Below are 556,355 nucleotides of genomic sequence, written 5' to 3' on the forward strand. Positions count from 1 at the left end.
TAAATGATGTGTTCGAAATTATAGCTTTTGACAGACAAATAGTGTAGTGCAATTTTGATGAACTAGGTGGGTGATGCATCAAAACAAAATAATTTTACAGCTTATTTTTCTATGATATGTCATTAGCAAATTATCTGACGTGATTTATCAATTGAAAAAGGAACGTAAAACATGAATAAACTGTTTAGCAACAACAGAATGCAGAACCAAAATGTTCCCTTTTGAACTAGAGCAGTAAGTGCCGTGTTCAAGTGTCACTTTAAACATTGCTCGCTGGCAAGTGTAAGAGGCCACGAGCAAGTGTTGCTGCTGTCAATAGTTCCTTTCTCTTTTCTCGTATCGCGAGTGTGTTGATACGCTAGATTCCGAAAAAATATTCGATTAGTTTCAAAGTTTTAAGAAACAGAACTCAGTGATTTGTGGTTGTATCACATTTCGACAACGGGCGAAACCTTGCCATACTATAAGCATCCCAAGGATTACGTTCGCCGAAAACCGGTTCGCTTTTCTCATCTTGCCCCGTTTGTCAGTGTTCAGCTGGCACGATTTGCTGGCATTCCATCTTCCGGCTTAGCGAAGGTAGCTAGCGTACCTCTGCTGTATTTGGCAAGAACAGACAGGCAACTGTCCCAGGTTCAGTGCGAGTGCTTGCAAGCGTGAGTATATAGAAATTTTATCTAATTTTCATTGCACAAGAGCAAGTATTGTTATGCAAACGAAAAACAATGACAACAAAAAACTACTCATCAATACTAGGTAATTCGCGAGATATGGCTAACAAAAATCGACGACCTTCCGATGGAGAGAAAAACCTTCCCGAGATGGAGGCGAATTCGGAAATACTGTGTGTGGTCTGTTTCAAACCTATTGTTTATTTTGCGATTGGCGAATGCGACCATGTTTGTTGCTACGAGTGCTCTACGCGAATTCGAGTTCTGTGTCAGCAAAATGATTGCCCCATCTGTCGCAGAGACTTAGCAAAGGTGCGTGCACGCCCCCCCACCCATGTAGTAAAGTTCACACATTTTCGTTCCGCCAACACGACTAACGCTTTTTCCAATTTTTTTCTAGGTAATCTTTTCAAAAACGCTCTTGCCTTACCAGCAACTGGATATAAAAAACCGTTCTGGACTATATGATAAAAAATATCGAATCTGCTTCACCGAGCAACAAGTCCAACAAGCGTTTTTCCAACTTTTAGATAACAAATGCCCCCGGTAAGACTTTTAGTTTTGGCTATATGCCATATACTGTATGAGGCACTCCTGTGTCAGAAAGCATACCCTAACATGATGTGTAATTATCGTGTCAATGCATCTATTGGCATAGAGTGAAAGCCTAATGCCTGACAGAATGCGGGGGTGGTTCTAGTCCTCAAATTGCTGTTTTAACATGGTACATTACGTACCACTACACTTTCAGGTGTGACCAAAGCAACTTTCCCAAATTCGAGATGCTGCGGGAACACGTACGAAAGAAGCATGAGCTCTTTTATTGTGACATTTGCACTCAACATCTGAAGGTGTTTTCATCGGAACGGCGTTGTTACAATCGGCAAGATCTAGCTATGCACCGGCGCAAAGGCGATCCGGATAAGATTGGTCATAGAGGACATCCCTTATGTGAATATTGCGACACACGGTTTTTAGATAAAGATGAGCTGTTTCGTCATCTTAGAAAGGATCACTTTTTTTGTCACTACTGTGATGCCGATGGACGCAATTATTTCTATGGGTATGTATATATATATACTTGCGTGACACGGAAGCTAAAAACAACAGCTTTTATGTTGAGCCACTCAGCATTCAATGCATCTTCGGTGCACTACTACCTTTCACTCACTTTGTCTTTTTTTACAGCGATTATGTTTCATTGCGGGAACATTTTCGGACCGATCACTTCCTCTGTGAAGAAGGAGAATGTGAACAAGAGCAGTTTACATCTGTTTTTCGTTCTGAAATTGATTTACGTGCACATCGCGCCTCGATGCATGGCAAATCGATGAATCGACTAGCAAACAAACAGACTCGCACGTTAGAACTTGAGTTTACCTATGCCCCACGGCATGGAGCAACAGTTGCTCCTGGTGGCGGTGGTTCCTTCGGAGCTCCGATCGCTGTAAGCTCGTCCGGTGGTGGTGGAGGTGGAGGCGGACCATCTAACCGCGGACGTGGAGGACGTGGAAATGGCAACGCACCACGTGGTGGGGGCGCCATGCTAGAAGGCCATCAACGGCGGGACTTAGATGGATATGAAGCAATGAATGATCAACAAGTGCCGCAACATCCGAGAAAAGAAATTGATGCAACAAACGAAGAAGATTTCCCTTCACTGGCAGGATCGACACCCAATCCAGTTTTCCGTCCGAATAATGTGTCCATACGACAACAACGCGTGTACGGAGCAGCAGGTCTTGCACGTACTAAAGAAAATTTTCCTGCTCTCGGATCAAGCGGAGGCGAGTGCACAACCGGACCGACGAGTCTGAATGAAGGCTTCAGCAGCAAGATCACTGCTAGTTCTCTTCTAAAGAGCAGCCAACAATCAAGTGGTGCAGGAACAACGAGCATGATGATACATGTTTCCAATCGGCCTTCGTCGGCGAGCTCCTCGGGGACGGGAAAATCAAACAACGTCTCTGTTATGGGGAAAAAGAAATCCTCCGATTTTCCCGCCCTACCTTCTGGATCAGGGGATCGTAAGGGATCGAGCGTATCGGTTAGTAACACCAGAAAGTTGACATCAGATAATGGAGGAATAAACGATGCAGACGATCGATCCAGTGGTGGTGCGGCGATGGTTAATTTAAATGCGATTTCTGCCAAACACCGTGCGCTAGTGGACGATTATGTATCCTTGTCCAGTGTGGTATCAAAAGTTAAAACTATTCCGTCAACCGTTGTTAAAGTTGCCGCGACTACACAAGCTGCGGTTCCTAGTGTAAACTCTACCAAGGCGTTTCCTTCCCTTGGCGAGACGGGTAGCAAAACTGCCGCCTCTGTGCCTATGACAAAGTCTACTCCTTGGGCACAGCAAGGCGCAAAACAATCGAACGTGTTAGGTTCCTCGAATGCATCCAGTGCCGTTTCCGGTTCCGCCATTTCAGGTGGAATTCAAGCAACCAGCAAAAAGAAACCGACGCCGGCACCGAATTTGAAAAATGACGCCGGTTTTGTAAACCTAAACGCTCTTACAGGTAAAAAATCTGGCGAAAAAAACAAACGAAAAGACTCGTCCCCTCCGCATGCCGGCGCATCCAATCATTCAACAGATTCGCGTAATAACAACGGCGGGGGAGAATCTTCAGCAAAAGCCAGTTCCGGAAAGGAACATAGCAGCAAAGAGCAACATCATCAAACCAAGCAGCTCCAGGGAAAATCCAGTGCACATGTTGCGATAGCTACCAACAGTGCAGCATTGCATACAAGTCAAGCGAATAACAACGCAACGGTGCCTGCTTACGGCAATTCAGTTTCCGTAATAGGCAGCGGCGGTAGCAATCGCCACAATGGTACACAGTTTAAAAGTCCAGTTTCTTCCGCTGGTCCCAAACGTACTCCACCCGGGTTTGAAAATGTGAATTTAAAAACAAAATCTGCTGGACCACCTCCCGGCTTCTCGGCTGCTAATGTCACGCTAACGGCAGTGGCGCGCAACGTGAACAATATGACCTTTATAAATTCTATTGGTGAAACGTATGACGTATTGCCATTGCATAGCTATGTTGCCCCACCGAACGCGAGCAAAAGAAATCAAGTAAGTTACATGCGCACTTGCATGCTATTCACCGCTCATGCAAAAAAAGACTCATGCCTAATTTACTATTTGTTCCATTTTTTGTCTACAGATTCTTGTGACACACTTTCAAAAAGCATTGCAAAGCCAAGAAGCCTTGCTGGAATTCAAAACAATATCGCAAATGTTTCGCGATGACCAGTACAACGCCTCTGCATACTATGATCATTGTAAGGCAGCGCTAGGGGACCGTTTTCATGAGATTTTCCCCGAATTGATTGCTCTATTACCGAACATTTTAAAGCAACAGGTACATTTTTGTGCTTCGGTGTGATTAGCGGGTATTGTTTAAACAGGTGTATTAACTTGAGATTATATTCTCTCTTTTTCACATGTATACATTTTCAGGAGCTTTATTTGGTTTATTGTCAAGATGAAAAAACCAGGCCTAAATCGTCTGCGAAAGGGAAAGCTGCTGTTGTTTCAACGCTAGAAGTATGCCAGGTTTGTAAGCAAGTGCTTACCCAAGAGGATTTGACACAACACTATCAAACGCATTACTTGGAGAACAATTTTCCAAAGCTGGGTGTCCATCCCCCATACACCGTTGTAGATGAACCAAAAATGAATTCATTTGCTAAGAAATAGGCCAAACCTACGATACCCAAGCCACGTTCACAGTTTTTTTAATGTATTACTTGAATTTGTTGAATATGCTTTTTTAAAGCATTTGATTTCGGAAGTCAATTTCAAATTTAATATGATTTTTTTTATAAAACAAACTATTTGCAATTTGTGATGACAAATGTTTTGAAATTACTGTTGAATTATGTGCTGCTAATATAAGTGTGAAACACGACGCAGACATCGAGGACGTTTTTTTGTGCTAGCAATACGCGGGGTAAACGGAAGTATGGTCCAGCTTGGTGTATGATGCACGTTAACAGTACGTTTATCAAGTCATGTGATGTGCTCTGGTTAGTCCTTTTTCAGGAAGAAGTAATGCTTGATTGAAAAAATCACAAGTTGACCTATACTCAAGATTCAACAATGAAAGCTGTACAAATGTGTAGTTTCTAAGTAAGTGTGTACATATCGATGGATGAAAAATAAAAAAAAATATTAACGCCACAAACGGTAATAAAATAGTTTTATGCTGTAGCTGCATGGACGTGAGTACAATTTTATGAAAACTTTTAAATTACTATTAGCTACAACGACGAGTTTTGTTTTATAATCGGATAAATTGTTAACGAACGTACCTGCGAAATTAATTTTAAAACTAACTCTGCAATATTAATATCATTACCGTTTACACCATTACAGGAAACAAAGAAGAAAGGAATAAGGACTTTTGACTGATGCCCCACTATAATCAGATACCATCAGAGTGCTAGGCCTGGCCCCAAAATCGTGTTCCAGAAAATTGAAATGGCGGTAAGGATCTAAATGATGCTTAGTGATTTGAGTCTTGACAACATTTATCCTGTTAATAAGAAGAGATATAGGCTACAGTTCAGCAACTACAGGGGTAGTTGTACAGCAAGAAATCATGTTTTACGTAGCCAACGTAGTTGATAACTATAAGAAACGATTCAACAAATTAAAATTAGCCACTGAATGCATATGTACCATGCAGCAAGTTTTGGGGAAAATGATCTCCAATCTTTCTATCTCAGGGATTTTACACTCCTAAACGACAGCAAAGTCAGGAAGAAGCATTGAGGACTGTTGCTACCATAAACATTCTGGATCAGAAGGTTAATCTAGATCCGAGATTAAGGTGTAAAAACCTCTTCTACTTAACCACCTTAAACAAGTCTATCTAGATCCTGGCTTACATTGGCATGGTTTGCAGCTCTCTTTCGTAGCAGAAACATACGAAAGCATTGAGCAGACAACCTCGGGTCCAAGTTCAACGAGAAGCAAAACCACCCAAAACGATTGCAGCGACCATCGTGTCTTTGAAATATGGCCTTAATGCAAATTGGCGTAATCCTCTTTGTTGCATTGAAGAGATAGATGCTTTGAAGATTTTTGTGTGTGTTTCATGTGTGAATGGACAATGGAGGAGTAGCGATCGACCCAGGACCACGCACGATTTTTCTTCGACTCGACAGGAGGCACACGTCCGTAAGTTGTTATTTATGTTATGTTAAAATACACATCCATAAATTCATTAAAATCTAACACATACATTTTTATTTTTCATTAATTTCTTTCAAATGAAAATAATAGATAGTTGCTAATATCATACTAGTACATAACACATAGTAATACCATACTTACCGAAGTACTAACCAGAATCGTTCGAAATAATCGATATGGGATAGTACAATCAAACAGCCGTAGTAATAGAAAATAACTCGTAATGCAAGAAAAATGTTAACACAATCTTTTACTCGCAATTTTAGCATTGTTGTACAATCGTTTGCTTTATTTCTTGGCACGAAAGTCTCTAGCAGTATGACCTTTTGCTGGAAAATATGTTTGCCTTGTTGTTTGTAGTTGTAGTTGTTGTAATTTAAAGATTTGGAAAGAAAATATATTTCATTTGTAGTCGATGATCGATTGCAACGAAAATGAGATTCCAAATTGATTCCACACACGTGATCCACCACGGCTATAATCATTTTAGTGTCAATGTTGATGCGCCATGAGCAAGTTTGGGCAGACAAATTTGCATTTAAACCAAACGGTTCAAGCTAATCGTATCTCATCGTTCATAAAGCTCTGTTGATAGAGCATCGTTGATGCATTTTAAATTTGTGAGCACCATTTTTGTGTGGATCAGAGAAATTATTTTTCAAAAAAGAAGACACACACACAACACGTATTAAGGAGAGTAGCATTTTCTCTACAAGATGGTGCAGAACGTTCGAATGAGTCGTGCTGGGAGAAATAGAAATAGGAAAGGAAAAAAGGAGTGTTATCGTAATTGGGTATACTCAGTAATGATGCAAAATGATGTGACTAAAAATTGTGAGCTATGGCATAGTTGGTGCATTGGGGTTCATATGGAAAATAGTGAAATTGTGCGAAAGTGAGATAAGTGTTTCATGCACCTGGTCATTTAGTGCATTTTTTCGTTTGTCGTTTCTGTCGAGGGATTCACATAAAAATGGAATCAATCCCAGAATTCGATGTATGGCATTATGGCAGATGATTATTTCCATCATTGTTTTTGCTTAACGCAAGAAATGCAAGAAATTAGTCGCTGCCAGAGATTCGTTTTTTTCTTTCTTTCTGCTGGTTTACCTTCATAATTTACTCATTACGTGAATCAACGGGATCCAAATGGCGCATTATGGTATTTAACGTATTTTGTCGCGTGTATGTTTTTTTTTAATACATTTCAATTGTTCATCAAGAAAGTAATGTAAATGAACAGATGTATTCGATAAGTTGTAGAACGCGATAGAAAAGAGAAAAAGAGAAGAGAATGGAAGAGAAAGAAAGAAAGAATAATTAAACTTAAAATGCCATCAAGTAGAAACAAATGCGATGTTAGCGAGCAATTTCCAGGAGGAACGAAAAAGAGTAGTCGACCAAAGAGAGATTGATGCCAGGACTTATAACAACCAAGCCAACTAATCAACAAACTATTACCAGATAAATATTTCGAACAAGTGAGTAACATACAATGGAGTATATTACAGAAAAAAAACATGTTTCAATTAATCATGAAGTAAAATAACTGACAGAGAAAGTGAAGGGTAGACACAAAGTATGCAACAAAAATGGAAAGGAACACAAGTAATACTCAATTACACAAAAATTGACAAAAAAATGTTTTTCACCTTGCTGTGCTAAAGACGTTATTTCAATTTTGAGTTTGTAGAATAGTGTTCAAAGTATAAAGTTATTTAAAAAAGCCAAAACATATACTCTATCTCTTCGAAAACTTCCGTCATTTTCAATAAGTTATTAATAACAAAATAAGTTTTGAGACCATTTATATTATTTCCGTTTCATTTTTTACCTGGTGAAGCTTCATTATACCTGACACACGAATGCCCAAAAAGCATAGGAAATGTGTGAATACAAAATTTCATTTTATTAAGAGCTCAATTTGTTAGTGTCAGTTGTATTGCAACATACAAGAATAAATTTGGAACAAAAATTGTTACTATTGCATTGAAATTTCAAGCATATACAAGTCGTCGAACAAACTTCTGAGATAAAGTTTAACGAGTTTAAACTACTCCGAATTAACGCTAAGCAGCAGGATAGTTACTGCTTTTGAATAGCTACTAGTATGGAGTACCAGTTTGATTCCAAATTCACGATAGAAAGCATACACCAGACAGCAACCAGAAAAAAATTCTTTATCATTGACGCAATGAGCGTATTCTCGTAGATGTATCTTCAAAAAAAATCAGTTTTCAACTAATCCAAATCCTTCATTTATTAGATGTGCAGATGGCGGTTTAACACACGTGTCGAATTAAATCACTCATCGTATCAATTATCCTTACTCACTCAACACTCAACATTCTATCTAGTTTTCATGCGTGTGAACGTGTGGGTGTATAACAAATAAATTCATTTCGCTACTGGGAAGGGAGTGAAAAAATGATTTTGCAAATATGTTGCAATATGGATTGGATTGTAATTGGCACAAGTTCGGATCTGAAACTTATGAGGCGCACGTGATTGATCTTTTTATGATTCACAACGGGTTTGTTCTGATTTCCGGGCGAAATATGACCATAACTTTCATAACCGTGGAGGACGACAGCGTGAGCGTGATCGTTCGACCGTTACGAGGATATATTGATTTAGATTTTACCAAATTTTGCAGTTTTCGATACACGTTTACGACGCGGAGGTACCGGTGGTGAAACATGCTCCAAGGCAGGTTCACCATAGCACGGTGCAACAAGCACGGAACTGCTGGCTTCAGCAAACTGATTTGATTTCGATCCTACACGCGAATGCAACTCGGATGGCACCACCGGCGGCGATATTGGTGATTGACGTCGCACGACCGATGGTGAAGGATGTGATTGCCTAGATGGAAGCTGCCTTCCCGATGTAGTCGATTTGCTTTGCATGTCTAGCGAGTGATATTGTGTGTCTGAAGGTGTTGCTTGAATTTGGTTCGTCTGGTTCGCCTTTTCGGACGGCAAGCTGATGTGAGATGACGCAGCGATGACGGGTGACAGAATGGTTGTGGCTGGAGAAACCATGGTTTCATGGTGCAAAGACGACACACGATGGCTGGCAGCATTCGGTAATGATGAGGATGATGAAGGTGTGCTACTGTTGGTTGCTGCTACACCAGTCGATGCTGCAGTCGAGGGTTGTTGTACGACCAGACCAGGTGGTGAAATGTGACGTTTTTTGCGGAGCGTTTTGGCCGGTTGCTTTGAATCGATCGTATTGATTGGTTTACCTGCAAGGGACTCCTGTGCCACCTGTTGATGCTGTTGTGGTGGCGTTGGCGGTGATGTAGATTTGGACGGTAGATCAACCTTATCACCACCCTTTCCTGGGAGCGTGCTTTCAGCCGGCTTTGTCTCTTGTCTGGACGTAAGTTGTGCAGCTGGGCCTGATCCACTTTGCTTCGGCAAAGCGGTGGAGCTGGAAACTCCATCTTTTGGCACCTTACTACAATCTGGCACATCCTGGCCGGGTCGTGTTGTAGTCGTCATGTGTGGATCAGCATCTTCGGAAGATGGTTTCTCTTGAGCAATAAGCAACGGACGACGCCTATCGTTTGACTTTGTTTGAACGCTTTCAACGGAAAATGAATCGACGTTCGTGTGCGTGCTGATCGTTCGCTTCCCATCGGTGCTAGCTGAAGTCGTTGTAAGCTGTTGGTAATCTGTAAAGACTTGCTTGGTCAATGGTGTTGCAATGTTCAGTGACCCTAGCTGGTGGTTCGTTGATGGCAGCTTCATTTGACGTCGCATCGCAAGGCTACTAGTACTGATAATGGCGGATACAATCAAATTTGCATCATCGTCTTCCTCCGCAATGACCGGCGGTGGCCGAACGCCGTGAACTGTGATATATGTATATGGTCACGCAAATGTTTCGACAAATGTTAGCAATACCAAATTCGTGTAAAACCATTTGAGCCCGGATACGTAATGTATGTGCGATTGTGTAAAATGGGCGGTATTTTTTTGGGGGCCCGTTCGAAGCAAGCATTCGTATTTAATAGGCAAACAAAAGTATGAACAAATTTTCCCAACCGTTTAGTTTGCGAACAAGTGCTCTCTCCCGCCCCCGAGCAACAGGGCCGCACGAAAGTGAATGGTGATAAAGGATAATAGAGAAGTTCAATCAATTATATTTTTAGTGAAATGCAGAGTGTGCGTGTCAAGTCAATCGAGTAGTACAGGATGCAGTATGGTCCAATACGAGAAAAGAGAAGAAAATTTTAGAAAAATAAAACTATAGTTAGTTTGCTGAATTCAGATTATCCGATAGCACGCCTGCAGATGGCACTATTGGTTTGTTTTTCTTCTACATTGCAAGGAAAGTTTAATGACAAAACGAATTTTAGTTATTTTTTTTAATTTTGTGATAATACGCACACTTTTCGTCTCAGTTAAAATTCATGTCATAAATCAGGTATGATTGGATTTCACATTATTGATCATACGATTGAAATTCCATACATTATTTAATTCATTCTAGTACAACTTGCACGTGCTTTAAGGACGACAAGTTATTTAAAAAAATGGTTAGTAGATACAAGAGAAATTAACTATGATCAATTGTGTATTACTAATATCCCTGATTTAAAGTATAGCGAACAATAGTTTAAAACCCCGCCGCATGTATGAAAACTCAGTAACTAAATCCCGAACAATCTATAGTTGACGTAACGGTCGAAATTTGAATCAAAAATTTGTTCAGCATCAACTGACGCGTGCATGTGCATGGTGTAAGAGTTACGAGGAGCTCACGGCAGTGAAAATGATACGCTGGTTTCGGAAGTTTCGGAAAGATTTCGTGAAAGTGTACTGCTAATTCACACATAAACGAATACATGACGACTTTCGAACCCTTCCAATAGCATAATGAATAGTCGGTTGCAGGACGAAAATACGGCACCAGGATTTCATCAGTAAATATAATATATTTTGTTTGCTTCTAAATAATGCCAAAAATGAATTCATTAGACAGGTTTACATATGTTTTTGTGTTTAAACAAAATGAGCATTCATCTTGATCTTATGACATGTGTTGCCACATTTCCCGTCGTAGAAAAACGTATATGGGTTATACAATGAAATCGATGTGAGTTGAATACCTGACGTTCACGACCGCTTGATACGTTTATGTTAATTTTCCCGTCTGGTAGTAGTTTGCTAGTAGTTTGTGTTCAAAATTGTTTCAGTATTTTCTATCTAATGGCACAATGAACGTCTCTTTTAAACGTTTTTTTAATAACAGTCAAAAATAAGAACGCATAGCTTATGTGTGATCGTTAACGTCCGCACTTAGGGCGTAGGCAATAGTGGTGGTAACATAATATATTAGGCTCGTGAGACGAAATGAGAATGAAATGATATTTGTATGTGACAATAATGCCATGCAACAGAGATTTGTTGAAGTGTGCTTGAGAAGTCTGATTGTTTTTTGCTTAACTTCACTTTATTGCAGGTCATAACAATCTCAATTCTTCTAAGCCGCAATTAAAATGAGATGACATTCTGGCGATCGACAAAACATTAGTTTGTTAACAACTATAATCTCAGAAACATGAAACATAAACGTATTAGAGAGGACACACTGCACACAATGAATGAGCTATTCAATTGAGCGAACGGACGATTCTTGTTAGGCGAAAGCACACACAGCAGACACAATTACTGATCGGTGCCGTCAGCAAACGCGGTCATCGTGCAATGGGGTCTTGTTGGGTCAATTACCTTCCTTTTTATCGGGGATAGGAAGCTTTTCCTCCGGTTGCGGTGTTGGTGAACGATCTTTGGGATCTCGTTTTCGCGAAGCCGATGGCGATCGAGACGAACGACGACTAGAACGCGGTGTTGTCGTTGATACCTTGGAGTCTTGGGAAGTATTTTGAAGCGCTTCATTATCTTTTTCATCGACTTGCGAACCAGCGACGCTGAGCGTTTGTTGAATGCGTTTCCAAATATTCTCGAACGAATCCCGACCCATATAGTCTATGTTTCCGGTTTCCCAACACTGACGACGCATATGTTCCTCGTACGCTTCTTGCTCCTTAGACTTTGCTTCTCCAAGATGCAACTGAGCTAAAGCCCCAGCAATACCGCTCTGAAAGTGAAAAATGATAAAAAGTGATCGTTCGATTAAATGTGCTAGATGTTTATACGCTAACCAGTATGAACCCAATTTGCACATATAACAAAACAGAACGAAATATTCTAGCTACATAGTGGGAGAAAGATGAAATTTAAAGTACACGAACATCTAACTAAACATTTGATTGTTACACATGTGAAGACGATAACCAATGAAAACAAAATTTATGGAACTTCTAATACACACTAACGAAGGACATAACCGCGAAATGAGTTGGCAAAATATTCGATTTGTTTATCCATAATTTGAAATTCAAGTACCATTTTCATCTATCGTACGTCTTGGACCTAGATTTCTAAAACAGTGGCAATAATTGGCATAATCAAAACGTTCAAACCAAAGCAATAATGATGGCGATTTGAATGAAAGCAGTGTCTTAACATGGCTATAAGCATAAATTGAAATGAAGAAAAAGCACACACACGCATTCGCATTCGTTATTGAAACTAACCATGCAAAATATATTTTTAATAATAAGGTAGGCTTTATCTTTTTATAATAAGGCCCATTTTTTAATCAATATGCGATGCGCGGCGTCCAAGATGGAATTGTTGGATGTTTCCACAGATGGTTGGTGTTTCCACAGATGAGAACATTCATTTTCTCCGCAAAACAGTATATAGTACCTACCGCTTCCCCCATACGGTTATCGTCATCAACAACTTCCGTTTTGCCGATTACGCAGTGGCCATCGGCGGAATGTGTTGGTTCTTGTTGGGCAATTATAGGACACATTTGGGTTTTCGTATCGTGCATAACTAGATTATTGTGGCCTGTATCCCCATCTATGGTTTTCTTTTCTTGTTCAACTATCCTGCTACTTGGTTGATGGCCACCAGCAGCTGCATCCCCAGAAGCATGAAAGCTTGCCGAATCTTGCCGCCCGAGGTCCGTTACTTGATCGGCCGTGCTTTCCCAATGACCGTCATCACTTGCTTGATGATATCGCGTCATTTTATCGATCCATTGATCTGTGTGCTGAAAGGCATTTTCATCATGATGGTGCGATACATGATCATGGTCATGTTGATCAGTGCTCTGATGTAAATGAAAATCATGTTGCGCAAGGTGCTGGTTATGAAGCAAATTTGTTTGATTTGCAGGCAAATGTTCACATTCTACATGGTTATTACGTTCTTGCATTCTTAGGTCGTTCAAATATTGATAATATAGCCGTTCTTCTTCGTGTTTACGTCGCATTAGTTCTTCTTGCTCCTGTCTCTGAAGATACGCTTCCCAAGGATCGACAGAATGCGCCGTCGTAGGTTCGTACGAAGGAATAAAATCTTCCCGTTGACGTTGCTGCTGCTGTTGGTGGTGAGGTAGCTCTTGCCAACAATGCTTGTACTCATTATTATCGTCGTTGGTTTGATAAGATCGATAAATCGTACCCGTGCTTGAACGATACTGATGATAAGCGCTAACCACCTTTTCACTGGGTTTTATCCATGGGTTAAAAACTTGTTGCTGTTAAAAAATAAAACTCAAATATTCTTAGCCACACGTGCACAAAAAACATACACACAAACGTACAAATAAAATTAGAAAAATCAAACCAAATAATGTGGCGCGATTTGCCATAAGTCACTCGTCCTGTTTATGGTCAAAAAAACCGAAAGCATTCATTTGATAAAAAAAAAACAAGTTAATGACAACATACGCATACGGCGGCATGTTTTGGACTAGCATATAAAACCCGTTTAATTCTTCAATTTGAACAAAGACAAAAAAATGCACATTCTCAACTAGTATTTTATTAAACTTGCTTTGAATAATTGAAAACGTTTATCGTTTATTTTGGTATTTGCAACATAATTATTATTGTCCCTCAATTTGCCACACTACATTTTGCTCACTAATGAAATATCAATGAAAACTACAAACATCACTACACGCTACACTACAACTCGTATTAAATAGAAACGATGAGATAGAAGAAAGATATATCGAGGAAAAAAACGTGCTGCTTCGAGGCAAGATTATGATGTAAATTATGTTTGTGATTCTGTTCCTAAAAGATAAATCTCATCCATTGCCAACATATGCTGATAAATAAACGGTGAAAGTAGAATCGAATGAGCAAAGATCGCCAACAGGTATCGGCAACTGTTATTTTTCGAGAGTTTGCTGAATTTTGGCCCAAATATGTTTAAATGCGTCTCGTCCAACATACTCTGCATTACCCGCTTCCCAGTATTGCCGACGAAGTTTTTCTTCAATGCGGTCCTGCTCCAAAGTGCGTGGTTCTCCAAGCGTAATATTAGCTAGCGCCCCGGTAAGGCCATTCTATTGCGATTGTGGCGATTATGAGATTATATGTGAGCATTCAAAAGCGCAGCACAAGGAAGCAGTACGGAATTGGGGTGCAGGCGATGATGTTGGAAGAGAAATAGGAAGAATTGAGCAGGATGAGGAGGAGGAGGATAAATGGGGTGAATGAATGACGAAATGTGTAGCAACAAAAGAAAAGCATTAGCCAAATCGTATCAATTACTAGCAATGGGAAAACTAATAATTTGCTAAGGAAATGCAAGAGTTGGCGATGGCAAAAATAAGGACGAGAGATCTATTTATCCCTATTTTGTTGTTGCGCCTGGCTGTGTACCAGATTTTATCAGCTGTGCAAATGCATACGAATTTTTTGTACTTCTTTTGAAAAATAATTTGATACTATAACATACTTCGCAAAAGGACTCGTAGCATGTCCAAGTGATAATTTAAAATTTTAATATCCTCTAACAAAAGTTATGATTTCCTTATCATCCATTTAGCTTGTGGGCTTTACTACAATTAACCAAAACAATGCCAGTGACTCGTCGTATGTTGTCATTTTTTTTGATGATTGTTTAGTAATCGATCATGATGAAAGCAACTCAATACCGTGCTAATAACTTGGAGCATAAAAACATTGCGAAGCACATAGCCGTAAATATATTGTTTCAACAGTAATCGACGCATACCGGAGGGTGATTTTTACACACAACTACGCAGCAGTCATTTATTTAAAAAAAGGTAAATGTTGCGCAAAATAATCATTGCTTTGAAAGTTCTCGTTACAGTTTATAGTTCCCGAAACATTAACATGACATACAAGCATAAAACTACATTCACTACAGGTTTGTAGTTGTGCAATTACACTACATATGCTACACTAAATGGATTAAGTTTAAAAAAATCAAATGAAATGCAGAAGCGTTTGCAAAAGCTGATGAAAAGCATAGTACATAAAAGCATAGGTTTAATGTGCATAAATAGGCAAGCACAATTTACGCGTCCATAGAAGTTGTTCTTTTGTACTCTTACCTTCGTATCAACTATTGAACTAATTTCCAAACTATAACATGGTTCAGACTTGAAAATTGATAAATAATGCAACTATTTTAACTAATCGTAAGAGCGACTGACGAACAACTTTGGTGAAAGTATATTCCACTCAAAATGAACAGAAAAATAGTTTGAAACCTAGAGACTTAGATTGAAGAGAAGAAAAGGGATTGCACCGTCATGAAGCCACACACGCACATACATTGCAGACAGACAACGCGCGCGCGTTCAATATGTATTGGCAGCATGAAATGCAACGGTATCGGCTTTGTCCCTTCCATAATGATGGTTGAGCGGCAAGGGAGATGCACATCAGATATTCTGGATTTGCAGGGAGACAAATGTGGCAACATAAGCGCAATAGTGACTACTTACCATTTCTGGGCTTAGGCGTGCGTGGACATCTTCTGCAAATATGTCCCACCAGTACTGAAGAAAGTTAGCCAGATGCTGCCACTCAGAAGGCACGTATACTTTGCGCGTCTCGGAATTGAAGTTTTGCAACCATGGCTTGGCGATTCCGATAAAGTGAAAAATTTTAGTGTTTTGGCCAAATCTGCGCACGTGATGAATAAGGAAAATTTTTATTAGAAGTGAAAAATATATTCCGGGGTATTCGGCTAAAACACCAACGCTCACGGCTGATACATACTGTTTAAATGCAGGCAAATATGAATAGGTAGCTACAGATGTTGTGTTGTAAATGAAGGGCAAATGCTTTTTGATGTCCGTATGGGCCCAATCAGAAAAATATGCATTCAACAGACCCTGATCGCCGCCATCAAAACTTCCATTGGTTACAGCGAACTGCAGCAAACTGGCAAACGTGTCCAGGTTTGGCCGGAATACATAGACACCGGAATTGAAGCAATCTGGCCAGCCGATATCGGGTGCAGCTGATAATTCCTCGCGCTCGAACAATTCATCGCAATTACGCAACACAAGCGTATCGGCGTCGAGAAAAACACACTTTTCAAACTGCGTGAGACGCCAACAATGCATTTTCGTGAAGGTTATACCCAACTCGGGGCGTTTCAAAAGGGCAAGATTCGAATCGTCTTTCGAATCGAACAGATTAACCTCTTCCACGACGTTGAAGACGCTTCGTAATTTCGTCCTGCAATAGGTACATGTTTTGGGTATTATTTTAATTAAATCATGTAACATGGAAGTGGAGCATCGATAATTTACTTCATCGCCTCCGATACACCTGGTGTAATCAATACGGCTAGCTGATGTTCCGTGTGCACTCTCTTCAGCGAATGTGCCACAACGAGTGCTCCCAGGGAGTACGAATCATTGGTTGCCAGTGTCACCCAAGCGTGCTCTAGAACAAAAGCAGAGGAACGAATAAATGAAGGAATTATTCAAGCATTACCTATATTAGGTTGATAAGGGTAACCCCAGACAACACGAGACAATTCTATTCAATGTACCATACTCTATTTTATTTTTAAATTATAAAATTCAAACACAGAAAGCGTGATAAGAGGGGCGCTGCAGTATCATTACAGTCATGCTATCGCTAATAAACTTTCAATGACCTTGAATATGCTATTCTGATTTCTTCTTTTATAATTATTGGCCATTTTTTTGTGGTTCATTTACAACACAGCGAATCTATTATGCAAATAGTATTAAAACTCGGTCTGGCATTAGAGCGGCTGATGGAAGCAAATTGATTCGAGAATTCCGTTTACGATAGGAATAGATTGTGAAGTGATCGGTGATGATAAAATATTGATCTGTATATTAATGGCCAAGGATTGTACGTCTCCTGATATCGCTTTGTTTTACATAATACTATTCGTGAATAGTATAGAAGTGATCATTTTCATTCGTAGATCATTTGCATATCATTCATAACGTATGACGATCGGTTGTAATCTATATTAGCTACGCGTGTACAAATATCAAATTTTCATTAAATCGAGATATCGGTAATCGAAATGTTCACTACTTTCATCTAGACCTGTGTGTGCTCTTAGTCTAGCCCTGTAGCGACGAGTTACTGCGTGTCGCTAATATTAGAAATTTGTAGCGTGGTTCAAGAGAAAAAGCGTGGTGGGCGGATTTGCACATTGTACGATCGCAAGCACATCGGTTCAAACTAACCACATGCTATCGTGTTATTGATATAAATATCAATCAGATTTTTTTTCGATTTAGACATTTTTTCCAATATTTGTAGCCAACAGTACATTTAATCTATCCGGTAATACTTTTCTATATTAGTCCCCCTCGTAAGGTCCAGCTTTCTCATTATCTCGAGTCACGGCTTATGGAATAGAAAATATCTACGGGATTGAAGCATAATAAGGCGCCACCTTTATCAATTAGATTATGGCTAATCATACATTACGAAAGCCTTATTCAAGTACAAATGAATGGGACGCAAATAGAAATTGTTTTACTTCAAGGGATGACATTTAGTGACGCTAATCGCAGCTCCTATCTTCTTATTTCCGACGGGTGAACTCACTGGCGCCATCAATAGTTTGTTTGGTTAAAATCATACGTATTTATTCTTGGACACGCCACGTTTTTTCACCCGTTACTGTATTAAACGTGATCGAAGAGATCAGGTTCAGTGCATAGAAAAAATGATAAATAAACTTAAATCAAAAAGCCTAGGTTACATTTTACACTCATAGAGAGAGAGGCGTAAAGAATATTACAATCTTTCACTTCTATGGATTGAAAGATATAGATCTATTGATAGATTTTTCTACTTTTTTGGAATTGGATTATTACAATGCGCACAAATTAAAGCATGATGAAAATAATATTCGGGCGATTTGAATGCAATTGAGATTAATCATTGGTGCGAACCACAATTAGCTTATATATTTTGAATTTGGTTGTGATAACGAACATATACATTAAAATCAACTTTGCCTGACAGAGTTCCAGTAAAAATAAAAATTTGAATACCGTTGGTAAAACCAACGAGTCAAATTTCTATTTTTTGTGCTAGCTGTGTTAAAATATATGTTTTAAAGATAGTTGTTTCGCCTATTCTGATCTCCATTAGATGTTTTCTAAGGCAACGGTTTGAAGGTCGTTGTAGGTCATAGGATTTGACATCCAAAAACCGGCTACCATGACAGAATAATGTTATTGTCTTTGCTTAACGCCTTATATTCATTACGAAACACTGCCTCAACTATTTGAATAAGTCTAACTATTTGAACTGCATTGTGCCACATTAAGACGTTTTATATTAATCTAATAAAGAAGAAAGTTACTTACTACTCATTGTAGAGCTTTTTCTGCAATGTTGCACTTGTGGAGGGTATTGATATAGGTTGTTTTATCCTGAACGGACACGCGAGAAGTGCAGTCTTTCAATGAAAAAAAGGCAAACACTCGCGAAATACAGATGAACAATTTCAAAATCTGTGCTTTGCTGCATTAAAAATATAAAGCACTGTTAGATTGATTTCTGTTGAACACTTTAAAAACATTGGCGTAGAACCATTGGCGATACAGCCTCCTTCTACTGGCTAGGGTTTACACACCTAAACAAAATTCATTGCACACAAATCGAACACCCGTTGATAAGCGGTGCGAAGCAGCTAGCGCACTGAAACGAAAGCCTTAATGAAGTGCTTTTTCCGAACCAACTGATCTAGCGAGAGATGTTTTCTGCGGGGATGTCAAACTCAATTTTCCGTAGTGACAGATGTGACTTAGCACTGTGAGAATATCCCTGCAACAAGAAGTTTGACAATTACAGCTTATAATATTTCAAATATTGCATTCTTTCACTATGTATTTAAAAGCTGAATGATGTGTAGATGTATATTTCAGAATATATTTCATTCGTTTGTTAATTTAAACGGGATTTTAATCAGCAAAACTACTTCTAAAACATTTTTATATAAAATACCACAATTTGACATGAAAATGCATTCTGTTTGTGTATCAAATTATCCCTCAATGATATTTGTGATAAATAGTACGGTTAGTTAAAAACTATTCTAGAGTACGTTAAGATCATGCAAAACAGATTTTTTTTTAATTTGTTAATTGTCACATTCTGTGACCGCCATTTGATCAGTGTGATTTGGTATCCAATTTTTTCCCGCTGCATAGAAGGTTGAGATAAAAAATACGATGAAAACAAAAATTAGATAAACGTAAATTGACTAGTGGTGAAGTAGTTGTTCTGAAGTATGAATTATATTAACCAAGGCTTATATTCGAAGCTGTGCTTATTCTGTTTTTGTGATTTGTGGTTACGAGTTGTGTGTTTGTAGGGTTGTGCAGTTTTGTCGCGTGTGCATAAACATGGGAAGACGATGTTTGCAATATTATTGTTTTCTATACAAAAGTGGATAAAATTAGCACCAGCAGCTACATTTCCACTAAGTTAAAAATTCCAACCGTATCAAAATAGATATAATACGAGCAAGCTACTCTAGCAGATGTAGTAGTACTCTAGGAATACGAAGAATCTTAGCAACTATTTATGAACCAAAGAAAAATGTCGGTGACATTTTTGTCGGATCGGAGACAAACTCGGGGTGCATTACATAAAGAATTGTTGTATTTCGTTCTATTAACCTGTGTCTGGTACCTGTATCAGCAATAGTGTAGTTTATGTGCCGGTAACAAGCCTAATTAACAAGAATTGTGTGGTTTTCTGTGTTGCGTTCAGTGTACGGGGAGAAATCAATCCTTGGCATGGCGACCGGTACCGTAAACTCAATCGAAGCCCAAATTGATAACTTTTTGGAGCAATTTAAGCGCAGCGCCTCAAAGGCCATGGATGGTGATTGGTCTTCATCGTCTCCAGTTACAACGCCTCAGTCGGCTTGTTCGTTGGAACCAAAAAATAGAAACATCTTTCCCGAACAGCTTGTTGGGGAGCAAGGTAAGCCCTTTTCGCTATTTTATCCTAGAGCATTGTGATGGCCACGGATACCGATATAATATCGATTTTTCGTATTTTACTTGTGTATTTTGCGTATTAGTTGTAGGTTGGGTATGCTTTGTATTATTTGCTTTTTTTATTTACTTTTTACAACTTGGTTATTTTTGTATTATCAATAGACGAATCTTGTAGATCTCTTCTTAATAGGTCACTTTTATTTTACTTATCCGGTGCTACAACCGTTCGGTGGGCTTGGTCAGCTGCAGTAGAAACTGGGTCGCCCAATGTATTCCTATTGAATGACCTAGACATCAGAGTCTGACTAGTTTCATTCGATTTACAGCTGTGAAGCTATCGAACAGCTCATTGTTACAATGACCATTATTGTCCTGGTCACTGTAGCTGCTGCTTCACATTGTCCTGCAGCTGCTATATTGCAAAAATCCCTCTGAACATATTTTACCCGCATATGGCTGCGAAGGGTTTGTCCACTTTGCGCAAAACCTATGACTGAGCCTTATTATCAAAGAAGTTCAAAATTGTTATTCCAAGATGAAGATGATATTTTGGAAGTCTTCAAATCTAGTGTACATTTCATCTGCATAGATTCACATTCGTTGATGTAGTCACCTACATTTCGGTTTTTTAGCTGAGGTTTTCTGCACCCTAGCCCCTAGTGTTTGCAATATTGAGGGTACCTGAAGCTGATAATGTCTATGTTACCAGTATATGCTAGGGTCTGGATTGATTTGAAAAGGATGTTCAATTGTAGATAAAATTCCAGAGTCTAGTGTTGTCGAAATTGAAAAGGAGACAGGCTAGCCCTTCCACCTGACAACAAACGATATTGAAAATTTTCCAGCCACCGTAATACCCTTATATTTGCTGGATCTTCTGTCCCCGCATCGGATCGGATGGTATACGGGATTCCATTTCCATGGACCCATTGCTGTGATATTAGCTGCTTCAGTAGCAATCAAGAATAATTGTTGTACCAATGCTACTCTTCTATTCTTTATGATCTCAAAAACTACTACAGTTTTTATTTTCCGATTTTCCTCAAGTGGAGCTTTTACACTCCTCGTTGAATAGTTAGAGTGCATCGTGAAGCTATTTTGTTGACTTGCTATCTCTTCGTAAAGCGTTTTCCCTGGTCCATATCACACTTAAATTTGTCGGAGATCGCGCACTCGCGGCTCTTACCACTGCTTTTTGTTGAGTGAGGTTTATTCGTTTTTTTTCGTTTGATATTCGTCTTCGGCTTATCTATACTTGAACGATCTTAATTTTGTAATTGTATGTATATTGGTCCTCTACCGACTTTTATGTACATATACCACAGAATGATTTTGAGATCATGCTTGAGGAACTATTCAATTTTTTTTTGAATACCAACCGCTTTATCATGGATATTGTGTTAATCCTTTATTCCAGAAAACTGTAATAATTTCCACAGCGAAAGTATAAGCAGCAATGCGTCTTCATATCATTCTGCCCATCAAATACATCAGCAGACAAATCTACAGCAGCAGCACAGCCATGCATTTCAGCATCAGTCGTCGGTTACATCCTCGGTTTCCTCTGTGCAAACTGTGTTAAGCCAAAATTTACAAAACTCTACCAACATCAACAAACTGATTGAAAACGTATGCCAGAATGGTCAGAACCATTTTAACCCGAACACGTTTGGTAGCAGCAACTCGCTGGTCGTCACTAATGTCGGGGAACACGCATCAACGACGATTGGGTGTGACTCCTTTTACCGACGAGCTAACCGAATGAATTCAGCTGCTAGTGTAAGTTCGGTCGAAGATCCGCTCAGCGTGGCCGATGTTGCGGATCTTCTCCATCCACAGTATGCGATTATTACAGGTAACATTAATTGTGCAACAATGCGTACATAGAACCATCGTAGAAGACATACAATTGAACTCATTTCCCTTTTCAGGTGGTCGATCGAAGGATGGATGCCCGCTGATAACATTTCCGGATCATAACAATTTTCAAAATTTGACCGATCTTGAATACAAAAAGTTAGTCCTTTATTTGACGTCCGTGCCCTCACTGTCGGAGGCTGACTTGGGATTCAATTTAGTTGTTGATCGGCGCAAGGACAAATGGGCTGCCGTGAAGGCAATTTTGCTGAAAATTTCAACCTACTTCCCAACGCTCGTGCACGCTGTGTTTGTGATCAGACCAGTCGGTTTCCTGCAAAAGGCTATCTCGGAAGTGAGCAATAAATTCTTCAAGGATGAGTTTCGCTTTCGTGTCATTGTGTGCGCCTCGCTGGAGGAGTTGTACGAATATGTGTGCCAAAGCCAGCTGACCGCAGAGCTTGGCGGAGAACTCGCTTATTCACACCATGAGTGGATACAGCAGCGAATATCGTTGGAAAAGTTTTCCGAACTCACCAATGTAATCTCCTGTCAATTGGACGCGTTTATGAAGATGATCAATGAGATGGAGTTTCCCAATTCTGTCGATGCAACGGAAAAGCTCATTTTCAACCAAGGAGAGCAGTATGAAAAGTTAAAGGTAAATATTTGAAGAGGTTGTGTATCTCGTGGTGTGTGTATTATGCAATGTAATACATTTTTCTAAAGGAGGACATTCTTTCTGCCGGACGACACGGTGAAGTTTTGCTGGAAGAAATGAAAACTAAAAAGGAATGTGATCAAGAAACGATAGAACGATTTGGAAACATAAGCTCAATAGAAAGGTGAGTGGCAATTTTGGTTAGCTTTTCACTGCTTCACTGCGGTAGGAAATTCTAAAACAGGAAGTACCATAATTGTATCGCTACATATTAGAGCGCTATCTAGAATATATTGTTTGGTTTTATGCTCACTTATTAACATGTGCTTTCGGTTCGGTTTCATTCGGCTGGTTTATTGTATAAAAATATCAAAATAAATTAACAAACTACTAATCAGTGATGTACATGTGATGTAACAATATGACATTATTGTTTTCTCGTCATCGTATTACATTTATCGTATACGTATCGTGTATTATCGTGTTACGTATCGCACATTATCGTATACATTTTTAAGCATGCATGTTGTCTGTTAAATAAACGACATATATCAAGTGATTGTTTTTCATATCTTTTCAATTAAGTTGATTGTTTCGGTACTCATATGAATCAAATTAGGCCAGGTTTTGTGTTTTACCAGCACCAGTAGAACAACATTTCACAACTTTATTGTTTATGGTACAATTGTCGTTTAAAAAATAAACGATACATGAAATTTGCAATGCCATCTAACAAAAGTAAAAATCATAAAGCATAAGAGCAGCGCAAGAATGTATTTAAATGTCGATATGATGCATCATCTTGATGACAGTCGCGATTGTCACAGACTTTTGGTGCAGCTGGAGGAAACTGAGCGCCAGTTTGAGGACTTTTGGACGATACACTTGTCGCGATTGAAAAAATGTTTGGAACTACGTCGTTTCGAGCAAGATTTTCGTGAACTTCAGGTAAGATCTTTAGCAAGCATCCCGGCAAACAAGAGATGTAATTTGTATCATATTTCTTTTTTTTTCGGTCGCTTATAAAGACTAACTTCGATCGCCATCTAAAAACCGTGTCAGACATGACAGAAATCGGAGAAACGGTAGCAAGAATGGATCATTTGCTGCAGGAAATCAACACATTTCAGCAAATATGCAGTATTGATGTGGAACGCGCAGAATGTGTCATCGGTACAGGACAACGTTTGATAGGAACCAAAGGCTGCATAAGTTCCTGCCCGAAGGAGGTAGTTCAACCAAAGTGTGACGAGCTAGGTCGCGTGTGTGGTCTCATTCATGCGCGCATTTCGAAGCGTATAGATACGCTAGCAAAAGCACGTGAATTGATGGAGCGTGTTGAAAAGGTATGAATTAACACACCGAACCAACGAGAGGTTGTTGTACTATGAATTGTATTTCTAGGCAAACAAGTGGTGTGCTGGCGGTATCGAACTCCTGGCAACACAGCGCATTGAAAAATGTTCTGTGTCGGCCGAAATTGCAGAGCAGAGCTTGCAAGAGATTCAGGATTATCTAGCCTCTGCGGCCGAATTTAAATCGTCAAATTCAAAAGATTTTAAAAATGAAATATTGCAAAACACGACTCTTGAAACCAAGGCGTTAGTTTCACAGGTAAGAAACGATTCGATTGTGCAATCTAAAACTCTATTCAATTTAAATTCGCTTGCCCATTCGAGCAGCATCAATTTAATTTATGTTTCAAATAATAAACCGGATAGTGTACACGTTGCTCTTTCCACCACGTTGTTAGTGTGCAATGATTGCTTAAGTAAGTGGTTGATAATAAATACTTTCCTTTATCGTGTGCAATAGGTGCTGCAACGAATAGACGACGTTCAATTAATGTGTGATAAGCGAATGATCACACTGAAGAGGCTGACTCTGAAACCACCACGACCAGTGCAAACCGTTACTCCTGAACCCGCTGTTCCACTCCAACCTCCGGGAGGTGCGCCACATCCAATGTTTCGCACCCAAAGGTCTTATAGCAAGGTGAGTTTTAGGTTAAAAACTATAAAAAGCTGAAACCCAGCTTTTTGCATTGTGATCGTTGAACAAATTTAAAAAAAAGTATTAGCATGCGTACAAGTAGCAAAGAATCTGTGAGTGACAATATGGGTAACTGCAATTTTCGGCTCCATTTCTTTCTACTTTCAACAACCTAATATGTTTCGTGAACTGGTTATACACAATTTACTCTTTAAAAAACAAAGGACAGTAGTGCGTATTGTTCATACGACAACATGATGTAATACATTCCGATATCGGACCACATGAGTATAATTATCGTCCACGTCATGACCGACATAACGTAATATGGATACAACCAGGACAGCAAAACAGGCTTTTTCCCATTCGTTAAAGACCTCGTGACACAATTTTCCAATCCGGTCCCTGTATTCCAGGACAGCCGGTCTACGAGTTGTCCCAATAGAGAATTGCACTAAAAACTCGTTTTCAAAGTCGTCGGCTTAGAAATATGCTTACGGTTGGACTCTATGCGTGGTACATTTTTACACTCGTGAGCCAATTGCGTCCAAGTTCATCGGATTTAGGTCGAGGCCCTGTGCTGCCTTACCTGGCTGAGATGCGCTTGCACATTCACGTTGCGTAATTTTCTTGGTTTTATGTGTGCTCCTTTTTCTCATCCATTCCCTATTCTGGACGCCGGTGCGCGCAATGACGCAGACGGAGAGAAAGAGGTGAATGTAATAAGCAAAATTAAGGATGAGAAGAAAAAAGAATGGAGCTGATTGCAACTTAAACAAAAAAAGAAAAAAAGAGAGAGAGAGAGAGAGAGAGAGTAACGGAGAAGAATGAGATGTAGTCGAGTGGATTGGGACGAAAAATGCCGTAATCAAGTCGCTGGAAGAGCACTATAGATAAGATGCAACGTGAATGCAATTGCTGGTGCAGCAGTGTTACGGGACTGCCGGCCACACGGTAGTTTGAGGATGTGTAGTAGAACATCACAACTGCATATACGCAGGTTGCAGTTGTAATCACACAACCTCTGGCGTACTTTCTTGCGGTAGTGCGATTTAGTGTTCCTGCTTCTATGACCTAGATCTCATGTTAAACTACTTACCGACACTTTCGTCCGTGCTATTAACATACCGTTTTCAATAGATTGGCTCAAAGGTGAAATAGATATTGTATTGATCTTTGAAGCTGGCTGGTTATGTTACATAAATGACACCTGCCGAGTGTACTCGTTTAGTTGATACACCTCTCTGATGAAATGTATCAGCACTAGAGTTCTAACGAAAATATGTTGCTTCATTGTTTTTTTTTTGTGAAACTCGCCCAAGCCTAGGAAATCAGCTAACACATGCATGCATTTGTTTTTTTTTGTGCAACCATTGTGTCCATTGCGTACGTTATTCGTTTGTGCGCCTGCCTGATGGTAAGCAAACCCACCGGGCGCAGATATACCATCGAAATGCGCTGAAACGAGTGCAACTCATTACAGATCAGCCGAATGTGGGATCTCGTGCGTGCTTTACTGTTGACTGAAAAAAAAACAAGCTGAAATTCCCGCGCGGCCAATCACCAACGCAAGTGAATTGATGTTGGTTGTTTGCGTACAGGCTTGAATTTCAACGCCAATCGTCTTGTTATCGCATGTGAAGAGTGGTTATTACGCAGCACAGGGAAACATTTCAACAAATACGAGAAGCACATGTTTCGCATGATGTTCGATTTCAATTGTGTGGATAAAATGCTCTGTATTTAATACAAAATATGCATGAAATCACTAAAACTAGCGTTGTCATCCTGTACGGTTGAATAACTAAGACAATTTTGTGATGATTGAGCTGTGTTTGTAACGAAACAATTTGTAGCAAAATGTTGTGAACAATCATAAAGCTCTATTTGCTGCATTACCCATTGAGCAATGGTTTTGTAGCAGATTTTGTATAAATGTCCAACAGGGGCTGATTTGGCTGTGCAAAATGATGGCCACTTTCGTTAGCTTGTTAACCCGAATGAATCCGATTGCCTATTCCATTTCCGGTGTCGTGTGGCCACGACAGAGAGAAAGAAAATTGAACGTTGTGTGGCCCCCAAAAAATCGCTATTAACATTCACAATCCGTCTTGTTGTGGCTCCCGTCCTGCCCTGGTGCGGTGATGATGGCCTTTGTAGTTTCTTAAAAAGAAAATGCAATACCACCCCATCGTCGGCAGGGCAAACGTGACGACAATACTTCGGCAGGAGTTCAAATGGTTGCAAATGGTCGCACAGCGATCGAATAATGGCACCATCGCTGGCGGTGTCACCAATTATCTTCACTTCAAGCTTTTGAACAATGAGGTGTAGTAACCGCTTCGGTAAAAATTAAAAAAAAAATATGGATCACTTTCTTCTCGCGACGATTGTCTGTTTGTTTGCTACTACGGGAAAATCCGGGAATTAAAGCAAATCCATCTTCCCCACGTCGATTACGTTCAACGTCTTGCGATCGCACTTAACGGCTGGGGGTTTTAAAACAAAAGCACGTCGACCTTTTGTCGACGGAATGTTGGGAAACAATGTCAGCGGTCTTCGGTGAGTGTACATAAAACAAACAAGCGATGAGAGACGTAACAAATGAAGTGAAAATGGCTTCCAACTTTGATTGGAGAGTGAGCATAAAACAGTGTGCTGTTTGCTAGAAACGGAACTTGGAAGCGGGATTGGCTAATTTCTTTACTTTTCTCACACAATATTGGTTTACCGATCGGATTTAGATGCGGCCACAAATTTGTTAAAGAGCAATACGAATCTAGTTATTCAAAAGTGTCAACGATTCATCCTCACTTTAGATCTACTGGTTGGTAATCTTTCGTTTTTATGTTATGTCAGTCATACTGTTTGAAACTATAGTTGAAAATGATGAAAAACGACTCGTTTGATTGTAGGAAGCGATTCAGTGTACATGTAAATGTATTCTATTTATTTTAGAAATAATTGTTAAACATTTAAACCGCTTAAAAACTATCTTCATTTTAATCTTTAAACTTAACGTAATCTCGTACGGTGTATGGTTTGTTAGGCATTGTCAAGTCTTCGATTCGATTCTTCCATATTCCACCTGTTTCTCCATGGCGTGTAATGGTACCGAGACTAAGTCCTGGTTTGTCTCACGAGACACATTATACGATCGGTAGTGGACGTGGTTGGACCGAAGCGCGAAAGCTTTGAACCGCGCCAAGTAAAACGAAATAATTGAAGAGCCATGCTGTCTCTTAGGCATGGTATGATTGTGCGGTAACAGTAGCGGTACATTGCTGGACAGTGTAACCACACGGAGTGTAGTGTTGAACCTCAATTGGAGAAAAAAAAATGCACGAAAAATAGAGCGTAAATTTAATTTATATTAAATGATTCCATGGCCGGCATTGCAAAGGTTCATTAGAAGAGCCCAAATTGATTGAGCTAGAAGCTGTAATTTGAAAATTATGTACATAATTGGGGCTCAGCTAGTTTTCATCACAAGATAAAACATCGTCCAATATTTACTGACTTCAAACAAAATGATTTTCTTGCATTTTGTCAATTGATTGTGAATGCAAAATCTCTATTGACATACTGTACGTTTGCGAAACAATACATAACGGTTTGACTGTATGTCGTTGCTTTTAATTCGGTTGTGGAGATTTCATCTTTGTGCATTTCAATGAATAATGTGTCGGAGCGGTATGTATCCATTTTTTTTTTTTGTTGTTTTTGATGCAGAGCGAAGGAAAGCTCCAAAAGAAAGTTGTAAAGCAAAAAATGTCTTCGACCGAACGAGCGGCGGAATCGTTCTCATTTGTCGTGAGAGCACGAGTGAGCGAGCGAGATTGATCGCTCGCGTTTTCCAAGCGATCGTGAGCTTGCACTCTCTCTGTGGTGAGCGAATCGTAGTGCTCACTTGCAGCGCGATCACTCGTGATGAGAGCGCACAAAGCGAACGGGTTCAGAAGAGGTGATCTTGCGGTTCAGTGCACGTATTGCTTTCATCAGTGCAACTTTAGCTTACTGCGCGAGTGAGATGTGTTCGATTTCGTGTCGTGGTTTTTAGTGCGTTATTTTATTGTTTTGTAACTCGTTCTGTTAAGCCGGTTTACTATCGGATGCTGAAAATGTAAAGATGTGAAGTGTGCTTAATGTATGCGTAAGACAAAAGAAAGCTTTTTAAAAGAGCAGTTTCTTTACCAGTTTGTTTAACGTTGAATATTACTAAAACAGTGCTCTTAATCATATCCAAAAAGTGGTACAATATTTGTGATACATGATACGAAACAATGCAAACACTATCTTCAAAAAATTTGTTTAAGTTAGTGTTGATGTCCAGGATGCCCCAAAGCAAAATGAACGCTGAGGCCAAGAAACGTTATATGACACGATGAGGGATTTAGGCATAATGTGCAGTGCTAAAGTTATTGAAGTTGGAAGAAAATTCACGTTGATAGAAATGCAATTCCATGAGTGTGTGCAAGTTTTTGTTATTACATATTGCTTTCTTCCATAATGTGTGCTGCAAAGATGCGTTATTTGATGAATACTATGGAGAAATGAGATGAGAATTTTTGCTGAAAAGCTCAAAAATAGGTGTAATTTTCTGTGTTATCTTATGTACTAGGTGACAGTGCGTGGCCGTGATTGATATATAGGCTTATATGTGTCTGTATATATATATATATATATATATATATATATATAAGTATATATTTATATATATATATATATATATATATATATATATATATATATATATATATATATATATATATATATATATATATATATATATATATATATATATATTAATGGAAAAAGCGTGTTTGGAAAGGTTACAAATTTCACTTTCAGCTGCCCCGGTGAAGGCATAGCTTTTTTTTCTGTCCCTCTCGTGAAAGAATGCAGTTTGGAACAAGACATAGTGTGATATTAAGTTGTGGGAATTTTTGAAGAAGATGTCCGCTCTATTGTTACGTTCATTCGGGCTGTGGCATCCACAATACTCCTCGTTGTTCAGTGCTGTGTTGCGAGATGATTGCATGATGATACTTTACTTGTCGCGGCTGCTTTCTCATTCGCACAATTTCACTTTTCTGTTACTGAGCATATTTCATCTTCAACCCGAAACAGATTACGTGAGGCAATTAAGCGACTAAAGACAAACCTAGCACGAATAATTTCGATTTGTCCCAAGACTGACTGGTGTTTGGTGGTATATCTACCAGCATGGGCGATTATTCAAGTTGTTTATGCAAGCAACAATAATAATTGGCATCACTGTTGGCATTATTGGCTTATCAAAAACGAATTATGTACTATAACGAACTTTTTGTTTATGGATACACCATGTTTTTAACGTATAGGTTATAAACTTTTTTTGATTGTTTTTTAACATCAGACGCATATTTTTATTTGTACAATTGGTCATATAAGAATCAATGGTATTAATTTATATTTCATTTTTGAAAATCATGTATCTATCGCGCTTGAAACTGTTCCATGTGGTTTGGATGGATAAACGTCCCCATCAGCGCCATTCTGCTACATCTTCTCTCGAAACGTGCCTAATAGAGAAGAGCTTGCCTACTGGCGGCAGGAAGGTTCAATGCGATTGAGTGAACGATTTTTGCGTGATGTTTCGCTAATGGAGGCACGATTGTTTTTGCTTACGCAAGATAGCCGAAATGTTGGCTGCGCAGCATGCATACGATCGTAAAGTTTCACGAAAATCATGCACTCCGCACTCGCAGCAGTGCAATGGATCGTCAATAACAATTTTCTTCATCCGCAATCCGCGCTCATCTTTTCTCCATGTAATTTAGGCAGATATTTTCTGTAGCAAAAATGAAGGAAACAGCAAGAAGAGTAGTTAATTGCGGTTTTCCTGGTCGAACAAATTGTTATGTTCACACTCCTCTGGGTGTTTTCTTTCTCATCCATACCTTCAATTCGATGGATTGAAGTAGACATAAAGATAGAAACAGATAATTGCACTTATCCTCACTACCCTCCAAATTTACAGTTTTCCTTTTCGAGACCAAACCTCATGCATCAGTATTGTGACGTGATTTTCTTTTTCCTGCTTTTTCGCTACTTGGAAATATATAGCGGAAACGAATATCAATGGGTTGTTAGTGGATAGATTTTTATGATATTATTTTCAACAACTATTTCTTAATATGTAGCCGTAAACATTACTTAACACCGTCGTGCATACGTCTTCCCATGCATTAATTTTTGAACTGCAAATATGTTGAACATTATTTTACTTTTTAAATAATTGAATAATTAAGCTACAAAGTGTATGTATTTCAATGCTTACTGATATCGATGCTCACTCCATACATTAAAAATAAAATAGGCTGCCATTATTTGTTAACGTATTAAAAAGAAACACTACAGAGACATGATGATCCTCTAAGTGGTGTGCTTTGAAGGGGTTCTAAGGAATTGTTGGCGTAGTACACCTCATCGATAGAGGCTCTCGAGGCTTGAGATCTCTTGAAACCCTCAGTGACCTTGTAGTTCGCTCGTAAGATGCTTCAGTTCGAATTTTAAATTATAATAATGTGCTACAAACTCATTCATAGCTGTGTGACTAAATATTGTGCAATTATCCAGTTTCTATACACTGAAAACAGTTCTACCGTAAAAATAAGTTCTTAAAGTGCAAGCGCGGTTCTATGTTGAAATATGAACATTTTTTAGTTGGTTTGTGTAAAGTGAGTTATTGCGCTTGCAGCAGCAAAATGTGAATACAGTTACGATGCATCAGCCGTCACGTGTCACCCAACATCCTCCGTTGCCGTTGCGAGTACCACAACCGTTGCCGCAAACTATTCGGCCGCAAGATTGTCCATCCCAGAGCGTAGCGGCGGTGCAATCAGCTACTATTACTAATGCCTCTAATGTGTCCGCGCGTCCTAGCAAGGTATCGCAACAATGTACCAAAATTCGAAACAACGGTGTCACCAACGGTGGCCGACGAGTATTGGGTAAATTATCGCCCGGGCATGGCTTTGTGCAACCCAAAGTGGACTGTCGACGGAGGCTAGCACCGGTACGTGCTGCGGACAAAGGAGTTGGCAGTGGTGATGTGGATAAAGTGTGTATAGATCGCATTCCTAAAATGGAGCTACTGAAACTAAACTACCTGCATTTGAAGACTGATGAAAATGACCACAAGAACTCTATTCTGGTGCAGCCTAGCAAACAGAAGAATAATACTAGATCCGCAAGTTCTGCAGCAATAAGTAATGATAGAAATCACAGTTCCGGTGCGGTAGCAAATAATAATGTGCCCAATAAAGTCGCAACGGTTCCATCAGCTACTTCCCTTGATGATAGGAGCGATGTTAAGGAATGTGCTAACGTACCGCCAAAAAGTGAGGTGCAGCAACAGAGCAATGGCAGCAACAGCAAGGAAGCTGGAGGAAAATCCAAGTATCTAGTGTATAAAAAGCACAATGGATTTGGAACGAATGCACAAAGCTTGCCAGAAACTGTAGCAGACGGCGGCAAACTGCAATACATTAATGACAGTGATATTAAAACGAAGGCAACGGGAAGGAAAAAGTATGGTTTGCTATTTGAAAACAAGAAAAAAAGCAAACTGGAAACGGTGCAATATTATTTCGACAGTCGCGGTTACGAGCGATACGTTGATAACAAGCTGTACGGAGTAATCAATGAGAGAAACAATAAACAGGAAGAAACGAACGAACGACAAATGACGGCTACCGTCACTACTGCCTCCACTACGAGCGTAAAGCAAAGTGCTGATCCGCAACATAAACGATCTAATTGGGAAATTCGACAGCACAACAGACCCAGCATGATACGCGTGATTAATCAATCGGCGGCGGCAAAAAAATGCGCCAGCGTAGTCCTGATGAACCAGCAAACGGCAAAAAAGGCCTCAGCTTCGGCTTCAGCTTCAGCTCAAGAAGCACCAGAGACGCGTACGACAAACACTAGTCTAAAGCAGGAAAATTGTCGCATATTCAAACTTCAGAAAAGCCATACCAGTTCCAATCTTCTTATGCGCCATAAATCGATGAACGATATTCATCGCATCAACCAGCTGTTTTTGGAGTCAAAGGGAACTGAACCATCGCCTCTACCATCGCCAATGTCTTCGCTAACGCATTGGCAGCTTCATCGAGCCAAGCTCAACCATCATAAGCAACCAAACAATAGTAGCTGTGAACAAAATGCATTGACCACAGCAGCAGCAGCAGCAGCAGCACCGTTGGCTCCGGAGACACCTCGGGATACGGTGTCAGTACATCGCTTTGAAAAGCATCGTAAATTAGAACCGAATAAATATCTTGTCCACAAGCGGCTAAGTGCGCAAAACAAGAACGAAGATGGTGCACTCGTTGCGATTAAACCGGCACTTGGTACGGTGGCTTCTTGTGAAGTATCCGGAGTAGATACGATAAGCAAACGCGTACAAAAGATCATCGATGGACAGCATGAAATAGGATCGACCGAGACGGTGTATCCCGAACCCGACTCGAGTGCTGGCAAGGAGTTACCCAAGGATTGCAATCAATCACACATCACCAGCAGCCAGCATGGTGATAGCGATAAAAGCCGTTTAGATAAATTTAGACCTCTGCCCAGATGGAAGTCAGCAGAAAAGCTAACGTTTGTGAGTGCTGCTGACGGTGGTGGTGGTGCGAAAATCGACGATAGGAAAGTATGCCGGAAAGCGAAGAACAATAGAACCACTACTACGTGTGGCTACAAAAATTGCAAATTTTCCAACTGCCCAATGTCATCGTCCTCATCAGCCTCTTCATCGTCCTGTTCGTCCTCGTCGTCATCATCCAGCTCTATGCTGTCAACAAACTCTTGCAGCACTACTCCGAAATTGCATGCTTGTAGCGAGAAAGCAGCCACACGAAATCATCAGCAATCAGCGGATCATCCAGGCGGCATAGTAACTTGCGGCAAAAGGACATCGATTGTAATTAATGATCACGATGATTGCACGATCAACACCGACGAGGTCGTGGAGTGTAAAAACGACAAGGTTCTGATGAACAATATACGCAGCAGTAACGTTTTGAGTGAGAAAGTTAACAACAAAACAAACAACACCAACCACGGTGGTATCGACGACGTTCGAATTGTTATTGCATCGAAGATAAAGGAAATTGATTTGGAAAGCAACAGTATGGTCATCGAAAAGTACGTGGCTTCGCCACCACAAAACATGGTGATGGGACAGCAAAAGTTTTGGAACCACCAGGATCAGCGTAATATTAAGCTGAAAAACAATCCACAGCTGAAAGCGTACGACGATAAGATAAACATAAATAACAAGATCAAAAATCAAGAGAATAACAGCATAAAAATCTTCATCAGCAACAACCACCTGCAGACGACGGCCAGCAGCAAAGCAAATTTGTGCCAGCAAAGCTCATCCCCGGCTGAACCTGTATCGCTTATTTTTGCATCGCCAGCTAACAGTATCAGAGCTTCCACGTGTTCTTCCTTCTCGTCCACGTCCACTACATCGTGCGGTTCCACGATCAGCAGCAGCGGTAGCAGCTGCAGCAACGAGTCGGATAAGGACGATGGGATGGTGGTTTATTGCGATCATCAGAACGAACGATCGATTTCGCCCGAAAAACAGCAACCTTCCTCGATCGTGTCGGCATTTAGTACCGACAGTAGCAACAGCAGCAGCAGCACCATTTGCAGTCATTCTACCAACGTGTCGAACGTCACGTGTACCAATAGTTTCAACAGCAACGAGGATCATGTGACCACCACACGCAACAACAACAACAACAACAACCACGTCAATCGATATACTTCCAAAACCAGCATCCGGCTGGGGTACGATGGTGCGCTGTTTCTGAATAACAGCTACCTTGACGAAGCGGAAGCTTTTTCAAACCATTTGGCACATGAAGCGGAAAATAGTTTGGAGCTTGGGCTGGTGGGTGATCGGATCGATCGGTTGGAATCGGGCAGCTCCAATAGCTCTTGCAGTTGCTGTAAAAATGAAAATCAATACGACACCTCACACGAATATCCGTGCAACGCTAATGCGTGCGATGCTGGCAGTGTGAATGAGTTGGTTGTTGAAGGCGGGAATGAGTATACCACCAAGTCAAAGGCACTGGGAATTGAGGCAATACTTGGAAACAAACGTAATCCGTGCGAGTACAACAGTAAACATAAGAAAAGCGTCTGCAACAAGGTAAGTCCACAGGTTGGAGGCGCGTCTTGAATAGTGTGTAAGATAATTCCATGGGATGGTCTCGTCTCTGCGTATGAGTGTTTTCTTTGGGGTAATTTTTCGCGTAATGCAATACTGTGTTATCAATTGTGCATCGGTAAAAAGGGGGTGTGTTGCTTATTATTGAAAAAACAAAAAACAAATGCATTTAACTTGATTGATATGAGCATAAACAAATATGTGTGAATTGGGGGGCATTTTTGAGCATTCTATAACTCTGGCTTCTAACCTAACTATAACGCTGGCTTCATTTAGGTTTTGTTTTATCAGCACTAATTTTTAATAACATTTTAAACCACCTCGAATCGGCATTAACCCAGCAATGTGGGGGTGTCGATTAACGGCGCTAAAAGCTTCAGTGCAGAAATAATCTTTGGGCTTCTCAATTTACAGATCGAACACTTCCCACCACGACCACGATCGATCGACGGTCTGCCGGACTCGGGTATTTCGATCAGCAGCGACACGGCAAATGGCAGCTCTGATAAAGATCTGAATTTGCAAAACCAAACGGTAAGTTTCTTTGCTATTTTTATATAAATAAGCTGCATTGCAGAGTTTCAAATGTGTAAAAATAAAAATAACACATTGCGAAATTTTTTGTAGGATTCGGACGAAAGAAAGCTGAAAAGGGGACACGTGTTAGCTGAATTACTGGAAACAGAGCGTATCTACGTCGCAGAAATGGGATCCATTTTGAAGGTGAGTCTACTATCAAAAGCATAATTGGACATCAATGTTACATTTATATGTTTATATGGCTCGAATGTTAATGACAGACTTTCTATTTGATGGGAAACGAAAAGCTCATGTTCAATTTGTTAAGCGCATTGCTTAGCAAACAAGCATTAAAATTACTAAAAACTGGAATTGATTGCAACTACGAATTGATAATTTTCCAACATCGCACGAAAGCTTTTTGTTGTGTGAGCTTTTTTTTTCTCAAACTCAGCTTTTGTGTAGTAAGATTCAAATTTTGTTTTTTAATATATTCCCAAATATCCAACCACCGAAAGTGTGTAGCAAAATGTTTTAGAAGCCGCATGATCTATGGTAAAAGAACCGTTATTTTCGATGTTATACCTAATTAAACATTCGTTTCAATAAAATGACCTTGATTTGGTCAGTAGGTTTCTGACCACGTCTAAACAGCACCATGTTCGCGCTGCCCGATCGCGCTAATGTGCCATATACGGCGGTGTACGCGGTTGGTTTAATGTGCATAATGCGTAAAAGAAATGGGTTAAACATGTAGATGTGAGCCACATAGGGTAGGCGCAAAAAGCACTATATAACTTGTAGAATATAAAAGCTCGAGCTGAAAATTTTTGAGAGAGAAAGAGAGATGAAGAGAGAGAGAAAGAGAGAGCGGGAATGAGAAAAACTGGCGTCTGAAAATCATTACGGCGTCTTCCTGAACTCTTTCACTTTTTTCTTCGATGACCGTTATAATTTTCTTTTTTTTTTGCATTTTCTTTCTCTTCCTACTTCTATCTGATTTTCTCTCTTTCCCATTTTCGTTCTCTCCGAAGTTTCTTGGCCAATGTGCAACACTATTTAGTGAGCATAACAGCAGACCAATAAACCTCAATTTATCTTCCGACTGGAATCAGGTCCCCCAGGACTACGAATATTGCATTGTGCTCTGAATATTTCGTTTCTCGTCTTCGTCGGATAAATACGACCTGCTAATAAACGTGATGTGTGTATCTCATAAATGATTGGTGAGGAGGTAGAAAACTAACGGGGGATACCTGACGCGTTTAAGAAAATATTGAAATTTAGTTTCTTGCCATGGTCCACCGTATTATTACTGCTGTTTTGATGTAGTCTGATGAAACCTCACGCAGCAAAGGCGTCGGAGAAGACGCGACCAAGCATCGAAAAGGCGGAATTCCGTTACTAAGCTGTGTGTGATGGCTCAATCTCTATTTCTTTCTATTATTTGCTTTTTCCTTCATTACTTGTTTTCCTTTTTGGCTTCGGTCAGTTCGCTCGCATGGTTAATCACTTCGAAGGCGCTTGCTTGCGGTAGTAGTCATGGAAAACGTCCATCGCCCTGTGAGTAGTAAACGTGGGTGTAGTCCATCAAAAGTACTGTTATATCAAAGTGTGCATCGAGCGTTACACTAAATTTCTCCAGGCTCTTTTTATATTTCGCCCCCCCCATTCCATTCTCTATCTTGATATTGTTGTGTTATATTGGTCCGTTTTATACGGAATGCATTGTACTTTGGTGCAGAGCTTTCAGAACTCATCCGAATGCTTGAGTTCTGTAACCCTCATGAAAAAACTGTTATCTTTAAAGTGATACAACATTTTAGAATATCATGCTACAAATTTTACAACATTATTTATGTTCGGCGTACTGCTGTAATGTTCATGGCATTAGACACGGGGCGCATTCGAAATGTTAGTACTATAAAAAGTAGCAGCATAGCTTATTTGTTTTTTTTTTGCTATATCATACCGGAAGAAAGGGTACGGCTATTGTTGCTTGTTTTGCATTATGCGCATATAACAACTGCAAGCGCTGATAAGATCCAATCGTATGCGCATTAATGCATCTTTGATTTCCTTTCACTCATCTTTTAGCGTTGCGAACGCTGCAAACCACGAAGCAAAAATAATAATTAGCGCCTCGAAATTGCGGCGCCGTGGAAGGTTCCAAATAGGGATGAAAACCAGCAAATTCACATTCACGCAAGATCTATACACACACACACACCTTAGTACGGTGTTTTAGTTTCTCTTTTGTTGCAAACATACCTAAACAGAGCTATCATCGCCCATTGGCGTAATCATAAACGGAGATGATGGTAGCCGTGTGGTATAAGCGCATTTAGGTGGTTTGCTTTTAACTGTTTATCTTCGTCGCCTTCGAAAGTGAGGCTAGTTGCGCGCATCGGCTGTGTGCAGCGAGCGCAAAACCCTGGTGTGCGCCTGGAAACTGGAAACGGCGCGGCCGCGTGAGTCTAAAATCAACCGCGCAATCTATTGTTTTCAGTTCGTATCGATAGCTCGGTGTGATTACAAGTAGCAATGTTACCTACCCACCCATGCTCGGGAAGAGTGCATGCGCTTGGGCTTGTGTGTTACAATTCCTAACTGGGAGGCTGTGTGTGCTGTGAGTTAGGCTAATTGTGGCAGTGCATAAGCGACAATTACATCTGTTTGGGTGTTCTGAAGTTCTGCGTTCTGCGTACCTAGTGAATCTAGCATAGATTTTATTCCCTATTTGTTCTTCTACGGCTCTGAATTTATTTGATAACCGTTCGCCCTCGTGGTTGTGCTGGAATCCAGTTCAGAAATGTTGTACAAGTGCAAACGATGTGCTCCAGAATGACATTGCCCAGGAAGGACGGAATGGTTAAGCGAAAGAAGACGGCACCGGGCGTCCGTGTCCGTGTTTTGAAAGTTTTTTTTGGGGCCACAAACGACGGCATTAATAAATAATGTTACATACAAGTAGCCAGCGGATAATGAGCTGCAAAACATTAACGTGTACAAAATCGGCACGCTTTCCATTTAGGCCGCTTTTTCTCGCTGACCGAAAGTTCAAATCATCAAAGACGAATTGGGGAGAAACGGATTCATCGTTTACTTTAAAATGCAATGAGTTTAACAGTGATTTTTTTTGCGCTTCAATCTGCTCACATCGTTTTTTACTTAATGTTTTTTTTGAACATTTCTAAATTAGTGTTGAGCTAAACTATAATAATTAACGCCCCATCGGACCTACAGTCTATTTTTTCTGTTTTTGCTTGCACATTGAGAGAGGTCGTTAAAATTGAATATGAAGTAGTTCACATTTTTCTGTGAAATTTTTAAATGTACCCGTGTATGCCATTGATTTTACGCGCTAAATGGTATAATATAACAATACGTACTATTTTTTATGGACTGTGGGTGAACCCGGGGCAATAAGCTCAATATATCGTTAATATACAATAAATCAACGGATGAAATCAAACGATATGAGTGTGATAAAATACTGATGTAACATCGGTAGGGGCGATTTGTGATTCACTGTTTATTGCAGGCAGTATATGTATAAAATACTATCTAGTTGCATCAAACCCAAACATAAAGCTGACGGAAGAAATTTGTGTTGTGCTGTAAAAAATCAAAGACAAATGTATCGATTTATAGTGTGTTGAGTGAGGATCTTGTGTTTTCGATTCATCGATGGCAACCATCGTTATCAATGCTGGTAGCATCGCTGTTCAGTGCATGTGCAAGTGCATCGTACGCATTCGAGTCTAACATTGACAAGCTGAGAACAATGAAATTCGGCAACTACAAACTGGCTACAAACCTCACCGACACGACCGGTGATGCCAAAAGCCGATCACGATTCTCGCTTTTCCGGATCGGAAAGATACGGACCACCGCAAACTATATCGTCGGGAAGGTACAACTGCGTGTGGGTGGTGTTGCTAGCACGCAGTTTTCATCAACCGCAGATCCTGAGGTTACGAGAAATGAAAGCTTCAGCAAGGCAGGTCTTGAGCACGACATATGCAGCACATCAGTCACGTCTGACAAATCCGAACCGTCCTCCACCTTATCGTACCGAGCGTCGTTGTTCGGCGAGCAGGATAAAGCAGGATCAACGCTGGACAACGAGAGAAGCATGACAATACCACGCTTTTCCCCAAAAGATTTCCCAACAAGCTGGGTTGGGATGAGCACCACTCTGGGCCGTTCTCCATTCGGGCAGCCGCTTCACGATGGAACATCCTGGAACCAGTACGGTCAGATCGAAAGCCAGCTGCCATTTGGCTGCAGGGCGCATTTGTTTCACAAGAGCAAGTCCATATCAGGGAAACAGGGAGCTATGGGTCTATCGTCGTCGCCATTCGCAAAGGAGGAACACGGCCACGCGAATCAACATTCCGGCCGGAATACCCTGAAGGGTAATTTTACGCTTCACAAAAAATCAGCCCCCACGTTTGGTGGCAGCTGTCCGGAGATGCTCGGTGGGTCTTCGGGCACTATGCGATCGCAAAAGAGCTATAAATCGCAACGCTCCTCGAACACGAATGGAAGCTGTCGGTTCCGCAAAAGCAAGATCGTGCAGCTTTTGGAGCGTAACGAGCGCGAAGATGAAAATGACGAGAAAACGGAAATGGAAATCTTGCAGGAGTACCTGGATACCATGTCCTACACTGAGATCGTTAAAGATCGTGATTTTCGAAACTATCTCGTGAAGAAGCGCTACCTCGATATAATGGAGTACATTTACAACAGCAGCAGTGCGTCCGAGAGCGGCAAATTGTCCCGTGTGCCTTCGCTGGATGCGGCATCACCTTCGCCGGCGCTGGTCTCGAATAATGACTGTGATTCGGTGAAAAAAGAGAAATTGATGGCGGAAAGTGGAGTATCCGCACCGGTACTGGCGGGTATCCCTGATCTTCCCTGCTGCATGGAGCGGTGTTACTCATCCACTACCAATCCGCAGGTGTTTTGTCGTCAAAACAGCAGCTTCAAGCAGTATTATCAGCACACTCATGCTGGCCATTCGTACCTACCGACGGGTGTTGCGGCTTGTTGTGAGTTCGAACAGAAGGAAAGCGATCGGCAGAAGCACGGATCGACTACATTGAGGCGCGATTTGTCGGTGTTAAAACGAAAAACGAAGCCAAAGTCACGGTGTCAGAAAACGTACCATCAGTTTCGCGAGTTTTGCGAAAGATCGCTGATGAAATATTCGATCAATCGATCGTTGAATGCTGCTAGCGCCAGGACACTGAAAGCTAGCAGGAAACCTCGCAAGGTGGCTTACTCGGAGAAGGAATACCGTCGGGTGATTGAGCAGTTTGTACGTCAACGAGGATTTTCCTGTGCGGATGAGTACACGCGCTATCATTACGGAGATTTTTTGAGCAACTTAGCAGCAGTCTCGACATTACCGGCAGGCAAGCCAGTGGGCAAAAAAAGTATGCCAATCAAAATGGACAGCAGCAGCAGCAAACAATTTCAGTACAATTCCTTGCCGCCGCCTCCATATTCCAGCGGAGACTACTTTTATCGTCCACCGCCGTCCCCGATGTCGTATGAAACCAAAACTACACCACCCACGGCCAGAAATATGCCGACCAACTTACTTGTGGGGCTGAGCGACACTTTATCTACATCGCTACCCGATGTTTGCGATCTCATATACAAGGATTCCTTCAAGACGTTCGACTATGTTAATCAAGCGGTGACGTTACAGCGTTACAGATCAGGCCGCAAGGGGGCCCATTCGATGTCGATTTCGTCGGCCGCTGGGGGCCGTTTAAGTGATCGAAGAAAAATCTTTCTTCCCGTTGATAGTGACGGAGAGGAAGCTGATCGGTATCTGCGGTGTAGAAGCCCGTTTGTACCAGTCGGTAAGGAGGAGTATTTGAACGAAAGGATCGAGATCAAGGATCATGTGAATGTGATGCCGCGTGTTGCTCAAAGTGTGGGAGTTTATGAAACGATTCGATCGGAACCAAAAAAAGCCACCGAAATGAGGCAGCATCGTAGAGCGTTCGCAAACGATACCATCGGCGAAACATTACAATCGCCCAAGTTTCATACCATGCATAAATCAGTAAGTTTGTTTTTGTGAGAAAGTGTTTATTAAAAATTGTGTTGGAAACTATTTTGCCTACTTTAGAAATCCTGCACGGCTCTGCTTTCTGGGATTCAGTATTTTACACAATTTTAAATCCGTTTTTTTGAATAAAATCCTCACATTTTAATTCAGCTACTGCAGCTGGTTATTGTGATGTTTTTTGTGATAGCGTTTCGAATTTCATGTTCTGTGTGGGACTTGTCCGCACCATATTTAACTCGGGACCTTATTTCAACGATGTATGAAAGGGCGTTATATTTCATATTTATATATGTTATAATTCGGGACAATTTAAACCTATTAAAAATGAACACACTTGATCATATAATTTATTTGATTTTTTTCTCATTTTTCCGTACATTTTTCAGGGTTATAAAGACGAAATGCTGTCGGAAGAAATGACTTTACTCGTGCCACCTGGGCTGCAAGGAAAGGCTGATATACTTTTCGGCAATCTACACGAGCTCTACACATTCCATAACGATATTTTCTTGAAGGATCTAGAGAATTGTATTTCTACCACGGAGCTAGTCGCACTCTGTTTTGTACAACGGGTATGCATTATTTTTGCACGTTAAGACAATAACCAGTAATCGGAGCTTATTGTATTCGTTTTTTTTTTTGTGTTTGACCTTTCATCACAGCGGGACACATTTTTCCGACTCTATTCGTACTACTGCCAAAACATTCCACGTTCCGAGCGTCTTCGGGAGACCCTCGTCGATACGCATCTGTTCCTGCAAGAATGCCAGAAAAAGCTTGGACATAAACTTCCCTTGGCTGCTTATCTTCTAAAACCAGTGCAAAGGATTACCAAGTATCAGCTGCTTTTGAAAGATTTGCTAAGGTAAGTACGCGGATGTCTGAGTATTCTTGGCTTCCTTCATTGTTGCGCATGATTGAAATAAATCGCTGTGTTTTTTCTCCTTCTTTTGTGCAGATTTAGTGACACTGGAACTTGCTCTAGAGAACTGCAGAAAGCATTGGATTGCATGTTAGTCGTGTTAAAGTGTGTTAATGATTCCATGCATCAAATCGCTATAACAGGCTTTCCGGTAAGTATGCTGATGCTGTCGCTTCACACACCTTTTCGCTAACACTGTATTATTGTACCAATTGCTTTGTTGTAGGCCGATTTATCGCAGCAGGGTGAACTACTGCTACAGGATTCGTTTCAGGTGTGGACGGAAAGCAAGAAAGATATGCGATTGCGGCTAAAAACCCAAAACCGGCACATTTTCTTGTATCAAAAAGCAATGCTGTTTTGTAAGCAGGGTTCCAAAACGGGCCACAATAAGAGCACCTACCAATTTAAGAATTGGCTTCAGGTATGGTAACGATGTGATTGCTCTTAAACTCTTAGGTTTTATCGTTTAATTTGTAATTAGCTTATTTTGAACAACGAGAACCAAAATTATCTGGTATATTATGCTTACTTTCATTATTTTTTATTTTCGTTTAATGTAGATGTCGCAAATAGGCTTAACGGAATCCGTTCGGGGTGATTTGCGGCGTTTTGAAGTGTGGCTACAAGGACGACAAGAAGTACATACAATACAGGCTGGCACGATAGAGATTAAAAACAAATGGGTTGCAGAGATAAAACGAGTATTATTGAACCAGCTTGAAGAGCTGAAAGGCGAAAAAATCAAACAATACGGTGGTTTGAATCACAAGTAAGTATAGCGTCTTCTCGGCTGCCTGTGCTAATTTCTCCATAGATGACGGAATTGACCCTGTTTTTTTTTCAATTAATTTTATTAACAGACCATTACGTCATACTACTTCATGGGATATACCACACGCAGCTCATGGAGCACCGACGAATCGTGCGGCAAGCTGCGAACAGCAAGCACAATCAAACGGACTAGGAATAGGAGGAATGGTTGGCCTCGCACAAGATGTCGTCACCCGGATCACCCACATGAATGATGAAAGTAGTCTGCTGAACGTTACCGGAATGTCATCGTCATCGTCGGAGCATGATAATCAGGAAACAAACGCCTGGAGCTCGGATTACTCAAACAGTGAAGATGAGTATACCACCGTCGAGGATAGCGTTGTACCTGGGCATAAGTTCATGTCATTGGCCGATTACTGTGCCATGGGAAACTCCGAGGTGTCCATGAAGGAAGCCGACATTGTAGAGCTGCTGAAAGTTGGATGTGCTGGATGGTGGTTTGTGAAAGTTCTCGGTAAGTTTCGAACGCGATGGAAAAACGGTAGCGTTGTCTAATGGAGGAAAGTTTTGCTATAACAAAATATCGCTATTCTTTTCTCTTCTAGCCAACGGGGTTGAAGGATGGGCTCCAGCAGCATATCTTGAACCGATCAATCGCAAACACTCGCGTCTTCGAGGCGCCCGGAGCCAAGACAAGCTAAACGATCACTAATTCCTGGTGTCCTGGCAAAAATACGTCAAAAGTGCGAGATTAGGATAACGCGACTGTCGATCGATTAGGCAAGCCTAGTGCTACAATGTGAAGCAATAGCTAAATCAATAGTATCGTACTTTATATTGCCGATGGCGATGATACGGCGTTGACGACATAGCTATAAACATTTGTCTGATATTTTTGTTTGTATTTAAACTACTGCTACGTCCCCAATCGCTCTTACTATTACTATTAGTACCCCTGCTTCCAACTGTAGCTTTACTCTATTACACCTGAATCCACATAGAATCTGCCAGGCATAAGGCATAAGGTTTGCCGCCCGGTGAAGACTGTTTAGAATATCGTGTTTGTGTTATTTTGGAATGTGTGAGCTTAAGTTCCATGTTTTTGTTAGAATCTCCAAGCTTAAGCTTTATGGAAACTCCTGCGATCAGAACATTAAGTTATTCTTTGGGAAAGCAATTGTAACACATCCATCTAATTCGGACATTAACCAAAGCTAGTATGCACACTATTTGAGTTCTTTGATCTCTTTTCTTTATTACTTTTCATTGCTCGTTGTAGAATCCGATTGCAATGAATAATCAAAAGGTAAAAAATTTTAACCTATTTATAATGAGAGAGCTATGAGTGAAGATGCAGGATGCCTGAGTGGTGATGCCTGAGATTCGTAGTATATTTAGTTAGTTGAACGTCACAGCGTGACTTTTCCTGAGGGCGCTCTATCGCGCAAAGTAATAGCATTCTGACGTGTATACTATTTTCTAAACAGCAGGATGGTTATTGTGATTTATTCAATATTTTGTGTGCAATTACTAGATTCGGAAGCGTTTTTGTGCTAGGCAGCGTACGATAAAAAAAAATCTTTGTTGGCTAAGAGCAAAAAAAGTTAGGAAAGTTAAACAAAACAAAGCGAAATAAATTGTAAGCGCGTATTCTTGTGCATATAGTCGAATCTGATGCGAAGGAGTTCATGTCTGAGCGCTATAATAATAACAATAATATTATTATACAGAGTACAATTTCATTATGATTGATTATAATGGAATTTACTATATTTATCCAAGTGCAATATTTGTAATGTCTACACAAATTACTATAATGATATTTGAGGCTTTGATGTTTGTGTGTAAAAAATAGTGGAAAACGAAATGAACAATAAATAACGTGTAACAAAGCATTTTATTGTCTTTTATTTTTTGAATATTTTATCGAAAAATCCGAAAATTCGCTCGAAAAACCGAAATTTTTGCACCAAAAGTAACAGGAGCGCATACCAGCCAGGAGGTCACTTTTTTGTCGATCGGATCCGAAAAAAAAAATCTCCAAAAAATTTCCAAAAATCCGAAAAACCGAAAATTTTCCAAAAAAGTAACAGAAGCGCATACCAGTCAGGAGGTCACATTTTTGTCGATCGGATCCGAAAAAAAATCTCCAAAAAATTTCCAAAAATCCGAAAATCCGAAAATTTTTCCAAAAAGTAACAGGAGCGCATACCAGCCAGGAGGTCACATTTTTGTCGATCGGATCCGAAAAAAAATCTCCAAAAAATTTCCAAAAACCCGAAAAACCGAAATTTTTCCAAAAAAGTAACAGGAGCGCAGAACCGCTAGGAGGTCACATTTTTGTCGATCGGATCCGAAAAAAATCTCCAAAAAATTTACAAAAATCCCAAAAACCGAAATTTTTCCAAAAAAGTAACAGGAGCGCATACCAGCCAGGAGGTCACATTTTTGTCGATCGGATCCGAAAAAAAATCTCCAAAAAATTTCCAAAAATCCGAAAAACCGAAATTTTTCCAAAAAAGTAACAGGAGCGCAGAACCGCTAGGAGGTCACATTTTTGTCGATCGGATCCGAAAAAAAAATCTCCAAAAAATTTCCAAAAATCCGAAAAACCGAAATTTTTCCAAAAAAGTAACAGGAGCGCAGAACCGCTAGGAGGTCACATTTTTGTCGATCGGATCCGAAAAAAAAATCTCCAAAAAATTTCCAAAAATCCGAAAATTTTCCAAAAAAGTAACAGGAGCGCATACCAGCGAAGAGGTCACATTTTTGTCGATCGGATCCGAAAAAAAATCTCCAAAAAATTTCCAAAAATCCGAAAAACCGAAAATTTTCCAAAAAAGTAACAGGAGCGCATACCAGTCAGGAGGTCACATTTTTGTCGATCGGATCCGAAAAAAAATCTCCAAAAAATTTCCAAAAATCCGAAAAACCGAAATTATTCCAAAAAAGTAACAGGAGCGCAGAACCGCTAGGAGGTCACATTTTTGTCGATCGGATCCGAAAAAAAAATTTCCAAAAAATTTCCAAAAATCCGAAAAACCGAAATCATTCCAAAAAAGTAACAGGAGCGCAGAACCGCTAGGAGGTCACATTTTTGTCGATCGGATCCGAAAAAAAAATCTCCAAAAAATTTCCAAAAATCCGAAAAACCGAAAATTTTCCAAAAAAGTAACAGGAGCGCATACCAGCGAAGAGGTCACATTTTTGTCGATCGGATCCGAAAAAAAATCTCCAAAAAATTTCCAAAAATCCGAAAAACCGAAATTATTCCAAAAAAGTAACAGGAGCGCATACCAGTCAGGAGGTCACATTTTTGTCGATCGGATCCGAAAAAAAATCTCCAAAAAATTTCCAAAAATCCGAAAAACCGAAATTATTCCAAAAAAGTAACAGGAGCGCAGAACCGCTAGGAGGTCACATTTTTGTCGATCGGATCCGAAAAAAAATCTCCAAAAAATTTCCAAAAATCCGAAAAACCGAAATTATTCCAAAAAAGTAACAGGAGCGCAGAACCGCTAGGAGGTCACATTTTTGTCGATCGGATCCGAAAAAAAATCTCCAAAAAATTTCCAAAAATCCGAAAAACCGAAATTTTTCCAAAAAAGTAACAGGAGCGCATACCAGCCAGGAGGTCACATTTTTGTCGATCGGATCCGAAAAAAAATCTCCAAAAAATTTCCAAAAATCCGAAAAACCGAAATTTTTCCAAAAAAGTAACAGGAGCGCAGAACCGCTAGGAGGTCACATTTTTGTCGATCGGATCCGAAAAAAATCTCCAAAAAATCGCCAAAAAATCCGAAAAACCGAAATTTTTCCCAAAAAAGTAACAGGAGCGCATACCAGTCAGGAGGTCACATTTTTGTCGATCGGATCCGAAAAAAAATCTCCAAAAAATTTCCAAAAATCCGAAAAACCGAAATTATTCCAAAAAAGTAACAGGAGCGCAGAACCGCTAGGAGGTCACATTTTTGTCGATCGGATCCGAAAAAAAATCTCCAAAAAATTTCCAAAAATCCGAAAAACCGAAATTATTCCAAAAAAGTAACAGGAGCGCATACCAGTCAGGAGGTCACATTTTTGTCGATCGGATCCGAAAAAAAATCTCCAAAAAATTTCCAAAAATCCGAAAAACCGAAATTATTCCAAAAAAGTAACAGGAGCGCAGAACCGCTAGGAGGTCACATTTTTGTCGATCGGATCCGAAAAAAAATCTCCAAAAAATTTCCAAAAATCCGAAAAACCGAAATTATTCCAAAAAAGTAACAGGAGCGCAGAACCGCTAGGAGGTCACATTTTTGTCGATCGGATCCGAAAAAAAATCTCCAAAAAATTTCCAAAAATCCGAAAAACCGAAATTTTTCCAAAAAAGTAACAGGAGCGCATACCAGCCAGGAGGTCACATTTTTGTCGATCGGATCCGAAAAAAAAATCTCCAAAAAATTTCCAAAAATCCGAAAATTTTCCAAAAAAGTAACAGGAGCGCATACCAGCGAAGAGGTCACATTTTTGTCGATCGGATCCGAAAAAAAATCTCCAAAAAATTTCCAAAAATCCGAAAAACCGAAAATTTTCCAAAAAAGTAACAGGAGCGCATACCAGTCAGGAGGTCACATTTTTGTCGATCGGATCCGAAAAAAAATCTCCAAAAAATTTCCAAAAATCCGAAAAACCGAAATTATTCCAAAAAAGTAACAGGAGCGCAGAACCGCTAGGAGGTCACATTTTTGTCGATCGGATCCGAAAAAAAAATTTCCAAAAAATTTCCAAAAATCCGAAAAACCGAAATCATTCCAAAAAAGTAACAGGAGCGCAGAACCGCTAGGAGGTCACATTTTTGTCGATCGGATCCGAAAAAAAAATCTCCAAAAAATTTCCAAAAATCCGAAAATTTTCCAAAAAAGTAACAGGAGCGCATACCAGCGAAGAGGTCACATTTTTGTCGATCGGATCCGAAAAAAAATCTCCAAAAAATTTCCAAAAATCCGAAAAACCGAAATTTTTCCAAAAAAGTAACAGGAGCGCAGAACCGCTAGGAGGTCACATTTTTGTCGATCGGATCCGAAAAAAAAATCTCCAAAAAATTTCCAAAAATCCGAAAATTTTCCAAAAAAGTAACAGGAGCGCATACCAGCGAAGAGGTCACATTTTTGTCGATCGGATCCGAAAAAAAATCTCCAAAAAATTTCCAAAAATCCGAAAAACCGAAATTATTCCAAAAAAGTAACAGGAGCGCAGAACCGCTAGGAGGTCACATTTTTGTCGATCGGATCCGAAAAAAAATCTCCAAAAAATTTCCAAAAATCCGAAAAACCGAAATTTTTCCAAAAAAGTAACAGGAGCGCATACCAGCCAGGAGGTCACATTTTTGTCGATCGGATCCGAAAAAAAATCTCCAAAAAATTTCCAAAAATCCGAAAAACCGAAATTTTTCCAAAAAAGTAACAGGAGCGCAGAACCGCTAGGAGGTCACATTTTTGTCGATCGGATCCGAAAAAAATCTCCAAAAAATCGCCAAAAAATCCGAAAAACCGAAATTTTTCCCAAAAAAGTAACCGAAGAGCTTACCAGCTGAGATGACGCTTTTCTTTCGATCTATTTCTTTCGTTAAAGTAGCTCGACACGTTGTTTTTTGATTTACTTTTTCGTTTATTTGACACAATTTTCACTGTAATTCGCAACCTATTGCTTTTCGTGCTTAAATTGATCTTCTAGGTGGTTCACGCACGCCATGGATATAGTAGGAGGGATATATCGGGTTATTGTGGGTTTTTTTAAATGCAAACTACTTCTGCGACAGTGTTTCTTCGAAATAAAAAACATGTTCTAATGTGAAGCGTCAGGTAGTTGGTTGGTTGCATATCCCCCGTGCGTTTGGGAGATCTGTTTTCACCGGAAAGTTATTTACAGGCCCAAACGATGCGCACGCTGCTTGGTGAATATATCATCTATGTTGGCAAACACATGGGACGCACTTTTGGCCGCATCGACGCGAAAGTGTAGACCGCGCAGGGCGTAATAATCTGCCAAAGGCTTCGTTTGCCGGTGGTAGGACTCGAGACGTTTCACCAGGGCATCTGCATTGTCATCACTGCGGCGCATCAACGGTTCGCCCGTAACATCGTCCTGCATTGCAACTCGTGGGGGCGCAAATTCTTCATGATACGATCGCCCGCTAGCCTGATGAATCAACCGACCAGTAATACGGCGAACCAGCAAGCTGTCATCGATTCCGAACTCGATTACTGCATCCAGGCCCGTTTTGCGCTTTTCGAGCAGGCTATCAAGCTTTTCCGCCTGTACCACCGTCCGTGGGAAACCATCCAGCAAGAAACCATTGCGGCACTCCGGTTTATCTAGGTTGGAATCGATCATATCGACTACTAGCTCGTCGGAAACCAGCTTGCCTTCATCCATAACCTTCTTTAGCTGGGCTCCGAGTTTTGAACCGGCCGCTATTTCCGCACGCAGCATATCGCCCGTAGACAGGTGGCATACGCAATATTTTTCCTTCAATAGCGGTGCCTATAAATATAAGAAAATACATTTTTTTTACAATTAGTAAAATAACAAATTAGTACAAAAATCATACGACAAAAAAGCTTAGAAAAGTTGGGATATGGCATAACGGAAAGGTGACGGAGCATTCGGTAAAGATCAGTCCGTTTAAGCGGATTAATCTGAACTGATATCACACACAATGTTATCGCTTAAAATGTTATCCATAAATCCACTCGGATAGAACGTGTATCCATTAGATTATCTTTGTGCGGTATCAATACACCATTTATCAAAACACAGGAGTCTCTTTTTTTTAGAACAGCTCAAGCGAATCTTATCACACACGGTAACAGCTGAGCAGAGTGTTATCTGGGTTATGTAATCACTTTAAATTTGTTACTTCTGTTGCTTCTGTTTAAATGGTGTATATATTATAAAATATTAACAGCGATGTGGGTTTGAACGGCACTTAATAAATCATTGAAAAGGATTACACATTTTTGACATTATTCGTATGCATCGAATACAACCTACCTGTGTTCCCTTACCAGAACCCGGTGGACCAAGTAAAATGGCATTGATACCGGTATCCGATCCAGATTCCGCCACCGGTTTCACTTGAGCTGCAGCATTAGGAGCCATATTTATCGTTCACTTGGCGTACACGTGCCTGAATAAACGAAACCAAACGGTTGAATGAATGTTTCTTACAGTACGCTATAGAGACAACCAAAATAAAGAAATTACTTTCACTCCTCGAGTTAGGTTATGGTGCTCACTTCCACGTCAAACGAACTCCTTCCTCGTACCACCGGGGTCAACACGCACAATGAATTGGAAACGGTTTAGACCTTACGGGCAACAGCAGGGAGAGGAGAAGCGGCCTGCTCGTGCTACCGCAATTTGCAAGGTGCTCTTCTTCCTTTTTTCTTCTGAGCAACACTGTATGACCATGAATGCCTGTGATGAGCTTAGTTACCTGTATTCAAAACATTGGTGCACTACTGTAAATTAGTTTTTCTGTAACTATAACATGATAATAACTGATTATTCTCATTATTTGTTTAAATATCGACAAATTTATTCACTGACATTAAACTTACTTTAAAAACATACACAAATTATGTTTTGACATATCAAACGTCAAACGTAATGTGTCAGCTGGAATTTAAATCTTGCGTAACTTTCCACAATTTAAAATTCTCTCCAGAAGCCTCTCATGACCTATGAAAAAGGACTCTAGCTTTGTTTTACATTGGACAAACAACTCAATAGTGTTTCATTGCAAACCGTTTGAGAAGACTGTTTTAACTCTGAGTTCGATGATACTTCGTTACAAAACCATTAACAGTAGTTGCTTCCTGGTGCTGAAAATCAACAACATGCTTCGCTACTTCGCTTCCACTGCGCATCCTCTTCGGTTCATGCTCGGGTCCATTCTGCACTAACGATTTTTGAATGAAATTGTTGTCAGCATGCGCATTTGGGACAGAAACGAATGAAATGACGAACGAACGACGAATACCACTAAAAACGTAAACGCAGGATATGCCTATTATATCAAGGATCACGCAAGTTGACACTAGTTAGTTACGTGCCAGTTTTCACAATGGCCAAGTTTAGCTAAAAATTACGGTCCGGTATTTTAGTTTTCTATTGCTCAATTCTCTGTTATGGCTCTTGTTATTACAATGGTTTCAGAGCTTATCAACGCCAGTGTGTTTGTTGGTGCTTGTGCTTGCCGAACAAAAAGAGTATCAGATGAATGCGTGTTTTTTAAATAAATTTTCGGTCACTTGTCGCAAAAACCCATCAAAGGATAATAGAAACAAGTAAACTGTAAAACATCTTCTGTTTGTACATGAGGTGAAGCGAAACACAAATGGAGTGTGCCTTAGTGACCTACTTGAAAAGTACGTATAATTTACTTTACATTGTAAAAATTGTAATGTGATAAAACACTTCGAGTTTAAAGTAATTCCTTTGTCTGATAAAACATTAATGGCCAAGCTGTAACATTTATCTGTTATATACGTCTAAATCAAGACCTTTTATATTCATGCTTTAATGTTGATTTAAATTCATGTTTATAATGAGTTTGTTCATCATTTTACTAAACTGTTTCGTGCTTCCATGCTAATAAGGAAATAAAAATCAATAAATTGAGAGAAGAAACAAGCGATATAATGAGATAGGAGAGAGAGAGTGTGAGAGAAGGAGAGCAAAATCATGTAATGGATTGCAGTTATGTTAACAACATTTAAATAATAGTCTGTATTTTTTTTTAAATTATTAAAACAATTTGAAATTAAGATGAACAAAAGTTTATAGCCATCTATAAAAGTTAAAAAATTTACAGAACTGAATACGATATATTAATTTGTAAAAAAATAGATATATTTTACATCACTTAAGGCACGCTCGTCGTTTTTTTTTTTAATATGTACCAACAAAAGTACATATCAATACAGTTATACTTTGATAAAATGTTTGATGTTGAGCTTTTTTTTTTAAACTTAGTTTTAGCAATCTTTGTTATAAACAAATAGGTCTACATCAAATATAAATTGTTGTTTTTTTTTGTGTAGCGTAAAGTTAGTTACACAATGTTATTTAGCTTCTTAAGGTGTTTTATACCGTTTTAATTTTCCAAACCATTTTCATCAAAGTACTTAGAGCACTTTGGTCATTGAAGTAAACGGTGTTGGAATAGAAGAAAGGTACCCATTATTATTAATATTAGAGTTAATTCTCTCTCTTGCTCTCCATATTTTTTTTCAAATATAAGATATTGTTAGAATCACATTAAAATTTTATGACAAAAACTAATATTGTTTATCATTTATGTTCAATTGAATATTATTTATTACCTTTGATTAATCCATTCAAAAACGATAAAATATTTTCAATATTTGCTTTTTAAAAATAAGGTTACGTGATGTATTCGACATCGATATGTCTTAAATAGAAAAAGTAGCTTGTTTTGCCTATCATTCCAACCGAAAAGTTGTTTGACTGTGCCTTTTATGGGTTGTTAGTTTAATGTACCTAAGATCGCCTCTTCCGTGGTCGTAGAAGGAACCGCAACTGGCGCTGAATTTGAAGATGAACCTCCTCCCGGAACAATCCAGACTGTAGTGTCGAAGTTTAAAATCGTATAAACATTATATGTCTGTACGGAATAATAACTACATATAGAAGCTACACCAATAAGCGTACCTCATGGAAGAAAACATCATAATATGGACACGTCCACTGTTCTTACTTACGAATTAATCCTTGAACCTTCGCTCATTACAAAGCCCATTTAAGATGGATGGTAATACCGGCAAACAAATGAACAAATAGTGGCCCACACTCAATGATGATTTCAGACATACAAGATGAATAGTTGAGTGAGAAAAAATTAAATCCTTTCACATGAACAATATATATTTCAACATTCGTTAAAACCCGGTTGAAAACAGTTTTGTGTGTACGTGTAGTGTACGGTACGGATTTTTTAAAGCATACGATTGAACCTTATATGTATAGCACATGTTCCAAGCCATAAGAACAAAGATTGATTGCTTAAATATTTGACGATACAGAAATATTTTTGAATGGGTTTTAAAACAAATTCTTGAAGAAATACAAATTACGTTGCGCTCCCTTGTGCCTAAGCATTTATTATAACATTACTTGATTTTTGCTATATTCATAATAGTATAATCATATGTACTGTGAAACTATGTTGGAACAATAATTACAACTATGATGTATTTTTTTAATACGCTGATTTTACTTTTTATCAGCCAGTAGTTAAGATACGAAAATGAATGATATACAATTTTTCTTAAAAAAATGTGGGTATAATAAATCACGATTTGAGTTTTGGTCATTTGGATTGAAGCCCAAATTACTTCCTAGAACATTGCATATCAAACTTGTTCCAAATAGTATCAAAATAACGATTACGCGCATATTTTCGAGATATTTATAGAGGTGAATAAACACCGTTCATCTTTACGATTCGTCCAAAAGAGGTAATTTTCCAAGATTAAGCATTCGATCTCAAAAAGAAAAGCGTGCTGAAATGTTGTATCATTTTTAGCGTTTTTAAAGTGAAGAGAAACGTTAACTTTTAAGACAATAGAAGCAATAGTGCAATATTCGAGCCATTTACAGATCGCTGATAGGTTTGATAATTTGAATCATGTTCATTATAAATCGGTCTATGTCTCTAAGCGTAAGACTCATTAAACACAACAAGTGTAAGCGAACAATAATTATATTATTAAGAAATGAAATGCAACTGCAGTCAATGAAATGGAACGGAAGCAATATAACAAATAACAGCTACAAAAAACACGACAAATGTTTTGTGTTTAAAAAGTAACAACATTTAAATTCTTCGTTCAATTTTTGTTCAGAATTCGCTCAATGTTCTGCTCTCAGCACTGTGGCGCATCAAATCATGTTCGCTACACATTGTTTTATAATGATCCATTCTTCGTACTGGAAGTTCTACTAGTGCTAATAATTACATTGCTGATAGAGTAGTGAAAATATTCAAATTGATTAAACGCATTTCCAAAATATTAAATTATTTGAATTTGTTCATGTTTAACAACATGATAAAGAAATTGGAACTTTAAAAAAAATTGTGTGTCTGGATTAGCATCAAGCAGAACTGATTGACAAACGTTGGTTTAAGGCATGGGGAAAGATAATTAGATAAATTGAAAAAAAAAATATATATGTGTATATATTTGTTAAGATTTCGCAACTTATATCTGATAACGTTTAATAAATGATGGATACTGAAACGAAAAAATAAATGAAAACAATAACATAGCAATACAATTACATCAGAAAAATAATTTAAAAAAGGAGTTTAGCACTAAAGCATAAATATTACAGCATAACTAATGTTTAATATTTTAAGAGCCGCTAATATTTACTAAACATAGGTAATATAGCTCACAACATAACTGAATATGAGGAAACCAATAAGATAAGGAAGCATTGAACACAAAATAGATATAAAAAAATACTAAATCGGTAAATTGATTTCACATAATGACGAATGATAATTTTTTTTGACAAAATGTACGATATAATCGATAAACGAACAAAGTTACAATAACCCTAAAATTTGCGTTATTATATAAGTATAGTTATGAGTAGCAAAACGCAGATAAAATAGGGTCTTCATAATACACGAAACATGATCTGGACCGAAACATAATTTGACCATGAATTAGTTTATCCCCACCCCAACACCTACTTCCTCTTCCGCTCAATAAAGCAACATATTTAAGATAATTTGGGAAGGAAAAAAACCAATTACTTACGAATAATAATCACTAGTAGAACAATGCCAATCACGCCCATAATAATCATCATTTTCATGTTGGCCCACCATTGCTTTCTTTTGAGTTTGCCGGCCTGCTGCTCGAACTGCGATGCGCCATGTTGCAATGCATCCGCACGTTGATCCAGTTCCGTAAGCTTTTGATCACGTTCTAGCACTTTCTCCACGTTAACACGCATAATTCCGACTACCTCGTCGACTTGAGCCTGTGTTTGCTTCAAACGGTTGTTGGTGGCATTGCCGCTAGATCCAGTGACCCCGCCGGACCCCGGTTGCACACTGTCCGATGATGGTGGGGGCGGTAATTTAGGAAAACTGATTAATAAGTTGACCAAAAGCCATTAAAAAGGAATAGCTGTTAGTCTGGTGGTGTAGTACTAGCTATTTTTACGAAATGTTTAATAGTTATCGAGTAGACCGTGAATCCATTATTCTATCATACTTTATAAAGTGTAACTCACCCATTGGAATTACTGGCATCAGAAGTCGACATATTGTTATGTTTTTTTTTAAAAATCACTGCAACAGCCAAATTAGGTAGGATCTGAAAAATAAAATAAATGGTAAATAGCGAATCATAGATGGAAAGATATGTAAACTAATCAAAATATAAATAAAAATCAGAAACATTGAATGTCTTCGATGAATCATACTGTTGAAGCTGAACTTATCAGTCATATTATTGTTATACAGGAGGAAATGTGCTAAAAAAATCCAATAGCTGGAACAAGGATGACTAATTCATTTGCTTCAACCACTTGTGGAGTTGATTCCAACACATTCCGTCACTGCTAACGTTTCATCTGAATCCGAGCTTTAGTTTCTTCGAAAATGACTTCACACTTGATGATAAAAAACACACTTCTAGCAAAAATTTGTATTTCTACCTTGCTAACTAAACAAATACCGATTGGAATCAATTGAATCCACAAACAATAATGAAAATAACCAAAGGCAAAAGACACGCATCAAAGGAAATGTAACTTTTTTAACAATAACTGCTCTGATCAAACGCGGAAGAGAGCCTGTATATAATTGTTTGTAATGGTTGGCACATAACAGGTAGTTTGAGAACTATTTTTTTTTACACAGTGAAAAACAGCGTAATTTTTTAATGCATTAAGCTTCTTGTTCTTCTTCTTACACTTGGAGCTCTGATGTTCACGGAAAGTTACAACGATACAATTGATCGACGTTGATCACTTGCATCAATCAAGCGCAACAGTTGTATTATGTTTCAACTATATAGCTGCCACTAACAAATGGAATGGACTTTGATTTTAACAATTAGTAAAAAACATTACAAGTACGATACCTTCTGCAATGGTTTAACACAACTGCACTCCTAAAATGCTATGACACTACAAACGTCACGTCGTTGATTACGTCAACTTTATTTCAGTTGTTCATTCGTCATACTGACGATCAACAATTTATTACCAGAATTCATCCAATTTTGTTATTGAAAAATGAATGATCGTATTCTCATTTGTTCGTTTTTTATGTTATTAAATTGGAATCCAACAGATTGATTTGATCTTCAATGATCGCTCGGCGATCGATTTTGTGTTGTATTTTTGGATTTAATATTTTTTTATAAACATCAATTTTTTTAACTTTGGATTGAAAAGCGTAATCTAATCATATATTATTTTCTATTCTTGTTGACGCACATCCTCATTCAAACATAAGCGATATCACGGTGAAGTCGCTCTCCTGTATGTCGAACGGATTTCAGCGAGACCTCTAAATGATCAAAGAATGATGCGCATGGTAGGGTCTAAGTTGTTGGCTCGGCTGCTTCTTCTCATATCATCCATAACGTTGATATCGTTGATGATATTAACTCGTTGCGGGTTTGGTGGATTAATACTGAAAGAAAATGACACGATTATTAATACAAGCTCAAGCGGTAGAGAACCGGAGGCGGCATACCATGTTGATGAACGTGCACGGGATGCTCAAATAACGATGGAATTCTTCGCCCAGCCCAACCATTATCAGCCTCCTGACCATGAGCAACAAAGTGGCTATTTGCAAATGCTGCAACAGCGTGAGGAAGAAAATCTCAAAGAGGTAGCGAAACTGACGGCCGAAATACGAGCCTTGAAACTTCAGATCCTGCAATTGAAAAACAGTCTAAATGGGGCTTCCAATCCGTCGTCAATCGCCCAGCCAATCAACGCCGATACCGCGGACACCATGAACCAATCGATGCTCTCACTAAACGCTCCTCAACCTACGCAAACGGTGCATGATTGCTCCACATTCATACGGCGGCAGGTAGGATCGGCCGAGATCCTGCATGGACTGCCGTTGAACAACGAGTACGAGTTGATACCGTTCAATCACTTCACATTCAACCGCTTATATCCAATAGAATTGGGGCTTGGAAAGCGTGTCGTCGAAAAACCGATCGGATATAAAAGAAAGGACATACTGGGCGCGTTGAATAAGGCACTGGAGTCGCTCAATCGTAACATTACCTCCACTGCTCAGCGCTATACCTTGGATGATTTTATCGAAGGTATGTATCGCAACGAGCCCACAACTGGCACTCAGTACGAGCTGCACTTTCGCACCAAAGATCTAACCAACCAAAGCCAACAACAGCAGATCGCACAACATTCGCATGACACGCATTCGCACGGTACCACGAAGTTGATCGTTATGCGACCATTTGCCCCACTGCAAACTGTGCAGTTGGAGGAGTATGCAAAACCGAACGAAAAAGAACTGATCTATATCATCTTGCCCCTGTCCGGACGGACTGCTACATTCCAAAGCTTCATGGACAAGTACGTGAAGATTGCACTGAAACACGACAAGCGTGTCCACCTGACGGTAGTATATTTCGGTGAGCACGGTTTGTCGGCGGCTCGGACGATCATGAGCCGCGTTATTGGAATGAAAAATAGCGGAGGCACTGATGCGAACTTGAAACTGCTCGCGCTCAACGAAACCTTCTCAAGGGGTGAGGTCAACGAAACGATGGAGAAAAAAGTTGGAACCATTTTTAATAAAATGTAATTGTTTGTTAATTTTTTTATGTCTTATAGCAAAAGCACTACGAGTTGGGACCGAAAATGTATGGGCCTCGCAAACGCCAGCGGACAAACGGAAAGATATACTTTTATTTATGTGCGATGTAGATATCGTATTTAGTGCAAAGTTCCTCGATAGGTGCCGATGGAATACCAAGCCAAATAAGAAAGTAAGCATATTCATCAACTTGTTCCTAATTACTATGAGCAATACTTATACGTGCGATATTTACTTGTCTCACAGGTCTATTATCCAGTTGTCTTCAGTCTGTACAACCCACACGTGGTGTACACGCTACAGGGGAAAGAAATTCCTCCCGAAACGGATCAACTAGTAATTAGCAAAGATTCGGGATTTTGGCGTGACTTCGGTTACGGCATGACCTGCCAGTATAGATCTGATTTTTTGCGAGTGCGAGGTTTCGACGAGGAGATCGTTGGTTGGGGCGGCGAGGACGTAATGCTGTATCGAAAGTATGTACGATCGCACGTGAAGGTGATACGAGCCACCGATCCCGGCGTATTTCACATCTGGCATCCAAAGGTATGCACAGGACCTGCCACATCGCCTACCGGCGGACAACGGCAGCTTACACTGGATCAATATCGAGCTTGCATCCGGTCACGTGCTCTCAACGAGGCATCACACGCACAACTCGGGTTTTTAGCTTTCCGTGATGATATTATAGCGGCTGCCGATGCCAATTCGCTGGCGCAAGATGCAACCATCGGGTTGGAAGCGGGTGCGCATCGGGATTTAGTGCGCGGCGCATATCACGACGCTAAAATCATCAACTATATGAATTTGATAAATGCGTCCGGCCAAAAAAACATCAACCCCAACCCTTCACTGTCTAGCCAGAATACTCACGATAGAAAGAGTACATGATCTTTTGTGGTACATCATCAGGAGAGTGTTTGGAAAATTGAGTTTTAGTAGGTTACCTTAGTTGGGGTTGGTGAAGATCACACACGTTCTTTAGTTGTTGTTATTCTTGTTGTAAGAAATTCCGATCAAACTTCTTTCGCTATTTATTACAAAACACGTATCGAAAAGCTGTACATAGAGTTGTGTATATATAGCAGCGGAAATCCATTTACCTTTGAATAGGCGTGAAGAAAACAAATCCAAATTAGTTTGAACACTCGCGTAACACGCACAGTGACATGCGTGAAAGGTGTTTTAAAATATTAATTAGCATGCAGAGCAATAGAATGAAGAAAAAAAAATTGATAACAAATAAATGATAAAATTGCTCCAGTTAAATTATGGAAAAATCTCTCGAACAACATCGAACAAAGCTCGACTGTTGTCAATCATAATTAGAAGTATAGTAATTTCATCAAGCAATTTAGTGCATTCAAATTTAGTTGATTTGCTCGAACAAACCTATGTTTTATTTGAAACAAATATCAATCGGAAAACTAGAGTGAGAGAAAGAATAGCTATAAATAATGAAGGTTTGAAGCAATCTTACACTACCAAAGTGCTAATGCTTACGAGCATACAATGACATACAAATCTATCCTTCATTTATTAGTTTAGTTGAAATACTGTCGATTAGATTTATGTTTTATTGACGCTCAAAGCTCCATGATAGATTCTCTAAACAAATGTTTGTTATACTATGCAAAACATGTTATGAGATTTAATTTATGTAATTATAATGTTGTGTAATTTTCCAAATTTAAGAATAAAACCGACTTCACTTTAATAGATGTATTGCATTTATTGCTAGTCGTTAAGCTAATTTTTCAGTGTATTTTCCGCATTTTTCCATAATGGTTTGTATCACACCGATAGTCGAAAGCTAGGCTTTCAACACCTTTTGGCCTCAGTCTCATTGTTAAAAAATAGTGCAGCTTATCTTGTCGCGTGTAATGATATCGAAATGCAAAACAGAAATTTGTTAAAACAAATTACATTTAACATGTGATTTTTTGTGTTTCTACGACCGTTTTATCTGGAAACAGATTCTGCTTGACTACAAACGTATACTTATTGCCTTTTTGATTATTGTAATAAATTTACATACTCTCCATGTGCCACATTAGAGCTACTCGCAGGCTACATTTCAGCCACGGAGCATGTTAAGTTGATACAATGATTTGAAAGGCACTGGCATTATTAGACCAGGAGGATTTTCCCCATTTAGACATATTATCTTTTTATTACAAGGTTCTAATTCCATTACGAAGGTCGAATTGTGAATTCTCAGATATAGAGAAACTAGGTAATGGTGCAAGGCGAGCGGGAGTAAAAGTAAAGAGTTTTTAATGTTTTTACCTTTTTTTAACCATGCATCCATTGGACTAAATTCGGATATGTATGTGGCATGGTATATGGAGGAGATAAATTACGAACTTGCTACTTGCTGTTTTGATCCGATTGGGAATGAATGCAATGCGCACGAAGCATCCGAGATTAAAGGACATCTGAAAATTTCCGGATCGTGAAAATTAAGGCACAACTTGTTTAACTGCTGCTCGCATACAGAGCTGGAGAATTGTATGCTTTTGCACGATTCGTGACGAGATAATCGCGAATGGATCATTAATTCAATTCTTCGAGAATATAGAAATTTAAATTAACAGTAAAAAACTTAAAGACAACTTCAGCTTTTTCTCCATATTATATATCACTTTAATTTATTACTTTTGGTGAAAATGATAATAACCAATGAATCTATCAAACAATGTTTAGGAATTTTTTTTACGCGGAAAAATTGTTTTCAAACATTTTAAACATGTTTTTAATACTGAATTTGTTAGGCAGCTATTGTAAAACCATTATTGTGTAATGAACTTTCTGCATCTTTTTATGTAACTCGATTGAAAAAATGAAAAATAAATCGAATAAATCGCTATAATAATAGCTCACAATTAAGTGATAAAGTGATTAGGTAAATACAGAAGCTCAAAATTATACGCAATTTGCAACTTTTATCCTATAACCAACAGCTACATTGGAAAACACTTTTGAGTAAATTTTGTAAAACGTAATATTTTAAAATACGCATAAAAAGCCTGAATGAGAGTAACAAAAAGTGGCTGGATTAGTAGTTCTATGTGTTAGTTGCGCGGCTCCCTTTGTTGCTATTATGTAAATCAATTTATTCGGGCATTTTGGCGCGGTCGTGTTCCTTTGTTTTCGTTCTGCTGTTGTAAACAATTTGAAAGCAATGCTGCTGGACTTGAGAGTTTGGCAGTTATGACAAAACTGGTGGCTTGTGCATGAACAAAAAAAAAGGTGCGTAGCGAAGGCTATCGACGCTTCAAGGGTCATCCAATTTCAAGGTTCTGGGAACAGTACTGGTGTGGAAAAGCCTGTGCGTCCCCAGAATTGTGTGTCGCATATTATGGTTCGTTTATTACATGCTTTCGTTTCTAGCGTGTTCGAATAATGACGATTATTTTACAAGATTGCAAAATATTTGTCCCAATGGCAGTCAATAGTCATATAAAAATTGATGACCTTACCAATGGATGTTCAAAAATGTTACCTATATTCTTTACATGGAAAAAATAGAAAATTTAGCCCTTCTAAAATCGTAATTAAAATACCAAACTATCTCGTAGCGTTTGTGTCCACTTGGTATATGATTCTTGCTGTATCCGTGTGTTAAAACCTATTTGCTGTAGCTAATAACACGAAAGCGTACAGAATGATCCGTCGAACGAAAGATTTATCTATTCAATCTCGTTTCTGGAAGCCTTTTACCGGATTCAACTACGGCAATTATTAATCTGTTTAGTTCCGGTAGGTGGCAAAAAGTAATTTTCACGAATGTTGCTCGTAGTTGTGGACTAATAATGATCTAGTGCTTTGACCTTTGAGAGTGTACGGTATGTAGGCCATCAGTTGTTATAATGAGATTTAGAGTTGCTCAATTTTGACCATTTCATTTTTCCGACTGAACATACCTATCGCACACATGCTGATCACACTAATGGGGTTGTAAGATGAAAAAAAGAGAGAAGAATCGAGTTATCTAACATAAATCCCATTGGAATTGGAAGAACAACCGCAACCGAGTGCATCTCTCTGTTTTGGAATTCATTAGAAACTTTAACCTTTTTAGCCATCCTCTTAGAACTCGCGTAAAGTGCAACGCTAAGCTCGAATTTTAAGTTGAAATGCTAATAACCGGTACATCCACAATCGAGCGGCGTGTGGAATTTCACGCGTCTATGCGCAACCGCATAGAACAGATACGCGTACGGTCGTTGCGATCATCGGAGAACGATAATCGTTGGCTGAATTTTTCATGCTCGAAGGCAACACGCGTCCTACACACTTGTTTAATGGGGTGAGATGTAGAAGGAGCGATGTACGAGGGGTACTAGTTGCGGTCTGTGAACTTGTCACAATGATCCTTCACTCCCTGTTTCGTTTCATTCATACTCATACCAGCCCATTCCATAATTTAAGCCACTATTCCACTATTTAGGCTGTGGTCTAGACTATGGTCTACGCGGGTGTATGAGTGTGCCTGTTTGATGTATGCTAGAATATAATTATAAGCCCGATGAGGGTTATTTTTCCATCGTACATTTCATGTACAAAATAGCATTGTGCACTGAGATGAAACAAAACATAACCACCTCTCTAGGCGGTATGTAGGATTTCCGCGCGGTGAGAGAACGTGATAAATGGCGGACGGACAACAAAATGAAAAAAAAAAAATATACAGAGCTGCGAAAGAAAAAGCTTAATGTCACCCCCGGCGCATTGCCCTGTGCCGTTGTGGCTTGAGCGAACGATAAACTGGGTTCAAATTAAGCGCGTATTATATAAAATGTTTTGCCGACGAAAGCTGCTGCCCGATTCCACTGTTGACCGTCGGTTGTGGTGCACATTTGGTGATGACAGCGTGCCTAGTGCATATTTTGGTGTGAAAAAATCATACTTAGAACGTTCAAGCAAATATTGTGTTTGGTAGTGTTTTCTGAAACCCAAAAAAAATTAAACAACCGTAATACTTTGTTAAAAATCAGTATTGGATTAACGTTTTCGACATATACGTGAAATGGTCGTGCTTGTGAAGTTTATTACGAGTAACTAACGGTAGCGTTGTAACTCATTGACACGTGCACGTTTTCAGTTGGTTTTTAAAATCGAAAAGTGTGAATTTAAAATTAAAAACGTAAAATGCTGAAGGTAAACTAATAATATTATATTTACTGATCATAAAAAATAAAAACAATGAAATAATGAATATTAATTTTAGTAAAATACATAAGATCAGAAATACACCAAGACTCTGTTCTGTAACGAATTGTACATGCATCAACCGTAGTGTAAAAATGTTTAATTTATGAATTTTTTTTTTCAAATTTGACTCAGTTTTGTTCAAATGTTGTAACTTTTTAAAATTTAAATTGTGTTTGAATAATAATCATACAAAATATAGTATTTTAAAAAATATACGTAATCATTTCTTAAAATGTTATGCAATGATATAATAATTATTATAACATATAAGGTCGCAAATCAGATTGAAAACAAGAAAGCCTTTTGAAGATGAACAAAATGTAAATCTAGGTCGAAGTAGAGAAACAAATTTCATGATTGCGTTACGTAAACTGAAAAAATCTACATTTTAACAATTCAAAGTTAGTGTATTGCGTAATTGGTATTATGTTGAGAATCCTTTGTTGGATGAACACATTCACCGAAAGTGCTAAAACTTTTTTGTAATTTGTCACTTGAAAAAGGTTAAAGTAAAACTCATAAAAAGAGGGTTGTAGTAAAAAATAAAAATCGAAATAGAATACTTCCGTAAGCTATAATCACGATTAGCAGTATATTTTGATTATATTTCGGAACACGAGTGCGAGACACTTACATACTACGCTTGATTAACCATGCAAAGATCCACTTCATGTACAGTTGCGCGTGTAACATAATAGTAATGAAATTATGCCAGAGGATGAAGCAATTGGAGATGGTCAACATTATAGAGGAAAGCATACTATAGCCAAATAACAATCGTATTAAACAAACGAATAAAAAAGGGTCACACTAACGTGCGTTACCCCTAATAGTACTTTTTTCGTAATAGCAAATTTATGGGATTTAAATCTAGTATGGTATTAGCCATTACGAGAAAAAAAAATCTATATTCAATTGCTTTCATATCAAAATGCCATTTAAACCATTCACAAGAAAACCTTTGGTTTCCATTCGCAGTCAGTGTCAGTGCTTCTGCTGGCATGGCATTTGGTTGGTGCCAACCTCGTACCCGAGAGTACCGTTACATCGGAAAAGCTTGTAAATGCGCCTCCGATGCATCCCTCGACCACATCCTTAGGCAGTCTTTACCGTAGCGCGAGAGATGATTACAACTCGAGAAGGCATTGTTCAAACTGCGGACCAGGCTACGAGCGGGATATGCGTAGCTATGGTCGGCAAACTGGCATAACAGGGTATTACAGCGGAATGGGCTCCATCGATGACGATCGCAATTGGTATTATCGTCCAGAGGGTTACGATGACCGGTACAGAGGAGGAGTTTCCCAAATGGGAAATTTTCGGCAACCCTCTTACGCAGGGTAAGTTGTAAATGCGGTAGAGGGTGGAACATCTGGGCTCGTGTTTTCCCGCAACTAGCATTCATCTGTGCAAAACGCACTCTATTCACACGCATAGATATGAGTATGATCGTTACATGCATCGACCTGATGATCGTGGTGGATATGGCTATCCAGCGGTTATGTCGATGAGAGCAGGTTACTATGATGGACCAGGCAACAGCAGGATGCCATCGTACTATCCAGAAATGATGCGTGGTTTTGGTTATCGGGGTAACGGCTACGATAATCTGGATCCACGTTATGATTATTATATGACACAACGGGGCAACCCTGCTGCGATGAGCAATAGAGGTATGATATGATGAAGAGATAAATGTGTCACCCATTTTAGCTCCCGCACAGAGCTCTCAACCTTAAACATAATGCTGATGATTTTCTTAAAAAATCCTATTGAATCCCTGCAACTTATTACAGACCGTTACTATGGATCCTCGGGATACTACGATGATCGAATGAGCTATGGTGGTCAATACGATAATAAGAATTTCCGACCGTGGGATCAAACATACAGGTACTACAATCCATACAACTATAACCCATATTCTTACTACTATTAGTTGAAAAGCTCCGTGTAATGATTATTCTGCTTGCATGCCGACACAACGCTTTTGCATTATCAATGGAACAATACTAGCTTTTAGCTGTAAATTTTGCTTTCATTTTCGTCAGTAGCTTTTTTAGTGTTTGCTTGATTTTTTAATAGCTTTTAATATTAGTTTCAACGAACAAAACGGTACCTTTGGTTCTTTTGTAGGCGGCTGGCACTTTATTGTCTTGGTATTACTTACCACCACTATTTGTCTTATTACATTTGATTTACTTTTTGTCTTAAGCTCGTTATAATACCATATCTACAAAAGGCTATTTGTTTTGAAAAGTTTAGGCAAATATTGCTTTTTGGTTTTTTTATGTGTGCTCTCATGCCAGTGCGTATTGTTTGCTTCCGGTTTAAAGGACAGTGCTTTTTCTATGTGGTAGTTTGGTAAAATAAATTAAAAAACGAATTAAAGCATAAAATAGGAAAGGACTCTGCTAATAAAAATCAAGCCATGCCAATAACATCCGGTAAACGATCGTTTCATTGTATTCTCAACTGCGTATTAGAGAAATCCTGAATATTGTAAATTTCTGTTTGAATTTCGCTCTTCAAGGTTTTATGTTGCAAAATGGTCTAATATTGAATAAACAAAAATACAGCTTATTCTAAGATACAACGAAATGAATAACAGTTTTTGGTGATATATTTTTTTCCTTTTTTTAATTATTAAAGCAATGAATGATTAGTCAAGAAATGTTGAAAATTTTCACAAATAGTTTAATAAATAGTTTCGAATTTCCGTGAACATCATCTCGCAGGTACCATTTCTATCAACCACTATCCAGTGGGTAAATAGTTTGAATTTTTATCAAAATATATCGTATCCTACCAATTCTTACGAATGGATTATCAAAATAAGTAAGACGGCTGCTGGGTCTATTTTCTGAGGTGTTTAGTGTGGTGGCGATCGCTTCATGTCTAGCTCAATGACAATTGCAAATTATTTCCCACAAATGTTCGATACAAATAATAGACACATGTATCAAAAAATGTAAAGTCCAATGCGCTCTTAGCATTTTGCTATCAACGATAGAGCTGTTTTTTATCGGTCTATATGCTTTGCAATGTTAGCTGATGTACATAAATGAGAAATGCTTGTATATGAAAAATCAAATTGCTTTTTGCAGTAATGCACATTAACACCTCGTGATCGCATTCACGAAAAGTAGTAGCCAGCCTATTGTAGCAGTTTTCTTTGACAATAAAATCAACATTAAACTATTTACAAAACCCTCCTTCAACCCTCAGAGGAATATCTGGTTTTGATAATTCTGGACGTGGTTATTATTTTGCAAGTCGCCCCTCAACATCTTCCTCCCAAACACTACCACCATCATCATCATCATCATCATCATCACCTTCAAGTTCCTTGTCCGCACACGCATCATATCATGTACAAGCACATCCCGTCCTAACATCGGGCTACAATGGGCAAGGAAGCGGGCATGAGCACCACCAGACGGGTGGCTCAAATGCAGGAGGCTACCGGCCGGAAGCGAATCACCAGCATCACTATAACGGACAAGATCGGCCCGATTATGAGCCCTCAGATTCGACGCAAAATTGCTGCCGTAATCGATATCCAGAGTATGCATCTCATGGCCACGGCAGCTCCAACTCTGTTCATAGCTACGGTGGCAGTAGTGGTGGTGGGGGTGGTGCAGAGAATGCTCCAAGACCTTCTGCAGCTCCAGGGAGTTGGAATTACATATCGGGTGGTACACAAACCGGCACTGGAGGTAGTGGCCATGCCGGAGTAGCGAGTAGCTCGTATGGATCTTATGGGGAACCACACAGTGGTCCAGGACACTATCCAGGACATAAGAACAATGGTGTGACTGGATACAAACACGAAGACAATAAAAATCGAGACGATCATTATAGAGATTCAGATCATCGGCAGCAGAGGTAAGTATCTTTAAATTCAACTACCTACTTCGATCAATCACTCACATATCTCATCCACATTTCTCTGTATCTTTGTTTTATATCAGACTTTTTTTATGTTTAGTTTTGTCATTTTCAAGTAACACTGTTGTTTTATTTTAAACTTTTATACAATTTTAAATAGACACGCTCACACCATCCAATCCTAGAATCATTCAAAGGTGTTTTTTTACTCAACATTTAGTTTCCTAATGCACGTTAATTTACTATAGCACTAAATTTTCACATCGTAAGCAACACCACTATCACTAGCATTTCAAAAATAGATACATGCGGCAGCGGCGAAACACATGCACTGGGCTTTAACCAGTATACACGTGTTGTGATATACTGAGACGATATGATTAAAGAATTAATGTTCTGAACAGTGAAAGTCTCCGATTTTTCACTAAGAATACACAAAAAAGAGGTTTTTCAGGATTTCAAAAAGGTAATAAAAACTAAGAATTGAAGAAAAAAAATGTACGTGAATGCAATACAATGTAAGAAGGAATAATGATGATATAATTCATAGTTTGTGAATCTTTGGATCTGAAGCAAGGCATGCTAAGTTATTTGCATAAATAGGGTTCTTATAAAGCAAATTAATTTTCTTAGTTCTTTTACGAAATCTTTCTCCTTCTTTTCTTCTTTCTTCTGCTTCTTAATTGGTTCAACAACCGATGTACGATCTAAGCCTGCCTTGATAAAGCTGTCTTGGGAGAGGCTCGGTCGCGTTTTGCAACCGATACAATCATGAGTTTGTGTCCTACACTAACGCATCCTTTGTTCTTACTAAGTGGATTAATTTTATTTACGAATTCTACAAGCTCCGCAGTTCACAAAACAGTAGTTTTTTTTAATGATCTGATTATGCGTAACTGATCTGCGATTTTATACATCCTTTGCGAACCAGCGTCGGCATCCTTTTTGGATGGGCAATATGAAAAAAAACATTGAGTAATATTTCAGCTATGTCAGTCTCAACCCTCGCTTGATGCTTTAGTAGTTTTTTTTTACAATCATATAAACATTTTCCATTTTCCTAACCATTAAAAGCAGAGCGTTGTTACTTTCTCCCTTGCTAGCGCTGCCTTCGGCGGGCGTCCGCGGCCATCATCCTTAGGGGATACGAGCTATCTGATGGATCGTGTCAACAGTGTTAACAACCGCGATCTCTCGGATCAACCAACGGCAGCTGAAGTTGGTGCTACGAGTGTGAAACCCCACGAAACTTTTACTGTTGCAAGTGAGTCGAACAATATCGAACAAGTCGAGCAGCACGTAGAATCAGACAAGCGAACCAACCAAGATCAAGCTGCATAGCCCTACAGTACACGTCGACTCGAGATGTGGAACGGTAGCCATTGACAGTATTGTCGCATTCCTTAGTTTTCCCTATCATACACTAACGCTGCCTGTTTACTGAAGCTGCATGCTCGCGCGTCCATGGATACAGTACTAAAGAAATGCGGCATGTTCCGCATTTTATGATGAAAAAAAAAACAACAACAAGCATAACCTCCAGTGTGTAGATTAGTAAACAAAACGTAATTTATGATTGTAATAAACATTTCAAACCAAAGCTCTTCGCACACGGTTTCTATTGATGGTAGTCTGCCCCGAGTGGGCAAACACCGGAAGTGGGGAAAATTTGTGCGCACTTTTCATTCACTGTCCGCCAAATCCTCTCACCAAAGCGCTCACGAAGGCGGTTATCGATGACAACGTTTTCATAATCATACCCAAGGTTACCATCACGATAGTGCAATGACAAGCCTTCTTCTTCTGGTACAGCATACTCGTGGGTGTCTGTAGGTGTAAGAAGCGTAAAACAAGAAAGTACTCAATTTCTAATTCCTGCAATGTGCAATACGCAACCGATACATCTTATCTTATCGGTCTTACCTCTCACTGCTTTCCATACCATATGATTTCCAGCTTCTAGAACGTTGCGACCCTTCAGCACATACTTACTACGATTGTGGTGCAAGAGGGGGTTTTTGGTGCGTACATTACGAACCTGCGTGTACATGTAAGTATTGTTTGCCCATGGAGGAATGAGCGAAAAATCGGGCGCATAGATATCGTAGAAAAATACACACTGGAAGTTGAACGAGTGCACGTCGTATCGATCTTTCCTTTGAAGGTACTCGAGAAGGGTTTCGTTTTCGTCGGATGCAAAAAGTAGCTCATCAAAGTCTACAATCGCGGTGTATCGGAAACCTCCAGCCACTGTGGCGCGATAAAAGCATTCATTCAGTGCCACAAAAATACCTTCGTAACGTAATTCTTTTTCGAACTTATACCCTACAAAGAGAGAAGCACAAAACGCGTCACATAGATGTTTAGAAGCCCCTAATAAGGATAAAGCTTGCCTTCAAAATGCCAGTCCAATATCTGCACCAATCCGGTTTGTTGGTAATATCGCAATACGTCGTTCACCTCCGAGGTAGCAGATTTGTTGTACACATAAAAGCGTTCCGCCCCGTTCATGCGATAGTATTCAAAAAATTCAACAACTCGAAGAGCGTTCGAAAAATCGTGATGTAGCGGTCCCACACAAACCGCTAGCGATCGAGACGGAGCCGAGTGGAATAATCGATCGGTCAGTGGGTATCTGAAATATGCAATGCCCTCATAGGGGGATGAGTGTTCAGTGCACCGCAATGCAACACCCCAACAAGGTGGGATGAATGCGCCTCCATACGTTAAACGAACCTACTTTATACGAACAAAGTTTGTTGCTTCACGCATGCTTGGTTCGTCGAAATAACTAAGGGCTACTTCATCCGGTAGTCTAGCCTGGCGTTTGGTGACATTTCCGGCAAGTTTACATATCACATAAGTGGCCGCAAACTCCATATTCCAATGCTCATGCACGGGTTCTACTTCGTCAGCACGATGTTGCGCTATGTAGTACTCATCAGATCTGTATAGAAAGAGGTGTGAGTTGTGAATCTCTTAATTTCCGCAGATTATGCTTGTTTTAGCCAACAAAGCCTGATGCAATTAATACGAGGACAGACATTTTTGACCAAAGACGAATCGCTATGTTTGGTGACACTTATCGCTTCCTACCTAAAGTTGCAAAACACATTCTGTTTTCGAACATTGAACGGCAATATCGCGAATACGCGAATACTCCCAAAGGGAAGAAAACCATCGGACACTAGGTAGGATTCTGAAAGCATTATTTCAGCATAACTAAATTATCGGCGCTGCTATCGATCACTACATACCAACAACTTCCAGCCGTGGATCAAAGTATGCTGAGTATATTTTGAATCTTTTAGATTCATCACCAATCGGAAGCCAATGATCACCCTTGCCATCGTCTTCAACCATCGGGAATGTGTTATTCCCAAACGCTAACATGACGGATCGTTGATAAAGTGGAAGCGTTTGATGGATATACGTTTGCTGAAAATGGGGCTTGCTGAAATTTAATGTTTCTATAAGGTTTGCTACCAATGTACATTACATACAAATAAAACTCTCCTGTAGTACAGCAACCCAAGCACAAACAACACGATTAACGATAGTACGCCATATTTGCGGATAAATCGGTTAGACACTAATGAGTGAACAAAAATCGCTGGTTTGGAACGCGATTTAATGGAGGTATATGCTGCTTCTCGCCCCATTGCTAAAACTGACTTATTTTTTCACTAATTGCAGCGGAACTGATTCTAGTTGAAGAACACACCCAAATGTCTACCTGTTCAATGAATTACGGTCCCGACATGGTGTTCGATGGTCTTATCTGTATAGGTCGATGGTTTTATCACTCAATGATAAGCGCAAAAGTATGAAATCGAGCAAAGCGAAATAAAAATGACACTAGCGTGCATTAAAACACGTTTAGTAGATATTTTGGATTTGATATGGAGTTGTATGCTCTGCTGAATTTCCTATGTTTAGTGTTTACAACATGTTACTGTTCAGTTTTCGTGTGCCAACCGATGCTTGGATTTCCAAACTGCTTAAACCGCGGATTGCTTAGATCTGTTTTTTGAAAATGAATTTAGGTGCGTTGTGTGTCGTGCTCACATTTTCGATGTTTGTTCTCACTCCAACGGAAGGTGTTTGGAATTTCGATATTGCCACCATTATGAAGGTTGGCTATAATTTATGTATTTGCATATGTAATCCCTACAATAAAGCATAATTCTAAAAGCATATCTAAACATCCCGACTTTATATCATTGCAGCAGCTCAGCGACAATGTGCAACGATTATTTAACTCAACTGCGCTACCAATGATTCGTAGATTCGAACGACCAACTGAAAATCCTCTCGCCGAATGGATTTGAAAAATATGACCATCTGCAGCACCTACTGTGATCCATAGTGTAAAAATCGAAACATCTTCAAATGGGTTTAACGACTATCATCGCAAACATTGAGGACACCCATTGAATATCAATATTATAACCAAATCAATTAATTATTTATATATATATATATATATATATATATATAAATATAAATATAAATATAAATATAAATATATATATATATATATATATATATATATATATATATATATATATATATATATATATATATATATATATATATATATATATATATATATATAAATGCGCATGCGCGACAATTGACAGTGGTAGTGTGTATTGACAGATTATAAAAACATTAAAAACTTGCAGCGCTTGTTGTACGTCTGGAAAATATACCAGCTTTTACAATTTTACTTAAACAAACGAAAAATTGTCATTCTTGTTGTTTGATAAATACGATGTGTTTTATATAGTACAAGCTACGAGTAGCGGCCTAATGTAATAGTGTGATATTATAGTGTGATAGATGTAACCTTCGGAAGCTGGCTCGTCTCATTGTCAACTATAGCTAGCCGGAACAGCTGACGAACTGTGCTAGCAATGTTAAGGAATTTTGTGTATTTACTACATAACATAGTTATTCAGCAAAACATTTGTCATTGGACGTAAAACGTTATGTAAGTGCAACTACTTTACAATAAGTAAACGACAACGACACAGATACTGCATGCAATATTATTTAAGAAAAATATCGAAATATATCTGTAACAAGTTAACAAATCCAAGTTAGTTGCAATCGATTGCGCCTAATTGACGGCAAAATGTAAACAAACGGTTTTTTCCGCAAAGTATGCAACATACGTATCACGTACCGCAAATGTAGGTGATATATTCTATTTTTACGCTCGAATAACAACATACATATTAAAGTTTGGGAAAATTTTGAATTTTTGATAAAAATAAATTTTGGTGGATTTTATTATATTTCTGCATACTATTATGGTTATGTTTTTTCAGACAACATATATTTTATTGAATCTGTTCATTATAATCTGAATTAAGCATAAGAAAAAAAGCTGAAATCAAGGTTAGATAAAATAAGCTGAGAATCTCAGCCCAGAAAATACTTATGTTATGTCATTGTTCCTTATTTGTTTTAGAATCTATAGTAATATAGCAACATTCTTACGAGTATAAACATTAGGTGACCTATGATAGATCATTGATTAAATTGCCAAGCACGCCTTTTAGATTGTCCAGAAGCGTTCAGTGTATTACACAAAATATTTCATATAATTTTTTTCTGTCGTTCGCCTCTTTTGTCATTGGGTACTCTGAAAGATAAAGGTAAAAACCCCAGCGAAGCAAAAAACCTATAACGATATTGTTTGTGTCGCTAATGTAGAAGTTGTGTGATTTAAAAAATAAAGAAATTCAGTTCTAAAATAGGAAAACACCAATCCGTATCAATCCCTTGATGCGGTTGCCAGAAATTTGCAATAGATTTTATATGATATCACGCTTTCGCTTTCGATACTCTAGACCGACTTTTAAATGGTTTGTTGTGATGCATTAAAAACCGTTACTTGTTTTGTAGTGCATAATATACATCGTATTAATGTTATCCATGCAAAAAACATAATATAAAAGAATATAACAAAAAAAAATTAAAAAAAATTAGAGGAAAAATATTACCCTCAGTTATTAAATTATTAAAAATTTAATTTGATTTCTTTTAAAAAGTACAACGAAAATGATACATATTTTATTTGGGATGAAATTCATTTTTAATTCCGGGCACTAAGTAACCTATATTAATCGAGATAGTGATATTTAGTTTTACATACAACGATCATTGTTACTCAACTTTCTTACGTTTACAAATTCAAACGTATGAAATGTATGTTTGTATACCTGTTTAGAAGTTTATACGACAATAATATGTAAAACGGAATACAACATAAATGTATAACAATAAGCATGTTCTGCTCATATAAAAAAATATTTGCCCTTCAACCTATAAAAACATGTTAGCTTTTCCTTCCGCTACGGCCATGCTTTATTTGAGCATCACAAGTCACGGTGGTGAAGCTGCTTGCTAGCTAAATTCATGCGAGTGCAGTGTTCGTACACGGGCGTGTCCCAAATCTAAAACACAATGGGGCAAATGGAATTGCATGAGGGCGAAAAATCACCTACAAACGAAGTACCATCAAAGGCTCCCCATATAGGTTTGCTTCTTCCAAACAGAACACCCGTCAATGCTGTAGTCTGTTGAAAATAGCCAAGCCTTTTCTTTCGTTTGAATCCAGGTTACACATTGTTAGAACAAGTCATTTATAAAAAAATAATACTGAATTTTAAATAAAATAATATTGTACATTTACGTGTTTTTGCTCGCGTACAAAAAATTGAATCAATTAAATTTATCTATAAAAAAATTTAGATAGAAAAACAAATAATATACAAATTTAATAAAAATCAGATAAACCTGCGCTAGCTTTTAAACCGCCTGAAGATTCGAGAATTGTAGCAAAACCATAAATAACCACAGTTTTATTCATTTCCTAAACATGAGCTAACAATATTGAATTATACTCTAAACGATGTTCTTTTATAGATAAAAATTACTCGGTTTGTTGATGTAGAAGCTGCATTCCGATGGTATCTATTGAAATTTGTAGCAAACCATTCATACAATATACAAAAATAATCAATTAATGACCTCGTACGCGATTGACCCAACCCATTACAGGTGCAACAACGGATGTTGGATTTTTGTTTTGTTTATTATTCAAGCTTCCGGTATCGCACAACTTACCAGTTGGTCATCTTTTTTTTATGTTATATTTCAAATTCACAATCAAAACAGACAAACAATACGCTCCCGATATCCGGCGTATAGTACAGCACATACAGGTAGCACGCGAGTAAATCGATCATGAAGCAGCGTAACCGTTTTCATTGTGCGCTTTTCGATGTTTTTTTTCAATAAATAAGATTCGATCTCAATATTGTGCGCATGGGTTCTTGAAAACTATTTGAAGCACCATGATGCATCATTCTCGATGAAAAATTCAGATAATCATACAGGAAAACTGGTTGAAAATATAAAAAAAAACCTATATATTTCAACATGAAACATTTCAACATACATATTTGAGCCTCAAAGTCGTTTATCTAAATCGATGCGTTTTTTAATTATTGATTTATAATTTTTTTCGATAACCTGATTAGCATTGGATTTGAATAATAAAAGATATCGAACCTTTCTGCATGCATCATAACCGTATAAATAAGTCCAAAGGGGACAACCTAAATTAAACATGCAAAAAGCATTTACCAATTTTTATTTTTGCATCAATGCTTCTTCCTACAATAGACGCTGTGCATTGATCCGAATCCAACCGCTCTACCTAAATCACTCTCGCTTGATTGATTCTACAAGTCATTGAACGCAATATTGGCGACGTTCCAAAATACCACCGATTGTGATTCAATTCAATGGATATTTTATGGATATTTTATGAACAGCTTGCATAAAGCCAAGTGTGGTGAGCTGTTAAACAATATTTAATTTCTTCTCTACATTAAAAAAATTGGTATCTTTAATGTGATTCAACATTTGTGTTTTCGTAAGTAGATATTTAATCTTCAAACTAAATATTTAAATAGCTTATCCGTGTAAATACTTATCATTATAATCTATATAAAAATTTTGCACGCTAGCTATCCAAACACGTCTAACTTTCGTCGAGAATGAGTCAGGTGAGATTACGCTGCGCAAACTAGGTAGAAGCAAATCTACTTAGTTTGGAAACCAGTTCGGGTGCATTATGTCACGATGCATTGAGCGGTTTATTATGCTCAAGGCTAAAAGAGACGGACAGAGCGAGAGAGAAGGAGAGCGATAGCCAAATGAGAGAGGGAGAGACATAGTGAAATCAGAGAGAAATACTCAGAATAAAGAGAAAGAAGGAGCATGAAACACGAAAGAGAGAACAGATCAAAGTTTCCCAACGTTAGATAAAATATCTGTGTTCTTCTGCTTCATGAGTGGAGCAAAGGAAAAATTTTCAAACTTGATGGTAAAATAAATTAAAACTTTTAACTTCTGTTCGACTAACTATCAAGCGTATTAGTCATTCAAAATTGCACTTTTATAACGTTTTATTTTAAACCATAAAACGCATCACTTACTATTAAATTATTAAATTATTACGATTAAATATTGACGAATTATCTATCCAAGCTTGAAACATTCAAAAACTATCTAATTGGTAGTTAAATCTTGGGTGATTAGTTGGATATCATGTGGTATGTGGAAAAGCACACACATCATGCATTGCATCACTCGCACTGTATCGCGTATCTCATCTCTCAACCCGAAGAATAGAACAAAGTGCTGGATGATCTATCAAGTGTGTAATGGAAATCATGTAGTGGTAGCAGAGCTGGTTGCTGGTTGGCAGGGACAACAACAAAAAACTCCATTCAGTCCGGAGTGCCACACCATCATCATCTAATACCACGTCGCGATCGACAACGCGGCTCGCGGTAACGACGATGAAACCAGTCGCGCACAGTATCGCGTTACAGCTTGAACGATAAAGTTCAAGCGGTCTGTGTGATGGAGTTCCGTTTGTAGCACGCGTCACTATAGGTCAATCACGAATCCAGTATACGCTCATACAAGCATAGCGTTATCTATGCGACGATCATTAACAGATCAGTACAAAAATTACGGCATTCGAACGATGCCTGCCTAGTGGTCGGTTCGTTGTGTTGAACACTAATGTTAGTTTCAGAATTCCACCTCACCGCTAACTACCTATCACTTAAGTGCAAACTGATCGTACGCTGGCTAGTGTTTTAAAAAAGGTGATTAAAGTTTCTTCAAAGTTGTGTGTTTTACAATGTATGTTTGGCTTTTTTGAATACATTCATGCGCATGGCGTTTAGTGTAACGAAATTCATTAGTAGTTCTACGCTACACATGTAACAAACGATCGTTATGCATTCTGAAATCAATTGCATAAATGCATAATCGACAGTGGATAGTATGGTATATGCAATATTGAAATCCGTCGATATTATTCATCACAGTTAGTTAAAGAATCGTACCTCCATGGCCTACGTAGAGCATACAGCACATCATGGCTAGCTGTATCTTCATGTTTCCATGGTTTTTTTTCCTCATTTTCAAACATTAACAACAATTTCAAAACGATTTAGCTCATACAGATTAACGAGGGTTTAACGGCTAAACTAAAAAAGAGTGAGCAACGCTTCCGCTTCATGCCATTTTTCAAAAATTTGGAGAGTTTTCTTCAAACCTTTATAATGAAACGATCATTCCAGCGTTAGTTTTTCCTAACACTATGTGAAAAACTGGACAGTGATATCATGCACAAAAAATGTTAAAAACATATTTTCAAACTTAGGATAGAAACTCGAACCAAACCGTCCTCGTCAAAAGTATTGTTTGGTTCAGACGTGTAAATTGTAGTCGGTAATCATACGCACGTTTTTGAAAATGTCAACAGCATATTAAGCAAACCTGCATACACGAGCGATTCTAATTATTATGTCCCAGGCCGTATCTCTGTGCGTATGCGTGTGTTTATTTAAATAAAAGTGTTTGTGTTTATTTAAATGCGGATGTGTAAGTGTATGCTGCAGCATGACAATACGGAACAACGTTTATGTATTGAAATGGTCAAGAGTCAGCGATAACTATTTACATGCTGCTTTCTACTCCTCGGAATATGTGTGAATTTACGTGATGTCGTTTTTAGTGAAGATCGCGTAGATCTGCGAGATATATCCGGATGGTTTTAATCAATGCGAATACAATGCGAAATATATACATATATTTTTCATGCAACACTACTTCTACATATCGCACGCTAATGTCGAGTTCGGACCAATAACCATGATTAAGTAGACTTTCTAATTAAATCGAAGCGTTTGAAAACTATTATTCTAGTGCTGTTAAAAGCCTTTAAACATATTTTAGTTACTGCTTAAGTTATGTGCTTGCGTTTTTAAGTGTATGAAAATCATTATCTTGAATTGTTCGAAAAACATTATTTAAATGAGCTAAAGCGATTTTGTTTAAATTTTAATCAATCAATTTGCTTTGCTAAATGACTTCATGAATAAATACATAAATAGGCGTTAGAGATATTAAGAAGTAAGAAGAAAAATTCAAGATCAATTTCAGGTTTTCTTTCATATCTTTTTGCATCATATCCAAAGTGCATCATAATACATTTAATGCTTCTGCCCGTTTTGCAGTTTCGCCTAAATGTATACACCCAGGAACACGTATTAGGAATGCATTTGTGAAATTGCAGGGCTCGTTTCATTGCCAAAATGTAAACTTATAATGAATTGTCGCAACGAAATATGAATTGATGAGATAATTTCGCTCATGATAATAATTGTGCTATTATTTCTTCTAATATAATTTTGATAAACTCTTACTCTTATACCCTTTGATACTCTGTTGAAATTTTTCGCGCAGTGCAGAATTTGTTTATTTTAATGTTCGTTGAAATTCAAAAAGCAATAAACCCTCACTAGACAATTTAGAACATTAGATGATATAGTTCCATCGAGATCCATTTGTTGGTTTGGGTGGATACATAAAACAAATATTCTTCATTTAGCTAAATCAAATTTTCTGTTATTGCTTTATCTTCGTTGGTTCCAGTTAACATCTGCAAAGACAACAAGGATATCTCAAAACACGTGCAAAATAAAAAGTGCCTAGGTAAGTAACATACATAGCATACATTTTTTATGATTATCATATAACATTTCTACTTAATGACATGTCTATAAGAGGCAATCAACATTAATAGATTATATGTAATGAATTTTTAAGCATTGATTGTTGCCATAAAATGTACGGCGTTTAAAATACACGGTACCTCAAAGTAAAAAAGCAAAATGGTGATGAACTGTGAAATATACTAAGAACTTTGCAACAAGTTGTATGTTTTACAACAACTAGAGTGAGCTCAAATAGGAGGAAGGAATATTGTTGAATACTAAAAAATACCAATAAAATTGTTACGCTCATTAGTCACGTAGAATTTAGCGTAGAGTTAGTAAAGTAAGTTGTTCTAAAGCTATTAAAAATAGATTTTATTAACACGAATGTATAAAGTTTAAACAAATATTACATGATGTGTTGAAAATATGGATACAAAATCGCCTCGCGAAATCTATACATGAACTAAAACGTGTATCGCTGGTTTTTTATCTCTCACTCTCAAACCTTATCGTTGGTCACCTACCCATGTAATCTAAAAACTAGTTACGTGTGTGATATAAAGCTGCGCCTAACGTCCTTGTATGCTGGAAATCGCACACACAATGATCTCACTAAAACAATGTAATTCAATGTTGACAGTGTGGACATTTTTTATTTTAAAAAATATGCTAATTCTCAAAAAATATTTAAAATTTTGTAAAAAAATGGGTTTTTTTTGTCAAACATTTCGACACTACTAACACAACAGAAATGATCGTTTAATGAATGTTGTCAAACGGCCTAGATAACTGGCTGGAAAATAGAATACATACACATTTCTTATCGTTGGTTCGAAAGTTGCGATTCGACTACCTTCTTTGTAAGTTATTTTTGCCAAGTTGGAACGGAAGAAAAAAGCATTGGATATCAACCTGGAAAACTAACCTTGTTCTATGGAACGCAGAGTGATAAGTGTTTGGTCATGCTTGTTACTTACGTTAAAATCTCGCCATGAGCCACATGTTGCAAAAAAAATGTGTTTGAAATAATCGAACGATTGTGGGCTCGAGTTTTATCTGGCCAAGAATCATAACTTCAACACTTCACTAACTGCCACCACGCGTTACAGTCAGCTCGTAATTTTGGGTGAACGCAACCCGTGTGTACGTTGTAAAATAGCTCGAACGATATCAACGAGCAGCAGCAGTATGGTGTTGGTGCATTACATAGCCATGGAATTCATTTGCTAGCGTTTAGACACCCGTTTAGGTTCATCATTCGCGTGCGTTCCGTATCGCTAGCGACAGTGACATTGATAATGTGTTTTAATACAACTCACGAGCATACAGATTTGCGTGCACACTTGGTGTATTGGTGCATTTGATGCTGAAGAAGAAGAATGAAAAAAAAAACGCCACCAAATGCGGACGCGAATTAGTATGCGACGAAAAGGAGTGCGAGTGTGTGCGATTGTGTAAGTACGAAAAAGTACCACTTAGGTTCGAAAAACATGAAGTGCAGTTCGTGTTTCAGCGGCGTTTGTCGCCGTCAAACAGTCAACGGCACAGATCATTTCACTCCACCGATGATGACAAATCGAACAGCTGATCTAGCAGAGCGGCAGAGTACCGATCGGTGTTTGCAGCTAGAAATCCAACAACATGTGAGCTCATCTTCACCAAACAACGGTAACAATGGTAATTTTACCACACACGGAGAATCGTATGACGATCGCCCGTTATCAATGACGTTAGAGGAGTTTGATAACGAATCATTAACAATAGAAGGCAGTGAGGAACCCGAATCGGCTGTGGTATACCAATCTAGCGAAGTAGCGCGTACTACTAACATAGACCTACAGGTGCATCTAGCTCGATGCACGCGGTTAGAAATCATACCGGAAGAAGAAATAAGCGACGGAAGTGACAGTGAATTACTCTCCCCTTCGAGTGCAGCAGTTGATGCGGATAGCGAAACATTACTAGCAGGTACATCGATCAGCGAGCGTGAGAGGGAATCAGGAATAAACAAAACCGCCAGCCAGGCTGATGCCAGTGAAGCTTCTAATCATGTCCCCACGGTTCCCGCCGGTGAAATGGTGCCGCAAAAATCGAGACCACCGACAAAATGGCGTAGAAAATATCGCCCCGTTGCAGCGCTGCAGCTTCAGCAGCAGCAAATTCCAACCACATGTTCGCTCGTGGGTGCTAAGGAGCTGAATATATCACCATCGATGTACCGGAGCGTATGCACCACGCAAACAGTGGCTAGCGAAATAATGGAGGTGGAAATTATAAACATCGATTCCAGCTCTAGCAGCACCGGCGACGAGCAGAGTGAGACTGAGGAAAGTGAGAATGAAAATGCGATTGATGAAGCCGGGTTGCACCAGATTAACTCGGGCGATGTTTACTCCCCACAGTTAGCGTTGGATGTTGATGCAAATATTGATCCGCTGAACATTTATTTACCATTCATTGATGAAGATATTCATGAACACTCTGGCGCCAGTGCAGAGGACATTGGACGTACTAATTTCGCCGTTGTTGTGTCCCGCGAAGCACGCCACACTCACGAAGAAATGCACCAAACAGCAGCCAGTCTCTCAGCGAGCGATTCGAAAGATGAAATCGAGCCCCATCAGCAGCGCACCCGTGCAAAGCCGTCGTGGGAGAAGAACACACCGAAACGTTGTGAAAATTGTAAAGCGCATGCCCAAGATGATATTTTCGAAAAGAGCCAAATGTCAGGCTCCTGTGCCGTTTGCGGTGGTACGGTGCGTGGTGTATTCATAGAGAATTTAGAGCGGACTGATCGCGGCACCGTGAACTCAGGCTTATTTCACGAGCAGAGCGCAAACCCAGCACCAGCACCAGTACCACCGCCGGCTGGCGAGCGAGTTCTAATGCTCGGGCTTAGTAACCCGGGAGTGGTCCACCGGAACCCCAAACCGACCCAAAGCGTCAGTGGTGATGAGAGTATCAGTACGGTGTTAAAGGTCGACGAAACGTGCTCGGGTATCGATCGGAATTGTGCAGCGATCGCCGATGCCGAGTGCAGTGTAGATTGTAGTGATCGTGACGAAAGCGCATCGTCGCTGTATGTGAGGAAAGCCATGTCCCTCGTGGATGAATCATGCCCTACCGTACCCGATGATGTGCGGGATGGAAATCAGTCTTTTAATTGCATCCCTCCTCACTTTTCTACCCCACCGTCGGTCATCCCGTTACCGCCGCCGCCCACTGCAAACGATAGCACGGCGAGTGTGACTGCGAATGTGGGTCAGCATACGGGCGCGGGCTCAAAACTCTCCGAATTCGGCGACACGCAGCCCTTTACGCAGCTCGTTCCGCTGACGGTTGAAGCATTATCGTCTGCCGCTGGGGGAACCGGACCTATGATTTTACCGCACGATGCTCAAACTAATCGTAGCGATCATTCTAGTCAAGCTGATCATGCAGATGCTGATCAAAATAGTGCGCAAGATAGTGTCGATGCAGTAGCATCGTTTGAACGGCAACAGGCAACACTCGCTAGTAGCGCGGACAAACGGAGCGTTTTGCTAAAATACATGCGGGAAAATACAAGTGTCTCGGAGGGTGCCACATTGAGCCAGGAATCCACGAATTCGATTCACCAACAGCTCGACGGCTGTCCCGTGCCGACTTTTGGTGGTGAAAACCCGCATTCGAGCCATAATCAAACGAGCCGCTTGCGTGCGGATGTTCGTACAAGCTTCGATGAGAAAACCCGCGAACATGGATCAAAAATAGAACAGGTCCGTTATGGTCATTGTGAGCAGCATGTGAAAACTGGCAGCATTGAGGGTGGTGTTTTGCGAGAGCCAAAGGTACGCGCGAAAACCCCCAATGAAAGCAATTATTTTCAAGCCGATATTGTAACGAACGATACGGAGCGAGCGGGGGAAAACCTGCCCCTATTCGACGCCCATAACATGTGCTCCATATCAAGCACCGCACCGCAGTGTGCTAAACCATTGGGTGGTGTTGGTATGTCGTCCCATGAAAAGCAAACGATTGTTGACGATTTGAAGGATGCAGAATTGCAGCAAGAATTTCGTCGGCTTGAGCTAGAAACGGCTCGGTTCGAACGGGAACTGCAAGAAATCGCGCTTACCGAGATTCATCTGCCTGTTGCAGCTCCACAAAAGGTGAGACAAAATGGTGCCCCCAATTTTGGGTCCGGAATTCCGGTACTCAAAAAACAACCCAATGTAAAGCAAAGGGAAGAAAGTGCAATAAAAGCATCGCAGCGCATTGTCCCGGTGGAAAACAAAATTCCCCATCGTCCAGGACCACCCTCGACCGATCGTATTCCTATTCCACCTCCACCTCCACCCTCGCAAACCATACCACCGGTGGATGAGGAATATTGCACGAAAAAAGTTAAAGATCGTGTGCGTGATTTGATGGCCACACAAGCCGCAATAGCCACGAAAGAGGCACGTTCCGTGATGAAACCTCGGGCGGGGGTTATCTCTAGTGCACCAACGACGCCCACCGCTAGCCGTAAGTCGAATATCGCACAAACGCACACCGAGTTTAGGGAAATTCGACAACGTGAAGTCACAACTGGGGAGAAAAAACTCCACCGCGGGCAAACGGCAGCTTCATCCGGCTGCATAATGTCAGAAAAGCAGCAGCTTCCACTTCAATTTGGTGAGTCTGCCGAACATTCGGACGGAGCTCACAGTCCTGGTGTAGGCTGGATGTCTATTTTTATGTTGTTGTGCGCTGGAATGATACTGTGGAGAGCAATTAGGTTTCTACCGTCATACTTTCGCTAATAATTTTCATCTACTTATTCATACCCAAACGCGTTGAGCAAAGCTCACCTGTTCGATAACTGTGCGACGTTTATATTTATATGATTTAGTGGCTGGCTGGACGTTGCCGATAGCTGCATATTGTATCGTACCTGTATTTAGTCTTACTAGAAGCCTTTTCTCTACACACATAATGTACATTACCAACATAAAAATAATAATAAAAAATTAGAATTCAACTTCGATTCCACTCTTGTTTTGCACATCTTCATAGCATACATCTTCTGTGTCGTTTAACCTATTTCAAACCCTTTACCTCGACTTCATCTCGGTCTAACATCTCTTCTTATCGCATTTTTTTACCATTTTTTCGCATCTTTTACATGTTGCTCCATCCATCTCCGATCTCCATCGATCTGCTGTTTCGTTCCTTTCTTTTGTTTATACATCTTTCTATTTCCTTCTTTTTTTCACTTTTGTTCAATCGGAAAAATATCCTTCAGAGGGAAACACACAATCATCGCGAATACGTCATGCATCATCAACATCAGTTGGTGGGTTGGGGGTGGTGTGTCCAACAAATTCTGTCGCAAATGAAACTGAATCTTTGGAGCAAAATAGCGAATCCCCAGAAATTAAAGTAAACGTAGCAGCGCTCATTGCTACCCATCAAGAAAAGCAACAACTCAATGGCATGGAAAAGTCTCTGCCCCAAACGTCTGGCAAACTTCTGCCGACCAAGCACACCGTAGCGAACGAAATTGCGCAAGAGGACTCAGAACCGACCGTTAGCGTTAGTGACAAATGCCGACAGTTTGAACAACGAATTCGTAAAAACTCCTTCGGTACCGTAGCCGACTGCCGTGAAATAAGCAACATCCCAGCGCAAACGGGAGATTATGCACCCCTTAAAAAGACCGGTACGATTTTTAGTAGTTTTTCTTTTAAATCTGCGTGTATGTGTGCGTTTTCAAATAATGGTATGGAAACATTTCCACCTCTAACGCTGATGAGGCTGCATGAAAATGATAACGCTCTAGTGTGTGCTCAATGCTGTCTTTACTAAACACGTTTAATATCTCCCGTTCTGCTTGTCGCTTACGTTCTGTTTGAATTACTAATTGAGTTAGTAAGATTTAATTTCTTAGACAATTTCTGGAAGCCTTAGGCAGCACACAAATATTTTGTTGCTGCCAACTGTATGCGCTGTGGGTAAATCTCTCTCATTGATGATCATGGTCATTGATCTGTCATTGATGATCAGTGCTTGGATGGAAATAGAAGAAAAAAAAACGAGCACCCAAGTACAAATACAACTCGCATACTTTGATTAAAGTTCCGTAAAACTAAACTGTTTTCAAAATCATCGTTGCCAGAGCAACGCTTTCGGGCGGCATATATCTGTTTGATCTGTGTGTTAACAGAAAGCTCATTAAATTATTCAATATATTGCCTAGTTGAATGATTACGAGTGATTTGTTTTTAGAAATGATTGATGTGATGATGTTGGACGGCCAGCAGTTGCGAGCAAATAATTCTGCATCACCCACGTCGATGCTAAACGCACCTAGTGCTAATGTACTGGGGCTATTGATGAAATAAGTCAGTGGAGCGGACGCAAAATGGACTGGTTATTATTTTTAGCCATTGATCACAATTACAAACCACGCTCGTAGCAGGAGGAGGGACAGTAAACGAAAAAGTAGTATACCCCAATCGTACAATGAGACACAGTATGTACATCTTCAAACATTGCCTTGATACATGCATAGAGGTGAAAGCTGTTTACGATTTCCGATTAGAAATAAAGAAAGTATCTTTTTTTCGGTTTATGTTTGGCTTCCATCCAAACCGAAAATGGTTTAGCTAAGCCAACCCAAGTCGTTAGTGCGCATGGCACACACAGACACACACACACAAACACAAACACTCGCACCGATGCAAACCGATGAGCCGAGTGAAGAGAAGAAAATATTAAGCTAGACCAAGGAGCCGAAAGAGAAAAATCCGCCAGAATGATTGGGTTAACTTGCGCACAGTTCAGTTCGTGCGATACTCTACAAACAGAAAACAGCAGCGCAGAGTAATATCTTCGCATTAAGCTATGGTGTTTAATATTAATGAACAGAAGTGAAGTTGTGTAGTAGATGCTAGAGTCAATTATCCCTACAATTACACTTTGCTGTAGTTGGTTAGTGAAGCAGCAAAATTCAACTCAATGCCATGCTGGGTGTAACATTTGAATTCTAGTAACGCTACCTGCCAAAAACCAACGCAAGTGTATTAAAGTTTGCTCTTGTTTTTCGAGCTGTTGCTTAGTTAAACTATTTAAACTTATACTGGGTGGTGTTACACACCTAGTAACGTGCGGTTTTACGATAAACCACGAAAATTCGTTAGTGTCCAACTACTCCCCAAAATAGTAGGACACTTCGGCATAAACAAATGTGTCATCAAGTCTGATGACGTCATTGGTTACTAGCAACATTACATGTGACATCGGGTACACGCATACTGCTTACACAACAGTATACAAGACTTTAAAATAGTATAAGACAAAGTGCAGGCGAATACAAACGCGGTAGTAGCTAAAGTTTCTTCTTCTAGACGATTGAGTTGTTAACGAATATGGGTCACGGTTAGTATATCATCCCCCGCTCGACTACGCTGCTGGGAAAGGAGGGTTTATGTAATGCGGCTTTTCCATGTCGGCGATCGCCAAAACGACAGGCGCTATGATCTTGTCAATCATGCGTTTTGAATGTGTATCAAGTAATCTACAACTATTGACACCCGTATTGCTTCCAGATTCGGAAACGAACCTTCAAATTGGTCCAAAATTTAAGGCCAAGCCGTCCAATAGTATAGGTAAGTTTTTTTTTATTTAGACGACATTTGCTGTTGATCTGAACTAGCCATTGTAGCTGTACACCTGACGGTAGTAGCTATTGATGTAAGTTCAAAATTGGAAAAACGGTAGCATTCTGTTGACAATTACAATAGCATATAATTCATGTTAAAAAGTATCATTTTATCTAAGAAAAGCAAAAGATGTATTGTTTACTTTTTCGGAGGTTATACTAAAATTTTCTCAGCGTGAAAATCTGTTTGATGTACAGCAGGCTAGTTTCCTGTTTCAATAATGATTTCGTTAGCCCTAGATCTCGCTGACGCGAAACGAGCCCTATTCGTTGCGTTCTCGCTACTATTGGAGGTGTAATGTAGTTGCGTTCAATGCTGCTACGGTTTAATTTTTTCCAGATGTTTTCAACACTCCTAACGAGCTCTGCGGAACAATGAGTCAATTATTTATTTTTACTTCTGAATATTTCTCGTTTGCGATTTCTTCTTTTTTTAAATGCAATTACGCTACTGCACAGAACATGATTTAAACGCCTTCGTCATCGGACATATTAAGAAAATAAGCAAAATAATGTAATGAAATAAATAAACACTGTTTTTGAACGGGAGAGAAAAACCCACCTTCATACTTTCATGGCCAAGCAAGACCTTGTACAAGAAGCGCTGGTCGGTTCGTCGTTGGTAGTTCGTCCCAGCGTTCTGCTTTTGTCGAAAGATGACGAATTTATAAATAAAACCTATATGCAAACGTATGGCTCAAATGTTGTAACGCCGCACGCGGTTTGATACAAGCAAACCCGTATTGCAGAGCTCTGAGCTCACGGAACGAGGATCGAGTTTAGAGAACGGGACCTTCCAATTTACACCTACGCGATCACGAAAACATACCAAGACGAGCTAATGTGAAAAACTCAGGTATACGTACTTGTGTATCCATAAACAAAAATGATGTGAAATACAAGTCAAAAATCGTTTGTTAACATTTAGTCAACATATTTACGCGAAGCTTTTAGTTTAAGTGAAGCTGCTTTCTGATCTAATACAGATACATTTTATACAACTGAAAACGAGAAACTAATAAATAGCATTCACGACTGGAGGAGTCTGATTACCTGCTCCATATTTGAATGCTCAAATCACTGCAAATAAGCACCATAATCAAATAATATATCAAATAATTATATTTCTAGATGGTATATTCTTAGGAAAACATATTATTATACCAGAATAGTATAGAAAAAATATGCTATAAGTAGGATAGATCATTAATACATTGTAAATAAATTTCATATATTTTTTTGACACGTGTATTGCCTCATAGAGGTTTTCTATTTCATGGCTTCAATTTCAAACAGACGCCCTACTCGCCGTAACAAAATTAAACCAGAATACTAACATCTGTTGTGTGTGTGCTACATTATTCTATGTTCCCGTTTCCTTTCAGGAGTTTGGTCTCCATATAACCACTCATCGGAAGCCTTGACCCCGACCAACATTGAAGAACGGTCATTACCGAAGAAAGACTTAACCACACCTCAGCAATTGCCAGTTTGGACCCCACGTAGTGCACCATCCTCTCCTGCAGTCGAACGTCGCGAATTCCGTCCGATAAGATTTGAATCTCCAACTCCGTCTCGGAAAACCTACGCAGCTCACCAAGCGAACTCTGCTGAATCGGTAGCGGCACCTTGGACTCTGCCTGGCTACAATATTCCGTTGATAGAGTCTGAGCGTCCAGCATCGAATCCTCAACAGAAAGCTACTCAAAATATTACCGATGAAGTGACGGTAAATTTGCAATCGCATCAAGCACGATCTGTACCTCAGCGAAGCGCTATCCAGCAGCCAACGATTAATTCGCTTCTTAAATCTAAAGGTAAGCATCGATTGCAATATTACAACAATATACTGGCACACACGGTATTGCTGATTGGCATTAGAGTGAAAACACCCCACCATATAAATTATATACACACTGCGGAAAAGTACACGAGTTTGTCTGGCTAGATAGTAGGAAGCACATGGGGAAGGATAAGATTTATGGTTTATGAAATTCGATGTCTACTAAATGGATAGTAGAATCTGGGCACCGTGCTTGAGTTTTATATCCCTATATAATCTATGGGCATCTCTTTCCCCGGATAATCTCAAATTATACGCAAATTGACTAAACACCGACAGTAATTATGTTCCTTTAAGGACTAGCCAATGAATTGCATGCACACGTAATTTAACGTAAATTCACATAATTTCACATTAACATTCTACACCTAGATGGTAAAAAGGCTTTTGAAACTGAATGCACCGAAGCTGGCGATCGCTTCGTAAAAGGAAAAGTTTCAGATTCGCTTACCACCCGAACGGTATCGTCCTCGCGGACAAGCTTCACACAGCAACAGCATAACGATGTACGCCAAGCTGTCCATACTAGCCCCAAAATAGGTAAGAATTATAAATAGAGAGATTTACAATACAAAATGTTAATTTACGTACTGCTTACAATCCCAACTAGAGCAAGCAAGTATTTCCTCGAACACCGGAAGTGCATTACAAAGCAAAATGATGCAACAAAACGCGCACAAAGTAGACGGCATCGGTCCCATCACGAGAGAAGGAATGCCATTAACATTACGATCCGTAAGTGGAAATAACGAAAAACAAAAATCGAAAGACCAGGAAAGAGAAACAGTACACGTTTTTTTTTTGTGTTTTTGTTTAGGAAATTGACGAAGGAAATCGCGACAAATGGTACAAGCAAATGTACCAAACGCTTCATAAAGCGCAAGATGACGGTATGTGGTTAGATGATGCTAAAGAAACCTACACCAATGGCAGATTGATAATGAGTATTTTTTCTTGTTCCAGATGATTACGTTACTGTTCGATACAAAACACGTAGAGGTGACAAAACCACGCTTTTGCATGAAAAATTCCAATAAGTTCATGTATCTGTAAAGCGCTCATTAGCAAAACAAACTTTTGCCTATTTTATCTTACTCGTGTAGCAAATAATTTATCACCGTTTTTTTTGTATTAGTGTGTTTCTTCACACATTAAAAAAAGTTTTAAAAAATCAAACCACATTTCACATAAACTTGATAAAAGCATATCAGAAACGTTTGTTATCACTCCCGGCTAAAGTTACAATGATATTGTTTTTTTTGTTTTGGAAACACCATCCACCGTTTGTTTTTGCTACATTTTTGTTTTCGTACATTATTTTCTATCGCATCATTTCACTGCTACATTATCTTTGGTAATTTGCTATTATGTTTCAGGATACCCCTACAAATCGACAGGTTATCAATCGGAGCCGGAAGCGGCTTACGATTCAGACCACACCTTCAAATACAGTACGATCGATCGTAGACGAACTCCGCTTGGGTTGAGCACCTCTAGCTATAGCAAGTAAGTGCCAAAGCCCAACGACATCTACTTCAAAACTAATCACCAATTACGCATAGGTTCAACACGCTGCAGAATACAGCTCCTCAGCAGCTTTATCAGGATTCGGTAAAATCGGGATATTATTTGTACAAAAATCAACCCGGCAAAATAGAGGATTACACCCCAGGGCGATCGTCAATTACGGAAAAAGAAACTAAGGAGGTAATGGCAACAACGACAAATTGGAACCAATAGTTCATGCGAGAAAGCTAAAAAAATGTACTCTTTTCCCAGCAAAAAGAACAGCAAAAGTTGGCAACCAGCAAAACTTACACCGAAGGAAATTTATCAAGGTAATCACAAGCTGAATTGTTTAGCTAGAAAACAGGCACACCGCAATGATATGTTCTAAACCTACATCTTCCAGGGCCCTGAAAGAGCAAGGATACGAAAGCGACACGACGCTTGTTTTCAAAAAACGCGAATTACCTCTTAATGCCACATTGAGCCCAGTTGAACAGAAGCATTACTACAAAACCATGCAAGCTGGTGGTGAGATACCATTGCAAGGCTTTCGTAAGCCGGCTCCCGAAAAGCCAAAAGGTATGTTTTATTTTTTGGTTGCTGAAATTCTCCTTCGAGAAGCCATATTTTCATGATCACCCTACATCGTGCCTTACTAACCGAATATTGACTAAATATTACAATAATAATGGTGGAGGGCATCACGGGTAGCAAATGTGGGAGTAAATGTGATACTTAAGACGCAAGTAGTGCCCTTTTTCATGGCTTTGGAAGGTATAACACACAGGGTAGGATGGTGAAGGAAGAGCTACGCTGATAACACTGGGGCGAAGGAAAAGTATTTGGGGTTGTTTTGCGCTAAATTACATTCACCTACTATTTAATTTATCTTTAAACCATATTTCGAAGGAATATGCACTCGCGTGTGTGGAGTTTTGCAAAAGAAAAAATATAAAAGTTTTACACCTATGAACGTAAGATCAAGTGCAATTAAAGCGCCCACAGCTGCATCGCAAATCTGGATCACAAAACGAGTGAGTGTGATAGTCGCACCTGACAATTGTCAATGAGCGTATACATTGGCAATGTTACACCGAGTCTTTCTCTACACGCTGTAACCATGTTATAGAGATGTGGAACCCAATTTTTAAAATTTACTTTCTTGTGGGTTTCTTTGCCCCGGATTGGTTCCAATTCCCCCTTTTTCAACAGACCACGAGGCGGACGTGAAAGTCGAAATCAAGGAAAATACTTTCAGTGACAATGGTAGCGTCATCAACCGTACGGGACGTTCGCTGATATACAAATCACGCAGCACCAATCCTTTTCTCTCGCGTCAAGAATTTACGTGCTACCCACGGGCCACGGGCTCGATCAGCCGTCCACTGGATATGCTTGGAGCGTTTCCGAAAGAAACGCGAATGTTTGTGCCGCCAGCGCCACCGAATCGAAAGTCCTCGCGCAGTAATTCGACGTTAAAAATCATGTCCCATATCAAGTCAAACGTTTTCGACAAACAAACGACGACGACGGGCACGGTAGGCAATCATTACCGGCAGTCGAAAATTCGATCTAAATCGGCTGATCCTCAGTTTTTCGCCGCTGGAGCAGCAAGCTCGAACACTACCGGCCCGACTTCGAGCGCATCCGTTAATAAGGACGAAAAAAACCAAGAGAACAACTCTCGGCTCTCGTCGAAACGCTACATCGCTACTGCGGCTTGCTATCGAGCCGACACAAGCAGCCCCACAGTTTTGCCACGAAAATCAACCCCAAGCCCGGTGGCATTTGGTCGGGGCATATCGAAGGAGCGCGCATTTGCGGAGGAGAAAAAGCGCATCGAAGAGACGCTGCCGAAGATTGTGTCCGTCCCCACGAGCATCCTGCGCAATCCTGAGCTTAACTCGCCGAATGAAGTGAAGAAAGCGCTGCGTAGTTCGTACCTACCAGCCAGAGGCGTTTGGGAGAAACCTGTAAGGTCTTCGTTGAAGCGTTTTTCCTCAAATGGTACATTCCGCAGTGCCTCGAGCGTTTACTCGTCCAACAAGAGCCTCAACCGGATGCTAATGGCCGCGTCGTCATGCAGCAAGAAGGACGAAAATTCACTCAAAGTCACCGTCGCAAAGGGCACAGCTCATCAGCAAAATCAGCCAAGGAAAATACTATCCCGCAAGGGTAATATCGCTCGCAACACCCTAACGCCAAGTGTGACCATTAAAACTTGCTTCCAAAAAGCTTCGAAAGCTTTCGGGCTTCGGCACAAAACACCCTCAAACCAGAGCCTGGCTCGGACCAGCTCGACGTACTCAATCGATTCGACGAACTCCAAGTGTCGTCGATCGCGTATCAACTACGAAAATTCGTTCAACAACCATTCGACGATTCAACATCAAAGAGTAATCATTGGAAGCAGCCTCGATCGGAGCCACTATCCGGCTAGAAGGACAAAATCACCGTCAATTACCGTGCAGGAGTGTTACAGCGAAAACATCGCACAGCAAGCGGGAAACGTTCGGACGGGTACCTTTTTCCAGAGCCTTTTCCTTAACGGATCCGGCCACACGGGTAACCAAGCGGGCAGCTGTTCCAACCATGAAAAACCAACCAGCGTGCTAGAGAAAGCTCAGCTGTGGAGTAATCATTCGTACCATTCCGAGCCGTCGCTGAAACAATCCAACTTCTATCTATCGCAAGCGAAACCAGTCTCGTGTTCAAAATTCAAAACCATTGACATGCAGGAAAGCACGAAAAAGAAATCGGATGCACGGGACGGCAGCGATCAAAGTGCGTCCCGTAAGGATGTGCTGGATCAGATCCATCGTTTCGAATCGCTGGTGAAGCTTGCCGATCATGAACAGCACGAACATGAACAGCATCAGTTTGGGTACATTCGAGGGCGGCGGATGGAAATAGATTACACCAGCTTCCATGAGCGCAGTCGTAGTGAACCACCAGCGGAAACGACAACCATTACGACGTCTAGCACGGTTGTGCAAGAGGAACTAGTTGGTTCAAACTCACCGAGAACCATTGTCGGGCGGCGATGCCACATGACCCAGCGTACATCGCGGTCTCCTTCCTGTCGACGTATTCAGTATCTCCGTGGAAAGGAAGGCCAGGTTAGGAAAATAGTTAGAGCACGCAGCCTCAGCGGGCACACCAAGGTATGGCAGGATGCAGCCAAAGACGAGCTAGTACGCAGCCACTCGCTAAACTTGCACCAGGAACCGATGGTGTCACGTGGGCGCTTTCGTGATCTCAACACGTTTTACAACAGCCTCGAACGGCTCGGGCAGCTGGAACGCGTTACCTCCCTGTCATCGTCAGGCGATTTGCGGCCAATGCGACGGACACGCGAGGAAGACATCATCGATTACGACATTTGGAAGCGTGTGCGCGATCAGGAGAAAGCTGAGCGGGAATTGAACCAGCTCAAATCGAAGCTCAAGCAGGAGCAACGCGAAAAGGATCTGTTCTTTTTGCCGCGAGATCCCGAGGAAGCGCGCTGGAGGAGTGAACTCGATACGGGGCTGCGGAATAGGGAAAAATCCGTCGAGGACCTGAAAAACATCCTCAACCATCAGGTGCTTAGCTTTGAGGAATCCAAACTGCGCGACCTGAAAAGCAGCAAGGATCACTACAAACCACTGTGGCGCGGCTCGTCGGTGATCGATGTTGCCTCGCAGCTGGAGGAAAAATACTCGAGTGAAAAACGAGACGAACCACAATCGCTGGACATCATCAGCAGCAATTTGCTGAGCACGCTCTCCTCGGAGCAAATGGTGAAGCTGAAGAGCCAACTGAACGAAATCTACAGCAGCGGCAACCAGAAGGGGCAACCAGCGATGGCCACCAAATTCAGCACGTCGTCCGTGCAGCAGGAACAGGAGTACGTTATCAACGTTCCGGAAAGGGCTCGAAAGCTTGAAACGCTGCTGAAAGTACGCAGCCACTCGGTACTGACGCAGGACAACGTAGACCGCAGCCAGCTGGAAGCGTCTGCGAGGAAATTCAAACTTAAACCCGACGGTAATAGCAATCGAGAGGTGTGCATAGCAAAAAATGTGCAAAAACCAGCCCGAAGCACGTCTTCACCATCGAAGGAGGAAGCACGTGAGGCACTTTCGCGTACCTTCTGCCAGGAGTTGAAGGATAAAATTCACCAAAAACACCACACGCTACCGTCGATCGGGAAAATGAAGAAAAAACACACGTTTGCTGCGGTGGATGATGAGCCCCGCTTTCTGTCGTTGGAACACAAAATCAAACAAATCGAAAGAGTGGCCAGCACAAACAGCCATGCTGGGTTTCTAAGAAGCAAGGACGCTAATCGAGAGGGAGAAATGTGCAGCCGAAAGGAGCGCCCGCATTCCATGTGCGACACGGAAAGTGCCTCATCGGAGGCTTCCAACAGGACCGTCATTTTTCGCACACACCCACAGGAGGAGCCAGTAACGACCACCGTGCCGCCGGTGGAGAACATCAAGCGCAAGATTCAGTATTTTGAGACGAAGCAAACCGTAAAGGAAACACCCACGGTGACCGTTTATCACGCACGCGAGGATTCATCGCTTTCCGAGGAAGAACTGGCCACTGTGTACCAGCATGATGGTGCCGCTGACGAACCGTGTAATCGCAACTCGATGACAACACTGTCACAGTCCTTCACCGATCTGAAGGATCTGTTTGGTGAGAAACGATCGTTAGCAACGGCCACGTACGTTTCGGCTTCCCGCCAGGAGCAAATTCAACCCACGGTGCGCGTTATGTCCCCGAAACGGTTCATCTTTCGTTCGCGCAGCTCCACACCCGACTACGCGACCTGCATTCAGACGGGGGAGGTGAAAAAGATAAAGGATAAATTCGAAAGTTTGGATGGCACGAGTTGGCGCCAGCTGGAAACCCGTTCGCCCGTTGCCGATGGAGCTGAGCGGCTTTATCAGAGCGATTCCGAGCTGTGCCGTTTGTCGGGAGGCAAGAGTGATGGGAAACAGAACAAGGACAAATCGGGCGCACAGTGCGCAATGGAAAACCGTGATACCGGAACCGTTGTGCGGCACCACGAGCTGGGGGACGTTTCTCGCATCACGCACAAGTACGAGGTGCAATCGGGACGAACACAGTCCCGCCGTAGGTCACGCAAGGAGCGCGTTTTGTCACCCATCCCAAAGAGCCCGTTTCGCAAGGACGATCGATTTATGCCGCACATTAATGTCATAAGCAAGACAGCTTCGCTTAAGCAAGAAATTAAACCCAAGCGAGGAGGTCCCAGCCAGTCGAGCGTTAAATCGGCACCAGCGCTCCAGCAGTCGCAACCGCTACGGAAGGATGCAAGTGCCACGGATGCAAGTGCAACGGATGCATCCGATGCGCGCCGGAGCAAACATGGGCGGAGTTTTGGGAGCGAGGAGTTTGGAATACTAAAGAGTAAGTTTGAGTTGGGAGCGGACCTTTCGTTGCTCGGTAAGATGTACACTTCGGTGCCGGACTTTCGCGAGCTGGAAAGCATTACGGGATACTTGTCCGGGCCGTGGATCGCACATCAATATCCCCGGCCAGCGGACAATGCGCGTTCGCTTACGGCGCCTGATCTGTCACCGCCGGGCAGGCAGCTTGTACGCAAAGGATCGGTTCCGAATCGCTACAGATACTCCGACCAACAATCCTTGCGCTCTAAAGCGCATTCACGCAGTTGCTCTCCACCGCGACAACTCCGACATCAAACCAACGATAAAGGTAGTAGCCGTACTGCGGTGCGTTTGTGTGTGCTAAAACAATTTCACTCCACTACGATAGTTACGATCGATTTCCGTACGATCGGATATCCTTTATCGTCCTGAACAAACTGCACCACGAATGTTAAATCGAGGGTTTCGAACACTTTGTGGTTGTTTAACTGTGTAGGAGTACACATTTCATGTTGAATAGCTTGTTGACGAGAAATCAATTGCAATAGGGTTAAAAACAATCATAAGCTATCATTTAAGTGACTCAGAAGTTTAATCGTCTCATGGTATTTTTAATCGTCATTGTTTGTGTACATATTCGCCACTCATCGAAATTTGTAATTCATTCATCCAAAAAAGAACCGTTTACGGGCATGGATTTGCTTCCGCAAAGATCGGCCTGCTTGTAACTTACCAAAACGCCTGGCTAATAATATAAGTGAATATTAGCTAACAACATAAAAGTTCAACGAATGGTCTAATATCATCTCACATTACATTACCACGCGAACCATGGCGAATTGCCAGCCAGAAATGGGTTCTTCCCCGACTCAGACTGTATTGTTCTCTTCAATTTCGTCTGCGCATTCCCCTATAGAGCCGCACATCATGTTCCCTTCGCCCCCCTTGACCGGAGCACAACCACCACCATTACCACCACCACCACCACCACAACCATCTTCTCTAACTTCATCTTCAATTGCGATCAATCTTAATGGCACAGGTGAGTCATGATCGATTTCTTTTGGCAGTGCAAACCAACGGCAACCTTACCCGTCCGACCACGATTCAAATGCGCTTCCATGTGCGATTTTGGTTCCTCAGCGTTCGTTTCCTTCCTAAGGATCGGCAGGTTCCTTTTTTTTGTTGTTTCGATACCACCGGGGCGGGATAGCTTTTACCCTCGATCGATCGAGGCACGGTACGGGCTAGCTTTAACCAACGTTTTGAGTGCAATCCCGACGTGCGATCTCATCATTGATCATATGCACACGCCGTGAACAACCCCTAGGCAGCTTGGAAAAGAGAAAAAATAAAAACAAATTGTTCCCGTTCGCTGCGGCGCCCGCGGTTGCGAATGGGAAGCAGATCCCCGCGCAAAATTCACCCCTGGATGGTGTGGTAATTGGTGAAAGTTAAAAGGGCCCCGCGTTGAAGGTGAAAGTAATGCACACAAGAAAAATGTCGCACCCTTCGATGGCCTTTTTTTTTTCTTTCGGTTTTACTACAACGACGAGAACATTGGCTGCCCGTAGTGGCCAAAATAAACGCAGCTAGTTTTAATACATCAGTTAGTCAGTGTCTATGCCGCACATCAACATTTGTTGATCATGGTTGGTTGCTTTCTCTGCTCGTGGGTTTCTCTCTCTCTCTCTCTCTCTCTCTCTCTCTCTTTCTCTCCCTCTTTAAAACAAGCTTTAAAGAGCCCATCGTGCGCAAAACAAAACACCGTATCGTATCGTTCACTGTGCAGATTGCAAACGAAACGGCGAATGAGATAGAGCAACATGTAATGGGGTTCCGCTGCGTGTCGTGCCGAAAGCCGGATTGCATTTCATGGCGGGAGAAGGCGAACGTGTGGGGTCCCACGTTGGTGAGGCGTTAAGGGTCGCGTCACTCGTTCGCCTGCCATTCGCCAGGGCGATTCACAGTTTACGTACGAGCCGCGCTGTTTTTTAGTAAATATGTTTGCAGGTTCGTTCACACGTTCGCTGCCAACGGAGTTCTCCGTACTTTATGGTGTATTTTGTCTTAGTTTAATGTGATTCTTCTACGCACATAGTTTCGTACAAAAAGTTCACCCTTAGTATCGTGTAACCAGTGCGTGAAGCGATGAAATAGATACATCAAACTCTTTGCTCAGCAAGCTGGTAGCGTTCCAGTAAACGATTGTGTTGCCACGGTTACAAACAACCTGGCTAACATCGACTAAACATAAGCCTCACGCGTACACAGATTCGTGAAAACGCGTGTAAGCAGAAGTTACTTTTTTGTGGAAAAGTGATCGAAGAAGTTATCTTTATGATATAGTTTTGTGCAGAGTGGGGTGTTTTTTTTAAATCACGTACTCGCAAAACTTACGAAACGTGTTTGTATTACACGGGCAATGTGAGCTCTTCTTACTGCATACCAATGCAATCGTGAGAGATTTATATCAAAGCAGTGATCGTTATGTATACGGTGTTATCTTTACATTGCACCGTACCTAGTTACAGTTTCATATCTGATCGATCATTTACAGTATAAAGAGGTGTTTCATGAATTGTGTTACTACCTCTGCTCGAACGAAATACCATCGTTGACTTTCCACTACCTAAACTGCATTAATTTCTTCTGAAATCTACTTCGCTTGGTATATAAAGCAGATATTTAATTTTTTCACTCAATTTGCACACTTTAAAATGCGAATACTGTTAACTGTAACAAGTACCCCATCGAATAAGATCCGCCGGGGTCGCCGGGGTAAGTTACGAAACGTGCATAAGAACCAATCGTTTAATAGTTTTTTTTTAGTTTTATAGTTTTCTTTGTAGGTACGATGTGATTGTCGTGAAAAAGAAAACAAAGGGAAATTATTTCTGAACCAAACCAACGTAGCTAACAGCGCATTCGGATAGTAAACAGAAAACAAAGCTTACGCTAAAGCCCGGTAGCTTTATATAGAAATCTAAACGATGCATGTTGTTTGCAACAAAATTGCAGTACGAAAATAATAGATCAAAATTAAACTAGAAAGTGACGAATGAGAATGCATCGAACATGATGTATTTGTCACCAGTTAACAGTACGGTGCTGCTGTCCCTTAACACATTTTATAAGATGAAACAAAAAGGTTTTTTTGTTGTCATAATTATTCATTGCATAAATATTATCTATCATTTTAAAAGATTTTGACGGAAACACATTTTTAGAATACCACTTTCTTTGCATGTCTGCGGTGTATCAATTCTTTGTGTTAGTAATTTACATGCATCTAACGGATTATTTCAAATTATTACGCATGCTTGAAAAGGGACGACTATGATACCGATTATTTTCGTATCATAGCACTATGGAATATATCCTTCGTTCATTTTATGATTCTATACAAAAAAATTCATGGTTAGGAGACAACAAATGAACTTCCATCCATCTTTCTGGGGAATCGGGAAAGCTATACAACTGATATCGACAACTGATGTTAAATATAATATATCGCACAGCATGATTGAGACAAAAATATCACTTACCTTAGTGATACTCAACATATTTGGGTGTTTTTCGAACTGGAGTTCAAACACAACGAAAAAGTTGTAGAACAGACAGCTTCATCGATCGATGAATGCTAGAAGAAAATCCATAATCTCTTCCATCCAGAAAATTATTTTGACGATCAATCACCTTGCAAAATATGTATGTACTTATTCACTTTGTACTGTGATTGACGTAATCGTACTAAAATTCCTCGCAGAGTCTCCTCGCCGCTACATCGAGAGTGATGTCAACATTCACTACAAAACTCCTATTCGGTTCGAATATAAAGAACCCGTGCCAGATGAAGAACTTGCGTTCCGTCAAGCAGAGCACATGCGTCGGGTGTATCAAGAGGAACGACATCGAAAGTACATCCACGAGCTGGAAGATATGCATTCGAGGCGCCATAAGGACAATATATTACCTTCCCAAAAGTCACCGATACCACTAAACCGCTACGACGATTTTCCAGCCGATTTATCGCCCAAACCCCAGCAACAGCAGCCGAAGATGATAGCCCGAGCATTGTACAATTTCAAAGGACAAAGTGTTAGGTTAGTCTTTGACAATGCGCTTGATTTTCTCGCAACCCATTCGCCACGCAATGCATTTGTTCTTATATATATATAAAAAATATATTGTAGAGAGCTATCCTTCCGCAAAGGCGACATCATTTATTTGCTGCGTCAAATCGATAAAAATTGGTACGAAGGAGAGCACAATGCAACAGTTGGTCTGCTGCCGGCAAATTACATTGAGGTAAGATAATACGCTAACGGATGCGCAACAAGTGTAACCAAGGCTATGACGAGCTGCTCTTCTTCTCCTTTTCAGATACTTACCAGAGATAATATCAGCACGAAAAAGCCTCTCCTAAAAACGCCAGTACGCGAAGGCAAAGCACGAGCAAAGTTTAACTTTACTGCGCAAACCTCGGTCGAACTTTCGCTTTTGAAAGGTGAGCTGATCACGCTCACGAGACGAGTGGATGACAATTGGTTCGAAGGGAAAATTGGTAGCAAAAAAGGAATTTTTCCGGTGTCATATGTAGAGGTAAGAAGTACCAGACTAGCAGACTATCGCATCACATCGGTGGATACATATGTCAACGATTGACGATTTGCTTTCTTAGATACTGACCGACATAGACGGCGCAGAAAGCTACGATATTGTGGAGCCCATCATCATCAACCGGCCGCAATCGGCCCTCGGACTTACCAGTCAGCCTACATCGGCACTGTCCTCAACACGTATGCACTACGATGACAGCTCAATAGGCATTAATGGGCGTATGACGCCACCGGGAATAGTACGAGAAACAAAGACGATACAAAAAACTGAAGTATTGCATGTAGATACATCGAATGAACCGATATCGTAAGTGGGCATTGCTAAGGCATTTCTTTTTTTGAAGATAATAATCCTTGTGCTTGTTTGTACTTGTGCACAGTTACCGGGCCCTTTATAACTACAGACCGCAAAATACGGACGAGCTAGAGCTGCATGAAGGCGATTTGGTGTATGTTCTGGAGAAATGTGACGATGGCTGGTACGTTGGGACATCTGCGCGCACAGGCTGCTTCGGAACATTCCCTGGAAATTATGTCAGCAAAATTTAACGATCCAGCCCCAGAGACCTACAGCAACGAGAAACTGGGAGAAACCGAATCCTACAAACATCACAGGCAAAGCCCGTATCTGTCGAAACGAACGACTAACTAAAACAATGAGCTTAAGCTTGTTTGGAATGATATTTTTACACAGAGAAGAGAAAGATCACTGGCCACAGTTGCATCCGCATCCTTGCCATCACACACCCACACCCACGTGCGCGCACAGAGTTAAGATTGTGATGCAACAAAGAGCAATACCAAAAAGAAAGAGGAAACAAGAAACATCAAAGTAGTGCTTTGCTAGTCATAGTCATATGCCAACAATTGTTGATTTTTTTTAAACAAATTAACCATGTTCTCAAGAATATAGGTCGCAACAGTGCGTATATTTTGAGTGACAGAAACAAGCGTATAGCGTATTTCAGCCAAGCCCAAATTACCATGCGAAACCAATCGCAAAAAAACCCTACGATTTTGTCCTAATCCTTGTAGAACAAACGTGCCTTCGTCGAAAGATGAAAACAAATTTAACGTTAAGGCTAGGACATATTCAAAGATGTCGATTGATTTGTCTCAATGATGGCTTTTGTTCATTTTTCTGTTAGAAACAGCGGTTCAAAAATGTTGAAAAGAAATTATGTACCAAGTAGTCTTTCAAAGAAATGGGCTCATTGAACAATATTTTTGTGGCAAACGGTGGAACTATCTTTTTAGGTATCCTGATGTCCTTGATACCCCATTTTTTATACAAAAAACATCATTTTTTTTGTTAAAATAGACACACGTATGATATGCCCTTACTAACGCACGTTATTATTCACATTTGATGCGCAGAATTGGAGTAACAGTTATTCATTTACCATTTAGCAAATGTTGTGCGAATTGATAAAAGACTTCTAATGGGTTTTGCTCCATCATCACATTATGGTCATGCTTTTGAATTCACTAACCCGCTAAATACTATCTCTTACTGAGTTCCGTTAATAACCGAATAACAGTTTAGCAACAAACAATTCTAAATACGTGCGCATCTCTTACATGTTTGTTACGAAACAAGGATACTAAACGATTTGTGTCTTTTTTATGTACTAAAATAATCACATTGGTTTTTAGCGAACTGCAAATCTAGTACGTTTTACTGACACGCAACTACCTGTCATATAAAGTGATTCCAAAATAAACAATAATTAGACAACTAATATAAAAAAATTGCAAACAGCTGGTTTTAAATTGAATCCGAAGCTGAGTATAATCCAGATATCACAATGTTATATTTTACCTTGTTATTAGTCACTGCAACCGAGTAGTGGTTTGCTGAAGTGCGATTCACCCTCATGCGTCTTGTTGCAGTTCATTATCTCCTTAAGGATTCCTTAGGGATTCTTTTCATTTTTTTTTCTTTTGGATAGGTCGTCTAGCCTGCGGAGTGCTTGTTTGCGCCATAATACGTGCTCGATGTTCGGGAAAAGCATTCAAAATCAATTCTTTCACCTATTCAAGTTTCCTACTCTTGTCCAATTTAGAGTTGCTACACGTGCTGACCGTTAACCGGCCAATACACCCATGCCGTGCCGTTATCAATAAGCAAACGATAATCCATCTTCTCGCTCGCACCGATCGGTATACGAGAATCTCCTCCCACCGACACAAAATGTCATTCGATGGCACCGATTACCGTTCTAATTGCTCTCGCTTTCGCACGTTACGATGCGATGAGGAGATTTTTTTTCGATTTCACCCAAAACCAACTCGGTCGCACATTGGCGAAGACGGGGAGTTCATAGTCCTACTGAGCCACAAAAAAAAAACATAAAGAAAATGGCTAAAGAAATATGGCGTCTCATACTATGACGCTGCTTATGTAATACGCTCCAACCCAAAAAGATCTGGGTATTTTATATTGTGTCTAAGTCCTTCAATAAAAGTAGCGCATATAGGACAAAATAGCTGCAACATAAAATGGAGGAATCACTTTAGAACAGTTTAAAGAGTAGCATATGCGGAAAAAAGAGAAAACAAGGGGCAGTAAATAAGTTGCAGCAACAGATTCATGGTCACCGATTCAACTTCATGTACATGATAATCTGCTATCGTAACGAAGATGAAAATTCAACTGCTACTAGTCACAAATCTTTTCATTATTGATTTAGTACATATGATTACTACACGATCAGTTCAATGAGTATCCAGTGACTCTACTAACAGATGATTATAATGCCACACATTGACGAAACCCGAAACGCTACGTCGTATCCCGAACAAGTTTACCAGGTTTGTTAAAACAATCATAACCAACCTCACGTACTACTTTAGAGAGAATGGAATACTCTATATATCCTTTGCTTCCAGCAAGACCTGCACCATGGAGATGAGAGATCCTTTTCAATCTTGCGCTATTCAATGAAGGTTACTGCAGACATAAATGAGACAGGAGTGAATCCTTGAGTGTGAAATCTTATAACATTAGTCAAGGAAGAATAAAAGGATCGCGATTTGTGGATTGAACCACTGTTGAACCACTATGCCAGGGTTGATTCGTACTTCAACACCAATTGTGGGAGACAGCTGGGAATCCTACGCAGAATTGAACACGTAATACTAAACACGCCACTGGCAGAGAAGTGAAGGAAGAAATCAAGCAATGCTAGACAGCGACAGGTGATGGGTAAACATTAGCTCAAAATACTGCAGAGTGCAAAGGATGGAGCTTATTGAGTGTGACAGAAAATTTCATGCTACAAATCAGACAAGCAGACGAAACAAAAAACAATTGTAATCTCAAGAACGTTTCCACGTTTGTTGAACATTCGTGTAATATTTTAAGCAACAAAAACACCAGGCATCCAACATTAGTTTACGACAGTTTCCTATGCAACTCTGAAAACAAAAAAGTCTGTGTTGTTTATTGCCATCTCCTACAAAACGTAATCGCATTGTAAACGTAAACTCCAGCATATATTGGGGGCAGCTAGCTATATCTTCAGGCTAGTTAGTTATATTAAGAATTTCTGAGTGTCCAGAACAAAACATGAGTGCATAGTGGAGTGAACAAATGGTATATCATCCTATCCACTTTGTAACCCCCTCTAAAGGACTCCTCGTGCTGAGCGTTTATTTTGCTTCATGTGGAATACGGCTGCAGTAATGGGTAAAGTTTTTGTTGCCATTGGGCGTGATTTTTTATTCCATTCCCTTCCTCTTAAAATAATAGTTCCACTATCAATCGTTTTACTTTTTTACTGAAAAAAAAACGTCGAATCGTCATAAAATATTTGTTTAAACAATTGCTAGAATTATCATTTTCTATCAAATGCGGTCTACTTTATGCGGTCCACACCCTCACACGTCCTAGCCGTGTTTTCACATCGTTATAGTCCCATGGCACATCGATTTCAACCAAGGTTTCATGGAGTTCATGACACGTTCCGCTAGCAATCCCCGAAAAGTACACTAAAAACTGAGACAATTCATGTTGCTGTTTTTTTTTTGTTTTGCAGAACCAAAAGTGCCAGATTTGTATGAATTTTTGACTGAAGCCGAATTACAACAATACTACAATTCGTTGAAGTAAGTGAGATTAATTAAAAATAACCTTGCTTTTGAACTAACACTTATTTTTTTCTTGGTCTACAGAAATGAATTAAAAATAACAAACGTTACGCATTTGAAATATACGACCGATGAAGATTTGCGTCAAGTGAGCGGGCTATCGCGTCCGGAAATTAGGCGCCTACGAAAGTATTACGAAAAGTATTACCCTCACGGATACCTGAATAAGATCCGACGATTGCTGCAAACGCCACGCAGGGATGATAGCAACTTCCTCAGTTGTGTTCCAGCGCCATCCTACGGTGGAGCCGAAGCAATGACATCAAACTCTTCACCGAACAAAATACCCAACAACAAACATATCATCCCGCCCGACGCTATCTGTGTAAACAAGCAGCTCGGGACGGGTGAGTTTGGCATAGTGCAGCAGGGTGTGTGGACGAATGGCTCGGAACGCATACAGGTAGCCATTAAGTGTCTTTGCCGCGAGCGGATGCAATCGAACCCGATGGAGTTTTTGAAGGAAGCCGCTATGATGCACTCCATTGAGCACGAGAACATCGTGCGACTGTACGGTGTGGTGCTCGATACGGAATCCCTGATGCTAGTGACTGAGCTGGCGCATCTTCGATCGCTTTTAGAGTGCCTGAAAGATCCGGGTCTGCGAGTGAGCTTTCTGACCGTGCCAACGTTGTGTGAATTTTCTTTGCAAATTTGTACCGGCATGATGTATCTGGAGAGCAAACGCTTCATCCACCGGGATCTCGCCGCTAGGAACATTCTCGTGTTCAACAAGAATAAGGTGAAAATATCCGACTTTGGCCTTTCCCGGGCGCTTGGTGTCGGGAAGGACTATTATCAGACGAATTTCAACGTGAATCTCAAGCTTCCAATCGCGTGGTGTGCCCCGGAATGCATCAACTTTCTCCGGTTTACGCATGCATCCGATGTTTGGGCGTACGGGGTTTGCTTGTGGGAAATTTTCTCCTACGGATTTCAACCTTGGGCTGCGCTTACCGGTCATCAAATACTGGAAGCGATCGACGAACCGCATTATCAGCGGCTAGAAAAGCCAGAATGTTGCCCGAAAGAGTACTACTCGATGATGCTGAAATGTTGGCAGCATGATGCCACAAAACGGCCCAAATTTAACGATATTTTCCAAGCGCTCCCGGATATCAAACCGGAACAGCTGAAGACTATCGTAGCGAACAGTGAACAAAAGAAGGACTATCTAATGTATCGGCAAGGAGAAATAATAACCGTGCTGGATAAGAACAACAATTCGCCGTACTGGAAAGGGGTGCTGAATTCAGGCAAAACAGGACTATTCAATCCGGCCAACACCGTTGCCTACCTGGACAGCTTACCATCGTCGGTGAACCGAGAGAGTCTATGCAGGACGGCTGAAAGATCCAGCAAGCGCAAAATTCGCACCGATATGATCTCCCGTCCGCAGAACGATTTAAAGCACACTGGACACGTTGGTATCGATGGTGTCTCGTTCGGTGATGTTGCCTTCTTGTCTAGTCCTCAAAATGTAAGTTCTCTTTCCACGAGGATAGGAAAAAGTACTGACGGCAAAAACGGCCCCCTGGCTTTAAATTACTAATTTGATTCCATTTTATCACCCTTTCACAGCTTCCTCGTCAAATAGTGACACCTTATAAACCTTCGGAAGATCTGGAACAAACTCCATTGCTTCTGCCCCCTACGCCTACCAGTCCGGACTCGATCCAAACTGCAAGCGGTTATTTCTCCGAAACTCTTCAGCTCTCTGGCCATACATCATTTATTAATGCCGGTGAAAATCATCATCCGCATGTTATTGATCATACCTCTGTTGCTGGTTTAGCAGATGCACCTGTACCAGCAGCTCTGAGTGCGTTCGACTTCCGTAACAATGGCTTCAACGATTCGAATCCTTTTATTAACGCGGACGACAATGGTGACACTACCGCATCGGTAGCCACCACCTATAACAAAGCTATCGTAAGATATCGTAAGACAATTGATTGCTACCATGCAACAATGCAGCTAAGAGCACTTTTTTGAATTGCCTTTTACCAGGGTGGCGCAACAGTTAAGGATGAGCATAATCAACACGAATATCATGAAATATCCGATGACGATATGGTAACAGAAAAGGTTTTAGATCAAGGCCCGTCTTTGATGGACGAAATGGAGCATGTTTTTAAATCTATGAGCACTATCTCCGAGCAGCAGCCCGCCACACCATTTAGTCTGTCCTCATCGCAGGATACCAGCGAGAACAGCAACATGCGAAACGAGTTGACGGAGTTGTCGGAAAAGTTGGGCCGAAAAAACAGCTGCTCTGCTTCGGGTTCGGCAACACTCGGCAAGAGTGGTATGTTATTTATCGCTGCACTGTTTGCTTATTGTAGTGCGCTTATCATATTAACTGATTTATGGCGTACTTTCTAGGAGGAAAATCAAAATCAAAGCACAAAACTAGCACGGTAAAGCCCATATCGGTGAAGGATGAAAAACTGCTTAATCAAGCCATCGAAATGGCAAATGAAATAAGTGCCAAGTTAGTATTAGAATGCAATATTTCTATTTGACTTCTTCTACCTACTAAGACTGACGATATTTCCGTTGACATTTTTCAGATCCATGACTGACCTGGTAACGGATGTGAGCCAGCAAACGATGAGTCCGAAGAGAAAGTTCAGCTTTCGCTTTCCTCACATCCACAATGTCGTTGCCGCTGGGAGTGATGGTTTACGATGCACCTCGAATGGCAATATCACTGGTAATCAATCGCACGTGGCCGGAATGTCGAGTGTGGGAAGCTCATCGCATGCAGCAGGTGGCCGTGGTTTGATGCCGGATAAGGATCACAGCACGTTGGCTTACGCTGGCCAGCATCATCCTCACAGCTCTAATGCGGCAGCCCTGGCTAACTCATATCGAGAAAAACGAAATTTTTCTCAAGAAGTGAACAACGTTCCAGATTTACAGGTAACGTGTGTTGCAATACCATCTCTCCTATCTGTTGTGCGAGCATAATTTTAGTGAATGTTTTTGATGTTTTAATTCATCATACTCTGCTCATTTACCGCCATCATGAACGATACCTTTTTCTCTGAACTAAAGAGCGTTTCGAACAGCTGGTGCACTAGTCGTAACTATTATCCTATTCTTCATTAGATTCATTTTAAAATAAGAGAGTTTCATTCATCTCAATCGAAATTTGAAGCATTATTTCCATATTGAGAGACGAAAGGTATCGTTCTAGTTCTCTATCTAGTTTGTCATAATATCATCACTCTGATATTATTTCACATAACTACAAAAAAAATCTGTGTTCATTCATCCAATCATGCATTAATTTTACATTCAATTCACCTTATTTTTGCATAATATTATTAACTTTTTTTTGTATACATTTTTATTTATTGTCAATACTATCACATGATCATGATCATACACTTTTGCACAGTTCATAGATGAAATCGATGATCCTATCGATTTGTAAACTATCGCACGACACGCAAATGGAAATAACTATAAAAAATCTTCCCATTGATTTTTTCTGTGCTCTTCCGTTTCGTGTGTGCTTTTATGTTTTTTTCGCTCTTTCGTTACGACATACTCAATCAAATACACAAACTCTACTGTACGTACCCGTACCCTGTCATGCGGAAAACGTACTTTAACTTATTTGCTTAAACATTTTCTCTACTCACCACGATATTGGGGGGGATTGTGTGTGTGCATAACAGCGCTATTGTTCACTGACCGAAATCGAAAGCTACCAGAACCGGGACATCAAAATTTCTCCTTTTGATAAGGAATCATCCGATTTTTGCTTTAAAAAGTCGCGCGAACTGCTTAGTAAACAGCCACCGTTTCGTGTGGCGAACGACATGGCGTCAGTTTCCTTGGCGTCCAAGATCAACTACTCAAAAACGCTGGACAAAAAGACGCGAGAACTGATCGGGGAAAATTTGCTTGACATCGAAAAAACGCTCAACGCGCTGAATCTGGATTTTTTGCAAACGTACCACGAGCTGGAAAAGGCCGATTCAGCGGAAACTCTGTTCGCGGAGTGTTACTCGACTTCGATGATTTGTTCCTCATCCTCGTCCCCGTACCAGAAGAGCCCACCCTCAGGTTCACTGATGCGTCGCACAGCCTCAATCCAATCGCAGTCAACCAATGCACGCATAAACAGCGCGCTTAGCGAAAAAGTCCTGTCAGGATCTTCGTCTATACTCGGCGGTAAGGGTTCACCACCCAAAATGGACGGAGGAGCAGGTGGGTTTGGAATGGGCGCGGGTCTTGGTGGTGGTGCCACCAACACGGGTTCCGGTATTAATCGCTGTCATACACAGCTAAATGGTGGAACTGTGTCCTTAAAATCGGGTGCTTCCTCGACGACGGCAGCGGTCACACCACAGTCAGATCACGGCAATAAATACTCGATTCGTGACTTCAAAATGCGTTCGCTTGAAGCACGCTCAAAGGAACGATCGGATTATTACAACTTCAAAAACGAGTACCTCTCCGAGTTGACGCGAAAGCAGCAGAGCCAAGTGCTGGATACGGCCACCATTTTGCAGCAAACTAATGGTGCCGTTCCGGCAGGTGACAAGCAGCAGCAGCACAGCAAAATTAGCCAGTTGTATCAAATCTACAACACACCATCCATGCAAGCACGCCTGTATGATGATTGTCCTTATCATATACCCTCGTCCTGCTCCTCGGTAACAGCTGCCGGCACATCAACGGCAGCCGCAGCCGTGGCCGCCGCCCGCCAGCGATCGTTATCCTTCACGGAAAACTACGAACTTCGAAAGCCGTTTAAAAGCGGGGCTGGTCCCCACAGTGATTCCCAGCAACAACCGGGCGGTAAAATGATCTCTTCGCGGAACGTGATCACATGCAAACCGAGAAGTATTCGGGCCCGGAACTTGCGCCGACTGAGCTACAATCCGATCAACATGATACACACCTCGTCGTCGTCTAGCAGCAGCGATAGCGATCAGGATCGTCGCCGGAATCTGCTGGCCCACTCGGAATGTGATATTCGGACGCGGTTGCACACAACCACGGCCTCGGCCGCCAATCGCCGCCGTAGGCACCAGCAGTATATGAGCCGCAAATCGAACAGCAACAGCGCTAGCAGCCAGGATAAGCTGTACGGGTCGAATGCGAGCATCAAGAGTGCGCCACAGTACAATCACAGTGATCGACACCAGTATTACAACAGCTATCAGCATCACGGCGGCACCTACCATCATCGTCAAAACGCTTACGACGATGATGCTGACGATCTGCGGCAACAGAGCCGTAATAGAGAACCGAAAGGGGGCGCTAACGTGTACGATTTTGGTGTCAGCAAACGTCAAGTGGAAACCATCGCCATGATGGGCGGGACGTCGGCAATTTCCTCTCGCAAGCAGCTATTGCCAAACGTTGACTCTCCGGTCTCGACGACCGTGGTAAACACTAGCACCAGCTGTTCGTTGGCAGGTTCATCGTCTAAGGGGGTTGTTGTAGCAAACTCACCCCCAGGAGCCGTTGGGGCTTCCTCGCTAGTGAATGGAATGAATTTCTCCGCAACAGATCCTCCTGCATCGGCCACGTGCACCAACAAGGCACTGGAACGGGACTATCTGTACTCCGAGTTTGACGTGTCGAAGCTTACCGGCAAAAGCCCGACCACGCAAAGTTATTTTTCCACCACAAGCGCACCTGGTGCTGTCGTCGCGCCAGGACAACAACCGGCCACCGTTATCCTGCCGTCAGCAACGGCCAAGACGGCTGCGTCGGCTACACCACTGGCGGGAGCAACAATTGCGGCAACCAACTTGCAAGCTCAACCGCAGCCCGGGTTTCAGTGGCCAGAAAAAATTCACGGCGCATTGGTTAAACACAACGATATGCTCTGGCAACGGCAGCAAACTGCCGGCGTCAGGATGTACGGCACGGGAGGGGTGTCAGGAGCGGGCAAAAACGAGAGGACCTTCTCGAGTGATACGTCGTCTACGGAAACGGATTCGATTGGAGATTTTCGCAACGGAGTTGCGCCCGTTAATTGTCTGCCGTCGGTCAGACCACCCAGTCCTGCACCGTGAAGTGGAGCTAATGCGCTGGACCGCATTGCAAATGCATTTATATCGATTTTTTATCAGCAAATTGGAATTTATCCTCTCTACGGTGGCCTTTTTTTGTTAGAGTAGTTTTTTTTTTAATTTATGGCAAAAATAATGAACTCGAATATTTGTTTATTTTAACCATGAATTGAATCGTGAAACTTTTGATCACTTGATCCTTCTCGATCGTGCGTTATTGTTCTTTCGTTCGGTTCTGTTCTAGAGTAGTGATTGATAGCGCTGCTATGAAAAAAAAAATACTTAAATTAGATAATGCGAAAGGGCAATAACTTCTACTGATCTACTTGTTGGTGATTCTTTTTGGAATGCGATTAGCGAACAAAAAAAACACACACACACAAATGACTGCCTTTACTATTGGGATATTAAAATACTAACGAGAATGTGTGACTCACATGACGATTTTGTTATATATGTATATTGTAAGCATTGTTTTCTGTTCGTTTTCCTAATTTCCCCCTTACGTTGTGAGTATGTGTTGTTTATAATTTCCTTTACGTTTTGTCTTTTCGTTTCACTTTCCTTTCATTGGCACTGGCCTTTCCTCCTTTCGTTTCCTTCCTGTCTGTGTTCCCTCTTGTGGTTGCAGAGTACAATCACCGAAGAAGCTCGAATAGCTTACAACAGTTTGGTGGAAAATCCATCATGCGCTTCCAGCGGTACGGGAAACGGCAGCAGCATCCTTACCACCACCAGTGCCGGCGGCGCGGGCGCTAATGGTGGTTGTTTTACAAGTTCCACGTTGCCCAGGGCGAACAAGCTAACAAACCCTCTTACATTGGCTACAGGCAGCTTCCGCTTCAAGGATATCGACTGTTGCACATCGCCGACCGAATTCGCCCCAAAGTCTCCCCCCGAAGATCAAACGAGTCTGCTGCAGGATGTGGCGGATTCCGCCTTCCTACCAGGTGGCAGCATGAAAAGCAAACTCTTTTGCATTCTACCACGCACCAAGAACCTGTCGAAAAATGCTCAGCACCCCATGCAATGGGGGTTAGAAGAACAGTTGGAAGATTGCAATGCACCCGGAAAAGCGAGCAGCCCCAGCTATCTGACCGGTCCGGAGTACACATTCAGCAATGCGCTCATATCGCTTCCAACTGCTGACATGATCCATTCGGGTACGAGTGAAACGACAAATGGTGGTGGCTCTTCGAACAATCCCATCCCTTTGCCGCCACGTGATCGTAACAAAACCATCCCCATTAATCAGAAAAGACATGTCAGAAAGTATCCGCTCATCATACCGGCCGCCGGTGTGCAACGTACGTTGAATAAAGTGACGGACAAATCGCCTACATCCTCGTATCAGTTACGCTGCTTGTATACAGCGACGGATACGGCACACACGTTTACGGATTCAAACAGCCAAATGGCGGATGTTCACAAGACAGCAGAAGATGGCGGCGGCGTTGATGACGACGACGACAACGATGATAATGACGTCGTTGGACACGATGTCGATGTAAACGCTTGCAATAATTTGGACATTCAGCAAAAACCTTTAGAATCGGTGAAATTGAGCGAAATCGAGCAGGTCGGGTCTACGGGCTGTGGGGTGGGTGGCGGCTCCAAGTTTTGCTTGAACGTTCCCGAACAGTTGGCTCAAAACGAAATACTGAAGTTCAGTAAGGAGTTTGTGGAAAATAATTTTCCCAAGCTTCAATCCCACGCCTCCCATGTAGAGGACTCGGGAACTGAACGGAATGAGCTCGGAATCGGGCATCATTCCTCTTCGTCGTTAACAACCGGAATAGCAAGTACTAATACTTCATCAACCCCAGCTGAACTGAATACTCCGGCTGCGAGTAATGCGACTATTCTGACACGTCGCCATACGGCGATATCCTCGCAAAGACGCCAACCACCTCCTCCACCACCGCCAGGCACACTCACCATAGCCACGGCCGCGTTACGCGATCCATCGTATGAAAATCTGGACATCTTTCAAACGCACAATAAATTCTGCATCGATACCGCTTCGTTACACTGCGAATCCATACTGGAAAATGATACCGAACCTGAACGGCTTGGTGCTGTTCCACTCGGTGGCGGTCGCAGTGCGCTGATGACCTCCGAAATGATGCCCGCCGATGGATTCGACAACGACGACGATTCGGCACCATTTCACGCTATCACCGGCAAGGCAAGTCGCGATGCGACGAAACAGCATGAGGGAGGGCAACCGCCAACTGACGGGGGTGAGTTGAAAAAATCAATAAATTTTGTCAGCTGCGAGGATTTGCTAGAGTTTGCTGAGAAACCAAAGGGACGAGCTCGAGGTTTAGAATCAGATGAAGTAAGGATAATGTCGAAAGTGCTCGGCAAGAAGGTAATTATCTATTTACTACCATTTACGGTCCGGTAGCTAGTATATATTATTAATATCTATGTTTTGTCTTACAGCCATCACCAGGACAATGCTTGTTGACATTAGAATTTATCGATTGGGATATACATAAGGCGATAAAGCTTTGCAAATTGCAAAATATTCTCGAATCGTTCAACCTTTCGTTAAAAGAATGCTGCGATGCACTTCAAATGTGCGACTGGGATTTGCATACGGCGGCGCTCAAATTTAAAAGTAACGAGCGCTAACAGGCCGCTCGCGACGTTCAAGTTCCCTTTATGTCACCGTCGAAGTACGGCAAATTAAACGCGCAAATATGTATGTCTTTTTCATAAAAACACATTTTTAAAAATTTGTCACTCGTGAACCATTTCGCGCGAATTCCACATCCCTCTTCTGTGGCGATGGTGGATCGTGCCTATTATGAAAATAAATTACAATCAAATGTGTTTATTCACAAAAGAGTAACAATGATCTTACTTTACTTTCTCGAACACTGCGTGTATATGGTGTAAAGTATATTATATATGCTACCATCAAAACAATTCTTTCAAACTGATAAATTTGTTCAATTATTTTTGTTACACATTTTCGAAACGCTAAAGTGATGGCTCTTTTAGATCTAGTATATTTTTGCAACTAGGGCAATGAATTACGGTAATGGTGAGGTATTTACGTTTACGTAGGTTCAGCTAGCGAGGCCCACTTGACGGTTGGTTTAATTGCAAAATCGTATCTACTTAAATGATCTAACATTGAAATCTGTAAAATAAGAATGAAACACTTGAGCTTATTCCCGTACACCTGCCTCTCTCTCCTTCGCTTGGTTACCTGTTTGCGTACATATCCCACAAGCAGCTCTAGTTTTTCGTAATCCTCACAGCGCCCTCCCAAAAATCGCCGCCAAAGAGCAGCCGCTAGTTGCTTGTCGTCGAAGCTTATACCCTCATCGTAGGATATAAGTGCGGCTTGAAATTGTTCAGAAAGTTGCTGTATCTGTGGTCGCACCACAGATGGATTGTCCAGTGTCAGCTGTTTGGCGCGTGTGGTCACATCATTCCACATCGTTTCAACGATACAATTGCGCATGAATCGCCCGGCAGCACCCTTTTCTGCACCCTCCGCCATAGCACGAACCAATAGCATCCACACGTGAAGCTCCGTGATTAGGAACCATGTATTAAACGTATCCGGCATGTTGAAGCATTCAAAAAATTCGGCATAATTTATGTGGTCAACTACGGATTCGTACAGTAGGCAGCTGGAAACGCGCAATCGTACAGATGAATTGTCAATCCAGCCCATTTTTTTAATAAACCGCTTCAGAAGTCCTTCTTTGGGCTGCTGTACATCATCATTTATATTGGTTGGTGAAACCGAGTAGCCCATTCGACCGGTAGTCGTGAATTGCCGCGATTGCACCAACTGATGCAACATTCCACACACTTTTTGCTGCTTCTCGTATCGCACACATAAGTGCATTTCACGATGAGCCTAAAGTTAACATAAATTGTGTTATGAAAAGTAATGTTTATCCTCGTTTAAACCATCGAAAAAAAATACAATACCCTCGTAACAGCGAGCCTAGTGATGGCTCGTATCATGTTGGGGCTTTGATCAAACGGTCTCGCACAAGAACCACAAAATACAAGCAAATGAGCAAAACAAAAAGCACAAACGTTACATAAACAACGTGACAGCATGTTGATGGGAGATTCGAAATCCACACAGCGGTTTAGATGGTTGGATTTGGTTCTTCAAAATAGAACATCAAATCAAATTTTATAATTTACTGGTCATAACAGTTTTTTTATTAGTAAACTTATCCATCTACTAAAAAACTAACCTATTCATTTCTGAATAATAAAATAACCTTCACGTTTAAGTTTAATACTCGCCGAAGTACATATCTGGTTGTACTGGGACACTGATGTCGAGACGTACATCTGGATGTGGCTCGATTGGTCGTACGATTATAAAACATTTACGTAGTCATAAATTTCTTGTAGCTTTCCAAATTAAACTATAAATCCGAACTCAAGTCCCATCTTATCCAAGACCCACATCTAGACACATCATTACCACGAAGCCTGCAATAGTACCCCAGGTAGCAATCAATCCGTTATCGCTAAAATGGCATGGAACAAAAGAGATTCATAAGAAAAAGCGCCTATACCAGCCTAGGGATCGCAGGAGCATACCTAGCGTGTGCTTCCGGTAAAATGTCGTCGGCAACAATATAAATCATAGCACCAGCGGCAAATGACAACGCATATGGGAGAATTATTGTCGCGAGGCTCACAGCAACGGCGCCAAGGACACCAAAGATGGGCTCCACCATACCGGAAAGCTGCCCATACCAGAAGCTTTTCCCAAGGCTAAAACCAGCGGCATGTAATGGCAGACTGACCGCTAAACCTTCTGGAAAATTTTGTATACCAATACCGATAGCAAGATTTCTATAACAAAAACGAACAAAATCATTAATGAAACAGACCGCGTTTCTTCATCGGTCTGCGATCCGGTCGTACATACCGTGCTGCTTCAAAAGTAGCCGATTCCGTGGTACCGATTGCTCCAAAACTTACGCCCACCGCCAGCCCCTCGGGGATGTTGTGTACGGTAATGGCAACAACTAGCAGCATAATACGCTTCCACTGAGAAAGTTGGGCATCCAATTGACTTTGGCTGTTGCTGTTAGTGTAGACAGATTGGTGTTCCTTTACCGAAGCAATCGCACTACCCTTTCTACGTTTGCGCGAAATGGTACCGTCATGTTGTGCATTAAGGCAATCAGCGAAGCTGTCCATGCCGATGGCTAACGAATTGGAGGATTGTGCTGCTGCAGTTGCTGCTGTTCCAGCATATGAGCTTTTTCCGTATTCAACTGAATGGACTTGATCGTCCATTGCAATATCCGCCTTATCTTTGTTCGCATGAGTTAAAGCTAATCATCAAAAAACCAAATTGTGAACTTGTTTCGTTACTTAAATGCGTGCATGTGTGAAAATGAACCGAGGATATCCTCGTGAAGGTTGAAGCGAAAACTTACCGATCATCATTGTCGGACTATTGATACCCAAATATGAAATTATTTTGTCAGTTCCGTAAACAAAGATAGCACCCAGTAAAAATCCGATAGCAACAGGAATGAATGCAAACTCGCCCTTGCTCCCGTACATGTGTGAGCTTTCCGCAAGCTCAATGGCCGGTGCCAGCAGAGACCAGAAGGATGCAGCTATCATAACTCCAGCAGCGAACCCAAGGGAAATGTCGAGTGATTTTCGCTGATTACCTCGCAGCAATACCACCAATCCAGACCCGAGCGCGGTCAAGCCCCATGTTAGTAGGGTACCTAACAGAGCTTGTGTTACTGATCCATAACCCTGAATCATGGTGAATATATATGTGAATGTGTTGCAAAATTTCTGAAAAGAAACATGCCACGAGTTATAGAGCTTTAGGTATAGTAATACCCAGAATATTCAGGACAGTTAACTCAAGAAATACTATAACTGTGATCACCGGTACACACTTACTTTTCCCGGTCAATCAAGTTCCGCAAACCAGAGGAGAATAGCACTACGAGCACCAAGGTTTTATATATGTAACGTACATTTAATACCTCAGTGTAAAACATGGAACACCACATCAGTCCTTTTAGATATGCGCTGATGTATAATCAAAACAAAGCCCCCATCCATTCCAACGTGCATTATGTTGTATATGTATGTATGTACACACGTATGTATGTTTATCCCGACCAGGGATCGCAAAACAACGCTCAATCCACAGTTAAGCGTATGTAGAGCACCACACAAACAAATTTTTAAGGCGCATAACATCAAACAAAATATACGCATATCAGATCAACAAAAACAATTGAAACATCTATTCAATGCAATCATACACTATTTGATCGCAAAATATTCGTGTTGCTGATCCCTGACTTGAGCCAATTGCTTGAGATCACTACTAGCGTAGCTGGAGGGGGTGGCGTTTGATAAGAAATTCCACGTTTCTTGTTTTGCTTTGCTATACATGATCTGACATCTCGCACGTATCAGTGATCAAGCAGTAAAACCATAAAATGCCTTACCTTGTCTTCCCGCCACGCTACACCAACGTGCAGTTCACTTTGCACTATTCACTTGAGATTCGATGCCACAGTATCGCGCACTACATCACCAGAGAGCTGAAGAACACTGAGGTAACGAGAGCAGATCACTTAGAAGTCAAACAAATACGCTGTACAATAGTTGAAATACTCACCTCACGTTAAACTTATCTTGCGATCCGAACAGCGAACATATGCGATAGCACAAATATTAAAGACGTGTCCCCAGCCACCTGTATACGTTTCACAAAGCAAAATTAACACACTATGGAAAAAGACAGAAAAAATGAGTAACTTACAACCAATATTCAAGTTGATACGTACCTTCAGCAAAGAGCCTGTTAATTTGCCAAATGTTTCAGAGTCGTCATAACCAGCGAAAGATCCGAAATTACACGCCAAAATCAGAGCTGCTAACAAATGTTGTTGGTAATGCAAACGTTGTTTTCACTGGTATCATTGCTAGTTACACACTTCAAGGCAAACAAACTGGGAGGTCGATTTTTCAAATGATGCTTGATAACTTCACTACAAGTTGTTTCTTTTGCATGAATCAATGCAGTTTTATGCAAATTTCACACCGGTGGGGACACATCGGAGAAAGGAATTGTGTTCAGTTACCGACGACCAAAACAATAGCATCATGTCATCTGTGCAAATACGTACGCACAATCTTTGACATAACAAATGTCAGTTTTAAATTACATTACATATTTAATGAATTCAAATTCTACATTGAATTAAGGGACATTTTTGTGCAGTAAATTCGGCTCTACCGTTGCTTATTTCACTAGCAATACAAACATATTGAATATAAATCTTACCAAAGGATTTTTCATAGCTCGCGATGAGAAAGAGAGGTCACAAGTGTAAAATAGTTTGTAACGGTTACGAGACGTACCACTATAGGATGGTTAAGACCAAATCATGGTCATATATTTTTTAATAGATCTCATTCCGAATCAACTATCATTATTCGCAACACAACACCGGTTTTGTTAGATTTAGTCAAAGTCTATGTTTATGGACCGTATCATAGAACTGAGACAATAAACATGTTGTAAAGTTCAAGAAAACACTAGAAAGGTAATAAATAAATTATATATAATATAATAAATAAAAAAATACAAAACGACTGTTTATTCTTCGCCATTTGTTAATAAACTTAGTCAGTATAGAAAAAAATAATATTAGCAACGGGGTTATAATCATATTCAAGCTTTGTGTATCTATCGATTGTACTAAATTTTAATACTACGAACTAGAAATCCTATGCTTGATGTTTTCTTCTCTACATAAACTCTTCTAGTAATGTCAACAAATGTTAAAGCTTCAACCTCACGTTTTTTTCATCATGTACCAGGCGCCTCCATATCGAAGGCGGTTTCAAAACATAACTACAATTAAACAAATATTAGCGGACGAATACTAACGAATTTGTTTTAAATAGTCCAAAGCTAAATATAGCCGTGTTTAACAAAAACAATAAATTTAAATTTTTGGGCCATCCTAAATTTAATTTCCATAATTCGAAATCAAATAAAATGTATCGACCACTCAAACTATACCTCCCTGGTATTGTAAAATGTGCAAACAAATTTCCCATTTCACAAGTTAATTTTTCCTCCTTTCCCAACTTCTGGCCGTTTTCACTCTAGACTTTTACGGCCTAGAGAATGGTTTTTGGTGTGAAAGATGGCTTAAAACAAATTTGAAAATACGTTTAGCAATCGATAACTTAACTTTAACCTTCCAAGACTAGGTTGTCTGTGCTGCCGTGCATATGAAAAGGGTAACCGGTAGGATCAAGGGAGATCTCCTTGCGGCTTCGCCGGGCCTCCTTGGTGCTTTGTAACAGCTCACAATAGTTCAGTTGAACAACGCATGGTACTGCGCATGATGCTTTGGTCTCATCAGGCCCGATAACGTAAACTGAAAATGGTAAGTTTCCTTCAAGAAAAAAAACTCAAAATTATTAAAACCGTCATAAATCGAATCACCGCAGTCAGCGGCAGTACTGATTTGCCAAACCTGCAGGATTTGGTTTTGAATTCAATGTAGGACCGATGCCTTTACGTTTACTCCAATCCTTATGATAACCGCTTTTCACGGTGCAAATATACAGCTAAATCAGTACAGGTTACAAAAAAACACGAATAAATGACTAACAAACGATTTCGTATAAATACCAACGATTACACAATACTAACCAAAACACATAAAATACAAAAAGTACATATCCATAGCACCGCGCTGTAGCAGCTTTCCATTAGAACGACCACGATCGAGACACCCTCGCCGGTTTGTTGCACCTCCGATGTTGCTTAACGAACTACAACAGCGAACGCATCGTTTCCGTTTCATCCCGCCACTACTGCCGTGTTGTCAGATAGTGATAATGTCTGTAAAAAAGAATAAAGCAGCCTGCTCCCGAATACGAGAAACCCAGTTTTGTGATAAGAATTATCAATATTCTATGAATAGGGATTTTTTGTTGTTGTTGTTTTTCTTTCGGTACTTCTTGCGCAGTGCCGTTTCGATGGCGATGGAATCCATCTATCTCGCGCGTGTTCTAACTGGCTCCGGTGATCTCGCAGAAGCGAAGCAACATTTTTATTGTTGCGGTATGTCATGTTCAGTTGAGTTTCCGGGCCTTTTTTGTTCGAGTTGTTATGTGAGGCAACAAAACCTAACCCACAGATTACAGCATTATTTAGGCGCAATGATTTGTTGTCAGTTTTCTTTTTTTTTGTTCGTTAATATTTATTCTAACCTTTTAACAGTGACCGAATGATAACATTAACATTTCTGTTGTCAAAATGTTCCCCGGAACGGTATGTGGTAGCGCAGTTGCATGCATGCTCGTAATTGCATACTTCTCCTTCTTTACTCGACTTGTCCATTATGCTCTTAGGATGTCATGGAGCCAATCTTTTAAATGCATACTACATGCGCAATTTAAGTGTTTTGTTTTTGCTTTCGCAACGTTCAGTTTTTTATTCATAATGTGTTGTGTGTTCTTTCTTCATTTGCAACGCGCACGCGTTTCCATAATACCATAAACCGGTTAAAATACGCGCTGTGTGGCATAAAGTACAATGAGACCCTACAGTACGAGAACAACTCCAACAAGAACAAAGAAGAAAAAGAGAAAGGCGAGGAGATGCGAGGCTATTGCGCAAGTTTAGTTTCCAAAATGTAGCTAGATTTTCCTTTGTTTGTGACTGTTTTGTGGAAAAATAAACCGCATTTTCAGATAACAAATACCCAGAGCATGTAACTCACACACAACACACACGCACAGACATCCATACAAAATACTACTGGCACAATTGATACTAAAAGTTTTGGGTCTCTATTCACGGTATACAGAAACTAATACATGTTTTTCTTTTTTCATTACCATGCGCCGTTGAGCAATTTTGTGCACCATACACACATACTATATGACAGAATCTCGGCATATATAACAGTACTGTAGTCACAATGATTTTTTTGTTTGTTTGTTAATTATTTAATTTTCTACTATCGACAGTCTAAATTCATGATTGTTTTGCAGTGTTATTTTTTCTTCTTTTTGTTAAAGAAATTCGGTGGATTGAGTGACACTCCATAATGATGTGGTAGCCAACTCCAACTGCCAACTCTACGCACGTGCGTGCGTGCGTTCACTTTCGTTGAAATTTTATTCCACATCATTTCGAAACTAAACTAACGCGGTCAACACGGTTTGTGGTTGGAGAGAGAACCTATGATAAAGTATCTATAAAATCTAGAAGTAAAAAGGAACAAATAGATACACACACACATCGATCGCCTAGCCTATTTGCCATCGCCAACGTGGCAAAGTTGGCACCGGCTTTGCATAACGGTCTAGAAATAGTTTCTCGTTTAGTAATAATATCGATATGACTTTTAAAATTTTGCTTTTCTCGGCTATCTTTATATAATACTACTTCTGCTGTTAAGACAGTGTACAGAATATGGAAGAAATGTTAACAACGTCTGAAGGCTTTAGCGCGCACGTAGTATAACAAATTTGTTTAGTAATAAAATGATTGAGCGGTTGGTTTTGTAGTCTTTTCCGTATGTGTGTGTTGCACTTGAAAGTGTACATATTTACATATACCCATCTTCACCTAAATGACTCTACAAACAGTAGCGTCACTATATCGGTGGAACAAGAGAGTCTATAATATAGAGTCTATATATTGATTTTGTTAACCGTACTAGAATCTAATTTACAACTATGCGTTATTTGCAAAGCACAGGTTTCAAGTTGATTTGCATTCTTGCATTCGAATATCCCAGGAGTTTTTGTTTGGCTCATGTAACACACAATAGTCTGTTAGTTTAGTAACCGCAACACTCGCGTGTTTTTTGTTTCCTTGCCACCAACACATAAATACACACACACACACACATACACATTTCACATCATCCGTAGCATGTAGCAGATCTATATTCATCTATTATGTTTTTATATTTTTGATCATGTATGTTTTTTTTTATATTTTAAATTCTTCCACTAGTTTAGTCAACATAATTCAAAACAGTTCTTTTCATTCTAACAATGGAAGAGTTCATCGCTAGGCTGAACGAAGAAAGGACGGGTAAATTGACTGCAATTGAGAGTAATGAAGTGGATTGTTTGATAATCCGAAAGAAGGCCAAGCTTTTAAACGCCGACTATTCCTTATACACGTATTTCAATCAATAACAAAACATCGTAACCCGTACTTTTTCAAACTACGAAAGTCAAATCGGCTCCGAAGAAACCAGTCAGGACAGTACTTGGAAACTGAATCTATGAAAATTCTTGTTGCAAAACCCACCCTAAATAGCTGCGAAGAGAACAAAAACGGCATTTTTAATGGCTGACGTTGGGTGTAATCAAATTTCCGATCCACAAATCCGGTTTGTTATGCCGGTAACACCCCACTCGACGTGGCGGCAGCAGACACTGAAGGGGCCAAAACGATTCTTGGTTCAATTCTTCGTGGAGATAATAAAATAAGGCATTGCGAAACGCCATCATTGAATGGAAATTAGAGCTTCATCGAGCTATGCCGTGTTTTGGTAATGGCGAGTATTAAATTGTATTCGTTGGATTGTATGTCATTGCACATTGATGTAGTTGCAACCCGTAAAAGAGATGGTGGCGCATTAAACAGTCTATCGTTCGTGCCAGAGAGCATGACTCAACCATTTCGGTGCAAATTTTCGGTCGTATATGCACTGGAACATGTTTCCTCTGCCACAACCATTGAATCGTATTAATCAAAGTTCTAAACTCACTGAAAATTGTTAGCATCAATCGTGTAAAAATGTTTACACCGTCGTCATTCAATCGAGGGACTTTTTGAATAAAGCTTCTACCCCTTGCTGAGATAAGAATTCTCAAACGAGCTGTTTCATACAAAAAAAAGTCATTTGTCAATTTTAGCATACGAGGAACTGAAGAAAAACTCAACCAATTTGTATTTGGTTACCTTCTCATTGTAGAATTTTCACCTTACTCCACGAATCCTTTGTCTCTTTCAACAATTTGTTCTGAATCATTGGTAGTGCATGAGAGAGGCGAATGATTTCGGAAGATTGCTCTTTCCAAAGCCTGCCTAGGTGTACCCTTGAGACCTTCGATTCTATAGAATCCCTGTAGATAGTGCGTTCATCAAATATATTGTGTCGACTTAGGCTGAACAAATTCATGTTGGACACACAATTTGGCGGCGTCAAAGGTATATGAATGCGAAGTGGGATACCACAATTTGTACCATTTTATATGAGCCTGCGGGGAATACTATGCACATCTTGCTGGGAGCGTCCAAAAAGTGTATGATCTTAATTACTTCTCATGCAATGTTCTCACTGAACAATACGTTGCGTTTTTTATCAGACAAATATCCTTAATATTATCCCAAACGCTGATAATCATATGCTTGAGCCATTCAGAATTTGATTGCGTATTTTTAAGTACAGTCTTACAGTCACCTAGCCTTATAAGTCATAACCTTTAGGAATGTACGAAATTACATGAATAAAAGACATAATAACGTTGAAAATAATAAATAAGATTTAACAGCAGCTAAAACAGCGACTAAGCTGTGCGTGATGGCCGACACGCTTTACATATTCTATGGAGCATACGAGCACTCTGAGTACATATTTAAGCTATCGGCCAAGATTGTAATGATAAGAGGAATGGAGCGGAAGATGTACGAGAAAATGCTACACGTTTGCAAATGAAAGTACATTTCAAGCATAAAACTACACATCCATGCTTGAAAACCCATTTAAAATATCAAAAAGACCTACAATCAACAATGCTCATTATTAACTTTTATGCCGTTATTGTGTAACACACAGGATTCAACGCATCGAAAATTTTACATCGCAGCGTTTGTTTTTTTAAATACAACCATTCTTTCATTGCTATGGAAACACATTTGTTGATTATGCGCATTATTGTATGGAGATGAAGCCATATTTAGCCAAAATTTAGCACACATTCGGATAGCACATACACGTACACATATGCTTATGCATATGGTACATTAGATGAACATTCATAGGATAATCCTGTAGGGATAACCCGATAGGATAAAACTATGGGTATAGGCCATATTGTTATATTAATAATACAACGTTTTAGATGTTCTGTTCTAACCCCTCTATGTCTCCATTTCCCCGCGCGTTTGTTTTAGTCGCCATTTTAATCGTTGCATCGTATGCTTTCAACACTATTTGGAAAGAAGTAACTAAACACTTATCATTCACGCCTATGATAGATGACAAATAAATAGAAATGCTTTATCGCGAATGGTTGTGCAAGTGTGCTTAAATCTCCACTTCCACAGGCGTATATCAAAAGTACATTACTTCTTCTTCATTGGTTTTGCTATTGCTGTCGCTCGTCGTTGTCGGTATCGTCGAAGAAGGTAAACTAGAATGACGTGCAGAATTTGCAGGAGGTGTGTTCTGACCAGATGCAGGATCCGGTTGTAAAACCGACCCTCGCGGTGCTGTCGCCATTCCCGTCGTCGTTATGAAATGTGATGGTGGTGGTGAGTAACAATACTGATTTGATGGCACAACCGGAGAACTGGCCGAGTTGGATGTTGAAGAGTAATTGTCCGAGCTTCTCAGTCGGAAACGTTCCGGAATTTTGGGGTAAGTATTTGTTCTTTAAATATATCCGGGGAAATCGATACGAAAACATAACGGTCAAAACAATAAAGATAGCAAACGTTTATCTACCCATCCATCCCTACCTTGTGGCTGGATTTCCCGATTGCACTTGCATTTGTTGCTGTATTACGGCAGGACTACTTCCAGTGCGAGCGTGATGGTTGTTGTTAGGAGGTGTAGTGCTAGATGAGGCGGTATTCTGAAGATTGCATCGAATCGAAATACACAGTTCGTTAGAAACAAATAGAACATAAAGCAATAAATTGTAAATACTCACTTTTTTATCAGCAAGTTTTAAAGGAAACATTTGCGTTACACCAGCAGTGGTCACTAAATGGCCACCATGGCCAGGTGAGGAGATCGTCGGTGCTGTCGTGCAACTACTGTTTGCCGTCGTAACGAAACTCTGTTTCGAACTGCAACGAAAAAAAAATCACACATGCGTCAGTTCGGTCTTTCAAAACACATAATGCGTACACGAATTCCCATGCATCCTATTTCTTACCTCGACGACGACAGTGACGACAACTTGAGTGGTAATTGTTGTTTGATGCTTGTTGCATTGATTTTAGCGGCATTAGTGGCGCTTACCAGATTTGCTGGAGGTGTTTTAGTAACTGTAATATACAATGATGATATAAGTGATCGTAGCTTTCACTATTTTATGCTCTGTTAACAAAATAATACACACTACTTGCTGTTCTCCATTTATCTTTTTTTCTGTCCATAGTGAGAGTTGTCGATCCACCCATCATGGGACTGTTAGCTACCATACCACTGTCTACGACGTGATGCTGCTCCACCGCTGGATGCTTAGTGTTGCTACTTTGAGTTTCCTCCAAGGACGACATTATACCAGTTGGAATAGGTAATGCAACCTGAAAGTAAAACGCATACAAAACGACGATTAAAAAGGCACACCTTGTACGCACTATGCACGGAAACGCCATAGTAGTGATGCTTACACTAGGAGATAGTAACAATCCCTGGTTCGACAAAATTTCCATTTTACGATACAATTGCTCTCGTTGCTGCTTAATATCTTCCTGCTCTGATCGTATTTGCTCCTGCAGGGCTTTTTGTGCCAGTTTAGTTTCAGCGAGCTCACGTTCCTCTTGTTCCTTCTGCTTTTGCCAAGCGGTTTTCTCTTCCTGCAGTTTGTCTTGCAGATTTCGTAGCTCTTCCAGCTGATCATTATGGCGATACATAGTCTTGGGATTTTCTCGAAAGACCGCCAGCTGGTGATGCAAGCTCTGAATTGTTGTCATTTGCTGAGAAATTATGCACAACATAGTGTGCAAATGATGCGACACATGCAACGCGGCATAATTCTGATCTCGGGCCAAGTCATCCGACCTAATAGTATTCCCTTCTACGCCACCACCATGGATATTGTGACTCAACATTGCCATTGCTGCCAACGCCGGATCGAAATCCGACGACGTTGCATGTTGCTCTCGTTGCTTGTCATATGTCGCCGTTTCTCCTCGATTGGTAAAATAACCAGCTGCTGATAGCGTCGAAAGAACCGCGTCTCGTGAAACGTTATTCTGTCCATGATGATACATTGCTGCTGAACCACCGCCAAGTGGCGGGGTGGCCAGGATTGAGGGTTGTTTTGATCGTCGTTCATCAAATCCACCGAAAGTTTCCGCCCGTTTTGGCAGTGTCGGTGAAATGTATAGTTCGCTTCCGCCACCGCCAGCCTGTCGTTCTCCTACCGAGCAACTACTAGATCTGGACAGTGGCAAACCTGTGGCAGCCGTGTAGAGAGATGAAGCCAAAGAACTTATCGCTTGGATAGAGTTGAGCACCCGTTTCCATATTTCAATAGTATCACAGTCGTCGGAAATGAGATCTCTATAAGATCCATAGTTTGAGATAAATGACTCAACGTTTGCAGCCGCTGAACCCAGCTGATCAGAATTCTGCTCGTTATCCAGCAACAAGCTCAGCTGTAGCGCAATCTTTTCCTCGAGCAATATCGCTTGTTCAAAGTCCTTTTGGCGCATTTTACCTGTAGTAAAGTAAACGAAAGACGTTAGAAAATTTTTCATTTTAATAAATTTAAAGAGGTATTATCATAAATATTTTCCCATACTACAGTCTACTCATAAACTAGAGAACTATTGTAGACTTATTACCTTCCAATTCGGTAGTTCCAAGTGCTGGCGGCATGTTAAAAAATAAGACAGGCATTCTAATTAGTTCGCATCAGCACATCAATAATGATTCTCTGATTTGATAAATTGAATGATGAAGGCCACAATTTTTTTTTCCAAACCAGTTCAAACATAAAACCACAAAATGATCGATCATCCACACTGGAGATCCACAAAATGTGAGAAAAGATAAACTTTGATAATCAGTTTTCTTCGTGTTATTTGCAATAACACGAAAAAAATGCTCAATCTGTTACAGTAAATATATTGATTTACCAAAAAAAGATTGTACAATCTATATATATATATATCATCTCGTCAATGCAACATGATACTTACAAATTATTTCCCGGATGTTTGCTTGCTTCAGGTCGATTATTTTTTGCCTTTGTTCCATACTCATATAGTCTTCTGTTTCGGACTCATCTGAGGGGCAATCAATAACAGCAGCACTGTAAAAAATCAAATCATCTGTTTAAACGCGGTTCTACGTACTCAGACTGTTGCTACTGTCATTCATGGCGTCGTCTTACCGTATCGACTGAATCCACACATTTTTATCCTTAGGATTTTGCACTTTCAGTTCATACATTTCCGGATAGGCGGGATTCGACGATATGATATAGATTCCTCTTGATTCTGTACCAGCTTTTTCTCTTATCAACAGTTTTTGTAGCGACACGATACCAGCCTGCAATGAGTGTAACAAAACGTAAACCAATGTCAAATTGTTAACGGATAATTCTGAGGATCAATACATTGGCAAGTCACGCTGTCTTACCTTGTTGTCTGGAGTAAAAAAGGAATATTTGTGCGAATTTTCCAACAAGAAAAATAAGCAGTCCGACAGAACAACCACAAGAACGGTTTGCATTTTAGATCGACCTTGCATGAGAGTGGCTACACCTTCAAATCTAAAAAAAAACCACAAAAATATAAATTCTCATCATACAAACTATATTTCCACAATTTTAAAGTGCTACTTACCTTAATTTCCGATTGCACGATATGATATCAGATTTCTTGAATTTATCCTTTTTAAATATTGCACAAGACTTTGCATCGATGCGCTTAAAAATTTCTAATTGACGATCCTCTTTCTCTTTATCGGCCACTCGTGCATCCACATCAACCAGTATCTCTTTCACTAGCGACATAGCTTTCTGCAGCTTCTCTTGTTCGATTTTGTCCTCTCGGGAGCTCTTCAGCAGGGGATCAATTAGTAGCGGATATTTGGTGAGACGCTGCGTGACGAACAGTATACACTCCGGAATGCCTTTCTTTTTAAGTAACGGATTTTGTTGACAATGCTTATACCACTCGGCGAACACATTGTCGCCGGTCATGTAACACTTGAACGTATCCAGTGCGGACCGATGATTGGAACAAAATTCTCCATACGCACTCTTGAGCTTCTGGGACGACATGGAAGAGAAAAATTCCAACAAAATGTCTGCGATACTGTCGACTACATGGTGTTCCCGTTGTTTTACGCGCAGCTTGCGTAGAAACCCGGTATGCAGTTCCGTCAGCTCCAACAAACGGGGGAACATTCGTTCCAGGTTGAGATGGCTAAAATGTTTCTGAAGACTTTCTACAAATACTTTCTGCATGACTAGTAACGTCTGGACATGATGCTTTTCCGTCATGATAAATTCATAAATATGTTCTTGACGTTTTACCTGCAACAAAACAACAGAACGCCATTATATGTTTTAATACGAAACACGATTCCATCGCCGGACTTACTTGTTTATCCTTAAGTGCCTTCACAACTTCCTTTGGAACGCTGGGGCTCCACGAATCGTGCTCATCGATTGCAACCCCCAGAATGGGTTCGGCACCGAGATCATGTGGTCCGATAGGAGTTTCATGCAGAAATTCGTCTCTTATAAGCGGCACATCATCCGCGTAGCTGTAACGACGTACATAAGCAAAAGTACCAAAGTGCCAAAGCAACATTAAACATCAAACGGAAAACATTGAACGATAACAAAACATTGAAACATACACACACACATGTTTCTTCCTGCTTCCGCAGCGACTCCCCCGAAAAGGGGGTGTGAATAATTAAATAACTTTGTATGAAATCCACCTTAACAGTTATAGCATGCGACCCGCGATTTGTATCGTATATTTGTTTAGATTTCTCGTTGTTCGTTTTTTAGCTATGCATATTTAAATAGTGAAACTATTTTGTGAAACTTTAAAAAAATAGTTACGAAAGAGATAGTAAGAAAAAAAACTATATAGACTGAATACGCATTCACAAGTTGCTTCCAGAAAGAAGTGAAAGAGAATCATCGAACACACGCAAAAAAGAGAGCAAATTATGATGAAAATTTAACACAAAGTCTATTAGGGGAAGGGGGTGGGTGGGTTTGCACACACTCTTATACATTAGTATATACTCACGCGTTAGCGTTATCATTATGCACGTTGCCATCATAATAGTCTCTACCCTGATCATCGTGTTGCGAGGAATTGTGGCTATAGCAAGCGAAAGTAAATACAAAAACACATGAAAACGTATAAATAACGTAAAATAACGTAATAATCCGCAACGCAAGCAGTTGCTAAGCGAAACGAACGAAAACGAATAAGAAAGAGTCACGCAAAAACACAATAAATGCAGTTGCAGTTACAGCAAATGAAAGTGAAAATATAGCAGCAGTTTAGAGGAGAAGTAAAGAGCATCGGCAACGCCGTCAAGACCCCGCGGCCGAAAGACGAACCGGCGGATATGCGCCACGAAATACGCATTAGGTGGAGGAACACACAAGTGAATGGTAGTGGTGGTGGTAGGTGCATAACAGAGTGGAATGAGGGTGGTTTTGAAGATTGCAATTACAAAGAGATGCAGAGGTACACAAAATCGTAAAGGAACACAAAACCACATTAAATAGAGAAAAAAGACTTTTTTTTAAATCTCGACTATCTTGTCTGGATAAATATCCATTTTGAGATCTATTTTGAGATCCATTTTGATCGCGTAATGATCGGAAAATTGAATTTGGATTTCATGTTTGTTTTGGATAATGAACAATAGAACAAAATAAGAAACGAGAGAGAGAGGTAATTTAAGAATATAGAAATTAACCAATATCATCTACCGTGAGTCTCGTGAGTCATGATTTCTACCGTTGATAGAGAAGAAGCAACAACATTTCTTCTTGATTTTTGATAACAAAGAGAAGAGTAGTAGTAGTAGTAGTAGTAGTAGTAGTAGTTTTAGTAGTAGCAGTAGTAGTAGGAATGAAGATAGATAGATAATCGGGTGGGAGTTGTTAGTGAGTGAATAGTTTTATCTAGCGTTACCTAGCGTGTTGTGATACCACGCCTAATTTGTTAGCAACCAATCGCCACGGAGAGTAACATCCAGTCATTTTTTTGCCACTTTTTTCATTTTTTATTGTCAAATCAATTGCAATATGCGTAACGGTGCGTTAGCGTTAATAATACGATAAGAATAGAGACATTGGTGATCATTTAATTGAATTTTACCTACAAATTTCAATTTGTATAGATTGTGGTAAACGGATTACTGAACTAAATCTAAATCAAAGAAAAATAAATGTTCATATCATGATACAAATAGGTACAGAAAATCAAATATCAAGATAACTCCATTATGAGCTAAGCAAATGTTACACCTTGCCAGTTACAACAAGTCAATTTTAAACAATATCAACAAATGCGCAAACAAAAATATAACATATACGCACGCTTACGCGTGTTCGGGTGTGTATGTACGTCCGTGTCAGAACTATATTAAAACAGCGCACGTACCACCTGCTTTTATCCCCTCTTTTGCCTTTGCTAGATCTAGTCACTTGGTTGCAAAATGCACTACAGTTGTGCTACGATATGATAAATGTGGTTTAAAAATAAAATAAATTTAATTATCTAAGGTCGACTGTGTAATCTACCGTTACGCGTACGCGCAACAGAATCATTTGAATTGTACCTATGCCCTTAATTGCTTCTAAATAATATGTTAAAAAGCAAATGAACAAAACAATTGACGAAAAGTATTATATGATAGTATAAATTTAAGTAATATATGCACAACAAAAACTTGTATAATGTTAAGAGAGTACATAACGTAATACTCGTAATAACACGTGTTAAAAGCAATAAATTATCGCTCAAAATAAACAAATCAAAAATAACTACAGCGAAACGGTATAAAACATTCCTAACACACAGCCGCCGAACTAATTTGAACGGTCCATTCTTGCGCATAAATAACAACATACTATAAACAAAATTTATTCAGGATGCATACATGAGTCGCAATTTAATCATTCATTATTTAGTGATCTTATAGAAAGTCAAATTTTTTTATCTCTTTATCATCGACAAACAAATGTGGATAATGTTAATTTGTTAATATAAATATAACATATATAAATATAGGTATATAGGCAAATATATTTATATAGTTAATATCTAATTTGATTTTAAAGATGAAACTGATGCATCATAACCACATTGCAATGAACGTACAATAAACGGAATTATAAATTTATGATCTTCAATTACCTGTTGGCAGAGCCCTTCTTGTTTGAGTTAGGTTTTGGTTGAGCCTGAAAATATTTCTGTAATGAAACACACCACCGCCGGCATTGCGGCATCACTGAAATAACTTCTTTCGACTATATGCAGCCTGTGATCGAGGCACGGATTGTATTTACCTTCGCAATTTTTGCTTTGCATTCCACAGCATGTTCTTTGTATGTTGCCAGATTTATTACGGCACCGCAAGCTAATGACAAAAATATGAAGAAAAAAACACATGTGGTAATATATGCAGCCTGTTTGCGGAGATCAGATACGAACCATCACAAACCGATGACTGGCCTTTAGATTTGGTCTTATCTTTTTTCTTACGAAAAAACAACGATCCACGTTTCCGGCGCTTTTCATGATGTTCTGTATATTCCTCGCTAAAAATCATGCACGATGTAGAGATTGAATTTGTTAAATCGGGTTTAACATTAACCAAGACATTATAAATGATATAATAAATGAGTTCTAGAATTAACACTTTATTGACAGCTTTTGTTGATATAGGAGAAATATATTCAAATTCCCCCGTGGCATTGGCTCAAATAGCATGCATAAAATACATCCAATGGAACGAATTTTCCGAAAATTATAACAATATTAAATCTACCACAGTACAGTGCGTTTGTAAATAACGACACAATACAAAAACTAGTAAAATAAAACAATTATCATCAATATCATGCTGATACAAACATGACTAAAAATACTTTCTAGTATCTAGTGAACTAATTTTGTAGTAACCGTACTTGATTCGAAACGCTGTCAACAGAGTGTTAATTAGAATGATTAAAATATATAATAGAAAATTTTAGATGAATCAATACAATAAATCGTATGTAACAGATTTAGCTGTAGTAAACACAATAATTACATAAAAGTGGACAAATCAATAAACAGCACGATCAGTTTTCTCAGATCGGAAAAAGATCAACAAAAAAGACGGATGTAGAGAAGAGAACCAGATATCTAAACACTCACAATCGCAATACAAACTCACGCACGCACACTCAAGCGCGCGATCTCACACACATACAGAAACAAAGAGAAAGTGAGCGAGAGAGAAAGAGAGAAAGAGAGAGAAGAGAAAGAGAAAAAAGGAAGCGCATCTCTTCATGAACAACATTCTAGGATGATTGCGATTTGATAATACAATTGAGTAAAATTCTGTGTGTAGGGACAGCGTGGAACATGAAAATCAGCTAATTTACACTTTACAACAGCCTACTGACAGTGTAATTTAGAACAAGCTAAGATATTCCCTATATGTATGTATGTATATTCGCATACATAGATATGTTTCAAGAGTTAATGTTTGTAGGGTGTTTGCATGTACGTGTGGTTGTGTGTGTGTTTTTTGTGAAAGGATGTATACAAGAGTTTGTTATATGACATTCTAATCCTACATCTATTGAAGACATGACGACGAGTGACACACACTTACTTTTTATCCCTCACACAAAGTAATGATCGATCATGAGTTTCATCTTCACTGTCAGAAAGATGTCTCGAGCTAGATGTGTTAACGGCAACGTGTATGGGGAGATTTAAATGAGGGAAAAATGGAAAATACAACATTATAAAGCGCCCCTTTATGCCATTTTTATCAATGCGCGAAGGGATGGAGACCCACTCGTTTTTAATATCGCACGGAACGGGGTAAGGCAATCCAATTGAGCAAATCTTGGGTATGAGAAATAAACCATGTTTTAAACACACACACATACACATACACACACGCACATATTTGGGGAAAAATGACATTATCGCAAAAAAAAATGCAACAAGTGAGTGCGAGCGAAATTGGCTATTCTCCATGGAACAATTCCAGATCGTATGATGATCGTCTCAATGTCACGAGATGCAAACATTTTAGTACCATTCGTTTTTGGAAGGTGGTAGATGGGGATTGATACTTACGATGCAAGTTTATCCTCCTTAACGTTTTGATTTCGCACCGGAGCAATAGATGGAGTAGATATACTTTTTTGCAATGGTATTCTTGGAGCCACAGGAACCAAATTTCGCTTGGCAACAACTTTTTCGAAATCTCTCTGAAAGTTAAACAGAAACACATTCCGAATAAGTTTCGATTGTTTCTCCAACCCCATGCATAAATTTCGTCCAATCATATTATTCTAATACAAACCGCCAATTCAGCCTCATTTAAAGAATGTGTCGATATTCCTCCCGTGCTGTTTCGACTCGTACGATTGTGAAGTCGTTCTGCGGCTCGCAACGATTCTTGCTCTTCACTGTCAAGGCTAGACAAACTAACACTACACACGCGCACAAAAAAAGATTGATAAACAAGGATAAAATAAAATGATTATGAAATTTATAGCAACCTCACTTACTTACCTTTTATGTGATGATTTTGTGCATTCAGTCAGATCTTCAATAGCCGTCCAGGATTTCCTGCGATCGTTATTTAAACCATATAGAACATGGTGATGTGGCCATACATTGATAGGGTTTGCTATTGTTAGATCAGGCAAAGAAGGACATGAGGAAAATAACTTTGAAGACGACATCTGCAAGATGCGAAAGAAAAGGATATGATGTGATTATAAACTTAGCTCGCACACACACACACCCGTACGTGCGCGCTAGATTTCAAACAGGTCCTCTCTACAGCTGACCTCCATCAAGATGCCACCGCACACAATACCTACCGCTCCCGTGGAACCAAGTCCTCCCGCTCCGATGCCTCCCATAGCGGTGGCATTTTGAAGGGTGGAATTTTTCATGTGTGCTACGCTTTCTCGGAGACATTGCAATTGATTAAGGGTGTCCTCTGTAAAAATTGTAAAATAAAAGCATTAGACGTGTCCCGCTGTACGGACTTTTTTCCCACATACACACCGTACACGCCCCGCATACACATTCATGCACTTACCAAGAAAGTTGAACTTGGCTCCAGGACTGTGAGGAGTTACGCTTATGATTGGCACCATGTCACTGTGATTATTGGGGATGGTGGCCACGTTACTTTTGCTACTGTTTCTTGCTTCCACAGCCACAGGGTCGATGACGTTTTCAGCACCAACTCCGGTGACACCGTGACAATTTTTAGCGAATTCCAGTGGGATAGCAACTGGTCTAGCAGAAGCAATGGTGGTCTCGTCGCATTTCGAAATCGCACATTGATCTTCGCCGCTCAGATAGTCGATAATAACATCAGCGTCATTTTCATCATCTATCGAAAACAATCGGTTAAACACGTCGAGCTAATGCACCAGCAGCCATTTTGAGTTATTGTTTAGCCAGCAAATACTACAAATGTTATGGATACGTTGTACTTAATACTATAGCAAACCCATGTCCACGCAGCACCAAGAACACCCTATTATATGCAGACACCGTTTACAGTTGTCCAAACAAAGTTAATAATGTGCCCGCAATCTACTTTCATCGCGAGTTAGCCTTATCCCTCTGTTTTTGTTAGAACGAGAACCTCTAGTTCAGAAGAGAACAACTTTTTTTTACCTGATGACAATAGCAAAAGCTCATCTGATAACAACACATTATTATGTGCAGCATCCATCATGTGGTGAAAATTTGGTGCAACAGCTAGATTCGTAGCTGGACAGAGAACACAGAATAATGGACGGGATGGGGAGGAAGAGATCACCTACGGATCACCAGAGTCTCGCAAACAAGGGCTATACGACACCAAAGCTTCTCGATACTCGAGAGAAAACTCGGTATTTATCCTTCGAGAAAGATTTGGGACCATTCATTCAAATCCGATTCCGATGGTTGGACGGTGAATAGATGACGGCTATCCAACCTACATGCCACGCGCGTGTATTTTTCATTGAATTGTTTTTTTCTTGTTTTATCAATTGTATATCATCACACTCTTCTTACAGCACGATGCGATGATGCTTTTGCACATATCAATTTCATCTATTTCTCGTTTGAGTCTTGGAAAACTTCAGCTCAAACAAAAATACTGAAAAACATAAGCTCCCAACTACACACACTCACACACACAATCTAGCGACAACAGAACAGCGAAACTTGCAAACAGAACATTTACCACATACACAGTTACGTATTACGTATTAACAGCAAATTGTAGAACATTTGTGCTTAGTTTAAAAACTGTGAAATAAGATTGCCGCAATCCTTTAAATCCTTTTTACAAAGCTCATTGCTTCTCCAAACGAAAAATCAATGGCGGCTCCAAAGTCTGTGAGGCTAGAGACGATGATGAGGTGGGCTCGTATGGCAGCAGTTTGACAATTGGGGGTGTTTTCAAAATAATCGTCATGCGATCGAGGAACCGAAACACAATGCGACTGTCTTTGGGTTTCAAAACAGCAGTTGGTAACGCTGTGTAAGAACTATTAAAATAAGTTTTCTTGAATTTTATTTTTATTCTCTCCTACTATCAATTACTAAGAACATGGAACAGCTTTTTCTAATCCCTAAATAGGTTGATTGCGTCGTGCTCTTCATCTGCAAAGCTCTTGTGCCATTTTGATATCTGGTCAAAAATTGCCATTAATTATAGTTTTAAACAAATATGCTGTATTTAATTTTAGAACTATTTTTAGAAACACAATTTTGTTTGCATTCAATTGCATTTTTTTGCTCAAATTTCATGTGTAACCATAAACTAGAGCCGATCTAGCTAAGAACGGCTGTGGGACGCAAACATTTTGGTTCTTTTTGGTCACAATAGTCTGTTTGATACAATAAACAATTCATCAATTCAAGCTAATAAATCACTTGATGAGTTGATCTAAAAGGTTATAAATTTCATGAAGCTCATTCAGGACAAGTAGGTTCAGCTGTAACAAAAAATTCAGTACAAGCAGCTCATCAGTGAATATTTCCTCTGAAAATGTTTACTTTCATGTAATCACGATCCAATAATCTCGATGCTAACGTTTATATACCATTTCCTTTAAGCGCATACGCTGGGTTTCAAATAACGAATCTCAATAAAACGAGCGCCAACAAGAAAGGATAATTTTTCAGGATCGAGGTGGAGCGCTGCTCATACCAAATAAAGAAGTGCATTTTTTTTGTAAACACCATATGCAAATTATTTTGATCATTGATGCAGGATTTGTGAGCACATGTACGCCGCACCAATTCCATGTTGATGAATGTTATTGAATATTTAAAGCCAAAAGGTCAAATGCTATCAACAGTTCGCCCCTAACGGCTCGCCCAAATAATCTAACCGAGATGTTCGACGCGACTCATCCCCACACACAAGGGCGCATACAGGCTTGGATTTAATCTGTAGCGGTCGTTCGTCATAATTGCCCGGCATGACTTTCTATTCAATATACACCAGTCCAGCAAATGATCTGCCCGTGCACGCGAAATCGCACGGATCTACCTTCTCGGGTGGATTTTCCTTACTCACACTCGCAGTAAGCAGCTGCAAGCCGTGCGGTCTTCGCAGTCTCCATCTCGCTGCGTTCTCGGACTGACGAAAGTGCACGGTGCACGCGCCTGGGTCCTAGTGGTTCCTGCCCAAAGATGATGCACATCCTTACTATACTAGTGGAAAACAATGGCAAGCTGATGTGTGTGTAAACTGTGCATTTAAAAGTGAAATTTGTGAACGCTAGAGTACATCACCAGTAGCAGAAGGATGTTACGTTCCGATAATGGCCCTACCGGGGGTCGCGGGTCAAAAGTTCTACTAAGAAGCACTTCATTTCAAAAACTGTGCTCCATACCATACAGCTTTAAAATAGAAGGTATCTATAAAAGTAAAACAACAAGAAGCTGAAGATAAAGAAGAAAACAAATTTTCTACCACAAAAAGGACATGACCAGAAATAACGTTTATATAACGCTTGTGTTTTATGTCTTCTGTAGCAATTCGATCGTATAAGGAATATTTCAAAACTATCATTAGGCTGTTGAAAGCTGCAACAAGAGCATGTGTTATTTCGATCTATTTCAAATTAACAACAATCGTCTACCTGAATGCAACTTTTTACAAACATGATGGCTGGTTAAAAGTACGTACAAAATTCATCCACAATCTATAGCACTCATGCGACTACGTGTGTGTTTTTGTTTGCTGTTATTTCTTTTTTTTTTGTATATTCACAGATATGCCAGTACTCAAAGAGCAATATTTTGCGATTCTTTAATATTCAGGCGCAGCCGAATGGTCATCTGAATAAAAATACTAAGCAACATAAAAGACATAACATCGCTTCAATGTATTCGAATATAACCGACACATCAGTTTGGTTGATTATTTTAAAACCAATCGTTCAAACGCTTCTAACGTACGTTTGTGTAGGCTACATTGGACTTCAAATATGGTGGATTTTGTGCGCTTTATCGTACACTTCAACCCCTTTTCCTTTTGGCCTCGTATTTCTCATGATGGATCTTAGCTACATGGGATTTATAATATCAAAGGTAAATATTTTCAATTTGAATTTGAAAGCAATGAGCGTTGTAACTTACATCATAATCTCACATTTTTTTTACCCTCCGTAGATTGCACTGAAAGGGAACTAGACTTGAATGGAGCTCGAATCGGTACGATTCGGTTGCGCATTGAGCTATTACAAGGAACACCGCATCCAACAAGAGAACAATATCAATTTTACCTACGATGTTTTGCATCCATTTTTATTTTTTCAACACAAAAAATTCAAACCACATTGCGTTTTGCGCCAATCAGTACTACTGGCGCCACTTACGCTGATAGATTTTACAGATGTTTCGTGTTTTATCCCAACATAGGCACACACATGCACACAAGTCAACATTCAGGTTACAATGTGCCACATGGTAGTAAAAAATAAGTTCACGAATGGTAGGAAAAAGAACAAGTAAATAAAGTTCACATATACCTAATGCAGCCCCGTGAAATGACACCATAGAATTGTTCTTTTCTTTTCTGGTGGCACTCCTTTCGCCTAGTATTACTCTCTGTCTCTCTCTTTCTCTTCCTCATTCTCTCCTGATTGTTCTCCCTATCTCTCTCTTTCCTTCTCGCTTTCTCTCTAGTTTTGCAGGACCAAAACAAACTACTAACTCTCACGAGAGCATTTTACTAAGTGACGTTTTCGAAGCCGCATTTCAATACTTTATATTCAGGATTAGTTTATGCAGACACTCTGCCGAAGTTGCACGTGCTCGTGCGTAGTTTTTACCTTTTCCCCGCTCTCCCAGCACCACGACGGCGGATGGTGTCCTGTCGTTCACCTCCATTCATTTTGCGACATTCTCCTTTATATAGCCTAGTTACCAAAAAATAAAGCCCAAGTGTAACTATAAAAGCGTGGTACATCATCATTGTTACTGGGTCGATTTGTTTTGCTACATTGTGATAACCTAATAACTTTGTGACAAAGCACGCAACCGCGAAGCCACCCACGAAGGCCGGTTAGCCCAAAGAGTATCAAATGTTGTCAGTAAAACAGCTATCCTGCGGCATGCTTACACGCGTCCTTTTAATCCAGTGATCGAACCGTAGACGGTACAGGGACATTCTACCCGCAGCAGAAGCCGCATGATGATGTGTGGTGAGAAATAAACCATGGGTCCATGGGTCGCTGCAGAAACCGAAAGCCTCGATGACGTCACAAAGGAAGTGGAAATTTTTAAACTGTTTTATCAAGCCTGCTTCGATAATCGCACGTTTGCTGGCGCGCCCCAATGGAAACACCCGCTCGGTTATCTGTTTATGTAGGCCAGCTACACGCAAAAACCTGCAGTATTGTGTGGCAATCGGTGGCTTCCTTAAAGACCGTACAATTGCGGAGAGTCCTTTTTTTTCTTTAATGAAAAGTGGAATTTTATTTCCTTTCCCGCTATCATGGCAGTGCGCAAAAGCGTGTAGTGTCACCGCTCTATGACGAAACAAAAAAAAGCGAAGTAAGACATTCAGACAATAGTTATCAACACATGGCATGTAGACATCTGCAGTGCTTACTATATGAGTATATAAGCAATTATACATATATAATTCAAACCACGATCGAGCGTGAATGAACGTATAATACAATCATAAAATTCTGATACCTGCGGGGATATCGGGGAAAGAAGCGTGAAAGAGAAATCGCGAGAGCAAGAGCGAGAGAGAGAGAGGGCTAGAGAGCAAGGATTTCGAAAAGGAATTCGCTACGTTACCGCCGTATGCACTACATTACCGCATTTTGCGGATCCCGTTTCGCTATTTTTGTAGTGTAAGTTGAGCTATGTGAAAGAACCATGCAAACAACGAGGAAAAAAACAGATACTTTGTGTAAATATAGGCCTGGGCGGTAGATTTCAAACGGCTTGCTTCGTCCTTTTTCGTCTATTGACGAGCCTTTTGGATTATTCTTCACGCGAAATAATAATAACAGCTACGACTATGCGCTTTATTTGTGATACTTTTGTGGCGGTGCATTATTATGCGTTCTTGAACGAAAACTTTTGCTGCAACTTAGTGTTATCCCTGCACGGATTAGGATGCTAGCGATAGTTTGAATGTTGCTGATTGTCGCGCTGTTGTAGTTGCTGTTACACTTGTGATGGTGGTTGTTATCCTGTCCGGGTGTACATTTACGGTGCTCCACCATAGTTCGGTTCATTCTTCACGCTAATCGCGCTCTGAGAAACATGCTGCGTGTTTTACAATCCGCGTGCTCAGGGTAACCGAGGCGTGTATTATTAAAATCAATAAAATAAAAATAAAATCATAGAAGACGATCCCAAAACGGTATTAGAGCGTTGTGCTGCAAATATAAGAACACTTTTTTTTTGCTCTGTGACAGAAACGTTGTAAGTTGGAACGAATGCATTGCGGCCAGTGTTACTAGTGGAACATTGTTGGTGTACTCTTTAAAGAGCAATTCACTGAACAATTAAGTGAGCTGTACAGTGGGGGACAAAAATAAAACAAATGGGTGGAAAAAAAACTTGACTCCAACAATTTTCATTTAATGTGATTCTCCATATGATCGTTTTAGCTGGAAAAGTGAAATGAGCTTATGCAGTTTGTGCACGTGCGGGCTTCAAGTGCATAGCGTGTGAATATAGTGTGAAAATAGAGCTATATATATATGCAACGCATCTCGATCAGTAGATCGTGAATTTTATAAAATAAATCATAGGAAGTATTTCTAATGCACAATGCCTGTACGGAGGGGTCACGTCGCACCAAAAACGACTCTAATCGAAACGATTATTCGAAAATTTGATACACACAGTAAGTATATGCACGCGATGAATATAAACCGTGAATAGGGTAAGGCGTTAAAACGCGAACATGAAACGCTGTGACACACAGTTTTACTTTGCACCATTTATCATTCGCGCATAATGAGCTTCATGCGGTTATTACTCATTATGCATGCACGTATATTGCGAGCAAAAAATAAACGAATGCAGATTACAACGAAATCTACTGCAAATATACTAGCAAACGAAACTTACTGTTGCATTTTCATGTTTTCACTTTACAGATCGGAGTTTTTTAGTAGCAAACGCACAACCAGAATCATGCCATATAATATTTTGTTCAGATGGGTTTTGCAAAATGACGGGATTTACTAGAGCGGAAGTAATGCAGCGATCCGCATGCACAGATTTTCTGCAAGGCCAAATGACCTCCGTTGGCGTAATGGAATCTATAAAGGAAGCACTGAGAAAAGGCGAAGAGAAGCATTTTGAAATTCTTTACTACAGGAAAGATGGTAAGTCAAAAACGATACTAAAGTATTGCAAAATACATTGAAGAACTATGAAGCCTACAACCATTAGCTAATAATACCTACAACCATTAGCTCAATGACATGATTCGGGAAAATGCAATTAATTCTATTAACCGCAATGCGCACCGACCGTTATTAAGGAGTGTACCAAACTCCCGCATGATTCCACACAACTACATACCTGAAACGGGATACATTTCTCTGCGACTCATTTTGACTACCTAAAAGAGGGATACAGGGCCAAGGACAAGATAGAATTATGTTAATAAACTGTGGATAGTCACTGTACATTACTAGCACATCTTGGGTCTTAGGATGAAGTGTGAGGCTTATGGGTTCTTCCTAAAATATGGAAAATGGCTTAATAGTCATTTGAAATGGCTGTCAAGTTAATAATATGGATTCTATATCTCGGGAAAAATGCTGGCCACATACATATTTGGCACATGTTCAATTACAGTTAGAGCCAAAAAAGATTCTCTACTTTGTCGAGCTATAACAGTTAGGTTAGATTAGCATAGGTTATAATAATCAGACGGAAAATGAGGATATGGTTCTAATTCCACCCATCTGCAACGTCTGTAATACAAAAATATTGTTAAACGTTCCGCCAGCTTTGCTTCGCATCGAACAAAGAGCACACAATGGGCGATCCTTGACAACACGTGGCTCTAATCTTTTTGGATGGAATTTTTTATTTGTTCCATTTCTTATGGAAAGTTGGTCCTTTGCATAGAAAACACCACTTTTTGAGAATCTAGGTAGTGAAATCGTTCGCTATATCTCTGACTTTACTGAAATCAATGGTAATAAACATGATTGAAGATCGTTTGAGTAAAATTATTCAATGAGTATATAATCAAACGTTTTCGAGGCATTTTTGATTTTGGTATTTCACATCTGAGCTATCAGGATTATTAAAGAGCTATATTTAAAAATTTTTTTTTCTTCTATATTTAAATCTAACTCTATAGTATCTACCTGCCGTTGGTTAAATATACGTTCTTATTCACTGATTTATTTTGTTTTGCTTTATGGACCAACTTTGTCTCGCGATGGAGCGTCTGTAGCAATTGTATTATTGAAGCGATCTGCATACAGGAAGCGTGAGATGATGAGAGTTATAAAAGAAAAATAGGTGCGTGATCTTCGACTGTTGCAATTTAAAACCATCTACTTTTACTGCACCTGCAGCATATAAAGTTGAAGCTAAAACTTCAACAAATGATTATCTTTATATATTATCGAGATAATGGAAAAATAAGTTATAAATTGTTTAAGACAAGCATATTTTTTTTTTCATTGATTGATTTAGTATACTAAGAACATATACCGTAACTAACCACTATAGTGCACCACTATAGCTGGCAAGCATAAGGCTTTTGTACGTCTGCGCAACATTAATGTTTTTTTACATCTGCATCGCGGTTAGCTGTCAAAATGTTTCACTAGAGCCCACCTTTCCATCGACACATATAGCCTTGTCATATTTGCTTACTGTTTACAAAACTGATAACAACAGGAAAAAGCTACGTCTCGTTAATCAACCACACACTGTAATGAGTGGTACTGTTTATTCATCTGCCACTATCGCAAACTGTGATCAAGAAGAAAATAGTGTATCCACAGCTCACGGGATTAATGAACGCACACAAAACGTTCAAAACGTTAGCAGAATGAGGCCTATTCGGCCGTACGTGACGAGCAGAGCTAGCCCCAGTGACGAAGATATGGCGTCAGTTAGAACAAAGGAATTTGGTTCAACGACGGAAGAGGACGACGACGATCGAATCGTTGAATCGACACCCGTGCCACAACACGCAGACAGCATCCAGGAAGCATACCCAAGCATTACCCAAGGCATGGAAGAACGGTTACGACGCAAGCTTCAATTTTTCTTCATGAACCCGATCGAAAAATGGGAAGCAAAAAGACGATTTCCGTACAAATTTGTGGTACAAGTAATCAAAATAGTGCTCGTGACGCTGCAGTTGTGTCTTTTCGCACATTCCCGATACACACACGTTAACTATACGTGGGACAACACGGTAACCTTTTCGCATCTGTTTCTCCGCGGTTGGGACATCACAATGGAGGTCAACAACTATCCCCCCGAGACGGGTCCACTCTCTGTGTACATGATAGATGAGTTCTTCAAAACTATTGATTATGCAGCAGCAGGATACGCCAATCTGCCCCAAGCTATCGGACCGTACTCGTACCCAACAGAGGACAACACTATGGCACCGATGGAGCTGTGCCTGTATCGCTATAAGGATGGTACAATTTTTGGATTCAACGAAAGCTACGTGTTCAACCCGGAAATCGACACCTTGTGTGTAGAACTGTACCAAAACGTCACGAAAAACGGTAGCCAGGCATACCTGCACGGCAAAGACATTCACATCAATTTTTCAGCGTTGGTCAAGGCAGAACTCAAGTTCTCTATTAAAACCGTAAATTTCAAGGCGGCCGGACCGATAACTGCTCCCGATTGCTATCGCTTCGACATACTGATCTTCTTCAACAACCAGGACCACGATGGTCAGATGACGCTGCGACTCGGAGCGGATCCTACTCGGTTGTTGTGCCACGGTGATGTGGAGTTTATAAAAAATTCAGAAATTGACTCAGCGCTGCGAAGCTTGCTGAACATACTTGTAATATTAATATGCCTCGTGTCGTTCGGTCTGTGTGCGCGAGCAATTTTCCGAGCACAACTTTTGCGCCTGACAACGAGTGATTTTTTCAAGCACGCTTACGGCAAGGATCTCAGCTGTGAAGGCAAATGGGAGTTCGTCAACATGTGGTACATCATGATCGTATTCAATGACATACTGCTCATGGTTGGATCGGCGCTGAAAGAGGAGATCGAACAGAAACACTTCATCGCTGACGATTGGAACGTGTGCTCGCTGCTTCTTGGCGTGGGAAACTCGCTCGTTTGGTTCGGTGTTCTACGGTACCTTGGATTTTTCAAAACGTACAACGTAGTAATTCTTACGCTTAAAAAGGCTGCCCCCAAAATAAGTCGATTTCTCCTTTGCGCTCTCCTGATTTATGCGGGCTTTACTTTTTGCGGATGGTTGGTACTCGGACCGTACCATATTAAGTTCCGGTCGCTTTCATCCACATCGGAGTGTCTTTTCGCGCTCATCAATGGTGACGATATGTTTGCCACCTTTTCGATCATGCCAGAAAAATCACTCATGCTGTGGTGGTTCTGTCGCATTTATCTGTATTCCTTCACAAGTCTGTACATTTATGTCGTGCTGTCGTTGTTCATATCTGTCATAATGGATGCATATGATACGATCAAGAAATATTACAAAGACGGATTTCCCCAGTCCGATCTGCGGCTGTTTGTTGGGCCGATCAATCCGACGGATTTTTCCAGCGGAGTATTTCGAGAACACGAAGAATTCGACAACGCCGAAACGATGTCGTTTATGGACGCTGTGAAGCGTTTGTGCTGTATTCCCTTAGCTAGTAGCAGCCGTAGTGGACCTACAGGCTATACTTCGCTAACACCAAAGGCTACATCTAGCTACATAAACAATTAGCTAATTCTCCCCGTTTCTCAAAAAGCTTTAGATGAATTGTTACATTTATTTGCAATACATATTACAACACGTTTCTAATAAATCGAATCCGATTGCGAATCCAAGGTGTCCTTTGTTCCATTGTCCATGTTTTTTCCCTCCATGCAATCATGACAAATTGAAAGAAATAAAGCATATTGAGATAAGAAAAAACAAACTAACAAAATCTCACATTACCGGGCATGTATCGTTTGTTGTGATAATTTTACAGTACATGGTAAATGTCAGCATGTTTCGAAATGCTTCCATTTTTTTATCGTTGTTTTATTCTCCTCTAGACTATGTTTGCATGACTACGTGTATTGTTGTCATCCCAAGACAGGTGGTCTTACTTTGTTCGTTTTACCGGTTGATTGTGCGATACTAAATGGATTGTCATGTATTATCATTTGACTTCATTCATTTAAGTAATATTTGTTACATCGGTTCCTTACACAAATCGGTGTTTCTTCCATTTTCCTAACAGAAGAATATAAATTGTTCACTCTTGTTGATAGAACTTGTATGGTACATAGTTACAATTATTAACTTTAGGTGTGATTTTTAAGAGATTACCATGTGCGAGATGAAGTTTTTGTTTCCTAGAGCAACTCTCTTTGATCAGATTAATATTTTCTCTAACGCACATGTTACAGGTTCCAAGTTTCTGTGCTCGGAAGTGATTGCTCCCATACGTTCCGAAGTCGACGACATCTCGTTATTTATCATCAATTTTGAGGATCTATCGAACCCATCAAACCCCGAGCCAATAGAACAAGTAAAGTTGAGCAAATGTGAGCATATTGTTTCCAGTGGCATAGCACACCGTTTTTTTAAGGACACACATCATACGTATCCTCTAATCGTTCTAGTTGACAAAGCGCGAGCTAGCTTTCGACAATCATTTAGAATTGGCCATATAGCGTTGCGCGATCGGGGCCTACGCTTGGCGGGATATCTTACACCTCCCTCCGATGCCACCCAAGAGGAAGACGAAATTATTGCACCAAAGCATACATTCGAAAGGTACACCAAGCTCTGCAGCAAAGCTACAAGCCCACACGCGTTTTGGACCAAATTAATGACACGATTGTACTGTCCTCACAGCGATCCCGAAAATCAGAAAACGGTCCTCAAAGTAGAAGCAAACATATGGGCTCCCATGTCAACACCAGCCCTAACAAGGACGAAAGAGCTGGATTGTCTTCCTCGTGCAGCGGATATCGACACACTCAGCGGGCCAGGAGAAATCGTAATCACAGCTCCTGATCCAGTAAGCCCTTTTTTCGACGCTATTCAAATTAGTATAATTGTAAACGATCGCGTATTTTGCAGATAGTGCGTGTTACAACAAGACATGATGGTGGTGTGGATCAAAGCCCTAATTCGAAGCCCGAATTTGTGCAAACAAAAAGCTTAGACTTTGAAGCGCAATTGAAACGTAAGTACATTTTTCATATCACAGCAAAGCATACTTTTTTTTCCGGGAATCCTCTTGTTTCCTCTTTTTAGCTTTCTCTCTTTCTCTCTTCCGCGCTCTATCTCTCTCTCTCCCCATCTCTCTCTCTCTCTGTCCATTTTCCATTCGATATCCGCCCATCCTATCGTAGGCCAAAGCCTATCTGATTTATTTTAAATATTTTGCGCGCATTGTGGTGTTTGATATGGTTTTAGAAAATGTTTTTGTTTTATTCATGATTTAAAATAGTGCAAAACAATTTTGCTTACAAAACCCGGAGATACCCGATTCCAAAAAAAAACCCGTTTTGTTTATTTTAGCCACCATAAATAGCAGTATGAGCTTTTAAGAATGTAGATGGTACAGTGGTATTATTTGTTGTAATGTACCGTTACAGTTTTTTGAATTACAAACACAACGTTATTGCTGATTATCAAATGATCATTAGCTAAATAAAGAAGCCAATAATAAACCAATAAACAAGAAAGAAGATCAATTATGTCACTCCACCCTTACTGGTGCATTTTCTATGCAGTTGCATATGCTATTTTACTCCTTCTTTTTGGGGGTTTTTGTAACGCCGTTAAGCCCATGCCAGAACAAAACACCCCTGGGCTTGCGCCAGTCCCATTTAACGCGCCATTTTTACGAATTTTGCTTAGTTATACATCATTTTCCAAACTAAAACCCGTTCCATCGTTGGCAAATCATCCTTTCGTCTTAATTCATATCAGAAGCTAGACTGCAGGGTTTGGGAGTCGATCAACAGGCTACAAGCATTATCCTTCATATGCGCACTACTATGGGGTAGCTGCATAGCTATAACTGATTGAAATATGTTTTTTTTTGTTTGTGGAGTTTGTTGGAGGCGGTGAACTATTGGTGGAGATATAACATAAAATTTTGATTACTTTGTAGATGTGGAAAGCGCTAAGCTTATACGCTGTTACGAAAATATCCATTCTCAAGCAAACCGTGGATTCGTAGAAAAACGTGCTCATACGGTAGACGATTTTATGCGAGGTAATTTCCGAGTTACACCCGAGGTTCGGTACTGCAAAACCGTTTTTTTGATAAAGAAGTTAGACAATTAATTCATCGACTCGACACCTTTTGAATCTTGTTTCAACAGCTCTAGCACCCTTTTCACGCTCGATTTGTGCAAATAATTTTGCAACAAATAATAATTATAATAATCGAACATGTCTAACGAACTGGTTTAGCCAATCTTTAAACAATGTTCAACATATGCTTGTAGGTGAAATGTAAAAAAATAATAATAAATGGAACAACAAAACCATTTAGCCATTACCTCTATAACTGCCTGATGCTGCTTCTAGGAGTAAGATGCACTTCCACTGCGCTGATTTTTGCGCTACCCTCAGTGCAGTTTTTCTTCTACTTTTGCTGCAAGTTTTCTAAAATGCGTGTTGCTGCAATTGATGCTCTGCAAGCGTAAAGCATTTATAAATAAAAAAAAGCAGAGCTAGATTCTTGGCTTCTACAGTAACAATTTTGCACTCTATTGCACTTTCAAACGTGCACGCAGTACGTAATTAGTACCGTAATTAGTAACAGAGGAGCGTACCATAGGAAACTCCCATATACAAAAATTGTATCATATTTTATTTTCCTTCCCCAAACTAACTCATTCTCCTATTTGCTAATAGCAGTTACACATCTAACCAATAGCTCATACGGCTCATTATCATATGCTATCAATATTACGTTTGTTACGCGCATCGCACACTTTTTGTAGCTAAACATGTGTTTTTTTTAATATAAAATAAAAAAATACTCCTGATGCATACACCTCAATAAGTTCTCATCAGAATGTGTGTGTGTATGTGTATTTTTTCATGGTTGAAAATGCTATTAATGCTGCCGTTAGATTAATATGCTGCTACATTGTGCTACATTCTCATCATCCAATCTAATTGCTCTAAATTCGTTAGGTATTATTTTTGTTCTCAAATTTAACAAAAAGTCTATTCCAAATTTTGCATTAAAATTGAATTGGCATCGAAAGATTCCAATGAGCGAAACTGCAAAACTGTGTCACACGAGTAACTTACACTTGGCGGGCTACGCTTTCAATTTCCAATGATGTCGAACTGATAACATTGCTGTAGCAGGCCTAATGAAACCGCTTTTAACTGCTTCATGCTTATCGTAAGTTTTTGCCACGTGATCAAGGCCGTCACTGGCGAGATGGTGGGCGAGATTAATAATAGCGTAAAAAGAGATTTAACGCACAAGTGGGTACACGCTAGTCTGACACCGTCTGTAGCTTCCATTTCATTGAATTTTGATTATTTTGTATTACCCAACTAACACTGTTCACCTAATTAAAACAAAAAACAAACAACTCTTTTTGTATCATTCAAAATTCACAGAAAAAATAAACAAACAGCTGTATCATATTCAAATCCAATGTGAGAAAAAGAAACTATCTGTAAATGCTTCATATAAAATACGTATTTGCTATTGTTGAAAACTTTCATTATTTTAGTTTGCTGGCTGAAACTGTATAATATTCAATCAAGAATCAACTTTTTTTATTGTTGCTGAAACATTCGTCCTCCCATGAGGTGAGTAATTGTTTTGATCACAATATTTGTTATGCCTGCGTAACAATAACTCGTGACCCAGTAATAGCTGTCCTAAATGCGCCCTGTGCCCTCCCATGTTGCGAATCGGTTTGAACCGTCGCCCTTTTCCGTTTCTACAGGCTTTAAGTGTGTATGTGGTTATTTTTACGGATCCGCTTTCAGACTCACATTTCAAGTGCCTTGCAACGTTTATATTACCATACTGACTTTGCTTTTAGAGTTGCTCTTTGCTGGCCGAACACTAATGCAACAGACTTCTATTGCTACCAAGCCAATAACAAGATCAAAATCATCGACGATCAGAGTTCGTAATAGTATGGAAAATAAATACTATTAGTAGTTCAAATTAATCTAACGCCTTAACGTTACGTTAAAATTACGCTACGCGCGCTTCAGAATAGTGCGGTTGTAACGCAACCGATGGCTGTTGTAATTTTGCTTCAATTTCTTTATAATAATAATAATCATATAGCTTAATTATGTAAATGTATAACATCGAGAGTTCAAGCACAGGATCTCAAGGTTCAGTAGTAGGATCCTTATTTCCTGATATTTGATAACTATTCACACTCATCGCACCGCGCGCACCGTGCACCATATATATATATCGTGGCTTTTTCATACTTACGACTAACAGGCTGCCATTTAAATATTTCAATAAATATAGCTAGTGCAAAATGTATGTTGTGAACAGTATTGTGTTCGGACTCACTGACCATTTGGTACGTTTGTTTCGTTTTAGTTCAATCGATTCAATTGTTTTGTTGTCCCCATAAATCATGGCAGTATTTGCAGTAAATTGCTGCTACCGTAGCATTACAGTTTTACGTTAATTTGAATTTCTTGATACGTTTTTTTTTTGTTCGTTGTTTTCAAAATGTTTTTTCTAACGAATAACTACGGCCTTAACTCGAATCATCGCATCCAGCTAGAGCTAGCGTGTAATACTAATCGCAATCTAATGTTTAAATTCCTGTTCCGGCACGCAGGTCCTGTGAACCATAATGCAAGATTGTACTTTCCGTACGTTTCATCAGAAAGTGACCTACAGCGGTACAAGACTATTCCCGTGAAGCAAACTGCGGCTCAGGATGCGAGGACTAGTTCATCACTTTCAAATGTGCCTTCAGACTCGCTAAAAGCTAAGGTACGAATGCGTTACTTTTTTTTTTCCCCTCATGGTGTTTTCGATCCTTTGAACGGGCTTGCCTTTGCCGGACATGTCGCTTTCAATGTGTTTTTTTATTATTTTATTTTATTATTTTTTGCAATTCTATTCCTTTTTTTTCTTCAAATATTTGTGAACCACAGGACAATGGCTCGGGAAAATATTTCCAAGGTACGCGGCAGACCATTAACATGGGCGAAAAGGTGGCTCAGGTAAGAAAGCACCCAGGATCATCAATACTTAACGCATGTGTCGCATGACAGCACATCCGGTGTACATGCAAGCCCATGTGCATGTGTGGTAAATGTACCTTTTAGTTTGTTTTTCCAATAATTCGCCTACTTTGATTTGCCGTCCGTTCGTGTAGCTTTGATTTATGTATGGTTTGTGTTTGCATGTGTGTTGTGTGCTGTAGGTTGTGGCGGCTTACTATTGTCATAGGAAAAATTTCCTCTCACACAAAACATTCCATTCGCGTGGTTCGTGTTTGTTCAGGATCTGAATCCCCAAAGCAACAAAAAGAAAAAGGAAACTGTAATCGATTTTCTTTTTCCCCACCGCACGCGACCAGCTCAATATAACGGGCGGGCCTGAAACATAAACGGCGGTCTCATTTCCATCAACATCACACACCTGTTATGCTTTCTCTCTTGGCGTTTGTTTGTCGCGCACTACCACGCGCGTATCCTCGTGTCCTTTTTCCCCCACCGACGACCGACTGCTCAAGGCGGTATGCGTACGAGCAGCGCGTTTTGTATGTTTGCGTGGCTGATAGCCTTCCTAGGCGTAGGCACGTAAATCTCAATCGAAAACGTTGCTTGGCTGTGTTGGCGCGCCAACCCTTGAGAAGTGAGAAGATGGGCGCTACGCCCACCCACTCGCAGAAACGGGGCTGCATTTTGTCAAAGCGAGAGTCTCCACGAGAGAGAGCTAGCTGCTGTATTGATGCGAGCGAGCGAAGCACGCGTATTGCACGACGTCTCCAGCCATCACCTGCCACCATCCTGCGCCTTTACGTGCTCGACTGGTGTGATGTGTGTAGGTGGAAGGATACGAATATTTTTGATTCACTCTTAAAATCCTAGCGCAAAAGGGCCAGCCCGCCGTCTGTTCCCGTCTGTTCCCGACCACTAGTGGGACTCGAGCCTTCGTAACGTGCGGATACCGAGCCAAAGAAACCAGTGCCGAGGGCTTTTGCTCGCATTAGCCCGCAAGCCCTTAGCATCAGATAAATGGGTTGATAAGGGTTTGCAGAAAAGGATCGTGTGTTGCACTTGATGCACTTCTCGACGTTGTGTTGTGAGAAACGGTTTCTTACGGGTTAGGTGTGGGAGCGGCAACACCTGCCCTACTCCCAGGCGGAGCGGAAATACATATCGTCTAAAATAATTATATAATGTCGATGGGCCCCGTGTTGATGCATCCGCCCTCCCGCCTCGGTTCAGCTGGTGGTGTTCACCTGGACCGTTTACGTGTGACATCATTCGTAAAAAAAGCTTGTTAATCGCTCAAGCTGGCCACCACTCTCTGGTAATTGGCCTACACCCGTTCCAGTGGTCGCGGAACGTCGAGGTATTGCCGATAGTGCTTGTTGTGGAATAGCGGATTAGTGATGGAGTGAATGGAAAACGTTTGCTAGTGTGATGTTGTTTTTAAGGATCCAATTATCCAACGATGCGCCCTCTTATAGTGCGAGTTATCGCGTTTAATCGTTGCGAGGCAGGATGGTGAACTGGGACGGTGTTATCCTGTCCGCAAACCAAACCGAGGTGGTGTTCCCGTGGAAACACACACACACGACAGTAAGTGACTGCTGGCAGTGGTTTGCATGAGCGGTGGCATAATAGCGGCGGCTACACCCTCGAAGGGCAACGGAAAAGGGCGAGAAAGTATGTTGACACCACCATGTCCGAGGCAAGCTTGCGTGCTAACTCGTGCGTGGAACTGTCCGAGATTCGAAAGCTAGACAGCTTGCTGAGGCAGTGCGAAACGCTCAGCTACGATGATCTTTCCGGCTCGGGTAGCATCGACGATCGCGAGCTAGATGACTACATGGAGCAGAAGCAGCACAAACGAAGGCGCCGCAATTCCTCCGGAAACTGCATCTTCACGCCACCGCGCGACAAGTCGACCGTTTCGATACTGTCGAATTTGAATTTTTTTAATGGCGCGCGAAGGATCATGAGCGCGGCCATGCATGGCCAGCAAGGCAGGAAAGCGTCTTCCACCGATCAGCCGGAGATCGCACCCGGCGGTGACTATCGGCTGCTATCGCAAAAGTCCTTCACCACCAGGAGCTGTTCTAATCTGCCCAAGGGGCTGTGCTTTCATCCATCACCGGTGGCAGCAGTGGGATCGGAAACCGACAAACCACCGGCGCACCAGGAGCAGCAACAGCGGGTGGACAATTTGTTTAGCCTGTCGGAGAACCTGCTTTCGAACCTGCGAAAGGCGGCTCAAGGTGGGAATTTAAAACCGCCAAACCAAGACGCCTGCACATGTTCGGGTTTCGGGTGTCCTGAAACGACGCTGCTTCATCTTCCAGCAACCAGTGGAGAAGCTGACGAGGACGTTGAAGTGCCACCTTTACCGCCACCGACAACAACGGCGTGTTGCAAACAACCCCTGGACGAGCAGCACCGTGAAGATGGGGCGAGAAAGCTCAGCCGAAAGGCTGGCCAATGGCCGACGACGCAGGACGATGACAGCAGGATGGTGAACATCATCGAACCGCCCAGCATTTTGCCGATTTCCATGAAAAGCCTCAACAGCGCGCTGTCCGAGCGGCTGTGCCACTCGATGCCAGCGACGCGGGCACAGAAATCCTTCGACAATAAGTCCGACAAATCGTTGCTGTCGCAGGCGAACAGTATTAAATCGCGATCGAAGCCGTTCTCGCCGCTATCGCGCAAGGTTTCGAACAAGGCCAGCAGCAGCTTCGACCAGGAGCCGGCAACCGAGGGTGCGAAAGAGTCGCTGCTTGGGCACAAGTTTGACAAAATGCTTCCCGAACCGGTGGAAACAGTAAGTGCTAGATTACGCTCGATTCGCTGTAAATTGTATGATTTTAGAAGACACAACAAAACGCAGCAGGGCTGGCTGGGTGAGTGAAAACTCGCCCGTTTAGTCCTTTGAAGGGGAAGAAGTTTATGCTGCATCGTCGAATCGTCGAAATCGTAGTAAGCACTGTAGCATTATGTTGCCCGAACAAGGTCATAAATATTTCCAAACAAGGTCAAATGGGTAGTATATGGAGGATAAAAATAGATCGACAGCGTCTAATTGCCTATGTTCCGATGCCCTTCCCCGTCTTCACAAATGCCAAATTCCCAAGTCACACACCCTTCGTGCAGCATTGAGAGGCTTTTCGGGGGTTCAATTATAATCCCATTGTACCGGTTACCGGTTGCTTTCTCACAGGCACCCTCCCCCACGCACACATACATCGCCCTAAAGCCAGTGGCAGTTGACAAAATCATGCATGAGAGCACTGCCCCAAACAAGTTACTCATTAATGGCAGCTTGTTCAAAAGCGAATCATTTGCTAATTGAAATTTGAATAATTGCTGAAAATAATACCGTTCAGCAAACACCAGGCGCCTCCATCGATAGGCGGGTGATGCCGTGAACTTGCCATGAACCGGATGGCAGAAGTGCTGCCCATGTTGCTTGACAAAAATCATGAATAGGGCATAACAAATGCCCTCCCCCACACACACACACACACTGTGTGCTAGTAGTGAGAGTGCGAGAGAGAGAGAGAGCGAGAGTGTACGCGTCCTAGCACAATTTCCGGAGTCCTAGGGCTGTTTTTTGCTAGCACCACCGCAACAGGACACGAACGGCGTGTACTTGCCTCGTGTTTCACACACGCGCACACGTAGAACTGCACGTAGATCTGGGAAACGGCTCTAAGCGTGCTCTTTCTGTTGCAACCAGGGGATTTCTAAAGGATGTTTCTCCCCGTCGGTGGCGGTGCGTTGTGTTTAGTGGAGAGCGAGAGTCGCTGCCGTGAGGACGTTAAATTTTTACAATAATGTGCCGTCTCGCAGTGCCAGAGGAAAATAGTGGCTGTGTGAAAGCTTCATCGAACCGCACAGTGTAGATCGGTGGTTGTGGATTTTTCTTGTATCTGCTTCTTCTTCTCGAAAACCTTCTTGCAATCAAGCATTTGTTGAGTTTGTCGCGTGGCTTTGAACAATGCGTTAAAAGCTCGTACACGCGTAGCAGTCGCGTACCACACCGTGCTTCTTGCAAGCAAAACGTTGATGATGATGATGATGATGGTTTGATCTCGTGTGTGTAAATGAGAAATCAATATTTGGGGAAAGGAAATTGTACACATCTACGTCGTGCTCGAACACCGACGGCTCGATTGACCGAACTTAATTCCACGTGAATTACGCGAAACAGTTTACAACCAGCCCGGCTGAAACGCACACACGAGGAAAGCTTTTCCCTTACAAAATCCTTTCCATCCGTTCATCAACCGAAAGCGTGCTCCTGAAAAGGGGTTTTTCCATTGTGTGAGAGCACGATCTTTGTGTGGGTGAAGCAGGACGCGTAGAGAGCCGATAAAACGAGCGGGAGAGACATCATTCAGTCGTGAGCGTCGTGTACAGGTTTGGTAGTAAAGCGGGTCCTTTTTGGGGCGCCCTATAGTAAGACATTTGAAAACCAAAACGAATTGCTATGAGCTTCGTCGAGAAAAGGACGAAACGTGAAGGTTGATGTGTGAGAGTTTGAGATAGGATGCGCGTGTGAATGTAGGTGTAGGTATAAAGAGCGATCCGGAGAAAGCGAGCGAGCGAAATAAGCAATCGAGACAAAAGGAAAATGAATTTATGACATTTTTTCATATGTTGTACGTAATTATGTTGCCGGAATCATTCACAACATAAGCACATAAACAAAATTTTACCCGCGAAGTCCTGAAGGCAGAAAGGCCGGTGTCTTTCCCCCTTTTTTTTGCAATACAACCAATTTAAAGATTAATGTATTTATGTCATTATGTTCCGTGTGACCAAAACCATTGCAGAAAGCAGCTAAATGTATGTACATATGTATTAGCTAGCTTGAGCCATATCTTGAACGCAATCGGTGCAAGCATAAGAAAGCATATATGAATAAAGTTTACACCGAGGCGAATGAAATTAAGCGATCGCTCTCATCGTGTCTCGTGAAAATGAAAAGAGCACACAGTCAGGACCAGACCAACATCCCGCTCATAGTAACGACGAACGAAATCGGAGCCAAACCATGCTCCTCGACTGCTACCAGCTTAGATTCGGCGTTTAAGACGAAATCCTGCCGTAGCTTTGTACGGCAATCCAAGCTCAACCATGAACACCGCAACAAGTCCGTTCCACAAAACTTGCAGGTCTGTGGTCACAGCTTTTTTGTTTTCGCATGCTGCAATACTCGGGGTGGTTTATCTTTAAAAAAAAAAGAAAACCAGACCCCGCCACCCAAACTAACCAACAATGCTCTAACCAAATGAGTGCTTAAATGCGCTACATCTCTTCCTTCCCTCAATCGTTACACCTCACCTCAAAGGCTCAAGAAATATGGTCCAGTGTTCGGCTTAGTTCTGATTCGAAGAAAAGTCAGTTCAAAATTGAAAACCATTTATCTACTCACTCCAATCTAAACCTCAATGGGCTCAGTGGCGATAAAGCTAATTTGGGAAAAGAGGTAATTATATGCATCCACCCACCCACACCACCCATCAAAGCTCCCGTTGTTGCTCCATGTTCTGCGTTTTGGCCGTTGCAAACAGAATCCACCCAGTGTGTGTGTGTGTGTTTTAGTTCGATATGCTTTGGTAGAAAAGAAAGCAAAACGCGGCTGCATTTTCAATATTCGTGATGCCGTTGGCTTTATTTATTTGTTTGTTTTTTCTTCTTTCTTTTTTTTCTGTTGTTCTAATTCGCTCCAATCCGCTTATAAAACGAACACGCAACCATGCACCATGTAGCGCGTGTGAACCGCGAACAACTCATCGGCGAGTGTTCTCTGCTCTGCCAGCAAATGAATATGCTCGAACGAAACGTGCCCTTGCCGCCGCTTCACCATTTTTTTTTATCATTATCATTTTTTTGTTTAGTTAAAATCGTTTGAATATACATACATATATATTTACGTAACTCTATTGCTGCTTAAAAACATGGGCTCACCGACGCGCTCGGTCTCGGGCTTCCACCAGGATCCTAACGCCATGCCATGGCCGTGGCGTCTACTCTGAGCTGCGTATGTACACACGCTAGTAGTACACCACCCAAAGCATGATCGTCTGTTGTGAATCAATATTCAAATCAAACGGCACCAACCCGGTCACGGCGCAAGTGAACGAGAGCGCCCCACACGTTTGCCATTCATTAATCAATGCATGATCGATTTTCTTGTCTATCTATCTATCTATTCCCACAACCACGCGGCGTGTTTGCCGACCGGCGGCCGTAGGTTTTATCGCTGGGCGCCGATGTTCTACCGGAGTACAAACTGCAGAGTCCGCGTGTTCACAAATGGACGATACTGCACTATTCACCCTTCAAGGCGGTCTGGGATTGGATAATCCTGTTGTTAGTTATGTACACGGCAATATTTACACCGTACGTGGCGGCGTTTCTGCTCAGCGAGCCGGACTATAATCAGCGGAAGAACCGAAAATATGCCGACGATCCGATTGTGATAATTGATTTAATTGGTAACGTTTCGCGATCACACTTTGCGCGGCAGGTACACTCATTGCCCATTTTTTGTTCTCTATTGCTTCATCTTTGCAGTTGATGTGACCTTCGTTGTTGATATACTGATAAACTTTCGCACAACGTTCGTTAACGGGCAGGACGAGGTGGTTTCTCATCCGGGACGGATCGCCGTGCACTACCTGAGCGGGTGGTTTCTGATCGATCTGGTCGCGGCCATACCATTCGATTTACTTCTCGTGGGCAGTGACACGGATGAGGTAATTTTCTCACTTTCATTTCAATCGAAGAAATCAACATCACATGAATTGTATGAATATGTATGAGTCGACACTCCCCGTCGTGGGAGGAAGGACAATGTTGAAAAACATATCCAGGACTGCCGATGCATTATCGTATAAATCGAAATGTATATTCCTTAACTCATTGCGCCATAAAGAAATCAATTTGCTAGCAGGATGATGTGGTGGATAAAAACTACATCAGGTTTTTGCTGTCGTTGTAATGTAATTAGTAACTTATATTAAGTAATTGTCGTGAAAAACCATCATCGGGAAATAATTGTACTATAAAACGCAAATTTTCTTAAATTTGCGTATTCATTCATCTACCAGTATGATAAGGAGGGAAGTAAACTAAGCAAAGTCTTAAAATATATTAAAAAGCAGAACTTTCATATATATCCTTCTAAGGAACTAGTAAAAACTAGATCTCAAATGAATGGGAAATTCTTAGTCTAATTTAAATGCCAATTGCTCCTTCATGAAAAAGGATAACAACTAAAGGAATGCAAAAAAATATGATACTCACTCACGTATAGCAAGAAGCAGATTTGTTTTTGTAAATAATAACAATAATTTTAAAAAGTATCTACCATTCTGCATACCTTTTGGTGGGAGAATTTTGCAAACAATCATACCTTATAATTCGAAAATTTCATTCACTGTTTTCAACAACGAACGTTGATATTTAGCGTTAAAACAACTTTAGCATACAAACTATATTATCCTCTTATCGCTCTATCGTACACGGTTTTCTTGGTAAATGATGCCAGTTTTTGTATTTTACAGCTTGGCTTGGACAAAGATGAGGTATTGCACTCGATATTTTAGAAGTATACCTATGCCATTTAGTTTAAAACAAGATTCAAACTGTAGCTAACTAGTTTTGAAACAATTCACAATTCGAAAAGTTACCTGTTCTGTTTTATATTAATTTTATATACTTTTCTAAACATAATTTAACAAATATCTCATATTCGCTTTTAACATTTGATCAATTGTAGAAATACAGGTAGAATAATGGTTAAAGTTAAACAAGCATGAGAAATTTGTTATTAGCATTTGATCAAAAGTATATACATGTCGAATATTGATGAGAATTTTTTTAGATATTTGCATACTCCAGCATTTATTCTTCTTTGTAACACGGTACATGGAGTTAATTACCCGTTATTAGGATACACCGCATGTCTCCTATGTTTTCAGAAAATGCTTGTTACCTTCTAATTCTAACTAAAATTCGCCAAAGCTTTACATTTGTGATATTCACCTTTGATCTTACTATTGACAAATGTTGCACTATTTTAAATGACTTAATTTGTCTAGCTTGATGCACAATTTGCTAATAGCAGTTTTTTTGTATTTTGATTAGGTGATATTTCTGAATAATTGATGGTTCCCTTTCATGGAATGGACTCGTGTTAGAAGAATATTATAATTCCATATCTATCAATTTTAATTTCAATCGTTGTTATGCATAGCCGTTTCAAAGCGTCTAATTATATAAATATTTTTAACGCATCTCACAACTTTGTTCCAATTTATTGTTGTTTAAAATTCATTTATATTTAAATAGATGGAGTTAATCGTTTTTACATTTTACGAACACATTGATCACTTTTGAAGTATTGTTTATTGTTTCATTCTACAGACAGAATGAAAAATAAATAAGGACTCTATTCAAGCAGGTTCTTATTTTTCCAGCCTTATAAACATCGTTATAGTTTCTACATAATGCTTAATGCTACATAGAACATCGCGCCATCATCTACATTCTTTTTGCCATAGTACCTCAAGTATTTCCACCCCATTCTAAAATCACTTTTACAAATCAGCTAGTGATTATGTGTTGATTCGTTTGCAACCGCCCATCTGCATCCGCCCCCATTTGTTTCAAACCGTTTCTCGCGCCCTTTTGCAGACAACCACGTTGATCGGACTGTTGAAAACAGCAAGACTGCTTCGGTTGGTTCGAGTGGCTCGAAAGATCGACCGATACTCCGAGTATGGTGCGGCCGTGCTTGTTCTCTTGATGGCAACATTCGCCTTAATCGCCCACTGGTTAGCCTGCATATGGTACGTACTTCGCGTTCTACCACTTTTGGGCATTTTGGACTGCAATTAATAACGCTCTCGTGAACGGCTAAAAGGTACGCTATTGGAAATGCGGAGCGGCCGCTTCTGAAAGCAAAAATAGGATGGCTCGACGCACTGGCACAGGACACTCAGGAGTATTATTTCCCCAACAACACCGGCGGAGGTCCTTCTGTTAAGGTATTTGTGGTCTTTTTTATTATCGCAGTTCCTACAGCATAAGGAAATTAATTGCTAACCCACTCGCCTCGTTTGCTCGTGTTTCAGTCCCGTTACGTGACTGCCCTTTATTTCACCTTCACATCGCTGACATCGGTTGGATTCGGAAATGTGGCACCAAACACGGATGCCGAAAAAATATTCACCATATGTGTCATGCTGGTTGGGTGTAAGTTATTGACTGCAAAACTCTTTTCAAAAAAAAAATGCTCCTAACAAGCACTATATCTGGCGTATCAATTCACCCCATCTTGCAGCACTTATGTACGCCAGCATCTTTGGAAACGTTTCCGCCATCATACAGCGGCTTTACTCAGGAACGGCAAGATACCACACTCAGATGCTACGGGTGCGAGAGTTTATACGTTTCCATCAGGTAAGAAAATGCCCTAATGAATACCGTAAAGACAGCGCTCATCATTGATGTGGTTTAACAGATACCGAATCCTTTGAGACAACGTTTGGAGGAGTATTTCCAACATGCCTGGACGTACACCAATGGTATCGATATGAATTCGGTGCTGAAAGGGTTCCCCGAATGTTTGCAGGCGGACATATGCTTACATTTGAACAGGAACTTATTGAACAATTGCTCTGCATTCGAAGCAGCCAGCCCCGGTTGCTTAAGGTAAGAAGACGACAACAAGTTTAAGCATAATTTTGAAACGTGCAAAAACATTCACGTTTAACTTTAATGGGGTTTTCATGTATTGCAGGGCACTTTCGCTTAAATTTAAAACCACACATGCACCCCCGGGTGACATTTTGGTGCACAAAGGCGACGTCCTGACGTACCTTTACTTCATTGCCAGAGGGTCAATTGAAATTCTCAAAGATGATGTGGTTATGGCGATTCTAGGTAAGACAAGCCCGCGAAGCTTGCTAAACGTTTTTTTTTCACGTTACTATACTTATATATGTGGGTGTATGTGTTTTCTTTTTACCGTTATTTCCATTCCTAAACCAGGCAAAGATGACATTTTTGGCGAGAATCCTTGTATTCATTCAACACTGGGGAAATCAAATAGTAATGTTAAAGCACTGACGTATTGTGATCTGCATAAAATTCATAGAGATGACTTGTTAGACGTGTTAGATTTATTCCCGGAATTTTATGATAGTTTTGTAAATAGTTTGGAAATTACATATAATATGCGAGATGTGAGTCTTTTTTCAATTAATACATTTTTCATCTAATTAGCTTTTATTTGGCACACGTGTCGTATGAATGTTTCCTATTTGTTTCGTGTGTCTGTTTGTATGGTATTGCACCACGTTATTTTTTCGTATTCGTTAACATTCTTTGTTCGTTGCATTGCATACATTCCATAGTTTAGTTTAGTATTACCAACAAAAAAAGAGATTTTTAGACATTTTAAATTTTCTTAGCCTTAGCGCATTTTCTCACAACGCTTTCATGAGCCAATTTAATATAATGTTTTATTGCATTTGTTTCGTCGTTCGTAGGAAGAGCAAGCCGGTGTTGAACTAAGACACAGATACATGCGCACCGGATCCCAAGATCGCGACAGTGAAACAAGATCGTATGTTAGAAAACTGTAATTTTCGATTCCAAATCAGTTCACGGCAGATCGTTCGAATGGTTGACTTTAGAAATGATGGATGCTTCTTCATTGTAGGAATACCGTGCACAACAGACCAGCCGGCAATAAATGTGATATGGCGAACGACCGGAGTTCTATAGGACAGTTGAGCACCAATTACGATGATGATCGTAAGTTCTCTCTTTCCGGTAAGGGTGACGCTCACACGAAAAGTCCATTTTTTATATTCTTATTTATTGCATCACCTTTTATTTATAGCATCACCTAACGAAAGTCCAAAAAGTACGCATAAGCAAACGGTAATGTCACATCACAACGAACATCATCAGCATCATTTGGTGGGAACGGCTATGAACGCAACGTCGGCGGTCCTTGGTGGAGCTGCGGACACCATCACCCTAAGTGCGGTCAGCAATCGTGCCTGTTCATGTGGTCCAAAGCCGCCGCCATCGGTGCTGCCCGAAAGGCAGCTGCGGGCAACAGACTGCGGCACGACAAAGACCACACCAGATGAAGATGATATCTTTCATCATTCCGCAACGCAGCACGGCAGCAGCAGTTCGGGAAAAGCGAACATTGATTCAACATTCAATCAAGGGTAGGAAACAAAAGATTAAACGAGAGGAGGATGCAGTTTTGTAATTAAAATTCTTTGGTTTTTTTTTAATAGGTTACTCTCAAATCAGCTATCCGAGCTAATGAACAGGGTGGCAAGCCTTGAAACGAGTCTCAAGCATGACGTTAGAACCATACTGGAGATTCTGCATCAACAGCAACAGCAGCAGATGCAGCTGCAACAGTTTCAGCAACAACACACTTTAGCGCAGCAGCAGCAGCAGCAACAGCAACAGCAGCAAATGCATCAGATGTACACTGGGAAGACAGCAGCACCGGTTTCTTCGTACCAACCGTCCGAGAGTGATTTTTCCTTCGACATGTGTGGAGTGCCCCACCAGGCGCCTCCATCGCAGCACCATCGCATTAATGTGGCCCGTTCCGTTTCACAGCCCGAGTGCACCGACGATGATCGTAGCTTATTCAAGTGAGCGAAATGTCCACTTAACGCTTTAAAACGGTTTACGGGCAGTTAGTGACGGAAAATTTTACTTGCAGATGTTCAAAGTTTTCTTCGTTCAACCACCCTATAGACGATCCCACACCCGAGGGACAGAATTGGAACATGTTTGCTCCTATCGCTAAACTGGAATCACTTGATGAAATCGATCAGGTACGTGGCTGGCGTGAGTGGATGAATGGTTTAAGCGCATAATATAATGCATTTTTTTTCTATCAATATCATTGCAGGAAACCAAACCGTCATCCAGCCGTCACGATCCAATGCAATAATTATGAAGGGCAATTCGACGACCCCGCTGTTTGGTGGATTAAACACAAACCAACCAAAAATATATATAATATATATTATAGATCACATTTTCACTATTTCTTTGTTTACGGAACGACACAAAACAAAATATATAATATTTGTATATATTTCTTCTACACGTCGAATGCGCAAGGAAAAAAGTCCAATATTATACCACCTCCACCAGAGACGCCGACGCCGTTGCATACTGGTCAAAATATTGATAAAGGCTTTTGTCACCCAACATAAAAAAAACATGCAATATGCAATCCTTTGTTTCACTCATTGCCTAAACTACATGTTCTATATCAAGTCTGTCCAAACAAGTTTAACCACGTCCCCGTTTGATTGTCTTTGTCGATCAACGGCAAGGTAATTAAAACCGGCAGTTTGTTCCCTCTTTTCCCGTTAATTTATTCGTCATTCGTTTTTCCTTTCACTAAATCGCATTCCAAAAACCTAGGCCCGAAAAGAAAAGGACGAACGATAAGGTGTAGACGTAGCGAGGGCAAAACGAAAAAAAAAAAGGTAGACGTTGATCGATCGAGCTGATCGAGAATGGCGGTGGGTGGGTGAAAAAAGGCATTAGCAAAAAAGGGCTTTCGTTTGTTTGCTGGATGCAAACCGCTTAGGAAAATCACAACTATTAATGAATAAAAGTAAACTCACCAGCGCCCGACCTTGTTTCAACACGAGAACTTGTTTGAATGCCTGTGAATTCCAATACGAAAACAAAACATACAAAAAAAAAGCGAAGAATAAAGTTACTGCTAATGAACTGATTTACTACACCACTCTGCAGCTTTTTCGTTCCATGGCCATGGCCCCGATTAGCCGTGTATATCACAAACTGGTGTACGTATTATTTCCCATTAGAATCACCATAGAGGTGTGCCCGATTAGACCGATGTTGGTCGTTTTGCTTTTGTTCTTTCGCTTTTCCGCAATGATAATACAAACACTCGATGGCGGCAATGCCGCGATGGCTTACTCATCGGCGGGAAGCGAAATTGGCTACATTGGCTTGTACGTCATCGTTTGTTTCCTTGGTACCTTGGGGCAGGAGTGTAAAAACAAAAAACAAAAAAAAGAAGTATTGTAGTAAATAGTGTGAAGCTACAAGTAAAACCACACAAAGCTCATGCCTCACACACTTTCAGCGCCATGGCCGCGTGAGGCCGTGTGCTACATACACCGAGGAAGCATGAAAGGAAGAGGAAAAAAAAAAGCAAGTAAAAAGTAATGATATCGTTGCGTGCCATCGTTTCATCGTTTCTGCCTTTCCTTCCTTGTGTGTCGCGCGTCTTACAAGGCTTTGTGGCAAGGGCCTCAGGAAAGCGTGGGGCGGTTGGGCGTGCCCTGTACCTTTGCCAGGGCAGCACCTAGAGATGCTAAACCAGCGCGAGCCAGCAAACACTAGGGTTTGCTTTCAAGTTTATGAGCTCGCTATTATTGATTAAATTAAAGCGAATAAAAAAAAAGCACTAGCTGCCCTCCCGAGGGCACACGAATATTCATAACGGCTTGAATGAATGAGCTAAGCTCACCAGCTTTCGTAACACGCACCTCGCGTTTCGGTGAGGTCTGAGTGTGTTTTTTTTTCGCTCTAGTATTGGCTCCGAATCGAACGATTGTGCAACGTACGAGTATCGGGAACTCGCGGGATCGCGTTTTGCAGTAGTGCGTAGTTTTAGCTATGTAGAACGTAAAGCTCTCGGCATCGAAATTGTGCTTTCATCAGCGCACCACCGCATCCCGTTTTGGGGGGTATTGCAACGCAGTTTAACGGACATCGTGCGCTAACTTACCTTAGGGCAGTGAAGTATTGCAAGTACTCGCAACAAACAACGGCAGAAAACAAAAATTAACCAGAAATAAAAGAAGCTAATCAAAGCATGCCATTGAAACACGTGCAACGTCAGAGAGCTTAGTGTGCAAACAGCCAGAAAGAAAAACGCGTTTTATCGATTCGTGACGATTTCGAGCGTCTCTCGAGGTGGACGATTTGCAACAATGGAGTTTAATGTTCAGCTTTCGTTCAGTTAAGGGATTTTGTGAGGGGGTGGGTGAAAGCGAAATCACCAATTCAAACAGTGCGATAAGTAAAACATGTTTCAACCGTGCAATATACTGAAACTATGCATTGCAAGTACATAGTGAGGTAAAACCAACACGGCATTATGTACCTAAAGCTTTACTTTAACTGCCATTTGCTTACACGAACTAAACATTTACCACACTGGTAGCGAGGAACGCTCCTTTACAAGTGATTCATATTCAAATGCATAGCGTATCATGAAACAAAATGGAGATCCGACTTTCATTGTAACAGGTGTAACCTACTTCGTTTCAGTTTAATTTGGTTTTGGGTTGAACTATTGCTTCCTGCAAGAACGGCTACTTCCAACTACCAGTATCGGCAGGGCGTAGAGTACGATAAAAACGTAAAACCAGGCACCCTCACGGATGTGTCCGTATCGCTGTACATTAACCGTATATCAGGCGTGGATGAAAACAAGGAAGTAAGCAAAATGGGATGTTTTTCTTTTTTTGTATCTCAAATTTTCCCCAAATATGTCGCTATTTTTTCTTCAAAATGCCAGGAAATTTCCTTTGATGTTTTCCTGCAAATAACGTGGGAAGAGCTCCGGATACAGCCGGTCCTGGCGGCCGGCAGTATGGTGGGCGAGTACGTGGAGTTGACCAAGGCCGACAGGGACATGCTATGGGTGCCGGATCTGTACATTAGGCAGCTGCGTGAAATGAAAATGCTAACACTGTTCGAGGAAATTTCCAGCCTGCGGTTGTACGAAAACAGCACCATCAGCTTGAGCATAGGGTAGGCCGAATCGGAGTCGAAGGAAATCGAACACGAAAAGAGGCCAACGCAGCTCAGCGCATTCTCTTGCTTCCCATTTTCAGAGCCACCATTATCATTAAGTGTGACATGGACTTTGTGCTTTACCCGCTGGACGTGCAAAGATGTCCTGTTGATTTCAGCAGTTGTAAGTAGAATGCATACAAACGAAAACATTAAATAATCCTAGTCATATTTATGTCTAACAACACTTTGTTTTAGATAAATACCCCGTGAAAGATCTAAGATTTCGCTGGAGATCCGAAAATGCGCTCTCCTTCCCCAATGACTTTGGGGATGGTTTTTTTCGGCTTCCAAAATATGTGGTTTCATTTTACACCGAACAAGAATCACAAATAGTCAATTATAGCGATGGTGAGTGGTAGACGATGAAAATGGTTGAAGCGAAGAACAAACTGTGTATGGTATTCTAAAAATGCATGTCCTTATCCGTAGATAATCATAGTTCAGCTAGACTAGAGATCACCCTGTCGAGAGAAGTAAAAAGTTATCTGTTGGAAAATTACCTTCCTTCTACATTGTTCGTATCCATATCGTGGGGTTCATTCGTCGTCGTACCAGAAATCGTACCGGGGCGAATGGTCCTGCTAGTAACTACACTGCTCTCATTGATTACCATGTTCGACACCGTGCGGAACAATTCGCCGGATGCATTAGAACTTAAGTGCCTTGAGGTAAATCTAAAAAGTTGTTTTTTTGTTTGTTTGTGCGTTGGGTACAATTTAAAAACGTGTTCTTCCTTTTCAGGTGTGGCTCATATCATGTACTTTATTCGTGTTCTTCGCATTGATGGAGTACTTTATCGTGCTGTTTGGCATACGATACGATAAGCATTGGCGAGTGGCCAAGGCGCATCACCAGCATGCATGCGCATCGATGATCCCTCCTCCTTCCATTACTCTGCAATCAGCAGTGACGATGGCTCAACAAAACACTACGATAGATGCTTCGGTAAAGTAGAACCAGTCATTGATTAATCTCTTCTATATACTTACTTATATGGCTTCTATCTGTTTTTTTTTTGTAGCGAGAAAATGGCCTAGAACATACCACGCTAAAAGTGACTGGTAATAACAAAATTCAGCCCCATGATCACAACAAAACGCCATCGCATTCGTCGGCGTCTCTTGGCAATATCCAGGATACTGTTCAAAATGCCCAAAAAGTATCGTCTGTAATGACAAGAAAAAGGTTAGTGCTTTTATCTAAAAATCATCCGCCCTGTAAGAAACCGAACGTTTTTATTTCATATTATTTTTTTTTCTCATCCCTTTTTCCGTTACAGGTTTCGAAACGTGGCAGATGTTGCCTTGCTATACGCAGGATCGCAACGGGGCAGATTGGATCAGCTTTCTTTGATTATTTTTCCAGTCAGCTTTCTAATATTCACAATTTCCTATTGGACCATGTACCTAACGGAATCAAAAAAGAAACTTTAAAATGATATTCTTTATCTCTCTCTCTCGTTCTCACGTACACATATATACACGCGTAAAAGCAAATTCCTTACATTTGAAATTAGAAATAAAAAAGATTGCTTCTAATTATATCAATTAGTTTCATTTGTTCCATCATTGGGAGAGTTCTATATTCTTGTAGTTGCTTGAGCTATAAAAATTCTCACCTAAATCGTTAATTAATTCTAATGCATTGGTGATCCAATATTTGTACTACCAAGCTGTCACAGAACTAAAGCAACCGAATTTTCAATGTCCATTGTGATTCCATTTTTCTTCAGCCGGGCTATCTAATATAAAAATTCAAAGCTTACAAAATTCTGTCATAAATGATTGTGCTTTTTCGCGTATATGTGCACGTATGATCACCAAGCTTCATCACTCTCCTAAGAGAGCTTATGCATTAATCGGAAGACAACTAAACTAAAAGAAAATATTACCCTACGACATGGCGTATAAAGAAATATGTTTCATAGAGAGTGGGTGAGTTTACAGAATACGTGAGATTATTCATTTTAGTATGAGAATATAGAAGAAAGAATTGTTTAGTTTGTAGTACAGAACATTCTTCATCCTCCGCACCCATCAGGATAAATACATTTTTATCGTTATTATCACGTGGCGCTCAAAACAAATTCCGTACCAAAAAAAATATATCACTTCAAATTAAATTTTTTATTTCTGTATAATTTTAAGAGCAAAATAAATCAGACGAAAATCAAAATAAACCATATAATTGCGATTGACAAATCGATAGTAAGCGTTCAAAATAAAATCATGACTTAGAGAGATTTAATCATTAGATGGTTTATTTCGAGGATCTTTGTGTAGTCAACGGGTCAACAATGTAGTTTAAATATAGTTTAATCTTTTTTTGTAATTCAACAAGATTTAAAAATGGTCTAAAGTTTAAAAATTCACCACTGACGTATGTCAAAACGTGCAAATAATTAAAACTGACAATCCTTCTCCAACGGCTACAGTTGACAGAAGAATCATTTGAAATCCAACGGGCATAATACGTCAGGGTATCACGCATAGTGTTTGTACGGTAAAGAACGGGCGGGTTCTCGTGTATCATTTTGTTTCTCTAATTTCTATTACCAGCGGTTAATGTTTCATTTTGCGAAAATATAAAAAAACAGGCAGTGTGCATGATATAACGTTGAGTACACGTGTGTCTCCAACTTAAAATAGGGCAATTTAATTCACGAAGTGAAAAGAACAAACAACAAAACCAGCTTCTTCGCTAAGACGTGAACAAAGTCGTGCACTTGTGCGTAAAGATTTGCTAGAACGTATATCTTCAAGATTCAATTGAAATCGGACTAAACATAGATCCAAAGGAAAACTTCTAAACGGTGCAAAATTGGATCTCATTTCTGATGCTAAAAATCTATTCCGGACTTCAGCCAAGTTACCAACGCTTGAAAAATGAAGACAATGTAAGTGGATGCCATAGGTGATCAATGCACACAATGATTTATTTTGTTTTATACGTTTTAGGAGGCAAAAAACTCCACTGAAAGTTCAAGCACCAAGGTCGGTAATGAAAAGTCGAGGAAATTCTGGAAACAGCTTAGTAAAAGATCCTGTACAAGTTTACTGCCGCGTTCGGCCTTTGCCGTGCGAATCCGATCTTACCTGTTTGCGCGTTACCGATCCCCATACCATCGTGCTGACGCCTCCGGAGATTGCTATTAACTATAAGGTTGGCAATTTGAAAGAAACGCAATTTATATTCAAACGCGTTTTTAGCGATACAATACGTCAGCATGATGTCTACATGACCGTTGCACAACCGTTAGTGGAAGGGTTGATACGCGGTCGCAATGGGTTGCTCTTTACCTACGGTGTTACTGGCAGCGGCAAAACATACACCATGACGGGCGATCTTCAACATCGAGGCATAATGCCGCGGTGCCTGGATGCTCTGTTTCGCACCATAGCCGATTATCAGGCTAAAAAGTACACCTTCAAGCCTGATCGTTTAAACGGGTTCGATATCCTCTCGGAAGCGGAGATACTTCTGGAGCGTCAAACGGAAATGAACGCAAAATTAACGAAATCAACAAGGAAAAAAGACCTCGACCAAGAAGTTGCGTCCCAGGCTTCCGTAGAGCCCTCCGAAATCAGTGGCATCGAAGAGGATAATATTTACTCTGTTTTCATAAACTATGTTGAAGTGTACAACAACAGCGTTTACGATTTGCTTGAAGAAACTACCATTCAAAAGTAAGACTGATACGAATTATCTCTGACATTTTACTGTATTAATTTAATTATTTTGGTTTACAGGACACTTCAGAGCAAAATGGTACGGGAAGATGCGCAGCATAATATGTTCGTCCATGGCGTAACGGAGGTCGAAGTTAAGTCTGTTGAAGAGGCCCTAGAACTCTTCCAAATTGGGCAAAAACGAAAGCGCATGGGGCATACCATACTTAATGCGGAATCCAGTCGTTCGCATTCTGTTTTCACGATCCGTTTAGTGCAAGCACCGGTTGACGTGCAGGGCGAAAACGTGGTACAAGATCGCAATGCCATCAGTGTTAGCCAGCTCTCGCTGGTGGACTTGGCTGGCAGCGAGCGTACCAGCAGAACAGGCAACACAGGACAACGGCTGCGGGAAGCTGGAAACATTAACAACAGCCTGATGACTTTGCGAACGTGCTTGGAAATTTTACGTGAAAACCACCTTCAGGCCGGCGGTGGCCTGAAGAAAGTACCGTATCGTGATTCCAAAATTACGCATCTTTTTAAGAACTATTTTGACGGGGAAGGCCAAGTGCGAATGATAGTGTGCGTTAATCCTCGTGCGGAAGACTATGACGAGACGGCACAGGTGATGAAATTTGCCGAAATGACGCAGGATGTGCAAATAGCTCGGCCCACGCCGGCTAAGGTAGATCACAACCTGGGGCTTACTCCGGGCCGTCGTAAGGCGAATCAACTGTTTAAGCTGGCGCTGAATGAAATGGCTGAAAAGCATTCCCATCATTCGCCTGCATTTGTTACTGCAGAAGGCGCCACCACGGGCATAGATCGAATGGATTTCGATCTTGGTTTAGTATACAGCCTGGAACCATTCTTGTCGGAGATGAAACTAGGTACTCCGGAATGTCGCGAGCTGGTACAAAAGCTCTCTGAGATACTCGAGTTAAGGATTCAGAAACGTAAATTGCTGGTTGATGATTTTAATGCTCGTCAAAATCGATTCCGCATGAATTTACACAAGCTAGAGAGTGAAAATTTGTTGCTTCGCACGGAGAATACATCGTTCCGGGCCGTCCTTACGCAAAACAAACAGAAGATCGGCGCAATGGAAAGCAAAATCGTCGTGTACGAAAGTTCGATCGATGATTTAAACCGCCGTAACCGGCAGCTGGAAGAACGCCTGCTACAACTGCAGACGCAGCTAAATCAGAAGACTCAAATGATAACGCAAAAAGAACTAGAAAAGGAACGCCAACGCAAAAAGTTCACGTCCAAATTTGCGGTCGAGTCGGAAAAGATGAGCCGCGAACTGGAGCTGAAGCTAATGGAGCAGAAAAACAAGCTACAGGACGAAATGCGTGACAAGGACGAACGGCTGCGATTGGTCTCTGAAATCATACAAGGCCAAGGAACTCCGATTCCACGAGGTACCCGTTCCAGGAGTGCCGACAAAGACGTCCACAAAGCAGAATCGACAACATCAAACGTGAAATCGTTGGTTAGCGCGTACGCCACACCACGTGCTTCCAGGGTAAGTGTCGTTAGGCGTCGTCACAATCCTTTCGAGAGAACTACACAACTTCACGTTTATATTTTCTATTTCTTGTGATTTGTTACAGCAGCCCGTTGGATCAGCTGTGGTAAATAGTCGACATCGACGATCACGCTCTACTGGCGAGCGTTGGCTTGAGCATCGTGCCGCGAATCCTGTACCATTGGGCACAATATTGCAACCGTATTACTTAAACTCAAAGTCGGTCACCAAACTGACCGACAAGGATGTTATCACGCAGAAGGCTACCAAGTATTGTTTGATATCGCAGGATGCCGATACGGAGGGCGAGCTTGAGACGAAACTTTACAAAGGAGACGTCATTCCTACATGTGGCGGAGGCGCACAGGTGGTCTTTAACGACGTGGAATGTTTGACACAATACTCTCCTACAAAAACGCCACCATCCAGTCGAAAACGTTCCAGCAATTTCATCACCCCCAGCGCTCCACCCTTGAGTGAGATACAAAATACCAATTCGAAATGTAGCTTGGCCATCGAAGGGCACCGAAGTGCAGGAGAGCAAAAGAAAAGATCCAAGCATTGAGAAGTATTCGCGGCGCTCATATGAATAGTATGAAATATTTTTTTTAATTTCTAACATGTTCTAATACAGCTTGTGTTTATTTAAAGTTATAGTTTAAGTTTCAGTTCAATAAAGTATTTGAAGTCTCCTCGTTGGCTTCCTGGGAAGTGTTAGATTTTTCATTCGCCGTAGTCACATTGTTAGATATGTTCGCCTCTTGACTCGTAATTTCAACAACATTATATTTTCGCAGTTGATAATATTCACGCAACACCCCGATGCAGCACAGTCCTTTGATTACCTCCACTATAACCGCTAGATCCGGATTTTTAAGATTCGCCTTGTTTCCCGCGTTTTTTGCCGTGATGAGATCGGCAAGTTCCTGGATAACGTCATTGCGTGAGAGGTCGTTATTTAACCGACGATTAAAAATTATTGCATAGGTCTTGGGTTCTTTCAAAAAATACCGGTCACAAAGCGTTCCCACGGAATCCATAATGTCCTTAATGTTCGCTCGGCATACTGCCTCGATTGGCAGCATGCGTAGAATGAAGCGAGATTTATGCTTCTTGGTTGCTGCTAGCTCCTTCATCAGCTTGTATGCAATCTCGTTTGGGTCAGGTAATGTTGTAGCGATAAAGAGGCAATTCATGGCACCGCTTTGCACATTCTGAAAGCGGAAACTTTTATCTTTTCTTGCGGCTTCCTTTGCTTCCTTTTGCAATTGAATTGAAATGTCCTCTTCCTCGTCGCTTACGGTTGCAGGCTTTTCCTCATCGGTTTTGGTTGTAGCACCATAGCCCATTTCGTCAGCATATTCGTTGAGGATGCGGTACGAGTCCCGGACACAATCACGCACATGGCCGTTACAAGTTATCAAGAAACCACGGTGACCCGGTTTCATAAAATGTTCCCTGTTCGATTGCTCTCCAGAGCCGCCTTGTTTCGGGTTTGCGTAATAATTCCGCTTACTATTTTTGCCATGTTTGGATCCTTTGTCATGTGCCTTGTTCGGTGAATAGAGTTTGATTTTCTTTGCTTCCGACATATTAAGCTAATGAAAAGGAGCAGGAACCGGCGAACCGTGTTTGTGGGTTAATATGTTGCAGGTAAACTTCAAGAGTATTAATGGACTCTATACAGTTACAGCGTGATTTTAAAAGGTCAATGTAGATGCGGGACAAATTTTGTAAGTTTGTACAGACTCCCCAAGACTGCGTTTAGAACCGGGATTTCGTAAAACACAGCCAACTTTAAGAAAAAACGTTTTAAGCACTGTTGCCACTTATTTACTCGTGTCCGTTTGACAATCCATTGTAGCTATTTTCGTAAACGTCATACTACTGTCGCAACATCGAAAACAAAATAGTTCAAACTATTAGTTTGATTGAATTTATTATCCTACTACTGTTTCATGTGTTACACAGCCCTTTAGTGAGAATGAGCAACATTTATATACAAGAACCCCCAACCTCCGGGAAGGTACGCAGTTCCTTGAACGAAAAACATTGTTTATCATCCTAAATATCATAACGTATTTTGTACCCCACTTCAGGTTCTTCTGGTAACATCTGTAGGAGATATCGATATAGAACTATGGTCAAAAGAATGCCCGTTGGCGTGCCGAAACTTTATTCAACTGTGCATGGAAGGATACTACAACGGGACGAAATTTCATCGTATCGTTAAGGGATTCATAGCACAAGGTGGAGATCCTAACGAGGATGGAACGGGTGGTGAATCGGTATTTGGGCGTCCGTTTAAGGATGAATTTCATTCCCGATTACGTTACGTACGCCGCGGTTTGGTTGGAATGGCCAACTCGGGCAAAAATGATAACGGCTCACAGTTTTTCTTCACTTTGGGGCCCACCCCAGAGCTACAAAATCAAAACACACTATTCGGAAAGGTGGCAGGAGAAACGATTTACAACATGTTGAAGCTGGAAGAAGGTGAAATTTTTGAAAACGAAAGACCACACTACGCTCATCGCATAATCAAGACAGAGGTGCTCAGTAATCCGTTCGACGATATTGTACCAAGGCAATTGACAAAGGATGGACATAAATCAAAGTCCGATGATAACCGAAGTACATCGAAAAGGAAAAAAGAAAAGGGCGTTAAAAATTTTGGCCTCCTATCGTTTGGAGATGAAGCAGAGGAAGAGGAGATGCAAACAAAAGTGTTTGTTACTACATCGGGGCGTGGCAAATCCTCCCACGATGTTTTAGATGATCCAAATCTTAGTAAGGAAACATCGTCAACCAATCATCTTGCAGGAGTTGCTAAACCGCAGACCATGCCAGAGAGCGGTACTGAAGAATCTGCGGAAACGGACAATGAGGATAACGAACATAAAAAAGGCTCCTCAACATCCCAAAATGATGCACTAAGAAAAAATGTTCGGGAAAAGCTGACGCGTAAATCAGCCAGCAAGCGACCTAAGATCGAACCAGTGGAATCCGAATCTGATTCGGATGATGGATTGGATAGTGGGAATAAGAAATCGAAACGAGAACAGGCCGAGCGAATACGGGAGGAAATAAACAAGCTAAAAAAAGACTATCATACGGACAAACGACGGGCTAAAGAGCTAACGGACAAACAACACCAAACAGTCAAACGCACGAATCCCACGGCTCGAAAGGAAGCCATGGAGGAAGTAATAAAGGTACAGCAACAATATTCGCAAAAAATAAGCCAACTTCCTAAAAAAGGAAACTCTAGGGAAAGCCATACGATGGAGCTGTTGCAAAAGTTCAAATCCAAGCTTCGATCTGCTTACGACAGTCAGAACGAAGTTCACCCCGGCGGATCGAACGATGCAGCAGTCGATGAAGACGAAGAGATTCGCGGAGACAAGTGGTTGGCACATCGCCTAGAGTTCAATAAGCAAGACGATCCCATTCTGGCAAAAGATGCGGCCACGAAGGGTGACGATTGGTACGACGTTTACGACCCTAGAAATCCTCTAAATAAACGAAAGCGGGGCGAACAAAATGAACGAAGTCATAAGCATGCGAAATAAACGATAAGGCAATATACAAAGGAAATATATTTCGCTTAAAATGTATTATTTACAACAAAGAAACGTATGAAATAAATATATCCACACTTGCTATATGTGTTCATTTAAATTATAATTATTAGGATGTTGTAATAGTACGATTAATCCACTTAGCTTAAACGAACTGAGAAAGGAATGCAACTGCATGATGAAACCGTTATGACACTTATGCTTAAAGAAAAGCAAATATCTATGATTAAAGTGAAAACGTTTGTAGTGTGGAAAGTAACGAATTCACGTCACTGTCGATTTCGTTTTTCACTTTTAGATTGTTGATTTGGTCTACAATCGCGTCTAAGTTGATTTCCTTTTTACGCACCCTCTCGAGTTGTTCGGAGAAATCGTTCAAAGCTGCCTCCAGTTGTTCCTCCTGATCGCCGCTGCATCCCATCATCTGAATTTTAAACGCCGCAAAGATTCGGTCACATACATCAGCCGTTTTCTGGCGGTGTTTGTGTATATCGCTCTGCGATAGTTTGGCCATCTTTGATATGATCCGTTCCGAAAGTCGCAATTTACCGATGGAAAAGTCTAACGCTAAAAGCCCATTAGAATCCCGTAACAGCACATTGGTGCCATAATCCAGCAGCATCTGTACCACGTCAACGCATTCTGTGCTTGCTGCCAAATGGAGCGGTGTGTTCAAATTTTTGTCTCGTATGTTGGGTTTGGCACCATTCTCGAGCAACAACTGAACAATATCTCGAAATCCTCGGCTGCAAGCAATGTGCAAAGCCGAACGGTTGAAATAACTCTCGTACGTGTTTGGCGACATTCCTTGTTGAATCATTTCCCTCACTTTTTCAGTGTTGTTATGTGAAACGGCTTCTAGAAATCGTGATGTAAGCAGTGCCGAAGGACGGCATTTTATGTACGGCGATGATCGTTGCTGCTGGTGTAATCGTCGATGACGCTGATCAATTGTTGATCGGCTTCGTATTTTATTCCGGACATCGGTTGAACCAAAAGGATCACCAATAACAGAACTTAGCGGATTTTCCACACTGTCTAACTTGGTTCCGCTGGCTGAAGCGCCAGCGTCAGTCGAAACAACATTAACCATATCTTTTGATAGATCACACATTTTCTCCTATGGAAGAAAAACAAAATAAATAGCAAAATGCTCCCTAACTCCATCAAACCAAATTACATTACCCTTTTGCAAAGTTTAAGGGGGTGAACAAATTATCAAAACAATTTCGATATGTTTTGATGTTGTTTTGTTCTGTAAGCATCTGACAGATCCATTAATAAAAACATATGGACATTCAATTTTGCTTTGAAATGTCACAGGACTATGAAGCTATGCTGTGTGGTTTTGCAAATTCAAAATTTATTGCGTTGCATTATCAACTACCTGCATGATATATAGGAAATCATTTAATGTAAACATCAATTGCGTTAGGGCTCGGGTCACTTTTAGTCTATCCAGGAGGCCAACCTAATTGGCGGCCACCAATCACATGCAGATGGATATGGTACACTGTTTGGCATCCGTGATCTCCATTGTTAATAACCAAACGAAATCCTTTGGGGGCTTTCGATTTTCCAAGCTGTCCTGCTACATGCAACAAATGTCCTAGAATCTGAAATAAAAAGAAACATTAGTCAAATGCAAACGCTCTGAAGCACAATTTAAAAATTCTTTTTACCTCTACATCAGACGGTACGCTGTTTTCTAGTTTTGCAATCTTATGTTTAGGAATCACAAGAAAATGAACCGGCGCCTGTGGTGATATATCGTTGAAAGCGATGCATTTTTCATCTTCATAAATCACATCGGCTGGAATTTGTTTTTTAATGATTTTATCGAAAATAGTATCCGCATCCTTCACCTCAGCTTTGGGCCTGCTTTCTGATCCAATGCCACCATCTGTATGAAGTTTTGCTAAAGGCAAACTAAACACTGGTTTCAATCGCAGTGGAAAAAGCCTGCGAAAACCTGTCGCAAACATAATTTACAACTATACGAGAAATTCAACAAAACAAATAAACCGTTGTCAACATATTTCTGCTTATGTTTATGTTTCTATGTATTATATAACTTGACATTCAGCGCTCCCAAATCCTTAAGAAAATAGCAAGATCAATTTAATTTCATATTTAATTCATAAAGCAACATTACAAGTGAATGTCCACAATTATCTTCTAAGCAAGTAACAAGAATACCGGGAAATGGGCTAAGGGAAGGAAAACTTGAGAGTAGAAAAGGCTGGCTCAGTTCAAATTCTTATGAACACGAGAAATGTATTGGATATGAATTCGTAACCGCTTAATTCATCATTAGTTTTACCCATACTTGACAAAAATTACCCGTGATTGCCTTTTTTTTCGTTGGTAGGTTTACTGGAGCATAATTCTTCGTTCTGCTCATAATAGTAAGCTAATCAATTCTTAAAAACTTGGTGGTTTCCATTTTTCAGCTTAAAAGTCCAGCCGTACCTTTATGTGCTGTGTGTACCAAGCCTTCGCGTTGCCGCGCTTGCTCGTCAACAAACCGCGCTTCACAACAAACCGAGCAGCCCATGACAGCCCGTTCGACATGTGACGCATCTGCCGTAAAGTTGATGTTTCGTACATATCTCTCACGGATATTTATGGGCGGTGTTTTTGTAAACAATTAAAATTGAATGATATTCCTAGTCGCGGATTAAACTGCAGTAGGGTGCAGGACAAAAAATACAGATACAAGCTTTAAAGTTTACTGTTTATTTCAATGCGTATTTTGTAACAATAACGAGGCAAACATGTCAGAAGATAAAACAATACAAAAAACCGATTACAAACTTGAAGCAGACTCTGAGCTCCGTTTTGAAATAGAGAACAAAAATGAGAAGGTCACAGTTGTTGTAAGTATAAGTGACTGGTTCGGCGTCGCTGTGTCCACGAACCAAATGCGTTTTCTTTGCATCCGTGCATTATTTACTTTTCATTTTCTACTTTTCTAGCTAGTGAATGGACATGCAGAATTGTTTGGTACGGAGTTGGTGATTAAAAAACCATACGAATTCGTAAATGGTGCAAAGGTAGCGATTTTTACGCATCATGGCTGTACGATCGAGCTCCGAGGTAAACCGGATGTGGCATATGTCGCAAAAGAAACCCCTATGGTTATGTATTTGAATGCCAATTCTGCCCTCGAGTATTTGCGAAACAAAGCCGAACAAGAGGATAGTCATGGGCCAATAGTAATGGTAGTTGGACCAACAGATGTTGGCAAAACCACGCTCTGTCGTATATTGCTGAACTACGCTGTACGCCTGGGTCGTCGACCCATATATGTGGATTTGGACGTAGGTCAGGGAGGTATAGCCATTCCTGGTACGATCGGCGCCCTCCTAGTAGAACGGCCAGCACCCGTAGCTGATGGATTCTCACAGCAGGCCCCTCTCGTTTATCATTATGGCCATAGCACACCATCCTGCAATAGTACGTTCTACGATGTGCTCATCTCCAAGCTCGCCGAAACAACTCTGGAACGGTTGGAAGCGAACAAAAAAGCTAAATCATCTGGAATGATTATCAATACCTGCGGTTGGGTTAAAGGATCAGGATACTCGCATATTCTGCACACTGTGGCAACATTCCAAGTAAGCGCTATATTTGTACTGGATCAGGAGCGCCTGTATAATGAATTGCTACGAGATGTTAAGCGCACTCCATCTGTCCAGGTGGTATTACTGCCGAAAAGTGGGGGTGTTGTAGAGCGCACCAAATCACAACGCACCGAAGCTAGAGACCAGCGTATAAAGGAATACTTTTACGGATCAAAAATGCCACTCTTTCCCCACAGCTTTGATGTTAAGTTTTCGGATATAAAAATTTTCAAAGTTGGCTCTCCACCGTTACCGGACTCGTGTTTACCATTAGGAATGAAGGCGGAAGACAACTATACCAAATTAGTGGCCGTTCAGCCTGGGCCTCAGCTGTTGCATCACATACTAGCGGTCAGTTTTGCCGAAACCACCGACGAGAATGTGATACAAACAAACGTGGCTGGTTTCATCTGCGTGACGAATGTCAACATGGACAAACAGGTGTTAACAGTGCTATCTCCTCAACCAAGACCTCTGCCTCAAACGATATTGCTTGTTTCTGATCTTCAATTTATGGATAGTCATTGACCGTATAGGTACTTTTCATGTATTTCAGTTTTCATCGAATTTAAAACATCAAACAAATAAAACACGCTCACATGTTCAACGGCGGACGAGTTTGACCAATCTCAATGGAAGGGAACCGTTTTGTGAAAGCTTTCTTCATTGCCGGTACCCAATCGCCACCGTATGACGATAATATGGATGCGATGGTTTTGTTCAGGGTTTGTTGTTTAGCTCTAGCTTCTGTAAGCTTCCCCCCGTGGTTCATGGCTTCAATGATTTCATGAAGAGTTTCCGGATAAATATTAATTGTCGTTAAAATGAAACTTTCGAAACCGGCAGCAATTCCGGCACAAAGTATTGTATCCGCACCCAAGAATACGATGCGCCCTTCCTTCAAACAGGCACTTCCCTCCTCAAGATTACCATTTGTGTACTTAATGCCTCGAAAGTTATCTATCTCTTTTTCTGCCATATCCATGAACGATGGCATAAAAACTGTAATAAGTGAAATAAAGCAAAACAACATGTATAAATAACACCAAACTCATTGTCTCGTTCCATAACTTACTGTTGACATCTGTGAACATTGGAATATGGTAGTAAAAGAAGGGTGTTGTGCGGCAATGAGCGGCTATCCCTTTCAAATAGCGCACAAGCTGCTCGCTTGTTTTAGGTTTAAAGTATAGTTCTGGAAGACATAAAACGGCATCTACTCCAATCTTTGATGCATGCTTAGCTAGTTGCACAACATCCGGATACGGAGCTCCTCCAATCTGAACCATCATCGTTATTGCATGTTTTTTGCACGCTTCGTGCCAAACTTCCGTTACTAGCATTCGTTCAGCGGTGCTTAACAGCATTCCTTCACCCGTGGTTCCATTAACGAGGATTCCACGAACTTTGTTAGCCACTAGTAGCTGCACATATGATTCGATTACATCAATGTTCACTTTTCCGCTAGGATGTAGAAAAATGTAGAAAAATTCAATATATTATATGTCCATATGTGATTAAATTTATACGTTACTTTTGTTCGAAATATGGTGTAAACACCGGTGCCATTAACCCAGTAAAATTGAAGTTATTCATGATTGCCACAGTCGCAGATAGATGAACTCCTGCTCAAGTTGTTTTAATATATCATCGGAAACTGTGTAAATTGGACCGCAACCTTAGTCCCTGTATTATCACAGCAATTATGGTGATCTATGTTTGCATACATTAAGATTGCATGACAATCCCGCTGATAACAGAAAATCTTCACCGCTGAACTTTGTGGGTTAAACGAAAACTGTTTACCCCTTGTGATTTTTCATCATGTATGAAATGTTGCACTATTTGCAGTAACAAAAAATTGAAAACATTTGAAGCACATTGCTTTTAATTAAAGAAATCTATGTTTTCTAAAAGCGGCTGTTGAAATAAAATAACGGTTTTAAAAAACGAAGTTTTAAATTTGATTTTTTGAGCAGTGATATGAAACCGGCAATGGTCAGTTAGAATTATCTTGAATAGGGAAATTTTCTTGCATAGCTTCCGCTTAATAAGATCTCTTTCTTTTTCTTGCTTGACATGTCATAGCGGGCTTAGGTAAAAACGAGACAACCGGCGCGGCATAGTCTGAAATTTCGCGCCTCAATCCGGTATCATTCGTCCCCTTTGCGCTAACCTAGACCGCGAGTCATTTTGTGAGTTTTTCATCGTGTGATCAAGTACGTTCTCGCTGTAAGTACTACGAAAATGTGAAAAATTTGTGATGCGTCTATAGCAATACGGCATCGTAATACTGCGTCACATATTTTGCCACGAAGTACTGCAGCAGTTGAATAATACCGAGAGTGCCATCATGGTTTTTTGTCTAAGTGAAGCTTTTCTCCGCAACTGCCGGCGGCTTGAGCGTCGGGAAATGCACGGCATTCGCAGCAACAGCAGCAGGCAAAAGTGAAAAGATAATTGATGTTCCAATTTCTTTTACGTTCTTGCTTGCAAGAGCGTGCATGTGATAGAGTGTCGTGTGGAAGATGAAATCGACACTATCGTCATCACCTTTGGTTCTTTTTGCGAGCCCCCGCAAAAGGGCAAGAGTAAGCGGCGGTGTCTTGGGGATTTTGGCGTAGGAATAGTAGCGTGCCGTTAATTTTGACAGCACCAGCGCCATGGTTTGTCGGTACATCCGCTTGTTTCAAAAATTCGCATTTTGGCTTTAACCATAAAAGTCAATGCTAAAAGTTTTGCATAGGATTTGCTAACAGTGACCCGATTTTCACTTAACAGGGTATATTTCATAGTAGACAGCATACGACGCAAATCTAATTCCCCATACCAACGCAGGAAAAAGTCCTAACGACGCTCGAAAGAACATCGATTTGTTTGCTGCATTTCCATTACGGCTTTTCGAACCGTGACACTATAGAAGGGAGTTTTAGTCACGATCGCGAACACAATATTTATAGCCTAATGATCGCATAGCGTCGTTTCTCGTATACACAAAAAATGAGAGTAACAATAAGTAAAAACAAGTAGGTTTTGTTTCTTCTGTGGCGCCCTCCTGTCACTGAAAGGAAGTTTCTCGAGCTATTATTACAATGCGGCGCGGTTGTTTTCATGTTCTCGGATCGCATAGTTAAAGATAAATGTCTCCAAAGAAAAATTCCATTCAAAGTTAATTTTGCTAATGCGACTTTAACGACTAATTGATTTTTATTATTCACAAACTAAATTAAACAATTGATACGCTGCGATATTATAGACAGGAGAGACTCAAGTTTGAGGTTATGCCTTGCGTCAGTAACACTAATGGTATATTTTTTTCTCCTCTTTTTTCATGTTCTTTTACAAATGAAGCTACAGCATCTAAGAGGACCGAAAACATAGCTGGTGCAGTTGTGCACTGTGTAGAGCAAAACTAACAGAATTCAACGCTGTTCAACTGCTGTGTACGCGTGTGTGGAAAACTTACACAGCCGGTGCATCGAGCCATACTTCCCTTACCTATCGTTTGTTCCTTGCAATTTTGTGTGATCACAAAAGTAATAAACGACAATGGCGGATATGCCCTCTTTTAAGTGTGTGCTAGTAGGCGATGGTGGTACCGGTAAAACAACATTCGTCAAACGGCACATGACGGGTGAGTTCGAGAAGAAATACGTCGCAACTCTCGGTGTCGAGGTGCACCCGCTGGTGTTCCATACGAACCGTGGCGCAATCCGATTTAACGTCTGGGATACGGCTGGACAGGAAAAATTCGGTGGGCTACGTGATGGTTATTACATCCAGGGACAGTGTGCCATTATAATGTTTGACGTAACGTCACGAGTTACCTACAAAAACGTTCCCAACTGGCATCGTGATTTGGTGCGAGTCTGTGAAAATATTCCAATTGTTCTGTGTGGCAACAAAGTCGACATCAAGGATCGTAAAGTCAAAGCAAAGTCCATCGTGTTTCATCGGAAGAAGAATTTACAGGTATGATAATAGACGAAATTTCGTGTCTCAGAATGAACGAATAATATGATGCAATTGCTTCGTTTTCAGTACTATGACATCTCCGCTAAGTCCAATTACAACTTTGAAAAGCCATTCTTGTGGTTGGCCCGCAAACTTGTCGGTGATCCTAACCTCGAGTTTGTTGCTATGCCCGCCCTGCTACCACCGGAGGTTAAAATGGACAAGGATTGGCAGGTTCAAATTGAAAAAGATTTGGAAGAAGCACAAGCTACAGCCCTGCCAGATGAAGATGAGGATTTGTAAGCAGCTTTAGATGGACGCCGGCAGATTTCGTGTTTACTCTCGGTTTTGTGTTTTTCTTTTTTTTTACTTGGCATTGTATGAATAAGAGAGAAACGACAGTTCAATCGAACTATGTTTGCAAACGAAAAGAAAGATAAACTACTGAGCGCAAGTAATCTTAAAACGGTTCGCGAACTACATCTAAAACACATCAGGGTGGTAGGCGTAACATGAGAACGTATAAAATTATTTCAGTTTAAATACCATATAGAAGACCTCTATTGATATTGAGGATTATAAAGGATGAACAGAGAGATAAACAACACAATGTAATACAGAGGAATCATACTTACCAGCAGCGTTTGGATTATTTGGCACTATTTAAAAAAGGCGATAGCTACAGGCAGAATTGAAACATAAAGATCTTATTTGTTGTGTGAAGGCTCGTCTCTAACCGTGGGGGTTGGATGGAAAACAACGGTAAGTTTAGCATCATTTTGCGTTTAGGTGTATTTGCAGACAGCAGGAATGTTTGAGTTTCCTTTAATTATAGTGTTACTGTATCGATGAAAGGATTAGGGCGATATATTAGAAAAAGAAAATACAGAGCTCACGCAAGATTCCACAATCGTAAAGTTTACAGGATAGTTTTTTTTTGCGATTGAGAAATCGTTTCGTTTCATCAATACGTGGTTTGTTCAATTATCATCGATTAAGTGCCCATAAGATGCAACGTTGAAGTATCCTATGCTTTAGTTAATCGTATAATGGCGAGCTGGGTGTTGAAGCATGGATTGTAAATTCCAGCAGCAACAGTATGATGTATCTTAAACATTTATTTTTCAATAGAAATCGGTTAAAGACGGATTAGTTTTCAGTAATTTGTATGTTGTGTTGCATTGATCCAGTGTCGTAGTATTACAAACTACCTTATACCCGGTCTGAGAATGAGAAAAGCAAAAAAAAAGTGAATTAAAAGAAAATAAAGTGCAACAGGAAGTAAAAACAAAACGTTTTGTTCCTTTCGTCGACGTGTTTTTTTATATGCGCGGTATGCATCTACAGCAACAGAGGCGAATGAATCTCACAAGCTCAGTCTTTTTAAAAACAATCAAAAATCTACAGCAGCAGATTGAATTAAAATGAAAGAGAAGCACTATTCAGCAGGCGGCGGGTTTACTGACGGGTTGGGCTGACTTTATGGACAGACTTATGAAATAGTTGTTTTAGAATTATTACCGCTTAGCGTATCCTGATGTTTCATCGAGGTATGATGATTGTGATTTGTGACAAAGAAAAACGTCTCTATGAGCATTTGAATTGGTATAAAATTAGACCACTTGCGAAAAAATGTCGAACATAGGTTTGACATTTCGAAAGAACCGGAATCGTGAGCGTTTCCGAATGCCTGCGTATGAGTGACATCTTTTCAGTCTTTCTCTCGTGCTCGCAATTTTCATTCGATTGCCGTGTGCCCGCAGATCGGTTGGGTTTTTACTGCAGTGAGTTTGTTCTTTTCATTTTCCGCATACTAAAGGTGATAAATAGTGCAATAAGTGTATCGCCTGTTCTGCCAAACTGTTACCCGCTTGCCTCTGAAGGAATTTGATTGCCCGCGTCGATTATCATTTTCCATTCGTCTTCACCATTTCTGGTGACTAATTCGGTGCTTCTCCTGTTTACTACCGGACTAAGGTTCGCCCAAGCAAAACCCCAAAGTGCATTAGTTCATCGGAAATCCCCGCCCGACAGTGGCGGACAAACTCTTGGTGGTGTTGCAGAAAAATCGATAATTGCCCTCGCAATTTTGTTGCTGATTTTTTTTCGCACTTTTCTGTTTTTGACACACCTAGCCCACAGCCAGCGATAGAGATAAAGCGCCAATGTGTGTTAAGTGAAACGACAAATTTGAGAGAGTGCGTTGATATGTGCGCGCGCGTGTGTGTGTCCGTGTGGGAGAGGATTTTTCCATCGGGGTTTCTCTCCGAATCTCAAAGTTTGTCCAATTTTCCGAATACGCCCGAAGTACGTCAAAATTTTCCGAACATCATTTGCTGCATTCGAGCAGTTAGTTTTACTTCGGCGTGTCGTTCACCGTCGCGCAAAGATATCGATTTTCACATACAAGACACAAGTTAGATTTTTTCATCGCCCAGCGGCCCCGTTGCTGTGAATATAGGCAGTTGAAATAGCCAGTGTCCTTACCGGTTTTGTTCCCAAAAGTGCCACGAAATGCAGGGAAACTGAGGACATTTATTTGCTTCTGCTGCTGCTGCGGGTACTGCGGATATCCGGATGGTGTGGATCCTCTTCCTTCCATGCAACCCCTCGCTTGGTCCTTTCGTGCAGTGAAGAGAACGGGAGTCTGGGTCTGGTCTCCCCCCCCCCATTTCGTCATTCTCGAGTGCTGTTCATGACGGGAACAATTCATCCACCCACCCGCAATGATATTGAACCACCCAGCTCTTAGGGCATGTGAACACGTCTCATCGACTGTGAATCAGTTTTTTTCGCTTCTTTGCACCCGCGCGAAGAAAAGGGGAACACGGCCTTTATGGTCGTGTATCCCGGCAACACCCCGCAGAATCCGAATTGTAAATGAATGCTAAAAATGCTGTTTTTTTCTCACGTTTCTCCTTTCGCAACGGCGCGTAGTGGATGGTCAATCGGTAGTGTGCAAACGGCGATTGACCAGTGTGAGATTGTAACAGCAGCAGACAGTATTCGTTATTTGCATGTCTCTTTATCATCATCTAATATTAAATTGTATGATAAATCTTTTGTTTCTGCTCTACAAACATATGCAGTGCTGAAAGTGTATGTGTGTGTGTGTGTATTCGGTGTGGAAATACAGTGCATAAACTAGGATAATTAGCAGTAAGGAGAAAGGTTATATTTTCGTAGATCGCTCGATGTTACCACCCACCCCCGTCTACATGAGCGTCGTCAGTCGTCGTCGTTAGGCATCCTTCACATCAACCACCCACCCACCGCTCCGGAACGCGGCTGACCGCGATCGACCGCACGTGGGTTTGGTTTGCGCTGGTTGCTTGGATTCGAGTACGAGCGAAGACCTTGCATTTAGATTGGGGGAGTAAACGATCGCTACAAAAGCGGGAGGCGGCTGAAGAAACGTTTGACACATCGAAAAGAGCAGTAGCTTCTATACCATCCACCCCCAAAAGGACATACAGAACAGACGAACATATATACTACACTACCATCCTACCCATTTCCACGCATACACAGGCAGAACATACATAAACACTCTTCCAGGAAGCGCATAGAGGGAGCCACCATCGATAAAAAGCGGTCAAAATGACGAAGGACAGATTAGCAGCCTTGCAAGCGGTAGGTTTTCCGTATTGTTTCTAGCTTGTCGTATTTTATTTTATAAGTCTCTCTATTCGTTAAGCACCACATTTCTTTGGTTATTCAACAAAGCTGTCCGCTTCGGACAGACAATACTGAGACAACATGATACAAAATTGTTACTTTTCTTTTTTTTACTGGCATTTTTATTGGTACATCTTACGTACTACATTTTACTGATTTTTTTCTGATTTTTTTTGAATAAACTTTTAGCAAAATATCCGCAGTGGAACAAAATGTCAATCATGAAAATCAAACATTTCGTTGTTTTAAACGTTTTTTAAACCTCTCTTCGTTATGAAAACGGTTGAGGTGGTATGATTTTTGTAATGAATTTGAATGGAATAAACGTGACCTCACACGGAACGGTTTCAATGAACGAAAGGATTCGATGAATTGAACCTCGATTTCAATGATCTCCTCATGTTTGTTACTACTGGATTAGTGAACACGAGGGATCCGATATACCACCGCTGTTGCTGGTTTTATACCTTATACAATCAAACATGTAGTGAGACCCTATGATAACGTATTAGTGGGGATATATTTTTGCCATCATCCTTTTCGACTCTCTCTCTCTCTCTCACACACACGCAAACCGAGAAAAACGGGTTTCCGTGAGATACACTACTAAGAGCAAAAGAAATAGTTTTACACTTTCCATGCGTTAGATCCTTCCTTTAGCTTACTCACTAACACACGTTTAAATTTCTGAGGCACTCCTCTCAGTGTCAGCTACGCGTTGTTACTCATGCGCTTGCGACAACGCAAGGATTCTGTTTTGCTTAACACACACACATAAGTGAGAAGGCGCACTCATTTGGGAGTAGCGATGGATGACACGTGAGAGATGTGGAAAACGTGGAAAAATTTTTCAGGCTGACTAATACCAGAGTCATTGTAGATTGAAAAATGACAAACGAAATGGAGCTACAATTTCCGTTCATTTTAGCACTTACAAGAATGTCTATAACGGTCCTTGCGTGGTCCTTGCGCTAATGCCAACTGTGCACGTGGGCCTGTTCCATGCTTAAGGGAAATGAATTGATATTACAAGGAGTGGAACTGGAAGGAGTGAATCTTCCGGCCCGAGAGAGGTAACGTCCGTCCGGTATGGAACCGGCACAAAACAATCCCTGAAATACTGTTTATACTGTTGGTCTGCCGCTGCAGCACATCTGCTTTTGACGAAGTTGCGAGAGTAAATAGCACTCAGGAGCAGGGGAAATACTCCATCAGTGACGCAATTTGTAACTACACCTCGAACGTCCTTACAATGTGAATTTTCCCCTTGTGCTCTCCTCGTTTTGGGCTTCCTCTCGTCATCTCGTTCACATATATCGTTCACGGTGCACTGCAACAACAGCAAGATGAGACTGTATTGTGTACTATTTCATGAATGAAAAAGGTGATTCATAACCATGGCTATATCGTCATAGTCTCTTTATATGGATAATTTGGATGGTGCATGGTTTTGCAGAAACAGGCTTACTCACTCATGATTTTTGGCTTGATGTAAAGGCATTGATTGTTAGTTTTTGCTTGCCAAGGGAAAAACATATTCAACGCTCAGGAAAAGAACGATTACCAAGTGCTGGTGCGCTGATTTTGCATAAGTAAATGCTCTGACGCATCCAACCAGCCTAACCTGTTGCAACCTAAAGGAAGTTGATATTTACAGCGTGTAATGGTTGCGCATAAGATATTTTAAATGCCAACTCTAAATGCAATTCCTTACCAGCCGGCATAATGTCGAGGAAAGAATTTTTGAATTTTCATTTCCAAATAGCTGAGAGTCTGGCCATTATGCGTAAAGAACTAATGGAACATAATATGAACCAAATGCTTATCTTTCTCAGCCCTATTTAGGGAAATGAATCATTCATGAAAAAAAATGTGATATTGCTTGAACTTCTTAACCACGTTATAAACAAAAGCACAATGCTCAATGAGAAGCCACACGATGGCTCGCACTGCTTCATATGCGGTAATTGCGTCTGCGCAGCACATTCTATCGCTTGATAGATCTTACTATAGTTAAAGGAAAAGCGAGACCGAGTGAAACCGAAAGAGCAAGGGCGAAAGCTCTGCAGTAGAAGACAAATGGTTCCACCGATGAAATTGCCGTTTTTCGAGACGCGCATACCTAAAAATGAGTCCTTTGCCACATTCCTTGGTTGTAGCGAGCCACACACCCACTGTGGCTGTACCCCGTTAGTTGGCCATCAGTTTTTCCAGCTACATTATCCTGATCTCGGTTAGTTTTTGTTCGGTTGGGGAAGATTTCCAAACGAGAAACGAACGACTACGCATGGTTTTCTAACACGCCGTCTTTTGTGCGTGTGCGTGACTAAAGATTTCGCTTCAGAAAAGGCGTTTACCATTTTTTTTGTGGCTGACGGAAAAGGGCATAATTCGCAAATAATCAATGAATAGCAATGTCAATGAGTTTGTTTGGATTATTAGTAGTAAATGAAACCAACCTACCTGTCTCTCTGTCTGGTTAGGCAAGGTCTGTTACAAGATAGAAATTATTTTACTGAAAAATGAGCAAAAATCACTACTTAAAATCACTTAATAAACAGCACTACTTAAGCTAGTAAAAAAACTCTCATTTGGCATCTATCACTTTTCAAAATAAATTATGCCTGATGAACTAGAGTGTGGTTTATTTTTGTAGCAGTTTAAACGAAATGTAAGACATTTATTTCTGTATTGCGTTTCTTTTCAATGCTTGTAAGAGTGTCGTTACAGGTAATTTTAAGAAGCAGCGGCATAATTTTTCAACAAAGCCTCAAGCCAATATGTTACACACAGCGCTTTGATTGCTGTAGCTGAGCAAAAATGAGCAGATTATGTGTAATTAATGTTTGCGTGAAGTAAGATAGGGATTTATTTGCCTCTAGGAAATGTTATACAAGAGACAGATAATGGACATGTCACATGAACATGCTTCCTGTTATGTTACTGCATTTAATATATATATATATATATATATATATATATATATATATATATATATATATATATATATATATATATATATATATATATATATATATATATATATATATATATATATATATATATTCAAGCTGTCATTTTAAAATGGCTAAAGATTGACATTTGAGTTCCACACACTTTTGTTCTAGGATTTTTTTGTAACCGTTCTATTACCGATATTTTGCTATGATTTTGGTATCAAAACATTTTCATAAAACAATTATAAAACGAGATTTGCCATTTATATGGCAATGTTTGTTATCCAATATTATTTGTTTGCAAGTGTAAGACTTGATATCCCATAGATTGTAGTCTATTATCGTATCTTGATTTAGTAGTATGTGCTTGGCTATGATAATTGCCATGTGTATTCCATTCCCTTCTTCCCAATTCCAATGTTTGTTTATTGTGTAAATAAATGTACAAATTAATGTTTATTTATTTAATATTTTGATAACTGTGTTTCAATATTCTAATATCACTAAACTACTATTACAATTAATCCCACTGCTACCGATACTAACACAACTACAGTTACAACGCTACTATATCACACTACTGTCGCATAAATACTACTTTACAAAAGTACATAAACAAATCTCACCACCTTTTATCGTTATTTTCATTACTTCTATTGTGAAACAAACATCATTTTTTCAAACAGTTTTTTTTCTTTTTTCTATTATCATGCAACAATTATCAACTACTACTACTATTACTACTACTACTACTAATTTATTGCTATTGTTACTATTACTACTACTACTACTGTTACTACTACTACTCTTACTACTGTTTTTACCTGTACTGCAAATGAACCATCAACCTCCACCACCAAATATGATTCATCTTCCTCCTGCTATCGTGTGTACATCTGAATGTGTGTAATCGTTTGTGGTTTTGTGGATGTGTTTTGATGTGCAAACTAATGGAAAACAAATATGACTATTAAAACCAACACCTGCTGTATTGTAAAATGTGAATAACGTACCTAAAAAACTAAAGGATATAGAGGTTAGTTAATTTAATTTTGTGTAAACAAATTGTTCTTGAATATTCTTCTGTTATCATTTTTCTACGGCATGTATGTTTTTTCCCTAGTAATTCCTTGTACCATTAAATGTTTCTTTTCAATGACTACCGTTGGCACAAATAAAGCATAAATTTATGTTTGATGTTTCAAGTTGCTTAACCTTCTCGATTTTCGTTAACCAAAATGTCGGCTGTTTTTACCCTGTTTGCTTTTAAGATTTTTTTGTTTGGTATTCTTATACCCAAATTCTTGACGCTAATAATAATAAGGTGAGTTTAATAAGTGTCGCTTTAGCTCTTTTTGTTTGCTAATTTTTTTAGGCATGCCATCCAATGATCATTGGTATGATGTATTAATCGTTTGTTATCACCCCTAATGCTTCCTGATTCAGATATTATAAATAAATGTTTCTTGAGTTAAGTGTTTATTAAATACCGCAGAAGGCAGCATCGTAATAATAGTAAAAAATGACCCAGTCTAAACATAAATATTAGTAAAGTTTTCATAAAATATTTAGCGGTTTCATGTCGTAAAGCGCTTAAACCAAATCGTTTCAACTTAACGGTTCGAGGAAATACTAGGACAATATGGTTAGAATTTTGTCATCTATTTTATGATGATTGATAATTCCAATCTGCATTGCTTTTGCAGAATGAAAAAAAAACATCTTCATATGATAATTCCATTCTCAATACCACCAGAAAACTTTTCCTATGACTAAATATTCTTAAAAAGGAAAGTTTATCATAAACGATGTGATTTTCATACGTTAATCGTATTCGTAAACATACTTGTGAGTCAATTCTACTTCTCAATGAAATTAAAAATTGCTTATCTACCAGTTAAAAAAATAAACTAAGATTCATATCAAGTATAGACCAATTTGCGTATGGATAACTGATAATAATTTCTAAAAATACTCTCAATTTAGCCACGTTTCGATAAAAAATCGTATTTTGTTCGTAGGTCATTTTATGCTACCCTATGTTTTTTTATACCTTCTGTGGTCCAATCTATGCTGATGTAGCGTTTGGTTTGCTTCTGGCGGTCAAGGGCGAACTAAGTTCAAGATCCCGCTCAGTCAGTTCCTATACTAAAAGCAAGTACAAAAAAGGACGACTAAACCGACTGAAGCGATGTCAAAAGTTCCATGTATTCATTCACTTCGGTGATTCATTTTACATTGCATATTGGTGATGTATGGAATCAGCATTTCCTCGACCATTATTAGGTGGTGTGGAAGCTGCTCGACTGTTAGAAGGCATGGAAGCTCCTTCTTCTCTAAGACAACTCGTCTCTCATCCACGTCTGTTAGAATGCCGCAATGCGTTGCAAACCGCCAGGCAAAAAAAGAGAATATTGTGTGTAGAGAAAAAAAACATACTCTGCAACACTCATAGCGCCAACGATCATGCGCAGTTATTTCATAAGCTTCCTTGGGCTCTCACTGTAGTCGTATTGGTGCACATACACTTGCACATGCCCAATACTACTTCTAAGAAGAGTTGAAGGTTTCGATTTCCATTTTCGGGTGTGTTGGTGCGAAAATGGTAAGAAGTGGAAACTGAGGAAAAATCGACTGATTGTTGCTGTCGATGTCTTTTTTCCTAGTCTAGACTATGGCTAAATAACCTTAAAGAATCCTGGCTAAATTTGAATTGCAAATATATAAATAAAATTAAATAAACACATTATGGTATTTTGTAGCTTAATGCAATGATGACTAATGCTTAATGTTGAAACCTAATGCAAAAAAAAGTAAAATGATAAAAAAATATTTCGAATTAAAGGGTCAAATAAATTAAATATGAACAAGTTATTAACATCACATTCTTCGTGAGGCAGTCTCTGAGTAAACTATATTTAATTTACTTTCGCTTTATCAAGATATTTAAAACGAGAAAACAGCTATTGTCAGTAATCGTGTTTCATCGTGACTGCATGAATAATTCGACTGTCGATAGGGCGTTGATTAGCCAGAAAATGTACTGCATGTTTTATTTCTTTCTGATATAGCTTTGTTAATACTTCATTTATGATAGTCTTTGTTTTTTTCTGTTGATTCCATGTTCATTTCCGTTTCAATGCTCAGAAAAGGATGATTCATAGATTAGAACTACGATTATATTATTGTATGCGTTTATTTCAACAGTTGAATTAAAAAGTTTTGTGTCAAAACTTTAAATTATTTTTTTTACTTTTAACATGCAAAACCTTAAGATGTTATAATGGAAATGAAATAGTTATGACAAATCATATAATTTATAGTGTTCGATGATGTAATTCGATGAACGTCGAACCGCTTTATCATCCTACCGTTTTATCTAATATGGTTTCTTCTATTCTAATGACAATTGTCTAAATTTTGGTTTCGATATGTGTGCTTAGAATGCGTTGTCATATGTGATTAAATTTAAGAATATGAAATGAATAATGAATTAGAGAAACAAAGTAAAACATCTCAATCTGATGTTTACTATATAAACGAATAGAAAATTAAAAGACAATCGAGGATTGTAGTAGCAAATGGTTGCAAAAAAAATAAAAATAGACAATGAGTTAATCTATAATTGTTTCATGTAGTCTCCAACAATTCCAACAAAATGATTCAAGCTTGTTGCGTATGCTGCCTTAAACAGTACGGTTTTGGTATATTTCCATTATTTCATATCAGTAGTTAAATGCTGTATATATATATATATATATATATATATATATATATATATATATATATATATAGTTTATAGGTAGATACATACTGAAACATACTTAACGCAAAATATATTATTCTGCTAAACCCGTAGGCTCAGAGCGACGATGAAGACATGCCAGAAGATGTTGCTGTTCCAGTGGAGGGAAGCTTCATGGAAGATTTCTTCAAAGAGGTGGAGGAGATACGGATGATGATCGACAAAATACAAGCTAATGTTGAGGAAGTGAAGAAAAAACATAGTGCCATCCTATCGGCTCCGCAGTCAGATGAAAGTAAGTAGCAATACGCGAATTGTTGCCGATACAATCAAACTCATTAAAATGTAATTTATTGTAGAAACTAAACAGGAACTCGAAGACCTCATGGCCGACATTAAAAAAACTGCCAACAGAGTTAGAGGGAAGCTTAAGGTTTGTAACACTCAATTCATCGTATGAATCTCATTTATTGTTTAATGGATTGCATACTCTTGCATTATTTTTTACTTAAACTAGGGTATAGAACAAAACATTGAACAAGAAGAACAACAAAGCAAGTCGAATGCAGATCTGAGGATACGGAAAACGCAACATTCGGCTTTATCGCGCAAGTTTGTTGAGGTCATGACGGAGTACAACCGGACACAAACAGACTATCGAGAACGTTGCAAAGGAAGAATACAACGACAGTTGGAAATTAGTATGACACAATTGCTTTCAATTTAAGCATGAATATCATTCAAAAACTTGTTTTATTTAATGTATTTTGTAGCGGGTAGAGCAACGACGAATGAGGAGTTGGAGGAAATGTTAGAACAAGGAAACTCGGCCGTCTTCACACAGGGGGTAATTTTACTTGTTTGTCAACTGTAAAATCATCTTCAAGTGCAGTGTTCAATGCACTTCTCTTACTAGCTTCCTGGGGATGTATTTAATATTACTAATTGCAATGGTTTTATTGTCTTCTTTTTTCTTCACTTGTACGTTGTTTCTTTTGATGTCTTTCTTCTGATATATATCTAGATTATCATGGAAACCCAGCAAGCCAAACAAACACTGGCAGATATCGAAGCTCGGCATGCGGATATTATTAAATTGGAAAATTCGATTAGGGAACTGCATGATATGTTTATGGATATGGCAATGTTGGTCGAAAGTCAGGTAAGGTTGATAATTTACATGCATGATTCGCACTTGTTGATGTGTATCCATATCGTAATAGCACTATTATCCACCTATCAAAAGAGAAGCGGGATCTTGATGTATTGATAACATTTTGAAGGAAAAATTTAGGTCTTCAAAATCATCACTCAAACCCCTAATAACTGAATTCCATTTGTGTAAATGAAGACTTCGTAACAATTATTATGCGCTTGTTCCTACTAAGTGAATATTTGTTTTCTGTTTGATAAATCTGATTTTGAAATCAGATTATCATTCCGGAAAACAAAAAAAAAATAGATGAAGATGATTGTTACTTAGATCTCATTGACGCAAGTTTATTTGTTGATCCCAGTTTTTGCTGCTTGCGCTCCAAATGTGTATGCATCTATTTAGTTTAAAATTGAATTTGATTATCGTAAAGGTTAAAAACCATAACTATGATACATTTCATGTCTATGTTTCTTATTGTGATATATGCCCTACTTTCGTTTGATGATCTTTATCATGGCTATATATTTTTTTTATTTAAACTGTTATTTTTCAATTATATAATCTCATTATGATACCAATGAATTATATATTCATCTTAAACAAATTCTAGTCATGTAAGAATCCTCTGTTCGCTGTTCCAATATCGTAAAACTTTAAACCGGTTCTATGATGTTGTAGAATACAGCTTACAGATGCTGAATGAAAAATTTACTGTAGAAACTTCAACGTTCAGCGACGTTAAAACTAAATTCGTGCATAATTCATTGCACATAAGGACTTTGCGTTGATCCTCAAGCGCTACTTTGGAGGCTAAGAAGCTGCTAGATTAGTGAATCTGTGTGATCTTACGTACGATCTAGCTAACACTTACATCTTATTTGTAAAAAAAAAAACAATTCAAAATACGTCCGAGTATCATGTAACAAATGTTCTTATTTTCGTGCAATCGACTAAAGCTAAACTGATATAGAACCATGATGTAAAAAATAATTGTCGAGTTTGGAAAGTATGCAGATTGTATTGCTCGAACCTAGTGCTATCAAATCGCGTGTCTCTTTGTCTATCACTCTCACTATTTATTTGTGTTGCTGTCCCTTTCACATATCGTGCTGCCTTAAGTACAATTTAGTACAATCAAACTATCAAATTTAAAATATAATTATGTTGTGTGGTGGAATCCTCTATTCCAAATTTTTATGTAAATGTTTCCATTATCCCATGTAAACAGTATGTACATCTATGTATTTAGATGGGAAAATTTTGTTCTATATATATATATATATGTGTGTGTGTATATGGTACTTGAACAATTATTGCTCGATTTCTCTCAAATCGTCTAATCATGCTATACTTTGTTTGTGTGTATGTAAAAACTATCAATTCCTATTCTCTATTGTACGCTAGAACTTCAAGATTGTTGCGCTCATGTATGCGCATAATAATTTTTCGCCGGTTGAAAATGATAATCTATCACCAACCGTTTGCAAAATATACACCACAATTCACACACGACGTAGAGCAGTGTACACGTGTGATAGTTAGCTTTATAAAAAAATCAAATTGCAATTCTGCTTTCCATCACGAGACACTAAATAGTTTAAACAGTTGAGAGAAAATTAAATCAATGGCAACGGAAATTCGAAAAAAAAATCAACAAAAAACAACACTACCTCCTTTTCCTTCAGGGTGAAATGATTGATCGTATAGAATATCACGTCGAACATGCAATGGATTATGTTCAAACAGCGACACAAGACACAAAGAAAGCGCTTAAATATCAAAGCAAAGCCCGCCGGGTGAGTAAATGTACCAAACATTATGCTAATTTTGTTTTTTTTCTTTTTTTTTTCTTTTTATTCCCATATAATGACATGCTCTCTGTTACCTCCGTTATTATGTTTTGAATGTTTCATTGATAAAAACCGTTGATAAACGGTTTGTTACGGTGGACATACAAAATCGTTCCCACCCACGCTCTGTTTCTTTACCTCATGCTTACTCCTTTAAATTTCCTACCGTGTTGATTTATAACATATTTATAATGCAATTTAAAATATTCTTATATGGTACTTTTCGGGGAAATGTTTTCCAATGCTTACTGATATTTCTTAAACTTCACGCTATATTTATTCACATTGCTTTAAATGTTGCATTCTGTATTCTTATCTCTGCTAATTTGCACTCTCATTTTATATTCATAAAAAAACACTTATTGCCTGATTTATATATTCTTGTAAATTGTTTTATTGCTTTTCGTATGCATGAAATCTAACGATATGAATCATATGAATGCGCGCGTCTGTATGTGTGTGAATGCATGTTTAAAATTTGATGGTTCCGTGATCTTGTTGAATCAAAACTATTACTACTTTGACGGCTTGTGACTTCACAATCTTCGAATATGGGAATGGGCCCTGCTGCTATGCATATTTGCTGATGATGGATAAAATATTTAATCTACGCTCACATATTAACAAAATCGAATGACTGTACGTTCTCGGTGGAAAATTGTGATTTTTACACTGCAACGTTGACATCTGCATTCGGGACTATGTTCGGTATCCGTTGTCTACTAACTTCGACTACTTGTATACTCGCATTCGGCAACCTGACCTAATAACAATCTTAACAATTCTTTGGTGCAATATATCTCGACAACTATATGCTTTTTCCCTTTCGAGTATCCTTATCACCTATTGGTATCCTTGCAATTTTTCTGCTATGTTTATGCACTGAATACCCTTTTCAAACCCTCAAATCCTTTGGACTTGCACCCCTTATATATAATGGTGAACGTGAAAATCTTCACAAACGACTATATCAATGCAAAACATGTCACCTGTTTGCAAATTTGCCATGCAATGGGCACTCCTTTTCAACACACGCACAACTGCCCGCGGTCGATGTACATTTTGAGTTCCTGTCCGTAACTCGACCTCAAACCACCTTCACGTCCTGTTGCTGCCATACGTTACGATCTTGACGCAAAACTTCCTTTCATGGCGGACGAAAGGGTGAATTGGTTGACCGAATTGAGTATCAAGTGGAAAACAGTCGGGATTATGTCACATCGGGACAACAAGACTTGGTCCAAGCTGTCAAATATATGGCCAAAGCCAGAAAGGTACGTCTTTATTTTGTTCGGGATTTATATGGAACAATTGCTTCATATGATATGTTATAGGAGTTTAACAAAATTGTTCAAAAACATTCTCATATCAACTAACATTTCTTATTATAGGTTTTTTAGTGAAAATGTAGTATACTTCAAGAATATACTACTAAATATATAAAAAGTATGTATAGAAATAAAAAAAAATAATAAATATGCATAAGCTATGAAAAGAAGAAAAAATCATCGGTAAAAATAAAAATACGATCATAGGTTTGCAATTCATTGCAATGTTTTAAGCAAACTGGTATACAAACTACTGTACAATTGCTAACGGGAAATGCTATTTACCGTTATCTTATTAATATTTTGAATCTAATATTCTCATATTAATAATACTAATAACCTAATTCCTTTTGAACAAATTAATTTAAAATTCAAATTTTTAAATGCTACTGCGCGTTTCAGCGCTGTTATATGCAATTGTGTATTGTAATGTCTTCGATCGTTAAACGAAGATGAGCATACATAAAAATAAATAAACAACAGGAAAAAGACTGAAACTCAAATAATTGCTTGATAATATTGGACTTAACACAACATATTAGTATGGATTATGGCTTGTTGTTATGATAAAGTTAGATATAATATTAAAAAAAAGTAATGTATGTTGGTTCAACGTAGGGAAGTAAAACCATAGCATTCGGATAGGTGGATTGCGGTTTGATGCAATTGGTGATTTGATCCAATGCTCGATCACATGGTTCAATACGAAGAATGCATTGTGCAACAAGAAACAGCTGTAAGCTTTTGTTATGTTTACCTGTGTTGTTATGTTTACAAGTTTTGTTATGTTATGTGCAAATTGAATGTCTATAAACATGTGCCTATGGAATCATAAACATGCACTTTGTATAAGAATATCTCGGTGCTGGAAAGCGTGGTTTTTATCTTTTCGTTTCAAAAACTGTTATTTATATTTTTGTTTTTATTTCTATTTCCCTAATTATTGTTTTGCAGAAAAAAATTTGGATCGCTATATGCATTCTTATTGCAATTGTATTGTTAGTAGTATTTTTGGCGATCTATCTTACTTGAGCAAACAAGAAAAAAATGTATGACATACAGAGCATCATACATACACGTACACGGAAATATGTGTGATGTTACATAAGATGGCATCGTTCCCCCACTATTAAAAGTTGGTACGTTATGATATGTGTTTGTTTAGTTGTAACGGAAAAATGAAAGTTTCAAAAATTAAAAAAAAAAAACACTTATTTGAGCGTAACATTTCTATATAGCTTATATATGCTTTTGATTCGAAGGATCTATTCCTCAGTAAGCATTACTTTCAGCCGTTTAGGCATCTCATATTTTGCAATAAATTTTCACGGTTTTAACAAATTAACACAATATAATACTAACAGTAGATTAATTCGTGATATTTTGGATGCTCAGTGAATAACAAGAATGGTTGCTGAGGCAAATGCGTTATTCTTAATCGACATTGATAAACCGAAAAGCTGTGTAGAATGTTATTTTCAACCAAGGCTTATGTATTATGTACTCTTGTATATTGCACGGCTAGTAACTTTGGTTAATTTTTTTTGTTTTGTTTTTATTTTTCAGAAAAAAATCATGATTGCTGTATGCCTATCCATTACGGTCATCATTTTAATCCTAATTTTTGTTGTTTAGGGAATATAAATGTACGAGGAAATAAAAAAAGATCAATCGTTTATTTATGTTTGCGGGCCCAGTGTTCCAAAGTTATCGTAAATGTACGTTTCACAAATAATTTTCAAAGTTGCATATAACTTTGTTCTTCCGAATTAGAAATAATAAGTTACTGTAACTGTAACTGTAATTACTGTAACATACTAATTTTTCACTCACAGAAGATATACATGTCTCCACTATGCAATCAATTTTAAACTCCTTTGATGTTGCAATAAGCTGTTAAATGTTTTAATCTAAAAACATATTAGCGTACAAGGCTAAATTATTAAATTTTAAAAAAGGACGTGCAGTAATTTTGTTTAGTATTGGTTTATAGCAGTTTCATCTATGCCCGCAGTAGATCTTTTGCTAAATTTGTTGTTTTATATTGTTATTTATGGAAAAATGTAAAATATACACAAATGTGACTTGTGTGTAAAACTATTACTAAATCATATGATAAAAATGATAGAAGCGACTAAAGATAAATTTATTTGGACGGCATAATATAGTGCATTTAATTTATTATACAAACACATACTGTATAATATGATCGAAATTATATTTGATGTGCAAAAACATATTTTGGCTTGTTGATGGATAGTCATTACAAAGTACAAAATATATTTGTGCGCTTGTTATTGTTTAATTATTATTTATGAGGTAAAAATAATTGGGTTTATCAATTAGAATAATAAAGAAAATTTAAAGATATGCATTTTTTATGAACTTAGGTATGAATGAAGCGTATGAATGTGTGAATGAACAATTATTGATTTAGTAATATTAATTATTAATTTTAGTCTATAATAATTTAGTAATAATTCGATATCCACTTGTATCGAATTTCATTTATGTTATCTTTCCGACAATATTTACTTTCATTTGCGACAATAAAGCTTTGTTGCATGTGTTGATTTTGTATTATTGCAGGTGTTAATGTTTTCCTTTTCTAGTGTTAAATTTCTTCAAACAAATCGATGTTAAGAAATCGAAACTGAACGTTTGAAATTAGTTAAATGTGTTGCCTATTTCTTCTAGTAATACAATACAATTCTATGCGTAGTTTCTATTGTTTCTATGTTTTTATCTTAGAACTGTTTACTACTACTATGCTTTCGAATTCTTCATGTGTATTATTGAGCGTGTAATATACACGAATTTTTTCATTTTTTTGTTTTAAATGGTATTTTTATAAAAAAAATATTGCTAGTAATCGAGTGCTATGTATATCACTAAATTGAAAATATTTTCTCTTCCCTCACCGATCACGAACAAAAACACAATAACACACATTGAACACCTGTAATGACGTTTGCTGATGTGTTGCACTTACAACCCTGCAGAAGAAGATTATGATCCTGATTTGTTTGACCGTGCTCGGGCTGATCGTAGCCTCCTACGTCAGTAGCTACTTCATGTAAAGCGAATACGAAGGATTGCGAAATGGAAGTGTGTGAACTCCGTGAAACAACGCATCGGATGGTGTTTTATTTGTTGGATTGTTTAAAACGAACGAGATAATACTTGATAAAAAAATGGAAGAGGAGCGCGCCTGCAGGATTTCCAATATCACAAAATCAACTAAAATTATCAAAAACGCTGCACAAAGAAAAAGGAGAAGACAGTGTAAGAGCATTTTTTATGGGTTGATGCAAAATTATGAATGACAGGAAGAACGTTTGGTACATTGAGAAAAAGTTCATTCTATTTATTGTTTTGTTTTTGCTGGTGATATTGAAATTCTAATTCGGTTTTAGCAAACCATAATCGCTTAGAAAACAAGTGGCGCTAAACGACGACACTGTTTTTTTTTTGTAAACGCAACAATCAGCGTTCCAGCGATATATTTAAAATCAATATCATATGTTGAGTTGGGGTTGTTTATTTAATTTTTCATTGTTTCAAAGTGTTTTTGTTAAATAAGAAGGCTTGGGAGGCGTTCGATGAATAAAAGCTAAAGCCTGCATATTACGAGTGTGTGGTGAATATATGGTCAGAGATATTAGCTGAAATCATTCATCAGCAACAACTAATGCGGCGCACAATGCACTGGTGAATGTTGAAAACATGCGTACAACGACAGGAAGCTGTAAAAATGTAACCAATTAATGAACATGCTAAAATTAACATGGAGCTGCGATGTACGAAAATTTGGTTCAATATCGTGCTATGCTGTGCACTGCACTTACACACAAGAATGAAAGTTAAACACAATATGCAAAGTACTTGACCATTATTTGGTGACTCGAATGAACTCAAAGTACGACAGCGTATGACGTAAGCTTCACATTGCGGCTGCTACACCTGCACCAGTCTTGAATCACCTGAAACTCTTGGTTTCGATCATTTGATCCTCAGTCAACAATTTCTTCTTTAACACATGACCAAAAGAGAGTACATGACACGAAAAGCAAACCGAAAAAAAACTTAGTAACAACATCACTACATCTGTCAACACACAAAATAGCATCACTGATACCATCAAGATTGCCAAAGTAATAAAACAGAAAGGCGCTGGACAGAAGTGATTGAGATAAAAATGAAAATAAAAGCAATCAAATAAACTCTTCAATCAAAACTAATCTAACAAATGAAATATAGATGCTCAAAATAATAACGACAGCCCTATGTGTATTACTTGCCATGCAGTAATCATAGTAAAATAGAACAAGAGCGCGCCACAATATGAAATAATCCGCCGAAGAAAATCGACACTTAACATGTTTCTCAAACTACTACTTTCTTCCTAGCAACATTGTCTGTGTCTCCCCTTTTGCGTATCATATAAATTGTAACAGGTATATAAACGCATATGAAAATATCTGTCATACATATATTAATATATTTTTTTTGCTCAGTTACACTTCCATTTTCATTATACATCCACACACATTACAAAATTATAAAAATACATGTGTCATAAGATGTACGCGCCACGCTTTACACCTGAGGCTGTTGATTTTCATTTATTGTTTCTACACTCTTCTAGATATAATTCAATAGATAAGCTACAGTCTCGTTGATAGTTACAAGAGCTTGTTTTTCTTTCGTTAATATATAATATTTGTGCAAATCTAATGTTTTATTTTATTTAAAGAAGCTAGAAGCCCAAAACAAAATGAGTAAGGTGTAAACATGTTATTAACTCAACTTTGTAAAATATGCTAAGCTCTGATTAGTTTGCTTATTGTTCGTATTAGTTAAACGAGTATGTTTTCAAGCCACGCGTATGTCAATAGATTTGAATGAACTTAACGAACTGGTGCATTTAGCTACGAACATAATAAGTTGCTAACCACTTCAACAAACGAACTGATTGCAGTTCCTGTAATTTGGAATTATGGGTAGTTGTAGTGTGTAAAACCAGTTTCCAGCAATGTTAGATACAAATATCTATTGCACATCAGGTTTTATTGAAATAATTTCCTGCAAACGCTGCGGTTATTTTTTATGCTAAAAGGAAAACTATTAGTTGCTGAAAGACCCTGCACTTTCCAAGATGTACAGAGGTATTTTGCCAAATGCTCGAAACCAAAAGTCGACTGTGTTGTAAGCGAATAATGTTTAATTTCTTTGATTTCGTTCATGGCAAATAAAAAAAAGTTTAGTAAATAGCGCACCTTGAATGTAAAAATGTATTTTAATTGATATCAAATGAAAAGTGTCATTTGTGAAACACTTTACCGTTGGTGAAGTTCAAGATGTCCTAAACTTTTTATAACTTAACCAGAATACGGATACAGTTAAGATTATTCGTTTTATGGGTGGTAATTTATTCTTTTTATGTAAATTTTCTTTTCTTTCGCTGATGCCGACATGCGCACATTCGTCACCATTTGTCGTCATGCTCTCGTGAACGTGCACTGCTGGCCAAAATCTACGACATCAAATTACGGTGTCGAGCAGAAGAAGATCATTATTCTGGTATGTCTTAGTATTTTACTAATAGTGGTTGCATCGACCATCACGGGATACTTCGGTTTCTAAGCGCGCAGCAGAAGCACCACAATTTAAATGCGCAGCTTTGACACATTTGTGTCCATCAAATTAAAAAGAGCATGTGAAATATGTTTACTCTCAGTTCCGGCTTTTTTTTTGATAGTACAACATCGTTACATTTTATGCAGTCGACTTAACGTGTCGTGTGTAATTCTTATCCAGAGCACAATTTGCAGGTAATTTAAAATTATATTACGGAACAGATGCATTTATTACTTTCAACACCACATAGTAAGTGGGTTGGGCGAAAAAGTTCCATATCATACGGTTTTTTGGGAAGTTGCAGGGAATAGCATAGAGAATACTGACAAAAAACATTATGTTCACATCTATCCGTACAAATTATCATTTTTGTTTTATTTTTTTAAGAGGATAAGCCTTTTTTTGGCAAATCCTTTTTAGATATTTCTTTTTCTAAATAATCGCGTATAGGGAGTGATATAGGAAGTGAAAAAGAGCTTATATTATGTATTTTAGCCTTCGATTTACTTTAAAGTGAGTATAATTTTATTTTAATTATGAACAAATCATTACACATACTCACATATAAATATGACTCGTTACAAATTGATTTCTTATATATATACTCATATGCTTAGGCAAACAAAACACTAATAGTCGTTCTTCTTTTTGCAGATGCTGTGTGTATACCGCCCTTATTTCTACATTCCGCTAATCTATTGTAATAGGCCACAACATGTGTTGCACACCTTACACCATGAACCAGAAATTCGATAAATCGTGTTCAGCAACGTGACACCATGCAGCGAACTCGCTAGATTTTAAGCGATGCTAGACTTCAGGGTGTTTCGACAAAGCAAACTGTCATTAATTGAACAATACTAACAAGCTACTTGCAGCCGGCAGCATCGTCTTTTGAAAGTTACCTGAACGAACGATCATCTAAGAACAAGAACCAAGGGTGCAAATCGCATCTTACAATATATTGCTCGTTCAAGACGTCTTTAAATGTAAGTGCTGTAGATGTTCATACTTAACGACGCCAATGATTATTATTCAGCGAAACTCACAACAGGCGATTGTTTGAAGGTGACAAAATGGTGATAGCATAAATATCAACATGCAAATAATAAGCAGCTCAAGCTGATGCATTTCTATATCTAATAGCGCACAAAAGCTATTAAGATAAACTAAACCATTTAAAAAAAGGAGGCAAAAGCATTGCAATGCATTTGAATATCACGTATGTGGCAATAAATTTGAAACTAAGTCAAGGTATAACAAATGAATCTACCATCATTTGATTGATTTACGTTGTTTTTATCAATATGAAAATAGTTATGTTATCATTCGAATGTTACATTTGTCGTCATCTAAATGAGTATATGTTCACTCTCTTTTGCTCTGCTTGGATTAAACCAATGCGTTTATAGCAGCTATAATAATGAGGCGTAACCTTAAATTAATAGCCTTCAAACGTTTCAAAACGCCTGTTGTCATAGTAAAAGGATTTTTTTTATTTCAAAAACAATGAATGCTAACGCAAGGCAATAATCCTGACGATTGCGCAGCTACACAATTAAGCTTCATAAAGCATATTGTTCAAAAAACTGTGTGATAATAATTAATTGGAAAAAAATCTGCTAAAATATACTCCCAGTCAGTCACTAGCAAATCTAAAACACATAATCACACATACACACAGAAACGCCTATTACAAAAAAAAACACAACACTTGAAGCTTATGACGAAACTTACGAAAAATAGAATTTTATAGCAGGTGACAAATTGATGAGAGATACTATGAAATGAACTCGAGTACGGAAAAAAAGTAATTGCAAATCATACTATTTATAACATGAAATCAGCACATGACTCTGAGTAACAGACATTTTCATCAAAATGTGCGATAGCGTGTGCTTAACTGCTTTGAACGACAACAAATTTCGATCCGTTTAGTCGTAACGGATAATTTCCAGCTTCTTCGGTGAGTTGGCAGATCCAAATTTAGCTGAGCTCTCCATATTTTATTATTTTGTTCCTTACTTACCTATTTACACATTTAAAACACAAACTGCATTTTGTGTGCAATTATGCGCTTCCAGGCCACGACTCATCACGATGACATTTGCACTTGATATATAGTCAATTTTTGCGCACCTCTACTATCTAAGGCGTTCGTGTGCGTTCATGATAATCGGTAACGACATATAGAATGTTAATGTGCGTGCAGTTAGCTTATACTACCTGTCCGCTAGATATAGATGGGATTTTTAAATTATGATTTAAAACTATTTGAGCTTTGAGCACAAATTAATTTTCTTATTTTGTATTCTGTTTGAAAATGTTTAGACGTTCTTCCATCACTACAAATGCTGGCATCGAAATTGTTTCAAAACCACACGGAAAATGGCATAAAAATCATAATAATACTGCCCTGCATTGCTAACAGAATGCAAATGCAACACTCAACATCCATCTGCATTGGAAAAAAATCAAACATAAATAATTTTGTCAAATTTATTTGAATTATCCGACCCCCTTTGGGAGGTAGGCATCTTTTTTATAAACATCACTGTTTCTTGTTCTAGTTGTATGTCCTGAAAATATTGATTTTAATCATTTGTTTTGTAAATCTTGCAAAAATGTTATAATTGCGTGTTAAATTTGCTTATCATTAGTTATACGTTCTGTACATTTACCATGTTTGCATTGTTTTCTTTTAAATCTTGATTAAAAAAACAAAAAACAAAATAAAATATACCACCGCCTCTACCAAGGAGAGGAGATCGATTCACGACTGTTCGGATAAGAACGAAAATCTATGTGTAGACATGAGACATAAAATGATTGCCAGAGGAGAAGTAAGGATGAACAAAATCGGTTCAAAAACTGTAACGTCAATTGTTAAGCATGCATTGGATAAAAATGGTTTGTGATCTTAAAAGTACGATGAAATACATTATGGTGGCACGTAGATACACTTACATTTAAATCTGTTCACAGATATAGCTATGCCTAGCTAACTAGCAAAAATAGTTTTGTTTTGTAGTTTCATCTTTTGTCAAATTTATCACACTGTGTTTAATGATCTTGATTATGTTTCTAAACAAAGTGGTAACAATTGAGAGCAAATGGAAGTATGCAAAGAAAAACAAACCACACAAATAGTGCATGACAAAAGTGATATATATATATATATATATATATATATATATATAGATATATATATATATATATATATATATATATATATATATATATATATATATATATATATATATATATATATATATATATATATATATACATATATGTATATACACATATATATATATATATATATATATATATATATATATATATATATATATATATACATATATATATATATATATATATATATATATATATATTAAGCTAATTGGCAAAAGATTTAAATCTAAGCAAGTAATTAGTTAAACAATAAACTATTTCAAAAGACAAGGAAGATAGAATAATGCAGTGTGAGTTCGTTTCAATAAGTCAATGGTGTTAATGCAAACAAAAATAAGCGTAAATCATTAACAATCGGGGAGAATTTCAATATTGCGGTAGCACACAAAGAAATAACAAACGGGAGACGTAGTATAATCAAAACCTAATTTTGGCAGCAACAAATAGTTGGATGTTTGCTAGATTTGGAGTTGTATTTCCCAAGTGTTAATCGCCGATGATCAAGAGCAACAGAAGAACATCATCAATCTGATTGAAAAATGAAAATGGTTCAAAGAAAATAACAAAAAAAAACATATGGCGTCAAAAACAAAAAAGCGAAAACCCAAAAATTATAGCCTATTCACTTAAATAGTTATTTAATGCTAACTATATATCCTAAAATAAATGAGCCAGTTGGAACATAAGGTGGAAGAAAAGGTAGGAAAATACACTATCCTACAGCTTGAAATGACAGAGCAATGCATAGCATGAATTAAAGTATATATATGAAACTGTGAAGGACAAAGAAAACCATAATCACATCACACGGTTTACACTTCAAATATGGATGAAAGATACTTTCAGCAGCAAAGAGTAGCATCATAATTTGGTATCAGAAGAGTAAACAAGTTAATCGCGTTGAATTCCCATATATATTGCAAGACATGCCGAAAAAGCGCATCACGTAAACTGTATAAATCACAATGGCAAAGGAACAGAACACTACTAGAACAAACAAAAAGCATACTAGAACAAGGAAATAATTGTATATCTTCCGACTTACGGTGGGTTATATAGAAATTGAAGAACAAACAGCATCACATCTGGCGAGATTAAACCAATTCAGCACCCTGTTGTACAGTACATAGTTTTCTCTTTTTCTCTTGTATCAATTAATGAAATGCATTACAAATATTGTAGAATGAAAATTAGTGTAGAACAAATCCAAAGCTAGGAATGCAATGATGATCAAACAGTGTTGAAAAACAGCATAAACAAAACAAGCAACACAAACAACAAACAAACAAAACAAACAAAAAAGAAAACATCATCAGATAAGAAGAAAAAACAAATCCGATCATATAATTAAATATTGAGCGCGATAAAGATGCACTGATCACTCACGGTGTAGATTAAAGCACTATAGAGAGCAGAGGTTGCCTACGGCATACGAAAGAAACAATAGTTATTATTAAAAGATACAAATTACAAACCAAAACTTCGATTGGCACTGCGCACTAGCGTTACTTTTACGCTGATGGTCTGGATGTGTTGTGAGTTTCTTCATTTCTTCGATTATTTTCTGATTCTTCAAGCTAGTATAAAATATTTTCCATTGATTGTGACGCAACCTATCTTTCGTTTCATTTTAACGTTTGTGAGGTGTAGCAAAACAAAATCAAGTCCTCTCCAAATGCACAACATACACAAGCCAAACGCGACTGCGGGTTGCATGCGAGTGTGGTTCACGTGCAAACTAAAGCTCGTATTGGCGTAAAAGTGCAAATACGCTTTTCAATGCATTGGAAAGTCAAAAGCATATTAAAAAATAACACAAAAGAAGAGAATCACGGTGGCATTTAATATTGTAACGAAAGTCAGCTTATTCGCTATTTCGGGGAGGAGTAGAAACGAGAGGAATGATAGATTCAGTTCAAAAAACTCTTTCGCCTAAACAAAAAAAGCCTGTTATTCACTTAATACTTTCTAAAGTAAGCAAATGATTTTCTTTAAACTCTTGATGTTGGTGTTTGATCGAAACAATCGTATTAAATCATCGGCGCAGATTGAATGGAGATAGTCCAACAAATGCGTTAGATTCTCTATTATAGTTCATGCCAAAAAAAGGGACACAGCATGCTGAAGCTAAAAAAACATAAAATCAATCAGAATCATACACCAAAATAAAAATCATTAATTCTTCGGTCAACCATTGTGTACACGTACACGTAAACACACATACACGAATGGCATAATCAAAGACTCACATACACACACACAGACACACAAGCAAGACATTGATGATATATAATAGAAAAATAAAAACGATACAATAAAATCGCGAAACATGTGTAAAAGTGAACGAAACATATACAAAACCCGAAAAATGAAATAAGGAAATCGTGTAAATTGTTGCATTTAATCGTAAGTCCATTTTGAAGTTATTGCGAAGTTATATGAAAGTAAAACAAAAACAAACAAAAAGAGAAAATATTCCTCTCTTCAGTAATTAGAAGTTCAGTGCTATGAAATCCAAGAAAATGACAACAGACATACACCCACAACATGTACACACAACAGATGCAAACACGTACTCGTTCGTATACATTAACTGCCTTTCACACAACGCGCGCAGGCACATACACGCGAATACACATGCACACACTCATACGCTCTCGCCAATCGAAACAATGAAATCAAAACCCTTTCGAAGTTGGTCGTCCTCATAATTGCTGTTCTATATTTTGTGCGCTAAACTATCAGGAAAAGTGTTCAAGAGATATTGTCAATGGTTCTATGTTTTATGAAAAAAAAAAACAAAATAATCAACACGTTATCCTGTTCGAGGTTGAGCAGCACGAACCATTCAAAATATTAAAATATATTTGGGCATAGTTCTGTTGATAGGATTTAATTGCAGTGTTTTTTTTGTTTGTTTGTTTGTTTGTAGCAAAATAATTTAGTGACCTATGCCAGCGGATGCATTGTGTGATACGTTTCCTGTTTGGCACTCACATGTTACCACCCGATAAAGTTCCAGGTCCCGGGATGGATTGAACAAATTAAGTAAATCGTAAGTTTCGATTCGGTTGTGTTGTTGAGGAAACAAAAATGCGGGGAGGAGGTTATCTGAAGATCGAATAGAGCAAAGAGCAAAAAGGATAAACTACAGAGACACTACCAAAATACTACATAACAAAACACGTATACACGATACAAAAGCAAGTGATGGCTTTCGAAATTATATAAGAAAGATCTTAAAAATAAACACAAGTTGATAAAAGCTAAATTTTAACCGCCTTTTGAATTTATTCCTTCGCTGTACGACGATAATGGGAGAGAAAAGTAATGGGTTTACGGAAAAGATTAAGCAATTGCAGCACAAAGAAAACATACAAACTAATACCGGTTGGTGTTACTAAAAAAGCGAATGAGTAGCAGAGAATTGCCTTTTCTCTAGCATGGTTCGATCCTTTCCTTGTTACACATGTGTGTATGTCTGCTATTAAAATTATTACGTTATAGTTTGAGCGATGAACAAATCGGCATACAGAACACCCTAGTGTGCTTAGAATGGCAGCATCGGGCTTCCATCTCGTTGCTGGTCTAATTTTGTCATTGCAAGCTTGGCATAAATAGCGACATAAAACGTTACATTGGCCAAGAAAAGGAACATTGCGAAGGCGCAGCGTATGTTAAAGTTTCATTGATTCAACGATAGTATCTCAGGATGACCAAGCATCACGTTAAATTGTATTCCCCAGCTCGTGACTTCTCGATTGTTTTACGGTTTCAATTCATTCACGCGAAGAGTAGATATCAAATTGGTAAAGAAAGAAGTACAGTTAATTATCAAGTCCCACCGTTGTAGAAAGCAGTACACTACCAAACCAAGTCTAAATGATTAAATCAATGCAATAAGTGTAAACGAACAGGTTAAGCAATTAAATGCAATTTCAATCAACACCAATACAAGATAGCAGTCCCTTTGGACATGTCATCAAATGCGTTGTTGTTCGTTCAAAACGAATCTCACTTTCTCTGCTCCTTTCTCATTCCCTTACGCTTGGCTCTTCCATTGCACTAAGGCGCTGCCATCTACCATGTTGCTAAGCTTTTGGGATCGAATAAAATGCCCTATCATAGGCATATATTGTCGATACAGCAACTTAGGCGACCTTAACAAGGCCTCGAATGTATGGTTCAGCTTTTGCTACTGAGGTTGGCTGCTCGTGACCAGACACGATATTATACAATATATTCAAATTCAAACGCGTGAGCGTTGAAAATCTGACAAATGGGAGAAAAAACTGCCAACAAAATGTATTATATCTGAATTTAATGTGCAATCGGAAAGCTCTGCAGTTGCTTTTTGAAATCGAACGCGCAGATAAGAAAAAACAAGTCGCGTGCTAAAATGCACTTTAAGTTCTATTATTACGGTCATGGGCCGTATCGTATATTAAGAATTATTATTGGACACAATTATTCCAGAATTCGCACATGATGCAACGGTAGCCTTCAATAAAGAATTACTTACTCGTACCACGCGAACAAAGAAAGAACGTCGAAAAATCTTTTTTTGTAAAAAAAAGCATCTTTGATGGTGTTAACACAGAGAAATACCAGCAAAGCAGGAGTAAATGTTAAACAATTAAATCACGTTTGAATGCAATGGAAAATTCATTCGTGTGATGATTTTCAAGAAAACTGACCATAGCATTCATAACGTGCATCTTTAATACTTGCACAAACTAACGAGTCCATTTATTTCATCTATATTTTCCAATGTGAACGGAATGCAGACTTACACATATAAATTGCTAAACAGATAAACAAACATTTCCCATTCGTTGGTGGTTTCTTTCTGAACATTTTGAAAATGACACGAATTACAAAATATAACAACAAATGATGTAGTAATCGCTCACTTCAAACACGATTGGAAGCAGCAATACAGCATACAGAGCAAGCACCGATAACACATCGAAAATCAACAATTTAGATTTTGATCCTCAATGCGTAGAGTCGGAGAAAAGGTGAAAAATGCAAGAATCTGTCTTTAAGGACATCGCTAACTGGACGATACTGGTGAAAATTATGGATCAAACACGAGTGTAAGAGAACGAAAAGGAGAACCAGAGAAAGTGGTGGGGAGCAAATACAAACAAAAAGGAGACAAAATTTGAATGAACACACTACTGAGATGACATGGCGGCATCATAAAACGTAGATGTAAATAGCACACAGTGTTACACATTTGTTTACTGCAGCGTTAGATAAGCAACCATGAATGGAATAAATATAGAAATATAAACGAGCAAATAGAGCAATTATGTCGTGGTCTTTTTTGCCGAAACATCAAAAAACAATTCAAAGAAGAAGAGAAAAACATTGAACAAAAACAGAAAGCAAAATTGTGTAGATCAGGGGCTTTAAACTATTTGGTCTTGGGGTAACGAATTTAGTTGACACCAAAATTTCATATCAAAGATACCCATGGTTTACTATGTTTCCATGGCTTGCTATGTGGTAAAGCAATAATTAAAACAGGTAGCGATGTTTCTGGTTCTGCTTGACAGCATGCCGAAACCTGTTATATTTCATCAATTCAATATTAAGCTTGTTCAAAATGTCCGAGGGCCTCTTAGACCTTCGCTGATCGTATATAACCCACGGACCATAGTTTAAAGATCCCTGGTGCGGTTGAAGAACCAAATCATAGACGTAGCGAAATAGAAGGAAGAAGTTAACAGCTTTGGTGGCATTAACAAATAAATAGTTAACGGTTGGTTCAACTTAGTTTGGATGTTTCTTATTATAGAATTGGTAACACATTGAAAGTTGATTTTTTTTAAACTATGTTTTTTTTTTCCACACATTCTATCAACCAATCTCACAACGTATAATAGGAAGAGCGCTGATGCAGCCTTGATGGGTTTTCCTGAACGCATATTCCAGTGTCCGCGAATTCAGATCCCACTCTGCTCCAAAAACAGTTTCGCTCATTTCGTTCCCAGTTTCGTTCGTTTTTTCCGGCTTTTAGCATTCTAGGTTGACTTCGATTATATTGCACAGGTTCGGCACAAATCGCGGAATGGCGCTCAAATGCGCCGGCTTTATGCGGCATGTTTTGGATATCGCTACGTCGTCTAACTCCCATTCAGGTACCGTAGACAGCCCAACATACACTGGTGACAATCCCGACAGTTTCGGATCTATTTTTTTTTCCATTTGGACTTCTCGTCCTGATCGTGTGCAGCGTTCTTTTGGATGCACGTGGGGGGTGCCCTATCCCGTACGTCGTCGAGTGTGTCTTCAATCAGCAGTATCCACGGCAATAAGCCTGTGCGAGAGGTAATTTTCCAGTGGATGACTAACAACTTCACTACACCATCTGTCGGAGGAGAAAATAATATATGTATAAATAGTTAGAACAGGTTGCGGGTTGTGGGGTTATAACAAATATGTTTACGGCTCAAGGTTTCCGAAATAAAACTAATCAATTATAATAAAGATTAACCATTCGTTGGCTGTACTAATGTATCATTCGAGAATTAACCTTTAATTCACTGTATTAAAAACAAAAAAGAGCTGGATTGGCCATGGTATAATGCAACTTGCACTAGGTGATTGAATTAATCACCATTGACTAATCGGCACAACACGCATGTATTCTAATCATCCAAGTCTAAATCGTACGTTTCCAAGCACACAACTGTGTAGACTGTATAAACCACCCCTTACCAAGGCTGTTGCTGTCCATCGCCGATAACACCGAGGAATGATCCGCCCGTATTGTTGCCTCCACTCGGTAAGATTGTGTTAGGTGCTGCTCGAACACCCAATGGCTGCCGGGATGCTGCCGATGTGGCCGTATCGATTGGTTCCACCATCGCCGTATAACCGATGGGTTGCTGATGTTGCTGCAAAGCAACCAACGGATCGAAGCTGTTGGCGGACGGATGCGAATTAAGCGCATTCTGCAGATCGCAGATGTAATCGATGACGTTCTGTATCACTTCGAGCTTTGTCAGCTTGCGGTTCTTCGGCATCGACGGGACCAGCTCCCGCAGCTTTGAAAGGTACAGCTTGATTTCGTCATTTTCACCTTCGCGATGGCGCTGCACCCGACCGGTTGCAATTGCCGTCAGCGACGCGCCTGCACCTGCACTGTTCGGGCACATGCCAGTAAGGGCTTTCATGGTTTTTTTCTTTTTCAGACCTCCACCAGAGAACGTTTTAAAATGCACTCGTTGCGCGTGTGAGGACACACAACTGTTTCCTTTTTTTCTGTAGGTTTACTCGTAGCCACAGAACTAGCAACTGTTTTGATGAAACTTTCCCTTTCACAGCTTCAGACACACCTTCTCGTTTAACTCCTTTTCTTTCACTAGCTCAACTCCTCGTTCACTATCACCGTATCACCAGTAGAACAATTCCTTCCAAACACTACAGGCCACGAAAAACTCGCGTGCGTCCCGGCAGAGCGATCAACAAAGACAGAACACCCTGTTCTATAATTCCCTTTGGTCCAGCCCTCAGAGGGAGAGTTCTTTTTCCCTTACGCGGTTTTGCTCGGGACTCATCCGCGGCGCTGCCCCAGGAAGCATTTTGGCGAAGATCTCTGGTAGCCAGAAAGAGACAAAAGCTCGGTCCTATCTGCTTCTCGCTTTCACAACGCTAGCCGAACTGGAAATTGAGCATGTGTTGAGCATAAATTCATTGCTCGACCCGTTTTGGTTTGCATGTGTGCAACAGCGCAGGCTGTTTTGTCAGAGTGTGCGCGTGCTTCCACATTTGGTGGTTAAATGACGCGCCAGCGAAGGGGACTTAGAGAATTTTCAGTCTAGACCAACCCCCGCAGTGTGAAAGTGTTGTTCTTGAGGACTTGTCGTTTTTGGGTTAAACTACAGAGGTAAGCTTATAAGTATTGTTCTTAAACATAAGATTGCATCTTCTAATCCATGTTTTCTGATTATATGTTGGCTTCTACGCGATGAGAGGAAAAAATCAATCAAAAAAAATCAACACACATCAAATCAATTTTTTCGCCGCATATGCTGTTTAAGAAGACTGCCTAAGATAGAATTTGATGCATACCGCACATTCAAATGCCGCTGAACGATATCTACAAACGCTGGGCTACAGTTGTGCTACCGTGCTACCTAGCAAATTTGAAGCCGTCTCAATGACGCCGCCGTTGCATTCAAGCCTGTGGAATAACCTCACGTGTGTAAACCATGCAGGAAGAAAATGAATAAACGTAAACACTACGCATAACCCAAAACTGCATGTGTTTGGCTTAAGGAGAGAGAGAGCGGGTCGATTTCTCTAGAATGCGGGGAAGGGCGAATGAAAGAAAAACCACCGAACTAGAAAAAACGTACCGAAAGCAACCCGAAAAGGCACGAAGGCGCTCGTTTTTCCCGATCGCGCGGTCGAGCAAAGTCGCCTGCTCAACCGTTGCTCAACCGCTGCTCGACCGTGATTTTGCCCGTTGAGGCGGTGGTCCTCGTATCCGTCTTCGGCTGGTTCTGTCTCACTTCGTGCATTTGTGCTGTCTCTTTTCCACCAGTGCATGCGTCCGTTGGCGCCTGTCGCAGTCACGCACCCGCACCAATTGGGAGCGTTTCACCCTGCAAAGATGTTTATATGCTTTGAAGGGTTTTCCATCTCACAATCTCTCAACAACGCCGGAGCATTTTTAGCTCAGCGCATTCAATGCTCGATGATTTACAATTTTTTCCATTTTTAAATGCCCCGTGTGGGCCTTTTCTGGTTCGCCACGGCGTGCAGGTAGTTCAAAATATTATCATCTTTCTGTTACTTGCAACAAGCTTTTTTTTTGTTAGAAAATAACATTTTACAACTCTGAGCTGTCTGTACCTGCGAAACCGGTTTGTAAAATATCCTAATTTGTCACGCTAGACGCTGGTGATAAGCACATGAACATGAGCTATGGGAACGGTAGTACTTGACGTAGAAATTCGACGCTCTTGATGAATGCATGTTTGAATGCACCTGAATGACCAAGCGTACCTCACGGCAAATCCTCAAGTAGGATGAACCCTTCGTTGTTCAGGTGTGCGAGAGTCTCTGCTAAACCTTGTGAGATCGACATTGAGATTAGTCTACGTTTCTCATCCTTGTGTTAAGTAATTCGAATTAAAAGGACTGCATTAACTATATTACCCGTCCGATGGTCATATCGTTAAATTTGGAACAAAATTCGTTTAAATTAGTTGCTCACAAACCTCTAATTGGAATTCGGCTGGGATTTGGGAACAATAAAAAACTGCCCAACATGCTAAAACGTTTCACAACCCACGCGAACGATAGCACAAAACATTCTTCTCTCATTAAAAAGCAAAGAAGCTCTTAATCAGGAAACACCCGGGGCGGGAAGCTGCACACCAATTATGTTACCTTGTTTTTTTCATTCATTTTCGTTCTCACGGCCACATTTCCCGCTGCGCATGCGGTAGCCATGGCAATGTGCAACAGAGAAGCCACCGTGAGAGCATGATCGAAGCGGTTGGCTCATCCACGCATGCACGATCACGGAGGATCGAATGGTGGATTGTGGGCGTGGAAGGTGACGGGAGAGAGAGAGAGAGAGAGACGGGAGAGAAAACATACCTGGGAAGGTGGTGCAGAGTGCGATCACCGAAGCCAAACCTAGGGCTAGTTCTTTTTTTGAGACAAGTGAACGGCCGCCAACGCGGTTCCATGGTGTAACGGTTAGCACTCAGGACTCTGAATCCTGCGATCCGAGTTCAAATCTCGGTGGAACCTGCCAAACTACCCTCTCTAGGGCAATCTTTTTTTGAAGGTGTACAGAAACTTTTCTCCACAAAGTAGCATAAAAGTATTTAAAAAGTAGTCAAATCGGGTTAAAATATTTTTGGTGGTATGATAAAGATAAGTGGGTTCAAAATAACTTATCGCTGATATTTTTTCAAAGCATTATGAAGAGGTTTATGAGATAAGCAATGCGTTTAATACAACGCACTCATCCACAGCTAGTCTTCGACGCCTTAAATGATAATCAACACGCACTGATTACAATAACTATTACGAAGAAGACAAAAAACACACACATTCCTCATGCCCGTATCGCTGAAGCGCGCTGGATTTACGTTTATTTTCCCCGTTCCGTGTATTTCCCTCGCTTTCTCTCCTGTTTTTTTATGTTTCCTGCTGTGCCACACATCCCGTCGTCCCGATGGGTTTTTTTGTCTCTCTCTCCCCAATTCCCACGTATCCGCGGTGCGAAATTTGTGCAGCTGCAAGCGTTCCTGTGGGAATCCTTGCCCAAAAGGTAGCAGATTTTGGCCTTCGAAAGCGGTCGGCCCGTTCGGTGCATGGGAAAAAATATGTTTCGGGGAGAAAAAAATGGTCCCGCGCACACAATCACACGAAGCCGCGTGGTTGTTGTTGGGTGAACTCGCCCCCCAGTCCAGTCCCTCTGTTAAATACATGCGTCCTCCAGAAGCAGTTCCGATATCAATGCATCCGGCTCGAGATACGGTACCCTTCTACATTTATCTAGACAATACGACACGTGGCGGCATTAAGGCACGTGTGCGCATTATTGGTTTCATTTCGAACTGGCGGGAAATCGAGGAACGTACGTGTACGCCGACGAATCGAAATTATGAACACTTTTAGGCTCAAGCCGGACCGTGCGGACAGCACCACGGCATCAACGTTGAGTTTGGGGTTACCCACGCCTAGAACAGGGTGTAAATATATGCATCATCCCGGTTGCTGGGGTGTAGTTTGCTTTCAGCAAACAGCCCGAAAGTTTATCGACGGAGGAATGCAGCCGCGTTCTGGAGTTACTCACGCTCCCGCCCGTCCCATTAAAAGTTGTCAAACTGGTTTTGGGGGGTTGCAAGAAAACCGGGAACATCCAGTGTGGTTCGTCGCCGGTTTTCCTGCGTTTCTCTTTTTCATCCTTCTTGTAGCGTGACGGGCAAATGGAGAGGGCCCTTGGGTTAATCCTGATGGGCGTTTCGTGGGGCCAACGGTCCAGATTTCAGGCCCGCCGAGATGCACCGCCCTCGGAAGAGCTGTTTTGAAGCGATCTTCCAGCGCTTGGAGCAGAATTCATCATGTAGCCAGAAATCGTCGAATTCTTTACTCTTCGTCACAGCACTAGCATATCGTGATTGATCTGTTAGACGAGCATATGATGTTTAGTTTCACGGCATACAGCCTCTATAAAATAAGGTATTGTCATTTCTATATAAAAAAGTTTAAAAAAACGCAGCTGTATTGCTGTAGATAAATTATTAATGGGAATGTCGGTATTGTGAAAAGCATTTGCCTTGTTTCGGAAGCGTACAATCAAAAGGATGTTATCCAGACCAAGAAGAGCAAAATTAATGAATTCATTTTAACAGGATTTCACTTTCTTGCATCCATTATGTGTTATAAATATTCCGATCAAAGTATGCCAGAAAAGGACGGACTTTGATTCAAGCTTTCCCAAGAAACCAATTCAAAATATTCGTTTTCGTCGCTTGCTTACAGGTGTTGAAATAGTCCTTGGTGTCTATTAGGTTTTTTTCTGTCATGCTGGAGAATGAAACAATCAACCATAGAATATTTAGACAAATAATGCACACACACAAACGCGCGCCCATTTTCCGCATCTAGCCGACGAGCGAGCTGTTGTGGTAGGTTTGCTCTCAAGTCTCGAGGGGAAAAACGAACGACGAGCGCAGATGCTAATTGCATTCGTTTAGCCACAACAACTGGCGTTGCGCGCGCACATGCTGCAACTGCTGTTGTCGTTGCTGCTGTTGCTGTTGCCCCGGCCAGCAATCCTAGAGACCCCAGGGGAATCTTTCGCACGAATTAATACAACGGCGACACCTGGCCTTACGCGCACGGGAAGATAGCAAACGCGCGACATATGGCGCCTACTTTGATTCGACAGTTACACCAAATTCAAATCGCGCGCAAAACGTGTCCCCGTATCCCACTTTGATTGCATCGAATCTCCACACAGCTGAGAGCTGCTTGGAAGTTAGTTTAAATTAGCCCATAAAACTGGCCGACCAAAAACAAAAAAAAAGAAGTAAAGCTTGCGCAATGGTGGCGTTTGGCTCGCTTTTCCGCTTTCCGGGGTGAGTTTTCATGCCCATGCAGCCGCTCCTCAATGAGTCCCGGGTATCAAAAGGTGTGTGGTTACGTCCTAGCGAGCCCGACTGCCAGCTGAAACAGGGCCGGGTGTGGCCAACCTAGCACACCGTAACGGATGTGCACCGTGGGGTGTGCATGCTAACGGTGGCGGGGAAATGCGTTCTCACGAGACCACTGTCAGCTGTTCCGGTGCAGCGTTTTTCGTTAGCAAAAGGGCCGAAGTGTCGCAGTTTTATGAACACGCGGTCGTCCCTTCTTCGGGCGGCTGTTCTTGTGCGTGTCCGTGTTGGGCATCTCGTTAGCGATTAACCCTTGTGTTGCGAGAGCCGAAAACCTCCCGGAAAACTGATGATGATGCGCGCGGGAAATGAAGGGTGCGAACTTGGGAATGGTGATTGAGACTAACCCGGGTGGATTTGCCCGAGTCTATATCGCCGCCGAAAGCCAATCCCATTAGGTGCCGGCAAATTGAAGCGAAAAAGAGAACCCTGTACGCGGTTCAGCAACGGTTCTATGAAACACATGTCGCCGGTTTTGTCCCCTCGAATCCGCGTGTGTTGATCGGCATCTGCCGTCGTGCAAATGCCAGGAATTTGGCTGCTTCCAGGCGTTCAAGAGCGTGTAGGGGGTTCAACACCACCCATCCTGAGCTAATGACTGCGGGCTGGCGCGTTGCGATCGCTCAATCGACATTGGAAGAGCCGACTCGAGCCGACCGTTTTTCCTAAGGCACCTGTCGCGCCCTCGTAAACGCGAAATATGTAGATTAACTTCCGTTCTGCAAGCAGCCTGGGAACTGAACAAGAAGCTAAGACCACCGGCTGCGAAGGGTGATGATATTCAGGTGCGTTCAAACGACCGTTGGGTCGAACGGACCCGTGAGAGTATCCTTCGATGTGGAGTTTTTTTTGCTTTTCTTCTTTCCTTTGGTGCAGCAATGAACGGGAACACCACATGCAGACGACACGTACGTAGGTTGAAATCATAACAGCATGACGACCATTTTTTTGACCACCATTTTATTGCCCTACATTACATATGCATCATGCGTTGTGGGTTTTAAAATTGCTCGTCGGGATCAATATACCTCGAGTAGTGCCCTATTTGCAGGATGTTTCGATCCGCCATCCGTCGCACAGCAAACATAAACGGCCGATCGGCATGGAACTTATGTGTCGGTTCCGCTGCTGGCTCTTCCGCTGGTATTCCACCTTCAGCGCCATCCCCGATCGCAAGGTAACAGTGCTGAAAAAACCCACTCAAACACGTGCGTGGTTGATCGCGGAAAATGCGCAAATCGGCGATCTCAAAAACCCCACCATAGCCGAGCTTTCCCAGGATCGTTTTCGTGTCGGTTTTTTCTCGCACGAAAAACACCGGCAACCGCAGCTCGGTGAGGGTGGGTTGTAAATACTCGTCAATTTGCTCCAAATGCTTGCTGGTCAGGGTGCTGACAACCTGCCGCAGTTCCGTGCCTTCATTGGGCAGCAACAACAACAGAGACAACCCGCTCGGTTCATCGAACGGAATGTCCACCACGGCGCAACGCAGCTCATTATGAAGGCACCGGCGAATTGTGGCCGTTGTGCGCATTATTGGCACCCGCTTTTCCGGTGCGTTCACGAACCGGAAGCACCCCAACGTGGTCTCGGTTGCCCGGAAACGAACGCTTAACGGCGACAGCACGGACACGCCACTGAACAGCATCAGCTTGAAGCAGGGATCGAGGGAAAAAACGTCTCCCTCGCAGATGAAATCGTCGATCTCGGTGTTCGCCATGCGGTAGAAGGAATTGACGGCGGCCGCCGACGGGATGTCATCGGTGAGATCGACCGGCTCGAGCGTGGTGTCGTAGGTGTGCATAAACAAACGCTCGAAGTTTGCGTCAAGCTGAAGCGATTGTTCCACCAACACGAACGAGAGCGCCTTCAGGCAGCGGCCGTCCGTTTCGTTCATCCGCCGGGCCAGTCGAATTTGTTGCTCCACCGTGGTGTCCGTGTCATCCGGTAAGCCGAACGCGATACGGAAGTCCTCCTGCACCGCCGCACCGGCCAACGGGTAGAACATGGACAGTGCTAACCGGACGTGGTAGGGTGACGCGACATAGTTGTTCCGCTCATCGTAGCTTGCCTAATGGGTGTGGGGGCGGGTGGGGGGGGAGAGAGAGAACCGGCGTGGATGACCGAGGCGACCGTGAAAAGTGAAAAGAGTGAAACGAACGTCAACAAAAAATGAGCTACGTGTGTGCGCATAAAAGCTAGGTTATAAATAAGCAAGGGACAACGAGAGAGCGAAAGAGAGCGAAAGAACAGTGTTGCGCTTGGTGAGAAAGTGATAACGTGAAGCGCATCTACGCACCTTAAAATACTCGAGAGTGAATTTGACGTTTGCGTCAACAATCGCATCGTCCGTCGTTGGATCTGTGGAATTGTGCACAATGCAGGTGAGTCTACGACTAGCACACGTTTGTTGTTGGGGCCGCAAACACCGCGGCACTCCGCGCCTACCTGGGGGTGTATCGATTGTCACGCAACTGGCCAACAGTGCCGCCCATGCCATTTTTGTGCTTTCCGTCGGAAACGCAATGAAAACACTCGCGAAACCACAGTACTAACCGGCTTTGCCAACCAAAACAAACTCCCAGGCGAGGGCGCCCGAAAAAGAGACCCAAGGCTGGCCGGTTTTGCGAGAGTTTGCGAGCGTGTGTGTGTGTGCGGTAGTCCCCAACCGCGTTCGTTTCGTTTATGCATTTTTTTTTCATGCATCTCTGGAAAGCGTGTGATTCGAGCGATGGCAGAGAACGAGAGATTTCGTTTCGCAAAACCCCAAACATATGACCGTGTCTCTCGGGATGCAGCACGCTTGTGCCTGTGGTGCGCCGTTGCGTGTTTGTCATAGATCAATGATCGCGTAAAATTAGCATGTGCCGGAAGGCCATAAACACCAATGAAACTTAACTCAATGAATATTCGTTTTATCGGGAGCATTCGTTAGCTATATGAGTACATAAATTAATGGTTGGCACATGGGTACTTTTCGGATTCGAAGCAGGCGTGCACCAACGCCTACTAGATGAAGGCACCGCTACATTCACGTGTTAGTATTAGGGCGCCCCATCGCAAAGTCGCTGGAAACGTCAAACCTCGACCAGATCATGCGGCTTGTAAAGATGGCCGATGAAAAGCAGCTGCTTGGAGGAACGCTTCACAAGCGCAAATAAAAACGACCGCCCAACGTAGAACTGATGGTACGGAACCGGTGCATTGCGTTTGCTGAAACTGTGCACCGTCGCAACACTCCCCGCCTCGGTCGACCGCTCGTGGACGGAAATTGCAGCCCGGTGCATCACACCATCCAGCGCTGAGTCATGATCGTCGAAGAACCGCAACTCCCGCAACCGAAACAACGCCTCCAACCCAATGGTGTCCCGCAGGAAGTCCGTCGCATTGAACTCGGTCTTGATGGCGAACACCGGCACCACGATATCGGCCCGTTTCATCGTAAAGTGTGCCTGAATCGCATCGAAGTGCTCCGGTTCCAGTGCCTTCACGATGCGCTCCAACCCGGCGTCCCGATCGGGCAGCATAATCCAAAGCACCGTATCGCTGCGAGCCTGAAACGGCAACTCCAGCACCTCGATCTCAAGCTCCGGGATACGGGCGAACCGGAACTCGCCCTCCTTAAACATCGTCGTCGTCTGGTACAGCTTCTCGATCCACCCGCTGCGGAAGTCACGCGCCATCGTATTCCGCGCATCGAACCCACTCGCAAACGGCGTCCGGAAGGACCCGGCACTAAGCTGAATCAACTGCAGCTGGCGTGGCACGTCACCCAAAAACACTGTATCCCGGATCAGCCCGTTGGTGCGCATGCTAAGGAAGTGATTCGCTCGCCGGACGACACCCTCACGCTGGCTAAAATCGAAATACATCAACACCGTGCCCAGGTCCTCGTGCATGATGTCACGCATACGCCCGTCCACCTCCCGGAACCCGTTCACGATGATGCGGTTCTTCATGCGGAAACCCTCCGAACCACCGGCGTCACTGAGCGTGTAATGCAGCAGCTTCTGATTAACGATGAACTCGGTGAAGTTGGCCGGAAGCGCAAACACTTCCCGCAACCGATCGCGTGTGGTTCCGGTGGCGATCGAGTACAGCATCGAGATGCTGTTTTGCAGCGTAAACGGAGCCACGACCACGTTCTGCTCCGGATTGAAGGCTGCCTGGTGGAACACAGAGGGAGATAGGATCATTATTAAAACAAATACCCCCAGGCTTCGAATCAGCGCCCTCTTGTACGAACCTTGTACAGGCTAAGGCTGAAGTTGGTGTGGCTGAACGGAAAGCGCAGCTGGGTCAGGGCCCGCACGTCCGTTCCAATGTCCGCCTGGACCCACAACAGCAGTAGGACGATCTGCTGCCACCACATGCCGTTGCGACACATTCGCAAATTTCACGACTCACTCACTCACACCCGGCACTACTTGCAATCGGTCGATTGGGGGCTCCGGCAAGAGTGCCGCGCGGACACACGGCACAGCGCAAAGGAATGACACTTTTGTTTTAAATTAATACCACACCTCAAAATAGAAACAATTTGACACAATTGATCGTCCTCCCGCGAGAGAAGGGCTGCGTGTGTCGACGAGCGTGTGTAGTCGCGAGGCCGTACGGGACGCTTAAACGGTACACCAATGACGGTGAGAACCATGTCCACGTCGGAAACACGATGCACGCCCTGTGTACCGCGATAATACGCGGTCCCTGGAACATGCAGGTTTATGGTGCCGCGGTTAGCGGATGATCCGGTGGACTCACACGAGAGAGCGCTTCATTGATACACCCTCCCAGCGGTCACATATGCTGTGCTTTAGTCCCGTTTTCCGACTATTTCGGGGTGTTTGTTTGTATTCTCATGGCCTGCGGCTCATGGCTGATAAGCGGGCCAATGTATAAACGCTCACTTGTTGTTAGACATATCGGAATTCTGCCAGGGATGAACCGGTCGTTTACGTTGAAGGCCCAGGAGCTATGATGCTTGATTCGTTGGCCTGATAAGAGCAGCATTTAGTAGAAACTAAAGCCACTATACGGTGGGGTTAGTGCATTTAGTGGGCTGGTTATATATGGAATCGGTGAACAGGACCGTACGCCCATTTGCGTAAACTTGTTTATTTCATTTAGCCGTTAAAGTTTAAAATCCATGCTCAATTACCGTGTCTATCGGAGGTTCTTTTACCTGTTGAATCGAAGCATTCAAAACACTTCCATTAAGCTAACGTTCGGCTAGCAAATAATGCTTGCAAAGGAAACATTATCATCTGTGTTATGTCCTTTACCTGTTCCGTGAACGGTCAGTTGTCGGCATATAAACCCACCCCTGCCCTGTTTTTGGGTTTCTTATGAGAATTTGCGGCCGTGGGAATTGGTACCATTTTCGAGGTTGCTCTTCCGGTTGCTCTTTATTGCAGTACGTGCGGTTTCGCCTTTTCTCTGGGCGGTGTCGGTCTGCTCAATTGGCGACAGAAAGATCTTCGACAGGTTTAGCTAAGACCCTTTTGCGATGGCTCTAGGAATTTAAGCCACATCGCACCGTACCGTACCGATGCAACCTCAACTCAAACGGCAATAATGACTATGACCTTGCTTGACCTGAATCCTGTTTTGCTTGTTCAATCTCATCTCGCTCGAAAAAGGAAAAAAAAACCTACCCACTTTGGCACCAATTGACTACAACCTTTTAGCCCTTCGGTTTTAGTCTCTTCTTACCTTTGCAATGCTCTTATGGCACCTTGCTGTTGGGTTTTTTTTTATTATTTTCTTCTCATACCTTTTAACACTCACCTGTGTCTCGTTCGTTCCAGTTTGGTGCACACGTGCAAACCATAAAACCTTCCGTTACCGGTGCGTTTCAGTTTGCCTCTTCCTTTAAGTTCTTTCTTTCTTGCGCTGGGGTAAAGCATGCCCGGAGCAAACTTTCATCCGTTGCATGGGGAACCTTTTCAGGTGTTCATAACCACCGAACATAAATATGCTTCCTTGAGTTTAAAAGGATGACTATGCCCTATGGCATATGTGTTTTAAACGAAAACGTTTTTCGAAATATGCGTGATGTTTGAAAATGGTTATTTATGTGACGTATTATTAGGAAACTAACAGCAAATAAGGACAAAATATTCAATTGAAAATTTATAGAGGGAAAAAGTGAAGTATTTAACATCTATGATAACAATCGGCTGTTGGCAATATTTGACGACACGGTTAGCAACGTTGGAACGTTAAAAAAATGCTATTTTTTAATTTTCTGCTTAGCAACTGTATATATCATTCGTAACGGATGTGAATTTTTTACGGATGATTTAAAAGACAGTACAATTTGAAGAAAAATCAACTATTTTCTTTGACTACATGTCATGAGAATATTCCCACCAATCATTTTGTGATCAAATATACACAATATTGCCTATTGTTTCTCTCGTGGTGTCATCATAACCTGCTGATAAGCCAAAGCATTTTGGGGGTTTTGCTTCCTGCTATTTATTTTTTTTTATTTTGGTGGGTTTCCATAAAATGATTTAGCAATAAACTGCTACTTAGGCGTAACTGGAATAACAAAAAGACGCAAAAACGAATAATTCTTATACGTGATTAGCTGAACCATAGGGTACTTAGAAACACAGCTTCTGAGATAGGTAGAGAAGAGAAAAAAAACATATGGAGAAAAGCTATAGAACAAATAGGAAAATGTGTCATTCCTCACGAATATTATTCTACGTTTGATCACACGCATGTTTGGGGGGCGGCAGCTTTAGCATGACTGACTGCGTTTTGAAAGGCGGCTCTTCTATACGACGTTATTTTTCCTCTAGTAGCTGTCACTGTCGTAAAAATTGTTTGCTGTTATATCTAGCGACTCATTTCGCATGCTTGCTGCCGCGGTAGAGTCGGCACCAAGAAGATGACCTAAACCTAGTGCATAGTCGGGGTCAATACTACTGCTGCCGCCAGCTTCCGGGTCGGTATGCTCTACTGAAACGATTTTGTCGTCAATCTCATCACTATCACCCGGCACCGCTGGCAGACCGTCAGCAGACCCCCCAACGGCCTCGGCAACGGTGTCACCAGTTCTGCTCAACTCTGAGGCGGCCCCCTCAGCGCGACTATTGCCATCACCTTCCTGCGTTCGAATGATTGAGTCGAAATTATCCTTAATCTGGTTGTTGGCGCCCTTCGAACCAAGATCGGTGGCCCAGCTGAGATGCATCAGCGCCAGATCGACATTGCCTAGCTTTTTGTGAATTTTGCCCATCAAATAGTAGACCATCGCTTCCTTTGGTACGATTTGCTTCAGCTCTTCTAGCTCTTTGAGTGCCTCGTGGTGCCGCCCCATCATAAAGAACATCGAGCCGCGCTGGAACTTGCACTGAGGATTCTTCGGATCCAGGGCGATAGCCGCATTTAACGTGCGTATGGCTTGGTCGGTCTTGCGCAGGAAGAATTGCATCACGGCTATGTGCACCATGATGACGGAGTTGCGTGGATTGATCTGCAACGCTCGCCGGTAGTGCAGCTCAGCTAGTTCGTGGCGTTCCTGCTTGCAGAATACTGTTCCGATGCCGAACCACGCATTATAGTGCCGGGCGTCGTGCAATACAGCCAACCGGTACATGGAGAGCGCCTTATCGAGCTCTTCCGTCATTACCAGTTCGTGACCGAGCAGCGCGTAACTGTAGGCAAAATCTTCCTCGACTTGTATTGCACGGAAAAAAAATTTGATCGCCGTTTCGTGCTCCTTGTGGGCGGAGAAACAATTGCCTGCCACACACCACGTGATGGCGGATGTTTTATCCTGTGCCATCAGATCCTGCGCGAGCGAGGATAACACGACATCCTTCTGCAGATGCCACAGATCCGTACTGTAGATCTCCATGTACTGTAGCCGGTTCGGTTCGCGTTCGTGAATGTCGTGGAATATTTGTACGGCCGACTCGTAATCGCGCATCTCGTGGTAGGCCAGAGCTATCATACTTTTGACCCAGCTGCTTTCGTAGTGATGCAACGGAACATTCGAAAAGTGCTCTATAGCCTTCTCGCATTCGTAGTTCTGTAATCGCAGATACCCGTGGCCTAGTTCTCGTAACAGCGTCATCAGTCCGTCGGCACTTTGCTTCTTTAGCTGCAACACTTGCTGGGCCATCTTTTGCGCGCTGTTGATGGTGTTATTTAGAATGACTTTTTCGTTTAACAACGGTACGGCTGTGCTGTCGTTGACAGTGGAAGTAATAGTTTCAATTTTCTCCTTCACCGGGGCGTCTCCTCCCGGCCCACACACGGACACCGATTTCCGATTCTCGGGAACGTTTTCCAACAGCGTGGTGACGCCACTGTTAATTGTCTTTGAAATACTTCGTTGCTTAGCTCTTCTAGGAGGCGACCGCGGGGCAACAAATTTGTTATTCAACTGAGGGCTTTTGGCGTTCTCTTTCACAGAGTTACTGTTGCTAAACAGGCGTGAGCTACGCCGAACGTTTTGGCCCTGCTGGAGCGCTCCCCCGGTTGTGTTAGTTGCGCGGGGTGTAGGAGTCATTTGGTTTCCGGTTTGGCTGAACACGCTTGGTGGCTTCGTGTTCGTGCTCTGCTGCTGCAGCAGCTGGATTGTGGCCGCCTGCTGTGGATGATGTGGCGAGTCGTGCTTGCGATTGATGATGTTACCCATGGTTCCCAAATTATTGTGATGATGGCGACGCATTTTCTTATTGCTACTTAACAGCGTAATCTTCCGGTTGGGAGCGGCATGCTGCTGATCACCACTTATCACACCAATGTCACCCAGCATACCGGTTCCTTGTTGGGGAGTTTGCTGCATGCCAGCAGCGTATTGCAAAAACTGTGATCCTTGATGCTGCTGTATGAGCGCAGATGATCCAGTCTGTCCTACAGGTGTCGTTCCCAAGGACCCCGCCAACTGAGGTGATGGTGTCATAACAAACGCTATTGGTTCGGTTGGGGTGTTCACGAGCGGCAGCACACCGAAGCTAGGAGTCGACGGACTCATCGCCGAAAGATACTTGAACTGCGGCTGCGGCTTACGGAATGGTGTATTGTTATCCGAAAAAATGTGCGTAGGCGTTTGGTCGTCCACGCTGAGATTCCCTCCACCGACGCGCATCGATGCAACGGAACTGTTGAGGTACGAGGCATTAGTATTGTTCTGTTGATGTGGAACGTACGGCGCATTTCCTCCTAATCCTCCTCCCAATCCCGACGGAATCACCCCATGAGGGAGCTGTTTGTGGGGTGTGTTGAGGTTTTGCATAAAGCATTGATCAACCGGAGTACAGGGATTTTCCATACTTGTACCGATCAGCTGGTCCGAGGAGCAAGTATCATTTGCCCCAACGGGAGGATCTGATAGTGGGGCAACACCGTTATACATAACATTGCCACCAAACCACACGATCGAATTATAATGGTGGGCCTGGCTGGTTTGGAATACGTCGGTACTGGTGAGCTGCTGGAATACACTATCCGGATCAGGTTTTTCTCCACGGTTGCATAAATCAGCAAATGACTGCCACAGAAAGGGATTTAACTTGATGGCCTTCCTACTGGCGTCGTTTGCAAGCTTAGCTCGTTCAGTCTTTTGGCAAATTTTTGAAGCCAATTCCAGCGCGAAGCAAGCAATATCGCCAAACTCCTTCACGATCTCATCCAAATGCTTTTGCCTGAGGTGATCCTCGTTTATCAGTGCATTTTCCGCTTCCGAGTATCTGGTGAATAACAATGGAATCGATATTATTAGACAGCGAGTGGGTTTAAGCGATCGATCAAAGCTTACTTTTTCAAATCAAAGGCGCATTTTGATAGCAGAAAACGGCACTGAGTAGAACGGACACTCTTTTTGGACAGTAACCAGTGCGCTAGATGCTTTTGTCCTGAACGATAGTAGCAGGTAGCTAATAAAAAAGTAATTTCTTCGGATTCCACTGAAATATAAATCATACAAACGCGTAAGGCACATCAAATAGACTTAGCTATACTAGCAATTTCTCTCACCCTCTGCATAAAGTCTCTCCGCAAGGAAAATAGCGTCCTGATAGTGGTAATGATTTAGGCAGTGCCATATCGCGGCCTGTGAAGAAAGCAGGATATAAAATAGATCATTATTGGTGGCATTTTTGTGGTAGTTCTATGTGAAGTAAGAACCAAATGTTTCTTATTGCCTCGCATGTAACAAAGTGGCTGAGTCCATGACGAGTGGGGGTTTCATACGTTACCTGCACGGGTTCTTGTACAATCATCACAATCTGCTTGCGTTTCGGTAGCTCGATTTAAGTTGCAAATGGCTGGAGGACCGAAGTGCGTATGATTATCACACACTCAGCTTCTTTGGTTTCAAGCCTATCTCATAAATCCCAATGCAAAAACAGCTGTACCGTCAGCACGTTCACTACGCCCAATTTTTCTTCCGGAACATTGCCTTTAAATTGTGTCGCGACTGTCGACCTTCCTTTGCGTATTTCTTGTTTTTCTGCTCCAAGAATCCTTAGCTCGACCGATTGTCTGTAAATATTTAATGATTGCATCAGGAATACAAAGGCTACATTCGTTGTTACAAGTAAACAGAAAAATGCATTACTGGACGTGCTTGACTGTTAGGTGTGTAGCCTGACCACCACCAATTGTGTGAATTTCAAGTGTTATTGGTTAACTATTTCTTGTTTATCGAATGTTACTTCACTGAGTTTTTTCTTTACAAAACTTTTCAATCAATGTTTTTTCTTCTTGTTGTTCTTGGTTATTGCTGCGTTTTCGCTTGTTAACATCAGACGACAAGCTTACCCCAGAGTCGAACGCTATTTTTCCAGGATGACCATGGCTGATCAGCAGGCACACTCACAGTATCATTAAACTTCGGTGCACTGATTCTTCTGATAGAATACGCTGTAAGTATCTTTATTTACATTGGTTTGCGATTTCTACCATGAACCTTTAACTTTTTCACTAAAGAAGTAAAACCCACTCCAATCGCTTGCTTTGATGCTAACTGTCAGTTGTAAGCGCTCTACGTTTAAGATATATCGTTGAATGACACAAAACGGCATTTGGCGCTGACAGCGCATCAAACCGCTGTATTGCTGAACTCCCGTGTGTAGCAACAAATGAAAGTTTACTTAATTCTGGCTATCGGTTTATTCGGTAAGGAAAATAAGTAAGAATTTTCAATTAATTTACTGGTAATCGAAATTTGTAGATGCAAAACGATATTTTACAATCCATATATTTAGCCTATATTTCGATGCCATCAAATCAAGCTTATAAGAACGTTTCTTAGACCGTTGTTTAGATTTTATACCCTATGTTAACGTTAGAAAATAGTTGATTCTGCAACAACGAATCCAATGCGCGCTGAACTTTTGGGTCATGCAGAAGAAATGAAGTTGGCAAATGACTGTTATCCAACTTATTTTCATTATTTGCGCTACTGTCGTATCCAGTGCTAGCTTTCACAATACCTATGATGGAAGGTTTGTTCATGATGTCGAGAATTTTCTTCTGAAGTTCTTTCTCTGATTCTTGCTTAGTTTTGGGCACAGCAACATTAGGAATAACATTTGGCGGAATCAACGAGCTTGCAGTATTAGTATCCACGTCGTCTCCCAACTCAAGACGTATTTGCAGTTCTTTTCGTTCAGTTAAATACTTTATAAGCCGCTCGTACTGCAGAACTGTTAATGAACGATTCGCAGCCAATGAATTGATCATATTCTGTATAGCTTCCGGATGTTTATCTTGTTCGATTGGCTCACTGCCATGTAATTGATGAGCAGGTTGTGCTTGCGCTGGCTGAGGTGGAGCTGCTGAGCCTATTCGATGGTAAACGGAGGCAGCGCTAAGTGATGCAATTTCTTTTCTTTTTTTTTCGTTGAAATTTGTTACTATGAAATTTATGGCATCATCTGTAGGCATATTGCGGTGCTCTGCCGGAATACCGTACAATACGTTAACGGTAATACTGTTGCGTTCTTGATTTTCAGGAGTGATAACGATGCAATAGAATGTTCCCTGTGAAGCTCTATTTGCTAGAACTTTACCGATGGCCACATCATTGTTTGGAAACAGCAGATCGACACTTAGACCTGCTCGTTTCAGCCGTGTCTCAATGCTCTCTGCATATGGCCTGTAATACAAACGAAAAACATTAACGCCAAATAGTTTAAGGTATTGGGTATACGTTGATGCCTACGTAAGCTCCTTGGAAACGACTATTATTTCACAATCATTGCTTTCAACTCCTCGATGCGGGGCTTGTCCAATAGGAGTTTCCGGGTAGATGCTGCTTAAACTAGCAACACTATATTGCTGTGCATGATGATATGCTCGATTGATTGAATGAACACCATCAACAGGAGAACGTTCACGGACTATGCCCGGAATGGTAGCAGAAGAGTTTGCTGTTGTGCTTCCTCGGGGAAGCAGTCCTTTCTTTGCTCTGTTATCATTTGCAACTTTTACCATTAATTTACGGCCATTGAACATTTTTCCATTCATTACGTTGATCGCATCTTGTGCAGCTGTTGCATCGTGGAATTGTATGAACCCAAATCCCCGAAGCAATGTTAGATCCTGATAGGGTTGGAAGTCTTTGAAAAGTTCCTCAAATTCTTCCAATTTCGTTTGATCACCCAAACCACCGACGTACACTCTTGAATTGATCGGTGGAATATTCGGCATCATGTTCGAACCTAAGAATACTTTATCAATTAAGTAAATTTATACAGCACGATAACCCGTATCTAAATATCAGTTTTAGTATGCTGCAAATATTTTCACCGAGAGCTTCCGAGAGCGATTGAGATCTTTACCGTAAACAAACTATTGTCATGTTGACATAAGCACAATTTGACAATCTACGATTCAACGGTGATAGCTAAATGAATTTTGGCGCAAAAACTTGCTTGTAGCCAGCGCTCTTATCAAAATAGTAGTCGGCTGTGTAAAGAGTAATCCTATTTTAATCATTTTTGTTGTATTTTATTTAAAGTAACAAAGTTTATATTTTGCTGTACATATAGGAACTTTATGCCGTAATTATTATACTTCAGTAGATCGTGCTTATCAACAGTGGGGCTGTGAATTGGCATTTACATTAACATCATTCATCATAATCATTTTTTTCTGTTAACATCTTTAAAATGGAAAGGTAAGAAGTTGTTCTATAACGCCTTCTATCGAATGCAAAGCACAAAAGTGCCTTCAACATGTGCATGCGCATTAGAGTATTACTATATATCCTATCGATTTCCGATCCAACATCAACTGTCATTGCGTTCTTGTACGGTTGGTGTTAGGAAGGTTTTCCACACGTACTGAGCGGAAATGTTAACAAAGCAAATTTGTCACAAAAAGAGTGTAAACAGATAGGTCAATAGTTGTTTATTCACCTTTCTTATTCCAGTATTCAAGCCAGCAGCAACAGAAAAGATGTTGAGCGTCACAAATCCCCAAAAGTTAGCTCGGAAACGAAGCAACGCTTAAATGTTAATTGTTGTACTACCAGCAAAAAGAAAGCACTTTTTCGTCGGTGCCGTCCAAGGGATGGTTATCCTCAAGCGAAATCATCCCAGCTTAAACCATACAATGCATTTACACCATTAAATGAGCTAGGGTAAGCAATCACTTTACATGATTAGTGTACTGTTCAGCCTTAGTAATGCTTTTTATTTTTACAGTCAAACGTCTATTATTGTTCCTGGAGTAAACAACGGATTTTGTAATTCTTTCGAAGCAAACCAAAGCTATCCAAGCGTAGGTATCCGAAGAAGGTATCTTCGACTAGTGCAAAATCAGATCAACACAATTGTGTCCCCGATATTGCTTTCTTGCGATTCAACAACCAACATGGATCGGGTTCGCGTTGACGGCTCAAATGGTGTACGCTTTACAGCTTTCCGTCCGAAAGGTGGATGCTATCCGCCGCAAGCGGGTTCAGCAGCGCTACAATACAACACCTCCTTCGTTGCATCCACTTCTGAATCGATCGGTAGACTTCCAAAGAGCGACATTAATCCTAACAAAGCCGTCTTTACAATAGATTCAAAAACATCGCGTATACTAATCGTAAATCGTAATGCCTGCGAGCTACTGGGGTACAATTCGAAGGAGCTGTGCGGAATGGAGTTCACTAGTTTGTTGCTGAGCAAGAACAAAATGCACGTGTCTGCTTTAGCGGAAGGTCAGCTTAACAGTGAGGATGGAACGGTGATAATACTAAGTGGAAAAGTGGTGGAGCTTGGCACAAAACATGCGGACAAAAGTGTCGCCGTTTCGCTGTGGGTTAGACAGATCGATAACGAAGGCAAACGGTGCCTAGCTGTGGCCGAACCTGTAGAAAGGAGGGTTGCGCAATTGCTTTTAGATCAAAATGGATGCATCATCTCTGGTGATAATGAAGCCTTGATGCTCTTTCAACTGGATTCGGTAGACAAGTTCATCGGGATGGACGTAACACTGCTAATACCCGCCATCCAGTTGCCAGATACGGCCGACAGTAGTCACCTGATCGCCAAGCATATCAGAAAACAAAAGGCTACTGGCAAAACACAGGATGGAGTTTCGTTTCCGTTATGCCTCCTGATCTCACATCATGAAACCGGAACCGGGACCACTGATACCACTGACAGTGGCTTGTCGAATCCAAACGCACTGTTGTACATGGTGACGATTTGGGTTTACACAAATTTATCTGGTCTATTGGTTATCGATGAAAATTCCGTGATAGAATCGTGCAATCATCATTTCTCGATGCTGATGTTTGGCATTCCCCAAAGCAAAACGATAGGAGAGCACATCACTAAGTTGATACCCAACTTTGGGCAAGAAAGCGATTGCTTCACGAGAAGCCGCAATGCAACGCTTTCCTCGCTAGACAACGATGAGTCTGAAACAGAGACAGACCACGTGGAGCTGGAGAACAACAAGGATGGAAACTTCTTGCCAAATTCATTGAACGATAGCAAACATGAAGCCCCTTGTGGTCCGATTAGTCCTGCAAAGGAACCACGCCAAGTTTGTCTTGATTTTACTAACGCCTCGCACAGTGGCAAACGCTCCTACAACAATTCGGTGGCGGGTGCTGGTAAATTGCCACTTCCAGCTGTTTCGGTTACAGAAGATTCAAGTGCACTCGATATGAGATGTGTGAACAGTACAACGGGCAAGGCTTCTGAAGTAAAGGCCGAAAGCACATATTATGCAGAGGACAATAGCGAAAATAATCGAAATTATGCCAATGTAACAAATTCGCAAAACAGTCATGCCTTAAAGGTACGTGCGTGGAACATTTCATTGAGCGTTAATTTTTTTTGGTGAGAATAATAATTAATATTGATTGTTTATTTTAGCCCGGTACTTCAACATTACCAGCAACAGCGCTACCGGTTGATGTATTAACTAGTTCGGCTAGTAGGTCAACAGTAGTATCAACAGCAGCGGAAGTACAAACAACTATAGCTTCAACAACAACACCATCAGCAGCAGGAGACGTCGATAGGGAAACGGTTAACAAGTCGTCTGTATGCCACGTCTTGGCCTCAGAGGACAATTCAAATGTGAATGAATGTGATTTGCTAACGCCTGTTAACGAAAATTCTTTGTGTATGAATTTGTTAAATTCAAAAAACATCACCATCAACGAAAACAAAAGTTCACTGTACACTTCGGAAGATATAAATTTGGCACTGCTTAAAGATAGTACACCGGCCAGTGCGCCACCTGTTATGGTAACACCACGATATGTGAAACCGTTCGAGCTTTCCAAAGCAGGAGGAACGATTGTTACTTCCACTCCTGCTGATCAGCACAAACGCCATTCAGCCGGTGGCGGTGGTATTAACGATGCATTTGGGCAAAGATCCGGCAACTCTGCCAAACGAATATCGTACGCTGATGGCAAGTACAGAGGAGAAGCCATTCATCATGATGGTAACGTGATAGATATTATTTATACCATCTCGAGTCAGATGCTACCATGCGGTCGGAGGGTGTATTGTATTTGGATTTGTCGAGATCCGGAGTCGTCCTTCAACGTTTTGGAAGATGCAAATGTTACGCTTACCTTCAACAGCATCACTAGCACGATCGATAACTCGATGGGACATGCTGGCAAGAGTACTACGGCGGCGGCAACAACGGTGAATGCTAGCGGCGGTCAGAGTCGGCCAAATTCGGTATCTCTGGTATCGCAATGCGAGGAAGAGCAGGTATTTGGGGAATATAACAAGCACTACACAACCATTAAGCAAATAGGCAAAGGCGCATACGGTTATGTGAAGCTTAGCTACCGCAACTCGGACCGACTGCTTGTGATATCGAAGTTCATTTTGAAGGAAAAGCTTTGCTCCAATTTTATGATCACCACTGATGCCGATAAAAAGGATATTCCTATGGAGATTTATTTGTTGACGCACGTGCAACATCGCAACATCGTGACCGTGTTTGACGTGTTTGAGAATGAAAAGTTTTTCCAACTCGTCATGGAAGTGCACGGCTCGGGAATGGATCTGTTCGAGTTCATTGACCGTCGGCCGGCTTTAACGGAAAAGCTGGGATGTTATATATTCCGCCAGATTGCCAATGCTGTTGATTACCTGCACTCGCTAAATATTCTGCACCGCGACATCAAGGATGAAAACATTATCATAGATCAGCATTTTCACGTGAAACTGATCGACTTTGGTTCGGCCACCTTCATGCAGGAGGGCAAACTGTTCTCTACGTTCTACGGTACGACGGAATATTGCAGCCCCGAGGTGCTGGCAGGAAATAAGTACGCTGGACCTGAGCTAGAAATGTGGTCCCTAGGAGTGACGTTGTACGTGCTGATGTTTTTCGAGAACCCATTTCTAGACATCGAAGAAACATTAAAGTCGGAGCTAATCATACCACAGGAGATAAGTCCGGAATTGGAGTACGTCCTGTTTGCGCTGCTCGATAAGAACCCGAAAACACGAATCTCTATGAAAGCGTTGATTGGGACTGAATGGTTGATGCAGGATATCAATCCATTAGCGTTTAACTTTGCCCAAATAGTGCCCTGTGAAACGTACGAAGTAAATCCTGAAAAGTACTACAACGGGCAGATTTACTCTAGTCAAACTGGCCTTTCAACATCGCCTCACAGCTTATCGCTGGTGGACGACGATGAAGACGACGACGACGACGAAGATGACGGTTGCGATGAAGATGATGAGCCTAATGATGATGATGATGAGGTTAATATTGATGATTCTTTCATCGATCCGGAGGAACTACAGGAAGACAACTTTATGCGCTGTCCATTGTCAAACGAAGAGGAAAATAACCTGGATAGATCTTGTGGTAGGCAAACAAAATCATTTTAAGCTGAAGGATTTGTTTAAATATGCAATAATTTTATTTTCAAAATTACAGATGAATGCAATGTTCGGGAACTTCATATCGCCAATAGTATATCTTTGCAAGGCAACAACAGCCTCAAGATGCAGCCTCACACTGACACGCTAAAATCTTCCTTGTCACGTGTTAAGCAGAGCGGTTTAGCTGAAGACTCGTTGGCAGCAGACTCAGGTAAATCATCTGTTTGCTTCATGTACGATGATCAATCTGTCCCCGTCGCTGTGTCGTGCTGTGTTACTAAACCCGTTTTTTCCATAGTTAATACTCCTCCGCTGGTTTGCGCTGCAGGAGGTGGTGGTGAGATAACGAAGCTCATTTCCGCCGCCGCCGCCGGAAACAGTAGCAGCGTTGTTGTGTGTGGTCACGATACTGTGTACATGTCCAGTGTGTTAGATTGTAACGAGCGTATTCCTAACAATATGTCCTTATCGGCGACTATGCAATGCAATGCAATGACAACATCACTATCGTCGTCGATGCACACAAATAGCAACGAAGATACTATCAAGCAGCAACCGCCTAAACCCTGCAATCCCATGCAATGCATGCATGACTCTAGTTGTTGTACGACACCTTCTCTTGCACTACCGGCTTGTTCGATACTGATGTGCACCATGGTGCCACCATACTCGATACTCAACAGTGGCGACAGCTGCTGCAGTAGCATTACTAACATGAGCAGCTGTTGTAGCTTGGAGGAACATCAGCTACCGAACTACCACCATTGTCAGGATGATAGCACAAGTAGCACGAGTGCTGCTGCTGAAACGCCCACAAATGAAACGCCGGAGTTGGGCCAAGCACAAGCATTTTTCACGAAACCTTCATCCATCAAGAAACACACATTCGATGAAGCAACTTCAAACTTGTTGCTGTTGGACACGCGACATTATGCGGCGTCGTCGTCTTCCACCAGTCCTTGCAGCTCTCTTACGTCCTCTAAATCGGAGAACAACATTTTCGATGGACATTTTGCCACGTTCAGCTCCATATATGACGTTGTCAGCATGGATAACGTGACCGATGCGGCGAGTGTGACTGCCCCGGAGCTGTCGGATATACTCCCGTTTCATGGCTGTGCCATTGACGATCTTTCGCGGCCACCTCCACCGCTTTCGCTTCCCGTAGCGTTGAAAGGTAGCGTTAACAATGGAGAACTTGTGCCGCCCCGCTGGCGAGTGGAGAAAAAATAGTCTGAATAATTAATCTAAAAGCCACCATTCGGCTCCCATTGCATTGGAGGCGGCTTGGTGGGACTTTTATTACTTTTTTAAAGCGCTAAAGTTTATACTCGTGTCTGCAAATTCTTTGCGCGCCCCCCTCCCAAAAATCTGTGATCCTTTTTTTAAATGAGACAGCGAACGCATGTGCAATGAATTATAGTTTCGTCAAGACAAACGTTAGCGAACGCAATTTTGAGCAATTTTTTACTACACATTAATTAGCATTATTAAGCGTTTTACAGCTGGCAATGCAAGATAATTATTTCCTACAAATTAGGCGACTTTTGCTTTAAAAAATACGGCACAATAAGCTAACTTGTCGCAACGTTATGATTCTATAGTGGGATAGAATGTAATTATGAATACCAAAGCTAAATAGTTGTAAAGAAAACTACTCAAAATCACACTCACACACAAGTGAATAGCAGCACACGCAATGCATTAATAAGTGGAGGTGTGTAGAACTACTACTGCTACTTTGCACTGTTGCACAAGCTCTTGCTGTTGTGTACAAAGCTTCACAAAGTAAAAACGATTAATGGGAAGGACAAATATTACAAGAGAACAATTACCTGCAGATTCAACAAACACTTTGAGTACTGTGTAAGTGTGTCAATTTGCAACTTTCGTTAACCTTTTGTTTTGTTCCAAATAGTAGCATTTCTCGTGGTATTACTCTACTTCGATGATGTACGATTGTCCGATTGACTGTAGCATATTAACAGATATAGTTATGATTCCTTGTTCAGTTTATATCCGTTATCGTTCTTTGTTCGGCTACATTATGGCCGTCGACCGCTGGTTCGTTTAAATGCTGTTATAAACAAGCATAGTTTATTTTAGTTGTCAACGCAGATCTTTGGACTAAACTGCACCACTCAAGACATCTCGAGCTAGACAGTATTCATCATAAAACTGCGGTTGAAAACGTGTCAGCAAACTCCCCACCAGTACAAAAATGTTGTGTTGGAGCTATGGCCGACACCCAAAGCCAGACGAGTGTACGAGAAAATCATCGAATCGTCGCCACGTGCAACAGTAAATATGACACAGTTCAATCTCACCTTCCGCCAGTTTGTAAGAAATCTGCAATTAACGATGATTATGATTTGATGATCAATACTGAGTACGATAACGACTTATTCGAGGAAGACGTTGATTAACACTAAACCTGTTACTTTGCTTTAACTATCATAGGATCTCTAAAGTGCAATATTGTTTTTTTCATAGATAACAACGATTTGTTTGTAGCAAAGAAAAGTATCTGGATAATTCAAGTACGAATCGCACAGGATTACATTTACAAGCCAATTCGGAGTTTAGTATCTAGAAATCAATGATATAAGATACATTTGCAAATCTCGCGGTGTACATAGAGCAAACTAGCACAATTGCTAATAGCATTATAGAATCAAACAGGAATGTGACGTCAATAAAGGACAGTTTTTACATTATCATTTAGCACAGCGCTGGAAATACGAACGTTACATAGAAGAAAAAAAATTTATAATGTTGTTACAACACGATGAACAATTAATATTGTATTAAACTCTTGGAAAAAATGTTATTAAAATTGGGGCGAGTCTACACGTTGTAGCTAAAGGGAACAAAGCAGAACTTTATTTTGGTATTTTTGCGACACCTAAAACATCAACTTTGCATATCGAAATGATGCCCATCCGTTGGATATCGTAAAAAAGGATAAGAGTAAAGTAAGTAAAAGTTTTTTTTGTCGCTAGTAGTCACATTTGCTGTGCTTTTCCGTTTTATTCGCATGTGTTGCTCAAAGCAATGGTAGTTTACTGACAAAACCCACAGAATCAATTACCTCTTTCGGAATTTGTATGTAGTTCTGTAGCTATTATTTATAATTTATTCTAGTCGAGCAATCATGAGATTTTTCTATGTTCTTCAGCAACTATGTAGACTTTATTTGTCATGTATATTCAGTAACATTTCTCAATGTTATGGAAAGATAAATTTGCATTTCCAAGTATAGATACGCTCTGGGTAACGTTAGTTACAGTTTCGGGTTTTAGACACTTTAGCAAATTATCATGATGAATGAATTTCCTACAGGCTAGACACATCTGCTTGATATTTTACTTTTTTGTTCGTCTCTATAAAGCATTTACTGTCCAATATATGTTATGTAACGTTTTTTTGCTACACAATAACAGCTTTTGCTACACAGTCGCTATGCTGAAAAGATCTAGTGCATACATATTTGCATAGACTTTTTTTTATTTCCTGGCATTAATCTGTCATTAATTGACACAAAAATTGCCTTAAAACCTTTGGTTAAACTAACGCTTCATATTCAGTTACGGTAATTAACTTGTATACTTCTTAAGTTCTAAAATTATATTGTCTCAAGTGTTACCGTGTTGATTCACTAAAATATATCAAATAGTTGCACACACTGCTTTTGAGATGCAACTCATCTTTTGAAATTAGTAGACAGAAGGGGTTACACATGTGTATTTTGTGACGAAATGGTTTTTTTTTGCGTGGATACCATTTGGCATCCAAATCCTTACATTATCGCAAACTTTTGGAAAACTCATTTATTTTATAATTCGAATGGAGGCGGCAACATAAATACGAGATGTGACAACTGTATTATTTGTACGCTTTTGTGGTAGATCGAGATTGTGTTACTGGCCTGTTTTAATTTTTAAAAAGATACTCTTGGCTGGTATCCGCAGGCCATGGAGGTGGGCGGTATAGAAGAGAGCATTTAGAAAATATCCAGCTCTAGATTGTCATCGTTTCGGTCCCAATAACCGCCGGTATATATCCAATCCTCTTGCTTAGTGTGGGGGTTGACGTCCTGTTTGAACCATCTGTACCGTTAAATGCAAAGAATTGGAAGGATGCAGCGTTTAGAACAGGGAAATTATTTTATACAGCCAATCAGCTTGTACTGGAGCTTACCGGGGAAAAATGATGGTCAAATCATCTTGCGTCTTTTTGCTCTTTTTGCGATTTTCCCGCTGCTTTTCTTCCAGTCGCGTTTTCTCGGCGGCCGCCCCGTCCATGTCCCCCTGCTCCAGCTTCCGTATATCGGGCCGCAATCGGGAATCTGTCGGGCAAAGGGCTCGTGGCTGTTTCATGTGGTCCTCCAGCTGGTTTAGCGACATGGCAAAATTCGTAAACTGGTAGTACTCAGCCGTGTTGGCAGGGCGGGATTCGGCTTCCCACAGCGTGACCGAGTTTGGAATATCGATCGAGTACGTGGAGTCGCTTTTCGGGATGTCTCCTTCTGAGGGTTCCGGAGGATCGTCAGGCTGAAATTTTGAAATACAATCGAAACCGATCGCTCATACAACACATTGGAAAGAGAGTGGCTACTAATACGCTTACCTCCTGTATCGAGAGACTTTTAAAGGAGCTCATTTTCAAGCTGTTCAACTTGGAAAACACTTTCCGTGGCGTGTTTGCGGGTGATTCGTTGGGACTTTTGCTACGATCGTCGGCGTTGCGCTTAAATTTGTGACCATTTTCCTTCACGTAATCCTCGTAGGTAGCGTAGTCTGTGCATTTGATAAACTCCGTCCATTTTCCATAGAGAAAGTGAGTTTTACGTTTGCTGCAAAATGGCGATATGGCATTTTTGTCTTATGATCATTTAGTTCTTCGCAATAATAGTGTAATATATTTACTTTCTGTCGGTGATGTACCCCTCAACACGGTGCAAATCTTTGTTGTTCCACCCGGAGGGTTTAAAGTTGAGCGTAGCTTTCAACCCATGCTGGTGGCTTACAACTTCCATCATGCCGTACTGCTCGATCCACAATTTACCCACAATCACGTTGTGAACGCAGCAGTTAACGTTGCTCCAGGAGTACGCCTCCTTCAGCTTAGGAAACTCGACGGTGACGATTCCCTTTGGCTGTATCTCGACACTCTTGCCCCAAAATTTGAGCTTCGGGTGAATCGAACCGTGGAATCGAAAGCTCTCCGAGTCGGCATTGAACGCCGAAATGGGAGGATGATGTGAAACCTTGTGAGAAACAAACAACATAATTGGTTTGTTGTTTCGGGTTTCAGCTTGCGCCCTCCACTTGTTACCAACCTGTTCACAAATGATTCGAAATTCAGGACGAATTAGCTCGTACGTTTCACCAAGCAGAGGGTTGAAAGGCTTCCCAAGCCGCTCCCAGTTCGATGCCAGCGCAGAAACGGCAAATGCCGACACGTACTTCAGGCGCTCCAGCGGAGTCGTTTGCTCTGAGGCCACACGCAGGAGCTTTGCATACTCCATGTACTCGGCCATGCGCTGCAGAAAACTGTTGTGAGAAAAAACAAATTAATAAATATTTATCGTTTGCGATCCTGGAAGCACCCATACTCGTAAGAGTTCCGATCCATACCTGAGCGGTTCGTTAAACACAACCGGCATCGTGATTTTGCTCAGCTCCTTTCCGATACAATTTTTCAGCACTGACCAAATGTTGAAATCATTTCGCGAAAACATAGGAACTGGAAGAGACACTCTGAAAGTACATTGGAGCGGTATTAAGCCGTAGTAAACCTAAATATCCCCGAGCAACCCTGGTTTTGGGTTGGGTGTTTAAGAATGTGTTTTACAGTGCGACGTGTATCGAGAATGCAATTATGAGAAAGAGGATAAACCATCACAACACCCCCGCCAGCTGTGTAGGTGTTGTATGAAGCAAACACAGTGACTTTCATCGAATGATTATTAGTACATGTAAATTGAATTGCATCCAAGGTGAGGCGTTCTGTTGGGCCGTTTTTTTTCAAGCTCGTATAGCAAACACACAGAGATAGTGTACAATACGGAGGAATACACAAAAAACAAGACAGTAAATTCATGTTTTCAGGCTAATTACACACATAATTTAAAAAGAAACACAAAACACCAGTAGTACAGAAAATACAAGAGAGTACATAGAAACGTTTGGGAAGGGTTTGTTGAATTTTTAAGCTCGATACATCAACGCGGGAGCGGAGGGTCCGTGTCCGAAGGAATGATGCATTTTAGATGGACTGATGAAATGGGGGATTGGTGTAAATGTTCAAAATTAGGGGTACAACTCAGATGAAACTCGTGAAGCGTGCTCATTCTTCGGTGTCTGTGTATGTGTGTATAAAATTCTGTTCTGCAGGATTCATCAACACGTTGGTCAACATTTTCACTATCGGTAGGCTTGTACTATTAACAGTGGGGGGATAAGTTTCGAGGACATTGTGTAGATATATAGCTGATGCTGCTTTATTGATTGCAAACTAGTCAAAAAAACGGTACATAACAAGCAATTGCTATATCATTACGTCATATTTACCTGAGATTGTCACACTGGCCATTCTTTTCATTTACCATTCCCTCTGCCATTATTAGCCGAGCGATATTTTCTTCGCAGTTATGAATGGATTCAAAAGACGAGAAAAAAATTGGCAAAATGTTTCGACCAATGTGCTCAAAATCGGAACAATTGGCAACGCTCCTTTTGGCTGCTTGCTACTATCAATTTGGCTGCGCTTGAATGGCTTAACAATCTGTTTAGTATACTTTGAGCTTTTGAGCTCCAATGATCCTTCCAGTCGTTTTAGTCCAAATCACGCTTTAATTTCACCACTATTGGGTCCATGCAAACTAAAACAAAAAGTAAGTCATGTTATTTGTTCAAAATGTACCCCCGAACTTGATATTTTTTAATGTCGATTTTTTTTATTTGCAAATGGTTAACATCTATATATATATGTGTATTGGCAACTCATTCTAATCTAACGATTGCGTTTAAAATTTGCACTCTCTCTCTCTCTCTCTGGCCACATATCAGCTTTAGCTCAAGTTTGGTCGTTTCTTGGCATTGGTGAAAAAAATGTAGCATTTTCTTTAAGATACATTCAACACAAGTTACGACGCTAAACACACACGCCAGATAATCGAAATCATCTGCTGCCCTTACATGCACAGGAGGATACTCTGCTACACATTACACAACAAAATATTAGCTATCAACCTTGACCTTTTTCTGCAGCGCTTCTATGCTAGCATGTTGCATCGTATTGCCATCAACGATGTGTTTTATGTGCGAAAAAGGCTTCTGCGTGGGTGCGCATATACACATACATAACACCTGTATGGACTCGCTCGCATGGGGTCATATGGATCGCCTTCCATTTTCATCAATAATAGGACACATAAAAACATGATACAGTCAGCATAATACACGAAAAAGGAACTCAACACAGGAAGCAAAGATGGAAAGGGAAACATAATAAGCGACAACGAATTATGGTAGAGAACAAACAGAGAGATATGATATGAAGAGAGGGAGGTCGATGCGATGCGATTCAGTAGGCTATGGATTGCTACCTATTGCAGGTGCGGTGGGATCGCGAAACATAGTTGCCATCGATTTCCGTGCTGCTAGTGTTTTCAATGAAAGCATTTGAATATATTGACGAGGGTATAAAAAAGGCTCCAAACCAAAGTACTACAGTACACAGTTCCCTCGCAAAGCTGGTATCACTTGGTCACAAATGGAGAAGATAAGTAACATGAGTATTAGCGTACTATTCAGGCAGCATGGTACTCTCTCTTGGCTGGGTGGTCATATATTTGCATTTTTATTCTACATTCTTGCACATTTCAAACAAACTCAGCTTTAGTCTATTATGTTGCATGTGCTCTAAGTAACTAAATATATTTCCTTCTAAAAACAGCGCTACACTATCAATGATGTAGTAGCGCTGCTTGGCCATACTGATATCATCATCCTCGATTAATATAAAACACCTTTCACTGACTGCACCGAAATGTTTCGATAAGTATGTGCAGTGTTTTGCTCTGTACTGGGACAACAAAACTCAAACACACAGCTAACCTTTCTCACATCCTCAGCGATGGTAGAGCACTATATAGCACAAATGGAAAACATCTTATTTTTTTTTTCGTAGAGAAAGGATAGGCTGCGCGCAAGCGCATTGGAAAACCACTTGCGAATCTTGCATTTCCATTGAGAAAACAAGTGGGCTGGTGATTCGCTCGGTAATTTCACGCCCAACGAAACCAAACCCAATTTTTTAAATCATTTGACAACGATCCGATAGCAATCGACTATGTTAAACACACTCTCTTTCTATCTACGAATTGGATGAGGAAACTGACTTTTATGAGTTAGAACGATGAAGAATGAAAGGATGTTGAACAATTTTCAACGTTTAAAATTCACCTCGAAACGCTTCATTTTGGTGGAGGAGAATGAAGATTTCTTCCCTAAAGCCTGGTATTTCTCTACTCGTCACGCGTTTTCTACACCTCGAGGAAGGCTCGTTGCAATTCCCGCTAGTTTTTTGCCGTATATGCCGATAATGTACCGACAATATGAAGTTCACACGGACCTAGCCTACCGTAGGGTACGAACGCGGCACTTACAATGAGCACCGCCTTCTCTTGCAAAGTCTGCAAACATAAACTTACCGTAGCAGAAGAGTAGTTCAATGCTCTCTGTTCGCCCACAGGCTCTCTTTTTAACCTAGCCCATCCTAACCCAGAACCATGCTCATTAGTGTTATTTATGTGGAAGGAAAAATGTTGGCGTTTCACAGTTCACCAAACATCTATAGATTATGTACATAAATTTAGGCGATAAGATAAAAAACACTTGTAGACGAAATTTAAAATTTAAAACATTTATTTGTTAGCAAAACTATCATTTTCTGGTTATTGAAATCGTTTACAACCAATCGTGGGTATGATTTGTGTAGCTGTTAATAGCCACTTTGAAAGTTTTCGATGACCACTTGAACTCGGAGCCGGAGGTAAGGTTTTCTCGTCGACTAGACTGCAAAAGGAAAACAATAGATGAGCAATTTTCCAAGGTGGGTCTGAATGCAAATGCATAGAAGTTGTTTGTTCAGAACATAATATTAGCAATATGAATCATGAGATATTCATAAGAGATGTCAGAAAATAAGTAGCTAAATTTGATCATCACGTAAATGCATTTGAAAATGTAGTAATGGAAAATATCCTTACCCTTGCAAAGTTATCGGCCTCACATGGCATCATCATGGCTTTTGTAAAATCATCGCTGGTTGCCTGGGCACTATTCTGACGATCTGGTGAATACGCAAAGTACTGTGCAAAAAGAAAGCAAAAAATAAGTGATTTTTACAAATGGAATGCATAAAAATGCATAGAAACTGTTTGTTCAGTAGATAATATTAGCAATATGAATCATGAGATATTCATAAGAGATGTCAGAAAATAAGTAGCTAAATTTGATCATCATACAAACGCATTTCTCAATGCAGAAATGGAATGTTTCCTTACCCCCTTGAGCAGTAATCGGTTTCACATGGTTTTATGGTATTGTTAAACCTATAGATGACTGTATCAACAGTGTTCTGGAGATTTGAATCCTACGTGAAATCATCTGCAAAAGAAAAGCAATAGATGAGCAATTTTCCTTGGTGGATCTGCATACAAATGCATAGAAACTGTTTGTTCAGAAGATAATATTAGCAATATGAATCATGAGATATTCATAAGAGATGTCAGAAAATAAGTAGCTAAATTTGATCATCATACAAACGCATTTCTCAATGCAGAAATTGAATGTTTCCTTACCCTCTTTGAGCAGTAATCGGTTTCCACATGGTCTTATGGTATTTTCAAACCCATCGTTTTCTGCCTGAACACCGAATTAGAGCTCTGACCCCTATGGGAAGTACTCTGCAAAAGTAAAACAATAAATATGAGCGAATTTTTCTACTTGAAAGTATATAAATGCATAGAAACTGTTTGTTCAGAAGATAATATTAGCAATATGAATCATGGGATATTCATAAGAGATGTCAGAAAATAAAAAAGCCAAATTTGATCATCACTGAAATGAAATTGTAGATAGAGGATCAATAAAATGTATGCTTACCCTAGTGAAGTAATCAATCCCATATGTCCTTATGGTATTTTTGAACACCCATTTGCCATCGCTGACTGTCGTCGGATGCTTGGTGACGCTGGAGTGTTCTATGAAAAAGAACAGATGTTTAAATGGTTTGTTAAATGCCCAGTTTTAGGGTATTCTTCTAGCTATGAATTTGAATTTTATGTTCCATATATATATATTTTAACCGTGCAGCACTTAAGGATGATTTTATCGAGTGCTTTGCCTTGGTAGTTTTTGCTTGTTTTACATTGATGTTGGTTAAATTCGTAAAAAAACGCAGTTGTGTTAGCCATTTTTAGTGTCGCCAGAGCCTTTTTTTAATCGATAACATTTTAAAAGAGATGCAATTTCTAATGTTTATCAAGCTATGCTGTTTCATCAAGTGTAGAGGCATACATGCGGTATGCCAACCTAACCTAGAAATACCTGCATATTAACGCAATGTAAAATGTGAACTAATCAAAATCCGTTCATTTATTTACTGTGAGCATTTGGAATTCGAAAAGCCAAATACCTTTCATGGAAATGTAAACTTTTCAACCAAATCATACCAAACATAATCAAGCTACAAGAGTGCTTGGGTAAAAATCTTCACCACTTGATTTATTGCATTTCGAAAACTAATCTCTATGTATTGTACTTACCATTGCGATGTTTAAGTGTATTTTGTAGTACACGCGATATTATCGAGTGACTACGAAAGATGGTTTACTAGCTATTTGTAAAGCACCATGAGAGGGTAGACCGGAACTTCGTGTTATGCTTGAGATTCATGATCGAGAAGAAAGCCGAATGGCCGAAAACGCATGAGCGCAAAATAACGCTTTGACACTTACGTCAAAAATCAGTCCTGACAATTCGGTACACTCAGGTTAGGTCACGATAATCGCTGTTTACGACTGTGGCTTTATACTGTGGTTATTTTCTTCGTATTCGAACCGTTATGATTAGTCTCCGTTAAGCATCAGACCCAGGAGGTTGTACGGATAACGTGATACTTGCTGCTCAGCCGGGATCAATACAACACGATTAACTATCGCTTTACCTATTGTTTATTGGCTTGCCTGTGGTTCATTTCTCCAACAAAAAGAGTTGAACATAGATACACCGTTTCATAACTACAGTATAATGTATCGTGTAAATATATTCGTGACATTGTATAACATGAAATTAAACGAATTGTAAGAGAGCTTAAGCTCATGATCGCGTTATAGTGATCCTCGTGTTGCAGCATATTAGCTTCCCTTAACGAAGAAGAACCGTTATTTGGTATACCGGTACACCGGTACGGTTCCCGTTGGGACACGATAAATAATATTTAGCAGGCATTTCAAGATATCTCATTTATTTTATATTTATTTACAGAGCATCCAACCAAAGTCTAGTCCCGTTGTGCAAGTAATACAAAATAGGAGCAAAGCGTAGGCGCATGCGCCTCCTCACTATGTACGAGTTCATCATCTGTCATTTGGAGCAAAAATCCACTGGCTAGCGCTACTGGCTGATAGGAAATAAGCTCTAAAAATCTAGCCCGTAATGTGGTATCCTTGAAGCTGTGTAAAAATGTGCACTTTTTCCACACAACCCGCGTTTTTCGAGCGGCATCATCCACTATTCACAACGCACAAACCCGCGATGAAAACAGTGTGTCTGGTATTGCTGTTTGTGGCGTTGGTCCACGGAAAGGAAACGACCTACATAACGGATGATGTCTCAGCGTCGGAATTGTTTTCCCTACGCATCGAGCCTCGCATGTTCAACTGGACGTACGAAGGGCTAACCGAACAGTTTCTCTACCGCTCGTCGCTCGAAGGCTATCCCGACCTGCCCTCGTGGGTGCGCTACATGTACAGCCCAGAGTACCATTCGGGGTTTCTGTACGGTACACCTCCCATGCGCAAAGCGGACACCCATGTGCCCATCGAAATTATCGCGCTCAACCGGCTGACGTACGAAACCAAGCGCCTGGTGCTGATCTTGGTCGTGCGCCGGAAGCAACCCGCCAAGCATGTGATCCAGATGAAGATCGACAACCTGAACTGGGTGCACATGATGGACCCGGGACGCATCGAAAACTTGAAAAACATCTTTCGGAACGATCTGTGGCCCGAAAGCCGCTCCGATTTGCACATCATTTTCATGGATTCGGCGGTTAAACTTGGCGCACGGTTACCTTTGCGGCCCCAGCAACGGGAGGGAGTTGTCGTACACCTGGGCAGCAGTGCCGAGTTTTCGAAACGAATGCTCGAGCTGCAGGAGGAGGTGAAGCCACTGTACAAAATTTCCTCCTGCACCTATAAGCGGACGTCCGTTCAGACGACGTTCGAAAGCTCCGGTTTCAAGCTGGATTGGTGCGCTTTTCGTCTGGTAAATATCCATAGATCGGTGTACTGTAGCAGTGCTGTGTTGTTTACAATCCTTTTTTTCCATTTTGCCACGGACACTTTTTTAGACCGAAACCGAGGACGACATAACGGCACTACCGCACAATCCCAATGAAAACCACAAACAGCTACCGCGAAAGGACGCCCAAAGCCTGCACCACATCGACAAATGGGACGCGCCGCTCAAGTCGGAAGTACCGGAGCGGAACTACAGCGACGAAATTGCGATATCCTTCGCCATTCCCGGCATGATATTCGCTCTGCTGCTCTGTGGGCTAACGATCATCCTTTGCTTCCAGCACGAGAAACTGTAAGCGCGCTACTCTCTTTTCATCGTCAGGGTTTTTAACCGTTTCTTATTTGAGTTTTGATGTATTAATGTATCCTTTTTTTTGTTTGTGTTTCGTTCGCGCCAGGCATGACGACGATTCAGAATATTATTTCAATTATGTTTTCTACATTTGTGCTGACTTCCTTAGGTAACGATCGGCGGGCTACGCACTGTTGTTAGCTTTAATTGCTTAACTGCTCTTTGTGTCGCTTTTTTTCCATTCCCTTCGATAGAATGCAAAAGTCTTCCCGAAGTGAGTACAGTCCGGTGGCATCCAGCGTGCAAATGGTGCATTACTCGCCCGATGACATCAAATCCACGATCAAGCTGAAAAGTCTGCGAGACACGCCGTTCGATGATGTGCAATCGTTAAGGTGAGCAGGGCATTTTGGTCGATTATTCGTCCATTCCGGCAGGGACCGAAGAGTTTAACTGAGTTCTGAACTCCTTGCAGCCCGAGCGATAGCTACTACCGTGAGGGAAGTCCGCATGTTGGCAATATGTACATGCGCCCGAAGCCACCACCGTACAAGCTGACCGGAAACGGCCACTCACCAACGATGGTACGCAACGGGGACGCCGAAATGTGACACACGGAGCGGACGCGTGTTCTTTATTGCTAATTTTTGCCCAGGACACGCCACGATCGGTAAAAAGACGAATTACGTGAAGCGCTAAAAAGGCCAGTGCTGATGGCGGACTGGACCTTTGTTTGTTCTCTAGCTCTTAAATTATTTCGACAATATTACCAAGGAAAGGTCCTAACCGACTTTGAAAGATGGGTAGGATCGGCTGCCAGCACAAATTGAAGCATTCGTGGACAACCGTTGAGCGCAGACCAATGTTCCGTTTTTGTGTTCGAACACGTGTGTCCTCTGACGGGGACGGTATCGACTTTAGTAGACCATGCGGTTAAGCCATTAATTATCATATCATATTCGAGTTTGAAAAACATGTGAAATAGCTTTGTAGGTGAGAGTCCAGCACCTGTCTAGCAGGCTGCGATTTGCCCCCCAGATAGGTACCGTACGGAAATAACAATAAACGATAGCAACAATAACAATAACGGATTGATGCACAGGTTAGTGCGGTGTTTACCTTTTTCGTTCATATATATGACAAAGCGAGACAACCGGCATGGTTTTTGAGCTTGATGGATCGTGTTGTCTCTAGTGAGGAGAGAGTTGTCTCTTTTGCTCTAAAAAGACAGGGTTAGAGTGCCTGATTTTAATGAACCATTTTTGCACTTACCCGTTTTTCGCAATCCCCTGTTGTATCGTATGGAAAAACTGATGGAAATTCAATCTGGTGCCTTCGCACGTCTCGGAAAATATATCACGTTCTATGAAAACCATTTTTCCGTGCAATAAAATGCTATTTTTCCTTCGCAAGTGTCAGCAAATGTGACCCACTAACCCTGCTTTTTGCATACGCACGCACACACGCTGGCCCCCAGATCGGTGAGCGAGACAGCATCGTGAAGGTGAGAGCGAGAGCAAAGAGGTTACCTGCAATTTTCATGCGACCCTGGTACTTCGTCAGCCTGATAGCGCGCTGGTGCTTGGTTTTTAGCGCCTCCAAAAATCGCGAATCGGACTCACCGGATCGACCTCGAGTAACAGGAGAGCATGCGATGAAGAGGTTGCACAGCTCGCGCCCAGCTGGTCGTCGCTCTCTCTCGCTTACTCGCACGTGCGCCGACGGGGGTTTCTTTCTGGCCAACGGGACAAACGAACATGGAATTAAAGGGAAGCGTTAAAACACGTGCGTTTGTTTTTGTTTTTTACTACGATTTGTTTATTTCGCAATTCGAATACAGGTGACGCGAAAGCGCCTGTACACAGACAGCACAGTATTTGTTGCTGTATGGCACGCACGCGCGCGTCATATTTCGCTAATTATTGCGCGCTGTGTGGTTGATTCCTCAATCATCGCGCTTCTAAAATGCACTCCTAACGCGCCTCCTTCTAAGCCCTACTAAGCAAAGCCCTTCACGCACGCGTGCCCGTGCGCCAACACGCGAGTTGCATCAATTAAATTGATCGAAATTGTATTTCTTTGGCATCATCCGAGGACGCGCGGTGGCGCTTGAAATCAAATACAGAGCGAGCGTCCCCCCCATGTGTTGTCCACCCCTTTTTTAAGCTTCAATCGCGGCAGTTTGTTAACATCTGACGTCACTGGAACCGCCGGACTTGCTGCAAAACCCATCCCCGGCTGTTGGTGGCCGGTGGAATCGATGGTTCGGGAATGACGACGGCGGTGACACTCTCGGGACGTTTTCCACCTGCAAGGTGCGCGGGTTTCACGGGTATCGGAGGCGGTGGCCCTAGGTTGCTGCCACGTTGTTGTCCCTCCTGAGGGACACTCACCGGGACGGGACCATCACTCGCATTCCGCTGACGATCGTTATCGTCCCCGCTGTAAACCGCCGAATCACGAAAATCATGCTCAAGACACTGCTCGACGTCACGCTCGTAAAAGCAGCAATTATCATCATCATCGTCATCGACGCCGTTGATGGCCACGGCATTATCATCATCCTCAGGACATCCTTCCGGCGCAGATACACCCGTTTCAGCCGCATCTTCACAGAAGCTTTCACCGGAAGAACTCGTCGCCAGTACCGAATCCCGCTGGAGACTGGCACTGTGGCGTTCGGCCTGACCCGAGAGTGTCCTTTTCTCCTCACCCGGACCCACCGCCACCGACATCACCGACGAGGATGTGGACGTGGTGACCGAACGCACCACCGCCGACTGGAAAAACAGACTCTTCGGGTCGGCGTAGTCAATGTGCGCAATCCGGGAACCCAAATCCATGCTGCCTTGTTTGTAGATGATGTACCCATTTGAGGCCACCGGTCCACCGTTCGGTTCCGATAGCTTCCGTTGCACCGGATGCAGCAGGTTTCCCTCACTGCCAACCGTCCGCGGTGTCATGGCTCCCGAGTTCGCGTGTACGGAGATGAACCGTTGCAGGAGGCTCTTTTGCGCCGTCGTTTTGATACTGAGACTGCCTTGTCGTTCCAGAAATGACTGCTTAAAGGTGGACGCGATCGGTTCACCAATCGCTCCCACACCACCACCACCACCACTGGCCGTATCCACCGCGGCCACACGACCGAGGGCTTCTTCACCGGATTCGAATTCTTCCCCATGTCCCGCCGGTGGTGCCGTATCCCGGTGGTAGTTTATATTCGTATCGCTGTTACGCAGCATCCGGGGTGTCCTATGCTGATCCCGAGCCGGTTTCCCCAACAACGATCGCTCCGGTCCGGATTCGATTCCTTCCAGCAATCCAAGCTCCGAGTACGCCAACGTCACGTAATCGGATTCGGGACGCAATAACCTTCGCGGTGGCGTCACCGGAACATCCTCACCGGCTGCCGGATGTTGGCTGAAGCTGGAACTACGACCAGTTCCACTGCCATCACCACATGGCAGTGAATGCCTCGCGACTGATGGTGGCGCGTATTTGTACGGTACGTGCACGTTACGCAGCAACGATTCGTAGATTGGTTCCGTTTGGTCGCGATCGGGCGGGTGCAGCACATCGTACCGTGGTTCTTCCTCATCCGGTGGTTCCGTACTCGGAAGTGCTGGTTTCTGTTCCGCACTCGCCTGGAGCACACTTCCCGCCGACGACGATCGGTGGCCACAAGCGGATGGTTCGATTGATTTCTTTCTCGCCACCGGTTTGTTGAGAACCTTGTTGAATTGTTTCACGTCTAGGATGAGCTTGGAGATGATTTCGGAGTCCTTTAGCTGGCCCCCACTCGCATTGCCACCTGACGCCGCCGCCGGTACTTGCTCCAGGTCTTCCTCCTTTTGTACTGACTCATGTTCCGCGCCCACAGACGCCACCTTTTCATCACGCACCACCGCTTCGACGACTTCAGCGGCTTCGGGAGTCTCCGGGCTCACCGTGGCCACGGCATCCTCCACCTCAAGATCGGTGTAAAAAGTCGAACAGCTGGTGGGCGTCTTTGGCTGGCGCTTTCGCATCTCACTGATGCGCTTCGGAATCATGGTGCTGTTGTACGCCTTGATACCGGCAAAGCTTTCCTTCACCTTCGAGGCACGCTTCGACGGTGCCGACAGCTTCCGCCGTTCGTACAGCGACTTAAGCAAGCGATCTTCCTCATCGTTCGCTGGTCCACAGCGCGATTCTGACCGGCTGCGTGCGGTTTTGCCCGGTGGGGACGACGCTTTCGTGCGGTGTTTCATTTCATCCTGTAGCTGCCGTTTTACCTCTTCGCACTTGCAATCCTCGAAGGGTGCCACGTGATCGTGTTGTGCGCCCCGGGGAATGGGGCGGCCACTTTTGGCATCATGCGAGTGAAGCTGGCACACCGTTGGCCCGGTTGGTACCGCCACCGGTGGTTGATCCTTTTTGGTTTGGTGCTTTTTCGATCGCATGCGCATCTCACTGCGACGAAACTGCTGCCGGCGCTCGAGGTACTCCGGAACGGCGGAACTGTTCGTCGGCCGCTTCCAGTACGGTTTGTCCGTGAAGCGTTCTAACGTGTCGCCGGGGAATTCATCGTGAAATGAGGAAACAAACCAAAAAACGTGAAAATAAACCCGACAATCCCTTGTTCAGCCAATGCGACCCCCCAAGGCCTACTAACCATCCTCATCGCCCAACTGGAGAACCAGCTCCTTCGCACGCTCCGGCATGTGCGAATATTGCTGCATCATGACCTGCTTGATCTGCTGCGTCCACAGGCGCTTCTCTTCGCGGTTGCGCGCCGTCAGCTTGAGCACCCCTTTAGGATCGTCGAAGGGAATCACGTTGAAGCTGGTCGGTTCACCCGGCAAATGCTCCACCAGCATGAGATTTTTGCACTGCAATCAAAAGCAAAAGTCAACGTACGCTCTAACCTCTGATCTGACACCCGGCACACGGACACTTACCGGTATGTACGAACGGAACTGTAGCCTCTTATCCTCCTTCGGTTTCGCAATCACAAACATGCTCTGAAACAGCAGCACAATGCGGGGTTTCGCGTGTTCCGTCAGCCGACCTTCATGCAGCAAATCCCCCAGCACGGACAGATCCGGCCCAAGCCACCCGTCCAGAATCTCCGCCAGCTCCTTGACAAGCCGCGCCTGATCCAACTTTGTCTTCACTTGATCGATGTTATGGGCGACTTTCTTCATCAGCTCGTGCGCCAACGCCACTTGCGGATCGCTGCAGTGCTTGCGTAGATTCTAAACGAGTCCCCGAATGGAAGGGAGAAATTAATTTACCATCAAGCCGAGCAGGCGCAGCGGAAAATCGCAACTAATGATCACCCGCCTTGAATGGGGCGATGATTTATGATTCGCCACTGATTTCCGTCTCTCGCTCGCGTCGGAAACAATGGTTCTCTCCGCCAGACCGCGGCCATGACTAATGCGACGCGGGCGTTTACTTACGTCGAGCAGGAGATGATACTTCAGGATCCGCTGCACCGGTTTCAGCAAGTACGAATCCAACGGTAGCGTGTGTTTCAGCATCTTCTGGGTGGACACGAGCAGGGAGTTTGTGTGGGTGGCTTGTAGTAGCGTCGTCAGCAGGGACATGGCTTCCGGATAGCTTGTGCTGAGGACGAATTGAGGTTATGGTCGGAATAAAATAGCGCACCAGCATCACTTACCAATACGTGGTGTAGCAGCTAAAATCGGCGTGCAAATCAACAAAACAGTTGGAAATGGCCACCGGATCACCCTTGGCCCCACGGAGCCGATTCAACAGGATAAAGTTAAAGTCGTAGATCTCCTGGATGTTGCTAAACAGCACATTCAGCTGGGCTTGCTTCAGGCACGCCCGTTCTTTCCAATCCTCAAGGTAGCTGAAAGTGGACAAAAAAAGAAACCACTGTTAGTTTGGGTTTGCTTCCTTAATTTGCCCTCTGTCACCCGAATCATCCTCACCCTCTGATAACCTGCCCGAGGTCCTTCACGTAGCTGCTCTCGGAGTCGATGATTTCCCGCACGGCTCGCTCGCACATGGTCATGCTGCTCGTGACGGTTCCTTCCACTTTTTCACACAAACTATCCAACCGCTGCACGCTCACGTGCTCCGGTTCGCTATGATCCGCGAGGCTCTCGACGCTGGCCTGGTACGATTCGGGTGCGCTTCGTTTCCCACCAGGCAGATGATGTTCCGACCCGGATGAGCTGGTGCTGGATGAGTACGAGCAAATGGACGACGCGGAAACGGCCCTCGAGCTAAGCACTGGCGTATTGGGTGGAATCAGCAGTGATGCTTTGCTGGAGTACGGTGATCCGCCGCTTAGCGTTGTGTCCAGACTGGGTGATGGCGTTACCGTCGTCGTGTTTTCGGAATCGATACAAAGCGACAGCTTGGGTGTCGCCACAGACGCAAGAGCTTCCTTGCCTGGTTTGGAAGCTTGATCCCGGTTTGGCTTCGATGGAGTCCGCCGATCATCCGGACCAGCCGGATCATCACGACGGGAACCGTAGGTGCTGCTGCTGCTGGTTCGGCTAAAGTTCAGTTGATAATTGCACGCTTCGATGACGGTGTTACGATGCTCTCGTAGATCCTCACAGTTTTCCACAAACGCATCATCCATCGATCCACCCTCGTCGGTGGTTTCCCTTCTCAACGTTAAGCTACTCTCGTCACTAGCATCGCCACCGTTCACGTGTTCCGGATTCAGTGGCGATGGTTCATCCACCGCCGGACCATTAACCAGCTCAACCGTCAACAAGCGGATCTTCCGCTGCAACGTCGTCACGTCCTGTAGCTCTTCCGTGCTGGAAGAGGATCGCTTTTCCGGGGACGCAAAGTTTCCGTTGTCATCGGGAGTTGCAACACTCGCGTCCATGGCACTACCCTGTGGTGATCCTGCGGCCATGATCGTCCTGATCGTGCGACTAGCCGCCACCGGATGATCGGTTCCTTCGTCGCTCACATACGTTAGTTTGGTGATGTTTTTCGACAGCGGCAACTTCTGGTGATGGTGGTGATGATGATGATGATGGTTGTTCGCGAGCACAGGAGAAAGTGCTGCCGTGGGTTGTTTCACCGGTCGGCGGCTGGGCGCACTGAAGGAAGCCGATTGCGTGCCGTTACGAAGGAAACCTCGAGCTGGCAGTTGCCCTAAGGGACTGCTATCGCTGGGATCGTCGGAATCGTCCACCGAGTGTGACACCATGCGCTGTACGGACGGTGACACTGGGTTGAAGAATTTGTCCGATATTTTTCTCGCCCTTTCGGGCGATGGATCTGGCACTGGGTTGGACCGGTTCACCGGTGGAGCTGGTGCTGGTACGGTGGGTCGTAGAACTGTGCCCTTCGATCTATGGCGGATTGGTGATGGCTCGATGGCTGATGATGAGTCGTGCTGTAGTTTGATCACGTGAGCAACCCGGTCGAGCGGATGTACGGTCGCTATCGGGCACGGGTTGATCGGTTTGTTGTGGGATGATTCAACTAACTGCTTCGCTTCTTCGTTGAAGTTGTTGGCCAACGAATCCAAATATCCGAGAACCGATGGGCCGATGTCGGTACTACTCCCTGTAATGCAAACAATAAGTTGCAGTAATTGTAATTGTGGTATGATTAGGTTTGAGTTATTCATTCATTGTTGAATTAGGGGACAGTTTTATCGTTGTTAGTCACTGTTAACCTAAGGACTCACGCAAATGGCAAAGTTTGCTCGAGTTGCCGTCAATTCGTTTAACGTTGTAACGTGATGAAATTAGCTCATGCGGTTTTAGATACACTTAATCAACTTTTGCACTATGTTTTTTGCAAACTTTTGGACTTTGAAAGTAAGTGATCTAAAGTTAAGGAACGAAAATGATCGAAAAGGATTTGTATTTTTTACAAATGCATCTTCGTTACACCTATTTCGTAACGCTTTCGAGACGAAAAATTGCATCCCTGATTCGGTGGAACGGGTTTTTTTTTCTTTCCGTCCCGTCTATAGAATGTTACAAAGTGAAATGATGGCCCTTTTGATGATGACAAAAAAAAACCCTCCAAAAACGCTTCTAACCCGTTTCCTTCCTTTTTTTGTAGGTGCATAACATTTGTCTTTCTTCCCACCAGCTGGGGATTTATGCATTCAAAATACACACACAAAAAAAAGGGCTAGACTCTCTCTCTCTATCTCTCTCTCTATCGTTCCCTGCCACGGGAAGTCATTTTTCCTTCAACTTTTAATATACTTTCCTCCCACATGTGAGCTCGGGCGTGCGCGCGTTCAGGAGAGCTGTATCAACACGGGACCTCCTCGGGCACTATATCAACACGGTGCTGTTACACTACACCACACCAACAACAACAGCCGTCGTTGCTCCTTGCCGCAGCATCAGCAGCAGCATAAATAAGCGGTGTTTCTTGGTGTATGTCACTGTATGTTCTCGCTCCGGCATCGGGCCCATTCATAACGCAACCCTGGCCGCCGGTTCTTGATGAAAATGGCGTAATTTGTGGATAGTTAATTAACATATCTCCTTCGTCGTTCGACGGGCACATCCCAGAACGGTCTCACTTGCGAAACACGTGCAATTTTAAGCAGTAAATATTGTAACGAAAGCAAGAGTGTGCTGGCAGAACTGAGCATTGGATGCCTTGACACATGGTGCCTTGGATAACCGCACAAAATGCCATGGATGATCATGAAACGGACTCAAAAAGTTTCCAAAAATCCCTCCAATAGTTCCGGCTAATACACCAAGCTGAGCTCGATTTTAAAAAAATAGGGATTTCTTTTGTACCACCACCAAGCCACTCAAAAAACACGACCCAAGACGAGTGGTGCATTTCTAATCTCGCAGTGACAGCGAATGTTTTGTGAAAAACTTAAAATAGCCGCCCACGACGTCTATAATCCCACAGTCTCTCTCTCTCTGCAGTGGTGGTCGCCGGGAATTCAAAGTTCCCGGAGTAAGATCGAAGTTGTGGGCGCGATGCTGTTGCTGATAGATTTAGAATCTATCCTTCTCCTCTTCCATTCTCGGCTTGAGCAACCAGGGAAACACGGAGTAGAGCAGCATATCGTGCCGTGGAGCGCCCCAAAAGCGTCACATTACATTACCATTTTAGAACCGACCGAGAGACGCTCTTCTGCGCCACCATCAAAAGGTCCTCATCATCGCTAGAGCACGTGCCCGCCGCATTATCATGCGATGGTTAAGAATAACACACGAGACGGGGCGTCACATATGATGCATTTTCTCGGCGACCCTTGAAAGGGGCCCACAAGCAAGGGGCCGCGGGAGATTGTTTTTTTTTCTTCCTTGGTTTGGTCTCACACGCGTGAAATAATGGACATGGAGATTAGCTATCTGGTTTTGGGGAGGGAGTGCTTTAAAGTAATTGCCATATTATATAGGCCAATGGGGATGCGGTTATGTTCCTGTGCGCGGTGCATCTGTGATTTTTTAAGGATAGCAGCTGTAGCACGTGGTTTAATAACCATTTGTAAAGGAAGAAAAAGATTAACAAATCTGCAAAAATACTTAAATCATGCTGCCAAGCGTTCCAATAAAATATATATTTTAATGTGTAGTCATTCGCGAGAAAAAAAACCAAAATTATTTTACAAATTTCTATAAAAGGCATACCTTTCGAAGGTACTAAAGGGATTATTACTGTATTTTTTTTTGTTCCTTCAGACCCTTACTCTACAAAAAAAAATGCCGCCTTTTATTGGCGATGCTCAGGCGATGGTTTCCTTTGCTTTTACATTCACGGCGGCAGCTTAAGATGTATTGACTGAAAATAAGGCACGAAGCAAGTGCCTTGAGCACAACTATTAGTGCCATGGTCTTTCGGTTCATGCAGTGATGGCCTATTTAATCGCACAACCTGAAGGTCGACCGAATGTGGTCAAAAAGGAATGCCAAAAACATAAGCGCATATGCTGATATACCGATACAATAGTTTATAATGAACAGACAGCTTTTAGTTGAAGTCACAAAAAATCCCTTATGGTTCTATGAACAAAATAAGTTAGTCACAGATAAATTAAGGTTGATTTGTTTCCATTTTTTCTGATTTCACAGACAGATGTTACATCGGCACCTTCGTTTAAACCACTTACTAATGAGCTGCATGCTGCACTTTTGTAACCATCGATCAGATGAAGGATATGTTGACGCGTGAGGATCGACAGAGTTACAACCATATGTAAGGTATGACACTAAATTATTTTTTTCAAGTTTTGATTTGCAAGATTTTTATTTAAAAGAGATGTTAAAAATAAGTAACTTTTCGATTGAAAGATTTTCTTCATATCATATGACAATTCTTAAAGGTAAAAAATCGCTACCAATCGCGCTAAATGTGACAAAGTTTTGTCCTCAGAGTACTATTCCACAAACATGCAGCAAGATTTTTTTTCCAACAGATGTTTATAGAAAATAAGTTCATCTCATAGTTAGGAAAAGAATTCGCAATTTCATTTCTATTGAAAGATTTCTTATCGAATCTTGTTCAAGGAATGCGCATGATCATGAAAATTCTTAAACTTAAAGATCGCTACTGATCGCGCTAAATGTGATGATGTTTCCCTCTCAGACCACAGTTTCACAAACATACGGCCAGCCGGATATCCGGAAGATAGGGTGTGTATACTCGTCAATGATAACAATTTCGCAAACAGTTCGGGCATGTAGAGCATGATTTTTCTGCAACTCGAAATTTGACATCATATACCTCTTGCCGTTACTGCAGAAGCATCGATTGCTCAACCGGTAAAAAAGCAAAACATCACCTCCGCTGGCTCTTGCGACACCTATTTTTACGTTTGTTGATAAAGCGCGCTAGCAAAATGCATAAACAACAGCCAACTCACATTCACACAAACACCCGAACGAAGCCAAATCGATAGCGATAAGATAGTGTTGGCTCAACATAAAAAAAAAACATGAATCGTTGCTTCACCACCAAATTACTTTTTTCGGGTGCGAGTTTTCGCACCCCCGAGCAGGAAGCTAACAAAAACTACGATTTATGCTTGAGGAAGGCGCCACTAGTTGACTCACTGTGTTTAGTTCTAGTTTAAATTGATATGATTCATTCGTGAAGCCTTCTTTAGGCGAGACTTGTACGACGTTACACGTACGTTAACAATGAAGTACATTTCACGATTAACGCGCCACTCGACCAGGGAAATATATCGAAGTGCTTTTGCCACACCAAAAGGATCTACCCATGCTGGAAAAACTCACCTTGAGGTATCCATCACGCGATGGTGGACTATTTGAGCCCTAAACGAAGCGACAATTTACAGCAACCATACATCAACCGAATGGCAGGGCACTAATATGTATGTACCGTACGTACGTGTACCCCCTCTGTTCGGGTGACAACTATATCTCAGCAACAAATGGCAACAACCGGCCGACTCCGACGTACTAATGAGCATACGTATTTTTTTTTATGACTGTCGTGCTCAGAAAACGCATACAACGGGCGCAGTTGGTTGGAAAATAACCGCACAGGCCCTTGTGTGTGTGCTGGTGATTTTGTTGTCTTATCATCCCCATCGGGAGGGTGAAAAAGCGACAAAAAAAATGCAACCCTCCAGCAACAAGCGCACGCAAACCGACACGCGTGAACACTCGTATCGGTAAACAAGAGTGATGTGTGGTGCTGGGAAAAAGCGAGAGAGAGAGAGAGAGAGAAAGACACATCAGGAGGCAGATGTTTTGGTGGGTTTTTTTTTAGTCAACTGCAACATTTGGATAAACTCGACGTGCCAGAGCTACGAATAGCTCAGCTAACTATCGATCGAGTTGCGGGTTGTGTTGGGACAAAATTTCAACGAGGAACATCACCTGACCACCTGTCCCGCTTATCGCAAAGTGGGCAAAGAAAACAGCAATTTTCGCAACGTGGAGGGCCAAGGAAAAAAAGCATCACTTGCATGTGAAAAATCGCGTCGCTTATGGAAAAACAATGTACAGTGATCGATGCCGTATTGATCGGTCACCGGTTGCTGGAAGGTGTTGCAAACGAGATTATGGAGAGAAAGAGAGAGGCAGATAGGATAGAAAAGAGTTGCTTTTCCACCGCCGTATGTTGTCTTCTGAGATTGCGACACTCGAGAAAAGATACATGTAATGTAAAACAACTGCGATAGAAATACGAAAGGTACATCAACATTTGATTTTAGAAGTGAAATAATTGGTTGGAATAAATGTTGGCGATCGATGAACCTTGTCTCCAGAAGTTCGTGCCCTTGATTATTCTGGAAGTTTGTCAGGAACAACAAAATTTGAATTAAAAGCAAACTATTTGGTTGGGATAGATTCTGGCGATCGATTAAACGGTACACCATAATTTGAGTTAACAATAAAATGTTTTAACGGAACAGTTTCTGACGATTGATGGACGTCGAAAGAGGTACAAAAGGTACACCAAAATATGAGTTGAAACCGAAATATTTGGTTACATACGTTACGTTACTGCCGATCGATGAACCTTTTCTACAAAGGCACGAAAAGTATACCGGAGTTTGTGTTAAAAGTAGAATATTTCGATGCAATAGTTTCTGACAATCGGTGAACCTGCTTTATTATTTATTTATCGATAAACCTGTTGGAAGGCGATTCTCAGGCGATCAACGTACCTTCTCCATAGAGGTACGAAATACCAAAATGTGTTGGTTTGAGAGTGAAATATTTCGATTGAATAGTTGCTGGGGATAATTCCGACAGTAGTTCTCTGCTATTCCAGCAGAATAGCTTATATACAACAACCGAGCCCACCCGGGATAAGGTGCAATCCATACGATTGATGGGAGGAAATGCCCACCTTCCATGAAATTTTTAAAATTTGGAGTTATGAAATGTAAATTTTGAAGGAATTATGTTATGTTACGAATTATGAATAATCTAGTTTTAAGTACAATACAGCCAGGCAGTCACTATAATAAAATAAAAGTTTCTGGCGATTGACGAATCACTAGAACGACAGCTGCATCCATTCAGAAACCAACCCTCTTTCTATTTAGTCTGCTGTCATCCAACGCCCGGTTTCCATGATCAGACCCAGACCCACTTAAAGCGCGCACAACCCTTCCCTACTCCATGGCGGAGGAAACCATAATAGTAAAAATGCCACCACCGAATGGACAAACCCTTATTTCTGCTGCTCCGCGTCTGCCTCGGTCGCACAGATCGATCGGTATTTTGTTATGCGTTAGACACGCACACACACACAGCCATATCATCGCGTGGACAATTTCACTGGCACATTTTGTGCGCAATGCTGAAAAACCCTTCGGACGGCATCGCCTTTGCACATGTTTTATGCTTGCCGCCGATGCTGTTATCAGCAGCATATAGCGCGTGCAGCATAGGTTGCATATAAGGGAGAATGTTTCGTACACCACCGTACAGATGAATGGAGAAGAAGTAGAGTTTTGGAATCATCCCCTCGTAAGGCGGAAAACACCAACTAACAAACTGCTCGTGCTCGCTCTCTCTCTCTCTCTCTCGCTCTCTCTCTCTCTCTCTCTCTCTCTCTCTTTCGCTTCATTTCTCACCCCCCCTTTCGACAGCATAACGCACGCCATGGCGGTATTTAAATCGCGCACGATGCACCCCACACACCTTTCCCCTGTCCTCCCCCCCCCTCCCCCTACCCCCACCCACGTTGGTGGTTCTCTTTCACTGCTTCCGCTTCCAGGAGGCAGACAACATCGGTGACACGTTCGCATTAAAAGCGATGGGACGGGGATGGGTGGGGAATTTGTTTTTACTCCTGGGGGTGGGGTGGTGGGGATCGACAACCCTTAGGAAGCCAGAGGGTGGGTGAGAGGGAGAAGGGGCTGCAAACGAACGCCGCCATTGTGCGCGGTATGGTTCAGCTTCCCTTTCGAGCCTAAAGCTTGCCCGCGCGACCAAAAAGGCGCATTCGACCCGTGACATATTATAGAGCGTGCGCGATCGTTGTGTGGTGGCGATCGTAACACCAACACCACCACCACTACTACTATTAGTACTTCCAACTGGGGGGTGTGTAGAAACCGCGACCAGACTGCTAGAGGATAGTTAGGTGGCCCTTCCGGATACAACCCCCCCAACGGTGTGTTTCTGTGTGTGTTGTTCCGCGGAATTGTCGCGACAAAAACTTATCGTGTGTTCACTTAAGCCCTTGGCGGCATTGGGTGGCATCCCTCCACCCACCCTTGGGGTGTGTGCATCATCATGACCCTCCAGACACACACACCCACACACACACAGAGCCGGCAAGAGTGTATATGCATCAATCTTAATCCACCGCGAGCGCCATACGCCATTGTTGCTGTCGGCGTGCAGTAAATGGTGGCGGATTGCATACAGCAATGCATCGAGCGGTGCATGGAGCAAACTGCATCAAGAGTCGGTGGAGGGTCTGGAATGTGCATACCTCGATCGTGAGTCACCTTTTGGTTGTGCATCCTCTGGATCGATCGGTGTGTGATCACTTGTACATCAAAAGGGTGAAATTTTCCACCGTCGAGCGCCTCCAATTCCGTTCGTCACGAGATTTATCGCTCGTGGCCGCAAACGGTCGGTTAAAAAAAAACCCGTGCGCTATCAGTCGCGATCCGCGATACGCCCTTTCAAGCCTTTAAGACAAAAAAGGCCGGTAGATATGTCTGTGACGCGGGTCTTCGCGAATATAATGCTGAGTTTTTGCTGCTTCTTGCATAATTCGTCCACCCAGCGAAGGGTGGTTTTGTGAGCGACATCTTGAGCCATGCCCAAAAGGGCATACAGCCCAAAGGCAGCTTGGGCGTCATCTCATCGCGAAAGAGCCTTGAAAACGACAGCTTACAGTATGTATTGATTTTTACGCGTTCGCGCACATAATTAGCGAGTCTTTTCAGCGGGGTGTGCAACACAATGCAGGATCTTCCTTTTTGGAGTTGCGGAAAGAGAGCAAAAGAGAGAGAGAGAGAGAGAGAGAGAGAGAGAGAGCGAGAGCATTTGTTAGCTAACACATTGTGCTTTGTCGTAACGAACAAAAAAAAAAGCGAACATCAAATTATGTTGCGACACGGAACGTGAAGCCGTAGAATTTGATGCCATTTAGCGACGCATCCAAGCCTCGCGCCCTCACCCGGAAGTACTCCCCCCCCCCCCTCACGCCCTTTTTCCGGATGTAGCATTTCTGTCTGCCATCGAAAGCGTAAAGGCACGTCAGAGCGCTCAACGGCTGGGTTTTCGGTTACAATCTGTTGCTGTCGTTGACGATCTCTGGCGGTTAATAATCACACCACCATTTTGTGCGAACGTAAAACGTTGCCAATTTAATGGCACACACTTGAGCAGAAACGGTGTGGAGATAAGTTTTCCGCCCGTCGCCGTCTCTTCACGATAGCAGACGGGCTCTGATTGCACCACAATACAGGAAGTGCAAACAGCAGCGGCAGCAGCAGCAGTTCACCTATCTGGCGAAGAAGGCATCGTTCAAAAACGCACTCCACGAGCGCGCCTGAGTGCGGGTTCCGTAGCAGGGGTACGACGAGGGGTGGAAAAATAGAAGAAGCCGTTTCCGATACCGACACACCGGCTCACAAATCATTTGATAAGCAACGCCTCTTGAAAAGGCTTGAAGAAATTGATCGTCTTTCGAACCCGATCGAGCAAACAATTGTGGCCCTCTCTCGAGCGCGTGCGTTTCCCTGAAAATCGTTCCCTCGAGTGGACAGAATTGTGGGGGCTTTTTTTTTTTTAAATAGAAAATGGCGTTATCCCGCGGGTGTTTCCGATCACCCGACGATCGCATGAAAATCGAACCAAATGTGGGCAACGGCGAACGGGTGAGAAATAGGACCCTCTTTTCTCGTAAGCTGCTGCTCAAGCGAAGGAATTTTTGGGATGTTTTAACTAATTACAAGGCATCATGCGCGATTTATAGCCGGCTGACCGGGTGACCTTGTTCGGGGTGGTGTGCCCGCTCTCGCATACACAAACCGCCGTGTGTAAGACCTTCAACGCGCCCGGGTTTGGTGGTTTTTTGAACGTGATAAGGATAGTTGAGTTGGCAGCCGCTGGCTAGGCGATGGAATGGGAGGGGGGGGGGGGGGGGTTGGTCGAAACAACACCAAAAAAAAGAGCAAAAAAAACACACCCGCCCAATGGGTGGAAAAAAAAAGTGAAGAGCGAGATTTGGGCGTAGGTTTGCGGCGTGCACTCTCAGAAGGGAAGCGTGTAAAAATTGAGATCACGAACAACGCGTGCGGGGGTTGCAGCAGATCACCACTGACCAAAAGCCACCCCCCGGTATTCATGTGCACACACACACGCACACGGGCAGCCCACAACGGTTCAACAGGTTTTCCCTCCAAAAGGGAGGCACACAACAGAGCCAAGCACAAGCAACGCGCGTTCTCCTCATCTCATTCGGTTGGCATCGTTTTGGAGCCGAAGAAGCCGTCGGAGCTACCCCACAAAGGTACGGGAGGAGTTCAGATCGATCGGTCGAGATCGTGCGGCTATAGTGCTGTCTCTTGCGCACCCGCGTGCTTCTCACTCGGGCGCGCGCCGTCTAGTGCATTTCTCGCTGGGGGGATTGGACTGTTGTATTGCGCGCTCCCCTTAGCGCTCTTGGCGGCTTTGGCACCAGGCGAGCTCAAATGATTCATATGATTCTAAAAGTGCGTTTTTTGCTCGTTTACATCCAACCACCCGCATGGGTGTGGTATCGAGCGGAAAGATGGGGAGGGAAATTTTACAACCGACGCGGATTACTTACCGAAAAAATCCTCCCATCGTTCGGAACCGTCCGATTCGACGTCCATGGCTGTTTACGGGATACGGGGGTGTGAGTGTCGGTGCACACTAGACGGACGCACTGAATCCATGCACTACTTTCGACTGGCACGTCCGTACCCGTGCCCGTACGGTGGTGATACGGCACCGACACCACGATCAAACTTCTGCACAAACTGTCACCCGCCGAATCGCTGTACAGCTGATTTGCGTAGCGAATCGTGTGATCATGAAGCGCCCCTTTTTTACGTGCCTTTTTTTTTTTTTTGGTTACGCACACACTACTTGCGCCCGCTGGTGCACGCTCATAGGCGGAACATTTGTAACTGGATGGTGGTGCTTTTGGTTGTTGGCTTCGCGCAAGCGTCACTAGTCGGATATTCGTTTCAATGTCGCAATACTCCACTTAGATATCTGCGTGTGCGCCGCAAACTCCACTCGCGATCGCTGCTAATTGCTCGATCTACTAGAACCTTTGCGTTGAGCATCTGCCCTGCTGTTGGCGGAGGCACAGCTGACCTTTACAACACGCCGTGGAAATACGGCACACAAACGCACGTACAAGTTTCCTTCCCGACGTTGATAAAACACTAACTCGCACTCGAGCCGACCCGCGCAGCGACAACATGCGCTGAGGTGTTGAATTGTTTTCTGAATAGAATGGAGCAGCACGAATGGGGTTTGCAGTCGATCGGCCCCTCGCACTATGGTGCACAACGCTGTTGTTCGGTGGAACGCAATAAGGCGACGGTAATAAACGAAATAAAATACAAAAGTACGCCCACGAAACCTTGATGTTGATTTGTTTTGCGAATTGATGAGACACCGAACGGGTACAAAGGAAATTTTATGCGTAAATGACGCTACCAAGTCGCGCTACATTTTTAGGAATTGATTAAATTCATATCACGAATTCGCTCCATACGACGACCTACTGTGAATCACCACTCCAGTGTCATATATTTTGACGTTTTCCGACGAAGCGTTTTTGACGTTTGTTCTCGCGGCGAAGCGTTTTAGACGACCACTAGGCGGCAGCATTGAGAGATGGCGATCATGCACGCACGGGTATATCGGAAATGCAGTGGTACTGGAATACTGTAACATAATTTGTAGAATTATACCCCACTTTAGAAAAAATATTCGCTTTACAACAGGACATTTCATCGTCATAGGTAGTAGTATTTCAAAGTCCTGCAGTATGCAGACCATTACATTCGAATGAATCCAGATTGCATACATTCAGGCGCTTTAAGGATACAATTTCTTTCGAAACCGAAGCAAACCATGAATCGTCTTTGCTAGTGCTCTAAACTCGATCAACTCGGGTTTATAGCAAATCGTGGATACATTTGTGAAACATTTGCCATGTGACTTCCCATTTCAAGTATGTTTGTGAAAACAATTGTACATACAACGTGTTTGCATCATCGCTGGTAAAATTAACACACTTCATTGGATAGCAAATGAAAAGTAACTCATCAACGGTAAGAACATGAAGACAACGCCTTGCCGAAGATTTGTCACCACGAGAAAAACAAAACATCACCGATGCACCGCTGCACAAAAAATGCTGCGCCGTGCGGTTTTCACACCAGCACCCACAAGACGTGTAGACTCCGCTTAGCCGCGCGATGTGTGCGCAAAGCACAAATGCGCGAAAGCGAACCATCGCATCGCCGAGAACACAGGCGCGAGTGCGCGCGCGTGTGTGCGAGGTGCGGGCGGAGAAAAAAAAAAAGAGCAAACACGCGCTCCGATCACCATCACACACCGTCGTCGTCATCGTCGTGCGCTCATGAAGCTAGGCGCGCAATATCAGCAGCCTGGCAGAGAGCCGAACGGACCAGTACGCACCTTCATCTCGCCATTTCCCAATCCCAAAGATATACTCTCGCGAAACGGAAGTGCACTGGCGCGCACGGCAGTGAAAGAAGTCAAAGGAAGCCTTACTAACTTCGCGCATAACCACCGGGCGGTTAGTTCGTGTCGAGCGTCCAGAGCCGGTGGCGCGCGCTTATTTTCGCAGAGTCCTCTCGCCCTAGTGTCGCGGATCGTTTGTGTGTGCCCTTTTTTTTCGTGTGCCAGCCAGCGTGCCCTTCTCGCCCTTCTCGCTCTGTCCCGCCCCAAGGAGTCTTCAACGTTGTGGTTTTGATCTTGCGCCCCTTGGCGTGAAGAAAACGCTTAGTTCGCTTTCTGACCGAGTGGACCCACGGATACCCGGACCTCCTGGCTACATTGGGCCGTCCCCGCAAACCGAGTGAGTAGTCCCTCCTCCTCCCTCAACACCCCGCCGTTCGTGTTTTCTTCCCATTGGCCAGCGACATTTTCCTTTCGTTAGCGGAAATTGGACCGCGCGGTCGGTTCACAGGAGCACGGGAATTTTGTATAGTCAAAAAGCGCGCCTTCAAGCGGTGTTGCACATTGTGCTGCGCGCGAGCTTTCAGTACAGGTACACATATTCCTTCGCAAGTGTTCTCTCGGCCGCGTGCGACAGTTTGAAATTGATTTTAGTTCATTATCGCAAGTGGATCGTGGGTGGGGTGGTGTTTGGTGTGGCACATTTCGTGTCCCCGCCAAAATCTAACCCCACAAAAGGTGTCTGGGAATTTGCAAAATCTAGACGTTGCCAAAATGGCAGCGTTTTTTTTAGTTTTATTATTTTTCTCACACCAAGTTTCACCCACGTGGCTCGGGGCAAGTTTGCTCGGATTCGGCTGGGGCGAATGGGTTCAACGACAAGAAGAAAAAAAAACAAAAAAAAAATAATAAACGCCTCCATGCGGTGGTTCCAATCGATATAGAAACATTCAAAGCACAACCGGTGGAAACGAAATGTTTTGTGCCAGTGGATATGTTTGTTGAGCGTGACCCTGTGTTCCTAAACCACCCCGACAAGATGGCATTGGTTGGAGTGTTGTTCTCGACTGTTTTTCTCTAAAATCTCTGAAAGAAGAGTTAGCCTTTTTACGCCCGGTGACAAAATGTATGATAAGATAACGAGAACACGGAGAATAGCTTTTCAATGCTGCACAACTCGCGCCATCCGCGTGCACTACGAAATAGACCACGCAGGGATCCCAAACAGTGTGTTGTGCGTGTGTGTGTGTGCGTTGTTGGCTTTCCCGCCACACACCCAGCCACCCAACAAACGCGACAGCCCAGCTCTGGAATGTGCAATTCAAACAATATCTGCTGCTGCCGCTGTTGGCTGGTTAAATAATCTATATTCCGTCGTACGCCAGCCACCACTCGGACAAGTGTGTGAGACATCTTTTTTTGCTCTGTTTTGCCAGCTACGAATTCCTCTCCGATTGTGCGCCCATCTATAATTGGGTCCTTTAGATAAAGCTTCGCGATGCATGGCAGCTGTGGAATTCAAGTGCTGGAAAAATCATTGCATTGTTTCCTCCCCCCTTTTGCGCGAGCATTACTCTCGAGTGTTATGCAACGAAGCGGCGATCAATTAGTCATTTTTTCGCTAATACGCAAACGCAAAGTCGTCCTCTGCTGATCTCGCACCTTGCGCTTATAAGCTGCCGTTTTTTTTATCTCACACGCATTTTTAAAACCCTCCCCACGAATACGCGTCACGTCTAATTTTGAGCAGCTTGTGCTCACCTTCGATTAAATATTCAACAGAAGCTTATTTCTTTGATTCTTTTCGCTCGAATCGCTCATTTTTCCACACCCCGGGCTTCGAGTTGTTAACTTGCGCGTTTTGGCCACCCAACCGGGGGTGGGTTTCGTGTTCAGATCTAACCGATGGTGGCTCATAAGTCTGCTTCCCCGTTTTGGAGGTTTTTTTGTTATTCAAACGCACGGAAACGTGTTTATCAACCACCGCGCATTTTTGTGCCTATTCTGGCACGCGCGGCGGGTGATTTGGATCTTGTTTTTCGTAATCCTCCCCAAAGCCACGCTAGGCTTTACCGCAAAAGCTGGCCAATAATTTCGGTTCGATACCACCGACCGCGGCACCGTGATCGATTCTTTCCACCACAACCCGGCTGCTGCCTCGGGGAGAGAATAAAGTTTGGGTGTCAATTGAGCCGCAATATGGTGGCAAAGCTTGAGCCGCAATATGGTGGTCAATTTGCGTTGCCACTATCATTTACTACAATCGATGCGGTGCTTTGTGGCGTTGTGGTCCTATTTTTAACAAACAGAAACGCATGACGCCAGTACACGCGAATGCAAGGGTGTGTGTGTGTGTGTGTGTGTTTTGCATTCCGATTGTGCTGAAGTCACGGCACCAAAAGGTGGGCTCTTTTGAGGCGCGCAACGGTGGTCCTTACATCGCACTTCCGCGGTTATCTATGAGACACTGTTCGATGCACCTTTTTTTTGCAAAAAAAAAAACTCTCGAGCCAAGATTCGTCATTGTGCATTATCGAGCCCGGAACGGGAGCGCATGACTCATGGGCAAATAATTTCGCGGAATTATTTCATACCTCTTGGCAACCGTTTGCTAATTACACACAGCACCAGTGTAAGCCTCCACGGGAAGGATGCATCATGTGCCGTTTTGATGAATTGTTTCCAAATCGAGCTTCAAAAATAACCCAATTCGTGCGAATTCACCATTCGATCACGCAGCAATTCATCGTCACGTCAGCGAAGTGTGTGTGTGTGTGTGTGATTCGATCAACAAAATGGACCTAAAAACAGGACCACCTCCCCCCAGAATGCCAAGTAAGTCACTTCAATTTAAGTGGAACACGATGTAAATGAGCAAAACAGCAGCAGCAGCAGCAGCTCGGCGAATTCCTTGCGGCGGCGAATGAATGTGTACTATATCCTGTTGCGGTGTTTTCGCATTCCACGTGCGTTCCCTAAAACAGGAGACTTGGATGCGTTCCGGGAGCCGAAGCGAGCGAATTTCGTTTAATTTTGTTTTGTGCTATTTGTGCGCAAAAACCACTCACTGGTGTTTGATGACGCTCAAAAGCAGGAAGCAATAGGGAGTATTATGATAGAAAAATACCCTTAAAACCCTCACCCGACAATGTATTCTACTGTAGTGACCTTAGCGTAATGAGTCCGACAACGGTCCGGTCTCAGCAATACTAATGTTCCTTTTATTGCCCTAAATTGAACCAATGATCGTTTTATGTGCAGGAATATATTGTCTTTCATCTAATATTTCTCTCCACCGGTTTTACTATTCCCATATTGGAAGAAATATTGCGCGAAGATCACATCAGCGTGCCATTTGACAGCGATCACGTCAGCAGGGCAAGAAGTAATCGATTATCGAGGTATACACCAAGGCTCCATCGGGTATAGGTAGTTCTAGGCTAACCTTGTCAAAAGCCACTCAAACATGGCCCATTCCATTACGCAGGGATAGGCAAACTATTTGACACGTTCTCGTAGAACACTCTGAGGAAACCTTTCGTTTCTTTGGATAATGTCAACCACAGCTGAAAAAGGCGTTATTCTAATCGGCAAAAATTCTGTACAAGCATTTCACATTAAGCCCCGTTACTGAGCGGTTGAAGACGCACCACCCGGACATCGCGCTGGGTTCTTTAGGTTCTCTAGCTTCTCTAGGATGTCGTGCAAACGTCACTGACAGGCTGACAACAGCCACCAGCTCCTCAGGCAGCAGCGAGCCACGCGTGTTTATTGAACGCTCGCAGAAGGCAACAAGTTAATTTTAATGGCTATTAGTTTTACCAGGGGGAGATGGAGGGCCATGAAAAATGGCTGCTCGTTCATAAACCCCTGTGTGGCGTTCCCTAGTGTCACTGAACCACCACCATCCAGCAAAAGGTGGAGCTCGGAAACGGGTTGAAAATACACCCTCCGTTCACGGTCACGGCGGTTTGAGGTGCCCCGTTTAGAGTGCCTGGCATATCAAACCCTCCAATGATCAATGTTCTTGCTGGCCCATAAAATTAGGTCACCGTTGGTTACGAGGCGATGAAATTGGCCGACCTACAGCGACGAATTTTTTGGGGATGTTTTGATTGATATCAATTGCTCGTGAATTCGATTGTTCAAATTCGTACTCGTGTCACGGCTACAAGACAGATCACCAACCAGCGAGGTACACAGAAATTGAGGAACCACCGATGGAGTGCTTATTTACCACCGAAGAACATCAATCGCAATGCATTAGCTGCTAAATTAAGAGATTGATGAGTTGCCGTTAAACAAGGCGTGCTAAAAACGTGCTTTTTATTAGGAACAAACGCCAACAAAAACACAAATTGTACAACATTAAAGTGCACAAAAAGAACTAAGTAACCTAAACAAAAAGGCTAAAATGTGAAAAAAGCTAAAAGCTTCTAACATCATCATTCTCTAACGCAAAGTAACGCACTATTAAAGCCACTTTGTTGCACTTCTTTTTTTTCCAAGCTGCTAAAATGCTCTTTATCATTTTGCGTGTGTGGGGTCTTCGATCACCGATAGCAGCCGTAAAACGCTGATAAAGATCTACCACGAGATCAACACACCTCTCGAGGTGTCTTGGAGGGGGGGAGTAGTGGCGAGCTTGCAGATTGCGAACCACCACTTGGCGATGAATTATTAATTCACGGTTCGCGGTCTTCATGTCGTCAACGCGCGTCCTCCGAAGGCATCGTTTTATTGCGCGCCACAACAAGCTCCAAATGGGCGCGTTTGGTTGGTTGGTTTTGTTATTAGGTTGCAGGCATTTCCAAAAATTATGATGTCATGCTCGGACCAGCAACATGAGGCAGCTGGTTGGCACACGGAATGCAAGCGAGAGAAGCCTTATAACACCCGGTTTCTAATGATGCGTATTGCTCTCTGCTGTCTCTCGTGGTGGGCCTTTTATTTTTATTCCTCTTTTATACCCCAACCCGTGCACAAATATTGGCATCGTCTCGTTTTGTTGGATTGAAGCAAGACACTGGGGTGGATAAAAACGTCCGCGATGCCCTCGTTTGCCCTATCGGCGATAAAGCAGCAATATCTTTTACACACAAAAGCCCTCTAACGAATCTCCGAACGGTTCCGGTGGTGATTTACGTGCCCGCTGCTAATCGACGAATGTGATTATCCGTCATAATCTTTCTGACACTGATAGGATACTTAATTTAGATAGGAGCCCCAGCCAGTTCTCCCCCGATGTGCTGCTCTTCTCAACCCTTTTGCTTGTTCGCTGATGCCGGTTTTCATGATTGACGACAACCCTTCTTCGACCAACCAGAAGGCCATTAGGAAGCGAGGTTTTCAATAAATCGTTACCGGCGACATTGAATTCGTTTGCGAGGAGCGCCGACACAAAATGCTTGACAAATCGCTTGCTTGTGTGTAGCGTCCGCGAAGGCGAATAAAATAATACCCCATCTAATTTGCCTACTGAACCGGTGGTTCAATGTCCTAATTGATTTATGGCAACCGCGATCGGGAAACGGCATCATCTGTGCGGTGGCCTGGGTTGGGCCGCGTTAAAAGCGTTGCTTTGGCGGGGCATAGCAAAGACATTCGGTCATTTAGTGATTTACATGCCACCCAGCGGCTCACAATGCACTCTCGGTGTTTTGCGGTGTTTCAAGTACGCGATCGCTCCATTCTCCTGCCGTTGGAAGTGATTAATACCGGATGACGCATATCTCTTGCACCACACACCACGGATTTGCACTTACAGCCGGCCCTGCCAACACGTCAGCTTCGACCTAGAAGACCCATGAACGGGAGGGGTTTGGTTTGGAAGGGATTACCAGCATTGAGAGTGAAACCGATGGTTATGATCCAACCGCAAAACTGCACGGAGACGATCAAGTTGTCCCGGGTGTTGTGATGGCGCCAGTAGAGCGAGCGTTTGGTTGTCATCCGTTGGCATCAGCCTCGAGAGAGGAGGGCTTAATTAAAAGTAAACAAAAACCACACATGCCGCATATTCCAAAAGAGTTCAACCCCCGTACGAAAGCTACCCCTTTCCGAAGGCGAACGCGGGTGGACAATGTCCTTCGTGATCTTCCGCTGATGTGCATGATCTGAAGTCGTCCTCCTCCTCGTCAGGCATCCCCCAACCGAAACGTACACGGTGAAGGCATGTTAAGGCGTTCTAAACTGGCCTTTGGCGTGTTCTTGATGATGTGTCAATAGCGGTGTTAATAGGCTCCAAATATGGCCACTTTGCGGTATATGCGTACAAAAAAAAAAAACACCCCACTAACTGATGAAGCCCCACATGGGTAAACAAGCATGGAACTTATTAGAAACCCTAACCCCCCCCCCCCCCGCCGGGGGGTTGGACGCATTTGGTGGAATTTTGCACCACTACCATGATAATTAAATGTTTACTTTTCGCTTGTCTGGAAGTGGAAGCTATTCCCGGGTACTGTGCATTGAATGGAGGTGCCTACTAGATCGGTCGCGGTTTTGAGAGAAAGGCGCCACAGAGCGATTTTACAGACACCCATTATTTTCCCTCAAATCTTGTGACACGTCGTAAGACACGACCCGCACGTGTGTGTGTGTGTGTTTTAGGGATGTGGGCGATCCACGGAAAGGCCACACAAATTCAGCGAATGGAAGCAAATGGAGCGCCACGGAGTTCCGCGTGAGACGATCATCAATCAGCCGGCTGTATGTGCATATGTGCACGATATTTATGATCTTTCTGGTGGATAAGTGAATTGGTGGCCACTTCGGTACTGGTACTGCTTGGGTTAAGAGTTATTTAATCCTACCTACCACCTCCATACGCGAGTTGCTGCGTTTGGTCAAGCAATAATTTCCAACTTTCCCTACTGGGACGTTTATTTGATACGATCACGTGATCACTAAGCTTTACGCTATTTTTGCGCAGGGAAGAGAAAGCGGTAAATTTAAGAATCTTTTTCGCATAAAAATAGCGACTTGAATTCAAGCAAACTGTGAATAATCTGCCAAACACGTGTCGTCGGTTAAATTTTTCCTTTTTTTTTACACTGATGTCATAGCCGCCACCTTGGGGCCGAAACGAAATGCCCGATTGGGAATACTATACTCACAAGAGCCGGCGTACGTGAATGTTTCTTACGTGAACATTTCCATGTTCTTGTTCAAAGCCATTCAAAAGTCTAGCTTTCCAACGCACTGTGGCGATAGTGGGCAAAGAATTCCCCCTAGGAGATAAACATATGTATATACAAAACCTTGTACCCGGTGGCTTCAGATGCGCATTCCAAAATAATAAAACAACATATCAAACCATCCACCAACCTGGGCCCTCTAGGCGAGGCATTAACAGGTGTTTATATGTTCGCCCGCCAAGCGATCGCTCTTGAGCCTCTCTAGCTGCTGAGGATACAAAAAAAAGCAGCAACTAAAATGCCGACCATGCGCGTGCGAATGCGCGAACAGCACTTTAAAGTGAAGCTGCTATTTTGCTCCTTCGGCAGGCGGTGGAAGGAAATTTAGAGCAAACGATGTTGCTCATCGATTCAATCGAAAACCCATAAATCACTTAACACCCTCAACGGTCCGGAGATGTCTAGCCGCAGAAGAAGGAAAGGTCGGCTAAATTCCACCATCGATTTGCCACCCAAAATTGATGAGGCAAAGGCCTGTTGGTTGCTGATTGCAAGTCATGACGACGCTGAGACATCGTTGTTTTGACGGGTATTGATGAGTGCATTGGACAACAGCAAGCAGAAAGGTGGCTGAAAACATGGGAAAAGAAGTGCATGCGTTTTTCTCCACCAGCTCCATGTGACGGTAGCAGGTTAAGGTGGTTTCGTTGAAAAAAAAACGAAGCACAACATTGATACGGTTTGCTGCCACTTTTCTATCCCCGGGTATAAACGATCACGACGTTGATTGGTGGGCGGTACGAAGAAAGCCTTTTTTTTCTTTTTGCTGCAATGCAAAAGCATCCTCGCCTCGGGGGTAATTGATCAAAATTTTCTACCAGAGATACGCTTCACGGTTGTCGATTGATCGCCTCAAGGATCGCGTGGGTGTATGTGTATGTTTCCATGCATTTATCACAAATGATCGTAATTGCTCACTTCAAGCTCCACCCAAAAGCGCAGAACAGCTGATGGTGTGCACACAAAAAAGGGCTCCAAACCAGTGGTTTTGTATGCAAGGCAGATAACGAAGCTGTGCACATTCCAAGACCTCCGTAGGGGGCAAAGCCATCTCCTGCGAAATGGCGCGGGATCGTAGTAAAATATACTCTGCTCGAGGAAGATTTATGTTCAACCGAACCCAAAGTCACCCCCCAGTCGCTGGGCGAATGCCTTCCGGTTTGGTGCATATTTTCCTTATATTTTTTTTTGTGTGTGTTGCTTTCCGTTTTCATTTTCATTTGTGCGTTCTCCCGCATGGGCACCCGTTCCGTGACCGTTAGTGGCGGATCGCGCGAGCGTGTGTTAGGGTGGAAACTTGTGGTGGAAAATCGTGACGTACCGTCACCTTAGGGCGAAGAACACCGGGTGTTTCGCGAGGTGGCCTGGGTTTTGGCTTTTGGCCTTTCGATGGCAAAGCAATTTGAACCGGCATTTGCATGCGCTCCGATGAGGGTTTGGTTGCGCTTTCACTGCATCTTATGGGGTGGTGGCAATGTCCTGTGCTGGGCGAACTTTCTCTTGCGCGTGTGTGCTAGACTGCAGTTGCAGGCTGGTGTGTGTGTGTGTGGGTTGTGTGTACGTGGTCCTAACGAGGGTACACACTAATCACCGTCCATCAAATGGTTTTGTTCGTTGGCTTTAAGCCACCAAAAATTCGCCGCCCGATCGTACGGCTCTAGAATGCGCCTCAAACGAGAAGCAATTTGGGATGAAAATGATCAATAAATTTTACTGCAGTTAAAAAAAATTAGCATTTATACCTTTGCATACTGAGCACCCGTTCGAAGGCCAACGCTTCATAAAGAATTTGTTTAGCTCTCAAAACGCGCAAAACTGCGAACAGATCGATGGCGCAAATTCTCTAGCCCTTTCTTTGGCCCATTCTCTAAGCACGTTCTTCAACGCCTCGGTGGCTCCACGTTATCTTTCGACAAGGTTATATATACATTTTTTTTGCACCCAAAACCATTTCTAATCTTGACTCACCATCTCCCATCATGCTTCCATCATAATTCCTACCGCGGACCCATCGTTTACATTATTATATCCCGCCCCTATTGGAAGGCTCGCAGCGATGTTTGTTTACGCCGAGCAAAGAGCAAATATTTTCGCCAGCAAACATAAACCATTATTACCCATTCAAACGGGGCGAGCGAGTGTGAAAAAAAAAACCCGGCGTTTAGACGAACTGTTACTTTCATTAAGAAACAGATCCGGAGAGGATCGAGTGATGAGGCAGGAGCAAAAAAAAAAATTCAAAAGCAAATGCCTTGAGAAGTGTGCATTGAAAAAAAAAAGACCCTGCCCTAGCGCTCTAGTCGGTCCATTCAGCTGACGTACCTGTGGCACAGAGCGAGGTGTTTTATGAGTTTTCTGTAACAAAGAAACATTCGCAGGTACACCTTACCCTTGGCAGAACAAACGAGCATGCCAGTGTGCGCTCTCGGTGACTAATCATCCAAAAATATCCAACACTCGTTAGTTCGGGAAACTGCACCCAGCCTCGGTTGTTTTACGGTGTGTTTCTGTGCTTGCGTTCTATACGCGGAAAAGAAAGCCACAACCCGCCTCGAGGGAGTGTTTTTCACACTCCCTTAACGGTTTATTGTTTCTAATCAATTGCTTTTTCCCTTTGCACATTAAACCGAGGTCAACTGAAATCGAAAGTGCCAGCGATCGTGATGGTGTTAGTAACGGCTAAAAATAGCATTCTTTCACCTTCCGCCAGGTACTTAGGAATGGAAAAGTGGAATGTTTTCCCCTCTTCCCAGTAAGTAACCCCACAATCATATCGTTTGGCAACGTTCTATGCGCGTTCTCGAGATAAACAGCGAGAACACCGAAGGGTTTGGGGGCCGTCGAAAGGGCGGAAGATCGCGCTAAACCTAACTGAAGCAAGACAAAAAAAACTCGACCCATTTGTATCTGCCATCAATTAAAATGCTTCAAATTCTCTACGCCAGCTCACAACCCCGGCACGAGTCCTTCTCCACCTACAAACCACCCGAGTTCGAGTGGTTTATTTACTTCAGATAGCCTGAGCACGTTTAGGGGTTGGGTGCGTTTTTTTCCTGTTCATATACAGCAAGCGAACATGCACCGTGAAATGTTCACCCCTTGCATCAGCTGATTGTGGTGAAGGGAGTTCGTCATAGTTGGCACCTTCGGTCACCCTTTGGCCACGAAAGATAACGGCGAGAGAGAGAGAGAGAGAGACCCCGCGTTCCGTTGATCACAGCTGATTGTTCCCTCGTCCCGTACCGTATCAAGATCGAGCGCATTTGCGAGCAATTAGCGGCGAAGGTCGAGGTCTGCACGCGAAAAGGAATCCGCGTTCCTGGTTCGGGAGGTGCGTGGGCCATGAAGCCGTGCACATTGTGTTGTGGAAGAAAATTTCGCGTGGCGGAGATGATTTATTCTTTTTTTCAAACCACAATCGTGAGTCGCGAGTGGGCGTCAAATGCGTATAAAGCAGGATCTGCGCTGGGAAGGCCACGCGTAAACGAGCAAGGTCGAGCGCCATTTTGATTTGCATTGATTTATCGTAGAAAGTGACGAATGTATTGCGCGTTGGTAAACGACCTATTCAATCACTTCCTGCTCCAGAAGACGCCAACGTTCCGTGTGGGTAGGGATACGGAAGTAGATCTTCCATTACACGGGTCTAGCTAAGTCCTAAAAACAAATCACAATCGCAGTTCATTGTCAGCGCCATGACTCGCAACTCTTCTCGACTGTCACGCAGTTAAAGAACACTCCCTGTTCATATTTAAGGGCACAATATTTACCGCAAAATTACGGCAAGTAGGTGCGAGTTACTGGGCAAATAGCACCGGCCTGCTGACCGGCGCACGCGACACTTTCCCCGTTATCTGGCGTGGGAAATAAACACGGAAATGTACCCCCGGAATCAAACATCCTGTCATTCCAAACAATCGGGTGACCAACAAGTGAGTTGATTTATATAGGTGTTTACCCCTCTTAGCACTGGTGCTGGTGAATCTGTCGGCAAATAGTTATAAAACAATATTTTGCTACTCGAAAGACACTCACGATCGTGTGTCTGTCTGTCTCGATGAGATCAGCTGTGTTTATAGGGTTTGTTGGTTGGGGTTGAGATGCATTTTTCATGCCCATGCCCTCGTCACCACAGGACGGGTGAGCTAATGAGCGTTGTAACACATTTTAAAGGTGTAATTCGAGAAGTACGCGTAAAAACGCCGGCCTAAATATCTCCCCCGAGTTGATCCTTGATATTTCAAATCGCATTATCCTTGGGGATTAAAGTGAAAGGAAGTGACAGACGCTTCCCCAACGGGTCTGAACGAAAGTCTCGCTCGTTCTTGTCGCCTCACGGTCGAGCGATAAAGTCCCAAACCAGGTCAATATATCCAGCGACTTCTGGAGCCAACGTGCTCATGCGGATGTTTGCACTTTACTATGCCTCGCAAAGGTGCAGAAAAGGCTCCGAATCGAAACGAAATGGTGATCGTTATCATGCATTCGACAAAACCGACTGCCAACGAGGCACAAGAATTCACAACCTTCACCGTAGATTACTTCCAGTGTAAATTGACCTCCACAAGCGGGCTTAAATGCAAAGAAACACTCATTAGGATAATCGGTGGTCAAGGGATGCTGGAAACTCACCCGGCCCAATGACGCCATTTTTGCCAGCCCTGTCCGCCTTCCCCCATCCGAACGTTACTCATCATCCCGCGGGGGGGGGGACCTTGGCGACACTAACGAGCAGATTAAAAGTGATTTTCGTCCAATGCCTCGCCCTCGGATAGGCGCATAGATGTGGGAAGGTAGATAAACTAGGCGCGAAATAGAAGATTCCTTCGGTTACGGAACGCGCCCGGACGCGGTTGTGATAAGGTTGCATCATTAGCCGAAAGTAATGCGTGACGCACCGGGCACTGGGCGGGTGGACTAAGAGCTCGGAAAAGTCTTCATCACCGGCAGCTGAGCCGTCAGTTTGTTCGCGCACGGTGACGAGTACGGAACGTGAACTTGTTCTCCCTGCCCGATCGCGGAAGGAACGTGGTACGTGGTTCTCGGGTGTCGCTTCTTCTCTTTTTGGTGGTTGATTTTTCTCTCCCATCCCCCGCAAAACGGGGCCATCGGCGACATCGGGAGCTAAAAGGTGCATTAAGGGTGGTTTTTCTGTGAACGAAAGTAGCATAGTTTTATGTTTCCTACAGCGCACAGATTTTCACCGAAATCGTTTCCGCGGGTCATTCTGTGTGAGCGTGTGTATGTGGGCGTGATCGAAAATTGTGCAATAAATCTCAGCCGAGCTCTTGGGGAAAATGTGCAGCAAAAGAGCACCAAAAACCCGCTCGGTCCCAGTGTGTCTCGTAGGTCACTAGGTGCAGAAGTGTGTGCCGCCGTGGTGCATATAACAGCTTCCATCGACTTGTGGATCATCATATCAATTCTTCTTCTTCTTAATTGGCAACTGGTGTACGTTAAAAGAAGGCCTATCTGTTGCTCATATGCTTTATAGCCAAGGACTTTTCTACGAGTTGGAATTTCTCGTAGCGCGATAGTCCTGCGTACGGGGGAGGAGCAAACGAGATTCGAACCCGATACTATCATGTATCTGTGCCACACGCTAACGCTTCGGCTATCGAGCCCCCCCAAATTTGCTTATCGATTAGGCAATGCGATCCCAAGATACGCCATGATAAGGCAGCGGCGGCGTGCGCGCACATCTATCCACCCAACCATGGCCTAATTGATAACGTTTTTTTCAGAGCCGTTCGTTATCAAACTTCGCCATCCTACTCCCGTTCGCCGTGGCCTTCGATTTGTTTGAAATAATTTCAAATACCCAAACGAATCGCCCGCCGGTTGCACTCGAACTCCCGGATCAATACCGTAAATAATGCCGGTTGCAATTGCAGTAGCGCTAACCGTTGTTTAGCAGCCATACGTAAAATTTCACACCTCGTTCGCGACCCAGAGCGCGTTGTGCATTCGATTATTGTGGGGGGTGAGCAGGATCGTGGAGGATGCAGGTTGCAATTATCGTCACCTCAAGATGGGGGGCACACAAAAATCTCTACATCTTAAGCCGCGGTCACTGGTCTCTTGCAAGCAGAAACGGGTTCTTCTCCCGGAGGGGGTGGATTTTGTCTGCATTCGCAAAGCAAATTCAACGCGCCGCAACCATCGCAAAAAGACGCTAAAACTGCGTCGTTTTCGGGCAATGACACACTCGCTTGGCGTTGCGAGGGAAAACAAACAAAACGTGAAAACAAAAAAACAAAAAAAGCACACACCAAAAAATCGCGAATCCGTTTTCTAACCCCTCGGTGGCGTTCTGCTGAGAGTGCGGCCAAAAAAAAAACGATTTTGGGCCAAACGCAACAACGGGCGTTGTGATCGCGCAAAACCACCCCCGGGGGTACGAGGTGTCTGTCAATGTCAATGCCAGAGTGGTCTCCTCCCCACAGGGGCTACTCTCGACGGAGTGGACGATTTGGAGTGTGGCCGGGTGTGTGGACACACAAACACGTACGAGGTTGGTCGGTTTGGTTTGCAATGCACGGTGATGTGCCCACGGCTTCCGCGCGCGGGTTCGATATCCCTACCATGAGGCTATGTTTATTTTTATCCGCGTTTATGAACTCACCCGCGGGTGTTAAATTGAGCCACCACTGCCCGGTGGGGTGTGTTGTTTTCTTACTTTCGGCGGCACGCTACTCACCTGTACGAGAGGTACGGTGTGTGTGCCGTGAATGAACCGCATTGTGGCTAGTTGCCGGATACGGCCGGTGGTGGTGGCCAAAGGTTTCACTGCTTGAACAATTTGCTGTGCACTGCTGCTGGCAACACTGCATTTGAGGTGAAAAACACGCGGTGTGATACAGCTGGTAATATTGCTGACTCCCGAGCAGAGTCGAATGTCTAGCCACCGTTTGGGTTGTCGACCGGTGGGTTTGGTGCGTGGAACAGCTAATTGACATACTTTTAATATCATCGAGTGTTCCATCCTTCAGCAGAGAAGTTGACGTGTTGCTCACTAGTGGACGTCAAGGGTTTCTTGCCTTTCAAATGGACACGTTGCTATGGTGATGATTTGAAGGAGTGCAAATCGTCTACTAGACGTCCGGGGGATTATTCATAAAACCCCATCACAAAATAAAAAACACACAGCCATAGTGTTAGTCCTCAATCCTTTCACCTCTTAATCTTTCTATCTCTCGACGTGTCCCTCAACCCAGCAATTGGAGCCAATACAATTGAAACACTTTGTTCGAAGAAGATCCTGCGGATTCAGTCCGCTTCTCTCATTACCCACGTACGACGGGCTGTGTTCGGTGAAGCTGTGTTTGAAGAATTTTCGGAAAAACCCCCCAAGGAAAGTATGGGCCCGTGAGTTGACCCAGCTGTTCCCGGGAGCCGTTTCGCAGATTTCACGTGAACACTCTTCCACGAAGAAAACCCTATCAAGAACATTCGCTGGGGCAAATACCAAGTCAAGCTAATATGCCACCGCGTTTGTGGGGTCTCTCAGTCGCAAGCTGCGAGTGAGCTAAATTTGCAGATTTATATGCAGCTCATTACATAAAACGCTTCACTTCTTGCCTTGTTTCCGGTTGCACGTTCCGGTTCTAACAGTTGTGTGTTTTAACACGTTTTCTGTGCAGGTCAATATAAAGTGAACATGTGGAAAATACTACTGCTAGCCACGCTGGCGACCGTTTCGGTTGCCCAAGCGAACAGCATCCGGCAGGAATTTCCAGGACCGTATTGTGCCGCGCGGAAGTACGATTCCTGCTGTAGAGAACGTCAGGATGGCTGCGCACAGCCTATCTCTAGTAAGTATGGGGTTGTACCGTAAACTTTGAGATTTAGTTTCACGCTCGTTTGTGCTCCGACAGCAACGCTCTGCTACTGTGACGAATTCTGCGATCGCGGCGAGCATGGTGACTGCTGCCCGGATTATATGGAGGTGTGTCTGGGCGTCGTTACCGGTCCAGAAAACATAACGTCATGTGTGCATAAGAACCACTATTTCACACCATACGACACACCGGTCGTAGACAACTGCAACACCTGGTAAACGCGCTAGAGAATCGTTCGTGTGAGCAAAGGATATTTTTACATACCAGTTTGCCTATCATTGCAGCAAGTGTAACTATGATGGTTCGGTCACATGCACGGATGATGTTTGCATTGTGGATGATGCACTTCTCGCCCAGCTGCGCCATTTAGAGCGAACGGTTGGCTGGACGTCAACGAACTACAGCGAATGGTATGGCCGCAAATACGACGAAGGTAAGGTGCTGCGTCTCGGCACGTTGCAGCCGAACAATCTTGTACGAGAAATGAAACGCCTCAGCAATAAGGGTGGTCAGCTGCCGAACCACTTTGACGCTAGTGAGCACTGGTTTGGACTTATCACTGAAGCTCGCGATCAGGGTAAGATGGTTTTTATTCAGAATTCACCGTGTGCAAGCGACTCATCATGCTGGATGTTCCATTTGCAGGCTGGTGTGGTTCATCCTGGGCGTTCTCGACGGCAACGATGGCCTCGGACAGGTTTGCCATCCTATCGAAAGGACGCGAGATGGTTCAACTGGCTCCACAGCAGATGCTTGCCTGCGTGCGCCGTCAGCGAGGATGCAATGGTGGCCACCTGGATACGGCCTGGCAGTACTTGCGTAAAGTAGGGTATGTATCAACCGTAAACCGTGGCCTACAGACAGCCCTTTCATTGGCAAAATTCATTTTCTCGTGTTCAGTGTCGTCAACGAAGAATGCTACCCTTATATCGCGGCACAAAACGTCTGCAAAGTGCGTCCGGACGATACTCTAGTAACTGCCAACTGTGAGCTGCCGGTGAAGGTGAACCGCACGAAAATGTACAAAATGGGTCCGGCGTACAGTCTAAACAATGAAACTGACATTATGACGGAAATCAAGGATCGTGGAACAGTACAGGGTAGGACACTCATTTCATTCGCCATATTGCAGTAAAACTGTGCCCAAAAATTACTATTTCTCACCCATCGCCTCTGGTTTGCAGCTCTTATGCGAGTTTACCGCGATTTCTTCTCATATCGCAGTGGAATTTATCGTCATTCATCTGCAGCTACTCCCGCGGAGGAGCGATCGGCTTATCATTCGGTACGATTGATTGGTTGGGGAGAGGAGCGAAAAGGATATCAAACTGTGAAGTATTGGGTAAGTTCCTTTATAGAGCATGCTTCAAATATATGCTTAATCTCTTTGTATGGTTTCCTGATCGTTGCAAACATTTCGATAACCATATGCGCTATTTCATCCACAGATCGCTATCAACTCTTGGGGCCAATGGTGGGGAGAAAATGGACGCTTCCGGATTCTTCGGGGAGTTAATGAGTGTGAAATCGAAAGCTACGTTTTGGCCGGTAATCCTTATGTCCATGAGCATGTCCAGCCCGTACGCAAAGTAGGCGAATTGCAGGAATTGATCGTTGGTACAGGATATGTTCCACATCCAGGCCGTCGGTATCCGCAATATAGACGGGCCTAATTGTACTAAATCCGTCTGTAACAGCAGTTCCGGTAGATTACGTAAAGTGAACGTTTATGTTTGTTTTATCATGCTCTCGATATTAATGCTTAGCGCAAGTATCTACATTTCCCATAATCAGCTGTGAAAATGTGCACAGTATTAAGGGCAACAATGGTGTGGAAGACGTGGTTGCAGGGATGATGTCATGCATAATTGGAAAAAAAAAGTTGAAGACTACACCATTCTCTGTTTATTATGTTACAGAAGATGCGGTAGACAAGGAAAATTGAAAATTTTCTAACTGAGTAAAAATGAAATCAGTCCATTAGATAAAAAGAGCCAAAGTGCTGCTTATTAGAGATAGGCAAGCAATACGGAACTGTATCATCGGCTGCAAACATCTGCAACTGCACAGCTCAGACTATAATTTTAACCAAAACTGCTTTCGATGGTGTTCTTCATGTAACAAAATGCGTAACGTTCAACGGAATCTTTATTTTTTACCAGCATAATGAGATAGATGTACGAATTTTTTTTTGATGTTTCGTAGTATTGTAAATGTAGGAAAACAATATTCGTAAATCGGAGAGAGACAGAAAGTAACATGGTATTGATATTGGTTCAAAAATGCTGGAAGATATATGATAGAATAAGAAATACATTTGATAACATGACTGTACAAATTTTCTTTCGAACAAATAATTAAACAGAAACTAACCGCCTTATCAATTGAGCGAGTATTGTTTGTTAAATTTTAGATTGGCTGGACTTTAAGGAATATCACTGAAGATTTTCTCATAAACAACCAAATTTTAATCAAGATTCTAATATTTTGCTTCTGACAATTGTTCTTAGGGGATTTCTTGTGAAAATGTATTATTTAAAGTGTTCTCAAATCGTACGGTATCAATATCATATAATCGAAATACATATATATATGAAATAATTATAGTTTATGAAAATGATGTAATTAAATCTATCTGCTATGATTGAAAAGTATCTTGTGCATGATATCACACATAACCTTTTTCATAATAAATTTAAAGGTCCTGAACAGGAATCATTGTGCGAATTTGAAAACACAGCGACGTTTGACATTTCTCAGATTCTGTTACCAGAACTACTGTGCTGAATATGTCATTTTTGACACATCGATGGAAACAAACTAAAAGGAAAAACAACAACAAGGGCACGGCAAGAAATTGTCTTTTATCAATTGTAATTCTGCCATCATCGTGTTATCAGAAAAAGCTCTGCCGTTTTTCGGCAGGTGTGGTTGTATTAGCGGACAAATCAACACCACATCCAATTGTGTTTACCTTGTGCGGTTTGTTAGATGGAATTACCTCATACGACTAAGTTGGAAGAGTGGGTTTAAAGTCGTAAAAAACAATAAGCAAACAATTACAAAAACAGTATCTACGCTGAACCAAGTAAACTAAAGATAACAATCATACAATACAGAGAAGCAAATTAATAACGATGGTAAGTAAATCCGCAGCAAAACAACTCCGTCAAGATATCATGTACATGTTTGCGTGTAAAGAAAGCGCCGATGTTAAGTGGTTTGTAACATCTCTGACTTACTAACCGCGATAGTGAGCGTTTGCGTTGAGTCGATCCGTCTTCCAACTAAAAAAATTCTTAGTGATATCAAGCGCCGGTCATTATGTATCTTTGGAATTCCGCCCACTTAGACAATTCAGTGTTGTTCCGACGTGCAACGGAGGTTATTTTTCTATAGAACTAAGCCATATTTCAAGTATTACTTGTCTAGCAGTTCTCAGTAGTTGGCAGGCTTTCGATGACAAATAATGCAAATAATAATTTCCATTTTCTACATATTGTTTCATTTATCAGCCTCAAACGCCTATCAATTCAGTAGATGAGCAGGACAAACTGCTAAGTGAAGCCGTGACGGTTGTACGAACGCAATCCTTCCAGATGAAGCGTTTTCTGGACAAGGATAGGCTTATGGAAGCCATGCGGTGTGCGTCAACCATGCTAGGCGAGTTGAGAACTTCTCTGCTATCGCCCAAAAGCTACTACGAACTGTACATGGCCATAACGGATGAGCTAAGACACTTCGAGCACTATCTACTGGACGAGTTTCAGAAGGGCCGGAAAGTACCGGATCTCTACGAGCACGTGCAATATGCAGGAAACATCGTACCACGACTCTATTTGCTCATTACAGTAGGTCTGGTGTACATCAAAACGAACGGAGCTCTGAAGCGCAGTATTCTAAAGGACCTGGTAGAGATGTGCCGCGGTGTTCAGCATCCGCTGAGGGGTCTATTTCTGCGGAATTACCTGCTTCAGTGTACGCGGAATATTTTACCCGACACAACGACTGTGGGCGCCACAGGCGATGAAAACGAGGGCACTGTAATCGACGCAATCGACTTTGTGTTAACCAACTTCGCCGAGATGAACAAACTTTGGGTGCGAATCCAACACCAGGGTCACTCGAGCGAGCGAGCTCGTCGCGAGAAAGAACGCGAAGAGTTGAAGATTTTGGTGGGAACAAATTTAGTGCGGTTGTCACAGCTCGAATCGGCCACGCTTGATATTTACCAACGGCTCATTCTGCCAGGCATCCTTGAGCAGGTTGTCAGCTGTCGCGATGCGATCGCCCAAGAGTATCTCATGGAGTGCATTATTCAAGTGTTTCCCGACGAGTTCCACCTGCAAACTCTCGACCCGTTCCTGAAGTCGTGCGCCCAACTGCAACCAGGCGTGAATGTGAAGAACATCATCATTTCGCTGATCGACCGACTGGCACAATACAACCAGCGCAATGGAAAAGTTACCCAGACATCGACCGGCACGACAGAGGTTATCTCCGCCATTCCAGCTGAAGTTCAGCTTTTCGAAGTGTTTAGCACGCAGATCGCAAACATTGTCCAACTTCGCACGGATATGCCGATGGAGGATACCGTCTCCCTGCAGGTTGCTCTCGTTAGTCTTGCTCAAAAGGTTTATCCCGATCGGGTTGATTACGTTGACAAGGTCCTCGAAACCACGTCCCAGATTCTCGATCGCATGAAATCATCCAGGTACATAGTGCAACGAAATTAGATAATGATCGGATAAGCGAAACATGCCAAAATTAATGACACTTTTTGTTTTGTTTCAGCATTTCACATTCATTATCCGTCAACCAGGAGCTTTCGCGGTTGTTGCGATTGTGCGTTGATTTTTACAACAACATACTAACGATATTGGAGCTGAAGTTCTTCACACCATTGCTGGAGAAATTCGATTACACTTCTCGAAAAGCGCTAGCGATCTACATTGTGATGAACATTCTCGAAAATGAAACACTTATACCAACGGCCGAACACGTGGACAATGTACTGACGATCATTTCTCCCCTGATCCGAGACCAGGACGATCAGCCAGCGGATGTACGCGTTAACATGGAAGATTTTGCCGAAGATCAAGGCATTGTCGGGCGGTTAGTGCATTTACTGCGCTCAGATAACCCGGACACACAGTATAAAATACTGACCGCCGCAAGAAAGCATTTTGGAATGGGAGGACAGCAGCGCATTCGTTACGTTCTACCTCCACTCGTCTTCCAAGCGTATCAACTAGCTTATAATTACAAATCGATAACGGCAGAGGATGAAATGTGGGACAAAAAATGTCAGAAAATTCTGCAATTTTGTCACAGTACCATAGCTGTGCTGGCTAAATCGGACCTGCCAGAGCTGGCGTTGAGAATGTACTTGCAAGGTGCACTGTGCATTGGTCAAATTGCCTACACCAACCACGAAGCTGTGGCGTACGACTTTATGACACAGGTTATCATCTTCAAATAACTATAATTACTACTTTATGATGTCCTAACCGAAACGATTTTTTTATGCTTTTAGGCATTTTCGCTGTACGAAGATGAAATTTCCGACTCAAAGTCACAGTTTGCCGCCATCACGTTGATCATATCAACGGTTGAACAGATGACCTGCTTCTCGGAGGAAAATGCGGAACCATTGCGTACGAGCTGTGCTTTAGCCGCGTCGAAGCTTCTAAAGAAGCCAGACCAGTGTCGTGCCGTGGTCACTTGCGCTAGCCTCTTTTGGAGTGGCAAGTAAGTTTATTGGTAATGCTTTTGAGTTCATAATGAACCCTTGTTTCATACTGTATTATACTTTTTAATTAAAGACAAAACGGTCAAGAGTTGCGTGATGAAAAGCGCACGCTTGAATGTTTGAAAAAGGCGGCAAAGATTGCTTCGCAATGTCTGGATGCTGGCGTTCAGCTGCAGTTGTATGTTGAGCTATTGAACCATTACATTTTCTATTTTACGCGGGGAAATGCCCAAATCAGCGTGTCTATGCTAAATCAGGTAAGAAAGAAATCGATTTGCAGATACGAAAATTGCCCTTATATCAATTTAATATACTATTCTTTTATGTTTGAACGACTACCACAGTTGATAGCAAAAATCAACGAAGAGCTTCCGAATTTGGAGCCAACGGAAGAAACAAAGCAGATTGAGATGCATTATCAAAATACACTGGCACACATTCGTAGCCGCATGGAATCAACCGATGCTGGACTGGAGACATCCTTCGCCGGAATTACTTTGAACTAAGCTTCTGAATTCAGTTAGATTTTTTTGCCTTACGGATGAGAGTTTGATGATAGTATATTACGGATGAGCGATAGATTTATATTGAACATATTTAAAACACGAATGATCTAATGATTCTTACTGAAACTTACCGTAGTTACAACAATAAATCATAGAACACTTATACACAAAAAAACGAACTTTTACTTTTCTTTCGCTGTCTTTACCATCTATCTCATTGTTGTTGAATTGGGTGTACATTATCACTGACAGCTAACATTAATCAGATGTTGAACTTTTGATAATAACCAACATTAACTATATTCGTATTCCTAGATAAAGGATTTAATATGGTTGTGAGCAAATATCCTTACATCTTTTAATTTATTTCAGAGAAACAGCAAGAATTATGTGATGAAAACGTTATTTTTGTTTGTTGCTGGACCCGACGACATGATTTACTGCATTCATCTCATGTTTGTTATTGCTTTCCTAACTACTTCCATGCTGCTATAAAACGACATCACCCTTCACAGCTGATACACACTTATTGAGCCACATTTTCAGAGTGCTTTTATCCAAGGAAACATTCATGAAAAGAGACGACAATGGATTTTTTTTGTTTCATGCGTTATGCACGCGTTCCCATTCGTTCACAAGGGGCTACAAATCACAAAAAGATAATGCAATGCTTAACTTGATTGCCTTCTATATGCATTTCATGTACACACGACATACCAATCTGAGGAAACGATAGTTTTGTAGATTAAATTCCTAGATTCATCTAGTTGAATAAGAAATCGAGGCTACCTTCTTGCACCACGTACTCAAGAACTCATTTAAATAGATTCGTTAATTTTCTTTAATTTGTATTGAATCCCATTACCGTTTTGGTGATCAAATATAAGCTACTCTAATGCGCGTCGAAACACATGGACGCGTGAACGGAATGACGATGTAAATCTTGTGCGATAATTGTGCGTACATCTAAACACGCTAAGTAAGATCACTAAGAAACGGCAAGTACGGAAAACTTCCGATACAGATTACTGAACAAGTTACGTTCAACTTTTCATTGATACATATTATTGCTTTGCTTTTGATACTGTCTTTTTAATCATTATTGGGCTCGCGAACTAGCACGATTATTGTACCCTTGCATAATCTTCATTTTATGTACTACTGGGATCATCATGGATGCCTTTGCCCTTACAATCTCATTCAATATGTAAGTTTTTGTATGTTTGTGCATGTGTTGCCGCTGTACCCTATGGCGCACGTTATTGTAAATGTTTTGATCGTTAAATTTTGGTTCAGTGTAAAAATTCTATCGAAAACAATCTATTGCGAACTAGTTTATACTTGTCTCTTTAATTTACTTCGTTACGGAGTTCGATTTATATCAATGCAAAACTACTCGCTCTTTGTATACTAACTTGTAGGAGAACTGGTTTCCGCTGTAAAAACACCGCCTACGTTGATTTCATATCCTTTTCTATCATACTCTACAAAAAACAAGGCAGGATTGGGCTAGGAAATGGTACTTAGTGCATTTAATTGCTTCAAGCTCTCATCCGGTTCTGTCTATTTTCCGATTGAAACAGAACTCGAACGGCGTGTGTACGAAAACTTCGCATGAATTGTTTGATCTTCGTTCAAAATGTTATTACGTTTTTACATTATTGTGGTGTATTATGATTCATATTTGGTCAATGTTGCGTTCTCACGCTTGTTTTTTATATTATGTTTGAATAAATCATATGTTTTGTTGAAAAAATACACATAAATGCCGGAATATGGATAGATATATATCGTATTGATAAATGCGAATGAATCATTGCATTATAGATTATTAACGTAAGGGACACAATGACAGGAATAAAATAACTATATGCATTTATAAATGTATAATTTTTAATGTGAATATGATTCCCGGCATTGTAATACTTCAAAAAAGAAGAACGTTTTAATATTTTCTGAGAAACAAAAAACAAAACAAAAAATTAATCGCATTCGTTGTATGCGCTTTCCCGTATCTTTGTGCCCCGGTGAATATATAATAAAATTTTAATTATCCTGTGACATCAGAAGGAACCACATTTTAGTTTCTATATGCTTGGAGAATGCTTAAATTGTTCATACCAGGATAATGGGCAAGCTGTTGTGATAAGATCAACGCAAAAAGATGCATTTGAAATAATTATAACATCAACGGGGCAACTAAGAAAAGGCACTTTTATGATTCAACCACCATACATCAACGTTTCCCGATGTATGGCATTATACTTTTAAGTATTCAAATAATAGTTTGCTCATTAATTTTCTGATAGTGTAATATACACGTTGAGTGTTTTGTAAACGAGAATAAAATACTAACGCGGTAATTTTTGGGCAATTTAACAGAGAAATAATTATGGTATTGCAGCAATGTATGTCGAGAATATGGCTCACGCTGCATTTTACAGTTTATTTAGTACTAAACTAAAGAGCGAGCCTAGATGTAATGCTTGAATATTCCGATATTCGATCTGCACGAGGATAACAACTTATTTGTGCGGTTATCCTTTAAAGGTTCAATTTACGACAATTACCAACGTTGTGGAGTAAGATCTTTATGGGTCCCTTATGTGGGTCTTGTTTTGGCTGCATATAGTAGAAACAGTTGACCTAAAATGTCCCTAACTTTGATGCCTGAGGGCTGATATATATATAGCTACATATATAAGCACAACGTGGATACGTTTATCGAGAAAGTAAGTTCAAACCGGAGAACAATGTGCATACACGCAATTCTGATATAGATAAATTATTGACAGCTGATTATAGCAAAAGTAGCTTTTAAATTTATTCCCCTCGGAATCATTAGTTAATGTAACTCTGCTTAGCACAAGCCAATCGAGCGGACATTGGCAGACTTTGTTCGATTGGCTTGTGTTGCAGTGCAGATCCCGTTTGCGAGACGAAAGTGAGAGATTGTGAAGACAATTTACAGCACATGTAAATTTTCACAACTCTTGGATTTCGAATCGCGAGCCCAAACACGACCTAGTAACCCTTTCACCTTTAAACTAGCGGACGTACGTGAGCCCCGGTACTTCCTGGGACTAATTGAAAGAAAAAAGAAATGGAAGATTCCACAAATACCATTGATTATTACCACCACCAACGAAGAAACAAAGCCTTACATACCTGCTGTGCGCACTGCCAGGAGGAGTTTCAACGAAAGCGCCACTGGTTGTTGGTGGTCCTGAAACTGGAGTATTAGGATTCGTACCACCGCCGATTCCAGCCAGGCAAATAGCACCTCCCAACGGGGAACAGGCTCTGCGTTTCGATTTCCGAATCGAACGTTTTCGGAAAAGATCCCTACACATAAAAAATAGGCTTAATACACATGTTTGTACAATAAGATCTTTAATATTTACCTTGATTTTTCTGGATTTTCTAGTTTTAATCTGATTTGAGAAAGCAACCCCACCAGCAACTCGTCTACATTATGATTTATACCGACGGATGTTTCGATGAACTTACAATCATACTGTGTAGCCATTGCTTTGCCCTCTGTGGAAAAATTCGATATACAGAAAAATATGTATTAGATGGTCAACGCTCGATACAAATGGTTATCCGTACTTACCATCGGAAGAAATCATTCGACTGCGCGCCAGGTCTGCTTTGTTGGCCACTAGTATGACGGCCTTTTGAGCGATATTTTCCGTCGTCCACAGGATTTGCAAAATCCGTTCAGCTATAAGAAAGCTTGCCTTGTCCGCAGACGAGTATATCACGCAAAATCCGTGCGGATCGTAAGTAGACATACAATTTTCAGGCTTACGTGTTAGAAGGATAGAATGGACAAAGAAAGAAGTTTTTCAATTATCGAAGTGAAAAAAAGGTATAATGCATTTACTTACCGCCATTTCCGTGTAACTGTGATCTATAAAAGTTAGCTCGGATTCTTCGCCACTAAGAAGAACGGAAACCGTTTTTTCTCCTGAATCATCATCTGACATAAGAGAAATTCAAGACAAACAGAATCATTAAATAGAAATATGCTCTAGTCGATGGTGTTAAAACAATTCAAAAAATTAAGCCTTTTAATCAGAATGTTGAATGGATTGTCACAGCAGTTAACAAATTATCAATTTAAAGAAACAAATTAAATAGCTGTATTTTTCTTCAAAATTTTGATCATATTTGCATTTCTGAGTAACACTAAAATCGATTTCATTGTAGCCTCGTGAGCAGAACGCAGTTGAATACAGTATAGAAATAGGAATACAACGCTTCATCCTTTTGTTCTACCAAAGCAACGCAGGATAATTCATGACACCACCACAACAGAGCAGCATCTTTTATAAGTAATTGCATTTGCTTTTAATGCCATCGTGAGCAACGTTCGCCTACAGCCCTACCGCTACGTTCCAGGTATTGAACACAATAACCGCTATGCGGTGGTGATTTGAAAAGCATCAAGGTCGACAATACACGCTTCATTGCGGTTCGGATGAAGAGGAGCTGAAAAGCTTTACACTGGGAAAATGCAGGTGTCAGCAATGTCCGGACTTTTACCGGAGCCGTTACAGGCATCCATTCCAATCCATTGCACTGCCGATGTAACCACCACCCCGGCGGTGGATGGATGGTTAGATAAATGAATGAGTGGATGGACGGATGGATTGATAGGTAGAATATTTCGTACGAAGCAATAAACGGACAAGGAAAAAGATGATAAGTACATTACAAGCGCGTGGAGTCGTCGGTATTAAATCAGCACTTGCAAAAAGGTCATGTACATGCCTTAGGTAATATAGAGGATTCAGTGTAGAATAACGAAGGAAATTCAATTAAATCCTTTCTTTTACCGGAGTTCTACAGTTACCATCTGCAAGCAGTGCTTTGCCTAAGGCACTTTTCCGTATTATGGCTAGCAGCAAGTGTACCAATGTATCAATTGAAAAGGAAATTGATTTTCTTCAACGGAAATTACCTATGTAAGGGTGTTATTTGTCTTGAGTGTTTATTGTTCTCTAGAAAAAGTAGTTTACTTTGCATTTTTGCATCAAGCTAATATTATATTTACAGAAACATCACATCCATATATTATAATTCAAAAGATAATAATAAATTCAATTTAATCAAGTGTATTGCTAAATTTAGATTAGTTTTAATTTAAATAAAATAAAACTAGTTTTTCTCTCTAGATTCTCTTAATAGAGTAGCTATAAACAACCATTCAATCGGGAAAAAGAAAATAAACAAATAGCTTGATAAAATAATATCGCTGACCGATTCATAATGTAGATAATACCTACCTATACTAGTGTCATATGCGTGTAGATATTCCGAGGTCATAAATTGTGACACTAATGAGCTTTTCCCAACGGCTGCTCCACCTAACATTAGCACTCTGTAAGGAAACCCATAGCAAATGAAAAAAGGTAAATTTATAATCTCCCACTACCCAATCATTACTTGTACGGCCCGGATGCTGGATTGGAAGTACTGCTTTCTCGGCTGGATGCCAAACTACACGTTGCCGACGTTCGTGCAGAGCCAGCTACGGCTCCTGCGGCAGGAGTTAAGTGTTCGGTACTGAAAGTAGATAATAGAAAAAAAAGTATCCAGATAACAAGCTTACAATTACTACTTAACTAAGTAACAATGCTGTTAAATATAATAGGTTTATTAATGTTTATACTGCGGCTGATACGGAAGAGGAAATGTAAGAAATAATGGGAAATGTCTGAATCGTGCTTATTACCTGGAATTTGAACTAGCCACGCTGTTATTTGATTTGCTTCGTCTGCTTTTCAAGGAATCTCCTCTGTTGACGACACCTTTGCCGGTGATAGAAAAATGCCTCAGTCTGTAATATTCTTCTTCAACACCTGTATTGGGCATAGAAGCAACTCTGCAAGAAAATGAAATGTAAAATTATTGCAAACTTACTATTGAACCTGTTAAACAATACTATTGTTGTTTCATTGCACACACCTTGAACGTTGTTGCGGCAAACATAGTTGGTTTGGACGGCCAGATGCTCGACTACCTGGAGTTTTGACCGACTGGGATCGGCTGTGATGGGGACTACCGTAACTAAAAGGAAGTAGAACAAAATTTCAAATTTTCGATAAAAATCCTATTCAAGTTAAAATATTGTGAACTATAATAATAATAAAGCCATTCCCGATTGCTTTTTGGAGATCTTTTGTTAGAATTTATTTAATTTAAAATAAAATCTAATAATTTTATCAATTTGGCAACCGATTATCTTCCCGTATCATTTTGTTTCATTCATTTTCTTTTATTAAATACATTTGCGATAAACCCAGGACATCGAAAGAAAAGTGATACACGAGACGAGGAGTTTAAAACATAAATAATAAAACTCGTTTCAAAAATATTCTTTGTGGCCTAACTATTTAGTTTTAATGACCGAGCATGTAGTAGAAGAGTCGCATATAATACACGTTTGAAAAAGCTCGAGCTAAATCTAAAATATCAACCGTTTATATATATTTTGTGAACACTATTCAATTCAAAATAGAGAACTCAGCGTACAATCGAGCGCTTGAGCGTAGGGTAAAAACGCACCAACCGTTGAAACGAATAACATTAGTGCGACTGCGCTGAAAATCAGATATTGCTTGCGACAGACGAGATGGCCTGGTTCCCATCACATTAGATCTTTTGCGTGTGGTTGTATACAGTGCATTTGAGCAATGCTGAAACATGTTAGTCGTGAGAAGAAAATGCTAAATTACGGCATATTTGCGAATGTGCTGTTGGTTTCCGTTTCTGTTGAGCTTTCGTTTGCTTAGTAAGTGACTCGCAAGTGCAAGAAATTCCTGAATCTCTTTGTCCAAGAGTAGTTTGCCCTTCGGGCATAGTGGTGTTATCATTCTTTTCACATGCACAACAGTTGCAATTTTTCTCCTAAGCCCTTGCACAAACGCTTATTAAAGAGAAGAGTTTAAAATTATCCTGATCTATAATCTATGAAACGTACTCATAAACCAAAAAGAACGAAAAGGAATGTAAGTGGTGGAGTTTTCATTGTTCCAATATATTAGTCTTCCGTCCATCGAAAGCTACTGTGCTTTTTACTTTAACTTAGCATGAAAGCACGTCCAATGGTTGTCGCACAGATTGTGTGACAAACAATGAATAATATGTGTATTGTTTGTTTATGTTTTGGTTTGTGACGAAGAGAACGTTGACAAAATGTCAACGTGGTTTCGGTGGGGAGGAAGGTACGGGAGCAAGCAGCTGATGCGGGAGGGATATGAAGCAGTAATCAGTTCACGTACACAGAGACAATTACAACAAACCGGAGTTTATCAGCTCGGCTAAGTATTAATTAATTATTTTTTTCTCATCACAGGGACATCAGATTAGCCAAACCGTGCGTCCCATACGACTTCCTAGCGGTAATGAAAGGCTTGCTTTGATCAGCACATGGTTTCGGCGTTAGTGTCTTAAATATTCGAAGGCATTGTGAGGTCCCGGATATAGTGAAACAATGGCTTCACCAGCGAAAATCATTCCACCACAACAGTCGCCGAAGTCGGACAAAAGTATCACCCCATCGACGGTAGCAATCGGAATCGATTTTGGAACCAGCTTCTCGAGTGTGGGCATCTACCGGAATGGGAAGTTTGAAATCATTGCCAACGAGTACGGCAACCATCGCATCCCGTCGGTTGTTGCCTTCACCGAAAAGACGCGTCTGGTGGGTGAAGAGGCGCTTGCCCAGACAGACATCGATCCGGCAAATTGTGTTATTGAAGTGAAGCGGATGCTGGGGCAGCATAAACGACAAGCAGCCATCAAGGTGCAGTTTAAGGGCGAAACCAAGAGCTACCATCCGGAGGAAATATGTGGCATTATACTGGCCCACCTTCGTGCAATGGCAGAAAAGCAGCTCGGTGAGACGGTTACGAGCGCGGTCATTGCCGTTCCAGCTCAGTTCTCCGATGGGCAGCGACAGGCCGTGCTGGATGCGGCCACTATCGCCGGTTTGACGGTGCTTCGATTAATCAACGAACCAACCGCGGCCGCAATCTCATACGGTGTCAACAAAAAAGTAATCGGCGAGCAATACGTGCTGGTGTGCTCTTTTGGCGGTGGCTTTCTGGACGTTTCAATTGTGACCATTTACAACGGTGTGTTCCAAGTGAAGGCCAGCTCTGGTGACACCGCACTCGGTGGGGCTGATATTGATGATCGGTTGGTGGGCCACTTCGTGAAAGAAATCCAGGACACTCAATCGCTCGACATAGCGCAGGATATGATTGCTCTACGTAAGCTTCGGAAGGTCTGCGAGCAAGCAAAACGTACACTTTCTTACACGAGTCAGGTGACAGTGGAGATCGAAAACCTTCAAGACGGCTGCCAGCTGTCTTCGACGCTCACAAAGGACATTGTGGACGAACTGTGCAAGGATATGTTCGAGCGCATTATTTTACACGTGGAGACGGCCCTTCGGCGTGCTCGGAAGGATCGATTCGCGGTGCACGAAATTATGCTGGTTGGTGAATCTTCGCGCATACCGCGTGTGCAGATTATGTTGAGTGAATTCTTCGATCGTCGCACTCTTAGCAGCTCGGTCAATTCGGACGAAGCCGTCGTCGTAGGAACAGCCATTGCCGCCGGTATACTTAGCGGAGACAAGTCGTGCGAAATTCAGGATCTGCTCTGGTGGGATTTGGTTCCCCGTTCGATCGGTATGATCGGTGAAGCGAGCGATGGCACAGGAAGTGATGGTGAATTTCCCCGCATACTGATCAGCCGCAATTCTACGCTTCCGTTGAAAGTGCGCCACAGGATAAAGAACTTTCGCGAGGCCCAGCGGCTTTACGAGGGGGAAAGTGCCATTGTTAGGGATAATATTATTTTGGGTCGACTGCTGCTCGAGGGCAACTTTGAAGATGAGCTCGAGGACGTGGGCTTGTCGTTCAATGTAGACCTCAACGGAGTGCTGCACGTGATGGTGGAAGGAAACATTGAGCTTAAGGCCACGCTAGATAAGGGCCGCCTGGAGCGGTATGAGATTGATCGCATAGTGTACGAACATAAACGCTTAATTCTCGAAATGGAACTCGGCAAGGAGAAGGAAAACCAGTGCAAGCAAAAGGAATCACCGATGCCAGTGATAAGGCAGGCGGAGGAACTCGAATTGGACGGTACGGCTGTGGGCACCTGGGACAGGTTTAGTGAATGGTTGCATTGTATTTGCGTCGTTACATTCGATCTTGAGCTGGGACAAGCGATGGAGCTGATATATCCCAAACACGTCACGTTGACGGAACAGGAAAAAATGAACATCTGCTATTTGGCGTTTCCGGACTCGAATTCCGGCTGCATGGGCGACTCACAGTTCCACATTCGGCTACGCGTTTCATCTGGTTCGGAAAACTCGGTTCTCCCGAAAGGACTGCAGGAATTTAACTGCCATTGTCTGCCGGTGCACAGAGCAGATCCTGGTCACTTTTGGGGGTTCGTCTATTTTCGCCAGATAAAGGACGCCACACTCAAGCGCGGGTACTTTCAAAAAAGCCTTGTCCTGCTTACGCGTTTGCCATTTGTCAATTTATTTTACGAGCTTTGCGGAGTCATTGCGCCTGCCTATTTCGGAAGTGGCGAACCTACACTCGAGGACACATGCGATAGTGTCTGTAAATGGCCGTCCTTACTCAGCGACGAACCATTGCAGTTGCATCTGCTAGGTAACGTGTATGACTTGGTTATACCAAGGCAGAACGGTAAATATAATACGCTCGTATCGCCCGTGGATAACCTCTATTCCGCCAACAAACCAGGCACTAATGCACGCCAAAACCAAATCCGTACCATATCATCCGTGCATGAGATCGACATCTTTAGAAGTCTGCAATTATTCCTGCCTCACATCCATCTGCTCTGGGAGCTGGTGTTGACCGGAGAACCGATCATCGTCACCGGTACGTCACCAACCGACTGCGCTCACATGGTGCAGTCGCTGACTAGCCTTATCAGCCCCTTGGCGTACTGTGCCGAAAGCCGTCCCTATTTCACAATTCATGACACGGAGTTTAAGGAGTTCACGCAATGCAAAAACGGCCATCCCTCGATCATACTCGGCGTGACGAATCCGTTCTTCGCCAAAACCCTCCAGCACTGGCCGCACACGATTCGTCTTCAGGATAGCACCGAAGCGCAGTTACAACGGCAACGCATGGTAACTCCTTCGACAGTAAATTCGTCTTCCACCCAATCGCCATCGGTTAGCGGGTTGCCTATGGACGGATCGGCGACACTGTCAAGATTGTCGAAAATCAAACAAATCACTCACAAGCTGCTAGATTCCTCACCAGGACTTTATACACAGTACAAGCCCTTTGTGCAGAAAGACAAGGCATTCATCAAGAAGATTCTGCTTGGGCTGAAAACTGACCGACCACTCTCCGTACAATCGGCGCTGCTGCGACGACACCTATTAGAGCTAACGCAAAGTTTCATGATTCCTCTCGAGCGCTACATGGCACTGCTGATGCCGTTGCAAAAGGACATCTCGCCGTTCCGCTCGGCACCGCAGCCACATCCGTTCAAGCAGGAGGATTTCCTCGCAACGCTCGACGAGTGCGGCCCGCAGTTGACTTCGACCTGCAAAGGCGACTGGGAGGGTTTGTATCGACGATTTTTCAATTCGCCAAACTTCAAGGGCTGGTACGAGATGCGCTACTTCGAGCTGGAGCAAACGCTGCAGGTGTTGCACATGCAGACGCTGTCCGAATCCAACCTAGCCGAGTGGGCCAAGGGTAAGCTGGAGGTGGAAATTGTTGATATGATTTTGCGGTTGCGCAACAAGCTTACGCTTCTGCAGGCTAGTAGCACCGTAATGGCTGCCTTGCCCGTTCAGCTTAACGCCCGGGACACCCGAGAGCAGCTGCTGCGCCACATGGAGAACATGAAGAAAAGTCTTCCGGATGATTTGAAGCAAATCCTGGGAGATGCGTGATGTTCCCACGTGAATCGAGTAAAAATAAAGCCAGGCAATACACATAATCAAATGTTGCTTTTTTAACCAAAAACAAAACCAGTAATCTGTTGTTTCTTAGTTGATGACAGCGCGATAAAATTGAAAAACAATTTTATCGTTTTTTAACCTCTACATACTACACATGGACTTTGAGCAACGATTTAAACAATTTCATTCTATTTTTAAATGAATCAATTTTAATCATGAATCATGAATGAAATTTTAATCAACAACGCGCACACCAATTCAAAACAGAGTAATAACGCAAATCTGAATGGCATGATTTTAGCAATTCATTCACTCTGAACATCTAATTCATGCATACCATTATTTCATACAAAATTTGCAATTCCATCATCACCGGGCAAATAAGTTTGCACAGAATGAATGAGATCTGAATTTCGAAATTTCTCTTTACCTATTAGCACGGGGGTGCACTTGTAGACAAACTTCATACCATTATAAGTTTGCATCAAGTCCCAATGGAACGCAAAAGTTGACTCGATTTGGTATGCTGTTGTGACCAAGCAACGCTGTGTACGAAACTTGTTCTTGTTTTAATTTTAACGCCTGAATTGTTGTGCAAACGTGGAATTATGACAACAGCAAAAAAAACAGATGAACAGGATGAAATCGATTTTACCTTGGAATCAAAACCTGTCAATAAAGAGCACAGGATCGAAAATGATCTTTCTGGTTGATCGTACTTGAACACGATATATCGGTAATTTTTTTTTCGCAATTTCTCTCCCTTTCCGTTGGGGTCTTATATTCCTGACAAATTGCGAGGCGGCATACCGTTCGCGGTTTGAATTCTGTGATTTCAGAAGTTCACGGCCAATTACCGAGCAGTGGCGGTGGCCACATCAAGCGGAAGTTACAAGATACAACTGAAACGACGTGTTTCTTTATTGAAACGAGACGCACCAGTCTGTGGTTGGACGGATTGTCCGAAATTGAAATTCGTGAAATTCGAATAAATGTTTATTTTCCACATCCTCGCCAAGATTCGGCCGAAATGGAAAAGCATTCTTTTTGATGATCAGAACACACCTTGCCTGTGTGAGTTAAACCGTTGGAAAATCGAACGTGTGCTAGCGCACATTCCGAATGTGTAGGATGCCACCGTCCAAAAAGGAACCGAACGAAAAAAACAAACTTTCCCGCTACCATGCCACGATGGGAAAAGGAAAAAAGAACATCTTTTTAATGGTGAATGCAGCATGTTCACTCTCCATCAGAGTAACATTTTTACGTGCCGGATATTTAATTAGGCAAAATGGTTTGTTACATTGCACGTTTTAGCCTTGATGGCGTGTTCGGTAATTATGCCACGCAAATTATTGCATGTATAGTTGAAAGCAAAATGGGGGCAAGTAATCATATCTTTCCGAGACATAACGCAGCCCAAAAACAACAGGAAGTTATTGTTTCCAATTTCATTTATAGGCTGCCCGAAGTACGAAGTCTAGCGCAATGATGATGCTTCAAAAATGAGCTCCAAAAATGTCCTGAGTGGTTTTTTTTTCGTGTTTCACTCAATTAGCCTCGTTTTGCGAGAGCGAGTTGCAAATGGCTTTTTGTTTCCCCGTTTTATCATCTTCACCTACCAAGGGACAGAGATGCGTGACTTACCGCATTTCGAAGTCCTTAATTTCCTCCGTGGTTAACGTATTGGTCACGTCCAGAAGCTGTCGCATGTGCTCCTCTCGTTGTTGCTTCTTCCTTTGAGACGACTGTGGGTCGCCTTTGCCACCCTGTTCGCCGACGCTGATAAAGTCTCCCTCATTTTTTAACAGGATCGTTTCCACGGAGGTGTAGTCCAGACTAAGTGATGGCTGTTGTGGAAGAGCATATAAAGAAGAACAGTTAGAAAAAACTCTTGCTGATCTGATCTAAACGATTGTTTGCCATGAGCACTTGAAATTTCAGTATCTTATGTACAAATAAAATCCATTGTAGGTATTATATATGATAACAGACGGAATAAGAAATAAGTAAAAATTTATGTATGTATGCAGAGGTTGACTGATTGCCGAACGAAGGCTAACGGTGGTAATTAAGTGAAGCTTAAAACGGAACTCTTAAATCTTGACGAGAGCTTAAATGCCATTAATCCACTACCCTTAATGTTGCCACGCTAACGGCAAAAGGGATAATTATCGTGAACGGGATAATGGGATATGTTACGCTCTTCCTTTGAATTTACTCATAAGAACAAAAAGAAGAAGGAAAAATGCTTCATCACAAACAAAAAAAACGTTTAAGACCTTTGCAAATTCACTACGTGCGCGAAAATAACGTTACCTTAGTACCTACCGGTACGAAAATCATTTTTTTCATTCATCCATCACCGAACATCCTGACTATGGAACGAATCATCATCACGCAATTTGCGTGCGGATGAAGTCTACGAGAGTCAGGTCCCAGGAAGCGCAAACAACCAACAGGCCAAAAGACATCAAATAAAATTAATCAATATCCCAGGGGCCACCCCACGCAAGGGGGCACTAACAAGAGCAGAAATACGTTTAACGCGATGAAAACGCATTCTGCTCGGTGGTCCACGCTCAGTTCACCATGGTAATGTTGCAGGCCACAGCGTTTTGTTCCGAAAGTGTCTCGCTTGATTAAAACAGGGAGATAACCACCAGAGACACGCACGTGTGGTTGAAACAACCGATGGTGAGTCGGGATGAGTGGTTTCAGTGCCGTTACCTCCCCGGTTCGATCACATTTATCTCATTCACCGAACGCCCACGTAATGTTTTCCCTCCGTTCGCTCGCTATCCTGCGGATCTCATCCGTAATGAAATCATCGACGCACCGACGATGCCATGACGCTGTTGCCAGTGTCCCAGCGTCAACGACCGAAAGGCTGTGTGGCATTAGGCACTTACTTGCACGAAGAAATAAATTGGCTGGAATTAACTGGCGACATGAGGCGGGAAAAACACAAAAAGGCCAACCGTAGAACGTGTGGGCCTCTCTGCAAACCCATGCTATTCAGGAGCATGTAAGCAATACTCAGCAGCATTCTTCCCTTTTGTATAGCTCATTTGGTTTCGAATTGGTTTTCCCATATAATGAGGAACAAAAATAATGCGCTTCGAAACCAGCTCTTCTTAGAAAAGAGGTGTTTCGCGTTTGCTGTCTATCATATACACGTCTGCTGCCATCGTGCTTCTGAGAACTATGACTAATATGTTAAACCAATTTTCACCGTTATTCTGTGGCGGGATAACGTTCAAATGACTCAGGAGCATATCTTTATGAAATGGTAGGTAAAAGGCATATAGGGAGGATGGAACGGAAGAACCTGAACTCTAGAGTATGACAAATTATTTTTATCACATGATCAAAAGCTTAAAAAATAAAATCAAATGTATATATTTGGGAAGTTTAATCATCACTCTATTGGAGTTTGTATTTTACGATACTCAACTGCAAACCCAAAAGGCTCCTGTACTATAATAAAACGCAACTTGAACTGTTTGGCGGTCATGGGATCAGCATTTGGAGTTATTTCTGTCCCTCGTGGAGCCAAGGTTACGTGTATTTACAACACCATGAACCGAAAACTGCGGATTTATTTTACGCATTGCTTTCGCACGTGACGAACATTGAAGAATAAAGGGACGCGGCAAAGCAATCCACAAAAGTGTGAACCAATCAAAACTGTGGGCCATTTCAAGAACGGCTCTTGTTGAACTTCAATCGACACCAAAGATCGGAATTCGATTATCGTGAACAAATGGGAAAAAAACGATCAAACACAGCTTTTTGAGATATCGAGAAGGCGGTTATTTCATTTATGTGAAGTGCACTGCGTCCTAGATTTATGGCTAAAAGGTACGCTGTGGGTGACGGAAAATCAGTCGGAAAATCCCACTCGTTGACCGTTTTGTAAAGCTCCCTGCAGGATGACGCACGTTGCAAAGACTCTACAAAATACGGACCTGAGTAAGGTATTAAACAAACCAACAATGACATTTGTTGAAATAATGAGACTTCGTGTTTATCAAGACATTAAATAGAAAAAAAAACCACTAATTATTATTCTTGTAAACATCTGATATTAATAGAGCACGCGTTAAGTCGTCAATAAAAACACACGCTACAAAATTGCATACTATAAGGCTTGATATTCTTAAAATAGCAACAATATAAACATAATTCAATCATGTACCCTTTTCCGGAAGTAACGTTCCAGATCGATTACTTTACATTAAACAAACTTTCCTAGCGCACTACCATTGACGCACTAAGCTTGGCATTTCGTTGGAGCACGTGCCCTAAAACCATAAACATTGCATTGTACCGAATCACGATGTAAATTCCTCTCATAACCGAAAACCAAGGCTAGGTCGTGGATGAATAACTTCGTTTTCACAACAAAACATTACCCCATAACCGTGCTGTTACCGTCGTAGCTAATTGGAATGTAACATTGCCTTTTACTCCCATATTCCCATTATGGCTTGCAAACGTACAAACTACATCACATTAAACAATAAGAGGATCTGCAATATACGACTGACAGCGGTAGAATAACTCACATACCTTTTGGTCCAATAATTTGCTCATTTTTTTAAGGAACCGATTCATCGTGATACGTATGGATATGTTGTTTGTCGAAAGGCCACAATTCTGAACACCTTTGATATATCGTCGTGTTTCACGGTGTATGATTAAACATGCTCAGCCTGAGCATCACAGTTAAAACGACTAGAACTTGAGTAATGCGTTACCACCCGTCGAATATCAGTTACCGTAAACATCTGTCCGTATGCAACCCCGAAAAAAAAACAACAAAATCGCCGTAATATAAACCAGTAACCAAAAACAGCAACGAGCACAAATTATATAGCTCTACAGGACAGCCACACGCTCTAGACGCCGGCAGGTGGAAACCGTAAAATTTGCTCAAACGATCTTTTCCAGAGCGGCTTTTTAGTGCACAATATTTCGCGCAGCACACCGACACGAGAAATAAATCACGCAGCACATATATACAAATTTCACACGCGCGTAGGACACTTGAGATTCGGAAGTTAAGATTGATGAGTAGGATAATTTTGTGATAAAAACAAAACAAAATAACCGAAACGTAAAGAAAAAATACACACACAATACGCAGATGGAACAAGGACTGACAAAACTACGTACTTGCTGTACGACTATTGTCGCCCGCGGTTGTGTACAAACTGCTCCTTCCATCGGATTCGGGGTAACATTTATAGCCCCAGTTGGTAGTGCGCCTGTGCCAACGACTTCCATCGATCGGAGGCCACCGCCACCAGAGGTCGCTTTCGATGCGGGAGATGGCGCACGCGCTTTAGCCGACGCCATTGTTGCCGGTGCTGTTGCAGCGACTGCTGACTCTAACTCCCCACTGGGTGATATTGATGTACCTGCCCCGGTACAGCACGAAGTTTCCGCAAAGTAATCAACGCGTAGATCCGGAAGCGTACCACAACCGAGCGGCTGCGTTGCTGTCATACTGGACGATTTCGACGGCATCATGTCAAACTTGGTGGCGATCTGGTCAAACTTGGACATTCTCGGACCGGTGACCCCACTAGTGGCCGATGCAGGTTGCTCCAATCGACGTTGCGGCGTGAAAGCATCGGATGTGGCAACAATTCGATTGCGCTTGGAGGGCGTAACAGTGCGTTCAGCCGGCGCGTCCCGGGTCTCCTGCTGTGACAGATAGGTGTACTGTTGAAAGATCGAATAGTGATCACTGAAGATTTCGGCATCGAACAAAGCCTTCGACGGTGATTCTCCATAGGCAGCCGGTCCGCCGCTTCGACTGTCGTCATCACCTCGTTGCTCATGCTCAAACAAAAGCTCCTCCTCGACGGCGAAACATTCGCGCTGTATGCGATCGTAATCGATCGCTTCTCGATCGAACGGAAACATCGTCAGGTCGGGATCATAGTTTGGGTTTTTGAACGGTTTTCCCGACCCACCGACGGACGTAACGGCGGCTGTGGCTGCGGCCACCGCACTTCCGGCCTGCTGCACGAGACGCTCTTTACGTGACTTAATACTGTTCATCAAACGCTTCGGGGTGGATGTGGTCGATGGTGACGGATCGATATGTTGCTTTACAGGCGGAACCGACGACTCTTTACCTGTTGGTGCGGCAATTTGTTCGTGGCCCGTGGATTCGATGATTTTCGGAGAGTGGTCCGGAGTCAGCTCAACCGTTAAGGGTGGCAATGTTGGTGGTGGGCGACGCACGGGGTTGGGTGATTCATCGAAGCTGAACATGGTTTCATGAGTGCGTGCAAACGAGCCAGTATCACCTCGACTCGCGAAGGTTTTCGGTGACATGGGCGGATCAAAGGGAAATCGTGTTGCACTTGAAGATACTGGCGCTGTTCGTGGTTGCTGTGTACGACTCGATCCTTCAGCCATCACTTTTGGAGACTCACGCAATGGAATCATAGGAGATTTTGGAGAAAGGTCCTCCAATTCCTGCCAAGTAAATAAGATAAAATTGATAGTGTAAACAAAATCAACAAGTACAGTACAGTTTAGTGACATACAATCATTCAGTATAGTCTAACATAGATTCAGTATAGTCTAACATAACATGTTTCAGATTGTCCGCTTTTTTATTTTGTATGCCTTCTTTCACACATTACTTAAAATATTTAAGTAAAAAAGCATACCATCAAAATTTGTAAATTCGTTGATAAGGCCGCGATAAGGCGCACAGCGACTGTTGGGAGAAAATGCCTTTCAATCCAGAAATAATTTTTCAAATCTTAATACGGCCTGGCCGTCCTTAAATAATTAATAATAATACTAACAAAACTATAGAGACAATTTTCATATCCCAAAGTACAGCTAGTAAAGCTATACTTTCATCAACCACCAGGCGCCTCCATCCAACAGCACCTGATATATCACACACCAGGCGTCTCCATCGGGTAATTTTTTCCTAAAAACTGACATTACAGAAGATGCATATGTCTGTTGTTTGCATCACCCACATTTCAAACAGTAAATCTTGCCTTGAATAGTTTATGCAGTTCACATTCGTACAATGTATTGTGCAGTTAAGCAGAAAACCTCCAGTGCTTGGATTTATAACGGACAGAATTGTAAAATCTACTGTAACGTTCTAAATTTCACATTACGCTCGGAATTTAGACTCCAACCTGCTCCACGTGCGGCATTATTGAAGTTCAAAGCAAATGACCGACGCTCCAAAAACACCCACAAACTAGCGTGCAATTTATTGTCCTCCATACACACGTTGGTCGGCTTTGGTCCAGCCATATAACACAAGAGATGGGTCCAAAAGCATGCCCACCCTTAGTCATATGCATGTTCTGCTTAAGTAAAAACTATGACCAAGAGGAATTAAAAATTCGTCAGCCACTAAGACGGACATGAGAGATGTCACACGGTCGCAAAGTTGTACCACGTCAAATGCTAGACGCTACGCTCGTCGCATACGGCAAAGATTTATGACCATTTTCACGGTTACATGGGGTAAAAGACCCGCCGCAAGACGCCTGAGAAAGAAAGACGGTAGACGAGCACGACACACGCAATGCAAAACTGGTTGATGCATACACATAAACGTGCTCACAAAGCGAAATGGTACGGTAAACACGAACTGCAATTGTTAATTGCATATTCTCTCACCGGTGCTGCCTATGGATAGCAGATTGTACGGCTTAAACGGCACCGGACTAAATTCAATATTATCGCTCCAAGAAACCTCTGACGCGTTGGCTCACAGCTTAGCATTAGAACTTTTGGCGCGAGAAAATATTTTCATTGTCATTAGGATCATTAATATTGTGACCGTTTGGGAAGCGAAACACGCTTCAAACGGAACCTACATTTTATTGCACCCCTGCACGCTATCCGAACATTTAAAGAAAATATGCCGCGTAAAGCGGGCCGCGGTTTGTCCTTCTTCCGTAAGAGAATGATATCAAAAAATCTGCTATGGACATTTGTTAAAGTGAAAAATGGAATGTTGATATATGTTTTGCACCTCCCAAGCTATGCTAACCGTACGAGTAGCAATACTATACAGTTCTATCAGATTCTATATTATTTACTCGCTTCGTCAGTCTCAAATCCAAGAGATTTATTTTAGTCAATGAAAATTCTGATTCATCACAGTTCAAGCAAACGCAACGCCTCAACGGGGCCATTGGCTTTTTGTGATGACAGAGCAAAATGTTATTCAAACACACGGCGTCCGTCGTGTCGCATGTATCGAGTGTGCGACATCCACTAGGCAGGCAGGAAGTGATTCCTCAAGCATGTGTGCAAAGCCGACTAAAATACGCAATCTGATCAGTCCAGACACGTGCGTTACTCGACAGATTTGTGTTTATAAAGCGAAGGAAAAGTTTTGTTGATGTTGCTATTTTCATTTTTTTTATTGTCTCGGCTTATGTAAATATGTTTCCAGTGATGAACTACGTGTTACAATTTTAAAAAATACGTGTATACACAAAAATAAGCTTTATGTTTAACAAAGAAGATAATAAAAGGTGGCTTTTGGTAATTTTATTTAAATTTTTATTAAAATAATAATTAGTTTTTGCTTGAATATGTAGAAGATATTTAAATTTATGTAGAACTAAATACCAATCCTTCCTTTTGTCTAGAGCATTGTACAAATAAATAAAGAATTCCATGGCACGCACGTTTGAATGAATGTGCATGCGTCATTTGGTATGTGTGTGTGTGTTCCAGCAGTATTATTCACGTTTGCTGAAAGAAAAATCCCACGAAACATCGTGCACCATGCGAACTGGCCGTGTGTAGAACAAAGAACATTACACAATAACAAAACAACATTTGGTTGAGATCTTCAAGGCCACAATTCAAAAGAGGATAAAAAGCATGCTCTCGCTCTCTCACTCTCAATTGTTTTTAGACATAAAGTAAAAAACATGGCTATCAAAAAACTGCAAAAATCATTGCTCACGAATCCATAACAAAAGATAATAGAAAAATATTGCAATGAAAAAGGAAAATGTACGAGCCAGCCTTTCGAGCACAAAAACGCCCATGTTCACGAAAAGGCCAAAGAAAGTAACTGTGACCCAGTCCTCTGGCTAGTGTGTCAAGTTTTGATACAAAAAAGGGGCCTCATTTTTCAAAAAAAGGCAACAACAGCTCCGTTTCGAAGCTAACACGGCACGTTGTTAGTTTCTTTTAGAAGTCATGAGCACGGAAAGTACTTATGATGTGATATTTAACATCACGTGACGCTGTGGGTGTAAGTGTATAATATACCAACGGCTTTTAAAGTTCTGTTTCATAAAGGAGCATGACATACGCATATCCTTACAAGGATAAACTTAAAGGTGCCATAATTTCATTAGATTCTAAAAATTATGCATATTATTATGATATTCAATGCTCAAAATATGAATCCAGTCAAGGCATATTTTTGGGCGCGGAAAATATTTTCCCTAGAAACACGCTTCTATAGGTTTCGTTCAGTGGTTGCGTGAATCAAATTTCCCGAATGACACTTCCCATCTCTCGAATGTTCGATTGAAGTGGTGCGTCTGTTTCTGACATTCTACTGTAACTGCGGGCGAAATATCGCCTAGATCTTTGAAGATATGACGCTACTGCGTTAGAGAAAATGCTCCTGGAATATTTGGCCAAATACATAGAACGATTCGGAAACAGACGTGTTGGTAACAACTTGTTCAACTTGTGAACAATGCTTTGATGATAAAACGATGATAGCGTTTGAATAGCCGTATTTCACATGCACAAATAAACCCAGCATTTCCAGTCGTATCGATTACGCTTTCTATTTCAGTCAAAACTCATGTAAACTTTAAAACTACTTTACTGGAATGTTTTACGCAGTTCTACCTTGATGCTGAGCATCCCATAACCAAGGTGTGTTTCAAAACAAATGCCGATGTATACAAACAAATTAAGTTATTGCGATAACATACAATCAGCTGGGGCACTTCAAATCCATCTCCCAGCACCACACGTGCGCACGTTTTACGCTTCAGGTTTGCTGCAAATTTTCACTCAGAATATACATTACTCCCGTCGTTGTGCTTGATATGTTTACACAATAGAGAGATGAAAAATTGTGCTACACCACTGCGATATCGCGTATGTGCTATAAATATCACGCAGACGCTAAGAATAGAAAGGCCATAGAGTGACGCTGACTATTATTAAAAAAAGGCATCGCACGCGGAACCACACACGCACACACGCTATACATAAAAACGCGCACGCAACGCACAGCAGTTCAGTGGAGACAAGTTTTCGTCGTCGAGGATGCTACCACGCGAGATGATGCACAATCGGGTGCAACGGCGTCATTGCGTGCAGTCTTGGCAAACGCAAACATGCCTTCCTCCACGAAAGGGAGCGCTCCGTCGTGTCCTGTGTCTTGTACTTCTCCGTTCTTCTTGGGAGGGAAGTAGTTCGAATCGAATGAATGGGTTGGCTGTGAAGATCGCTTCTTAAAATTACTCAACATCGCGCAAATGACGTCACGTGAGCGTTGGATTGGGGTAAATGCCAATAGCAGCAAAGATGCCACTGAGCTGAGTGCTTTCTTTTCGGCTCTTTAGAATGTAGGTTGCCCCGCTAGCTAATTGTGTATGGTCGTCGTACCGCCACGTGCGCTGCGTGAAACAAGATTGCTAGAGCACGACTGAAAGAGAAAGTATAGCGAACGAATCCCGTCGGTATATATTATGATCGATGCCTTTTGAATATTTAACTCCAGGCTAGCGCGGCGTTGAAGCACTTTTGGCAGGAGGTTTCCTCACTTAAATCGAGATGATACGACGTTTGCATCGAGGAAAACTACTACGAACGAACGAGGAGAACGAGCTTCTTGTTCGGTGTTTACGGGTAGCGTGCTATTGGATAGGATAAGTGCAATGCAGTTTGATAATTTGAAGCGTACGCATTCCACGTAACGTGCGCATACCAGTTGGCATTTGTACGAATGAATTCCGGGAATTAACGTAATCGTGGCATACGCATGCGACTGACACTCTGAGTTTCTTGGTGCGTGATTTTGGGAACTATTAGTTTAATTAACAAATTACCGATTACCGATGCCTCGTTACATCTAATCTATTTATTTATCGCTTACCTGGTAGTTGATTAACAGAGGTGTATCGGGTCCATTGATTACGGTGATGTTTTCATCCTCGTTATCTGCGGATTGGTTTAAGGTGATAATGCTGGAATTCTCATCCTCCAGTGAACTAAGTAACGGCTCGCTCTGGCCCGAAACGTCGCCTATAAAACAGTTTACGAAAAGCATAGAAAGAAAAAGAAAGTTACAGTCTTTTTTCCAGGAAATATTACATCTTTAGAGATCAATTACAGCTACTTCACATAACCGAGTCAGCCCGGGATAAGGCTCTGAACTGTTGTTAGGAGGAAATGCCTTCAGCCGACCTAGTATTGATATTTTTTGTTTTGTTATGATAAGTTAAACAATAGTTTCTACCATTAAAAAATAAAAATAATCTGTTTTAAAAGAGCAAAAATAAGAACAATTTATTAATTGTAAGCAATTTTGATAGAACTTATGAGAATGTTTTTCGATTTTTTGGTTGATAACAATGCTGCATATATTTTGATTAGCTTTTGCCATAAAAAATCATCAAACAAATAGGCTGATGATGAGCAGACGTTTCCTCAAATCTTTGTTTTACAATCAAACTAAACTGGAGGGCTACAAATGTCTCGAAAAGCGTGACGCACGCTTACCTAAATCCAAGGAATCATTGGTTTCCGTATCCGTCGTCGTCGTTACGTTGGTGATGTGCGTTGAAGCCGAATCCGTGGAGGTGTTAATGGTGGCCTCGGACGTTGTGGAAGAACCCATCACGACCACTTTTGGCACCGTCGATGAGCTGGCGGCTGCCGCCGCAACTGCCGTTGCCATAGTGGCCGCAGTTTTGGCTGCCTTGCTTGCCCGAGCCGTTTTGAAGTATAATCTTCGTAAGGCTGACGTTGGCGTTGCTGTGGGCACATGGCCGGCACTAGTGGGGTCTGGTTCTGGACTGCCGCGGGATACGTTTGGTCGCTCGTGCCCAGGACTTGTGAGATGAGCGGTGGAGGACGAAGAGGACGACATGGTAGTAGTAGTCAATGCCATCGAAGAGCCAACCGTGGACACGGCAACGAAGGAAGTTGATGCAACATATGTAGTCGCCAGCGGCTCGCAGTGAACGCTTTCGATCAGCTGTTGCGGCTGCGATATCGACACTGTCATGGCATCAGGGGGCACTGATAGAAGGAAGAGAGAGAGAGATTTTATTTATACTTAACAAGGTACACTCCATCAGTTACTTAATACGCGAAAGCACGCAGTACGGAGAAAAAAATGTCCTACATTTAAACACACAAGAAGGAAAGAACCATAAAGAGATCCACAAGACAGGAGAAGTGAATAATTTACTTCTAGTGCATATGCAATAAATCTCTGGTTTCACTCTCTGACCGTTACTGATACATACCTTTATGTTTTCGAGGAGTTGAAGGAGGCGGAGCCGGTGTTGGAGGGGGGGATCGGCAATTAACCCGCTCTTGCCGGCATCGCAAGGGCGAGGGTGAACCTGTAACACTTTCAATCTGGAAGCAAAGCAAAAATCATAGCAAGAAAAATTAGTTTAGTAAACGAGAACTGTTATTGATATTTATTTAAAGACGGCCTGGCCGTATTTAGATTAGAATAATTATTTGTGAGCTGAAAGGCATTTCAGTAAACGAGAACTATGGCATCGAAGTAGTAGTAAAATCAAAGCATGCTTGGGTGGTTGTAAATTGTCTATAAAATTCAGGTAATCAATTCATCGTTTAATTGCGTCATTTTTGAGCCCCCTGTCGGTTGTATTGGATATATCAACTAGGATACCAACTCGCAACAACGACATTTAACCCTAACCGTCAACCGATGCTACCGGAGCTACCACGAAGGAAAAGCTTATCTCTCCACGAACTAGAGGGGAAAAAATTAATTTCCACTGAGTGCACTGAAGCCACCGTTTCCGTCAGGGTAAGAGACACGTGAACACAAGTAGTTTACCGATGCTATCAGTGACAAATAGATAACTTTGCCTGTCTTGCTGTATTTCTTCATTGGAGTGATTTTTTCTTCCTGTTATTGGTACGGTTATATCTTATCACCAGTATCTATAACTTTCTACGTTGATGTTTACTGGAATGCATCGCGGTTCAAAGCTATAAGTGTACTTGAAACACGTTGTACCTCCATACAATTTCGTGATATTGTGTGGCATTCAGTAGTACATTTATGTTACGCACTGTACAATGTGTTGTACTCGAGCGTTTGAATTGATAGTTTCCTTGCTTCCCGGCGTGATAGTAGCTTACGGACAGGCACCGGATGCAACAGTTTGTTTCATTCGAAAGGTTTAGGACATATGTATAACAAATCTTAAGTGGTAAAATCAATAAGGATGCTAAATTGTTGCAGTGGTAGTGTAGGACGAGTTTCGTTATCAAACAAGAAAGTGATTCCAGTTATCGATAAATATGTTCTGCTCCTTCCTTTCTTTTTAATATTGATACAATTGAACACCAAACAAGTTGAAGGTATAAAGATGTGCGATGATTTTTTAAATGTGCTTCATACAAATTGTGCTTATTAGATATTGTTAAAAAAGAAATAATTTTGATATATATTCTCTCTTTGCAATATTAGCGTTACGTTGTTATGCATGTGGTTTAACGCAAAGCTCCGGAGATGTTCGATGCGTTACAGAACCACAAAGTGTCGAGGGACAAAGTGTCGTTACTTGCTCCCGGAAATACTGCACCATCACCAGGCAAGAGTTGGTGGTAAGAATAATACCATGCTTATCATTTTTTTATTTTATGTTTAAAAGCAATCGAACTATAGACCTGTTTTGTGTGACCAACCCTTTCTTAATGAGTACTCCAATCTTGATCAATGTGATTCCCTAACCACTTGAGAGCGTTTAAGTATGATTTAAGCGCACTATACCACTTTCAAACAAATAAACCCTATACGCGTCGCAGTTTTTTGCTGATACTGCTGTTATGATACATGTGTCCGGCACATTAGCTCTAATTTTGTTATCTATTCCAGGATCCACCCGGAAAGTTAGTTACCTTCTTGAGAGGATGTGAAGAGAATCCCTTGGTAGATATATAGCTACATTTAGCAAATCTCATGCATTACGCAATATTCACGCGTTTCTCCCATTCGCATAGTATCTCGACGAAGTCATCGAAGATCCCACCTTCATCACCTACTACCGATCGTGCACTACGGATTTGTGCAATGATGGAGATGCCTTAGGCTCATCGGGTTCCGCCCTGACCGGCTTGAATGAGGGAGCGTCGGATAATCTACTCGTGCCGGGTTTGCCCGGCAGTGGTGCTGGCACGATGGCGATAGCATCTCCATTACTACTGATCATTAAAATCACATCACAGTTGCTTTCGACGGCACGCAACTTCGCGTAGATGTCCTTTTTTACCTCTAGAACAGATAATATAATGTCTCAAAAATGGTATCAAAAGAAGTAAATGCACGTTTAATATTCATAATCTATTTCTCTTCAAGCGAGCTCCTGTTTAATATATTCATTACACACCTATACGCCAGCATATACTTGGGCAGTGTATAAGCCGTAAAGTAGCAATTAATTCCGCAAGACTGAGGTGCTACAAATCAGTCAAATATGCAAGTAGCATAAGTGATTTAACAACAACTTCTTACAAATAAGCCAACTCAAATGTACAAATCTACAATGTTGTGTAAATCTACAAATGTACTTTTGTTCAGCAGAAGCAAGAATAATCTAGAAACGAAATTATCGTTCCGCGACACGCTACTACAACAATTTTGCCCATCATGTACCAAAAGTGTTCAACAAACTGTTTAGAAAGAGAACCCGAATGCTGTTATACAGGTTGATTAACAGGTATCTTGGGAGCCAGTTCCAGATAGCTCTTCTTCTGCTATTCTTATAGAAGCAGCTAGAAAAGAAAGATAAAATTCGTCAATGTGGGCAGAACGGAAAAACGCCTAACAAAGGCAAAAGTAAATGTGCTACTGCCACGCACGCTAAGGTGCTTAATTCTTCTTAGCTAGGTATTCGAATTCCCTCGATCAGAACATACAAAAAAATGCAAGAAACTTATAACTACATATTTTTGCAGCATTTTAACGAATTTCTACACTCAGTCTCTGCAACGACGTAATACTTTACATGATATTACAAGCCTAATAAAACATCTTATTGCATTGAAAGATTTAAGAGGTACATCTTCAACGAACATTTGATTAGTTTATAAATTAGTAAAATAAAATCGAAGAAATAGACTGGTACAATGTATGAATAAAAGTAAAAATAAAAAATATTACGTTCTCTCGCTTCGTTCAACAAACACATCATCCCACAGCTTATATCAAGGTAAGCGAATTTCCTTCTGCTTGATCTAATGAGCCTATTTTCCTGGCAAAAGCAGCCCCATCACTTCAGCTAGAACAGCCTATGGGCGAACATCGCTGGGGGTGAACATCCCTATTTTCCGCTTCATCAAATTACACTCGTTCCCTCCATCCATCGCAATGTTCGCTACGGAAGTTTTTCTCGTCGGTGTGATATGCTTCCGGGATCGGTTCGGAAGCCAAGTAACAACGCTCTATCTTCACTCGTTCCAGTGGTTAATCCTTAAACGGATGGATTCACTTATCGTTCCATGTGTCATTTATATTTCCTACCATAGGCGAAATGTTTCGGCACGTTCAGTGCACCTTTGATCCATTCAAAAAAAGCCAATGAAATGAACACGATTCAATTCGCGTCAATAGCGAGCCAAGTGCTGTCGAACGTCTTCGACAGCGAGTTTGGTAGAGTATCTATCATGAAACCGTGAACCCGTGGAGGTGTTTAAGTGAAGGCACAAATGGCGTAAATGGTTTTGCGCCCATTCATCTACTCGTGGACTCCATCCATCGTGTATCCCATAAATAACGCGGTAGCAATAAAACGTAATATTATTTCCAACCCCGCAGCGTTAAGTTCATTAAAAGTCATGACCGGAACTGATAGATATATGATCTAGCCAACCAAACTATAAAAAAACGCATAGGTACTCATATAAAGGGAATAGATTAGTTTCTTTAGCATTTTTTGATAAGAGTTATGGGCATTGCAACAAACCTTGTAATTCTAATAGTGTACGAGAATCAATACACGCGACAAAAGGATTTAAATAGCCATCTAATACACTTCTCGCCCTAAATCTGTTTCAAAATCCCATCAAATTCCCATGTAACACCCATTATATACAAGCATTATACCCGTATATTATCCATTCAACAGATCGATTGTTTGATTTATTGACTTGTATGATAAATTCTATCAAAATTGTCAAAATTAATCATAATGAATTTTAAAAGAAAGATAGCTGACCTTGCAACACATTTTTAGTATTTGATGTAATACAGACGATTATCAGACAATGTTTATTGTAATAGTTTATTTAAGCGCAAAAAAAATCGACAAGAATTAAAGAGAAAATTACTTTGCAAACAGAATATCGATAAGACATTATATATTGCATAATATAAAATATATTAAATCGAGTTTGCATTTGTAGCTGTTTAGTTATTGTAAAGCATATTAATATATTTCGAGAATTTAAAATTATGTATACAAACTACTTCAGGTGACATAACATGAGGCACCATTGAATTCTCCGTTTGATAAATACCGTTATCGGCTCCGTTAGGAACAGTTGATTGATTTCATCAAATTCATTCGAGCGCAAACTTACCTTCTAGATGGCGTGAATAATTGCTATAGTTTCCTATGATCTGAAGATTTTCACTCATAGCCCTATCATAAGCAGAGATGCCCTGATACATGTTTGCAGGTATTCTTCCCTGAACAGCCTTCCAGCATAAACTGATCGGGATTATATTTTGGAAAAAGGTACGGTATAATCCGAAAGGAGGCACAAGAGGAAGTTTCTGCACATTATATCGATAAAAATACTTTCAACGATTATGGTGACGCCAGTCTTCTTCGCTCATAAAAGACTGGATTTCAATCTCTTCAAGTAAAATCACAGTTCACACAAAATGCCTACATATAAAGCGCACTCGGCTTAAAAGCAGCATAACGAGGCTAACACAACACCAAATCCTGTGAAATAAACTGATTTCACTTGGTTTCCACGCAGCATGTATTCTATAAGACACCGACTAAATAACTATTTCTATTGAAAGTCGAAAAAGAGAGGTTATGTTTCCGATTGCGTGGGATTTCACTCTGCGCTCCTATATCCGAGGCAGCTTTATTTTCCTTGCCAAAACGAGGAAGACGACTTAAGATAAGAAACTTATCGATACTAGCTTATTTAATTCGTATAAATGATCTCACGTAAAATACACGCGGTTTTACAAAACACTGGTTTGATGATGCCGGGAATTCACCGTTATAAGTGTTGCGTTTAGAATAAATTCTTTTGCCTCTTCGCGGAAGCACCTACTCTGCAACAAGTAAATGTCAATGGCGTAGCTACGAACCGTCAAATGGTGGTATACTGTCAATTGGCAAATCTTATATATCTAAACCTTTTCGCCCGTTTTTGGAACAGTGACAAAAAACCGTACCGCGAATATAATCATGTATTCCATGATTTTCCAGAATACTTGATGCAACACATAGTCGTTGGATAGTGTTCGGATGGTAAAGTAGCTTGAGCAAGTGGCTTGGCCTCATTACGTAAATTTCTTTAATGTGAAGATAGTAACGATTTTGGATGTGATTATATCAGAAAAGTGATTCAATTATTTGCCTACATTATTCGTTTAACAAGGACAAGGCGAAATGTCTAACTCAAATGATAAGGGGCAAGTTGCTGGGGATGGTCCGGAGACCCGTACGAAAACAAAGGTAATGTTACTGTTAGTTTTCTGATATTCGAATAGCAAATTTCGTTTGTTATAAAAACCTATGTGTTCTTTTCATCAAAAGCTCAATATAGCTGCTAAACCTTTCTCACTGCATTCAAATCGAGCTCATGCGAGTCCCTCATGCCTGCAAGGTGACAGTAATGCAGCTCAAAATGGAAGCAAAATCCAAGAAATTGCATATATTGGCCCAACGCATCTTCCTGTCAACACACGTGTATGGAACTCCATTTCTTCCTACTCGCTGGATGAAATTGGTCATACCATTCCGCCAGCTAGAAACACACAGAGTCAGATTGCTAACGCATATCCATCGATAATGGGAAGTTATGCAAAACCCTTATTTCAACATCAATCGAACCTGACCGCTCAATTGCCTTTCGGGCCTTTTTTGCTTGACAATGGTGTAATGCAGATGCACTTACGCGAGTCTATCAGGTTAGTATCTAAAAAATAAACACCGTAGGTCATTAAAAAGAAATTTTTAAAGGATTTGTTTTTTTTTGTTCCAGAGTATATATGACGGTGGACGGTTCTGTGAAGGTTGTTAATGGCAACCATAATATTGCAATTGCCGTTTCAAGTGATACGACAGCTACTTCGATGCACCATCCAAATGGTATCGTTTTCCAAAATGGGTCACGGGTGGACATCGCTGCTGTTGACGCAAGACGCCAGTATCCGCACATGTAATTGGAACAAAAAATTCCAATAATCCTTGTCGTAAGCTCTTTTTCTTTATAAATACTTTTTACAGTCGATTTGCAAAAATGTGGCAAAAGGGCATTAGCTTGACCAGTGCGGGATGTCCCTTGATATATCTTGTTGATGCTGCTGGCACCAGAACAACGTCGGATATGATTAGTATGGATATGGAGGCAGATTACGTGAACCAAGTTTTCTTCAAGTATGTTCTTGAATAGTTTGTACTTATTATTTGTTGATTTATAACATATTTGGTTTTACTAACTTTTCCTTTCATTTCCTATCGTTCAAGTGGAGTGGTATTAGCTTCTCCCAATTATGCCGAGCAATGGCAAACAATACACAGTTCCAGCTATCAATTCGGGCAAGAGGGAAGTCTACAGTTTCAAGTGAATGGTTTTCGAATCTCACAAGGAGCCGATGGATTGGTAAAAATATATCGCCCCAACAACCGTTGTTCAATTCGAACTAGTCCTACCAACGGATGTGCAACGGTCACTACCAATTTTATCCATTGCACAGCTTCTCTGGGCACATCTTCGCATCTGTTTGTTCGGTAAACTTAATCAATATGTACATTTCTGATTTCTATACTAACATTGTTGTATATTTAACAGGCGTGAAGAAAGGCGTATACACTTTGACGGTGCTACATTTATCGTGCGTAATGCTGGACACTCTGCTGGCTTTGATGAGTTTAATCGATTGCGCGTCTACTGAAGTGTGCATTTCTCTCAGAATAACTTTATTTATTTTGTGTGAAAAGCTGCCAGAAGCAAAGTGAAGCTAGTGATAACTACTGTACAACTGCTTATGCATTCTGATGTATTCCAACCTCGATAGCTCAATGTTTGAATCAGTGATTGTAAGGGTAGCATAATAAAATTCCTTTGAACTAACCAAAACAACCAGATTAATGTTAATATTTAAAATTCCGTATGATTCATAGCTAAAACTAATACAGCATGTAACGCTTCCATATACGGTTCTTATATTTATATACCATTACTCATTTCATGTTGCTACTTACATGATCAGAACTGGAAGGGTTAGGGAGTGGGCCCGATCTGCGAAGACGGGCTAGGGCACTCCTGAGACCTTCCGTACTGTTATATTTTGCCGCCCGTTCAAAAATATAGCACCCGCACAGGAGCAGTTTGAAAGTTTAACAACACTTTTCGTTGCCACGTTTGGCGATGTTGTAATCGATGTTGGCCGCTGGAATACTTTGCCTGTATGGCAGAGTGGCCAATTAGATCTTGTTTAGTGAACGTTGTGAATAGCCCCGTGTCAGGCTTTGTACTCTTCTGCACTATCGCACACAACTGTGAACACTATTGCTGGGCGAGTTAGAAAGCACTTCGGATTGATGACTTCTTTTCATTAACTTTCACACTGAATTGCATGACTCTCCTGGCTCCGACCTCTCACGAAATGGCACTTGCTGCATAATATTTGCTTCCTCATGCTGCAAAATAATTAATCTAACAACATTCTTGTTATAATGAGGTATGAGGCAAAAAATGTGATAAAATAATGAACATTCAAATTTCCACATTTCCAATCTGAGCACAATTATAAACTTAAATCAAGAGAAATGTTAATATTGTAGGATGCAATATACCAAATCAATGAATGCGTTGTATAGTGCGAAAATATTGCCTTTCCCAGCAAACAACTACCAGCTAGTACAAATGCATAGCGTCAGGAAATCCGCTTTGTAAGAAAATGTACATGCATGGTATAATTCTACGAAATACGTGTCTTGAGGTAAGTGCAACAGCAGGAAGCAAAAAAGTGATTAATGGATTTCCTGCCTCCTTGTCCTAAATACAGACCATTCGGTTGATTTGTGGGTGAAGCGTGATCCTTGTCCTACTTTTGATTTAATCGATCAAACAGTTTAGTAACCGAAAAATTTAACAAATTAAAAATGTTACCATATGTAAAATGCTTTTTGTAGTTTGAATATGATAGTGTTTTTAGCTGCTTGCTGCTTTATGTGCTTCCATATTGAACTGAACATTACTATCGGGTTTATAACACTTCCAAACATTCAATATATTTCTCATCATGGAATATTATCTTTGGATTACATGGAACAAAATAACAAATAACATTTACATAACTTCCTTGTAATCTAATTTTTCATTTACTTTCACTTTAAACTTTACTACTTTCATTTTAAAATCTTTTATTTATTGTCATGATCCGCAAAGTGAATTTCAGTTATACATATGTTGCATTAAAATTTTTAGATAATTGCTTTATCCTCACCAACTTTTAGCAATCTGTAGGGCACATTCAAACCGGTACTCAACGTAAGCTAAAATGTATACCCATTATTGAGCACCTACATCAATGGTAGTACCTACAAAGTAGGACTTTTTCAATCAGCCAACCTCGCATCCTTAGTCAATGTTTTCGGTTACAGACTTTGGGATCCAGGCTCATTGCTTACCTTTATGCGAACCACTAGAGAATCAAAAGGTCAACCGGAGAAGGCTGGCCTTCGTTTCCACCGACTGGAAAACCTAAACAGGATTTGTGGGGCTTTATTTTGGCGTCTTTGTAAACTTTGATTGGAATCGCATGGCAAAAAAAATCTGTTTTAATAAACAATCATTCTGCGTCTTATTTAACGGTCATAAAGAAAATAAAACCAAGTAAACTACTAGCTTTGTGATAGTATAATCAAAATTTATGCCGTAAGTAATGATGTTAGCCAAAGCGATGATTTTGTTCATGATTATTAATGTAAATAAAAAGTGAATCTGAATCTGAGGTTTAGAAAAAAAAACATTGATAATTTAGTGCAATAATCGCGATGATGAATTTCTCCAATTTTCCCAGAGCGTTTTTGCAACAAAACTGCGGAACCACCGTTCCAATGGGGTAAATAATCTACTTCTTCCATGTCATCGTCATATACCACCACCATTTTCCAGCTTGCCAACCAGCGTGGCAGAGTAGAGCACATAAAACTACAACACACGATGGCCCGGAAAGGTAAAATCCAATCCTTTTCCACTCACTTCGGGAGCCGGAAATTAAAGTTCGTTCCTCTCACTACTGCGACCTTGGCTTTGCTGGATGATTGGTCCGAAACGGATGTTCTTCCGCGTTTGGGCCTACATACAATTGCGCTCTTTAATAAACACACTTCTTTAATCCACACACACCCACACACACGAGCACGTACAAATGGCATCAACTCCGGTTGCTACGACCGTCTATTGTTGAATTGAAGCTAGAACCATCTCTATTCCTTGTTGCACATCCCCAGTAGGCCAAACGAACCACGCGCCCTAGAGATGATTCAATAATCAATATCAAGTGCGAAGACGTTCACGAAGAGTTAGCCCTCCAGCCGTCCGGTTGCTAGCTATTACACCGGCCCTCTTCACTCCTGCCTTCGTGCACTACATTATTGAATGCGTTCCAAACATAACGTGTGGACTTGGTGGAACACCTTGCGGAGGACGACCTCGTTGTCATCAACTAGCCCGTGGACTGGTTTTACGCTTTCGTCCTCTTCTCCTTCCACGTTTAATAGGAGACAGATCACTTGACTGCGCTCCGGTTCCAGGTGGGTTCCAGGCTACACGTATCCGGAGCAATGACCAGAAAACACCCCGCGAGTTACGAGTTAAAGAAGCGGCGGTAACGCTTTTCCTATCACCCCGATGTTATCGCAAAGTCGAGTCGCACCACATACCATCATCAGGAAAAACAGTGCGGACTCGACCATCCGCGGTACCGTGGACACGGCGAACACACAAGATTATCGATTGACACAAACACAACGCTCAAAGGCACAGGCCCACGGCACAGGACGCTGCTATCAGTGTATCCCGGTACCGAATCTCCGCAACAACCCGTAAGGAACGTGTGTTACAGAGAAGCCATTAGAACGGAACGGTAGCGCGAACCGCGCGAGATGCAGCTTTTGACGCGCTCGCGAAAATATAAGGCCGCTATGCCCGAAGAAAAGCAAACTTTGCCGACCACCTGCACCGCTTTTCCTTCCTTAAGGCTTTCTTCCCTTCGTGCGCCTAGTGCTTCAGCTTCTCGTGGAACGCCTCTGCGACACACAACACTTTTGTGGACAACACTCTAAACACGCTACACACACCATGTGCCATGCCCCTGACCCGTTTTTATCTCTTTTTTATCTCATCAAGGGGGGAGGTGGGGGCGGGGGTGAAAAGGCAGACAGACAAAGCACGAGGGAGGAAGAGAAGAAGAAGAGAAAAATAAAAGCACACACACACTCAATTCCTTCTATTCCCGCATATTACGGGCGCGGCGCATTCGCGTACGTACCACCCACGGTGACGGTTCGATGGAAACTGAAGCTTTTTCGTCCTTAGTGGACCAAAAATATTTTCATTCGCGCTTGGCGTGACCGGAAATCCCGACTGCGTAGCGCACGGCAGCAGCTTTCAATGCGGGCTCGAATCGCGAGAGTGAGAGCCATACTCGAGAGAGCCTACAGCGCGATACAATCCTGTCGCAATGAAAAGCTCTCTGTAGGAAGGAAATCACGTGAAAACTGCGAGAGAGAGAAATGAGCGGGAGTAACAATCAAAAAAAGGCCAACACACTCACGCACGCAGATGGTAGAGAAAAGTTTGTGTGGGTGGGGGAGGTCACGATTTCCGCGAGCACGATGATAAGCAAAAGAGAGCCCCAGTGAATGCCACGTGAGGGGTGTTAAATACATTCTCTGTTTATGTGCCGAACCCGGAGCGAGGGCGTTTAGCGAAGGAAGTTTAGAGCAAGACAAAAAAAAAGGAATAAAAAGAAGCAGCAAACAAGGATAATCGCTCACAATTCAAGCTCGCGTTCTCGCGAATCTCTAGCCTCGCGATTTCGGCGGAGATTTAAATTATAAACAATGTGCCAAGCGCGTTTTGGTTCTCCCGCACAAAGATGGAACAAAAGCTCACCCCACACGGTTCCGCCTTATCTCGGGGCACCTGCCGCCCGTATGTTTATCGCGCTCGCGCCGACGGGAACTTATCAACCCCGATTGCCAAATTGGGGGGGAGGAATGGCTTAAAATATATTACGATAAGCGAGCTATTGCGACCCTTCGTTCGTCATAGATGAATCGTTGTGTTCCTTTTTTTTTTGTGTGGTGTTCTTCTCTCGTATGTGTTTATTTTCCTGTGTGTTCCCACGAGTTAACGATAACGCGTTGTTCCAGACGAGGTTGCAAAGCACGAGTTGGCTTAGTTTTATTCCACCCCTCTGCATGGGTCAGTGTCTCCTCGTCAGTGGAACATCGACATTTGTCCCCCCAGCATGAAGCTACTACGGTTCGTCTTCACGTGGGAGCTGCTGTGGTGCGTTCTGGCTCCAGCGATTGGTATCGGTGTGTACTTCCTTTCCTACTGGAACTGGACCACTCTACCGGACGGGGTCACACTGAACGATGCTGTAGGTATTAATTCTGCCACTCGAAATTGGACGCCTTTTTGGTCACCCGAAAGTCACTAAAATTATGCGCCCTCTGGCGGTGTTGCAGACAAGCTCCGCGGACCGTCGATTCGTTGCGGAAAGAGCTTTACGCGATCTGGCGGAACTCACCAGCCAAGGACCACGCGTTGCCGGAAGTGAAACAAACGAACGGTTCGCCGTCAATCTGCTGCTGAGCTCCGTCGAACAGATCGCACGCCAAGCACATCCGGACTTTAACGTTACCTACGAAGTTCAGCGTGTCAGTGGCAGCTACTTCCTCGAGTATGACGATTATCCCATCACTAGCTACTACCGGAACGTGCAGAACGTCGTGGTTTCGGTCACACGGAAAGACACCTTCAGTGGCAAGTACCTGCTGGTGAATGCGCACTTCGACAGTGCCGTTTCAAGTCCTGGTGCCGGTGATGACGGCACGATGGTGGTCGTGATGTTGGAAATTCTTCGTCAACTAACCACCCAAAATGGCGACCCAGCAGCACCGATGCAACACGGTGTGATATTCCTGTTCAATGGGTGCGAAGAGAACACCATGCAGGGAGTGCACGGTTTCATTCGAGGACATCCGTTGGCCCAACATGTGGCCACCTTCATCAACCTAGACGTGGCCGCTAATGGAGGGCGTGAGATCATGTTCCAATCTGGCCCACATTATCCGTTCCTCATGGCGTACTATCGTGATCACGTGCGACGACCCTACGCCAACACGCTGGGTGAGGAAGTCTTCCAGATGGGGTTGGTGCCGTCCTTTACGGACTACGAAACGCTCTCCGAGCAGGGCGGTTGGCCAGGGATGGATTTTGCGCTGTCTTCTTACGGATATCTCTACCACACGGCGCTGGATGCGTTGGAAACGATATCCACCAGCACGTTGCAGCACATCGGAGACAACCTGCTGGGGCTTGTGAGCGCTTTAAGCAATGCTCCTGAGCTTCACAATATAGCGGAACACCGGGAAGGATCGGCCGTTTTCTTCGACTTCATGCACCTGTTTCTGGTGTACTACACGGACACGGTCGCGTTGATCATCAACATCCTGCTGGGTGTGCTCTCGGTGGCACTTATTGCGGGTACGATCTACATGACCTCGCGCAAAGAAGACGCCGTCGGTACTAACGTTCTGTTTGAGGCTGGCGCGAGCCTTATCGTGCAGACACTCTCGATCGTCCTGGGCGCTGGCTGCTCCGTGCTGGTGGCGATAATTTTTGATGCCTGTGATCGATCGCTAAGTTGGTTCACGTCCACCTGGCTGCTGTTTGGGTTGTACTTTGTGCCGTGCATCGGAGGTCTCTGTTTGGGGCCGTTTTTGTACGTTCACTTTCGCAAAATTGTAAGTTTTGAGCAAATCAAGAAAGGATCTCCTTGTAAATCGGGTCTTTTTTTTGCCGCCAGCCCTTCCTGCACGATCAAGGACGAGTGATCTTCTTCCTGCATGCGCAACACTTCATATACGCAGTACTGTTGATCACCTTAACGGCGGGAGGCATTCGATCGGCATTCCTACTGCTCTTCCCGATCATCTTCTACTCCGCCACAACGATCGTCAACATGATCCTGCAGTTTCGGTTGAACGTGTGGATTTATGTGCACTTAGCCGGTCAGTTGGTGCCACTGTTTTACTTCTGCTCCCTCACAGCCACCCTGTTTTCGGTGTTTATTCCAATGACGGGCCGTAGCGATAATCGTTCGAATCCGGATCTACAAATGGCGCTGTTTTCTGCGCTTCTCACCTTGCTGTTGGTTGGGTTTTTGACACCGTTCGTGGTGATGTTTCGACGCAAGGTGTACGTGTTTGGGACCATTCTGGTAATGTTCCTCGTTACTGCAATCGTAGCAGCTACGCCGCATGGTTTCCCGTTTCGAGCGGAAACATCCCCGCAAAGGTATTTCATATTCGTGAGTAGACGCTTCCTGAGCTCACCAACGTCACCGGTTTTATGCTGTTTAACCTGTCATTCTTCCACAGCACCACCAGCGAAACTTTTACTGGCCAAACAGCACGCTACGGAGCAGCAGCTCGATCTTTTATCTGCACCCTCAAGATCGCCAAACGCCCCGACTACTACAATCGGACGTGCCAGAGTGGTCCGATGCTCAGCAGCTCGGTGAGGAGTGTGATCGCGAGCTGTACTGTGGCATTCCGTTCTACATCAACCGTTACCATCGGCAGTCCGACTCGAGCTACTGGTTGCGGGCTCAGCAACCTCCAAACTTTCCCGAACCGGTTGAATTTCGGCTCGTTTCTCGGGAAAACCCCGCACCTGGACGGTACCGGATGTCCTTCAGTGTACGCGGTCCCAGTCACATGAGCCTGTACGTATCACCACGTGCCGGTCGAAAGCTCGTCGCGTGGAGCTTTAGCGATCGTATTCCACCGAGCGGGGAACGCTGGAACAACCAGGATGTGCACTTTGTGAACTTATTTTCGGGTGCATTGGAAAATGCTCCGCTTACGTTCTACCTCGAGGTGGAACAGTTCTCTCCCGATCAAGCTCAGGAGCATTTGCATCTGTCCGTTGTCGCGCAATACATGCACCATGGTGTGCAGCATCGTACGAACGAATTTCAGCAACTCCTCGACAAAATGCCCAAATATGCTCACACGGTGGCATACCCTGGGTATTTGGAGAGTTGGATTTTTTGATTAGCAATAAATCGAAAGGCACTGTTTTTTTTACAGCGAGTTCAAAGATTTCTTCTTTACACTAATAATAATTGGCTCGTGAAGAGCTGTTTATTGACTGCAGGGAAGGTGGTTTTGTTCACAAACAGTGGAGTCTCTTGCTAGTATGTCTGATCCGGTGGCTGACGTACGAAGTATCCCCAGGGAACGTGTTCGGTGTAGGGATCTGCTGGGCCACGGTAAACCCGAATATCTACGCGCTGTGAGATCGCCTTCGAGTGACGAGATGATCGTGGAGGTGCTGTTCTTCTACCGGACACTAACCTCCCGCATGTCGTCAGAAGAAGTACGATGGTCTGGAAAGGGCACAGAAACACACGGGCACAATTTGAGAAGCTTTTTAGCGAATTCCCTAAAATACATTACCGCTCACCAACAATCGAAGCAGAGCAACGTCCATGTTTCCAGCTGCAGTGGTTCAATGACAATAAGTCACACACTCGGGCGAGAGTGAAATTTAAAGAAATTCAGCCATCCGAAAGCATAGATAATGCCATTTTGTGGTGATGGAATGCACGCATGACTACACTCTACTAAGCCGGGGTTTCGGACTTCTCGGGATGGTTCTGCTTGAGTGGTTTCCGGTGAACATTGGGTTTACGTTATCTAATTTGCCCACCGAAAGTACTTTGAGAAAGCACAACTATGGACACCATGTTTAATCTCAAGCGTGAGCATGATTTGTTTTATTCACTCCCGTTTTTTTCATTACATCGGATGGTGTCGGTTAAAATATTTTACTGACGAGATACGTCGGATACGCAACGACATGTGCGTAATCAGGAAAGTGACTGATGAACGTTTGGAACTCGCTGGTACGATACTGCTCATGGTGCATGTACTGAGCCACCACATTCAGGTAAAAGCTCGAACCCACTTCCGATGGTTTGGTGGACGATCCCTGCACCGTCAGGTTGAACTCATACGGCCGATCGTCGATGCCGTGCACGTAGTTGATGTAGTGCACATCCTGCCCATTCCACGGAAGGCCACTTTTGGGAATTTCGTTGCTAAAGCTCCAAGCGATCAGCTTCACGCCCTGCACCGGTGACACGTAAAAGCTCATGTGATCTGTTCCTTTCACCAAAAAGCTAAACGTGGTCGTGTTGGAAGAACGATTTTCCTGAACACCGATGTGATCGAGACGTATTTGCTCTGGGACTTTGGGATCTAAGGCAGGCACCAACCACGAACGCTCCCGTTGACCGTGGTGTGAGTTCTGATAGAACGGAATGCCACAGTACAGCTCACGTTCGCACTCATCACGCAACTGTACGGCTCGTGCCATTTCAGGGACCTCATCCTTGATAAGATCCGGTGTATACTGATCCTGGGGATGAATGTAGTACCCGAACTCGGTTCGTCTAATGGTGCCGTTTAAATGATAAAATTCTCGACCCGTGTGCTATTAAAAAAAAGTTGACTTTGGTTAATTAGCGAAAGCACAAATTTCGGAGGTACAAATTCGCACGATATACTCACATAAACATAGTAACGCTGTGGTGTAGTGTGCGCTCGGAAGGGAAACCCTGCTGGCGTTACCATGACGATGATCGAGATCACGAAAAAAACGACAATCAGCGCAATGAACAGCTGTGCTTTACGAGCCAGCACTACCAGCGGCGTGAGAAAACCCACCCCCAGCAGTCCGATCAGCACTCCAAAAAGCGCTATCAGCAGCTCAGGATTTGCGCCAGCATTGCCTCGTCCTTGCATCGGTATGAAGGTGGCGAAGGCGGTGAGCGAAATCGAAATGAAGTACGCGATCGGTATGATTTGTCCGATCAAATGTACGACAATCCAGTAGAATGGTGCATGTCTAATCAGTACGTTCACCAACGTCGTTACAGTGTAGAACAGAACAGCCATCGTAAACAGGTAGCCTGATCGAATGCTCAACCCGGTAAGGACGATAACAATAAGCACGTACAGCATGCAGGTAGCGTGGAGCAGCAGTTGAACGCGTGTCTGCAACGGAAGATCATCCTGGGGAAGAGGCTTTGTTTAGGTTTCATTTCATGTTTCGTTTTGTGGTATGCTTACTTTTCGAACAAAGTGAACATACAAGACTGGACCGGTACACATCGCGATTAAAAACGGACAAACGTAGAGCCCAAATATTAACCACGTCTGTGTGAACCAGCTCATGGACGAGCCTACAGCGTTGAGAATTACCGCTAGTAAAAGAGATAGTCCTGCTCCTACGAGAATTGATAGGAAGATTACGCCCATATTGATCAGACCCTCCACTGACAGCTGTCGGATCGTTCCGTGCGTGCTACTGAGCACCTGCCAAAGAGACAAACCGATCGCGATCAACGCGATCACCGACAGGCCAACGTTAAGTAGGATCGAAGCCCACAACGGATAGTACACCAGGAACCAGTTGAGAAAGTCGAAAAACACCGCCTTGCTGCCTTCGTGCTCAGCAATGTCGTGAAGTTCCTCGGCGTCTGCCAACGCTCTAGTGAGAGCTAGTACGTTGTCGCCAGTGTGCTGGAGCGTTGCGTTCGGTATCGTATCGTAGGCGTCATACATCGTGTGATACAAATAGCCCCAGGTGCTGTGCGCAAAATCCATCCCAGGTTTCTGCCCAAACTTCGAGTACACGTAGTAATCCGTTTCCGAGGGAACTAGGTCTGCCTGGAAGAGTTCTTCCGCCATGGCCGTGCAGTAGGGATGCGGCACAAAATCACGATAATACTATTTAAATAAAATGCACAAAGCATGAACAATGTCACAAATTAAAGCACAAGGAAATGTGTAAGAACGAAAAGGGTGGATTAACGAAGCTTACTTCCATCAGAAACGAATACTTCGGGCCCGCCTGGAACATGATATCACGGCCTCCATTCGCGGCGACATCCATGTTGATGAACGTGCGTACCTTTTGGAACCACCGGTGATGGGTCACGAACGCATGAGATCCTTGCAGTGTATTCTCCTCGCATCCATTAAAAACAAACACAATCCCGTGGGCGAACGGACGAGGATGCTGCGAAAGCTTTCGCAGTACCTCCAGCATAATCACGCTCATCGTTCCATCGTCACCTGCTCCGGGACTTTGGGGGACGCTGTCAAAGTGTGAGCTAAGCATGAGGAAGTTCTTCGGTTCCACATCCCGTGCTGGTACGATACGCGCGATCACATTCTGAATTCCTTGGTACACGCTCGTTTGAGGGTACTTTTCGTAATCCAGAAACATGCTTCCGTACGCTTGCTGGATCTCCACCTCAACGTGGTGTGCGATGTTAGCACTTGCCGCGATTTCTTTGATTACACGATGCAAAAAACCGACGGTGATTACTTCGTTAGCATAGCTGCCGGCAACTCGCGGACCTACATTGCTCATTTCGAACAAATGCTGCTTTGCCAGCTCTGCCACGAAGCGATCCTCGTTTCTGGACTCATCCATTTGGCGCAGCGCCGTTGGCAATGCCTTCCAGTTCCAGTAGACGAGCAGGTACATGCCCATCACAATGGCGGTGAGACCCACGAACCACCAGGTTGAAATTGTACCATTATGCTTCGAGTGATTGCTATCTTCTGCCTCAGTTCTGTTGAAAAAATTGTTTAATAAAAGCTGCATCCGAAAAACGTCAGTGCATTAAAGTTCGATCGAAAACTTACGATTCCTCCGAACGGAATTCTGTCGGTCTTTCGGTCATGTCTGCATATAATGGAGTAAACAACGTAACTGATGCGTACCGCTTACGATTGTTGATAACCAGAACGGCATTAATCGTTATCAAATCTCTCGACCGCTTACGGGTCTTTGTGAAAAAGCAATCCATTCATATCAGAACCTAAATACGATGCGATAATGCGATTGCACGATACACTATCGTCTAAGATACGAACAATAGGTAAACAAAGGAAAACGGTCACAATCTAATCCGTTGAAAGCAATTTAAACGAATTATTGTAGGCATAAGAATGCTAGATAAAAAGTCAATATTAGAAAAATGGTAAGCCATTTGCATATTTCTGTTTAAAGTAGGCATTGAAAAAAATGAAATTCTTCATAGAGCAGTTTTAGACAGTCCGTTGGATGTGCTAGTACGCAATTGCTCGACCGTTTATATCACACTACTGCCAAAGGATAGTGTTGCAGACGGTTTGAAGGTAATTATCTTAAGCGTCCATAATGACGGAACCCGATCCGGACCGTCACTTGAAAAATGTTTTAGATGTCATCGGTGTGAGCTCGAAAATCGGCAATGTCGTACAGCTGGTCAAGCGGCGTCGAGGCAGCCCTCCGAAGATAACGGAGGAACAGGCCATCCAACAGCGACTGGAAAAATCGAAAGAAGCCCGCTCAGAGCGTCTCAACATTTTAGCTACCAAGCATCGGCACGTGCTCGAAGTGGGCGCTTACATTTTATCCGAAGATCAGGACTATGTCACAGAGTGCGTGGCGGATCGAATGTCGGACGTGCAGCTGCTGGACAACCTCTTCGAGGTGGATGGCACAAAGTCATTGCTGCTCTTTTACGGCCTGTGTCCTCCACCAGGGATGGATACGGGAAGATATAACGCTAAACAACAGCAACCCATGAACCAAGTGTGGCTAACGAACGGGCAAAGCGGTGGTAAGGTGACGGCAATCTGCATAGGAGTTAGCCGCCACAATAACACCAAACCTATCGAGGCCAAAGGACTCAGTGATGTATGAATTTTTTGTTTTAGAGACTTGTGCGCATATATCTCTTTTAACACCGAGCTTTCTTTTTAGGAAATTTTGTTCACCTACATCGCCATTCCCGAAGGTAGCTCAGTGGTGTACACTTTGGTGTCGGTTTTAGAGAAAGTCCTTAAGCCTTCCATCGACGGCATCCGAGATTACGGACATTGTACTGACCTGCAGAAAAGCAACTTCCGGTATGGTGTGAACCGTTTCATAAATTTTCTCAAAAGCACCGAAAAAGACATCTCCCAGCGGATCATGTTCGAGGTGGATCGCGATTTGTACTTGGGATTTTTGCTGACTTCGATCCAAATTAAAGAGACAGCTCGCGATAGGGAGAAAATGGGTCACGTTGAGCGTATATTTAGTCAATGGATGGAACAAATCCAGTTCGCATTGACGCAGGGCGATCAAATAGAGCAATCGCCCCATTACGCAGGGCCATTGGTCGAGCTGGAGTACTGGAGAACCATACTCACCCGGTATACCTCGATCAGCGAGTTTACGGAAGGCAAAATATTCCTGCATTTCCTGGAATCATTGAAAATCTCTCGTGGAAAGCTAGTGAAAGTGTGGGAAGCGCTTGCGGCCGAGTTGTCGTCCAAGCTGATAGAATCCAGAGATAATGTACGTTTCATCAGCTCCATCGAACGTTTCTGGGATCCGCTGTACCGGTGTGAACCTGCAGAAGCTACTCGGAGCGTTGCTAGCTTGATGGAAGTTATCCGCCATGTGTACAAATCGTCTTCCTACTATAACACCTCGGATAGAATAACCGGACTCTTGACGAAGATAGCCAACCAAATCATTATTAACTGCCGGTTGTACCTAACGGATCGAGGAACAATACCAATCTACCAGCAGTCCAAACAAACGCTCATCAGCAAAATTACAATCTGCCATGAGCTGGATGCGTCATTTCGAGAAAACTACAAGCACACGGTCGATAAAATGATGGAAAACCCCAGCGAAACCCCATGGGAGTGTTCGGAAGTGTTTGTTTTTGGAAAACTAAACCATTTCAAACAGCGTTTGGCGAAGATTCTCCACGTTATGGAGCTGTATCTGAAATACGAAGTAATTGATCAGGTTACCATTTCTGGAACTGAACCGTTTTCGGGCCGAATCAATGCCGCGTATGAAACTCTAACCTCAAAGCCTTATGATCCATTGATTTACACCGAACACCAGTTCGACGTCGACTACGATTGTTACCTAAAGGAGGTGGAAATAGCTGAAACTGGGTTACAAAAATTTCTCAAAAATCTGCTTGCTAACGAACGCACTGTCGATAGCCGCCTGTTGATATTGCAAAGATTTGAAAAGCTTCATCTGGAATGTCTGTGTCTTGATCGACGTTACCTCGACGTGGCAATCATGCTAGAGAACGAGATATTCCAGCTGAAAGATATCTACAATGAAAACCGAGCCAATCCACCGATACCGTACGGGGTGCCTGAGACAATGGGCCGTATTATGTGGGCTCGATCGCTATTCCGTCAGATGGACGTGCCGCTGAGTGCGATTAAAAATCGGCATTGTGTTGTAAACCACCGAAAAGCGCAGCTGTGTGTTAAATACTACAACTACCTGTGTGAGGTGTTGATACATTACGAGCTGTTGCACCATAAAGCCTGGTTACAGTTCGCGACTGAAGCTCGGTCTAAGCTGTCAACTCCCGTGTACAGGAAACGTTCTACCGACAACTGGCTGGAGCTGAACTTTCATCCATGGATACCTCAGATCATCAGAGAGACGGAAGTTGTGCTTAAGCTCGGCTTAACAGCACCCGATTTCACAATCGTGCTCGTGCAAAATAAGGTCAAAATCGATCAGCTGTTTGAGAAGGCAAAGCATCTACTTAATCAAAATAATAAGCTTCGTTTGTCAATTCCACCCATATTCCTGCCCTTGATGAGAACAATGTTAGTTGCACTGGATAAAGTGTTTCTACCGGGATTATGCGTCATCACATGGGAATCCTTGAACATCGACAAATACCTATTTGAGGTGGAGAACACGTTGAACGAGACGGAACAGTTCTTCAAGGAGGTTTACGATATCTGGCAGGCCCGGGTCGAGGATACACTGGATTCGTTCGAAAGCACCGACCTTCTCACGCTCCCTGCCGATCCTGTGGATCCGAAGGAGTTTTATCAAATGAACATTCGATATCGTCAGTCAGTGCAGATGCACCTGGAGAAGAAATCACAAGCCATGGAAGCGTCCGTCATAGAACTGATTAACAAGTTTGCCACCAAAATTGAAGTCCCTGACTGTGACGAACGTGGTAATCGTAGGTATCAACTTCCGCTCGAAGAAATTACCGATGAAAATAGGCGACGTGAAGAGCAACTTCCTACGGATAAATACGATTGGATTCGTTTCGATCGGTTGTACAAAACGCCTGCCAATCCGACACCGGAGGCGCATCTGGAGGCACTGTTTCAGGATTACGGCTTCCTCAATTATGACATCACAACGCTGCACATTGACTGCATGGAATTGTTCGCGTACTTTAACAACCGCATTATCAACGTGTTTGTTCGAATGGTGAGAAGTTCTTTGGAGAAGCTTCGTTCGAGACTCGAACTAGTTCGGCTACAGCTAAACAAGGCGGCTATCTTGGGTGAGATTCATCCGCTCATCGTGACCATAATGTCATTGAAGGCGGAATGCTGCGAAATAGAACCCTCTCTGGTAGACATACAGTCAGCCTTTGAAAAAGTAGTACTGAATGTTGTAGAGACTTTCTATTCCATCTCGACCTGGGGTCGGCAAGCGAAATCGGCTGAAAGGAATCTAAGACGTCCCGTGCTGGCTGAACAACGAGCGGAGCGAGATTGGTTCAAGCTGATTTCTGAGCATAAGGACGTAACCCGAATAATGCACGAATTTGATGGAGGAATCCTGCTGCTAGAGCCTGACGTTGCTTACGAGTTGAACGATGTTTACCATCACTTCGAGTACCTTTGGAAGCAAAATCTGTTCACGGTTCCTCTTGAAGCGAAACCAGAGTTGTTCGAAAAAATCAAGGAAGATCTCGCCACGATCATATACATCATCCACGTTGGGCCGATAGTCATAAAACTGGACACTGTGATTGAAGTAGTCCTGCGCCGTTTCTTTGCTTTCTACGAAAGCCGAATAGAAGAAATAGTGGGCTTCATCACTGAGCAGGATGAAATGCTGAAGCGTACTTTGGTCGATTTGGACGACATTCGGATGGCCATGGCTTGCCTTCAAACGGTGCAGGAAAATTTCGGTTTTATCGATGTGGATCTCACTTTCATTGAGCAAACGTACCGTACGTTGGCCGATTTTCCTCAGCTTGGAATAACGCCGGAGAATGTTGAAGTCGTGTATGGGATCCGCGATACTTTCAAAACAATGATCAAGCGAGTAGAGAAAGTAGAAAACGACATCATAGCCTTACAGGTGCCGTTGCAACGCGAGCTAGCTCAGGGAGTCGCAAAGTTCAACGAGGACATCACCGAATTTGATGATGAATTTGAAACCAGTGGCCCGATGGAGGAAGGAATTCCGGCAAAAGAGGCTAGCGATCGGTTGCTCATGTTCCAGGGACGATTTGATGAGCTGTGGCGTAAATTCGAAATGTATGCCAATGGTGAAGCGTTCCTGGGCTTGAAAGTGAACGACTATCCTGTGCTGCACAAGCGGCGCAAGGAATTCAATCTGCTCAACAAGCTTTACTCGTTGTACATTCAAGTAATGAAAAGCATCGACCAGTATTACGAAACACCATGGCAAGAAGTCGACATCGAGAACATCAATGCCGAGCTTACTGATTTTCAGAACCGCTGCCGAAAGCTCCCAAAAGCGATGAAAGATTGGCCGGCGTACATTGAGTTAAAGAAGAAGATTGACGATTTTAACGACAGCTGCCCGTTGCTGGAGCTTATGTGCAACGATGCGATGAAAGACCGCCATTGGGAGAAATTGGAGCAAATGTTAGACTGCAAGTTTGACATCGCATCGCCCACGTTTACGCTCGGAAACATAATGGAAGCCCCATTGCTGAAGTTTAGCGATGACATTGAGGACACTTGCATCGGTGCAGTGAAGGAAAATGATATCGACACCAAATTGCGCTCGGTTGTGGCGGAATGGTCAACGGTGAACCTACAATTTGCACCCTTCAAAACTCGCGGAGAGCTGCTGATCAAACCAGCCGAAACGGTTGAAATAATATCGATGCTTGAGGATAGTATTATGATCGTCAATTCGCTAGCATCGAATCGGTTCAATGCACATTTCAAAAAGGATATAATGCTGTGGCTGCACAAACTGGTCAACACTGGCGAGATCCTGGAAAAGTGGCTACAAGTGCAGAACCTATGGATCTATTTAGAGGCCGTCTTCGTTGGTGGAGATATTTCGAAACAGCTGCCACAGGATGCTAAACGCTTCGCTGGCATCGACAAAAGCTGGGTGCGCATTATGTTCCGTGCCCGCGACAACCCAAATGTCGTCCAATGCTGCACAGGTGAAGACGTTATGTCGTACACGCTAACGTCTCTGCTGGAACAGCTAGAAACGTGTCAAAAATCATTAACAGGATACCTCGAGTCCAAACGGCTCTTGTTCCCACGATTCTTCTTCATCTCTGATCCGGTGCTGCTGGAGATCTTGGGTCAAAGTTCTGACCCAACGTCCATTCAAGCGCATCTCCTGAGTATATTTGACGCAGTCGCTAGGGTGGAGTTTGAAGAAAAAACCTTTGGCAAGATCATCGCTCTGCTCTCGGACAATGGAGAGCGAGTGGAGCTGGCTAATCCTGTTTTCTGCACGGGTGGCGTGGAAATCTGGCTCGGTAGCCTGTTAGATGAAATGCAGGATACTATCCGGTCCATTTTGGCCCATATGGCGCATAATCTCGCTAAACCGGACTTTAATTTTATCCTCGGGTTCCAAGAATACTGCGGCCAGGCGGGTCTTGTCGGTGTGCAGCTGTTGTGGACGAACGAGTCGGAAATCGCTTTGAGCAGGTGTCGCACTGATAAAGCGATAATGCGCGTCACCAACAACCGGTTCCTGAACCTGCTGAACAGCCTGATCGAGCTGACGGTGAAGGATTTGACGAAATTGGAACGAATCCGCTTCGAAACGATGGTTACAATACACGTGCATCAGCGCGATATTTTTGACGATCTGGTGCGCTTGCGAATTCGGACGGCGCAGGATTTCGAATGGCAAAAGCAGGCTCGCTTTTATTACATCGATGAAACGGATGACGTGATCGTGAAGATTACCGATGTTGATTTTATTTATCAAAACGAGTACCTCGGTGTAACGGAGCGGTTAGCTATCACGCCACTCACCGATCGATGTTATATCACTTTAGCACAAGCTATTGGTATGTCGATGGGAGGTGCTCCCGCAGGTCCTGCAGGAACTGGCAAAACGGAAACCACCAAGGATATGGGACGAGCACTGGGAAAATTGGTAGTGGTCTTCAATTGCTCGGATCAAATGGATTTCCGAGGCCTGGGACGTATTTACAAGGGTCTAGCTCAATCCGGTTCATGGGGTTGTTTCGATGAGTTCAACCGAATCGAGCTTCCGGTGTTGTCAGTTGCAGCACAACAGATATAGTAAGTAGTATCTTTTATATGATTTCAAAGTTTTCAGGCGTGTCCTGTATACATTAATTTCTCATTTTCCGTTACGCTTCCGCAGTATTGTACTCTCGGCAAGAAAGGAAAAGAAAACATCCTTTTTGTTCAGCGATGGTGACACCGTTTCGTTGAATCCAGAATTTGGGCTGTTCATCACCATGAACCCTGGTTACGCGGGACGCCAGGAACTTCCAGAAAATCTCAAAATCATGTTCCGCTCCGTCGCAATGATGGTGCCTGATCGACAAATCATCATGCGCGTCAAGCTGGCAAGCTGTGGGTTCAAGGATAACGTCATTCTAGCCCGTAAATTCTTCACCTTGTACAAGCTGTGCGAGGAGCAGCTCTCCAAACAGGTGCACTACGATTTCGGTTTGCGAAACATTTTGTCCGTTTTGCGAACACTCGGTGCCCAGAAGCGAGCGAATCCCACCGACACAGAGGAAACGATTGTGATGCGTGTCCTGCGAGACATGAATGTATCGAAGCTGGTGGACGAAGATGAGCCGTTGTTTATTTCGCTGATTGAGGACTTGTTCCCGGGGATCAAGCTGAGTACGTCAAGTTACAAGGACCTGCAGCGTGCCATCGCGAATAGCGCAGAAGCGCTTGGTTTGATGAACCACCCCGAGTGGAACCTGAAGGTGATCCAGCTCTACGAAACGTCACTAGTACGGCACGGTCTCATGACACTGGGTCCTACTGGAGCTGGTAAAACGCAGTGCATACTGACGCTTTTGAGGAGCTTCACTGAGATGGGTATGCCCCACAAGGAGATCCGCATGAACCCGAAGGCTATTACGGCTCCACAAATGTTCGGAAGGCTCGATGTGGCGACTAACGACTGGACTGATGGGATCTTCTCCACCTTGTGGCGTCGTACGCTGAAGGTAAAGAAGACGGAGTTTGTTTGGCTCGTACTGGATGGGCCAGTTGATGCGGTGTGGATTGAAAATTTAAACTCTGTCCTGGATGACAATAAGACGCTGACACTGGCGAACGGTGATCGTATCACAATGGCACCGAACGCGAAGCTGGTGTTTGAGCCAGACAACGTGGACAACGCTTCACCTGCCACCGTCAGCCGAATGGGTATGGTGTTCATGAGCGCATCGGTCATGAAATGGGAGCCTATCTTGAATGGGTGGCTGAAAACTAAGACAGCTGATGTTGCGGATTTATTGCGACGGTTGTTTCACAAAATTTACAACGATTTGCATGAGTTTGTCCAAACGAAGCTCGAGGCCAAGATGCGAATACTGGAAGCGATCTACATACGACAGTGTTGCGATCTGCTAGAGGGTTTGTTGGCTCCACAAAACGAAAATGAAGCTGCTGCTGCCTTTACTGATGTCCATGTGGAGCGTTTGTTCCTTTTTTCCCTCATGTGGTCCCTGGGTGCCGTACTTGAGCTGGAAGATCGTGAGAAAATGGGTGAATTCATTGCAAAGCATCCATCCAAAATGAGTAAGTTTTAGGCTTGCTTTGTCTAGCGAGCCAATGTCCATTTATGTCTTTTGCTCTACTTCATCGCAGAATGGCCCAAACTCCAGCCCGGAGAAAGCATTTTTGAATATGTCGTCTCATCGGAGGGTGCCTGGCAACACTGGAACGACCGAGTGGAGGAGTACATCTATCCTAACGACAGTGTGCCAGAATTTGCGAGCATTCTCGTGCCCAACGTGGACAACGTGCGCACATCCTTTCTCATTGACCTGGTGGCTAGACAGAGCAAGGCAGTTCTGCTGATAGGCGAACAGGGTACGGGAAAAACCGTCATGATAAAGGGCTACATGCTGCAGTACGATCCCGAGTATCACCTCTCGAAAAGCTTCAATTTTTCCTCCGCAACCACACCGAACATGTTCCAGCGTATCATCGAATCGTACGTGGAAAAACGCGTCGGCACAACGTACGGTCCACCGCAGCAGCGCAAAATGTCCATCTTCGTCGACGACATCAACATGCCGATCGTCAATGAGTGGGGTGATCAGGTGACGAACGAAATCGTCCGTCAGCTGATGGAGAATAGAGGCTTCTATTCGCTCGATAAGCCGGGTGATTTTTTGACCGTCCTCGACATACAGATGCTAGCGGCGATGATCCACCCGGGTGGTGGAAGAAACGACATCCCGCCAAGATTGAAGCGCCAGTTTTGCATTTTCAATTGTGCCATTCCTAGCAACAAGTCGATGGATAAAATATTTGGTGTGCTCGGTGAGGGGTACTTCTGTGATACGCGCTTCAACGATGCGTTGGTGCAGTTCATACCGGCTCTGGTGCCGTTAACGCGCAAAATTTGGCAAGCTACCAAAGTGAAAATGTTGCCAACGCCGGCAAAATTCCATTACGTGTTTAACCTTCGCGATCTTTCGCGCATTTGGGAAGGTATGCTGAAAGTTAAATCTGAACAGTGCGAAACGGTCCGAACCGCAATCAACGTAAGTGACGCTTCTTTCGCTCTCTGTAGGGGTTTTCCAACAAGAAATCTGAGGTTGTTTTTCAATACCCCGTTTTTTTTCGCGCAGCTCTGGAGACACGAATGCACACGGGTCATAGCGGATCGGTTTACTAATTTCGATGATCGGAATTGGTTCGTAGCGTACTTGCGATTGGCCGCCGAACAAGAGCTGGGACCAAACTTTGAACATTATCAGGACGAAGAGCAGTTCTTTGTGGACTTCCTGCGAGACGCACCCGAACCCACGGGCGATGAGGGTGAAGACGTCAGCTTGGAACCCCCGAAGCTGTACGAAGAAATTCCTAGTTTCGAAGAGACTACGGCACGCGTCAAAATGTTCCTCGAACTGTACAACGAGCAGGTGCGAGGTGCTACGATGGATTTGGTGTTTTTCCGGGACGCTCTTATCCACATGATGATCATATCCCGCATCATCGGAACACCGCGTGGTAATGCGCTGCTCGTGGGTGTAGGTGGCTCAGGCAAGCAAAGTCTAACCCGTCTAGCGTCGTTCATTTCGGGTTACAAATTCTACCAAATCACACTGACCAGAGCGTACAACGTGAACAACCTCATGGAGGACCTGAAGTATCTGTATCGCGTGTCCGGAGTCGACGGTCAGGGCATAACGTTCATTTTCACCGACAACGACATCAAGGACGAAGGCTTTCTGGAGTACATTAACAACGTGCTCAGCTCGGGAGAAATTGCGAATCTCTTCCCGAAGGATGAAATCGATCAAATCACGAACGAGCTGATACCCGTGATGAAGAAGGTGGACCCGAAGCGCATCCCGACGCAGGATAATCTGTACGACTTTTTCATATCCCGCGCGCGGGCCAACCTACACATCGTGCTGTGTTTTTCACCGGTCGGTGAGAAGTTCCGCAACCGTTCGCTCAAGTTTCCGGGGCTGATCTCGGGCTGTACGATCGATTGGTTCCAGCGATGGCCGGAGGATGCGCTGATAGCCGTCTCGACGCATTTTCTGCGCGATTACAACGTCGTCTGTACGCCTGACGTTAAGGTGCGGTTGATTGAGATCATGGCTTTCGTGCAGGATCGTGTGGCGGAAGTGTGCCTGGAGTATTTCGAGCGTTTCCGCCGTCAAGCGCACGTGACACCGAAATCGTTCCTCTCGTTCCTGGAAGGATACAAAGTAATCTACAAACAGAAGCACGAGAACATCGCCATCCTTGCAAGTCGCATGCAAACAGGTCTCGTGAAACTCATCGAGGCAGCCGAGTCGGTGGATGTGCTACGTTTGGAGCTAGAAGAAAAAGAGAAGGACATCGTGATCGCCACCAAGGCGGCGGAAGTAGTACTGGCCTCCGTCACAGAATCTCAGAAAGCGGCCGAGCTGGTGAAAGCCGACGTGTTAGTGGTGAAAAATAAAGCCGACGTGCTGGTGGAACAGATCCAGGCAGACACGATGGTTGCGGAGGAAAAATTGGAAGCTGCACGTCCAGCTCTAGAACAGGCGGAAGCAGCCCTCAAAACTGTAACAGCAGCCGACATGGCGACGGTGCGCAAGCTGGGCAAACCACCGTACTTGATCACGTTGATTATGGACGTTGTGTTGATCCTGTTCGGGAGAAGAATAGCACCCGTGAAGCCGGACGACGAGCGACAGTTTATGTTTGCTTCGTGGGAGCAATCCCTCAAGGTGATGGCAGATACCGGCTTTCTCGCGAAGATCGTTCGCTACCAGGCGGATCTGATCAATGCCGAAACGGTAGACCTGATGATGCCTTACTTCAATTACCACATGTACACGTTCGAGGCAGCAAAGGCAGCTTGCGGAAACGTTGCCGGTCTGCTCAAGTGGACAATGGCGATGGCGGACTTCTACGACGTCAACAAAGACGTCTTACCGCTGAAGGCGAACTTAGCGCGGCAGCAGAAAAAGCTGGACATTGCAATGGCGGAAAAGGGCGCTGCAGAGGCACTGCTGACGGCCAAAGAGCAAGAGTTGGCAGTGGTGCAGCAGATGTTTGACGAAGCGATGGCCAAGAAGAAAGCCGTACTGGACGATGCGAAGCAATGTCAAGACAAAATGGACGCTGCCTCGGCTTTGATCGATGGGTTGGCGGACGAGCGTGTTCGCTGGACAGAACAGCTGGAGCAGTTTAAAGACGAAACGGAACGGCTCGTTGGAGATGTGCTTATTCTAACAGGCTTTCTGTCCTACACTGGTCCGTTCAACCAAGAATATCGCACGGTCCTGCAAACAAGCTGGCAAAGTGAACTGAGCAAGCGTCGCATTCCAGTATCCAGGAGCATCAATATCACGGAAAATCTCACCGACCAAGCAACGATCGGAGACTGGAACCTGCAGGGTCTGCCGAATGATGAGCTCTCGATCCAGAACGGTATCATCGTGACGAAAGCGGCCCGCTATCCGTTGCTCATCGATCCCCAATCGCAAGGGAAAATGTGGATCAAAAACAAGGAGAACGATTTTGGGTTAGTCGTTACCTCGCTGAATCACAAGTACTTCCGAAACCACATCGAGGATTGCGTCTCGCTGGGCTACCCGATGCTGATCGAGGATATCGGTGAAGAGCTCGATCCCGTGTTGGATAACGTGCTGGAGAAGAACTTTATCAAGATGGGCAATATGTACAAGGTGAAGGTGGGCGACAAGGAGGTGGACGTGAACGATTCCTTCCGGATGTACATGACTACCAAGCTTCCGAATCCGCTCTACACGCCGGAAGTGTCGGCTCGTACGTCCATTATCGATTTCACGGTTACCATGCGTGGACTTGAGGATCAGTTGCTGGGACGGGTCATTTTGACCGAGAAACGCGAGCTCGAATCCGAGCGAACGAATCTCATTAAGGATGTCACGGCGAATCGGCGCAAAATGCAGGAACTGGAGGCGAACTTGCTGCATAAGCTGTCTACAACGCAAGGCAGCCTGGTGGACGACGTGACGGTTATTGGAGTGTTGAATGTAAGCAAAACTACCTCGATAGAGGTGCGCGAAAAGCTGAAGATCGCGCGGGAAACGGAGATCAAAATTAACAGGGCCCGAGAAGAGTACCGCCCTGTGGCTGCACGTGGAAGCGTGCTGTACTTTCTTATCTGCAGCATGACTATGGTGAACAACATGTACCAGACGTCGCTGGTGCAGTTTCTGGAGCGCTTTGACATCTCGATGTCACGCTCCGATCGTCATCCCGTACCAACGCGGCGAATCAACAACATCATCGAGTACCTGACGTACGACATCTTCCGGTATGTGTGCCGGGGTTTGTACGAAGTGCACAAGTACCTGTTCGTGCTGTTGATGGCACTGAACATCGATTTGGATCGCAAATCCATCACTCACGCGGAATTTCAAACGTTCATCAAAGGAGGAGCCGCCCTGGACATCAACACTTGCCCCGAGAAGCCGTTCAAATGGATCGCCGACGTAACGTGGCTCAATTTGGTGCAGCTCTCGCGGCTCGACCTGTTCAGTAGCATTCTCGATAGTGTGAAAGGCAACGAGAAAGGTTGGAAAACGTGGTTCGCGAAAGAGGCACCGGAAGAGGAACCACTCCCATCGGATGGAGGCTATCAGTCGATGGACGCTTTCCGTCGCCTGCTGCTGATTCGAGCCTGGTGTCCGGATAGAACGCTCTTTCAAAGTCGACGTTATCTTGGAATGTCACTTGGCGAGCGGTACGCCGATCCAGTCATTATCAACTACGACGCGCTGCTGGAAGAAAGCCGCCCATTGACGCCACTGGTTTGCTTTTTATCCATGGGCTCGGATCCGACACCCAGCATTGAAAGTCTGGCCAAAAAGAATGCCATCAAGTGTCGCTCGATTTCCATGGGCCAGGGACAGGAGGTACATGCTCGCAAGCTTGTCGCCAGTTCCCTCGAAGAAGGATCGTGGGTTTTGCTCCAGAACTGTCATCTGGGGCTGGAGTACATGAACGAACTGATGCTGCAGATATTGGAGCTAGAGCGGGTTGGTCCGACTGCCTTCCACGAGAACTTCCGAATTTGGGTTACAACCGAGCCTCACCCGCAGTTTTCGATCACATTTCTGCAAATGTCGCTAAAGTTCACCAACGAACCTCCATCGGGTGTGAAAGCGGGTTTGAAGCGTACATACGCGTCCATGTCTCTGGACATGTTCGAGTACAGTGATTCACCTCTGTACGTACCACTGATCTACGGGATATCCTTCCTGCACACGGTGGTTCAAGAACGTCGCAAATTCGGACCCCTTGGGTGGAACATTCCGTACGAGTTTAACTCTGCCGATTGGTTGGCAAGCTGCATGTTTGTGCAGAACCATTTGGACGCGCTCGATCCAAAGGTGGGCCGTGTGAGCTGGAAAACGATGCGATATATGCTGGGAGAGGTTCAGTACGGAGGTCGCGTTACGGATGACTATGACAAGCGGCTGCTCAACACATTCGCTCGCGTCTGGTTCTCAGATGCGATGTTTGAGGAGACGTTCCGCTTCTTCCGCGAGTATCGCATAATGCGTTTTAAAACGATCGAAGACTATCTGGAAGCGATCGACAACATGCCACTCGTCGATCCTCCCCAGGTGTACGGGTTGCATTCGAATGCGGACATCACGTACCAGAGCAATACGACGAAGGAAATTCTCGACACGATCCTTTCGATTCAGCCTAAAGGTGAGCTGTAAATTTTGGAACAAAAAAGGGGAATCCATTTGACGTTTATGTTTTGGGTTTTCGCCATTACAGAATCATCTGGCGGTGGTGGAGAGACACGTGAGGTGACGGTAGCACGTTTGGTGCGAGATATGCTCACGAAAGTGCCTCCACCCTATGATCCATACGCGGTCAAGGAGCGATTGCGTATCATGGGCCACCAGGAATCGATGAACATTTTCCTACGCCAAGAGATCGATCGAATTCAGCGCATTCTACTGCTGGTACGTCAGACGCTGAATGATCTTCTTCTCGCCATCGATGGTGTGATCATCATGAATGAGCAGTTGCGAGACGCACTGGACAACATCTACGATGCCAGAGTTCCAACGGTTTGGAAGCGTGGAAGTTGGGCTTCGGCATCGCTTGGATTCTGGTTTACGGAGTTGATCGAACGAAACGCCCAATTCTACGGCTGGTGCTTCCGCAAGCGTCCGAACATGTTCTGGATGACGGGCTTTTTCAACCCACAAGGTTTTCTAACCGCCATGCGGCAGGAAGTAGCACGTGCTCACAAAGGATGGGCGTTGGACATGATCACACTGCACAACGATGTAACGCAGATGCTGACCGAGGAATGTAAGGGTATTCCTGTGGAAGGAGTCTACGTTTATGGGCTGTACATCGATGGAGCGGGTTGGGATAAACGGTTAATTCGACTGCAGGAAGCCACCAACAAGGTGCTTTACTCACCGATGCCAGTCATACATATTTACGCTATTAACTCGACGGCTCCGAAGGATTCGAAACTTTACGAGGTAAGTTGAAAAGTGTTCGCTGAATGTGGTACACGATGTGGCAAATTAACATATGCTTGCGGCATTCCTTATTTCAGTGTCCGGTGTATAAAAAGGCAAATCGAACTGATCTAAATTATATCACCCCGCTTTGGTTGCAAACTGCTAAACCACCAGAGCATTGGGTCCTTCGAGGTGTTGCATTGCTGTGTGATATAAAGTAATGGCGAAAAGGAAAACACGCAACGAACTCTCGAAGGCTTTGAAGGGGCCGAGTGAAAATCAAAATACTACGTGTTGTTATCCGGTTGAGTTATCGACATTCATGTGAATAGTAAATATATTTGGGGCTTTACTTATATGCTCTTTGCAATAATGTTGCTTTAGTCGTTATTACAAAACCTATCGACAAAAGTTGCAGAAACCAGACTCGTAACAGCAATACCGACATGAAAAAACATTTGAGTTATTACCCTATGAAACGCTTCCCTTTGTTTATTTTATTTTGTTGCGCATGTTTCCTCCTGCACGAACACTCTCCCCTACCATTGACAAAATGATCTCGACGCAACCATGTGTAGGAGTACCTGTTCGAACGATCGAAGATTGTACCGTGTTGCTTTATTGCCAAACACGGTAGGGGAGACGAATTGCTTTGGGTCATTGACCCTGTTAATTCGTTGTTGGACATGTGTTCCCGTGGCTCTAGTTTGAACGAGTAATTTATGCATGAAGAACGCCATTATCATTCAAATTCAGATGCTGGTAGAATCTACAGACGCTTTTTTGTTGGAAAAAACGACAATCAACTGTCGCATTGTAGTGCAAATTAGATTAATGAAAGCTTATGAGAAAAAATATGTACAATCAGTCGAAGTTTCCAAGCGAGGTCGTGCATCAATGAAACAACAATCAATTCGCTTCCACACCTGCATGACAAAACACAAAATCACCTACCGTAGCTTATGTCAAATCGAATGTAATTGATAGTGTAACAGTAACTGGTTGCTAGCATCCATCTTTCTTCTTAGCACCCAGTTTCGTGTGTGTGTGCGCGCGCTCGAATGATGGCGCCATCGAAGGGCTTCGATTGGTTCGTGAGAATCACTGAAGGTCGTTTGTGTATCGCGTTGTTAACGGTGTAATAAAGCGGATTGTGATGACAATGGCGCGATATCGGGGTGCTTTCATCGCACTGCAATTTGAAACCGCCGGAATGCACGCGGCAAAGACAGAGAAAGCTATAACACGCACCATCGTAAGCCTGCGGCACACTCGGAAGCCTTCGAAAAGCCTCCGCGATAACGGTAAACGGAAGCGGCACGGGAACAATCGGGAGCGAGAGAGCGAAGGTTCGCCGTTTTGTTAGTCTCTCTTACTTCTTCCTGCGCTGGTCGCTCGAAACACATGTGATACGCAAACCACCGTCAGTGTTTCTCCAGTGATCGAGTCGTTCATATACTAGTGAGAACCTGCCTTCCATACAACTAGAGCAGTGACGACACTAATTTGGCATTTTGCGTGCCTATGCTACTGCGATCTGTTCAGTGAGAGATCTGCCTGCCGTGCAGGAGGTTGAGAAGTGCTGACTTCGCGCAATCCCGATACATACTTCCACATTTTTACTTCCCGCTGCGCGTGGTGCACGTCCGCATTTTGAACCCAACCAGGCAGAGGTGAGCAACGCATTTCACTTTAAGCGGGACTAACACTCGCAGGTACTGTGCTATCGTGCGATCGTGCGGTGTAAAGTTGAAACGTGGAATCGTCGGAAACGTCGCGAATATGTGCGCGAATAGTAACCGATAGGAAATCTACAAACCAACCGTGGGGAAAAGGAAAAGCCACGTGCCACGCGGTGTACATAAAAGCGTCATCTAGCGGTGTAAAGCGCCCGTTCGGTGTTAGTTTTGCCTGTTGTGTTACAAATTTTCCATTCCCTCAGGTGGTTGTGTGTCGATCGAAGCAACCTGTGTGTCGATCGAAGCCCACAATCCCAGGTTTGTGTCCGGTTGTGTGTTAGTGCACCGAGGGTTGGGTGGAATGCGTGTGCGCGAGTGCTAGGGTTTTTCCGATGTTTTTACCTCTCACCGGTGGGAGGGGTGCTTGCGTTTAGTTTGTGGCTCACGCTGGTGGGAAAAACGCGTGCGGTCGAGTGAAACAGTGGGCCCGGGGCCTCCATATAGCCTCCATTCTGTGTGGTGCAACGGCGAACGGTTCAACCGCGTAACGGTTCATAACAGCCGTCGAAGTTGAGCAAACGCGTGTGCGAAAGCGAGAGAAAGCGAAAGAGCGGAAGAGAACGAACGAGAGAGAGAGAGAGTGAGAGAGAGAGAACGCAGCCCCATGAAGGTCGGCTAAGATACCGTCGACCGCAGGTGGCTTTCGTTTGTTGAATGCGCGGTGCCGCAGAAAGAGCCCTCTAACGGTGGGAGCAAACGGACGATAGTAGTAGTTGTTAATTAGTTGTGTTGGCCTTGTGACGCATCTCGTGCGCGCACCTGTCCACGGTTTGGTCCGGTGATCGAGAGCCGTTCGTATTGCTCGAAACGGGCCAAAGTGACAATCACTCCCCCGAAAGCTATCTATCGCGGCTACTCGCGCTATCTAGTGTTCACTGTCAGTCGGCTGTCAAACGCTTGAAAAGAGGAAAGCAACAAAAAAAACCGTTGGACGTCGTAGCAAAGTTCCATGTGGGCAAAATTTAGCTTCTGGCCGTTTTCGATTGCTGGTACGTTTTTCGGCGTTTTTTTTTTGTTATCTTGCGCTATCGGTGTTTACCTTCCCCCCATCTTTTCTGACTGTAAAGTCGCAAACACGCCGGTGTGGTCGTAATTTTTTCTACCTTGCCCGGGGCACGCAGTGTGTACAGTGTGTAAAGTGCGCTTATCAGTGACCGGAGGTGGTGCCTCACATCCGATAAGAAAAGCACCTCCTTAGAGACTTCCAGGTTAGCGAGAGGAAACAGTGTACCATAGTTGGGATCTGTAGTACAAATCGGGGTGATACTCTGCCAGAGTTTGCGTAGCAGGAGAGCAAAATTGTGACCTCAATAACCGAGTTGCGTACGAACGTAAGGGCTTAACTTGTGCAACAACCGTAGTGAATTTAACATGCTCTTTCTCTAATGACCCGGTGGCTGGAAGCAGGAAAAGAAGCGGGGGAAATGAAAAGCGCTCCCTCGCGCGCGCGCGCGCCCGTGTGTGTTTGTGTGCTTTGTTGCTGTTGTGCTGTGTTTGCAAAGTTCGCGAATGCAACACCGAATTATGCGCATCCGCAGCGCAACTAGCGCATGTGCATGTGCATATTTTGTTAGCCTAATGTCTTTTGCGTGAGCCTTCTTTTGCGCACGCACGTGCTCGCGTTTGCGTGTGTATCATATGCGGTATCGTTTTTTGTTGTGTTCTACAGTTTCTTCTATCTGTTTTCTTTTTTCTCTCTCTTTTTTTAATCCCTCCCACCGCTCCTCCTTCCATCCCTACCCAATAACGTCTCCCGTTCCACATCCACGACCGGGAATCGATGTGTTTTTCCAGCTAACATCACTGACGTCTTCGAACGACACTCTTCCCGGTCTTCTCTGTCTCTCTGTCTCTCTTTCTCTCTGTCTACGCGCACTGTAGCTAGGTTTTGGCGTAGCCATAATTCCACGGGCCTTCCACTGCATGCAAGCAGCCAAGCTCGCCAGGCCAAGAAAGTAAAACACAAAAAAACCCTTCTGGCTGGCAAAAGGACCCCGTGCGTGTGTGTGTGTGTGTGTGTAGTGACTTTTCCTCCCCGGTTTTGGGTTGACAAAAAAAAGTGTTGATTTTTCGGTTGAATTGTACCGCGCGCGCGCCTTTTCGGCCGACGGGAATTTGCAGCCCTTTTTTCCTTGTTTTCCTCCTTCCACAAACCCTCCCCCCCCTCAACCTTGCCACCCCCTACTCCATCGTAACGTGTTGGGTCGGTTTTCCCGCTCGGAACGCGAGCAACCCGGCGACCTTAACCTCCCGTCAACGGTGTAAAGTGCCACAGATTTGAAAGATTTCCTCGCCGGGACGATGCCGCTGTTTAATAAGAAAAGCACCAAAATATCCAATCCCTCGCCACCGATGACCAAGGATCCGCATGCGTACCACGATAACAACAACTACAAAAACCCTCCGCTCCCAACAGCCCCCCCGATGCCGCACGATAGCATGGCCAACGGTGGCCACCCGGAGTCAACCGTCACGAAGCCGCAGCTGGTGTTCAACTGCCAGCTAGCTCACGGCAGTCCGACCGGCTTCATTACAGGATTCGCGAGCGTCAAGGAGCTTTACCAGAAGATCGCCGAATGTTACGACTTCTCGATGGATGAGGTACGTGTGTGTGTGTGTGTCATGTCCTGCGTCCTGCAAGGGCTTCTACAGGTGTTGAGACAGCCGCTAGATAATGAGAGGGTGTATGAAAGGAATTTCGAATGGTGAAAACTTGTCACCAACAAGTCTCAGACCGCGCGTAGCGATTTTATTGGCTGTGTGGGGTTTTTTTTTATCTTATCTCGCGTTTGATTTGACAGAGTGATTCGTCTCCTGCGTGTGACGATTTACCCTCGTAATGGACGCCCATGGCACACTCGAGACACTGAGGTGGTACTCGAGGTAATCGAGGTGCTTACGATCGATTTATTGCTCGCATGTTTCAATCAAGGGGCAGGGCAAAAATGTGTCTCATTTCCGTGCTGCAAAATGGCGAAAATTCCTCCGAGTTGTGGTGTTATCAAATATCGGCAAAATGTTCCATGAAATCGTTCATAAACTGACTGACAGCCGGGTCAGCTATTTATTGTGCTCATTGTGGAGAGATACGCAGCAACTACGCTAATGAAACCATTGCTGCTCCAGCGGCATGATAAAGTGCGACGAAAAATGTGTAAGCTTAGGCGTGTTGTTGCTTGCTCATAACTCGCTGGAACACGATATTGTTCCCATTGATTGGTTAGACCAGGTCAATTCGCCTACCGTTGCATTCCCATCGTCGCCTCAAACTCAGGCCTCATTGCTTGGTTTCATTACCCAATCGTTTTTTCTTAAATCCAGTGCTTCCTGTACCAGGGCCCACTCTCCACCGATGTCCGAATAATTCCGGTGCCCAACCGAATTGCATAACGGCATCAACAACCTGGCAGTAAATGTTTGCGTTGTGCAAGCGAACGCCAGCGAACCTAGGCTAGCGTTCGTTTGAAGGGATTTTCCAGACTTCCAAAAAGTGCACGCAAACACGTGGAAAATCATACGCAAAGAGCCATAAACTGGCGCTCACCACAAGCCGTTCATTTCGGTTGGGGGGTTGGTTGGATTTATGAGCTGCCACGAAACTGCAAGAACTGCAGTAAAAAGCACGGAAAAACTGGAATCAATCTGGCGCGGCGCTGGCTTTAGTGTTTGACGATTGAATCCCGCTGGCTGGCAGGCGTGGGGAAATAAAATCCCGTAAATCGAACCCCCGCCCTTGCACGCGGGACGCGATGGAGAAGCAAGAAAATTAGAAAATTCGAAAGAGAGTTAAACATATATCAGTGCGCAACCCGGTGTTGGGCCGCCGGTTTGGTCCCGTTCCCGGAGGGAGGAGGTCGGAATTAGGTCGAGAAGCGAAAAAGAAAACCGCTTTTCGGTCATACTCGTTTTTATTGACTTCTTCTCCGTGTCGTCTTGAAGCTTTTTTTTTTGTGTGTATGCCACAAAGAACCCGCTGCCAAACGAACGCGAAGAAGAGACTCCCATCGTGCAATGAATCAACAGCGTAGATGTGTTTTTTTTTCTGTTACTGACTGACTATTTCTATCAAACTTCACCGATGCGACCTTCCGATCACCGGAGAAGCAGCCTCAGTTCTCTTCTGAGATACGCGAAATTTAGGCCACACTGGTTGCGCATCATTAGTGGGGCGCCGAATGATGCAGGGAAACAAGGAATAAGGAAAAACCGCTGGCTTTATTGTGTAACGAGTGCCCGTTGCGTCGATGAGTTATCCGTTGTTTGACCGAAATTCCCTTTTGCCAAGATGTGAAGCAAATGGGATGATCTTTTTTCACGCAACCAGATGACGTAGAAGCTTCCGAAACCGTGCAGCAGGTTCTTTGTTGTGCTGTACCATTAATACCGTGTGGTTAATTATCATTAATTAGGAGTACTGCACCAAGGAACACAGAAATAAAGCTTTAATTTAGCAAGGTTTTGAATTTAAATTAAGTAAAAAACAACTTCAAGGCATCAGGCTGCTTGATGGCTGCTAAGTAGGCCTTTTTTTCTACTGCCAGCTTATCGGTTTGTCATCAATCAAACTTTGACAGCGCTTGTTCGTTTTTGTTTTTAAATTTCCACCACGCTTTTTCTGATTTCTAAACGTCTTAAATTAATAGTGCAAAGTGCTTGCCGTTAGCTTTTCAAGTCCTCTTGATATAAAAAAAAGATGAAATTTACAGCCTGCACTTGCGGAATTCAAACGGTTGGCAAATGCAGCGAGGATTATACGGCTAAGTGAAAAGGAGAAAATAAATGGAAAAGCAACCCCCACCTAATCAACATGGCGCTATTTCGACGGAACAGGCTGCGGGAGATTACCTCCTGATGATAGCGAAAGGCGCAGCAGTGAAAACTGTCCTGGCGAGGTCTTTGGACAGGTTTTTCACAACCAGTTTTGTTTTCCTTCCTTCTTCTGCATCGCTCCTTTCTGTGGAGATCGCTAAAATCGCTGCGTGCTCCGTGAAGCATGCAACATAGTGTTTGCGGATATAGAATAAGGCGCGTGTAAAAAGCCGGGTTGATATCGCTGCCATCACGAATCATCGTGTACGTCCAGAGTGAAATTTGCACACGGTCAACGGTCTAACGACTTTCTCCCATCATTCCGGAAGCGGGTTGCGTTTGGTTGTTGGCGAATAAAACTGGAAACTGCGTCGTCTGCCCGTTTGGACCACTCGGTTGATGGCATTTAGTTATCGCTCCTGCCCGGGGCGGATGATTTGGAAGCTCTAACTGCCTCTTTCAGCCTCTAACTGGCTGGTAAACTGGAGTCAACTTAAGTGAAAACTCAAATAAAAGGGACACAACGCGTCCAAACGCGTAAGCGAACGGTTTTCCTTACCGTTATTGCGTTGTACTTGCACGGAAATACAGCTATTTGTCTGCGTTTGGTGCAGAAAAACGTGCTGAGGACAGTTGCTGGTGGAAAAGATAAGCATACTCGCATGGCAACACGCGAGACACACAAAAAAACCAATGAGGGTACGCGAACGTGAAGATTACGTCGCAAATGCATGCTCAGGGGTTTTATTTCTCCTCTGACACTTGTAAGACAATCTACAAGCGCCGATGAGACGAATCTTAGGGTTTTATTAGTCCCTTTGACCTGTCTTCTGTGTGATTCTGGCCAGAGAAAGTCCGTGTATGTTTTGCATGGGATAGAAAAAAAGATATCTTTATCGTAATTATGCTATGAGTACGGCGCCCTATGCTGATAATTTAATGCAAAACCCCCAACAAACAACAAGCCACACATGCATGCGCTTGAATGCATGTCGTGAAAAAGCAAGACAATTTCACTGGCAAGGTCTCTCGTTTTGCTCAATTCAATTAGAAAGTAACGTCACACGGGTGAGTTCAGAAAGAGGCACGAGCTTAAGCGAGCTTGCAACGGGCAACCAAACCAACCACTCCTCTTTGTGTATGTGTGTGCCTTTTGATAGACATTGTCGTGTTACCGGCACATAACACCATGAAGGGCTTCTCTTGCCAGTGCAGGGCTGCACCGTTTGCCGTGCTGATGGATGTTAATTCAGCGTAAATGGCTGGGTAAAATGGGATAGTTGAATTTAAAGTGTGGTCCAATCGGAGAAAATAATGTTAAAACCTCGTTACTTGCATCATTTTTCTTGGCATGCACTGTACAGTAGTACTTGTACTAAAGTTGTTTGTTTTAGAAGCTCAAAGTCCGTGTCTACTTATCAGAGGTTTGTTTAAACAAATTTCGTTTACACTAGAGTTTACTCTCTGTGAATGTTTCAGCACGAAAATACTCGAACAACCCTTAACAAGTGTTGTCGCAATTCGATGCACTAGCGTGTCGGCATACTTAATTGTCCGGCCGGGCAGCCATACCTTTCCTTCCCCCCCCCCCTTCCTCTCCACCTCTCAACCACGGGGCGCAAGTGAAAAACCGCGAACCGAAAACTGAAAAATGTAACCGAACAAAATCCACAGCATAGGAATCACGCTCTGTTTGGCACACGGAAGGCGTATACAATTCCGGTTTGACCTGACAACCGACAACCCGGGCAAAGCTTTCCCTCCCCTTCCCATTCCCCAGTGGAAAACTCGCTCGAAAGAGACACACACCAACACCACCAGACAGACACGGCAGACGACCGTGATTGCAGAGCGCCCGCAGCCTGGGGTCCGATGCTGTCAAGGATGGGGTTCCGCCCGGCTGGAGTCACTTCCGTTCACCAAATAAATGCAACCCATAGGTTGACCTCCGCGCGATGGGGGAAAATGGCCACTAATGGGTTGAAAAATGAAGAAGTAAAAATACGGCGCACGTTTGGCAGAAGGGGGGCTATTTAATTTGTGAACCGCGCGAAGTTCAACGCACGTGAGCGAAATCAATCCCCGCAAGCAAAGCAAAAAAAAAATGGCGGAGGTGGCGGAGAAAACGATGGAAAACTTTCCAGACAGATCAATTGCGATCGTGTACGTGTGTGTGTGTGTTGTGGTGTCCACTCGTGGTTCGGTGGATATCTCACACCTTGTGGGGTGTGAGTCATTTGGGGTAGTTTTTCATCGCATGTCGGCTACTTCGATGACACGTCCAAGGTTAGGTACGTCTTCTCACCTCGATGCTGAGGTTACTTGGATGGGAAAACCTCGAGCATTGCGTTTTTTCTATGTCTCTTTGGATCGTTTTTCGTGTGCATCTCAGAGCTCAAATCGATTGTTAGGTATACGGTGGAAAAAATGCGCCGTAAACTCAATATGACTGCGTCACCCTACGAGGGGTTTTCCATTACGCAAGGCAGCACCCCCGGGGGGGTTTAGGCTTTTGATTACACTTCGTCAGGGTAAGTGGAAAATCATAACCTGCTGTTGCATCTGCCGGTTTCGGGAAGAGCTTCAGCTACTCAGCTTCAACGAGCCCACGTGACTTTATGAAATGCAATCCAAATTTGGGGCTAGCGGAAAACAAAACCCCATTTGAGTGGTCCTCTCGTCTGGAGGGGTGGTGAGAAAAACCCCTCCACAAGGCTGGGTTACACATTTCTCACACACTCTCGCATCGCATGCACTTCACGGACCGATCCGATCGCGGTACGTTTCACAAACAGAAGCAAAACAAATGAAAAATGTTAATGTGCCGATGCGTCGGACTGCGCTGAAAGCGATTCCCACCCCGAAAAGAAAATGACCAACCAGGAAAAGCGAGAGATGCAAACCCGGCGGAGGAAAAGCGAACGTGCGCAACGAAGTTTTTCCCCCAAAAATGGCGCACGTGGGCACACACGCGCGTGGCTAGCGGTAAAATAATGTCGGCCAATCGCAAACCAACCCCCGGAGCGCAAGATGGTGAATTTTCGTGCTCGAAACCAACGGCAATAATGATACTACTAATAATAATGAATTGCGCTCGCACCCACCCACTCAGCTGCCTAAGGTTTGAATTTATTTCGGTTTGAGAGATTTTCCTTGCACCACCGGAATGGAAAGGTGATGCCCCCGGTTACGAGGGAAGCAATTTCCAACGCGCGCGCGCGAGCCTCTTCTGCCACGGATTCGGTTGCAGTGGATTTTCTGCGGCTGATTTTGGGGGATTTTTGGCTGCCATTTGGCTGGCGGGGGGGATCATTTGCCGTCGGACAGTCCGACGGGCCAAATTTCCCCACCGGCTCGAGACACTTTTCTCGCACGCAGTGCAATCGCCGTCTCTTGAGGCGCTGACTCGCGAGATGCTGATCGCTTGCAGTTGTGGCTTCGGTGTGGATGTTTCGAGACACGTTTGTTGCAGATTTCGAAGCATCTCGATTGTTTGTTTGATTGTGTGGTTGACACGGTTGTTTCGAGAGGAAAATTCGTGTGCCCCCCTCGCGAAAGGTGCATTTTTCCGGTGCTTTCTGTTACACTCATTTTGTGTAGTGAGCCGTGAACGAATATTTCGTGAATTCCTGGGCACGTAGTTTTCATAAAAGTGAAAAAATTCAGGTAGACAAACGAAGAAGCCACCATCGGAAAACGTGCACTTTCTCTCGGTGGCATGTTTTGCAGCAACCGTTAACTAATTCATTTTTCGTTGCATTTTCCTTTTTTTTTTAGATTCTGTTCTGCACGCTAAACTCGCACAAAGTCGACATGAGCAATCTGCTGGGCGGTCAAATCGGGCTGAACGATTTCATCTTCGCACACAAAAAGGGCCGCCCAAAGGAGGTGGAGATCGTGAAATCGGAAGACGCCCTAGGACTGACGATCACGGATAACGGTGCCGGTTACGCGTTCATCAAGCGCATCAAAAGTGGCAGCGTCATCGATCGGATTCAGCACATACAGGTGAGGTGGCTCGAAGCCCTTCAACTCGCTTGTGAACAGGCTTTGGATGTGGCATTTACGTAGACCCGCTCTGTAACACCTTTTTCCTTTCTCTCAAGATTGGTGATCACATCGAGAAACTGGACGGTATCAACGTGGTCGGGAAGCGACACTACGAGGTGGCCCGCATGCTGAAGGACATTCCCACCGGTTCGACGTTTACCATCCGTTTGGTGGAACCGATGAAGAGCGGCTTCCAGGGTATTGCACCGCGCAAGGGAACGGCCGGCAGCAAACCCGGCAAGCAGGGCTACGGCAGTGGCAAGGAAACGTTGCGGTTTAAGGCTAACGGAAACGCGACCATCGAGGACGAAGTATGCAGCCTTTTAGCCCCGTTTGGGCATTTTTGTACGCTCTCTGTATGCAGCTTTTCTAACACAATGTTTCCTTCTTTCGATCGATCGCAGCACGACGATGCTACGCAGAGTGGAATCGATGCCATCAATTCACTGTTGGATTCCTTCATGGGAATCAACGATAGTGAGCTAGCCACGCAAGTAAGCAGCGCTTTTAGCAGCCAGCAATGACAGCGTTACAATGGCACTTGAAATAAATGCGTATTCTCTTGTTTATTCCCTCCATCCCATGCTGCAATCGGTAGATTTGGGAACTAGGTAATAATAAAATAAACTCGATGGACTTTGCGGAAGCGATCGATGCCTCCGATCTGGAGGCATTTGGTTTCACGGACGATTTCATCATCGAGCTGTGGGGCGCCATCACCGACGCACGCCACGGACGCTACAAAAGATAAGCTAAAGCAGGGCTACAGCGCGACAGTGGCAAGCGCTCTTGTACTACCGGGAAGAAAGCTGGCTGGCATAGAAAATGGAGCATTTACGAGGCATGAAAGAGGTAGCAAAACGGAAAAAAGGCGCTCATGAAATGTGATGTGTTTTAAACTATTACTTCTAAAGCAAAAACCCACTATTTAGTGTTAGCACCATTGCTACTGCTACTGCAGCTATTATATTATCTAATGCTATTACAAGATTGTTACAAGAGTTTGATTGAAGTGATGCAAAACTGTTGGCGAATCCTTCGTGACGCTGCACTGATAGAAGCGACTGATAGAGCGACTGTGTGTAAGGTGAAGCGAAACGGTACGCTATTTGCTTATGAGATGTTGAAAGTGCCGGTTTCAATTGCATTCCACTATTACGGACTGGAAGACTATAATCGAAAGTATGAGCTGCTGCTGTACCACAGCCACAATCTGGTTATCGTATGTCCAGGGCAAGCAGAGTGATTGCTTCCTGCACACGCTCATGTTGTTGCCCCGTCGTGTATTCTGTGGATAGAATGTCTTAACGAAGCTAGTGTTTTAAAATTTGTAAAATGTTGTAAAGAACATATTTTGTTAGAATCTGCAACGAACACGCGCCTAGGGTGATTTCGATGGTAGCGACGGTGTTTTTTTGTCGAAACACATGATAATACTAAATCGGGGGAAGCAGGTTAACGAAGGCAATCGACTCACGCGCGCCGTGAGTGGGAGGAAAAGTATTTTAGCGAAGAAAAATCGTATAAAACCTTAAGCATGCAAATAAATATTTATCGATAAGGTGAGCTAGAAGCATGATGTGTTTTATTGAGTTAGCTGTTTGTTTCTGCTCGTCGCGCAGCTGGTGAAAAGGCAAACTTTTTAAATTTAATTGCGTTTTCTTTATTATGTGATGATTTCATTTGTTTCATGCTACGCTACTGTATCGTGTCTTTCACGGGTGGATCTGCGTGGGTGTTTGATGTTCGATAAGCCTTTAATAGTACTCTCCATAAAATGTATGTTAGCTATGTGCATTTGTGTTGATTTGATTAGCATTTAATCAATCGGATGCCCATTTCGTTGAATACATTTTTAAAAGAAACCTCACAGCAGCCGCCGTGACGGATAATTGATGAGGGTTTCACGCTTGTAGGCTCATACATGGTTATTATTTATCAAACTTTCTTACCATCTTTAGAGTTAAGTTGATTGGCTTAGTAAATTGCTGTAGGATTAACAACACACCAAACATTCGACTCCAATGCGCTGATTCAAGTACTGAAGCTACAGCTATATACGCGCGCATCTTTACTAGCGTATCTTTTTTCAACCGTTTCGAAGCGTTTCAATTCGTTAACCCTCACGGCGCAATCGAAGACTTTGGGGGTGGAAATGGTGTACATTATTGACAAAAAAATAGCATTAAATGCAGCATGCAACACTTTTTTAGATTCAAATAATTTGTTCCGCTTCGATTATTTATTGGGCGTGCATCAAACTCACTTCCGTAATTAATAATCTTTAGCAGTTAAAAAATCGAAAGGACGCGCTCAGCATTCGTACCATAAACATGCATTTTCAAACGCTGTCCTTGTGGTTATTTCCCACAACGACAACCTATATTTTACATGATTCCGTAAATTACTTCCGCGCGAGAGACACGATTCCCTTTAGCCGCTCGTACAGGCGGAACCATTTCCTTTCACTAAATGTCGAACATCACTCCGCTCGTCATGTGCGCATCACATCGGCGTGTCCTTATGAAACCCAACAGCCGCACTCCCGTGGACTTCGACCATTTCATGGACATCGAGGTCAAAGTAGTGACACCTCGTCGCGACAGCGACATGCGGGGCGAGTAAAGAGGTTGAACTTGAAAAAAAATCCAAACACACAATAAATGCTTCCACGCCACATAACAAGCGCACGGGGAGTCGGTGAGAGCGGGCGAACCACGATGACTTACAAAATGACACGAAATCGCACCCTCCCCGGGGCCGGCCAACCCAAAACCGCGCTTCCGAAGGCAAGCCTCCATCGCCGGACAATTCGAGGCGGGTGTTTATTTTTGTGTTGCCGCACGCGCAAACCACCCCACGGACGGGCGCGTTTTCTTCCATGCACTTTGATTGCCACTAGCGGGTAGGTCCTTCGGCCTCCGGGAAGGTCGTGGAAATGTTTCGAAATGTGGCCGGGTGTACGCGTTGATTAAAAATTCAATCAATTCACCGTCAGTGCAAAACACACGCACGACTTGTCGGTGACGTGCGCTTCTTTTTTTTTGTTTCGACCGCCAAGAAGGTGATATGACGCCCGTTGTTAGCCGTCCGTTGTTAGCCGCACATCCCCATTTTGTCGCGAGGATCATTGAAATTCAACCTGAAGCGCGTGCAATTATGAGCACAGAAGGTCGATACCACGCGATAGAGCGGCTGCGTTTCCATCGAAGCGATAAGAATAATCCCGACTGATCGATCGCACCCTTAGCACCGAGGGAGAAAGGTTTCGCGCAAGGGAGAATGAGCTCAGGAACGCGAGAGATCACGTAAAACCCCACGGCGTGGTTGCGTAAAAAGGCGCTGAACCGAGCGACCGAGAGGAGTATGCTAGAAGAACGGTCAATTTGCATGCCGTTTCGGTCATCGTATCGTGTTATCGAACCTTGTGGACCAAAAAAACCAAAGCCACATTCGTGCGAGCGAGTGAGCGAGTAAAATAGGAAAAATATAAAAACAAGCATGCATTTTGAGATCGAAACGCCTCGGACGGAGAAGTGAGCAGGCAATTCGAGCTTTCCCCCGCAGCGGCGAGCTAAGATCATGTCTCTAAAGCCCATTCACCCTATTCGGTGGAACCGAACCCCCGTGGCCGTGGTGTGATGGCGTAATTTATTTACATAACTTCTACCACCGGCGGGTTGGCCGGGAATAGCCGAGGGACCGTGCAGCGGGTATTCTTGGGCGGCAGTCCGGGCCCGGCTTAGGTTGGTGTTGTGACCAGCACGAGCAGCGGCTATTTATACCCCTTATCCGTATCGTGCGTAGATGATAAACCACCGCAAGGCTTAGCGATCCTGATTAGCGCATAAACAGGAGTGTTGGCAAATTGTAATCGTTTGCGCGTTCGTCGCTTAATGCATCGCGCAAGTCTCCAGCCGCAAGTGAAGGTAGAACGGCGGCGGATAAGCAACCGCTTAATGCCGATAAATCGATAATCGTTAGGAAATCATTTCCCAGCTATATCTCTAACTCCTGTTCTGCTCGTTTTTTCCCCTCCGAAAGGTTAATACAGCTGGCGTTATCTAAGTGACGAAGGAAACAAAATAATACATAACCAAACGACGCCATCCACGCGAACGATCCGGCTGTGTCATTAATCAGCTCGAGGGCAGCTAATTTGCGGCCCTTTTTTTTAAACCCTCCAGTTTGCCATCCCTGACCCCTGGGAGGGAAGATCCTCGGTCACTTCCTGTGTGTAAACTCGCAGCTCGCTCGCTTGCGGCTGATGAATGGCTTCAGATCTCCAACGCAGGGCGTTACAAGGGACGGTGATTACGTTACGAAGGACGTTCACTTTAGCTTTTTTTTTTGTCATCATTTCCGGAAGTGCAAGGCCCTTACGACGCATCAGCGGGAGAAGAGGAGAAAAAAAAAACAAAAATAAAACACACCATCAACAGCCCCAGGTAGGCCGTGTAGGCTTTGCGGCAGCGTCACTTTCTCTTGTTTGGCTGGTTGGCTGGAACGCCGGTTTACATGGAGACGCGATCGACGTGAGCCCTTTTTTCTTTACACCGATGCATCCAAAAATTGCATCAAAACGCAACGGTTCGGTTCGGTGGCCAAAAGTCCACCCAAATTGGCTGATCCTGATCGAGATTGTCACGTGTTGGCCTCGGTAATGGTCGGTAATGTAAATAAATTGCACCCGATTGTCCACCAAATCGCGCACATAATCTCAACCGCTTGCTTTCTCTCCTCCCACCCCCCCAGGGGGCGCTTATTTTTCCTCGTCTTTCGACATTTCGCTTCATTTCGGCCTTATTCAATATGATACATTCCTTGCGCGCGGATACCCCGCAATTCGTAAAGGGTTCGGATGGAGGGCATTGGCACCCCCGCCAGGAGCCACTCTCCTTCTCTCTTTCCCTCCTCCTCCTCCCCCCTCCTCTCACGTTCCCTCTTGTGTGAGGCTTTCCCAGCATTCGCCCGCCCGCGATTCGCGCCATCCGTCGTCCATCGTTTCATCTCGCGCGCGACCACTGGAATGGGGTTTTCAGGCGGCACTTGGTCCGTGAGTGTGTGAGATTATGTCACCCTCCTCCTCTAGTCCCCCCCCCTCCTCTCTAGCCCTCCCTCACACGGGGCTCAAGTGCAGCCTGATCTCTCTCCCCCCTCCTTGTTGGAGCGCCTGGCTTCGTGGCCAACTGCGCACGGTGGCTTTTCGATTCGATACTCTCGAGCGCCGATGGTCCGTCCGTCACGTGGTTACGTTCGTTACGCGAGAAGCCAAACCCACCCACCACCCCTCCCCGCCCGGTGGTGCATTTTGTACCCTGCCTCCTGAACCAGAGATCAATATCGGTGGCGAATTGTGTTCCTTTTTTCTTTTGCGCACACCTTCTTTTAAGCCTTCTTTTTGCGCTTTATTGTGACCGCGCGCGAAAGTGCAACGATGACGATGCGCGCACGTGTTTGGCTGCGTAGAACACGCGGGTGCGCATTTCGTTGCCTGCTCGCAGGCGCAAGCTCACCCCATCGAGATGACGATTACGAGCATAAATTCGCAAAACCACCGCGTGCTCAATTAATAACCATTTACACGGGCACCTTTTTTGCTGGACGCGACAACAAACGAGCCCAACGAGCGCTGACCTCGTAGAGGCTGAGGAAAGTTCAAGAGGTGAGCAACATCGTCTGGCTGGCCAAACAGGGGTTAAATGAGGTCATCGGAGCGCGCGCTCACCCTGCTCCAGACATTCCCGACGACGCGCCGAAACAAGTCAATCCGGTTCCCGTACCGTTCTCTTGGGTAAGGTTAGTGATCCTGCCATCCGCTGACATCGTTTCTGGTTTCACTTTGTGCCTGCTTTTTTTTTTTTGGGAGGGTATGGCCACTGGCTCGTGGCGTGTTTGTGTCTGCTGGACGAGCCAGGCAGCATAATGACCCGAGGACGTCGCAAGGTGAAAACAACAAAACCGATCGACCGAAAAATTCAATTACAACCGACGCCAAGATCGCCGAGATCGGTGAATGGGAGTCAACAAAGGGCAGCATGATAATTGTACGCATTCGGTGCATGCAAATCCGGTTTGAACCCGTTCCGTTCGAGGGTACTCGAGATTCCGATAGATTTCGTCCTTGCGCTGGCTGTGAGAGAAACAAAAGGGGTCGCGGTTGATCATTCCCTTTTCGCCCGACGCCGATCTCGCACCCAGAAAAACACTTCAAAACGCCTCGCGCAATTGGTGATGCTTTGAAAGCGAAACAAAATAAACCAACAATTACGGCTCCTACGGTGGTGTTACAACACCTGCACGCTTTCGATTCGAGCTTCTCGGCGGTTCCATGACGAGAACAACCAATCCCCGGTTTTGTCGCCTAGCCTCGGTTTGGGGGTGTTTTTTTTTCTTTTTAATTTCCCCTCTTAACGGTAATGTGCGTGTATGTGCGTCCCCTTCGAACCGAGAAAAACCACTTTTACTTCCTCAAGATTACCCGCGCTTCCACCGCGATCGGTTCTGCAGCAGAAACCGCACTCTGAGTGCGAATGATGATGACGACCTCAATTAATCCGGCTCTCCAACACCCAACGGAGGTGAACGTCGACGTCGAGAACCGGGCCAACTCCGGACACCTTCGTTGGCCTTTTTCCCTACGTTACCCATTACAATATGGTTGTTTGCTGCTTACACGATCTTGAATTTAGAATGCTGTATGCTCCCACTCTGGGAGCCGCCTGGGTGGCCTTCGTTACCCGGCTCAAGTTCAGTTGAAATGGGGGCCTCACTTGAGGTAAATGGCGAGGGGATGTAGCCGAGAAAAAGCCATTCTTGCCATTAGCTTATAATTGCGCCATACAGCCAAAGGAGCCAAGTACTGCCAGGTGCGGGTCTAAAGAGTTTGCGAATTGAGATTTCCCTCACAACGAGCCAAGGGTTTAGTTTCAACATTAATGCCTTTACCTGCAACACCTTTACCGGAAAATCAACCCCGAAACGAGGTAAGCAAGCATTCATGCGCGGTGGTGCAAGGATTATCCCAAAAAAGGACTAAAGCATTGCAACAATTACAACCCAGTATGTCCTCAAGCGCGAGGAACAATTCTTTCTTTGCCAGCTGCAAATGGAGAGCTCATTACGGCCGGAATGGAAAACGAAACAAAAGCGCGTTGGGCAACGGTGTGAAAGATGTACATCGCGATTGCCACAGAGTGCTTTCAACATTACCGCTTTACCGATCGCCAGTTAGCAGATAATGTCTGTGACTCTACTGCTCGCGTGGTGGCTCTTTTTTTTTGTTAGAGGATAAAAAAAAAGCTCTTACTCTGGGAGACTTAGTGCGAGGGAATTTTCGATCCGCCAGCTGTAGTGAGGAACGAAATAAACCAGTAAAAAATACTTGCACTTAAGCTAGAATACAAAGAAAGTGAGTGCATTCGATAGCGCGTCCTGATGGGGTCAGAGATAGAGGAGAAACACGCATAAATCATTCAGCATTATTACCAAACCGGCAAACGGACTCGACCTCGATGGAAAGGTGGACGCGTCGTGCAGCACGTAAAACGACCCAACCACACGAAACTAGGAAGTGAAATCGTAATAAAACGCACAGATTAGACTGACCCGCGGCCTAATCCCTACCCCCATAGTAGTATGGTTGATCACACACACACACACACACACGGGGCGAGAGAAGCATTTACATAATCACGACACACTTTTGAAGCCGCATTTTGCACCCGACTCCCTGCTAGGTGTTCTCTTGGGGCCCCATTGAAGTGGCTGTTCGCTAGCCACCGGTCCTTAAAAGGTGAACGGGAACACGAAAGAACAACAAACACCCCCAAAAGGCGCCACTTGCGCGGCTGATCGCGCAATGCACAAAAGGATCGTGTATCCTGTGCGTCGGTCAAGCAACGTCCTGCCTTTAGAAATGCTCCACTACGTCGAAACGGGTGTTGCGTAGATGCTTTTAGGTTAGATTACAGCACATCCAGTAAAGATAACTGTCGCCAACCGGTGAGGAAAAGTTTGAAGCGCGCTTTGGTGCTTTTGCGCCACGTCACAGACTTTCGAAGGCAAAAACCCGCGCTCCCGAGAACTCCGCCCGGTTCCGCGCGGGTTTGTAAAACAATAACAAGGAAATGGTGCCGACCGCTCGCGTTGTGTTGTGCCGTCACCATCGTCACCAGGCGAGAAACCCGGTGGCGCGTAGTCACTTATTTTCTCGTCCCAACGGGTGTTTGGCGCTTTGCGAAACGACGTGAATTTGAAGCACAACAAAACTAAGCACGTAACATGCGCAATAGAGAGAGAGAGAGAAGCTGCAGGGTGTCAAATGGGTTGAGAGGTAGGAAAAAGAAATCATTTTCAAAAAAGACGCTACAAACCGTGGTCCCTATTGTGCAAAGCGTTTAAATCTTAATAATCGCGATAACGGATGATCTTTTGAAAGGCTTCAAGGCGGGCTGAAGATGAGCCACGAGAAGAAGAGCGAATGCGAGAGAGAGAGAGAGAGAGAGAGAGAGAGAGTGAGAGAGAAAAGGATGAGTAGCAGGTGTCCATATGTCACATATGTTTGATCCCGCGACATTCGTGAGGTTCGTGTCTTTTCCATCGTTTAAGTCTTTCGATCGAGCGGACGCGCTCGAGCCACACGCGTTGGTATTTCGAAATAACGGCTTGAAATCTTCCATCGTGCGCGCCAAAAAGGCTCACACAAACCCGGGTGAGAGCCGCTTGCGTGCATTTGGGGTGGAAATAAGAAGAGAGAAGCAACAACACAAAAAAAAGTACGAATCGAACTAAAAACCGCTTTTGGTTCTTGCTCAACCGCTCGGCGCGATATATTTGGTGCCTAACGTGCCGACGGGCTTGGCGCTGCACTCGTGCCCCTCTCTCAAACTCCCATCTGCCCGCCACCACTAGAAGGAGCCACCAAAACCGGACGGTGTGCGATCTTTCCGCGCGTTCGAGAACGCCACATTGCACCAACCGCGTGTCGTTATCGGCGTTTGCGCGTTCGCGTGACGCAACGGAATCGCTAGCCAAACGCGTGGAATGGACGCTTCCGAGCAGAAGTTCGAAGTGCAGACCGAGAAGCCCTTCCCTTCCAGACTGAGAAGAAGTGAAGGAAAGCAACAAAAAAAAACGCCGGCTAAACGCACGCCGGGTAATTCCGTCTGAGCTGCGCAATTCCTCAAACGCGCCTTGCGTGAACGTGTTTTTCTATCGCACCACACCGCGCGGGACGGTTCTTGTCGGTCGAGTAGGTTTTGCTTCTCGAGCTCCGCTTCGAGTCGATATTTGTTTGGGGGTTGGATTTTTCCTTCTGGAAACATCGCTGCACGTTTCGGAAGGCGCGTTTTGAGTGAGTTTTAAGAGCGGTTTTGGGTGGTGTGAAAGCATTTGGGGTTGCTTTTGAAAAATGCTTCGTTTTTTGGGGGGTTTTGGGTGAGAATGACCTTAGTGGAGACACTCGAAGGGAGACGACACGCCAACAGCATTGCCGAATGCAACACCAATAATTGTGGGTTCGTTTGCAACGCCCTATGAAAGCTCTCGTTTGTCGATAATTAACTAACCGACAGTTTGAACAGCAACCTCCCTAACAACCGTCACCGTGCCCTAGCAACCTGTCTCCAATGGTTGCTGGTCTTTTTCGTAAAAAGAAAAAAAGACACACCCGCTTAGCTTCAAAAAACCGGCTTTCCCCTTCCAAGCAGCAGCACAAATGGTTCGCGCGCTTCGTGAAAAGTGAAATCCCCAACACGCGCCGGCTCTCGATCGTCCACGGACGGTTCTGGACGGCAAACATAAATGGAGAGACCCACCTTCTAGAAGGCACCATCGTGCGCAAGAACCACAATGATAAAGCCCTGACGGGGCTAATTGAACACCGATCCGCATCCGAGTGAGTGGAATGTGACTGCAAGAAAACCTTGTCTGGGCCTTTCGGCCTTTTTGAAAAGGCCAAACTGGGTGCTCCGTGTAGAGTTACGACCGGCTTATGATGCGCCTTACGTCCTATGGTATCGATTCTTGCCACGGAACCTAAGATAAATGAATTCAGCCTCCCTATCGACGGCGGGGGGCTATCGATACCGATCTCGGTTGTCGGTGATGAGACTCCACTAGGTGACCGCAAACGAACGAGCCCCAAGAAAATCAAGGCCATCAAGAGAGGCTCTCCGGTTGGGCTGGAGCTTCTTTCCAAATCCCGATAAAAGCCGCTTATTAGCAAGTAAAATGACCTCGTCAACCTCGGAAACCGTGCCCGCTGATCGGGGTGCATCTTTAGCGAGGCCAACGTTGGCTAATCCATGACGATGGCATCAAACAAGCCCTTCCACGAGACGTATTCCTGCAGAAGAGCGCTAGGAAGCGTCTGACGGGGCTGCTCGATTCTCCATTCTGCTCGACTTTCGGTTTCAACGGCTCGATCACTGCTCGAATCGCAGCCAAATGAGTAGACTCTCGCTCTTGCTCTGAAAGATCACCCCTCTTTATCGCTCTCTCTCTCTCTCTCTCTCTTTCTCGTTCTTGCTTTCGCTTTCTCACTCTTGCCCTCTCGCTCTCACACACTCACTCACAGCAGTACGAGCTCTCAGCGATAGAGCAAAACGCGCCCCGAGAGCGTGGAATGCGTGAGCTTTTAATACACCCTGCTCACAACCGCGGGCTCTGAAGTCGATCGCTGGCAGTGAAAGTGTGCAAACGTCGTACGCCAACCGAAAAACGGTTTTCCGCGGTAGCAAAAACCAGGGGCACCGTTTCCGTCGAGTTTTTCCCGCTGTGAGAGTGAGTTTTGCGAAGCTTAGAGCTGAGGCTTTGAAACCCCGTCACTTAGTAAATCAGCGAACAAACAACAAACGCACCCCTTTCGTGATGTAGTCGGCATCGGTTTTGTGCCCCCTTAATGTGTGGTTGTGTTGGCGCGAAGAAGGAAGTGCAGTTTAGTGCAGGCCGTCCAACGAGCGCCCTTTTCTGCGTCGAAAGTTTGTCAATCCGGTGCGCAAGGTTCGAATGTTTGCCGTTCTTTCGCGCGATTGTAATTCAAATTGTTGACCTGTGGACTTGTGAGTGTGAACGGAGCGAAAAAAACAACCACAAAACGGATTGTTTTTTCGTCCGTCCGGCGGTGACTCTCGGGTGTTATAGGTTTTTCGTAAAAAGAATACAGCACGAGCAAAATAAAATCCCTCTCCCCGTGTGTAAGGAAACGACGGTTCAGACGTTACAAAGTGCGCATCGAAGCCGAACCAAAGTCGGTGTTGATATAGCTTCACAACAAAAACCTCCCTCCCAAACAAGCCCCGGTGGTAGCGTTATCGAAAGCTAGTGCAGCTAAAGGAAGAGCGAAAAAAAAACATTCATTTTTCATTCAACAAACCGCGCAATCGCCACCCAAAAATCGAACACAAACGCTCCAAAGTGGCGAGTGATTTTTTGATGCGACCTCTTCAAATTTATGCTATCATGCGCTGGCGACCATCACAGGCTACATAACGCGACCACACACACCAGCGAGCTTATCTGCTATTTTTCGAGCACTTTGCAGCAGCCAACAACACCGCTGTGCAACACCGGGTTGCAGGACCACTGGTGTGCTGCCAAAAAAAAAGCCCGAGGGAGACTAATTCGTGCTCTCTATTTGTTCTCTTCCCAAAACTCCCGCTTGTGCCCTTCGAAAAAAAAACGCTTCAACAACACCACGCAGCTTCCCGGCAGGAGGAGGAGTCAACAACACGAGCCAGCAGCAACCCCGCAACAGTTTCCCACCACGGTTAAGCGTTGGCGCACGAGAGACCACACGGATTTGATGCATTGTTTCTTAAGCGTAAGTTTGGTTAGCTTTTAGTTTAAGCGCAGCGTTCACTTTCACGGCTCCCGGTTGGGCAGCCCTTTTTCCCGGTCGAGAAGGTGGCCTTCCGACGAGGGAATTGGCACGTACATGCACACGTACACACACACATACACCCGCAAGCAGGCTCACAGGTAGACGGCAAACCGATGATCGAGCTTGTTACGTAACTTTTGTTTACGTTTGCAAGCCACTTTGCATCCACCCGAGTGCCAATCGCGAAGAGGAACCCGTTCGAAACCGCTTGCAGTTGGGGTTTTTTTTTCGTGTAGTTTCTTTCCCCTATTTTTTTCTCTCTCTCTTATCTCGTACGCCATTTGTAGGCCACGGGGCAATGTCGTTGTGCTTGAGCGATCGTCGGAACGAAACGATGGAGGCCCGCGTGATCACTTAGAACGCCACCCCGTTGAAGGCGACATCGGCGTTTCTCGAAGCTTTTTTGTCGCGGCTTTTTTTTACTCGTTGTTCGGCTCAAGTGAACGACCACCATTAAGCTAAACGGACTGTCAACGGTCGTGGCATGAGACGCGACACGAATTCAAAAACGGAGTCTTCGCGCGTGTGGTGACGCAGCGTAAAGTTTGAAAAGTGAACCGTTCGGTCACTTCGCAACCGGTGGCTGCAAGCGTTCAAACCATGCGCTTTAACACCCAGAGGAGTCTGGAAAATTCGACGAGCCACCGGGAAGCTTACGGTACCGGTAGGAAACGCATAATGATGCCGTTTTCCTTCGCCAACAGGAAACCCTGATCGGCCTGAAGCCATCAAGCAAGTTTCTGCTGGCCCTGTTATGACCCTTTTGAAGGGCCTCTCGGAAGCATTTTGCTCGCTCGCTAACGACACGTCGTTGTCAACCTGACTCTGGTGGAAAGTGGGCTTCGACCGTGAAGTCAAGTGTTTGCGCTCAAAGAAGCCACCCCTTTTTGGAGTGTGATCAAAAGCACAAAAAAAGTAGCAACAAGAAAAACGCATGCCGCTTGGATGCGCACCCTTTTTTTGTTGTTGCCGTGGCCTCGAACCCTGCAACAATGAGATTGGTAAAAAAAAAAACTATGCTTGGTAACGTTTCGTAACGCCGCCTGCTCGTTCCGATTTGTGTCAGATATGAAGAAGCCGACGAGCATTACGACCGGCGCCCGGACAATGGAAGGATTTAACGCGTTTGAGAGCAATTCACGAAAGGGCCGAGAGATAGAGAGTGAGAGATATGGATCAGCTGCGCGCGTCTTAGTTCAGTGATCCTGGCATGATCGAGTGTGAGCCATCAAAACAAACAAACAAAAAAAAGCGTGGAAACTGTGTCAAAAATTCCGTGACAGGTAAGGAACCGATCGTAACGCTTGTGTGTTACCTTTTGGTGCTCGCTTGGCTGATGGCTAATGGTGTTCAACAAGCACACTTTAACCCACCTTTGGGGGCACACCTCGTGCACACACACACAAAGGGGGGGCTAGTAGGATGATATAATCCGCAACCTAAACGGGCCCGGCGAACTCACATTCTCCGCTTGAGCGCGAAGGAACAACGCGCGGTCGTACTTTCCGTTCGTGATTTGCTCCGATTTATTTTCACCTAGCTTTTCTTGTTGTTTGTTTCGGCTTTTTCTTTGCTGCTGCTGCACCATTCGAGCAGACGGACAGAGAGAGAGAGAGAGAGAGCGAGCCCTTTGTGTGCAGGCTCAGCAAAAGGCTGCGGTCATCACGTGTTATGCTTGCACATGGCGTCCAACGCAAAACCGTTGCGCATTCGATCGTGGTTGTAGGGCATTCGTGGTGTAGAAATTGTTTCGAAAAAATTGAATCCTAATAAAATTAGTCCAGCAGATCGTAATCAACAACCGGAATGGCACCTCGATCATGTACATCTTAATTCGCCTCAATAGATCTTTATCCCATTCGGTGAGCGTAACTCGATCTTGCATGCAGTAATTTAAGTTGTAGTTAAGTAATTATATGACATTTTTTTTAATAAAATCTCCCGAGTGTTATGACTAAACCCAACTGGGGCGGGTGCATTTAATCCTCGAGCTTTAATTTACCCAACCACCGGATAAAATCCACCTTCCCACGTGAAGTTTTTGTGCGAAATTTAATCAATTCAACCAATCAGCAGCACCGACGTTTTCCGCGTTCGGCTCGGGAAGCGAAGTGGGTATTATTTAATTGCAAATCAAGCGCCACTAAAACCGCCCTCATACGGTGCACGGGCAGGGGAGGGTGTTTCTTTTTCATTTTTTCTATTTTTTTTTATTTTTCGCACACCACAACTCCACTGGACGACTTTCTTTTCTTGCGGCCAGAAGGGTGGCCACCAATACCGCCCAGACCAGGCGGTTCAATCGCGCAACCAAACCGAACTGCACCAAAGTGCCAGTTGCATTTTCTCTCGCGATCTCTTTTTAACTCTTTCTCGCTCTCTCACTCTCTCGCTTCCACTCGGTTGAATCATTGTGCATTTTATTGACCCAAGCCGCCGTAAACCTTTTGCAAAGCTGAGAATAGTTCATTTATCACCTTTTTTGTTGTTCCAATTTCTATACGGCTCTACTCCCCATCGAGATGGTTCCAAAATGCTTTACTAACAGCTCCTTGGCTCCGGCTTCGGTACGTTCGATGCAATCCTACCCCTTTGGACGTTTCCCAATCCAAAACGTGATGCATCCAGCTGTTGCAATTACTCAGCTCGACGGTGACAACGGCCGTGGTTGCGAAATGAGGCGCTTCAATTGCTGCTAATTCATCCCAACCCCCCAACGGGTACTTATTGAACCTTCTGGCTAATTATAGCGCCCGCTTTTCCGGCCTCAAAGCCGTTTCCGTAAAGTGTCGACCACAGCCCATCCAATGAAGGGCGCTTGTTTTGTTTTTTTTTTTGTTTCTTTTGCTTTTGGCCCTTTGTAACCTGTCCCTGAGGGTGTAGGAGAAGAAGCACTTTTGCTAAATAGTTTGCCACATTACCGCGACGGTTGTGAGCGACCCCAAAATCAGCCAAGCGTTGCAAATACTGCGAATTAGCGACATCCACCAAATCGCGACAATCTTCGCGAAGAAGCCGCCATTTAATGACGTCCCGCGGGGATGGGTAGGGTGCTTAACAGGTATTAGGTTGGGACCCGGAATGGGCCGGTTCCATCCATCAGTATGGGCACAGCGCCGTACGACACGCGGACGTGCAGCATGATTATTAATGATCACACACACACACACACGCGTGCGCACGCACTCGTCGCCATTAGGAGGAAGCAAATGAAGCCACCTTTAGTAGCTTTGTTCGGGCGGTTCGTGCGTCATCGTTTTGTCATTTTGGAACTGCGTTTGCAGGGGTTTGATTTCCTTTTCGACCGCCGGGATTGAGGAAACGTGCCACCATCGGGAGAAGGAAATGCTCGGAGTGACGTTATCCAACGTGTGTGTGCCATTAAGCAAGCTGAGTTCAAGCTTTACTAACGATGTTTTTTCTTTTCTTCTTCGCCCGTTTGCAGTCCCATCAAAATGTTGGGCTTTCTAGCTTCATCATTATTAGCTATAAACATCATCTGCTTGGTTGATCCCGGCCTGGCAGGTCCCCTGGATGCACTAAGCTGGGCCCGGATGGACAACATCAATCTTCCCTGGTTGCCATGTAAGTATCCGTATCTTCTAGGACGTCATCATGAACGCCGAGCTGTCAACATCCTGTCAACGGAAAGCGAAAACAGGAACAAACTGTTTGTGTTGCTGTTTTTTTTCGTTGAAGCAGGCTCCGGTTTTTTCGTTGAAGCAGGCTTGAATTGTGATGTTTTTTTTCTCTAACGATCTTTTACGATCTCCCCCTAACGGTCCGCCGCGTGGAAGGTGTTGCGGACACCATCAGCTGTCCGTTTTCGTTAGCCTCCAATCAATTTGTGCCCCCAAGGTTCTTATGTTTTTATCCTTGACGGACCGGGCTTTATGCGCCTGTCGGTTTGTGCTATCAACTAGGCAGTTCAAAATCCGGTATCCAACAGCGCCAAGTTGACATTGTTTTCGTTATGAGTGCGTCTAGAGGAGTGCTTTTTTTGCCCCTGCTTGAAACACAAAACCTCCACCACCCTAAGGTGAGCTAATTACTATTACTTTTTTGTTCCGTGCCCGGTGGCCTTTACCTACGGCTCAGTATATACCAAATGCTCCACGCCGTTACCCTTTACGATAGGTCGGAATCACGCACATTTCCCAAGCCCTCCCGAAACCACCACCGATCGATGGAAAACCCATTAATAACTCACGCTGAAGAAGAAAAAAAACCTACGATCCCCTCGATCGATTGATCAAGACCCTTTTGCGGTTGGGTTTTGTCGCTGTTGTGCAAAATGAGAAACGAGAAAAAAATGCAGTAATAATACGCATTCGGAAAAACTCCTACCCCACCACCGAAGGGGGTTGACCTAGTGTGGCGTTACGCGCGATCATGCTTCGTTTTTTTTCATCCCCCAAAAAAAAAGGCCTTCTCTAACGTCTCACGTGGAGAGCGTCTGCAAGATGTGCGTTGGGTAACGAACGAACGCCAGCAATTGCCGGCTTGCCAAGCCTTTCTCTGGCTCCCTCTTGCCACAGTTTTCCCTGAATCTCATGCACAAAGGCAACAACCGTAAGGTGGAGCTTGAGAACGAGCGACGTTTGGGTCAGAAGATGAGCTCACGAAAAACTCACGCTTTCTTCACTTCAACTGGAGCCGGATTTTTCACACCATGCGACTCCGTTGCAAACGCCCATTAGAAATCGGTCAACATCCGAGCTGGTGCCGTGCAATGGCGCGTGTGAAGGTCGTGCGGCACTGTGATAATTGCCGTAGCGGAAAATCAGGCCACAAATCAACCACGTGACCGAAGGCTGCGAGATATGTGAGGCAAAAACACGATTACTAATCCGGCGACGGGTTCTTTTTTCCCCTGATCACTTGCAGATGAGAACATGACACGGTGTTACGGTGAGCTTGGATGCCTTAACATCACCAAGGACTGGTATCACCTGATCTTCCGGCCGTTTAATGTCTTCCCGCTGCCACGGAGCGTCATCAACACGCGCTTCATCCTGTACACGGAGCAAAACCCCACCGATGGGCAGCTGTTACAAGCGGAATCGAAGGACACGATCGTCAAATCGCACTTCAACCCAGACTGGGCAACAAAGTTCATCATCCACGGTTTCATCGATACGCCACTTTCAAACTGGGTGTCGGAAATGCGCGATGAATTGATCACGCGTGGTTCGCTGAACGTGATCGTAGTCGATTGGGCCGGTGGTTCGTTGCCACTGTACACCCAAGCAACGGCTAACACACGCTTGGTTGGGCTTGAGATCGCTTATCTCATCCGGAAGCTGCAGGAGTACCGTGGGTTGCAACCGGAAGATGTGCACCTGATTGGACACTCGCTAGGAGCGCATACGGCAGCGTATGCTGGGGAGCGGATTGCTGGCTTAGGGCGCATTACTGGACTCGATCCGGCGGAACCGTACTTCCAGGGTATGGGACCGATCGTGAGACTTGACCCCTCGGATGCGACCCTCGTTGATGTGATCCACACGGACGGGCGTAGTGTGTTTCGATTGGAGATCCCTGGTTACGGGATGTCGCATGCTTGTGGTCATCTTGATTTTTACCCCAACAATGGCAAGGAACAACCGGGATGTGCATTATCGCAGGAAGGTGCAGCCACGATCCCACTCACGCTGATTAAGGATGGTATCGAGGAGGCTTCACGGGTGTTGCTAGCGTGTAATCACATCCGCGCGATCAAGCTGTTTATCGACAGCATCAATGGGAAGTGTCCGTACGTAGGTAAGTCGTTGTTCGTTGTCCTTTAGGAGGATGCGTGTGTTTGATCACGTTATCAATCGTTTTTACAGCACATCGGTGTCCGTCTTATCAGCACTTCCTGAGTGGTAATTGCTTCAAATGCACGGCTGGTAATTGCGCTCTAATGGGCTATCATGCGTCACTTCCCATCACAACCGCCCGGCAGAACGTTTCCGAGAATGACGTCATTAGTGGATCCTCGAGCGTGCCGGTAGCGCCCCAACCGGGCAAGTACTTCCTGGCGACGGGGCGTGATTTTCCTTTTTGCCGTACGTACACAGTAAGTTGCTTTTTAAACGTGTAATTAACTGTGTTCCTTTGGTTCCTTTTTTGAACCTGTAGAACGCCACTATCGTTTCACGGTTGAGCTGGCCAAACCGAAGGTAGCGGAACCGTGGGTACAGGGCCATCTAACGGCGGGGATTTTCTCCGAGCGTGGTGCCTTACGCAATATTGACCTCACGCCTAAGGGCACGGCACGGCTTGAGCACGGAACCACGTACCAGGTGGTGGTGACCAACCCGCATGATCTCGGCGATCGTATCCGGAAGGTGGAGTTGGCCTGGACACACGACATGAACGTCCTCGAACCGACCACGCTGTGTCTGTTCTGGTGCAATAGCCACCTGTACGTGAAATCGATCCAGGTCGAAACGATGCAGATGCCCTCACGCGAGTAAGCCAAAACGCCTGATAACGCGCATCCTTGCAACAATCCTTCGCTCACATTAAGCTGGGTTTTTCATTCTTCTCACCTGCAGAAAGCGCAACATCGAGTATCCGAATAAGCTGTGCGCACCGAAACGCGAATACGCCGACATTGCCAGCCGTGGTTCGTACTCGTTCTACGACAACTGCAAGCGATAGCTGCCCGGTTGTGGCGGGTTATCACCTTCAACCCAGCGTTTCCTTAGATCATTTCTGTGAAATATTGTGAATGTCCTGCGCCTTCCTAACCAACGGGCCCGGTATGCATGCCCAAGACAAGAGCGTGTCTATGCGCGTGTCCTTACCGACGTCGTGTGCAGGATGCACCGGGTTTTGGCACCGCGCCCCGCCTACGCCGGAAGAGTGCACCAGTGAGAGCATAAAAAAACGACATACGGCGAGTTGGAATTGTGCATTGGTAGAGATAAGCCAAAGTGATATAATTCCCGATGTGTGTAAGTGAAATTTGAAGCCAGTGTGGCCCCACCACCCCCTTGCGGTCACCATTTTCACGAGTTTGTATTCAATTGTTTCGTTACCCCTCGGGAGCCATATATGTGTAATGCTTTTTTTTTGTTTTTTTGAATTAATTCGAGCCGACATGTGCCGCCCTAGCGCGTAATCGTTCCCGGCACGAGGCTTACACGGTCGCGGTTGCTTCCGGGGCCGCGTTTCGGCATTAGTTAACGTTTAGAAAAAAGAGAAGAAGCTGAAAACTTTATTGTGATACCTGTACGAAAAGAGTGATTGTAAGTTATGGAATAAAATGATACATTTATTTCGTGTACTTTTTATCGGCTCTCTTGCGCGACTCTTTTGTAGCTATAAACGCGCGCATACATACATACACATATCGAAGTCATTAAAACACTGTTCATTGCATCGCTTCCCTAAACACTAATTAACGCTGTACTTACCATGCTGCTTCACCGTGAGGGGCCCCACCTCACGACATGGCACCGTTCGTGATGGCGTGGGCCAGATCGTTGAGGCTGTTCGATAGCGCCAGAATGGCCGAGGACATGTTGTTGAGCGCCTGGGCAACGGCAAACTGCGAGTCGTCGATTTTCCGCTTCTTCATGACCGTCTCCAGCTTTTCGGTGGTGCGTTTCAGATCCTCCTTCAGCCTGGCCTGGGGTTGAGCGATGATGGTTTGCTTCGGTCGCAGGAACTCGCTCGTGACGGTCGTCAGCTCGACGTACTCGGTTGTGCCACCGGCGTTGGCCATCGATTTCAGCTCGTCTATCGAATGCTTTCGCATGTGCAGCTCGTTCGCGACGCTATGCGGAGAGGTGTCCACGATGGGTTTGGAAAAGCTCGCTACGAACTCCTCCTCCATGGCGTCTTCCGTGTAGTTTTCGACTACTATTTCCTCCTTCTGCACGCCAGTATCCTCTGGGTAGTACTCGTCGACGCTCTGTATCGAACCCATCTCTTGGCCGTGGTCGATCGCTTTGGACCACTGTTCTAGTACGTCGTACAGGTTACCAACCCGTAGTATGCGCACCTCGAACGGTGTGGGACCGATACGCTTCGATCGTCCTTCGACTACCAGGCGGCATTTGCGGCGCAAGTTGATCAACACGTCCGCCCAATACTTCACCCATTTCGAGCATGATTTTACCGTGCCACCCTCTATCTTGTTCAGCCGTTGAGTTGCTTCCGTCCAGAATCTCGAACGCTCTTTGCTGTCGTCCAGGTTTGTCAGCTTGGATTTCTGTTGGTACTCCTCGAATATCAGCACAAGCTCCTCTTTCTGCACGTTTGAAGCCGATTTCGGTTTCTGCTCGTTGGCGAGAGCGAATGCGTGTGTCGTTTGAATTAGTGGTGTTGACGAGAATAGCGGAAACGTTACTTACATCCATACTAAGAATGTCCATCGGGCGTGGGATTTTGCACGTCGGAAGAGTTTTCCGTCCGAACGATGACGCACATCAGAAAAATGGGCCCAAGCTAGTGCCTAAAGTGTTCGCAGCTCTGAGCGCCTTTCGCGCCGTTTTTATTCGTGATGATAATAACCGACGTGAACGATGAGCTCAAAAGTGTAAATATTTTTGGTGAATACAAGCGCCCTCACTGAACCGATTCTCATACGAAGCTTCACTCAACTTTTTTTTCACGATTTCTCATCCTTCTCATCTCTCAGGTAGCCGTAATTTCGAGATGCCAACCTCTGCTAATAACCTCGGTCTGACAATTCTCTCTGCTGACGCGCTCGCTTGCTGAATATCAGCTTGGAAATTTGATTTTTAACCTTATATTTCGTCGGTTTTTGACAAAATATTATTATACAAATGTTTGCAGAAAATTTTCGTTATATTTTCTGTAAATTTTCAGAAATACGCTATTGTCTTGAGCCGATAATTTACTAAGTGAGATTTGTATTCGATTGAATGGATGCCATAAAACAATTAAAAAAAAAAAACAAAAAATATTATTGCATGTTCTTTGAACGATTTTAGTAATTTAAAATTTCAATGAAATTATTTTATTTCAATAACCGTTCAAGTTATTTTAACTCAAACATTAGTATCTTGTATTATTTCAGCCTATATGATCCCAATGTACGCAGAAATTTTGTTTTATTTCCTGTAACTTTTCAGAAATACGCAATTGTACGCAATACGCCGATAATTTACTGAGAGATATTTGTTTTCGATTGAATTGATGCAATAACAAATGCAAAATACAAAAATTATTATGGCTTATGATTTGAAAAATTTATATAATTTAGAATTTCGATGAAATTATTGTATATCAATAACCGTTCAAGTTATTTTAATGAAAAAAAGTATCTTATATTATTTCAGCCGGTATTTAGCGTTTTATTTTGTTAAAAATAAAATTGCATGGGATTGACATTTGCAATGTCAATGCGCGTTGTATATGCATGGATGTTAGTGGGCGCATAAACATTCGCGGCATTATTTATGAACACTGTCGCTTTGTGGTTGAATTATGCGGTTTCGTGATTAAGTGATCATTTCATATACCTCAGTGCCGGTTTTGTACAATATAACAGCAAACCCTTCATAAACAACATCAAACAAGGTATGAAAAACGTAAGTGGAAACAATATAGTGGCCTATGGCTGTGTACCATGGCAAGTCAATCTTTTCTAACAAATTGATAAAGCCCAATGTTATTTTTTATGGTCCTGTTTACCAAATTAGTGCGCTGTAAAGCTTTATAAGTATAGAGTAATAAATTTTAGCTCCTACAAGTAGTTTTTATACAAAGCTGATTCGTGAAAGTTGCGTCGTTTCTAGGTTAGGTTGGATGCGTAGAACAACATTCATAGGGTATGTTTTTTTCTTGCGTCGATTCCAGCCCATCGCATTGCTCTTCGAAATAACATTGTTAAGTGATCCGAGCTCTTGAAGTTCCACATAATTCATTCTGCCTGTGAGTTAATAACATTGCAAAATGGTTAAACTCACGCCAGATTTAATAAATCAATCGATGCAATATATGAACCCGTGTCGCGATCGAGAGCTTGATTTACGGGGTAAGTTAAGAAAACGCTTTTCAAGTTCACAAAGATGTTTATTGTTCCAATATATTTAGGATACAAAATACCACAGATTGAGAATATGGGCGCTACCCTGGATCAGTTTGACACGATCGACTTTTCCGACAACGATATTCGTAAGCTGGATGGATTTCCTCGTCTTCCGCGACTGAAATGTCTTTTGTTGAACAACAACCGAATTGTGTATGTTTTCCTTGTTATTTTGATTTTTATTAATCATAAGTATGTCATAGTACTGACCGCTATAAATCCCCTTCGTAGGAGAATAAGCGAAAATCTTAATGAATCCTTGCCCAATCTTCAGAGCGTCATTCTTACCGGCAACAACATTCAGGAATTGGGAGATTTGGAGCCATTGACGAAGCTACCGGCTCTTGAGACGCTTAGTTTGTTGACAAATCCCGTTTCAACCAAGCAACACTATCGTGAGTATGTTGCTTTTCGTTTTCCTAATCTGCGGCTCTTAGATTTCCGAAAGATCCGCCAGAAGGAAAGGGAAGCTGCGAATCAGCTGTTTAAATCGAAAAAAGGAAAGGAGATGCACAAAGATATCGTCCGCAAGGCGAAGCAAGCAATGCCATTCGTCGCCGGGGGTGCTTCTCCAGAAAAGCAAGTCGTGCAGAATGCAAGTCCTGCGGATATTCAGAAGATTCGTGAAGCCATCAAACGAGCCACGAACTTGCACGAAGTCGAACGGCTTACCCGTATGTTGCAGTCGGGTCAAATCACTGGAGATATACTGAACGGTAACGAGTCTCTTCAATCCTAACACAATCATTTAATCTACCTAATTTGAGTGGTGCATAGTTCAAAAAACTGAATTCCGCCGTACATTTTCATGCTAAAAAACTTTATTTTATTATACTTTCTATCTACTCTAGGGAATAATGGCACGGAAGTCGAATAAAAGCTACTATAGGAACAGATACAAATCGCTGATAAAGTCAAAAGATGGTCTGGTCAAGAAGCGATTAAAATAAATTGAAATATAATCGAATTCCCTCAGCATTAGTCAACGTGATTCATCAATTGTAGAGTGTAAGTTTGCTTGAGAATATTTTCAAGTGTCCCTCGCTTTTTCACATCTACCTTAATCATCATATCACAAAGTGTCTGCATGGTGGATAAATATCCGTGCTGTTCACAATCGATTAGAGGTGTACGTAATTTTTGCCTTCGTCCCGCTCCAAAGTGCTCAATGAACGGGTGCTGTAGCATGCATAACTCGTAAAAAATCAATCCTAACGCCCAGACATCGCTCTTGTAATCGTAATTTTTACCTCGGGCCACTTCAGGTGCCATGTACAACGGTGTTCCTACGATTGTTCGGTTTAAATCGCTTTCATGCATAATTTTTGAAATTCCAAAATCAGCCAGTTTGAGCCGATTGTCCATGCAGATCAGAACGTTGGCGGGTTTAAGATCGCGATGTATAACGTTTCGCAAATGCAGATACATTAGTCCATCTATTATGTCTCCGAATTTGGCCATAATTGTGTGCTGGTTGAGGTGACATTTTGCTTGGCGACGTCGTTCTAGGAAATCCGCTAAATTGCCTCGTTCTGCGAATTCTAAAACTATGTTCCAACTGGTGGCTGTTTGAAAGTATCCGTAGTACTGTATGATCCTCGGATGGGACATTTGCGATAAAATCGTATGTTCCTTGACGACGGCCTGGTACGCGTAGTCTGGGCTATTGTAGGGGATGCTTTTTATAACAACACGTTGACTGAGATAGCGATACAAACCTACGGAACTAAATGGAACGTTAATGCAAAAGTGTAACGATTTGTTTCAACACAAATTACCTTCCATAACATCCTTCGGCAAGAACTTTTTCCAACTGAAAAATAGAATCGTTCAAATCGACCATTGTTATTAGAAGAGTTTCTGATATTATATTATATCTCTCTTGATAAATAGTGTTTTAGTGCCTCTTGATAAATAGTGTTTTAGTGCCTCTTGATAAATAGTGTATTAGTGCCTTAAACAACGGTTGTCTTCTTCTGGGTACTAACAAATTTGTCAATAACAACAGTCATTACAAATTCGAGCAGTTCGATTATTTGCATTTCTATGAATTAATCGTCAGTGAGGTAAGAGCAGGAAAGGAACGATCATTCTTTTTTAACACCTATATAAGTAAATCTATTCATCCATTCTTTATTTTTATTTTCTAAATTAAAAATTTTTATACCAATTATTTTAAAAAGAAACTGCATGAATCATTCATTCATTTATGAAGTAACAGCGTCTTCTAAATTTTCCGATGTTTGACCACTGTGTATGTCACCATTAAATTTGACAAGCGTCGGCCATTTCTAACCAAGTGGCGAAATCGAGCCTTGCCGTGTTCGCGAGTTGCACTCGCAAATTACGATATTTTGTGACTTTCTGGTGTTAATTTCTGTGTAAGTATCTTATATTTTGCATTCTGCCACATAACTCGACATTTATATGATGTAAAAGCCGATGGTTATGTAGAGTTTATATGATCCACACGTACATGTGTTTCAGCAGATGACGTCTAGTTTTTTACCACACAACGTAGCAAATGCCTTGATTAATGTATGATTGTTCCTTGTAGGTAGAACTGCGATTTATCATGCCAGCATTGGACGATATCAAATCTTCGTGGGCCGATGAAGTCGATTCGGACACGGCATCGCTTCCACCGCCATCGGAAGTGATCGAAAATGGGCAAAAAATAGTGACCGAGTACAAGTACAACAAGGATGACAAGAAGGTAAAAGTTGTACGTACGTACAAGATCAGCCGTGTTGTGGTGCCGAAATGCGTGGCTCGAAGGAAGAGTCTCGCCAAGTTCGGTGATTCCGTTAGCGATCGCCCCGGTCCAAACCCACAAACCACGATGGTTTCTGAGGATGTATTCATGCAGTTCATCACCAACAAAGAGGAAGAGCAGAAACCCGAAAACGCGCTGGATTCGATGAAGAACATCGTCAAGTGCCGTACTTGTGAAGGAGAGCATTGGTCATTCCATTGTCCCTACAAGGGTACTCCGTACGACAAGCCTACAAAGCCTGTTGCAGCTCGTAAGTGCAGTAGTTAATTATGTGGTAGCGTATTGTTGAGATGTACGAGAAAATTATATGCTTGTTCTATTTATCCTCCAGCTGTACCAGAAACGACGACGACAAACAAACCAGGAAAGTACGTTCCACCACACATCAAGGAGAGCCAGGCCAAGGCAGGTTTGGGTGGGCCAATGCGCGGACGCGACGATACCAGTGCGATTCGTATCTCTAATCTGTCCGAGGCCATGACGGAAGCCGATCTGGAAGAGCTGGTGAAGAAGTTCGGCCCACATACAAAAATGTTTCTGTCACGAGACAAGAGCACAGGCATGTGCAAAGGTTTCGCTTACGTTCATTTCCGCTCCCGCCGCGATGCCGCGTATGCTATTGACGTGCTCAATGGCTTTGGTTACGATCATCTTATCTTAAGTGTGGAATGGTCCAAACCTCAAACGCCCCAGTAACGGGCATACATTTGGTCAAATAACGTGCTTGGAAGAGCAGCTGTAAGGTAACCGGGGAATTTGGGTGCGATCGTGTTGTCATTCGGTACCGTTTCGTTTTACCGGCAAGGAATTGTGTCTAGTGCACGAAGCAGATCTGTGGCAAATTAAATGAATGCGATAAATAACAGGATGATGAACGGAAACCTTCGATTTGTTTGAATACATTTCCGAAATTAACATGCGTTTTTGTAAAAATTCCGTATCATCAGATCCGTTTGAATCAAATATAATTTAACTGTCTCCATCATTTTGTTCATTTGAAAGCTATAACTGTTTATCCAACAGCAATAAGGCGCACCTTTGGTAAGTAACTCAAATTGCACCGGTTAATTCAAAATCATCATCCAACCTCGTAGTGTGCGTACCTGATAGAAACGAGTATTAGTACCTTCGCTTTCTCTCTAGGCTTGGCGATATGTCATTTCCATTTATCACGCGAGCGTGTATAGCAATGAATAGGTAGAACGGTAGTTAATGATCGAACAAAAGATCGCCACGCTTTAGAAATGTGTGAGCAAAATGGCGGCGTCAGCTGGACCAAGGTGCGCGTCAGTAAAACAGTGCTAAAGTGAATATTTTGTGGGTGTAACTTAGTTAAAAAAGTGCAACATTATATCGTTCAGTGTCTGTTTTATTTAAAGTATATATGAAAGACTTTTTTATCGCTCCACGTTTAACATTGGCTCGGTGAAACACCCACGCACATTGGATGACCGTGCAGCTTCTTCATTTGGCACGAGGTGTTCAGGTTCGCAGAATCTATCGTTTAGGTAAGTACTATATACTTTGTTTGCACTTAATCAACTGTTTTCCAACGAGCGAGTATTACCATGAACTTCTTCCGAAAGTTGTAAAAAAAAAATATATATATATATATATATATATATATATATATATATATATATATATATATATATATATATATATATATATATATATATATATATATATATATATATATATATATATATATATATATATATATATATATATATATATATATATATATATATGTATATATATTTTATTATGTATCTACTCTTCATACCTTCCGCTAGGCACTGGTGGTGTGTTCATTAGTTCCTTGTTTTTTCAACGTGCAACCATTGCAAGTATGCTAACGCAAGACTGTTGCGATCCTTGCACACAATCTTATAATCATCATCAACAGTATTTTACTGTGTTTTTTTGCACTTCTGCATTATTGCTGCTACTTAGTAACACTAGAGCCTACGCTTTCACATCTTACGCTCGCTGATCACTGGCAACTGGCCATAGGAATTAAGCTGTTGATCGATGCGTCTTTTTTGCTTACTGAAACCGTTCGATTAACCGCTAAGTTATACTGTGTATTCGTACACTCTACCTTATTCTGTTCTATTCTATTTTGTATAAAATACACATATATATTTTTAAATAATGCTTATTGACTGAATGGAACGAGCGCACACAAGTTTAAGTAAATTAGACATGAGGAAAGCCTACAAACTACGAATCCACCTATTCGTCAAAAACGTTCCCGCACTCGCTTGTGGCTGCAGTCTGCACTCAGATCTCAATTTGGAGCAAACCATATATGTTGCATCCATCGTTCACCGACGGGGTGACGCGATTTAAATATAGGAACAAAGTTAAAATAACAAACTCACAGGCGAGCCCCGGTTCATGATCCTGCTAAAACGGACAACATGTGCGCACGTAGCTTTTGTGACGTTACGGGAACAGTTTGTTCTTTTCAGGCGAAATCACCGCTGGTTTGGCACCGTTGATCACCAGCAGTGGCTTACCGTCGGTATTCTGCGTGTCGGGGTCATTCGATTTCTTAAGCGTTTTAATGCGACCCGAGAAATAGTCCTCAATTTCCTGTAGAGTCTTGCCCTTCGTTTCCGGCAGGCAATAGTAGAAAAAGACGGTACCTACGATGGGAAAGACGGGTGTGTTTTTTAAGAGATCACAACTCCTCTGTGCTGCTGCAGGTTCACACCGCTACTTACCGGCGAAGGAGAAACATCCGTAGACAAGGAACGTTCCGTGGCGTTCGATGACGTGCGTCAGCAAAGGATATGTTTTGACCACTATAAAAACGAAGCTATGCGCCATGCAGGTGGTAAAGCCACCAACCAGACCACGCACCTTCATCGGGTACAGCTCACCGATCATGACCCACGGCACGATCAGGAAGCCCAACGTGCACGTGATGATGAAGATGAAGATACACGCGACCGGAATCCAGGTGGCGGTCGGTTCGATCGGTGGATCAGCCAGCTCCCACTGGCGCTTGAAGTACAGATACAGACCCAATCCAACCATAGTACATCCGCAGCCAATACCGGAAATGAACGTCAGTGGACGACGGCCACAACGGCGCAGCAAAACAGCACCGATGATCGTGAAAACAAACCGAACCACACCCAGCATGATCGTGCAGGTGTTTTTGTCCATCTTGGTGCCGGAATCACGGAAGATCTCCACCGCGTAGAACGTGATCGTGTTGACGCCACTGAACTGGTACATCATGAAGTAGATCGTCAGGATGCAGAACGGTTTCAGGCAGGAAGGATGCACCAACGCCTGGACGGTTTCGTGGAAGCTAAGTTTCTTTTTGCCGCTAGCGTTCGATTTGGCTGCGAACGTTTTCAGCTGCTCGACCTCACGCTCGATGTTGTAACTGGAACCACGCAGCCGGGCCATACTCTTGAGGGCCTTTTCAGGCTTTTGCTTCGACACGAGGTAGTTCGGTGTTTCGGGCATCAGGAACATGAACACCAGCGCGGCCACTGGCACCACCAAGGACACTCCGGAGAGCGTCTTCCAGGTGGTGAAAGCACCGAGTGTATATTGAATCAGCACACCCAAGCTAATGCCAGTGGAGGCGAGAGCACACAGCATACCACGGAGATGTGGTTGCGTTACCTCGGAAGTGTAGACACGAGCGGGTGCACCTACCATGCCAGAACCGAAGCCAGTAAGGACACGTCCGGCGTACAGCATGCCCACGTTTGACGCACAAGCGATTACGATCCAACCGATGATGGTCGGGATCTGGGTTACGATCAGTGCTTTCTTACGTCCAAAATTATCCATTACGTAACCACTTAGCAGGCAACCGATCGGCGTACCGATCGCTGATAAGGATGCTGTGAACGAGAGGAATGCGAGAGATTAACACCAGCACAATGGGGATGCAAGCGTTCTAATTCATTTAGCCATTAAACATGAGGTAGATCTAAGAGAATAGGACAGTTCGTTTAGAACAAAACTATAGTTAGACTACATTAATTAAGGAAAACAGGAACGCATCATCAACTTCTACATGATCAACACGACATGATCAAAAGCAGTGACTATAAATGTGGTAATGTTCCATTTTTTGGCATACCTTTTAAAGACAATCTGTCAACCATCCTATTTAGAGGCAACAGTTGATTAGAAAATAATTTTGAATTGCATTATCTATTCAACTATTGGGAGTAGTAAGGCTGTGGTATTCCAATGTTTGATTTTCCAAATAATAGCTCAAGGGAATGAATTCATTCAAAGAGACAACCCCGGAAACCAAGTGTTTAAGTACGCCCATGGTTAAAAGCTTTCGATGGTTTATCTAACCAGAACCTGCAAAATGTTCTCCCTCAAAGCCCTGAAAGCTGAAGGGTCAAGGAAAGTTAGCAGATCCATCCATCTAGCGGATGTGTTTCCCAATCATACATTAATCAGCGAACGCACATGTGATATGCGTTATCATAAATTAAATCGCATTGCCACCGGCGACCCGCTAGTCTGTTTGGTGACATATCCAGACACATCAACCAGCCCAATGGTGGGGTGAGTTCACCGTTTTCTTATCAGTTTATGGTTGGACAAATAGTGTATTCAACACACTCTCGTGGTTTGGCGAACGATTTTATAAACAAGATGCTTTGTGTTGCCTTCTCGTTGCCTGATAGGTAGCGTAACGCGGTAACGCCTCACGCTCTCTCTCTCTCTCTCTTTCGCTCGCTCTTCCTTCTCTCTCGCTCGCTCTCTCGTCGGCTCTTGTTTGCTATCATATTAGCGAATTCAGTAGAACGAGTATAAATCCGCCACGAATCCTTACAACGCCCGTTACCGACAATCTTCCGGTTGCGCTTTCCGGCTTCTCGTCTAGGGGAAAAAGGAGTCAAAAAATCGCTTTTCAAAGGGTCTCTTTTGCGAGGTTGTTGGCCAATTTTTTTGGGCCGCTAGTTATTTCTACCTCAAATACCGATCAATCGGTTGTAGCGAAATAGAGCTAAGCCGGCCGTTAAAAGCCTTCAACCAAAACGTGTGCAGTCTACTTCCAGCGTGAATGTCACCAAGCTCCTTATCTTACATCCTGTTTCTTCTACTTCCCGCCGCAAAGCACACAACAATGCGTTTCGCAATGATGCAATGGTTTTACAATCGAAAAGACAACCGCCACCATCGATGGTACATCGCGCGAGTTAATTCAGCAATTGCTGCCTTAGGCAGGGGCCTCGCTAATAAACGAAATTGATCGTAGCGAGTCCCCCCGATATCGCTAATACCGGTCACGGATTCAAGTGTGTCTGTCCAAAGTACGCTAGACTCCCCGGGGAGACGGTCTGGCATGCTGCAAGTGCGTGATAGACCCCGATGCGATGGTAGACGCTCGTGTCTCCCAAAGCCCATGATGGAGTACCCCCACGGAGACGGAGCTGACCGTTTTCTATACTCTCGATCGCTATCGGTTGGCAGGTTTTTTTTCCGCGTCATCGCAGCCTCGTTTGACACTGCTGTGCACAGATGCGGGCTGCCCGATACGGAGGAAAAAAGGATACGTCCTTCCTGCATGATTTGTTCGACACAAGGCCTCAAGGCAAAATCAATAGAAAGACGCTCACACGGTGGCGGTGACCAGGATGAACCCTTTGAGGGGGTGGTTCGATGACACTAAGACAAGGAGGGGTGGGGGGGGGGGGGGAGGGCTGGGCAGGATGGAACTGGGTCAGGGGTGGAACGCGCGCGCGTCGAGAAGCAGATAAATAATCATCATCGCGCGCGCGCGTGAGTTAACAATCGTTTAGCAATGTTGATTGTTTGGAACAATTATACACCGCCTAATGTCCACCGCGCCGGGGTCTTTGCCTGCTTCATCAATCAGCTGTGTGGGTTTTGAGAAACCCTGCGTATCAAGCAGATCGATAGCGGACGTCCTAAGCGAAACGCAATAAACACCGCTATCGTGTGGTCGCAGATAACACGCGTGTCTTCGGGGGTGCAGTTGTACCTTTTACCCGTTCGGCAATGGGGAAAGCTCATCATATTCTGGCCGGTGAAAGGGAAAGTAATGTAACGTTGTGCATCGTGCTAACAGCCCGTTTTGCTGCATGGGCTGTGTCGAGCGTCATGTTTGGGAGTAAATTCCACACGCCACGTGTACGAAATGAAGAAGAGAAAAAAAACCAATCTCATCAAGACGCAAGATGCAGTTTGACCAAATCGACCAATAACACGCCATCGGTGGTCTTCTTCTTCTGTATCAGCGCTTGGTTCATGGGTACACGGGGGTGCTAAAAATAATTTAATAAGCTACACCATCACCACCAAGCCCCCATCGCCTACTTCACGACTTGGGACGACGCCGCGTGTTGCCAATTGAGGAAAAAAAAACCGGCTCGGGGTGCTCGCGAAGCACAACCAGAAAACTAGAACCAGCCGGTTATCACAACCAACTCGTGAGAATGTGGGTCAAACTTTGGCACCCGGACGAGATGAGTCAACCGATTCGCGAGTTTAAACCAGCCTGCTTAGCGAGCGGTTCTTAAGCGGTTAGTTTGTTTACTCTTTTTGGTGTTGACATCGTGTTGTTGATGCGCGAGAGCATCGTCCTGTCAAACAGCTGCTTCATCTTCATGCGGTTTGTTTACCATCGAAAGTGCATCGTTGCAACAGCGGGATGGAACACGCGGTGCAGACGATGACCGTCTACCAACGGAGGGTCATTGAAGGGTGATAATATCGAGTTCGAATCGCTCACACACGCTCACCCGACATATATCCGCGCACGGTCAAGAACAACGTGTTGCATCGGGTGAGAGCGTATGCAATCGATCAGCTGATGCAATTTAACGCAACCAAACCGGCATCGTCGGCCACAAGCACAGATACAGTGATAAATTTAGCAACACCATTTATGTGCTCACGAGCACATGCGCGGTGGTGTGGTGTGACTGACTTCCGATGTCCTTGTATCCGGTGGAAGCGAAAAACCGACCACCACACTCTCCCAGTAATTGTTTCTACTTCCTGCCTCGGACCGGGTTGGTTAATAAGGGATTCTCTACCCACGCGCGTGTGCGTGTGCGTGTACACGTACTTACCAACCCATGACGATTGGCTTTCATCAACCGGGATGAGCGAATCCGGAGCCTGCAGCTGAGGAATGACTACGGCCGAAAACCCAAAGATGAGCCCGGTGTTGATCGTACCGATGTTGGCGATAAAGGCGGCTATCACCTGACGTATGGCCTTGCCCCGTTCGGCCGCCTTGTTCGGTTGGCTTTCAACGGTGGCCAGCGTGACCATTGGGACCTTCTCGCTGGTGGTGTTGGTAGACGTCAGCTTCGGCACCGTGTCTTTGTCGACCAGCACGACCGTGTCTTTGCTGGAGCCGGGGAAACGAAAAAGCGGAAACGAAACACGTTAGCAATCCCCGGAAAATACAGGACACGTCACTAGAACGGCAAGCGCGTATCCGTTTTCTTACCCCGTCATTTTGAATGCGAAACGATCAGCACTTTAACGACTCCCGATACGGGAAGAGCAAGCATATAATTCGCAGTCTTGTTTCCCTGATGGCACCAAAAAAAAAAGGGGAACCGCTTCTTAACACTATTCACAGCACTATTCACATTCGCGCGAACAAAGTCGTGCGCTTTGTCTTTCCGTACGGTGGCGATGGGCGAATGTAAGGCGACTTTCCGCGGTTTCCTTGTCAGCTATTTATCACAGCCATAAACGAATGCACAGGAAGCAAACGGCGTTCTAGAGGTGGTTGGTGTTTTTTTTTTCGATTATTATCGGCCCTTTTTTTGCTCGTCTGCTTTTAGCTTATTTTAAGCTCACAATGCTTTGTGCACGAGCACCGAATAGTCCTAGAACGGCTAGAACGGGATCAGCTTGAAGTACTCGGCAATGATCGGTTGCATGCCACCGGACGACGTGATCACGGGGTTCATCTTATGCACCCAATAGCACCCTTAGGAGGAAAAGCAACTTTCGAGTGGACCTTTCGTCACGGACTAGCTGCTCTCTAACGCACTATTTCTGGAAATGGGAGATGAAAAGGAAAGCACAAAAAAACACAGTAAGTGACACGTCATTAAATGTACACCCAGCCGGCGGAAGCACTACGTATTTTCCTCCCACGATCGTGGACTCGTGGCGGTGTTCCTCGAAGTAGCCGGATGTGGCAAGCGCGCGCGTGCATTTCTCTTTGAAAAACCTTGGAACCACCCGGATGGCCCTTTGTTTTTGCAGCGTAAATCGCGCATTTGAGTGTGTGTGTTTACAACGTGAAACGCGGACGCTGCGTGAACGAACCCACCCGACGGGTGGGATTTTCCAATTTTCATACGCAGAACGATCAAAACCCACAACACGATCCCCAGCTAGGAAGCGAACAGGATACACGATCCTCAGCTCATTCTCGGGCTGCCAACTGCGCATTTCAAGCGTCGACGTGCCAAAAAAAAGAGAGTCTGTGTTTCTCGAATTCACCCCGGGACAGAAAACTGCAGAACAACTGTGGGGTGCGTACTAAAACATACAACAACAAAAAAACCACGCATCTGTCACATGGAGCACACGACACGCCGATACTGATAAGAAGCCCCACGGCACACCGGCGACGATTGGGCTGCTGTGTTCTTATTTTTGGGCTTACAAGGCTTGGTTAAATTCGCACAACAAAAAGAGAGAGAGTGTGTGAAACTATCCCAACACATCACCGAGGACTTCCAGCATCCGTACGTCACATGAAACATCCACTTCAGATAAGCGGGCCGGTTTCGCACTCACTACTCAACAACGGGTTCCCGTACACATGTGTGGCGTGTCGCGGAGGTCACACAACACAGTTTCGCAAACTGCTGCCCCAAAAGATCGCTAGAATGTGTTCTCTTCCAGCTGGGTGTTCGGTTTTGCTCACCACTTTGGGATCGAAGGGGATTCTAAGCCCACACAGGACAAACCGCCACCGATATGGCCACCACCACGTTTGATCTAATAATGTCGCGCTGCTGTAACTAGAAGGCACTTAAATGCTTTGGCTCGTCTTCACGACATCGCGCTTGAGAGCGCCTCCGATTGGGGCAGCTCGCCAGTGAGAGTGAACGAATTTCATCCCCACGTTGCGTCCCCAGAGTCACACGCGCGCGCCCTCTCTCTGTCTCTCTCTCGCTCTTTCTTTCGCGTGAGCGAGATGGACGAGCCCGCCGTTGCTCGCAAAATCGGAAGTACTCTGTATCTATCCAGTACGCGCGGGTGTTGGTATGCGTGCGTCTAAAACCCGGCTTGCGTGATCTGATAGGCTGATTTGTATCATCTGCTGCGAGCATCCGATCGGAAGAGATTTGGGGCCAAGCCTTATAAGGAAGTTGGGCGAAACATCGCGTGGCTCCCGGTTGGAGTCAGCGAAAGCATAAATCCAGGAGCTAGCCTTATATGGAAATTGGCGAAAAATGGGAGACTCCCTACAGAAGCAAGTGAGAGCATAAACCTCGAACCGCAAGGATGCTCTTGGGTAGCTTGCGCATGCCATCAGGATCCAGCCTTATATGGGAGTTGTGTGAAAATTCGAGAACTCCCAAACGGTATAAGCGAGAACATTCATCGCGGAATGCAACGACAAGTGCACTTGAGTCAGCCATTAACTGCACATCGTAAAACGACGGCTACCGGCGCGGAAAAAGCTGATCAAATTAGTTCCGCGAGCTGCTCGTGTTTAGATGCCTGCGCAAAAACACGTGACCTCGGACGTGTGTGTGTGTGTGTATGCCCATTTCTCTAAGGTACTTGACTGATAACGGACGACGCGGTGTGTACCGTTTCCTCTGATAGACCTCGATGCCATGGTTTTGTTCGGTGGGTTTGCTGAGGGTGGAAAAATGAAGGGAAAATCCCAAGGCGGGAGAAGGTGCCCCGAAACCTTCGTCCTTGCACCACAACACCGTACACGTGTGTGGCAGTTCATGGATTGCATAACATTCCTCCCCATTATCGTTTATTGACTGTTGTTGATTGTTGTGAATCTGGCAGTATTTATGGGCTCCTGGTGGCGCTAGCGGAGGGTAGTAGTGTAGTAAAATGGCGTTTTTTTTCTTGCTCTTCCTCCTCACCTTACGCCGTGATGCTTAGGTTTCGTTCGTTTACTTTATTAAACAACCAGATAAAGTGTGGAATTTTTCCACAAACATTCCTTGCGGTTCCCTGACGATTACGGTGATATTTAATCTCGCCAGGAGTGATCGATCGTTTCGTTGTGACGTAAGAAACTTCTCCTGCTCGCACACGACGCAATTACTTCTTTCTAATGAGGTTGGAACGATCATCTGAAGATCGTTTTTTCAACCCATAGTTGCAGAAAACGAAAGTTTTCGATGCCCCCCCTGTGTATGAGAGAATTTATGTTTAACGCCGTTTCCTGTCTGTTTTCGATTGCAAAAATGAAGCATGATAAAAAAGAACCTCACAAGAAGGTAAAGAACAACCTGATTGCGAATTCTTCCGGAACGTAAACCGTGAAACCGGTTCCTTCCGCACGAGGAGACCAATTTTTGCAAGAAGATCACGTTACATAACCGAAAGCACATCCTTACAGCAGACAAGGGAGCAGTGTGTTAACCAAGAAAAACAAGCGCGCCTCGTTACGCGCGTAAGCGAAACGATCAACGCAAATATTGTGCACTTTACAATGCCTGTGATCCCATTAACGCCATATCGCATCACCCATGACGTCATCACGGGTAAGATCAGCGATCGGATGGAGAAGCACACGACGCGTTGCACCATTTGACAGGAGATCTAGCGTTGGAGACACCCTTACTACGTCAGCTTGCGCTTATTGATCGCTTATCAGCTCGCGTTTTGCGAATATTCGCGTGTCCATACGAAACGATCAACTGCCATGGGTACTTCTCATGGAGTTCCCTCTCTCCCGCGATCGATGCCAAATGTTCAAACAAGCTGCGCAAACACAGCACCCAAAACGGTTGCCTGTTGCCAAACGAACGAGCGTGTTGATACCATTTCGATAACACGGTGGACGCAAACACTTAACGATCCTCTGGGGGGGTAAAGGGTGGTTCTAACCAAAAAACAAAAACGCGCTAAAAAACTGCCACAACAAGACACGCCGGTCCGATATGTGAAATACGAGAATTGCCCGCGAACCCTAAAATCTGGGGGAGAAACAACCACCCATCGATGATCTTGACCCGCCAGCAGCCGCAGCAGCAGCAGCAGTTTCTTCAAACGGGTGCTGCTGTCAAACGAATGTGTTTTTAATACATTTGCGTGGCGCAAACCGAATTGAGTCGACCCGAGAGGGAAGCCAATTTAGTCAATTGCAATTGAGCGTGACGTGGCTTATCATGGCATGGCGGACACCTCGCGGCTTGGGACCTTATGAACCCTGCGGGAAAGTGTACTGGCTGCCTTTTTCGCTCTTTTTTTATTCCTCACTTACCACCGTAGCCTTTGAGCTGCTTTTAAATGCTTACGAGAATAACGAGTCAAAGGGCGTGCGCGTATTATTTTGGGCACCCAATTCTTTTGCTAACGAGAATCGATTGACGGAGCCAGTGGGTGAAACATGCAAATGATGCAGCTTTCATAAATTGCAGCCAAATGTCATAAAACCTATTCCGATACAGATGCAGGGCGTGTTATGGGCGACAAATATTAGAAGTATTTATACAAAAGTAGCTCTGACTTAATTGAAGGTCACGGTGAACGAGAACAAACGCCTGTCTGTCGTTTACTCATCTACCAGTTTGGCAAACATCATTCGTTCAAACGAATTGTGGAATCTAATGAGCGCAATAAGCGGCACGGTTTAATTCAGTTTGGAGAGAGGTTATTTATAACAACTAGGAATAATACAGGTGATAGCGTCACCTAACAACAAACAACGATCATCTCTCTCTCTCTCTTGGCAACTTGTGGGTAAGTTTGTACGATCACTTCCTTTCCGGCCATTTTTCACGCTTGTTTTCGTTACTCCACTTAGCTCGGTTTATTTTTGGGTTGAATTGATTTCTGCTGTTTGAAAACCAAGCCGTACGTTCGTTGAATTTGAATTAACGCAACGTGCCAATGTTTTTTTTTCTTCGCTAGGCTAGTAGAAGGTTTGCAAACATTACTATTGTACTATTGTCGAGGGTGTATTAGCACTTCCATTCGGACGCGAAGGTAGCTTATCCAAGGTAGACTTTAGACATGCCTAGCAGACGAGCACACAACAAACTTAATCAAGACACAATCGCGCTCTAGCTATCTTTCTTGGCTTTCTGAGTTTGGTAGCTTGCAAACATCACTTCGATAGCTTCGCGATGGAACGGCCACAAAATGTCCCCACGCTGGCTCAGTGATTCGATGTGCCCCGGGAGTGGGTTTGCACTGTAAATTAGCCGATTTATATTCAGATGAAGTCACACGCAGCTATCGGAGTTTTATAAGGTGAATGACACGCGGGTCAATAATATCGCCGTAGTAGAACGAGTCCTTCGCACTACGAGGCATATACTTCCACTCACTGGTTTGATCACATGGCGTGCGATCGCGCGTCCAAAGTGCTGTTTTGGGTTGAAAAAGGGTGCTTTTGAACCCACGGTCAGCGTAGTTGTGAATTGTTGTTGTGGGAAATGCCTCACATGGCATAAACAACCAGCGTCCGAACAATATTTCGTTGAAAACGCTATCCATTATTGAGGTTTATGAAATGTACATGAAGCCGTCGGCAGACGATCATAGGCGATCGCAGCGAATAGGACAAACAATTGCTCCAGTAAAGAGTGGTTCTTACAGACAACTAAGTGTCATTGTGCGTTCATTTTATTTGATTTTTTATTGTAAAAACTCTTCCAACTATTATGGTGAGTGCTGGCACTTGGCAATTTTGTTCTTCCGTTCTACGCTCATAGCCAGGGAACGGCATCGTTAGGCCCGAAGCACGACAGGAGCGAGAGTCCTTCGAAGCGGCTAAGGTCAACTGGTCCAATCGGTTATCGCGAGCAACGACTACCGTTACACCGGGTGTACATTTATATTCCACAGCAGTTAAAGGTTGTCCACTTTAACCGCAACCGATTATGTTTTATTAATATTCGCCATCGTGTCCTCTATGCCCTCCGATACTTGTTTGCTCACGTGTAGGTTTAATTGTCTTATTTGTCCGTTCAGCAAATCAAATACTAGACTGATTATTGATTTTTATTTTTGTAAAATTCGAATAATGTGTAAAATGTGTTCTCATTTCACGATAAATTGCCTCTTTGAATGCCCTTGCACTGAGCCTTTCGTTCGAGAGTGTTTTTTTTTGTTTGCGCCCCTTCTCGCTCTCGCGAAACCCGTTCCGCAGATCTCACACTTAGATGGCGCCACAGTGCGCATAGAATTCAAATCTTCGGATTTTAGACAGAGACAGATAAAGAGGTTTCGCTGTCTCTTTCGCGAATGCTCGTCACGCCGGTCAGGGTTGTATTCTACAGATTCATGAACAGAAAATTTCGTCCTTAAGTTCAACTGACTTCGGTATGTATTTTTACTATAAGCGGTTGAGCTTGCAATATTTTTTTTTATTATTTCAACCTGCATATGATGTAAACGTTAAGTCAAAGTGATGAAGTTCTACACTGTAGATGCAGTAGAAATGCTTGCGATAGTCAAATAGGAGTTATTTTTGGACTATTTTATTGTTCAAAGCAAACTTAACACTATATTCGTCAATATTACCTATGATTGCTGCATCAAGAATCATTCCATCGAACAATTCCATTTGAAAAAAAGCTAACGTTTGGTTTCATCATACAAAACCCGCAATAGTATCGCATTAACCGCATCGCATTAACTATTCTTAACTGGAGCATAATGCTTCGGTTGTGTCAAGAAACCGGCAGTTCCATTTGGTCGGATCTCATCATGCGTGAAGAATAGCGTTTGCCTTTATAAGCAGCAATTCCATGGTCATGATTTACGATCACCGTCCATGATCATCATCGATGACGGTGGCTTCTGTGTACACCTTCGAGATGTAGAATCTATGAAAAAAACCAACGAGATACAGAGGGTTATAGAAAGTGAATCTGGAGCTCAGCCAGATGCCAGATTGGCGTTGTTCCAACGTGCGAGAGAGCGCTTCGGCGTTCGCTGCACTGCGGGTGGTGTTTTTTTTTCCTCCACAAAAGAAGCAAACCCCCCGACCGAAAACTTCCGGTTGTCTGCCCGAAAAAGCGCCGCCCTTCGAGACTCTAGACGCCGTCAAATCCACCCCAGAGGCGTTGCTTCCGGCGTTTAGACACAGCCACCACCAAACCGAGTGGGCAAAGGCGCACCATTAGCTAAGTGAATAAGAAAATGGGTAATTTTTTAATCGATTCCACACACCACACACCAATGGAATGTTTCACGCAAAGCTGCCATAAAACCCACCCGGAATGGGTGGGACAAGCAGCGAAAAAAAAAAAAAGAACCCAATCCTCGCCGTCTCGTGCAGTACACTTTTCTCGCGGCAGTTTGGCGTAAATAGTAAATAGCTCGCATTTCTCGGCCCATCGTGGGGAGAGGGATGATGATGACGTGTCGTGTGGGTCGAAACCGGCGCGCCCTTGGGGTGGTTGTGGTCTTCTTTTTGCCCGTTTCGTTTTGCTCCACCCGAATGAAAGGGAAAAGCGGTAGAGATAAACGAACCTTCGGCAGAAACGAAAATATTTTGGAGGAAAACTCGGTGGTCGCATCGTTTGGTCCTAACGCAGCCGCATGGCTACTAAAATGGGGCTTATTCGTGGAACAATTTTCGCTCCGGCTAGATCATAGCGGTTTCGGTGCGTACGCGGCATTATAACGCATTTTTTTCGCCTCCAGTGCGGCTTTTAGTGAACCCCAGGTTGGTGTGTTTGTTCGCGTACGCTACTATTTCTGCTGTAAACTTAAGTAAGGTAAGCGATCGCTTTGAGAGGGTTAAATGAGGTATTAAGCTGGTGTAAAAAAAACGAGTGAGCAATCAGTGATTGAATAGAAAAGCGATTACCAGAGCTCGATTTCCGACAAAAAAAACCCTTTAATGGATGATTCGATTCTCGGTATAATCATGAGCTTTCTTTTTTTTTGGTTACTTCTCAAACCAAACCCCAACGAATGAACAGTTAGTCATCAAACGACGACTCAGTGTGGTGCATCCTTGCGAGCATATTGAAGGCCATTCCACCGGATTCAGCCACACCAGGTCATGGCCAAGGATGCAGTTAACCACGAGCCTCTGAAAAGGAGGGTTTAAAAGCAAAGCTAAAGAAAAATACAATGATCAATTTAAAGCTCTCTCCCGTCTAACCCATCGAAAGTGCTTCCCCCTATGGATGGGCCCGTAAATTATGTACACCTCCACGGTACATCCGTACAACGTTCCCTTCGGGACAGTGGCCGGGTGTCACGCAATGCCTCACAATTTCACCACTATCTTTCCAATCGCCGGAAATCGATCGGAACCGGGAGTGGTGGCGCCGATAGTACTGGCCGCCGCGGGGTCACGGTCAGGGAGGTGCAACATGAGGGGACAAACATTACACTTATCAAGCCTCCCAGGGGGTGGTTTTGGGGTTAGGGTTTTCCCTCTCTTTCTCTTTTCTTTTCAAACGCGTAAACCCTCAACGCATTCCGGTGGGAGAAAAATGAGCTTTAAGTGTCACAATTGTTACACTTTCATTACAGCAGCGAGGGTTTGCATTATCCGATCCGATATCCAAGGGACAGAGCATGGATTAGGTCAGGGGAAGGTGTTGAATATAACGGCAAGGGCCCCCTCACACACCACCCTCAGTCCATTGCACTCCGCGAGAGACGATTTTGTGTTGCGCTTGCAACAACGCGCCGGTTGTGGCTGCGTCACGCGAAACTGGTTTGTTCATTCGCGTTTCGTGCTCGAAGCAGATCAGATCGAGTCCGTTAGCCAAACCGCTGGTTTCTTTAGAGTGAAGTATTTAAAAGTTTTTTGTTCCGTTCCTCCCCTTCATCGAAAACGCATCCAACGAACGCGAGGCGAAGGATCTATTCGGCGGTGGACACCATTGTGTAAATATTTTGTGCTTCTGCTTTTAGCTGCTTTTAGTGCTTGTTAGGATCGCGCCAAACATCTGGAAAAAAAACAGGGGAGGTTTAAGTAAATCTATATCGCCGGGGGGAAAACGTTGTTGAATCACTCGCACCTCGATGTGACTCAACCTAACCGTTTCCATCTCTGCGAGAGCGCGCACACGTGAGTCAAAGCCGGTTCATTTAGCGTCTATCGTTTTGTAACATCTCTGACCTTCACGCTTCGTTTTCGTTTCTTACTGGCGGTGAATGGAACGGCGATCATCAGAAGGGGCAACATAAGAAGCCGGCTCAGTGCGTTTCGCGATCGGGCAAAAGAAAAAAAAGGAAGCTCCAAAAAACCAGCTCCCAAAACCGCGCGCGTTCGCGTTGTTTGTCTTTTCGTTTTTGGTGCAAATTCGTGCGCCATAAAATACGCGCGAAAATGGGTGGAAAACGCGCGCTCGAATCGCCACATCCGGCGTCCGAGCGCAATTTTTTTTAATTGCTTTGTTGCCATTGCCATTAATTAAGCAACTCCCAAAAACAATTGGTTCTAGTTTTATTTTTTGGGGGGGGGGGGGGGGATTGGGAAACACTCGAATGTTAAAAGTTCTATACCTTGTTTTGTCCTTCTTTTGTCAATTAACTTCAGCTTCATTAGCTTCAGCAGACGCGCATCATCGAGTGAGTAACGCAATATGGGCGGAATTATAGAATCGGTTACTAATGCATGCCGCTGAAATTCCATTACTCACGGGGATGGCGGTTCCAGATTACTCAACCGTAACACGGGCACAACTAGTTGCCGTGCTCCATTGCCTTGTTTAGTAAATGACGCGTTACCAAACTGCGCTGTTTGCAAAACCCAGCCCCCCAGCTTGATATACCATCTTGGGAGCTGCATTAAAATGGCATCTCTCATCTGGTCGTGGATCTTAACAAATGCGGGGGTATCAACAAAAGGTCTACAATGAGCTTAACAACCCGGCTGGATGTAAACACAACCGTCACCGTTCAAAGGAAGGTTTATAAATGATTTTATTGATCGCGCTCCCGTCCGTCCGAAGTAACTGCAAACACGTGCTCGAGAGGAAGTGAAAAAGGCACCAGCCCTCGAATCGCCACACGCTGCTCTAACCGATTTGACCTATTGCTCCACTGACCAATCGGAACAGGACGACAGGACTCGCGGCTCTCTGCTGACCGGTGGATTTTGAGTCAACGTTTTGCCACCCGCCCCCCCACGTGATCCTTTGCACCTTTCCTTGGTGAAGGATTTCTTCCCCACTGGCTTGACGTGGCGGCGTGGTGGTTCTAACGGAAGGGTCCTTTTTGACCGCATACATTACTACACACTCTCTCTCTCTCTCTCTCGCTCTCTCGCTTCTGATCTCAAACTTTATTTCTTCGCACACATGCATACACTCGCGCGGTGCAAACACTCGACACATTTGCATGAGGTCCCAAAAAGGACGAAATACCTACACAAACGAGCGGTGGTATATGCGAATAGCTGAGCTAATGCCGCCCCCGAGAGCAGAGTAGTTCCCCAGTCCAGTTTGTGCCTTCGCAGCAACCGCATTGGGCTGGTTTTGCTTCCACCGTAACCGACCCCGATTCCGGTTCCGGTTCTCCGTGTGTGTGTGTGTGTTTCGCGTGTCCTCCGAGCACAAATTTTCGTGGGTTGAAAGTCGCTGCGCCCCGTATCCAGTGCAATGAGATCTGCTCGTGTGGTGCGCGTAAACTCATCGGCTGGCGGCGGTTAAAGTGCGTTTAAAAAGTCCGCTTAGGCCGCTTCCTTAGTGCGGAAAGGACACGAACCACACCGAGACTTGTGTGTGCTGCGTGTTGGCAAAAATCCTGCCCTGGAACCAACTACCTCAAACAAAACAAAAAAAAAACTCCCTGTCTCTCGTTCCTTTAAGTCGTTTCCCACCCCCAAAATAAGACACATAACCTCACCATCGTGGATCGCACACTGTACCTCAACGAGCTCACGTCAGCCATGCGGGCGATTCACCGGTTCAATCATCGCATACCGCTCAAGGTAACGTTTCCCGGCTCGAAAAGCCAGAAAAGAGCCCCCATCGTAATCGATTCGAATTCGAGCCACGCCGCAGCCAACAAAAGCCCCTGGGGGTTAGTTCTTCTTGATTCAAGGCTCTCTTCACACACATCCGTCCTCGCAGCGGTCGATGTCCGCCGGACGGACTCGCCTTACCCGTGTGCCATTGACACCGACATGGGGGAGGTTGAGAGAGAGAAAAAAAAACGAGGTCATCCTAATTAACTAGACCGCCAACGGTCGGGGTACAGCTGCTAGCGAATACGCACTTTTCTTCGTCCAAAACCGCGTCCAAAAGCTGGAAAAATCGAACCGACCTTAGGAAAACGTCATCGGAATGTTTGGGTCACACGGGAAGAAGCTAACGTGTGGTTGGGTTGCTGGGGGTTGGCCTGTCAGCACCGTGTCGGTGGCCTTTCAATATTGTATTAATCATTTTCCACACAAAGGAAGTTCAATCAATCCCGCTGTATACGAACGCGGTACTCGGGAAATGTTCTGCTCAATCTGTGTGTTGTCGGTGCCGGTGATGGGCACAGACAGCACCTAAGGATTCACATAAGTTATCGTCACACTGTTCAGCTTACCACAACAACGGGAGAGATTTTCGTTTTCGAACTTAAGCGTGTTATTTGTTTGAGGTTTTTAAATGATTACGTAGAGTTTTATTTTAAAAGAAGAAGCTTTATTTCAATGCCTACTTAGTCCTGCGACCCGATTGTACTAACGATCCTTGCCTTTCTGTTGTAGATGGCACATCGCCCCGTCAGCGCAATGTCTCGTCAAGAATCGGAAATGATTAACCGCAGCCGTCGTGCCCTGTCCTCGGGAGCACTAACTGATTCGATCGAAAAGCTGCGCCACATGTGCCTTGCCCGTGGAGCATCCGGAATTCTAGGTTTGGGCCGGTGCTTCCGTCGCATGGATGATGACGGCAACAAGCAGCTGAACTTGGAGGAGTTCATCAAGGGTCTGCACGACACCGGGCTGGACATTTCGGCCGAGGAAGCAACGGAGATGTTTAACAAGTATGGCATTGGTCTACACCAAGCATGAACACGTTTACTAGAAGCTTTTTCTCTATACCGATCATGCAGATTCGACACCGATGGCAGTGGTTCGATCAATATGACCGAGTTTCTGGTGGCGATACGTCCCAACATGTCCGAATCCAGGGTGAACATCGTGAAGCAAGCGTTTGCTAAACTGGATAAAACCGGAGATGGTTCCATAACAATCGAGGATTTGAAGTATGCTTCTAGAACTGATGGGTTCCATTTTGTCCGTGTCCGCTCGTTCAACTAACCTTTTGTGTTTTGTTCTACCAGGAACGTTTATTCGGTGAAGAACCATCCGCTGTACATAAGTGGAGAGGAAACCGAGGATGTCATCCTGCGAAAGTACTTGGCAAACTTTGAGGAAAATGGAAACGTGGACGGAACCGTAACCCAAGAGGAGTTCCTCAACTACTACGCCGGATTGAGCGCATCCATCGATTCGGACGCCTATTTTGATTTAATGATGCGCCAAGCATTTAAGTTGTAATCATTGCCACACGGTTTTTGGTTTGCAACTGGTTTAAAAGTTTTTTTTTCTACACAACATGCATGTGTACAAGTTTCATTGGGAAACCGTTAACTGATGTGAACAAATTTTGAGCACACTTCAAACTGCCTTAAGTAGATGGAGAGGACAACCAAAGTTGAAAGCCTAACTTTTGTACTACGCTACGAGTGAGCGAGATACACGAACATTTTTATCAATTAATGACACTGAATTGCGCACAAGTGTTTCTTTAACGTTTAATAAATATACAGTCCTTTGTTCAGAGTGATTTATGATGCATATTCTATATTGACTTTCTAAATTATCAGAAGCGAAATGCATTCTTTGCAAATGACATTTGATCGCTAATTCTATAACACATTCATTCCACAATATGAAATCCACATCGATTTCACAACATGAAGTGGCTTCAATTAATATACAATTTCCTCTGAAATATACTTTTTATTTTTTACATGCATTCCGTAGCCAGGCACATAAGAAAATAAATAAAACAATAATTTTAATTTTCTGGTGAAAAAATATTCTTCAATTTAAAAATGATAATTAAATATGAGTTTATTTGAATATTTCAGTATTGACTATGATTTTATTTCTGCTAACGGCTTTTATAATGACAGTCTTTATTTGAAAACTCTTTACCATCATATCTGACGTTCTTTCTAGCCAACTGTCAAAGCATTCGTTAGTGGAATTGTTTTGGTCAGTATTATAAGTTGTGCTTAGGCTAAAGCTTAGAATATTATTTAGAAACAGCTTAATTTTAATGGAAACAAACAAATTGTAAAAGTAAGCACTCATTACGTGTGTTTTGCCATGTTGGGAATTTGTCATACAGAGATTCATGGTTGTATATTCGCTAGGGAGCCAAACGAGTATTACGTTGAAACCGGTGCTACGTAAGCCCCTCCAGGTTAAGAAGGTTAACTGATTCTTTTTTTTCGAATAATGCATCAATTATGGTAGTTCGTCTAAGTCGTTGCTAAGTACGTCTTTGGAAACTTTACTTGTATATCTGTTTTTTTTTCAACGATCCGTATCGTGTCGCTGTTGATTTCTTTTATTTTTATGAAACTTACGATCGCAACGGTTTCACTTGTTTGGTATGCCATTTTGTAAGCTTGTTGTTCTGTAAGACGCAAAAGTAGGGGGTAATTACACAAAAAAAAAACATGTTTGCTATTTGCACGCCAAATGAGTCAAGCACATAGGCTCGCCCGTGACCGTGTGACTGCATGTATCCGTGCTGCGCTCAGGTGGTTTCTTTGTGGGCTACAATGTGACCTTGTGGTTGTTAAATCCAAATGCGCTTACTGGTGCCGCCAGTAGATGCCGAAGTGTTTTGACGTTATCATCATTATTTCTACAGGTATCGACGATTATACAATCAGTTTAGCGATAAGAAATTAAGGAACGCGTCTTGTGTCGTTCGATGTGATCCGATCATTTGTCGTGTAGCCGTCTGTGTCTGTGAAAGTAAAAAGTGTTCAACCCGCGCGGGCCCTTACTTGTTCCACTGAGAATTCATCTGGGCTCCCGGGTGACGAGTGCACAGAAATGGTTCCCACATTTCGGATAGGCTGTTTATTGCTGCTGATCGGTAAGTGACACATTTTACGATCGTAGTTGAATGTTTAAGGGCTCTTTTACGCTGTCAAAAGACGTTGTCCAACATGCTGAGCATTGCTCACAAGCTCTGCCAAAGGCCTTGCTGGATTGATAAGAAGCGCTGGCCCTTTAAGCGATAACAATCGTTGCCTGGCTCAAAGGTCACCGGCGGTGGCGGTGAACTCAAGTGCACAGCACTGCGTCAGACTGCAAAATCAATCAAAGATCGTATTTCGCTTTTCTTATGCAGCGTTCGGTTCTGCACCCGCCGCGGCAGAAGTAGACACCGACCTGGGAACGCTGGATTTGAACAAAATCGACATCGACAAGCTAAAGGACGATGTGCTGGCCGAATTTCTACCCCCGGAGTTTAAGAACGTAACACTCCCGAAGATCGAAGATGTACAGAAAGTGATCAAGGACAAGTGTTCGCGGGTTGCCGGCAGCGATGCGTCGTACGAGGAGGCCGAGCAAGCCGCACAAAAGTTTGGCGACTGCATGAAGGATCTAGTGGATTTCAGCGACTTGCAAGAGGAGATCAAAAAGGCCAAACCAACGGGTGATCTGGATACCGTGTTCAACAAGTAATGTTGTCACCTTTTTTTTTTGGTGCTGCCTAACTTTCATGCTATTCAGATGATAATACTCATCCAATATCGTTTTGAACATCCACAGATACTGTCGTAGGCGTTCCGCAGCCATCGAATGTATCGATACGTTTTCGAACAAGATCGATGTTTGTCTGGAGAATGACGAGAAGGAAAGCAAAGTGGTGATGGTGAACATTGTCCACGGGCTGCTAAATTTCGTCTGTCACAAAGACGGCGATCAAATTGCATGTAAGTACCAACTACCGGTCTTCGATTATCGATTCATTAACTAATTGACTACTGTATCTGTGTGTTTGTAGTGTTCATTGCCGAGGAAGGTCCGGAATGTTTTTCCGATCAGAAGGATGCTCTAATTGACTGCGTCAATGGAACATTGTACGGGTACATGCAGGAAGAGTATACCCCCACAGCAGATGGGCTTCCAAAGCTAGTAATGGGCAAAAAGCAGTGCGAGTAAGTATTCATACAAAGCGATTTACCTCCGAAACGCGGAAGAAATTGAAACCCAACGTACGGTTTTCGTTTCAGTGAAATGAGCTCTCTACAGGATTGTATGGTGCAGGCTCTGGAAGGATGCAAAGAATCTACTCCTGCCAATTTGGTCGAATCGTTGTTCAAGTTCGTCCGCAGAGAGACGCCTTGTGCCAACATTACCGGTGTAAGTAGCTTGAAGAGGTCCCAATCGATACGATCGTCAATTTTACCGCGACATTTTTACGTTTTGTAGGAAGCCACCCCACGAAAAAATGCCCGCGGTGCTGGGGAACTGGTGCGAGGCTCGCATCAAATAATTCTGTCCACGTTCATTATGGCACTGGTGGCCAAACTCTTAGTACGCTAGTAGGTGCCAAAGTGGATTTACGTATGTTCCTGTTTTTAATGCAAAGCTGACTGAAGAAAAAAAAATCTACCTTTTCTACACAATGCAGGGACTGTAATTAGGATATGTTTATAAAAAGTGTTTACATTGTTCCATTTATCAAATTTCAACAGTTATTAAAACACATTTTCCAATTGAACTTGTTGAGCATAGAAGCAGAAAAATCGTTACACTAGTGTGAAAAGATGTAAGACGAAAATTTTGCAAGAAAATTTCCTAAAAAACATTAGCCTGGCGCGCTTATTCACAATTATTGTTTCAATTTTTCCATGGTTCAGGGTTGATAAAAATTTTCGATACAGTTCCCCGCAACGAATTTAGCCCCTGGTTCAATGGCACCGGTTTCGGCTTGTTGTGAGCCGTCTTCAGCCATCTGCGATAAACTTCTTGTGATAGTTTCTTTTTCTCGTCACGTTCTTTGTCTTCCATTTGTTTCGCAGCAGACTCTTGGTTTTTCTTCTCTGCCAATAGAATATGTATGTAATATCACAGTGTTAACAGTACAGCAAAGACAGCTTAGTTTTTAAAAGCAAATTGAATACCTTCCTCTCGTTTCTTAACTCTGCTTAACCACGACTTAAAATTTGAATCTGTACTGCATTGAAAGTATTCCGAAGATATCGATTGTTCACGCTCGTCTGGCGATTTTGTTTTATTTTTATCGTTTTCCTTTTTCTTGCGGTCCATCCACTGCTTGATTTTCTCTTTGCTCATCTCTTTACGCATCTCCTCTTCGAGTTGTTTCTGTTTTTCACATTCTTGCTTAGTTAAATCAGTTTTTTGGCGAATTTTACGAACTTCCTCGCTAAATATTACATTTTTTACATAATGCAAATTAGCTGCTTGCGGTATTTTTTCTTGTTAGTTGGTACTTACTTCTTAGCCTTTAGCCATTTAAGGTATGCTTCGGGATCACTTTCGCGCTTCTTAGTTTGTATTTTAACGCTAATTATATCATTTCTGGGTTCTGATTCCTACGTACCAAAAACGATCGAGGAAAAGCATGTTTGGGAGAGCCATTTTCTAAGCAAAGTTACTTACATAATTCAAATCGGCATCACCGCCACCGCGGTCGGTTGAAAATGTCGTAAGGTTTTCCTCATCCGTACTGCTAACATAAGAATGTTTACCATAAGTATATGTTATAAATTATGTGTAATATAAATATATAACGGCTACTATTTTTGGCATGTGATGTACAATTCGAGGAAAGAAGCGGAGCTTGGTATTGAAGATTCTTGCTTCACAAGCAAGTGACACGGAAGAGGAAGAATGGGTGTAGACAGTGTGACTTAACAATGTTGAAAACTGTTTTAAATTCCTTTGTAACAATCACTCGACGAGCTTCAAAAGTGTAGCCGTTATATATTTCGTTACGGGTTTGCCTTACTGTTCGCTTTCAGTAGGATCGAAATCCATTTCTTTACTTCGAGTATCACCTCAAATCCGTTATATAGTTCAGCAGCGTTGGCTAATGAATGAAGGATATATGATTCCAGCAAAGGTTACTTAGATACAAAAAAAAACAGCCACGACCAATTGTATTTATTTTGCGAGCTGCTTTGTCGAATTAAAATCGATCAGCTGGTATCTCGTAATCGATTCGCAATGCTATTTGGCTAAATGCACATCCAAGATGGGGGAAAACGATCGCTTATGAAGATCATTCCGCCGATTAGTTAATCAACTATTACAAACGTGTTGCTCCAGCAAGACTCCGGCCAGCTTCCAGGGTGGTGCGTGTGGCTAGCTACGCCGTTTAAATAGGAAGGTTAGTCAATAACGCTCAATTGAAAACCCGGCACCACCAGATATGAGACCCGAAGGTAGTTCCCGAGAGTCACGTTCATTGGCGACTTTCGGGCGATTACGCGAGGGGCCGTAGGCTGACAGCGATCATGTCAGCGCTTCGTTAGTACCGTGATCAACCGTATTTACGCGTACAGGCCTGTGCCCTCGTTCTCTCCGTACAGGAAGAAAAGGAACGTTGATACTGCTTCCGTAGTGGTGGCGGTTGCGCTCGACTCTGGTCGGTTGCGCTCGTATCAGTTTATTGTAACGACGGACGATTACCAGCACGCTTTCTTCGAACGCGCTGTGACGGGCGAGGATCACGACCCTTGCAGCGAAATCGAAGACCACCGAGGAACCGTATGTATATAAGCCAATACGGTGATTGTGATTGTATCATTGTTCGTGGATGGTTGGTGATCGGTCCGTGGCCAGCTGCTGTGAGGAATTGAGAATTGTTTCTTTGCTAGGTGAAAAGGGCCTTTTAGGAACTAAAAAATGTCGCATCCAAGCGTGTCCTGCATCGTCATTTTGGCGTTCCTCGGTAAGAACATATTGGGAAGACCGAACTGGGGAAACTGCACAGAGTGTAACGTACCGTATCGTTAGTTTTAGGTAGCACAGTGGCCGATGTGTCCAATCAAATCGACGTCGATGCGATCCGTGATCGTCTTTCGGCGAATTTGACGCTTCCCTCCATGGAGGAGGTTGAAAGGATGCTCCGAGAAAAGTGCACCGCCGCCGGGGCTCCGGATGATGCGTACGAAAACGCGAAGGAAGCTGCGATGACGTTCGTCGAGTGTGGCCAGGGACTGATTGATATCGGCCAGTTCCAGCAGGAGGTGGAAGCCGCCAAACCGACCGGTGATCTTGACACCGTGTTCAACAAGTACTGCCGGAAGCGCTCGATTCTGATTGAGTGCGTTAACACGTTCGCTAACGCCGTGGATCCGTGCCTGGAGTCGGAGGAGAAGGTGTTCAAAACGTCGGGGTTGGATATTTTCAAAAACCTGCTCAACTTCGTGTGCCATAAGGATGGTGATCAGATTGCGCGTAAGTTTCGGAGGGTTGGCGTGGTTTGGCTGCCGGACCTTTCAACATCACGTGTCTTCTTTCGCCTTTTCGCAGTGTTTATTGCCGAGAAAGGACCGGAATGTTTCCTGGAGCAGAAGGACGATCTGATCGCGTGCTTTAATGAAACTTTCTCGGGTTACGTGCCTGAAACAACGCTAACAACCATTCCGAAGCTCGTTATTGGACCAAAGCAATGCGAGTACGTTCTTTCTTCATCATCTCCTGCTTGCATAATAAGTGGCCACATTTAATTTAACGGCGTCTGTGCGCGGTGTCGTTACAGGGACTTCAAAAAACTGCAAACCTGCATGGTTCGCGAGCTGGAACAGTGTGACGAGTCAACGCCGGCCAACCTAGTGGAATCGTTGTTCCGATACATCAAGAAGGGATCGCCATGCGCGGTAAGCCAAGCTGTGTAACTGACGCTTTGAGGAGTCCGTCTCACTTACGACAATTTATTACATTCACAGAACAATGCGGGCCGCTGAGAGTGTACCAGCACCGATGGAGCACCCGATTACCAGCAATCTCCCTGAGTAGTATCGCCGAACGTGTATGTATCCATTGTAGTGTTGTTGATGTCGTGAAATAAATGTAGCATCATTCCGTTAAGAAGATTGCAATGAGAAAGACATAGTTCTCGATTTTCCTCCTCTTGCGATGTATGTTTTTTTTCAAATTTGGTTATAGGAAAAGCAGTCATAACTAGTGTAGACTGACTTGTTAACTGCACCCAATGGGCTGTGCAACACATAGTTATTACACGGTTGACCTGTATTGATGCTTTGATAAGTTCTCGCGCATTTCCATAAACATTCAACACCACGCCACGGTGGTTGTGGACTCGAAATTGTGAGCTCTCGAGCGAGAAACCCAGATAGGCCGCGCAATTCCGTTCTAGAAATCTATCACTTAAGCCACACGAGAATCTGTTATCAGTGCCGGGTACGGTTCGGTTGAGCGAAAGGAGTGGAAAAAAACAACAATACGGGAACAGGCCGCTTACTTTCTTTTACGTCTAAGGGATCCTCTTTTTATACAAGCAATGATCGAACCTATATAAGGTTTAGTTGATACGTTTTTACAAAGGAATCGCCCTTTTTGTTGCCAGTATTTATTGTTTCATGCTTCCGAGCAAAAACCACCTAAAACCATTGAATTGTGATATCAGTGTGTTTTATTGCATACATTCAGGCGACTCCACGTGGGGCTTCTCTTTACGAACTTTATATTTTTACAATCCTTATAAACGAAGCTATCAACAATTATCGACTACATACACACGAACACATACACACACACACACACACACACACACACACACACACACACACACACATGGAGTTGTTCTGTACGCTGCTGCTGGCGGAAGTGGATGATGAGTAAAAGGACGGCTCCGTAAGCGCCGGAGAAACAAACAAAAAAAAACGTGTCGAAAACGAAGGCCTCCATCAGTGTGCCTGCAGCCCGGTCAGTCTTTCGCTCAGATTCCAAAGCCATTCCGCCATGGCATCGTCCTTTGCGTGTGGTTCCGGTTCCTTCAGCTTGCAGTCGCTATAATACATCCCCGTTTGGGACACGATCGTGGGTTCCATCGCGCAGTACAGCGTCGTCTGAGCACCCGATTTAGGCGTCTTGAAGAACACCCAAAAGACGGGTTTGGCCATGGTCCTGCCGGGGATAGATGGAGTAAAAATTGAGAGCAACCATCCACCCACTGCTGTACTCGTCTGCAACCCGTTACCTTAGACAAGGATTAAGATGCCGCATCAGCTCGGTGTTGATCGCTCCCGGATGCAGTGCGTAAGTATTCACCCCCGTACCGTGCAGGCGTTTCGCAAGGTGCCGAGAAAACAGAATGTTACACAGCTTGCTCTGCGTGTACGCGTCCCACTCGCCGTACTCCTTTTCAGCGTTGATGTCGTCCTTGTTGATGCGGCCCCACTTGTGACCGAGACTAGAAACCGTCACGATGCGAGCCGGTGCCGACCGTTTCAGCACATCCAGCAGCAGGTTCGTGAGCAGAAAGTGACCCAAATGGTTGGTGCCAAAGTGCATCTCGAAGCCCTCCTTCGTGTACGCCTTCGGGCACGCCATCACACCCGCGTTGTTGATCAGCACGTGCAACCGGCGCTCCATCGCGAGGAACGTCTTGACGAAGCTGCGGATCGATTCGAACGAGGCCAGATCTAGCTCGAGCCCGAACACGTTCTGGCTGCCGGACTTATCCAGGATCTCTTGGCGGGCTTTTTCCATGCGCGCTGGATCACGACAACCCATGTACACTCTTGCGCCCCGTTTAGCGCACTCCTGTGGGATGGATGGTGACGGATTGCAGTGTAAGGAATACGCCCAAGGATCCAGCTCTTGTGTGGGTGGGTGAGGTACTTACGATGGCCGCCTCCTTCCCGATGCCCGCGTTTGCACCCGTGATGATGACCACCTTCGCATCGAGCCGGATGTCCTTGTTCTTGAACTGGCCGCCTTGGAAAAATTTCCTGTACGACGAGAGAGAGAGAAAAAAAAGGACGATTATAGTTGCAGGCACACGTGTGCGGCAATCATCGAATTATCGAACTCCACCCAACGGGGATTGTGTCACCTTGCGGCTAACGAGCGATAAAAAAGAGTAGAATAGGGCAAGTAGCAGCAGCAGTAGGAACGAAGGAAAAAAAGCACAAAAGAAAACAACTCAACTAATGGCCACAAGCGCGTTACGAATTTTCACCGATGTGTGAACAATCGTGTCCATCAGCGGATTCTCCCACACACGCATTAGCGGTCGTATTAATCGCAGCGTATATTAATGCGTCTTTCAGCGCTGGGACGGTTGGGTGAACACAAAATGATCGCGTGTTTTGGTATGCAAATGGTTTCGGTCAATGTGCACAACCCCCCATCCAGATTTATGAGCTGCCCTTTTTTGATTTGTTTTTAGTTTAAGGAGACATTTCATTTTAAGGGGACATTTTCATTTCAACGGCCCTAGCTTGGGGGTTGTTTTTATTGGCCTTATCAACCCCCTCCCAAGAAGATGACCAGTCGTTTAGAGCAGCTGGAGGGCACACACTAACTAATCGAGACTAATCGGCGGCGATTAGAGATTAAAACGCAATGCGTTGCTGGCTTTCCATTGTTTGCCCTCGCGAGAAGAATGTAGCGGCCCTTTAAGGGCTGCTTTACTGATCGTGCTGATGTTTATTTCCATGGAAAGTTCTGGATAAAAAGCGTATCAAACGATAGAAACTCTTTGTTTTCTGTTCGATCTGAACCAACTTCCTGTTTCTGGAGAGCTTTTTTTGTGCATTAAATACGTTTGATAGGCACGAAAATTGGTCCACAAAAAAAGCATTAACTTTCTATTGTAAGATCATTCATCTAGACCCTAATATTCATCCAGAACTTTTTTGTGTTTTCCTGAAAATCCCGTTCTCCCTGTTCGATTCGCGGCAGAGTTGGTTGAACTGCTCGACGCTTCCGTCCGCGATCATGCGATCGTGAAAGGGTTCGGGAGGGAGAAAAAAGAGGTTGGAAGGGTCGATTAATTCAAATGCACACACACACTGTTTGTTTGCCCAGCCCCGGTCGCGATCGCGTTAAAGGTCCACGGTTGGGATCGAGAGAATGATTCCGCTTCGAGAGCGATCAACCAAACCCGATAAGCGAACCTTGGGCTCCAGGTTTTTCCGACCAGTTTGGGGCAGGGGGCTGATGGTGGTGGTCCAGAGCTAGGGCTGGCGGGTTGCGGAACGCAAAAAAAACAATAGAATTCACCATAATTACGGCTCCCGGGTTGGGGCAAACGGTAGGGCAAATGGTGTGGTTTCGCTATATAATTAAGCGTACTGAGGCATCCTCATGCGTGTGCGAGATGAGCACCAGAGTTGCTCCAGAGGCTACTTGATTGTCTGCGTGTGTTTGTGTGTGTGTGTGTATGGGCATTCAAAAGCGGGCGAAATTGGCCAACCTGACGTAAGCGTGCGCACGTGGACTTGCATCCGCTTTCTGTGGTGCATTTTTTTTTCTTGCAAATTTCTCTCATTTTTTTGTTTGTCTACCACACACTCAGAAACCTCACATTACGCGCTTTAGAGAGGTCTCACAAACTGGCGGGAAAAATGGCCAAGTTCCATCCTCCCCCGAAAATGAGGCTCGCAAACGCGCGAAAAACACACACACACGTACGTACATCTTTGTGAAGCGAAAGAGAGCTGGGGGGGGCCCTTTTTTAATGTTGCTGAACGCCGTCGATTGTTCGCAGCTCGAAAAGAGGAAAAACAGAATGTTGTGAAGAAAGTTTCCACCAAAAACCGGTGGGGGTTACAAAGGAACACCACGCACAACTGACTAAATACACGCTCTCGAAGGTACTGGCGAAGGTAGCCAAGCGCAATTCCAAGGCTACGATGGTCTAGACAATATATGAAAAACATACCGGTAAAGATTTGGGCAGCCAAAAAAAAAAAAGAAGCAGGAGGTGGTTGCTGATAAGGAAGGGTTGCCGTGACGTCGTCAACAACTCAACCCCCACCTCCTAGTGGAGACACATCTGGAACAATTTTTTGAGCGAAGAAGCGCAAATCATTCGCTGTTGTATAACTCACATGTGATAAGAAAGGGGGCGTCGTTTTTTTTTTTTGGTTTTTGCCAGAACCCATTCAGGTAGTGCGAGCCTTATAATGATTACGATAACGTCGTGTTTACGATTAAATGTTGCGTTGTAGGGGACAAATTGATGTGAGGTCGTTTTTCCACACACACACACACATACACAAAGACACACAAACGGTTACGGGGCAATTTCTAATTAAGCGATCATCGACGATCGATCGGTATTGGAGGCCAACCGATCGGTGCAGCCGTTGGCGGCCACCCGAAGGAGCTGGAGGGGGTGTTAGACAACCCCCCGGAGTAGCAGTGACATTGGAGAGCAGGAAAAAAAAAGGTTGCAAATCGCAATATAGTCGCTTACCTTACAAAGTACACGATCGCGAAGATGAGGATGAACGAGCCAAGGCAAACGCTTGCGATCATGAACAGATCATGCTGCTGTTGTTGCTGATGTTGCCGTTGCTGTTGCTGCTGCTGTTGCTGGAACTGTTGCTGCTGATGATGGTGCTGGTGCGGATCAACCTGCTGCTGCTGATGCTGCTGATGCTGTTGCTGTAGCTGGTAATGCTGAGCGGGTTGATTTAAACCAACGGCGGCATCCATCTGGTGCGTCATGGCCGGTGGAATTGGTGCGATCGTGACGTGTGGCCGGTTCCGAGGCCGCTCGAAGGTGGTGAAGTTCGAACCCGGGTTCGGGGCCACCGGTGCCGATCGATTGACGACGAGCTGCACTTTCCGTTCGCCCGTGACGCCCTCAGACGTGGTGCATGTGTCGCGAATAGTAATTGCAATCGCTTGCTGCTGATGTTGCTGCTGTTGCTGTTGCTGCTGCTCCTGCGGCTGATGGTGTTGCAGTTGTTGGTTGGTCATTCATCAGGCGGCGGCGACGGGGGCAAGGCGTTAGAGGGGTAAGGCTATTGGCGGATTTTTATTTTTATTTTTTTTTTGCGAAATCTTTTTCCAATGTCACCAGGCAGGTGTGTTTGCAGAAACGATCGTCACGAGAGCGACCACGGAAAATGGAGGCGCGCACACACACACACTCACGCACAACACGGCCCCCCGGAAGGAAGCGGTTCCGGAAGATGCACACACTGAGCTTTGGATGATGGCCGAGGAACTATTAATTCCTGTTTCACGTTGATCACGCGGCAAACTAGAACACTTGCGATGTTTGGATCACTTACAGCCGCCACCTGAGAGCTCAGGGAAGTCATCAACATTTCATCACTAGACACCTGAAATCACTCGGACCCTTCGAAACAACCCTGCAAAAGGTCGCCCGAGTCCCGGAGACTACACCGAGCTGAGCTTTTGAATCGCAACACCCTACACCGGGCGCAGCTTCAACACGATGTAACGATCAACACGATCAGCAACCGTTCGAGGGCGCGCGCGCTGTTCGCGTGACGATCGCTGGAATCGGAATGAACAGCGTGTTGAGTGGGCGCCCGTCGGAGGCGAAGATGAGCTGCTGCTAGGTGCTGTTTGCAGTTGAATCGCGTCGAACCCCGGCACAACCCAGATGCACGAGCTTTCCTAGGGACGTCTAACGACGACGACAGGTGGAGGACGGCATGTTCGAGCCCGTCTCGCGGCGGTTCACCAGCCAAATAGCTAGAGACACCGGGCGATTGTGTGAACGGTTAGAATCGATGTGAGCTAGACTTCGAGGAGGTTTGGTGGGGGTTTTGGGAGAGACCCATTTGTACACGAACGAACGCACGGCTAAACGCTGATCTGAAACAAAAAGGCGATCGCGCGAACAATCGCGCAGGTTTTCCCCTCGAAGCGCGAGGGTGAATGGAGTGTTAGCCAGCACGTGCGCGTGAATATTGGCCGAAGTAACGAACTAGCGAACAGCGTGCATTGATCCTTGGTGTACGGGGGCGAGGATCAGTGGGTGACAGTTTGAGGAAGCGTTTAGGAGGAGTTAAACCGACTCAAGCTAGGTGTTAGATAGATTAGAAACGACTTTACGGCGGCTTGGAAGCGTTTAATTATGTAAAATTACCCTGTGAACGTGTCACTTTATCTGGTAAATAAATTGGGAATGGCTTTGACTGCCATTTCGAAAACATAATTATGGTTTTCGTGGGGTTTTTGTGAACTATTTGGGTAAGTTTGGAAATATCACATGCGTTAGATACGCTAGAAAGAAACGATATCGTGATTTTGCTGTAAGTAACAGGAGCGCATGCGATTGAGAAGCTATTTTTTTGGATTTTTGATCGCCGAAAAATCGACCCAAAACGGGCCAAAATTTTGCCACCAAGTAACAGGAGCGCATGCGATCGAAGAGTCGGATTTTTGGATTTTTGGTCGCCGAAAAATCGACCCGAAACGAGCCAAAATTTTGGCACCAAGTAACAGGAGCGCATGCGTTCGAAGAGTCGGATTTTTGGATTTTTGATCGCCGAAAAATCGACCCAAAACTGGCCAAAATTTTGGCACCAAGTAACAGGAGCGCATGCGATCGAAGAGTCGGATTTTTGGATTTTTGAACGCCGAAAAATCGACCCAAAACGGGCCAAAATTTTGCCACCAAGTAACAGGAGCGCATGCGATCGAAGAGTCGGATTTTTGGATTTTTGGTCGCCGAAAAATCGACCCGAAACGAGCCAAAATTTTGGCACCAAGTAACAGGAGCGCATGCGTTCGAAGAGTCGGATTTTTGGATTTTTGATCGCCGAAAAATCGACCCAAAACGGGCCAAAATTTTGGCACCAAGTAACAGGAGCGCATGCGATCGAAGAGTCGGATTTTTGGATTTTTGGTCGCCGAAAAATCGACCCAAAACGGGCCAAAATTTTGCCACCAAGTAACAGGAGCGCATGCGATCGAAGAGTCGGATTTTTGGATTTTTGGTCGCCGAAAAATCGACCCGAAACGAGCCAAAATTTTGGCACCAAGTAACAGGAGCGCATGCGATCGAAGAGTCGGATTTTTGGATTTTTGGTCGCCGAAAAATCGACCCAAAACGGGCCAAAATTTTGCCACCAAGTAACAGGAGCGCATGAGGAGTTGGTTTTTTCGATTAGTGAACTAGTTTTTTTCTTTCGTTTCGTTCCCTGACCTAGAAAATTGTTTCGAATGTGTTAAATAAAACAAAAATTCGCTCAAAATGTTCGTTTGCATTATATGATCGGTTTTATTCAATTTTAAATGTGTTTTACATATTAAACTGTTCGATTTCGAGTTCAAAACGTTTCTTAAAGTGATAAAAGATGAAACGCACAGCATATAAATTCAATTGCAATTAATTTCGCTAACTTCTATACATCCGTTTTACATTTCCTTGCCTCGTTGCTTGCCATTGTTGCCGGAAACAGTTCATTGAGCCTTCGGTGGGCTGTAGTTTCGTTCGCTGAGTCGCAATTTAACGTTTAAACGCGCCTTATACCTCTGACAGCCAGTTTGTTCAGTCAAAAAGAGACGGAAACACACACAAAACGCTCCGCCTGCTCTCGCAATCCCGTTGTGGCAATGTTACGTCGTTTGTTGTCGAATTCGAGGGGACGAATTTTGCACAATCCGTTCACAATTTACACAATCCGTACGGTACATAGGGTTACAAATTGAAATAGAACCTCCGCAAGAGGCCATGTTGGCGTTTTATTACTACTAACCGTCGTGCAGTGTCTTACTTCAGAAGTTTAAAGATGTTACGCCCGTACCGTGTTTGTCGCCGGTTGGCCGCCAACATCCCACGCAGGTAGAAAAAGCTCGCTCTTCTGGAACTCCTCATCTCACAGCCAGAATTCGTTTCCATTCCAGCAAACCTCACATGCGCCGGATGTCATCGGCCACCGGAAATTCCTTCGACGTCATCGTCGTCGGTGGAGGTCACGCCGGAACGGAAGCTTGCAGTGCGGCAGCTCGTATGGGCGCTCGAACCCTGCTCGTAACACACAAACACTCCACCATCGGTGAGATGTCCTGCAACCCGTCGTTCGGAGGCATCGGCAAGGGTCACCTGATCCGTGAGGTGGACGCACTGGACGGTGTTTGTGCGAGATGTTGCGATCGGAGTGGCATCCAGTACAAGGTGTTAAATCGTCGCAAAGGTCCTGCTGTGTGGGGTCCGAGGGCACAAATCGATCGGCAGTTGTACAAACGCGAAGTACAGCAAACGCTTGGCGACACACCTAACCTAACAATCGTCGAAGCGTCGGTTGAGGATATCGTGTTGCGGGAAGACTCCCGTGAATTGGCCGCTATCCGATTGTCCGATGGTCGCACGATTTCGACTGCAAGCGTCGTCATCACGACGGGTACGTTCCTACGCGGTCAAATCAACATCGGACTGGAAAAACGTCCCGCTGGAAGGATCGGCGATGAACCGGCCGTAGGGTTGGCGAAAAGCATCGAAGAGCTGGGCTTCCGGTTGGGTCGGTTAAAGACGGGCACACCACCACGCATTCACCGGGATTCGATTCGTTTCGACGAACTAACACGCCATCCGGGTGATGATCCACCGGTTCCATTTTCTTTCCTAAACGAACGCGTGTGGTTGGAAGCCGATCAGCAGCTGGACTGCTTTCTCACACACACAACACCCCACGTGAATGACATCGTGCGGCGCAATCTGCACCAAAACCGGCACGTAACCGAGGAACTAACCGGACCACGGTATTGTCCTTCGATCGAATCGAAAGTGCTACGATTCGGGCACAAACAGCACCAAATCTGGCTCGAACCGGAAGGTTTCGAGAGCGAGCTAATCTACCCGAACGGACTTTCCTGTACACTGCCCGCCGATGAACAGATCGAGCTGGTGCGCTGTCTAAAAGGACTCGAACAAGCGGAAGTTGTCCGGCCAGGATATGGCGTGGAGTATGATTTCGTTGACCCACGTGAGCTGTTTCCAACGCTCGAAACTAAACGTGTCCGTGGGCTTTTCCTGGCCGGGCAAATCAACGGTACAACGGGTTACGAAGAGGCCGCAGCCCAGGGTGTGCTGGCGGGTGCAAATGCTGCGGCCAAGGCGCTCGCACGTCCTCCGTTACTCGTGAGCCGAACCGAGGCCTATCTGGGTGTGCTGGTGGATGATCTGACCACACTCGGGACGAACGAACCGTACCGGATGTTTACGGCTCGGGCCGAGTTTCGGTTGAGCTTGCGGCCGGATAATGCCGATCTGCGGCTCACCGAAAAAGGGCACGCCGTGGGACTGGTGTCTGAGGAGCGCTACCAACGGGTAGTGTCCTTGCGGGACCGATTGCAGCGTGCTGTGGAAGCGCTGCGGGATGTTAAAAAAGGCAGCAACCAGTGGCGAGCCGCGTTACAGCTTCCGGCGGCTAAAGCGAGCGTGTACAAGAGCGCTTTCGAAACGTTGGCCATCTCGAACGATGACATCACGACCGAGCGGGTTTGTGCCGTCGAACCGGAGTTTCTCGGGTGGATCCGGGATGATCCTGAGTTGTGTCAGAGGTTGAAGATCGAAGCGCTGTACAGCCTTTCGATCGAGGATCAATCTCGTGAGGTTGCGGAAGTGCAGCGAAACGAAAGCCTGCGCATTCCGGACGCCATCGATTACCTATCGTAAGGATCGTGTGCTGCTAACGGCTATGCGCCCTAAGCTCCTAACACCTCCTATCGTATCATGTTCTTTCCTTTCAGCAAATCGCTTAATCTATCCTTCGAAGAGCAAGAAAAGCTGGTCAAAATACAACCACAAACTGTAAGAAGTGCCCTAACGGTACCGTGACCCGCGTTCTAATGACTTTTCGTTCCTTTTCCTCCAGATTGCGGCCGCTAGTCGTATCCAGGGCATCACACCGTCCTCGATCGTACGGTTGGTGAAGTACGTGAAGCAGCAGGAGCTGTCAAGCGCGTGTTAACGAGTCGCATCCTTCCAAACAGACAAGGTCTCAAAGTTTTGTTATAATATAGCTTGTTATAATCTGCTGGTAAATAAATAGAGATATATAAATAATCGGTACGTTACGGGACGAGACTACACAATGGACGTTATATACATCATACGACAAAACACTAAACACTAGCACACGAACGAACAAAACAAAAAAAAAAGATCTACACATCAATATAGATAACGAAAAACCATGGAAAACCCGTATTCCATGCTTACTGAGAGGTATATCGGTTGTTGATGAGTACGAGCGGCGTTGAAGACGGGAGTATAATGCAGGCCCTCGGATGTCTGTGTGTGTGTGTGTGTGCTGATCAGTTTGGTCTGATCAATGAGCTAGATCTGCCCCTCGCGTTTCGTAGGGCAGCAACATACACGCGACACTAGCACTGGCTGCGAATATGCCGTAAACACTGACGGCACTCCAGATCGACGACTGGAACAGCACCTGTGCAATGTACGGTGTGGCCATTGCACCAAGCCTAGCCAGGGCTGAACAACCACCGACTCCCACAGATCGCAGTGCGGTCGGGTAAACTTCCGGCGTGTAAACGTACGCCGCCTGGAACAATCCGGCGATGACTCCGCGCGCCATAAACAAAATGATGGTGAGGAAAACGCGCCTGAAAAAAAACCAATCGATCGATTAGATCCCTGTGACATACTACCTGCAAAGCCATCGATACTTACACCTCAGTGACAGTGATCATAAGGACACACCCGGCGTAGAAAAGGAATTGCAACGCCATCGTTTTCTTCCTCCCAAACTTCTCGATCACGTAGATCGTCGCGAAAATGCCCGGAAACTCAGCCAACGTCGTCCACAACAAGTCCATGTAATCGGTCGTGGCCAACGGTTGACAATCGATCGTCCCGTGAGCATCTTCCGGGTTCATCGCACCATCGATGATGGTTTTGTTCTTGCCCCCAAACAGCTCGGTCGACATCAGGACGAGCCCGTAGTAGCAAAAAGCGCACGACATCCAGATGAACCACAGCAGCAGTGTCGTGCGTCGTAGCGAGCTGCCAAGCAGCGCTTTTAGGCTACCGCGTGAACCACTGGGTCCTTCGACAACGAGCCGGCCCAACAGCATCGGTCGGCGGTTGTCCTTCGCGATCTGTTCGAGTGTGTTGAGGGCTTTGTCGCTTTGGCCGCTGGTGACGTGGTAGCGAGCGGATTCCGGAAGCCACTAGAGGAACGGGCAAGGTAAAGGCGCAAACGTTAGATCGTATAATTTGCATTCACCTCCTTACGGCGGATTTACTTACAGGAGTGATGATGGCGAAAATGAACAGCGGTGCAGCGGAAAGACCCAGCAACCATCGCCAGCCGAGTGTGGGTGTTACGGCGAGGGCAAGTGCCACTTCGAAGCACGCGCCTAATGCCCAGAAACACTGGAAAAGGAGAGCAATGATGTTTAGATGAGCTTTTGCGAGGAACCGATCGTAAGGCTTACATCCAACAGCACGACGCATTTGGCACGCTGCTTCGTGGGCAGAAATTCGGCGTAAAGTGTCACCCTAAAAATAGAGCCAGTAAGTTAGCTGATTCTCGCTAATTTGAGACGACCGATCGAGTCGATTTACTCACGATTGTGGCACGCATCCGATCGCGAATCCAACGAGACCACGCAGCAACAGCAACCAGCCAAAACTCGGTGCAACGGAACTCAGCAATCCGTACAGGAACAGCAGCACACCGCACAGTGTTAATGCCTGGAAGAAACGTTCGAATCGATCAGTACATCCTTCCACCACGATCGCTCTCGATTACGACTCACCGGTTTACGCCCGTACCGATCGCTCAGATGTCCCCAAAACGTGGAGCTCAACATCATGCCAAGAAAAACGACAGTAGTCACGAGCGCTTGCTGATATCGCGAAATCCCCCAGTCACAGTGTAACGCCGGTCCGAGCACACTCAGGATGGTCATCTCCATCGAATCGGCCATCCAACAGAGCCCAACGCACAGGGACAGTTTCACCTGAAACCAACCGAATCCGAGCGCATTTACGGCCTGCGTTACGGTGTACGTATCATCCGGCACGACGCTCACGGAAGCGAGCTCAAATTCCGGTGCCACTCCGGCCAACATCGTTCCGCCGCTAGCCATCGTATCCGTTGGACCTGTTGATGTTGGACTCCCTGGCATGGTGCTATCTCCTGGCCCGGAACCGGAACCACCAGCTGGCGTGTTCCCGGGTGGTCGTGGGACATTTGCACCGTCCATTTCCTCGTAACCCCGTGCCATTCCGACACGTCTCGGTTTCATTTTAGCACCCTCGGTTTGTCGATTTTCTTTGCTGAATTGTGTCCGGCCTGGATCTACGGTGAAAAAGATCATAAGCGGTTAGCGAAATCATCATCATCGGCGTCGTCTGTGTGTGAATTGTGAAACAAACAACTACGACACCATTCGGAAGGAGGGTTCGTCACTTGATCACTCGTTGCTGTTCTTCTCCGCGTCTGTTGCATCCGCGTGATTGTGCGTTAGGAAATCGATCGCACCGTCGAATGCAAACCAAAGTGCACTTTCTCGCTGGCACTTGGTTTGTCTTCTTTCTCGCCAAACCCAACGCGCTCCCATGGAAATCAGGGGGTTTGTGTGTTGTTGCTCGCGCGACTTGCGGCTTCGATACACGGTGGAGCTGGAACAGAAAACACAACCACTCACACAAGTGCGAGCCCGCATAATCACACGCGGAAAACAATCGTCTACGAGCGCGGGAGGGGGCGATGAACAACCGTTTTCACAATCTTGCAACAATCGAACGACGATGACGATGACGAAGACGGTGCATCGATGATCGATCTGCTGGTGATCATCATCGCGATGAACGGGAGATTCAATCGCAAATATTGGGGGCATTCATCACTATGACACTACTTACCGATTCGTTTTGTATGAAGCGCTCGATCACGGCCGTCAAGCTGGACACGTACACATTGGCCAGGGTAATGGGTTGCGAAATCCCGGCTGTTGTAGTTGTCTCTTTAGGTCTCTCTGCCACTCTTGACAACCCGAAAATCTCCGATCAGCTGCGATCGACGGTACCGCGAACTGGGTCGTCGACTTGCTGAAGATGGGCTTGCTTGCCTCGCGTACGATCACCCGGAACCATGGAATGGAACGCGATCACGCACACTGACCCACACGCACGATGACGGGCAAGACGGGCTGGCTAGACTGCTAAAGTGCACAATGATCGCAAAAACGATCACTTAAAGCTCTGCACGGTGGTGCGGCAAATTAGCTCTTTGGTGACAATTCACATTCCTACGAACCACTGGCACGCGCACACTGTGACACACGCAGCACCATCCTGGGGGTGCGCACACAAGCGCGCGGCTGAAAACACACCAAAGCCAACAGGACACAGGCAGACAGTTCGTTGTTCTCCCCCTGTTCACACGGGGTGATATTCGGCGATCGTACACAATAGACGGACAGAGCAATGCGCTGCACCGTCTTCTGGTGCTGTACAGTTAGTGGCTCTGGCGCACCTCAACACGCACACTATGGCGCAATGTGAGCACGAGCAGCGGTAGAAAGCGCACGATAGACGATCGTCTATGAGAAGTGAGAATCGATCGGCCGCTCGCTCTCTCGCGCGACACAGGGTGACTCAGACGGATTTTGTGTTGTTCGAAAAGCTTTTTGCTTAGTTTGAATTTTGCAGGCGCGCGCGTAATTCGTTCCTGCATGGGGGGTTTGCATTTGCAGGAAAGGGCAACCCTTTAGCTCGACCGCGCAATCGATCGGTGATCATGTCAGCGAAGAAAAAAATAATTACAAAAACCCATCGTGTCACACATGGTGACCCCCGGGTGGTTTGTGATCTTCCACGCGATTCAGAGCCCACCCACGATGCGAGGGCGAGAGGGGTTTTTTTCTGTTGCTTTTGTCGATCGATCAAACCGCCTATGCACAGTGGGCACTTCCATACAAATACCGGGATAAAAGTCTAGCGCCATTATTTACTGGAAAATTTAAATGGAACGTACAAATTGGTATTATTGAAAACGATACATTATCAGTTTGGAATAATTTTCTTACATTTTTTTTATTATAGTGACGGCCTGATCGTTAAACTGCGTTATTCATAATATAAAATACAGTATATAATAAAAAATTCATTCCACAGTTAACAATTCCGAATTTTCGAATTCCAAAACTCCAATTTTCCATATTCCATGGCTGGTGGGCATATCCTCCCATCAACCGTATGGAATGCACTTTTTCCCGGGCGGGCAAGGTTAGTTTATCTATGCAATTCTGCTGGACCTATGCTATTCCTCTCTCCTTCAGAGGACGCTTTCGAATTGCTGGCCTTGTTGTTCAGACAGTTTGATTTTTTCGGCCCCCTGTCCTGGATTGGAAAATTTGAAGGTATTTAGGACATAGGGAGAAAGGGAGTCAGATGCAAACCGATGAATTGCTCTTCAAAAGCTCACGAATAGGGATCTTCTTTAGTCTTGGATTAGCCTCAATTGCGCCCAATAAAGCTGAAGGCGCGATCCACATTGAGGCCGTAGAACTAAGGTCTGGTGGAAAATTTAGGAAGAATTGAGTAAAAGTACCTGCCTAAGTCGTCTGTATCCCATGCAGATATCCCTCTGAACCCGCAAATATTCGTGGGGTAGGATTGGACTGCTAAAAACGACCTGCATCCTTTTAGCCAAAAGATCTGCATTCTCAATGCCGGGAAATTCGATCCTTTCAGCTAAATAATCGATGTTACTACTTGGTACTGGTAAAATCCTTTCCTAAAACTCATGAATTAGCACGCAGATCATGTAAAAATTTTGCAATGAGCCACCGGTATTCGTATGAAAATACCACGCGACGCACCCCGCTCGTTAATCGAGAGAATTTCAGCGACGGATTTTGAACGCCAAAATCGCCAAATTTCAATTCGCTAGTAACGAGAGATCATGCGTCGAAGAGGATACATGTACCAGCTGGAATATCGCACTAGATTTATTGGATTTCCCCTCCAAATGTTATCGGAACATATCGTCGATCTTTCTGGCGCATGATAATCAGCATCCCATCTCGCATCTGGATTATCGCACTAGATTTATTGGATTTCCCCTCCAAATGTTATCAGTACATATCGTCGATCTTTCTGGCGCACGATAATCAGCATCCCATCTCCTTTGCTCTCGTTTGCTATCGATCGGATTATTCTACGCACACCGTAGGATATTTTTGAGTGTCGTATCTTACCGGTCAAAATTCGGTCGCAGTATTTTGCCGGTAATAATAAATTGGGTGGCTGCATATATTAAATCCTTTTATGATACAAAACATAACAGCAATCGGTGTGTGATAAATTACTGTTATTTAAACCATCGCTCCCCATATCATTGAACATCTTTTTATCACAAAACTATATGAAACTAGCGGGATTATCAAACACAGTGTCCAGTCAACACGCCTCACTCCATAGTGCAAGCAAGACCACCTCCTACGCGCGCCTGGTACAAAATATAGTAGCTCGTCCTTGTTGCGCTCACGTGTTGCTCTTGTTATCCGAAATAGTAATCTTTAAGCCCATGGCACATGCTTTTTATCAGCAGAGCCAAATGTGGCGTCGTTGCGCGTGGTTTTCGCGCACGTCGATATCACAAAAATTAATTCGATTAGCCACCAATATCGGAACGATTTGAACGCCCGCTGCTCATCGGGAGGATTTCGGCGTCGGATTTTGAACGCCAAAATCGACAAATTTCAATTCGCTAGTAACGAGAGATCATGCGTCGAGGAGGTTGCATGTACCAGCTGGAAATATCGCACTACATTTAATGGATTTCCCCTCCAAATGTTATCAGTACATATCGTCGATCTTTCTGGCGCACGATAATCAGCATCCCATCTCGTTTGCTCTCGTTTGCTATCGATCGGATTATTCTACGCACACTGTAGGATCTTTTCGAGTGTCGAATCTTACCGGTCAAAATTCGGTCGCAGTATTTTGCCGGTAATAATAAATTGGGTGGCTGCATATATTAAATCCTTTTATGATACAAAACATAACAGCAATCGGTGTGTGATAAATTACTGTTATTTAAACCATCGCTCCCCATATCATTGAACATCTTTTTATCACAAAACTATATGAAACTAGCGGGATTATCAAACACAGTGTCCAGTCAACACGCCTCACTCCATAGTGCAAGCAAGACCACCTCCTACGCGCGCCTGGTACAAAATATAGTAGCTCGTCCTTGTTGCGCTCACGTGCTGCTCCCGTTATCCGAAATAGTCATCTTTAAGCCCATGCCGCACGCTTTTTATCAGCAGAGCCAAATGTGGCGTCGTTGCGCGTGGTTTTCGCGCACGTCGATATCACAAAAATTCTTTCGATTAGCCACCAATATCGGAACGATTTGAACGCCCGCTGCTCATCGGAAGGATTTCGAGGACGGATTTTGTACGCCAAAATCGCCAAATTTCAATTCGCTAGTAACGAGAGATCATGCGTCGAAGAGGTTGCATGTACCAGCTGGAATATCGCACCAAATTTAATGGATTTCCCCTCCAAATGTTATCAGTACATATCGTCGATCTTTCTGGCGCATGATAATCAGCATCCCATCTCGCATCTGGATTATCGCACTAGATTTATTGGATTTCCCCTCCAAATGTTATCAGTACATATCGTCGATCTTTCTGGCGCACGATAATCAGCATCCCATCTCGTTTGCTCTCGTTTGCTATCGATCGGATTATTCTACGCACACTGTAGGATCTTTTTGAGTGTCGTATCTTGCCGGTCAAAATTCGGTCGCAGTATTTTGCCGGTAATAATAAATTGGGTGGCTGCGTACATTAAATGCTTTTATGATACAAAACATAGCAGCAATCGGTGTGTGATAAATTACCGTTATTTAAACCATTGCTCCCCATATCATTGAACATCTTTTTATCACAAAACTATATGAAACAAGCTGGATTATCAAACACAGTGTCCAGTCAACACGCCTCACTCCATAGTGCAAGCAAGACCACCTCCTACGCGCGCCTGGTACAAAATATAGTAGCTCGTCCTTGTTGCGCTCACGTGCTGCTCCCGTTATCCGAAATAGTCATCTTTAAGCCCATGCCGCACGCTTTTTATCAGCAGAGCCAAATGTGGCGTCGTTGCGCGTGGTTTTCGCGCACGTCGATATCACAAAAATTCTTTCGATTAGCCACCAATATCGGAACGATTTGAACGCCCGCTGCTCATCGGAAGGATTTCGAGGACGGATTTTGTACGCCAAAATCGCCAAATTTCAATTCGCTAGTAACGAGAGATCATGCGTCGAAGAGGTTGCATGTACCAGCTGGAATATCGCACCAAATTTAATGGATTTCCCCTCCAAATGTTATCAGTACATATCGTCGATCTTTCTGGCGCATGATAATCAGCATCCCATCTCGTTTGCTCTCGTTTGCTATCGATCGATTCGTTCTAAGCACACTGTAGGATGTTTTTGAGTGTCGTATCTTGTCGGTCATAATTCGGTTGCAGAATATTGTCGGACATAATAAATTGTAAGCCGGCCTTCATTAAATCCTCTTTTGATACAAAACAAAGCGGTTGATACAAAACATAGTGGTTTAGATAACAGAAATTTATCGTACACCGTTTGCTGTTTTGATTTGAATCAAAAAAGGATTTCATGCATACAGCCTAACAATTTATTACGAATATATCGCACACCGTTTGCTGTTTTGATTTGTATCAAAAAAGGGTTTAATGTATGCAGAAAGACAATTTATTACGACTGGCAAAATACTGCGACCGAATTATGACCAGCTAGATACGATACTCAAAAACATCCTACAGTGTGCTTAAAACGAATCGATCGATAGCAAAGGAGAGCGAATGAGATGGGATGCTGATTATCATGCGCCGGAAAGATCGACGATATGTACTGATAACATTGGGAGGGGCAATCCAATACATGTAGTGTGGTACTCTGGCTGGTGCATGCAACCTCTTCGACGCATGATCTCTTGTTACTCACGATATGAAATTTGTCGCTTTTGGCGTTCAAAATCCGTCGTCGAAATCCTCCCGATCAGAATTATCGATAGAATTTTGTGAAATCCACCTGTACCAGGCCCACGCGCAACGACGCCAGATTTGGCACTGCTGATAAAAAGCGTGCGGCATGGGCTTAAAGATGACTGTTTCGGATAACGGGAGCAGCACGTGAGAGTGCACTATAGAGTGAGGCATGCTAGCTGGCCACCGTGTTTGATAATCCCGCTAGTTTCATATAGTTTTGTGATAAAAACATGCTTAATGATATGGGGAGCGATGGTTTAAATAACAGTAATTTATCACACACCGATTGCTGTTATGTTTTGTATCATAAAAGCATTTAATGTACGCAGCCACCCAATTTATTATTACCGGCAAAATACTGCGACCGAATTTTGACCGGTAAGATACGACACTCAAAAAGATCCTACAGTGTGCGCAGAATAATCCGATCGATAGCAAACGAAAGCAAACGAGATGGGATGCTGATTATCGTGCGCCAGAAAGATCGACGATATGTTCCGATAACATTTGGAGGGGAAATCCATTAAATGTAGTGCGATATTTCCAGCTGGTACATGCAACCTCCTCGACGCATGATCTCTCGTTACTAGCGAATTGAAATTTGTCGATTTTGGCGTTCAAAATCCGTCCCCGAAATCCTTCCGATGAGCAGCGTGCGTTCAAATCGTTCCGATATTGGTGGCTAATCGATAGAATTTTTGTGATATCGACGTGCGCGAAAACCACGCGCAACGACGCCACATTTGGCTCTGCTGATAAAAAGCGTGTGCCATGGGCTTAAAGATTACTATTTCGGATAACGAGAGCAGCACGTGAGCGCAACAAGGACGAGCTACTATATTTTGTACCAGGCGCGCGTAGGAGGTGGTCTTGCTTGCACTATGGAGTGAGGCGTGTTGACTGGACACTGTGTTTGATAATCCAGCTTGTTTCATATAGTTTTGTGATAAAAAGATGTTCAATGATATGGGGAGCAATGGTTTAAATAACGGTAATTTATCACACACCGATTGCTGCTATGTTTTGTATCATAAAAGCATTTAATGTACGCAGCCACCCAATTTATTATTACCGGCAAAATACTGCGACCGAATTTTGACCGGCAAGATACGACACTCAAAAAGATCCTACAGTGTGCGTAGAATAATCCGATCGATAGCAAACGAGAGCAAACGAGATGGGATGCTGATTATCGTGCGCCAGAAAGATCGACGATATGTACTGATAACATTTGGAGGGGAAATCCATTAAATGTAGTGCGATATTTCCAGCTGGTACATGCAACCTCCTCGACGCATGATCTCTCGTTACTAGCGAATTGAAATTTGTCGATTTTGGCGTTCAAAATCCGACGCCGAAATCCTCCCGATGAGCAGCGGGCGTTCAAATCGTTCCGATATTGGTGGCTAATCGAATTAATTTTTGTGATATCGACGTGCGCGAAAACCACGCGCAACGACGCCACATTTGGCTCTGCTGATAAAAAGCATGTGCCATGGGCTTAAAGATTACTATTTCGGATAACAAGAGCAACACGTGAGCGCAACAAGGACGAGCTACTATATTTTGTACCAGGCGCGCGTAGGAGGTGGTCTTGCTTGCACTATGGAGTGAGGCGTGTTGACTGGACACTGTGTTTGATAATCCCGCTAGTTTCATATAGTTTTGTGATAAAAAGATGTTCAATGATATGGGGAGCGATGGTTTAAATAACAGTAATTTATCACACACCGATTGCTGTTATGTTTTGTATCATAAAAGGATTTAATATATGCAGCCACCCAATTTATTATTACCGGCAAAATACTGCGACCGAATTTTGACCGGTAAGATACGACACTCAAAAATATCCTACGGTGTGCGTAGAATAATCCGATCGATAGCAAACGAGAGCAAAGGAGATGGGATGCTGATTATCGTGCGCCAGAAAGATCGACGATATGTACTGATAACATTTGGAGGGGAAATCCAATAAATCTAGTGCGATAATCCAGATGCGAGATGGGATGCTGATTATCGTGCGCCAGAAAGATCGACGATATGTACTGATAACATTTGGAGGGGAAATCCAATAAATCTAGTGCGATAATCCAGATGCGAGATGGGATGCTGATTATCATGCGCCAGAAAGATCGACGATATGTACTGATAACATTTGGAGGGGAAATCCATTAAATTTGGTGCGATAATCCAGCTGGTACATGCAACCTCTTCGACGCATGATCTCTCGTTACTAGCGAATTGAAATTTGGCGATTTTGGCGTACAAAATCCGTCCTCGAAATCCTTCCGATGAGCAGCGGGCGTTCAAATCGTTCCGATATTGGTGGCTAATCGAAAGAATTTTTGTGATATCGACGTGCGCGAAAACCACGCGCAACGACGCCACATTTGGCTCTGCTGATAAAAAGCGTGCGGCATGGGCTTAAAGATGACTATTTCGGATAACGGGAGCAGCACGTGAGCGCAACAAGGACGAGCTACTATATTTTGTACCAGGCGCGCGTAGGAGGTGGTCTTGCTTGCACTATGGAGTGAGGCGTGTTGACTGGACACTGTGTTTGATAATCCAGCTTGTTTCATATAGTTTTGTGATAAAAAGATGTTCAATGATATGGGGAGCAATGGTTTAAATAACGGTAATTTATCACACACCGATTGCTGCTATGTTTTGTATCATAAAAGCATTTAATGTACGCAGCCACCCAATTTATTATTACCGGCAAAATACTGCGACCGAATTTTGACCGGCAAGATACGACACTCAAAAAGATCCTACAGTGTGCGTAGAATAATCCGATCGATAGCAAACGAGAGCAAACGAGATGGGATGCTGATTATCGTGCGCCAGAAAGATCGACGATATGTACTGATAACATTTGGAGGGGAAATCCAATAAATCTAGTGCGATAATCCAGATGCGAGATGGGATGCTGATTATCATGCGCCAGAAAGATCGACGATATGTACTGATAACATTTGGAGGGGAAATCCATTAAATTTGGTGCGATAATCCAGCTGGTACATGCAACCTCTTCGACGCATGATCTCTCGTTACTAGCGAATTGAAATTTGGCGATTTTGGCGTACAAAATCCGTCCTCGAAATCCTTCCGATGAGCAGCGGGCGTTCAAATCGTTCCGATATTGGTGGCTAATCGAAAGAATTTTTGTGATATCGACGTGCGCGAAAACCACGCGCAACGACGCCACATTTGGCTCTGCTGATAAAAAGCATGTGCCATGGGCTTAAAGATTACTATTTCGGATAACAAGAGCAACACGTGAGCGCAACAAGGACGAGCTACTATATTTTGTACCAGGCGCGCGTAGGAGGTGGTCTTGCTTGCACTATGGAGTGAGGCGTGTTGACTGGACACTGTGTTTGATAATCCCGCTAGTTTCATATAGTTTTGTGATAAAAAGATGTTCAATGATATGGGGAGCGATGGTTTAAATAACAGTAATTTATCACACACCGATTGCTGTTATGTTTTGTATCATAAAAGGATTTAATATATGCAGCCACCCAATTTATTATTACCGGCAAAATACTGCGACCGAATTTTGACCGGTAAGATACGACACTCAAAAATATCCTACGGTGTGCGTAGAATAATCCGATCGATAGCAAACGAGAGCAAAGGAGATGGGATGCTGATTATCGTGCGCCAGAAAGATCGACGATATGTACTGATAACATTTGGAGGGGAAATCCAATAAATCTAGTGCGATAATCCAGATGCGAGATGGGATGCTGATTATCGTGCGCCAGAAAGATCGACGATATGTACTGATAACATTTGGAGGGGAAATCCAATAAATCTAGTGCGATAATCCAGATGCGAGATGGGATGCTGATTATCATGCGCCAGAAAGATCGACGATATGTACTGATAACATTTGGAGGGGAAATCCATTAAATTTGGTGCGATAATCCAGCTGGTACATGCAACCTCTTCGACGCATGATCTCTCGTTACTAGCGAATTGAAATTTGGCGATTTTGGCGTACAAAATCCGTCCTCGAAATCCTTCCGATGAGCAGCGGGCGTTCAAATCGTTCCGATATTGGTGGCTAATCGAAAGAATTTTTGTGATATCGACGTGCGCGAAAACCACGCGCAACGACGCCACATTTGGCTCTGCTGATAAAAAGCGTGCGGCATGGGCTTAAAGATGACTATTTCGGATAACGGGAGCAGCACGTGAGCGCAACAAGGACGAGCTACTATATTTTGTACCAGGCGCGCGTAGGAGGTGGTCTTGCTTGCACTATGGAGTGAGGCGTGTTGACTGGACACTGTGTTTGATAATCCAGCTTGTTTCATATAGTTTTGTGATAAAAAGATGTTCAATGATATGGGGAGCAATGGTTTAAATAACGGTAATTTATCACACACCGATTGCTGCTATGTTTTGTATCATAAAAGCATTTAATGTACGCAGCCACCCAATTTATTATTACCGGCAAAATACTGCGACCGAATTTTGACCGGCAAGATACGACACTCAAAAAGATCCTACAGTGTGCGTAGAATAATCCGATCGATAGCAAACGAGAGCAAACGAGATGGGATGCTGATTATCGTGCGCCAGAAAGATCGACGATATGTACTGATAACATTTGGAGGGGAAATCCAATAAATCTAGTGCGATAATCCAGATGCGAGATGGGATGCTGATTATCATGCGCCAGAAAGATCGACGATATGTACTGATAACATTTGGAGGGGAAATCCATTAAATTTGGTGCGATAATCCAGCTGGTACATGCAACCTCTTCGACGCATGATCTCTCGTTACTAGCGAATTGAAATTTGGCGATTTTGGCGTACAAAATCCGTCCTCGAAATCCTTCCGATGAGCAGCGGGCGTTCAAATCGTTCCGATATTGGTGGCTAATCGAAAGAATTTTTGTGATATCGACGTGCGCGAAAACCACGCGCAACGACGCCACATTTGGCTCTGCTGATAAAAAGCGTGTGCCATGGGCTTAAAGATTACTATTTCGGATAACGAGAGCAGCACGTGAGCGCAACAAGGACGAGCTACTATATTTTGTACCAGGCGCGCGTAGGAGGTGGTCTTGCTTGCACTATGGAGTGAGGCGTGTTGACTGGACACTGTGTTTGATAATCCAGCTTGTTTCATATAGTTTTGTGATAAAAAGATGTTCAATGATATGGGGAGCAATGGTTTAAATAACGGTAATTTATCACACACCGATTGCTGCTATGTTTTGTATCATAAAAGCATTTAATGTACGCAGCCACCCAATTTATTATTACCGGCAAAATACTGCGACCGAATTTTGACCGGCAAGATACGACACTCAAAAAGATCCTACAGTGTGCGTAGAATAATCCGATCGATAGCAAACGAGAGCAAACGAGATGGGATGCTGATTATCGTGCGCCAGAAAGATCGACGATATGTACTGATAACATTTGGAGGGGAAATCCAATAAATCTAGTGCGATAATCCAGATGCGAGATGGGATGCTGATTATCATGCGCCAGAAAGATCGACGATATGTTCCGATAACATTTGGAGGGGAAATCCAATAAATCTAGTGCGATATTCCAGCTGGTACATGTATCCTCTTCGACGCATGATCTCTCGTTACTAGCGAATTGAAATTTGGCGATTTTGGCGTTCAAAATCCGACGCTGAAATTCTCTCGATTAACGAGCGGGGTGCGTCACGTGGTATTTTCATACGAATACCGGTGGCTCATTGCAAAATTTTTACATGATCTGCGTGCTAAATCATGAGTTTTTGGAAAGGATTTTTCTATTACCAAGTAATAACATCGATTATTTAGCTGAAAGGATCGAATTTCCCAGCAATGGATCTTTTGGCCAAAAAATAAGGCGCCATTTTTAACAGTCTGCCCCCCAAAATAACCACCCTTTAGCGCGGTTTAGAAAAACAAAAATCATTTTCCTGTGAGGTGGCGCAAGGTGGCAGCAGATTTTGTTATAAAATAAAAGATAAATTATTGTACTACATCCTGTGTTATGCCATTGCTTGAAGACTTTTGAAGCTTTATAAAAAAAATCATCTTTTATAAAAAAAACATGATTTTACATGGTATTTTTCCTACATTTACATTTGTTGATGATATATTCCTTAAAAAAAATAAATTTATTTAATTAAATGACAATAATAATTGCATAACCTATCCAAAATGGTAAAAATGTTAAGTTTCTGATATTTAGTCAAAGAGAAAAAAAAGATTAAAGTCAGCTTAAAAAAATTGAAAAAATTGTCAATTTTTTCACTCATTTTCAACATTGACAGACTGTTACTCCGTGAATGTTGGACTTACGCCCATAATATTTTGGTGCTAACTAAGTTTAACCCTCTAGTTTCAGAATATAACAACAGTTTTTAAAAACATTTCAAATTTGTTTTTTGACTTTTATCCCGGCAATTGCCCAACGTGCTACGTGACGCCAATGGTTTTTTCGTGCTTTTTTTTTTCTTTGACAAACCACTTTACTTCTTTTCCCTCTGGGGCCCTTTCACACCGGCAGTGAAGCGCGAAAGCGCCACCAACCGGCAGCACAGCATGCACCAGATGTGCAGCTGGGGTTTTTTTTTTGTATGTGTATTTTCGTCAATTTGCAACTTGATTGCAGTTGAATCCACCACCGTCTCTCTTGCATCAACCGCTCCACCCCGGCGAATTGCGTGTGTTGTTTTAGTGCTGCTTTTTAACCCGCCAAGTTTCAAGGTCGGATTTTGTTTTATCATCCCCCCAAAAAAAAAACGTGCGCGCATATATGCACCCACAAATCATTGCACCGCGGGTGCACACCTGCGTGTGGTGGTGAGTGATATTGTTTAAAAATAGCAAAAAAAAAAAAAACAAAAGAAGTAACCCCAAAACCGGACACGGCGAGGACATTCCCCACCGGGGCTAGCCCAAGCGAATTCGCAACATTTGCCGGTGTCTTGGTGCCTTTTGCCGGTTCGCGTTCCTGCTGCGTGCCACGATCATGTCGTTTTTTTGCCACATCCACCTCAAGGCCAATGGTCACACGTCTGTCTCTGACTCCCTCTAACAGCCATCTTGCATATCCTGTGTGCGGGTTGTAACAGCAACAACAGCACCAAGCAGCATCCTCCAAAGCGCGTCCGGTTCCCACAGGGTGAAAGGAACTTCGACTCACCCTCTGAAGGCTGGCACACGGTGGCTTGACCATGGTTGTTGGGGCAGGTTGGAGAGCGGCAGGTTGGAGAGGGCCTCACCATCCCCTTCCACAGCCTGTCCGGATGGTGCAAAATTGTGTCATCGGGGACAACATCGACGACAGTAAAACCGATAGGTTCGAGGTTACGCGAACAACGCTGAATCGATGGTTCCACAAAACCTGACCTACAGGAACGGGAGTGTGTGTTGATTGATGACTGCGCAACAGCCTGGACAATCAGGCATGGAATGGATGCTCAACCTGCTGGTGCAAGGATCTTCCTGGATCGACGTGTTGGATTCTCGGTCGCCTTGATGAGTCCACCGACGTTCACCGATGGCCTTCGCGAAGGGCTATCCTTTCGCTATATCACTTCCTGGATGGCGCTTCTGTCGATTGCCACCCGTTGCTGATGAATCTCCTCTCGTGCACCATCATTAACCCAGAGCCCTTTTTTTCACAACCATTACCAGAATCCCTGAGGCAGGGCCCTTTTGGATGGCCATGAAACGATCGAGAGAAAGAGAGAGAGAAAGAGAGAGTGCGCAAGTGCAGGTGCCCTTCTTAGCGTTCAATGGCACGATTTTGTCTTGATCTCACGGTCTCCTTTCCCTTAGCCCCTCCGGAACGTCCCTGGGGACCATTGTTTGCTGGTAGCGATTTATTATCGCCCGGGTTTTCCAGTGGCGCAGAGGTCCTTGGAAAGCTGCATCCACTGGATTGCCTCCAGAAGCCAGGAAACAGCTTCGGGACACAATAGAGATGTTAATCAAAACGAACTGGAACTGAACTGGATGGTTCGTTTAGTCTTGTTCTCAGAAATGAGTTTAAAAAAAATCATTATTATAATTATCATAAATTGCATGCCTAGTATCAGTAGTATATGTCTTCATATTCATATTTTTCTGAAATTTTAAGAAGCATTTTCGGCAAAAAATAAACCTGGATAGAGGAACTGACTGCAGAATAATACAGCCACCACAAATCAGAAGCAAGTAGAGCCATCTTCTTGTGTCGTGTTCGTTATATCAACCCCCAAACGATCGCTTTTCTTCCGCTTCCAGGACAATCGCACGCCCAATCGAAATGTGGGTGACTTTCCTCACGCTTTCTAGCCTCACCGAGAGCCGTTATTCAAGCGATCACCAATTAACACCTGCTAACCGCACTCGATCCTCGGTCGCGTGTCAAACATTACGAAATGGTGTCTCCGTTGTGTCCGTGCGCTCGCTGACCCGGATGACGGTTTTCGTTCGGAGTGCGGCTCTTTTTTTTTTTGTTGACGTTACCCAATTCTAGTTACACCACATCCACCTGCGGTTCACTAAATCTCTCCATCAAAAACACACACACACAAAATAAACCCCCCACAAGCCAACTCAGGCTTATCAGGGTGGGGTTCCCTTTTTCGCGGACCAACACCGCAAACGAACGGTTCCTGAAACGTCGATTCCCGGCTTTACGGTGCGAATAAACTCCCCTTCAAATGGCCCCTTTTCTCACGGCACGAAAGAGGACGAAAACACACACACCCTCGTGTGGCCAGGAATGACCTTTTGAAACAACCGCGCCTAAGCACAGTTTAAGTTACCACCCTTGTTTTTAGAGGTTACATCCCCAAAGCGAACCTAACCTTACGCAACGTCAAGCGGTTCGAATGACGGCCACCAGAGGGCGCATCACTGTTTGCCGAAAAGCCTCACGGTGACCGGCGATCGTGTGTTGTTGGCGTTTTATTTTTGCTGTTGTTCGAGGCAAGATTCGCTTAACGCCATCAACCGGCCTGCGGCCGGTCGGGAGTTCCGGGAATGGCACGGCTCGTCTCGTTGCGGGAGCAAATGTAAATGTCGAGTTGAATAATGACCAAATAGAAAGCACTGCGTGTGCGTGTGTGGTGTTAGCATCTTCGCGGGGGTCGTTAAAACGCAAGCCAAACGCCTCATAACCTCATTATCGTCGGACGGGGGCTCGGTCGTAATGTGCCGCTGTTACACCACGCCGGCCAGCAAAAGCCTTAAAGCTCTTCAGATGTGTGTACTTCTTCTTTTTTTTTTGAGGGTTTGAAAGAAAAAACAGCCCTGCTACTGCAATTTAAGGTACTTCCAATAATTGAGCTCGCTTCAGCGCCATTGCCTCAGCGTCATTGCCTGTCACGGTTGCTTTTGTCCCTATTTCCCAGCAAAACCGATTATCCCTCCCCCGGGGTGACCTGTCAAGGATTCGTGCTCAAAAACGGGCTACTGTGATCGGCGTTCTAAAGCGTCGCTCTGTCATTCGCAACATCCAAAAAGCCCGCCACGAAAACCATTTAAGTGTGTGCGTTTTTTTTTTTACGCCCCAAAAGTGCAGCAATTGTTGAAAGAGTGGCATTTGTGTTTTTTTTTGTGTTTTTTTGCAGTTGGTTTTGCATCACACCCTATTGCGGCAAGCGCAACCCATGGTGGCCATTTTCGATGGGACAAGCGCAAAAATCGCGACTGCCCGTGCTTTGGGGGTCGCGAGACGTGTTACCCAATTTTCAAGCCGCCTCGAAGCGTAAGACACGCCGGCGGTGGTGGATGGGCACGAAACGGTCAGCAAACAGAAGAAGAGCATGCAAAATAGTCATCCACCCTCCACCCCATCCTCTGGGGTGTGTGACCCCCCCGGTATCGGTATAGGGCAAAAGGCTCGGCCGCCATGACGGGGATTCTGCGAAATCAACACGATCGCTACCCTTCAGCTAGAGCCCCCTCCTGAAATGTTGTGCCGAAAATCTCTTTTTGATCCCCACACACACGCACACAGCAATGGCCAACCCCCGAAAACTATTGGCCAACACTGGTCCTCCGAATAGATGCAGCTGGAAAAACCAGTTAGACCTGATCGCATGTACACTCTGGCGGGTGGGGGCATATGTATAAATATAGAGGTATGTATATGGCCTCCTCCTCACCCCCCCCCCCCCCGCCACTCACCCCGTTCCCCAAAATCAATCTCCACGATCAGGTTCCCCATTGTCGATTGATTGACCCCACGATCAGGAGCCGCAAGTAACGCCAAGGACCTCACTTTTGGCTTGTGGATCAGTCGGTCGGGTCACCGTACCGGCGTCGGGAAACGTCACAGTCCGGCCGGTTTTATGGTTCATTTTTTTTCGCTCCTTATCTTCTTCTTCTTCTTCTTCTTCCTTCATCTCCCCTACACACAAAAGGACCACTTCGGTTCCAGCCAATGTGACGCCACACGGCCACTGGCCCACTTCGTTTGTTTTTTTTGCCGGTGGAGAGACAAAGAGAGAGAGAACCCCGAAAGAAGGAAAAGCAAAGCGACGAAACAGACGAACAATAAAAAGAAAAATCACTCTACCATGTCTTCGCGGTTACATCTATCCCCGGTACCACACTCTCGCTTTCTCCTGCTACCACGCTTTTTTCCAACGTCTTCGGCTTCTTCTTCTGCTGGCTGCTGCTGCTGCTTGCAAACCCATTTTCATGCCGTCACATACAGCATTATACAAGATGAGATTACGAGTGGTGGCCACCGCCGGATGGAAGCCACATAACCGGGAACCACAGGGGAGGGAGAAAAGGGAGATCTGCGCACAAGCCCCACACGCGACCTTGATCCAGTGAGGTCGTTTTACTCATTTATGCTGGGCGCCGCCTGAACAGGCGCCTGTGAGCGACAAGAAGGGTGGTTTGGAGCATGGAAACCCCGCTCCGAAAGAAAACCGGCCCGGTGATTTAGCACACGAGCACACGAGAGAGAAAGTGAGAGAGAGAGAGAGAGCTAACCGAACCTGACAGACGGGTCTCTGCTAAAGCCACACGATCGCGAAACAGCTGCAGACGATCGCGATCGCGATCGCCCCAAAACGCAAGCAAATGGCAAAGGATGCGCGCGATGTCATCATTGGGGCGTTCACTTATCCTTACGACTTCTCCAGGAGTTCTTCCCTATCGATTGGATTCCCACGACCAGCACAAAAGCCTAACTAAGACGAGGTTGTTTCGACTACCTACCGGTGGAGGTTGAATGAAGGTCATTTATTACAAGTGCGCCCTGCGTCCTTAATACACTACTCGCGGCTTACCGGCTAAATTAATAAATACAATATCTACCTGCAGTAGTAGTGTTCAGTGCTTAACATCGCCCTAGGAGCTGCGCCAACGTCTTCGGAGGTTCCGGTTTACCGGCTGTGGCTTTTCCGTTTCGCAACTCCGCAACAACAACGCGAACCAACAAAAACCGATAAGAATCACCGATAGAGGGGAGATAGATTATCACATGCACGCTTACAAAGCTAATCGATTGGGTGCGAGACCCCAACCCGAACCCGAGAGGGCTCCACTCCACAGCATCCGGGGAAAGGATTCAAATCCGGGAGCGGGGATTTAAGATTAAAGCGCGGCGGATGGGAAGGATTAAGAAACGCGAGCAAGGCATATCCTTGTGCGGGAGGTTGAGCTTGTCCTTGTGCGGTGTTACGATGTAGCGCCCATCCAACGGTAAAGCAAGGATCATTGCTCCTTTCGTTCGCTCGCAGTCACTGGGATTGGGTTGTTCTTCGGTGGCTGGTTTGCCTCGGCCGCGACCGCGTTCGTGGGAGAAGGTTGCGTGGTCGCGGTTGGAAGCTTACGATTAAGCTTAAGGATTTCACTAGAGATTCGGCAGTACGGAATCTCGAAGAAAGCGGAAAAGACAATCGCTGCCAGGTAGGAGAGCAACGTTACACCGAGCGTCATTACAATCTAGGAAACGGAAACGGAAACGAGCAAAAAAGAAACCCCCCCAAAAGGAGAGCAGTGGGAGAAAAAAAAACAAATATATGAAGATCCTTTCCTGTTAGTGGGACGCACTGAGGCCCGAAGAAGCGATGCACTTACCGCTGGTATTGGGTCGGCGTGAACGCTGGAATCCGACACACCGAACGTGGCGATGATGATCAGCGGATTCAGCAAGTAGATCCCGTACGTTAGCTTGTTCGTGTGGACGAAAAATTTCGAAGAAAGCACTCGCGTCACGATATCTGAAAGTGCAAACAAAAGGACACGGCATGAGATCGTGCTGAGAAGCAAACCAGCCAGCCGGGGGTACATACTCGAGTAACCACAGCTCGTGGCAAGGATCACCCAGCAGGCAGCCCATGAGATCAGCCACCGTACGGCGACCATGACGGTTGACGCGATTGGGAAGGGAAAATTGCGCTTGATCGTGGAATGCATGCTGAAGATCACGCAGAAGCACGCCAGCAACCAGTACCATCGGAATTGGTTCTGTTGTACCGGGGGAGAACGAGAGAGAGAGAGAAAAAAAGGACGATTAGTAACAACAAAAAAACTCGAGCACGTGCAGCAAAGGACACCGGGCGTATTGTACCTGCGTGATAGTGAACTTATCGCGCCTTGACGCCATCAGCCATCCAAAGTAGACCCCGACCACATACGGAGACACCCGAGACCAGGGCGCAGTGTACAGGGCGTGTCCTGTATTGTACAGCACGTCGTACGACGGTATAAAGCGGTAGTTCAGCGTGTGTGCGATGTTAAACAGCAAGGTGGTGATCGCGAAAACCCCAAACACCTTTTTACCGAACCTGGAGCTCCTATTGGGAAAGCAAGTCGCGAGTTAGTGGGATGTTTTAGAGAAGCTTCAAAAGCAAAAATCATGGCTTACTTGGAGTAGACGAACAGCAGCACGGTGAACAGCATGTAGTACTGCATCTCGCAGGCCAACGACCAGGTCCAGCTGAGACACAAATCATCGACCGGATAGAGGTTCTGGATGTACAGCAGATTGCGCCACCAGTACCGCTGGCAGCCGAGATCGGAGCGTTCGTGTACCCAAAATTTGGACGTCTCCACGATGTAGCTGTGCGTCAGCTCACCGAGTGCCGTCACGAACAGGTACATCGGCGAAAGGCTGCAAGAGAATCGTGACGGATGAGGACTGGCTTTCAGGTGGCCAAAAAAAAGAGATTCAAAGAAAAAACCGTCCCCCTACCGAAGGTACCGGTGCAGCAACATCTTGCCGTACAGCTTGCCGTTTTCCCACAACGAATTCGCCTTGACCTCGTGCACTTTTGACCGGTTGCGGATGAAGTTGTAGCTGAGCAGAAAGCCACTGATCGCGAAGAACACGTCCACCAGCAGGGGTGCGTTGCTGACGAGCTGAAAGTGTGCCTGTTCGGCGTAGTGCAGCATAACGGATGGGTTGTGCACGGTGTAGAACGTGTACCATTGCATGTGGAAGCACAGGATCAGGAAGCAACAGATCGATCTGAGGAAGGCGAAAGGATGTCACAGTGTCAGTACGGGAGATCCGGTGTAGGTTAGAGGTGCTCTTGCTTACTTCATGCCGGAGATCACCGGCAGCGATTGGGGGCCACTTTCGGTGCGGAAGATCGTGTTTAGATTTTTGCGCAAATTGAAGCTATCGATTATGCGCTCGGTGAAGGTGCTTTCGTCGGGATGACCGTTGGGAGGGATGATGGAGCTTGCTGGGGGTGTGTTACTTCCCGTTACGGTGGTTGTTACGTTGTTGTTCTTTTCTTCCATCGCACGTTGTTCTTTGATGTGTGCCAGGTAGACCATTAGCAGCGTAAAAGCGAGTACAATTCTGGAGGAATTTAATCAGCATAATTCGTTAAAAGGTGTGAAGTCAAATTGAACATATAAATACAGGCATAGAGAGTGATCCTTCCATAAAAAAATCTTAAAAAATGTAAGGTTAAAACGATCCACCTCTCTTATAGGATTAACACTTTCTAAAACAAGTATCTATTGGAGATTCATGCGCTCAAAATGTATGTTGCCGTATTCGCATAATAAATATGGACATAGAAAGTGATCCTTCCAGATCAAAATTAAAGCTATCAGTAAACGTTACACAAACCAGCCTCTCGAATAGGATCAACAATTTCTCTGATACATGTCTATTGGTGATTCATGCGCTCCAAAATCTATGCTGCCGTGGTTTCGTGATCGTTGTCGTACGAATCACAAAACATGTCGACACATTTAGACACATGCCATGACAGCTCCCTGACGCAAGGCATAATTAACAAAAGCTCTAACCAAACGTTGATTACAACCACACGATCGCTATTCTTCTTCCCTCTGCGCGCATGATTAATGATCCCCAGGGTGGAAGGCTTACCCGATGATGAAAACGCTCGGTTTCGCCCAGAAAGTGTGGCCCAGCGTGGTGTTCTTTACGTGCAGCACGTTCGGCTTAAACTCGTAGATGTCTTGCGCCAGGACGAGGTTCTCATCGAAGTACCGCGCGGTCAGATTGTGCAACTCGTCGTTCGTGCATGATCGCGGTATGCACACGCCAATATGAAGTATGTTCTGAAAGTGAACACAATGGGTTGTGAGGTTAAAAAAAACTCCCCCTATACGAAGGGTTGTCACTGAAAACTTACCTCACTCTGGAACTTCACTTCCACCTGCCAAGCGGACCGGTGTTTGGCGAAAACCATCCGATATTCGAAATCGAACGGGGCCAGTGCCGATACCAGGTTACGTTTCATGTTGCGCCGGTAGCGATCGGACAGCGTTATGGACAGGGGTGATCGTGTCGTTTGGCAGCCTTTTTCGGAACCGATCCAGTGGTTGTGGCCCCACATGAAGCCTGGTTCTTGGCTTCCGGATGCATCCAGCACTAGATTGGGTAGGGGAACGTAAAAAAATCAATGTGTTAATTATTTTGACACCATTAAACAGCTTCTCTAACAGCTCTTGAAGCTTCATGCAACAGTTTCTCTCACAAATTTAAGCTTTTTTTTCTCGACTTCAGAAAAAACTGCATGCAGGAACATCATTTTACATATGAATTTACCAGCTTTCGATGACGCAAAACATGGCGCATAAATCGGTTTTAAAAAATCCAATCATAAAAGCTCATTTACAACCCTCATATCGATTTGAGGATTGTCGTTTATTGCATCCCATTGTGGCACGTTGGGTTGATTTACGATCGAAATTTGGCATTGGCATTGAGAAGAAGAAGAAAAAAACCCCAAAAAAAACCGTCAAGGAAGCTCACTAATTTCACATTAAGCGACCACCGAAACGTTGCCGAAAATGCCAATCAATCGAACGGATTCAAATTAAGCATTGTGCTAATACGACAAGGTTAAAATTAGCCCCAGCGATTCAGCTACTTACCAGTGGTTCCTCTATCACACTAAGCCGTTCTCTAAGGCATTCTAAAGCATTAGACGCCCCAAAAACAGGAAACAAAAATCGCCCGAAGGCTGTGACAAATCATTTAAATCGAAATTCAATCACTTCCCAACCGAAAAAAAAGAGCCAGAACTCATTTCGTGCCGAACCGTGCTCAGTGTTCCGTTAAATCAGGTTTTCCCCGCGCCATGGTAGACAAATTCTAATTCTCCCCGCTAACGCTCGGAAGAATGGTTCTGGGGATGAGGTTTCTGGTGGTGGAACGAACACACAAAAAAAAACCCCTCGAGCGCATAGAAAATGCACCGGCACCGTGCGTCACAAAAACCAGCGTCTAGGGACCGTGGGGGGAAAAGAAAAACCGGTCTCTCCCAGGGCGGGTTCTTCACCGAAAACATTTAGTCCCGTTTTTCAGCCACAACAGGCACACTTTGATGTTTCACTTAGCGCGCACGCGGCCCGTGGTGCACTTTTGCTTTTGCGCTTCATTTCGGTCGTTGCGGAGGCCAGCTTTCGACCGCAAAACGAACGACTTCGATGAGCGCACAGGCGAGGAAGAGGAACGTTGGAAAAACCCGCTTTCGGTCACTTTCTATTTTCTTGCCGCTCCCAAAGGGTTCTGCCGGGAGCCGGATTCTATTACGCAGGGACGCAGCCGGACGTGGTCACTGGCCGAAAACAGGCAGCACGGGATTCCAAAGGTCGTTCCCTTTTGAGGTGGAAGGAATCCGTTAGCTTTTCGGGCAACAGTGCGCTCGTTCTCACAGGCGGCCCTTTTCGGGCGCGAACGACGCCCGATCTCAGGCCCTTGATGGGGGGTAGTTTTGTTTTTTTTTTATGCTTTTGGGGCGTTTGTTTTTCTCCCTCTGCCGCCGCACGAGATTGGAGCGATGATTTTTTAAGATTTACGCCGGCGCGGTGTGTCACGATAACATTCAGAGCTTTGTTTTGAAGGGCTTTCAGGGACGTGAGGCCACGGACCCCGACTCTCGACGGACGGAGTCAGTTTATAACAATCGCAACGCTAATCTAATCGATGCTGCCACCAATCGCACGCATTTAAATTCACCCCCTTTTATGAGATGAAAAACAAAATCGTTCTATTTCCGTCATAACGTCAAAAGCTCACCTTTTAAGTTGGGGTGGTTGGTTTGGTGGAAAACCTTGGCCACTTAAATAAAAGCTACAGCCTTGATGTCAAACAAAAATTATTGTTCCGCCTTTAGGGGTGGGTTTTCGAGAAAAACAAAACCTATTTTAATTCCTTCGCTTCCTTGTGCGGGGTTCATCCCTGTGTGGTTAACCCACCCACGAGAGCCTTGAAAGGCAAGCAATTTCATCTCCCAATGTGCGAACAATCCTCGCACGATCAACGGCTGCCTTTCATTCATTACTGAATGCTGAGTGCTAACTAACTTTTCCTCCGCGGACAATTGACAAGCGTTCTGACCTTTCGTAAAGCCCGATGGGTGAAGGTAGCGAAACACACAAATCCCACCTTCCGAAGAAACAAATCGGTACTTTTATATTTTGCGTTGTTTTTTTTTTGCTTTTAACAAACACCAACAACGGTGTCAAACGGATGACCCTGTGTGCAACTGCGCTACACTGCAGACACGATCGAGTGCACCGTGTGTGGGGGGTTGTAATAAAAGTGATCTCCTCTCGCTTTCGAACCCCACTCACTATCGGGACTGCACCGACAGAAAAGATTACCCGCAGCAAAAGGGGGTAGTAGCAATTATGCTGCCGTAGAAATCGATCGTATTGAACCCACCAGCCTCTTTCGAAATCTTGAGCGCATAATTTCTTACCCGAAATTAACGCCCCCGGGTAGGGGGTGGTGTACTATAAAGAAATTAACCACTTTCAATCTCTCGCACGCACGCGCATTGAAAGATGTTAATAAAATAGTACGCCAACAAACACAGGCGTATAGCGCCAATTGCTCTAGCTTTTGATAGAGCGATCTTTTATTGATACCGAGGTCCGATCGTGCTCAAGAAGTACTGACGACCCCTAAAAAAACACACACACACATGTGAGCGCACATGCGGGAGGTGTGAAAAATGAAAGCAATTCGTCGCTCGATAAGTAGCTTGATGTCGGTTGTTTGCCAGCACTCCCAGGTTTACCCACTTTTATCACCTTTTGGACTTTGAACGAAATAGCGCCATTCCATAAGCCCACATGAGCAACGGAAACCTCCAGCGGGAACGGGGCATTTATGTGTTTGATGAGAGAAAACAAAAAAAAACCCACAGGTTTTCTGTAAACGGATCGGATCGATCGATCCGAGACTCTCCCTCGCGAGGAGGATCACGGGATCAGGGATTAAAAACGCAGCATAAATGGCCAAAAATAAAGGTGTTCCGACGCGTTGTAGCCTTATTCGTTCGGCCACCGGTTAGCTTTGCATTTTTTCTTTTCCTGTTATCGGCCACCAGTTCAGGGGGGAGAGTTTTCTTCCTTCACCGCACATCGATCAGGCGGGATTCGCCCAGGTGGGAAAAGTTGATGGAATGAAAAATGATCCCTGCGCGCCGGTCCGATAAAAGCGACAGCCGTGCAAAGACAGAAGTTCAAGTTGATTACATAAAAGTACGGCACCGTGAACCACCGGGCGGCAACATAAAAACCAGTCTCGCCGCGTTCCTGAGCCCTCGAGTATGCAAATGGGGGATGCGCTTGGGACACACCGGGGTTTTTGGTTCCGCTTTTGCGGGCGTTATGCAACCGAAGGTGTGTGTGTGTGTGCATGACGATCGACTTTGATCGGTGTTCCTTTTTTTTCGGAAGAGGTCCGGATTCTTCGCGCTCGCGTTACTGAGCAAAAGAACACACGAACATGAGGCGTGTTGGAAAAACCCCCAAACCAAACCAAAGTTTTTGTCTTCGATGACACGTCCCGCGTGAGGCAAATGGTTGAAGTGCAAAAGTATTTGCCATTCCAGCGGCGAAAGGTTAAGGTTAGCGTGGGTATTTCTTCTTGCTGCAGGCGACTGGGTGTTCACAATCGCACACGGTTTGTTCACAGCCTTCAAGGACGACGGCTAGAAAAGTGTCATATACTTCTCTAGCAGTGGTTTTTGTTTGAGCAGCAGTTTGAGCAATCATAAGGGGTTTTTTGTTCCTTCCACAAACCGGCAGGATCTAATTTTTTTGTGTGCGCGTGTGTTTTTTTTTCTCTTGGTTCTTCAAACTGCCAAAACTTTTTGTTATTTAACCAATCGGCTATTGGCGACTGGGTGCAGCCTTGACCCAAATTGAAACCACCCTAGCATACCAGCAGGATACATCTCGGTAAGGCTCGCGGAGATCGTGCCAGAAAGCATACGAAAGGTGACCGATCGTACGTTGAGTTTGAAGCCGATCGATCGGTTATTCCCTGCGCCAACACACTCCCAGGTACATTCCAATCCCTGAAGCGAAAGCACCACAGTAAAACCCACCACCGATCGTTGCATTCCGAGCTTGCTGACCTTAAGAAGTGTGCGTCAACAGCGATCGCTCACCGATGCACTCGGCGCTGATGAAGTCCGGCCATCTTTCGCGACAAGGTTACCAACCAAGAGGTTTGCCGTCTCCTGCCTTTTTTCTCGCCGGAGACATCTTCATCTCGGGCTTTTTTTTGTTGTTGCCAAACAGCACAGCACAGAAGGATGGCAGCAAAAACGATGCACGCCTTCCAGCTGAAATGCTGGTGGTTTTTTGTTTTCGTCTAATGCAACGGCGTGGGAAGGTGGTAAAGAGAAAAACCACATTCCTTTTCAGGTGGGGGGTGGTCTTCCCAACAAACGAAGGTTGGCGGTTTTGCTGGACGCGAATTTCCACGAGCTTGCGAAATTTATCTTCACTGCGCGATCCGGTGGTTGGAATTGTGCAACAGTCGAAGGTGAAGAGGGAGCGAGAAAGCAAACGAAAAAAAAAGCCCAACTCACGCTAAACACAAAAATGCCGTCCCATTAGATTTTCGTTATTCTCTCATCCCTCCAGCACGTCCAAATGGCAAACCCAAGCGATGGCACAAAATGGTTGCAATAGTGCATACAATGGGTTAGCCTTTGAAACCCAAAATCGGCATGAGCCACTATTTTACGTTTTTTATTTTTTTGTGTATCACTCTTTCAAGCCGCAGCATATAATTAACGCATTCTCACAGTTAAAAGGGGGCGTCGGCGTCCTTCGGGGAGGGGAGGGGAATGAAAAAGCGTGCCGTTTTATTTTGGAGGCCCTTTTCGAGGCATCAAGCCACGATTAAAGGGCGTCCTTTATCCTTGGCCACGCGGGATCGCCACCGAGCGGGAAGGTCAGTGCTTTTCCAGCGGTGGAAAAGCGTTTGCGTTTCGAAACTAAATCGCTTAAACGCGCTCCGCAATCGGCTAATCGGAATCATAATGCCGTACGCCAACACACCTCCCCAACAAGAAAAGGGCAATTAAAAAAAAAACCCCTTCGCTGTTAGATCCCGCCAGTTTCGCGCCTTTAGATTGACCCATTAAAAAAACAAAACGAAAACCTTCCCACCACGAAAATTGGTCGATGAATTGCTGACCTTGAACGGTGGTGTCTTTTCGCGAGAGACGGTGCACCGTTTTAGCCCAAAAGGGTTTAAAAAAAACCTCCCAAACGAGAGCGCAAAAATAAACAACACAAAACGAAGCATTCCCCCAGGGTGGGTGAGAGTTTATGCGCACCACCCCACCACACTCGACATAAGTGTGCGAAACGCATGCTCAATCACAACAGCATCTCACTTTGGCTCAAATTGAAGGCAACAAAAAAAAAAGCAGACCAACTATAACCAGCATAAGGTCACACCCAAATGGCGCCGTCGAGTCCAGGCACAACTAAGCAGCTGCAAACGTGGCCACAATGACGTCACCCGGTGAGGACAATGACGGCGTTGTTTGAGAGTAAAAGTGGACCGTTTTGGGGGTGGGAAAGAGAGAGAGAGAGAACCCAACGATGGCCAGCAAACTTCCCATTAGCCGCCGATTGATCTCTCCTCTAGGCTCTTTATGAGAACTGCCTCTTTTTTTTCAACGCCACCAAAAAATAACCCTTTAACCCTTTAGGCAAGGCATTTAAGATCACGATCACTCGATCGTGTTGATACGGTTCCGGTTGTTGTTTGTTGATGCGTGTGTGTTCAAAACCAACGGCACAAAAAAAAACAACACCACCCGGTTCTAATGATCTCCCCCACCCCCGAGCACGTATTGCGCAACCAAACGTACGCCCAAATTTGCCCTTTAACGGAAGGGGGATGTTACATCGAATTAGGCTTAACTAGCGCACACCCCGCCCCCCCCACACCGCCCTACTCGCTTTCCCGGGGGGAGGAAGTCAACCGAAATATGCGCAACACCCGAGAACTGCGCCAGCGAGACAGATCGTGACCCGTGCATGAGTCATGGGGGACCTTTTCTCGTTTCGTTTTAGCGATCATCCCGTGCCTTTAATTCACAACCTTCCAAACATCGCGAGGCCTAAAACACACCAAGCAAACTCTCGTCAAAAAACAAAAAAAAAGGAACCTACCTTTCATCGCCCAAATCTCCTTCTGCTGGATGCCGGTGTAGACACGCTGCAGCTCACGGTAGCACCGCTCGGACAGCCCATCCCGTTCCGCGATCGTGATGAGACCGTACAGAACGGAAGTGTGCTTGAGTACTTCCGCCTGGTGCATCGCCTTATTCCCACCACCGTACGGTTCGAGCGTTGCGTCGTCATCCGCCGCGCCCAGCAACATCGACGAGGACGAGGACGAGGATGATGACCGGTGGTGCAGATGGTGGCCACCCTTGCTCCCAGTGGTGTCGTTGATCGCATCCCGCCCATACGCCGGTTCCCGTCGGGGTATTTCTGCACCACAGAATGCGTTCACGCACGTCGTGTTGTCCTTCAGCGCGAGCAGCCGATTGGGATGGTCGGTGGAGTTGGCGCATGGTTCGGGTCCTTCGGGGGCCGTTTCGTTCACGGATGGTTGTCCTTTGGCCGGTGGAAGAAACGCACACGCGAGGGCAAAGGCGTAAAGCACGCACGCACCGTTTGAAAGCACCATCATGTTGTGATCGATCCTGGTTGATCCTTGCTGACTGAGCTGCTGCTGAGGGTTGAATCGTCGATGCAACGGCAGCTGCAGCCGCTTTTATGCTCGACGATGTTCAATCACGTTCTGCTTGCGTAGTGTGCGTAAAGAATTTGTTGCAACTCTCAGCATCTATTTTCTGTGGTAAGCTTTTCGAGACGTCAAACCCAAAAAAAAACAGGTCCGAGCGGATCCTTTGCTTTCTGCTTCCTTATCACGTACCACACACACACACCCACACCACGCGCAACAACCAGCTTTTGCTGGTTTTTATGCAATCTTTATTATCACACACACACACACACGCCCGAAAACGATCCGGATGATCCGGAAACACACGTCACTCGCTCGAGGCGGATCTTCACCGGGCACACTGACGCACACGCACAATGCGGACGGAAAATTGCGAGGCACTTTGGCGGGAAAATTGCAACACACAATTTGCAAGCACACGCAATGGTTTTTCCTCCTTTTTTTGAGCGCCTCTGCTTGCCTATTGATCGATCGGTAGATCGATCGGTCGGTTCGAACCGAGCAGACAGTAAGGGCCTAGGTTCACCACCCAAAACGAGGGGGCAAATTTTACACTCCACACACACGCACACGCACACACGCGCACGTGGTAGCAACAACGCCGCTGCAGCAGCAACACCGGGTGGCTGCAATTTCGGCACCCAATATCGCCCTCTTTTTTTGTTTCTCCTTCTTCTTTTCCGCTTTTGTTCAGTCCCGAGATGGTGATTTGCCCGTTTTCTTTGGTTTGCTTTCGACAACAACAGAAAAAAAAATACACCTTTCGGCTTTTGCTCTCTTTCTTTCTCTTAGCTCAGGGTGCAGGCAGGCTGGCTGGCTGGCTGGCTGGTCACAAAAAAAAACCCGCAGCGCAACAACGAACAAACAAACGCACAGCAAGCGACACAACTGCGAATCGCCCGGCGAACGTCGCCCGTTTGTGTGTGTGTGTGGGGAGGCTGGCAATCTCGCGCGAATTTCGATCGATCACATAACACGCCACCCAAAAATCAACAACCCAACGCCACCCGAGTGGCCAGAGCCACCTTCCGCGCGCGCACGCGAAAAGGTGAAACAAAAAGCGAGGGGGAGGGGGACAAAATCGCGCTTTAACGGGCGCCTTTGGCCGGGCTATTCCTTCCCCACCACCCGTCCACCACCCCCGACCGGGTGTAAAATAAGGGTTAGGCAAAAATGCAACCCCAAACGAGCGAAGGGGAACGTTTGGGTTGTGCACGAACGGAAAAAGTAAACACTTCACTTTCGATCACACAACAAACAAATGTCACTTGATCACGGTCAAAGCGTGGGTGCATGCGCGCGCGCGCGCACTCCTGAGTTTTCACGAAATTTCCACACAAAAACAAACGCGTTCAGCGGCAGGGAGGATCAGTAGACCGGGAGAGTATTTCACCGGGAGCGTGCGTGAAGCGTGCGTGCAGCCCGGTCCAGTGCGGGCATCGTAATGGACGGAACGCACACCGTTTCGGTCCGTCGTTGGTTCGATCGTGCCCGGGCGCGCGCGCGCGTGCTCGTTCGTCCGAGGTCCCGCGTGTGTTTCCGAGACACCCCCGAAAAAAAACCGGCTATCCCTTCGAGAGGGTTTGCTGTTGGTGGGGGATTTTAGCGACAGTTGTGCTCTGTGCCTAGAGCAACTGAGAGTGTGGAGATGCTGACCGATGCTGACCGATGATGATGATGATGATGATGATGATATTGACCGATCGGTTTGGCGGGTTGCGCGCACGCGTAAGTGCAACTGTCTCTCGCGTGATCAACGCCTATTTCTCTCTGCCCCCGTGTTCGGTGGGGGGGTGCGTTCGATCCCGATGATCGAGTCGGTTTTTCCGAGCAACATTTTCACACCCCCCCACCAGCCGATGGGGTGGGATTGGCGTAGAAATGGCGTTCGTAGCGGCAAAGCATCAGGAGAAGAAACCGTCGGCTGCTGGGCGTGTGTTTTGTGTCTCAACCGAGAGCGTGCTCGTCCTTCGGAGGGCGTCCTGAAGAGTGTCATTAAACGTTTAAATTAATACTCATTCTCAAGGTCTGGCGATTCGGCATGATACGCACCTGACGTGACGAGATTTTTGTCCGTTCGTGGGATCCATTTTTCGTGCCCTGAAGGTCGATGGATGGCAGAACAATAAATTCATCGACCCTCCGCGGACCTCCTGGGTGACCTTCAGCGCTCGTGCGCGATGATAGTCTTGCTGGATCGCCAAAGGAACCATCTCACACCGGAAACCGTCCGTCCGTCCGTCCGTGGGGGCTTAATTTAACCACCATCCATCAGTGCCACGTGGACTGCGTCGCGCGCATTTACGCAAATCAAATGCACCGAAGCACGTTAATCACAGCCTACTTGGAGCTAAATTTTGGGTTTACTTTGTGCGAAATTGACGTCATTGGCGGGATTGACGCAACGCGATTGACCCACCGCCCAGAACCAGAGCATCGATTTTGTAAAAAGACTCTCCCAGTCCGATGCACTCGCCGCGTGTTCCGCTGCGTGTGTGTGTGCTTATCGGTTAGCTAATGGGTCATTAGTTCGTGAGCTCTGGTCTAGCCAATTTACGGTGGTGCATACCGCCGCGGCAAGTGCAATTTTCCGACCAATTAGGCCGACACCATTAGTAAATGGAAACGTGTTTTCCCAGCCACCGGTTTGAGGGATTCTGAACAAACAAACAAACAAACAAACAATCAAAAAAAAAGAGCAGCACCATCGAAACTGCGCAGCATCCACAATTCACGGGGTGGCTCAATTCCATACAGAACTTCACACCCTACCCATGGCGTTTTGAAGAATCGAGCAGCTAATTTGGTGGTCGGAAAAACCCAAACCTCATTTCACTTACAAAGATTTGATTGGATTTTTGACGTTCGTGAAACGGAACGGTGGCTTTTAGCAACTCATTTCCCTGTTATTCTTCGCAACTCGCTGGTGGCGGGACAAAAGAACGGCCTTTAAGGGGAGTCACCGGAGGGGCAGACAAGTGAGGTGCAAGGAGCTGCATGGCAGGAAGTCGGGCCTAGTCGGGAGTTTTATTAATTTCTTCTGTAAACTAAATGCTGTCGGGCGTTTAAATCGCGCTGATGGTTTCTTTCGCATCGGAAGGAAACGATCGATCAATCCGCGGCGCGTTCGCACGATGGCAACGACTTCTTGGGCTGGAAACACGTGATTTTACATTCAAGGGCAAAGGAAATTAAGTTACAGCGGGCAAGTTGCTGTCGGAAGAACGATTTGCTAGGGGTATTTAAATTACTACTATCACGGTCGCAATTTCTTTGTAAAATTATGCCATAATGCAAAACTGAAATCGAATACCGTAAAAAATCATTCATAATTTAATGAGTTCAAAATTTATGGAAAATTCAAAATACAGACTGGCCGTCCCGGAAATAAAAACACCCTCGTTACTAAATAAACTAAATAAATTTAAAAAAAGTATTTGTAGAATTGTGAAATTATTTTTAAGCATGTAAAATTGAAATCAAATGTTACAAAAAACATGCATAGCATGATATGTTCGTTGACAATTTATCCTTTTTTTAATAATGTATAAATATCATGGAATAAAATCTCCCTCGCGTGCATTCGGAATTATTCAAAATCATCTTAATTAAGTAAATTAGCTGGAAAAGTTGTTCGACTTACCGAAAATGCAACGGATATTCGATGTTTATCGGCAGTTTGTCAAATCATTAATCTAAGAAGAAAAAACGTAAAAAAAAATCGAAATCGATTCGTAATACAATTTCATTTAAACATCTTAAACCAAATGTTACAAAAAACATGCATAGCATGATATGTTCGTTGACAATCCTTTTTTTTTAATAATGTATAAATATCATGGAATAAAATCTCCCTCGCGTACATTCGGAATTATTCAAAATCATCTTAATTAAGTAAATTAGCTGGAAAAAGTTGCTCGACTTACCAGAAAATGCAACGGATAATCGATGTTTATCGGCAGTTTGTCAAATCATTAATCTAAGAAGTAAAAACGTAAGAAAAATCGAAACCAATTCGTAATACAATTTCATTCAAACATCTTAAACCAAAAACATCCAAACAACGTATAATATATTTACTCGAAAACACAACTAAACAGAAAAAAACCACAAAACACCCGATGTTTATTAAAACACAGAACTACGAACGAAACAACACGAAATCAATAGACAATACAGTGGGCAAATAGACAGTTTTGTTTTCTTTATTCCAAAACCATTCGAAGTTCATGCGTTAATTAATCTAGGTTTTGATATCAATTCGCCATTAACTATCCTTATCGATTTTGTTCCTCTATCGTGAGTGCACGGATTTTTGTGTTCTTTTTTTTTTGTCAGTGTATCTTTCCCGTTCGATCGATCGCATTCTAAACCCGAACGCAATCTCGCTCTTTAAGATGTACCGCGCGTTGCTGGCACGTCGTTTGAGAATGAAGAAATAAGATTGTGCACTAAATGATAGATGAATTAATCACATTGATTCTCGTTCCCATTTTAGTCCGCCTCGGTTCCATGCTACACCGACCGTTCGTCGCTGGTGGCTATAAAATTTGCTACTCTCAGTACTCTCGCGCGCGTCGTCACATCGATCGATTTTTATTTACTACAGGCATCCTGATTTTGCTTAAAATAGTTTTTGCTCTAGAATGTTATGTTATTCGTTCTCTTTTTTCTCATGCTGTGAGTTTTTTTTACAGATGGCGCCGTACGCCGTTTCCTAAAGTTTTCTAAATGTTTTTGTTGCAATGCCCCTTCCCAAAACAAAAAAAAACGCTACAACACGCTGCCAGACAGCTTCGAGAACGCCTCCCCGTGAGTTCTTACAAAAGGTAATTCGGCAACGAACGGTTGTCCAATTGTTGATTTGTCTCTATTTTAAAACCCAATTTGACACTAAACGAACATACGCGGGCGGTATTCCCATTTGCATCAGCGCTTGGAACAAGAATAATCTCGCTACTCGCTTCTGTTCCGTACAACCTAACGCAGCGAATCGTAACCGATAGGACTTTAGGAAGGCGACGTTATGACAATAATGTATATTTTAATGTATATATATTTGTATATTGTTTGCACGATTTGCTTGTAGGGTGATTTCTGTCCTGGTAGGCACAGCGCTGCGAAAGTTAATTTAAATTATCGTGATATAAATAAATAATTGAAGTATTTTGCGATTGGTAGAAAACAAAACCATAAAAAAACGATACGAAAGATAAAGATGAACGGTTTAAAGACAAAAACGAAACAGATAGGAATGGAATCGGAAGAAACAGGAAAGGAACCATCACAGAAGGAGAGGTTTGCTTGTGAGTGTGCTTACCCAGTATGGATCCTGCCCGTTTCCAGGATCCAAGTCAGCCGGTTAATACGATGGTATAAACAGAGTTCAGGACAAGTTGGGGGCCTAAAGGATGGCGTTGATGTGATTGATCGTAGGTGGCGGTATCCTAGCGATATACTATGAGCCGTTGTAGCTGCCGTTGTGATCCTCGGAAGGAGGCGGTTCGCCCCCGCTGTTGTCCTTCATTTTTGCTAGCTGCCCGGTGCGCTCCTGCTCATACTCCACGAAATCGTCGAAGAGGCTGGGCCACGCCTCTGTGTCGTCGTAGTTTTCGATATCACAGGATTCCACAAAATTCAGAAACATATTCCAGGTGTCCTTGGGGACGCCCCGGATGTTCTGATGCTGCTCAAGGAAGTCCAGCCAACGCTGCAGTATGTCGGGCGTGTGTACGGTGAACACGAGCCGCCACAGGCTAATAGCCATGTCAAGCGACAGTATCCGGTGGCCGGGTTCGAGCCCGAATCGAAACGTAAACCGGTACAGCGATTTGAACTCTTCCATCCCGTCCGTCCGCAGTCGTTCCGTGTTCTGCTGCAACCGGGCACGAATGCCCTCAATGCTGGCGGCATTCATCCGCTGAAGGCCTTGGATGAATTCGGTTTTCGTAAACTGGCACATTTGACTCGCGTCCAGCCGCCAAGCCAGCACCAGGATCGCGAAGTCGTCCGGTTTGTAGCCAAGATCACCGCACAGCCTCTCGATGCCCTCGGACAGTATGGCATCTTCGTGTGCGTCCTTGTAGCTCTCGAACAGTTTGTTTAAATCGTTATCCGATAGCAGCGTTTGCAGTCCGCCCATACCACCGCTCAGTTCTTTGCTGCCCGTTCCGTTGTTGTTCGTGCTCTCGACCAACAGCCCTCCCGGACTGGCCGAGCCGATAATTCCACCGACACCGCCAATTGCACCGCTGCCAACCATGGTACACGAAATGTTTCCGTTCAACATTCCGCCAACCGACGACTTCTTAAAGCTGCCTCCGGTGCGTTTGTCACCGTGTCCCACGTACTGACCGGAAGCGTTCACCGGCAACAGATCGTCTGTTTCTGCAAGAAAAGAACCAAGCACGAGGAGGTTAAAAGTGAAATACAGCACATCACCAGTACGGGTAACATACCATGCCCGGTAGCTTCCATCTCCGTGTACGACAGGGTGGGATCGAGAGCCGTACACCCGGTGCCCGTCGGAATGCCCGTCGTAGTGGCAACATTCGTGTTCGGCGGTGTGCGGAAGCATGTTAAGCAGCTACCCATGGTACTACTTATCTAGGTTTGTGCATAAGCGATCCCGTACGTCTGCGTTCCGAAGGATCTGTGTATTGGCATTAACAAACCGTGGAATCCGACCGCCAACAACACTAAGAACCGGACGCGTTCCAAACTCCCCAAACCCGCTGTCACACTAATTCAACCGAAGGTTTGCTAAACCTTGCCAAAAATGATCGCGTAACATCGATCATATCGAGCGTGTTTTCCAGCCATTAGCTAAGGACCATTTCTTCCGCCGAATTCGATGAATAACTTTGTTCTCGACTTCCGCTGCGCTGCGTTGCGAACCGGCTGCAGCGTAAACAAGGTAAGGTTACGATGTTTTGCTTGCTTTTAGTTTGGCACACTTCATCGACTTGGCACGCACGAAACTTGGTAAGGTTTTTTTTTATTCCACTAACCACCGCACCAAGTTGTCTCTTCTTAGCCGAGGATGTCACACACTTCAACAAGTAACAACAGGTCGGAACAGGAACCGTTCGAGTTCCCGTGGCTGGTTTGAGATGGGGTACCCGTTGACTGCGATGGCACCGATCGGTAGGCCAGATCGTAGCCAACGCTTATGCAAATATCCGCTCCACTGAAAGCGAAGTTATGATTGGCATATAATCATATATCCAGCACGATGTATGCAGAGATATTTTATAAGCACTTTTACATCACTTTTACTATTCGCATCTAGATTGTTTCTTCTTCTTGTTCTTCGGGTCGCGAAGCAGCATATATGCGTCTAAGTTAGAGAAACACACGGCTTAAGCATGAGTCTACAAGATGGCATACCACGTATTTGGTGTTATATTCTGTTAGTTCACAGCGAAGAAAAGATTCTAAATCAATTTTAAACTAAAAAATTACAAATTTCTACCCTACAATACCATCCAAAACAATCTTCACTTACTTTCTGACTGACAGCCGAGGCAGACGTCAGATGACTAACGTCAGTTGACCTTCCAAACACGCTCTTCGCGCTGATGTTGTAGACACAGCAAAAATCGTTGAAATGTTTTTAAATTACAAAATGGTTTACCATAAAAATTATATTATAAATTATATTTAATAATTATAAATTATATTTAAGTAATACATAAATATACAGATTGATTTGCGATATTTTGCATAGGTAATAATGAATGAATCTGTAGTTGAAACACAATACAACTGTATGTACCTAACGGCTAATACGCCAGGTTAACAACATATAACACAACGAAAGAAATTGATTAGAACCAGGAACGTTCGACGTTGAACAACACTTACCTATCGTTTCGTTCCTTTTCCGTAGGTGTGATTAGGTTCACTATCGCATCCTGCATAGATCCACGAGCGTAACCACTTGCATTATTTATTACACTGTAAAGTTGTTTTTATTTACAATGCTTTCTCTTGAATGCACTCCACGTGTTTTATTTCTCTTTCTGTAGTGCTTGTATATTAAATTTACTTTCCACCTGTTATTACATTCTTCTGCCATACGTTTAATATATGTCGATGCCTCACTATCGCTTTTTATTATGATGCCGTTTGCAGTATTCGAAACATAATGTGTGATTTTGTGTGTTGTTTTTAATATCCGGTTATGTTGCACTGAATATAGAGCTTCATCTGTTCCATCTTTGAGCTGTGTGAATATCTGACGTCTGTTTCTTTGTCCTAAATATTCTTTCCTTTATATTTATCTCACAGTCGCAACTGTACATACGTGTCTTTTGTATTTCGCTAGAGGAAATCCTTTCAGAGAAAATTAATAGCATGAAATCAATCAATAAGCTTAATGGACTATTATATTGACGCCTCACAGTTTTTGGAAATTTGCTATGCGTGAGAAGAATCTTTAACATAAAAAAGCATCAACTGTTACTTTTATAAAATGGTTTGAATTTTGAACTGTTCACTCTCTATCGGAATGTCTGATTGCGGTCAACTGGTGAATAAATGCTGATTGAACGATTTATGTTTCATCCTCGCCATATCTTTATGTATCTCTGATATATTTCTTGAGTGATTGTTTTAAGCGGGTGTAAGTGGGTTTTCCTGGAAAACTCTTAAATCTTGACAATGTTCATCGTAATTAAAGCGTTGCATACAGACTTTAGGGGAGAAAAGGAGAATGTTAAAACTTTTTAAAGGAACGGAACGAACGCCGAGCCGCGTTTTCCTTTACCAATGGCACAAAATGAAAATGTTAGAAAAATGTAAAATAAATTGAAAACACTATTGATTAAATATTTTGTTTAGTATGATATTGTCTTAAACAAAAAAGATATATAGAGTAGTGGAAGAATAAACTAGCTCAAGCGTTTAAATCCCAGCATCTAAATTCCTATGTTGTTTGCATATAAATCGCCCTTTCTGTGTCTTGCTCTGCCGCTTCAGTCTAACATTATAGTAGCATTAGAGAGGAGCGATGAGCTTACATGCATATGGTGGTTCCAATATCATCGCTTTAAACCAAAACTGTATTTAGGCCGCCACAAAAGGTTGCTCAACATCTAACATCATAACCATCCAGGCATTTGGATACAGGTTATTTGTAGCCAACGTTTAGGTTGTTCAAAAAAAAGTTACTTCCTACAAACAACAGCTCTTTTGCAATCAAATCGAATGTTTAGAGTGGCGTTGAAAACGTGCACAGCAAATTTTTTCACTAAAATTGTTACAACGCTGCTAAACCTAATCCAAAAAGTGGGGCGCAAGTCTCCATTTTCACTGGGTAAGGTGAATTGGTGTGAAACAATCATACACACCAGACCAGATAAAACGCAAAATTCATTGAATAAGCTCTTGAGACGAAAGTATAAATTTCATCACTGTTCACCCACGGTTTAGGGTTCATCTGCCAGTGTTTGCCAGCTCTCGTTTGTAGTCTGCCATTTGTTGAAGTGAAGATATTAGAGATGATTTCATTCTTACAACGCGCTTGTCCTATTTTTGAATGCTTATTTTTTTAGCAATTTAAGCTTGAGTTTGTACCAGAGCGCGTGGCGAGTTCTGGCCTAAATGTTTGCTTTTCCGCTAATTACAGCGTACCATAAGAATATTCAATTTCATAGTAAGACGTTTTATCGTTTGCTCCTGTTTTTTTCTCTTCCGAACTGATGGTTTGTGTTTGTGTTTTTTTGTTCTAGACAAAAATTCAACTGTATGCCGTTTAGACAACGTACTATTGGGGCTCTTGTTAAATTGTCAAGTTTTGTAGCGCTCTTGTCGTTAGGTACTTTCCAGATGTGACTACCAATTTTATAGTAGTATTTTAATTACAACGTCAAATGTTGTCTCCTATCGCGTTTCTGCTCACGTAATGCTAATACGTTAGTTTTGAGTGTAAGTTGTTTGTCTTTTCAAATTGATATATTTCCTTTCGTTACTTTAATAACGATGAACCTTCCAAATTGCATGCGCTCCGTCCCCTGCTGTTTAGTATAGATTCTTCATAGGATTTCGCATGCTGTAAGAAAGCCGTTTGTCAGAAAATTCTCAACATACGAATGCTGAACGTGCCAGCCATAGCCTTCGTATTTAGCTATTAACCTTCCTAACGACCCAACGAATATCTACCAATGGTCCAAGGATCTTGATATACGCAAGATGATATCTTCGGGACAGTCGGATAAACATTTTCGGGACTTCCATGCATCTTCTTTCGTTTCTCTTATCATCATTAATTTTAGTTCCAATCTTGGTCGCTCCACCAACTCGTTTCCCCGCAACAAATGTATAACCAGTTATTATGTTTCAACAATAGGACGGCAGATCTGAAGAGATCTTAGAAATTAGTTTAAAAAAACTGTAAACAAATATGAATTCGCGCACAGTGAAAGAGACTTCAACTTCTGCACAATGGATTAGTGAAATCACTAGAAAACAGTTGAACAGCATAGACACGTTTTTCTTTAAATGTCCGTTAGCAGAGTGAATTATAGCTTTAATTTCGAACGCGTTTTCACACTACGGCTGTTGAAATGATTCTCCCAAATGTGTTCTATTTCTTAGTATAGCATGTTCAAGAGGGGAAATGAAAGTTAATTGCTAATTTTTTGTTGTATATTCGTATATAAAAATCGATAGCATCAATTCCCTCTTGCTCCGTACCGCTCATTTGGCGAGATTATGACAGAACCAAACATACCTAAGCTGGAGATTGCCCGTGAAGATATTTCGGTGTGACGTGAAAATCGTCTCTTTTTCAATGAAAGCTTCAGTAGTATACGCTTACTTATGGCAATTATATATGAGTGAATGCCTATATTACGATTGGGTATATTTTCAGCGCATTGCTATTATTGTTTCCTAGCATTATTGGCTTTCTCTTACATTTCATTCTATTTTTTTTCGGTAGTATCGTATTGCAGACTGAATATACAACGATATCGTTTGATCTTCGGGAGCTTCCCTAGCAGCCGTTCTTCATACATATTACACATTTGGGATTAATGTTAGTTCAAGTTAGATAATTTGATTGAATTTAAGCATTTGGGAACATAAGGGGAATCAAATCGAGGGATTGTGTAAAAATTAACATTATAAATTATCATAGCTGCATGTCATTACCCAACCCATGACCTATTCGTTTCGTCATTCAATCGTTTCTTATTCTGTCTTATTTATGTATACTTTCACAACAAAGTATTGCCATAATAAATCAGTTTCTACGGCTTGTTCTAATGCGCGTAATTTTGTTGTTTTTTTTTTTCTTTTCATTATACTGTTTGCTCTTTTGAACGTAGCTCAACCGAATGGAACGAAAAACCATTTTAATGACGTATTAACATTGGTTTTTCATTTGTTTTCTACACCGTTGACCGTTCGCAATGCTCTTTCTTCCCATGTTCCTCGTCTTCAACATACATATGCACAGAGAGACACACAAAGAGAAGTTCAATTAATTATGTTTATCCAGGCCTGCGCGTACGCGACGGAAGCGTGCAATGCTACAAGAAAGCTTCCGTAGCGCACATTTCCTTGCTCCAGTGATCTTATGACCTCAGGATTTCATTTGCTAATCTAAACTTGACGACCCAGCAACAATATCATTGTTTGTTACTGTGTTTGTTGCACTTATTACTTTTATAAATATGTAACATCTATCCTTTCTTACAAACTACAGAGTTTTAGCCTTCTGACTGCCTGCTCGAATCATTGTGTTTTCCTTTGCAACATCGCACGGTTCAAGGTCCAGCGCTTATACACGAGAAATCAATTATTTCATTTTTTTTCTCCCTTTAATCATGCATGTACTTGCTAAAGAAAAGATAACGATTTCGACCTCTTGCACTATTGACGAGATGATTTCCCTTACCCTTGGCATTAATCAATATATTGAGTTGAAAATGTAAATAAATTGAACTTGATTGCAGGGCCAACCATGCGGTGTAGCCTTAGTTTGTCTAACAAAATAGAATATTGAGCCATATTTTTCATTGTAACTTGCACGTACACATTGATACCTGATTATACCATTCGTTAAAATAATTCAGTACCACGTTGCACAAGCTGCCTCATTCAAATGCTCAAAAACCATCTCATGATACATTATACATATCATAAAAAACATATTCATTTTACACTAGGACGTCACCATCCTTACAGCACAACACAATACACAACCCCATAATAGCTGCTTCCAACGATCAAAGATTCGAGAAACATATTGACTGCACTACGTTAAACACATTCAAACTTAGTCCATATTGTTAAACAACATGTGCATTGGCTGCACGTTGCGCAAACCTACAGGATAGTAAAAAGAAAACTAAATGATAAGGATGGATCAACCACCCATGTTTTGTTCAAAGTTTTATCGGAGCCCCCCTGGTGAGAAATTAACCTCAGAACAACTAACATCTCTGTCACGACTCTACACATTGTTCGGAAAAGACCCGGTTACCGAGTGCATGGCCCATTCCAGGAGCCGTGCACATAGGTTTGAGTGTGCGTACCTAAATGCATAATGCTCATGCGATCAATCCCTTGTTGCTACTTTCCTCCGAATGCTATTGTATCTTCTTTCCCGGTGTACTTCGGTTTCAATACCAGTTTCAGTTTGCTTACTCCAGACAAGACATTACATCCTTCGGTGTGCATGGGCTGCTAGTTATCGTTTTCTTTTGCTCGCGCGTTTCCTTCACCTCTAACATGCGTTTCTTTTTCTCGCAAGATCTGGCGATTTTCGTGAACCTTCCCTATTTCTCCTCAATGCAAGCCATCGGTACGATCGCGTGCTTAGATGTTACCTTGTTTATGCTGCAGAGAAAGGGTGGCTCAGTTTAAAAATCCCCATCACTCGAGTCTATCGAGTAATCTCAGGCGTAAAACTCCCTATTGTTTGCATTCTTCGCGTAGGTGTTGGCCGTCGGCGATCGCTTCGGTTCGTCCAGAGCATACGAACCTTCATCCTTTTTTCGCATCCTGTAAACAATGAACATTACCACCAGTATGGCGCATAGCAGACCGACGACAGCTCCTCCGATTACAGCTAAAATGGCAATTTAAAAATCGTGTAAAATTTCCTCTCACTATTATCAACAGCAAACGCTCAACTTACCAGCTAGAATGCCTGGCTGCGCAAAGAAGCTAGCCGTTCGGTCATCGTTTTTGGCATTCATTATCAAAACGCCACTGCCAGCTCCGAACGGAGTACTATCGTGATGAATTTTACTGCCCTCTGTTGGTGTTATATGATGCCGGGGCAGCCCACCGAGGTCGAGGTCGTTCTCTACTGGCTCGAGGATGCCACTTCGCGAGTATCCACCGCCGGATTGCGAGGATCCCGACGACGACGAAGAGGACGATTTGCTATTATCCTTACCAACTGGCACTGGTGCGTAGGTGTGAGATAGAACGAGAGAAACGATATCCTCGCAAGGTTAATGACTGAAATTCTAAACCTTTTTTTTGCTCGGAAAGCATGATGCCAGTACAGAGTGGCTCTCATACACAAAACAGAAGGTTTCAAAAATCAAGACCAAAACAATCATCACTAAACTAGATTAATGGAAAACAACTAGCTGGAACTGAACGCAAAAACAAACAAACTCAAACCAAACGCGCTTTTACGGAGCTATTCCTTGTAAGCACGCGAACGATATTATATGAAGGTGTGAAACAAACTGCAATACAAAAACATAAACACGATAACCGAATGACACGTTTTTAGCTCGCAAATAATCTCACAATGAGAAGATTATGCGAGCGATGAGATTGTGAGCAATTTAAGGAGGCGTATGAAGATGGTGGCTTGAACTGATTGGAATGATGTATATAAATGAAACGATTATCAAAACTTGATAGGCTTGATGATAAGACAGATAACGATAACAATGAAACGATGCATACATCGATGGAATGACATATGGCGATATATTTGTGATTGTTTCATGCAGCTAAATATAGTGCATCCAGCCATAGTGAAATTTAAAGCACTTTCGAAACAAACGAGAGCTGTCGATAGTCATAGAACGAGAAAATATTCATGCAAAACAGTTGTCTTTAAGAGGTAATGTGTCAAGAGAGTAAAAAGAATTGAGAAAAAAATCAAAAGAAAAGACGCCATGGCCACAAAGGGCAACAATAAAAACGAAAAAAGGTACAAGGTAAGAGTACGGAAGTTATAGTCAGTAGGCTGAAAGACAGGAAATGTTAGTAAGACAAAAAGTCTTTCTAATTTGCGAGGGCACAAACGATCACAGCATGGAAAATTTTTGCCAACACATGTTGGAATTGGCAAATCACACATTCGATTATGTTATGTTTTTTGTATGTTCCACAGTCATCTTCCACCTTTTGCTTCTGATTCATGTTCTACGTTGGAGTTTGATTCTGTTTGTTTTTTCTTCTTATCCCTACGCTGGAAAAGGAAGTAGATAATATTTCAATTCAGAACACCACACCATGGTGCTGTCGATGTGACGGAGGGACCTCAAACTACGAGATGATGTTCGAACGATACCACCAACATAGAAGGAGCTCTGCTCATCATCGCGACCCACACCAAGGCAACCGGTTGCTGCTAGCAGGAAGACATTTTGATCATATTTATGATCATGTTTGATTGGAAGGGATCTCAGAGTGATAAATGAAGGAAAATAATAATAGAAATAAAGCCATGCAAACAAAACTGACTGTCTTCGTCGTCGGTGGTCGATGGATCAACGTTGGATAGGTTGGTGTCTGTGTAGAGATCATTATCATCATGATCACCTGATCCTGGCAGGTTATCAGTGCCCCCGCGCAGAACGTTTAGGTTTCCGCCGGACGACGAAGAGGACAGCGACGATCGACTCGAGGTAGAATCTTCGTCATCATCTCCGAACCCGGAACCGGATGCTTCGTCGTCCTCTTTCTCTAGATCGTCACGAACCTGTGAACGAAAGATCGCAAATGTGAGATATTTCCGATAGTGTAAGGGTTTGTGATCATACTACATTGGATACTTACTTCTCCACGGCTTCCAGAACCTTCCAGACCTTCATCGTCAATGTAGATGTCATTTTGATTAGACGGTGCAACACCGAATGAAGAACTACTATCGAGATTTAAATTCCCGTGGTTCGAATTCTGCAAAAGAAGAAAAGATTTAAAACATGTTAAAATTGAATCATTTTCTATACAACACATTCTGGGAAGAAAAACTTCGTGCAACTGATAATCATCCAATAGGAATTTAATATTAATTATTTTGCTTTGTTCATTCGTCAGTTCGTGGTTTGTTCAACATTCTACACAAAGGAAAGGTAGCACCATTTCCCTCGGGGCCCAACTTTTGCACCGCATGATGATGACGTAGTTATACGCTGCTGTGTCCTAGTTTATGATAATTCAATGCCATTTCACAGCGCAGAAACAGAAACAATGCCTGCTATGACGTGCATGAATGACAATACCCTCGCCTTCTTTTCCGTGGGTAAATGTTATTTATTGATTTTTGTTGCGTTACTTTAACCAAATTGCATAACTCCGGATAACACATAATTGCTAGGAAGCGGAAACCGTGGAAATTCATACAGGAACATCAGGGAGTTGGGAAGTTGTGGAGCCCGTTAAGTAAAGTTCGTTTCCTTTTCATCACGTAACGATATGGGAGAGGGCGCGTTCCATGAGTAGTAGATAGTGCACGTATAAACACACACTCATGCGTCACCAGCATCGTTAAGCAAAGGGCTTCGGAGAGAACGACCGCCCGAAACGAATCCTAATTAAATTATCTACAACACCACACCTTCCATTATGCATACGGTATTAGCCAATGGTTTTGTCCGATATCGTGAGTGAGTCGTATAGTTCAGAGGTTCCATGGGTCACAAAGCATGAACGCAGGACTTTGCTAATTATGCTACATATGTAACAGGACCAATGACCAAATTACTATTGCTAGCTTAGATTTATAAAGGTGAAAGGACGTTTAGATGGCAATCTTCGTCGTTTCCTTACAAATATTATGACTATGGGATGAGTTGTTCAGATGACTGTTCTTTATTCCTTTTATCGTATTTCTCTTGAGTTAGCAAACTGCAAACCTGACAGCTCGGGATGCAAATTCCCCGAAAGTTTCAATCTGTTTTAAAGGTGAAGAATCATACGAAATCATCTGTCTGCATGTGTTGCTGTGGAATGGCGTGAAATGTCCTTATTCCTTGGCCTTCGTAATCCACAAAAAGGATGATCGGACCTTTGCAACTCCGTTGACAGGTTTCCTAGACACATTTCACACATACTGATACACAACCACACCGCACAGCAATACGCCTATGCTGCGATGAGCATAAAAATGAAATAGGCTAAAAAGATGTCATATACATGGGGACTTCAATGAAAGCAACTCGCCATAGGAATCATTGACGCCCTTCTCGACGGGTGGGCAGGCGGTCGCACAGCAAAACCTTTCATATTTCGTTTTCCAAACTTTCTTCCAACTTCCCGGAAGGACACATTGGGCCACGGATACACGTGGATGATGTTCAAGACAACAGCTAGCAGAATACGGAGGCCGAAAGAAAGGACACGAGAACAAGAACCAAGCCCCTTTCTGGATGGTTATCGACACACACGCACGCACACGCACATATTCAGGCACGTCATCTAAACGGATGGCTTACCCTGGTGCAAAAACACAAAAACCGAAACACACCGCTACACGGTCAAAATGCTACAAAATGAATGCACCGCAGCGGAGGTCCTGAATCGTCCTGAATACACGATCAGAGTCCAAGCTCCGGAAACTCTTCGCACTAACGCACGACAAAAACGGTAGAGTATCGGTCGATTCACGCGTTCAAAGCTGGCTCCGTGTGAGCAGACACGGTTGGGAGCTCTCCAAGTATCCGCTCGTGAAGGAACATCTCCACCAAAAAACCTGCCACACCACACTGTACTCTGGCCCCGATAACGCGGCAGCAGCAGCGAGGGAGCTTTCGAGAACATTTAGGTTCGATTTTTGTTCTAGATTTAATTTGCTCACGTTTCACGCGAATTTCGCGAATGTGCTGAGATAGCTGCGTGCTCTCCCCGGCAGTTATTCGCTCTGTTCCTGGGCGCCATGTTCGGCAGCATGTTTTCTCTCGTTTTATTAAACTTCCATGGTGACGGATGAAATTAGGAACTGCGACAGCATAAAGGGGCATCCAAATTCATATCTTCCGAGCTCCCAGTTATCTTTGTCCATGTGAGAGATTGCGGGGGGATTTTCCCTTCAATCGGTTATAAAGGACGATTTCCTTTCGAGGCGTTTCCAGGTGGTCGAACAACTAAAAGCTCACCCGTAGGGCTGCGAAATAACAACAGCTAACTATGCGGATGATGTACATGCGCGAACGTTAGAGACGACTTCCGCCTGTGGAGTGATTTTCTCCAACACTCATGCACTGTTTTCCCTGAGCACACTCTCCCATGGCAGAGAGAAAAATCTCACAGTCAAGTCGATTTGTGCAGCTTCCACGAGGTGAAATGAAAATCACGGCAGTGTGAGAATTTGCCACTGAGTGCGTCTCACTTTCGACTCACTTTCATCTCAGCGCTGTCTTTTCGACTCACCACTGGGGGTGGAGCTTTTTTAGCTTTGAAAGCTCACCACATTCTAAAAACGAGCTACTGAATCGATCTGTATTCGTCAGCAGGTTGTCAGCTACAAAAAAAATTATCTATTGAATGCATTAAAGTGTGCATATTTACAAGATTTTATAAAAGGGGATAATACAAAATGTTCTACTTTAAACAAAACCTCATTAGACAGAAAAATCAATGTAACAGATAAAAAAAAACCTTTCAGAGCAGCGATGAAATAGAAACCCATCGGCCATTACACATATTTTTCTATTTGCGGTCATAAAATTGAAAAAAAAGTTATACAGTACTTTCTATTCAATAAAAAACGAACATGTGGCAGTAGTTACAACGTACAGTAAGATAAGAAAGTAATGTCGGTATGTTGAGGTCATCAGTCCATTGTCGAGACGCTCGCACAACTATTATTGTTATTCATTTAAGAACGGCCTGGCCGTATTTAGATTTGAATAATTATTAGTGAGCTGAAAGGCATTTCCTCCCAACAGCCGCAGAGAGCCTTATCCCGGGCTGACTCGGTTACTCGCACAACTGATGAACAAAAGAACACTAAGGCATTCTTAGTTGCATGCGTGTCGTCAGTTCTTAGAATATTGTTTGTTATAGAGACTGAACCTTATTGGCTGCCTTCGCCTCTTTCTTAGAATATTATCTTTACTGGGTGAGTGTGAAAATTATAGCAATGATCGCACATTTTAGCAGGTTCAAAACAGATAGCAAACATACGTGTGTTAAATATCACATAGCTAAATAAAATATGAAGTACCAGGCATCGTTTGTTTTATAAAACAAACCCGAGTAATATTTACAATATGCACAGCAACGAATCTGCGCAGTAACAGTTGCAGCACAAGATATAAAACTAAAATAAACATAAAGGCAACAGATAAACTAAAACTATTGGTGAGTAACAGCTGCTCGAAAAAATTCCCACGAACAGGACAAAGAAATGATAGAAAAATAATCGAAAGAATTGTCGCTCCTTCTAGATCCAATGAGTATGTAATACTAAACGAAGGAACCAACCACACAAAGGCGCACAAATGCGTGCAGTATAGTCATATTCTGACAAACTGAACAAATAAAAGCGATTATAGCGTACCAGCAAAATCAGCAGGATACAGAGAATACCCAAACACGATTAAATAAGCCATTCTAAATATTGTTATGCTTTCTAAATATTAAAATCACCTGTTAATCTAGGTCTAGGTCCGTTTGAATCAGCCGATTATTTAAAAAATCAGCAACGTAAATTCTACGTAGAAGAAAACACGCAACCTTCAACACGACTATAAGCTGATGGCAAACAATCTGGCGGAACGAAAAGAAAAAAGTGCACACCGATAAGATAACGATGAACAACATAATTGGCGAAATCCGCTGTTTGCTGTCTGCGGGTTTAATCTCCGCTAACTAAACGTACAATCGCACAAAAGATATACTTCACAGCGATGTATAATCACGGCCAGATAAGGATATCTCTATGTCCCGTAAGCTTTTATTAGCAATCACAAAAGCAGATGGTCGTTCTGACGACAAAAGACAAGCCAATTCTTAAGAGCCTTAATGTAAGCACCAAGCTAAGTACCTTTCGTAAGCTGTCAGATAACGATAGGAAAACAAAATCACTGCAAAGGGGTGGATTTTTCTTCAATTAATTCCTACCCTCCAAAAGTCGGTGTCTCGGTGTGGTTGTGGAAACCCAGATCTAGAGCATTCACATCACCAACCAACGATTGCAAGTCGTTTCGCCACTTATAAGTTTGCAATTTGTCAATTAGAGCCGTCAAGTCGAGGTCGTTTTGGCCGCTCGAGCGGGGAGGAGACTCGTTTCATCGGTCGATATTGGGCCCGATTTTCTACATGCCCCCTTTGTTGGTTTCCTGTGTGATCGTGTATGTGTGAGGGTGTGGGTGTGTGTGTGCTTGTCAAACACTAGCAGCGTCTGGGGGAAAGATGATATTCGCTCTTTCTGCCCGTGGAATGCCAGCCTCGTTTAAGTGTCTCCTCGTCATCCGGCCATTCGTTATCGAACGGAAAAGCCACCAGAGGGCGCTCCTACAAGTAGGCGCTCGCGTTCGTCCTTTCCACGGCTTTTTCCCCGTGTGAGGGGGAGAAGGGTTTTTCCGGCAAGCAGATTGAATGCAGCGTCTTCACCGTACGCTGAACCAAGAACCGGATATTTAATTCCACCACGAATCCTTCTTCATCTTCTCGACGCTGGGAGAAGGTCCTTTCCCGTCACAAACGTACGGTGGCCGCCTATTAACGCCGGCTTGCTTGTGTGTGTGTGTGGTCGTAAGCATGCCAAAAGGATGACGATTCTCGGTTCCTGTTGTTCCTTCCTGCATCCTGGGCGTTTGCGAGATTAAATTTAATATTCCACCCTGAAAGGAGTGAATCGTGATGTGAATTATCCGGCATCGTGCTTCACTTCTCCTTTTTCCCGGAGGTGATATGCCTTTCGAACTGCTCGAACGCGTTTTGCTAATAGAATGGCGCACGTGGAGGCTTTTCTTGGTCACCCAAAAATCCCCGAGCATGATACCTCACAGAAGGCAAGTCTCTACATCATTAGGTGTTCGAAAAAGTGCGCCACAAAAGAGCACGGAGATAAAGCAGACTTAGGATGTTCACGGTCCCGTCAAAGGCAGCCGCTGAACAAATTGTCTGAAACAGCGTTTTTTTTTCGCTGTTTTAGATCCGTATATAAAAAACTCTTGCGCCATAAAAGACGACCCGAAACGCTGGCTTATCTGGCGCTCGAAAGCTTTGCTACGGTGGCAAGACCCACACACAAAATCCGCCCACCAGACGGCGATGTGAACCGGTCTTGGTCGTCCCGTTGTAGGACGATTGCTTTTCTTTCATCAGCCGAAACTTTCCAATACTGCACACACCCCAAAAAGCGCACCCTCTAAGGCCGCGGGGGTTGAGAATATCGTACCATCTGCCGGTCGCAAATTGAACCAACGAAAAGTCAGGCTCGGCTGGTGGGGGCATTCATTTTTTTTTGTCTCAAAATCTCAAAAACAAAACGCCCAAAGTCTCGTTAGTTAACCGTTGTTTTTCTTTTTATTTTAGAAACAAAGCACTGCCTAATTGCGCTTGTGTTTCGTTTGAATCTTCGCGAGGAATGTAAAGGATCCTCCACCGGTCTGTGGGTGGGTGTTGTTTTAATGTTGCCACATTTGTGGATTTTTTTTTTTGATCATGTAAATAAGCCAATAAATGCTAAACAAAACACAATCTCCCGTCGCAATCAAACTCGAAGTCCGTCCAATCGATACTGCTTGCTGCTGCTATCGACGATGATCAATTCGCCTCAACTCATTCATGCTGCGCTGCTAACCTACCTACCCTTCTTGAGGTCCTCCTCCCTTCTCCTACCCCCACCAACTCGCTACCACACCGATCTACATGCCAAGTCCATTAAAAATGGCGCCGGTGTCCACATCAAAACACGTTTTTTCATAGCAAAGGTGTATGCTGGTACCGATGTAAAGGCACACGTCTGCGTCTCAAACCCCCACCCCGTTCACCACCCTTGTAGGAGTGAACGTGCCAACACCTCACCCTGTCAATCATTCGCCCGCCTCCGCCCACTACAGTTCGCGCCTTCTCCCTCCTCCCACCACCCCCTGGGGGTCCATTATCATCATCGTCATCGTCATCATAATTACACACAGCTAGGCAACGAGTCTGTCTCAAAGCTTGTTCGCAGGATTGCTGAAATCCCCCCCCCCGTGCCTTCGGGGGGGATTAACACGTGCAAGTGGGTGGATGGGTGGGTGCGTGCGAGCGCCATCTGGTGGAATTTTCCACATTCCACGGCCCAGGGGTCTCGGGCTTGCATTCTACTGGCTCCTGCTGCTTGGTTCTGTGGCTGGTGTGTGTCGTTCTTGATTATGGGGCGGCCATCATCGTCGTTTGCGTGGTGTGGCTCGTACCCGCACACACGCACGTGCACCAATACCAAGGGTTGGCGCACGCCTGGAGCTCATTCATTCATTCAATCCCTGGCGCTGGGGAGGGAGCTTTTGGCGAGAGGTTTCAAAGATTTTCTCGCCGCCCACAACCGCCGAGATCAAGGTTTGGTTGGTTCTTACACACATCCCGCTATCTCACTCTCTCACTCTCTCATCGATATCCTCTCTCTGTTTTACTCAATGCGAGGGATGCTCCATGGCTTCATCCGGTTTCTTCTTGGGGAGTTGGAAGAAACCCGCCTGGAAAGCATCCAACAAAACATCTCTATTCTCTATTCTCTCAAAGCCCAAAACAGTCGGTTTGTGAGGTTTCGATTGCTTCGCTTGTGGCCCTTTTTTGTTGGTCACACACTCGCGGCAAGGGCCCTTTTTTGAATGTCGCAAAATCCGGTGTATGCTATGCTATGCTGGAGGGCGTGAGTGGAAGGGAAGGTGGAGGGTGGAAGGAGCATAAAATCAATATAAATACACAACATCGAGCACGCATACACCCGCAGCAACATGCGACTGCTAACGCACACACACGCACGCTCGCACACATTCTACGCATCATCGCGCGTTACAGAAATCTCTCCGCTCTCCCGTTGGAACACCACCTCCCCACACCATCCAGGTTCCTGTCTGCCGCACCGTTCCTTTCAATATCATCCCTTCTTGCATCGGAAAAAAAATAATAAGGGAAGCAGCACCCACATAACACGGCACGCACACTACGTTACGCCTTTGGGCAGGGGTTTCTCATTTACACAGGGTTACTCTCTCGCACGCTCTCTCTCTCTCTCTCGCTCTTTCTCGTATGCCCACCAACAGGATATGGTTGCTCGGATGCGTGAGGTGCGCAAGAATGCGATGTTGGGCAGAAGGGCCTTTTGTTTTGTGCATGATATTACAATAAACCTCTGCAGGCAGCAGGTACTTCACACACACGCATGGAGAGCATGTTTCGAGATCAAATCTCGTCGTTTGTTGGGTTGGCTCGTTGATTCAATTGGTGGCCAATTGGGGTTTGGTTCGCTCCCCAAAAAAAAAACAAAAAAGAAGTGAAAAAAACGCATCAGAGTGTTGTGTTCATACAACTCCAACAGCTCCAACAACACAAGGGGCTGGCATTCTCTCACGTCCTCCTCAATCCATCTCATCCTCCCGTTGTGTTCTGTAGTTTGCTCGCGGCTCCCGTAAACGATGATGGCCCTTTTCTCGAGCTACACACACACACACACCAGCACACACAAGAATGATGTTCCCTGCTGCTGCTGCTACTGCACCGCCCTACCGATCGTTCCCTTCATGGCCACCATCACCGGGTGGTACAGAGGGAAAAGGGCATCGAGGCAGGTGTGTGTATGCGTGTGTGGCGAGAGAGAGAGAGAGAGAAAGAGAGATCGAGACTGATCGTGTGTAAAACCCTCAGGACTCGGGGTTGGATTCGTGGAAATAAACACAACATCGGATGGGGAACGTTCACCATGGATGTGTAAGAGAAGGAGGTGGGGGAGATCATCATGGATTGGGGAGAGGGGATCATCATCATCATCATCATCATCTGTGGGAGCTATAATAAACACACATCCATACGGCCCGTTCGCAACAGCTTTCCAAGAAGAGTAGCACGCGCGCGGTCTGCAAAGGGCCAGAAGGGAAGGACCCTAAGGGATGACGGGGGGGGGGGGGGGGGGCTTGTGGTCGCGGCATTAGCTGCCACCCGAGAATTGGTTGGATTGTTTTGTTATTTGTTTCACGTTCCGCGTACGATCGTTCCTCGCTTCTCGATCATCGCGCGCGGAAATGGGTGTTTCGGAGAAAAGCAGGCATAGGAACGAAACGAGATGGAGGATAATAATACCTGATCATTGGTGGCCGCGGCGGCATCCGCCGGTGCCGCCGATGGGATCGCAACAACCAGCAACACGGCCAGCAGCGCTGCCAGCAACGTCACGGCCGAGGACCATTCGAATGGTTTGCTTTTGCTGCTGTAGCTGTTGTTGTTGAGCTGCTTGTGGAACATCATTTTCGTGGCGTTTATGATCTCGATCTTGCCTCTCTTTCACTCTCCGTCTCACAGGTGGGCGAGGGATTTGTTGTGCGAAAATAATCACACCAGCACGGGACAGAGATTCGATTGCTTTTTCACGCACCGAATCGAAAATACAAAATATTGGACGGTTTTTTTTTTGGTTGCGGCTTTCTTCCTCTTCTTGTTGTTGTTGTTTGATCCACTATTCTCTTCGCGCCTCACGATCTGAGGTTGTACACACACGCACGCACGCACACACTTTGATTCACTCTCGCTATCTTTTTCTTGCTTTATCTCTCTCACTCTCTCTCCCTCGCACACGCAACGAATGGGAAAAGAACCGAACCCGCGGGGGTTGGAAAAATCCCTTACGCTATAGGAACGCTACACGGTAACACAACATGCACACAGCAACACACGCGACACACACGGGCAAATGCTCCACCACCAAAGGATGTGTGTGGTGCCCTGCGGGGGTGGCTTTAATACACGCACTTTTCTTCTTCACGCTGCTAACACGACGCTACGCATTCAAAGCCTGTGCACCGAACGTGCAATTGGAAAAACACTCATCAGCGTGTGCGTAGGGGAATAAAATGCAGAAAAAAAAACAATCCTCACGGCCTTCTGCGATGGTGGCTGCACTGTGATTTAACGCTGGTTTTACTCCCGAGCGTGGAAATTGCACGTTGTTGGCTCGTTTGGTGCCTTAAGAATTCTCGCCCTGAACAATATCCTAGCCAACACACCGAACCCAAGGCTCGAACGGAACGTTGCAGGCCTGCTGACGGTGTTGTTGGGTACACGAACGCAATCCTCGAGCACGATGGTTAATTTTCCAGCGCAATATAGAGAATTCAGGCGACGGCGAGCATCAACTCACATTCCGGGCGGATGGCGACATCCGGACGTAGAAACGGGGGCTAGAAATACACGCACACACACGCAAATCGTCCACTAGGCACACTGTCGGGTTGTTGAGCTGTTTGCTTGCTTTTTTGCTTCTTCTTCTTCTTCTTCTTCTTCTTTCTCCTCCTCTTTTCTGCTCGCTCTCCAGCGCCTGGCTGGACGACTATTGCGCGGAGCCACGGAAACGTAGGAAATTCGTATTCCTCCAGACGCACGGGGTCACATTACGCGATTATGCTGACAAAAACCGAGCGCACGAATACTCCAGCGTACGTTGCGTAAATTGACGGACACACACCGAGGCCAGGGGCACTGGTTTTTCGCTTGGTTTACTAGCTTTTTTCGCAGCAGCGACTTTTCACATGCACCATGCTATTCCTCGTGAAAGTGATGTTGTAGTGACCGCCATGTTGGATCGCAGTTTGACAATCGAGCACAGGGCTGGCAGCTAGCGGGCAGGTTAGCCCGTAGCAATTCCAGCGCGGCCATGTTGAATTTGCGTTTGACAGATACGGGTTGGCCAGTGTATGGCAAAGGTGTATCCACTGTCGTAGCCGTTGTGCGATTGGTTGTGGTGTATGCAAAATAGCACACGATTAATATGCAACTAATCAAATGGTTAGGCGGAAGCATCATCAAACAACGTCATTTACATCTGTTTATGAACGAAAGGTGATAATGCTCCTGGGCTTGCTAAGCTTGCAGATTCCAAATGTGCATAGTTTTAAATGTTTGAAGAGCAACAATCGAGCGACTGTTTTTAAAACTAGTTTACATTCTCTGCATTATTAACTAGCCAGTAGATAGCGAAAAAAATACACCTACTTCTTGATTAGTTTGAGGTTGAAACAAGGTGGATCTTAATTTCGCTGACCGATATATTATACAAAATTGAATTAACAACTTCAACGTCTTAATTTACGTTAGCACCTCCCGGTAACGGCATATGCCACCACACCGCACTTGATTGGCACCCTTCGAACCTAGGCGAAACAAAAAAAATCAATTGAGGTTTTGTTCAATGCTCAATCACTTCATCCTCTACCCCGCGAGTCACCGCACCCGTACGCAGCAGCGATTTGAGCAAAATGATTCGAAATTACGCCGCATCATTAAACTGTTGGGTGTCGGGAGGAGCGCGCGCTTTCACCGCAATTAAACCACGTGCGTATCAGGCGGGGCATGAGAGCATGATAATTGTATACTAAATCTGGGTTGCAATTTTGGACCGGCCGAATACAACAATCGGCAACGAATAAATCACCAACAGCAACAACAACAAAAAATGACGAAATAATAGTAGCGCTTGGAAAACTACACATGATAATTCCTTGCCAGCATCCCCACCTTCATGAAGCGAACTACTCCGTAGAAAGTGCACATTTGTGTGGCGTTTCTTATGCACTTCGGTTGTTTTATCCCTCGCTTTATCTATGCTTCTTTGGCGCCCAGATGCCAAGCCTTTTTTATTCGACATTACTCAATAGCAAATTGGTTTGTGCCGATTTCTTCAGTTCTCACACAAATTTGACCTTCCTAGCCTACTGCGTGGGCTGCAGTATTCCATTTTTCCTATACTAGCGTCTAGTTACCGAGGTCTAGTTGCGTTAACAACGGATCAGAATAAAATATTGTTATAGTAAATAGTTATAGTAACTGGGTGTACAGCTATCTATCGTTTATTTTTGTAACAATCTACTACCACTATTGTCCCGCTTCTTCCTACTTCCTGTGTTACTGTAGAGGCAGTCGGCAGTCGGGGGTAAAATTCACAAACCTTTTGCCAACTCCCTGCTCTGTTTCTTGCTTCTGTTTCACACTTTTATCTCAAACGGAATGGTGTAGTTTGTGATAACTCATCAACAAACAAGACCCCAATTTCGGTTCGGGAGTCCTAGATACACGTTTTTAAACACAGAGTCGCCCGCAATGCAAGGGAGTTTCGTGTCCACTCTACGATCGTTTGAACTATATAAATACACCTCGCGTTGGAGTCGAAGGCGGGATCAAAGAGGATGGAGCCTTCCCAACGCACTGCTAGGAGCGCTAGTGCGACGACGACGACGACGGGCCTTTGGTTGATTCGCGATCCTTGCAGCATTCCTTTAAACGCACCCCCAAAAGATCATTCGATCTTGTGGCCAGCTTTCAGCAACAGCGAAGGTGACGACGGTACGGACAAGGATAACGGCACTGGAGCGCCCTCTAGCGACGAAAGCGATCGCACCATTAACCTGCTCTCGGGAACCGAGTTCGAATTCGAGGTGTTATCGTCTCCATCGCCATCGTCCTCATCTCTCGCCACACTCGAACTGTTGGCACCGCCTTCATCTCCACCACGGTGCAGCTTCCGCAACGCTAGCTGCCGGTTTAGTTGTGCCGTTTCTTGGTTAATTTTAGCTGTCTCCAGATCGGTCTTCAATATCGCCATCCGCACCTCGTGTTCGCTCTGATGTTGCGCCTGCAGCAACTTCGAAAGACACGCGGCACTCGCGCTTCTATCCATCGGTACAGGTGATCCTCCACGGGCCTGTACGCCATCGTTACCATCGGGATCGTGCAGCAGTGCACCATTTCCACCGTTTACTAGCCCCGGCAGCATGTGGTTGCTTGCACCGATCACGTTGGGGCCGCCACTGGTCGGTGATTCGGGACCGTGGTTAACCGTCGTCAGGATTTGTGCCTCCTGAAATGCGTTCTTCCAGTGACCCAGCTCGCTCATACGGTTGAAGCGATTCTTCAGCAGGTTCAACGCCTCAAGCGTGTTGCTTAGGTCCACCTGCGAGAGGTTAGCATTCGCAGCAGCACCATGTGCCAGCTCGGCCAGGTTCGATTCGCTTCCAAACGCCGTCCGGTTGTAGGCGTCCAGGCTTTCGAGCAGTTTGTTCCCGGTGGCGGTGTTATTGTTATTATTATTGTTGTTTCCGGCAGCTCCGCTTGCGTTCAGGTGATGATGATGATCACTGTTCGCTAGCCGGCTTGCGAAACTGGACGCCAACAGCTCGTTGAAGCGACTGTGAGCCGCTTCCGCAGCGGATGATCCCGTCCCGAATGGGGACGATGCACTCGAAAGTCCTCGCAGCCGTGGGTACTTCGTCTGTGGTCCTTTATCGTAGTCATCCAGCTCATCGTGGGAGTCTTCCTTCAGCTGCACCTCGCAGATACTTTGTGAGGTTTTGTCCCTAGCGAAAAAAAAAGAACCCACAAAAAGGTTAGGTTTCCTGTAAGGTTCGAAAAGTGTCGCTACGTCACCTACCACATCGAGGAACTCTCATCATCGTTCTCATCGCTACAATCCTTAATCGAAACCCCCTGCGGTAGGTTCTCCTCCAGCGACAACTTCATCTTCGAGTAGTCCACATCATCCATCAGCTCGTTCTTGCACACCTTCTTCGCTTCCTGCATAAACTCCCAGATCTCGAACGTGAACTGGCTCGGTTTCTTGCGATCGGCCACCTCCTGCCCGAAGCGCTGTATCCGCTGCTGGTAGTCGAGCATCTCTGCCCGCGTGCAGGCCTTCATCCGGCGCCATTGCTCCTTCAACCGGTTGCAGTTCCGGTCGGTGCCGAACGCGATCGCAAACTGCTGGTGGATGATCTTCCAGGCGCGGTTCTTCAGCGTCGTCAGCGCACTGTCCAGCCGCTTGTTCTCGATGATGTGCATGTCCTTGCGGCACAGCTCGAGCAGGAAGTGTTTCTCCTCGTACGCCCAGTTTTGGGTGCGCTCGCGCTTCTTAAAGCGCTGCGCCTGCCCGAGGCTACTATTTTGCAGCATATCTTCTGCTGTGATGTGTGTGTTGTTGCTGCTTTTGGTTGAGAGTTCGCTTTGAAGGGATCTAGGGGGGGAAAAATTGAACACAAAAAGCGTTTTGGTAACGAGTGGAAAATTCCGTAACATTCTCATGGGCTTTTTCCCCGCGAATAGAGCCTAATAAGCCTGAACAACGTGCGCTTTAATGCCGTCAAAGCGTGTGTGTGTGTGTGTGTGTGTGTGCGTGTGCATTGAATTAGATACGAATCGGATTCAATAAACGACTTCCTTCCGGCTCTTTTTTCCGTGCTGGCCAAAATGGAACTCGGGGAACGGCTCAAAGCAGCACCATTTGTAGGGCAAACACGGTAACCTTACGATTCTAGAATTGCACAAAACCTCGGAATCACGGGTCAGGGGAGGCTCGTATGGCCAAATAAAGAGAGCCAAAAAATTGGAAACATAATTAGACGCGATCGTTATCGGTTTGCTTTTGGCTCGCTTTGAACAGGATATCGTGGCGGAGGGATCCGGACGTTAATTTCTTCACGTTTCACCAGCTCAATCAACACGGTCTGCGCCATCGCTTTATCGCCGGTTCAGAATCTAACGGTCAGTAAATGGGCACCGGGGGCTCCGAAGGTTTCGTTAAAGACGCTCACCTGAGGTGTTGAAAGGACCACGGAAGGGTTTGCACTGCCGCCAGGAGTTTGAAAGGAACGAAACACGCGCACACTAGTGGGCTGCTGTCTACTGTCAGATGTGTGTCACACTTACGGGCTGTTGTAGTAATAATCACACCGCCTAACATAACGTTCTTTTAAATCTGAACTCGTGGCGTGCATTGGGAAGCAAGTTTGGGTACAAATCCTAACCTCAAACCACCCGGGGAAACTTAGCATACGGATCTTGCACTAGCAGATGGTGTTAAGGTAGACGAAACAGAGTGAGAGAGAGCGAGTGAGCGTGCTAGTTCTGCTGAAGGATAAACACCTACCCCATTGTCAGGACTTGGCGTGTGTGCAAGACGAAGACGAAGAGTAGGAAGATGAGTGCGCGCGCGCAATCGAATATCTAATTATTACCTCCTTTATTCTCGTCTTTTAAATAAACTAACGCGCGCGTTTGAGGGGAGAAGTAGAAAAAAAAGCCTTCAACCTCTTCAAAATGCCAACTACCCGGCAAGGCGCGCTTAAGAGCTACCCTGCACAATAGGATTTGACAGTACAAGCGACTACGGGCAGAGCGAGCGAGAGAGAGAGAGAGCGACCGAGCGAGCGAGAGTGAGAGAGAGAGAGAGCGATAGATGCTAGGCTGATCGTCATTCCAAGAAACGTATGGTTACGATATTGAAGCAAGTTCAATAGAGGAAACCTCGGGGTGGGTTTGTTTTTTTCTTCTCTTTTTTTTCTGGAATATTTTTTGGCTCACACACACACACACACACACGCACGCAGACACAAGCACACACGCATGAGATAAACGTCCAAAAAGCTCGCGATGGTTGTTCAGGTTTTTGTTGTTGTCTGACGAAGCCACCCCTTTTGTAAAGGTGGTTGGCGGGGGGGTGGGAGGGAGGGGGGTACAAAATCGGGGGCTCCCCATCCCGAGCCTCCCCCCTCTTCTCCCCCTTGTGGCCACAGTCCTCGGGGAAGGGCGCATGTTTTAAGAGCATCGAGTAATAACGCAAACGCAAGTACGCCGTAAGCTCTTCGCCCCTAAGACCCACCCCCCTCCTCTCTCACCACCTTCTCACCCACCCTCCCCGCCTTCCCTCAAATGGGTTTTGGGAACAATTATGAACAATCGTCAATCCGTGCGCCGGGTCCGAACAGCGATGAGTGATGATGCTGCTTCTGGCCATGCTGACGATGGTGGTGTTTGGTTGCGGGTTTTTTTTTCTTTTTCATTGGACATGAGGACGGTGGGGAGGGGGGACGGAGGGGTTGTGTAGTTTCTGTTATTATCTTTATCGAATTTATTCAATACCCCCTCGGTGGTGCAAAGATCTGAACCCGCGTTCATTGGATGTGTGGCCAGCCAAACCGTCAAAGCACCAGGCCCGGGTTTTTTTTTGGGTTTTGTTTGGGAGGTGAAACTATGCCTTTTTTCGCCCCTCCCCCCCTGTTCACCGTAGGGATTAAGCAGGCGGCCAAGAGGGCGCGCGACTAAAGAGACCTGTCGCACCCTCTCTGTGGCCATTCCCTTCCCGCTACTATGCGCGGAGTGGACACCCCGTTTTGTCCTGCTTCAGGGGTTCAGACGCTACCAAACGAAATCGCTTCTTTCGTGTGGCTGTTTTTTTTTCCCAATCGTGCCCGTGAAGGTTAGAGGGTACGTGAATCAGTTGTGGATATGAGTTTACAAAAAAAAATCTGCCCTCGTGTACAAGCTTTGTGATCAACTGCCTGATTAGGAGGATTGCACGAGGCCTAGGAGATGGGAAATTCGAGTGGTGTTGGCTTTGTTTTCGTGATCACGTGATTTGAAGATCGCTGGGGGGAACCGAAAACAGGATCCAACAATGGATCCCGAATGCCTGCGGACGGAGGCGCACAAATACCTTCACTCGCTCTCTCCTTCGTGGGCTTTTTCCACGTGCAAACGCACTTGCAACTGGGGGTGATGATCGCGCGACGATCACGCCCGCAGAGGATCGCGGAAATAGGGGTATATGATAATTAATCGGTGTCGTTCCACTTTTTACACACCCGCCTAATCAGCCCGGGGATCGTTTTGCTATCGTTTTGTTATCGTAAAAAAAAATGAATAGATGATGAAAGTAGCGGAAAAAAAATGCACCAGTGGTGGCATTTGAAATGCACACGCGGTGGAATTTTTGGCGAAAAGGTTATATAACCAGTTTCTGCAGCGCCTGGAGTGGTGGATGTCCCATCCTTCCCACCCATCGCAGTGAAACCGAACGGAAGCAGGTCAATGTTGTCGGATTTGCAAAATTATGATGTAGTAGAAAAAAGCGCATGGGAGAAGACAAAAAAAAAATGCGTTCATAAAAGCGGAATATCTAATCAGCTAAAGCACCATGGGCTGTCAGGTAAAGCCATATCATTGGGACGCGTTAATCGATATGCCTATCGAATGAAATCGGGAACTCGTTTGATCTGTCTTATCCGCGCGTTGAAGTCTTTCGTATACGGTGATACGCGAGCAGATATCGTGATGAACAAGCTCGGGTTACCGCGAGATAGCACACACCCCAAACAACGCTGCTTTGCCCGCAGTTTTAATGCCATTCGCTGTTTGATTTAAACAATCGGAAATGAGCAAACAATTAGCTCATCGTAGTGAAAATACCGAAACGCACTGTCATGAAGTCCGCCGAACAATAGCAACAAAAAATCGATAAAATTAAAAAAAAAACGCTTGTGTACTAACCTACTTCCTGCTGGCAAAGGCCGGGCTGCTGGGCCCGGGTTTCGTGCTCACGGACGATGATGAGCGAGATAAATGTGCCGACAAATTGACGCCTAGTTACATTCGGTGACGCCACTGCGATGTCCGTTAGCACCTCGCTCGCGGTGGGTAGATCACAGATCACTTACACGACTCTGGCCACGACCACAGCAAAACGTGGACAGCGCCGAAAGTAATAATCATACATAATCACGTCGACGAAGCAAACGAACGGGGGAAAAAATGCCTCCCCATCACGACGATTTTCGACTGTCAATGTTTGCCTATTTATTTATTTTTTTTCCGTTGTTGTATCGCTCACATTCGCCAATGCGCCCGTTCACACGAATTCACACACTGGTTAGCACACAAGGGATCACTAGCAGCAAAATCGCCAAAAAGCTGCTTCTTCACGACGCCCGATTAAACTGCGTTTACACACGGATTACGAGCTGCGATTGATCGTAGCGAGAGATCACCAGTCATTCTCGGCAGCCAGCACTTCTCAAGTGTGGCATTTAGCACCCTTAAAAGCAGGTCCTTGCTGCCGAGCCCGCCTGCTTTCGACTCGGCAAATACGGGTCGGAAGATGGAAAGCGTGCCGTTTGCAATCCCCTATTTTCGAATGGTTCGCAGGCACAGACAGCATCGATATCGGAACCCGACCAGCGCTACGCACCAACTGAGACGTCCCGGAGACGACTGGTCCACACCTGCCCAAATCGATGCTACGGATGCTGCTGCGATGTTGTTGTTGCAGATGTTGCTGTCTCATGGGGGGGTGAGTTGCACGCCGGGTTTTGCCAGGGGTTGGGGTTTGTTGCGATCGATCCTGACCCACGACGGCCTGTGGAAGGAAAACAAACAAAACCTCGCGCGCGCGCGCGAAAAGTGCGTGATTTTCTTTTCACACCGATGAAGGGCACGCGATCAAACGGATCCTTTGCTTGCTCGCTCTCGCACAAATCACCCACCTCTACCCCCGGGTGGCTCAAAGCTCAATCAATACCGCTGTTCCGCTGTTCTCCGGTCATTTTTTTGGGGTGGAAGCAAGAAAAAGGGGGTGAAACAACAAAAAAAAACACGCTAATAGTAACATAAGTAAAATTGATTTTTCCCCCGCCAGAAACGGGCACCGGAATCTAGGATTCCCGTGCACGCACGCACACACACACGATCGCGATCGCACGCGTACACCAATCGATCGCGCATAGGTACCCGGTGTTAGGTGTTAGTGCACCTTGTGGGTCGGTGAGGAGGGGGGAAGAAGAGGAGATGGAGGTGGTACAAGCCTTTAGGCTGAGGGGGTGAAGGGTGGCATAGATGCAGGAGGGTACCGAAAAATAACGATGCCAATACATCGCATCCCTGCGATCGATGGGGTGGGCTAAGAAGAAGAAAAAAGGAAGAGAACGACAAGAGGCCACGGATGAGCGGGAGAGCGAGCGAGAAGGAGGGCTCGAGAGACGGCCAGGCACCAATAGAGTACAATTACACTCTTATTGACCCACAGCAAAAAGCGTGGTTTTTTTTTTGAAGAAGCTGTAAAGAAATGAATACAGGAGTGAGAGCGAGCGAGAGAGAGAGAGAGAGAGAGAGAGAGAGAGAGAAAGAGATGGAGCGCTACAGAGCGAAAGGCAAAGTGCGTGAAGCGAGCTGTGAATCACGGTGAAACGAAGGTGAAGAAGAAACGGAGTAGGCGAAAAAGAAAAGAGAGAAAAAAAACGTTCGAACCTTATTTGTTTACCGCATTTTCGATGGCCCATGTGCGAGTGAGTACGCGTCTAAGTACGCCATGGTAAAGCTGTGTGAATGATGCTTATCCTGCTCGAACCACGCGGTATCTCTCTCTCTCTGTCTCTTTCTTGCTCGCACGCCGCGGTGATCTCGTTGAAGGTTGCTTTTCCTAGTTCTGTCACAAAACGTCCATCAAAAAACCACCACCGCACGGGGCGCATCAAATCGTCGATATATATCAATACATCTGCATTCATCTGCAAGGTTGTGGCAAAATGCAACGTCATCTTGCCTGTCACAAACACCGCCACTAAAACCTCCTGGGGCTTTGTCGCCTTTGTCGGTGAGCCGTAGAGCAAAGAGCACCAGATGGGTGTCCTTTTTTTGGTCTTGCTGGGAGAACGGCGAACGGAAATGCAATTGTGAATGCAGTTCTTTTTTTTGTCTTCGGCAAAACGTTTTGATGCCAAACATCAGCGGCTCGAAACGGCTCAAGTGTGAATGTTGAAAGCTTCACTCGTTAATTCCATTTCGCATGATTCGCGTTTGTGTGCTTGTTTCCTTCCTCCCAAACAAAAAAGGACGACTGTGTGTCTTTTTATCTTCGCCTGGGCGATTGAGCCGATTCCTATGCGACACTGATAAGGATCGTGGATGATCATTTGAAGGAGAGAAACTAAATACTCTTGCCACTGTTCGGAAGCCTGCTTTTGTGGGAAAAGAAAAGCCGTTTTGTTTCTTCTTTTTTCGACCAAGATCGAAATATTTGCTAACTACGAAACTAAGGCAGGCAAAAATCCGATACTTCTAATGCACGTATGACCTGGAAATTTAAACAAAATTGCTTTTCACCGGTGGTGGAGGTTTTTTTTCTTCTAATTTTTCTCCCCCAATTTTTTGCTATTGTGTGAACAACCACCCACAGCAGCCCAGAAATGATTTCCTCATGGAAGGCTGCCGCTTTTCCACCGCATGGAAAAATCCTATTATCAGCGAAACGGGCTGCGGGGCGAACGAGGCATAAAAAAAGCCTCTAAGCCTCTCCACGGCGAAGTAAATGGAAGGATTATAATCGCTCAATAACGCGCGTCTTTTGCGAAAAGCCGCCCGAGAGATAAATCGCCATTCGCGTGATGATTCGTGGGCGCTGCGAAAACAGTCTAATAATTATTATGCTCGATTTTTTTCTTGTTGTTGTTTCTTGTTGCGTGGGTTGTGTGTGATCGTATGTGTGTGTGTGGCTCGCTGCAATCAACCCGACTGGCTGGGCAAAATGGCGAAAGCTTTTCCAGGTCGCGCTGGAAAATTTCACCCAAAACGTGTGTGGAACGGTTTTGATTGAGCACTCACATCCTCCACCTCAGGTGGGGTTGGGACGTCAGCAAATCAAGCGCTTTAATGTGCCGTGGGGGCGTGAGAAACTTTATCACAGATCGCATGAGAAACAAAAATCACGAAAAAGCACCCACAGTAGTGAGTCAGGGAAATTCAGCTCATGTCACGATCCCTCCAAAACAAGCAGCGATCGGTGTCGTCTGTCTAACGAACACCATCTCGAGATATCCTAACGATATGTGCTGGGGGTGGAAGCAAAACAAAAAAAAACAATAGGAAAAAGGCACCCTGATTTTAGACCATAGGAAACAGCCCCCATCAAGCAGCCGCGCCCATAACCCGCCTCGGACCGGTATCTGGAGCTGGAAAATTGCTCAATCGATCGAGCGTTCAAATCGATCAATCACATGAAACGTTCTTTTCCGTTTTTTCCGTTCCTTCCGTTTTGATATCCGACCGTTTGTGGGGTTCGTGCGCTTTCAGGCGCTGATCGCTTTATCCTTCACCCACACACACACTCTCTCTCTCTTTCTCTTCCGTTTCTCGTCTGCTCCATCAACCCAACCGCTCGTGTGTTTGAGGTCCAATTTTTTTCTCTTTCCTCATAAGCATATTGAAATTGGGAGGCATTTTCCGACGAAATTCCACCGACTAGTGAACGGAACGAGGGAAAATTGATCGGTGAATAGTTCTCGCATCGGCACACATATGTTGCGTCCTCGGATGTAACGCAACCCTTGTTCCCTTTTAGGCCTATCTGGGCTGCAAACGAGCATTGGGCACCAGGGGCTTTGGGTGTACTTGGGTAGAGAGCGGCAAAAAAAAACCGGAAGAACCCGCTAATGTTATAACTCGTTCCGATTATCCTAAAACTCTGCTATTTGCGAGCAAGCAACTATTATGAGTCGAGCCTCCGCACGTTTCACGTGATGCAAGGCCAATGACCACAAGTCACAAGTGGTGATCGAAAAAGGGCGAAGAGGAAATGCCTTGAATCGCGATCAGTGGAAGCAGCTTCATGTTCTGGTTCGTAAGAAGAAATCAAACATGCACACATATTACCATTAGAGGCTTTGCTTTGGTTTACAATGCGTAGGACCTTGGAGGGAGATTTCTAAAACAGGTCTTTCGTCCTGGAAGCATTTTACAAAATTTCCCTCTTACTATAACTGCCAAGAACAAGAGCATAAATACTCTGCCCGTTCGTGCCCGGCAGGTAACGATATTCGATTCTGCGTTCTTTTGTTTTTTTTTCACCCATAGATCGTTACTGGCATTATCTAAGACCGCTCTTGAGCCCTTGGAGTTTATGAGGTTACCAAAAACCGATAGCCTGAACGCTGCAACGAGCCGTGCACACCGTGAGTTAATCCTTTTGTGCCGTTGGTCTGCAGCCTTGGTTTGCAAGGATAAACGCTTGCCTAAAAGGGCCATCTAAAATTCCTTGGCTACACCTTCTTCGTGCTAAACGCAGGTACACGGTACATCTGTTACCCGATACCTGGCTACATTATCCTAAACCATTCTTTTGCAGTACCTTCGTTAGCCAACTGTTTACGTACAGCTGCTAAGGTTTTACTGTTTCTACGAACAGTTACCTGTTTTGCGCTCTGCAACTGGACTAGTTTGTCCGGGTTTCTCTTTCTACCAAAGCAAAAAAAGAAAACCAAAAAAAAATGCATAGTAATTTTCGTTCGTGTGTGGTTTTTGCCCTAAGCTTTTGTTTGAGGGATCACTTTGTACGAATTATTGCTTATATCATGCTCTTGCTTTTTTTCTGTTCTAACCTTAAACGGCAATTTAAATGCCTCAGAACGCTGTAGTCGTCCTCGTCAATTTGTTTTCTACCCCCTCCAAAATGGACACCAAAAATGTGTGAATCACTCAAACTTATCAATATAGCAACGACAAGTTCATGATTAACCGCCATCGCTCATTATCATCAATAGAAAATAGAAAAGCAGGGAGAAATTTGAGTGTACTCGTTGGAAGTAATCCGAGCGTAATGTGGTTTTGCAAAAGCCATGAGAAACAACGTCGAGTAACAACACTACGACAGTTGAAATACATGCGCACGCACTGCCGCTGCCTCTCTTATCAGCCACTGATAAGGGCTGCTCAGTCGTGAGCACCTTCGTTAGCTCAGTTGGCCGTGTCTTCGACAGTCCTAAGAACGTGATCGTAACAGTAGCAACTCCGGCTGTTGAGTTATCGCGCGTGGCCTACTCTGATTTTTGTCAAATTGTTCGTAACAAGTAACAAGTTGATCAGTTTTTGAACACTGCCTAAATAGAGGGTATATGGCAGAGCCATATGAAAAAAAACTAAGGTTAGAAAGTATCACTTCAAAATACGTGTTAATACAGTAGGGCCCAGGAAGTTGGACATTTACATCGATCCTCGTTAAAACCTTTGTGAAGAAGTAAAACTTCCTAAGGAACTGAAGTAGTTTACCGTGCGTGTATTCTTTGATACATGATACTACGATTCCTGCCATTCTAAGCGATGTAAAAGGTGTACAACGTGATTATACCACGGAACAAAATGACTTTTAACCAACCAGAACCATCCCCCATCAGTGGGCCAGTGCTGTTAGAGTGGAAAAATTTAACCGTGAAGGTGCGATCCTCGAACCAACAACCGGTATCCTCCTCCAGCAGTTGGTATGGACGTCCAGGACATCAGCAAAAAAAAGAGCTCACGCTTCTGCGAAATGGTACGCATCCGTCGACTGATGTCACCAACATGGGGACGTTATACCTCATAAATCCGTGATCTACAAAGTACTGCGCGAGCGCAAAATCTACGTTGCTCGCCATTATCACCGTTCCAGTGACATTGCAACCATGTCCTCCCAATGCCAGTGGGAAGTGCCTCAGAATCAATCAAACCATCTTCTGTACCCTCAGTGAATAACGTCTGTTTCATTCAGTGATCTTTCTCTCTCTCTCTGTTTTTCTCTTACAGCCAGCGGTGCTGTGCGTTCCGACAACTTAGTAGCTATTATGGGTCCAAGGTTAGTTGAAACATTATAACACAACCAAGGGCATTGCATTTTGCACTAAAAAACAATCAACAAAGCATCGTCATGTACAGTGTAAGTGAAACAGGGAACACACTGCAGTGTACAAGATCGATGCCTAGCAAATCAACGAACCGTAATTGGCGGCAATAATTATTTACAAGCATCAAAAGTCGTCATTTCGTAACTATTAGACCACTGCAGCAATAATCACTAACATCCTACGGAGTACCCTAACCTTCAATTCATTTTCGAGGGTGTTGCTTAAGCCTATGTTAACATAAATCAAACATTCTCTCTCTCTCTCTTACGCTCTATTCCCCCTGACAGTGGGGCAGGTAAGACCACACTGTTGGCCGCCATCTCGATGCGTATCACCGGTTCCACGACCGTCCACGGGAAGGTGCTTATCAACGGGCTGTACGTGACCAGGACGCAGATGAAACAGCTGACCGGCTTTGTGCCACAGTACGAGATCGCCCTCCAGTCGCTGACCGTTGCCGAACATCTAAGCTTTGTGGTAGGTCCTGTTTGCTTTCGTGTGATTATGCGTTGCTTCTAGCTAACATGCTGCGTTACAACATCCTGGAGCAGCAGATAAGTTTTTTTGTGTTGAAACAAGCTAACCTCTAGACGCAATGGACGCCAGGACGCTCAGAAGATAGGTCTCTCAAGAAAGGGTTCCTTATGGTTTCTGGACCGTTTTGACTTCCAGGCACGGTTAAAAAATGTCGGATACGTCACCGTCCTGCGCATCGTCAAGGAACTCGCCTTGCAAAACTGCTGGGACACGCGGATCGCACAGCTATCGGGTGGTGAACGTAAGAAGGTGAATCTTGCCGGCGAGTTGCTCACCGAACCGGAAGTACTGTTCTGTGACGAACCCACGACCGGGCTGGACAGTTTCAACGCCGTTTCGGTGATGAAAACACTGCAGAGCTTAAGCAGACACGGACGACGAGCAGTCATATGCACGATCCATGATCCTCCGTCGCAGGTGTTTCAGTGCTTTAGCGATGTGATCCTCCTGCAAGATGGTGGCACCGTGCTGTACCAGGGACCGACAGCGGATCGAATAGAATTCTTCAACTCGTAAGTAGCCTGTAATTCAGTAAGTAATCATCAGAGGCACGTCTTTTCACTAGATCACTTGTTACAGCATCGGCCAACAGCTGCCGGGGAGTGGAAATCCTGCCGATTTCTACTTTCACCTCGTCAGTCCTGGTGAGCGTGATAGCCCGGACACCGAGGAGGCTGCCGATCGGCGCGATATCATCCGCAAAACCTGCCGCGAGAACATCGCCCGGAAGTGCCTCCAGACAAGGTACCATCAGACGAAGATCATACAGAAGCTGGCCAACGATAGGCACCGGATCTGTCGCGCAAGCCAGCTGCTGGTGTTGCTTCACCGTACCGCTCTCGATAGCTTCCGAAATGTGGGCGAGTACCTCACGGTGACGGCGATATTTCTCGTAGGTTTACCTCGCGATCAAACTGGCGATCGAACGCACCTTCCGTAACACACTTTCTTGCTGCTACCTCTTCAGTTTACCAGCGTTGTGATAGCGACGCTTTACCGCGAGGTGCGCCCAAACTCGCAAACCTCCATCCAGGACATCCGTGGGGCGCTGTTCCTGATGGTTTGTGAGCTCGTGTACACGATCAGCTACGGGGTGTTTTACACGTTTCCTTCCGAGATGCCACTGATCCGGCGTGAGGTGGGCGAAAAGACGTACAACCTGTCGGTGTACTACGCGCACAAGGTGTTGTACAGCGTACCGAGAGCGTTCTTCGAGTCGTTCCTGTTCGTTGGGGTTGTGTACGCGTTTGTCGGCTTCACCACGGATGTCGTCACGTACTGCTGCATGGCACTCGTGTCCGGTGGTGCGAGTGTCCTTGCGATGGCCTACGGTAGGGTGATGGCTTGTTTAATGCTTCGAAAACCCCCATTCACCTGACAGTCGTTTGATGCTCCACCTTTCTTCAGGTTATCTGCTCTCCTGCACGGCTGGCACGATGAATATGGCCATCGAGACGAGCAACATCGTGTTCCTGGCGTTTATGCTGCTCGGTGGGCTGTACCTGAACTTGCGCGCTTTTCCACTCCTGAAGTACTGCTCGTTTTTCTTCTTCGCCAGTGAGGGCGTCTCCATCTACTACTGGTTGCCGGTTCAAGCGATCCCTTGTGCCGGTGTGGCCACCAACGAGACAGCAACCTGTCTGCCAACGGGTTTGGCCGTTCTCGAGGATGCAGGATATGGTACGTCGTACGAGGCGCTACACGTCAACTACGCCGTCATGGCGGTTCAGATCGTCCTCGTGCACCTGGTGGCGTACGTAATGCTGCGGAAGTTTGTCCGAAAAGCGGGTTTTTACTGATCGTACACACCAAACGATCAGCAGATCGCTTACATGGGTGTAATTGGTGTGCTCTGCGCTTACCAGGGCAGAGGGTTTTCCAATTAACGCCATCTCACTGCCGAGAGCCAACCTTGTACAGAAGGGGGTTTTCCAGCTGTTTTACTCGGGCTGTTTGTTGTCGATTTTACCATCACCTACCATCGCTGTTGCCCAATCTCGTTCAATCCTTTTGGCGGCCCATCATCAGCTCGCAACAGCAGCAGCTTTCCTCGTAATGGGTTTTAATGTAAGTTTCCTTTTTTGTGGTACCCAACCGGGTGCAGGAACCCTGGGCTGGCAGGGCCGGAACTGGTTTCGTCCACAGGTGTGTGAGGGCGTGGGGAGGAGTGGAAAACTTTTGCGGCCATCCGGAGCACATGAAACACCCACCCGCACACGTTGGAAAACCATGTCGAACAACAACAAAAAATAACATTAAACAAGAAAACAATTATTTCCATAGTTTTGAGCGCATTACCGGAGGGACTGTGTGTGTGTGTGTGTGTGTGTGAGAGAGAGAGAGAGATGGAGAGAAAGAAAATGAAGGTACACCGGTCGGGGCAACATGGCTTCACATCACGCATCAACTCTCGATTTGGTTGCTGTTTTAGACCGCCACACTGGAAGGTGGTTTCCGTAGACGGGAAAACTTTGCACGATGGAAATGCTGCGCGAGAAATAAAACCACCAAAACTAACAACAACAACGAAAACAACGCACCCACGTCATTACGGTGTTGCCGTTTTTTGTTGTTTTTACTGATCCACAACCACGAGAGAGAGAGAGAGAGGCATCGTTTCGCCTTCAGTTCGCCGCCTATTCTAGGATAATTGATAGATAGCAACTGGCATTATGTGCGATGCTTCCTGAATTCTCCCGCGCGCGAGCCTTTCGTTTAGCAACATTCTTCCGCAATTTAACATCCGCAAAATCTATTTCCCTCCTCCCGCCACCTGCCGGGGGTGGTGTCTCTCACCCCCCCCCCCCCACCTCCCACCGGGCCCACAAATGGGCGCATTTGCAATTGATGGTGTGGTGCGCACTTCGTATCCATTTCTCTGAGCCCAAAAGTGCGATGAAGATGAAAGGAGCAACCCCCGGCTGCGCGAAGGGGGTGAATTATTTGAATAGCTTTAACAAAACAAAAAAAAAAGAAGGAGCCCCCACCCACCGCAAATCTGCTCTCTCTCTCTCTCTCTCTCTCTCTCTCTTTAGCACAAACAGCTGAGCCGCTGGAAGCAGGCCAGTTCCAGATGGAAGGCGAGCACATCATACGCTTTTTATCAAATGCGCGCGAAATACGTCACCCAGAGCTTTTGTGGGTGGGGGCTATGCGGCACAAAAAAAAAGAAAAGCTAACCAAAGTCTTCCCCCCCCTGAAGCGGACGTTTTCCTGCGCTAGTTTCCTCCTTCGCAGGAGCGCGTCGGGTGCATCCGCAAAAAAACAGCCCCCCGGGGTTGGACGGGGTCTCCGAGGGCGCATGAAATCGTTATAATGCAATTATAACACACTTCTCGTCGCGGGCGCACAGAAACCCCCCCTCCGGTTGGCGGTCGATTATTATCATTAAACATTTGCCCCCTCACAAGTAGGGTGCGTAAAGCAACGAAAAAGCAAAAAAAAAAATAAGGCGTATAATTTACGGCTCCTAAACGCGCAGGTGGGCGCACGAGGCTTTTCCCTTCGCTAATCGGCCTGTTTGCGCGGTTGCTATTTTTGGGGGGGTGCTTTTGGGTTGTTCTTATTACCACGCGCGCGCGCTCGCGCTTTCGAGCGTTTATGCTGCCCGGTTCGAGGAGTTGGGTGATCTCAAACTTCCACCGGGGAACCAACGGGTATGGGGAGGGGGAGGGGGCGAGAAGAGTGCAGTTATGTTGCGTTGTTTCTCTTTTTATCCGCTCCCACCTCACCCCCCCCCCTCTCCAACAACCCCAATCGGTAGCTCTTCACCGGTTGTAAAGGCTAATTGATTTTACACGCGCTCACCTCTTTCTCGCCACCACCCATATGGCTGGCTTCTCTCCCCCCGGGTGTCTTAATTGTGTGTTAAACGGTGCTAGTTGTTAAAACAGAAACACACGCCCCCGGGGTTTGGGTTTTTGGCCCTATTGAAGGCGAGAGAGAAACCAAGAAGCAAGCAAAAACACAGCTCCCCCGAGGAGGAGGAGGAACGAAAGAAGGCTAAAGACGGTGTTGCAGAGCCCAAGCGCGTGCCCAAAATCGACCGGTAAATGGCAGCTATAATAGGCGAAGAAAGAGAGAGAGAGAAGAGGGGGAGAAAAAAAAATTTTCGACAACCTTATGGCTGGTTTGGAAAACCTTACAGATCGAGACTAAGTGCAACACGTGTGGGCCTTCCCTGGCAACTGCTTTACGGCGGGTTGGAGCACAATTTTGGGGTTTAATTTAACCGATTTGTTACAAAAAAAAACCTCCACACACCTGTGCGGGCGGAACGTCGATTCGTTACACGCTATTTGCCGGTTTACATGGTCCATTACATGGTCGAATTGTGGGCAGAGAAGATGTATTCGAAAGGGCACCGTGAGTAAATGAATCAATCAAATAAACAAATGTATCTTAAATACAGCAATAGAACATTTAAAAACACTCTCTTTCAAATGTTTAAGCTACTCGGTTCTTAAGACAAAGAGAATATTTGGTTTTATAAAACCGACAACGAATTACTGTGGCTTACAATTAACAAAAAACCCTCCTGTTGCTACTGCTGATGAGCTCGCGAGCAATGCAAAGGTGGATATTAAGAAATAAGTACGTTTCACCGCATGTACTTACCTGAATCGGAAGGAGGAATCCTTTCCGATCCGTGATTCCACCAGCCATGGGGGAGCAGTTTTCCCGCTGAGCACACCTCGCTTCCCGACAGCTGGTTTGCTGGGCAGCGGAAATGGCAATCACTCAGAAAACGAGGGCCCGAATGCCCCCGTTGGCACTTTGCGTTCTTCGATTAGGCGCTCTATGTTTGTTCCGGTTCCAGAAGGTTTTATGTTTTTTGTTGTTGTTGTTGTTCTCATCTGTCTGTCTGCCCGCTCGTTGGCGCTAAGTATCGTTGTTTTTCCATTTCCGGGACGGCCCTCGTTCGATGGTCGTTTCTCCGCCCGCCAAATTGCGCGCGATTAGGGCTGCAAAATTGAGCAGTTTCTTTCAAAAGTAAAAACTGTGTTCTTCACGCTACACATTCGACTATTTTTGTGTTTTTTTTTTTTGCTGTAACATTTTATCTTCCCCATCGACTCGTTCGACGCACGACGTTATCATCCCTTCTCGTCGACGGTATTTAATGCGCGACGCGGAAAACCCGCGCGACGTTAAGCGCTAACGAATTTGCCGGATAAAGTGTGTGCCGTTCGCGTGGCGATATATTTGCTAGGTTAGTTATTCTTTTTTTTTGAATTAGGAAGCCCTTTTTCTCGATGGGCCTATTTTAAGGGGGGCAGCTAAAGCTGATGAATGGGAGGCAACCACGTGGCAGGCAATAATATGTTGCACAGTGCGTGGGTTTGTGTGTTTTTTATATTCGCTTTTCCTTCATCTAATATCTTGGCTCGAATAAGGTTGTTGCAAATGTTGGTACTGTTTTTCTTTTGCTCGCGAGGGTAAATATTTGTTTGCACTTTCAACAACAACAACGTTTCGTGTTCAATTTAATAAAATCATAAAAAGCATCACCGGAAGCTCAGCGTATGCATATGTTTTTTTTCTTTTTCAAATTTTGTTCTCGTGTTTTTCTTGGACAGGGGCGAGAATCGTTTTCATATAATAAAACCGCCAGCAAGATCATTGTATAGTATCAACAGTAACATTCCTGTGCTCAACAAACGCGCATGGGTTGGCATGGAATTGGTTCCTTTTTGGATGGTTTCGGTTTAACATTCGCGTCAGCCTTTCTCTTTGCGTGTGAGTGTGTACGTGGGCTTGGCATTAGATCCCTTTCGCTTCATTAGAACACTAATTGAGCAAAACGAGCCAACAAAAAAGTAGCGATTCGTGTGCAACAAAACCAGCTAGAGCGTGGGATTTTGCCGGAGCAGGGAAGCATGCGACGTTATATCTCGTTATTTGCCACAATAACTCTAACATGTATCATAGTTGTACAGTACGACAAGGTTTAGGTTTTTAGTGATACAACAGATAGTAGTAATTATAGTTTTCCCCCCCCTACGATAATATCGATAAGTAACGAACGAAATTCAAAATTCATTAATGGTTAAACAAAAAACAGGAAAGATAGGAAACGGGGCACGGCGCTCGTAAGAGGGCTCCTTGTAAGCATGGTAAAATAATTAAACGTAAAACAAACAAACAAACAAACAGACGGACAAACGGCACGGGACATCGTAAGCAAAAATGACATCGTAACAACAGCACAGCGGTCACACGTACAAACGAACATCCGCGCACGTCAAACACACGCATATACACGCATAGAGTCTCGCTTCCGGTGCATGTGCATGTTGAAGCGTAGTAGGCCGTGGTCTGATCCGGTCAGCATGCGCAGGATTTCTTCTGACTCGTGTCCGTTTTGCCACCGGCCAGGGCGAACCGTTCGGAGTCGATGACTTCGCCAGTGTTTAGGAGTTTGTCATTCATCAGAATCTAAGGTGACAACAACGAAAGGACAAAAGGATTAATACGACCATCTCGATCCCATGATCATCGGGAGATCAGTAAAGGAGTTCCCAGTAGAGGTACCTTATTAACTAACGATTTGGCTGCCTCCTCGATGTTGACGTTCTCTTTCGCGGACGTTTCGAACCACCCGGCAAAGCCGTGCTCCTTGACGTACTCGTCCAGTTTGGCTGGCGTAGTCACAATGCCCTGCTTTTGCTGGTCACTCTGTGGAAGCACAAGCGAGATCCAATACGATCCTGAGCAACATAACCTTCACACATGCTCTCTAACGTACCTTGTTGGCTAAAAGTATGCACGGGATCGGTTTGCCGTCAGGGAGCTGCACTTTCGAGTCAAGATCGTGCTTCCACTTGATCACGGCATCGAATGTGGCACTGCGTGTCACGTCGAACACGATAAACGCTCCGACCGCTTCCTTGTAGTACACCCGCGTCATATTCCCGAAGCGTTCCTGGCCTAAAAGACGGAACGAAGGAGCACGAGATCAGGATCAGCAATCTCAGCACACCGCCTCACAACGGCTGTACACTTACCAGCAATGTCCCACAGCTGCAGGCGGATGATCGTGTTCTGGTCCCAGTTGAGCACTTTGAGCGCAAAGTCGACCCCTATCGTGGCGCGATAGTTTTGGCTGAAGAACTGGTGCACGTACCGCTTGATGAAGGACGTCTTGCCCGTACCGAGCTCACCGATCACCAGGATCTTGTACAGATGTTCGCGCTTCTCGGCCTGTCCAGTCGCCATCGTTGCCTGCTGGTGTGTTTGGGTGGACCCGAGAAAGAAGAGATATTTGTGCGAGAGGTGTGTTCAGAAACCACGTCAAAATGGACTGCATTCCACCACCACACCGTGGTCAAGTTTGCTGCTGATCGTCGTCGTCTTCATCGTCGTTGTCATCGTACCCTATCGCAACCATCCGCCAGCGGTTTCGCTAGGTTCAAGTTCAACGACCAAACACCCCCACGGGTCCGGGGTTTCGTTTCTTCCGTTGCGGAATATATTTTGCGGAACACAATGTTGCATTCCACACGGCCACCACGTTCCCCGCGGAGATAGCGCGCGATTGTCTGATAACGAGCGTGATTTACAACCGGCCGGTGGGGCTTCTCGCAACCGGCAGTGCATTATTTGTGCAACGTTTTTCGGGGTGGGGATGCATTTCGTGGTGCTTGTGGTTTAAATTACCCAGCAATACGCTTACGGAAAACCCACCAAAAAAAAGAAACGTTTGCCACGAAGATCCGCGTGGGATGGATCATCAAAATGAAGCTGTTTCTAAGGAGATGCTGCAGCAACCTTCTAAACAGCACTGTAAGGCAGCTGCAGCAGTGCTTTGCGTAGAGCTTCTTGGTGGATCTGAGCCTGTATGTTCCCGAAACATTGAGGTCTTCTAACCCATTACCCGTGTTGTTACGTGATCTTACATGATCCTCGATAGTGTTTAAATTTCACGAATTTCTTGTAAGTCTTCTCTCAACTCTCAACTCCTGCTCAATAAACGCACCGATCGCCATACAATGCAAGTGGTGATCACCTCAACCTGCAGTGCCTGCAAACATAACCCCACTAACACGTGTCCGACTGGGTTTACCCACACTCTCGGAGGAGGGACAAAAAGGAATAGTGATAAAGGACGGCGTGGCGCGTTCGGGTGAACCAACAAACGCACACTTACCGGTTGGTCAGAGGCACCCCGCTCGAGCAGCAGATCACCGTGCGGGGACATCTTGCTGTCGAGGTAGTCCTCCGACTCGAGCGAGTAGTCACCGGAGCCGAGGGCGCTCGACAGCAGGGAGGAGGAGGACCGCACCGGTTTGCCGGTCAGCAGCTCTTCCTCTTCCGGTGTGTAGAAGGTCGGCTGCTCGACGTACGCAATGCGCCGCAGCGAACCCTCACTGGTCGTGTTCGGACTGTCGTCGTACGAACCACCAGCAACACCACCGGCAACACCCAGCTCCTCGAGTGACCGGGTGGTGCTACCGAGGGACGTGAATGTGCCCGAGTGGACGCCACCACCGGTTTCGGCCGGCACCGCGAGCGTACCGGGTGACTTAAGGATAGTGGATGTCCTGTCCGGGCGTACCTGCGTGCCGATATCGAACACTATGGGTGGGTCGGTTTGACCGGATTCGTCCGGTTGGTTCTCTTGCTTGCGTTTTGTTGCGTCCCCAGGTTCCGGTTCCGTCACCGTCACTGGCACTTGTTCCTGCTGCTGCTGCTGCTGTTGCTGTTGTTGCTCGATCGATTTGAAGCCGGAGTTGTTGGGGTTCTTGAGACTGTTGCCAAGTTGGTACGGTTTAGAGGCTTCCTGTGTGCGAACAGTCGATGAAGCCGCTTTGCTAACCGACCCAGCTGAATCCTGCTGTTGTTGCTCGAGCTGCTGCCCTCCAGGATCAGCTAGAACCACCGGTTTCTCACCACCAACGGGTGTTGCCGGGCTTTTGCTGCCACCCTTCGACCGAGTCGCTCCTCCGGATCCGGTGGCCGCGCTCGCACCTCTCGCTTTCCTCATAAAACCGTCTATTTCCGCGTCGACAACAACCGACGCCGGTGGCGCTACAACAACGCTCGTGTCAAGATTCGACGGCTGCTGGAAGAATCGATCCCGCACCGAGGGTGACGATCCACGCGGACCCACCACCGACCCGCCGGTTGCAATGTTTTCGATGGAAAAGCGATTGATTTCCGCAATGTACTCGCCACTCAGCAGGCTCGAAAGGCGCGCCTCAACCGAGGGCGATAACTGCTGCGCACGAACGGTCGCGATCGACTGCTGCGGTTGCTCCACACCGATTGATGTCCTCGCCGGGAGTTCAGCAGCACCAGCAGCAGCGGCACTTTCGGTGTCACCGATCGGAGCGAGTGGTTCGTTCGAACTAATTGGCTTACGTCCGACCCGGCGGTTCTCGTCGTTCGGTGGATCTGATGGTGGTTCGAGGAGAAGAATAACGAATGAAAAAAAGGCAAGAGAATTATCAGTGGCCCTCTTGTGGTGATGGTGTACGTGTGTGTGAATACTTGTTCCCCTCGTACAGGGCGGTCGAACAAAGTCGACGACTGGCTTCACCCGCCGGCGAGGGTGTTGGGAAATTGTAACTAAAAACCGGAAGAAGCCTTACCGTTGCTGTCGCCACCGTCGTCGGCGTCGTCGTCCAGAGAGGTCACCATTGGTGAGGTCTTCGTGAGTGTAAGTTTCATTTCGGTGCGTTTACCACGCCGGCCCATCGGTTCCGAATCAAGCTGCCGTACCAACACCGGTGAAGGTGGATCTATCGGTGTACCGTCCGGATTCTGCTCCTGGTCCGGGTATAACTCCGGATCGGACACAAACATAGCGCCCTCTGGTGTCTGCCGTTTGATACTAAGCGGTGTCTCGAGCGTTCCGGATGAAACCGTATCACCATCGTTCCCGGATCCAACCGCTGGGTTTGGGGCGACTTTGGCGGATTTTCCTCGCCCAGCTAGCTTCTTCATGAAGCTGGCCGCACGGCTCGGTTTGCGCATTTTCTTCTGCTTCTGCTTGTCCTTGCCCTCCACCAGCAGGTCCTCATCCGATCGGGCACCAACTAACGCAGCTTCCCGTACCGGATCTTCCTTGATCGCGGGCAAACTCTCCGTCGACTTGAGCACGGTGTCAAGCGACGTCTCCGTACCCGTCGGTGAAGCTGGTGGTGGTGATGGCGTACCCGGAAGTGGTTCGTCCGTACTAAACCCACTCGCAACCCCCGAGTCACCACCCAACGAGCTTGCGTCCGTTGACTTCCCACCGGTGGAATCCTTACGACCACCGCGTCTCGGGATCAACTTCTGTGCGTTCGTGCGCAGCTTCTTAAACGACAATCCGCTCCGTTTCTTCTTCGATTTCTTCTCCGGGGAGCTGATCCCGGCGTCCGACACGTCCGATTCGACGACGACAAACTCAACCGGGCTGTCCTCCGCGGAATCGCCCGCCGTCAACCGACGTCCTGACGTGATCGGTGATCCTCGCTCCATGGCGCCTCCTGGTTAAGGAGTGTCGCTCCTTTCCACCGTGCACAGGATGTCCTTTAACCGATCACGGTGTGTGATGCGAGTGCAGCAGGTTTGCGTTTCCTCCCGACAACAAATGGTCTCCTCTCGTGCAGCGAGACCAACGGAACAACAACGACGACGACGACGACGATGGAGGTTTGTGCGCGTGTGTCACCCGCGACCGCTTTTTGGAACTAATTCGATTAGCTTGGCGAATGTGCCGGACCGATTTGCGTGCTACCAGCGCTGGTAAACACCGATGTACCACCAAAACAAAACAATCCCGCACTAATGAAAGCGAAAGATCTCCGTTGGGGGTGGGTTTAGGGTTTGCGCTGGTTTTGTGAAGGTGTTTTGTTTCCACGCCGTTCCGTTCCGTTCCGCGCGGCCGTGTGGCACACCTGCTGGGAGCTGGGCTGGTGAACAGGTTCTTGGAACACCTTGTTGTTTTTGTGCTTGCCTTCGATTTCGTTCCGGTACACGACGTCCTGTCGACGTGCTGTTCTCTTTTTCCCGCCGGAACGTGCCCGCTGTTCCGTGATATCGGGTTACAACTTTTCCGGGGCTCGTTGATACTGCACACACGCACACACACCTTGCGAGACACCGACACACATACACACCGTCTGACTTCTTAGCTCTTCTTAGCTTCAGCTTCCGTTCGATTGCGCGACAAGACTAACTCGAGCGCGTCCTCACGCAATGGTAGGTGGTGCCGCTGCGAATCCTGCTTGATCCCTTGATTGAGCAATCGACGGGGGTGGGGGGGAGGGGTGGACCGCAATTCTCAACAATTCTCGAACGTTTCGACACATCCCAGACGAGCGCATCCACCGGCCGTCTATTATCAGCCCGTTGCGACCATTGGGGGACGCGAGATTGCGCCAAGTCCTTATCGTTGGCCTCGATCTTTTTGGAATGTCTACGAGCGCGACGATCGGGACAGTGTGCGTATAAACACAAAAAAGGACCTCTCGTGGGGTGACAACACACGAAAAAAAAACACAGGAATCAGATAGTCTGCCCGATCGCTAGCTACATTCCAATCCGGTGAGCAACCGTGCGTCGAGCGGCCATTTTGAAGGTTCGCCTCGTTTGAGTGCACACGGAAATGGCAGGGTCTTGCCGGGAATTAGCTCAATTCCATGGTCGAGCGGTGGGATCTTCGATATCTCCAAGGTGGTCAACAATTCTCCCATCCCACAGGGTGTGCATCCCCCTTCATTAGGGGAGGGTGATTGCAACTGCATCGGTGCATTCTCGCGGTGCCAATGCGCAACAAAATCCCCGCACCCGCTGTACTTAGCAAAAATGTGCCCGTAACACAATCTGCTTGCTGAAACCGTATCCTAGAGTCAATTGAAGCCGGTTTCCTAACCACAAAAAAATCACACGCACGAGGTACAGGCGACATATAAGGTCTCTCTCTCTCTCTCTCTTCCACGCAAGTTGTCCGTGAAGTTGTTCAAGCTCGACGTCACCGACGATGCCACATTTTCCCGGGGAACCTTTAACGCGGGAACCACCTTTTTTCGTCCGGGGAGGTGTTTAAGCAGACTAGCTACTGAGCCACCTTCTTCTATCGAACCGGCTTCAACCGGCGGTCGGGCGCTTTTCCCCTGTGAAGTTTTTGTAAGACGTTTCTTGACCTCGTGGATTTCATTTACGCCGGCTAATAAGAGAAGCCCCAGCAAGGCACTCGTCGGCGGGAATTGAAGGCGTTGTTATTCGAATTACCTTCCTGCTATTTGTCCTGTGTTCTTTCCGCACCGATGCGGAACTGCTGTACGTGGGTTTTTTTCGAGTTTTTCCTTATGCTGTTTCCTAAAAGTAACACATACCCTCCTCATTATGTCTCAAACGCTGTCTTTTATCGTGGGCGACACGTGCAGTAGATTTGTTATTCCCTTATAATTAGTATTATTATTTATTTAGCGACTCGCCGTATTGAGATTTTTGTAATTGTTTCTAGACCGAAAGGCATTTCCTCCCAACAGCCGCTGTGAGCCTTATCCCGGGCTAACTCGGTTAAATTTGTGGTTCCCTGTATTATCCCGCCATATGTACCTAAACAAAGGACATTTTCCGAATTTCATTCCCACAAATGGATCCACAGCCTACTGCGGTGAGCGATGTCGTGCTTTTTCAAAACAAAGTGCACGAAATTTCGCTTCACAAATCTTCACCATTATTCACCAGTCAGTCTATTTGACATTTTAAAATAGCAAAATCACCCCGTCTAAAAGTGTACGATTTTGGTTGTTATCAGCGGTGATGAATTGTCGGGGTTTTTTTTGGTTGTCAACCTTAAACGGCCACTTTTTCGATCCAGCATTTGTTTACGCGCATCTTAATCATCCCGCCATGATCTCACCCCGCTGGGTAGAGAAGAGTAGCAAGGCGATGAGATGAATCAAGGATTTATAAAATCGAGACAAAAAAAGCAGTATAATACACTGATTTTGGAGCTATTCGTCCAACGAGGGTCACGTAGGTTTCAGGGTGGGTTACGAAGACGTTGATTTTTTCTACGATTAACCGGAGACAGATTAAGTTGCTTTCGATTTCGTCATACACTCGTTTTTTTCTCTCTATTTTAACTGCTAAACGGACGAATCAGAACGTATAAAAAACAGAGAAAAAAAGACCTACACCCTTCCAATTAAAGCCAATATTCTGATGCAACGGGGTCGCAGCGACAAGATTATTATTCATTCGTTCGCCTGCTAACCGGAAACCGGATGATAAGCATTCAGAAAGGACACACAGCAAGCATCAGAGTTTCACAAAACGAGATGGTGGAGGGCAAAAAATATAAAAAAAACCCTCCCCATGGCCAATCAATTAAACACGATTGAATGATAACATTTTACAGTGCTTTCGCGAATGCTTTACCACATTTTGCTCAATACTGATCGCTCGGGGATGAAGTTTTTCATGAGTCATTAAAAAAACTCTCGCGATGCACATTTGAAAAAAAAACACGCGCTTCAAAACCACACCACTTTTCTTTGTCCCGCGTGATCTTCGCAGCACTGAGCGTTCGTAAATACAATAAACGTACGTGCCGTGGCAGTGGAGCCGTTTTTATCATGCCCGGGGTTTTGCTGTTTACAATAAACACGACTAGAAGATCAGGTCAACCAAACAACGTGCCCAAGCAAGTTTGAAACGTTTTATCTCAAGGCTTGAGCTCGACGGAGAGCACTTCCTTCTGTACGTTGATGGTTCCAGATTTATCCCAGATCCTTCTCTTTGCTAAAAATCCTTACGATATTCGATCGTAGACCAGCTAACAGACAGTGTCCTCAATTAAATGTTGCCTTACGAACACATGCACACAAAATGCGTACACACAAATTCACACAATGCAGTGCTACGGACCTGTTCCGGTGGCGTAGGTCCCGGTTTTTCACTGCCACCTCCACCGAGCAGTGGCAACAAACCCCGCAACCGGGACGATTGTCTTCGCAACCTGCGAAAGGGTCCTTGGAACACCTTCGGACCACCACCAGCACCGTCCTCCACACTATTGTTATCCTCGGTGCAGCTCGTATGGCGTCTTGCTGCAGCCACTGCCGTGATAACGGTCGTAACCATCGCTCGAGACTAACGAGCCCTTCGTCAAGGCGAACGGAGGAGGTCCGTGCGCGTCTTTTTCCGATGCCCGATTCATTCCAACCCTTGGCCAACAAATGGCCAACTGCGGCAACTAGGTGACTAGTCATCATGCGCAGCGTTCTAGTTTCATTTCTTCTCCACTGCGCCCAGACTGCATTTGGCGCCAGGGAGGGAGGTTTGTTTATTCCCATAGATAAGCGGGGACGTTCTCTAGCCATTTGCCCGGATAAGGGCTTAATATGCCTGTCGCATGGGGACGACGAGAATGACGACGACGCGTCGATGACTTTTGACATTGGAACGACTTAACCGACAACTTGCTCGACAAGGATACGATCTTCTGCAGGATGGATACGATCGCTGGCGACGACACTGCAAATGAACGATCAAACACACACACACACACAGGACACTTACACGCAAGGTGGCGCTGGCTCGATATGTTCTAGGTTGATGTCCCTGGCAGCCTGGCAGTGGTAAGTGACGCAGGACCCACCAATAAAAGGGCTCCAAAAAGGACGCCGCGTTAAACAAATAAAAGAGGAATGCTTTCCTACAAACGGTCACTGTTCTACGCGTCTAGAGCAACCACGACACAAACGGCCACCGTGACAACGACGACGACGACGACGGAGGGCTGCTGCCAATCGCGGAACAAACACTAACGAAGTAAAACCGGGGGCGCTCACCGGGGGGCGATCTCTCATGCGCGTTGGGTTCCTCCGGCGGTGTGTTCCAAGCTGCTCCAGCTACTAGTATACTTCTGTGACACGGGCACACACTACTACGATACGCGGACGGCCTTCCGCACCAAAAACACCGAGAGATTGATAAGAGCGATTAAGCCACGCTTTTCGGCGGGTTCTCGGGGGGAGGCGAGTCGCTGTGGTGTTGGTGAAGATGGAGTTCCGCAAGTGCGCTTTGAGTCATCCGGTGGTAAACTGAGAGGGCTCGCGTCGTTCTTCGCCTAATAGGAGTCAGCAAGGCGAACGGAATACTATCGCCATTGCCCCGTTTACGCAGCCCGCGCACACACATCGATGCGGGTGCGTCCGCTGGATTGCGTTCCAGTGACGTTGCTCCACGGTGTCCTCGAGACGCCGTCGATAGAACTTTCGGTGAGTGAAAGCAAAAGTGACAGGTTCAGCTGATAACCGATGGGAGACTCTGGCGCGTTTGTGTGTGGTGTTGACGCACCACCTCGGACCAGAAGCGAACCTAAGTTCTCCTACGTACGGTCGGTATCTTATCTTTACGTGCCCGGTTTTTTTCATCCTGCAAGAAGGGCACCACGCACAGAAATAGATATGTTTTCTTTGCCATGGGGCATAAATCTGTGAGGCCCTTTTTCGAAGGAGCAATGCAACAACGGATTACTACTACCACCGTGTAACGGCCACTGAATTCTAGCGTCCTTTAGAGGGACATGTTATTTAGTAGCTTACCTTCAGGGGCGCCCCGTTGTGTAAGCCATCCGGTGATACCATTTTGAATGAAATTTGTCTCCTTGATTGGGGTTTCCTTTTGCTTTCCGGTCAAGGCTATCACAGCAATTTACTGCAGCAGCAACGGAGGGGCGGCGTTCGATTTTCTTAGCTCACATTTGACTCATGTTTTCGCGTGCGATATAACACCTACAAATGGACGAAGCTCCTAGCTTTAATTATCAAACTCTCACCCACATCCTACATGCCACTAACTGCATATCCTCGTGGGGAATGTAATCTGTTTTGATTGCACCGAGATTGTGTAGCATCGATTGCTACAGTGCGGTACAAAAATGTGCCTCCAGGTGTCACAGTGCACTGGCAGAATGGTTCACAGCAAACATATTAATCTCGTTTCGTCTAACAACAGCATGGTTAGGGCAGAGAGTTTGTTTTCATGGAAAAAAAAATCACCGATATCGTGCGATTATTAACTGCTCGCACTAGAGCAAGCGTCAAATATAGCTTGTCACTTTATGAATTTGCCAATCTCTGACACATGCGCATCCTCGATTCGCCGGCAAATTGGGTACGAGGGCTCCAATGCATACACCCCCGTCCACTCTGACAGTTATCAATAGCTGCATATGCACAAACTGCACCCGACGGAGGTGGTAAATTGATTACAAACTAGTTCTTCACCAGCCATCAGACGAGCGACTGTTTGAAATTGTAGTGTTCTACTCGAACACATGTACGCCACCACGTGTGATATCACTTCGGAGATGTTACTTCGACCTGGTCGGGATGTCCCAGGGGACCATATGATTACAATTCATGATTCATTTTGGTTATATTGCTCTCTCAGGAAATGTCTGTATTTGCTGAATAGCTGCGCATTATTTCTACGACGATGGTATAGCACCTGCAAACTGAACGTCCTGAATCGGATATCGTCGGATCCTTTCCTTTCGTCCTCTTTAGCTTCTTCCAGCTTCTTTGTACACTTCCCGGTGGTGTCCGCTTACTGATATTATCCTTTCGGCCATGAGTCGATGATTCAAACACGCAGGCAAAGCAGAGTGAAAACTCCTCCGTACACACACATCGAAAGGACTATGGTGGTTTCAGTTCTTTCAGTTTGCCGGAAAAACTTTTGCCACCACCACGATATCGGCGCGGTTACTCAAGAAAGGTCCATTGGCAAGCGCGATTTGGCTTGTCCACATTATGCTTAAAACGACTACTATTTTAAAAGGAACTTGAAGCACACTTGTGCGGCGTGTGATTAACATTCTATACACTTGGTTTTCTTTTTTTTTGGGTAAGCATTTGCGAACATGAAGTGATGTATATGGGTATAGTGTGTCTGTCTCTACACTGCATAAACGAGCAATGGCAAATTCTTTTGAAGAAGTGACCTTTAACAGCCTTTTTACCCACTGCTCAAACATAAGGAGCTGTCAATTGGCGTAGTATCGCTAATGCTTAATGTTCCTGGCCTTGCTTCTATCCAACAGATAGTGTGATACATTTTCGTACGTTAAAAACGTAATCATCGTCGCCGGGAGGACCCGGGTCAGGTTCGGACCGAGACCTTTATAGAATCCTCGCCAAGACTCATATCTGAGATGGAGAAAGAAAGATTAGAAAGAAAGGAAAACATTATTTTTTCATAGATTTTACTGTTTTTTTTTCTTTTGTTGCTATTTTTCGCTTGTTAGCGCTCTTTTGTTTGGACTGATCCTTTTTTTGCTGTCTTTATTTTTATAAACTTATCGTTTCACTAGTCAGCTTATGCACTTTATACTGCCCTTACACAAATTTTTTGAAGGATTCGTTTTGAAACAAAAAATAGAAAACAATAGCGGGACACACATTGCAAAGAATACAGAATACAAGCAAACGAACAACAAAGACTTTTGTAACATAGATGATAAACTTAGAGTAGAGTGTTGATTTAAGGAGAATATAAGCCACGTCTTGCTGCAAAACGTAGTATCGTTGCTGTGCCATGCGCCTACCAACAGTTAGGACCATTTTCCGCAATTTTCCAGCTCTACATTCATTCGGCACGGATTGCTTACAGTTTGTGAATTGCTACATGGTTAAAAAATTGCAGGCATCTTCGACGGATGCGCATCATTCCTTCAGTTCCACCCACGTAGCCTGTTCAACAACGGTGTGTTTCCTTAGGTTGATATTTGTGTTTTCTCTCTGTGCCTCTCTCTCCTCTCATGCAAGCATTTAAATCATTCAGTAGTAACGGAGATTTGGAGCTTCCAACCTTATCATTTTTTAAAAATGTTTCTTTTTTTGTCTTCTTTTTTCAACAACAAAAAAACATCCTGCCTACGGCGCAATTTGAACTCACAATACACTGTGGTGTGGCGCGCGCACACTGCTCGTTTTACATTGCAGATTTGTGGCTGTGCTTCGTTCCGAGACATCGTTCCTAAGGAGCATAGTCGTTATCGGTCCCCGCCAACAGACAACAACGCAGCTGATAGCGCGGTTGTGACGCGTTACTTGGCAGAGATCGACGTTAGATCGTGAGGAGCGAAGTATGCTTACAATTGAATTATGCAAAATTATAGCATAAAATTGTGACTCAAACTAGTTGTGTCCATATACGTCTATATGCGGTGAGTTACCGCGAGTTATCCGATTGATGTGTGAATTAATTTATTTTTTGTTTGCTTAACCATTTTTGCACATTTCATTGCTTTTTCCTAGTCGTTGAAACGCTGCCCTAAGTAGTTACTGCGTATACCTTGGGTTTAACATACAGAATGTTACCCCTAAACACTTTTAGGTCCTTCAATTTCAAACACCCCTGTACCTACAGCATTCCTCGTTATTTATAAAAAATAACCTTTCTACATGCGCAGTGTCGTGTACCTGACTCATCCGCCAGTAAGCTTCTTTTGCTTGCAAACATCATTGAGTTTTTTTGTGTTCCTATTTTCAATATTTCATTTCATTTCATTCGGTGATAATTTTGTATTTGCCATCGAGAGCACAGCTCGGTGTGTGGTGGGGTAGGAATACGCGTTTCATCCCTCACTCTCAAGTCTTCTCCATTGTTACGAGTACATAACACATGGCCAGATAAATTCCAGCCTGCCTGACAATCGAAATAGTATAATCTCACCTCACTTGACAGAATGTGCTAATCAATCCTCCGCATCAAACGTGCGCGATAACGAGTATGAATCCACAAAGAAAGCTGCTTCTCCGGCAATTACACACTACATGAATCTGTCGCCTGTCGTCTCGCAGGAGACACTTCTGAGAAGAATGGTTCCGGCATGATAGGAGAGGATTGCCGAGGAATTGGAAAAGGTGGAGCTAGATCTTATGAAGTTTTGCTTCTCTTAAAAAAATCTATTTCTATTACGGGAACGCTGGTGGATCGGGATATAGCTTACGGGGGACATTGTGTTGTTTGATTGCTCTACGAAAGGTTGCCTTAAACGTTAGACGTAAACATATCGACTAATCATAACAACGACGAGTAAAATAGTAATAATAATTACTGATTACGAAGAGTTATATCGTGACTTTCTTGCGCTCTTACACAGTCCCTAGGTCCCTAGGATCGCTTGCTGCGCCACGGGTGTCACAAATAAATAAATGCTGCCGTGGGTGATGCACCAAAGGCACCTGCCCACGCACAGCCACCCCCCCACGCACATAAATACGTTAGTGACAATTGGAATTCAGAGGACTTACGTTGCTAAAGAGCATCATACCCGGAGCAGTTTGTTTTTAGTGAGGAAAAGTCCGAGCTACCTCGGAGCTCCTCGGAGGAGCGGGAATGGAGTAAACTCGCGATCACTTCCGCAAGAAAGGGCTCGAGAGGCGACCCGGAAAGGCTGACCCCTCTGGGTGGGCCCCTCCAAGCGCAGTATGCGGAGCAAAGAGGGGGGTGGATGTTGTTGTGGCTCGCGGTTTAGGCCCTTCTTTTTAGTGGTTGGTAAATTTCTCATAGATCAACATCACCAGGCAAATGTTGGGCGTTACGTGCACCAAGTACGGCATGAGCCCTTTATAGAACCCTGACACCCGTTCGTACCTCCATGTCAGCTTCACGCAATCCCAGGTGCCCTTATAGCTATGGTTTTGATCCTGCAGGCGCGCCCGGATCACTTGGTACGGGTACGTGCCGGCGGCCGCGATCAGCTTCGACACGGCGGCGAATGTTAGATACTCGGAGGTCGTCTTGATTTGGAGCGGCGGAACATGAAACGAGAGACAGATTGATAAGAGAAAACAGAAACAAACGTTACTATTTGTGGCCAGCGAATTAAACTCCCGGCTTCGCGGGGCGAACGCGATCCTGGGAGGGCGCTGTTACCAGTTTGGCGTCGATGGGCCGTTTGCGGTGCTGGTTGTACTTGTTCTTCATTTCCTCGTACGTCATGAACTGCAGTGCGCCGTGCGATACGCCAAACATTCCCGGTACGAAACCCTACGGAAGATGATAAACGGATTGTGATGAATAGCTTCCCCGACAAAGGACACGTTCGTTCTACATACTCGATAGAGCCCCCGGATGCCTTCGGTGCGGTAGATCTTCGTAAGACCATCCATCATGCCGGCATACCCGGTCCCAGAACCAGCCGTTACGCTATCGTTACACTGCAGGCAAAGCCTCGTCTTCACCACCCAGATCGGGTTGGTCATGGCAAGCGTCAGGACACCCGCTTCGGCTGCGGCCAGCATGTGCAACGTCGGTCCCAAGGGTTGGGCCGTATTTCCATCTTGAATCCATGTCTTAATCGTGTTGTAGCTGCAAAAGCGAGAAGCAATAGCGTTAGAAACCCCAACTTTTTAGGCTCACGACGATGCTCCCCGTCATACTTACAACATGAAATAAAATCCCCACGCACTGCCGGAGCCCCACATGTTCGGGGTGACACCCTTGTACAGGCCCCGGAAGCCCTCCTGGCGGAAAATCGTCAAAAACGCACTCGTCAACCCACGGTACTGTGGCACCGAAGCCGTCCGCCCATCGTTTACCGCAAACCGGATCTTGATCAGATCGAGCGGATGTAGCAGCAGCGTCGACGTTACGCCACCGGAAATGCCGGCCACCAGGTGTTCGTACTTCACGTGTGCCAACCAACCGAAACTGCCACTTCCGGCTCCGGCTGTTGCTGCGGCTGCTGCAGCAGCCGTTTTGTGGTTTTTCAACGTAGACGCCATATTTCACCGGGGCGAGGGTTTTTTTTGCGCACAAAACTGCTTCAAACTTTCAAACGGATGTGTGATTAAATTGTCACTTCGCAAACCCCGAGGAGCGTGTGGTTGTGTCTCTTCGCGATCAGCAATTACTATTACTATCCTTAGGCTACTGTTCCGCAAAGCATTCGGGGATCACGATCGTAACTCTATCCCACACGGAAAAAGGGGCCGTTATCCGGTCGCTTAAAGGTTCCCAAGATCCGGATCCTGGGTTTTTTTCCGCGATCCTGGATTCGCACACAAGGATACGGAACCTCTTTGAAGAAGTAGAAAAACGCTTCACTTTGCACTTAAGCGTTGACGTTTTGGTGAAAGTAAGTAGTAGTAGGTAGGACAGAGAAAAAGGAAACGCGTGCAGGAAGTTTTTTAGGATATGTACATTATATACAGAAAAAACACGCGGATATCAACCGAGCGCGGCTGCGACGAGCTGTTTCCGGGTGTGCTGCGTTTCGCACGCCATACATCCGAGCGGGGATTTGCTTTTGTGGGGTTGCTTTGCTCCTTTTTGCTCGTTACTGCTCTCTGCCGATTGCTCGCCAGCTGCTACCGCCGCCTGGGCACTGGTGTGGTTCACGGGCAGGGATGTAAGTGCGCGTTAATTTGCAATTGGCTCACAGCGGGACGTGTGAGTGCTTTACAAAAAAACGGCTACCACTGCCACCGAACACTGCGCCGTCACCATCTAGCGGCTGATAAGCGCCGTCAGATGTGACGTAAACCCGTACGTGGTGCGGATTTCGTAAGTAAAAGTTGCCACTTGCTCACTGCTTTGCACGCACGAACGACGAACGATCATATTGCACATTTTGCTGTGCCCCTGCACCGAGCGGGAGACTTTTGTTTTCCTTCCGGGTTTTGACTGTTCACCCACCAGGCGACGGTGGTCTCGTGTGGCTGCAAAAGTGCCTTGTTCCTTCGAAGACACGTTTTCAAGGTCGACGAAGACAAGCGATACGGGGCGGGTGTATTATCGATCCTAGCTGGCTGTGGGCTACACTATTTTCGCATTTGGTTGCGTTTATTCTCGGAGTTTTGCAACACAACAAAAAACGCACACGTACACGGGAAATTTGGACGCTCGGTCGCCACGGAGCAGAAAGACACGAAAAACTTAATCTCAATCACTAAGCGAAAAAGATGATGAAACGCTCTTTTGTCGTGTCAGGCGACGGCGGATGAGGAAATCGACGGGTGCACACACACGCGCACGCACAACCTCACCGTTCGCTCTTTCTCTTGGCAACAGAAAGCGTTCCGATCATATGACTAGGTCCATTGGGAGAGCGTACAGCGTTGAATCGAGTTCAAGTCGGCTTCGAACTGGTTGCTAGAATTCACTGTTTACCGTAGTGTGCAAGTACTGTTGTTGGCACGATTTGATATAGTCACAATTAATCGATGTTGAATTTATCCCCTATGCGATTAAAGGCCTATGTAATGACTATAAATTTAACAAATATCCGTTTGTTGTTCTTACATTCCAATCCAAATGCCAAATCGACTCTTGGATCAGGCTTCGTAAATGTCGTTCAATAGTGCGTAGGCTATGGCCACACAAGGGAAGTGTGTGGACCAAAACATGAGCCAACATTGGAAACGCTTTGAAAACGCTTCAACTTGTCAAATTGAGCAAATTTCAAATCATACGCACGTTACCTGTTGCTCTTTTTGATAGGTCTAGAAGAATGTTGTTTTCATTCTCATTCTATTCTAAGACGTTTGGTAGCAATAAACTCCTGCAAATATATTCACGATATCACAACGATGTATTGGAAATGGCTCGTACCGGAAATATAAATCCATTCTCCATCATTTACTGCCCTTGGGTGGGCAAAAATTGCCACACATTAGCATGGGAAAATCCGTTGTTTTCCAAACACACATGCTCCGGAAGTTCATACCGCGCGCGTAGAGTCATGTGGCGCAGCACCCCAGTCTCCGTGATGCCGTGTCGCCCCGGATCGCCAATAAAGATCTAAAGGGTGATAATAACGTGACAAAAAAACGTCCATCACGTTCGCTTCTCAGCGTCCATTGGTGTTAATCGGTACCGGGGCTAATGCCCACCAAAAAAAAGGGGTTTACCTTCACTCCAGCACGTGCCAAACGCTGTATCCATGGGTGCAGCTCTGCCGCTATCTCAGTATCGTAGAACAGGTCGCCGATTAGCACCACTTCGTAATCGTCCTGCCAGCCACGGGCGCCACCGCTGATAAGATTGTCGTCGCTAATCACCACCTGGTTCCGATTAGCCACGATCCCATTCAACTCCACGTTCAACAGCGTAGCCTGCAAAGCGACTAATAGATAAACACCCATCACCGGCGAGGAAGTGTGCCAAGCAAACAAATTGTGTTGGGGTTTTTTGCTTATTCTGTTCCATTCCCTTGCTAGTACACAATCAGAGCAACATTAGCTACCTGGATCTATGTCGTTAGCCGTAACCCGGTTCGCTCCAACCAGCAATGCGGCAATGGTGGAGGCGCCACATCCACACCCCACATCCAGTACGGTTTTTCCGCGGAAAACGTGACCTGTATCAAGAATGAACCTGTACGCGAATGCACACTGGTGAGCAACAAAAACCGCTCCCCAAATTCTCTCTCTTGCTCTCTTTCGTTCACTCTCACCTCGTTAGTGCTTGACCTCCGGGCCAGAAAAATCCCCAAAACGGATCCAACGGAAAGCCGGTATCGGATGGATCGCGGCTGGCGCCAACCGGTTGGTGGTAGATCGCACAATCGGGTGTTATGAGACGTAACGCGATTTCCGGCACCATGTGCTGTCGCGATAGCGCGGTGTTTGATAAGATTTTTTCCCGCCACAGCGACTCCGTCGGGCGTTCCAGCGAGCTTCGGGGGTTAGATACAGGTACATCGGCCCTTTCGTAGATAAATGAATTGCAATCGGTGAAACTTTCCAGCTGAAGATGCACAGGAAATTGCGCCACAATTGTGGCTACTGTTTTAATGAACGAAAAAACCCACACACACACACCTATTATTGGCAGGGAAAAACCCCTTAACCCTCGCTGACCTCGGTCGGTGTCTCGTTTTACCCAAAAGATCACTGCCCTTGACAATTTTGCGGAGTGTTCGTGTTGCCTCAATTGGCAAGCGAGTCCTTCACGTGATCACGTGGATCCATTGCGTACGCATAAACGATAACGTCCCCACGGTTAGGTCTGGCTTTGACCAGCATGATCGCGATTTATGCTGCACGTACAAACCCCCAAACGACCACCCTGAAGCGGCGGCGACGACCTCAGCAAGAATTCGCGCCAATTCGCCTTATCCTGACGACGCTGTCACAGTCACGTAGTCCAGAAAATGAGTTAGACAGGTTTAGCTCGAGGTGCGTATGATCGATGGTTGGTGGAGGGTTTTGGTAATGACCTGCAATGCCCCACAAGCATAACGGTGCATCGGGAATGTCCTGCCTGAGGTGTGCATCCGATTGCAAAACCCCGGGGTGTCGTTTATCGGTTCAGTTAGACAGCGTTTCTTCGGTTACGTAGGGAGAAAGAGTTAATATCAACGTACAAACACGCGATCAATGGCCTAAACGTTGGGTTTTGTTCAAGTTCAGCTACCAGGTGTGCGTCAAGGAAGCCGTACATAGCGGCGTAGAAATGAAATTACTGTCCCTTTTTTGATGACCTCACACACCCGATGGGGTTCTGTCGTTTTCCTTTCGTTATGATGTGTCCTTTGGCTCGATATTATACCACCAACAAGTCGTTTGCGTCTTTCCGATCACACGGCCAATGGATACGCAATCACTCACGTGGGCTGGTGGGAGGACAAAAGTCGCAAGAAAAAGTGACTTTAGGTCACCAACCGTCGCATATCGCTCACAAGAACCTACCGCATCAAAAACGACCAACAAAGCAAAAAAAAAGGAGGCAACTATTTACGACGAAAAGCCAGCAATGGAACGCATCAAACACCACCAATAACGGTGCAATTCCCGGCAGGACCTTTCCGTCCCTTTCAGCCACGTAGCAACGGGCGTAAAGTGGCAACAAACATTTCTTACGCGCTAAAAATAGATCATGCAAACGTCAGGGCGTTTTTTTCCTCTTCAACACGCCACAACATACACGCCCGGCCATGTTCCTTCTCCTGACGCAACATATATTGAACCCGCGTAAAGGCTCTGGCCAGACCGTATAATGGGGTTAAGGCGCATCGTCGCGCGTTCGTACGATCAACGATGTGTGTTTTTTTTTGTTCATTTTATTCGCAATAAAGTCCGAGGGTTCCATTAGCGTGGCGATCGACTAGTGGGAACTGCGCACGTTGCTGACGTTGATAAGGGGTTGGCTGGTGGCGAGCCCACTTAATTTTTTGACCAACAAAAACACGCGCACAACGACCTGAAACGTATATGCGGTTGGTGTCGTCTTACGGCGAGGGTTTATAATTTCTCAGCGCTAGATTGGCAAACAATATTAATCAATTAATTTTTTTCCAAAACCTCCAAAAGAGTGATTCTAAAGGGAGTTCCTGGAACATTCCTGGACGTCTCAGGTCGCTGATAGGAAGTCCACGACGTACTAATTTGTGTGTTTTTGTATTTGTCCCCAAACTTTCCAATCGCCCCGTACCGGTGTGTTGCAATGTCATGTTGTTTGTTGTTGTTTTGTTGACTTTTGCTTATTTTTTAATAAATTAGCACACTTAATCTTCGATTAGGAACCCAGCAGTTGTTTTACTTACCTCGATTCCGGCTTCGATTCCGGCCTGTCAGTTCCGTCGCCACGCGCCACATCACTATAGCGACACAAACGTCTTATCGAGACGTTTACTACGCGCGCTACAGTGGTTGTCGTAGTGAGCGCCAGCGTAGTAGCAGCAGCATCCGTCGGGTTGAATCTGATGGCCTCCGCTGTTAAGCTGTGGAAAGTACGCTGTACCGGTACGAACCTCCTCCGGACGATGTTGACAAGGCCGTTCATATTCTGCTCGCGTGACGTGCGCCACACAATTTGTGAGCAAGAAAGTAGGCGTTGAAAACCTGCAAGGGAGAGACCGAGAGAATGAGAAAAGAGACGTTAGAGAGATCGATTACTGGCGTTAGAGATTTGTTGTTTTGTGGCGAATAGAAATAATACCCTAGTATTTCCTGCGCCACCGTACCATTAAACACTAACAAACAAACTATGTCGTAATAGGCCCGTGCTCACAATAATCAATCGATCGTGTCAATGTTCTCGAAACATCCCGCGAAAAAAAAAACACACAAACAAGCGTAATCTGGTTTTGGGTGTTTTGGTTGAGCTGGTTTTAGTAGCTCCTTCTTTCGAACGGTTGACGGAACGTTTAAAAAGTTGAACAACATAAACAATCTCCCTAACAGGATCCTTCTTGTAAAGCGGCTTCCTGCGCAATAATAACATGTAGCGTGCTTTTGTTTTGTCACGATTTGTTCGCTCTGAGGGTATTCCCCACATCAGTGGGAGATTTTGAAGAAAAATAGATAGTTAGAGCAATCAAACAGAGGACAGTATGATAACGAACCAAAGCACATTTGCGACGTTAGATCCCAACCAGAAGGTCTTCTTTCAGGGTGTCCCATTCATGCGCGAGAGCATGATGGATGGTGTAACCGGATTTGAAACGTGAAATTTCACGATCGTTCCCCCCGAAGAACGCGATGACTTGCAGCATTGCGCGAAAACCACGCTGCCTCTTTTTTTTACCAAACACACTTTCCCATTCACGGGCTCTTAACACGCTCAAGAAGCCATATGAAGAAGCCGCCGTATTCGCGAACCATGCTGGAGTTGGACTTTGCCCTCCAAACATCTTCGGAATGTCTCACTTGAAGATCGCTGGTGATCGGTTCGTGTGCCGGTATGGAGATCAAATGTGCAAAGGCCACATTCGAGAGCGGTCAGTGACGTCAGATGTGACGTGGCTCCAGCTCCGGTAGCCGAAATTGAGCGTTTTGCCAGCTGCAGAAAGCGGTCCGTCCAGTAATATGATCTGCCGTTGACAGCGTCACGATTCGCTTTTGGACTTTTCAAGATAGTGTGAATGAAAGAAGCATAAAAAAACATGGCCTTAAATGTAGTAGCTTTTTAAGAGGCCATTGGTCATGGATCGATGCACTAATTGATTTTCTAACAATTTTGTATAACGCTCTCGAGCGCAATGTATCACGTGTGACCCCCAATACTTTGTCAACACTCATGGGGAAAAATTGCCACAAAACGGGCACGGAGATTAAGTAATAAGCTAATTTATTAATAAAACACCAACCGACCCGAGAACAAACACATTCAGAAAACTTTCCGACGATGCGTAAACGGGTCGAAACGGGGCGCCAATAATTTTCCCTCCCATCAGAAAAGGTGGATTTTCTACGCGAGCACAGCTTCCACGAAATGCGCGAGTACGCGCGTACTTGGCAAAAAAAACCCACCCGGTTGGGGCAGTTGCATTTTTCACCGACACACCGATCGGTTGGATTTTCCCAGCTTTACACTCTCGGTGACCCGGACGCCCGCGGTGGAGCAACGAGAGAACCAGTTTTTGGGAACGATGAACGAATGGCCACCGGCACGGACACATGCACCGTCGTTCCGTTTCGCATGGTTTGTCCGCGAGCGGTTTTTTTTGCAGCGTGTTCGTATACGCGCGACCGCACACTTATGTGGGGGGGGAGTTCTGTCTATAAAAGCATGCGCGACGCACTTTGGCTCGTGTATTCAGTAATCAGCAAGCGCGCGGAACGCATATCGTGTGTCGATTTTAAAACGGGGCCGCAAGTCACAGTGTGTGGGTTTTAATCAAAAAAACAAAACGAGATCAAAGCCGGATTATACGTCATATAACCATCAACAACAGCGCTAACGATCGCTAACAAACGCGTTTTCGGTTCCGCAACGACAACGGAGTGTTCACAAACGGCAATTTCAAACAACGCAAACAAAATGGTGATAGCAACCACGCTTCGCAGCATCAGCACGAGCAGCACCAGCAGTACAAGCAGCAACACGAGCAGCAGCAGCATTGATGATAGCAGCAACCTCGACGTTAAGCTAGCGAATATGTTCATCGACTCGCCGGCGGCCATGGAAGCGACGGGTTTAACCGTCCGGCGGGCATTGATCGCGGCCAACCTCGAGCACCGGGCCGTCGTCGGATTGTCCGAATCGATAAACGCCCTCTCGAAGACGCCGGAAGATTTTCTGTTCTGTTTTTTGGCCGCCTCCGGCAATGCCGCCAACCACATGCATCAGGTGCTGTTGGAGGCGTTTTGCTTCGAGCACGACATTTACATAATTAAGGTAAGCAGCTTTACTGGGTGGTAAAGGATGCTCACAACACCACGCCTGGTTGCATCCTTCCGTCGGGTGTAATTACGGTACGCTTCGGTGCGGTTTCATTTCCGTTTCGTTGGGTTTTTTTGTGTGGAGATGTGATGCAATCTTTGAGCACAACAAAACAACCGCCAGAACAACCATAAGACGAGTTCCCTTGATTAAAATGCACCTTCTCTCTTTCCATTACAGGTTGATAGCGCGGAAAAGTTAAGCCGCATCCTTGGCACGCATCGGCTCGAGTCGTGTGTCCTTGTGCAGAAGTGCTGGACGGAGGGTCGCAGTACGGAAATTAGCACCACGGCGGAAGACCAGCTCGTCGACTACTGCGAGGAACACTGGGAGGCTCCCGTCAAGCCAATCGTTAAGCTGCCGGAAAAGTAACACCTTCACCGGCATCAGACCACCACGTGGTGTGATGTGAAAGCTTATACAAGAGAAATCAAAAAAGAAGAGAAATCTACCCCCAACTCCGAGGCAAAGCCAAGGCCCTAGGCGGATGTCATGGACAACCCTCTGGAATCGGCATGTGACTCGAAGGAGATCTCCCTGCGGTAGGAATGGACTCGCTTGTTTTGTGGGTCAGCATTCCGAAGCAGTTTTTGTGAGGGGTTAAGGATAACGATCGAGAAATAACAACCCGAAGTGTTGGTTTCCGAACCATTTCGTGCGCGGTTAGTGATCGTTTCCGGGCATCCCAAAAAGAGACAAAGCTTTGTGAGAGATGAATAGTGAAGAGTGAAGTAAAACAAACATTGAATCACAGTGTAATGGACGTGGTGTAAAAATGAAGACGTTGTACGATTGTGTCGCAGTCACGGAAAGTGAAAATGTCGTTAAAGAAATTCAGTGACTAAGCGTTAAAATGCATCACAAAAAAAGCTATAAGGAGCAATTACTTCCACTGTGCTTAATAAAATTAGCATAAGCTGAGGAGATTAGCATTGTTATCAAGCATTATATACTTAAAAGAAAACAATAAATGAACAGAAAAAACGCTAAATGGACGGGCTAAACATTGCAAAAGACATCGCCGCTAGCGATAAGACATCCGAAATTTCGTCCACCGATCACGCGAAAAGGAATCCCCCTAGTCATTGATATGACCATCCCCTTTTAAGGTCAACACCAAAGCGAAGAGGAACGCCTCACACTACAAGACCTACTGGCTTTTTGATAGGCCCTCCCGAGCCTGGTTTTCTTGGAATTCCGATAACATATATCGATGGTGTTTTGGCGATAACAGCAAATCTACACGCATTGCACATTCCGCATTCTGGTGGCTCTTTTTTTTTTGGGAAGCTCTTACTTAATTGAGTGATTTGCGCAAACTTTCCCGTCACACGCGCGCACGTTGAACAAAGTAGGCTTTGGGACGGGAGTTTTAAAATCCCCCAAATTTTGCACCATTATTGCATCATGTCGCATCGTACGAGCCCCCCCCCCCCCGCCCAATACACTGGAACGTGTGTCCTCTTCAGACAGGCCTTCGAAAAAAAAGGGGAGGTTGTCTGACATCTCCGTCGACTGGCGGGTTTAAAATGATTCATGTACGAACAGGTTTGTTCTCGATGAAGTGTTCCCCTCAATAAAATGGGGGCTAGGGCTGATAAAAGGTTGGCGTATTTTCATTGCGCAAGCGCAACCAATCCACCACCCCCGGGGGTCGCCGCGTACATCTGCTAGTTTTCATTCATGGAAATGACAACCACCCCCAGTGGACGATCTTTGTATTGGTGCGGCATAGTACTGTCTGGTAGGCATAAAAGTGAGTTTCCACCGTAAATGCTGATTCATTGCGTGTCGAACCGAGCTTGCTGAACAGCGTGTGAAACAACGGTTAACAACTTCTAGCCCATCTTTACTGGCCGCAGTTAATAGTGTGTGGCAGTGTTTGCAAACAGTGGCTTTCTCGGAGATTGTAACAAGCACCGAGCCTCCTCAAGTGGGTCGCGAACCATTTCACAACATTAGCCAACGCAAGCTCTTGTCGTTTTTTGCCCTTGCATTGTGCCGACCTGCTATCTTTGGTCTATCTTAGCCACCCTTTAAGGAAAACGAAACCGACAGAACCTCCGGTGTGTGGTGCGTGTGAATCGTGGCCTCACCGCTTAACCTCGAACGATTGAAGCGGAAAATGGTTCTTAAAGCAACGGACGGCGGCATGGCGGTGGAAAGCAACGGTTTCCACACGGTGGGGGTTGGGTCGAGCGCGCGAAAAGCGCTCCTTAGCGCGCTCGAGGATAAGCGGCTCGTCGTTGGGTTGAGCAGTGCGATCCGCAGTTTGTCGGCGGATCCGGATCAGTATCTGTTTTGCTTCCTGGCACCGGCTGAGGACCATGGTGCGTGTGGAGGGCACATGCATGAGGTGTTGCTGGAAGCGTTTTGTCTGGAGCATGACATCCACATTATTCGGGTAAGTGTTGTGGCTGAATTTGAATCTTCCTTCGATGGACATATCATGTTAATTTGCAATTATCTGATCTTCTCTCTCGCCAGGTGGACAGTGCGAGTAAGCTGAGCCGTTTGGTGCAGTCGCCGGTTGTTGCCTCGTGTGCGCTGGTGCGAAAATTTCCACTAAAAGTAATTAGAAGGATGAACAGCGCCACACGCCGCTACGAGAGTGTGCTGATGGAATACAGCGCACTTTATTGGGATAAACCCCACAAACCGGTTGTTAAATTGCCGGAAAAGTGAGCGAGTGCGGGCGGAGTTTGTTATTGAAAGCACAAACTTATGCTAACAAAGTGAAATGCATCACGCGGTGCACTGGTATACCGGTGATTGCAAACAAAATAGGATAGCTAGGCCACAATCTCCTGGTCATAAGATGGAACTATTCTAGCATTCTAAGGGCACAATATGAGTGCGATACTGCATAAGTCTTATGTATGAGGATAACTATCGTATATGGTGTTTTCTATGGAATGAATTTCCTCCTAACCCAGTAGTGGGCATGCTAGTTGCGTGTTTATTTCGCAAATGTTGGGGACAGAGGCCATGTTAGGACGAATAAATATGTAATTACCTAGCGGTAAACGTTACAACATCACAAATATTGTTTTGAGAATTTTGTAGAAAATTTACAGGGAAATGGTAAGTAAATCTATCGCTTCCTGCGGTGGGTTGGAAAATATGAAATTATTTGATTTACTATTTTTACACAGTTTGGCATTTGTAAAATGAAAGTATGAACAACGCTGTTACTCAGAACTAACTTTAAACCGGACGATGAATCTCCGCGCCAGCTCAACGACTAATCCAATCACATCAAAACATACTCTCTGGCATTTTCAACGTCAAAAATGACATTTACATGAGCCGGTTTTACACACTTCGTATCCGTCACATATGCCTTATAAGAATTATTTTTCCAAAATATCAGTTAATAATTGATTCCATGGCTTAATCAGAGACAAACAGTTCCGACTGTAGAAGCATAATCTTAGTCTACCAATTTTAGGTTGATTTAGTTATCTGGTTGCCTACAAAACCGTTCATAATGTTTTATGGACAGAAAAACATGGACATTCAATGGACCATAGACCAATGGACAGACAAGCCACAAACAGATTATTAACGAATTACACATAGATTACACAGCCGATAGGGGTTTTTCTTTATCGTTTTACGGTGATCGTCTTTTTAGGTGCCCAAAACGTTATGTTATCATATTTTCGCTAGCTTTCTCAACAGTAGTTTTTATGGCTTTTCGGATATTCAAGCATAACTAAGTTGTAAAAGTTGCATTAAAAACATTCAAAAGAACATCCAACACTATTATCCAACAGCCAATTCAAAATCGAAAGTGATGGTAATTTTTAATAATTTTGTTTTGATTTTTCGGTGTTGGACTTTAGATAGAACTCAAATAAAGCTTAATCATTAACAAGAAAATGCAAAATTTTAAATGAAAAGGTTCAATAGTATACTCTCTACGAACACACGTTGATTGCTATATTTTCTTCAGCATTTCTCACAATTACTTTATTATATTGCTTTTTTTCACGATCGATGAATTGTAAATCTTTCACAAGGAAAACCCAAACGGACAAGAGATATGTAACAGTTTGAAACACAGTTTTAAGGGGACAACACAACACACTCAGAGTTACGCTTACCTACGATATGATACAGTTCTTATTGTCCTTTTCATAGTGCTGACCACCACCACCGGGTCCGGTGGCCGTCTGCAGTTGCTTGCGCTTCCTAGCGCAGGCCAGCGAATTGTTTGGCATATAGTGTATCCGAGTTCCACCGTACGACGTGCGCCTCAGCGGAAGCTCGTATACGTCATCATCCGCACTGGATGAGCTAGAAGAGCACGTGGAGCAGACACTACGCGTGTCCGAATCATCCACCGGTCGTTGTTGCTCCCTGTGCGAATGGTGATGTCGCCGGTAGTTGTCGGGTTCGTCCTCCGCCTGCTCATCATCATCCGACGCGTAACTACGCCGGTGGCTCTGCTCATAACTGGCGTGTCGTCGCCTGCGAGGAGATCTCCTGCTCGAGGACGAGCTGTGCCGGTCACTACCTCGATCGTGACGATCGTTGTTCTGCTGGTGATGCGCTTGTGCGTGGTGATGGTGCCGCCGGGAAGACGTCCCACTCTCGTAGCGATCGTAATCGGTTCTTCTTTTGGAAGATTTGGTCGTTCGAGAGCGCTGTCCGCCACCTCGCTGGCAGTGAGTCTTGGTGCGAGGCAGCGAATCCTGAAAGTCTCCTTCGAAGCGTACTTCTTTCTTGATAACTGCAACAGGGGAAAATGGAAAATGAAAAACGAATATGCAATGTCGGAACATCCAGGAACCGGAAGCGCTCGCTTACCTATCGGTGGTGGCGTCGGCAACTCCACGATGGAGTGGGACGCATCCGAGGCGTTTTGGTTGTGATCGTCCGCATCGTCACCGATCGTGACAATGGCCATACCATCCTCCACCGGCATCGGTGTGGGGCTATTCGTCCCGCTAAAGCTCGGTGATCCACTCCGATCGGCCAGGCATCGGTTCAGTTCCGGCATCGAGGTTGTTAGGTTCGGTGTCGCATTGGTCGTACTTCCAACTACTCCTTTCGCTCCCGGCTGTAACCGAACGGTGACCGTGGCTGTTGGCAACCCGATCGTTTCACTTCCAGTACGCTCCGATTGCCAGTGCTGTTCGAGACTGTGCCCAAGATCGGTTAGATCAAGTGGTTGACGACTGCGATCTTTGTGCAGCAGCCGATTCAGTTCCGGCGAACACTGGGGAATTCGATGTCGGTTCGAGTCACCAACGGAACGCTGTTGGGTTGACGATACACCATTACTTCCGACGTCGGTGGTACCCGCCGTCATGCTGGATGTAGGACTTAGCAGCTGTTCCCGATCAGTGCTTCCGTTACTGTCATGGCTTTGTACTTCATGATCGTTACCCGCTGAGGTCGCTTCAGCGCCCGTGTTGTTGGTGGCAGTGGTTGCGAGTGTCGTGCTCGTGTTCCCCGTTGCCGCAGACATCGAGGTGGTGATGCTCGTGGCAGCAGTGTAGCAGGAGAGTGTCATCTCGTCGTTCCCATTGGCGTCTGGGTTCGATTCACCGTGGCTTGCGTCGGTGTGTGGAGGTGAAAGCCTTCCAACGGCACGCACCGGGCTTTGCAGAGGTTCCGGAGACCGGGTTGAACACTGGTACGGTTTGGCGATCGTATGTTCGTACTCGCTGCCATCCGCTCGTTGCTGTTGGGCGTCGTTACTACGGTTGTTTCGCATACTACCGTGTATCAGAGCGGCGGCAGCTGGCAAAGACCCATCGGAAGGTGTTGGAGGTTCTCCTTTACTGCAAGCGATCGAACAGTAGATCTCACCACGCCTCGGCAAGAACGGTCGACCGAGCAGTGAACACCTGCAGGTACTACAGGCAAAGCACTGATCCGTCGCATGCCAATGCTGACCATCGTGACTCATCTGACCCTGGTCAACACCGATGGGTTCACTGCAGTAGTCACAATACTCCGCGAACATGGCGTCGAAGCAATGCAGACAGTATGGCTTTCCGTCTCGCATGATGTATCTAAAATGGACGAAGAATGGATAAGTCTCAACAATCGCAACGTAATCATCCCTCCAAATGCGGGCTCTAATCTCACCTCTGTCCTCCTAGCTGTTTGTCGCACTCGAAACAAGCGAAGTGCTTTATATGCCATGCTCGTCCTTCAGCCTCCGTACACTCGTCAGCCAGGATAATCTACAAAAACATACACAAAACACACCAGATTTATAGCCACACCTGTCTGTGGGCGTCCTAATTATCATTTACGTACCTCATCGCACGCGGAACACCGGGGTTTCAGCGTCTCGGCATGATGTCGTCCACAGTACAATCGATTCTCGCGATGAAAGTAGATCAGATCAACCAGCAGCTCCTTACAAACGCAGCAGGCGAAACAGGCCGGATGCCAGCAGGTGTTGTTCTCGAACCGTGACGCAAACACCATCATGTCACCGGAAGACGCACATTCGCTGCACTAAAATGCCAAAGGAACAAGCAAAACATATCAGAAGGTCCTTTGAAGGTCGTTGGAAGGCTTGTGAAACACATTGGTAATTGTACTCACTCGCTCGCATATGAGTGTGTTGGTGATCTGCTTGACAGTACCACGTCCTAGCGCTTCCCGTTTGCGTTGGGCGGAGAAAAGCTTCAGTTCCTTCCGTTCCTCGTCCGTTAGCGAGTGGCAATACCGAACCTAAAAGATACAATCAAATCACCCCGTGTGTTAATGTTTTTGCGAGCTTTTCTCCTTCAACACTCGTCCCCAAATGCATTACCTCATTATCGTGCGGTGGAAGCTGCTGTAGCAGCTGCCGGACGCGATGCCTCTCGCCGATGCTGTTCACGTACGGGACCTTATCCTCCGGGATGGCGGAAAAATACAGATGAACCTGTATGCATGGAAAAAAATGTGAAAACAACGTTAGCAACACAGCAAATTGCTACACCTTATCGGTCATTTAGCGGACCGACACGATGCACGCAGGATAAGACCTTCGATTGATGACCCCTCCCGATGGACGGAAGTTGTTGCAACGGTTCCGCGTGTTCGATCGCCGTTGGGGAACGAGAAAATCGAACAATATAATCGAAGACACGAATTCCAACGCGGCACGTCCTGGCCAAGGTGGAATGATGGGCGGGACAAGACGACGTCTGAGCGGCAAAAAAAACCGGGAAGAAACGGCAAAAGCACCACGGAAAGGGCCACCGACAGAAGCAGGATGCATCTTATGAGCAATGAGCTGCCGTTATGTACATTTGCATATGAATTATGCAGCATATTTCCTCTCTTCCACACGCTCTCTACTATGGGGATGAAATCGAGCGATTAAAAAGCTCTTTCCAATGCTCTCGCGCTTCGTGGTGCCGCTACACCGAGGGCGACAACGTCCCAAGGGCTAACACCCTTCTGCGCTAACGGGGCCTCCAAAGGACTCGTGTTGGTTTAATTTATTAACTTTCTACTTTATCGCCGGAGACGGTATTAGAGGCAGCCACCGCTTGAGGTAGGCCCCCACTGGTCCCGGGGATTGCATGCGTCGCCCTTGTGGCTGAGTGGCCAGCATTCATTAGATTAGATCGCAGGTCGGTCCGGGACACGGTTTATTGAAATTTACGGCGCGCGTTGATACACCATTTCCAAACCGCACAAAGAGACACACACGAGCTCCGTGAAGGTTTTTGCTGTGGCGCCCGCCTTTTTTTTTATTTACACGACTCCCAACAGGAACGCACCCATAAATAAGGAATCGCGTGCAAACGTCGTCCTAGCCGAGCCGGCCGTGGAGGGTGGTGGTTTCGATTACGATCTGCCAGAAGGCCCAAATCGGGCGTAAGGAAAACGGACCGCGTGATGCGCTTTCGATGCGATGGAATGTGCAGATATGCGACCGAAAGATGTTGCCAAGGGCCGAAAGGGACAAGATGGTGTGTGTGCCATGACCGGAAGCAGATGATATCAATTACGCGAAGAAGGCTACCCAAGCGAGGCCAAAGAGCACGGAAAACTCCTGGCGGGATCGCGACAGTAGCAATAACACTTCTGCTGACGACTAGCATAGTAATTAGTACGGGTGTGTGGTGTAAGTGCGCTTCAGGACCCCTTGGGAAGGCGGTCTGTGAAATGCAAAAACTGGAATTATATTTTCCCTTTTCTTTTTTCCCCTCATCCCGGGGTGGGTTGATCGCGCGATCGCAAGAAGATGCACCACCCTGTGCTGGGAGGTGAATGCACCAGGAATAGCGACTCCAAGTGTCGCGCTGAGAATGTTCTAGGGCCTCGGTGTGGCAGGACAAGTTCCAGCAAACTCGCCAACGTTTGCACGAGGGCGTAACAGTTCGATTAAAAGATAAACCGCCACAAGCAGGTTTCGAAATGCCACAATTTATTTCCACCGCCACTTAACAGCTTCATTCTTACAGGCGTTCAGGCCTTTTGCAAAAGGGGCTTTTTTTGCGTAGGCGAAGTGAGCTATCTATTTGGCGGGCTGGGCAAAATTAAGCTCTCCCCGGGGCAACAATTAACAGTTACCGGAGCAATCCTTTGAAGGGTGCCTTTGCCTCCGCACGCGCAGAACTCGTTCGATCGGAGCTCGGAGGAAGGAACATCGCAAATCGGGGCCAAAACGAGCACGGCATGGAACCAAATTGAAAACTTAAAATGATATTATCAACTCGCTTTTATCTGTATGGAGGGATCGGATTCGTGATTTAATCTTTGAAAGTCACACACAGTTGCTTCAGCCACAGGGTGTAGCTTAAATGGGCAAAAGGACAACGACACGATTCACGGCCGTGCAAAAGCTCCACCGAGGCCAGGTTGTCACGGATGGATCGCCGAATCGACCCTGTTGTTTTGTGCCTGAGCTGAGGTCTCTCTCTCTCTCTCTCTCTCTCGATCTCCATCCATCTACTCGTTGCATTCATTCATAATTGCACACCACAGTGCATTTATTACGTTGCTGGACTAGTTTCTTGGCTGTTGTTTTTTTTTTCTGCGCTCGATCATTTTCTCTTCTCGCAGCGTCTTCTGGGCGTCCCACCGAAAGGACAATCCACCCGGCCAGCACTGTACGGGGCTGTAATAAACGAGAGGGAAGCACGGCACGAAGACGGCTACAAAAAGCAGAACGCGCGCCCATTCACGACCCCCAAAGGGCGGCCCGTGCTCGCGCAGTGCCGTGGAGAGTGTGTAATTATGAAATTCCATCGTCCGTACGATCGCGATGCAAGAAACCCGATCATCTATCCCCTGTCCCACGAACCAACCCGGGGTGGTGCAAGACGGGCTGAAACTCTTCGATGTACTGTGAAACAAAATTCCTCCCTTCATAACGTATCAGCTTCAAAAACAAACAAATAAACAACCGTTTATGTCACACACCGTGTGACAGATGTCAGAGTTAAAGAAAGTGGCCTACTACGGTTACTAACCAATACGTCATAAGCACTAACGACTCACTCGTTTGTCTACATCCAGCATTAGAATCGTAAGGCTTTGGAGGCTTAAAATCATGACTCTAGCTAATAAGTTTTCAAAAAACCATGTAGTTTATTGGCCTGTGTGTGATAAGTAGAGTATGTAGCTTTGATAGATAGCTTTATTGGGTGAAAAGTAGTAATAGGACTTTTGGCTAATCACTGCTGGCCAAATCAATAACCAAGGTTATGGAATTATTGTTCAAGTTATCGAATAACATTGGAAGACCAAGAGAGCTGATCCAACTTTTTTCAATGAAAGAAGAAGTTTGGAATGTTTTAAATCTCGTCCCCAACATTGTAAGTAATCATATCCCTTTTACCCAAGAGCATAAACAAGAAATCTACTCCGTAGTGCGTCAACACAACACCCGCTCGTCATCCAAGGGTTAATGAAAGGAGAAATTAAATTGGCAAGCACCAATACAGGACGTACCTGATCCGGACGCAACCCAGGCGGCACCCAGGTGTACTCTTCGAGCGCGCAACCACTATCATCGTCCGATTGCGAGTAGTTATGGCCGCCCATTCCACCACCTGGGCCCACTCCACCGACCGGTCCACCTTGCCCACCGGCGCCTACCCCCACAGGGCCACCCTGCACCTGCCCAACGGCACCACCAAGAGCCGTCGGTGGTCCTGCCGTGTCCGGTCCGAGCATGTGCGCGTGCATCGGCACAAACGGCAGCTGGGCTTGGGCGTGATGATGATGATGATGCTGCTGCTGCTGACCAGCGGCAACCGCTGGCGGCCCAATAAGGGCTGAAACCGTCGAGGGTGAATGAAAGGGCGCCGTCGGTGGATGATGGTGAGTTGACGCCATCGCCGGGTAGGCTCGGTGGGGAAAAACGGATCGACCGTTTGAGACCGTGTTGCTGGAGTTTGTTGCGGATGGAAGCCCACCGTCGGGTGGTTGTTGAGGTTGCAATGGTGGCAACATGAAACACTCGCCGTTAGATGGCGCTGTCAGCGGTAGAGCCATTCCGGATGGAGGTCCTGACATTCCACCGCCGGTTAGTGGCATGGTGGAGGGGTGCGGTGGCTGGTAGAGGTATGGAGCTTGAGTGGGAGGTGGTGGTGGTGGTTTGCTACCGTAGACGGGAGGTGTTTGAGGGCTCCGGAGTGGGCTGCGACCGACGTCGTAGGCGTAAGGATGCGCGTTGTTGCCATGATGCAGGAGATGGGAATTATCCTGGAGCGCTTGGTGTTGCTGCTGTTGTTGAAGGAGCAACTGGTGTCCGTTTGGAGGCTGCTGGGCTTGATGGTGCGCTTTTTGGTATGGATACGACATTTGTACTGATGGGTTCGGCGATGACACGATGCTGGGAAATGAAGGAAAAGTGGAAGAAACATCCGAAAAAAAAACCATTAGAATCGATTGAAATCACAATTTTTGCTGTAATCAAAAAAGGCACCCTGTTGATTTGCTGTGAAAGAGCGAGGTAGTGAGTATAATCGTTTTTGAAGCCAGAAAAAGGACCAGATTAAGCGTATCGTTCACCTGGGAATCGGTGAATTCCATCCGAAGGCTCCATTGCGAGTGTTTCGCACCGAAAAAAAAGGTACAATTTCACACGCCAAAAAGCCGACGATTGCGCACAAAACCCCGATAACGCTGATGCGGGGATAAGCCCGCTAGGCTGATTGGATTGAAAGAAAGGAAAATATCAAAAAAAAACGGCAACAGCTACAGCAACTGCATAAAAAAAGGCACTCATTACACGTTGCTTGCCTTTCACCAAAAGACCACTCTTCGGTGCCGAATTGTTGTGTAGCTGTGGTTTCGCTTAATTAAATTCCAGCAAGAGAGAGAGCGAGGGTCCACAAAATTAAGCCCTCCGGGTAGCGTGTGTAGCTGAAAAGCTGCTGTAGTGCTGAATTTACGACACCCAGGGTTGAAATCAAACGCGCGGCGCCGATTCGCATTGATTGTGGTTGACGTGCATTGGCGCAATGGGTGTTTTTTTTTCTGTTTAATTATTGCGTCAGGACCATGTCTTCTGAGAGGCATCTAGCGGATGGTCATCCATTTTACATGCTGAGACTAAATGGAACACAATCAAATGCAGCACCCCGTGATCGACATTAAAGACGTTAGAAAGAATAAAGTTCTTCCCGATCTTCGAGGAAGTTCCTCGCTCCCACGAGGAGTTGATGCCACTTTTCGGGACAGAAACCCCGTGAGAAAACTCCACACCAAACAACACAATCGCACACAGCCGCCACATAATACACGCGCAATTACGGTGGAAGTGTTTTGACGTCCCTGGGCTTCACGCCAATTCATGCTGGGGGTCAAATTAAAGCGGAACCGGGCAATAAAGGGAATCCCCCATTCGAGATTCTCGCCTCTTCTAGCAGGCGAGAGAAGGACCCACACGCCGCCTCAAATTGGACAATTTTCCTCGTAATTTCGAAACATTCTCGTTTTCGCATAATTTGTGGCGTTTCTTCTCTTTATTCGCCTTTATTCTTCTTCAGCCTGGGAAGAATCGCCTCAGCGACAAAAATCCGATGACTTACGCAAAAGGGCCTCCCGTTGGGGCAGAAAAAAAAATGCTGGGAGACACACGAAAGCGTGTTTTTTTTTCACCAATTTCGTGCGTGTGGGGAGAAATTTTAAATTTTCATAATCACTATCATTTACCTCACCCCCTGACTTCTTGTGGGGATGAATTTTGTGGCGGGGGTTGCGAGAGTTAAATTGTCTTCTTTCGCCGATGGAATTGGAGAGGCGGCGAAGTTTTTTTTTTTCATTTTAAAAATCAACCCCCCAGCGACCTCTTGCAATTATCTCAATGCGATGTTGGAAGGAGACACACATTCAAACCCACAAACGGGCGGTTGCCCTAAATGACCAGCCGTCCAGACACAGCTCGCGAGCATCATTTGCATGCACCGTTGTTCCAGTTCTTGAAGAAGAAAAAATCGCCTCAACCAACCGGACAAGGAAGCTAGAAACCAACAAGACAACCATTCCTGTCCACCTAGAACAACCTACGCCTCAGGAGATCGGAACGCATAAACCCTCCCGGCACTCATTAGCCGCCATCGGAAGGGCCAAGGCTTTAAGTTGTTGGTGGATCACAAATATTTACTCACTCCATGCCCGCCGTGGCATTTAAAGCACACCTCCCGATCGGACTCCCGGTGGGTAGCTTCACCAACGCCGACGGTGAACCCGGAGACGATGACACCGGCGATGACGATGACGCTGACGCTGATGATGATGATGATGATGATGGATGACCGGCGGCGGCGACGGTACGGCTAATTTGCTGCTGGTGCGCGCCACCACCGTTAGAGGGCGCTCGCGGTGGTTGGTCAAAGTTAAGCAACCGCAGCTCGTCCCCGCTCAGGTGAAACGTTCGCCGCATTCCGGGCCGATGGCAATCGAACCGGTGCGGTGGCTGTTGATCCGCAACCACCTGGGGCGATGGTTGCCGAGCGTCCACGTTGATGCCACTGTCTGACCGCTGTTCGTCAACCTCCGCCTCGTCGATGTCGGCCACCGTTCCGAGCAGGAACGTGTCGTCTAGGACGGTGACGCGTTTGCGCAGGATTCCCGCCGTTGGTGCTGGTTGTGAAAGTGAGGTTAGGTGCGGTGACTGGTGACCCTCGGGGTCTGTGACCACGGGTAGCGTGAGGTTCGAGCGGGAGGAGGTCGATTTGATCACGGGCGAACCTTTACGGAAACGGAATCCTTCACCAATCGTCGGTGGAGATGATGCCGTCTTTTTGGGTGGAAGTGCTGGGAATGATGGCGTGCCGGTATTGGTGAGCTGTTGAACTACTGCTGGGGCGGGAACTACGGTAGATTCCACCATTGTCGTGGCCATTTGCTTTGCACTTGCCGCTGCCAGTCGTTCCGAGGCGGCTTTACCGTAGATCTGCCGGTAGTACTTCTCCTGATTGCCACCGTACAGAAAGCACACCTTCCACCATTGCTTCGTGAGCGCTGTTCCGGAGCTGACACCGGTTGGTGTTGTTGTGGTGGTATTGGTGCTGCCGGCCATAATCACGGTGGAGTTCGTGGCCGTTGGTTTCGTTGTGTTTTCACCTGCCGTCATATTTGCAGGTGCAGCAGGAGGTGTTTTTGGAGTTGCAGAATAAGCCTTTTTTTTGTTGCCTTCGATCGAAAGAAAGCTGTCACGGAGGACACCACGCGAGTCAGGAAGTCATCGAGTGGCGCGGTTCCTTGGCGGTAAAGCCAACTTCACTGCGATGTGTCAGTTTTTGAAGGTACACGCGAAGCAACAAATGTCCCGTTTAACGTTCACACTCACGCACAATCGAACACTGTTGTTGCTGTTTTTCACATCTATCTCGTGTGTCCCCCTGTTGGTGTTTCACTAAAGCCTCCTATTCTCAACTACGAGGAAGATCATCAAATCAGCAAATATGTAAAGATCTCATCATCGAATTAACACAAGCCCTCTATCTAACGAAGATCTCGAAAAACGTACGCGCGTATGCGTGTGTGTGTTTTTTCGCATAAATTTATGCGATCGTATCTCTCGTATTGGAAATGCAAATGTTCACCAACGCCACTCTTCGAAGCCAATGCCCAATTTGTATACTCTCCCTCAGCAAGAGAACTTTCAGCTACATTTATCATCAATCACGCATGCCGGCTATCAGCATCCATCATCAGCGCGCGGTGCTTATGCCTTGCGAAGCCCCAAAATGAGGAGAAAATATTCCCAACCACACACACATGGCTCTCAAGGCAACAAAAAATAAAATTCCACCCCACCGGGTTTTTCAAAAAAAAAACAACACGAAGATCAGAAGCATGCCCATAATTGATGATGGCTAATGTGCAGAGAGCAGAACACGCTTGTTTTATGCAATCGCGAACATCGCCGCAAAAGAGATTAAACGCCAAAACGGGGGTTGTTTTCATCCCCCCTCCAGAGTTCTTGGAGGAATGCTAATTGGGGAAATGTGCCTTGTGGTTGGGGTTTTAAGAATTGACCATCAAACACGCGCAACAACGCGCCGGTGTTTGATGAGCTGTGTGATGGAACCCGCACGGGGCATCCTTTTTTTTTTTGTTCACTTTATTCCTCTATTCACATTCGGTGGAAAGCACATCTTCAAACTCAATCAGTTGCCTGATTTGCATACTGCCCCCGATCGAACACCATTTCGGTGTGCTCGGTAGCAAACGTGAAACCCACCGACCAAGCGATAAGCGGAGCTGTTTTGGGGAGCCTTAAAGAATGTGACGTCGATCTCGGTCGATCTCGGTCGGACGTATTAAGATCATCTCATAAAACAGCCCGTAAAGCAGGAGCGCGGAGGTAAGGCGATCCTCTGTCGTCTCGAAAAGCGAAGAAGTCCCACCATCCACCCGCCCACTGGGAGAAGGAATTTTGTACGGTCGTTTGTTAATTGATCCCTTTTTTCCCGCTGGCGAGCCGCCCGAGAGGAGGTTGGACGAGGAGAGAGCAAAAACAAAAAACGTGGGCGATTTTGATGTCTTTTTCTCGCCATAATTACCGTTGGCTGGGGATGAGTGTGTGCCGCCGCGGGTTTTATGTGCATTCTCCCACTCGTTCCACCTAGCGGGCGCTCTCGCTCACTCTCGGCAATTTAAAATGTAAATTGTGTGCGCCAAGATTTCTAGACAAAACGACTTACACAACGAGCCCCACCTATTGAGCTCTGAAGGAGGAATTGATCTTCCGTTAAAGCGATTGGAGCCATCGATGGGAGGAAAAACAACATGCCGTTAAGGGGGAGCCTGCCTGCCTGCGTGTGTGTGTGCCCTTGGACAAACGTTCATTTTATGTTTTGAAAGCCATGCTATCAAATCTCACCCCAGTGGAAAATAATTTCCGCTCAGCTGCCTTTTCGACGGTGTGCTCTGGGGGGTTTTCCACGCTGTTGATCATCACACAAGCGCATTCGATTTTTGATCGTTCCGTTCGAAAATATACACTCTTGTTCGTGGTCGCAGCAGAGGAGGATGCAATACCAATTTTTCAAAAGGTCGCGCCACTTCCGAACGCCTTTCGCGCGCGGATGAGTTCACCCAAAAAAAATGGCGCCACCAAAAGGTTTTTGCGCAAGCGGGTAACCTAACCTCAACAGCAAATGAGTCGCGCATCGCGTTTTAGAGCTCCCAGTGGGGGTCACATTGCTGCCAACTCGGTAGCCAACACAAGATTAGTTCACCCTGAGGTAGCCTTTTGACAGCGATGTGAACCGATTGATCCTCGCAGCAAGCGATCGCGTTGGGATCACAAATTGAAAAATATGTTATTAATCGATTAGGAAAGAGCTCGTTTATCTCAACCAGCGCCACACAAATGGCGGACGGACGGATTGTTTTGTTGGTTCGATGAGAAATAAGAATAAAAAAAGGAGCTCTCCCTTCTAGATCTCCGAGACCTGTTTGGGTGGACCACGGTTTCGTGCCGTGGCTTCGATCATCATCATCATCCATCACTAGCTTTACGATGGAGCGATGGAGAAGTTACGAGATTAATCAATCGATTCGAGCGGGCGTTTCTTCTCAGTAATGCGAAGAACATTTAGGTTTAGCTAGCTTAATGCCACCAGCCCTCGAGCGCGTTCTTCTCGTAGGTGCTTGGGAATGACTGCGCGATTTAATGCTCCCGCGAATCGCTATGTTGAGCGCATTATCTCCACAAGCGGATAACAAAACCATGTCGTGTCAATGTGGTGAAGCCGTCCTCGTAAACGATTGCGTCCGAGAGGTTCGAGTGAAGGACAGCAAAAAAAAAAGACCCAAAACCCTGAGGGCACGAAGAGGAAGAAAATGGGGGAGAAAAAAATTAGGCGGATCACATTTTTTTGTATTTAAAGCCTGACAGAAGGAGCGAATTTGTGTGTGTGTGTGTGTGTGTGTATGTTGCCTCTGACAGCTTGACAGACGGAAGAGAACCGACTCACGCAGGGACGACGGTCGAAAGGCCATTGGAAGGCCGTCTCCGCCCCTGGGGAATAATGATTGATGCTGAATGATTGTTTAAATTTGAATTATTCAAACGGACCCGCGTGTGGTTGAAGAAGGGTTGTGTTTTTTTTTTTCGAAACCCATCCATCCACCCTGAAGGGGAAGTTGTTTACGTTTGCTTTCCCCCAGCAACGGCAAAAAAAACTCGATTTTGAAAATGCGACCAGAATTTGCTCGCTTTTCAAACACGCCTAATTATGGGGTGGCTTTTATTTTTCTGTCTCTCTAGCTCACAGCTGCAACCGAAACAAATCAAAGAAAAAAAAGCCATCCCGAAATGCGAAAATGCGCGTGCTGCTCCTGGCCGTTCTTTTCTCTTTTCGCGTGGGTACAATTGGTGAGCGCGATTTCGTTTTATATTCGGACATGATAAATGATGATCCCACCTACCGGGCATCCGGGAAAGCTTTTGCAGCAGGTTGCATTTGTTTGTTTCGGGTTTTCCACGCGAAACACGATCACTCATCCGGCCCACCTCTCGGGTGCCATTTCCCTACGGGAAAGCTTTCACCCCGGGTGATTCTCTGCACGCAGTCGCGTTTGTTTTGTGTGTGTGTGTTTTTTTGTTCAACTGAACTTAGCTCAAAATTAAACACACAACGGTGACGGTGCGATGGGAGTCAAAAAACCACCACCCGGTGGGGTTTCCGAATTTTAAATCGGAAGCTCCACGGCCGGGTCACACGTTTATTTGTTTCGTTACGTACCCAGAGCGCAACCTGAACCAATTGGGATCGACTTTCGGTCGATCTCGTGCCCTTTTTTTGCTGACGGGAAACCAAAAGAGAAAAAAAAACGCAGAAGTTGACGACCACGCGGGAGAGCTCGATTTTGCGAATTAGTTTCGCCGGAAGCGCGCGAAAGGAACGCCGTCGATCACCCCCTCTCACCGCCATCGAAAACCGTAGGGAAAGAAAAAAGTGAAAGTAACTAATGTAGTGTCGATGCGAAAGGACGCACAATGTACACGAACAAACGAGCAGCAGTACATTTTAGTCGTGGTTTTTGTCACGCCACATCATAAATCATGCTGGCTTACTTTCTAACCGCACCAGTTTAACAATGCAACGAACTAGATAGATCGATAGATGAAGATCCAATTTAAAAGGCCCCAGAAAAAGGTTCTTATTACAAATCATGAGATGAGGTTTCATTTTCTGCTTCCTTTTCCATAATCCAGCTCATCCATAAAAATTCCATCCCTTTTCGAACCAAAAAAAAAAAAGCCTGCCGCTCATTCAGAAAAAGCGATGACACAAATGCCACCGCCGCTTGATAAATCTGAATACCTTTCTAAATTGAGAACGGGTATCCGGGGGCAGGTTTCCAGCACCAGTCCGTTATAGGTGCATCCTGCACGTCTCCTATCTGCTATCGGAAACGGTTGGCCCTAACAACGCGCACAACAAAACAAGGTCGCTTGCTGATGGAAGACCAGCTAACCAGGCGGCGCTTCACCTGGTGCTGAGGTTAATTATGCTGCCGGCGCACCAGCGTTTCCATTATCCAAAAAAAAAAAAAAACAACCCCCACGGGAAAAGGTCAACACAGCAACGAACCCGCACACAGCCGTAATCACTGACCAAACGCGCGGGCGGGGCGAAGTTCAAGCGTCGAGAATCGAAAGATGATCGTGATCGCGGAGTCGTTCTCGCTAAGGAGAGGTGTTCTTTTTTTTTCTCTTGTGTAGCGGCACGAAAGCGGGCTCCTGGCAGCGAATAGGGTTAGCCAATCAGTCAAAGCTTTTAGCTCATTTTTCAGCTGCTCATAAATTCGATTGGGAATTGATTGGACGACAGGCGCGTTCGGTTTGCAGGAAAAGGGCGCGTTTCGTCGACCGCAGACCGATCGGGATCGATAGGGGAAGGATTTGATTATCATGTTCCGTTAGTCCGCCAGTGTTGCCGCCCTTAATGTGCCTCTTTCGTCCGCGCGCTAAAGCCATGATTAGCGTGCCTTTGCGTAGGTGTGTGTGTATGTGTGAGTGAGTGCCTTTTTCGCTGGCTCAGTCTAAGTTGCGTGCGCGGGTTCATCCCAATAAATTTTCAATTTATTCGAACAAGCACCGTAAAACAAGGCCGCTGATGGTGACGAGAGCGAGAGAGAGAGAGAGAGAGAGAGAGAGAACATCATAAATGGGTTCTCGCGCGCTTGCGCATTCAGGATGGCAGGACACACGTGGGCTCTTTTGCGCAAACACGCGAAACGCCCATCAATATGCGCGTTAGTCAGGGCTGGCGGGTTTAGCCCTTCCGACAGGAACGGAACGGGTTCTTTATCTAATGAAGTGATGTTATCGCATTGAACGTTGGATGGAGTGAAGAGAGAGAGATAATCGTCGAATGATACGATCTTTTTGACGTGCTGAACTCCACACCAACTGCCGTTGGAAAACCCCGTTGAAGGGCCAATCCCAGCCACACAGAAGTTTGCAGCTCGCGACATAAAGACAATGGTATAAAACCCAAACACGAAAGAAAAAGCGCTAAAGATAATTCCAATGTAATGGAATGCCCGAAGAAAATTAAACGATCGCAGCAACAGCACCATATGAAAGCTCGTTTGCTGCTAAGGGCGGCTTCTCGAACGCGACTTTATTGTACGATTTATTGCACCGGGGAAGGTTTTTGTGTCCCAGCTTTTTACCCAGTAACCGTGCAATTGATGGCGTGCCCCTTGAGAAATCTTTGCCACCTCACGGTGGCTGACCTCCCCTTGGGCTTTTCTCTCGTCCCATTCACACGCGCGATTGTTTTCCACTGCCAGAAAGTGGCGCTCGCGGGCAGCAGCAAAAAAGCAAGCGCCTCGTAAACGAGCCTTTCCCAAGCAAGCAGGAAGTGCAGGACGGATGGAATTTATTAACGACTTTATGAGCCTGCCGTGTGCCGTACCGGGACCGCGAATGTGTTGTGAATTATTAGATAACCCACCGATGGCGCTGTTAAAATGTATGTAATCGTAGCGTTTATCTCTCTTTTCGTAGTTCCCAGAGAGGAGGGATTGCATTCGACGCCATTCGCGGACCGGAGATGCAGAATTGCAGATGTCGAATTGGATCGCGGAACTGGCCATTCGGCTGAAGTGGAATAATTAAATGAAACCGAAAGCTGCAACGTGGAGAGCACGACAGAGGAGTTGCAGAACGTAAATCACATCGTTTAAAATAGGGTAGGAAAAAACCCTTCCCAACTCGCGCTCTTTTGGTGGCATGCCATTCGCGGGAATTTCGGGTGGGAATGGCCACGCGATAAGCGAACAAAAAACCAACTCGCCAACGAGTGTCGAGAAAGAAAATCAAGTGCGCTTGGGGAAAAAAAAAACGAAAGTTTTATCTTTCGCCCAGCCGCCGCGTGTCTCTCGCCGTTCGACCTCACAACCCTCGAATCGCTTCCGGTGGTTGGTGGCGTTTTTCCTCTCGAAACCGACGACGATTAATCCCGGGAGATCGTTAGTGGGCTCTCCCCAACCCCCCGGGTGAAGCCAATCGTTCGCACACAGGATGGCGCGTGATTTTGAGCCGTTTTGGGGGTCTTAAATTTGATGGTGGTTTGAAAACTTTCGAACGTTCCAACATCGGTCTCCATGCCGTGCGCATGGAGAGGGAAATCGTTAATTAAATAATCGTGATTTTCCTTCGGCTGACGTAAAGGACGCCAAAGAGCCAAATGGGGCGGGTTTGTGCCATAAAAACTAGCCCAAAAGTGCTTTCATCCTTTGCGCGAGCGAGACACAAAAAGTGATCGTCCCAGTGGGCTTTCGTTAGCCACACACACACGTACATGAGAGCACCAATTTAACGGCTCAGCGAAACGACCCTTTTCCTTTCCTTTTGACCCACCCAACCTCCTGGGGGTTGATCGATCCTCGACCCCCTTATTCGCGCTGGATGTGAGAATCAACATGCGTACAAACAATTTCACACCTCAGCCGGGTTGCGTCTCAAAAACCCAGACGGACAAAGGAGAGAACTAATTTATGCCGACGTTTCTTTCTTTTTTTTCGATCACAAATATCGCACCTTTCTGGATGGTAAACCCTGATAAAGCAGCATAACCGAATCCCCCATCCGAAGTCCGTCATTAATCCAATAATTCACGCAACAACTCCCAGCCCCGGTTGGTGTGAGGATCATTCGATCGCTACTTTGGCTCACCGGGGGGCTTTTCATACGCGGGAATTTAACGCCTGTTTCGAGGTGCCCGCGATCGGTGGCACGTTTGAAATCGATTCGCTCCCATCATCGTTCTTCCTTTCGAGGAAGAGGCTGCCTTTTTTTTTTTTTTGAAAACCGCTGCCGATTGATATTTAATTTACCGCGATTTTTACGGCAATCTGGTGAAGCGTCCAAACACGTTGTGTGTGATGTGTGGCAAAAATTCATTACCAATTGAAGCATTTTCCCTCGTTACGTAACGTCGCAGGGAGGATGCTTCTGGTGGCGCTCAAATATCAAGCAAACGCAGTTCTTGTTTTTCGCAAAACGAGCACACATAATTCAAGTTCAATGTGCGATGGCTCCCAGCGAGAGGGTTCAGCTTGAGCCCTTTGCATTACACTCCACTTCTCACGCTAATTCTGCTCGCATGCCAAAACATTAGCATCTCGCCTCCCCCGAGTAAGGGAGCCGATAGGACAGATAAATCATAGCACACAGTTGGGGATGAGATCGAGTCCGCTCTACCCCAGCACAACCCATCCGATCGCGCCCCGCCTAACGATGGCCTCATTCACGGTGAACATGTTCACACATCCGGAGGAGACGCGCGCACGCACTAAACACGACAGAGACCCTCGCGCGAGACAGGCGTTTTTATTGCAACCTATCGTGATGGGGCGCAATTTAGCGGTCGTAGGGCTGTGGGGGGAGGTAGGTTAGGCAACGTGGGGTGGGAGGGATCCCCTGCTTCTTCCCCATCATCTTCTTTCTCCGAAGCGAACGGCATGGGAATTGGATGGAGCGGGAGAAAAATTTAAATCCGGCTAATTGGAAAACAAAATGTGGTTAATCATCCCTTTTTGCCGGTTTTGTGCCTTTTATTTTTTTTTTCTCTCTCTCTCTCTCTCTCTCTCTCGCTGCCTTTCGTTGGTATGCTGTGATGGCACAACAACACCACTATATGGCACCGGTTTTTTATTTTTATGGAACCCTTGTGGCAAAAGGACCCAAAACAAGCGCAACCTAAATTCCGAAACCGGGAAAGCAGTGGAGATACAACACGAAAAATGAAACGGAGCTTTGGTTCGCTAACGGAGCAAAAGATGGGTCATATATCGTTGAATAAATCGGGGGGGGATATAAATCGAAACCCTTATCGCATATTGCACATCAGATTGCGCGTTACGTGATGCCCAGAGCCAGCGCATGCAACAGCCGTGCAGAGACGAAGTTAAGCGCAATCACGTACAAAAGACTCCACGGCTGTGAGCGAACAAGCGACGAACCTCACCCATTTATTGGGGGGGGTTATGATATTAACCGTTACGACCATAGACCATCGGGCGGTCGCGGATGGGCAAGAAAATGGTTCGAAAATTTAGATTTAAAGGCGATCCAAACGTGACACTGTGTGTGATGGTAAATTTAACCCGCTAAATATATGTGAACGTGAAAGGAGTAGCTTTTTTTCCACTGCCAACCGACACACAATCGTGTTTCATTCCCAGTTCGTGCATGTTGTTTTTTTTTCTCGCTCACCAAAAACCCCCTAAAGTGCTGTGCGGCCGAAATGTTGACACAATTTAGATTAGCTTCGCTACCGAACGAATGGCGGCATGATTCAAAAAACAAAAAAAAAAATAGACAACCCCACTCAAAAGAAAGCCCCATTTTCCCATAGAGCGTTTGGAAAAAAAAAAAACGGGGTGATTTTGGCTCGTCGGTGCCCACTTTGTGCCTTTCATTTTCTGTCACACGCCCGGAAGTGGCGGCTTATTTACGAAAGCTGCTACACATGTACTCGCGTTCACCGCACCCCACCACATGATCGTCTCCAAACCCCTTATTTTGTGCTGCTCGAATCGAGATTAATCGATTTTGTTAGCGCACACGGGGGGGGGTACTTTCGTGTCCGGATTTGAGCGTGAGATTAAAAGCTCGCTGCTGCCTTAGGGGGACCGTCCGTTGGGTCCACAAATCGTTTGAAATGGCCTGGAGAGGGTCAACAAAAACCACAAATAAAAAAAAACCCCCCCCATCGAATCAGTTCCCGTAGAGTGCCTCGCTCGAGGGGGCCTTTTAAAAATGGCTTCGAAATCACCAAATTCCCGCCGCACAGGCACGTTGCTCCAGAAAATGTTTGAGCAATCAGCCCCAGGGGAGAGACTGAAAATAAATAACAAAAAACGTAGCGCTTATTTAGGGGGCCACTCTCTACGCCAACGGGTTGATCGTGACGCGAGGCGTCAAAATTTCCCTGCAAACCAGGTGCTGGGAAATGAAACGACTTCTGGTCAGGTTGGAGACGTTTTCGGTGGGAGTTTCAGGGCTCGTTACGTGACCGATTCGAGGCCATTGAACGCATGCACCCATAAAACAATCCACCGACGATAATAACCCGCGCGATCCTTTATTTGCCATTATTGCAACCGAACCGTTTTCCCGCGCCATAAAAAAGGAGCCAAAAAAAAATACATCACATTCCGGATCGACGGAGGGAAAGTATCGCTCGTCCGTGTGTTCGTCCATCTCGAATCGATTTCGTTTTTATTAATTTACAACCGCTCGATCGTTCCGATCGGCCACACCACGAGGATTATGTTGCAAATGCTCGTCGAAGGAGCTCATAATTAAAGCCTCTCGAAAGCCCTTTTGCTTGAGGAGAAAAAAAAGAAAGAAGAAGCGCTTCTCTCAACCGACCACGACCGGATAATTGAAGGGCAATCGAGTCAAACGAGGCTGGCCTTTTTTTTCAGTTCCTCCTTCCCCCTTCACTTTGGTGACCTCTTTTCTCACCCTTTGGACCCCCCCCCGTCGACGACAACAGGTGACCTGCAGCAGAGGCCGCTGATGAGTGATGGTGGCTTCCCGCCGTGGGGTTGTTTAAAAATGTGCCTCCTGAAAAGCAGCGAAAAGCCTCGTACGGTATGGGTCAAGCTGGGGAACAACCATCGGGAAACCAGCAGGAAAACAGACAGAGAGCCCTCTCGCAGGGTTGGGGGTTTTTGGTTGAGTTGAAGAAGAAGAAGAAGAAAAAGCAGAGAAGCAAAAATGCAGACAATTTTCGCTACTCGCGCGATCGAGCTTCGGTTTACAACGTGAGCGCACAGCAGCACCCCCCCGGATAGGTGATGATGATTGCCTCGAACTATGCTATGCTAATTATCTGCTCGTCTTCCCCCCCCCTCCCCCCAACTCCACCTCCTTCCCCCCCCCTGTTAATGGCCCCCACAAGTTGGTGTTGCGCAGGCTCCAAAAGGCCGGCTCCTTTAAAGGTTGGGGAAACCATTTTTTCTGCTCTGCTTCTTTCGCTTCTCTGTTGCTTCTGCTGTTACTCGCAGAGCCCCAAAAACACACTGCCCTCTCTCTGGTCAGCTTAACCTATCCTCCCTTCTATCCTCCTTCCCATCCCCCTCCACCCTCAGGCCACAATTATAGGCCGCAATTGCGTGGCGAACACACGCGCACGTAAAATTGAGCTCGCTCTCGCGCCGAGCAGCCACAATCAGCTGCGGGCGCAAAATGCGGTGGAGTTCATAACACACACACGCGTTCGCATTCCCAACGGGCCGGTTGCAGCTAATGGGCTGGGATTTTGAGCCCCCATCCCGCGTTCGTTGCGCTTTTTCTCGGCCACAGTGCAAGCAAGCAGGGCAAAAAAAAAGAAGCTGCGAACAAAAAAACCCCCAAAAAAAATAGGTGATCACAGTGAGAGAGCCTTCTTCCCGGGGCCACTTTCAGGTGTCGCTCGTTCAGCTTTTGTTGCGATGCCCCAGCCTCGTGAAGGCATAAGAGCTTTGACAATGAGCTGCAGGTTCTCAGACCTCGCCTTGCATGCGAAATATTAAAGCCGGTCGCATTAAAAGAGGGCGTCGTCGTGTGTGCGCGCGCGTGCTTAATTGGGTTTCCTCTCTCGCGTGTGAATTTTCCGACCGAGCAGGGGAAACAGGGGACGGGGCCATCCGAAATAATGAGCCAAAAATTTAGGGCTTCCCAAAGTCGCCAAAGCAAACGGGCGAAAGTGCAAAAAAAGAGAGAAGGTTAGCAGCAAGCTTCTTCTGGTTATGGGTGGATGCTGAATACCGGGAAAATGGATGGCTCGTTACATCACAGGCAGAGCGAAATTATGCCGAAACGCGTGAACCCACATCCAGTGGCTTTGGTAATCGCGAGGGGGGAGTTTTTTTTTTCTTCTTCACCGAAATATACGCTTCATTCAGCGGCGCTGGGGTTGCGAATTGTGCGGCTTTCTACCGATGGCACTGAGTTATGATCCGCTTATTATGTGCGTCGGGTGATCGTGCGTACAATTAACAACGGCTCTCGATCACGGTCTCTCTCTCTCTCTCTCTGCCGTTGGGTTTCTGGTTTTATGCCCCTGCGGGACTTTTCTTGATGGATGTTGTAATATTTTAAAAAATTAAGCCACATTCCGCCCGAAGCAGACTCGCGATCGCTCGTTGGCAGGAAGCCAAAAAACGCCCGAATGTTTTGCTGCAATTATCGTGCTACCGAGTGTGTCGAGCCACAACCTGATCATCCCTGAGGCTGGCAGACACCGAACGCCGCCCGTTTTGTGCGTGCAAACTGCCAATGCAAGCTAAGCAAACGGGTGAAGAAGGTTTTTTAAAAATATGGGGCCCCATAAAAGGGTTCGTTCCTCGAAACCTCGCAACCTTAATCATCCATCGCTGGGCTGCGTCTTGCGTGCGCCCTTTAGGGCAGAATGCAATCATTCTTTGGTCCGGCGATGGTTGCTGCGTTTTAAAGACTGATCTCGCTTTCGCCCGCCGGTGATTTCTGGCGATCGTGTGGAGTTGAGTTGGAAAGAAAAAGGAGCGCGCTCTAAAGGAGCAACAGTAGCGTGCTGATTTTTGGAGTCTTTGGAAGCTCTATCTTAAATCGAACTCGCTCGGGAGTTTTTTTCCATCTCAGTAGCTCCTTTTTTAAGCGTTCCTTCCGTACGATCGGCCAAAGGTTTAAACAAAGAGGCAACGCATGAACAAAAAGCGACCGAAACCCTTCGCTCGTTTATGTTGCGAGAAGAAACAAATTATGACCCAAAGCAAATAGGTACCACTTCATCCAAGCAGCGTTCTCGCACGTTCTAGCGGCAGGTTGATTTGCGTGGACCGCGTGCTCCTCTACACGATCCCTCTTTATGCTCATTTTCCCCCCCGATCACAAGGGGTTTTCCATCCCTTCCCGGTTCACGTTTCGACATGAATGTCTTTTGCCGTTCGTTCCTTCCCATTTCTCGCTGCATGGCATTGGCATTCTTTATGAATTCCATCCTCGCTGTTCCGCAAAACGCACCACAACCACCTATTGCCAGTGTGCTTTTCGTTCAACGCGACGCTTCGTAGCGATTCCCTCAAGAAAGGGTTCGTCGCTGGTCGGTGCGAAGTCGCCCGTTGAAGTCTCCAGCACCCCGCTCGAAGGAAGCAAAAGGGAGAAAAGAATAAAAATATGCCTCCCCTCGAGGGTCTTTGCTGCCCGTAGTTGCAAGTGCACCACGAACACGAGGCTATCGTCGCGTCCTAACCTTCTGCGGTCTTTGCATCGGCACTAATAATAGCTCGAAGGGTCGAGACAAACGGGCACGAAGCGTAAAGCTGGGAGGGATCGAACGCGAGAAGCGTGAAGCACAGCAAGTGCGCGCTCTTCAGACGACACCCCGTCCGCTGTTTTTCTTTGTTCTTTCTCCAGTTGATCTTCTGGACCCCTCTCGGGTGGCTTCTTTTCCGCGCAACGAACTCGCAACATCACACACCGGACCTTAAGGGAAATGTTCATTTCAACGGCCCGCTGGGAAGGTGGCGCGTAACAACCGGCAGCTTTTTCCTAGCCATTCAGAAGGTTGCCCCCCGACGCCCAACCTTTTGCGGTGAATGCGAGAGAAATGTTCTGATTCCGAAGGGGAACTGGCGTGAGAATAAACGGCAGGGCGGCAAAGGAACGCGGCGTGTTGCACCTCGACCGGTGGGTATAAACGCCGCGTACGGCTCTGTGCCTGTTGGGGGAAGTTTTTCCGGGCAATTTATTCTGCGTTTGCTGCCCTTTCCGTACACATATTTTAGACCGAGCGCGTTGCTGATCTGTAAACGGCTATTTTAACCCTTGAAAGGGCTGAAATCGTGCCATTTGCATACTAACGCGTTGGAAGGAAATACCATCAGAAGCGTGCTAATAATGGGCCGATAAAAGTGACATCTTTAGAGCCATATTTCAACGGGGCATTTTTGTCTCACCGAAGCAGCGTTCTTTTTGTGAGGTTAGGTTATCGATGGAGATTTGCTGTTTAAACGCAGCAGGCTATGGACTCGTGTCTCCTAAAGGGTTATCGCTCTCGCCGCTTGTCGATTTATTCTTCATTTTCTCCTCCCCAAGCACCATTGAGACATTCTTTTCACACCAACCAAGCCGGAATTCTTGAACCGGTGGAGGCGCATTCCTTCCTTTCATTCTCTCTCTCTCTCTCGGAATCCATAAACCCCCCCCTCCGGGCGTGATTTTCTAGATTTTCCTTCATCACACAAGGGCTAATTATTTCCTGTCCAGATGCACCGAGCTGATGCCCAGCTGCGAATAGGGCGTTCTCTTTGGTTTCGCGAAGGCCCAGAAAAAGGCTCGCGAGTGGCCGTGAAATTGATGCACCCTCAGCTCCACACAATCAGCGATCGCGAGGTGCCGGGGGGATTTCGTGCGTAACGATTACAAATTATCCCCGCCCCCACGCTATCTCATCCCCCCCACCCCCTCCCCCAATATGGTCGGTGAAAATGGAAGCTCATTCACAACCCCCCCCCCTTGCGCGTCACACCTGTGCTTGTGCGTTCTGCCACACAACAACCTTCCAGAACAACACGGCGGTAAAAGAGGCTACAGACAGCTTCGCTCATATCGGTGTCATGTTCGCTTCCCTTTATTACGGACGCTCGCCGGAAAGGCGCAACAGAAAATGGCTCGTTTTTCTTTTTTTTTCCAACCCCTTCATGCAGCTGGCTTATTACGGGTGCGTTTTTAACACACACACACAAAATGGAATCTATTCTTCTTCCTTCGTCCTTCTTGTGCCCTTCTGCTGCTGCTGCTGACCTACGGTTGAGAAGCAGACGCTGGCGCTTCTTATCTGCTGGAGGAATTTGTTTTACGATCGCTTTTATTCCTCTCCTCGGAAAAGCCATCCCCATCCGTGGAACGCACGAACGCGAACGATTTGCTTTTAACGATAAACTAACACGCAAGAACCTAACCGTTTTCCTGGTGGCGTGCGCAAGTTCACGCCACCCCGTACGCATTGTGTTTCGGGAGCGGGTTTGTATGAAATGTAGCAAATAATATTTGTGATTCATGGGCCCACAAAGGGCAGGCAGTAGGCAACGAATGCGTTCCGGAGAGTTTTCTCGGTTTAGTTAAGTTCACGATCGTGCGTGGTTGCACTCAAATGATATGAAATAAAGGAAAGCTACGCCACAGAAAAGCTATGTGCGAGATAGAGATCACATTTCCCGATGATGGAAATGTAGCAAAATGCTGTGGAAACGTTGAAAATTGTCCTACGTAGATCACTCCAAGATCGAGAACACACTCCATCGCCAACAAAAACCCGCTGTGTTCTGTCGCAGTTTCAAGCGACATTAGCGGAATTAAGATTCCGCCCCGGTTCGCCCGAAACGGGAAGATAATTTTATATTCCGATTTCGCATGCCCATAAAACGCTCCCCAGCCCGAGATTCGTTACCACTTTATTGCTCCCGAGTGGCGGATAGTATTAGCGTAAAATAATCCGCTCAACCCGGTTAGACGCGTTCCTACGTTTCTTTATTTTTTTCGCCCCTTTTCCGAGGCAACACGAGCTCCCGAGAGTGCTGTTTTACGGCTCGCTCTCCGACTCGCGTAATCGTAACACACCGCGGCGCATGGCGGGAAAAGAAGGTGCTCCCGGTGGAAGCAGACATCTCCCAGGGTTGCGGTGATTTACCGTTGAGCCGAGGGACTTTTCTCACCCTTCGAGTCGCGAACACCGCGGGATCTTGATGTGAGCAGCGGATTAGGTGTGTTTTCGCACTTGGCTGAGGCGGCACACGGTCCAGATGACTCCTTCGAAAGCGTCCGTTGTGTCGCTGTGACCCACAGCATGCAAGGTAGAGTGGCGGAAAGTGTGACGATCGTGGATTAGTGGAAACAAAACCACAAAAACCGCACGCGATCTGTCGCTTGGCATCGCAAATGGCTCGGTTTTTGACGTGCCTGGATCGGTTTTTTCCCCAGTTCCTTTAGGGGCGAGAGTGAGAAGAGCCACCAAGCCGGCGCTTTGAGAAAGGCACAAAACTCGTGTAATGTATATCAAAAATCACTTTGATCTCCGGTCATGTTCGCGCTTCCTTTGTGTATCGAAAGAGACACCGCGCGATCGTGCGTTTTCTAACGAAAAGATGCCGCCGGTAGGAAGGAAAAAAGGAATCCACGGACTGCTTTAAATGACACTCGACGTTGCAGGAGCACGACACGTACACAAGGAGGTTCAAACCGAGAAAGAGGGAGCAAAAAAAACGACATTCCCCCCATGATAATCCCAAGCGGGGGTTCGTCGCTTGCAAATGCGAGTCGTTGAAATCTTTCGATGTGGTAACCGAAAATTTTAAATTTCTTCCCGCGTGCGGGAACGTTTCATTGATCACCTGGGTCTCGGGCAAGTGATCCTCGGTCGGTTCCACGCGCCGACTTTCTTCTTCAACCCCGTCCTCCCCCCGTGCAGGTTCCCCCCACAAGCGAGTGTGCTTTTAATTTACCTCCCTCTCAACCATCGCTCGGAAACCGCTCGACCAGACAAGCTTAAGTGCGCCTGGTCGGTATCTCTTCGGCAGGTTTATTTCCAGCCAGGTCCTCTCCTTTCAGGTTGATCGTTTGATTTACGTTTGCTTGGTGCGTCGTCTCGACGATACTTCCTTTAGTTGTGCTTTTTTTTTTTCATCTCCCACTCCATCTCGCGGGGGTTTGTTATGTTTGCCCCTTCGAAAAAAAAACCGGTGTCTATTTCCCTCTTTTTTTGTCGCCTCTCATTCTCCCCTTCGGGACAGGTTCCTCCTCACAACGCTGGAATCGCGACCGATCGCGCAACATGTGCTCTCGAGAGGGTGCTCTTCTAGTGGGCGCGCTCGAACGTTATGTTGGTGGTTGTTTGGCTCGAAGAGGCTGGGGTTGTGTAAGGGAGAGCTCTACGATCGACTGGCACCGCTTAACTGGCCAGACAATCTAAACACGCTGCCGTCTCCCCTCGCTTAAACTCAGTTCAAGTCTCAGCCGCCGGTTCGAACGCTGGTGACCATTAATCATAATCAACTAATACAACCGCGAAAGGTATGGAGATCGCGTCTTGGTGCCGCCTTGCCGGGGAAAGGAAGTTGTCTAAGGTGTTTTCCGCTCCGGCCTAAGGGTTTGGCGTGCGGGATTTAAACCACTTTTCTAGCGTTACATACCATCCCGGGGGTTCACCACCGGATCTTGCGTTACATGTGCCGCGTGATTGCGACATCAGTCCTGCTTCTTTTGCCAGCCAGCTTCCCGTTGGCACATTCACACTCTTACCGGGTGTAGCACCGGATTGGGGCAGGAAAAAAAGGCATGATGAATATTCGAAGCAGAAAAAATGGTACAAATGAATCAACAAGGCTGCACCCAAACTGCATTCAAAAAAACACCACACCAGGTTCTGCAGACTCGCTCCACTGGGCGAACGGTGGTTTATGCTTGCAGCACATTCCATTGCCGCCAGCATAATGCACGCGAACGTGCTGATTTTCCAACCATCGAATTCGATTTCCGTGCTGAGGTTTATTGAGCTTGTGGCGCAGCTAAATAAAAGGCAAAAAACAAACAAACAAGCTCTACAGAAAAAAAAACCATAGTCATAAATAAGCAACCAATCAGAAACATATACAAACACACGCGGGTATAGCTCGTTTCAAACGGCGAGTTGTAGTATCAACCCAGGAAAACGAGTTTTCGAGTGAGGTGGTTTTTTTTGCGCTTATTTTTTTTTGCTGCAAAGTGGCTACAGATTTAATCATCGACGAATATGCACAATTCGAGCAGACACAGTAGGCTGGGGGCCGCTAATCGGTTTGGAGCCCCCCTTTTTTTCAGAGTATCAGATTCAGACCGCCCAATAGTTATCAGCTTTCTGGACCTTCGCCTATCTTCCAGCTGCCGTTTCGGTGGAGAAGTTGGCCTCCCAACCATCGGTCGAGTGTTCTTCAGCTCACGAAGGAGAAAATGTGCTCGAATAAATAAGCAGCGGCACCCGGAAGCCTCCTTGACTTGAAGAGATCTCTGGTGTGCCGTTTTCTCGCGTTTTTCCGCGCACAAACAACGAATTCCACATTGGCGATGCATCCCACAAACCTAAACACAGACACACACACACGCTTCATTTGGTGCACAAATACAGTCACCGTCCACGGTTGCCGACCGCAAGAGCGCATTGGGTGAGTGAAGAAAGACAACAAAAAAGCCCGTAAAAGATGGAAGTGATCGCTCCACACCGCACCGCGAACCATACTTTATGATCGCGATCCTCGATCGGTCCGTTTCCACTGCACCCGAGGGCGCCCCCTGTTGTGGTTCGTCTTTCAGGCTCTTTTCGCCCGTTTCGATCGATCGAAAGCATGCACACGGACCGTTTCACCTGCAACGATTCCACCACACGATGCTTCTCGCGCGCGCGAACGCTTGCACAACGACATATATGGGCCTTTTTGGAGCGTTTCTCGTCTCTCGCTCGACTTTTCTCTCTCTCTCTCTTTCACTCGCTCGCTTCCTTTTTTTCCTTTCGTCTCGATGCCGGTCGACACAAACGAGCGATCCTTGGCGATGCAACGGAACGGCGAATGCATCGAGAAGCCACCAAAACTTCACTTTCTCACAATCACAATTGATGCACCCTTGATGCTGATATATCGGTGGAAAATGTGCAAGGATTTCTTGCTCGCATACGAAGCACTCACATCTCTACGAGAAAGGGGGGTTTTAAGATCTAGATAACATACAACACACACACACATACACACACAAAATATGCACACACGCGACCCGCGAGCATAAGTGACGCACGTCCGACCGCTTCGAAAGGCAAGTTTGAAGTGAGTCGGAAGCGATCGTGGCCGGCTTTAGACGGACTCTCGAAAGATCTTCTCTCGCGAGTGGTCTCTCAGGTTTCGCTCTGGTTTGCGTTGGCTGAAGCCACCGCAGACTGCAAAGGAATGTTTGGAAAGGCGTTTGGGCAGAAATGTCAAACGCTTTTTAACATTCGAAGCCGGATAAGAACGTATAATGGCTTGTCCAGCATTTTAATGAATACATTAATTTTATAACGAAAGCATGGGTATGAAAAAACGAAGTATTTAAATTTTGAACTTTATTTATAACTACTTCATTTATCACTTATTTATTACTTTATTCGGAACTATTTCAAACACTTGTTAAGAGACGGGTTTTTCCACAAATTTGCTTTAAAAATATTGTGTTAAAACAAATGCCAGAGCACGATCTCACTCTGATCGTGGCATCCCTCGAGCGTGCTTTTACTTTCGAGAAAACTCCATTCGAAAAGCACCTTGCTCGAAAGCGTTACCCAAACACTTTAGACGAGCAGTTTTTCCTACCTGTCGTTCTGCGTGTAACACTACCACATTCAAGCCCCAATTATAGCACCAGCACCTGCTATATTATAGCACTTTTACGTCGGGCCTCCGCTTGCACGCAAGCCTCAACGCAACCAGCTTGAACGCAAGCTCACTCATGCAAGCTGGAAAAAATAACGCACGATGCATTTCGAGCACATTGCATTCCAAACCAAACCGTGGGGTGTTTTTTGGGCGCCAAAACCACGAGGGCATAATTACACAACGTAGTTATTTCGCTTACAAGTGCATTCCATGCTTGCTTGAATGCCCCAACAGACCAGAACGAGAAACAACTTCTCTCGAGACACGGCGAGTTCTGGAACCGGAAATGGTAGATGTTGTTTGCTTCCTTCCCGCCCACACAGGTGTGTTTCGTCAACATGCGTCTTCAAACAAACCAGAGAACAACAACAAAAAAAGAGCATACAAACAAAAAAACCCCTCACATTAAATGACTCTACAGCGTACAATATAAGCTAGTGCGTCGTGCGTTGTTGAGGCTGCTGGAGATCGGGACTTGGACTTCCAGGAACCTCTTCCCCTGTGGGTAGCTCAAATTTGTTTTACTCTTCACTCGCAGCATGGGGCGTAGCCGTCGATTCGAAGGCAGACATTCATTTCTCGCCTTTGATCAGGGAGGTCCCTCCTCCTGCTCCTGCTCGATGTCTTGTTTAGACAACGGCTTCGACATAAAACACCGCACAAAAAAGTGCATCCCATGCATCACCGCACACACGCACACGGCATCCAAGCGTGAATGCATAACGCAAACAAACAAATAAACAAACCAAAAGTTAACACACGAAAAAAAAAAACTACATTTTAAATGGGAACCCTCTCTCGTAAGGTATAACGTGTGTATGCGCAAGGGCGATCCCTTCTCGTACTGCTGCTGCTGCTGCTGCTGCTGCTACTGCAGCTGGAATGCATGTGCTTCCTGCTTTGTGCTTGCTGCAGCTTGTATTGCACCTGCACATTCCCATACGAACACGCTTCTCTAGTCGCGGGGCGCGTTCGTTGCTTCTCGTTCGAATTAGTCTGAAACCTTTCACCGAGAAGTCCTCCTCCCCCACTCCTTTTGCACTCCCCCCCCCCCCCGCCCAACCACAATTCTCCCCTCCCGCTACGCTTCGAATGCATCCCGAATCGATTCATAATAGCTCTTCACGTTTTTTTTTTTCATATTCAGCCTCGTTTCCCCTCAAAACGCCCTGTGGTATATTATTACGATTTTGCACATGTGGCAACTTTTCCAGAACCGCCACCCCCCCCCCCCTCCCCCTTATTCACACTTTCCCACCATTTCCCTTCGACTGGGTGTGCAATGAAATGGAACTGAAGGCGTACTTTATTCTTCCCGTTCGAGAGAGCAGGTTTTCCATTCATTTTTATCCACACACACCGGCACACACATACACACAGAGAGAGAGAAAAGGGCACCATAGGGCCTTTTCCATATTCTCGGTGGTTCTTCCCCCCACCACCACCCTTTGGTGGGTTTCCAATCAGCGACAACCGAAGCAAAAACATGCCACACGTTCGAAAGCGTTTCTCCCTTCGCGGGACCCTTTCGTTAGGGGCTATTTCGCCCTTACATGTTTGGAGTCAGTGACTGGCTGCATTGGTTGCATTGGATGCAACTGGTGCACCGGCTCTCGGTCTCGTCTCGGTCTTCCTCCTCTCATTTTCTTTTTCCCTCCTCTGACCGCTTCAGCTGGCGCGCGATCATAGCTGCCGATAGAGAACTGAACAAAGACAGAACAAGAGAGAGAGAGAGAAAGTAGGGGGGAACAAAAAAAAAAAAGAACACCCTCCCCAGAACCAGATGCAGTTATGCTTCGGTGGACGCACATGGGGAGGAGCGCGTTTTTATGCGAAGGGACACCACCGTCGCCTGGCCCTTTACCAACGCTGGCATATTATGTTGCTCACGTATTCGCGCGCGCGCGCGCAAGTCTGTATAAAATCTCACAGTTTTTTTTCCTCTACCCACTCTCCGTTCACAGTGCTCCCGGTTTAGTCTCTAGCCAAAAGGGAACAAGCCACTCCGGTTGAGAAGCAGCACCATAAAGCAAGACGAGAAGCTCCATTACGAATCGAAACAAACGGCTTTCGTTCTCGGAAACAAAAAAGAGCGTCTCTACCGTCCGGTGGGGGTTTGTCTTACAATTTCTCTGCTCAAAAATCAAACACCGTGTGACACGGCACGCCGAAAAGGAAACTCGAGCGAAGGATTTGGTTCCGCGGTCGAACCAACAGCGCCGAATCTCCAGTTGCATGCCCTTCGTTGGTGTGTTATTTTATAAAAGCAAAAAAGCCCTGGTTTTGTTTGTTCCCAGCTCCTAAATGCTCCACAGGAACCGCTCCTAGGTTAAGGCAACAGTTTTCCCCGCCCCCAATTCGATATGCTTGGGCGGGTTGTTAGTCGAGCGGAATTTCCTTTCCCTCGATCACTGAGCGGAAAAAAAGGGCTCACATGTTTACTCTAAACTGGAAGCGCGCGCGCGAGCTAAGTGAGAATGTCCAGCCGGAATTCCCTTTTTCCAATACAAACAGCGAAGCAAATAACATTTCCACCCAAATCCAGTGCGCGTTTTATAACCCCCTGCGTTATATGAGTCATATTGCCGAAATAAACCACCCTCCGTTCGTAAGACGAAAGGCGTCTTTTCCCACTTTTGCGCACAAGAAGCAGCAGCGAAAAGCATCCCCTCGGTTTGCCCCATAAAGGACACGAATAATAATCCCTCTGTTGGCTGTTGAGCCAGCAAAAAAAAAAAAGAAATCCTCCACTCCTTTCCACGCGTCATAACCTGGATCAACAGAGATCCACAGAGAACAGGGCCCGGGCCCGGGCGTTTCGTTTATATGACGAGCTTAACAACCGATCCCGAGCCCCCGGGTATTGCTCGCTCACGCATCCCCGGCGTCAGGAAGGTGGTGGCCACAAACATGTTGGTGTGTGTTTGCAGCATGCATAAAGGGCACGATTTCGAGCGGCGACGGCGGCGGCGGCGCACCCCGTGAAATGGGTTTTCCCACCCTCTTACGCCATCGAAATCCCGTTGCGGTTCGGGGTTCAAAAGGTGGCCCCCAAGCCGTCCGAGAGAGCCATCTCTCGGCCGAAAGGGTAGCGATTTGAGCAATTTTGGAAATTGAACGTTCACTTTGCGCGCCTTAAAGGGGGCGCTGCAAGTTCGACGGGGATAATTATTGTAGCATTTCTTTCGCCCCGGATCTGTTGGCTTGGGCTTCGGCTTTGGTTAATATTCCGTCAGTTTTTCCCTCGGTTGTCCGTTTGCAAACGTCAAAAAAGGACGCGGCGGCATTAAGCCCTAATCATAGTAGCCATTGCACGGTGTGTGTGCTCTGCGAGAGTGTGTGATTGCCATGCCGCAAGTGAATCCAGCGTTTTTTTTTTAATTCCCAGCACTCTCCTACGGCCTCCCTCTCTCGTACTCTTTCTGACTTTCTTAAGCGTATTTGCAATGTTTAGCTTCGCAACAAACCGCCAAGCAGCCGTCGAGATGCTGATAACCGGACGAAAAAAAAAAAACCACCACACACAAGTGGGCTAATGTGGTTTCCGTGTCTTTTCGCGGTCGTGCTCTCCTCGGTGGGCCCTTCCCTCAAAAAAGGGCTTCGTCGACTTTCGGACGGCCGCGATTTCACCGCGCAGAACAACGGTTGCGGATTTTTCGCCCAACGGGCAAAAGCCACCCGAAGGGGGCTGCCTCTAGCAAACGTGAAATTATTTCCTTATTTAATGTTCCCAACTCCACCCTCGCACCGTGTGTGTGTTTCTTCCCAACCCCCAGGAGGACCGCGTGTGTGTGTGTGTGTGTGGAGGGTTGAAGGGTGACAGTAAAATATTGATGCCTGTTAGCATGAGTGGGAACTGTTGTCCGGGAATTGCTTTCCTTAAAATGCTTAAAACAAGGAAGAGAGCAAAAAAAAAAGAAGTCAGGAAAACCACAAACCAAATCCCGAAATAAGACAAAAAAAACCTTGCTCTCGTTCGCCACCGTAACCACGTGTGGTGGTAATCGAATGCTGGGAATGCTTCGAAGTCCGATCGGAACGGAAACAAAACCCGAGCATTGGCGAACCCAGATGAAACGGTATCGAATTTAAAGCAAAAAAGCAAACAAAAAACGGAGACACGCAAAAAAAACCCACATCCCACGAGAATGAATGAATGACACGAGACACACTTCCGGTCAGGGGTGGGTTTGTTTTTCTCCGCCGTCGCTTCTGTTCTCATGGACATCCGGAAGAAGCCACGCGAATGTGTGTGTGAGTAAACGGGAAACCCCATTCGTCGTGCTTCTCATCTCTTGGGGCGATTTCAAACGAAGCAAAAGCGTTTAAAGCGACAAACGTCAAACGCGGCATTTTGTCTTTATTCTGATCAGTTCTTTTTTTTTTTTTCTTTCATGCAGCAACAAACGACAACGACCCACCGGGAGAGATGCACGATTTGACACGTTTTTCGAGAGGGGTTTTTGGTTTGTTGAATTTTCCGCCCTTTTCTGTTTGTTTGTTAATTTCATTTCCTTTTCCACTGGGCGCCCACAAAACCCCCAACTGCGTTGTCTTTATTCGCGCGTCCTTGTTTGGTGGGTGGCCGGAAAAGCGTGTGGCGTCCTTTTGGGGCGGGGGGACGTATGAAAATGACGCCAAAACACACGCGGCCTCGTGGAAAACGTGTAAGGCACGCACACCCACTCGGTGTGCGTGTCTCAGGACCTGCGGCAAATGGAAAACCTGAGAAAACCCACACCACCACAACAACCACCGGAAGAAGCCGGTGAAAATACGCCAAATTCGCCCGTAGTAGTAACAATTTTCCCTCCCCCTGGCGTACACGAAAAAGAGAAAAAAAACCCAAACAACCCACTTCCCGATGAATGAAATGAAGATTTCCCTCCACGAGGTTAGGAAGCGAACGAATGAACGGAAGGAAAGAAGGAAAAAACCACGCAACCCCCTAGGGTGAGAGAGCTCAACACAAAAGAACGCGGCATCCCTTCCGACGGCACATGCGCACATGGTGCCAGAATCACCTTCTTGAGCGGGGGGCTTTTCTTTTTCGAAAGCCAAAAGGCGCGCTCTCGTGCTGCTGCTTCCTATGGTCGCGATGGTTTTTGGGCAAAATTTCGGACCCAAAACGCGGCTTTTGGGGGCGAGGAGGGAAAATCCCATCGCGAATTTTCATCGCCCCGACACGAGTGCACACGCCGTCGAGTTTCCCTCAGGGGAAATCCCAGCGTCCTTAAAGCGAGTCTCCCCCCTTCGTTTATTATCAGCCGAAAGGAAAGGTTGAACGGAATCGTTTACGATTAAAACACACAAACACGCACACACAACGACCTCAGAGGGTGGGGGGCCAGCATCCATTCGAAAATCCATTCCATCAGATTAAATACGGCCACCAAACGAAACCCACCCCCACCAAACTGGGTTGTATTTGAATATCCTTTCCTACCGACGTTGCGCGAACGTTGCATCGTAAAAATCTCCCCACGCCGTGGGCCCATCTGTTAATCACCTTTTATGGTTTGGAAGGGTACTACCCACCCTTAGGTTTGTGCTCCTGTTTTCCCTGGATTTTTTCCTCCCTATTTTCGCCAGCCAATCGAACCACTATGAGAGAGAGAGCGAGCGAGAGAGATAGAGAACGCACCGGCTTGTGCCGATGGCTATGTGTCATCGGGCGATTGGACTTCATCGGGCCACCGGAAGAAAAAGGACACGGGTGTCTCGAGTGTTTGTGTGCGTGCGTTTAACTCCAACAATTTTTGGGAAAGGTTTGGAATGAAGCGAGTAAGCGAAACAACGCAGCGTTTGCGTGGGTTGGAAAAGCGAAACGGAAGCATCGCCCATCGTCGTCCTTGTGAATTAACATGAAATGGTGCAAACAACCTGTGCCCGGTGGGCAGCTTCCCTAAACGCAGATAAGGGTTGTTTTGTACAGGTTCCCCCCGTCTAGGTGGTCGAGGAGGGTTTATGATAGCCAAACAAAACCACTCGCATTTTTTAAATGAAACAAACATTCCGCTTATCCGCTTTAACAGAGAATGATTTTCCTCCGACCTCACGATCGGTGACGTGGTTTGTTGATTCCACCCGGCTTGGCTTGGTTGGGTTAATAAGCTAATGGCGTGCCTTATGGTGGCTCGCGAACCTATAGAACATCTTCTCCGAACGGCGATAGTGATCTGAGGCGACTCAGAAACTGAGGCGGACCCAAAACCGAAGCGAAACCCCTTTTTATTAGTGCTTCACCGTTTTACAGCCATTCTGGGTCGAAACGAGCGCCATTCCAGCGAAGAATATATCACGAAAATTTCCAGAACGCAGTTCCATCGTGATCCCCATAACATGGGAATTTAAAAAGCGAAAAAACACCCATTCCTAAGCGATGGTTCGCGCCGGTGTTTAACCCGCGCGCGCATAAAACATAAACAATGCGCTGTTTTCTCGATCGGCTACTGAGATCGTCTAGATCCTAATGCGATCCCGGGGGTTCCTGGGTGTTTCTTTTTTGTGCATTTACATCATGTTCTCTTTTCATCTTCACACGCTTCCGGTTATGGAAGACAGATATGGCGCCAGTTCGTCGTTTTTCGGGAGGTGGGCAGAATATTTATTTCGCACCCTCACTCAAACAAACGCGGACACATTTTCCAACGGTGGCGGGAAAAAAAGGAAAATTTACCGGTCACTTCAAGCAACCGAAAGAACCCCGAACTAAATGAGGGAGGAGATCGGTCTAATTAAAAACACCTCACCCGGGTGGAGCATTTTCCAATCCCACACAAACCGAGCGAATTCAACAACGGCGCAGTGTCGAAGTGACGAAAAAGAAAAGCTTCGATTCGAAACACCAAAAACCCCCGGTAATGGACCCTTGGCACGGCCAGGGAGGGCTGTGTTCGACAGGTCGTTTGTTGGCCACCTAGTTTTCGTGTTCACGTGGGACCGGGTGGTGAGAAAACCCGCTCCAGGGAGGCTTCGTTTTTGTGCTTTGATTTTTCGTGTTTCGTGTGTCGATCCGCCCTTGTTTCTGGATCGCGCTGTTGACCGCAAAAACAAAAAAAAAGAAAAATAAAAGGTACCACATTTTCTCGCGGTGTTCGGTTTTCCATCTACCCTGCCCGTTCCAGGGTACAATTGTTTTTCCTTTCGGCTTTTGCGGTGGAGAGTTGTTGTGCTTACAGCGCTTTTTGTTCACTTTTGTTTCCCTCTTCTGCTCGTGTTTGCAATTTCCCACAGTGAGGCCGTTTTTCGAGCGCATCCGCCGATCGCACAACCGCCCAAAAAGGGACAGCAGCCCCGGGGGGTTTGAAAGCAACGCATCCCAGGAGGCTTAGAGCCTCTGTTGCTGGTGCTGCTGCTGCTGCTGCTGCTGCTGTTCCCCGAGTACCTTTTGCGCCCCGTGCGTTTGGCTGAATTCTGTCGCAGCGACCTGCGGTCTGGGGGCAATTTACGGTGTTTCGCGGAGAACTCGGCGCACGGCTCCACGGGGGGAAAACTAATGGGAAATCGGGACAAATTAACGCGTGCTAAAAGCGGAGCAAATGAGCGGAATGAAAGCCTCCCAATGGTAGGTGTTTTTTTTCTACATCTCGCTTTAATGGGGCGATAATTCTCCAAACCGTCCACGATCACCTCAAAAGGGAAGCAGGGTTCTAAACCCCATCGCATTCCCTAAAAGCGAGTTGGTTCAATTATGATATTTGGTTTTTCTTTTCTTTTTTTGGGTGCAAAAACTGCAGAACAAATGAGCATTGCAATTACGCTGCCTGCACCTTTGATGCAACCCCGATGCAACTCCGATGCAACAAGGCTAACATTCTCCAGCCCAGGGAATGCCCTTCAGAACCGTCGCGGAATGCGCTCAACATCCTCTCCCCATTTGTAGTTGCTTCAGCTTCAAAGCTCCGGGACTTCGGGCTCGGGAATCTCGTTCTCGAAAAAGGGGCCCATTCCCAGGCCCAAGCGCACCCTTCGAACCGTTGGCCGGAACACGCAAGAATGCGGCACTCGCGGGGGAGAGGGGACCAATTTGGGAGCCCCTTTTTCCGCCGTTATAAATTACCCGCACCGATCGAGGATCCTTCGCGATCCGTAAACGCCGAACGGAAGTACGGCTGGCTGGTCGGGAAAAGGGATTTTCTGGTTTCTCTCGCTCCATTTTACAAAAAAAAAAAAACAACCCAACCGGCCATGTCGAATGTAAGGCGCATCAGCAAATGTAACGTACGAAAACAAAAAAAAAACGGGCCAGAAAACCGCTCCCTTACACGCATTTCGTAGGGCTTCGATTCACGTACTCCACACCGACAGAAAGCTGCGCGTACGCCCAACGATGCCCACAAAGCAAAATAATAATTGTAATAGCTTTGACCTCACGGACGGGCTTTGGTCGACTTTTTCACCGGGGGGGGGGGGAGTGCGGTATCTGGTGGGGGTTGAAATTGCCTTCCACCCTGTAGTAAGAGGTTCAGGAGGGCCGAACAAACAAAAAAAAACAACAGCGCCAATTCCGGAACGACGTCGTGAAAGCTGCTGTCCGATTTATAATAATCAGCTTTAACACACAACTTCTAAAAACAACACACAAAAAGTACCAACACATTTCTCTTCGCCTTCTCTCTCTCTCTTTCTCTCTCTCTCACTCTCTCTCTCTCTTGCTCGTTAGTTTCTCGCATTTAAGGAAGAAAACGCACGCAAAACTAAGCGAGAAAAACATGAGCAGAAAAGCCACCAACAGCTCTCGAGGGCGACGTGCCGAACAAGTTGCTGGAATGCAGTAACGGGCTTTGGCACGGGCATTGTTGTTCAGAGTCCCCCCCCCCCACCCCCCCCTAAGGACCCTGATCTCCCCCAACCAAAGGAACAATTCGCATCGCCGATTTGTCGCCACCATTCCATCGCAAGCCAAGAGAAGACAAAAAAAAACAAAATCGAGCGAATTAAGACGATTCCATTCCGTGCTCCTTTTTGGCGACGATCACTCAAGATTAACGTGTTCCCCCCGTCCTCCGTGTCTGACTTGGGGCTGAGATGCTGCGTGTCGAATGTCTCTCTCTCTCTCTCTCTTTCTTTGGGCCAATTTTTCCCCCCATTCTAAGGGTGGTTGTTCGCCTTTTTATTTTGCTGTTCTTATTTTCTTTTCACCGCGGCGGCGGCGGCGATATTTTACGCGCTGGGAATTTCGCCCGTGGGATGGGAAGCGATCTGGTCGATCGTTTAATTATTTCTCCCACCACTCGCGAGGAGAGAGAGAGAAAAAAAGCCCCCGGTCGATGTGTCCGTCCATCCATCCATCCGTGAATGATGACCCACTGCAGCGAGGAAAATTGTGCGTCTTTAATTCGCCCCCAGATCGATCGTGCGGTTTCATCCGTGGTAAATGGCCCCAAGTCGTGCCGTACACACGCTAGCCCTGAGAAGGGGTTGCGATTTTCATGCACGATTCCTTAACTCCTCTTTTATCCTTCCACCCCACTGGATCGCAGTTTTGAGCCTGCTTCCCTTGCCGTGGAAAGCTTCTTTCTTCACGCGTGGGCTTCCGTTGGTTGGTTCTTGGAGAAAAAAAAACCCACCACCACTGCCGCCTCGGATGATGAGAAGAAACGACGAAAATTATCATCCATCATAGCTCTTTCTCAGACCCGACAAAAGTCCGTCCCCGACACAGCATCATTTCAACCAGTCGAGTCGTCTCGTGTTATTACGCGGGAGCTCTACCATTCGGACGCGCTCGAGCCGGGTAGGCTTTAGCAAAAAAAGGCTTTTTTTATTTCCAAAGGTTGCCCACGCGCGTACGTGTCCGTGTGTGTGTGTGTGTGTGTGTGTCCACGATCATGAGGACAACCCCAACGGGGAGGGCGGTGAAAAGCAAGCGCACCCTCTTAGCGAGCACGGCAGCGTTCACAGAATAATAATCACGCGTAATAGGCCAGGCCGAGCGTCAAATCACGTGGGGCGTCATACTTTTCTGGGCGTGCTGCTCCCGCTTGCCGGGGGTTTTGATGATACTCGATCGTTCGCTTTTTTCTTTCTTTTTTTGGTTTTTACGGGGGCACGAGCAGCATAAATTGATGCCCATCGACACGTCGGGAGTCGCGATCGGGAGGAATAAGAACCCTACCCCCGTGTGCGATCGTTCTATTCGAGCGTGTCTATTAATGCCCCCCCTTAGAACCCGCCGGGGGGCTCGGGTGGAAATGTGCAGCTGGACAAAAAAAACCGTGCGTAATTGAAGAAAGGAAGCCGTCCCGAGAGCCTAACGCAGGGGAAAAATATGAAAAGGTGCGCACAGAAAGCTCGAGCTAAAAACACCCCAAAAACGGTTCGGTTTCGAGCGACGAAAGCGATGGTGACGGGCGTGGATTTTTGAAGGGGTTTGGAAAGAATTACGAGAACGAGAGTTTGCCTCCTTCTGATTGCTGTAATTGTGGATTAATTTTCGTGTAATTTTTCGAAACCGCATCGAATGGAAGCTTGGCAGAGTTCACACCTTTTCCACGTGATCTTTCGCTGCATTCCGGGTTCGTGTTATCACTCTTCTGTTCGGTTCACACTTTACCCGTTCGGGGTTTTTTCTTTTGGTAGAAGCAACACTTTAAGACCCCTCTCAGGGATGGTGAGCGTTGAAAAAGGCGCATTGTTCCGCTGGGTAGCTGGGCTGGAGCAGGCTCTAAAAGCTATCCCAAATAGCGACTGATTAGCGTTGGTTTGTCAATGTGCTTATAATTTTTAAATAAAAAAACACACACACAAACACCACCCAAATTGGGCCTATTTGATTGGACTTTTCCCATCCATCTTCGGGAACCGTGTGTGTTGGAAGAGAAAAGAAATGACAAAATAACAAAAAAAACGCCAAACATGGCGCTATTCAAGAGGTTTGAAGTTTGGCAAACAAAGATCCTTATTTTTGGGAATGATCACTTCGAAACGCCAACTTTCGACAGTTTCAAATTTTCAAGGCCATTTACACGCTTAACCCACACGAGCTTTTACCGTCTAGCGGATGGGTTTGTAATGGGCTTCCGGTGGCAGTTCCGGTACGCCTTCGGGATCAAAAGACCACCGTCGAGGTGGTCGTTTTTGGGGGTTTTTTTGGGACCACAAAAAAAAACAAAAAAAAACCATCAAACATCACACGTGATCACGTCACGTCGAGACAAGAAGGCCCCTAATTACGGCAACCTTTCGTGGGTCACCCTTTCGTGGGTTAAATTGAATCATTAGTGCGCTAATGTGCCGCGCGCATCTCCCGCGGTGGTGGAAAATTACCATCGCCCCAAGCGGAAGGAAGAAAGGTGAAAAAGGAAAGCCCTCATCTAGCGGGAGCAAAAAAAAGGGCACCCCGCTTCTTCTCATTCCTTGTGTTTTTGCGGCGCTTTTGCTTTCTTTTCTCTCCCGCGTTTGGGAAAAGCCACCCCCGGATCCGCGGCGGGTGATCTTCGGCGCCTTGCGCGTTATTAATTGTCTGCTTCGCCGTTGTTTATCGTTTATCGAGAGGCTCATTTGTGGGGCATCTCCCGTCGAGGCGCCCGACGAAACGAAACCTGTCTTCATCGCACCCCTTGGAGTCCGTTTTTTTGTTGTGTCCGCTCTTCAACGCTCTTCTCGCGCCGGGCTTCATTTTAAGGTCGGCACGGAATCATAGGTTTCAATTTTTCCAGCGATTTTTGCTCCCGTGATTATCACCGAAAGCGGATGATCATCAGCCCATTTCTTTCACCCTGAATCCCCCCAGCCGTGGGTGCTCTAAAGGTGATCGTTTTCTTCCGGGCCACCTGCTACGGTGCGTGTGCGCGCGCGATCATCCTCGTCCTGGGTGGTTTTTTTTTTTCAAAACGGTTCCCCACCGCCGGAATCGATCTCGTTCCAGTGTTTCTAGTCATATTTTTCTTCTGGTTTCTTCGGGCCTCTCGCCTTCACCTTCATCGCGGGGACATTATATTTTTATTCACATTTTTTGTTCACTTCCCCATATATTCCGAAAACACATGCGCGGCAGTGAAATCCGATCGGAACGGGTGGAATTCGAGCCGCACACGCTGTCGCCGCGGTCCGCATTTTGAAACCGGACAATTTGTGTTCGAATAAAATCTCTAGCTGCTGCTGGGTCATATTTTTTTTTACGACCAGCCTGACAGCGGAAGAAATATTTACCCCCGTGCGCGTGCGGTAATAAAGGGGTGAGAGCTAGAAAAAGCTCCTCCGAAAATGCTCCTTGGGAAATACGTCTCTGCTTTGAGCTGCGCTTTGGATAATGAATTTTGAAAAGGGAAAATATTACCGCACGCTCCCAAAACGATCGTAGATATTTCGTTCCAATCGGGTTTTTGGAAAACCAATCATAACCCGGTGGGCTAGTCTTCGGAATAAAAATAGCTGAGATAAAGCAAGACACGGGCAGAAAAAGAGATAGCTATTCCCAAGGAGAGGGCCTTTTTTTTCAAGCTGCTAGAATTGTCCCCCCTCGACCCGTTGGACGTTAAGCTTTATTTATGCGCATTTAGCTCACCGTGACCATATTCGAATCAATATTCATCCGTTCAAAGCGAAGCCAATCCGATCACGACCGCTAGATGGGGGCTTTCGAACGAGCTAATAATCGTCATCGGTGAGCCACGGCAAACAGAATAAGACGCCAAAGCCCTCACACAATGGAATGGTTTCGATTATTAAAGGTGCGTTTTTATTATTATTTTCCACAACTGCGCACGCAACGATGCAGCATGCAAAACCCTGCTGCCGCCAGCACACGCCTTTCATTTGCGCCAATTGTCGGCGATCATTATTGTCTTGGCATGCGAAAATGATGAACTGGCACAGGCTGGTCCCATAAACCTTGACGTCCGGCGTCACGCGAAGGACTCGCGCTCCATTTTGTGATGGGATAAAAAAGAAACACAATGCCATCAATGCCGTCACTGGCCGTTTTTTTTTTCTCTCTTACCATTAAAGTCGCAACCGATCGTTACACGCTGCTTAACCACACCGATGACAAGCGTCGTGGCTGGGAGAAAGAAAGAAAAAAAAAGGGCCTTGCCCTCTTGCATTCGTTTCACGGAAAACGATTACACCTCCGCGCGAGACGAGACCTTTACGGTTTATCGAGAGGTTTTCCCTCACCCCACCGCGTGTCCTGCATGTCCTGCTGGCCCTTTCGATCATGCTGCGCTCATCAACGCACACACACACACACACATGCGGCAAAAGAATTCCGTCTCATTATCGCGGCAAGGGTCGCACAAAAGGAAACTGGATTGGGGCAGTGGAATTATTCGCCGTGGTGAAGGAAGAAGCAAACAAAAAAAAACAGGGTGCCGATTTAAAACATAGTTGACTTACCACACTGCGTTTAATGGTGCGGGTTCACGACTCGACCACTCGTTGATTGGCGAGCGATGCGCGCTGGGGCAGGACTATAGGATGCAGGCCCGCCCAGTTGCACGGTTATTCTTAGGAGGGTTATTTTATTTTCTTTTTCTGCACTTGCTGCACACTCCACCGAAAACCCACCACCCACCGCACACACACACGCACACGCACGCACGTACGCACACCGTAATTTATTTCAGCTGATTTACTCGGCGAATCAAATGATCTCTCTTTCTGTTGCACTTTTAACGCACTGCAGCATGCACTCGTCGCTGGCACTGGCTGGCATTGCTTCCCTTTACCCTAAAGGGCCATGCACGCACACACACACACACACACGCTCACTGCATTTTTCCACTCGAGACACTGGGCGAACAACGCACGAAACAAAAAAAATAAAGATCCCGCCCCGAGAACCGTACGCCTCTCGCGCGCAAGTGCAATTGCAACTGCACACGACCCTGAAAACGTTGGTTTCCCGGTTTTATTATTTCCCTTTTCTTCTTCTCTCTCGCGCGCACTCTCGTTCCTGCGTGCTCACGACACTCGGCTCGCCGGGGGGGGGGGGGGGGGGGTCACTGAACCGCCGAGGATCACGGGTGATCGATGGGCCGTCTGGGGGAAGGTGAATCCTATCACGCCGTTTGTGTTTGAATTAAAACCAGCGCATCCTTCCGCTGCCTGCGAGTGTGAAGAGAGATGGAAAACATTAACCGACATTTTTTTTTTCTTTTCATTATTGGTTGAGAACTCGGGCTTCACTTTCGTTGCAACCCTTCCCACATGGTGCAGGTGCAGCAACCCTTGGCGGCTTGGGTTGACTTCAAAGAAAAGCGCGCGCGCGCGCGAGTGATCCCTTCCAGCGACTCTCTCGCGGACGGGGTGGTTTCTTCTTATGTTTATCCTTCCGGTTTCGATGATGCACCACTTTTCCACTTCCTGCTCTCGAGCGGCCACCGAAACCAGACCGCGATGAGTGACGCTGAAAATGG

General features: G+C 44.2%; 68 protein-coding genes, 2 long non-coding RNA genes and 3 other non-coding genes across 83 annotated transcripts; 36 read left to right on the forward strand and 37 right to left on the reverse strand.

Annotated features, from left to right (window-relative positions):
• Positions 1-770: 770 nt before the first annotated feature.
• LOC128725404 (E3 ubiquitin-protein ligase ZNF598) lies at positions 771-4,398 on the forward strand. The gene is made up of 6 exons (XM_053819145.1): positions 771-983; positions 1,072-1,217; positions 1,423-1,734; positions 1,860-3,756; positions 3,848-4,045; positions 4,144-4,398. Exons 1-6 carry the CDS (start codon positions 771-773, stop codon positions 4,381-4,383), a joined length of 3,006 nt encoding a protein of 1,001 aa, XP_053675120.1. The 3' UTR covers positions 4,384-4,398.
• Positions 4,399-6,170: 1,772 nt separating this feature from the next.
• Positions 6,171-18,986, reverse strand: LOC128727065 (glycogenin-1). The gene is made up of 8 exons (XM_053820929.1): positions 18,891-18,986; positions 18,622-18,778; positions 16,561-16,696; positions 16,022-16,486; positions 15,745-15,925; positions 11,628-11,997; positions 9,134-9,745; positions 6,171-6,627 (listed from the first exon to the last, which is right to left on the reverse strand). The coding sequence occupies exons 2-8, from the start codon at positions 18,626-18,628 to the stop codon at positions 6,593-6,595; spliced, it is 1,806 nt and encodes a 601-aa protein (XP_053676904.1). The 5' UTR covers positions 18,629-18,778; positions 18,891-18,986; the 3' UTR covers positions 6,171-6,592.
• Positions 18,987-20,058: 1,072 nt separating this feature from the next.
• LOC128724482 (guanine nucleotide exchange factor DBS) lies at positions 20,059-45,207 on the forward strand. Its single transcript, XM_053818207.1, has 17 exons — positions 20,059-20,248; positions 21,683-22,120; positions 22,197-22,783; positions 22,852-22,967; positions 23,596-23,731; positions 23,812-24,129; positions 24,188-24,397; positions 24,599-24,778; positions 35,427-35,546; positions 35,640-35,735; positions 42,009-42,194; positions 42,285-42,487; positions 42,581-42,695; positions 42,771-42,968; positions 43,108-43,316; positions 43,408-43,835; positions 43,927-45,207. Exons 1-17 carry the CDS (start codon positions 20,059-20,061, stop codon positions 44,031-44,033), a joined length of 3,837 nt encoding a protein of 1,278 aa, XP_053674182.1. The 3' UTR covers positions 44,034-45,207.
• A 3,765-nt stretch (positions 45,208-48,972) lies between these two features.
• On the reverse strand, positions 48,973-50,952 carry LOC128727422 (adenylate kinase). Its single transcript, XM_053821332.1, has 4 exons — positions 50,926-50,952; positions 50,570-50,823; positions 50,357-50,492; positions 48,973-49,846 (listed from the first exon to the last, which is right to left on the reverse strand). Exons 3-4 carry the CDS (start codon positions 50,462-50,464, stop codon positions 49,226-49,228), a joined length of 729 nt encoding a protein of 242 aa, XP_053677307.1. The 5' UTR covers positions 50,465-50,492; positions 50,570-50,823; positions 50,926-50,952; the 3' UTR covers positions 48,973-49,225.
• Positions 50,953-52,669: 1,717 nt separating this feature from the next.
• LOC128727252 (synaptobrevin) lies at positions 52,670-56,515 on the reverse strand. 4 transcript variants are annotated; one of them, XM_053821144.1, is made up of 4 exons: positions 56,494-56,515; positions 55,640-55,722; positions 55,159-55,457; positions 52,670-52,954 (listed from the first exon to the last, which is right to left on the reverse strand). In XM_053821144.1, exons 2-4 carry the CDS (start codon positions 55,669-55,671, stop codon positions 52,857-52,859), a joined length of 429 nt encoding a protein of 142 aa, XP_053677119.1. In that variant the 5' UTR covers positions 55,672-55,722; positions 56,494-56,515; the 3' UTR covers positions 52,670-52,856. The 4 variants fall into 4 exon arrangements, with proteins under 4 accessions (XP_053677119.1, XP_053677120.1, XP_053677118.1 ...); XM_053821145.1 differs by lacking the exon at positions 56,494-56,515 and adding an exon at positions 56,323-56,474; XM_053821143.1 differs by lacking the exon at positions 56,494-56,515 and having other exon boundaries at positions 55,159-55,493; positions 55,640-55,718.
• Positions 56,516-56,939: 424 nt separating this feature from the next.
• On the forward strand, positions 56,940-59,931 carry LOC128725301 (chondroitin sulfate N-acetylgalactosaminyltransferase 1). The gene is made up of 3 exons (XM_053819035.1): positions 56,940-58,152; positions 58,238-58,392; positions 58,467-59,931. The coding sequence occupies exons 1-3, from the start codon at positions 56,940-56,942 to the stop codon at positions 59,109-59,111; spliced, it is 2,013 nt and encodes a 670-aa protein (XP_053675010.1). The 3' UTR covers positions 59,112-59,931.
• Positions 59,932-63,374: 3,443 nt separating this feature from the next.
• Positions 63,375-68,669, forward strand: LOC128724483 (DEAD-box ATP-dependent RNA helicase rde-12). The gene is made up of 6 exons (XM_053818208.1): positions 63,375-63,383; positions 64,416-64,777; positions 64,875-65,110; positions 65,234-65,330; positions 66,666-67,325; positions 68,432-68,669. The coding sequence occupies exons 1-6, from the start codon at positions 63,375-63,377 to the stop codon at positions 68,667-68,669; spliced, it is 1,602 nt and encodes a 533-aa protein (XP_053674183.1).
• A 210-nt stretch (positions 68,670-68,879) lies between these two features.
• Positions 68,880-70,990, reverse strand: LOC128725449 (uncharacterized). Its single transcript, XM_053819192.1, has 7 exons — positions 70,823-70,990; positions 70,586-70,778; positions 70,425-70,527; positions 70,069-70,275; positions 69,722-69,963; positions 69,252-69,653; positions 68,880-69,155 (listed from the first exon to the last, which is right to left on the reverse strand). Exons 1-7 carry the CDS (start codon positions 70,988-70,990, stop codon positions 68,947-68,949), a joined length of 1,524 nt encoding a protein of 507 aa, XP_053675167.1. The 3' UTR covers positions 68,880-68,946.
• Positions 70,991-87,822: 16,832 nt separating this feature from the next.
• Positions 87,823-101,228, forward strand: LOC128726155 (sorbin and SH3 domain-containing protein 1). The gene is made up of 14 exons (XM_053819946.1): positions 87,823-87,934; positions 88,333-88,500; positions 88,571-88,695; positions 88,778-88,850; positions 88,924-88,959; positions 89,337-89,466; positions 89,523-89,667; positions 89,740-89,798; positions 89,873-90,048; positions 98,647-98,983; positions 99,074-99,188; positions 99,264-99,482; positions 99,562-99,806; positions 99,880-101,228. Exons 3-14 carry the CDS (start codon positions 88,618-88,620, stop codon positions 100,046-100,048), a joined length of 1,782 nt encoding a protein of 593 aa, XP_053675921.1. The 5' UTR covers positions 87,823-87,934; positions 88,333-88,500; positions 88,571-88,617; the 3' UTR covers positions 100,049-101,228.
• A 1,958-nt stretch (positions 101,229-103,186) lies between these two features.
• Positions 103,187-109,698, forward strand: LOC128724484 (uncharacterized). Its single transcript, XM_053818209.1, has 9 exons — positions 103,187-103,190; positions 103,540-103,609; positions 103,676-105,131; positions 105,233-105,577; positions 105,680-105,959; positions 106,037-106,145; positions 106,225-106,576; positions 107,341-108,969; positions 109,024-109,698. The coding sequence occupies exons 1-9, from the start codon at positions 103,187-103,189 to the stop codon at positions 109,696-109,698; spliced, it is 4,920 nt and encodes a 1,639-aa protein (XP_053674184.1).
• Positions 109,699-112,682: 2,984 nt separating this feature from the next.
• LOC128725608 (ubiquinol-cytochrome-c reductase complex assembly factor 1) lies at positions 112,683-113,712 on the reverse strand. Its single transcript, XM_053819366.1, has 3 exons — positions 113,656-113,712; positions 112,919-113,581; positions 112,683-112,849 (listed from the first exon to the last, which is right to left on the reverse strand). Exons 1-3 carry the CDS (start codon positions 113,689-113,691, stop codon positions 112,766-112,768), a joined length of 783 nt encoding a protein of 260 aa, XP_053675341.1. The 5' UTR covers positions 113,692-113,712; the 3' UTR covers positions 112,683-112,765.
• Positions 113,713-113,886: 174 nt separating this feature from the next.
• On the reverse strand, positions 113,887-116,655 carry LOC128723649 (zinc transporter ZIP11). The gene is made up of 7 exons (XM_053817410.1): positions 116,529-116,655; positions 116,360-116,469; positions 116,187-116,292; positions 115,140-115,515; positions 114,623-115,034; positions 114,289-114,546; positions 113,887-114,215 (listed from the first exon to the last, which is right to left on the reverse strand). The coding sequence occupies exons 4-7, from the start codon at positions 115,480-115,482 to the stop codon at positions 114,137-114,139; spliced, it is 1,092 nt and encodes a 363-aa protein (XP_053673385.1). The 5' UTR covers positions 115,483-115,515; positions 116,187-116,292; positions 116,360-116,469; positions 116,529-116,655; the 3' UTR covers positions 113,887-114,136.
• Positions 116,656-117,383: 728 nt separating this feature from the next.
• Positions 117,384-118,521, reverse strand: LOC128726514 (uncharacterized). The gene is made up of 3 exons (XR_008410824.1): positions 118,415-118,521; positions 118,236-118,329; positions 117,384-118,154 (listed from the first exon to the last, which is right to left on the reverse strand). It is a non-coding gene; the product is annotated as an uncharacterized LOC128726514 (long non-coding RNA).
• A 4,550-nt stretch (positions 118,522-123,071) lies between these two features.
• Positions 123,072-133,673, reverse strand: LOC128724485 (rho guanine nucleotide exchange factor 18). Its single transcript, XM_053818210.1, has 24 exons — positions 133,616-133,673; positions 133,026-133,325; positions 132,802-132,923; positions 132,488-132,660; positions 132,276-132,405; positions 132,047-132,180; positions 131,571-131,639; positions 130,400-130,506; positions 130,255-130,325; positions 130,103-130,158; positions 128,876-128,953; positions 127,973-128,047; positions 127,307-127,472; positions 126,545-127,239; positions 126,339-126,471; positions 126,091-126,248; positions 125,897-126,009; positions 125,540-125,563; positions 124,361-125,412; positions 124,087-124,273; positions 123,907-124,012; positions 123,673-123,811; positions 123,479-123,594; positions 123,072-123,390 (listed from the first exon to the last, which is right to left on the reverse strand). Exons 1-24 carry the CDS (start codon positions 133,671-133,673, stop codon positions 123,072-123,074), a joined length of 4,581 nt encoding a protein of 1,526 aa, XP_053674185.1.
• Positions 133,674-135,473: 1,800 nt separating this feature from the next.
• LOC128722634 (uncharacterized) lies at positions 135,474-136,980 on the forward strand. Its single transcript, XM_053816309.1, has 4 exons — positions 135,474-135,855; positions 135,977-136,122; positions 136,217-136,534; positions 136,616-136,980. Exons 1-4 carry the CDS (start codon positions 135,747-135,749, stop codon positions 136,634-136,636), a joined length of 594 nt encoding a protein of 197 aa, XP_053672284.1. The 5' UTR covers positions 135,474-135,746; the 3' UTR covers positions 136,637-136,980.
• A 2,263-nt stretch (positions 136,981-139,243) lies between these two features.
• Positions 139,244-161,931, forward strand: LOC128726814 (potassium voltage-gated channel subfamily H member 6). Its single transcript, XM_053820643.1, has 25 exons — positions 139,244-139,319; positions 139,576-139,806; positions 144,062-144,199; positions 144,278-144,431; positions 144,513-144,678; positions 144,741-144,846; positions 145,783-145,887; positions 148,466-148,623; positions 148,788-148,856; positions 155,107-155,350; positions 155,430-155,611; positions 156,422-156,442; positions 157,554-157,708; positions 157,783-157,906; positions 157,994-158,114; positions 158,203-158,321; positions 158,383-158,573; positions 158,662-158,804; positions 158,913-159,106; positions 159,413-159,504; positions 159,586-159,698; positions 159,769-160,108; positions 160,181-160,552; positions 160,624-160,738; positions 160,816-161,931. The coding sequence occupies exons 1-25, from the start codon at positions 139,244-139,246 to the stop codon at positions 160,855-160,857; spliced, it is 3,771 nt and encodes a 1,256-aa protein (XP_053676618.1). The 3' UTR covers positions 160,858-161,931.
• On the forward strand, positions 141,355-143,448 carry LOC128726815 (mucolipin-3-like). The gene is made up of 2 exons (XM_053820644.1): positions 141,355-141,390; positions 141,454-143,448. Exons 1-2 carry the CDS (start codon positions 141,384-141,386, stop codon positions 143,385-143,387), a joined length of 1,941 nt encoding a protein of 646 aa, XP_053676619.1. The 5' UTR covers positions 141,355-141,383; the 3' UTR covers positions 143,388-143,448.
• LOC128724486 (glycine receptor subunit alpha-2-like) lies at positions 161,859-165,193 on the forward strand. Its single transcript, XM_053818211.1, has 9 exons — positions 161,859-161,902; positions 163,230-163,398; positions 163,480-163,715; positions 163,799-163,881; positions 163,956-164,108; positions 164,190-164,428; positions 164,502-164,705; positions 164,782-164,945; positions 165,040-165,193. The coding sequence occupies exons 1-9, from the start codon at positions 161,859-161,861 to the stop codon at positions 165,191-165,193; spliced, it is 1,446 nt and encodes a 481-aa protein (XP_053674186.1).
• A 1,452-nt stretch (positions 165,194-166,645) lies between these two features.
• On the forward strand, positions 166,646-169,527 carry LOC128725672 (kinesin-like protein KIF23). The gene is made up of 4 exons (XM_053819433.1): positions 166,646-166,656; positions 166,718-167,446; positions 167,510-168,959; positions 169,051-169,527. Exons 1-4 carry the CDS (start codon positions 166,646-166,648, stop codon positions 169,525-169,527), a joined length of 2,667 nt encoding a protein of 888 aa, XP_053675408.1.
• Positions 169,528-169,627: 100 nt separating this feature from the next.
• LOC128724488 (THUMP domain-containing protein 1 homolog) lies at positions 169,628-170,554 on the reverse strand. Its single transcript, XM_053818212.1, has one exon. The coding sequence runs from the start codon at positions 170,552-170,554 to the stop codon at positions 169,628-169,630; it is 927 nt and encodes a 308-aa protein (XP_053674187.1).
• A 392-nt stretch (positions 170,555-170,946) lies between these two features.
• Positions 170,947-172,534, forward strand: LOC128725938 (spliceosome-associated protein CWC27 homolog). Its single transcript, XM_053819712.1, has 2 exons — positions 170,947-170,988; positions 171,062-172,534. Exons 1-2 carry the CDS (start codon positions 170,947-170,949, stop codon positions 172,532-172,534), a joined length of 1,515 nt encoding a protein of 504 aa, XP_053675687.1.
• Positions 172,535-172,769: 235 nt separating this feature from the next.
• LOC128724489 (ankyrin repeat domain-containing protein 54-like) lies at positions 172,770-174,870 on the reverse strand. Its single transcript, XM_053818213.1, has 4 exons — positions 174,867-174,870; positions 174,226-174,446; positions 174,037-174,159; positions 172,770-173,663 (listed from the first exon to the last, which is right to left on the reverse strand). The coding sequence occupies exons 1-4, from the start codon at positions 174,868-174,870 to the stop codon at positions 172,770-172,772; spliced, it is 1,242 nt and encodes a 413-aa protein (XP_053674188.1).
• A 450-nt stretch (positions 174,871-175,320) lies between these two features.
• LOC128726316 (protein CLP1 homolog) lies at positions 175,321-176,697 on the forward strand. Its single transcript, XM_053820119.1, has 2 exons — positions 175,321-175,422; positions 175,522-176,697. Exons 1-2 carry the CDS (start codon positions 175,321-175,323, stop codon positions 176,695-176,697), a joined length of 1,278 nt encoding a protein of 425 aa, XP_053676094.1.
• Positions 176,698-176,764: 67 nt separating this feature from the next.
• LOC128726317 (N-acetylneuraminate lyase B-like) lies at positions 176,765-177,765 on the reverse strand. The gene is made up of 3 exons (XM_053820120.1): positions 177,704-177,765; positions 177,245-177,633; positions 176,765-177,171 (listed from the first exon to the last, which is right to left on the reverse strand). Exons 1-3 carry the CDS (start codon positions 177,763-177,765, stop codon positions 176,765-176,767), a joined length of 858 nt encoding a protein of 285 aa, XP_053676095.1.
• A 508-nt stretch (positions 177,766-178,273) lies between these two features.
• LOC128726318 (GTP-binding nuclear protein Ran) lies at positions 178,274-181,272 on the forward strand. The gene is made up of 3 exons (XM_053820121.1): positions 178,274-178,401; positions 179,521-180,141; positions 180,211-181,272. Exons 2-3 carry the CDS (start codon positions 179,719-179,721, stop codon positions 180,424-180,426), a joined length of 639 nt encoding a protein of 212 aa, XP_053676096.1. The 5' UTR covers positions 178,274-178,401; positions 179,521-179,718; the 3' UTR covers positions 180,427-181,272.
• Positions 181,273-183,554: 2,282 nt separating this feature from the next.
• On the forward strand, positions 183,555-198,111 carry LOC128725352 (syntaxin-1A). Of its 4 annotated transcripts, none has more exons than XM_053819089.1 (8): positions 183,555-183,756; positions 190,618-190,798; positions 190,863-190,936; positions 191,021-191,204; positions 191,277-191,350; positions 191,528-191,665; positions 193,345-193,455; positions 197,840-198,111. In XM_053819089.1, the coding sequence occupies exons 1-8, from the start codon at positions 183,724-183,726 to the stop codon at positions 197,915-197,917; spliced, it is 873 nt and encodes a 290-aa protein (XP_053675064.1). In that variant the 5' UTR covers positions 183,555-183,723; the 3' UTR covers positions 197,918-198,111. The 4 variants fall into 4 exon arrangements, with proteins under 4 accessions (XP_053675064.1, XP_053675065.1, XP_053675066.1 ...); XM_053819090.1 differs by lacking the exons at positions 193,345-193,455; positions 197,840-198,111 and adding exons at positions 194,673-194,783; positions 196,404-197,142; XM_053819091.1 differs by lacking the exons at positions 193,345-193,455; positions 197,840-198,111 and adding an exon at positions 194,673-195,225.
• Positions 198,112-210,421: 12,310 nt separating this feature from the next.
• On the reverse strand, positions 210,422-210,987 carry LOC128724490 (protein extra-macrochaetae-like; the record flags this gene model as incomplete). Its single annotated transcript, XM_053818214.1, has 1 exon — positions 210,422-210,987. A coding segment is annotated over exon 1 (438 nt), but the record flags the coding sequence as incomplete, so codon positions are not given.
• A 2,393-nt stretch (positions 210,988-213,380) lies between these two features.
• Trnaq-cug (transfer RNA glutamine (anticodon CUG)) lies at positions 213,381-213,452 on the forward strand. The gene has a single exon. It is a non-coding gene; the product is annotated as a tRNA-Gln (tRNA).
• A 3,390-nt stretch (positions 213,453-216,842) lies between these two features.
• LOC128724491 (serpin B5-like) lies at positions 216,843-218,369 on the reverse strand. The gene is made up of 3 exons (XM_053818216.1): positions 218,318-218,369; positions 218,169-218,230; positions 216,843-217,940 (listed from the first exon to the last, which is right to left on the reverse strand). Exons 1-3 carry the CDS (start codon positions 218,367-218,369, stop codon positions 216,870-216,872), a joined length of 1,185 nt encoding a protein of 394 aa, XP_053674191.1. The 3' UTR covers positions 216,843-216,869.
• Positions 218,370-218,946: 577 nt separating this feature from the next.
• On the reverse strand, positions 218,947-220,241 carry LOC128725167 (leukocyte elastase inhibitor-like). Its single transcript, XM_053818890.1, has 2 exons — positions 220,116-220,241; positions 218,947-220,035 (listed from the first exon to the last, which is right to left on the reverse strand). Exons 1-2 carry the CDS (start codon positions 220,239-220,241, stop codon positions 218,947-218,949), a joined length of 1,215 nt encoding a protein of 404 aa, XP_053674865.1.
• Positions 220,242-222,342: 2,101 nt separating this feature from the next.
• On the reverse strand, positions 222,343-226,113 carry LOC128723463 (cell division cycle protein 27 homolog). The gene is made up of 4 exons (XM_053817207.1): positions 226,090-226,113; positions 225,869-225,944; positions 225,651-225,798; positions 222,343-225,582 (listed from the first exon to the last, which is right to left on the reverse strand). The coding sequence occupies exons 1-4, from the start codon at positions 226,111-226,113 to the stop codon at positions 222,678-222,680; spliced, it is 3,153 nt and encodes a 1,050-aa protein (XP_053673182.1). The 3' UTR covers positions 222,343-222,677.
• A 1,034-nt stretch (positions 226,114-227,147) lies between these two features.
• Positions 227,148-228,547, reverse strand: LOC128726539 (nuclear receptor coactivator 5). The gene is made up of 2 exons (XM_053820354.1): positions 228,060-228,547; positions 227,148-227,993 (listed from the first exon to the last, which is right to left on the reverse strand). The coding sequence occupies exons 1-2, from the start codon at positions 228,545-228,547 to the stop codon at positions 227,156-227,158; spliced, it is 1,326 nt and encodes a 441-aa protein (XP_053676329.1). The 3' UTR covers positions 227,148-227,155.
• A 461-nt stretch (positions 228,548-229,008) lies between these two features.
• LOC128724492 (serine/threonine-protein kinase pakF) lies at positions 229,009-234,441 on the forward strand. Its single transcript, XM_053818217.1, has 7 exons — positions 229,009-229,016; positions 229,272-229,481; positions 229,546-231,139; positions 231,217-231,277; positions 231,326-233,191; positions 233,264-233,419; positions 233,507-234,441. The coding sequence occupies exons 1-7, from the start codon at positions 229,009-229,011 to the stop codon at positions 234,439-234,441; spliced, it is 4,830 nt and encodes a 1,609-aa protein (XP_053674192.1).
• A 1,662-nt stretch (positions 234,442-236,103) lies between these two features.
• LOC128726847 (oxysterol-binding protein-related protein 2) lies at positions 236,104-239,833 on the reverse strand. Its single transcript, XM_053820686.1, has 7 exons — positions 239,784-239,833; positions 238,848-238,970; positions 238,550-238,763; positions 238,137-238,477; positions 237,838-238,063; positions 237,409-237,761; positions 236,104-237,317 (listed from the first exon to the last, which is right to left on the reverse strand). The coding sequence occupies exons 1-7, from the start codon at positions 239,831-239,833 to the stop codon at positions 237,212-237,214; spliced, it is 1,413 nt and encodes a 470-aa protein (XP_053676661.1). The 3' UTR covers positions 236,104-237,211.
• A 2,336-nt stretch (positions 239,834-242,169) lies between these two features.
• On the reverse strand, positions 242,170-244,175 carry LOC128726848 (uncharacterized). Its single transcript, XR_008410827.1, has 6 exons — positions 244,046-244,175; positions 243,384-243,481; positions 243,080-243,184; positions 242,783-242,885; positions 242,486-242,587; positions 242,170-242,291 (listed from the first exon to the last, which is right to left on the reverse strand). It is a non-coding gene; the product is annotated as an uncharacterized LOC128726848 (long non-coding RNA).
• Positions 242,657-242,745, reverse strand: LOC128728062 (small nucleolar RNA Me28S-Gm3255). The gene has a single exon (XR_008411014.1). It is a non-coding gene; the product is annotated as a small nucleolar RNA Me28S-Gm3255 (small nucleolar RNA).
• On the reverse strand, positions 242,954-243,042 carry LOC128728063 (small nucleolar RNA Me28S-Gm3255). The gene has a single exon (XR_008411015.1). It is a non-coding gene; the product is annotated as a small nucleolar RNA Me28S-Gm3255 (small nucleolar RNA).
• A 501-nt stretch (positions 244,176-244,676) lies between the features above and the next one.
• On the forward strand, positions 244,677-247,170 carry LOC128726845 (alpha-sarcoglycan). Its single transcript, XM_053820685.1, has 6 exons — positions 244,677-244,686; positions 244,767-245,768; positions 245,854-246,095; positions 246,202-246,264; positions 246,350-246,490; positions 246,571-247,170. The coding sequence occupies exons 2-6, from the start codon at positions 244,965-244,967 to the stop codon at positions 246,704-246,706; spliced, it is 1,386 nt and encodes a 461-aa protein (XP_053676660.1). The 5' UTR covers positions 244,677-244,686; positions 244,767-244,964; the 3' UTR covers positions 246,707-247,170.
• A 768-nt stretch (positions 247,171-247,938) lies between these two features.
• LOC128724493 (uncharacterized) lies at positions 247,939-262,878 on the reverse strand. The gene is made up of 7 exons (XM_053818218.1): positions 262,833-262,878; positions 252,038-253,646; positions 251,761-251,955; positions 251,540-251,705; positions 251,036-251,332; positions 250,750-250,966; positions 247,939-250,638 (listed from the first exon to the last, which is right to left on the reverse strand). Exons 1-7 carry the CDS (start codon positions 262,876-262,878, stop codon positions 248,294-248,296), a joined length of 4,875 nt encoding a protein of 1,624 aa, XP_053674193.1. The 3' UTR covers positions 247,939-248,293.
• Positions 262,879-264,794: 1,916 nt separating this feature from the next.
• Positions 264,795-282,256, forward strand: LOC128726964 (tubulointerstitial nephritis antigen-like). The gene is made up of 8 exons (XM_053820815.1): positions 264,795-265,109; positions 279,552-279,722; positions 279,786-279,963; positions 280,034-280,326; positions 280,395-280,578; positions 280,650-280,849; positions 280,934-281,091; positions 281,198-282,256. Exons 2-8 carry the CDS (start codon positions 279,569-279,571, stop codon positions 281,420-281,422), a joined length of 1,392 nt encoding a protein of 463 aa, XP_053676790.1. The 5' UTR covers positions 264,795-265,109; positions 279,552-279,568; the 3' UTR covers positions 281,423-282,256.
• Positions 282,257-283,073: 817 nt separating this feature from the next.
• On the forward strand, positions 283,074-286,124 carry LOC128725254 (vacuolar protein sorting-associated protein 35). Its single transcript, XM_053818983.1, has 6 exons — positions 283,074-283,133; positions 283,265-284,463; positions 284,544-285,213; positions 285,286-285,500; positions 285,575-285,758; positions 285,846-286,124. The coding sequence occupies exons 1-6, from the start codon at positions 283,074-283,076 to the stop codon at positions 286,005-286,007; spliced, it is 2,490 nt and encodes an 829-aa protein (XP_053674958.1). The 3' UTR covers positions 286,008-286,124.
• A 2,848-nt stretch (positions 286,125-288,972) lies between these two features.
• LOC128727647 (mucin-5AC) lies at positions 288,973-309,297 on the reverse strand. The gene is made up of 13 exons (XM_053821578.1): positions 308,776-309,297; positions 308,150-308,298; positions 302,179-303,495; positions 298,645-298,847; positions 291,984-292,085; positions 291,751-291,900; positions 291,462-291,581; positions 291,302-291,396; positions 289,901-289,992; positions 289,624-289,816; positions 289,412-289,547; positions 289,176-289,352; positions 288,973-289,090 (listed from the first exon to the last, which is right to left on the reverse strand). The coding sequence occupies exons 1-13, from the start codon at positions 309,281-309,283 to the stop codon at positions 288,973-288,975; spliced, it is 3,360 nt and encodes a 1,119-aa protein (XP_053677553.1). The 5' UTR covers positions 309,284-309,297.
• Positions 293,512-297,028, forward strand: LOC128727568 (chaperone protein DnaK). The gene has a single exon (XM_053821495.1). The coding sequence runs from the start codon at positions 293,512-293,514 to the stop codon at positions 296,986-296,988; it is 3,477 nt and encodes a 1,158-aa protein (XP_053677470.1). The 3' UTR covers positions 296,989-297,028.
• Positions 309,298-310,490: 1,193 nt separating the features above from the next.
• On the forward strand, positions 310,491-311,587 carry LOC128724494 (uncharacterized). Its single transcript, XM_053818219.1, has 4 exons — positions 310,491-310,626; positions 310,736-310,872; positions 311,144-311,197; positions 311,269-311,587. Exons 1-4 carry the CDS (start codon positions 310,491-310,493, stop codon positions 311,521-311,523), a joined length of 582 nt encoding a protein of 193 aa, XP_053674194.1. The 3' UTR covers positions 311,524-311,587.
• A 3,316-nt stretch (positions 311,588-314,903) lies between these two features.
• Positions 314,904-316,411, forward strand: LOC128726173 (uncharacterized). Its single transcript, XM_053819964.1, has 6 exons — positions 314,904-314,969; positions 315,051-315,424; positions 315,499-315,675; positions 315,744-315,893; positions 315,984-316,247; positions 316,309-316,411. The coding sequence occupies exons 1-6, from the start codon at positions 314,904-314,906 to the stop codon at positions 316,409-316,411; spliced, it is 1,134 nt and encodes a 377-aa protein (XP_053675939.1).
• Positions 316,412-321,001: 4,590 nt separating this feature from the next.
• On the forward strand, positions 321,002-323,819 carry LOC128726763 (endoplasmic reticulum metallopeptidase 1-like). The gene is made up of 4 exons (XM_053820589.1): positions 321,002-321,136; positions 321,225-322,505; positions 322,568-323,071; positions 323,142-323,819. The coding sequence occupies exons 1-4, from the start codon at positions 321,002-321,004 to the stop codon at positions 323,817-323,819; spliced, it is 2,598 nt and encodes an 865-aa protein (XP_053676564.1).
• A 766-nt stretch (positions 323,820-324,585) lies between these two features.
• Positions 324,586-327,526, reverse strand: LOC128724495 (endoplasmic reticulum metallopeptidase 1-like). The gene is made up of 5 exons (XM_053818220.1): positions 327,489-327,526; positions 326,656-327,415; positions 325,902-326,561; positions 325,341-325,844; positions 324,586-325,263 (listed from the first exon to the last, which is right to left on the reverse strand). Exons 1-5 carry the CDS (start codon positions 327,524-327,526, stop codon positions 324,586-324,588), a joined length of 2,640 nt encoding a protein of 879 aa, XP_053674195.1.
• Positions 327,527-328,005: 479 nt separating this feature from the next.
• On the forward strand, positions 328,006-342,294 carry LOC128722680 (dynein axonemal heavy chain 8). The gene is made up of 7 exons (XM_053816357.1): positions 328,006-328,527; positions 328,594-334,160; positions 334,246-335,651; positions 335,721-336,625; positions 336,713-341,294; positions 341,367-342,091; positions 342,169-342,294. Exons 1-7 carry the CDS (start codon positions 328,006-328,008, stop codon positions 342,292-342,294), a joined length of 13,833 nt encoding a protein of 4,610 aa, XP_053672332.1.
• Positions 342,295-344,761: 2,467 nt separating this feature from the next.
• LOC128722654 (PDZ domain-containing protein GIPC3) lies at positions 344,762-354,244 on the forward strand. Of its 2 annotated transcripts, XM_053816331.1 has the most exons (6): positions 344,762-344,801; positions 346,229-346,413; positions 352,399-352,629; positions 352,728-352,982; positions 353,076-353,165; positions 353,270-354,244. In XM_053816331.1, exons 1-6 carry the CDS (start codon positions 344,762-344,764, stop codon positions 353,420-353,422), a joined length of 954 nt encoding a protein of 317 aa, XP_053672306.1. In that variant the 3' UTR covers positions 353,423-354,244. The 2 variants fall into 2 exon arrangements, with proteins under 2 accessions (XP_053672306.1, XP_053672305.1); XM_053816330.1 differs by lacking the exon at positions 344,762-344,801 and having other exon boundaries at positions 345,977-346,413.
• Positions 354,245-368,010: 13,766 nt separating this feature from the next.
• Positions 368,011-371,729, forward strand: LOC128727311 (pancreatic triacylglycerol lipase-like). The gene is made up of 5 exons (XM_053821205.1): positions 368,011-368,140; positions 369,443-370,318; positions 370,387-370,605; positions 370,679-371,012; positions 371,098-371,729. Exons 1-5 carry the CDS (start codon positions 368,011-368,013, stop codon positions 371,201-371,203), a joined length of 1,665 nt encoding a protein of 554 aa, XP_053677180.1. The 3' UTR covers positions 371,204-371,729.
• LOC128727312 (uncharacterized) lies at positions 371,730-372,932 on the reverse strand. The gene is made up of 2 exons (XM_053821206.1): positions 372,904-372,932; positions 371,730-372,827 (listed from the first exon to the last, which is right to left on the reverse strand). Exons 1-2 carry the CDS (start codon positions 372,922-372,924, stop codon positions 371,991-371,993), a joined length of 858 nt encoding a protein of 285 aa, XP_053677181.1. The 5' UTR covers positions 372,925-372,932; the 3' UTR covers positions 371,730-371,990.
• A 1,146-nt stretch (positions 372,933-374,078) lies between these two features.
• LOC128725416 (probable U2 small nuclear ribonucleoprotein A') lies at positions 374,079-375,562 on the forward strand. Its single transcript, XM_053819157.1, has 5 exons — positions 374,079-374,095; positions 374,375-374,552; positions 374,612-374,759; positions 374,838-375,322; positions 375,458-375,562. The coding sequence occupies exons 2-5, from the start codon at positions 374,471-374,473 to the stop codon at positions 375,481-375,483; spliced, it is 741 nt and encodes a 246-aa protein (XP_053675132.1). The 5' UTR covers positions 374,079-374,095; positions 374,375-374,470; the 3' UTR covers positions 375,484-375,562.
• A 22-nt stretch (positions 375,563-375,584) lies between these two features.
• On the reverse strand, positions 375,585-377,183 carry LOC128724496 (serine/threonine-protein kinase Nek7-like). Its single transcript, XM_053818221.1, has 3 exons — positions 377,116-377,183; positions 376,385-376,419; positions 375,585-376,324 (listed from the first exon to the last, which is right to left on the reverse strand). The coding sequence occupies exons 1-3, from the start codon at positions 377,181-377,183 to the stop codon at positions 375,585-375,587; spliced, it is 843 nt and encodes a 280-aa protein (XP_053674196.1).
• On the forward strand, positions 376,896-378,257 carry LOC128722943 (eukaryotic translation initiation factor 3 subunit G). Its single transcript, XM_053816636.1, has 3 exons — positions 376,896-376,987; positions 377,164-377,632; positions 377,714-378,257. The coding sequence occupies exons 2-3, from the start codon at positions 377,182-377,184 to the stop codon at positions 378,076-378,078; spliced, it is 816 nt and encodes a 271-aa protein (XP_053672611.1). The 5' UTR covers positions 376,896-376,987; positions 377,164-377,181; the 3' UTR covers positions 378,079-378,257.
• An 864-nt stretch (positions 378,258-379,121) lies between these two features.
• LOC128727092 (facilitated trehalose transporter Tret1-2 homolog) lies at positions 379,122-385,376 on the reverse strand. The gene is made up of 4 exons (XM_053820961.1): positions 384,866-385,376; positions 384,480-384,763; positions 380,115-381,257; positions 379,122-380,036 (listed from the first exon to the last, which is right to left on the reverse strand). Exons 1-4 carry the CDS (start codon positions 384,871-384,873, stop codon positions 379,834-379,836), a joined length of 1,638 nt encoding a protein of 545 aa, XP_053676936.1. The 5' UTR covers positions 384,874-385,376; the 3' UTR covers positions 379,122-379,833.
• Positions 385,377-393,317: 7,941 nt separating this feature from the next.
• On the forward strand, positions 393,318-397,346 carry LOC128723437 (calcyphosin-like protein). Of its 2 annotated transcripts, none has more exons than XM_053817180.1 (4): positions 393,318-393,444; positions 396,263-396,540; positions 396,610-396,762; positions 396,841-397,346. In XM_053817180.1, exons 2-4 carry the CDS (start codon positions 396,263-396,265, stop codon positions 397,055-397,057), a joined length of 648 nt encoding a protein of 215 aa, XP_053673155.1. In that variant the 5' UTR covers positions 393,318-393,444; the 3' UTR covers positions 397,058-397,346. The 2 variants fall into 2 exon arrangements, with proteins under 2 accessions (XP_053673155.1, XP_053673154.1); XM_053817179.1 differs by lacking the exon at positions 393,318-393,444 and adding an exon at positions 395,453-395,494.
• A 1,219-nt stretch (positions 397,347-398,565) lies between these two features.
• LOC128723544 (27 kDa hemolymph protein-like) lies at positions 398,566-400,378 on the forward strand. The gene is made up of 6 exons (XM_053817296.1): positions 398,566-398,678; positions 398,937-399,270; positions 399,362-399,525; positions 399,597-399,750; positions 399,826-399,955; positions 400,025-400,378. Exons 1-6 carry the CDS (start codon positions 398,636-398,638, stop codon positions 400,136-400,138), a joined length of 939 nt encoding a protein of 312 aa, XP_053673271.1. The 5' UTR covers positions 398,566-398,635; the 3' UTR covers positions 400,139-400,378.
• Positions 400,379-400,435: 57 nt separating this feature from the next.
• On the reverse strand, positions 400,436-401,644 carry LOC128726479 (coiled-coil domain-containing protein 34-like). The gene is made up of 5 exons (XM_053820292.1): positions 401,568-401,644; positions 401,219-401,285; positions 401,054-401,151; positions 400,720-400,982; positions 400,436-400,638 (listed from the first exon to the last, which is right to left on the reverse strand). The coding sequence occupies exons 1-5, from the start codon at positions 401,594-401,596 to the stop codon at positions 400,436-400,438; spliced, it is 660 nt and encodes a 219-aa protein (XP_053676267.1). The 5' UTR covers positions 401,597-401,644.
• Positions 401,645-402,229: 585 nt separating this feature from the next.
• LOC128723240 (27 kDa hemolymph protein-like) lies at positions 402,230-403,672 on the forward strand. Its single transcript, XM_053816958.1, has 5 exons — positions 402,230-402,512; positions 402,578-403,021; positions 403,097-403,241; positions 403,326-403,443; positions 403,513-403,672. Exons 1-5 carry the CDS (start codon positions 402,467-402,469, stop codon positions 403,528-403,530), a joined length of 771 nt encoding a protein of 256 aa, XP_053672933.1. The 5' UTR covers positions 402,230-402,466; the 3' UTR covers positions 403,531-403,672.
• An 821-nt stretch (positions 403,673-404,493) lies between these two features.
• Positions 404,494-408,642, reverse strand: LOC128723054 (retinol dehydrogenase 12-like). The gene is made up of 4 exons (XM_053816759.1): positions 408,015-408,642; positions 405,435-405,540; positions 404,787-405,352; positions 404,494-404,713 (listed from the first exon to the last, which is right to left on the reverse strand). Exons 1-4 carry the CDS (start codon positions 408,521-408,523, stop codon positions 404,494-404,496), a joined length of 1,401 nt encoding a protein of 466 aa, XP_053672734.1. The 5' UTR covers positions 408,524-408,642.
• Positions 408,643-411,449: 2,807 nt separating this feature from the next.
• Positions 411,450-413,537, forward strand: LOC128724497 (protein MTO1 homolog, mitochondrial). Its single transcript, XM_053818222.1, has 3 exons — positions 411,450-413,197; positions 413,276-413,336; positions 413,401-413,537. Exons 1-3 carry the CDS (start codon positions 411,450-411,452, stop codon positions 413,494-413,496), a joined length of 1,905 nt encoding a protein of 634 aa, XP_053674197.1. The 3' UTR covers positions 413,497-413,537.
• A 319-nt stretch (positions 413,538-413,856) lies between these two features.
• On the reverse strand, positions 413,857-415,801 carry LOC128726274 (synaptic vesicle 2-related protein). The gene is made up of 6 exons (XM_053820071.1): positions 415,310-415,801; positions 415,120-415,244; positions 414,986-415,049; positions 414,798-414,923; positions 414,219-414,718; positions 413,857-414,151 (listed from the first exon to the last, which is right to left on the reverse strand). Exons 1-6 carry the CDS (start codon positions 415,799-415,801, stop codon positions 413,857-413,859), a joined length of 1,602 nt encoding a protein of 533 aa, XP_053676046.1.
• A 17,159-nt stretch (positions 415,802-432,960) lies between these two features.
• Positions 432,961-443,032, reverse strand: LOC128724499 (nose resistant to fluoxetine protein 6-like). The gene is made up of 10 exons (XM_053818223.1): positions 442,507-443,032; positions 436,200-436,438; positions 435,932-436,125; positions 435,125-435,391; positions 434,777-435,052; positions 434,450-434,695; positions 434,153-434,378; positions 433,875-434,049; positions 433,660-433,802; positions 432,961-433,524 (listed from the first exon to the last, which is right to left on the reverse strand). The coding sequence occupies exons 1-10, from the start codon at positions 443,030-443,032 to the stop codon at positions 433,294-433,296; spliced, it is 2,523 nt and encodes an 840-aa protein (XP_053674198.1). The 3' UTR covers positions 432,961-433,293.
• A 5,369-nt stretch (positions 443,033-448,401) lies between these two features.
• LOC128726218 (DCN1-like protein 3) lies at positions 448,402-449,683 on the reverse strand. The gene is made up of 2 exons (XM_053820011.1): positions 449,548-449,683; positions 448,402-449,476 (listed from the first exon to the last, which is right to left on the reverse strand). Exons 1-2 carry the CDS (start codon positions 449,681-449,683, stop codon positions 448,548-448,550), a joined length of 1,065 nt encoding a protein of 354 aa, XP_053675986.1. The 3' UTR covers positions 448,402-448,547.
• Positions 449,684-455,997: 6,314 nt separating this feature from the next.
• On the reverse strand, positions 455,998-466,750 carry LOC128724500 (syndecan). The gene is made up of 5 exons (XM_053818224.1): positions 466,586-466,750; positions 458,132-458,251; positions 457,817-458,054; positions 456,240-456,512; positions 455,998-456,170 (listed from the first exon to the last, which is right to left on the reverse strand). Exons 1-5 carry the CDS (start codon positions 466,748-466,750, stop codon positions 455,998-456,000), a joined length of 969 nt encoding a protein of 322 aa, XP_053674199.1.
• Positions 466,751-469,118: 2,368 nt separating this feature from the next.
• Positions 469,119-471,439, reverse strand: LOC128725271 (uncharacterized). The gene is made up of 2 exons (XM_053819001.1): positions 470,922-471,439; positions 469,119-470,847 (listed from the first exon to the last, which is right to left on the reverse strand). The coding sequence occupies exons 1-2, from the start codon at positions 471,437-471,439 to the stop codon at positions 469,791-469,793; spliced, it is 1,575 nt and encodes a 524-aa protein (XP_053674976.1). The 3' UTR covers positions 469,119-469,790.
• Positions 471,440-480,445: 9,006 nt separating this feature from the next.
• Positions 480,446-483,302, forward strand: LOC128725531 (protein brown). Its single transcript, XM_053819283.1, has 7 exons — positions 480,446-480,617; positions 480,869-480,917; positions 481,254-481,443; positions 481,639-482,015; positions 482,083-482,395; positions 482,471-482,834; positions 482,911-483,302. Exons 1-7 carry the CDS (start codon positions 480,446-480,448, stop codon positions 483,300-483,302), a joined length of 1,857 nt encoding a protein of 618 aa, XP_053675258.1.
• A 3,359-nt stretch (positions 483,303-486,661) lies between these two features.
• Positions 486,662-496,412, reverse strand: LOC128727151 (ras-related protein Rab-32). Of its 3 annotated transcripts, XM_053821024.1 has the most exons (6): positions 491,082-491,970; positions 489,653-490,899; positions 488,511-488,727; positions 488,252-488,433; positions 488,038-488,181; positions 486,662-487,941 (listed from the first exon to the last, which is right to left on the reverse strand). In XM_053821024.1, the coding sequence occupies exons 1-6, from the start codon at positions 491,968-491,970 to the stop codon at positions 487,831-487,833; spliced, it is 2,790 nt and encodes a 929-aa protein (XP_053676999.1). In that variant the 3' UTR covers positions 486,662-487,830. The 3 variants fall into 3 exon arrangements, with proteins under 3 accessions (XP_053676999.1, XP_053677000.1, XP_053677001.1); XM_053821025.1 differs by lacking the exons at positions 489,653-490,899; positions 491,082-491,970 and adding an exon at positions 496,299-496,412; XM_053821026.1 differs by lacking the exons at positions 489,653-490,899; positions 491,082-491,970 and adding an exon at positions 496,027-496,088.
• Positions 496,413-497,891: 1,479 nt separating this feature from the next.
• LOC128726851 (mitochondrial folate transporter/carrier) lies at positions 497,892-503,323 on the reverse strand. Its single transcript, XM_053820690.1, has 5 exons — positions 501,907-503,323; positions 501,579-501,831; positions 501,397-501,510; positions 501,115-501,260; positions 497,892-498,662 (listed from the first exon to the last, which is right to left on the reverse strand). Exons 1-5 carry the CDS (start codon positions 502,245-502,247, stop codon positions 498,518-498,520), a joined length of 999 nt encoding a protein of 332 aa, XP_053676665.1. The 5' UTR covers positions 502,248-503,323; the 3' UTR covers positions 497,892-498,517.
• Positions 503,324-504,102: 779 nt separating this feature from the next.
• Positions 504,103-507,249, reverse strand: LOC128724501 (electron transfer flavoprotein beta subunit lysine methyltransferase-like). Its single transcript, XM_053818225.1, has 5 exons — positions 507,011-507,249; positions 504,920-505,171; positions 504,710-504,840; positions 504,375-504,589; positions 504,103-504,264 (listed from the first exon to the last, which is right to left on the reverse strand). Exons 1-5 carry the CDS (start codon positions 507,247-507,249, stop codon positions 504,103-504,105), a joined length of 999 nt encoding a protein of 332 aa, XP_053674200.1.
• Positions 507,250-509,211: 1,962 nt separating this feature from the next.
• LOC128725407 (uncharacterized) lies at positions 509,212-510,570 on the forward strand. The gene is made up of 2 exons (XM_053819149.1): positions 509,212-509,586; positions 509,812-510,570. Exons 1-2 carry the CDS (start codon positions 509,230-509,232, stop codon positions 510,001-510,003), a joined length of 549 nt encoding a protein of 182 aa, XP_053675124.1. The 5' UTR covers positions 509,212-509,229; the 3' UTR covers positions 510,004-510,570.
• A 1,186-nt stretch (positions 510,571-511,756) lies between these two features.
• Positions 511,757-512,316, forward strand: LOC128726585 (growth arrest and DNA damage-inducible protein GADD45 gamma-like). Its single transcript, XM_053820400.1, has 2 exons — positions 511,757-512,035; positions 512,119-512,316. The coding sequence occupies exons 1-2, from the start codon at positions 511,757-511,759 to the stop codon at positions 512,314-512,316; spliced, it is 477 nt and encodes a 158-aa protein (XP_053676375.1).
• Positions 512,317-513,670: 1,354 nt separating this feature from the next.
• On the reverse strand, positions 513,671-523,189 carry LOC128724502 (protein prickle-like). Its single transcript, XM_053818227.1, has 8 exons — positions 522,222-523,189; positions 519,556-520,441; positions 516,416-516,529; positions 516,205-516,333; positions 515,911-516,114; positions 515,737-515,834; positions 514,447-515,660; positions 513,671-514,369 (listed from the first exon to the last, which is right to left on the reverse strand). The coding sequence occupies exons 1-8, from the start codon at positions 523,187-523,189 to the stop codon at positions 513,741-513,743; spliced, it is 4,242 nt and encodes a 1,413-aa protein (XP_053674202.1). The 3' UTR covers positions 513,671-513,740.
• Between the last annotated feature and the right edge of the window lie 33,166 nt (positions 523,190-556,355).

This window comes from Anopheles nili, chromosome 3 (assembly GCF_943737925.1).
Source record: "Anopheles nili chromosome 3, idAnoNiliSN_F5_01, whole genome shotgun sequence".
NCBI lineage: Eukaryota > Metazoa > Arthropoda > Insecta > Diptera > Culicidae > Anopheles > Anopheles nili.

Coding starts and splice junctions, on each gene's coding strand:
- LOC128725416 (XM_053819157.1), top strand. CDS start 374,471: ATGGTTAAACTCACGCCAGATTTAATAAATCAATCGATGCAATATATG. Junction 374,760..374,837: donor TTGAACAACAACCGAATTGT/GTATGTTTTCCT, acceptor TCCCCTTCGTAG/GAGAATAAGCGAAAATCTTA. Junction 375,323..375,457: donor CACTGGAGATATACTGAACG/GTAACGAGTCTC, acceptor TATCTACTCTAG/GGAATAATGGCACGGAAGTC.
- LOC128727647 (XM_053821578.1), bottom strand. CDS start 309,283: ATGACAGTGTCGATATCGCAGCCGCAACAGCTGATCGAAAGCGTTCAC. Junction 308,299..308,775: donor CAATGATTCCTTGGATTTAG/GTAAGCGTGCGT, acceptor ACTGTTTTATAG/GCGACGTTTCGGGCCAGAGC. Junction 291,901..291,983: donor TTGCCGCAACAACGTTCAAG/GTGTGTGCAATG, acceptor ATTTTCTTGCAG/AGTTGCTTCTATGCCCAATA.
- LOC128724492 (XM_053818217.1), top strand. Junction 233,192..233,263: donor TAACCTGGATAGATCTTGTG/GTAGGCAAACAA, acceptor TCAAAATTACAG/ATGAATGCAATGTTCGGGAA. Junction 233,420..233,506: donor CTCGTTGGCAGCAGACTCAG/GTAAATCATCTG, acceptor TTTTTTCCATAG/TTAATACTCCTCCGCTGGTT.
- LOC128725672 (XM_053819433.1), top strand. Junction 167,447..167,509: donor GAAGAAACTACCATTCAAAA/GTAAGACTGATA, acceptor TTTGGTTTACAG/GACACTTCAGAGCAAAATGG. Junction 168,960..169,050: donor CCACACCACGTGCTTCCAGG/GTAAGTGTCGTT, acceptor TTGTTACAGCAG/CCCGTTGGATCAGCTGTGGT.
- LOC128724501 (XM_053818225.1), bottom strand. CDS start 507,249: ATGAACGGCCTTGTCAACATCGTCCGGAGGAGGTTCGTACCGGTACAG. Junction 505,172..507,010: donor GAATCGAAGCCGGAATCGAG/GTAAGTAAAACA, acceptor TATCTACGAAAG/GGCCGATGTACCTGTATCTA. Junction 504,265..504,374: donor TGGCACGTGCTGGAGTGAAG/GTAAACCCCTTT, acceptor ATCACCCTTTAG/ATCTTTATTGGCGATCCGGG.
- LOC128724489 (XM_053818213.1), bottom strand. Junction 174,160..174,225: donor GCGTACCGTCTGATGTAGAG/GTAAAAAGAATT, acceptor TTTTTATTTCAG/ATTCTAGGACATTTGTTGCA. Junction 173,664..174,036: donor TGTACCATATCCATCTGCAT/GTGATTGGTGGC, acceptor TTTCTTCCATAG/GAGAAAATGTGTGATCTATC.
- LOC128724493 (XM_053818218.1), bottom strand. CDS start 262,878: ATGGACGTCGAATCGGACGGTTCCGAACGATGGGAGGATTTTTTCG. Junction 253,647..262,832: donor ACGATGGGAGGATTTTTTCG/GTAAGTAATCCG, acceptor TTTGCATTACAG/GGAGTAGTACCGACATCGGC. Junction 250,639..250,749: donor CCAGTTGGGCGATGAGGATG/GTTAGTAGGCCT, acceptor GCGACACGTTAG/AACGCTTCACGGACAAACCG.
- LOC128726851 (XM_053820690.1), bottom strand. CDS start 502,247: ATGGCGTCTACGTTGAAAAACCACAAAACGGCTGCTGCAGCAGCCGCA. Junction 501,832..501,906: donor TGGGGATTTTATTTCATGTT/GTAAGTATGACG, acceptor TCGCTTTTGCAG/CTACAACACGATTAAGACAT. Junction 498,663..501,114: donor TGCGTGAAGCTGACATGGAG/GTACGAACGGGT, acceptor TCTCCATCTCAG/ATATGAGTCTTGGCGAGGAT.
- LOC128724500 (XM_053818224.1), bottom strand. CDS start 466,750: ATGATGTTCCACAAGCAGCTCAACAACAACAGCTACAGCAGCAAAAGC. Junction 458,055..458,131: donor GTTCTGGAAGCCGTGGAGAA/GTAAGTATCCAA, acceptor TTTCGTTCACAG/GTTCGTGACGATCTAGAGAA. Junction 456,513..457,816: donor GACCACCGACGACGAAGACA/GTCAGTTTTGTT, acceptor CCTACGCACCAG/TGCCAGTTGGTAAGGATAAT.
- LOC128726317 (XM_053820120.1), bottom strand. CDS start 177,765: ATGAATAACTTCAATTTTACTGGGTTAATGGCACCGGTGTTTACACCA. Junction 177,634..177,703: donor ACACCATATTTCGAACAAAA/GTAACGTATAAA, acceptor TCTACATCCTAG/CGGAAAAGTGAACATTGATG. Junction 177,172..177,244: donor AATGTTCACAGATGTCAACA/GTAAGTTATGGA, acceptor CACTTATTACAG/TTTTTATGCCATCGTTCATG.
- LOC128725301 (XM_053819035.1), top strand. CDS start 56,940: ATGATGCGCATGGTAGGGTCTAAGTTGTTGGCTCGGCTGCTTCTTCTC. Junction 58,153..58,237: donor CAACGAAACCTTCTCAAGGG/GTGAGGTCAACG, acceptor TATGTCTTATAG/CAAAAGCACTACGAGTTGGG. Junction 58,393..58,466: donor ATACCAAGCCAAATAAGAAA/GTAAGCATATTC, acceptor CTTGTCTCACAG/GTCTATTATCCAGTTGTCTT.
- LOC128722943 (XM_053816636.1), top strand. CDS start 377,182: ATGCCAGCATTGGACGATATCAAATCTTCGTGGGCCGATGAAGTCGAT. Junction 377,633..377,713: donor TACAAAGCCTGTTGCAGCTC/GTAAGTGCAGTA, acceptor TTTATCCTCCAG/CTGTACCAGAAACGACGACG.
- LOC128725404 (XM_053819145.1), top strand. CDS start 771: ATGGCTAACAAAAATCGACGACCTTCCGATGGAGAGAAAAACCTTCCC. Junction 984..1,071: donor GTCGCAGAGACTTAGCAAAG/GTGCGTGCACGC, acceptor ATTTTTTTCTAG/GTAATCTTTTCAAAAACGCT. Junction 1,735..1,859: donor GGACGCAATTATTTCTATGG/GTATGTATATAT, acceptor CTTTTTTTACAG/CGATTATGTTTCATTGCGGG.
- LOC128723054 (XM_053816759.1), bottom strand. CDS start 408,523: ATGACCAACCAACAACTGCAACACCATCAGCCGCAGGAGCAGCAGCAA. Junction 405,353..405,434: donor TCGGGAAGGAGGCGGCCATC/GTAAGTACCTCA, acceptor TCCATCCCACAG/GAGTGCGCTAAACGGGGCGC. Junction 404,714..404,786: donor CATCTTAATCCTTGTCTAAG/GTAACGGGTTGC, acceptor TATCCCCGGCAG/GACCATGGCCAAACCCGTCT.
- LOC128726274 (XM_053820071.1), bottom strand. CDS start 415,801: ATGAAACCGAGACGTGTCGGAATGGCACGGGGTTACGAGGAAATGGAC. Junction 414,719..414,797: donor TTTTCGCCATCATCACTCCT/GTAAGTAAATCC, acceptor CCGTTCCTCTAG/TGGCTTCCGGAATCCGCTCG. Junction 414,152..414,218: donor ATGATCACTGTCACTGAGGT/GTAAGTATCGAT, acceptor GTTTTTTTTCAG/GCGCGTTTTCCTCACCATCA.
- LOC128727312 (XM_053821206.1), bottom strand. CDS start 372,924: ATGGACATTCTTAGTATGGAT. Junction 372,828..372,903: donor TGGACATTCTTAGTATGGAT/GTAAGTAACGTT, acceptor GCCAACGAGCAG/AAACCGAAATCGGCTTCAAA.
- LOC128724502 (XM_053818227.1), bottom strand. CDS start 523,189: ATGACGGCAGGTGAAAACACAACGAAACCAACGGCCACGAACTCCACC. Junction 516,530..519,555: donor CTGGGTTGCGTCCGGATCAG/GTACGTCCTGTA, acceptor CCATGCATACAG/GTTCATCTGTATTTTTCCGC. Junction 515,835..515,910: donor GGTGTTCCGCGTGCGATGAG/GTACGTAAATGA, acceptor ATGTTTTTGTAG/ATTATCCTGGCTGACGAGTG.
- LOC128724485 (XM_053818210.1), bottom strand. CDS start 133,673: ATGGATGCTGCACATAATAATGTGTTGTTATCAGATGAGCTTTTGCTA. Junction 133,326..133,615: donor GCTTTTGCTATTGTCATCAG/GTAAAAAAAAGT, acceptor TGTTTTCGATAG/ATGATGAAAATGACGCTGAT. Junction 126,472..126,544: donor TCGTGCAATCGGAAATTAAG/GTAAGTAGCACT, acceptor GTTTTTTTTTAG/ATTTGAAGGTGTAGCCACTC.
- LOC128726155 (XM_053819946.1), top strand. CDS start 88,618: ATGATGCAACAAAACGCGCACAAAGTAGACGGCATCGGTCCCATCACG. Junction 88,696..88,777: donor TGCCATTAACATTACGATCC/GTAAGTGGAAAT, acceptor GTTTTTGTTTAG/GAAATTGACGAAGGAAATCG. Junction 88,851..88,923: donor TCATAAAGCGCAAGATGACG/GTATGTGGTTAG, acceptor TTCTTGTTCCAG/ATGATTACGTTACTGTTCGA.
- LOC128724482 (XM_053818207.1), top strand. CDS start 20,059: ATGGCGACCGGTACCGTAAACTCAATCGAAGCCCAAATTGATAACTTT. Junction 35,547..35,639: donor TGAATTTGCAAAACCAAACG/GTAAGTTTCTTT, acceptor AATTTTTTGTAG/GATTCGGACGAAAGAAAGCT. Junction 42,195..42,284: donor CACTCTGTTTTGTACAACGG/GTATGCATTATT, acceptor CTTTCATCACAG/CGGGACACATTTTTCCGACT.
- LOC128726763 (XM_053820589.1), top strand. CDS start 321,002: ATGAAGCTACTACGGTTCGTCTTCACGTGGGAGCTGCTGTGGTGCGTT. Junction 321,137..321,224: donor GGGTCACACTGAACGATGCT/GTAGGTATTAAT, acceptor GCGGTGTTGCAG/ACAAGCTCCGCGGACCGTCG. Junction 322,506..322,567: donor ACGTTCACTTTCGCAAAATT/GTAAGTTTTGAG, acceptor TTTTGCCGCCAG/CCCTTCCTGCACGATCAAGG.
- LOC128724484 (XM_053818209.1), top strand. Junction 105,132..105,232: donor TCTTGTCTAGTCCTCAAAAT/GTAAGTTCTCTT, acceptor ACCCTTTCACAG/CTTCCTCGTCAAATAGTGAC. Junction 105,960..106,036: donor GGCAACACTCGGCAAGAGTG/GTATGTTATTTA, acceptor CGTACTTTCTAG/GAGGAAAATCAAAATCAAAG.
- LOC128727065 (XM_053820929.1), bottom strand. Junction 15,926..16,021: donor TATTTGCCTGCATTTAAACA/GTATGTATCAGC, acceptor TCACGTGCGCAG/ATTTGGCCAAAACACTAAAA. Junction 11,998..15,744: donor CACGCCTAAGCCCAGAAATG/GTAAGTAGTCAC, acceptor TTTCACTTTCAG/AGCGGTATTGCTGGGGCTTT.
- LOC128725271 (XM_053819001.1), bottom strand. CDS start 471,439: ATGCTGCAAAATAGTAGCCTCGGGCAGGCGCAGCGCTTTAAGAAGCGC. Junction 470,848..470,921: donor GATGAGAGTTCCTCGATGTG/GTAGGTGACGTA, acceptor TTTTTTCGCTAG/GGACAAAACCTCACAAAGTA.
- LOC128724483 (XM_053818208.1), top strand. Junction 65,331..66,665: donor CCGTGGGATCAAACATACAG/GTACTACAATCC, acceptor TTCAACCCTCAG/AGGAATATCTGGTTTTGATA. Junction 67,326..68,431: donor TCAGATCATCGGCAGCAGAG/GTAAGTATCTTT, acceptor CTCCCTTGCTAG/CGCTGCCTTCGGCGGGCGTC.
- LOC128725352 (XM_053819088.1), top strand. CDS start 183,724: ATGACGAAGGACAGATTAGCAGCCTTGCAAGCG. Junction 191,351..191,527: donor CGGCCGTCTTCACACAGGGG/GTAATTTTACTT, acceptor ATATATATCTAG/ATTATCATGGAAACCCAGCA. Junction 191,666..193,344: donor CAATGTTGGTCGAAAGTCAG/GTAAGGTTGATA, acceptor CTTTTCCTTCAG/GGTGAAATGATTGATCGTAT.
- LOC128723544 (XM_053817296.1), top strand. CDS start 398,636: ATGGTTCCCACATTTCGGATAGGCTGTTTATTGCTGCTGATCG. Junction 398,679..398,936: donor CTGTTTATTGCTGCTGATCG/GTAAGTGACACA, acceptor TTTCTTATGCAG/CGTTCGGTTCTGCACCCGCC. Junction 399,271..399,361: donor CTGGATACCGTGTTCAACAA/GTAATGTTGTCA, acceptor GAACATCCACAG/ATACTGTCGTAGGCGTTCCG.
- LOC128725407 (XM_053819149.1), top strand. CDS start 509,230: ATGGTGATAGCAACCACGCTTCGCAGCATCAGCACGAGCAGCACCAGC. Junction 509,587..509,811: donor ACGACATTTACATAATTAAG/GTAAGCAGCTTT, acceptor TTTCCATTACAG/GTTGATAGCGCGGAAAAGTT.
- LOC128724499 (XM_053818223.1), bottom strand. CDS start 443,032: ATGATGGTGCTTTCAAACGGTGCGTGCGTGCTTTACGCCTTTGCCCTC. Junction 436,126..436,199: donor AAGTGAAGTTCCAGAGTGAG/GTAAGTTTTCAG, acceptor GTTCACTTTCAG/AACATACTTCATATTGGCGT. Junction 433,525..433,659: donor ACGCCGACCCAATACCAGCG/GTAAGTGCATCG, acceptor TCCGTTTCCTAG/ATTGTAATGACGCTCGGTGT.
- LOC128724497 (XM_053818222.1), top strand. CDS start 411,450: ATGTCATCGGCCACCGGAAATTCCTTCGACGTCATCGTCGTCGGTGGA. Junction 413,198..413,275: donor GACGCCATCGATTACCTATC/GTAAGGATCGTG, acceptor CTTTCCTTTCAG/CAAATCGCTTAATCTATCCT. Junction 413,337..413,400: donor TCAAAATACAACCACAAACT/GTAAGAAGTGCC, acceptor CTTTTCCTCCAG/ATTGCGGCCGCTAGTCGTAT.
- LOC128726479 (XM_053820292.1), bottom strand. CDS start 401,596: ATGGATTTCGATCCTACTGAAAGCGAACA. Junction 401,152..401,218: donor GTGATGCCGATTTGAATTAT/GTAAGTAACTTT, acceptor TTTGGTACGTAG/GAATCAGAACCCAGAAATGA. Junction 400,639..400,719: donor AGTTAAGAAACGAGAGGAAG/GTATTCAATTTG, acceptor TTCTATTGGCAG/AGAAGAAAAACCAAGAGTCT.
- LOC128727568 (XM_053821495.1), top strand. CDS start 293,512: ATGGCTTCACCAGCGAAAATCATTCCACCACAACAGTCGCCGAAGTCG.
- LOC128725449 (XM_053819192.1), bottom strand. CDS start 70,990: ATGGGGCGAGAAGCAGCATATACCTCCATTAAATCGCGTTCCAAACCA. Junction 69,654..69,721: donor ATTGGACTGGCATTTTGAAG/GCAAGCTTTATC, acceptor CTCTCTTTGTAG/GGTATAAGTTCGAAAAAGAA. Junction 69,156..69,251: donor GGTATGGAAAGCAGTGAGAG/GTAAGACCGATA, acceptor TTACACCTACAG/ACACCCACGAGTATGCTGTA.
- LOC128726539 (XM_053820354.1), bottom strand. CDS start 228,547: ATGCCGAATATTCCACCGATCAATTCAAGAGTGTACGTCGGTGGTTTG. Junction 227,994..228,059: donor GTCGTTTCCAAGGAGCTTAC/GTAGGCATCAAC, acceptor TTTGTATTACAG/GCCATATGCAGAGAGCATTG.
- LOC128725531 (XM_053819283.1), top strand. CDS start 480,446: ATGACTTTTAACCAACCAGAACCATCCCCCATCAGTGGGCCAGTGCTG. Junction 480,618..480,868: donor GCTCACGCTTCTGCGAAATG/GTACGCATCCGT, acceptor TTTCTCTTACAG/CCAGCGGTGCTGTGCGTTCC. Junction 481,444..481,638: donor CCGAACATCTAAGCTTTGTG/GTAGGTCCTGTT, acceptor TTTGACTTCCAG/GCACGGTTAAAAAATGTCGG.
- LOC128727422 (XM_053821332.1), bottom strand. CDS start 50,464: ATGGCTCCTAATGCTGCAGCTCAAGTGAAACCGGTGGCGGAATCTGGA. Junction 49,847..50,356: donor GTTCTGGTAAGGGAACACAG/GTAGGTTGTATT, acceptor TTATATTTATAG/GCACCGCTATTGAAGGAAAA.
- LOC128723437 (XM_053817179.1), top strand. CDS start 395,453: ATGCGGGCGATTCACCGGTTCAATCATCGCATACCGCTCAAG. Junction 395,495..396,262: donor ATCATCGCATACCGCTCAAG/GTAACGTTTCCC, acceptor TTTCTGTTGTAG/ATGGCACATCGCCCCGTCAG. Junction 396,763..396,840: donor ATAACAATCGAGGATTTGAA/GTATGCTTCTAG, acceptor TTGTTCTACCAG/GAACGTTTATTCGGTGAAGA.
- LOC128726218 (XM_053820011.1), bottom strand. CDS start 449,683: ATGGGTAGCTGCTTAACATGCTTCCGCACACCGCCGAACACGAATGTT. Junction 449,477..449,547: donor GATGGAAGCTACCGGGCATG/GTATGTTACCCG, acceptor CTTTTCTTGCAG/AAACAGACGATCTGTTGCCG.
- LOC128725167 (XM_053818890.1), bottom strand. CDS start 220,241: ATGTGGTGGCAGCAGATCGTCCTACTGCTGTTGTGGGTCCAGGCGGAC. Junction 220,036..220,115: donor TCAGCCTTAGCCTGTACAAG/GTTCGTACAAGA, acceptor GTGTTCCACCAG/GCAGCCTTCAATCCGGAGCA.
- LOC128727252 (XM_053821143.1), bottom strand. CDS start 55,671: ATGTCGACTTCTGATGCCAGTAATTCCAATGG. Junction 55,494..55,639: donor GATGCCAGTAATTCCAATGG/GTGAGTTACACT, acceptor CTTATTAATCAG/TTTTCCTAAATTACCGCCCC. Junction 52,955..55,158: donor TCTACTAGTGATTATTATTC/GTAAGTAATTGG, acceptor TCGACACTACAG/TCTGGATTGTTCCGGGAGGA.
- LOC128727151 (XM_053821024.1), bottom strand. CDS start 491,970: ATGGAGCGAGGATCACCGATCACGTCAGGACGTCGGTTGACGGCGGGC. Junction 488,434..488,510: donor GCAGCTGTGGGACATTGCTG/GTAAGTGTACAG, acceptor TCCGTCTTTTAG/GCCAGGAACGCTTCGGGAAT. Junction 488,182..488,251: donor GCATACTTTTAGCCAACAAG/GTACGTTAGAGA, acceptor GTGCTTCCACAG/AGTGACCAGCAAAAGCAGGG.
- LOC128723649 (XM_053817410.1), bottom strand. CDS start 115,482: ATGATTCAGGGTTATGGATCAGTAACACAAGCTCTGTTAGGTACCCTA. Junction 114,547..114,622: donor GCTACTTTTGAAGCAGCACG/GTATGTACGACC, acceptor TTTTTGTTATAG/AAATCTTGCTATCGGTATTG. Junction 114,216..114,288: donor TTACCGGAAGCACACGCTAG/GTATGCTCCTGC, acceptor ATGCCATTTTAG/CGATAACGGATTGATTGCTA.
- LOC128726316 (XM_053820119.1), top strand. CDS start 175,321: ATGTCAGAAGATAAAACAATACAAAAAACCGATTACAAACTTGAAGCA. Junction 175,423..175,521: donor ATGAGAAGGTCACAGTTGTT/GTAAGTATAAGT, acceptor CTACTTTTCTAG/CTAGTGAATGGACATGCAGA.
- LOC128724486 (XM_053818211.1), top strand. CDS start 161,859: ATGGCTTACTCATCGGCGGGAAGCGAAATTGGCTACATTGGCTT. Junction 163,716..163,798: donor ACCATCAGCTTGAGCATAGG/GTAGGCCGAATC, acceptor TCCCATTTTCAG/AGCCACCATTATCATTAAGT. Junction 163,882..163,955: donor TCCTGTTGATTTCAGCAGTT/GTAAGTAGAATG, acceptor ACTTTGTTTTAG/ATAAATACCCCGTGAAAGAT.
- LOC128726814 (XM_053820643.1), top strand. CDS start 139,244: ATGCCTGTACGGAGGGGTCACGTCGCACCAAAAACGACTCTAATCGAA. Junction 144,847..145,782: donor CTTTGAAGCGCAATTGAAAC/GTAAGTACATTT, acceptor ATTACTTTGTAG/ATGTGGAAAGCGCTAAGCTT. Junction 158,115..158,202: donor ATGTGTCATGCTGGTTGGGT/GTAAGTTATTGA, acceptor CCCATCTTGCAG/CACTTATGTACGCCAGCATC.
- LOC128724491 (XM_053818216.1), bottom strand. CDS start 218,369: ATGGCATGGGCGGCACTGTTGGCCAGTTGCGTGACAATCGATACACCC. Junction 218,231..218,317: donor GACAATCGATACACCCCCAG/GTAGGCGCGGAG, acceptor ACAATTCCACAG/ATCCAACGACGGACGATGCG. Junction 217,941..218,168: donor TCACTCTCGAGTATTTTAAG/GTGCGTAGATGC, acceptor CACACCCATTAG/GCAAGCTACGATGAGCGGAA.
- LOC128723463 (XM_053817207.1), bottom strand. CDS start 226,113: ATGATTGTACAAGAACCCGTGCAG. Junction 225,945..226,089: donor TTGTACAAGAACCCGTGCAG/GTAACGTATGAA, acceptor CTTTCTTCACAG/GCCGCGATATGGCACTGCCT. Junction 225,799..225,868: donor GGAGAGACTTTATGCAGAGG/GTGAGAGAAATT, acceptor TTTATATTTCAG/TGGAATCCGAAGAAATTACT.
- LOC128725254 (XM_053818983.1), top strand. CDS start 283,074: ATGTATCTTTGGAATTCCGCCCACTTAGACAATTCAGTGTTGTTCCGA. Junction 283,134..283,264: donor TGTTCCGACGTGCAACGGAG/GTTATTTTTCTA, acceptor TTCATTTATCAG/CCTCAAACGCCTATCAATTC. Junction 285,214..285,285: donor CGTACGACTTTATGACACAG/GTTATCATCTTC, acceptor TTATGCTTTTAG/GCATTTTCGCTGTACGAAGA.
- LOC128725608 (XM_053819366.1), bottom strand. CDS start 113,691: ATGATACGAGCCATCACTAGGCTCGCTGTTACGAGG. Junction 113,582..113,655: donor CTAGGCTCGCTGTTACGAGG/GTATTGTATTTT, acceptor TGTTAACTTTAG/GCTCATCGTGAAATGCACTT. Junction 112,850..112,918: donor TGGGATATGTACGCAAACAG/GTAACCAAGCGA, acceptor CTTATTTTACAG/ATTTCAATGTTAGATCATTT.
- LOC128724488 (XM_053818212.1), bottom strand. CDS start 170,554: ATGTCGGAAGCAAAGAAAATCAAACTCTATTCACCGAACAAGGCACAT.
- LOC128722680 (XM_053816357.1), top strand. CDS start 328,006: ATGACGGAACCCGATCCGGACCGTCACTTGAAAAATGTTTTAGATGTC. Junction 334,161..334,245: donor GTTGCAGCACAACAGATATA/GTAAGTAGTATC, acceptor ACGCTTCCGCAG/TATTGTACTCTCGGCAAGAA. Junction 342,092..342,168: donor AGGATTCGAAACTTTACGAG/GTAAGTTGAAAA, acceptor TCCTTATTTCAG/TGTCCGGTGTATAAAAAGGC.
- LOC128726173 (XM_053819964.1), top strand. CDS start 314,904: ATGTCTAACTCAAATGATAAGGGGCAAGTTGCTGGGGATGGTCCGGAG. Junction 315,676..315,743: donor AGACGCCAGTATCCGCACAT/GTAATTGGAACA, acceptor TACTTTTTACAG/TCGATTTGCAAAAATGTGGC. Junction 315,894..315,983: donor GTGAACCAAGTTTTCTTCAA/GTATGTTCTTGA, acceptor CTATCGTTCAAG/TGGAGTGGTATTAGCTTCTC.
- LOC128725938 (XM_053819712.1), top strand. CDS start 170,947: ATGAGCAACATTTATATACAAGAACCCCCAACCTCCGGGAAG. Junction 170,989..171,061: donor AACCCCCAACCTCCGGGAAG/GTACGCAGTTCC, acceptor ACCCCACTTCAG/GTTCTTCTGGTAACATCTGT.
- LOC128724494 (XM_053818219.1), top strand. CDS start 310,491: ATGCTAAATTGTTGCAGTGGTAGTGTAGGACGAGTTTCGTTATCAAAC. Junction 310,627..310,735: donor GAACACCAAACAAGTTGAAG/GTATAAAGATGT, acceptor TTGCAATATTAG/CGTTACGTTGTTATGCATGT. Junction 311,198..311,268: donor GATGTGAAGAGAATCCCTTG/GTAGATATATAG, acceptor CCATTCGCATAG/TATCTCGACGAAGTCATCGA.
- LOC128724496 (XM_053818221.1), bottom strand. CDS start 377,183: ATGATAAATCGCAGTTCTACCTACAAGGAACAATCATACATTAATCAA. Junction 376,420..377,115: donor GGCATTTGCTACGTTGTGTG/GTAAAAAACTAG, acceptor TCTATTTTTCAG/TTGGAAAAAGTTCTTGCCGA. Junction 376,325..376,384: donor GCCGAAGGATGTTATGGAAG/GTAATTTGTGTT, acceptor TTAGTTCCGTAG/GTTTGTATCGCTATCTCAGT.
- LOC128722654 (XM_053816330.1), top strand. CDS start 346,114: ATGCCGCTGTTTAATAAGAAAAGCACCAAAATATCCAATCCCTCGCCA. Junction 352,630..352,727: donor ATCGGATTCAGCACATACAG/GTGAGGTGGCTC, acceptor CTTTCTCTCAAG/ATTGGTGATCACATCGAGAA. Junction 352,983..353,075: donor ACGCGACCATCGAGGACGAA/GTATGCAGCCTT, acceptor GATCGATCGCAG/CACGACGATGCTACGCAGAG.
- LOC128727092 (XM_053820961.1), bottom strand. Junction 381,258..384,479: donor AAGCCAATCGTCATGGGTTG/GTAAGTACGTGT, acceptor TCTCGTTCACAG/CATCCTTATCAGCGATCGGT. Junction 380,037..380,114: donor CGGATGTTTCTCCTTCGCCG/GTAAGTAGCGGT, acceptor TTCCCATCGTAG/GTACCGTCTTTTTCTACTAT.
- LOC128726847 (XM_053820686.1), bottom strand. CDS start 239,833: ATGGCAGAGGGAATGGTAAATGAAAAGAATGGCCAGTGTGACAATCTC. Junction 238,478..238,549: donor TTCGAATCATTTGTGAACAG/GTTGGTAACAAG, acceptor GTTTCTCACAAG/GTTTCACATCATCCTCCCAT. Junction 237,318..237,408: donor TTGACCATCATTTTTCCCCG/GTAAGCTCCAGT, acceptor TTAACGGTACAG/ATGGTTCAAACAGGACGTCA.
- LOC128726585 (XM_053820400.1), top strand. CDS start 511,757: ATGGTTCTTAAAGCAACGGACGGCGGCATGGCGGTGGAAAGCAACGGT. Junction 512,036..512,118: donor ATGACATCCACATTATTCGG/GTAAGTGTTGTG, acceptor CTCTCTCGCCAG/GTGGACAGTGCGAGTAAGCT.
- LOC128722634 (XM_053816309.1), top strand. CDS start 135,747: ATGTTACGTTCCGATAATGGCCCTACCGGGGGTCGCGGGTCAAAAGTT. Junction 135,856..135,976: donor ATACAGCTTTAAAATAGAAG/GTATCTATAAAA, acceptor TGTCTTCTGTAG/CAATTCGATCGTATAAGGAA. Junction 136,123..136,216: donor AACATGATGGCTGGTTAAAA/GTACGTACAAAA, acceptor GTATATTCACAG/ATATGCCAGTACTCAAAGAG.
- LOC128727311 (XM_053821205.1), top strand. CDS start 368,011: ATGTTGGGCTTTCTAGCTTCATCATTATTAGCTATAAACATCATCTGC. Junction 370,319..370,386: donor TGGGAAGTGTCCGTACGTAG/GTAAGTCGTTGT, acceptor TCGTTTTTACAG/CACATCGGTGTCCGTCTTAT. Junction 371,013..371,097: donor ATGCAGATGCCCTCACGCGA/GTAAGCCAAAAC, acceptor TCTCACCTGCAG/AAAGCGCAACATCGAGTATC.
- LOC128723240 (XM_053816958.1), top strand. CDS start 402,467: ATGTCGCATCCAAGCGTGTCCTGCATCGTCATTTTGGCGTTCCTCG. Junction 402,513..402,577: donor CGTCATTTTGGCGTTCCTCG/GTAAGAACATAT, acceptor CCGTATCGTTAG/TTTTAGGTAGCACAGTGGCC. Junction 403,242..403,325: donor ATTGGACCAAAGCAATGCGA/GTACGTTCTTTC, acceptor GTGTCGTTACAG/GGACTTCAAAAAACTGCAAA.
- LOC128726845 (XM_053820685.1), top strand. CDS start 244,965: ATGTGCACTTTTTCCACACAACCCGCGTTTTTCGAGCGGCATCATCCA. Junction 245,769..245,853: donor ATTGGTGCGCTTTTCGTCTG/GTAAATATCCAT, acceptor ACACTTTTTTAG/ACCGAAACCGAGGACGACAT. Junction 246,096..246,201: donor TGCTTCCAGCACGAGAAACT/GTAAGCGCGCTA, acceptor CGTTCGCGCCAG/GCATGACGACGATTCAGAAT.
- LOC128724495 (XM_053818220.1), bottom strand. CDS start 327,526: ATGACCGAAAGACCGACAGAATTCCGTTCGGAGGAATC. Junction 327,416..327,488: donor GAATTCCGTTCGGAGGAATC/GTAAGTTTTCGA, acceptor TTTTTTCAACAG/AACTGAGGCAGAAGATAGCA. Junction 325,845..325,901: donor ATGTTCACTTTGTTCGAAAA/GTAAGCATACCA, acceptor CCTCTTCCCCAG/GATGATCTTCCGTTGCAGAC.
- LOC128726318 (XM_053820121.1), top strand. CDS start 179,719: ATGGCGGATATGCCCTCTTTTAAGTGTGTGCTAGTAGGCGATGGTGGT. Junction 180,142..180,210: donor ATCGGAAGAAGAATTTACAG/GTATGATAATAG, acceptor CTTCGTTTTCAG/TACTATGACATCTCCGCTAA.
- LOC128726964 (XM_053820815.1), top strand. CDS start 279,569: ATGTGGAAAATACTACTGCTAGCCACGCTGGCGACCGTTTCGGTTGCC. Junction 280,327..280,394: donor CACTGAAGCTCGCGATCAGG/GTAAGATGGTTT, acceptor TTCCATTTGCAG/GCTGGTGTGGTTCATCCTGG. Junction 281,092..281,197: donor ATCAAACTGTGAAGTATTGG/GTAAGTTCCTTT, acceptor TTTCATCCACAG/ATCGCTATCAACTCTTGGGG.